The 576,716-nt window shown below is 46.7% G+C and overlaps 3 protein-coding genes and 1 non-coding gene across 7 annotated transcripts; 1 reads left to right on the forward strand and 3 right to left on the reverse strand.

Annotated features, from left to right (window-relative positions):
• Positions 1 to 10,415: 10,415 nt before the first annotated feature.
• On the forward strand, positions 10,416 to 108,176 carry LOC128839627 (neuronal acetylcholine receptor subunit alpha-7-like). 2 transcript variants are annotated; one of them, XM_054032777.1, is made up of 10 exons: positions 10,416 to 10,962; positions 31,304 to 31,443; positions 57,110 to 57,154; positions 58,828 to 58,937; positions 60,593 to 60,672; positions 62,242 to 62,409; positions 69,869 to 70,063; positions 71,524 to 71,610; positions 96,944 to 97,053; positions 106,588 to 108,176. In XM_054032777.1, the coding sequence occupies exons 1-10, from the start codon at positions 10,884 to 10,886 to the stop codon at positions 107,107 to 107,109; spliced, it is 1,536 nt and encodes a 511-aa protein (XP_053888752.1). In that variant the 5' UTR covers positions 10,416 to 10,883; the 3' UTR covers positions 107,110 to 108,176. The 2 variants fall into 2 exon arrangements, with proteins under 2 accessions (XP_053888752.1, XP_053888753.1); XM_054032778.1 differs by lacking the exon at positions 10,416 to 10,962 and adding an exon at positions 11,060 to 11,111.
• A 1,065-nt stretch (positions 108,177 to 109,241) lies between these two features.
• On the reverse strand, positions 109,242 to 287,506 carry DNAH6 (dynein axonemal heavy chain 6). Its single transcript, XM_054032513.1, has 74 exons — positions 287,256 to 287,506; positions 284,866 to 285,133; positions 284,486 to 284,620; positions 284,280 to 284,397; positions 282,122 to 282,266; positions 280,736 to 280,904; positions 279,542 to 279,658; positions 278,270 to 278,470; positions 277,658 to 277,778; positions 272,825 to 272,976; positions 272,033 to 272,185; positions 269,037 to 269,288; positions 267,314 to 267,442; positions 265,278 to 265,391; positions 261,948 to 262,091; positions 261,340 to 261,552; positions 260,417 to 260,509; positions 254,277 to 254,396; positions 252,004 to 252,184; positions 248,537 to 248,633; positions 248,105 to 248,300; positions 247,330 to 247,494; positions 245,981 to 246,094; positions 244,619 to 244,744; positions 244,362 to 244,517; positions 243,429 to 243,590; positions 241,489 to 241,626; positions 237,259 to 237,426; positions 236,123 to 236,271; positions 235,231 to 235,338; positions 233,080 to 233,635; positions 226,669 to 226,791; positions 225,923 to 226,105; positions 224,097 to 224,240; positions 220,474 to 220,695; positions 217,408 to 217,555; positions 214,008 to 214,165; positions 211,998 to 212,129; positions 210,334 to 210,505; positions 207,058 to 207,204; positions 206,896 to 206,969; positions 205,090 to 205,244; positions 202,096 to 202,327; positions 197,437 to 197,589; positions 196,847 to 196,987; positions 195,626 to 195,868; positions 194,681 to 194,848; positions 191,962 to 192,197; positions 188,415 to 188,676; positions 187,491 to 187,614; positions 186,701 to 186,897; positions 180,122 to 180,325; positions 178,450 to 178,575; positions 170,423 to 170,587; positions 167,831 to 167,898; positions 161,518 to 161,698; positions 159,115 to 159,294; positions 157,778 to 158,011; positions 157,124 to 157,259; positions 155,889 to 156,064; positions 154,910 to 155,100; positions 154,062 to 154,222; positions 145,727 to 145,815; positions 139,278 to 139,424; positions 135,463 to 135,601; positions 129,337 to 129,456; positions 126,015 to 126,136; positions 123,608 to 123,737; positions 119,536 to 119,663; positions 117,905 to 118,090; positions 116,110 to 116,182; positions 114,069 to 114,220; positions 113,438 to 113,660; positions 109,242 to 111,838 (listed from the first exon to the last, which is right to left on the reverse strand). Exons 1-74 carry the CDS (start codon positions 287,306 to 287,308, stop codon positions 111,735 to 111,737), a joined length of 11,862 nt encoding a protein of 3,953 aa, XP_053888488.1. The 5' UTR covers positions 287,309 to 287,506; the 3' UTR covers positions 109,242 to 111,734.
• On the reverse strand, positions 161,015 to 161,117 carry LOC128839892 (U6 spliceosomal RNA). The gene has a single exon (XR_008445548.1). It is a non-coding gene; the product is annotated as a U6 spliceosomal RNA (small nuclear RNA).
• A 20,777-nt stretch (positions 287,507 to 308,283) lies between the features above and the next one.
• Positions 308,284 to 414,209, reverse strand: TRABD2A (TraB domain containing 2A). Of its 3 annotated transcripts, none has more exons than XM_054032515.1 (7): positions 413,886 to 414,209; positions 399,879 to 400,439; positions 348,724 to 348,870; positions 344,111 to 344,285; positions 322,298 to 322,388; positions 311,888 to 312,142; positions 308,284 to 308,790 (listed from the first exon to the last, which is right to left on the reverse strand). In XM_054032515.1, exons 1-7 carry the CDS (start codon positions 414,009 to 414,011, stop codon positions 308,607 to 308,609), a joined length of 1,539 nt encoding a protein of 512 aa, XP_053888490.1. In that variant the 5' UTR covers positions 414,012 to 414,209; the 3' UTR covers positions 308,284 to 308,606. The 3 variants fall into 3 exon arrangements, with proteins under 3 accessions (XP_053888490.1, XP_053888491.1, XP_053888492.1); XM_054032517.1 differs by lacking the exon at positions 308,284 to 308,790 and adding an exon at positions 313,260 to 313,429 and having other exon boundaries at positions 311,984 to 312,142; XM_054032516.1 differs by lacking the exon at positions 348,724 to 348,870.
• Between the last annotated feature and the right edge of the window lie 162,507 nt (positions 414,210 to 576,716).

Raw genomic sequence — 576,716 nt, forward strand, 5'->3', positions numbered from 1 at the left:
TTTAGTTGGGGATTGGTCCTGCTTTGAGCAGGGGGTTGGACTAGATGACCTCCTGAGGCCCCTTCCAACCCTGATATTCTATGATTCTATGATTACCTGGATCCTAGCAACCAGATTGCTCAACAGAAGTTTTCATAAATGAAGAATCTAACTGGTTACATTCTTCCTATAAAGAGGAAAACCCAGCATACTTGGCATGATGACCACATGCCTTAATGTGATAGGGAGATTGTGAAATTCTCTTGGCTCTAGAATTTGTTCTCTAGTTCATAAAACTATGCAAAAATATGCAATCAGACAAAGGCCTGGCTCTGTAGATCATACTGAGACATTATGAATTATGTTCTTCTGCCTATTATTAACCATGGTTGCATCATTACTCCTTCTATCTCTTATGTCAAGCGTGGACCATGGGTGTAATCTATGAATACAGTCAAGCTCTTCAGGGAAATCCCTGCTGTTGTGCCTACCCTTTGGAAGATGCTCTAAATGGCTACAAGGCACTTCCGAAGTTAGGTTGACATTTTCAAAGCCATCCAGGGGGGTTAGGTATCAAATCCCCATTCATCTTAACGGGAACTCGGCATCCAGATCCACGAGGTGGCTTTCAAAACCTCAGGTCTTAAACATTTGCCCTTCAACTTGTCCCAAACCCTACATGACTGCCTGCCTCCTCCAAGGCTCCTTGAGTAGCCTGCTCCCAGCTAAGCTCAGATCTTGTTTTCTTCAGCCAACCGGAGGGTTCCCAGTGCCACCTTTGGCAATAGGAATAGCTGGGTCCATTCGAAAAGCAAATCTCTCCCTTTCCCTGGCCAGGGATTTGCTGCAGAACCTTATATTTTTTAGCGCCGTTGGGTTACAGTGCTGCTGGAGGCACCGTACTGAGGTGAGTACAGCGTCTCCTGCAGATCACATTCAGCAGTGGCATTGGCTACGCAGAGGGACCCTGGTGGCCGGTGGTCACTCCATTGCTTTCACTCCACCCCTCTCCTTATGGAGCTGCTAGCCACGCAGCATGTGCCAGAGACTTTGTGTGCTAAGAGAGCAAACAACTGAGATAAGGCCTGTGTGACCCGACTTTCTGCGACTTCTGCAGTGGCCAGTGTGGCTGACCCCAGGGCCACCCAAGCAGCTGGCTTTGGGGCCAGCTGCTCACGTGGCCCTGAGGACAGCCACACCGGCTGTTGCTGGAGTGGCTCTGCAGCCAGTTGTTGGGGTGATCTGGCAGTCAGCTGCACCAGCCCTGGGGCCAGCCGCACTAGCCGCTGCTCAGGTGGTCCCTGGGGCCAGCCGCATCGGCTGCTGCTCAGGCGGTCCCAGGGCAGCTGGCCCTGGGTGGCTGGAGCAGCCGCTGCTTGTGGGCCCCATCAGCTCTTGCCATGGGCCCCTGGCAGTGGCTCCCCTGGGCCTCTCCCAGGAGTGGAGCCTGCTCCCCCCATCAGCAGCCCCCCAAGATTTAGTCAGGGGTATTTATAATATAAGTCATATTCACTCAGGTAAATTCAGCTCCACAAATAGTCTAGCTCCTTGTTTACCAAAACACGTCCTTTGTCTGAATGTTAGGCTCTGGGCTGTTCAGGAACTTAAATCAAGAAAAAAAACCCGCGCACAAGCCATATTTAAGTAATAAATCCCCGTGGCTGTAGTGAGCGAAGTAGTGCACACATCCTGGTTCCTGTAGCAGCACAGACGGGTACGTCGGGTTTATTGACACACACAAGACTGATTTCCTTTCCCTTCCCTTCCTCTTTATTCCATCCTTCCATTGATTTCTTGGGGCACGTCGACACTGCGAGCCTCCCAGCCTGGGTCCCCAGTCTTGTTGCAATGAGGCTGGGCCCGGGTGCTCTAACAAGAGCAGTGTGGACCGTGCGACTCTGGCTGGAGCGCGGGCTCCCCAGCCCAACCCCGCCCAGGTTTCAGAGCCCTGCCTCCAGCCTGAGACACAACGTCTACACAGCTCTTTTTATAGCGCCAGCACAAGCCACTCTCCCACAAGTCTGTTGACCCGGGCTGGGAGGTTAGCGCCCTAGGCAGTGTAGACATGCCATCAGGTACCGCCTCCCCCTGATGCTGAGGGCCTGCAAGTACCTAGCTAGCTATTCTAAGTAACCTGTGCTTCACAACCTCCCCTCCTCTCATTGCTCCGCTTTTCCCAGGCTCTAGTTTTCTTTTGGGCCTCTCTGTTCTGTAGTGATCGTCCCTGTGTTGTGCAGCTGGGTACGGAAGGACGCTTCACTGTATGACAAAGAGCAAGTTCTCAGGGCCAGAAGCGGTTACAGGTTCACCAGTCAGGAGTAAGATCAAGTCTCCGCTTTACACTTTCCAGCTTCGTTCTGATTGTCTCCTGAAGGGGCTCTGTTAAGTTTAGAAAGGGTGAATGAACAGAAAGCCTAGAGCGACCTTCAAGGAAGTCAAGTATCAGAGGGGTAGCCGTGTTAGTCTGAATCTGTAAAAAGCAACAGAGGGTCCTGTGGCACCTTTGAGACTAACAAACTGTTAGTCTCAAAGGTGCCACAGGACCCTCTATTGCTTCAAGGAAGTGGCTGCTTCAAACGGTGCTGGCATGACGCTCGGCTGGAGGGAACAAATTTAGGGGGGAGTTAAAAATCAATCTAAAAGGAACCAACACTGGGTAACGTATACCCCTTTTATGCCCCTCAAAGCACATATGTTACACCAAGTTAGACTCCCTCGAGACTCAGACAGACTTAAAATACAGGTGTAGGCCCCTCCATGCTCTAGGCTGACCAGATAGCAAGTGTGAAAAATCGGGACAGGGTGGAGCCTCAAGACTCTCGCTATAAAATCGGGACATCTGGTCGCCCTACCCCAGCTCTGAGTTTGGCTCAGAAAGTCTGAGAGTCAGATCCACACGGGGACTTAAGTTCCTACAGCCCAGATTTAGGTGCCTAAATCCCATTGGTGGGCACCACCGCAATCCATATAAACCTGGCTTGGCTGCTGCCTAACCAACCCCCCCACCACCACTCTACCCACCCGCCGCTAGCAGAGACAGGTGAGGGGCCAGGGCAGAGGACACATCCTTCTCATCAACATCCCCCATCGGCTACCTAAGCGGGCTACCTCCCTAGTGTGCCGGTTTTGGTGGTTCTTATTCATAAGCGCCAACTCCGTGGGTGTTCCAGGACTGGAGCACCCATGGGTAAAAACAGCAGCCCCCCTTTCAGATTCTCCCCCCACCCCGCTCAGCACCTCCCGCCTGCCAGTGGGCCCCGCAGATCAGTGCCTCCCCTACTCTCCCAGCACCTACTGCCCACCGTGATCAGCTGTTTTGCAGCATGCAGGAGGCTGGGGGGGAGGAGTGAGGACATGACATGCTCCGGGGAGGGGGTGGAACTGGGCGGGAAGAGGCGGGGCGGGGGTGCGGCCGTGGGGGTGGGGCCTGAGGCCAGGGCCGGCTCTAGGTTTTTTGCCGCCCCAAGCAAAACAATGTTTGGCTGCCCCCCACCCCAGCCCTGGGCTCCCGCCCCGCACCTCCCTGCTGCCCCTGCCCTCAGCTCTTCCCCGCCCACCCACACCCCCTGCTGCCCAGCCCTGAACTACCCCCCCCACACACACCCTTGCCGCCCCCGCTCTGAGCTCACCCCCTGCCACCCCAGCCCTGAGCTCCCCCCCACCCGCACTCCCCTGCTGCCCCAGCCCTGGGCTCTCCCCCCACACCCGCATCCCCTGCTGCCCCAGCTCTGGGCTCCCCCCTGGACCTCCAGCCGTGGGTCACTGGTAACTCGCTCCCAGGGTGGGTCATTCAGCAGGAATTTTGGATGTGCACAGAACACAGACAGGATTGGTTCCCATATGGTTACAGAACTGCAGTGAAGTGGAACAGTTTTCAGCTTGTGTGATTGGAGGATATCTGGATGCAGATTATAAGACTGTCCTACGTAAATGAGGAAAAGTTGAGGTGCCTTTATTATTTTTTTGTTCCACTCTTTGTTTCTATGGGAAAATTTGCCAATGCAATATCACTGTCTTCCTTTTAAATAAATAAAACTTAAAAAAAAAAAAAAAAGGCAATGGCTGTTGAAAATAGCAATTCCAGTCCTAATAACCACTGGGAAGCATTTCTTGCTCAATTTTATCCTACTTTTTCTACACAAGTTCCAGTGGATCAGTAGATTTGATTTGGGGGTGTTCAAATCTGGAAGGCAGGTGCTAGATTCCCTTTCTGAATATTAGCTATATCTGGAAAGGAAAAGTCAATTTCTGCTTCCATGGCTCAGAAGTGGAAATCCTCCTAAGTGCCTGGTACTGTATCTGAAGCTGCCCAGGTCCAGAACCTCCCCTCCCTTACTTTCCATTTTAAATTCTAGTGGGATCCACGTACCTCCCTTGCTGGGCTTCAGATAGAGAGGTGCACTGTCCATTTAGTCCACCCAATTCTTTCTTTGGAGGCTGTAAGGTGAGGTCACAGCAGTATCCCTAATCCAGGCTGGGGATGTCTTCTGAAGGGGGTATCTGGGCCAAAGCCTTCTACTCCTTGGGCACACTTGTTCCCCATTCACAGTGCCACCCCGCTCTAGCAGTGAGCTCTCTATTCACAGCAAGCTGCAGCATGAGGTTTCAGCTACATACTCCTCCCCTCCCCTTCCTGTGGATAGCAGCCAAGGGAATGCAGGGAAATGTAGTTCTTTCCCTGCTCCAGGGCTGGCTCTATGGGCAGGGAGGAAGGAACTACAGCTCCCAGGGCTCTCTTTTGGTTCTCAGCTCCCATGCTGGATCCCTGCCGGCTGCTGCCCCTGCAAATGGGCTGCCCCAAGCACCTGCTTGCTTTGCTGGTGCCTAGAGCCGCCCCTGCCTGAGGCAGAGCTGGAGGTTGAGCACCCCCCGGCACTTTGGAAAGTCGGCGCCTGTGATTCCTATTTGTAGGCAACTCTCTCTCCCTGTGCAGGAATTCAGGCTTTCAAGATGCCTAAAAGTTGGGTATTGTAATGCTGAGTGTGGCAGTGCCTAAATCCCTCTGCAGCTCTTGAGTAGTTTTGTATCATCTGCAAATTTTACCACCTCACTGTTTACCCCTTTTTCCAGATCGTTTATGAATATGTTCAATAGGACTGGTCCCAGTACAGACTCCTGGGGACTATCTCCTCTCTCCATTCTGAAAACTGATCATTTATTCCTACCCTTTGTTTCTTATCTTTTAACCAGTTACCAATCCATAAGAGGACTTTCCCTCTTATCCCATGACAGCTTACTTTGCTTAAAAGTCTTTGTGAGGGACCTTGTCAAAGGATTTCTGAAAATCTAAGTACACTATATCCACTGGATCCCCCTTGTCCACATGCTTGTTGACCCCCTCAAAGAATTCTAGTAGATTGGTGAGGCACGATTTCCCTTTACAAAAACCATGTTGACTCTTCCCCAACAAATTATGTTCATCTATGTGTCTGACAATTTTGTTTCAACCAGTTTGCCCAGTACAGAAGTCAGGCGTATCAGCCTGTAATTGCTGGGATCACCTCTGGAGCCCTTTTTAAAAATTGGCATCACATTAGCTATCCTCCTTCTTGTTCTTCTGCTGGTCTTCTTCTTGGACCCCAGTTTATATAGTGAAACTTGGGTCCTGCTTAGCTGTACCATAACCAATCATTTTACTAAAATTTTACTAACCAATCCTAACATATTGTAACAAAATTCTCTAACCAATCATACCCCACCACCTTAATTGATTTATACCTAGCAAAATAAAATTATGAAACAGACAGAAACAATAGTATCAGACAGAGATCATACAGACAAAGAATAGAGAAGTGAGGACCATAAAGACAAAACAATAAAGAAATGAGGATTTCACAACCACAACTATTGATAAGTGATTGCTTGCCAGACAGAATGCTATCAAACTAAGTTTTCTTTAACCACCTTAAGATCGGTTTCTTTATCTGGTGATGGCGGGTACTATTAGGACAGGATCAACTTCTTAATAGTCTGATATTACATTGTTTTAATGTAATTTAGAGGAAATGTGAGGATGTGGCTTTTTGCTTCTTGCTAATGGCTGCTGTCCTCCTAATATGGCTGCAGATAAAGGCCAGAGGTCTTACAATATGGCTACAGGAAAAGACCATATCCTTACAGCAGCACCAAAGCATGTTAATCTCAGATCTTCCCAGTGTGGCTGGAACAATTTCTGTAGTGGGGGTGCTGAGAGCCACTGAGCCAAACTGTAAACTCTGTATACAAAGGAAACCACTTCAAACCAGGCGGTGTGGCAGCACCCCCTGCATCCCTAGCTCCAGCACCAATGGACCTCCCCTCCATGGTGACCCTTCTCCTTAACCCCTTCACTGTCATTCCCTGGGCTCCAGAATCTTGGAAGCTCAGAGACATGCCCATATTTATGGGGGAGACTGGTTTTCCATATTTACTGGCTGTCGTTTTGATACTATCAATGAACTTTGATCAAAAGCGGCAGACAGATGGAGATTGGTTACTACAAACCTGTGGGTCAGTAGTATGAGCAAAGGAGCACTTCAACTAGAGGCGTTAGCTGTCTGAAGTGCTTTAGTCCACTTCGTATTTTAGAAACAACAAGAAAAAAACAACCTGTGTTATAAAAGAAAAAAAAGAGGAATTATTCTCCGAGTCGATTTAATTGCCAGAACGTCTCTACAGGAAAAGACAATAACAATCTTTAATTATGATGACTGTAGGGGTGGACTGAAGTCCCAGCACAGCATCAAAAGCAGCTGCTGTCTCTGCAACGCTTCTTTCCTAATGTGCTCCGGTGACGATAGTAAGCTATTAAAAAATAAATAAATGGGGAAGGCAATGTCTGATGTGTCTGATTTTACAAGGTTATGGGGGTGAGTAATTCCATTAGCAACATCTCCCTGCAATAAACAATCACATCTAATACGTGCCACTGTATCCCTTGGTGTGCGACCCACAGTGCGGATGGGCTTTGGAAAGAGAGTAGTCCCCATTATGCGGTGTTTCACTGAATAAACAGTAAGAGGAGGTGTTGAGCTCCCCCTGGGGGCTCCATGTTCTGCTGTGCCCAGCAGGGCCAGGGAGCCACAGAGGTGCCAATTGTGGCTGGTCACAGGATCAGAGAACTTGGCCCCCACAGTAGATTAGAGATGCTTTGGGGTTGGTCTAAATTATGCCCTGGTTGCAATGGCCCCCAAGGGGCAATTGATCAGGAAGGGATGGCTGGAGCACAGGGCACTCTGGACTGGCCACCTATTCTCATGCTTGCCCAGGCCTCTCCTAGGTATGGCCCCTATGTGTGGGCACTAGAACTGGACACAACACTTCAGGGTCTCACCAATGCCACATCCAGAGGTAATGCCACCTCCTGCTCTTGCTCCATCTCCCCCTGGATGACATTAGCCATTTTAGTCACAGCGTCGCACTGGGAGCTCACGGTCAGTTGGTTAGCACCAGGACCTCTAAGTCCTTTTCCGAGTCCACCCAGAGCTACCGTCCATCTTGCTGGACTTAGCATGATCTGGGCAGTGCCAGTGAAGAGTCTTGGCACCCAGCTGGGCCTCTTGACTCTCGATCCTCTGAGCAGGAGAAACCTTTGAGGCTTTCCCCACTGCCCTGGAGCTGGATTGATGGGAATCGCTGGAGGAAGCTCTGGAACGCTTTGAGGTGCTCCAGCTTGGTCGTGTCTGAGCCAATGCCACGCTGGAGCTAGCCAGGATCCTCTCGGAGGCACAGGACAAAGCAGCGGGAGAGGGACAACACGCGATTGCAGCCAGAGTTTTTTGTGAAGTCAGAAGAAGGGGTGAAGGAAAGAGGAAAAACACTAACTATGAAAATGCCCGAATTCTTCCCACACTAGCAATGAGCTCCGCAGGAAATGGAACCCCTCCTTCCACACCCCCCAAATGTGAGACAAGCCAGGGGGCACAGAGCCCTGATGTGCCGAACGCTGACCGTGGTTTGAGTCACTTCACTAAGCACACTACAGTTTCACTGAGGATATCCCATGGCGCGGGATAAGCCCAAGAGGCACTGAAAGAGAGCTGGGTAATATGCAACTAAACTGATTCCACCAACCCGGGGAGAGGCCTCAGCCACCTTGGCCAGCCAGGGAATAGAAGTTGGAGCGTGACTAGGCAGTATGTAGGGCTGTCATGAGATTATTATTTATACCAGTAGCTGAAAGCCCATGCTGTCATACATGTGTAAAAAAGATGAAAATGGCGGACAGCTTAAAAACTGGACAGTAAGAGACTAAAAATCCCAGTGATGCTTGAACCTGGAGCTTGTCAAAGCAAAAACAAGCTCTCAACCATGCTGCACGAGAAGCTGGATATGAGTCAACAGTGTGCCCTTGTTGCCAAGAAGGCTAACAGCATTTTGGGCTGTATAAGTAGGGGCATTGCCAGCAGATCGAGGGACGTGATCATTCCCCTCTATTCGGCATTGGTGAGGCCTCATCTGGAGTACTGTGTCCAGTTTTGGGTCCCACACTGCAAGAAGGATGTGGAAAAATTGGAAAGAGTCCAGTAGAGGGCAACAAAAATGATTAGGGGGCTGGAGCACATGACTTATGAGGAGAAGCTGAGGGAACTGGGATTGTTTAGTCTGCAGAAGAGAAGAATGAGGGGGGATTTGATAGCTGCTTTCAACTACCTGAAGGGGGGTTCCAAAGAGGATGGCTCTAGACTGTTCTCAGTGGTAGCAGATGACAGAACAAGGAGTAATGGTCTCAAGTTGCAGTGGGGGAGGTTTAGGTTGGATATTAGGAAAAACTTTTTCACTAGGAGGGTGGTGAAGCACTGGAATGGGTTTCCTAGGGAGGTGGTGGAATCTCCTTCCTTAGAGGTTTTTAAGGTCAGGCTTGACAAAGCCCTGGCAGGGATGATTTAGTTGGGGTTGGTCCTGCTTTGAGCAGGGGGTTGGACTAGATACCTCCTGAGGTCCCTTCCAACCCTGATATTTTATGGTAGCTGTCTCTGCCACTTCACAGTGGCTCAACAGACATTTGAGACTTCAGAGCGATGCTTGGAGTTATTGTGTGCTGGTTGTGTTGTGCTTAGACAGTTGTGGGTGGCAGATAAGGGGTGGATGCTGCAGGGAGGCGGCTATGTGCATTGGGGTTATTGTGTTTGCTGGTTGTGTTGTAGTGTGGGTGGTTTTGAAGATGTGTGGCAGCAGGGCCAAGTCTCCCCTCATACAACCAATGAATTATAATATTCAAATTAGTTGTAGAGTTAGGATGGTAATTGGTTGAGTCACCTCTGATATCACAATGGTCTAGGACTCTTGGCATGGCATAGATACATGCCGTACTGTCACAGTGGTGTAATTCGTAAAGAAAATGGCTGAGAGCTTAAAAAGAGGACAGTAACAGACTGCAAATCCCAGCGCTGATTTAACCTGGAGATATTCTGAACAAAAAGAGCCCTCAGCCCTGCCTGTAGCTGTTTCCATAGCTTCACCCTGACTCAACAGACATTTTAGGCTCCGAATGACACACAGAGTGACAATCCTGGAATTTTATTACATAGATGACGGTAGCCCCTACAGGTCCCCACTAAGCTCTGGGCCCTGTTGTGCTAAGTGCTGCACTAACACAGTGAGAGACAGTTTCTGCCCCCCAAGAACTTACAGAGGAGATAGAAAAAATGTGGGAAGGGAAACAGAGGCACAGAGAGCGGAACGGCCTTGCCCAAGGTCACACAGCAGGTCAGTGGCAGAGCAGGTCTCTTGAATCCAAATCCAAAACCCTACTCACTAGACCAGGCTGCCTCCCCACGTCTTCTGTTTTAGTGACAGTCAGAGCACTAGGTCTGAGAGAGGGCATTCCCTGGAGATGGACAAGCCCAACGGGTGCTGAAAGAGAGCTGGGCAGCAAAGCACCTGAAAAGCGGATTGCTCCAACACAGGGGACGTCCCTCACCAACCCTGGTCAGAAAGAGAACAGCTGTGGGATGGTGCTTGGGGGTCTGAAGGATCCCTTGAGGGGCTGGCCTGAGATGGCCCCTGCTGGAATCACAGGAAGTTGCCTTGTGGGTGGCAATGCAGGAGTGTGCCAATCCGTCCTGACTGCATCTTTGAGAAAGTGGAACTTGGAGGCTGGGGGAAGAATCGAGAAAATGCCAGGTTTGAAGTACACGTTATTCACGTCTAACATTTTATTGCTGGTGCTTGGCCATTAAAAAAGTGGAGCTGAGAAAAAGGGAACGGACCAGAGTGTGTGCAAAAATCTCCTGGCTGAGAGGAAGCCTGAGGGGGAGGGGACAGCTATTTGTTTCTGGCTGGAGCCGTGACTGAAGGGCTGTACTGCCATGCACACAGGCAAAGGGGCAGAGTGAAGATAGTCTGAGGCCCCTGGGGCTCCGCTTTCTCACTTCTGTGCTGCTAAAATCTGAACGTCCACAGTGGAGGCTTTCTCTGCATTTAATTCCACCCAGGGGCAGGCGCCAGTTCCCTGCTAGAAATCACACTGGCAGGTAAAGGGAACAGGGGGCTGCAGCTCGCCTTGCCTGAGACATAGCTCTAGAGGCACTCTAGTACTGCCTCGGAGTTACTTACAGACAGTGGGGACGTGGAAAATCTCTCCCAGGCAGCACTGGCCCTTTGCTCCCCCTCCCCTTTCTGCACACCCCTCTTGTGCTGTCTCGCTGGCATTTGTTTCTGCACTAGAAAAGGTGCAGAGCACCAGGAAAAAAAACCTAGCAAGCCTTGGCATGCACTTGGATTTACTTAAGCAGCACTGAACTTGGCTTCCTTAGGCTGGAGGGACAGCTGGGCACATGTACTTTCCTCTCATGGTAGGAAATTGGTTGAAGGGCTTATTAGCACTGTTAACCATTGACTCTATCAAGCATTTGGTGCTGTCACAAAGACGGCATTCTGCTTTGCTGCCTGCTTAGAAGTGGCACTCTGATTCTGTTTGGACAATGCTCACTGAGAAGTGTTTGGGATTTGTTTACTCCGGATTGTATCTATGGGCATCTTTGTTTCTGTCCTTCTTTAAAGGTAAGCTCTGTTTCACCTGCTTTGTTTTCACAGGATTTCCCCCAAGAAATTCAGCTGTGTCTTTCTTTGGATTCAACTTTCTCAGGGCCAAATCTTAGTCCCATGGAGGTCAATGGGAGATTTGCAATTGATTTCATTAGGGAAAGCAGGTAAACAATTTTTATGAAGAAAACAATATCATCATCCTAGGAAATGCTATAGTGCTCTGTCGTGTTTCAAAATATAGTATTCCTGCGGTCTTATAAACAACTATGCTATCCATACTTCACAGGACTGAGACAGTTTAACTAGTGGCTAGATAGCATGATGAAGGGAGTCTTATCTCTCTGTCTTCTGGACGTTTATAATTGCATTTTCATAGTACAAAATACGATTAGAAGAGTTTCCAGAACTATTTACTTCTTATGCATAATTTTATAAGGCTTAATACTTATATAGACAGTAGATTAAACGATTTCTGGTTCAATATTTTTCCTCTATTGTATCTTTCCCTTTTAAAGTATCAATGTTTTAAGTCAGTGAGGGATACAAAGTTGCAAGAATCTATAAATTTAATGCAAATTCCCACTAGTCTTGCTAGAATGGGAGAATTTTAATCTAAGATGAATTCAGTGCTTTAACAGACTTTGTAAAATAACTACCCTGTTCTATCAAATTACCTAGGAGTTGTATGCTTCTTCCAGCACTGTAATGAGATTGTAAGACTCGTGAGAAAAGCTAAAAGGAGGGAAGTTGAAATTGCATCTGCCCTAAAAAATATCCCGTATTCCACAGCTGAAGTTTTCTCATCAATTTCTAAATGAACATGTTTCATGTAAAAACCTCTATGTGTTTGTCCGAATTATTTTTTGCTCTTGCTCTGAACATGTTGCAAAATTTAGCATTTCCCCATGGAAGACTGCTTTGGTGATTCAGGGCCATTTCTAGGCAGAAAGCCTAGAGATTGTTGCTTTAAAACTACCAGTCTGATGTGGACCATTGATTTTAGAATGAGGTATATAGTGAACTAATTTCTCAACTACATAGCACTATTTAGCCATGCTCTTTACACCTGAATAATTTCTCATCAGTTTATCTATTTAGCCATACACAACATACATTGGTTTCATTGGAGAGCTGAGAAGTGGGGTTAGGGTAACATGGCAGTAAAGTATCCCAGGTAAATGCTCTATCACCCAGCTAAAGAGAGAGTCCTGCTAGTTTTGTTTGCAAGATACCTACATGGTACTTAAAGCACTGAAGTGATAGCCAGATGCTGAAGCTGTTAGTACCTGTGAATTTTGTTTGCCAGACACCTGTATGGTACTTAATTACATTTATTTTTGCATTGAAACACTGTATTTTAAATGCTGAGATAATTACTAATTCATGAAGGAGCTGTCCGGTTTTAATGAGGAATTTGCAAATAGAGTGCTTCTATTCCCAATAATGTATGATCTTCCTTTTATTAAATGTTGTTATAAAGTCACAACTGGCCACATTTATAGCCCACTCCTGAGCTCAGTGGCGTGAACACACGACCGACCTTCAAACTAGAGGATCCCGAGTTGTCCCAAACTGTATAGACAAAGAAATATTATTTAGTAGCCCTATGAATTCTCTTTAGATTTGAGAAAAATGAAGCATGCGTCTTCTAGCTCTTTACCAATGCCGGAGCCTTTTTGAAATTCCACTCCAACTGAGTTCCTCAAGGGCTACACTCTGCACCCACATGAAAGTCAAACAAGTTAATCATAATTAACATCACTATAGCAACATGTACCAACACACCAAAAAGGAATTCATGTAATTTCTCACTTATTGCAAATCATTTCACAGGCTATTTTATGGTAGGGCATGGAATGACCTCCAATCCCCTCAGGGCACCTACTCCTTCAAAAATTTTATGCCATCTACATAAACACCTTGTGTGACAGCACCTCTGTGAACTCCCTCAGGCAGACCCTTCTGATGTGTAATTGCTTTGACTGTTAAGGAATTTATTGAACATCTAGCCTCATTTTCCCTGTTTTTAGATATGAGGTGTAGCTATCAAACAATCTCCGCTGTCTGCTTCCTAGAAGTAATGGGGAGCCCTTTCATAAACTTGATAGCAGGGCCAGCTCCAGGCACCAGCTTAACAAGCAGGTGCTTGGGGCGGCTAAGGGAGTGGGGCGGCACCTGCGGCAATTCGGAGGCGGCAGGTCCCTCACTCCCTCTAGGAGCGAAGGACCTGCCGCGGCTTTTTTTTTTTTTTTTTTTTTTGTTGCTTGGGGCAGCAGAAATGCTGGAGCCGGCCCTGCTTGATAGGTAAGTGATGGGTAGCCTGGGGTAAATTACATACCAGTCAAGCAGAAGGTGACATTGAAGTCACTTACATATGAAGGAGCATGCAGAAGAAGGTACTGCAGGAAAAGCAGCTAAGTTAAAACACGCCACCCTGTAATTCACTAATACATTATTTTGGCCTCTTGTCATGCAAGTTACTTTTCCTTACAGTTCCATGCACTCAGACTAACTTATACACTTGTCAACATCCACCTTCCGCCACCTCCTGCCTCGCTCCACAATTAGAGGCAGCGTGGTCCAGTGGGTCGGGTACTGGAGTGGGAATCAGGAAACCTGGCTTCCCGTCCCAGCTCTGTCGCTGTGTGTCCTTGGACGAGTCACTTCCTGCCTCTGTTTTCCTCCCACCCTTTGTCTGTCTCGCTTTAGTTCGATTGTAAACTCTTTGAGGCTTGTAAGCCTCTTACCTTGCTTTTGTACAGTGACTAGCACAGCAGGGTCCTGAACTGGGCTATGACTTCTAGATGCTACTGTAATAATACTACCAATTCAGCTCTGGAAAACATTTCCTGCTTAGGAAGATGTCATTTACTTGCACCTTAGATCTGGAGTACAACTTACAGAAAACTCCATCATTGTGGGAAATGATCCGTGCCTACCGATATTCAGCAGTTAAATAGGGGGAGAAATCGTTTACAGTGGTTAACAAAAGCAGAACAAACACCAGACCTTGAAACGAAACAAATGGGACAATGGATTCAATTTTTGAAAGCATCTATTTTCCGAAGTGACTTAGGCTCCACTGAAATCAATAGAAGTTAGGAGCCTAAATACTTTAAGAATCTGGGCCTTAGACAATTAAACACTGGTGGCTGTCCTGTGCCAGTTGGCTCGGGCTAAGGGGCTGTTTGATTGTGGTGTAGACATTGGGACTTGGGCTGAAGCTTGAGCTCTGGGACCCGCCCACCTTGAAGGCTCCAGCCCCAGTCTGAACATCCACAACATAATTAAACAGCCCCTTAGCCCAAGCCCCACGAGCCTGAATCAGTGGGCACAAGCCGGCTCTGGGTTTTTAATTGCAGTGTAGATATAGCTTGAGGGAGAAATCTTGGCTCCACTGAAATCAATGGAAGTTTTGTCACTGATTACCACGGAGCAAGGATTTCACCCTTAGGAGCGTAAGTTCCATTGACTTGCAATGAGACTTTGGCTCCGAGGGAGTTCGGCACCTCAGTACCTTCGAGGATCTGGGCCTAGAAGCCTAAATCCCTTGTGAAAATGGAACTTCGGCACCTTTGACTATTTTATCCAGGGAAGTTAGATATTATACAACGAAGGCTGGACAGTGAAGCAGTTAGCCAGCAGACCGATCTGCCTTAGGGAGCTCACTCAGGCACTTTCACAAGAGGTGTTTCAGTGTAGGATGAATTAAACATCTGATGGACTAGTGGAGAGGAAAATCCTGCTCCACGCAGGGTTTGGAAGTAAGGACCCAGGAGGCCATTTCCAGCCCTATCATACATCCCATCCCATGAGTTATGCCAGAGTTTGTGACAAATCAATATTATTTGATCATTTGTCCCGTATCTTTAATTTTATCCTTCTGTTTATATTGAAAAATCAATGAATTTTGGAGAAGACTCCTCTAATGTGACCCTTGCACACAGACTGTCAAAGGTCTGAGAGAGAGATTTGGCTAGGAGCTGGGTTTGCAAACAGTGATGTAGTCTTGAGAATGGATTTTAAAACCTGTTCTTGGCCCGAATTTGGCAAAGCACTTAAGCACATGCTTAAGAATGGCCTTTAAGTCCCATTGATTTTAAAGTCAAGCATACGCTTAGTGCTTTATTTTATCTGGGCCTTAATGAAGTTGTGCCTTGGCCTCACTTGACCAGAACAACTGTGTTAGCGGAAAAGCCTTTTTAAACCTGTGCCTTAAAATAGTTTCCTTTCACAAGAAAAACTGACTTGAGACAGAGCCTTATAGGACTAGGGAGGCAAGTTCAGTTTGACCCTGTAAAACCATTGTAAAGGGAGTATTAGGCATCTGTTCATCAATCTGTGGAGCTCCTTGCTAGAGGATGTTGTGAAGGCCAAGACTATAACAGGGTTCAAAAGAGAACTAGATACATTCATGGAGGTCCAGCAATGGCTGATGGGCCGGGATGGCATTCCTAGTCCCTGTTTGCCAGAAGCTGGGAATGGATCACTTGATGATGACCTGTTCTGTTCATTCCATCTGGGGCACCTGGCATTGGCCACTGTCAGAAGACAGGATACGGGGTTAGATAGACCTTTGATCTGACCAGTATGGCCGTTCTCATGAAAGACAAGTCTAATGCCACCATGGAGAGAATCAGCAATTGCACCCTTGGTATCTCGCTCTGTGATGTAGTGCTGTAAATGATTGGATGGATCCATGTTTAGAAAGTACTGTAGCAATCACAGCAGATGGGAGATTTTCACCTGGTCATTATGGCTGAGATTTTCAAATCAATTGAAGGGAGTCAAGTGCCCAAATCCCATTTCATTTCACTGGCTATTCTGAATCTATACCCTGAATGAGCTGTTATAGTGAACAAAAAAATTAGATTGCAGGATTTGAGGTAATGTCTTACCATCTCCAGTAAGTGGTCACATTGCACCTAACATGGTTGTCACATGGTGTTCAGTACCCAGAAATCCTGCATGATCGAATTAAAATAAATGGGCAAAGCCGTGGACAAGAGGCGGCCCAGAATTGCTGGATTGTCACTAGCTTGTGTGCTGCAATAATGCAGCCCTACGTTAGGCCCTATGCCATACGTTGACAAGACTTTGCTGCTCATTTTGAGTGTTCTCACTGGTATGTGTTATGTCCAGGGAATATGATATTGGGTCAGCATCTTCTGCGTTGCGCGATGCTGCAGATACCAGACTTGAATGCTATGCTGGAAATAACGCTCTCTGCCTACCCCAGGCTCACAGCTAAGCCAGTATGTCAGGAAGAGATATAATCAGTTGTTTGTGCGGCCACTTGTCCACACGTCAGTGGTCAGATGTATGCATGGCTAAGACCTTGCCTCTCTCTGGTGGGCAAGCTGTCCAATATACAGCACAGCAATATATCCTGCTTGGCAGGGCTTATGGGAACCTTTATAACTTTCTAAGAGCCTTTGAAAGTCAATACAGTTAAGAGAGGTCAGTTAATGCACTGAGGGAAAAGGGATTTACAGCACCCACTTCAATCCCCACGATTAAAAACCCTTAGATTATTCTGGGTTTAAACTGAAACAGAGTCTAGGGCCAGGGTTTCAAAACAGTTCAATACACACGAGCTCCCATCGAGAACGGAGACCCCCTCCCCATTCTATTCCCCCCCAATCGAGAACCAGGGCAGCTGCTGGGTCCCGGCCATGGGTATGTCAGCGGCTCACAGTCGGTTTACTGCAGCTCCCATTACATTAATGGAATCTGATAAGGACTGCATCAGTGAACGCCCTCTAAAGTTCGGCTCCCCAGCCATTACCCTTGAGGTTTGCCTTGTTTCCAAGCTTCAGGCTATGAGACCTCTGGCTGCCTAAGCCAAGGTCTTAACCCAGGGCCTGTCAGGTCCCATGTACAGAGTCCCACACCTCCTTCCACAGAGCCTAACCCTAGCTGCGCTCAGAAGGGAAGCCCGCAGCCCCCCAGGAAAGGAGTTCTGCATTGGTGGGGCCTAGTGTTACATGCAGCAGGTGGTGCAATCAGAGTCCATGGTCACTTCTTAGGCAGCCAATGGGGGAAAACAGTCTTTCATCCCCAGGAAGAGGTTCTTGAGGAGGTAGTTGTTTAAAGGCCCCATAGCCTAGTTCATCGCTGACCACCCCCGTGTCACTGTAAAGAACTTTCTCCTCAGAATCAGTTTCAGATGTTCCTGTCCCCAGACTGGCCTTGAAGGTGTAAACTCCTGCTCAAACCCAGGCCCTGCTACGCTCTCAGAGAACAGCACTGTTATGATAGCAGAACCAACAGGACTGCCTGAACGTGGGCACTCAGTTGCCCAGGCCCACCGACGGCGGGGGCGGGGGGGCACAAAGGGGACAATTTCCAGTGGCCCAGGTGATTAAAAGGCCCTGGGTCCCCTGGCCGCCATCACCGGTGGCCATGCAGCGGGGCTAAGGCAGGCTTCCTGCCCGCCCTGACCCTTTGCTGCTCCCGGAAGTGACCGGAACCCCTGGGGGGAGGAGGGGAACAGGGAGTTTCCGCGTGCTGCTCCCGGCCCAGCGCCGACTCTACAGCTCTCATTGGCTGCCTAGAAGCTGCTGCCAGAGGGTGTGCCGGTTGCTTTCGGGAGCCGCCTGAGGTAAGCGCCGCACCCCCCCCCAACCCCCGCCGGCACCCAAACTCCCTACTACAGCCCGACCCCTCACCGCCTCCAGCACCCAAACTCCCTCCCAAAGCCCGACCCCTCACCCCCTCCGGCACCAAACTCCCTCCCAGAGCCTGCACCTCCTCCCGCTCCCAGAGCCCGCTCCCATAGCCTGCACCCCCTCCTGCACCCTCCCAGAGCCCCCCTCCCACACCCAAACAGCCTCCCAGAGCCCGCACCCTACACCCAAACTCCCTCCCTGAGCCCGCACCCCCTCCTGCACCCAAACTGCCTCTCAGAACCCGCACCCCCCGCTCCCAGACTCCCTCTCAGAACCCGCACCCCTCCTGCACCAATCTTCCTCTGTGACATTCCCCTCTGGTGTTGTCTGGACCAGTGATGTGCTAGGTCTCTCCAATCCTTGACTCTGGGAGCCAGACTTACCCTGCTCTGCTGTGAGAACCCCACTCCTGGGCTGTTCACGCACAGCCTCTTAGCACTCTCAATGTCCTTACAAACTTAGATGCTTCTCACCACAGGCTGGCTGGTTACTTTTCAGCCACTCTCTCCCCTTTGATCAGCGTTTCAGTCACTTGGTGGGGGTGTCTGTAGATGTAGGTGGAGGAGAGAGAGCATGGCAGATGTCTCCCCCTTTTATCATGTCCTTTCTTTCCTCTTGGCTTTGCCCCCCTCCCCTTCAGAGTCAGGTGAGCATTACTGAGTCTCTGGGTCATTACTATGCCCGCAGCTTAGATCAGGATCGGGCCTTACAGTTCTTTGGAGAGGAGTCAGAGAGCATGACTGTAGATGCCTGGGGTCCAGTTCTAGTCTTGTTTACAGTGGTGCAAATCAGGAGTGACTCCATTTAAATACGTGGAATTACAATGGCATAAAATCTGTTTAAACAAAATCAGAATCAGGCCCCTGCATCCACACTGCCCAAGAGCACCTGTTATTGCTCCGATTCCTGCTCTTGAACAGAATTATTCAAATAGGTCAAAGCTGACATGATCCTCAGTGGACCCCGGAAGTCACAAAGGCCCTAGTTTTCACACTGTTTGCCTTCCCCATCAGGTCTTACAAAAAGATGGGAGTCAGGGTCCAATCCTGCACTCACAGCAAAGACAGCGATGTCTGGCAGCTTGGAAGCAGAGAGACACACGGTAACAAAAAACGATGCTTCAAAAGGAGTCATTGACATTCAGAAAGGACTCGTACAATAGGCCATACTTCAAGACATGGCTAATGTTCAGACACTTGATGTGCAGATAAGCAAATCAGACCAAAGCCAGCCAAAATCAAATACTTCGACCGAGGGCTCTAGATCTTGATTAGTTGCCAGCATAATTTGATCAGACAGCCAGGGTCATAGCGCTCCTCATCAAGAGATTCTCAAAAGCAGCATCCAACTTCAGTCTGGAATGTTAAGTTGGCTTTCAGAGTCCCCCTCACCCACTCCTCCTTCAACCCCCTGAGTTCCGCTGCCTCATTTCCCTTTCCATTGCAGTAGCCCTTTTTTGACACTAATCACTTCCATTAGCAGGATTTCAGAACGAGGGGCTCGATCCATGGTCCCAGTCCTGCTTCCTCTAGACAGACACATCTAACCCTGGCTTAAAATCAGAAACTCAGTTGCACCTGCTTACATCAGGGCTGAACTGGGTCCAAAGGGATTTACACAGTCTTTGATTCCTCAGTGTCTAAAAGCAAAGGCTGAGTAGATGGTTGAGTTCAAGACCCAACCAAAACTTCTATCAGAAAGTCCCCATCCCCCTAGACATCCTCTATCCACTTCAACCCACCAGCGACAGGGAAGAAAGAATTAATGACTACACGACTTAAAGCAGGCATTGTCCAAAAAGTAGTCCCTGTAAATCCACAGACATATATTCAACTAGGCCAATGGCTGTGTCACAGGCTACACTTCATAGGAGGAAACTTGTGTAGCTTTTCATTCATAAAATTAGCAGTCGCAGCTGTCTAAATCTCATTGGCGGACGGGGATAAGAAGGAGAAATAAATGATTGTGGCTTAGGTGATCAGTAGGGTGAGACTTTTTTTAAAAGCACTCAGCGTTGGCTTGACTCCGAAGTTAATGGTAAAACGCCTGCTCTTACTGGCTCTTCCAGGTGACTCACAAGTTCTCGGGACACAGTACGTGGTTTGCACAGACCGCACAGCTGTCAGGAAGGGTTTCACAGTGCTCTGCTCTGTATAAAATTAGGCTACCGAGTGAGTCATTGGATATTTACAAGTACAGCTGCCACTTTGGGGGTGTTCCGCTTGGCAGGGATTCAAGGAGGTGGCTCTGAAATGTGATTGGTGAAAATTAAAAGGTGCTTTCACTATCGGAAGGGTGATTTTGTGAGTAGGGTACATCTACACTGCAATGAAAAGCCCTGTGCCAGCTGACTTGGGCTCGTGGGGCTTCGCCTAAGGGGCTGTTTAATTGCAGTAGATGTTCAGGCTTGGGCTGGAGCCTGGGCTCTAGGACTCTGCCAGGCGGGCCAGCTATGAGTGTCTAATCGCAGTGTAGACACACACCTGTCACCACTGGCCTGGGACTCAGGAAATCTGGTTTCAAGTCCCGGCTCTGCATCCTGTGCAACTTCGGACAAATAACATCAGTTTTCCCTCTGTAAAAGGAGGATAATACTTCACTTCTTTCACCCATGTCTGTCTTGTCTATCTCCTTGTCAGGGAACGTCTCTCAATATGTGTTTGTATGGCGCCTAGCACAATGGGGCCCTGATCGGAGTTGGGGTCTCTAGGCCCTACTGTAATAGAAACACTGTTTGTATTCCCATAGTGTGTAGGAGCCCCAGGCATGGACCAGGACCCCATTGTGTGAGGCGCTGCACAAAGAGAAAATAATAATGAAAGAAACATTAGTCAGATCTGTGCCTGGATATCTTCCTATCCTCACCTCTGCAATTCTGCTCATGTCTACACTGCCCCAGCTGCTCCTGTGCTGAAATCCATCTCCTGGCTCTATGCTGACTCAATTCTTGATGGCCTTCCCAAATCTCCAGCATGTTCACAATCAACCTGGTGCTGAGTAGGTTTTTCACATCTATAATACCTCACTCCTAGTCTCAGACAACCCCGCTGGCTTCCTGCAGCCAGCTCGAAACTGAAAATAAAACAATACCTGGCTCTTGTATAGCATTTTTCAGCGGTGGATCTCAGATTGCTTTACAAAAGCATCATGATTTCCATTTTATAGATGGGGAAACTGAGGCACAGTGTGGTGAAGTATCTTGCCCAAGGCCACATCAAGAAGAGAACTAGGGTCTCCTAATTCCCAGGCCAATGCTCTGTACTAGTGGTTCTCAACCAGGGGCACGTGGGGGTATGCAGAGGTCTTCCAGGGGGTACATCAACTCATCTAGACATTTGCCTAGTTTTACAACAGGCTACATAAAAAGCACTAGCGAAGTCAGTACAAACTAAAATTTTATAGACAATGACTTGTTTATACTGCTCTATATACTATACACTGAAATGTAAACCCAATATTTATATGCCAATTGATTTATTTTATAATTATATGGTAAAAATGAGAAAGTCAGCCATGTTTCAGTAACAGTGTGCTGTGACAATTCTGTATTTTTATGTCTGATTCTGTAAGTTTTGGAGTGAGGTGAAACTTGGGTGTAGACAAGACAAATCAAATTCTTGAAAGGGGTACACTAGTCTGGAAAGGTTCAGAACCACTGCTCAATATGCCAGTCAACACTGCCTCCCTCGGGGACTTCCCCCTTTCTTATCACACAGATTTCATCTTACCACTCCCCTCCAGGTCTTCTCCACCCTCCAGTCACGTTATTTCTGTCCCTTGACACAATCTGGCCATTGCTGGTGAAAGAATATTCTCCTCTGCCACTCCTAATATCTGTAACGGCCTTCGTACCCCCTTGCTGTCTCAGCTGTCTTTGATTCTGTATCAAATCTCAGCAAGACATTTTCTCCCTTGTTTGTGCCTCTTCATTTTTCTCTCCCTTTGCTGTTCTTTGTGTGTTGTTACAATACTCAATGCTCTGTTGTTTGGGGCTAAAGTAAAAAAAACAACCACCCTTATTTTAATCAAATAGTCATTTTTACTTTAGGGAATTACATGAGCTTTAAATACTAGTTATTTCTATCTTAGGGGAATGCTCTCTGTATGTGTATATATATCTACTCAATATATGTTCCATTCTATGCATCCGAAGAAGTGGGCTGTAGCTCACGAAAGCTTATGCTCAAATACATTTGTTAGTCTCTAAGGTGCCACAAGTACTCCTGTTCTTTTTGCAGATACAGACTAACACGGCTGCTACTCTGAAACCTGTCATATCTTCTTGTCAACTGTTTGAAATGGGCCACCCCGATTACATTGACCTCATTACCACTACAAAGTATTCTACTGTTGAGAATAGCCCACTTCCACCTTAATTAAATTGTCTCGTTAGCACTGACCCCCAACTTGGTGAGGCAACACACATCTTTTCATGTACTGTCATATACCTGCCTTCTGTATTTTCCACTCCATGCATTCGATGAAGTGGGTTTTAGCCCACGAAAGCTTATGCCCAAATAAATGTTAGTCTCTAAGGTGCCACAAGTACTCCTTGTTGTTTTTATCAAATCTATGCTAAACCAAAGCCTTTCATCTCATCTTCAAGCAACCTTTAACAACCAGTCACTACAGTGCAGTCTAGGGCCAACTTCTGCTCTCATTTACTTCAGTATAAATGCCAGCAAAGCTGGACTGCTTGTGTCCAGAACACATGAGGTATTTTTTCACATTCTTCATCTAATGAGCTCTGAAGGTTAGAATCAAAGACTATACAAAAGGAAACGAGATGAAAGATATTTTAACCAAAGACAAGAAATACTCAAGTACAATGCATACACATTATGAGGCAGTTGATGTGAGAGAGTTACCATTTTCATTTCTAAACAAGGATACAATTTGAAGAGCACTTTGTCTTAAATATAATATGGACTAAAATCCAAAGGAAAAACGACCTAAAAAAAGAAAGGACTTGCAATTGTGGGGAAATGCCATGCCACTGACTACACATAAGAACAAAAGCAGATGGAAATATTGGTATTTTGGGAGATTAAATGACATATGGCAATGACATGCTTTACATTCCCAGAAATCTGCAGAATACACTAAGTAAACGGTAGGCATGCACATGTCTGACAAAGTGGAATGAATTTGCGGCATTTCTTCAAAGCGGGTTAGATTCCTAGTGAATATTCTAAAACAGACACACCTGAAAACATATTTTATGCTCCACACTTTCCCATTTTGCCTGGATCATCCCCATTATCTGTTTCACTATTCTTTACTTCACATCCTAGAAAAAAAAATCCTTACATTTGTTTATTCCATATGAAAACATCATAGTGGAAACTAGAAACCCTATAAGAATCGAAGGAGAAACCACCTGAAAGATAAATATGTAAGTGCAAATATCCCATAGGATTCTAGAAGGGCTTTTATGATATTTCCATAATGCCAAACAGATTCTTCTTTAGTTTTCTTAATACTGTCTTGCTGTATAATCTTTCCTATCATACTGAGTGATGTCTGAATTGACTATAGAAATAAATCATACATGCTGGTATAATGAGACTGATGTTCAAGAAAGGAAAATTTGGGGAATTAAGAATATCTGATTGTTAAAAAAGAAAAAAAATATGGGGAAGAGAGAAGGGATCCAACAGGAATATACAGATTCAGTTAAAGCAGCTACAGAAAACATAAGGGCAGCAAATAAGTAGAATGAGTTAATGATAGCCTAAGGGGTTAAGGGCTTTTATAAATATATCAGGAGACTAAATACTAGAGAAGCAGCAGTGTGATGGGAAGAGGAATGAAGTTAATGATGATTCCAGAACGCTCAGCTACGGAACTGCTTTAAGAGTTAAATGTCGCTCAAACAAAAGCAATGTAATAAAGATGCCCGGAGAATTGGGAATTGGTGGAGACCTGGTAAGAGCTGTGTATAGAACGACGGAAAAGGAATATTTTTGGGATAGTCAGGGAGGACTGGACAATATCCAATAATACGAATCAAGTAATAACTGTCTGTGTAAAGTTCCTCTGCCAAAGCAAAAGGAAGGAAGTTGACACAATTAAAATCATTCAGATAAAATCACCCTCTAAAAGCTTAAACTCCTAAAACCTGCCAAAAGAATCTTTAAAAAAAAGAAGAAGTGGGGAAGAAAGGGCGGAAGCAATACATGTGGCCAGCAGAGCTCAGATTAAAACTCCCTAATTTTTTTTTTTAAATCCAAAAGATGTTATTTAGAAGCAGGAAGGGATGTGCCGAGACAGATTTCAAGGAGGAGCAATTTCCAGACCCACCAGGACCCAACAGAACAAAAGCTGGATCACCTCCAAATTCAGAAGGAATTCATATTACAGTAGCACCTCGAGAGCCTACCCAAGATCAGGGGCCCATTGTGCTGGGTGCCGCACAAACACAGGCTGTGTCTACACTACACACCATTGGTGGTGGCACATAGTGTATGTGTAGCTACACACTGGTTCCACCCTGCGGTGTGTAGCTATACGTGTCAGTGAAAGGCTCTGGCAGAGGGGAGGCAGGGAGACACTACATGGCTAAAAATAGCAGCCTGGAGGAGGAGGCACAGCTTGGGTGAGCAGAGTGTACTCGCGTACACACCCACACCCTTCAGGCGTGGCTTTACTCCCCTAAGCCGCACCTCACCAGCTCCCTGGCTATTTACATCTCCACCCTGATATAACGCTGTCCTCGGGAGCCAAAAAATCTTACCGCGTTATAGGTGAAACCGCGTTATATCGAACTTGCTTTGATCTGCCGGAGTGCGCAGCCCCCCCCCCCGGAGCACTGCTTTACCGCGTTATATCCGAATTCGTGTTATATCGGGTTGCGTTCTATATCCACGCTGTATGTATTCTACATGCAGTGCAGCACTACCCATAGAGGGGGAGATTACCTTCCCCAAAGAGCTTATTTCTACATAGACAAGACAACGGGTGGGAGGGGAGATAGAGGCACAAGAGGAGAAGTGACTTACCTGAAGGTAAGAGCCAGAAGTAGGACCCAGCTCTCCTGGATCCCAGCCCAGCACCCTATTCAATGGACTGCACAACAGACAAGGGGGATGGATGGATGGGAGAGGAATGCTCAGTGGTACAGTCCATAAATAGGGCTGTCTGTCTGAGCACAAAGCTCCAACAAGAGGTTCTCAGATACAGCCAGGTCCTGCATCTCTAAGGGCTTTAAAAATCAAAGTTACACTTTGAATAACTTTACAATCAAAGCAGCTAACCAATGGGTATAGGGAACCGGATGCCTAAGGAGACTATGCAACACGCAGTACCACAAAAGGGCAGTTCTTCCCAGGATGCATGCTGCTGCCAACTTCTACTAGACTAAACGTCACCTAAGCCAGTAACCACTGAGCGTTTCTACTGGATCATCTCCCCCAGCCCTTCAAAGCACTTTGCAAACGCCAATGTGGCTAGACACTTATAGAGGTTTGAGGCCACAACCTTTGAGCTTAGGAGGCCAGTTAATTAATTAAAGCTAGTCCAGGTCCTCCTCTCTCTCTTTTTGCACGTCTTTCCTGTGCCTCTTATCAGCCCTGGACTGATGGGCCAATTGAGTTCATGATTCCCAATCAGCTTCTCCTGGGGCACTAATTGGCCTCTAAGGGGTCAGAGTGCAGGCTCACCTACTCACTCCCTGCACTCTGTCACACTTGCTTACTAACTTCATAGAGTTTAAGGCCAGAGGGGACCATTAGCTGATCAAATCTGATCTCCAGTATATCACAGACCTTTATATTTTACCTAGTTACCCCGGTAACTTGTGTTTGGTTTTTAGCATTTCTTCCCAGGCTTGATTTGAAGACAGTAAGAGATGGAGAATCCACCACTCCCCTTGGGAGTTTGTTCTCATGGTTAATCACCTTCACTGTTAAACATTTCTGCCTTAGTTCTAATTTGAATTTGTCCAGCGACAGCTTCCAGCCATTAGATTAATGAGCCCATTAGCACCCAGTATTTTCTCCCCATGGAGCTCTTTAGGATCGTCTATTTTATCTACAGCACTGCCTATAGTTATAAGACTCTTTTCAGTTGTTTATAACTCTGCCAGACTTCTCCCCCGCCCAAGCTTTTTCTCTGCTTGAGGCTGAATTAAAAAAAAAAAATCACAAAAATGGGTCAGCCATTTCCATGAGGAAAGTTAAGGGAAAATACATTGTGCTGCCAGCATTTAACTGTTTTCCAATCCATTTCTTTGAAGAGCTCCAGTGCCTCTGTGCTTTGGAGCAAAAACTAGAAATGTGGCAGGGGGATGGACCTGAGGTCAGAGGGGTGCCTTGTGCTCCTCCCAGAAAATCTACCTGGATCTGGCAAAGTTAGAAGGCTTTGCACGTGCTCAGATTTGGTTCATCTTGCTGCTAAAATCTCAGAATGTTCCAACCGCACTGGGCACACTCCAGTGCCACTGCCTTCATATGCACTGAGGGGACTTCCCAGCTCCCACCACCTTTCATCTGCTCTGAGCCTGCTCATAGGCCCCCCCAGTGCTTGGCTCCACATGGGGAACAACAGCAGCAGCCGCCTCTGTCGCCTAGAGGAAGGTGTGTTTGGTTGGAAATCAGCAACAGCCCAAAGTGTCTCTGCATTTCTACTGACTAGTGGTAATATTTCGGTGTAGTCAGGCCTTTTTCTTGAGCCAGGCCTAATGCCTCCACCATAGGAGGGAGAAACTATCGTCCCCACAATGCGGTAACGGCAAGGTCTGGCAGAGCTGGAATACATGCACATCTAATATGGCAGACTATAGTCCTGCCCACTCAACCTTTTAGAATGAATAGGGCAAACCGATGTGCTTGGTAACCCCACCGCACAGAAAAAGCCAAGATTAGGATCCAGAAATTCTGATTCAGGCTGTTCTACTGTTGGCTGGGAAATGGTTAAGTAAAGCACTAGTAAAACGTGTACTGTATTCCCCACCCCACAAAGGCTAGTCCACATATAGGATAACAACCTACTACTGCTACCAGTTACTCCTTTGTCTCAAATGTTAGCAGTCTGTGTTGTAAATCTAAAGGTCCTGCATTCAGATCCTGATAATAACTCAGGCAGGTGTCAATGTGGTTCTAGATCAGGGGTAGGCAACCTATGGCACCTGTGACAAAGGCGGCACGTGAGCTGATTTTCAGCGGCACTCACACTGCCCGGGTCCTGGCCACCGGTCCGGGGGGCTCTGCATTTTAATTTAATTTTAAATGAAGCTTCTTAAACATTTTAAAACCCTTATTTACTTTACATACAACAATAGTTTAGTTCTATATTATAGACTTATAGAAAGAGCCCTTCTAAAAACATTAAAATGTATGACTGGCACGCGAAACCTTAAATCAGAGTGAATAAATGAAGACTCGGCACAGCACTTCTGAAAGGTTGCCGACCCCTGGTCTAGATAATGGTATTACTGTTTTACAGCTTTCTTTATTAAAAAAAAAAAAAAGACAGAAAATTGTATTAAAAAAAACCCTATGTTAAAGGCCATTAAGGTTGCAAAGTCAAACATTCTAATGCCAGGAGATGCCAGATTTAAGGTTGACTATACAACTTGAAATCAGCCCCCTTGAGAGTATGCATTACGATACAGTCTTTAATTACATAATCACATTTTCCATAGCACCCCTGCCTGATTAGTGCATACAATGGACAGTGAAAAAGGCCATTTTCTTGTGCTTAGAGACGCTTGACCAAGACCTAAGAGCTCTGGGTTCTATTCCTGGTTCTGCTACACACTTCCTGTGTCATGTGAGGCAAGACTGTACCACAATGTATCTGCACAAGGGAAGTGAATGATGGTTTCACCTCATGTCTGGTGTCACTTTTGAGCAATTGACTTTTCAACTTTACCATTCTTTGAATAGTTATTTTGGATGCAATTTCATACTGGCCACCGGAAAAAAGATTCAGTCCCGAAGACCGGGGGCCAGATTTGTGTTTGAGAGAGGAATCTCTCTGCATCTCACTACCAGTCCCCAGAACCAGAAATTACAACCTCCTGTTACAGAAAAATGCCACAATTTAGCTCATTCCAACTTCACACCAGGGAGTTTTCAGGGCTTTAGAGGGAGAGAAAACCAATCATCTCCCTGGTGACCGAAGCACTGAGTATTTTCTAAAAAAATATAGTGTAGTCTGTCCCCTATCTCACCTCTCTTCCTGCTTGGAGGCTACGGCAACAAAAAGAGATGACAGCCTGATTAGACAGGCCAACCATTTGTGACACCAACAGCTGCCTTGGCAATTTGCCAGGAGCCCGCAGGCTCCAAATTGCATGGAGATTTACATAATTTCATAGATACAAAAAATGAAATGCGCACAAACATATGGCTACAAATCCCAACACAATGGGCTGTAGAATAGCTGGGCTATGTTGCTGGTCTCCAAGTTGAGTGGGTGCCAGCAATGGCGCAACATTGAGAGAGGACACAACATCAGATAATAATGGAGGACTTCAGCTGCCAAAATATTAACAGGCACAGTTTTGAGAAGAAATTTCTCAACCCCATAAAGAATTGCTTCTTGGAACAGCTAGGTCTGGAGGACGCAGGAGGAGAGGATATGTTTGACTCTGTCCTAAGTAATACACAGGAGAACTTGGTTTAATGAAGCTACAGGACCACAATGGTAGTACAGTCTACATCGTTGTGGATAGAGGGATTTTCAAACACTAACATAGGGCGAGGGCGAGGGCGGGGGCGGGGGAGGGAAGAAACACAAGCCAGTTTAAAGGAAGCTAAGGAGACAACAAAAATGGAGGGGCTTCCACTCTGATTGTAAGCACTTATGCAATCATAACCAGAGTCATGCTTACCCCTAAACAATGGGAACAAGATAGAACAGGACAGGCACACGGTAAGGCCCAAGAGTTTATTGCAACCTTAGAGGTTACCTTCAAAAAAATGAAAATACAGTTTAGGTGAAGCTAATAGAAGGGCACTTAAGTAATGGTGGGTAAAATGTAAGTTAGGCAGTTAAGAGTGAATTTGAGAAGAAAATAGACAAAGACATGTGAACCAAATAAGATCTTTTTCAAGCATATCAGAAGATGGCAACTTTCAAGAAAGTCCGTGGGTTTGCTGAGCTATGAGTAAGAGAATCAAAGTATTCCAGACACGACACAGAAGCTAAACAAACAATCTCTTTGCACAGCTGTTCACCACAGAAGGCATTGGTGAAGATGTCTAACTCTGAGCTAGTCTTTTCAGGCAATGAAGCTGTGGGACTGTCCAAGACTGAGGTGGCAACCATGAGAGATATAGATGCAATCTGACAATTTAAATTACAATAGCTCACCAGGCCCAGAGGCTATTGCCTTGTGTTCCTTCAGAACTCTTGAATGAAGCGGCTATACACTCTCTCAATCAGCTACTACAGCGGAGCGCAGCAGGTGTACCTCTCTTAAAAAAAAACCACAACACCTTAGGGGTGATCCTGGGAAATACAGAGCAGAGACTCTGTTATGGTCCCTTACCTCAGCATCAGAGAAATTAATTGGAACTCTAAATTAAAGATAGATATAAGAGTACATGACATTGCTGGCTTAAACAGGCCTGGTATTTGTAAATAAAGCTGTGATTCCAGTCTACTAGGATTCTTTGAGCATGTTAACAAAAAATTGGATAAAGGATCACAGGCTGACATAATTTATTTGGATTGCCAAAAAAAGACATTAGCTGTAATCACTCAGGAGCAAACCCTAGTCTCGTTGCGGACAGCTCAATGAAAAGATCTGCTCAATGTGCACTGGGCATCAAAAAAGCAGCCAAGGAGTTACACTGCACTAAGACTAGAGAATTATCATGATCGTTATTTATTAATTTGTACTGCAATAGCGCCCAGAGGCCCCAGTCTGGGATTGAGCCCCTATTGTGGTAGGCACTGAACCCTCGTAGAATGAAAATTCAGTCCCTGTCCTGAAGAGCTTGCATTCTATAACATCAGCCCTGCAAAGATGTATCTATCTTAGGGTACGTCTACCCTACCCGCCAGATTGGCGGGCAGCGATCGATCCAGCGGGGGTCGATTTATCGTGTCTAGTCTAGACACGATAAATTGATCCCCGAGCGCTCTCCCGTTGACTCTTGTACTCCACCGCCGCGAGAGGCGCAGGTGGAGTCGACGGGAGAGCGGCAGCAGTCGACTCACTGCGGTTAAGACACCACGGTAAGTTGATCTAAGTATGTCAACTTCAGCTACGTTATTCACATAGCAGAAGTTGCGTAACTTAGATCGATCCCCCCCAGCGTAGACCAGGACTTAGATACTTATGTGGCCGCCGTTATCTTAGTGTCCAAAGGCCTCATAATCTTTAATGTATTGATGTACCCTTATGCCTATGAATAGTCCCAGTGAAACTAATTTACACACATGGCTCAGTCTTTGCAGGATCAGGGTGTAAGGACAATACTGAAATTATTGTAATGCCATTGTACAAATCAATGGAGCACCCTCCCCTTGAATGCTGTGCTTCATTCTGGTCATACTAACTCAAAAAAAAAAAAAAGGATTTGCACTGCTAGCAGAAAGAGAAAAGATCCAGAGTGAAAACCGGCAAAAGAAATTAGCGGTCTGGAAAGACTTCACAGATTAGAAACAAATGAAGTTGGGAGAAGGGATATGGTGGAGGTATACAAAACTATGAATGACCCTCAGATGGTAGATTGGTGCTTCCATTTACGCTGTCTTATAACATACGAATGAGGAGCACCCAAGGAAAGTAGAAGTTAAAAAACCAGTACAAGGACTTTAAACCCCCCACTTCATTCCATAATATGGCAGTTGAGGCTACACAGATTATCAAAGAGCTGTAGGATTTTCAGAAGGATTAGCCATTTCTACAGGGCTAGACTGTGCTTGTTTGGCACAGGCCTGTGTTGAGGGGCAGCAGGGAAGGCATTGACAGAAATAACACCTCCCACAGCTCTACTCCTTTAGCTGCTATCCCCTGTGTGAAATTCTGGCCCCAATGAAAATCAGTGGGAATTTGGGCATTGACTTCAGGGAAGCCAGGTGTGCTAGTTAGCACATGGGGAAGGGAAGGCATAACTCTATTTCCCATCCCCTGCAGCACCCCGATAGGAACATCTTGATAGCAAGTTTGTCCTGTGGGCTTTCCTGCCTTAGAGAGCTGTCAAGAGCTTCAGCTGCGTATTTTGTCATGTGGCACTAAAGATTCCTAGCCACCTTATATACCTCTAGCTCTTTGGCGGCTCTGTGATAGAAACGCATGCAGTGCACAATGTTTTATGAAACCATAGAATGGAAGACGTGTTAGATATGTATCAGGGGGTAGCCGTGTTAGTCTGTATCTACAAAAACAACAAAGAGTCTGGTGGCACCTTAAAGACTAACAGATTTATTTGGGCATAAGCTTTCGTGAGTAAAAACCTCACTTCTTCGGATGCATTTCACTCTATGCATCCGAAGAAGTGAGGTTTTTACTCACGAAAGCTTATGCCCAAATAAATCTGTTAGTCTTTAAGGTGCCACCAGACTCTTTGTTGTGTTAGATATGGGCAAACTTGAGGAGGTCTTTACTTTCTGGGAATCTGCTTCTCGGTTTTAGAAGATCAAAATAAACTATGGAGGGTTCAAAAATAAAATGACTTTCTGATCGGGCCAGATGATTTATGTCACCATCTTTTTTTCCCCTCCAAAAGTTTCCCAGCAGGGTGAAAACCAAAGGCGTCTGTATAGAGAACTGTTGAGGAACTACAATCGCCTTGAACGCCCCGTAGTGAATGATTCCCAACCTCTTATTGTTGAGCTACAACTTTCTTTGCTGCAGATAATCGATGTGGTAAGTCAGCAGCAATTCTGCTTCGTGAGCATAACTTTGTCAAGGTAACGAATTCAGCTGCTGTTGTAAATGGTGTAGGGACTGCATGTGGGCTCTTAACCAGACTGCTATAGAATGGAAATTGAGAACAGAATGGTTTGGATTAGGGATTTTGCAGAACGCCAACACATGGGTTTGTCACTTCGGAATACTAATACCACTCTAAATGCACAGATGTCCCCGACAACATGAGGAACGTGTTGATTAATTATGTAGCTTTTTAATGATTTTACATAAAAACACTGATTATGAACCATGTGTTACTACAAATTAATAAGCATGTGTTATTCCCAGAGCCAGCCTCGAAGCTGTAGTTATGGACCCTGTGCTATTTCTGGAGCTACTCTGGAATGGCTATATGAGGCAATATGCAACAGGGGCATTGGAACAATTTGTATAGTGCGGGTGTGGAACGCCATTGAACCAAACTGTAAACCCCATATATGAGGAAAACCACTCCAAGCTGCGGCATCCCCAGCACCTCTAACTCCAGCACCCCGATACGCAAGAGCACCAGTGTGCAGAGACGGCCGTGCCTGTCTGTCTACAAGAACTGGTATGGCTGGTACGCCAACCCCTCTGCCAAACAGCAGGTGGCAGCAGCTTCTTGCTGGCTTCTGAACATGCAAACGAGGGTGGGGGAGGGCAGAGTGCCGTAGTCGGTGCGGGCAAGATGCAGAGAGAGTGAGCGGGGTAAGGGGCCGGCTGCAGCAGAGGGTGTAGATGTAACATGAAGCCCCCTGTGGCTCACTGGCAGCAGGGGTCAAACCTGGGACCTAGGGAATCTTAAAGCATGAGCTGCTGCTGCAGGTGCTAGTGAAGCTTTCTGTGTTAGCCAAGGCCTGGCAGAGTTTGCGGGAGTGGGGAGAGATATGCCCCACGGTGAACTTTAGTATGCAAAATAATCCAAGTCAAAACCTCCTCTCCACGGTGAGGAGGGTTTCATTGTACAGAACAGCAGCTAAACCCCCCAGAAATAATCTGTATATAAATACAATATATTCCCTAGACAACTGACTGCAGAAGTAGGGTCTACCCACTAGATTCCAGCCCCTGGAACTATGGTGTGCGTCTTAGTCTTGTCCTCTGCATCTACCGCCACAACACCCTCTTTTCATTGTTATTGGCTGGCCTTTTTTTTTTTTTTACAATAACGAGAGAGTTTCTTGGTTTTCTACCAACCTGAGGAATGATACTCTACTATTTTCAAAAAGCATCCATCGTGTCCTCTAGCCCACGGATAACTTGGGGAGAGGGGAGTTACAGAAACAGGTTTTTGGGGCATGTCAGAAAATAAGGTCCCTTTTGGGGAAAGGTTTTTAAAATACCTAGATGAAAACTTCCTTTGAGAGCATTTCTTTAAGCACTCCAGCTCTGTAGCAGAACTTAGTGGATCCCAGCTGATGAGGGAGGGGGCTTGGATGGATGTAGGGCCAGTTACAAGGAACAGTCCCAAGTTGCCCAAAGCCCCACTAATATAAGGGGAAGCGGAATGTGGTCCAAAAAGAATGAGAATCCTGACAAATTAATATTTTGGCAATTGCCATGTACCCAATTCTGTGAGCTTTTGTTATGCACTTTTTTACTATAGCATAGTCAGTATAAATAAAGTGTTTATTCATAGACGCTGAAGACAGGGAAAAAGCCGAGAGTTAGATTATGGTTCCTGAAAACGTGCAAATTCTCAGCTTTGTCTAAACATTCCCCATCATATCTGGCCATGGCATTCTTACAGAAGGACTATTGGGACACACAGAAACCATTCTCAAAACACTCGCCAGACAAAGGGCAAGTTTCCTCCTGGACAATCAACTTGCTCCAGAAACTCTGCATAAACAACCTCTCTCAGAACACCATACTTACTATCAGGAAGTCACCTCCCTATACACCAACATTCCTCATGATGGCATTGCTGCTTGCCTCAAATATCTACAAGACAATGAACAACTGTCAGATGACCATCTCAAACACATCACCAAACTCATCCATTTCATCCTTACCCAAAACATTTTACATTCAAACACTTTGTCCAAACTGTGGGAACAGCAATGGGTACTAGGAAGGTTCTCCAATATGCAAACCTCTTCATGGGCCACCTTGTGGAAGAATTTCTGGAAAAATGCAACTAGAAACTGATGATGTATCTGAGATACATTAATGATATTTTCATCCTCTGGACAGATGACCCAAACTTGCTCAGATTTCCACTACAACTTCAACAACCACCATTCACTCCTGCACCAGCATCAACATCCTGGACACCACAATCAGCTTCAACAATGGCCCTACAAACAACTTATATACAAAAAACCCACAGATCACCACACCTACCTTCATAGATCCAGCAACCACGCCAACACCAAGAAACCTATTATCTACAGCCATGGCCTCAGATAACAGAATAAGCTTTCAGGAGAAGGTCTGGGATATACACCTTAAGATACTTAAAACAGCCTTCACCAAACAAGGACATGTACCAGAGAAGTAGATCACATCATGTAATGGACCACACTAATTCCGCAAGAGAACCTGTTTTAATACAGGAAAAACCCCACTAAATATACACCATTAGTTGTTGCCTACAACCCCACACTGGAACCCCTACAGGATATAAAACATTTCAACCCATACTTGGTGGGGACCCATCCTGAAAGATATTCCCAACTTCCCTCTCTTCTGGCCTTCAAATAATCCACCAACCTCACCCAGATCACCATCAGAAACAAGTTCTCCACAGACCACGACACACCAACTCAAAGTGGCACCAGACCCTGCCATAACAGATGCAAAATCTGCAGCCCTACCTTCATTGCTATCCTGATCAATATTCCTCACAACACACCTTTCAAGATGCATGGACCTGACATATGCTTATCACAACATGTGGTGTAACTCGTCCAATGCATCAAATGCCCCAACAACTATTATGTGTGTGAAACTAGAGAATCACCATACTCTCAAATGATTTCACACAGAAAAATGAGGAGACAAAAGCCCCCTATCACCTGTGGGTGAACACGTCTCACCAAGTGATCACTGCAAAAGATAAGCCTGGCAGCTTAAATCAGTAGTTCTCAAACTTTTGTACTGGTGACCACTTTCACATAGCAACCCTCTGAGTGTGCCCCCCTCACCCCTCCATAAATTAAAAACACTTTTTTATGTATTTAACACCATTATAAATGCTGGAGGCAAAGCGGGGTTTGGGGTGGAGGCTGACAGCTCATGACCCCACCGCCCATGTAATAACCTTGTGACCCCCTGAGGGGTCCCGACCCCCAGTTTGAGAACCCCTGGCTTAAATTCATAACTCTGCTAGACACCAAAGATTGTGGACTGAATAGAGACACTGTGTCTCATTACAACAATCTGTAGCCCACTAACTCTCCTTTGTCCTAGGACTGCAGAGGTGTTAACTGCCCACTGCTTGCATGGTTTCTTGCAACATGCGTTAACTGCTTATGCTTAACACTCTGTTCCACCTTGTATTTAGCTGTGACACTCAGAATACCTATCCCAGACCTGAAGAGCTCTGTGGGGGAATGGCTGTGTTAGTGACAGTCAGCTTGGGAATCCTGGTGCCTGGGTTAACCTGCTATTGTAGGGGGAATGGGATACTGGGAGTCTGGAATAAGAGGTTTTATGTGGTGGCAGAGATTTTTCTGCCGCTCTATGGGGATATAAGTGGGTGCATTGTGCGTGTGAAGAGAATCCGGGTCCCATTCAACATGCAGTGTGGATGAAAGAGTTCTGTGCATAAACAACATAAACTTTCTTGTATTTGACTGAAAGAAAAGAAAAATAATCCTGGAATTTGCTCCTATTAAGTTCAATGGCAACCAACCCATAAAGGCCATTTTCTATTCAGAAGTTGGTCCCATCACAGATATTACCTGACCCACCTTGTCTGTCACACAACAAAAAACAGAGTCACTGTCCCAAATAACAAACAGTCCTAACTATAATGCTGGCCAATTGGCAGATGTGTGGCACTATTTTCCTTTCCATTTCCTAACAGAGAAAGGAGCAATGGACACCCCATGAGGGTTACTGTTGGGTCCCGCGCTTATTGGCGGATTTTGCTAGCCTCAGAGATTCACAGGAGAGCTCAGTTTGGCCACTTTCATGGCTCAAATCTGCTGTTCACTCAGATAACCTCATCACTGGCTAGTATGGGGGAAAAGAGTAAGAACAATCCCCGCAGTTTCTGCTGATCCACCATGTGGGTTGGGCAACAGCCCAGAGACCTTCCCCTCTGGTGGAACCTCCTGTGTTGGATCAGGAGTTGGGAGGTTTGGGGGGAACCCGGGCCCGCCCTCTACCCCAGATTCCAGCCCACAGCCCTGGGGATCGCAGCTGTCTAGAGTGCCTTCTGGAACAGCTGCGTGACAGCTACAATTCCCTGGACTACTTCCCCATGGCCTCTTCCCGACACCTTCTTTGTCCTCACCACAGGACCTTCCTCCTGATATCTGTTAACGCTTGTACCCCTCAGTCCTCCAGCAGCACACCCTCTCACTCCCAGCTCCTTACGCACAGCTCACTAACTGGAGTGAGAGCCTTTTTTAAACCAGGTGTCCTGATTAGCCTTAATTAATTTTAGCAGCTTCCCAATTGGCTACAGGTGTCCTAATTAGCCTGCCTGCCTTAATTAGTTCCAGAAAGTTCCTGAGCGTTCTGGAATAGTCCCTGTTATCTTACCCAGGGAAAAGGACCTGCTTAACCCGGAACTAATGTATCTACCGTCGACCACTCTCTTGTAGCCATCTGGTCAAAGAAAGCTGTCAGGTTGGTTTGACGTGATTTGATCTTGACAAATCCCTGCTGACTGTTATTTATCTTCTAGGTGTCTACAAACTGATTGCTTAATTATTTGCTCCATTATCTTTCCAGGTACTGAAGTTAAGCTGACTGGTCTGCAATTCCCCAAATTGTCCTTATTTCCTTTTTTATAGAGTAGAACTGTATTTGCCCTCTTCCAGTCTTCTTCCATCTCCCATGAGTTTTTGAAGATAATTACTAATGGTTCGGATATCTCCTTGAGTATTCTAGGATGGATTTCATCAGGCCTGGCAACTTCAAGACATCTAACTTTGTTCAAGCGCAAATCTCAGCAACAGATTATGTGCTCTGCTCTCAATGCTGCCTATTAAGAATAAAACGTACCACTCCCCTTTAATGCAACTCCCAGTAACCTACCCTTTTCCTGATGGCCTGGGAAAACAGATGGGCCTTGCACATGTGCTGAACATCAACTGACTCCAGCTTTGTTGCACCAATGATGGGAAAAGCAATTCCACCCATGGGTTCCTGTCACTGAGAATACCATGCCAGCAGCTGCCGCCTGCACTTTCTGGGTCAAACTGCATTACAGTTTTCCTGCACTACGCTTTACACCTCTCAAATTCTAGGCCTTGCCAGGAGCCTCCCAAAGGCCCCAGTGCAATTTGGAGCTGGGTTGCTCTAGGTTACTGTGGCTTTCCATGGGCTGCTGTGAATAGCCAGGCACCCCTCCCAGCCCCGGTACAACCCAATATTGGGAGCTGTGAGGTAGGCAGCCTGGGATCCCATAGGGCAGGGAACAATCTGGTCAGTTTGCTCCATTGTATGCCAGGCTGCAATAGAATGGACAATCTGACTGTTTTTGGTTGGAAGCACCAAAATTCTGTAAGGGCAGCTAGGGGCCTGATCCTGCTATTCTCAAGATCCCAATCCTGACTGTTCACTCAGGCTTGGTCTACACTACAGACTTACGGCAGTATAACTAAGCCGCTCAGGGGTGTGGAAAATCCATCCCCCTGAGCGATACAGTTATACAGACCTCACCCCCAGTGTGCACAGCACTATGTCGACCGGGGGGCTTCTCGCGTTGACATAGCTACACCTGGAGTACCTACTCTGATGGGAAAAGCTCTCATTGGAGTAGGTAGCATCCTCACGAAGCGCTACAGTACTGCAGATGCCCAGGTACCCGCTGCACGTGTAACCGAGTCCTCGCTTAGTCAGCCTTTCATTAGACCCACTTCCAATGGCGCTACACCAAGGAGTAAGAACTACTCACGTGAGGATGGGCTGGAGGCCTGTGCCCTGTTCTCAGGGGGAGCTGTGACATGACTGGAAGCAGGCAGTACGGCAAGTTTCATGAGAACGTTTCTGCGATAAGGTTGTTATGCCAAGCTGTGAACTTTCTGAAGTTCACCCATCCTGGAGAAAAAATAGCTGATTCCGTTGTCTGGACAGGAACTTTAACAGATAAAGATGCCCAGGTCTGGGCTATGTCTGAATGTTTAAGATAAAAAGGATTTGTTAAAACTCCCACCCCAAGATGCCCTTGCTGCACCACGGAGTTAATAACTTCATTTGAAACTCTTCCTAGACAAGAGACATCTCCGCAGCTCCCTGTAATTACTGCGCTCCATTCCACATTGCCGAGTGCGAGCTTGGAAAACTTCATTAGTCTCTGGGCCCCAGCTCCTGCCTAGTTCCAAAATAAGAGCCTGGCTATCTCTTAGCCTCATCAGCCCCTACAGTCTCATCTCTTCTCAAGAAAGCGGAGATTGCCACGACTTGTCCGAGTGCCTGGACTGCTGCCAAAACACTTTGTGCCCCATCCTGCAGTCCTTGCTCACGCGGAGTAGCTATGCGCGCCCTGCTGGCGTCCATGGAACTACTTATGTGGGAGAGTCCTACTCAGCCTGAAGAAAGCTTGGTCTCCACACACAAACGTGCTTCTGTTATGTCACTAGTGGAGAGGTCTGGTTGCACTGCTCTGAGGGAGGTGACCCAGGCTGGGGGAGTGTGGGTCTTTGGCCCCCTCCAATAGCCAGCCAAGGTAAATAAGTTTATGAGTCTGTTCCTGGCGAGGTAGCTGCTCCTTTGCAAGCAGTAGCATCTCAGGCTTTTCGATCTAGAGGTCTCAGGTTCAGTCTGTGCTGCCAACCCACCCAGGGGCACCTTTGCGTGAGTCTTCAGTGAATCTCTGCCCACTCCAGCGCCGTCTGAAGTGTTTCAGTACTAGAGCCCAGACGCTGGAGCTACATTGGTAGAGCCTCCCGGCTCTACCCTATAATATTGTTCCCCCTCGGTGCTCTCTACTTTCACCCATTTGTCTAGAGAGCAATCCCAGGATTAGCAAACCAGAAGCTTGTGTGGAAGAAAGTGGCAGTTTAGGTGGCCAAAAGGATGATTTTTGTGGGGGATTCCTCTGCCTGCATCAAACATTTTTCAGAAAGGGTGTGTACGCCCAGGGGGGCCCTGCCTACCCAGGGGGGAGCAGAGAGCAAAGGGGTGGGGATAGGGTGGTACAAGGCACAGTTGCTCACACTGCACTTTCAAAAGCCCAAAAAGGGGCTGTTCCTGTGTAAAATACATATTTCGTCAACACACAAAGACATTAACTCTGACCCAGATGAATGCTGGTCTTCTAGAGCTAAGCTTGTTGTGTTTTGATAAGCCATGAATTGCTTGATCAAAATAATTTGTGCATTATGGGGGCATTATAATATTGTAAAGCCCTGAGCTGTTAATTTGAAGTACATGGGCTTCACAAACAAAATGTTGAATTAATTTTTCTAGGAAGTGTTTTTGTTACTAGAAAAGTGAATGATGTATGTTAATATGCAGATTTTTTTTACTGTATGAACTGTTGCTGAAAACAAGACAACAGTATTATTCTCCTGTCAACTATTCATCTGCTTGTATGCTCTTGGTCTGGATGGAGGCATTCAGGGAATTCTGGGAAAGTGCTTTGACATAGGTGCTGCTATAGCTAGAGGGGGTCTTCTATGTACAACTGATCGGAAGAAACCAGATTACCGAGCGCAGACACATTAATTGCTTGAGGATCAAGCTGTATGAACTGTAACCTTTAGCCTTGAAATGATCCAGTTCTCTAGGACAGACGCACTTTAGGGGCCATGTATTGTTTTGAATGTGGTAGGAGAGACTGCAGGGTGGAAGGGGTTAAATTACTGTACTTCCCTACTTTGCATTTCAGCAGGCGTGACTCAGTTTACACCTATTTACACCAGTGGAGATGCTGGCCCCGGTCTCCACTGATCTCTGCATTTTGCCACATGTGATAAATGAAAATAAAAATGCGAGGGATATGGACAAATATAAATATGCCAGTAATATGCACCTGTTGACATTATTCCTAGTATAGCATCTGGAGTCACTAGATTAAACCATAATCCTTATAGTACAGCCTGTTCCAATCTTTTCCAGCCAGATAGCTTCCACTGGGTAAGCTTGATCAGTCAAGACTGAAACAGACAGAGGACATGAAACAAAGCCATAATAATGAAAGGATTATTCAGTAGGTATTTCTAAATTATAAAGTATTAATGAAAAAAATGACTTTCAGCCCTTACAGACTAAGAGAATCATTTTTCATTAATATCTCCATTTACTTGTGATTTTACTGAGTAACCTGTGTGATATTTACTCTTTAGTTGTAGAAAAATCCCCAGCAAACTGTGCCTCTCTTCTCATTCCCGCCATTTATTACCAGGGGCCCAATTTCTCTTCTGACACTATTGTAAATCAAGAGTAACTTCACTGAAGTAGGTGTAATTACATGGATATAAAAGTGGTGTGAGTGAGATGAGAATCAGGCCCCGTATCACTATAAATGCTGGAAAATTTGTAATTAATACTCATGAAGAGTGGTCATTAAAATGCCCAGGCAGAATAAATAGTGCATAGGGTTGCCAGACCAGTATAGTCACTAAAATTAAACCCAATACGCTCTCTCATGAAGCCAGTCTACTCTGACCAATTTTGAACTCTGGAAAAAACAAACAATTGGTTCCTACATCAATGTGGAAATTGCTTGAGAACTGGTGATGCTAGCGTCAAACAATCACGAATTATTGTTTCAACTAAATTCTGAGTGTCGGGCATTATCAAAATGCCCGTTTTACATAAGCCAACTAACTGCATCATGATTTAAATGTGAAACAACTCCAAAGTTAGGAAATGGCAGAAGTAGGGTTGTCTGTACAACTTTAATTCGGCCCCCTGGTCCATATACATTATACTCCCTCTTTAATTACATTATCACATCCTATTTTTTTCTTCAGGACCGGGGCCGGTTCCAGCGCTTTTGCCACCCCAAACAGCGGGGGGAAAAAAAAAAAACCCGCGATCGGCAGCACTTCGGTGGCAGTTCTACCACCACCGCTTCATTATTCGGCAGCAGGTCCTTCCCTCCGAGAGGGACCGAGGGACCCGCTGCCGAATTGCTGCCGAAGAGCCAGACGTGCCGCCCCTTCCCATTGGCTGTCCCAAGCACCCTCTTGCTGCGCTGGTGCCTGGAGCCGGCCCTGCTCAGGACCCTGCCTCAGTCAGTGCACAGGATGGACGGTGCTCACTTAACGAGCAGCTATTCAGTGTTGTTTTCTAGTCATTGTTCAAGGTGTGGCTCCAGGACTTGTTTACTGAACACTAGTCACACCCTGCTCTGAAGACAGAATTATTAATTTCCTCAGGGGCTTTTCCACGGCGCTCATCACTGTAGTATTTGAATGCTTCACAAACAGGACTAAATGTATTTGCAGGAATCCCCTGTGAGCCGAGAGAATATTATTATCCCCCTTTTACAAATGGGGAGCTGAAGCACAGAGAGATTAAGGTCAAGAGTATCCACTAATTTTGGGTGCTCAATTTGAGACCTGATTTTTCAGAGTGCTTAGCAACGTATAACATTCAATACGTTCACAGCACAGCTTCCAGAGAGCGCAGGGATAGCGGAGAGTGCTCAGCACCTCTGCACATCAGACCCCAGCGTCTCACGTCAGGCCCCCAGAAAATGAGGAACACCCAGTTAGTGACCACTGGGAAGAGTCTGGTGTGAGTGACTTGCCCAACAGCGCTCAGGAAATTAGTGGCAGGGCAGGGATAGAATCCAGTTCCTCAGAGCAGCATGCAACTGCCATCACCGTGAGACCCCGCCTGTTTCTTCCTTTAGAGTCCTGCCTCTTCTGAGACACACTTTCCACCATCTGTGTTCCCCGCTTCTGGGGTTTGTACTGCAGTCCAGCCATTTCCTCACTGGTGGCCAGGGGTGGGGAGACCCGGGCCCACCCACTACTCCGGGTCCTCACCCAGGGACCCTGTAGATGCCAGCCACATGCTGCATCCCCTCCAGCTTCTCAGTACATTTCCCAGGGCCACTTCCCCATGGCCCCAGCACCTTCTTCGCCCTTACCTCAGGGCCTCATCATATTAGTCCTACAGCCAGCCAGGAGCTGCCTCATTCCCATGGTCTCTTCCAGCACTGCTCTGTCCAGGGTACTAGCTTCTACCTACCTGCTAGGCACCCAGTCCTCTCTCCTTGAGCTCCAGGCAGTGACTAACCCTGCTCTGCCCTGCGGCTCTTATATGGGCCTGGATTGGCTATTCCTTGCAGCTTCTCTCTTACTGGCTGCATCTCCTGCACAGCCTCTGTAGGGCTCTATTAACCCTCATATGCCAGTGTGGTGATGGGGTGTCCACCCAAGGTCCTACTGACAACAGCCTCTTTCACTACACAACTCAGATTCATTCCCAAAGCACTTACAGTCTCATTTTCCCTCCTCTTCTAGCCTCCACCCTCTCAGGCTCCTTGTCCCACCTTTCCTCACCCCAAGGCCCAGTTCTTGGCCTCTCTGCATTTGAATCAGGCAGTTTCCTTCTCCACTCTTAGCTCAGCTATGGGGGTTTTGAGAGCTCAGGAGAGACAGGCTCCTTGCTCTCAGCTCGGTGTCCAGGCCCAGCACTGTTACTACAATTGCAGCCAAAGCCCTACTCAGCCCTCTGCAGCCTCAGCCCGTAGCATGCTCAGTGGGGACAGAATCGTCAGGGAATGAAGTGGAGAAGCCCTAGCAAGTTTCTACTGAGCATGTGCCAACTGCCCTTTTGCAAAGACTTATCACGCAGCCAAATTGACGTGGATTTTCACGGGGACATAAAAAGGCACATTGCTGATAAAAGACTACCCCCCTGTCAAATTTCAAGTGCCTGCTCCCAAGCATGGGCGCATTAAACCTTCTCAAAGAAAAAAAAAAGTCACCAGATTTTTTTTTTTTTAAAACATGGGCAAAACCTATTTCCTAGCCTTGTTCTCGGTAATGGCGCATCTGTTTGGGCTGAAATTTTCCAAGAAATATCAGCCTGAGGCAAACACCTGGCATGGGAAGTTTCAGCCCAAACTGTTAAAGTTTGGCAAAGTTAGACGCAACCGAAAACTGAGTTTTATAATTAAACACGTTGAGCAACCTTAACAGGCAGTGCTTCCAGCCCTGCGTATAATCTCTCTAGCGTCATAAATACCCCTCTGTCTATTGAGACATTGGTACATCCCTCACCACTGTAGTATCTGAATGCCTCCCATGGATTAAAAACAAAATAAATGATCATACTCTCCTTTTCTCCTTTCCCAGCCACCCAGAAACAGGCTTCGGAGTTCTTTCATGGGTTTTCTTATTGATTGTGAGAATGAGGGTACTATTACGGGAAAGCCATGGCAGAGACGTGGGCTCTGCGGTCACCTCAGAATGCAGCCAGGTGAGCTGTTGTTCTGACAGCGGGGTCCATGTTCTTGGCCAGCTCCCATGACGGTACTGTCTCTGGCACACCAGCCTCCCTCCTTGTTGGTTGGCAGTACCATTGTTCCAGTGGAACAAAGTGATCACAGCGCCTAGTTTGTAGCACATAGCCAAGTATTCCCAGGGATGCGAGGAGGAGTTCTGGATGCCCCAAGAAAGTAGGATCAAGCCCATGCTAGTGGAATAGATTTAAAAAAAATCCAGCATTGGTATCAGTTCAGGTAAACACAGGCAAAGAACTATTACATGAAAAGGGCTCAGAAGTGTTGGATGGGGAGCCCAGAAAGAGACTTTGCAAGAACATTAGATCCACTGCCTGTTTGGAATCTAGGCTATTCTACATCGCACATGCTTAATTCCATTGACCACAGCCCTTAAAACATGCTTATCTTTAAGCACGTGTGTAAGTGCTTTGCTGAATTGATGCCGTAATCCCCCAAACCAGGAAAAAGGAATGGGGACATCCCTTGCAACAGGGCATGTGAGATGAATCTTTGATACATATTGAATGTAGATGTGAATTTTTTATTTATATTTGGCTAGCATTTGCCGGAGGTTTAGCAGAATGCTGAGAAAAATGCTGATGAATAATGCATAGCTAGGAACAATGATTCATGTCTAGTCCTGTTTATTGCAGTGTCTGCTAACTATATGTAAAATATACAACAGGCTATTTAAGGATGACAATCTCAGGCTAGAGAATATATAAAACAGCCAGACACCATGTATAAAATGCAATGGGATTTTAGTCATGGACTTGGTGACGCTGGATGGTGACATAACAGCTTCTTCTAGAAGCCAAGGATGCAGGTTAAATACATCTGTATGGAACTCAATTGACCAATCAGTTGGAGAATAGCATCATCTAAGAGGCAATGTGCTTCGATTTAGCCAAAGTGCAAGGGAAGGAGTTAGGACTCCCTAAAAACCGCCACGAACAGAGAAGTGGAATTGCTGGCTGCCCAGATTCTCATGGATGCCACCCAACAGGGGGACTTGCCTTCCCCTGGGGCAGATCAGCTGAGCAAATCCATCACTGGAGTTTGTAGGTCACCGGTGGGGGGCTGAAGGCTGACATTTTCAGAAGTAAGTGGGGATTTGGGGTGCCCAGTTTGAGACCCCTGATTTTCAGAAAATGCCCTCAGAAAGTCAGCTCTTTAAGAGGTCTCAAATTGGTCACCCAAATATGGAGGCACCTACCATCACTATTGAAACTCCTGGTCTTTGTGTGGCATGGGAGCGACGAGTCCATTTGTTACATGGCTTTTTACAGCAGGGCAGTTGCCAATAAGGAAGTGTAGGTATCATGCACGTAACACTGGTCTCCTGGCTTAGTGCTGGATAGGGTGACCAGATAGCATGAAAAATAGGCACAGGGGAGTAATAGGCGCCTATATAAGCGAAAGCCCCAAATATCGGGACAGTCCCTATAAAATTGGGACGTCTGGTCATCCTAGTGCTGGACTTCCTCATTTATACCAGTGTGAGAATCAGGCCCTTTAGATTCAACAGCCTGATCTATTCCCTTTTATTAGTGTAAATGGTGCTCTTGCCCTCAGATCCAATTTTCATACATCTCTTGTTTATGTGGTCTGTAGCTCTCAGTAATAACTCTGTCTTTCTAATCCCACTCCCTAGCTCTGGGGGATGATAACAGGGGGAGAGATTGGTCTGACAGCGACCTGCTGGCATGGACCTGCTACATACTTGCGATGAGAGAAAGGGGCTCTGAGCAGACGGTTCTCTGCCCTTGGTAACTGCAGCTGAATGTGGCACTCGCCGGGCACAAGGGCGTATGTACGCACCCTCCATGCAGCAGTGGGGCTGTAGCAGGGCCGGCTCCTGGCACCAGCTCAGCAAGCAGGTGCTTGGGGTGGCCAATGGAGAGGGGCGGCAAGTCCGGCTCTTCGGCGGCGGGTCCCTCAGTCCCTCTCAGAGGGAAGGACCTGTTGCCGAAGAATGAAGCGGCTTGGGGAAACCCTACAGCCTTTCATTGCTCCCCAGGAACAGCTCTGTCCATATGGCCCTTAGAGAGCAAGAGGCTCCAAAGAGGGCGAGGTGGAGGCAGGGCCATGGACCTCGTCCTCACTGTCCACTGGCCAGGAGAGCAGTCTGCATGCACACTCCCACTGCATGGCGGGGGTTTCAGAGGAATTGTGGGGGGCTGTGCGTTTGAGGCACAACTGAGCCCCAAATGAGTAATGAGTGGGAATGGAAATGAAGATAAATTACCCTCCAGTGAAATCCCAACCCCTTTTTAGGGCTGGCTTCAGCTAGTGGGAGTCATGGACTGTTTCCAATAGAAAGAGCCCACCACAGATTAAATGCCCAGGACGGGCTGAGTGCAGTGTTAGGGTTGTACATCAAGCACTTCAATGTCATGTCAGGAATTTCCAAAAGTTAGTTGCCGGGGCAACATCCACTCAACCTTTTTAACTACCACCTTTCAAACGGAGAACCTCAGAGCTAGACGGGACCGCCAAGGTCACCTTGTCTCACCCCCTGCCAAGATGCAGGATTTGGGTCTAAACATATTTCTATTTTTAATGAAAACCCTACAGGCTGTCCAGCTAACTGAATGTTGCCAGGGTAACCCTGCCTCTTAGAACTTCTTGTTTCTTGCAACATTAAATGAGGGGAAAACCAGCATTTGCACTATGCTAAATTACTAGTAGTGTTTATGAGGCCAGTGAGACACTGTTGGTAATCAGCATCTAGGAAGCCGGGAGTTTTAGAAATGGAGTACCTGAAGAAACACAAAAGGCAGGGGGAAAAAGCCAAGTGGCCTATTTCAGAAGTTAAAGTGGACTGTTCTAATTTAATCTATGCTGCAATAGTTCCTTATGGGACTGTCCGGTAAGTAGCAAACATGATGCCCCTTCAATAGGTCATCTGTGCGGATTGAACCGGGGACCCCTGGGTTAAAAAAAAGACCTGAGCTGCTCCTCATTGATCCAATGGATTAGCTGTAGTAGTGTGTCAAAAGTCACAAACTCAAACCTCAATACATAATCCAGCCACTATATGGAGACAAAAATACACATGACCAGCATGTTACAGTTAGAATAGCCAGAGCACAGTGTGTTCCGACTATGCTTCCTCCAAACTGCCCAGTGATACACCCGCTCTGTTAGCCCTACATCACCAAGCAACTGCCATTATATTACAGCTATTTCCTGGTAGAGGAGATGCATTGACTTTGCAGACCTGTTATGGAATCATAGACGATTAGGGTTGGTAGAGACCTCAGGAGGTCATCTAGTCCAACCCCCTGCTCAAAGCAGGACCAACCCCAACTAAATCATCCCAGCCAGGGCTTTGTCAAGCCCAGGCCTTAAAAACCTCTAAGGATGGAGATTCCACCATCTCCCTAGGTAACCCATTCCAGTGCTTCACCACCCTCCTAGTGAAATAGTGTTTCCTAATATCCAACCTAGACCTCCCCCACTGCAACTTGAGACCATTACTCCTTGTTCTGTCATCTGCCAACACTGAGAATAGACTAGATTCATCCTCTGTGGAAAACCCCACCCCCTCTTCAGGTAGTTGAAGGCTGCAATCAAATCCCCCTCACTCTTCTCTTCTGCAGCCTAAATAAGCCCAGTTCCCTCAGCCTCTCCTCGTAAGTCGTGTGCCCCAGCCCCCAAATAGACGGGAATAATCACTTCCCTCGGTCTGCTGGCAATGCTCCTACTGATGCAGCCCAATATGCTGTTAGCCTTCTTGGCAACAAGGGCACACTGTTGACTCGTATCCAGTTTCTCATCCAATGTAATCCCCAGGTCCTTTTCTGCAGAACTGCTGCTTAGCCAATTGGTCCCCAGCCTGTAGCAGTGCATGGGATTCTTCCTTCCTAAGTGCAGGACTCTGCATTTGTCCTTGTTGAACCTCAGATTTCTTTTGGCCCAATCCTCCAATTTGTCTAGCTAACCCTGGACCCTATTCCTACCCTCCAGCATATCTACCTCTCCCCAGCTTAGTGTCATCTGTGAACTTGCTGAGGGTGCAATCCATCCCATCATCCAGATCATTAATGAAGATCTGGAACAAAAAGAGCCCTAGGACCGACCCCGGGGGCACTCTGCTTGATACCAGCTGCCAACTAGACATGGAGCCATTGATCACTACCCGTTGAGCCCGACGATCTAGCCAGCTTTCTATCCACCTTACAGTCCATTCATCCAGCCCATACTTCTTTAACTTGCTGGCAAGAATACTGCGGGAGACGATATCAAAAGCTATGCTAAAGTCAAGGTATATCATGTCCACCGCTTTCCCCATATCCACAGACCCAGTTATCTCATCATAGAAGGCAATCAAGTTGGTCAGGTATGACTTGCCCTTGGTGAATCCATGTTGACTGTTCCTGATCACCTTCCTCTCCAAGTACTTCAAAATGGATTCCTTGAGGACCTGCTCCATGATTTTTCTAGGTACTGAGGTGAGGCTGACCAGTTTGTAGTTCCTCAGATTCTCCTTCTTCCCTTTTTTAAAGATAGGCACTATATTTGCCTTTTCCCAATCATCCGGGACCTCCTCCGATCGCCACGAGTTTTCAAAGATAATGGCCAATGGCTCTGAAATCACATCAGCCAATTCCCTCAGCACCCTTGGATGCATTAGATCTGGACCCATGGACTTGTGCATGTCCAGCTTTTCTAAATGGTCCTTAACCTGTTCTTTCACCACTGAGGGCTTCCACCTCTTCCCCATAGTGTGCTACCCAGTGCAGTAGTCTGGGAGCTGACCTTGTTGGTGAAGACTGAGGCATAAAAAGCATTGAGTACTTCAGCTTTTTCCACATCATCTCTCACTAGGTTGCCTCCCCCATTCAGTAAGAGGCCCACACTTTCCCTGACCTTCTTCTTGTTGCTAACATACCTGTAGAAACCTTCTTGTTACTCTTAACATCCCTTGCTAGCTGCAACTCCAATTGTGCTTCAGACTTCCTGATTACACCCCTGCATGCTTGAGCAATATTTTTATACTCCCCCCCTCGTCATCTGACCAAGATTCCACTTCTTGTAAGGTTCCTTTTTGTGTTTAAACTCACTGAAGATTTCTCTGTTAAGCCAAGCTGGTCGCCTGCCATATTTACTATTCTTTCTACACATCAGGATGGTTTGTTCCTGCAACCTCAATAAGGATTCTTTAAAATACAGCCAGCTCTCCTGGACTCCTTTCCCCCTCGTGTTATTCTCCAGGGGATCCTGCCCATCAGTTTCCTGAGGGAGTCGAAGTCTGCTTTTCTGAAGTCCAAGGTCCGTATTATGCTGCTGTTCACCCTGCCCAAACCTGGAGTATACAAGAGACCAGAATCTGGCCCTTTCGCTTTACTAAACCCCTGGTGGCAACAAGGAAACCATGCTTGGTCAACTGTTATGTGATTTTATTCCTCTAAGAAAGTGTCTTAGCTTGATGTCAGTTTAGAAACTCTAGACACTACCCAGGTGAAAGGAAGAACAGTTAGAAGAGCAATGTGTGTATGGAATCAGCTACAGTAAGCTGCAATGCAGGATACTTCGATCAGTCTGTGTGAAAAGTGTGCTTTTGGCAAGCTCGGTGGCTAGTGCATCTCATTTTGAAAGCCATGTGCACGGGATGCAAAACTGCACGTGCCTTCCTACATTGGAGACCGGCCTCATGGGCCCATAGGGGAGTCCACTCCCAGCAAACAAGCCATTGCATCAGAGTGGTCAGGTAGAAGGAGGAGTCTGAAATGGACAGAGGTCAGTGTTTGGGACAGGATGCTGAAATGGTTTAAGAGCTGCATATTTAAGACATTTCATAGTTTGGCCTGATGCGAGTGTGGACATTGCACAAACCACGTGAAAACACGGGGCCGTTGGTGATCAAAAAAGCCAGTAAACATACTGATCTCACTCAAAGACCCTAACAAGTCAATGGACCAGACCCTCAGCTGGGGTCAATTGGCATAGCACCAGGGAAGACGATGGGGCTTCGATGATTTATGCCAGCGGAGGATCTGGCACATCATACCTACCAGAGGCAGTGCCAGGGGATGGACTATTTTTGCTAGAGCTCCACATTCCCAAGAACTCAGATGGTGACTTCTGGTAGGGAATGCTCTGATCGATTCTTCTCTCTTTCTGGTTTTCAGTTTCTTGGGAATTATCATTCTGAATCCTAAGAAATAAAGTTGTGTTACTTTGCAACCTTCCAGCAAGAGTATTCATGTTGTTACCTAACGTCTCTGTATGTGTGCTGTATATTTAAGCATGGACCTGGTTTTCAACAAATGCAGGTGTACAGCTGCAGTCCTAACTTGCAGCTGAAATTATTCCATTTACACTTGCAACCTGGGCAGTTTGGACAAATCAGAAAAAGTTTCAAAGACTTTGGAAAAATCACATCCTGCCCGTCTGGGAAACCCTCACATCCCCATTTGACAACTGGAAGGGGCTACTGTGTTGCTTCCCGGCATTATTCCCAGCAGTGAATGGTTATAAATCTCACAAACAGCCCTTTCCCTGTCTTGCTCTCCACAAAGCAGAACTCACTCTGCGAGCTCAAACAGGCCCTGAGGCAAGGTTGAGAATAGACTGTGGATGGCCACCAGGGGGGCCTACAGGGAAATGTTTTTCCAAGGCTGCCAGAGAGTCAAGCAGCCGGGTGTTGGTCAAAATTCTTGCTGAGAGAAAGAACACTCAGTTCACGGGACTCCTCTACCAGAGACCTAGAGTCCAGGACCAAACCTGAGTTGTTTAAAGCCTAATTCAGAGGTCATTGTGATGGGGACTTCAGACCCAGGGGGCCATGACTGAAAGTAAAGCTTACAGCCCTAAGCAGGAGGATGCTAAAGACCCTGGACTTGAGAGCAGAGTTTACAGGCCTGGGATGGCACCTGTCTACAGTCATTAAGTTCCAAACTTGTAGGCCTGCCATGGAAAGTCTGTGCTGATGCATCCCCTATAGCTTCCATTCAGATGACTGCTAGGATTGTTTCATTAAATACTAAAGTAAGTGCTGAGTCTTTTCCTTCGCAGTGCTGAAGCCCACAGTATAAACCAATCACTTGGGAGACTCCTCAGTGGGAAAAACATTTCCTGCCAAAAACGTTGCTGAGAGAGGAGAGAGGATATCTCCATTATTTTTTAGGGGGGAGGGATAGCTCAGTGGTTTGAGCATTGGCCTGCTAAACCCAGGGTTGTGAGTTCAATCCTTGAGGGGGCCACTTAGGGATCTGGGGCAAAATCAGTACTTGGTCCTGCTAATGAAGGCAGGGGGCTGGACTCGATGACCTTTCAAGGTCCCTTCCAGTTCTAGGAGAGAGAGAGGCAATGCCCCAGCCTGCGCTGCCTAAGAACTTGTCTCCATGGGGAAGTTATTGCATAGCAAGTAGGGTGTGAATTTACAGCACACGAGCTCCCTGGGCAGACACTCCTACTGCACTTGGAAATGCCTTGTCTTGCACTAGGTGCTCGTGAATGCACCTAAATCTCTCCAGGATTCTCTGCTCTTGCAGACCCCAAGAGGCTCAGAGGAAGGGACAGATGCTGCCGGATCTCCTCCCCCAAAGCTCCCAGCCCTCACCCTGCCCCAAGGGCTTGCTGATGCCAACAAACTCGGTGCGGGGGGAGGTGGTGAAGTTTCCCTCCTGTACACCTCAGGAGGCCCACAGGAAGGGGGAAGACGCCCAAGCCCCTGGCCCAAATCCCCAAACTGTAAAATGTTCTGAACGATGCGACTCACCAAACAGGGCAAAACTTCACCTAATGCAAAATGCTGACTTCTTACCAAAGGGGTTATCTCCTGCCTGTGGCAGGGCAGGGCTAAAACCCCCTTTAAAGCCCTGCCAAGGTGCTGGCTGCAGTCTGCTCGCTGGCCAGGAGGCCAGGGGAGAGACGCGGGTATTCAGCAGGGAGCCCAGCTGCAAGCCCTCATCAGGTCTGGCTCAGAGGAACCTGCTGAGCTGAGTGCGGACAGCTGGGCTGAGGCACGGGAGGGCTAGAAAAACCCTGAACAAACCTCAGTGAGGAGGCTAGACTGGGAGGAGACCGGAGGGTAGTATCGCTGTCTCCTTACCAAGGTGGAGAGCCTCCAAGGCAGGAGATCCTGGGGAGGGTCTGTGGGGCGCTAGCTGTTGGGAGAGCGGGGAACTGCACGGACGCTGTAAATAAGGACACTTGGGTGATCCAGCAAAAGAAGGCGTGAAAGACTCTTTATTCTACCAGCCTAAACACAGGGTGCAGGCGGAAAAGTGGGAGAGTCTGCACTGACCCTGTGATACTGCCCATCGGGAAGGACTACTGACTCCACATGGGCTATTGTGGGATCACAACACAAAGGCTTTGTCAGTTGCCCCATCACACCCATAAAGAGCCTATGTGCAAAAAGCTCCTCCCATCCACTTGAATTCCGGAAGAAGGAAATAAAACTAGAGGACAAGAATATTTTTCATCTCTCTCTCTCTCTGCTGTTTGGACTCTCATGGGGCTGGGGCTGGTAAACAGGAGACGAGCTCCCGAGGGTCAGGCTGCGTTAGCCCTACAAGCCATTCAGTGCGGACGGATTACTACAACTCTGTCACCTTTTGGAACCATAGACTGTCACTCATATGTGTCTGTATGTTGCCTGCTTTAACCTGTAAATAACATTCTCATTTATTTTTCCTAGTTAATAAATCCTCAGTTAGTTTTTCATAGATTCTAGGACTGGAAGGGACCTTGAGAGGTCATCGAATCCAGTCCCCTGCCCGCATGGCAGGACCAAATACTGTCTAGACCATCCCTGATAGACATTTATCTAACCTACTCTTAAATATCTCCAGAGATGGAGATTCCACAACCTCCCTAGGCAATTTATTCCAGTGTTTAACCACCCTGACAGTTAGGAACTTTTTCCTAATGTCCAACCTAGACCTCCGTTGCTGCAGTTTAAACCCATTGCTTCTGGTTCTATCCTTAGAGGCTAAGGTGAACAAGTTTTCTCCCTCCTCCTTATGACACCCTTTTAGATACCTGAAAACTGCTATCATGTCCCCTCTCAGTATTCTCTTTTCCAAACTAAACAAACCCAGTTCTTTCAGCCTTCCTTCATAGGTCATGTTCTCAAGACCTTTAATCATTCTTGTTGCTCTTCTCTGGACCCTTTCCAATTTCTCCACATCTTTTTTAAAATGCGGTGCCCAGAACTGGACACAATACTCCAGCTGAGGCCTAACCAGAGCAGAGTAGAGCGGAAGAATGACTTCTCGTGTCTTGCTCACAACACACCTGTTAATACATCCCAGGATCATGTTTGCTTTTTTTGCAACAGCATCACACTGTTGACTCATATTTAGCTTGTGGTCCACTATAACCCCATAGATCCCTTTCTGCCGTACTCCTTCCTAGACAGTCTCTTCCCATTCCGTATGTGTGAAACTGATTTTTCCTTCCTAAGTGGAGCACTTTGCATTTGTCTTTGTTAAACTTCATCCTGTTTAACTCAGACCATTTCTCCAATTTGTCCAGATCATTTTGAATTATGACCCTGTCCTCCAAAGCAGTTGCAATCCCTCCCAGTTTGGTATCATCCGCAAACTTAATAAGCGTACTTTCTATGCCAATATCTAAGTTGTTGATGAAGATATTGAACAGAGCCGGTCCCAAAACAGACCCCTGCGGTACCCCACTCGTTACGCCTTTCCAGCAGGATTGGGAACCATTAATAACAACTCTCTGAGTACGGTTATCCAGCCAGTTATGCACCCACCTTATAGTAGCCCCATCTAAGTTGTATTTGCCTAGTTTATCGATAAGAATATCATATTATAGGATTGGTTGTAAGCGTTGACTTTGGTGTGAGATCCAAGGTACAAATTGACCTGGGGGAGGTGACTGATCTCTTGATATTGGCAGCAACCTGGATGTTTTGTGATCTTTGGTGTAAGTGACCATTTATCACTTAGTCCAGCTTGTCTGGGTGGCAAGATAAAGTGGCATGCCCAAGGAACTGTCTGTGACTCCATGGTAAGACTGGTACAGGGATCCAGGAGGTCACATTTGTTACTGACTTGGTGCCATCTAATTATAGAACACACCGCCAGTTTGGGGTGTCTGCCCTGACGTCGTCACTCATGGCCGTGAGCCACTCCAGGCAGCACGACAGATGTGCATGGCTTAAGCTGCTCATATTTTCGCTGACTCTTCATGGGTAGCAAATTTGCATGTCTACTGTGAAGGTGACTGTGCAGAGAGACTGCAGTTTGGGGTAGCGCAACTGGTCATTTCCCAGAGCGAATATCTGCATTGCAGGAATGCGACTACAGCTGCGGCCTCGTTCTCTTTGCGAGCCACAAAACATTGCAACATGCCCATGCCACTTCCAGTTCGCTTGTGCCTTCAGTGCCTGTGGGTTTTGGACATAGTGGAACTACGGGCAGGAAAAGAGAGTGGATTCATTTTCATGTGGGGGAGCAGGAGAGCTGGGGATGTGACAAGTCGCTTGGCTTTGAGGACGCTGGCAGACACATTCTTTTTACCTCAGCTCCTTCAGGGACTTGGATTCAGAGGCTCTCTCGTTATCTGCACACAGCTGCGTCATTGGCAGCGACATTAGGCACGGTCATGGATGGGAAAGGACTGCTCCCATTCACTCTCAGTGGAAGACCCAGAGAAAGCATTAGTAGCAAGAAAGACATTGGTGGCAGTGAAACGAGAACAGGCTGGGGTAGTGCATGCAGATGGCATTAGCCACACAGGGGCTCAGACTGCAGTGCTGCCCATCACGGCAGACGGGTATTCACAAGCTTGGTGGGGGCCAGCTGCCCAAGTTGGCCAAACAAATCAACGGACCAGGAATTTCTCATGTGCAGTCTGCCTGCGGGGGGGGGGGGGGGGAAAGGAGAACGGTTGGAGGTGGGATTGTTTGCCTGAAGCTCTGTGGGCAGTTTGACAAGGTGTCTGTCACGTAGGCCTGGTCCACACTACGAGGTTAGGTCGATGCAAGGCAGCTTACATTGACTTAATGATGTCAGCATCTGTGCTCGAATGGTGCTTCCGTCGGGTGAGTCTCCCTGTACACCCACACGGTAACTTCACCCCCACAAGAGGCGCAGGGCTTATGTTGGTGTCGTTAGGGGCGATGCAGCATCCACATAGACACTGCATTACTTATGTTGTGCATAAGTCAGTGGGGCTGACAGCTGGAGTCCTGCCCCCCAACCCTGGTGCTGGCAACCCGAGCTGTCAGCAGGGTTCACGGCTGCCCCCACCCCGCCCTGGTGCTGACAGCCCAAGCAGTCAGCCATGCGCAGGGCTCACCCAGCGCCCCGCTGACAGCTCGGGCTGTCAGCTCTGGGGTGTGGGGACTGCCGGCTGTGAGCCTGTGCCCGGCTGACATCTTAGGCTGCTGGGCTCCAGCTGACAGTGCCCCACAATGCCCCACACAGTTCAGTGAAAGCTGTCCTAGTGAGGACGTGCATCACAGACAGAAGGGGCATTGTGTGGATGTGAACCACTGCTTTAGTTACTGCACTGGCTATAGGTCAATTGAATTTTGTAGTGTAGACAAGCCCTTCCACTGGGACAGTTTGAATCAAACCAGAGGTTTGGGCTTTTGCAAAAGTTTCTGAACTTGTGGGGGAACAAATAGCTTGGACTAGAAACGCCACCGCTGACTAGTTCCTTTGGCCCCTGGGAGGGCTGACGCTTTCAACTAGTTTGGGAAAAACCGGCGAGTTCATAGGGGATTGGTTCCCTAAGTATTTGGAAGCCCTGGGGACTTTGTATAAAAGACTGCGGGTTACAGACCGCACAGCTTTTTGTGCTTCCTGGCTTGTATTCATGGGAGGAAGTTACATGAGGAGAGATATCCACCGGGATCAGTTATCCTACAGAGCTTTCAACCTACAACGGACCAGAAAGAGCCACTAGGGCTAACAATCTCTTCAGTTTGCTCCACAGACTCCCAGACCCTATGGGCTTGTGGCTCCTCAACTTAATGGCCGCCCCTGGCTGAGACCACAGAGTAGCCATGACACCTGCAGAGATTTTATAGCTCCACACGAGCAGAGGGCAGCTGAAGCATCTGCCTAGCTGGGAGCTGAGAACTTCTAAAAATTGGACATTTCATTGAGGCGCCTAAGTGGGAGCTGAATTCTTTTGAAAATCTGGCATCGTATCTCAGTCATTAATGTCTGCAAAGGAACTTAATTGACTTCGAGTGAAATCCTGGCCCCATCGAATTCAGTGGAGCCAAAATGTCACCCTTTGTCTTAATGAAGTTGTGTCTGGGAATTATTCATATATTTCCATTCAAAGCATTTGCTATTATGGCCTGTTCGTCCCCAGCTCTTACCAGCCTGATGGGTTTTGTGCGGGGTCCCGTGTCTCTTTGATCATTGCAGTCCAAATCCAGTGTGCTATAGCTCACAAGATTTCCCATGATATTCCACAGTCGCTTTGTTCAATGCCACTTACCGAAACGCGGGCATCTCAGGCCCATTACTTTCTCTATCTCCATTGCATCGTAGCGAATCCGTCCGTTCTCTCCGCTAGCTTTGTGCTTACTGCTTCTCCTTTGCTACAAGGAACGAGAGCAACAACAAAAACGATGCATTCCTAGTACAAAAGAAGGGGAGGTTTTAGGTCAAAATCATCATTTGCCCAGCCCATCAGCCCCGGAGAATAGAAAGCATGCTGCCCACCTGGCCAATCCCTGTGCAGGTGGCGGGGGGGGGGGGGGGGGGAAGCAGGTTTTGCAGGCTGCTGGTCTCCATCCTGTGCTGGTTGGCTGAGAATGATGAGAAATGGGAGGGGCCTTGGATCTGCTACACCCTCCCCCGATGCACGGCCAGCAGAGCGGAGCTAGTGCAGAGTGGGGAGTCACCTGTTTTTGCTATGGCCTAGAGCAAGGGGAGCATAGGGATGAGTCCGTCCCTGCACTCCTTTTGGGGCATCCCAGCTACCCCTTGCATAGGGAGAGGCACTAAGTGACAGTGGAGCCCCTTAGCAGCCACTCCTCGAGCTTGCAAACTCTGGGCAGTTCACAGCGGAGTTTGAAAAGACGTTGCATGCCTGCACAAGTGCCAGCAGAGGCTGTGAATGGTCACAGATATGCTTAAGCACTGGGAGTATTAAGTCTGAAACCAATGGTGCCCTTGCCTCCTACATGCAAATGGGGGAAAGTATGGGTGTGTCGGAGGGGGTATGGGCTTGCGTGTCCCGCCCATGCGAATGAGGTGCGTAGCTGTATGCTCCTGTCTATGATATGAGCCCACAAATTGGTAGTTGTGCAGCCATGTTCTTGGCCTGCTGGGTGAGCTTGAGCAATCCACTTGACCTCTCTGTGCCTTAGTCTCACCATCTGTAAAATGGGCTCGTGGCACTTATCTCTTTTGCAAAGCACTTTGAGATCTGTAGCTGAAAAGCACTAAGTATTGTTGTTATGGATAGAGAATTGGATTCCAGGGTGTTCTGTAGCCTGCTTAGAGTTGTGTTTAGACACACAGAGCTCCACATCTGTTCTGCATAGCATCCTCTTAATAAACATCATTTTCACAGTTTGCCGACGTGCCCTAATGTCTGCTCAAGACCAGTATTTTCTATATAAATTTCAATGACGTAACTTTAAGATGCATCTTGGGAATCTATTCACGATTCATCTGTAGCAACAATAATGACAGCGTTAATCCTCTCCAGTTACTGCATGTCACAGAGTCTGTAGTTTATTTTACCACTGCCATCTAATTAAAATGAAAATCTCCGATAGCTTTTGTAGAGAATAAATGTCTTCAAATAAATAATGGCCATGGTAAATTATTTTCATTGCTGATGTTGATGAATTATAATGAGTGCTGAATTTTCATAGATTTGTTTTTAAGGCCAGAAGGAACTATTATAATTATTTAGTCTAATCTTCTGCATCACATGGGTCAGAGATTTCACCCAATGACGCCAGCATCGAGTCCATAATTTGTGACTGCAATATTTGCATTCATTTATCCTGCGAGTTGGGTTTGAGTTTGATTTTGTGGAGAAAGAACCCACAATATTTTCTTGGGCTCATTAGGTTTTCTTCTCTCTTTTTTGAAGGATGAGAAGAACCAGGTGCTGATAACGAACGCTTGGCTACAGATGGTGAGTAACTTTGCATCAGCACTGAACAGAAATTGTTGTAAAAGGAAGTTATTGAATATGATCCTTTGGCAGAAGAACTGTGTGTCATCTTCTATACTGGGACACAAGCAAATTGAGCTCTTGGAAATATTGCTGAAGATGGACTGGGACAGGATTTCCAAAGCAGCATACAGGAGGAAAGTGCCCGACTCTGACCGGCTTTCAATGAGAGTTGGGTCCTCTGAAAATCCCACTTCCACTTATCACTTCCTTTCAGATCTGAAAATGAAGTGATTGGCCATATTAAGTCCTGTTGTAACTCTGATGATCTCAGTGGAGTTGGTCCAATGAGCCTTAAGGCACAGATGTTAATAAATGAGGCTCTGAACATGTTTAGGGCATTGAAATTGGAGGGCTGATTTTCAAAGGCTGCAGTTTCCACTGAAGTCAGTGATTGGGATTTCCAAAGGTGCCTCAAATCCTAATGAAACTGCACCTCTTGCTTTCTTAAATTCCTTTGAGAATCCCAGATAGTGTCTAAATATGGACTTAAAGGCCTGACTGTAGGACCCAGGGGAAATTTCCAAGAGTGCCTAAGGAACTTAGAAGCATAAGTCCCATTGCAAATCAATGGGACAGACTCCTAAACCACTTAGGCATTTTTGGAACTCTCCTTCCCTCCCTTTTTTTTAAAAAATTCCCTTAATTATTATCTGCCCTATATAACAAGCTATGGCACCCAGGTTGTGGTCTTCACAGATCGCATAGGATAAGTAAGTCTGCAATTAAATGCGTACAAGGAAAGCTCAGATAGTTGTCATCCCTGTGCGGTATTACTCCTGAATTAATGTTCCAGTGTAGGATTGAGCATTGCTGTATGGTAGGGGGCATCATTTATTCTTATGCAACATAAACTTGAGTTTCTGATTTATTTGTGGTCATTGGAACTGCCTCTTCAAAGCTAAAAGACCAGAGGAGAGATGAATGATTTAACTAACTCTAATGTTACATTTGAAACCAAATATATTATCTGAATGGAGCAAACGATCCTTCTGATTGTCCATTCCATTGTAGTTTATGGTATGAGTGATCTTGGTTATAAAAAAAAAAAAAAAAGAATTACCTAATTTATTCCAACCTAGACTTTTACACTGCTGCCATGTTATTATTGTCATACCCTCTTGTGTGCATATACTTTGGACAGGAGAACCTTGATACGCTGTAGTCTTCAGTCAAGAAACTGTATTGATCAGCAAAAATTCAAATCTGGCATTTTTGTGGGGGCGGGGAAAATATCATAAACAATCATTTTGGAATACGGAGGGCAGTTGTATGTTTTCCAGGCCAGGCCCTCAGCTGGTATAAGTCAGCATCCATCAATGTAATACAGGAAATAAATATTTCCGTATAGATTTTTCTAAACAACAAACATGTTAAAATATAATAGTCCAAATGTGAAGTCATTACACTGCGAGCTCCTCAGTGCATACACCAGTCTGTTTCATTGTCGTCACTTGTTATTAACCCTAGAACAGTAATTATTATGTTATCATTGCTATTGCTGATATTCATTATCTTTCCCTGGCACCCAAATGTGCCAGGCACTTTCCAAACATACAGGGAAACATTCCTTTCCCCTATGATCCTATATTGCAGAAATGATAAATAACATTTGTGTCTATATTTCCCTCTAGTACTGGATTGACGTTTACTTGTCTTGGGATCAGTATGCATACCCAGGAGTCCAGAACTTACGATTTCCCTCTGACCAGATATGGGTGCCAGACATTCTTCTGTATAACAGGTACGGAAGGTTTATAAGTCCTGAGACAAACACTGAGTCAGTTCATCCCCTGGTGTAAATCAGCATAGCTCCATTGACTTCCAACGGAGATTACGCCAACTGGGGATCAGGTTTGTGGCCTGCAAACAATGGAAACAAACCCAGACAAGTGCTGCAGTACAGTGAAAAGTCTAGATGGAAGCACAGAGTTATCTTAACGATGCTCGAAACATAGAAATGGCTTGAGGCCTTTGGCCATGGTCTATATAATGAAAGATTACGTTATGATTACCTATCTTGTGCTAATGTAAATAACGATGCTGGTTTCATTTGACGTTTGTGCTTTTGTAGTCTCCTGGTACAGCCTTATGGAAAATTAGATGATGTTAGCACTTAAAAATATCACAGTTACATATAGCTAAAAGACTACACATAGGGACCGACAAAGCCCAGGAAACTCGATAGAAATACCCTGTTTCCCCGAAAATAAGACATCCTCCGAAAATAAGGCCTACTTACAGTTTTGCCTCTCGTTGTAATATAAGGCATCCCCCCGATAATAAGACCTCCCCGATAATAAGGCATCCACCGATAATAAGGCATTTTTCATTTCTGAAAAATAAGACATCCCCTGAAAATAAGACCTAGCGCATCTTTGGGAGCAAAAATTAATATAAGACACTGTCTTATTTTCGGGGAAACAGGGTAGTCCTACTAGCTTCACTGGGAGTTGAATCAGGCCCTAAGATTGTAAAATAATTACGAAATGCCCTTCAGTTCAGAGGGAGTGCAAGACAATGCCAGCACAGGAAAGTCTGCAAGAGCCATTTTGAAGACAAGTTGTCTAAAATATCAAGCTCTGAAGGGTTGGATTGTTTGATTCAGTTTGGATAAGTATCCAGCAGTCTGGAAGCTTCCCCAAACCTCAACTAACTCCTGAAATTATAGAGATCCAACCCACAAGGTCTGCACCCAACATTGTGCCTATTATTATTATTGGTATCTCTGTAGCACCTCCGAGCCCCAGCCGTTGACCAGGACCCCACTGCGCTAGGTGCTGTACAAACACAGAACAAAAAGCCCCTAAGAGCTTACAATCCAGATCCCTGAGCACCCACAAAGACCTGCCATGCCATCTGAGCCCTCAACAGTTCCCTTTCTTCTCCGGCCACTTCACCGCTGGCCTGTGACTTCTTGCTCTCTTTGAAGAGGAGCTGTAGTTCCAAGCTACTGCTAAGCTAGCACCTAGTACCTGCACCTTGAGTAAGGTGCCACTTGGCCAGAGGTTACAAAGGGCCCAGGGCCCCATCATCATCTCCCATTGTCACAGCCTTGGCATGAAAGGCGCTGAGCTCATCTGAAAATCAGGCCGTTTCAGTTAGTTGCGTAAATGGGAGCGGAGCTCCTTGCAGCTGCTCTCCCTCAGTGACTGGGGCCATCTGGGGGTCCAGCCAGCTGGCTGAGAGCTGGACCCTTTATCCAACTGATCTAAATCTTGAAAGAAGATCCAAGCTCAGTTTGGAGTGAGCTAGAGATTCCAACTAATGCTATTTTACAAAGTTCACCCTCCGGTCCCTAATCCACACACCCGCTCTTCAGAAATGAATGATCGTTACTTTACTGTGCACCACATTTTGAATTCAAGGGCCTGTGGGGTTTTTTATGTTGTGTTTTAGTGCGGATGAAAGATTCGATGCCACGTTTCACACGAATGTGTTGGTGAATTATTCTGGATCTTGTCAGTACATTCCTCCAGGTAGGAGACAGATTTTGTTTGTTGGTTTAAATCAATTTACTTTAATGGCGTCAATCAATTTTCCTATTTAGAGAATTAATTGTATAAGTTTAAAAGCAGATCGGGATGAGAAGCTTTGTGCGCTCTATGCGGTGGGACAGACTTCCGAAAGAATTCAGCTTCTATTTTAGACCCCTAAATACAGGCCAGCTATTGAAAGGTGTTCAGCATCCAGCGGCTCCCACTGTGACTAAAAGGTTTAGCACCATACAATGCTGAAGCTTTTGATGATCCGGCAGAAACACAGGCACCTAAGGAACTTTTACTGCAAAAACTTAGGTGGCAACAAGTTTACGGGACTATCAGGAACTGCAGCAGCTGAGCAGGGGTTGTATGAATCTCACCAGGGTCCAATTCTGGGATTTAGGTGCTTAAAGTGGCCGTCAAGCATCTAAGTCTCTTTGTGAATCTCAGCCTATCTGCTTATGTCACTTCTATGGCCCCATTCCTGTGGTATCTGAGCACCTCACAGCCTTTAGTGGGCTTATCCTCATAGCCCCCGTGAGGCAGGGCAGTGCTGTTATCCCTGTTTTAGAGGCTAGGAACCGGAGCACAAAGAGACTAAGCGACTTGCCCAACGTCATACAGGAAGTCTGTGGTAGAGCAAAGACCTGAACCCTGATCGGTGGAGTCCCAGGCTGGTGCCCTGACCACGGGGAAGAGGAACTTCACTGCAGACAACTGAAATTTAATGGTTCTCAGTCCCAGAGCAGGGATACGTGGGATTCTGTTAGCTTCACTGCAAGGCCATTGCGTAGACAGGCACAGATTGGTATAATGGGGTAGGATTGCCCAGCAAGCTTCCCAGGGCATCTCCACGCTGCGTCTGGAAGTGAGTCCCCCAGCCTGAGTTCACAAACTAGTGTACATGGGGCTCGCACGAGTGCACTAAAAATAGCGGTGCAGACAATGCTTTGACATTGCAACGTGGGCTGTCAGTCCAACCCCCACATACAACCCCACCCCAGGCTTGAGAGCCCCCGCCTCGGCCCCAGCTATTTTTAAGTGCACTAGGATGACCTAGGGTGGGAGGCTTGCACCAGACACAGTGTAGACAGACCCCTAGAGAACATACATGAGGGAAGACCTGGCGATATGGCCCAAGGAGAACAAGCATGGCAAAGAAAACAAAGGGGCAAAAGGTCACGAATTTGTATGTTTGTTGATATCCCCTGAGCTGGTTTCTCTGCTGGTGTATGTCGGTGTAGCGCCACTGAACTCAACACGGCGTGCACCCAGTTACACACTGGAGAGAATTTGGCCCCTATCTCTTTAGAAACACTGCATCAGCTGGGTCTCTCTTTTGCAGAATGTAACTGCAAAAGGAAAGTCATTTGGCTCAGGAAATCGTAAGTGCTGTGAGTGGAACAGTTCGATTAGAAATTCTAATCGGCGTCTGCTCAGCGGGATTGAGTCTAATTGTAGAGAGAGGCCTGAGAGTTCCACAGGCTCTCAGCACAATGTCATTTCATTTTGCATTTGCCCTTCAGACCTCAGATGTCTGTTTCCCCCTCTAACATCTATTCTCAGGCATTCTGAAGAGCACGTGTTACATTGACGTCCGCTGGTTCCCTTTCGATGTGCAAAAATGCGATTTGAAATTTGGTTCATGGACCCACAATGGCTGGCTGCTTGATCTGCAGATGCTTGAAGCTGATATTTCCAATTACATATCAAATGGAGAATGGGATTTAGTGGGTAAGTTGGCTCGCTTAGAAATCTAAAGGAGTTGAAACTTTAAGGCAAATTGAATACATGGGAATGACGGCTCTTATCTGGATATTTGAAGTACAGGTATTAAAAGCTCCTATTTGAAAAGCAGTAGAAATCTCACAATTGGACTGCAGACAATGTTTCAAGTGTTTTCTTTCTTGTCCTGCCGAGTTAACTAAAGCTACATTAGGGAGCCTGTGGGCATATTGCTGTGGGGTCTGATAACCTATGAAATTCTACTGACGTCAGTACATGCAGGGGGTCAGCACAGAACTTGGATATCTGGGTCTTCTACGTGCATAGTGAACATCGAATCACGTTTCTGCAACTTATTTAGCCTAAAGGGGATTAGGTTTGAAAGTCTGATCACAGCAGGAACTCTTGCAAAACCCCAAACCAAACAAACCCCCAAACCATATACCCAGAGCCTGGTCTACACTTCAAACTTGGGTCGACATCCCTACAGCACTCATGGGTCTGAAAATTCCACCCCCTGGCTACACCAACCTAACCCCCAGTGTAGACCCAGCTATGTCGACAGAAGTCTGTTTCTGTTGACCTAGCTACCCTCGCTTGGGGAGGTGGAGTTCCTATATCAACAGAAAAAACCCTTCCGTCATTGTAGTCTGCGTCTACACTATGGGGTTAGAGACGCACAGCTGTGTTGCTGTAATAGCTATACCGGTATAGCGCCATCAGTGTAGACATGTCCCAGGTCAGCAAAGTCTCTATTCAGTAAAGTCACTAGCCTCCCCTCTGCTACATCAGGTCAATGCATTCCAAACATTCATTCTACTGTTCCAGAAGAAAACTGTACTTTTAAAAAGCTGATGCTTCTCACAGACTCCGTTCTGTGTTGCTCTGTCTGCATCTAGGGGTGGGGTGGGCCACGTGTAGACCTTGATTAGCTTGCTACAGCGTGAGCTTGGTTACATGTGGCCCTTCCCATAGCTGGAGCCTGGCAGCTGCAATGTGAAGTCTTAAGGCAGGGGATCTCAGAGGTGAGAAACTAATGGAAACCATCAGGATTCTGTTTTCAGGAAGGGTAAAGGACTCCACTAGGAGGAGAAAAGCCCAAAGGTCCATCCCACTCAGCTCTGCGCTGGTTTTCAAATACTCCTCTACAGGTTTAGGAGCTCAGGAGAGGGCCCCGTTTGGTTATTTCTGGCTTAAAATCCTGCCTTCAACAAGCATCGCTGAGGAACACATTTGGTGTTCGAGTTGCCTGCGCTTGTTCCCGCAGGCCTGGATGGAATTGTGTCAGCTCTCACATCACTCCGACAGTGGCCAATGCAATAATGGGGTTAGACAAGCAGCCTGCCTAACACGACCAGGGCCTTCTCTTCTAAAGAAAGCCCCTTCTCTGTATCAACCTGACACACTGGTGCTACACATTGCACACATTACGGTGAATCAGACCTGTTGACCCTTAAGCGTCAAAGCAAAACAGTGCACAGTGAAGGAAGAGAAGATCCAGACGATACAACCAGAGGCGAAAAAGGTGATGGGTGCTGAGTCTCTGCTGCCACTGTGGACATTGTCAACTGCAGGATCAGGCTGTCAACAGTCTACTGCACACTGGGTGTGATGGACAACTATTGAAAGCCGCAGTGTCTCCAGACATCAGTCACTAAGGGTGGGGAAGGCAAACTGTAGATACCCGTTTCCGTTCCCTACCCCCCCGAGCACTCCCTTGGAGGTAGGGTTGTCTCTGTGGCTGTCACACCTGTTTCTCCTTCATCTAGGCCCCTTTAAGAACGCCCCTCTTTAACTCTCCCTTGCAGGCTTTCCCTGGCTAAGGTGCTACAGGAGCCAAACGTGCTCCTCAGAGCTGCCCCTTCCACCAGCCCCAGCTCCACAGTCTCCTCTTCCCCCCGTTTCCTGTCTCTAATAGTTTCAGCGACCGTCTCCAAAACACCCCTCGCCTGCAGCATCCTGCTGCCTTTCAGACTGGAAATCACCTAATTCCTCTCAGGTAGGGTTCAGAATTGGCGTAGACCCAGGCTCTCCAGCCCATGGGCAAGCCACCATGTTCAAGCTGGCATCTTTCCGGTTCAGTCAAAAGTCTGACCTGATGAGCAAACCAGACCAACACAAAACAGGGAAAAGAGCGAAAGAACAACAAATGCTAGGACATGACAGCATCTGTCACATTTGCAGTTCAGCTGCTAGAAAATTAGAGGCACAGTCTACAGCCCATGACGCTAATCGTCCTGCAGCCAGTCTGAGGGTAAATCTCCTCTTACCACGGCTGGGATGCCCAGGACGAGGCTTTCTTCTGGCAACTAGCAGAAGTTGCTAGATCACAGGCCCTGGTTCTCATGGGAGACTTTAATCACCCTGATATCTGCTGGGAGAGCAATACAGCGGTGCACAGGCAATCCAGGAAATTTTTGGAAAGTGTAGGGGACAATTTCCTGGTGCAAGTGCTGGAGGAACCAACTAGGGGCAAAGCTTTTCTTGACCTGCTGCTCACAAACAGGGAAGAACTAGTAGGGGAAGCAAAAGTGGATGGGAACCTGGGAGGCAGTGACCATGAGATGGTCGAGTTCAGGATCCTGACACAAGGAAGAAAGGAGAGCAGCAGAATACGGACCCTGGACTTCAGAAAAGCAGACTTTGACTCCCTCAGGGAACAGATGGGCAGGATCCCCTGGGAGAATAACATGAAGGGCAAAGGGGTCCAGGAGAGCTGGCTGTATTTTAAAGAATCCTTATTGAGGTTGCAGGAACAAACCATCCCGATGTGTAGAAAGAATAGTAAATATGGCAGGCGACCAGCTTGGCTAAACAGTGAAATCCTTGCTGATCTTAAACGCAAAAAAGAGGCTTATAAGGAGTGGAAGATTGGACAAATGACCAGGGAGGAGTATAAAAATATTGCTCAGGCGTGCAGGAGTGAAATCAGGAAGGCCAAATCACACTTGGAGTTGCAGTTAGCAAGAGATGTTAAGAGTAACAAGAAGGGTTTCTTCAGGTATGTTAGCAACAAGAAGAAAATCAAGGAAAGTGTGGGCCCCTTACTGAATGAAGGAGGCAACCTAGTGACCGAGGATGTGGAAAAAGCTAATGTACTCAATGATTTTTTTGCCTCTGTCTTCACGCACAAGGTCAGCTCCCAGATTGCTGCACTGGGCAGTACAGCATGGGGAGAAGGTGACCAACCCTCTGTGGAGAAAGAAGTGGTTCGGGACTATTTAGAAAAACTGGACGTGCACAAGTCCATGGGGCCGGATGCGCTGCATCCGAGGGTGCTAAAGGAGTTGGCGGGTGAGATTGCAGAGCCATTAGCCATTATTTTTGAAAACTCATGGCGATCGGGGGAGGTCCCAGATGACTGGAAAAAGGCTAATGTAGTGCCCATCTTTAAAAAAGGGAAGAAGGAGGATCCGGGGAACTACAGGCCAGTCAGCCTCACCTCAGTCCCTGGAAAAATCATGGAGCAGGTCCTCAAGGAATCAATTATGAAACATTTAGAGGAGAGGAAAGTGATCAGGAACAGTCAGCATGGATTCACGAAGGGGAAGTCGTGCCTGACTAACCTAATTGCCTTCTATGATGAGATAACTGGCTCTGTGGATGAGGGGAAAGCAGTGGATGTGTTATTTCTTGACTTTAGCAAAGCTTTTGATACTGTCTCCCACAGTATTCTTGCCACCAAGTTAAAGAAGTATGGGCTGGATGAATGGACTGTAAGGTGGATAGAAAGCTGGCTAGATCGTCGGGCTCAACGGGTAGTGATCAATGGCTCCATGTCTAGTTGGCAGCCGGTTTCAAGTGGAGTGCCCCAAGGGTCGGTCCTGGGGCCGGTTTTGTTTAATATCTTTATTAATGATCTGGAGGATGGTGTGGACTGCACTCTCAGCAAGTTTGCAGATGACACTAAACTAGGAGGCGTGGTAGATACACTAGAGGGTAGGGATCGGATACAGAGGGACCTAGACAAATTAGAGGATTGGGCAGAAAAAAACCTGATGAGGTTCAACAAGGACAAGTGCAGAGTCCTGCACTTAGGACGGAAGAATCCCATGCACTGCTACAGACTAGGGACCGAATGGCTAGGTAGCAGTTCTGCTGAAAAGGACCTAGGGGTCACAGTGGACGAGAAGCTGGATATGAGTCAACAGTGTGCTCTTGTTGCCAAGAAGGCTAACGGCATTTTGGGCTGTATAAGTAGGGGCATTGCCAGCAGATCGAGGAACGTGATCGTTCCCCTTTATTCGACATTGGTGAGGCCTCATCTGGAATACTGTGTCCAGTTTTGGTCCCCACACTACAAGAAGGATGTGGAAAAATTGGAAAGAGTCCAGCGGAGGGCAACAAAAATGATTAGGGGTCTGGAGCACATGACTTATGAGGAGAGGCTGAGAGAACTGGGATTGTTTAGTCTCCAGAAGAGAAGAATGAGGGGGGATTTGATAGCAGCCTTCAACTACCTGAAGGGGGGTTCCAAAGAGGATGGAGCTCGGCTGTTCTCAGTGGTGGCAGATGACAGAACAAGGAGCAATGGTCTCAAGTTGCAGTGGGGGAGGTCCAGGTTGGATATCAGGAAAAACTATTTCACTAGGAGGGTGGTGAAACACTGGAATGCGTTACCTAGGGAGGTGGTGGAGTCTCCTTCCTTGGAGGTTTTTAAGGCCCGGCTTGACAAAGCCCTGGCTGGGATGATTTAGCTGGGAATTGGTCCTGCTTTGAGCAGGGGGTTGGACTAGATGACCTCTTGAGGTCCCTTCCAACTCTGATATTCTATGATTCTATGACTGCTTGTAGCTTGTCACAGCAAATTGTTGCAAGGTTAGATTTCCCTGGCCAGCTAAGCAGGCTTCTTATTAAATAGAAGGTGAGGAGAGAGAGAGAGAGAGAGAGAGAGAGAGAGAGAAGGCTACTGTGGGGTTGGGAGTAGCAGGAACTTTACATTCCCATCTTCAAAGTACTGAAAACACAGCCATGGAGGTGATGCCGACGTGGCCTAGGTTTCCTGAAATCTGCATTTTTGTCCTTTGACTTTTCCAGTTTTCCTTAATTAAAAACAAACCCTTTGAATATCCTGACTTTGAGTCCGTTTTCTAAAAACAAAACACAGAATCATCAACTAAGGCTCTCTCCATCTTCCCTTCAGCTTACCTGTCTTTACGTCCTTAGCTGTGGTGTCACAGAATGGGTGCGTCTGAGGCTAGGTCTACACTACCCGCCTGAATCGGCGGGTAGAAATCGACCTCTCGGGGATCGAATTATCGCGTCCCAACGGGACGCGACAATCGATCCCCGAATCGACGCTCTTACTCCACCAGCGGAGGTGGGAGTAAGCGCCGTCGACGGGAAGCCGCAGAGGTTGATTTTGCCGCTGTCCCTACAGCGGGGTAAGTTGGCTGCGATATGTCGAATTCAGCTACGCTATTCGCGTAGCTGAATTTGCGTATCTTAAATCGACCCCCCCCCCCCCCCCCCCGTAGTGAAGACCTGCCCTGAGAATCACCTTGGGATTTTCAGTTCTCTCGTACAAAAGTCACGGTGACATTTCAATGCATATTATAGGTCCCGTTTTCAAAAGGGGGACAATGGAGAATCCCCACACACCCTTCTGAAATTCTGGCCCTTATCATTCTAAGAAGTGAGCTGAATGGCCCTCCGCAAACCGCACGGAGAGCGCTTGTGGGGGTGTATTAGCATGTGAATATGTGGAACAGACTTCATAGATGGTACAGGGTGTGCGTGAAATCTCATGGTGCTCTCCGTTTCACACAAAACAGATCATTAACCACGCCATGTTTCCAAAAAACAAAGGGACCAATTCTCAGGGGGTTCCTAAGCCAAGCTGTTTTCCAGATGAATTTTCAGAAAATGTGCAGACAGTTTTCCAGCTCTGATCTTCCACACCGCCATAGCTGAATGCCCGTCCGAGGGCTACCAAACCTTCCTAAAATATCCCCCCCCCCCATCTGTCAGGGTGGCACAGAAGAAATTTCAGCTGGATCACTTGAGTTTTGCCAACGCTGGGGGAAAGGAACTTATAAAAAAGACAGTGAGTTACAACCTTAACTGCAAAAACTACCATCTGTCTAACATTCAGTTTTTCCTGCTGAAGAGAACTCAGCTGTGAAAAACTGGCTGACTGTACGAAGGATGAGTCTGCTGTAATTCAACTGCAATATGTCTCTCCATTAATGAGTTCTTGTGACAGGGTGTTGGGCACGGACCGCTAAGCCAGCCTTCTGTCACTCCAGCTCCAATTAAGGGAGGTAAATTGGAGCTGACTAGAGCCACCTGTACCTGATTGACAAAGGGGAAACAGCAGCCTGCCTAATTAGCCTGGGGCTGCACAAAAGCCTCAGAGGAAGGAAGCCGGGGGGCAGATGGAAAGGGGGAAGCCAGAGCGTGGAAGCGCGTCTCTCCTGGCTGTAGAGGCTGGGAAGCCCCCGTGCCGTATATGGTGGGAAGGTGGTGGGATTGCACCCTGTAAATAAACTGCACCCGTGACTGCTGAGCCAGAAGGTCTCGGAGTGATTTTTGGAGCAGAGCAGAGGCCGGACTAAGGGGGGCCCTGCTATGCCCTGTTCCAGTTATATTGTTTCCAAAAATAAAAATTGAAAACCAATATGCCAGCTCGGAATAATTATTATATTTGCAAATCCTGTAGTCACTACATGTATACAGTGAGCAAAGTGACAGGGAAATGATCTTTTTATATTTCTATAGCTCCTTTAATCTCAAAGCGGTTTAGGACATAGGACTCATTTCTCTACTGCCTACAGTCGGAGTGGAGTGAGCCAGCCAGCAGAAGTCATACTGCACAGTAGTGGAAGATGGGAAGTTTTGACCAAGAATCTTAGAGCAAACCAAAGAGTCGTGAGATCTTTAATAGCTACACAGCACAGAACAGATCTATATTTTTAATGTCTCACACACACACACACACACACACACACACACACCGAGTGCAAACTTCATTCTAATAACTTCCTTTACCTTAAGAAAATAAAGATGTCTGTTGGGATTTGAACCTACAGTTTGAGGGTTCAGTTTGGCAGCTAGTGGCTTACACCACTGAACTAGTTCTACTGATGGGAAAGTGGCTCTTTGAGAGGCAGTGTGACCTAGTGATGGGAGTCGGGAGCCCACCTCTGCCACTGACCTTTTGTGTGACCCCGGGCAAGTCACTTCACCTCTCTTTCCCCATCCCACCCTTTGTCTATTTAGACTGTAATGTCTTTGGGGCAAGTGCTGTCTCTTACCATATGTACAGCTTCTAGCACCATAGGGACCATCTCTCTGAGGCCACTAGGTGCTACAGTAATACATGTACTAACAATGATCTAAACAGAATGCCTTTGAACATTGGGTCCGATGCTCAGAGGCATGAAGTGTTGACTCAGAGTTGATGCTACACAGCTCCAGATATCAGGCCAACCGCCGTTCTCTCCACCTCTGGTTTCCTCCTGCGCAGGTGTCCCCGGGAAGAGGAACGAGCTGTACTATGAGTGCTGTAAAGAACCGTATCCAGATGTGACGTACACGGTAACCATGCGCCGGCGCACCCTCTACTACGGCTTGAACTTACTGATTCCCTGTGTCCTTATATCTGGCTTGGCACTGCTGGTTTTCCTGTTGCCTGCTGACTCGGGAGAGAAGATCTCTTTAGGTAAGGAAAATTAATTCCTCAGCTCTTCCGAAAGATTTGGCATAAAAGGGAGCGTCAAATGCCTGCTATGGACCTTGGCTTGTAGGGACTTCCCATGGGGGGAGCCCACTCACAGCTGCAGACGCTGTAGCAAGACGGCTTTCTTTGGGTCAGCTTGAGGAACCGCCATTGACATTAGTGAGCACCGACAGCAGGTAGCCCTATTGATTCGGCACTATGTAAGCTCAGCCATTTGTATTGATCTGAGCAATGTGGTGATACAGCTTCCTGCTGATATTAGGTATTAATAAGTGGCTGGCCTTGATTCAGATTATTCTCTGGGTCCGTGCTTTGAAAAATGAATGCGATTTACCAGTTCTGCAGGATAGAGTTAGACATCTTCATTGGACTAGGTGGAACAGTGGGTTAGGGCAACCGTCTCTTTCTTCTGAAGCCTGGTGTTCATGCCAAGTCACAAGGCTAGAGAAAGCAGGTCTTGGGGATAGGCCTGGGCACATGCATGGAGAGGTTGAAAGCAACAAAGGCTTTCCTGAGATGAACAGTGATTACACAAGGCTAAAAGGGACTGAACCACCAAGCTAGGAAACAAAGGTTGTGACATCTGGGTCTGTCTAGGGGATGTTAAAAGAGTATTTGAACAAAGTTCCAGAGCTCTAAGGACCCGACTGTGATACTTGGCTCATGCAGAGTAGTGCCTCACTCTACAAGGAGACCCACTGGTCCTGGGGGGTTACTCGTGGAGGGACATATGACAAGATGAGTAAGGGGTCAGAATCCAGATTAGAGTGGGAGTTGCTGTTCAGAATCCCACCTGTAGTTAGTAGATGGACCTTCTCTGGCCTGCAGGAGCTCACGCTAGGTGCTCCTAATGGATTCTTCTGGCCTTAAAATCCAGTCTCGTCTATGAAACACGATAAATCCTGGGGCAATGACAGACCGGGTGGAACTCTGAGACCACTTTGAGACCTGCAGTTTGTTGGAGGAGGGAATCTGAATTTGTCTCCCTTGGGCGTACCGGTGAGAAGCTAGGAAGCATGGTTACCTGCACAGTGGAGAGCTGGGATTTGAGGAGGCCAGAGTAAAGAGAGCTAGAGTAGGCAGGGCAAGAGGAAATGGTGGAGTTCAGAGTGGAAGAGTCAAGGCCACCAGGTACACGGGCAAGGTGGCAGTGATTGTGTTTGCAGTGCCGGAGGGACAGAGCTCTGGGTCGAGAGTTATTGGCAGCCAAGGCAAACAGGGAAACTGGCGAGAAGGGGGACAGAGAGGAGATGAAGATGCACTGGAGGATGCATCTTGCCCAGCAGAGACTCTTCTCTTGGAGAGGCGGAAGTGGAGATGAGCTGGAGACGGGCTTGCTTAGCTAGTGACCAGGTCGGGGTTTTATTTCATAGCCAAGATGTTAGTGGAATGGCCACACCAGTTCAGCAAAGGTCAGACTCTTCCTTTCTTTTCCATCCCAGGCATCACTGTCCTGCTGTCCCTGACCGTGTTCATGCTGCTTGTGGCGGAGATCATGCCTGCCACCTCGGATTCCGTCCCTCTAATAGGTACGTGCGTTTTCCATCTACCTGCCCCCAGGGCTGTGCGCTTGCTTCCCAGGCTGTTTTGGAAGGGCCCCATGTCACGGCTGGAGGCTCCCTGGTCAGTAGTGCAGGGGGCAAGGCACTTGTTCAGGCCGTACAAGCAATGCACACGTGGAAAACCGGCTTCATGTGTAAAGGTTGGTGTGAGAGGAGCAGAAGGGCCTGGAAAATACTGACTCAGCAGGTAACTGAACTGGGGGTTAACCCTCAATCTGGGGTTTGGGGCGGTGAAGCACAAGGGCTTTATGATGTTCCCAGAACTCCAAGATACAGGTGGGATTTTCAGATCCATTCAGCCTAGGCCTAACTCAGCGCTAGTGAACGCAGGGGGGAAATCCTCATTGCCTTCAATGGGAACAGAGTTGGCCAGCGCTGAGCACTTCTGAAAATCCCATCCCTAGCCACCTACCTCAAAATGTCACTGTCTGAGCGACAATTCCCTGTCCTCCTCCCCGTGAGCGGCCCTCCAGCCTTCACTCAGTGCCCCTCCCTACCCACCTTCCCCCTCTGCTCTTCTTTGCCCTTCTCCTAAAGATGCCAATCACAATTAAAAGAAATACTGGGAAAACCCAACTGCATTACTGATGCATTTTCAACACACCGAGTGAATGGGCCAAATTAGCTCCTTGGTTGCCCCCACTGCAACTTGTTGCTCTCCTCTGGTCTTTCTCCAATTTATCCACATCTTTCCTGAAACATAGTGCCCAGAACTGGGCACAATACTCTAGCTGAGGCCTTATCAGCATGGAGCAGAGTAGAAGAATTTCTTCTCGTGTCTTGCGTACAACACTCCTGCTAATACATCCCAGAATGATGTTCGTTTTGCAACAGTGTTACATTGTTAACTCTTATTTAATCTGTGATCCACTATAACCCCAGATCCTTTTCTGCAGTACTCCTTCCTAGGCAGTCATTTCCCAGTTTGTATTTGGGCAATTGATTATTCCTTCCTAAGTGCAATACTTGGCATTTCTCCTCAGTCATGCACAACACAAGGTACTGTATCTAAGTGTACTGCTACTCTGTGGGGGAAAAGGTGTGTTCTTACCTCGGGTTAAGATGGTAGTGAACGCACTTGCAGCTCCGCTTTTAACTTGGGTTAGCAGGTCAAGTTCCGCTTCCGACAGCCCTATAGGCATTACCTTGAGCGGCTAACCTGAGCTGATGTCTTCCCTGCTATTTTAACTCAAGAGAACGGAGGCACAGGAGGGCTAAGTGATTTGCCCAAGGCCACACCGGAAGGCTGCAGCAGAGCCGAGAACTGAACCCAGAACACCTAAATCTCAACCCAGCGCATTCATCACCTTCCATTCGAATATATTCTTTTGGGAGAGTCAAATGACACAGAAGGTGAGGGAGTCATTCTTATTCCTCTAGAGAAATGGAGCTGTCAGGAGAGATTGCTTGCTTGCTCTTGGGCACATTGGTAGTAATACCAATAGCTTGCAAGTTAGGATGCCGGTTGAATTTCTTCAACATCACCGAAGCCCAGTGATAGGGAAAAGCTCGACTTGTAGGGTACGTCTTTACTGCAGTTAAAAACCTGAGCCTGGCCCGTGCCAACTGACTCAGGCTCCCGGGGCTCAGGCTAAGGGGCAGTGTAGGTGTTCAGGCTCGGGTCTGGGCCCTAGGACCCTGCAAACATCTCCACCGCAATGAACCCCTTAGCCCAAGCCAGCGGGCACGGGCCAGCCGCGGGTCACCAATTGCAGTGTCGACAGACCCAAAGTTACTTTTGGAAGTCAGATGCACAGCAGGCTACAGAAAAGTTAAGTAGCCATTGTGAATTATGTATTAATTATATTTCAGGCTCCAATTAAGATTGTGGCCCCATTGTGCTAGGCATGTAGATGACGCCCAGGTTCATCCCGAGGGAGAGAGAGCAGGCAACCACAAACATGCCAGACACTTGCTCCATGTCACATGCACCAGTGGACAACTAAGGCCTTGCAAAGACTCCACAGTATGCAAATACAGCTGCTCTCATTCCAGGTGGCTTGATGCAGCACACGATGAACACTTCTGTTGCAAATACTCCTGAAGCATTACAGAGTATGTTCCCTGAAGAGTTTGTTTCAGGTTGCGGCCCTCCGTTTGTTTCAGAGGAATTTAAAATAGTCTTCAGGAGAAACTCAAGGATGAACACGAGATCAGCTGCTGATCAGAATGCATTGTGTAAAGACAAGAGGCGTCAGGGTATCATAGGTCCCACTGAGAGACAGCTGTTTCATAAACCTCAGCTATGAGGTATGTGTAGTTTATGCAGGCCAGAGTTAACAAAAGAATTAACGACAATCTTAAGGATTCTCAGCATGTGCTTCCCAACAATTGTGCAGTTGAGGAGGCTGTTGTCTATAGGACAATACCAGAGTGGCATTAAACTGCCCTAACCAGGAGATCTTTGTTTCTCTTCCTGCTGTCCCCGCCTTGTTTGTTGCAGAAGTTGGAAGGTGTGTAGTGAATGAGGCAGGGGACAGCAGGAAGAGAAACAAAGATCTCCTGGTTAGGGCAGTTTAATGCCACTCTGGTGAAGTGGATTCTATCCCTGCCTCTGCCACAAGGTTACTGTGTGATACTGGGCATGTCACTTAAACCAAAACTATCCTCATTTTCTGGGTTGCCCAGGGGTCTGAATGGCAAAAGAGCTGAGTGCTCACATCTGCAACCGAAGTTAAAGGGAGCCGTGCTTTGAACATGTGACCTGCTATAAAACAGAACGCTACATACGCAGAACAATCAGATCCCAGGTGTCTCAAACTAGGCACCCAAAATTGACCTATATCTCTGTGCCATTGTTCCCTGTCTGTACAAGGGGGATACCACCATCCCTGGACCTCACAGGGGTGTTGTGAAGATAACTTCAGTCCTGTTTGTGAAGCACTCACAGCACAGAAGCCCCTGAGACAATTAATCACTCTGTCTTTGGAGCAGGGTTTGAATAGCGCACAGAGAACAAGGCCTGGGGCCATACATTGAACCACCAGGAGAAAACAAAATATTGTCCAGCCTGTACACTGACTTCTCGAAAACGTAGTATTTGATGGTGTAATTAAAGACAGTATCATAATTCATACACACAAAGGGGCTGAATCAAGCCTGCACAGGCAACCTTCAAATCTGGCATTTTGGAGCGCTTGGCTTTGCAACCTTAACGTTCGTTTCAGGTAGTTTTGTGTGTGTAACAGCACTATACAAGGTTACAGCTCAAAATGCAAAGGAGGCACCAGAGGGGGAACAAGCGTGAAATACTCTTCCGGTCAGCTCCCTGCAACCACAACTCAAATTCAGAGCTCCCCTAAGAACAAACACATCTCGTTGCTAATCACGAAGGAGGGACGTGGCGTATGGTGCTAGGTAACCACTCAATTCATATGGTGCAGGTGGGACTTTCAAAGCTGCTAAGTCATTGAGGCATCCTATTGAAAGGCTCCGGAATAATTGGGTTCTAGAAGCCCAATGCTGCCTGTTTAAATGAAAAAAAAAAAAAAAAAAAACCCACCCTCCTCGCCAGCAAAAGACGAGTGCTGTCCGCACAGCTAACATTGTTCGGGGAAGAGATGTTCCTACACTGGCAGAAAAACTCCTCCTGGCTACGGACGCTCTGTCTATACTAGGGGCCGCACCGGCCTAAGGCTCTGTAGTGTACACAAAGCCTAAAGGTGCTTCATGCCAATGCAGCTATTCCCAGATGAAAAGGGGAATAAGGTATCCCAGTATCAATCACTTGTAAACGGATAGAACTGTGCCCACACTCGTGGGAGTTGTACTGACTTCACTGTTTCAGTAGAGAAGTCACACCCTGACCCTACATAGTTATACCATTACAAAACCAGTGTGTAGACTGTATGGGAAAGAAAACAGAATAACCACAGGGGTTCCAGCTCCTTCTCTGCACCTCAGTACTGGCCAGAGGAATAGATTCTCCCCATCCTTTCATCTCTTGCAGAGCACGAAGTCAAGGAGCGGATGTGACCCATTGAGACTGTCGTCTCAAGACTAAAATATGCAGTGTTAGCACCTCACATTTTGCAGTATTTTCCTCAATGCCTAACCAATTAGAGCATGTCCAATGTATTTAGAAAAGCACCTTTCAAAGCTGCCATGTAGGTCAAACACGCTTTGTTCCTTTCATCTGTTCATTAGAGTCATTTCCCCTGTGAAATGCTGTAAAAGGATAACGCTCCGTGCCCCAGAACTGTAAGCCCCTGCAGGCTGACTTCAGCTGTCTGGAAAATGAATGTTTAAAACATTCCCCTGGCTCCTCGGTTACTGTCACCTGCTGTTCACCTGTCACACTGTGATGGTAAATCAAGTCTGTCCATGCTGGGCCATCTCTAGGTGTAGACTGTCTGCATGCCGTGGATAGATAGAACCACCAGAAGAATATAATATTGTGCCTATAGGTCAAACTCCAGCACAAACTCAACAGGCAGGCCATTCGAGAGAGATTATTCAGGGACCTGCTAGGTCTGTGAAACCCTTGCCCCATGGAAATGGGCTTTGTAGCATAGAGAGGGGGTGAGGTCTGAATATTTATTCCTGCTCCCACAGCAAGAAGCCCCCTCCCCACCCAGTGGCTATTCAGGAAGGACTAGGATTTCCCTATGATGCACATTGTCCCATTGGGGGATATACCAGCTTGGTGTTTGTTAGAATTGGAACCATTCTGCCAGTGGTGTCAGCAACAGGCAGATTCAGTATTTAGGGACTCGAGCTCCCAGCCAGTAATGTGGGAAAATTAACTGCCTCCCCTCTGACCCTGGGCACCTCTGAGAGGCAACACTTCCCCTCTCACAAGCACTGAGGCTATGTATAGCAAAGAAAACCTTTAATAAAAAGGAAAAGCAACCTAGCATTAACATGGGAAAACACCACAACTGTGATTCGAAAACATCTGACCATAGGCAAACATGCCCCCCCCCAGAGTACGCTGGGCAGTGTCCTTGGCCTCAGTTTCTCACCTTACTGTGTGAAAGTCCAACAACCAAATATTCCCTTAACACACCTCTCCCTCAACTTCACCCCAGTCACTGTTGCTCTCCTAGATCAGTGAAGATCCAGTGTTCAGAGATGTGTTCATGTGACTTCACTTCCCACCCCCAGGGGGGGAGGCGTCAAGCAACACTGGTAGCTGCCATTCACTCTGTTACTCCCTTGCTCAGTGCTTAAGCCACTTCCCTAGTAGCTAGTGGGGCAGGGACCTGGGACCACCCACTGCTCTGGGTCCCAACCCAGGGACCCTATAACGATAGGGACCTGCTGCTTCCCTTTAACTACTTGCTGCTGTGCCTTCCTGGGCCACTTCCCTTTTTAGCCCCAGTACCTTCCTTGCTTGCCTGGCTACAGTCAGCACGGATCTGTCAAGCCCTGAAGCTCCTGCAGCCAGCCAGGAACACCATCCTTGCACCTCTGGCGCCAACCAGCAAACTGATCTGTTCTCTCTAGCAGCTCCTTTTATGAGCCCGCTATGCACTGATTGGCTGCTCCCTGCAGCCTCTCCAGGCAGCCTGGAGGACTCACCTCTTCTGCTCTTTTGCTGGGGTGGGATGTGGTAGGACCACAGGGCCTCCAGCAGGAGGCCCCTGGGCCAAAGTACACCCTGTCATAGGCCCTCATTAAATGCCTACTTGGAAGCAGAGCTTTTCTGAAAATCGGGGCCCAGGTGTGGCTACTGAACACTTCTGAAAATCTGGCCCAAATTCTTTTGCTTTTAAGAATGCTGGTTCTTCCTTTTTTAAAAAAAAGACTTTCAGCCGTGCAGTGAAATAACTGGTGCGTAGAATTGTGTTATTGCTCTTGGTACAGGAACAAACAAAAGCTGCTCAGATATTAGACCTAAAAGTGGACCTGGTTTCTCACACTTGATTCATTGGCAAAGAAATCGGAAATCTCTGAATCTTGGTCTAACTTTATATTTACATGATGAAGTTAGTGGGCCGGTTTCTAGAGTAGATAACTGTAGGCTGGTAGCCTAGGCCAGTGGGTCAGGCACTGGCTGGTAACTCAGAAGGCCTAGTTTCTATTCCCAGCTCTGCCATGTACCTGCTCTGTGACCTTTAGCAAGTCACTTCCCCGCTCTGTGCCTGTTTCCCCTCCTAGCCTGTGGCTGTCTTGTCTATTTAGACTGTAAGCTCTGCAGGGTTGGGCAGGCTGTCTCTTACTCCAGGTCTGTACATTACTTAGCACAATGGGGCCCTGGTCCCAGTCCAGGCTTCTAGGTGCTACAGTAATATAAGTCACAAGGTGCACAATTTTCTTATTTTAAAGGGCCAAATCCTTCATAGCAAGGAGAGACAGAGACACTGCTCAGTGCATCTTCTGCAGCAGGGATCCTACTGCCTGTCATGAAATGCTGAACTGTATTGCATTATTCAATCACTAGCGAGCACTGTGTGTCAAAGACCTTATTTAAACCAACCTCATCCACACCTGGCAGAGCACTAAAGGATCTTATGTTGAACACAGCAAATTTGTATAGCAAGCCCTGTAGCCAGTCCATATCTGGTAGAGGAACATGACACGGTGTCAGGAGGAAACTAAGAACAGAAACAGAAGTAAAACAACAACAAAGATTGCAAACAGAGGGAACCAAGCAAAAAAAGGTTGCAGGATCTCATCAACAAGCCACTCTTCAATGCTCAGAGAATTTCAGCTTTGACAAATTTTCACAATGGACAAACTGGACGCAGTATTTTGCACGAGTATGCATTGCAAACAAACTCCACAGAGAAACGGGAGATATCCAGGTATCTTCTGTAATTTATGCTATGGAGAAGCAGACAGAGCATATCTTTAAATCCTTTGACTTGACTGAAGTCAGTCACAAAGATAACTATGGGTTCCGGCTATGTTTGATGCATACTTTGTAACTCAGAGAAATGTGGCATGTTTCCAACAGAGAATTCAAGAACCAGGGGGAAATGTTGAATATTTTATAAGAGTTTTGCAATACATTGCCTGAAAACTGTGATTTTGGGAATGTAAAACATGAAGCTATCAGAGACAAGCTGGTTATTGGGTTAATAGATAAAAACCATTCACAGCAGCTACCACTGAAGAGAGAGAGGACCCTAGCCACAGCTATACAGATAGTAAAGCAATCAGAATTACTCAAACAGAAAAAAAGGCAGGAGCAACTTGAAAAACCTGAAACTAGCATAGAAGCTATAAACAGATACTTGAGTATTTAAAAATCATCATCATAAAACCCCTGAGACAAGGAAAGAGAAATCCCAAGCTGAGAGGGACAAATTCAAGCCTACATGCACAAGCTGGAGAAAAAGTCATATCCCAGGAGATGATGCATGTTTAGACAGAGGTACAAGGTGTAATAAATGCATGAAATGTGGATGTTTTGCAGCTGCTTGCCGCAACATAGCAGTCAGGGAGTTGACTCATATTACAGACAATCAAGAGCGACTGTTTCTGGGATCTGTGACTTGTGATGACAGAGCCTGACTGGAGAGCAAAACTGAATATTCATGGCAAGAATACTGACTTTAAAATTTCGTGGGTAAGAACCTCACTTCTTCAGATGCAAGTAATGGAAATCTCCAGAGGCAGGTATATATCAGTGTGCAGGTATATATCTCCACACTGATATATACCTGCCTCTGGAGATTTCCATTACTTGCATCTGAAGAAGTGAGGTTCTTACCCACGAAAGCTTATGCTCCCAGTACTTCTGTTAGTCTCAAAGGTGCCACAGGACCCTCTGTTGCTTTTTACAGATTCAGACTAACACGGCTACCCCTCTGATACTTGACTTTAAAATTGACTCAGTAGCTGATGTCACAGTCATCTCAGAAGGGGCTTACTATCACCTTCAACTCCTTTCAGAGCTGAAGTCAAGTGACACAGCTGTGACTAGCCCTGGAGTTATTCTGAACTGCATGGGCCAATTCACCATGGAAACACCTTATAAAGACAAAAGCTATGCAATCAAAGGACCACAGACCAACAGGCTTCTCAGCAGCAGCGTCGTAGCCTAACGAGAAAGGTGGAAGAACTCGATGGAATATTTGGTGATTTTGGACTTTTGAAAGGAGATCCACTACAACTAACCTTAAGAGACAATGCTGAATCATGTACTGTACATACAGTTCACAGAGTTAAAAAGAATGGAGCAGGTTGGTACCAGTTATACAGAAAAATGGAAAAATATTAATCTGTGTAATCTTGAAATAATGAAGCAGTTGGGAGGGAAAAAATATGCCCTCCCAACCCTGGACGACTTCCTCCCCAAAATGAAAGGAGCTACAGTATTCTCTAAGCTAGCTGCCACAAGCAGCCGCGGGGAGGGATAGCTCAATGGTTTGAGCATTGGCCTACTAAACCCAGGGTTATGAGTTCAATCCTTGAAGGGGCCATTTAGGGAACTGGGTTAAAAATCTGTCTGGGGATTGGTCCTGCTTTGAGCAGGGGGTTGGATTAGATGATCTCCTGAGGTTCCTTCCAACCCTGATATTCTATGATTCTGGCAAATTCAAAAGTTAACTTTGCACCTGAAATTTTTCAAAGAAAGATGGCAGAACTGTTAATGAACACAAATGGAGTTGTAATTTTAATGGACAATATTCTGATGTATGGATCTTCAGTGGAAGAACATAACAGAACCCTTAGCCAAGTCCTAAGCCTAAATCAGTCAGTCTGGACTGAGGCTAAATAAGGAAAAATGTATTTTCTGCCTACCCCAATCAAGTTTTGGGACAGACAACAAACAGACATGGAATCAGCCCTAGCCCTGAGGAAATAAAGGCAATTCGAGAATTGAGTGCACCAACTAATGTACCAGAACTGAGATGTGTACTGGGGATGGCAAATAACCTTGGTTGATACCAACAAGACCTTTTTACAGTGACAAAACTACTGAATGAAAGTCCAACCCATCTTGAGTATGGGGGCCAAATCAAGAAATAGCTTTCAAAAAGGTAAAAGAAATTATTTCAACAGCTCTAGTTCTCTAGTACTATGGTGTGAACAAACCCACGAAAGGTCAGTGTGGATAGAAGCACTTATGGCTTAGGTGGCGCACTGTTGCAACAACATGGCTCAGAATGGAAGCCAGTTGCATTTTGCTTACACCCTTACAGAAGCTGAAAAATGCTCTGCACAGACTGAAAAGGCGTGCCTGGCAAACTTATGGGCATGTGAGAGCTTTTATAGATATCCCTGTGGACTGAATTAATTTACACTGATGACAGACCATAAACCTCCTGTAACCCTCATCAATGGGCAAAGACCTGGATCAAGCACCGCTGAGATGCCAATGTCTATGGCTAACATTGATGTGATTTAACCCAATTGCTAAATATGTTCCTGGGAAAAATCTGGTAGCAGCAAACACTCTGTTACAGAGCCCAGCATCACACTCAGTACTCTTGACCTTGAAGATGACATAAGGCGGATGTGCATGCTGTGGACACATACAGACCAGTGCCAGAAAAGAGACTACTAACGCTACAAAAAGCAATCTTGAGGGACACCCAACTTCTGGAAGTTCTAAATTAAATTTGGGGTGGCTGGCCCAAGTATCTAAAGGACACTAAGGAAGTGACGAGAGACTACTTTGCCATGCCTGGACAATTAAGTGAATCAAATGGACTTATGATTAAAGGCAACTGCATTGTAATTCCAAATGAAATGAGATTAGGAATCCTAAACCTCATCCATGATGGGCATCAAGGACTAACTAAATGCTGTGAATGGGCTAACCAGTCAGTGTGGTGGCTGGGCATCAGCAAAGATGTATAAAGAATAAAAATATCTCTGTGTGAACATTGCAGAATTAACAGACCAACATAACACAAAGAACCTTTAACAACAACATCCCTATCAGAGAGACAAGGTGGGTGAGGTAATATCGTTTATTGGACCAACTTCTGTTGATGGGAGAGACAAGCTTTCAAGCCACACAGAGCTCTTCTTCAGGGCTGGGAAAGATACTCAGAGTGTCACAGCTAAAGACAAGTGGAACAGATTGTTTAGCATAAGTAGTTAGCACATATTTCAAGGGGCCATTCAAGGTAGAGTGGTCCATTAATACCTCGGTAGTCACAGGACAAAAAGAGGGGATTAGTGGGTTACAGATTGTTATAATAAGCCATAAATCCACTGTCTCTGTTCAGTCCTTGATATTTAGATTTAGCAGAGTAATGAATTTAAGCTCCCAGGCTCATCTTTTGAAAGGGTTGTGCAGGTTTCCTTTGAGGATGAGGACTGAGAGATCAGATATAGAGTGATCACTTTGTGAAAAGTGTTCACCCACAGCTGATGTGGTGTTTTTGTCTTTTATCATTTTCCTGTGTGAGTTCATTCGAGAGCCTAGTGATTGTATGGTTTCACCCACATAGTTGTTATTGGGGGCATTTAGAGCACTGGATGAGCTACGCCACATGTTGTGATAGGCATGTGTAGGATCAATGGATCCTGAAAGGTGTGTTGCGGTGGGTGGAGCGTTGATCATGGTACCAATGGAGGTATGTCTGCAAGTTTGCATCTGTTTTTTGGCAGGGTCTGGTGCTGCTTTGAGCTGGTGATGATGAGGTTGGGGGGTGTTCTGCAGGCCAGAAGATGGGGTTCAGGAAAGATTTATTTCAGGATGGGGTCCCCATTGAGTATGAGTTGCAGTTGTTTGATGATGCCCCGTATGGTTTCTGGTGTGGGGTGGTAGGTAACAACTAGGGGCATGGTCGATACGCTGGAGGGTAGGGATAGGATACAGAGGGACCTAGACAAATTAGAGGATTGGGCCAAAAGAAACCTGATGAGGTTCAACAAGGACAAATGCAGAGTCCTGCACTTAGGACGGAAGAATCTCATTCACTGTTACAGACTAGGGACTGAATGGCTAGGAAGCAGTTCTGCAGAAAAGGACCTACGGGTTACAGTGGATGAGAAGCTGGATATGAGTCAACAGTGTGCTCTTGTTTCCAAGAAGGCTAATGGCATTTTGGGCTGTATAAGTAGGGGCATTGCCCGCAGATCGAGGGACGTGATCATTCCCCTCTATTTGACATTGGTGAGGCCTCATCTGGAGTACTGTGTCCAGTTTTGGGCCCCATACTACAAGAAGGATGTGGAAAAATTGGAAAGAGTCCAGCGGAGGGCAACAAAAATGATTAGGGGGCTGGAGCACATGACTTATGAGGAGAGGCTGAAGGAACTGGGATTGTTTAGTCTGCAGAAGAGAAGAATGAGGGGGGATTTGATAGCTGCTTTCAACTACCTGAAAAGGGGTTCCAAAGAGGATGGATCTAGACTGTTCTCAGTGGTACCAGATGACAGAACAAGTAGTAATGGTCTCAAGTTGCAGTGGAGGAGGCTTAGGTTGAATATTAGGAAAAACTTTTTCACTAGGAGGGTGGTGAAGCACTGGAATGGGTTCCCTAGGGAGGTGGTGGAATCTCCTTCCTTAGAGGTTTTTAAGGTCAGGCTTGACAAAGCCCTGGCTGGGATGATTTAGTTGGGAATTGGTCCTGCTTTGAGCAGGGGGTTGGACTAGATGACCTCCCGAGGTCCCTTCCAACCCTGATATTCTCTGATTCTATGAGGTCAGAGGGGATTTTATTTCTATATTGAAGCAGGTTTGCTTGGGGTATTTGGGTTCCCATTTGGTAGTGAGGTCTACTTCTCTGGTGGAGTGTCCTTGTTTGGTGAAGGTGGTTTTAAGGTGTATATCCCAGACCTTCTCCTCAGAGCATATTCTGTGGTATCTGAGTGCCTGGCTGTAGATAACAGATTTCTTGGTGTGTTTGGGGTGGTTACTGGTTCTAGGCAGGTAGGTGTGGAGATCGGTGGGTGGGATATTACCTCATGTACCAGAGACGACCCGTAACTCTTGATGGTGTGCTGGGGGGGGGGGGAGTAACAATTGAAAGGTTCGGGAGGCCATGTGACCGCCCCATTCCCCCTGTACCTCCCACACCCGCTCAAAGCTGGCACCATCTTGCCCCCACTCTCCTCATAGCTCCTTCCCCACTTACTTCTTCCATCGCCTCCCCGCTGCAAGTACAGCATGGGCCAGAGCGGGCTCCGGATACCTACTGCTGAGCATTTAACTGTGGCTGCAGGCAAGGAAGGGACTGGACTCAGAGGGCTTCCCTGCGCCTCCTCTGGTGGAACTGCACTGCCAGCCCCATCTCTCTTCCCTGCTCCAGCCACCTCCTAGCTGGGCTCAGCGGGTGTGCGAGGTGTCAGTGCCTTTCCCAGGCATGTTTCCTTCAGCTAGGCTGAGCCCAACTCCCTCCATGGTAGAAATCTGGGAGGGGAGAGACATGACCTCGTGTGTCCCCCCCACACATAGCTTATTTCTCTAATAACTTGAGACTGCCATTGCTACAACTACACTGCATGCAACAGCTCGACCCAATGGACCTTGGAAGAAACGAGCTGCAGATTTATGCAAATTCAGAGCACATCATTACCTGGTCGTCATGGATTATTTTTCCAGGTATATAGAAATAATGTCCTTGAAAGACATAACATGTTGCAGTGTTATCAAGAAACGGAAGTGCCCTTTTGCTCATTTCGGTGTTCCAGAACAACGAGTGATGGACAATGGACCAAAATTCACTGAAGCAGAACTTAAGTCATTCCAAGTGAAATATGATTTTGATCATATTCCTAGCAGCCCCCATAACCCACAAGCAAATGAAGAGGCTGAGCGAGCTGTACAGACAGCCAAGAAAATCCTACAACAGGAAGATCCATTCTTTGCTCTTCTGAGTTACAGATCAACACCAATAGCAGCTATTGGAGGAGAGGACAGTGACCAGGAACAGTCAACATGGATTCACCAAGGGCAGGTCATGCCTGACTAACCTACTTACCTTCTATGATGAGATAACTGGGTCTGTGGATATGGTGAAAGCGGTGGACATGATATATCTTGACTTTAGCAAAGCTTTTTATACGGTCTCGCACAGTATTCTTGCCAGCAAGTAAAAAAGTATGGATTGGATGAACGGACTATAAGATAGATAGAAAGCTGGTTAGATCGTCGGGCTCAGTGGGTAGTGATCAATGGCTTGATGTCTAGTTGGCAGCCAGTACCAAGCAGAGTGCCCCAGGGGCCGGTCCTGGGGCCAGTTTTGTTCAACATCTTCATTAATGATCTGGATGATGGGATGCATTGCACCCTCAGCAACTTCACGGATGACACTAAGCTAGGGGGAGAGGTAGATATGTTGGAGGGTAGGGATAGGGCCCAGAGTGACCTAGACAAATTGGACGATTGGGCCAAAAGAAATCTGATGAGGTTCAAGAAGGACAAGTGCAGAGTCCTGCACTTAGGATGGAAGAATCCCATGCATTGCTACAGGCTGGGGATCGACTGGCTAAGCGGCAGTTCTGCAGAAAAGGACCTGGGGATAACAGCGGATGAGAAGCTGGATGTGAGTCAACAGTGTGCCCTTGTTGCCAAGAAGGTTAACGGCATATTGGGCTGCATTAGTAGGAGCATTGTCAGCAGATCGAGGGAGGTGATTATTCCCCTCTATTCGGCACTGGTGAGGCCACATCCGGAGTATTGTGTCCAGTTTTGGGCCCCCCACTACAGAAAGGATGTGGACAAATTGGAGCGAGTCCAGTGGAGGACAAGGAAAATGATCAGGGGGCTGGGGCACATGACTTATGAGAAGAGGCTGAGGGAACTGGGTTTATTTAGTCAGTAGAAGAGAAGAGTGAGGGAGGATTTGATAGGAGCCTTCAATTACCTGAAGGGGGGTTCCAAAGAGGATGGATCTAGGCTGTTCTCAGTGGTGGCAGATGACAGAACAAGGAGTAATGGTCTCAAGTTGCAGTGGGGGAGGTTTAGGTTGGATATTAGGAAACACTGTTTTACTAGGAGGGTGGTGAAGCACTGGAATGGGTTACCGAGGGAGGTGGTGGAATCTCCATCCTTAGAGGTTTTTAAGGCCCGGCTTGACAAAGCCCTGGCTGGGATGATTTAGTTAGTATTGGTCCTTCTTTGAACAGGGGGTTGGACTAGATGACCTCCTGACGTCTCTTCCAACCCTAATCTTCTATGATTCTATTGGATTTAGTCCAGCACAACTCAGAACTAGTGTTCCAATTTTGGAAAAGAACCTGTTTCCAAGGTGCCCAGAGATGAAGAGAGTGGCAAAATTGGATAAAAAGGCTAAAAGGAGCTTTTACACTTTTACAACAGACACTCAGTTAGAGAACTGCTGGGTCTAAAATCTGGTGACTGTGTTCATGTCAGATTGGATGGAGAAGGATGGACAACTCCAGCTGTCATGAAGAAAAACTATTCAGTGCCCAAATCATATGTGATTGAGACTGACCGTACAGAGTTCAACAGAAACCGTCAACATCTACAGTTTATTCCTCAGAAAGAGTGATCAACAGAGCAAACCCTACAGATGGCAGATGCAGAACAAGATGATGACTCAAGGATTCCAAATCGACCACAGTCAGATGTTGCAACTGGCGGACAGTCCAATGAGCAAGTCGTTATGTGTTCCTGTCGTGTCATTAGAAAACCAGTACAATTTAGAGACAGGCTGATATGTTCAGAGCTTCAAAGACAGTATGATAATGTAAATACTGAAAATGGCAGGAATGAAGAACGTAACGGAGGAGCTGTGACGGAATGCTAAACTGCATTATAGTCTTCAGCCACTAGCTGGCTCTGTGCGTCAACTACCTTATTTAAACGAACTTCAGCCAGACATGGCAGAGAATTAAAGGCTCTTATGATGAGCACAACTGGTGTGTATAAGCAAGCTGTGTAGCCAGTCCATATCTGGTACGGAGAAACATGACACTGTCCCCAATGCACTTCTGAGGTGCCGCACTTCAGTTTTTTCTCCGAGCAGAAGCAATGACCACACCCTCCCTCTGCTGGGGAGTGTACTGCTTGGTACCACAGATGACTGCCCTTGCCTGCACCCAACCGGGGAAAGAGCATACAGGTCAGCGTGCTAGCTGTTCCCTGTGTGCCTTGCAGCACGCTCCTGCATGCTATGGAGGAGTCCTGCCCTGCTGTTAGCACAAGAGACCCCCACAGTCCTTGGAGGGTCTGAGTTTCAGGAGTGTGGTGTATTCAAAGCCTGCCCTGAAGCTCACTGACAAAAATGACAGGTGACTTTCTGAGGACTCACATGGGGCACTGAGCTAAGGAACAGAGAAGTCAGGGAACCACTGAGACTAATTGCATTGATTTATATTTAAAAGCTTAACAAATCCAACAAACCCAGTGACGTGGATGAAAAGCATTTGAACGCTGTGGTGTATAAAAGACAATGGCTGAGCTAGAACCAAACTCAGTCAACTATAACAGCAAGGCTGTATTGCGGAGCCCTGGGAGTCTCAATCTTTGTCAAGACCTTTGGAGCACGATTATACAGCAACCACCGAGGCCTGAACGTATCCATCCCTAGAACAGCTGATTCCTCCCTAGGGCAGCCTGCCTGGCTGCACTTGTGACTTGGCCTATTTTTAATTTTCTTTTTTTTTTATGGTGCCATCTATACAGATGGATAGACCAGTGCATGGGAGTAGGGGGCATGTATAAAGCCAGGAAACTCCAAACTCCCTACACAAATCGTTGGGTTTGATGGATAATCATTGGGTGACATCCTATGGCCCATGCTCTGCAAGAGACCAGACTAGATGAGTATGAATTTTTGTACACAATAAATCTTCCTCACTAGAGAATGCAAAAACTTAATGGTTCATAGATTCATAGATTCTAGGACTGGAAGGGACCTCGAGAGGTCATCGAGTCCAGTCCCCTGCCCGCATGGCAGGACCAAATACTGCCTAGACCATCCCTAGTAGACATTTATCTAACCTACTCTTAAATTTATCTAACCTACTCTTAACGCCATACTTCCCCCCACAAACACATCACACACGGTACACCTAACCCGTGCACAGAGATCAGTCCTGAATATTTGCTGAGGATGGAACGGAGGTTTTGCATTGTATTAGAAGGGCACTTAATGTGTTGTGCAACAGATCTTTCAGAAGGAGAAGGAAGGCTTTTTTTGTGACGATGCGGAATCTATCACCATCAGTCAAACTGTGCCACGTGAGCTTTATACAGTTCAGAGGTGTCCTCTATCTTGCTATTTCCTTGTTTATAAGAGTTTGCACTGGGGGCAGGGGTATGTCAGACTCTTTTAAACAAAGATTTTGCTTATGGAATACGAACGCACACACACAATGCATAAAGAAAAAACAAATACCTTTAAATCCATCCAAGCTCTTGTGTCATCAAACAGCTAATCAAAGAACAAGGTATATTATTTCTTTAAAAATAGGTTCAGAACTGAAAATGTTCCTATATTGTGTATATAGTGAAGCACAAATGATTTAAATGAATAATTACTGCATGATTAAAACATGGTGAGCAAACAAAGCCCTACATAATTATACACATGGCTTATCATTTGGATTACAGTAGTACCTAGAGGCACATTGATGTCAGTGGGATTTTCTCCACAGGATTCGCCTCCCAAATGGACATAGAATAACAATTATAATAGAATACAAACTGCAATTTCATAAACATTGCATATTACTTACAGACACAAACCACACACAGATTTTAAAAAGCGAATGCCTTAAAAGTCAGGCTCCTAAATCTGTATTTAGGCAATCAATACATGGCTTTATTTTCAGAACTGCGAATCACCCAGCAACTCCTGTTGAAGTCATGAATGCTGAGTGCCAGCACTTTTGAAAATCAGGGCAATAATTTAGTTTCCTAAATATGGACATGACACAGGCTAATTTTAGGCCCTTAGTTTTTAAACTATTGGTCACAGACTGGACTGTATGTACCATTCTGCACTGTAGGGTAATGCAGACCCTGGGTTTGATCTTCCACCTCACTGCACCAGTATTATGCTGCTCAGTGGTGGAGCTACACCAGGAAGGGTGATGGGTCATTGGTGGTGGGCTGGAGAGTGAACCTACCCTACACTCACCCGGCAGTGGCAGCTTCTGTTCCATAGGGCTGGACCTGGCTACCCACTCCAAGTTTGTTCTGCTTTTACCCACTCCAAGCTTGTTCAGGTTTTAGTTTTTCTTACACTGCCCTAAATACACATGATGGGGCAGGTCCTCAGCTGCTGTACACTGGCATAGTTGCACTGAAGCTGAGGACATGCCCTGACATCTCCAAACAAACCTTGGCATTTCACTGTAGTCCTGCAACAAACCCGTTCAGTGATGCAGGATGTCATACTATACTACCATCCCTATCCCACATCAGCAATTCTAATTTGCAAACTATTTCCATCTCTTTTATAGAATTTCCCACACAATCTAAGAGGACCATCACCTTACCTTAGACTTTAGTTTCTCCTGGGCCGTTGGCACATCCTCTATTGATTGTGGTCATTCGCTAGTTGTGGGACCTCTTCACAGATGATACCAGCGCATTCAATCCTCTGTCACTGTCTTCTGCCTATTCTTCCTTGGCCTTCCATACTTTCTCTTTCCTCTCGAGTACCCCATTCACTGCTTGCTTAGCATGTCACCCATCTTCCAAACAAGGCATACATCCCAACCACCTGAGCCTTCTCTCTTTGATGGCCTTTTCTAAACTCCTGTTCTGTCAGCTTCCTGACTCTCGCTTTAGTTATTTTGTCTTTCTATGAAATGTGTAGTATCTTCCTCAGCCATCTGCGATGGGCAGCCTCCAATCTCTTTTGGTTAGCCACTGTCATTGGCCAAGTCTCTTCTCTGTACAGTAGTGTGCTCAGTACAATCGCATGGTATAATGTGACCTATAGTTTGGCATGGTGACCTCTGTGTGACCACAGATTGTTCATCCTTCCAAAAGCAGTGTTTGCTTTTCCTAATGTCATATGAATCTCTCTCTCACAGCCACCTTCAGATGTCATCACTCTCCACAAGTGGCAGAACTCTACCAGTTTGATTTCTTTTCCATCCACATGCACCTTTGTATCTGTTGTCCACATTCCTCCCTTCATAATATTGGTCTTCTCTGCATTTGCTTTCAATCCAATTTTTGCTGCTTTCTGTTCTCTCTCTGATGTAAGGGCAATCGTTCCATTCCACATCATCCTCGGGAAAGCAATGTCATCGGCAAAGTTAAGCACTACTGCAAGAAGGAATAGCTGTTATTACTGATTATTTACAGCCCCCCATTGGATAGCATCAGCCACTATATTTGCTAGGTGTCTGCTGGTAATTTAGTATGTGATGCATTTCTAAAGGCCCAGGGACTCATGCCTACAACCCCCAGATGCTGAAGCAGCTGCCTAGGTACTACGCTACACATTATGCCTCTTCTAGCAATAAAAAGACAAAAAAATAAATCAGCCCTAGAAAGCTAGTACCTCACTCTGGAAGGAGATTGCCTGCACTTCTGTGCCTTGGAAGCAGCTACTGGCGTGTTACAAAGATGCTAAGGAAACAGCATGTGTTTTGAGACTATAATAAGACTGGCTAATAGTCACCAATATCCCATCGATCTTTCATGTTTTAGAGATTTCAAAGCATTTCCCCCATCCACATCTAGGCGCAAAATGAGTCACAGGGCAGTCAAAAGGCCAGAGAGCAAGTCAGCAATAGAAGCGGGGGTTGAAGCAAGGTCTCCTGACATCGTTCCCTTTCCTGTCCCATGGCAGCCACGCAGGGGAGGGCAGTGAAAAGAATGTAATTTCTTTCACGAATCAAGTTCACTTCATGTTTCATTAAGCACGTGTGCCACTGAGACTGCTGGAAGGGAGCTCCATCTGCTACTGGTCAGTGCGGCACTCAGCCCCATGGCCTGGAGACGTTAGCACCACCCCGGCTAGCTGGGCCCCTGGGACAGAGAAACGGTCACCGCCACTGCAAACAACATTGCCTTCGGCATCACTAATGCCCTGAACGTCTCCAGGCCAATGAGAACGCAGGCTGCATGTGGAGTTACAGAGGCAAACCCCTGTGCCTCTTGCTAATGTGTGCCGCCCCATTACCCATACCTGGTCATGCAAGCTTTGTTCAGTGACACAGATCACTGGGTTCCTTAGCCTGAGCCTACTACCAATGGTGTCCCTGGGCGCAGGATTGGGCCCCAGGAAAGGTCAAAGCAGCAGGTCCTAGAGGTCAGATGCAAAGGGTATGTCATTCCGTTCAGCTCCATTTGCCAGTGGGATGTGCCATGGTGACGAGGGGGCGTAGTAGGCAGGTCCCGTGGTGCTGGGGGTCTCCATTTGCAGTAAATGGAAGAGGGAGTGGCTTTAATTCCTGTATGGGTATCCATTGTCGGCATGTTCTTCTTTTCTTTCAGTGAGATTAGCTGTCCTAGGGCCTGTCTGCCCTGCCACCAGAGGTGGGACTGCAACACACACAGCGCTAGCTTTGAGCGCGCTTTGCTTTAATAGCAAGGGCAGTGACGCTGGGCCAGCAGACCGCGGGTGGGGCTGTGCAACCAGCTAGACTGGGTATGTCTACAAGTGCTGCAGTCACACCCTGGATTGCAGTGTGGTGCTGGTGTTATGCAGGAGGTCAGACAGATGATCACAGGGGTCCCTGCTGGCCTATGCATCCCAATGACTTCTTCCCCTCACGTCATGTCAGCCCAAACCAGAACCTAACCCTGAACATTCAGATTGTTAGGTGCCTGAAATCCCACTGAAATTTGACGGGTACCTAATTCCTTAGGGTTCCTTTGCATCCCAGGCTAAAACCATTTTAAAGTCATTTCCTGTGAGGATTAGTAACCTTACAGTGCCCCTTTAAATGTGCAGTATTCACCAAAGTGCATAGTATTTCAGGGCAGGGATTGTTCTTGTGACGTGTCTATTGTGTTTCTAATTCACTGGGCATGCTGGGGCCCGCTCTGCCTACGGTGTATGTAGGGTTGGTACCCAGCGTACTGCAGCCGGGCCTGTCCTGAGAGTGGGGACGTGGTGGGATTCCATCCCCGGAGCAGTGAAGGCACAAGGCCTGTGATCAGAGCGGTGCATTGCAGCTAGCCCTGTCCTCCCAGCAACCAGTCTTGATGTGAACACGTGGACAGCTGGAAAATCCACTACTTCGCTGGGTAGTTCCTTCCAGTGGTTAATCCTGTCTGTTCCCCTCACACTGAGTAAAATCTCCCCTAGCTCTTTGCTCGGGAATAGAGAGGTTTTTCTGTTCCCCTCCCTGTCAAGATTATTCTGTTAGCCTATCTGGATGATTCATTTTGTCCTGGGACGCTGGGACTGCCTCACAGAACTATACCATCGTTTTAACGCAGACCGTAGAGGCTCCTTATCCGCGTCGTGCTCTTCTCTGCGGCGATGGGAAGTTGCGTTAGGCGAGTATGTGACATTACGCCTCTGAGACATTATTAAAATCTTGACTATTGCTCCAAGCTCCTGCTTGGGAGAGGGGCCGGGTGCATGTGTGTGCGGTGGGGGAAACAGGATTTCTGGCTTCAGCACATGCTTTCCCATTCCTCTTTGGCTATAATGCTCCTTGGCATTTTGACACCACTGGACACAGGCCTAGACTCCCACATTCCTTGTCTTTTTTACACTGCTAGGCCTGCTTTATCTGCCCTTTAGCAAGGGCTGAAGTACCAGAGATTACTGGTGTGGAGGCTAGTGTTTGTTACAGTTAACAGTCCATGGCATGATCCTGTTGTGCCTTCTACCCTCTCTGCTCAGCCCGTATCCGACAGCACACAGAGGCAGGGCTGACTCAAGAGCTTACACTCGACAGACAGGATGTGTTTTGATCCCCGTTTTACACATGAGGGACTGAGGCCCAAAGAGTTGAAGGCTGGTGTTTGAGGGAGTTGGGCATCTTCCTTGCCCTTAAACTTCATAGAAGTTGAATGCTTCTCTTCGGTAGGTACTTTGTCCAGGGTCCAGCCTGTGGCAAATCAAGAACTGAATCAGGTGCTCATGAATCCCTGCCTAGTGCTTTGACCTAAAGACTTCCTGTAGTTGTAGAGCCTAGATGCACCTTTCCATTGAAGGAAGCATTCCCATCGCTGAGAAATCTCAGTCCCTTCATTCTGCTTTAGCTTTCCAGACAGATACTGGCACACCAATTAGTTAATCCCTGATGTCCTCCAAGGAAGAGGTTTAGATATCGCCACTCATTTCATTTGGAATGTTGATGCAACTGCCTTTAATCATGAGTCCATTAGACTTGCTTAATTGCACACGCAAAGTTGTCTCTTGTCACTTCTTTAGTGTCCTTAGATAGGTGGACCATCCACTCCTAATGTCACTTAGAACTTCCTGAAGTTAGGTATCTGTCAAGATTGTTTCTGTAGCTGGAGTAGTCTCTTTTCTGACACTTATCTGTATGTGTCCACAGCATCCGCATGCCCCTTTACATCATTTTCCAGCTCATGGGTACATGACTGAAATGCTGCCACAAGGACAGAGTGTTTGCTACTACCAGATTTTTCTCAGGAACATATTTAGCAATTGGATTAAATCACATTAACCTTAGCAATAGATATTGGCATCTTAGTGGTACTTGGTCCAGGTCTTCTTGAATTGCTTTGGCTTTCTCAGGGTTAGGACCGATTCCATCTCTGTTTATTGTCTGCCCTAAAACTTGATTTGGGGTAGGCAGAAAATGCATTTTTCTTTGGTTAGCCTCAGTGTTGTCTCTTAAGCTTAGTTGTACTGGATCTCCTTTCAAAGTCCAATATCACCAAATATTCCATCGAGTTCTTCCACCTTTAATAAGGCCTCCATTACGGTTGTATCAGAATGCCACACAACCGTTAATCTATTTATCCTAACAACATACCTGTCAGGCGGGATCGTGCTATTATCCCCATTTTACAGATGGGGAACTCAGGCCCAATTTCGCACAGGGGTCTGTGGTGGAGCAGAGTCTCTAGCCCTGCTCTGAAGCCCTAACTACTGGATCATCCGTCCTCTCTTGTCATGTTGCTTCTTTGTTATAGGTTTCCTATTTGGCTAGTGTTGTTCGTTATGGAGAGACACCAGAGACCCCCTTGAATCATTGGGCGTGGGGGCTGGATTTTGAGGTGAAAGCTGCACAGAAATGATCATGGTGTGCCGCAGGGTTGGCCTGCAGTTTCTGCTTTCAGCACTACGCGCGACATGACAGAATCAGTCATGCTTCATCCACTCCTGAAGGCTGTGGAATCAGGCATCCCTATTGGGTGGGATCGTGCCTTGGCAATGACCACACTGCTGAGAAGGCTGTTGGTCTGTGTTCCTTTGATCCTATACAAAGACAAAAGCTATGCATTCGAGTGCACACGTCTCCTTTTATCAGCCAACTAAACTGCTTTATGCACTATCGTACTGCTCACTTTCCAGCCCAGTGTATGAAACATTAACTCTCTGAAGTCCCTGACTGGGGCAAGTTTCACTCATCCATAAACTCCCCAGCTCCCGTCTATCATGGGATAGCAAAGCATTCACACATCGCGGAGCTGGTTTGCAATAGCTGGACACACACAGCAGTGGACAGAGAGCCTCGAAGCTGAAATGCCTCTTGTGAGTTGTCAGGTACTTCGCTTATTTTAGGGCTTGACTGTGACCTGCTTAGTGACCAGTGTAGAGGAATGAGTGGGCACAAGGTGCCTCTGTTATTCCCCTGCATGGACTTCCGGTACCACGGGGCTGCCACCCCCCTCCTGCACAGCTGGGCAGAACCTTGGCTTCTCCCCCAAAGCTCTGGGCAATGCACATGCAGGGCGGTGAGTTATATGGGCCTGTGGTGCCTGGGCTCCAGCAATATTCAGGGCCCGGGGCCCAGCTCCACCAATGTTCGGGGCTGGGTCTCTCTCCAGGCCCTGCCTGCTGCCCTCCACACCTCCCGCGAGTGTCCCCCATACCCACCTGCTGCCCCCCCACGCCTCCCTCGAGTGTCCCCCGGCTCCACCTGCTGCCCCCCCATGCCTCCCTAGAGTGTTCCCCAGCCCCACATGCCTCCCCCCGGGCCCGGAGCATCCCTGCCTCAACCGGGAGGCTTCCCCCTGCAGCCCCGTGCCGCAGGGTCCTAGCACCCCGCATCCACTAGTGCCAGCGCAGACTGACCCGGACCCTGCCCTTCCGCCTCGGACCCTTCCCTTTTCCGGCGGGACCCTCCACCAGCACAGGGGGACCCTCACCCACAGTCACCGCTCCTGCCCCACGCTGGACAAGGGACAGCCCCACCCCAATTGAGGCTACAGTGAGGGGCAGCAGTGAAGAAGGAGGCGTACATGTGATGGAAGTCCCACCCGCCCCCAGCACCCACAATGGGGGACGAGGGGACTTCCTGGACCTAAGAGAAGAACTCGCTGCTGCCAGCGGGGAGAGGGTTGGGGGGAGTCCCCCTCTCTGGCCCCAGCCCTGCCCCACCCTGCCTGCACCCCAAACTCCTCATCCCCAGCCCTGCCCCACCCAGAGCCCACACACCCAGCCAGAGCCCTCACCCCGCATCCCAACCCTCTGCCCCAGCCCTGAGCCCCTCCCAGACCCCAAACCCCTCATCCCCAGCCAGAGCCCTCACCCCCTGCACCCCAACCCTCTGCCCCAGCCCTGAGCCCCCTCCTGCACCCTGAATCCCTCCATCCCTGGTCCCACCCCACAGTCCTCACCCCCGCACCCCAACCCTCTGCCCTAGCCCAGAGCCCCTCCCAGACCCCAAACTCCTCATCCCCAGCCAGAGCCCTCACCCCCTGCACCCCAACCCTCTGCCCCAGCCCTGAGCCCCCTCCTGCACCCTGAATCCCTCATCCCTGGTCCCACCCCACAGCCCTCACCCCAACCCTCTGCCCCAACCCTGAGCCCCCCCACATCCCTCAGCACCAGCCAGAGCCCTCACCTCCTGCACCCCCCCCTGCCCCAGCCCTGAGGCCCTCCCACACCCCAAATCCCTCATCCCTAGCCAGAGCTCTAACCCTCTCCCCCAGCCCGGATTCCCCTCCTGCACGTGAACCTCTCATCACCAGCCCCACCGCAGAGCCCTCACCCCCGCACTCCAACCCTCTGTGTGAGCCATTCCCACACCCCAAACCCCTCATCGCCAGCCCCACCCCACAGCCTTCACCCCCGCACTCCAACCCTCTGTGTGAACCATTCCCACACCCCAAACCCCTCATCGCCAGCCCCACCCTAGAGCCCTCATCCCCGCACTCCAACCCTCTGTGTGAGCCATTCCACACCCCAAACCCCTCATCGCCAGCCCCACCCCACAGCCCTCACCCCCGCACTCCAACCCTCTGTGTGAGCCCCTCCCAAACCCCAAACTTCTCATCACCAGCCCCACCCCAGAACCCTCACCCCTGCACTCCAACTCTCTGTGTGAGCCCTTCCCACACCCCAAACCCCTCATTCCCAGCCCCACCCCACAGCCCTCACCCCCGCACTCCAACCCTCTGTGTGAGCCCCTCCCACACCGCAAACCCCTCATCCGCAGCCCCACCCCACAGCCCTCACCCCCGCACTCCAACCCTCTGTGTGAGCCCCTCCCACACCCCAAACCCCTCATCGCCAGCCCCACCCCACAGCCCTCACCCCCGCACTCCAACCCTCTGTGTGAGCCCCTCCCTAACCCCAAACCCCTCATCACCAGCCCCACCCCACAGCCCTCACCCCCGCACTCCAACCCTCTGTGTGAGCCCCTCCCACACCCCAAACCCCTCATCACCAGCCCCACCCCACAGCCCTCACCCCCGCACTCCAACCCTCTGTGTGAGCCCCTCCCACACACCAAACCCCTCATCCCCAGCTCCACCCCAGCGCCCTCACATTTTTACATTATTTTAAAAAATATATATCTGTTTACAAGTCAGGTGTGGTGGGGCGGGACTTGTACCCGTTCTGGGCACCACCAAACATGTGCTGGCACGGCAGGGAGAGTGAGGTGGAGAGTTGGCCCAGATTACCTCCTCCACGGACCAATATGGGGAACTAAGGACCAGATGGCATCTCAGTCACAACCTGGCCCCTGCTCCTGGAACAGTGCAACTACCTGCTGCCTCCTGTCAGGGGTTGTTGCAAATCTAGCCCTTAATATAGTTTTCTTATACAAACAATTATACTGAATTTGATATAATTCTAGAAATGTACACCCCTTGTCCTTTGCGTACGTGCCATTACAATTGAATTGGATGGGGCGATGGGGGAACGCCTGCATTCAGAGGGCCCCTTTTTCTGATGATCAGTCACTAATGGAGCCCAGGCCTGGAATTCTTTGCAAGGGCTCGGCCGTGTTTTCAGTTTGGAGGGGAAGCTCACTCTCTCACAGGGGGGTGGCACAGGACAACAATCAGGACTGCAGATTTCACTCTGTCATTTCTAATCAAACCCATCTTGTCTTTGTTATTTTTTAATTGCAGCTCAATATTTCGCTAGTATCATGGTCATTGTTGGTCTCTCGGTGGTGGTAACGGTCCTGGTTCTTCAGTTTCATCATCACGATCCCCAAGCGGGAAAAATGCCCCACTGGGTAAGTGGCTTCAACATGGGCATATTCAGTAACAGGAAATAAATGACTTCTTGATATTGAACTGATGGGACCACAACTTGTTGTAATCAGCTGAACAATTGTGATGGAACAAAACAGGTGTGACATCGCCATGCTGGGAAAAAAGCCCAACCCCCCCCAGAATCTGGGTGACCATTAAAAAGGCACCCTGGTTATAGGCTTCCCACTGGAGTTTGCAGCATTTACTGTTCAGATACCGTGGGAAAGTCGAACAGCATGGCAAACCAACGTTGCTCTTCTTAATGGTGCCCACTTTGCTCTTGCCAACCCCCAGGGCATCACAGGACCCATACTGCTCTCTTACCCACTGGCACAGAAAAGCTTTACATTTTTCAAAGCACAAAACGCAAATATTTCTTAGCCATCATGGATCCTTTTTTCGAGGTGTTTACTCTCCAGGAGCCCCATTTCAGTCAGCACAGAGCACACAGCCAGTGGCAGTGCAGAGGTTCAGAATCTGAACCTGGATCTGCCCCCCAATTTTCCCATTGGCTCCTGGCACTGTATGAACTGGGCCAACTTACCAGCTGGAACCCCCGTTACTCTCTTATTCGGACACGGCAGTTGGGGTGAGCCCGGTTGGACCATGGTCACCTCTCTCTCTCTCAGCCCACCCTCACTTACCCAATAGGGTGAATGAGCAGTGGAGACCGACAGCCAGGACAGCCACTTCCTTTGACACCATCTAAGTACATTCAGGCCACTCCTAGACTCACCTGCTGGGGGATCTGGTGCTTTGCTGAACCCACATCCCTGATCCAGATCCAAATTTCACAACTGGTCCCTTAATCTGTCCTGGGCCAACCCAATGTCTCGGTTCAACTCAGCCAGTCTTCACGGGGAGTGCTTCGGATTCTGCCGCTGGGGCCCCGCTTTAGAAGCTGGGAGGCTAAATTCCAGTCCGAGCAGCGGAGGCAGGCCCCATGTTGTGCGGCCCGTGAGAGCTGCCCTGGCGCGTCTCTCCGTGCCCCAGCTTGGGACTGAATGTAGTCCTGACACAATGCGCTGGAGAGTTGAGCTCATCAGCATTGTGACATCTCTGGTGATGCCTCTCTGCACTGAATGGGTGCGGAAGCCTTAGCTACTGCTTGCCCCCCCACACTGCTAGAGCGGGTCAGGGCTTGGTGATGGTACGGCTGGTGCCCTGGGCTTGTTCTGTGGCTATATGAAGGATTTCAGCCTGCAGGCATGTCACAGTCTCAAGACCAGCCCCTTGGAACCTCCTCCTGGCATTGGCCAAGATGGCCACCCACCAGTCTAGGAGGGGGAGCTTGACGGGTGGAGGAACGTCTGTGACTGCAGGTGGTCATTTCCTTTCACTGCTACACTCACGCATATGGGCAGATTTCCTCTGGGCGGTGGCCACTGACTCCTCTGCAGAGCAGGGGGCGTTGTCCTCAATGGTCTCCTCGCGATCCCTCATTTTGACCCTGTGACCTGCACCCCAATTCCTGTTTGTACCTCCCTGGTAGTAGTTTAAGTCCTGGTGCTATGGCCCCTCCGTCTTCTGAGGGGGCCGTGTTCCCTCACTTCACTGGGCTCTGCCCATCACTTCCAGCTGGGGCCTTTCAGGAGCAATATACGCTCTTCAGATGTTCAAGTAAAAAACCCCAAACCAAAACAAAACACTGTTTTTCTCTCACTGTTTCTCATGGGGAGACTTTACAGAGCGCATTTTGCCTGATTAAAAAGGAAAAGAGGAAAGCAGAAGTGAAAACAAATATCCACAATTATCTATCCAGACTGATTTTCCAAGAAGCCCATTTCTACAGCAGCCTCTGACACTTAGTTCATTGTCTCTGTCACGGTGAGAAATTACTCTGACAAAATGGAAAAATGTCATACAACCCACCAATGTCACCTTGTGTGAGAGACGAAATACACAACAGATTTGGGTGCGGGGAGGGGGACACTGCCCTGTATCCCATTTCATCTGCTCTAAAATACTCCAGAGTGTTGATGCAAGTTTAAAACCAACAATGAAAAACCCAGTAGCTGGGCATGCTAGTAATGATTTCTTAGTGCAACTGTCATGACATTTAAAATCATTGTCTTCCCTGCCAGACAGCACAGGCAATGAATTCTGAATGATCTTCATCATCCAGTTACAATGCTCTAAGGGTATGTCTACACTACCCGCCAGATCAGCGGGCAGCAATTGATCCAGCGGGGGGTTGATTTATCGCGTCTAGTCTAGACACGATGAATCAATCCCCCCCCCCCCCATCCCCAGGGCTAAGAGAGCTTTAAAGAGAACCATCCCACTCATGAATCCATGTGCCGAGAGCAGGTGCACCACGGCCCTAGCGGCCAAGGTGTGACTCATGCATATTCTGCCTTAATAAGAACTTTGGCTGGCTGCCTTGTGGAACATGCTCACCAGTCTCCGGACCCTCCTGACCCTCCAGGGGTTCTAATCACTCATAGTCCCATCAAGACACCCTCTGATCGTTATGCTAAGTGTGAGATGAAGCTACCCAGCGAAGCTACAGCCGTTTCAGCCACTGAGGAGCCAGAGTGGAGACCCTATTTTGGTCCACTGAATTTCCTGTGTTGGTGTGGCTGGCACACCGTGAAGCTTTAGTAACTTAGCAGGCCTTATTATAAGCCTCAACTAGTGGTGCGTGAAACCAGCCTCTCAACTGAGGCATTATCTTTGCAGGGACCAGGCAACTCATGGAGAACTCTTCCCTCAATGGAAGTGATCAGCCGTGGCTTCTGGGCACTCAGCTCTGGGAGTCCCGCCCCCAGAGTGCAGAGAGGGAACATTTGGAGGCTGCAGGACATCCTAGAAGGAGGTTCTCCTTCCGGCAGATTGCTGTGTTGGACTCGCCTATCCCTGCATCGGCCTTGGGGCAATGAAGCCCAGCCAAAGCGGATCAGAACACTTGGCATCGTGAAAGTTCGGGTACATCAGAGCTGGACCCACGCCCTCTGCTGCCGAGCTGCCAGGAAACACAGGGCTGAGCCTGCACCAGTATCTCAGGGCCACCTGCATTTATGCTTGTTCTCGCAGCACTGACACGTCCACCGCTCACAGCAGTGCAGTCACCCACTGACACAGCAGTGCTGGCTGTGATGAGGGCCCTACCTCGTTGTAGGAAAGTCAATTACTTACAAGGATATGGAAAAAACAAACAAACAAACAAACCATCTGAACCTCCTCCCGTCCCCGAGATGACCGACCTTTTCCCAGTTTATTAGAGGGGGGTTAAAAGACCCCTTTTGAATTTAAGACTGCCTGGGAATATGCCAAGGGCGGAGTTTTCAGGATACCTGCAGCAAGCCCCTCCGCCCACATCTAGGGAGGCAGTGCTCCTCCACCCACTGCCGGAGCAGTAAAGGAAGGATCTGTGTTTCCTTCCAGCCGTGCACTAGGAATGTGTTGGTGACTGAGGTTCCTGGGTCGGCTATTCATAAAATGAAAGACTGGCTTGTGGATTGGGCACTAGCCGGGGTTCTGCACCCAGCCCTGCCACTGCTCTGCTATATGCCCTTGAGCAAATCACTTCACCTCTCTGTTTTATCTATTTAGACTGTAAGTTCTTTAGGGCAGGCACTGTCTCTGCCTATGTATAGCACCTAGCAAACTGAGGCCCGGAATGATTATTTGCATTGCAGTAGAGCCTACGTGAATATTGCAGAAAACATCATTTGAATGGTTAAGTGCCAGGCCAGGAAAGAGAGAGAACCACATAATAAGGGATGGGGTTGCAGGGACAGGGCTAGACCTAGAGTGAAAAGGTGGGAGTGCTGCAGTTGTACCGAGGACGACACCACCAGGAGAATGAGAAGGAGTTTAACTCTCTGCATACAAATACAAAAGTTTTGGCCATTGTGATTCCTGGCACATCGGCCCTGTTTTCCCTCCATGCCCGTTGCCGTCTTTGTTACATTTTTCTTCCAGAGATAGCCCTGCAGCTTTTTTGCTCGGTAAGAATGTGAATCTATTAAGATGGTTATCTGCAGAGAAAAGGAAATTGCTTCTCTGAAACTGTTGTTCTCTGCAAGGCGAATCTCATTGGATTCCCTACTGCTCATGCATCTTCCTCCCCACAGCACAGAGGGTTCTGCACATTTTAATTCCTCTCTATTCCTCATTGTACAAAAGATGCATGGCTTAATTAGCTGCAGTAGTGTCACTAGCTCCCTGTTTTCCTGAGCCAGTAACTAACTTTCACAATTGAGCAAGTTCCTTTCCCTTCCTGAAAGTGATCACTCCATAGTTCTCCTGTCTGTTTCCTTAGGAGACAGAAGAGGAGAGGGCCTGAGGTTAGTACTGAACCTAGCCATATAAGGTTGTGGTTTCTATAAGCACCAAGCATGCATTAGAGCCTAGAACAACTGGTGCCCTCTCTCTGTTCCCCTGGCCATCGCCTTTCCACTGAACCGAGGGGGTTTGCCAAGGCCAAGATTTTCAAACGTGGGAGCCTAAAGTCAGGCTTCACAGCTGGTATTTAGGTGACTAAAAAGCAGGGGCTGTTGGGTGCTTAGCATCTTTGAAAGCTGCCACTGATCTGACACGCAAGAGCCCTAAAGGTGAGTGCTTGCGTAACTCCTGCTACAAGGGTTAATCACCTGGGACAGGGTTCCCAGCTACCCAGACGTGACAGGCAAGCCCTGCACTACTGACTGGGCAGCAGGAGGGCTAGGGATGGGAGTGCATGGATGAGGGGAGGCTAGGTTTGTAGGATTCAGGAGCATTCCTGCTCTTGGTGGGAATCCACCTCAGACTAGAGCCACAAAGGGAATGTACAAAATGGAGCCTAGCACCTAACTTTAGCACTCCACTGCCCAGGGCAATCCAGAGCCCTAAGTTCGGCAGCATCCGGGCTCCCTCCACAATGTATGGGGAGAGTTGGACACCTAAGAATGGGATTCAGAGAAGCCAATAAGAAATGCCGAGGAGAAGGGTGGTGCCTATAGTCCATCCCTCAATGAGAGCTGGGCTGAAGGGAGGTGCCTGGCGTCACTCGGGAGTCACAGCTGTGGCCCTGCTCCTGGAGCTCGGCACCGAAGCTGGGTCAGCACTTCCTCGCAAAGAACCGAGGAGCAGGTAGTGGTGATGCCAGGCATGCTCTAAGGCAGCTTCTGAGAACCTGCCGGTGAGACAGGTGGGGGAACACCGAGCCTGAGAATTCCAGCAGGGCATAGGCATGAGCTAGGCACCAGGCATCAGAACTTAAGTGGCTTTGTATACGTCCGCTGGCAGTAATGTAGGTGCCTAAGTGACATGACTGGTGGGAATTTAGGGGCCTACAGGGTTAGGTGGCAGCTGAGCATGGGTTTTGAGGATTTAAAGTGCCAGTTAAGGTGGCTAAATCCCTTTGTGGATCTAGCCCCTGGTGGTTCGTGTGGGACCCTGACTGAGAGCAGGGGCCTACTGTGTGGACGGGCTGTCACACTGCTGGGAGAGTCTGTTGCCTGGAGTGGACGGCTGTGCCTGCAGATTGCCCTCGGGCAATCCAGCCATGTTAAAAAAGCACACAAATGGGTGCACAAGAACCTAGAACTGTCACACCGCGACTGCTTACTGGCTGCCACACTGTCACAGCTGGCATCCCAATTAACAGTGATGTGCGAATGGGTTAATTACTGAATTTCAATGTGTTTTTTGGGGCTAATGGCATTAGACTGAATAAAACAAGAGCCACCCCCCTATTTCTGGTGCATTTATTCATGCACTAGAAATGCCCCAAAATAGGCGTCCCTGTCTCAGAAGTTACAGATGCAGATTCTCCACGCAGTCAGCTCTTTGGCTTGAAGGAAAAGCTTCGTTTTCACGGACAACGGTATTGACCTGATGTCTCTTGGCATATCCAAGATCCATTAACATCTTCAAATTAGAAGCCCAATATAATATGTCATCATTTCACATTGCTCAAGAGTGACTCTCTCTTTCTCTCTCTCAATGACCTTGTTGAAATATTTTTAGCAATTGAAGGCCTTCGTTTGGTCTTGTGGCTCTTTAAAGTCACCGTGTCAATAACTAGTCAGAGGAAAGAGCGCAGTGAAACGAAGGAGGGATTGTTCTTTTCGCTAGGTCGTTGTTGAAGGAAGTAACTGGCTATTTAAAACTGTACATGAAAGCAGCACAGTTTGAACCCTAAGGAAGTTTCCAGTCGGAGGAATAAAATATCCTTTCGAAGAAGTGGACTGGAAGGGCCCCGTGGAGGGGGCACTGGGCTGGGAGCGAGGAGACTCGGACTGCAAGACACAAAATGGTCTAACCATTTTCTTCTTGTCACTTGAGGATTAGTCCCCGTTGGAGGTAGTGGCCTTAAAGTTATTGTTAGTAGTAGTAGCATTGAAGTAGCATCAAGAGGCCCCAGCTAAGATCACCCAGCTCTTAGCACAATGGGGTCCCAGACACATTGTAAAAAACTTGCCATCTAACAGACCAGACAGACACATGGCGGGAGAAAAGAAGGGTTGGTGTCCCCATTACACAGAGGGAGAACTGAGGCACAGAGAGATTACGTGATCTGCCAAAGGTCACAGCGGGAGTTTGTGGCAGAGCCAGGAACTGAACCCAGCTCTCCTGCGTCCCACTCCAGTGCCTTACCTATAAGAGCACCCTCCCTCTCTTACTAGTAGGTTGATGGACATCCAGGTCAATAAAAGTCTGAAGCTGTTGTCATTCAGAAATGAGGCTTATGTAACCGCAGACTGTCCCCTTTCTATTTTAATGCCATTTTCAATGTCACTTGCACCTTTTCATATATAAAACGCTTCTCTTTTTAAAAAACGATTTGGTGCTTCATGAAGTTCCATGCTTAGTGCCGATGGCATCATACGGATTCCCCTTTCTGCAGCTTTCAGCGGCACAGCACAAGTGTTCTTTAGATAGCCAGCTCTTGTTTTGATAGCTTTGCAAATCATAGGTGCCTTTAACTTGTTAATTGCACGGATATCCCTTGGAAGAATATAAATCAGGCCCCTGGCAGCGTATTGCACTGTTCTCTAAGCTGTTCGTTTGCTCCAGTTGTTTATAAAGTTCATATATTTATTATATTTGGCGTGCATCAGATGGGGCACAAGAATGTGACTTGGGAACGCATATTGGTGCAGAGCTGATATCTGGGGTATTAGGCATGATTTTACAAGGAGCTTTGAACAGAAGTCATCCTCATGTCCTCGCAGGAGGATTCAGCTACTGCATGTCACTATGCCAGGCCCATAGGGGAATCACTTCTTCTGCTGGTACGTTTCATTACAAAGTCACCGATTGTGTTTGCTGTTTGAGGAAAGGACATTTCTCCCAAACCACTGGAACCATGCCTTGTCCGGCATCCCCCATGTGCCCAGTAGCCTGCAGTAGCCCTTCGCTGGCACTGTGTGGGAAGGGAGATCATAATCTACACTATGCCCCTGACCAGTAGTTCTCAGATGGTGGGGTGTGACCAGAAATGGGTTGGGAGGGGATGCCAGGTAGGCTACACCCTGCCCCCCCAACAAGTCCTCAAGTCTTTACAACCCAGCAGAAGACCAAGGTAGAGGACAGAAGAAGCAGCTTACTCCCTTTTTCTGCTGCTGCGATCCATCCATGCTCTGTCCCCTCCTACCCACTAGGTAATCACAGAGCAGCTTTTCAGACGCACCCGAACCTGCTCTGCGCAGTGCTCCATGCTTGGGCAGGGGAAGGCATGCTTGAGGAAGCAGTGGAGTTAGACTAACTCAACCTGCTAACTAATGTGAAAACTACAAACTGTTTTCTCCTCACTAGGATGTTAACTCAGGTTAACTAACTCGAGTTAAGAACCCAGCTGTTTTTTCAGGGAAGACATGGCTTGGAGTGGCACTGCCACAGAACTGAGCATTGTGCAAGCAAGGCCAGTCAGTCTCCAAATCCACCCACACCGAAGTCTGGCAAGAAAGATTGAAGAGCCACAGCCTTTTAGTGCCTTCCTAGAGGACAGCAAACATCCTTACAAAGGTGGGACAAGATTTTCACAAATGGGGACCTAAAGTTCATCTCCTAAGTCCATATTTAGGCAGCTAAATAAGTGCCTGAATTTCAAACATGCTGATCACTCAGCAGTTCCTAGTAAAATCAGTGTCAATGTAAATACTGGCAACTGTAAAGCCTCCAATTATTAGCTGGAAGGCTAACAACTGATGCTGTCCAAAAGTCCTTTCACTGGGCAAGCAACTCGCCAACACTTGAAAGTGACAGCAGTGGAGAAGATATCCTTATTCCCATTTTACAGATGGGCAAACAAAGACACGGAGAGATTACATGGCAGAGCCTCAAACAGAAGAAGAGTTCATTTGCCTGTTTCTGTTTTTCACTAAAGAGAGCCGTGTAAAGGTGTGGTTACTCACCTCCCGCGAGCGCCTCCTGCTGGCCGGGTATGGGCCTGCCCTCTCTGCTTTTGCGGTGCTTTCTGCCGGTAGCTTCTCTTTTCAGATGGGTTTTCAGTGACTCAGCCCTGAAGCCGAGTCACACACAGTCTGTATGTGAAATGGATGGAAAACAAACCCCTACTGGGGTAACACAGTCAAACGAACAGTTGGCCCCTCCCTGAGGTTCTCAGTCCTGTCTCTGGGCTTGTTTAAGCACCTGCCCCCTTCTTGGGTTCCAAACAAAACTTTTAGCCTCCTCGGCCCTTGGCCACTCTGTCTGTGACTAGTGGGGGGACCCAGGCCTGCCCACGACTTCAGGTCACAACCCAGGGACCCTACGACTAGCAGCCAACTGCCGCTTCCATCACTAGCGTCTATTGTTGCATTCCCTGGGCTGCTTCCCACTCTGTCCAATCAGCTTCTGGGGTCCTTGGCCTGTTCCCTGTATAAGCAGGGTCTCTCCCAGGCCTCCTTGCCCGGAGAGTCTGTAACAGTCTCTGCCCTGTTCTCTCAGGGTTCTTTCTCACAGGCCCCTTCACCTAGAGAGCTTATAACAGTCTCTGGCCATTCTTGTCAAAGCTCTCTCTTTCCCAGGCCTCTGTGCCTGGGGAGCTTCACAGTCCTATCCCTGCTTAGGCAGGGTTTCTCCCTAGTCCCTGTACCGTCTCCCAGCCTTCCACTCCTTCTGGTCGCAACCAGCAACTGCTCTGCCCAGCTTCCTCAGCCAGCCAGGAACAGCATCCTTCTTCCTCTGGCTCCAACCAACAACTGGGCTGTCCAGGCCCTGCAGCTCCTTTTATATGAGCCTGTTAGGCTCTGATTGGCTACCTCCCTCTGAAGCCTCTCTAGGCAGCTTGGAAGACCCAGCTCTACTGCCTTTTTTTCTGGGGTAGGGTGTGGTAGGACTGCAGTCTATTCCGGAGGTCCTCAAAGGGCCTGGTACACCCCATCACAAGCCAATATATATTAGTGATAATGAAACAGTTTTCCCTTACAATAGTTTATAGCTTTCCAAATGGAGATTTATATAGATGGCAAAATCCCTTTGTGAAATACGGATCCTGCAAAGATTTCTAGGTGCATCGTTCAGTCAGTGAAAATAAGATAAAGGTCTCTAAAATATTTTGATCACTTCCTCCTGTTTTTCAGGTCCGTGTTATCCTGCTGAATTGGTGTGCTTGGTTTTTAAGGATGAAAAAGCCTGGAGAGAACATAAGGCCCCTCTCTTGCAAATACAACTATCCCAAGCACCGTTCAAGCATCAGTAGCGTTGAGATGAACGTGTTACCTGGATACCAATCTAGCAACGGGAACGTGATCTATAGCTACCATGCCATGGAAAACCCATGCTGCCCACAAAACAGTGACTCAGGTAGTAAGGGTGGGAAGGTCGCTTGCTCCTCTACAGAAGATATCGAGCTAGTTCAAAAGAAAGCTTTAATGGATACTATCCCAGTGATTGTCAAAATCCTGGAAGAAGTTCAGTTCATTGCAATGCGCTTCAGAAAACAAGATGAGGGTGAAGAAGTTTGTAGTGAGTGGAAGTTTGCAGCAGCTGTCATAGACAGATTATGTCTGGTTGCTTTTTCACTCTTTGCAATCATCTGTACGTTTACAATATTGATGTCTGCTCCAAATTTTATAGAAGCTGTTTCAAAGGATTTTGCATAAGGCTCTCAAAGAGGTGCACGCAGTCCAAAACATGTAATTTCAAAATAAAAAAACGTCGCCATTAACTTTGCTAAATAACGTAATTTAAATCTTACATAGAACGAAGGAGCTGAAATTAGTTTTGTGAGCTGATTATCTCCAATGTTAGTGATTGTAATGACTGAATAATATAAATACTGGACCCTGTAATTTATTTCTTAGATTGTATCTGCCTGTAATGATGTTATGATCTGTGACAAGTGGTAGGCAAGAATTCAAATCTTTGTTACAAGTAAGCACTAGTGTATGTATACTACTAAGAAAGCACTAGTGAACATTTAGCTATTGTTTAATAAGTAAAAGCTATATTGATAAGTAATTCTAACATGTTCTTTAGTATATTGTCATTTTCAATATCTTTATGTTTCAGTATCTTCGATTAGTATGGCTGTGACATGCATTTCTCATGTTTGACAATGTATCACTCTGCACTGTTTATACTGCATTTAGCTAAACAAACTACTGGTGTTCGCTTGTACTATTGCTGTGATTATCTGAAACATTTTTCCAGTCAAGATGTTGACAGAATGTATTTTTGCTAAAACTTTACAGAAATATTTTTTTTAAATGGAGGAAATGTTGGTAGTTGAGAGGGATCAGAAATCTCAGTCGGCATTCAGAGAACTGTTCAGATGCTCAGTGACACTGTTGTGTTGCTACTGTCGTCCGTGTGCTTAATTTGAATACAACTTGAATTACAACTGCCAATCTAATACCTGCTAATCCTAAATTTTTAGGGAGGATTCCTGGCCCCATCAAGTCAATGGGAGTTTTGCCAGTGACTTCAGTGGGGACAGGATTTCGACGTTAGATGTCATGGTCTAGTCTTCTTTGCTGGGCTCTGTTGGTGTGGTCCACTTTCAAACTTGGCCAATGCGGTCTTGTTAAAGGAATTATGTTGATTAAAGACAACTTATTTTTGTTTAGCTAAAGTTTAACATGGAAGACTTTTGTCTTTACTTGTAACCATGTTGCTGCTGTTAACTACTGTAATGCTTAAATATTAATAAACAATAACTCTTATGTCACTCAGTTGGAAGATGGTGGTAAAAAGGCCTCCTTATCATAGGCGTCTTCTGCCCACTGTAAAATGAACCCCTCATCAGAATAATTGCCCATCTCTTCTGGTGTGATTTTAATCTGCCAGCAGATTACAACTCGCCATCTGGGCTGATAGGGGGCCCCTATCCCCAAAGTGTTTACCAGAAGATGTGGTCTTCACACCATGAGTAAAATTTCTACCCTCTGGTGTTACAAACTCTTTGTACGTCTGCGAGGAACCTAGCACATTCTTGGGTATTTGATCAATGATAACACATTGCCTTCTCTAGCTGATTTCTATCCTGTTTTTCTCCAAAGAGGTCTTAGGGGAGTTGACAAGAGTTGTTTCCCACAATGGTGAGCCAGACCTTTCCCATCATTGCTGCTGGAGAGCAATAGGGAGATCTTGGGCCCATTACTGAAGAAGAACTTCAATAATTCCATTCAAATAGGTAGTGGTGAGGCTGCTTGCCAAAGGAACTATCTTTTGTCCTTAAAGCTTTACTTATTCCCTTCAGTATATAACCAGTTGTTTTTGGAGAAGATAATTGGTAAAGTAAAGCTGAAGCAGTTCCTGTGGTTTCTGGATATTTCAGCGTCCTTGACCTCTAGCAGGCTGCTTTTGGGCGTGGTTTTAGTAGAGAAAGGTATTACTATCTGTCACGGGTTGCCCCCCTTTAAGATGCCCCCTGATGTTCTGGGATACCACTGAGCCTGCCTGTTCTACCAGCCTGGACATCCTTTTCACCTGTCCTGCTGAGCCAGGCTATTAAGCCTCCTCTGGCACACACACAGGCACGGCCACACCCAACTGCAGAACGACACGGACACTGAGATCAGCTCTGGGAAGACTCATCTTAAGGGACTTGCCCCAGCACTCAGGTGCCCTCCCTTGGAACGCAGACCCAAAGGTATATTATGAAATCCGCCTCCTTCCTCAATATGGAGGAAGGTATGTACAGCCTCTTCCCCACCCCCAATTATGAACTGTACAAACAGGGTTATATTATAAACAAGAAATAAGTTTATTAACTACAAAAAGTGAATTTTAAGTGGTTAAAGAGATAGCAAACAGAACAAAGCAGATTACTAAGCAAATAAAACAAAATACGCACACTAAGCTAGTTTCACTAAAGAAATTGGTTACAAATAGTAATTTCTCACCCTAGATATTGTTGCAGGCAGATTGCAGAAAGTCTTGAAAGGCAGCTGCACTGGTCTCCAGCTTGAGACCTCAGGTATTATTACTTACAAGCTAGACGCCCTTCCAGCTTGGGCTCAACCCTTCTCCCCCCAGTTCAGTTCTTGCTTCCAGGTGTTTTTCAGTGTCTCTTTGGGTGGGGATGCAGAGGAGAACCACGATGATGTCACTCCCCTGCCTTATATAGCTCTTGTGTAAGGCGGGAACCCTTTGTCTGGCATTCCAAAAGGGGAAGAGGGGTATCCAGTACCAGGTGACTTGGACCCATGTTTCTGCATGGCTGTGGCAGCCATTGCTTGTAAGCTGTCTCGAGCGTCCACAGGAAGATTAAGCTCTTTTACAGACCATTGGCTCTGCTAATGGCCCATTAGCCCTGTCTGGCTTTTCCATTGTTGTACCTGAAGGGCTAGTTGGGGGTGACACCCAAAGTAACCCATTTGAAATACAGCTACATAGTCAATATTCCTAACTTCAGATATAGAAATGATACATGCAGACAAATTGGCTAATCACATTCAGTAAATCATAACCTTTCCAATGGTATCTTACATGAGCCATCTGGCATAAAATACATCTCAGTCATGTCATATCCACATCATAAGCACATTTTCATAAAGAATATGGAGTGTAATGTCACACTAGCTATTGCTGATGGTTTGTTTTTGAGAATGGACATGGGTAAAGAGTCCATGCTGATTTGACCACGAACCTTTGTTGAGTACCTTTTAAATCTTGCAGGAATTGACAGGTAGGTCTTTTGTGGGTTCTCCCATTCTTTGAGAGGTCCCAAATGGTGGTGAGAGCATTCACTCGTCCTCTGTGCAGGCCTTTATATGTGAGGTCTGACATAGTTGTCACCTCTCCTCTTGTGTGTCTATATAGCGCTGCTAGGGCAACAAGAAGTTTTTCCCTGCAGTACCATAAATGTGAGGATGACAATCAGATCTATATTGTATCACTGTTATCCTGTATATTATGGTGCCTGATCTCCTAGTATTGAAAGAGGCAGGCAAGCGGATGGGACTAAACTGGCTTAAGTTCCTCTTAGATAGATGGACATAAAGCTGAAACAGCTAAAAGAACAGCTTGGAGTTATTAGTCCACCTTTCGCTGCAGGTATATGTCCAACCTCGCCAATAGTTTTTTGGTCATAGGGATCCTTTGCTCCCCTGGATTTGCATGTGACTATAGAATGTAGTGCCTTTTAACATCTATGATTGGCTAGGAAGGTTACCTCTCCCCAGGATACACACTGGTCCACACCTTTATACCCTGAAAGCTAGATCATTACAGCCCTGTGTTGTACCTGGGGCTGTGCTGGAGATGCATCCAGAAGTTGCCCCTAGTGCTGATGACAGTGGTTTGACTTGTGTGAGAAGATCTTCTCTCTGCTATAACAGCAGTGCTCCATGACTGGACTAGTTGCACTTTTAGGTGTAGTTCAAGGTGTTGACCATGACCTATACCGTATAAAGCACTAAGTAATCTCTGAGTCAGTTTTTGGAGAGATCCTACTGTTCCATTGTATGCTCCAGAGCTGAATTTTCTGAACGTTCCCAAGCCAGCACCATGAAGTTCTCAGTGCCTTTCGCTACTGCTCCTTTGGCGCTTGAGTGTGGTGAGCTGCAGGACACAGTGTTAGAGCTGTTTGTCTTGTATAAGCCTTTGGCTAATTTGCAGAAATAACGTGGAACGGGGCTGGGTGTTAGTGACCAGTGGGCCCTGCTACCGAGACTAAGTTGAAAGGCGTATAGTTATCATTGTAATGGACTCTTGATTCTTGTGAGGTACCCAGTTGCTTCAGTGATGGAGACGGAGTATTTCTAAAATGGTTAGATACCCATTTCTTTCTGCAGCTTTTATGGCTAAAATATAGTAGGCAGGACAGTGAATGACCTTTGGAATCAGTCACTCAAGGACTCTTAATATTTTTGCTTAAAGCCTTTTGTCATCATAAGCAATCTCCAGAGACAGAAAACAAGGCCTAAAAGCGGAAAGTAAAGCCCAGCAGTCACAGTAACTTAGCATCCCAATGCAAAGCATGTTCCTTTACATGGAACATGCAGCTACTGTGGAAGAGTATTTTTAACTGGAGCAGTGGTGCATAAATCTTAGAAGCAGTAAGAGGATAAGAACGAACCTAAAAATAACAATGGGAAATGAATATCAGGCAACATTTTATTTTATAAAATCTAATACAAATGAAAAACTAAATTATAGATTAGTAGTCAGTATTATTATACTGTCAGGAGTCGAGGGTTGTGATAATGCTAAAACCATTCTGCTGGTCTACATTGTGAATGTGATTTACATATACTCCTGCTGGATTGTAACGGCACCCTGCTTACTCATTCAGCTGGCAGAGCAAGGCCGATCCTTTCGATATCCAGTAGTCACTTGGTCTTTTGGAGGGTAATAAGACTGTTACCACAAAATTGGTAGAATGACCTAGTTAAAAAAGCAAAGAGAAAAACTGTTACCATTTACCTATGCAATGCAAATCAGTATGTCAACGCCACATTATGGCGGAGAATTTAACCCCCACCACCAGCACATTCAGAACCAAGGTTGCTACAACATCCCATGCCTACTGCATTACAATACATCTCTCATCAGCTATCAGTGGGCAGTGTCACATACTATCAGGCAAAGTATTATATAATTTCACAAGCAAACTGATTACTTTCAAAACTGCTAAATGCCAACAGGGTACTTACCTATAATATCATTTACAAAACCTAAGCACTTAAAAACAAATAAATGAATAGTCAAGGGCATCAGAAATCTTACTCTATCCATGTAATAAGCAAGTACACTGGGCCAGATTCTGATATCCTTACTCACGCTGAGTAGCACCTACTCCACAAGTGGTCCCACTGATTTCAGGTAAGGTGCTATTCAATGTAAGCATATCAGAATCTGTCCCATTTGTTTTCTCCAATATAAAGAAATGTCGATTTCATCAAAGCACAACAACCTCAACATGGCCCCATGAATTGCTGTGGTTTTTAAGTATTATTTTTGTTACCTTAATTGCAATATCTACATACATTTGGAGGAATTTACTCCATTAATTTTATCAGGACTTCAGTAGTCTCCATTCAAAATGTGAGAGTTTTGCCTTTCACAAACAGATATGGTTATGCGGAGTACTTGTGGCACCTTAGAGACTAACCAATTTATTTGGTCATATTTACAGAAATCACTATATTTGCTATTGTGAATACCTAGGGATTTTTTTGAAAATACGAAGGCAATTTTATTTAGGAAACTCACAGTTTTTTAAGAGTGACCATTGTAATAAAATCAGATTGAACATGGAAGACACAAACAATAAGAAGGAAAATCAGGCAATGTTCTAAGGGGAAACTGTGAAAGAGCTGCATGTGCACGTCAATGGTTGTGGTTTCCAGAAGGCACACTTATTTCACGTGACCTCTGTAACTCCTGATATTACTAAATTCTTTTAGCTGACTAGTCAGCTTCTGAATCTCGCATCTGAAGCTGAAACCTAGCAGTGTGGAGCTAATAAAATCTACTTGTATTTGGAGAAAGTTATTTTTTTTACGGAGTTATACTATTGCATTAATAACTCTAGATTGCAACGGCTTTATCAAAAAGCTAAGTATTATTTATTTAGAACAAAAGCATTTCAGAGAAAACAGAGATGAAAACAATAAACAGACCACATGCTTGCTTGTCTTTCTCTAAGGCTTAACCTGAGAGCATTCCCTCGGAGCCAAGAAAGCCTCAATTGCTCTCAGCCATTCCCGCAGGACCCGTGTCTCTCTTCCTTCTCAGTCTTCTTAGATTATTACACAGCAAGTAAATAACATACGGAAAGGTGGAATTGTTTGGACAAAGAGGCCACAGGCCAAATTTGAGCTCTTATTGCAAACTTAGGAAAATTCCTTTTTAAATGACTTATGGGCATGACTTTCATTTAAAAGTTCAGACAAAGTTAATGCCTGAGTACTCCCCATTCAGGATCTCCACATTATACACTTCTGATTTGGATAAGAACTATGACTTTAAAGAAACGGTTACCTGTGGTGGAGAGTGTCCCAGCTCTGGCTCCAGTTTTATAAAGTGGTGATTGATACAAAGATGGATTTGGTTCATAATTTCGATGGGGCTCAAAATGCACCACTGGCAACATTGGATTCATTTGCCTAGGTAAGGCGTCTTCTATAACCATCTCTTCATCATCCCAACGACTGGCATCCATGAACATACCATGTACCAATACACCATCTTCTGGAGAGGGTAACTGAAATAAACAGCAGGTGACAAGAATGCAAAATCTCCCAAATTTATAAACAAACAAAAATGAACTGAATGATCAAAGTTGAATGACACGTTCACATCACCATAAGAAGTTCTAGTTTCCTGGGGGAAGAGGACAGGACATGTACTTAGAAAACTCTACCACTACAGCTGCCTGAAAATTATCTAATTTTCAAATTTTGGATGAAATTTTTTTTACACAAATTTTCAACATTTTTCAACCCACTCTAAGGAAAACAGAACATAAAGTCCTGACGCACAAAGTTTTGTGTGTTATTGAACAGTAGTTCTAATCTCAGTTTATGCAGAGTCAATGTCAATTTTTGCTCAAAAGAGATGATATGAAGGATTTTTATTTTTACTTCAGTATTGATAATAAACTCCAAAATACCTGCATATCCATAGGTAATTCTTGTCCAAATTGGCACACTTTTAATGCTTCTGTAACTTGTGCTTGATCTCGATAAACAGGGATGACATTATAGCTGAAACTAAGCTCATCTATTGGTAAGTTATATTTCCGAGCATGGTTTTGAAGAGTGCCTGGCAGATTGAAAAAACGTATTTTTTAAATAAAATTGGGAGAGGGGTCAGTTGGGGTGTGCAGTCAAGAAAGTTCACTTGACCAACTGTAAATGGGAACCAGACATTTCACCATGCAACAGAGCTGCCTGCATGTTTATCACTGAGAATAAAAATGCTAAAAGCTACCATCTTGCTATCCATTAGAGACGGCTGGGAATTTTCCATCAAAATCACTATTTGGTGGAAAATGCAGTTTCTGCACAACTGAAATTTCGGAATATTTTCATTTTGCTGAAACTTTTCAAATTTCCATTTGGAAAATCTAAACAAATGATGTCATTTTGGGTCAATTCAGCCTGAATCTAAATATTTTTGGTGTGTTGAATTGACCTGAAACGTTTTGAGTCAGTTCAAGATTAAACTGCATTTCCCTATCATGCCACATCACCCCATGAGGTTGTAGCTTTGGGTGCCTGATGCCCCCCCGTTCTCTCTGATGGGCCAGGTTCCTTAGCCAGACTTCATCTCCCATGAGGTAACGTGAACTCTCCTCCAACCAAACTGTGTGGTACAGCATGGGAATCACATGACTGTGGTGCATCACAGAAGCTGTAGTCTGGCCAGAAAGCCCAGCCTACAGGGAAAAAAGAGGATACTAAGCACTATAGGGAAATGTGACAGCATAAGGAGATGTAGTTTAATGTTGAACTGATCCAAGGCCAAATATTCTGAGCATGCAAGAAATCCAAATGAAACATTTGCATTTGGGAGTACTGGAATGTTTTGCCATAGCTGCATAGAAATGTTTTGGAACATCTCGTTCTGTGACAATGATATTTTAACTTTTCATCCTGGTTTGTGATGAAAACAAATGTTCAAACATCTGAATTTCCCATGGGATGGAAATTCCAATTTTCACTCGGCCTTACTCTGCACCCGAACTGGAAAACTGCAAGCTAACAGAACACTCCTTTAGCTGTGACTAGTGCATGAAAAATGTTGGAAACATACAAACTTGCACACAGACACATGGAACCCTATATCTTAGTGACAGACAAGTGGGAGTTTTATAATCTAAGTATTGCAATTATTAACTCTACTCTGCAATCAAGGAAGCAGAGCTCTCAGTAATAACTATTTATAGTGTGCAACAACGATCTGGATGCTTTGCCTACTTGAAAACAGTCTGTCTAAAACAAATCAAACTGTGTTCATTTACATGTACTTTCTTTCTTTACTTGTATTCCAATGAAATACTATACTAGTCTTTCAGCTTTCTGGGATTCGGCTGGAGACAGGGCTATGAGACCTCTCTCTTTCAGGGGAGGAAAAGAATCAGGTTGAGTGTTGCTGTCTCCAATCTTTGGTTTCTGCTTCAGAGAGGGGAGAATTAGCAAAGGCTTTCCTCCTATATGTACTGTTCTTGCAGGGCTAAGGCTTGGAAAGACCATCCCCTCCAGCTTCTCTGTATAGGTGTAAAAGCGAAAGGACAGAGCCAGAAAGGGCTGCACACTCTTCTGCTTCTATTTCTCATACAAAGGCTCCACTTGCTTTTAGTGAGAGTTATTGGGCTGTAGGAAATTATCTCTATTTCTCTTCTTTGGTGGGGTGGGGAAAAACAGGACACTCTGCATGTCTCACTAGGGAGGGCGTACCACAAGGACTGGCAATCCTGATTACAGCTCAGCAGATGGCAGCCCAAAAGAGCTATTGTTTGCTCAAAACCCAGGCCATTTTCAGCTATGTGCAAAGAAGAAAGCCCCGAAAGTCCTGGAAAACACATGCAGAGCTTCGGAGCACCCCGGACTTGGCAACTTTGTGTCCTGGCACATTTTGTTTGGTAGAGCAGGCAACAGGAAAGACAAGCTTTTACGCATGTACATTACTTTTATTGACTTTTTTTTTACCTGTCAGGAATCCTTGTGGAAAAAAGAAACCAGAGATCCAGAACGACTTCGGTTGACCCCTTCTGAGCCAGGACTAAAACCAGAACATTTTAGTGGATGTTATTTATGAAGCTTCACATTTCCTGCACATTCTCATTACATTAAGGGCCAAATTCAACTTGCTGTAAGTTGGCACAACCTCATTGACTTCAACTGCACCCACATACAGCACAGTTGAGTTTGGTCCCAAGATCAGAACCCCATTCCACAAGATTCAAACCATGTACGGTTAATTTTATACTTCATTATGGTACAGGAAAAAAGATCTTATGTAACAGACATGTCCATTTTACTTTACACTTATAAAGTATGCATGCTACAGCTGGCTCCTACAGTGGTTATCATTAAAATCTTGTCAAACTGCCTTAAGAAATAAATAATGTATCATAATATTAGGGGGGGGAGGGATAGCTCAGTGGTTTGAGCATTGGCCTGCTAAACCCAGGGTTGTGAGTTCAATCCTTGAGGGGGCCACTTGGGAATCTAGGACAAAATCAGTACTTGGTCCTGCTAGTGAAGGCAGGGGGCTGGACTTGATGACCTTTCAAGGTCCCTTCCAGTTCTAGGAGATGGGATAGTATTTGTACTGTTTCTTAGATATTCCCTGTGGCAAACACAGAGAAATACAGGGAACACTGCAAACACTGAGTTAACCACATCTGTTTATCTAGGGCAAAATGGAAGGTTTTAACAGTGACCAATGTAACTCCATAACAGGTTGCCCCAAGTCCCCTGATCCTAACACCCCTTGACTTTGCAGTTGAATCAGAGATAATCCTAAGCCACAAAATTTGGATCCAGATCTCAAAGCTCCCAAAGTGGTAATTACAGAATGCCAGGCTGCCATACAGAACACGGCCAATAGGCATGTTACATCCTACTTGGCATGGGCACGCTACAAGGAGCATGGTGAAAACTGAAGTGGAAAAAGTGATATTTCTACATTAACGGCAGGGAGGAGCACATCTCAAAAGGAAAAACTCCAGAGGTTAGGTCTGCGAAGCAACCACAATCTCAACCACTTGTCCAATTCCTAGCCAAACCTTTTGAAGATCCATCATGTAATCCTCCCACGGCCCACTGATCACCTCTGAAGAGACTTTGCAAATGGGACTTTGAAGGTGGAGGGAGTTATGGGAAGGGAAAGCTAAGGGCTGTGAGGGAGCCTACAGGCAATGGCAGTGCCTGCAGTACCAGTGAGTCCATGCCAGTACCAGTAACAGCAACAAGCTTATGGTGGAGATCGGGAAACCGTTAATAAATATCAGTACATGTCTTACTGAAGGGGAAGGAGAAAGGAAAACCTACCATGACTGGCATGGCTACCAGTCCCAGAGGGGGCATGATCTCACCCACCCTGGCACACAGGAAAATGCTGAGATAGCTGAGTTGTGGGGAGTGCAAGTAGCTCCTTTTTAAGAGAGTAGCAAGAGCAGCTCCCCAGTGCGCCCCTCCCCGTGCCCCGATGGCATTATGCCTTTCCTATGAAGCACAATGGCATTTGTGACTGAAGGCAGATTGAAACCATGTCTCCAGAAATGGATAAGGCCAGTATTTGGATCTGGGTTACCTCCTGCCCCTTTATCCAGGATTTCTGAGAGCGTTATATGTTGTATAGGTTTGATTTTAAAATTCTGGAGAGAGGATTAGGTGGGAAGTTTTGGGCCAAGCTTCTCTTTCAAGCTTCTGGAATGACCAAATTCAGTCCTTGAGCAAGGACCTAGCACACCACCTCATCATAAGGCAATTTACTTACATCTACAAAGGTTGTCCTTAGTACAAGGTCTTTTACCCATCCTCCTAATGGCTTCAGAGAAGGGTATGCTGCATTGGCCCAGAGTGTGGGAACTTGGTTGTTAAGAAAACTGTTGTATACTTTCTCCATCTCTTCCGACATCACCACAAAACCAGCAATAGCTTTGTTGAGGGTTTCTAAAGAGCTCTGAAAAATAAAAATGTTATAATGTACCAAACCATAAATACCTTTACTGAAGCTGCATTTTTTGCAATGGCTGTTATGGAAATTGTGGATCCCATGAACTTCATCTAAAATAACATTCATGGCTTTTAAATGCAGATGTGTGGACATGCTAATAAACATTTGAACCAATTTCAGAGAACACTGAGAACTGCCAAATAAAAATCTGGGAAGCTAAGTGCCTGATCATGACCACCTCCTGCAGAGCCATGACCATTCTCACGTCCCAGTCAGAGTTGGCCAATGAGAGAACAAGACATCTCCTCAGTGGATATAGTAGCCTGTCACAAGTCCCCTGTAGGTGGGTCTCAGATTCTGTGTTTTCTCTGGGATTAGGGAAAAAGTCACTGAGTTTACAGAACTGTCAGAGGCAGGAAAGCAGTGCAGAAGAAGATACAGTATCTCTCTCCTCTACCCACCTTCCTGGACTCTGGCTGCCGAGGATTAGAAGCAACAGGTACTAGAGATGGTTATTTTAACTGGCTGGAATGTGTTTAAATAATTTTAGATAGGTTTTACTGCAAAAATAAAGGATATTTTGATCAAATTAATGTATACAGTGACTTTTGGCACTGTGCGCCTCCCTCCCCACATAATCGGATTGTGGATTTTCATATGATTTACTGTCACAAATCACTAGCCTGAACCTTTTATTTTCCTTGTACTCCGGTCAAACGTTTTTCCACTCAACATTAGTACTGTTTAAAGAATACTCTCTTCTACAACATTTTGACAGCAAGAGTAAGCATAATCCCTTGCACCCATAACAATCTGTGCGGCCCTTCTTAGGTAAGGAGTTTAAATAATTTCTCTAGATGCTAATGATGAAATCCACCTAGCAAAACTACCAAGTGGACAAATATGCAATGGTTGCAAACAATTAAACAGGTGATCCCACACTATAACAGAACCAGCTATTTAGGGCTAGATTATTTGTTTTCTACACCTTGGTCCCTCCTCTTTGCTGCCTGTGGCACATAACAGCCTAGTCTCCTGTGGGCTGACATACTTTGGTCTCATTTCAGTTGTTGGTGGCCTGTGATATGTAGGAGGTTAGCCATGATGAGCTAGTGGTCCCTTCTGGCCTTAAACACTATGAGTCTATACACAGCTCCGTCTAGTCACTTTCACTAGGGAGGACGGGAGTAATTTACTACTCCCATTTAAGGAGTGTAGCATACTCGTCCCCTGGCAGCCAGCCAGCTCTGCCTGCTCCCTCACCTGCCGTGGGAGGAACATCTCAGTAAGAGCCCCTGCAGGAGTTGTGATTGTGGGTAACCGTTAGATGCACTGCACCACGAAGGGGGGCCCTTACACCCCGACAGAGCACAGGGCAGAGGTACAATCTAGCTATAGAGCTTCCAGTAACACTGCCACCCAATGTAAAATGATTCAATTGAGTGTCATACTCTTAACAAGTCGAGCAGATTGTTGAACCGATCCACTTCTTGTCCAAGTACAGTAGTTAAAGAGTCCACACGTCCTTTGTCATCCTTGACAAAAAGGCTTTCTGAAGCAGTGTCTATATCCAGTTTTCCTGCAATAGAAGCCCTTGTTTATCAGTCAGAAAGAGCTGGTGTCACTACTGCGAGGGAAGGAGGAGAGGAACAATGTTATCCCTCAATCGGAAAACTGCCAGTTTCCTTCCTGATGAGCTGTCTCCAAGTTCACCTCTGCTGGGGAGCTCCTCAGGGACTGGCGGGAAATAACCCCCCTGCTTGCTCCCATCCAAGTTTTGGGAGTAGCTTTGCTACAGCAGTCTTGGGTCTGGAGTCGCCTCCCCCATGCCCACCTTCCCTCACACAGGGCGAATGAGTGATGGATAAGGCTACGGTTATGGCACGGAGGTCACGGAAGACACAGAATCTGTGACTTCAGCCCTGGCAGCTGGGAGCAGCAGGGAGCTGCAGGGTACCTCCGCTGCCAATGGCAGGGGGACCCCGGCAGCTCCTCGCCCGCCGCTGCGGGGCAGGGGGACCCCGGCAGCTCCCTGCTACCGACGTGGAAGGGCAGGGGGAACCCTGCAGCTCCCCAGTCACCACGGTGGGATAGGAGAACCCCTGCTGCTCCCTGCCACCACAGAAGAGCAGGGGGAACCCCACAGCAGCCGGCTGCCATGAGGGGCAGAGGGACCTCCGCAGCTCCCCACTGCGGTGGTGGCAGGGGGATTCCCACAGCGCTCCCTGCTGCTGGTGAGGGGGGAGGGGGACCCTGGAGCTCTGAGCCTCCGCAGGTGGTGGGGGCCCCAGAGCTCCCACCTACCCCGCAACTGCCCAGTCCCATCCATTTTATCATAGATATTTTTAGTAGAAGTCAGGCACAGGTCACAGGCTTCCGTTAATTTTTCTTTATTGCCCGTGACCTGTCCATGACTTTTACTGAAAAAAATTATCCATGACAAAAGCGATGGATCATTGAGTGGTGCACCACCAGTCCCAATCCCCTTCTGAACCCCTGCTGGGTAGCGATGTGCAGGGAAGCCTGGGTAGAGCGAAGGTCTGTGCCCCACCGGCATCCAAAATCTTCCCTGGGGCAGAGAGGCAGCAGGACCACTCGTGAGCTAGTGCCCTCACAGGAGGGGCAGGGTTTGTCCTTAACAATATACATGTTTGGACAAGAAAGCCCAGAGACTCAGCTGGTACAAATCAGCTGAACTGAAGTCAACGGAGCAGTGCCAATTTACCCCAGTTGAAGATCTGGCCTCTTGTTATTAGATTAAATTTGATTCTTCTCATGGTGCTGCTGTTTAACATGCAGCACTGCGAGCATGAGAACAGTTCACCAAATACAGAGTCTACAAACAACATTTTCCCTTGAAAATAAAATGTACATATTACTGAGAAAGATTTCCAAAATACATGTTTGAAAATCAAGACATTCCACCTCTCTCCAAAGAGAAACCATTAAACCATTTGACATTAAAAACATATTGAAACACGTTCTTCTTAAAATGGGAACAAATTAAACATCTTCACAATGATTACGGAGCAGAGAATTTCAGTGATATTTCGCTAGCTGGGGCAAGAGTTTAGGAAAAAAACCACCACATGTAGATAATTGCACCTGACGTGTTTGCGTATTAACGGCACAATGGTGCATAATTTAAAAAAAATGTAATTATTGTACATGGATTTAACAGTTACAACTGTTTAGAAAATCTTATGTTCTGACAAACTAATTGGTATGACAGGATATCATAGCAACAAGCTTCATCCTTTGTTCCCCAAGGGAAGCTTCATTGTTTTCTGGTGAACAGCTTTAACGACACGTTCCCCCAGCTCTTAGGCGCATTAGGAAGGATCTCTTAACACTGCATTTATATGCAATAGCTAAATCTCACAACATAATTTATGCCCTAACACTGCAATCAGAACCACATGGATGGACCCTCCTGCCTGCCTGGATCCCCACTGAAGTCAATGGGGTTCTGTGTATGCATAAGGGCCTGCCAGCATGGAATCCCATTGACTTGCGCAGGAGTTTCTGTGAGGGTAAATGATGACTCCCTGTGCAGGTTTGATTGCAGGACTGAGGCTTTAGTTGCACATCTTAAAACTTCCTGTCCCAATGTGCAGAGGCTCCCCTTTGTTCGCAGGGAGTTAGCGCCAGTTAAGCTTGTCCCTCTTCTTGAATAGGTATTTAAGAGTGGCTGCTTAGAAGATGGAAAAGGGAGAATGCCTTTGGGAAGGCAGGTCTCCACAGCCAGGCCATACAGCACTGGGTTTAGCCCCAAGCTGAGAATATTTTCTATTTCTGTTCTCGTTTTATAGGCCGCCCTGTCACACTCATGAATAAACATTAAGGAAGAGATTTTTTTGACTAAGAAAAATCAGGAAAACATGTACGCGTGTGTCTTACTTTAAAGCAAATACTTAAATTCCATTGACTTTTACAGGATTTAAGCACCTGAATCACCACCCTTCTCTGGGGATGTCTTCCCCACTGTGTCACAGCTGCTACTCTGAAATGTGTCTATATGCTACACACAACTAGTAGGATATGCCATACAGGATCAGACCACTGGTCTATCTAGTCAAATATCCTGTCTCCAATAATGGCCGGTATCAGATGCTTTAAAGGAAGGCATAAACCATTACCATTGTGCAATAACATTATAGTTATGACGACAGTGTAGTCTTAACCCCACACAGCTGTTGATTGTTTTACATTCTGAAGCATAAAAGTTATCATCTCTATAAATGTATAGTCTAGCCAGTGTAAATCTGGATATTTTGATTATCCATGCAAAATGTTTTAAATTCTAGTATGTTTTCTGTCTCAGTAACACTTTGGGGCACGATTTTCAAAGGCACAAATGATTGTTAGGTGCCGAACCGTGCCTTGTCCCTATGAAAATTTCCCCCTGTATGAAGCAAGTGCTATAGGTTAATTATGAATTGTTGTTTTTTTCCCCTTTTATCATTTAAAGTACAGTATATTTTTGATCCATTTTAACAAGTTCTATTTACATATAGTTACGTGTATGTTTATTGTGTCAGTGTGGAGATACATTCACATCTGATACCACCATATACCTCCTGTCATAAACATACAGCTAAGGGTAGCATAAAATCCCTCTTTACCCTGTAAAGGGTTAATTCCTCTTTTACCTGTAAAGGGTTAAGAAGCTCAGATAACCTGGTTGGCACCTGACCAAAAGGACCAATAAGGGGAGAAGATACTTTCAAATCTATGGGGGAAGGTTTTTGTTTGTGTCTTTGTTTTGTTCTCTCGGAGTCAGCAAAGGAGCCAGGGCAGGGTAAATACATCTCCCTATACTAAGCATCTAGTATTGCAGAAATAGTAAGTAATAGCAAAGAAATGTGTTAGATTATCTTTTGTTTTAGCTTGTGAATTTTCCCTGTGTTAAGAGGGAGGTTTGTCCCTGTTTTTGTAACTTTAAAGTTTTGTCTAGAGGGGAAATCCTCTGTGTTTGGAATCTTTTTGTTACCCTGTAAAGTTATTTTCCATCCTGATTTTGCAGAGGTGATTCTTTTATCTTTTTTTAAAATAAACTTCTTTTAAGAACCTAATTGTTTTTCAGTATCCTAAAGATCCAGGGGCTTTGATCTGTACTCACTTTGTAACCAATTGGTTAGGATATTATTCTCAAGCCTCCCCAGGAAAGGAGGTGAAGAGGTTTGGGGGGATATTTTGGGGGAGGTAGAGCTCCAAGTGGCCCACCCTGAATGTTTGTTTAAATTACTTGGTGGTGGCAGCGATCAAGGACAAGGTGGAACTTGTGCCTTGGGAAAGTTTTAACTTAAGCTGGTAAAAATTAAGCTTAGGGGGTCTTTCATGCGGGCCCCCACATCTGTATCCCAGAGTTCAGAGAGGGGAAGGAACCCTGACACCTCCAGTGATAACAGTTTTCCTATATATGCAAAAGGTTCTTCAACAAACAAACAAACATATTTTTCCCAAATACCATTATATATATGCAGTAATATTGGCAAAAGCCCATTAACAACACTATCTTACCAGACAGTTTTGTCAAGATAGTGCTAGCAAGCTCTTGAACAATTTCATCATTGCTTTTTCCTGATCCTTGTGCAGTTGATCTTGGCTGAACCTCAAGTATTGTCGTGATTAAAGTGCTAGTCTCTTTACGCTGCAAAGAAAAAAACAGAAAAGCAGTGAACCTTTAAAAATTTGCCATCACAAGTTATTACTTAAATATTTTAATCTCTCTCTCTTTTTTTTAGGTGTTTATATTCAGAACCAATTTCTTCCAAGGAAAATTTTATAATTTGTTCACGATATTTTCATTCTTGAATTACTTGAAAATGTAATTGAAATCTGTAAATAGGACTTTGCTCTGTTTTTAGGTGGCTTTTTTGACCAGCTATTGTTACCATAAGAAATAAGTCACCATGATCACTGAGTGTGTTATTTTGAGTCATATATATATATATATGAAAAAAAGCTGGAAAACATGGGAATAATTTTTTCTCAACCTCCATCTCTTATAAAATGCATCCATTCCACTGCACTGAATTCCAGACCTTGATGCTGCTTGAATTCAGTATAAACATTTAAAATTAGAAAAAAAGCTTTGTTTTTATTTTCCCCATTGACCTATCTAAAAGTAACAATTTTTACTGCTTTCTACAGAAAGAAGTGTGAAATGCATTTTTTCTCAGTACGTTTCTAACTTAGTTCATTAAACTTACTGCAGTATATACTGAATGAGACTATAAAATTAAGGGAGTTGAGTTAAAATTTTAATGTTTTTAATTATCTTACTATTGGAAGTTATAAAATCCCTGCTTCAAACCCCTAGGACCAAAGTTTATTAAATAATGTGTAGTTTATCTTCTGGGTTTTTTTAGGTGGTATGACAGTCTTTTGCTTTTATAGTGCTGTGCCATAAGCTTATTGCGACGTTAGTCTAGTTTTTAGAATTAATATTATACTACAAGCAAAAGTGGATGTTTTTCTAATTCAGTGCTTATGACAGACAAAAGATATTGCTTTTCAATGGCATATTGTGTGTGGAAGAGAGAGTGTGTAGTTGAGATTTTCAAAGCAGTCTAGGCCAGTGGTTCTCAAAGCTGGCCCGCCACTTGTTCAGGGAAAGCCCCTAGCAGGCCGGGCCCTTTTGTTTACCTGGCGCGTCAGCCGGTGCAGCCGATCGCGGCTCCTACTGGCCGTGGTTTGCCACTCCAGGCCAATGGGGGCTGCGGGAGGCGGCGCAGGCTGAGGGACGTGCTGGCTGCACTTCCCGCAGCCCCCATTGGCCTGGAGCGGCAAACCGCGGCCAGTGGGAGCCACGATCAGCCCAACCTGCAGACGTGGCAGATAAACAAACCGGCCCGACCCACCAGGGTCTTTCCCTGAACAAGCGGCAGACTGGCTTTGAGAACTGCTGGTCTAGGGGACTTAGACACTTAACTTCCACTAAATTAATGAAAGATCATTATGTTATAGTAGCACCTTGGAGTTACCCATCAAGATCAAAGCCCTATTGTGCTAGGTGCTGTACATGCACATCACAAGAGACAGTCTCTCTCCTGGAGAGCTCTCAAATTAAATAGATAATTCTAAGGGTGGGAGAAAGGAAGTATCACTATCCCCATTTTACAGATAGGGAACAAAGACACACGGAGATTAAGTGACTTGCCTAAGGCCACCAATTCTTTGGTGAAGCCAGAACCTGAACCCAGATCACTTGGGTCCCACCCAGCTCAGGGGAGGGATAGCTCAGTGGTTTGAGCATTGGCCTGCTAAACCCAGGGTTGTGAGCTCAATCTCTGAGGGGGCCATTTAAGGATCTGGGGCAAAAATCTATCTGGGGATTGATCCTGCTTTGAGCAGGCGGTTGGACTAGATGATCTCCTGAGGTCCCTTCCAACCCAGGTATTCTATGATCTGTGTCTAAATCCCCTAGTCTGTTTTCAAAATCTCAACCACATTATCTAACTATTTTAATGAGTGTTTGTATGTGTGTAATGCTGTTTTTCCTAGACTACTATGAGGGTGGATTTAAGGATATGTTTTAATAAATATTAATGTACGTGTTCCGAACAGGTTGTCAGTATTCCTTCACATCTCTCATCAGTCTAATCCAGAAGTATAATGTCCCATAAGAAGAGGCTGATTTGTGTAAATCTAAGGATAGAATCAATGTCAATAAACTGTCCAGCATAAATCATGGTGCACTTCATAAAAACGTAGCTTGACCCGAAACAGGTTAAAGAACATATTCAGGAGTTACATATGGGAAAAAATAAATCTAATGAGTAGAGGTGGATTCCCTAGCAATTCTTGCTTGTTATTTCTGCTTAACAAACTATAATTATTAAATCAAATTCTCCCTTTAAACTACAAAGTATAATTCGTTTAATATAATTAATTTAGAACATGTATTTAAGAAAAGCCTACAAACCTGGAAAGCCAAATTGGCGTTCTCATGCATTCCAAATATTTCTGGGTCGTCGATCAAAGGAAAATTTTCAATATAGTCTTTATAATCTTGCAAACTATCAGCCATAGGGGCAAAATATATACCTGTTACACAAATACACATACAGACTCCATATTAAAATGTTTTATTGTGAAATAAATGAGCAAAAATGTATGGAAATGTCAAAATGTATATATTGTATATTATTAGGGAAAAACTTAAATTATTGAAAGCACATCCAAAGAAGTAAAGGAATTCACTTCATAAACAACAAAACATCAATACGAATATGCTTTAAAATACATTTGGATGGTAACATTTTTCATTATGAGTGACAGGCATATACCAGATTCTGACACTCTAAAATTGTTAGAGGCAGAATTTTACAAAGGTAGGGCCAAAAGTCCCACATTTTCATGTTTTGCATTAGCATGTCTTAGCATTTCAGAGGAACTAGAACTTTTGAAGCAAATGGGTTATATTCTGCAACAGAAAAACAACTGGATATTTGTTGCCTGAGGAAACAATGTAAAAACTTGAGCAGGATATGGGATGTTGCTTGTTATATCGCATAGACAGAACAAACTTTATTTAAAATAAAAAGAATCAAATGGCTTTCACAGGCTTGACTGCGGAGCTAAAAACCTGACAAGTGGTAACTCACACAGGTATAGTGAGCCCCAGGTTAGTTCCTGACTGGCCTTCCAACTCTCTGGTGGGTCATTACAGTTCTTTTCCTCTTTGGAGGCTTCTAGCTGCTCAGCAACTTACACAACTAGGGTTAACTACTCATAATTAATTGCCATCGGTTAACAGCATAACTACCAGGACTGGAAGAAAGAAAGACTGGTGTGGCTGAGAGGATAAGTGCTGGACTGAAGTAAGTGCAATCTGTCACTGGCCTGTGATGGATATTCAGCAAACTGAAATTAAATTCTCTCCTCCGCTCCCCCTGTTCTTCCAGGGAAATACATATACAGGGACATGAATAAATGACATTAAAGGCATTGAAGTTGTGTATGTAGGATAGAGCAGAAGGAGGGTCCAGTGGTCAGGGCACTAGCCTTAGACTTTGGAGATTTGGGTCCAAGTCCTTGCTCCACCACAGAGTTGCTATGTGACCTTGGGCAAGTCACTTACCCTCTGGGTACCTCTGTTCCCTATTTGTACAATGGGAATCACAGCATTGCCCTACCTCCCAGGGATTCTGGGAAGATAGGTACATTAATGATTGCCAGGCACTCAGAGGCTACAATGATGGGTGCCATACCAGTACCAAAAATAGATCAATTTGTAATGGGTGGCAGCACGTCTGAAAAACTGCTCCCAGTTGTTCCTGCAGAGAAATGGTGATGTGGATTCTGGTGAGTCACTGAGACAGGTGGTTCATTGCCTCACACTGATAACAAGGGAGGTAGAAAAGCCTTTCTGGGGAGGGGGTGAGCGGAGCAGTCCTGAAAAAAGGAATTTTAGGAGTAGCCCAGCTCAAGAAGGAGAGATTCAAACTCCATGGGCTCGATGCTCCATTGCACTGGGCCTCGTGTAGTCATTTGCAACAGCACAAAGGGGGTATAAAATGCTCCCAAATTAGTGAGAAATGTCCCTCTGGTCAACTCTTCGTTTGATGCTCTGACCCCATTTCAGGCAGAGAATGCTGACAATGTGCAGTGCTCGTAGCATTGGGATCCACCTCAAACACCTGTTGAGCATGGTGCTATGCATCTTTTCAATATTTAATGGGAAGCAAGAGAGCTTCCCTTCTCCCTGAAGATGGCCAGGGTAAAAAGATTTAGCACCATCAGCGGGATACAAGGACTCATTGGGAGTTATAAACCCTGCAGCAATACTGGAATCTTCCTGGTTGTGCTAAACTTTTAGCCCTGGGCCAGTTCTGGTAAGGACTTTAAAGTACAGCTCTAATCAAAGAAGTGGCTCTGTAAAAATAGCAGTGGGGTTCTAGGCTTGTCATCTCTCTGGCATTTCCAGATCAGATATGCTCAGTTCACAAGTAAAAAAATGTTTTTTTCTAATCTGCCATTCACCCTGGAATATGCAAGTAAAGATAGATTCTCATGCACCATTACCTAGGATAAAGGTTCTGCAGGCCAAATTCTGCCCTCAATTACACATGCACAAACCCTTTGTCTTTAGATTATGCCCTCGATGACACCTGGGAAACCCTATTGTCTTCAATGGGTTTGCTCAACTGTAATTTATTGGATCTTAGCAAACAAGTCTGCTGATGTGCAAGAAGGATTAGATACAATCCAGTTCTCTCTTTCTTACGGGAGGTAGCATCATCCACTAAATATGCACCTGACAGGAAAGTCGGTAGACCTGGGTTCTATTTCCAATGCTGCCATTGGCTCACTATGTGACCATGAGCCACTTATGAGTTCCCATTTGGGGTGCCAGATTAATTTTAGATTAAGATGAGCCCTTTTGAAAACCATGGGAACTGAGTGGACTGAGCACTTTTGAAAATCTCACCCTTGACCTCTCTGTGCTTTGGTTTTCCCATCTGTAAAATGGAGATAATGTTTACTCATCTTTGCAATGTGTTCTAAGATCTAGAAGTTAGAAGCACGGACAATTATTACCATTAATTGTGTTGGCTCAGCAGTGCTGACGGAAGTATAAAACACAAGCAAAAATAGTTTTGTCACTAAATTCGGCAGATATAACTCTTTATACATATTGTGGGACTAATTTTCCTTTCATTTATGCTGGAGTAAATCATGAGTAACTCCATGGAAGTCAGGGACTACTCTAGTGTAAAAATAGTAGGAGAAGAGAATCAGGTGCAAGGCTCAGAGTAAGAAGGTAATATTTTACATAGTGACTTTTCAGAGAAGAACCACATTCTACGGAGTCCCTGAAAATCTTAGAAAGTCCACAACAGAGCTCAAGGTTCTTCTCAAATACTGCAAAATTTGGGCCAAAAGCTTCTTTTTGGAAACTGCACTTCTGAGTCAGAGACTTCTGTCTGTGGGAATGGAAGGAGATACACTACCAATAGACTAACACGGCTGCTACTCTGAAAACTACCAATAATGTCCGCTGTGGGGCAAGAGACATTTTTCTCAATAAAAAACTAGGAAGACATTAACTAAGCTTGTTATCCAGTTCTTAGACACACAGAGTGAACCAGACCCCATTGACTGATGCAAGATTCATCACAGAAAGATCAGAATTTTTCTAAAACACAAATACAGAATTAAACACACAAAATCATAAAAAAATGGGACAAACATAGTTTGCATTAACCTAAATGGAAATCCTCTATAATTTGAATTGTATTTACCTGACTCGGAATATTTGTAATCATATTCTAATGTTTCAGGAGCAAAAAACCTCTTTAAGACTGTACGCAGGCATCTCTGATCCCAGGTGTCTGTAACTCGCCCTCCGTAAGTAATTTCACCTGCAACAGTGTTTGAGTTTTACAGATTACAATTTCATATATGGATTCACATATAAAAAAGCTTTTACTTTTTAAAATTTTAACTTTCATCTTCTCTAGAATCCAGCACAGCATGATTTTTGTGCGTCACTTTCATGGAAATAAGAGTGTTTAACTGTCAGAAAGATTTTTTTTAAATCATTAAAGTGATAACTAATAAAATCTGACACTGCAATACATCTAAGTCGACTAATAAAAAAATATCAGGTTTTCAAACAAGTTGCGCACACAATTATGTGCCTAATTTGAGCATGTAATTACTGCAGCTGTATATGTAAACTGGCCAGAGACATAAAGGGTAACAAGAAAAGATTCTACAAATACATTAGAAGCAAGAGGAACACCAAGGACAGGGTAGGCCCGTAACTCAATCAAGGGGAGGGAAATAATAACAGAAAATGTGGAAATCAAAGAGGTGCTTAATGACTTCTTTGTTTTGGTTTTCACCAAGAAGGTTGGTGGTGATTGGATGTCTAACATAGTGAATGCCAGTGAAAATGAGGTAGGATCAGAAGAGGCTAAAACAGGGAAAGAACAAGTTAAAAATTACTTGGACAAATTACATATCTTCAAGTCACCCGGGCCTGATAAAATGCATCCTAGAATACTCAAGGAGCTGACTGACGAGATATCTGAGCCATTACGATTATCTTTGAAAAGTCATGGAAGACAAGAGAGATTCCAAAGACTGGAAAAGGGCAAATATAGTGCCTATCTATAAAAAGGGAAATAAGGACAACCCAAGGAATTAAAAACCAGTCAGTTTAACTTCTGTACCTGGAAAGATAAAGGAGCAATTAATTAAGCAATCAATTTGCAAACATCTAGAAGATAATAAGGTGATAAGTAACAATCAGCATGGATTTGTCAAAAACAAATTGTGTCAAACCAACCTGATAGCTTTCTTTGATAGGGTAACAAGCCTTGTGGATAGGGGGGAAGCGGTAGACGTGGTATATTTTGACTTTAGTAAATTTTTAATACTGTCTCACATGACCTTCTCATAAACAACTAGGAAAATTCAATCTAGATGGAGCTACTATAAGGTGGGTGCAAAACTGGTTGGAAAACCATTCCCAGAAAGTAGTTATCAGTGGTTCACAGTCATGCTGGAAGGACATAACGAGTGGGGTCCCGCAGGGATCGGTTCTGGGTCCATTTCTGTTCAATATCTTCATCAATGATTTAGATAATGGCATACAGAGTACACTTACAAAGTTTGTGCACGATACCAACCTGGGAGGGGTTGCAAGTGCTTTGGAGGACAGGATTAAAATTCAAAATGATCTGGACAAACTGGAGAAATGGTCTGAAGTAAACAGGATGAAATTCAATAAGGACAAATGCAAAGTACTCCACTTAGGAAGGAACAATCAGTTGCGCATATACAAAATGGGAAATGACTGCCTAGGAAGGAGTACTGCAGAAAAGGATCTGGGGGTCATAGTGAATCACAAGCTAAATAATAGTCAACAGTGTAACGCTGTTGCAAAAAAAGCAAACATCCTTCTGGGATGTATTAGCAGGAGTGTTGTAAGCAAGACGCGGGAAGTAATTCTTCCACTCTACTCCATGCTGATTAGGCCTCAACTGGAGTATTGTGACCAGTTCTGGGCACCACATTTCAGGAAGGATATGGACAAATTGTAGAGTCCAGAGAAGAGCAACAAAAATGATTAAAGGTCTGGAAAACATGACCTATGAGGGAAGATTGAAAAAATTGGGTTTGTTTAGTCTGGAAAAGAGAAGACTGAGAGGGGACATGATAACAGTTTTCAAGTATGTAAAAGATTGTTACAAGGAGGAGGAAGAAAAATTGCTTCTTGTCCTATCCTCAGAGGTTAAGAAAAACAATGGGCTTAAGTTGCAGTAAGGGAGGTTTAGGTTGGACATTAGGAAAAACTTCCTCTTAGGGTGGTTGAGCACTGGAATAAATTGCCAAAGGAGGCTGTGGAATCTCCAGCATTGGAGATTTTTAAGAGCAGGTTAGACAAACACCTCTCAGGGATGGTCTAGATAATACTTAGTCCTGCCATGAGGCAGGGGACTGGATCAGATGACCTCTCGAGGTCCCTTCTAGATCTATGATTCTATGTAAACTGGGTAGCTGCATATCATGTGCCTAATTAACCTATCAGAGGGGTAGCCGTGTTAGTCTGAATCTGTAAAAAACAACAGAGGGTCCTGTGGCACCTTTAAGACTAACAGAAGTATTGGAGCATAAGCTTTCATGGGTGAATGCCCACTTCATCAGAAGCAAGAGTCTGATGAAGTGGGCATTCACCCACGAAAGCTTATGCTCCAATACTTCTGTTAGTCTTAAAGGTGCCACAGGACCCTCTGTTGCTTTTTACTAATTAACCTAATAACTGTATTCACAGTCACTGTATTTGCTGCGTAACTGGAGTAACTGCATATGCAAGATACACATACAATGGTACACACAATTTTCATGATCATTTTTGAACTGGGAAACTCTGGCCCTTAATGTGGTAACAGAAATTTGTTATCTGATGATCTCCTTTCTGGGACTGACTTCTGCCCTAATCTCAGACATTTGAATGGCAGCTCAGATTGTCCATGAAGCTAGACAGCTTGGACTCTACACTCACATCATCTTTGTACTTTCAAAGCTATACAGAAACACCGCCTTCTTCTTAGTAGCTATATATAAGCTCATAAGAGTAACATCATATTCAACAGTATTTAACTACATACAGGGATCTGAAAAGCAGCCATCATAGGGAGATCCAAAGAACTTTCATGTTGTGGGGCAAATTAGGGGAGGAGTCATCAGGCAGAGCTGGCGCTAGGCACAAGCAGACTAAGCAATTACTTAGGGCCCCGAGCAGCTCAAAGGGGTCTCCTATTAATTATTAGTATGTGTTGTGCATGGGTGAGGGGCCCACCAAAATATTCCTGCTTATGGTCCCGTACGGGCTTGCATCGGCACTGTAATCAGGTAACCAATACTCCATCCTGCCACCTGGCCTTTGCCTTAAATTGAGACACTGGATACACAGCAAGAAATAAGGAGAATTATTGGGGAGGAAGAGATAAGGAGAACAAAAAGAAGGTTCCCGTTTCCGAAATTTGGTAGAATGAATCTATTTTAGGGCCAGTGCTTGGAGCAGCTTGCTGCTGAAGGACTGTGCTGCGAAGGAATGAAGACCAAGCCCTTTACAAGGGTGTTGATGAATGAGCAGGAGGCAGTTTTACAGACTTCATTTTCAGTGGCCTAGGCCTTTTCCGCCCAGAATACCTTCTGCAGTCAGTTTTCCACAGCTGTATATGCACTGGCAATTCATTTGATTCCCCTAGCAAGAGTTGAGTTTGAGGCTTTCAGAACCAGACATTTATGGTGAAGGGAGATAAATAGGGATGTTGTGTTTCTGAATTGATCGGTTCTCCTAAGACAAATCTGAACAGCTCTATAGACATTTAACAACAGGTACCATGTTTTTTCTTCAGGTGTTTTAGGAGACAGGCTTTAAAAAAACAACACCACAGAAGTGCTAGGAAACCTGGCCATTTAAAGTTAAGTTATGCTTGATCAAAAAAGAAAAAGGAAGGGGCAGAGTAAGGGGGAGGAGAAATGGAGCAGGAGAGACTTTGCTCAGAGGTCTGAAACTTGAACTCCGGCAGCATTTCATTCTGCATGCAGGAAAAACAAAAACAAAACAGAAGAACCAGTGTTCAAATATCCATCCACCTTAAACAGAAGTTGGTCCAATAAAAGATATTACCTCACCCACCTTGTCCCTCTAATATCCTGGGACTGACACAGCTACAACTACACTGCATACATCCTCCTTAAAAATATATGAAATAAATGTTCATGAAGTGAACCAAAAGGTAATTTTAAGATAATGGGAATTTGGTCCAATACAACTTTGAAGTAACATCCATGAGGCTGATACTGAAGTAAAATCAATTAGCTGTAAACAAGCATTTAATATACATGGGTGAATGAACAAATCATTACAACTCAAACTGACAGAACACTTTCAGATGCAATTTGTGCCACAGAAAGGGCTTCACTTAGTAGGCAAGCTTGAAAGCACTTGTATTCATCTCAGAGAATTTACAGTAGTTTTAATCTTCAGCTTGACAAAACACAGAACAGAATAATGGGGCCTATTTTTCATTTACATTGGGAAAGGAATTTTTGCTGTATAGTACAGGTAACTAATGGGGAAAATGTAAAACCTAGGCAAGGAGAGACCCTTAACTGTTATGTTCACATATCTATCTTGTGAAGTAACTACTATGAAAACAATTCTAAAACTGTGGAATACTACAACCAAACTACAGGGTTTGTGATAAAGGCCATATTAAGTAAAAAATTATAAACCACCATGAAATAGATAGGTGAAATGCATTTTCACATTTCAGGGGTAATCTAGAAGGACATGTTAGAATAAGGGATCAGATATGTTTTGCCTAAACCACTGTGAATGTGTTTCTATTTCTTTTACTTTACTCTTTGGAAGATAGTCTTTATTCCTTCATAAGTCACTTTAATTATTTTTATCATAAAACTACCATTTTTGTTTCCTGTCTAACTAATTGTGCAAACTAAAATCTACTTAGCACAGCTAAGCAGCAAAGCAAACAGGAACATTACTGAAATTGTGAAGAAAAATTACCTTAAATTCTTGCTGTCAAAAATCAGAAATTATAATCTAATCTCTCTAATAATCAGTGCTGACTGCATGGTACCAGTACAGAATGCAATGAGCTCGGAGTTCCAAGTTGTTTTACTTTCAGAAGGAAGTGCCTACCCACTACTGTTTTACTCCAGTTTTACACTGTCGTTACTGCACTGAAATCAATGTAGTTACACTCATGAGAAGCTGCAGTAACACTGTGATGAATCAGGCCCCTTTGTGTTCCTGAAAAGATTTATTGAAGTATAAAAAACTGCTTTTGAACAGAGGCCTTGGTTTGCGATCCTATACAATGGTGATTACTAATGGTTAGATTAGATTTATCAGGCTCTCCACAGTTGCTGAAGAATTTTTAAATCACTTGTATTTGACTCTGTAAAGTGAGAGTTGGCAATTTTCTTTTCTTCTTGCCCAAGGAGTTAATGAGATATAATCTGCAGGATGATTATCTTGTTGCTATGGGTAATTAAGCAGCTGTTTGGATATTGCTACTTTGATAGCAGGTTTCCATTGGAGGGGTCATAGCTTGATGCTCCTACGTGTCCACAATAGCTCTGAATGCTGGGACTTCTCTGTTCAAGGTGACTGGCGTCATCAAGTTAGAAGGCTGCTAATTTTCTCCAATCAGGAGAGCCTTCCAAACAGAAACTCTGCAGGATGGACATAGCTTAGGACCTTTCAAAACTACACAGGTTTTTGCTGTTTGGCCTATGCCCTTGATGCCAGTCTGGTAGATAGCATTTGAATGGGTAAGTCTAACCTGGAGCTGAAGGTGTTTCCACCTCAGGGAAACATACCCATGCTAGCTCTGATCGAGCTGGTATGCTAAAAATAGAAGTGTGGTTGTGGCAGCACAAGCAGCGGGATGGGTGAGGGTACCTAGGGTTGTAGACTGGACCATAAGCAGGACAGCTAGCCCATCCCGCCACTCACACTGTTGTGCCTACACTTCTATTTTTAGTGCACTAACTCAATCAGAGCTGGCGTGGCTATGATTACTCAAGCCAGAAATTACACCGCTAGTTCCAGTGTAGACATACACTTAGCTAGTGCCTTACCCAGACTCCAACTTTAAAATGCCATAAAAGGTGAAGATTGATAATTGTATTGACTTCAGTAGGGTTCCACAGTTATAAATAAAAGCATAATATGGCCCTATACAAATAATCAACCTAGACCTGCTAAGTTGTTGCACGTAGCTATATAGCTTAGTAATATCTTGTGTTTATTGAGGAATGCTAGAAGTAGATAACTGCTAATACCGGAACTGTTAAAATAAAATATCTAAGCACTGTACCTGTTATGTAAGTTAGGGCATCCCAGGGTATCTTTCCTTCTTGACAGTAAAGATTTAGGTTCAGTAAGGCACATTCTCTATCGCTGTCATTAAATTCATAGCAGATGTTCCACCCAAGAGGTCCAAACTTTTTCCTCTCCTTGAAATATTAAATTAAAAGCAAAACTGAATAAGATTACTTTGTTCAGGACGCTCAGAGCTATTGTACTGTTAATGTGGGGTTGTCTTCAGATAGCAATTTCAAATTTTAGATTAGCACAGACCTTAGCAAGGAGCGATGTGTAAGCTTTATTGCCCCATGACTAAGGCTAAGATTTTGTCAAGGATATTTTTAATAAAAGTCAGGGACAGGTCATGGGCTTCTGTGAATTTTTCATTGTTGCCGGTGACCTGTCCCTGACTTTTATTAAAAATATCCATGACAAAATGGGGAGCCTGGATAGCTGCTGGTGGGCTGGGAGCTCCAGGGGCCCCCACAACCTGTGTGGGCTCGGAGCTCCAGGGTCTCCTTCTGCTGACAGCTCTGAGCTGCAGGGGTCCTCCCTGCCTCCCGCGGCAGCCGGGGCCCCTGCACTCCCAGCTGGTGCTGGCTGAAGTCGAGGAGGTCTTTGAAAGTCACAGATTCTGTGACTTCTGGGACCTACATAACTAAATCGCAGCCTTACCCATGAGTAGCACCTGAAGGCACTGGTCCTCAGGGACACTCCCCCCCCAAGTCATATTTTTCTTCTGGCTCTCAGGGCAGGAGAGGGTAGTGATTTCCAGTTGTCTTATGCCATGAGCACATTGTAACTCCCCACCAGCAATGGGTCAGCTGAGCTTCAGTTCTATCCATTCCCCACCCCTTACAGTACAGTACTATTAAAAGTAAAGGATTAGCTCCTGGTCACTTAGGAGATAAATCTCCCTATTACAACAGATGGGGAAGGTTGTCTCAGAATTCTAATCTTACACGTCTAATCTTACAGCTCTCCATCTGCCCAGTTCATGTAATTCCAAATATTGCATTATTTTTCAAAATAAATCATTCTGTGATTTTTTCTCTAAGTGAGATGAATGCAAATGACGCAACATTCATGAATAATCTGACAGCAGCAACCTAGTATGCTAAGCAAGGGTAACATTGGTATGTAAACAGATTTCACTTCATGCTTCCAAGAGGTTTTAGTAGAGAGTGAGTAAAAACAAACTGCAAGGTTTAGGAAGAGGAACAAAATTTAAGATGATTGGATTAAACTAATAACTGAAACATTAGATTACTTTATCGTTAACGCACAAGCTAATTGCAACTGAATTGGAGGTAGGAAGACAGAAAATGGAAATTCACAAAATTTAAGCTGTATCTAAATTTTGTGAATTTCCATTTTCTGTCTTCCCACTTCCAATTCAATTGCAATTAGTTAGTGCGTTAACGATAAAGTAATCTAATGTTTCAGTTATTAGTTTAATCCAATCAGAAATTCCTATCATTACAGGACAAACCCTGAAGTCCTTACTCAGTCCTTTCTCAAGAAAAAGTCTATTGACTTTAATGGAAATTTGCTCAAGTAGTGACTGATTGAAAACTGAGTGCGGATTGGTTCTCTGCCTATTTAAATAAAGTATTGTGTAGTCGTTCAACAACCAGGATGAAAACAGAATAATTAAAGCAGCACATTTCCTTCCTCTTACTGCCATGTGTCCCCCTGTAGTCTATGAGTTCATTTAATTTAAAACATGCAGAATTCTTCTGATGAATTGTTTGCTAACACAGTAAAGAGGAACTACAGTTTCACTTAAATGAAATGTTTTGATCATATTTATCCATAAGAAATCTCAGGAGACACACTTACATTTGATATAATTAATATGGCACAGACATTTTAATGTAATCTTTTAGGAGAAAAGAAGTCTTGTGCTTTGTATGGACCTTTCCTTTTAAATTATAATTAGCTTAACTGATAAGAAATGCTTTGCATTAGTAATAGGGCTGTCAAGCGATTAAAAAAATTAATCGCACTTAATTGTGCGATTAATCATGCTGTTAAACAACAATAGAATACCATTTATTTTAAATATTTTTGGATGTTTACTACATTTTCAAATATATTAATTTCAATTACAACACAGAATACAAAGTTGTACAGTGCTCACTTTGTATTTATTTTTATTACAAATATTTGCACTGTAAAAAACAAAACAAAAATTATTTTTAATTCACTTCATACAAGTACTGTAGTATAAACTCTTTATCATAAAAGCTGAACTTACAAATGTAGAATGATGTAAAAAAAAAACTGCATTCAAAAATAAAACAGTGTAAAACTTTAGAACCTTCAAGTCCAAGCAGTCCTACTTCTTGGTCAGCCAATCACTCAGACAAACAAGGTTGGTTACAATTTGCAGGAGATAATGCTGCCTGCTTCTTGTTTGCAATGTCACCTGAAAGTGAGAACAGGCGTTCGCATGGCACTGTTGTAGCCGGCGTTGCAATATATTTACGTGCCAGATGCGCTAAAGATTCATATGTCCCTTCATGCTTCAACCACCATTCCAGAGGACATGCGTCCATGCAGACGATGGGTTATGCTCAATAACAATCCAAAACAGTGCGGACTGGTACATGCTCATTTTCATCATCTGAGTCCGATGCCACCAGCAGAAAGTTGATTTTCTTTTTTGGTGGTTTGGGTTCTGTAGTTTCCGCATCTGAGTGTTGCTCTTTTAAGATTTCTAAAAGCTCCACACCTCGTCCCTCTCAGATTTGGATGGCTCTTCAGATTCTTAAACCTTGCGTCGAGTGCTGTAGCTATATTTAGAAATCTCGCATTGGTACCTTCTTTGCATTTTGTCAAATCTGCTGTGAAAATGTTCTTAAAACAAACATGTGCTGGGTCATCATCTGAGACTGCTATTACATGAAATATATGGCAGAATGTGGGTAAAACAGAGCAGGAGACATACAATTCTCCCCCAAGGAGGACAGTCACAAATTTAATTGATGCATAATTTTTTTAACGAGTATCATCAGCATGGAAGCATGCCCTCTGGAATGGTGGCCGAAGAATGAAGGGGCATACGAATGTTTAGCATATCTGGCATGTAAATACCTTGCAAGACCAGCTACAAAATGCTGTGCGAATGCCTGTTCTCACTTTCAGGTGACATTGTAAATAAGAAGCAGGCAGCAATATCTCCCGTCAATGTAAACAAACTCGTTTGTCTTAGCGACTGGCAGAATAAGAAGTAGGACTGAGTGGACTTGTAGGCTCTAAAGTTTTATACTGTTTTGTTTTTGAGTGCCATTATGTAACGAAAAATAATCTGCATTTGTAAATTACAATTTCACAATAAAGAGATTGCACTACAGTACTTGTATGAGGTGAACTGAAAAATACTATTTCTTTTATCATTTCTACAGTGCATATATTTGTAATAAAAATAATAATATAAAGTGAGCACTGTGCACTTTGAATTCTGTGTTGTAATTGAAATAAATATTGAAAATGTAGAAAAACATCCAAAATATTTAATAAATTTTGATTGGTATTCTATTGTTTCAAGTGCGATTAATCACGATTAATTTTTTTTATCGCGATTAATTTTTTTTTGAGTTAATCATGTGAGTTAACTGTGATTAATTGACAGCCCTAATTAGTAATATAACTTACCAGTTCTAGTTTCTGGAAATTAATGGCTAAATAAGGTTTGCACAAAATACTGCTATTACAGTTATGATTACATCAGACATATTCTGAATATAACAGACTTCTTGAACTAATTTTGTAATGGAATCTCGATACCTCTGCTATCTGAACTAATATCATCAGGTATACCTGAATGATAGCATGGAAGAAGCAAATGCCAAAAATCATTTTCCTCCAATTTATGCCAAGGATATTGTCTTCAAAAAACGTAGTCGTCATCTCTGTGAATGCTCGCCTGATGTTTGCACGAAGTCCTTTTGGAGGCTCATTGGTTACCTGAATTGGGAAAAATAACCAGTTCTTGTTCTATACAGAAGTCTCCTCTCCATTTTTTTATGCAGCGCTGTCAAGTTATCACTTGAATGGCTATCTGTATGTAAATTGTATTTTCTACATTATGCTTTAGATTTTAACCAAATGAACACATTGATTATTTACCCTAGAAAATATATGGAAATGAAAAGATATGTTATGAAAATAAGGAAATTTGGAGCAGAAAGAAATTGGAAAAAATTTGCAGGCACAAATTAGAATAAATAAATAAACATAGCAAGAAGGTGATTAAAGTAAGCGCTCTCACTATGCGAAGTATACACTACTGCAATTTAACTGCTTTATTTGGACAACAGCTTCCAGCTTCCAGATCTTAATTTAGCAGATGGCTGTCTTACTGGGCAGAAAGACTGTCCAGCCAGCAGTAGTCAGTATCTTGATTTAAATGGATTAGGGTTACAAAGATCAGGAGGGACATCAGAGTTCATGCTAGGTTATTCCATTTGCTCTTGTCCCAGGCTACATTTGTAAGGAGCTAGTGTCAGTCTTGAGTGTCTGGATTAGATGAAGATTACTTACGGAACTACTGGAACGTGCTCACATACTATGGTGATGAATATAATATAAGAACCTACATAGAACAGAATCAAATGGACCAGACTATGATAGAATTAATGTGTTGGCTTCATCAAAGAAGGTGAGAGTGGGGGACCTTTCTGATTTTTTCTGTTTTTTCTTAATGTACGTTCCACTGGGGAAGGGAGAGCATTCCTAAAGTTTTATCAAAGGGAAGGAGTTCTTGCCAGAACTCCAACAGTGGGGAAGGAGGGCGGGTCATGGAATGGACATGAGCAACACATCTCAAAGTACACCAGTTATGGAAAAGGGTAACTGTCTTTTCTTCTTCGAGTGCTTGCTCATGTCCATTCCATGTTAGGTGACCCCAAGCAGTACCAACGGAAGCGGGTAGGAGTTCATGGACGTGTAGCCTGTAACAGCTGTGCTGAACCCCACGTCATCTCTGGCCTGCTGTGTGATGGCATAGTGTGCTGTGAACGTGTGAACCGAAGACCACGTTGCAGCTCTGCAAATGTCCCGTCAAGGACACTTGTGCTCTTGTCAAGTGGTCCTTCACCAGAGGTGGCGGTTGGACCTGCGCCAGCTCATAACAGGTTCAGATGCAGGAAGTGATCCAGTTGGAGATCCTCTGAGAGGACCCCAGGAGGCCCTTCATCCTGTTCGCTGTTGTGATGAAAAGCTGTGTCGACCTGCGAAAGGGCTTGGTATGCTCCAGGTAAAACGCCAAGGCATGTTGGACGTCCAGGGAGTGTTGCCGCCTCTCATTGGTCTTGTGCAGCTTAAGACAGAACATGGGGAGGAAGATGTCCTGGGTGATATGGAAGGAAGACACCACCTCCGTCAGGATGGCCAGATGGGTTGCAACCGTACCTTATCTTTGTAGAAGACCGTATATGGTGGTTCCAAGGTTAGGGCTTTAATCTCCCACACTCGCCTAGCCTACGTCACTGCCACAGGGAAGGCGACCTTCCACAATAGGTGGGAAAGGGAACAAAAGCCCAAGGGTTCAAAGAGCAGACCCATGAGTCTGGAGAGAACCAGATTGCGGTCCCATTGTGGGACAGGATCCCTAACGGGAGGGAAGAGCCTTTTGAGGCCTTTCAGGAACCTGATGGACATCTCGTGCGAGAACACCGATCTACCCTGGATCAGCGGATGAAAAGCCGAGATGGCAGCTAGATGAACCTTGATAGAAGAGAGGGCCAGACCCTGATTCTTCAGGAAGAGCAGGTATTCCAAGATTGACTGCAGAGAAGAGCACGTCGGGGAGAACCAGTGGCACAATCTTGTCCACTTCGCCAGGCAAGTTGCTCTAGTGGTGGGTTTTCTACTTCCCCAAAAGACCTGCTGCACCTCCCTGGAGAAGGCTTACTCCTCCAGGTTCAACCATGCAGCATTCACGTGAGGTGGAGGGAGGTGAGGTTGGAGTGCAGGAGGCGACCGTGGTCTTGCGAGAGAAGGTCCTCGATGCCTGAGGTGAGCCGCCACCACCGACATGCACTTTGTGAACACCCTCGGTGCCATTGCCAGGCCAAAGGGGAGCACTGCGAACTGGTAGTATGCGGATCCCACCATGAAACGGAGGAAGTGACTGTGTCCTTGAAAGATCGCTATATGAAAGTACACGTTCCTCAAGTCGAGGGCGGCGTACCAGTCTCCTAGATCCAGGGAGGGGATGGAGGGCAGGGAGACCATGAGTAACTTCAACCTCTTGAGAAACTTGTTGAGGAGTCGCAGGTCCAGGATGGGCCTTAGGCCCCCTTTGGGGTTTGGGATCAGAAAGTAACGGGAATAGAACCCCTTGCCCATGAGGTCTAGGGGGACTTCTTCCACAGCCCCTGCCTGCAGCAGGCCCTGTACTCCTGGTGCAGTAGACTCTCATGAGAGGGGTCCCTGGAGAGGGGTGGTGAGGGAGGGTGGGATGGGGGGTTTGAAACAAATTGGAGGGCATAACCCTGCGCCACAGTTTTGAGGACCTAGCGGTCCGAAGTTATAGACGCCCAGGCTGGGAGGAAAAAAGAAAGGCAGCTGGAAAAATGGAGGGGAGCAGGATCGAGGACAGTGGCTGGAATGTCGCCCTTGGGCACACCCTCAAAATGCCCGCTTTGACCCCTGCTGGGAGCGGGAAGCACCAGCCTGTGTCGAGGTAGATGGCTGCTGGCCCTGACAGCACTTGTAACCCTTGCCCTTCTTATGGTAAGGCTCCTGACTAGGCTGGCTGCACTACTGATGGGGAGGCCGTGGCTTAAGTCGCTTTCTTTGCTGCCCCGGAGTGTACAGGCCCAAGGTCTTGAGTGTGGTGCGCGAGTCCTTTACCTGTGCAGCTTATCGTCTGTTTTCTCTGCAAACAGGGCCTGGCCACCGAATGGGAGGTCCTGGAGGGACTGTTGGACCCCAACCGACAAGCCCGAGGAGTGGACTGCAGCCACGCCACCCTCCTCATTACTATGGCCGAGACCATGGTCCGTGCTGCAGAATCAGCTGTGTCTGAAGCTGCCTGCAGTGCCGCCCTCACCACTCCCTGCCCCTCTTCCAGGATGGCCTGGAACTCTTTCCTGGGGTCCTCTGGGAAACATTAAAATCGTAACAGCCCAAGAGGGCCCGATGGTTCGCTACCCTCAGCTGTAGGCTTGATGACAAATAAACCTTTCTCCCCAAAGAGTCCAGCTTCTTCACCCTGGTGGTCCCTGCCTTTCCCGCTCGTTGACTGCAGGCACTACTAATGAGTTCGGGGCAAGGTGAGTATAGAAGTACTCATACCCTCTTGGGGGCACATAGTACTTGCGCTCTGCCCGCTTGGAAATTGGGGGTAGCAATGAGGGGGTCTGCCAGAGGGCTTTGGTAATTTTGGCCACCCCCTCATGAACTGGCAGCGTGACTCTAGTGGGGGCTGCCGAGCTGAGGACGTTGAAGGTGTCCGAGAACTCCTCCAGCTCCTCAGTTTCTAGCCCCAAGTTCGAGGCTACTCTCCTCAAAAACTCCTGATGAGCTTTGGCATCATCCAGGGGACCACAGGTGGGGGCCTCATGATGGCCTCATCAGGGGATGAGAAAGAGGATGTGGCTGCAGCAGGTGCCAACACCTCTGTGACCTGCTCGGCAGGACCTTCTTCCCCCAAGCACCATGGCCTCCATCTCCATGGGCGGGAGACCATGGCAGAGGGTTTTTTGGAGACTCCTAACACCGACTGATGCCCTTGGGATGGCTGCGGGAACCCCCACGGCTTCCAAGGGTGCCATCGCATGGGCCATTGACCCCGAGGCTACGACAGTCCTGTGGGTGCCACCGGAAGGACCGGTGCCGCCAATGGAGGACTTTGACCTGCCTGCAGGGGCTCTTAGTCTGACTCCAAGCCCTGGGATGAAGGGCCCTGCTCCAGATACCGGGACTGTACCGAGGCTGACCAGGTGTCTCAGTCCCAGCAGTGTCCACTGCCATGCTCTGAGTGGGATTTGTATGCGGGCGACCACGCACCGCACCGAGATCCCGGTGACCAGTGTCCGACGGATCTCCAATGGTACCCCGGCGGTCTATGCTGAACGTTTCCTGACAGGTACTGATCCACGGAGCGGGAGCAAGAGCGTGATCGATGTTGCGATGTTGAGCGTCAACACTGGTATGATAACCTATGTCAGTCGGCCCGTGACAGGTACTGAGAGTCCCGACGGAGGCTTTTGTTGGAGTGGCGTCTAACTGAAGGGTAGTGGCTATGACGCTCCCAGTACCGGGGTCGTGGGGTTGAGCGTGCCTCAATAGGTCTACGCCATACTACCGAAAACCGACGCTTCAACCCCGCAGAGCGAGGACCAGAATCTGGAGACTGGCACCGACGGCTCCAACTGGTAGGCAGCCCTATGTCCACGGCGCAGTGGCTCTGTGTGGGCAAGCACTGGCAGGACGCTCCCTGAGGTGGCAAGTGGAGCCACACTGACAGGGACCAAAGGAATGGTTCAAAGATAGGCTGACCCCTTGATTTGGGAGCTGACGTCACCGGTGTGGGCGGCACCAGGAGGGACAAGATGTGGAAGTGAAATTTCGCCTGTCTGATGGCGGCACCAGCAGGGAGCTCTGCACCAAAGCCACGAAGTCCGATCTTGCCTGCTCCAGCGCCGACTCCATAAGGAGTGCTTTAAGTCGGATGTCCCACTCTTTCTTAGTGTAAGGCTTAAAGTTCCTGCAGATGCGACACCTGTCACTGATGTGAGATTCCCCCAAACACCTTAAACAACTGGTGTGGAGGTCACTGACCAGCTTAGGCTTCCTAAAGCGGTTGCAGTTCTTAAAGCCTGGGGACCGGAGCATGCCCCGTCCCGAGCCTAAGTCCCTTTTGGGATAACTATAAACTAACTAAAACACACTAAGGGAACTAACACTAATTGTTATAACTATTTACAAAAGAAAGTTCGCAACGAGCAGTTCTAGAGAAGAAAAAGTTTGCCGAAGCAAAGGTATGTTCCAGCACCATCACGGGCAGTGAGAAGGAACGGGGGGGGGGGAAATGGGGGGCAGCGGTGCACCTTATACCGCGGCATATGCGCGCCACTCCAGAGGGCGCCAGAGCCGCTCCCCTACAGATACCAGAGGGAAAAACTTTGGCACCGGTGCATGTGGCAAGCACACACGCCTAACATGGAATGGACATGAGCAAGCACTTGAAGAAGAATAGATAGATCCCCTCCCTTGGCAGATTAGCCAGCAGCAGTAATTGTTTAGAAGGTGGTCAGAGGAGATAAAAGTTATCACCAAATTTGTTCTAGAGATCGAGTTGAGGGAGTAATGCTGTGCAAAGTACATTTAGAACTCCAAGGCGAAGCCTTGTATATTTTGATGGTGAAGACAGTGCAAAAAGATGCTTTAGAAGCTGTTCTGGAACTAGTTGAGTATGCTCTGATATCCTCAGGTGTCTGAACACCTGTCAGGTCATAAAATCATGTATACATACGCTGATCCATTTGGACAGCCTGTAAGCTGCAATGGACTGAACCCAGGCCTTATTCCCCATATGCCACAAAAAGTTTGAAGGACTTGGAGATATATATGGCCCTATATAGATAATAACTTCAGGCCCTCTGCATGTCTAAGGCATGGAGCATGACTTCGCTGGATGCTAATGAAGCTGAATAATATACCGGCGGGTTAATGGACAGATTGAGATGGAAACCAGAGACCACTTGAACCACAAAATTGGGGTGAGGACACAGGACTTAGTTACAAGAGCTGATAAAGTTGCAGCCACTTGGCAACAGAATTGGTGCATGCAGGATCAAAATTGTCTATAAAGAGCTCTGCAGGGCAGAGGTGGGTCCTTTCCTGTTTCATTCTGCATTCTCTCGAAATATCACACTCCCTCTGATGGCGTGGTTTTGGTGGTGATTGCTGAATATGTTATATTTACAGGTCACACAATGGAGAAGAGACTATGGATTTTGGACTCGGTTTGGCTCGTCAGAACTTTGGACACCTTAAATAATAAAAACCTTGAGTTTGCACTGGTTGGATTGCTGATTGTCAGCTGATCCCATTTAGTGTTTTTTAAGAAAATGACGTGTCTGACCATCCTAAATATAAGAGCAAAAGATACAAACATTCCAACTTGTATAATATGCTTTTTGGATTTTGATTAATTAGAAACTACAGATTAGACATTTGTTTTGAGATACTCTGTAAACAATTTATTTCGTCCTTGCATTGTTCATTTTGCTTAGGGTTATTTCCCAATATATTACCTTGACAGAGTTCTGAAGGACAGTGACAGGAAAGGTTTCACTAGGCATGGAACTTAAATAGAGTCGAAAGCTCTCCTGAATAGAAACATCTGAAAACCAAAAGGATAAGTACATTCACTACACTCCTGTGAAAGAGTTTACTTGTTAACATTCATACACAAATCTTAAGCAATTTGCCATGAGATCTATCTTTCCAATGACTGGAGTACTGGAACTACATATACTACCTAATGTTCATTTATGATCTGGAAGAGGGAGTAAACAGCATTATATTTAAATTACAGGGGATAATTTGGGAAGTGTTTCAAACACCAGTGAACATAAACAGATAGTAAAAAGGAACATGGAAAGCTTGGACAGTAGGGACTACAGGGAGTCAGGAGATAAAGCGAGACGAAAATGCATATGGAGAAAAATAATAAGAAATACAGATATTACTTCAGAATGAAAAACCTGAAAAGCAATAATGCTGAAAGAGATTGAGGGATGATAGCAGAAAGCTAGCTATGAGATTGCAATGGGATATGGCAGCAGGAAATGCTAATGTAATTTTGAGCTATATATGCAGAAGTATCATGTCATAAATAACACTTCCTTGGTACGTGTCTATATTGCTGCCAAAGCTGGAATGCTGGGTTCCGTTCTAGGCACCTAAGTAATAGAAAGCTACAGAAAAACTGAATGGGGTACAGAGAAAAGCAACACAATAATTAAGGGGATGGAAGTGCTGACATATAAAGAAATCGTAAAAGAACTAAATGGCTGGAATTGTCAAAGGAGTCTAAAGAAATCAGGTGGCCAACTTCCACTGACCTTCAATGGGAGTTGAATTTCTAAATGGTCTTTATGCCCACTATGCACAGCTTGGCTAAGCATTAACTTATAGGGACAGTGCAGGAGTATAACCAAACTGTGCATTACGACGGTAGAGAAAGGGTTAATAGGGAGCCAAGGAGAGGGAAAAAGCAGATCAGCTGGGCTCAATTGCAGCTGCTGCTATAGAAGGATTGGTTTTCGGAGGACTTGAGGAGGCTGGGGAGAAGGAAGCTCTCAAAGAGAGAAGAGTTCAGCTCCCTGTGAGTCTGTGAATGTAGTTGGAGAAGGCCTAGCAAGGAAAAAGGGACTCTGGTTAGTGGCTGGAGTTTTCCCATGGGAGTTGGCTGAAGCAACCCGGACCTTAATTTTTATAATGTACAAAAAACTTCACTGTGAAGCAGTTAAAGATGCGGCCGATATTACATACATGGAACAAACCCACTAAAAGCAAGGAAATGACAGTGTAAGCCAACTAATAATATACTAATATATGGAGATATAGCTATCTCATAGAGCTGGAAGGGACCCTGAAAGGTCATCGAGTCCAGCCCCCTGCCTTCACTAGCAGGACCAAGTAACAGACAGGTAATCACCTACAAGCACACACCTGGTCACTACAACAGACCACAACTTGAACTCTGCCCCGCCACAGCCTTCCTGTCTGCACATATCCTTTTACCTAACTACCCGCTTCCAAACACCATTAGTAGTGAACATTTGGCAAAGTAGTTTGGTGTGTTGGGTGGAGTAGATTGCTGAGGATTGTGGTGAATCATATGTAAATATCTCTGTGCGTCAGTTCCCAATCTGTGGATAGTGTGACAAAGTTGCTCCTCTATCTTAGTGGGTCCTGTGCTTATTGGCGGATTTTCTTGCCTCAGAGATTCACCATGTGGGTTGGGGAACAGCCCAGAGACCTTCCCCTCTGGAAGAACCCACAGTCCAGGTCAATTGGGAGGTTTGGGGGGAACCCGGGCCCGCCCTCTACTCCAGGTTCCAGCCCAGGGCCCTGTGGACTGCAGCTGTCTATAGTGCCTCCTGTAGCAGCTGCATGACAGCTACAACTCCCTGGGCTACTTCCCCATGGCCTCCTCCAAACACCTTCCTTAGTCTCACCACAGGACCTTCCTCCTGGTGTCTGATAATGCTTGTGCTCCTCAGTCCTCCAGCAGCACATCCTCTCACTCTCGCACCACAAACTGAAGTGAGCTCCTTTCTAAAACCCAGGTGCCCTGATTAGCCTGCCTTAATTGATTCTAGAAGCTTCTTCCTAATTGGCTCCAGGTGTCCTAATTAGCCTGCCTGCCTTAACTGGTTCTAGCAGGTTCCTGATTACTCTAGTGCAGCCCCTGCTCTGGTCACTCAGGGAACAGAAAACTACTCATCCAGTGACCAGTATATTTGCCCTCTACCAGACTCCTGTACCCCACTGGTCTGGATCTGTCATATATCCCTCCCCCCTGCTCAACGCCAAGGGGTTGGCCAGCTTGGGACGCCAGACAGTGCACACCTGACAAGCCATCGGCGTTGCCATGACGGCTCCCTGCTCTGTGTTGCACACGGAACTGGAAAGGTTGGAGGGATAAGAACCATCTGGTCACCCTTGTGTTCTTCTCCTTGTTCTGCTGCATCCATTGAAGAGGGGCATGGTCGGTCACGAGGACAAATCTGCGCCCGAGCAGGTAGTAGCACAATGACAAGTTTCAGAGTAACAGCCGTGTTAGTCTGTATCCGCAAAAAGAAGAACAGGAGTACTTGTGGCACCTTAGAGACTAACAAATTTATTAGAGCATAAGCTTTCGTGGACTACAGCCCACTTCTTCGGATGCATATAGAATGGAACATATAATGAGGAGATATATATACACACATACAGAGAGCATAAACAGGTGGGAGTTGTCTTACCAACTCTGAGAGGCCAATTAATTAAGAGAAAAATTTTTTTCTCTTTTTTTTCTCTTAATTAATTGGCCTCTCAGAGTTGGTAAGACAACTCCCACCTGTTTATGCTCTCTGTATGTGTGTATATATATCTCCTCATTATATGTTCCATTCTATATGCATCCGAAGAAGTGGGCTGTAGTCCACGAAAGCTTATGCTCTAATAAATTTGTTAGTCTCTAAGGTGCCACAAGTACTCCTGTTCTTCTTTTAGTAGCACAATGTTTCCATGGCCCATTTTACTCCGAGGCATTCTCTCTCCACTACTGCATATTTTTGTTCCCTGGGAAGGAGTTTCCGACTGAGGTATAGAATTGGGTGTTCCTCCTCCCCGACCATCTGTGATAGAACGGCCCCCAACCCTACTTCCGATGCATCCGTCTGCAGGATAAATTACTTGGTGAAATCAGGGGCTATCAGTACGGGGTTACTGCAGAGGGCAGTCCGTAGGCCTGTGAATGCATCCTCTGCTGCGTCAGACCATCTCCCCAGATCAGGTCCACAGGCTTTCACTAGGTCTGTCAGGGGGCTTGCCCTTGTGGCAAAGTGGGGGATAAATCGTCGGTAATACCCCACCACACCTAGGAACGCCCGGACTTGTTTCTTGCCACTTGGTCGGGGCCAATTTTGGATGGCCTCTAACTTGTTCACTTGGGGTTTTACCAAACCTTTTCCCACAATGTAGCCAAGATATTTGGCCTCTGTAAACCTACAGCGCACTTGGCAGGGTTTGCTGTAAGGCCAGCTCGCCTGAAGGTATCGAGGACTGCCTCCACCTTCTCCAGGTGGGTTTCCCAGTCTAGGGTATGAATGACCACATCGTCCAAGTAGGCAGCAGCATAACTGTTATGCGGGCGTAATAGCTTGTCCATGAGGCGCTGGAAGGTAGCTGGGGCCCCATGTAGTCCAAAAGGGAGGACAGTATATTGAAAAAGACCCTCTGGTGTAGAGGGCACAGTCTTTTCCTTTGCGTCTTCCGCAAGGGGAATCTGCCAGTGCCCCTTTGTCAAGTCTAGGGTAGTCAAGTACCAGGCATTACCCAGACGGTCCACTAGCTCATCTATGCGAGGTATGGGGTACGCGTCAAATTGGGATACTTCGTTTAGTTGCCGGAAGTCATTGCAAAATCTTGTGGTGCCATCAGGTTTGGGCACCAGCACGATTGGGCTGGACCACTGACTGTGGGATTCTTCAATGATCCCCAACTCCAGCGTTTTTTTTACTTCTGCTTTTATTTCCTCCCTTTTTGCTGCTGGCACCTGATAGGGCCACATTGTTACTCTGGCCCCAGGGTTCGTGACGATGTGGTGACCCAGGGTTCGTGACGATGTGGTGATATGTCTCGGTTGTTCGACCCGGTTTTGTCGAGAATACATCTTGGTTCCAGAAGATCATTTCAGACACCTCATTCTTCTGGTCTGGTGTTAAATCGGGAGACACTCTCACCTGTTTGGAAGGCTTGTTTTCCTGGGTTAGGTCTTTTTGGACCGTTGTGCATGCCTCTTGTTCATGCCAGGGTTTCAGAAGGTTAACGTGATAAATCTGTTCTTGTTTTCTGCGTCCTGGCTGCCGCACCTTGTAGGTTACTTCCCCCACGGGTTCAACCACCTCATAGGGCCCCTGCCATTGGCCAGAAGCTTGCTTTCTGCTCTGGGTACCAACACCATAATCCGATCCCCTGGTTGGAACTGTCGCACTTTTGCCTGGCGATTGTAATGGGTTCGCTGGGCCACCTGTGCCTTCTCCAAATGTTCCCGTACAATAGGGGTAACCCGGGCTATCCGGTCTCGCATCTGCATTACATGCTCTATTATATTTCTCCCCTCATTGGGTTCCCTCTTTCCAGATCTCTTTGGCGATATCTAGTATGCCACGGAAGTGACGCCCGTATAACTCGAAGGTGGAAAACCCAGTTGAGGACTGTGATACCTCCCGGATAGCGAACATAAGGTAGGGTAGTAGGGTGTCCCAATCCTTCCCGTCCTGACTTACCACCTTCCTTATCATAGCCTTGAGGGTTTGGTTAAACCTTTCTACCAAACCATCAGTCTGCGGATGGTAGACTGAAGTTCTCAGGGTATGTATATGGAGCAGTGTACAGAGGTCCTTCATTAGCTTCGACATAAATGGGGTTCCTTGGTCGGTTAATATCTCCTTCAGTAGCCCCATTCGGGCAAAGATCCCCACCAGCTCTTTGGCTATAGTTTTAGAGGCCGTGGTTCCGCAGGGGGACGGCATCTGGGTAGCGAGTAGCATAGTCCAAAACAACAAGTATATATTGGTGGCCCCGAGTCGTCTTCTCCAGGGGTCCCACTAGGTCCATGGCTATTCGCTCGAAGGGGACCTCTATGATGGGAAGGGGTACTAAAGGTGCCCTCAAGTGGGGACGGGGACTGTGCAGCTGACACTCCGGGCAGGAGGCACAGTACCTCCGCACTTCTTCATGTACTCTGGGCCAGAAGAACCGTCGTAGGACTCGTGCCAGGGTCTTCTCTACCCCCAAATGCCCCCCAAAAAGATGACTATGAGCCAGACTTAATACGGCGTTCTGGTGTTTTTGAGGTACTAGGATCTGCTGTACCTTCTGCCCCTGTACTGGTGCAACCAGTAAGAGATCCTTCTTCATTATGAAGTAGGGTCCTGGTCCCTGGGTTTTTCCTTCCACAGGGACCCCATCTATTTCAGTCACCTCCTTCCTAATGTTGTCATACCTTGGGTCTTCTGCCTGGTCCCATCCAAAATATCCTCTCCCGGGGCTAATCTGCCCAAGATCTAGGGTCCCAGTCTCTGTTGCCTCTACTGGTTCAGAAGCATTAGGGTGGGGGTCAGACTCAGGTGCTTCTCCCTCCTGCGTTGCCTCCTTTTCAGCTGCACGGGTCTGCCTGCCTACGAGAGCGACCCTCTGGCTTTGGGTCAGTATTCGGGTTCCCAAGGCCTTAACTGCTTTTCTTTCCCTTTTTGTCTTTCTACCCTGTCTGGGAGTGGAGAACAAATCTGGGGATATTTCAGAGAAGATTGGGGGTTGACAGTCTGCTGTGGATGCCTCACCAATTTTAGGGTCCCCATCTTTCTCCAATCCCCCTACTGGGAGTAAGTTTCCAAACCCTGGGAAGTCCCTCCCTATGAGCACCGGGAATGGGAGTTTAGGGACTACACCTGCTGCTACCTCAGTAGTGTTCCCTTAGATCTTGATTTTTACTGGGATGGTGGGGTAGTAACTAACTGTCCCATGGACACGTTATCCCCGTACGTTTAGCCTGCAGCAGCCGACTACGCTTCACGAGCTTCCCTGACATAAGCGTGATAGCACTCCCCGAATCAACCAGTGCCATGGTCCCTACACCATTTAGTTTCACTGGTCTGGTATACATATGTGGGGTTAGTGAGACCCCCACAAGGTGCATTAGGGAGCATGGATCTGCCCAGTTCCCCAGGTTACACTGCATAGGCTCCTCAGCATTGGGACACTGTGCAGCTATGTGCCCCCACTCCCCGCAGGCATAACATCTGTATGGAGCCCTAGGCGTTCCCCGGTCTCTTGGTTTGGGCAGTCTAACATCACGATCCTCTTCTCCCTCAGTGCTCCGACTCTTTGTGACCTCTGATGGGCCTTCAGCCTCTCTCTTTTTCCACCTAGGCCCTCCTGGTGGCCCAGTCACCCGAACTTTAGGGCTTGGTGCTGCTAGTTTAACCCGGGGTGCCACTTCCTTAACTAGTCGGGTCAGCTCCCTCGCTGTCCTTCACCTCTCTACCAGGGCGACAACCTCGTCATAGGTGGAGGGTTCGTTCTGGCTTAGCCAGGCATGAAGGTCTGGTGGTAGTCCCCTCATGTATCGGTCGATGACCAGAACCGCTAGTATCTCTTCCGGACTCCGGGACTCTGTTTGCAACCACTTTCGTGCGAGATGGATGAGGTCATACAATTGGGACCGCGGGGTTTTGTCTTCCTGATACCTCCAACCGTGATACTGCTGGGCCCGCACTGCTGTCGTTACCCCAGATCTGGCCAGGATCTCTGCTTTCAGCTGGGGGTAGTCTGCCGCAGCCTCTTCAGGCAGATCATGATAGGCCTTCTGGGCCTCCCCACACAGGAATGGGGCAAGGATGCCAGACCACTGATCTCGAGGCCAGGCCTCCCGTAGGGCTGTCCTCTCAAAGGCCAGAAGGTATGCCTCTACATCATCCTCCTGTGTCATTTTCTGCAGCCAATGGCTGGCCCGTATGGGCCGCGTCCCATCATGGCCGTGATTCAGTTCTGTTAGGGACTTTACCTGATTTACCAGTTCCCACAACATAGCTCTGTCTTGACTAGCCTGGTCCATCAGCAGGCGATTAGTCTCTTGCTGCAGCCACACTGCCTCCTGTTTGGCGGCTGCCTGGACATGGGTAGCCTCCTGCTGGGCCGCTGTAGCTTGTATCAGTGCCCGCACTACGTCATCCATTGTGGTGAAAAAAAATAAACCCTCTCCCTTTTTTTTGGTTTGTTTTGTTGTTATTGTTGTTGTTTTGTTTTTTGTTTTTTTTTTAAATCACCCTCCTTCTTCCGCTGCGCTGTGCACCCCAAGATCCCACCCCTGACAGCAGTGTGACAAAGTTCCTCCTCTATCTTGGTGGGTCCTGTGCTTATTGATGGATTTTCTTGCCTCAGAGATTCACCATGTGGGTTGGGGAACAGCCCAGAGACCTTCCCCTCTGGAAGAACCCACAGACCAGGTCAATTGGGAGGTTTGGGGGGAACCCGGGCCCGCCCTCTACTCCGGGTTCCCGCCCAGGGGTCTGTGGACTGCAGCTGTCTATAGTGCCTCCTGTAACAGCTGCATGACAGCTACAACTCCCTGGGCTACTTCCCCATGGCCTCCTCCAAACACCTTCCTTATTCTCACCACAGGACCTTCCTCCTGGTGTCTGATAATGCTTGTGCTCCTCAGTCCTCCAGCAGCACACCCTCTCACTCTCAGCTCCTTGCGCCTCTTGCTCCCAGCTCCTCACTCTCCCACCACAAACTGAAGTGAGCTCCTTTTTAAAACCCAGGTGCCCTGATTAGCCTGCCTTAATTGATTATAGCAGCTTCTTCTTAATTGGCTCCAGGTGTCCTAATTAGCCTGCCTGCCTTAACTGGTTCTAGCAGGTTCCCGATTACTCTAGTGCAGCCCCTGCTCTGGTCACTCAGGGAACAGAAAACTACTCATCCAGTGACCAGTATATTTGCCCTCTACCAGACTCCTGTACCCCACTGGTCTGGGTCTGTCACAATAGGGATAATATTTCCCTGTCTTACAGGCTGTTGGCATTCTGAGGATAAATTCATTAATGTGAATATATTCTTTAATACACGTGAGGTGAACAGATACAATAGTGAACGCCTATAAACAAGCAAATGAAGCTAATAAACAAATGAGCACTACAGCGCATAGAATAAGGGTAATACTCTCTAACAGGATGAGCAATTTCTTAATCCTACAGACGACCTTTTCTTTGGCTCTTTCCCTTCTCATCGGCAAGACAAGGCAAAAGCACACTTCTGATTTGGCACTACCTTCAGGGAAGCAGATTGTATTGTAGAAGGAAAATGACATACTTGGCTCGGTAAAGCTTTTTATAAGCTCCTCCATAGCTAACATCCATGAAACTGCTAGATGACAGTTTTGCAGAAAAACCCAATTTCCTGTTTTCATTGCATCCTTTATCAGCTTTTCTGCAATAGGTCCTTGCCCTTGCCCGAGTGAAATTGACCGTACCCTGAAACAGAGAAAATTTTGTCAACGTTCGTGATGCAAATATCTGAACATATAGTGAGTTTTGAAATGGTAGGTTTTTTAGGATTTGTAGCTTTTAAAGATAGTGGCCAAAATTTCCTAACTTGGGTGCTGAAATTTAGGCTTCTCAATACATATTTAGACCCCAAATAAAAGTGGCCTAATTTTCAGAGGTGCTGGGCACCTACAAATCCACTGAAGTCTGTGGGAGCTGAAAGTGCTCATAATCTCTGAAAACTGTACCAATGTAATTTCGGTGCCTAATATGGTTTTAGGAGTCTGATTCGACAGCTTTGGCTATTATTACAAATATAGAGATCTCTGAAACATAGCTATAGTATATAGTTTGGAGGAGAACTAAAATAACATATTTTAACATACATTAATGTATAGAGAGAGTGAAATCCTGAGCCCACTAAAGTCAATGGTAAAAGTCAGTGGGGCCCGCATTTCACCCACAGACAGTACATGTTACAGTATAACTCAATGGAATAAATGTACAAGCATAAGAGGGTGGAATTTTCAAAGAAGACTAGAGGAATTAGGTACGCGGGTTCCCTTAAAATCCTTAGGGTTCTTTGATACCTGATACCCAGTTTCCTTAAACTCCTTGGGGTCCTTTGAACATCCCAGCTGAATACCATGTCTAAAAAAACTATGTACTTTGTACCGTTCTGAATATCCTCGCTCTTTTGCGAACCTCTGGAAAGCTCCCATGGGGTCAGAGCCTGTGCTTAGGATAAACACCAGAGGCGTTGAAGAGGACATGTCTTGATAAAGAGTTCCCAAGTCAACTGGGGGATTCTCTATGAATTGTTTTCCAAGGTTCTCTATTACAAACTCAGTAAGTGCAGAGACCACCTGAAAATATGAAAACATACCAATTTACGAACAGAAAGAGGCCCAGAGAACAGTATTTACATTCGACTGTATAACCCTTCCAGGCCAGGACTGTATCTTTGTATGTCTTTGTACAGTACCATCAGGCCCAGTCTTCACTGGGGCAAATACAAATAACAAAGACTAATTTAATCAGTGGTGAAAATCATCAATCCTCCAAGTTCAAAATCATTACGATCCCTTCAAGCAACCACCTCCCGAAACCCATAAACAGAAAACATTCACTGCATTCTGTTAACTCAAACACGCCTCAGTTAGTACTAGGGGCATTTCAAAAAGTTTGATTCAACATCCAAAAAGTTTGGATAAGATCATAAGAATTGGCAAACTAGAACTGGCCATGATCCACAGAGGCATGTGAGTAGCCCCTATGAAGTCAAACTTCCCACTGCACTCTTAAATTCACAGACTTTGCAGCAGACCCATAGTAAATATAAATTAATTACGAAGGGAGAGATTGTGACTGGTACAAGGACCCTCTCCATCCTGCCACCCATGGGCCAGTCACAAATCTCAGTCCCTCTACTTGGAAGAGTACAGACATCGCACTTGCGGCAGATTCACAAAGTCCCAAAGAAGCTAGGGAAGGCGTAGACCAGTCTAGCCCTCTTCTCCATACAGATCCAAGCTTCCATTGGGAAGGTCCATCTCTGTATCATCCCCTCTTCAAGCCAACATCCAAATGACACAATTTTGCAAATTCTTGTAGCTTTGGTGTGGATGTAAATTTCTGTACAATTGGATTTTACCTTTTCTTCCATAAAGCTTTTCACAATAATTAATTTCTGAAACATGCTCAGTCTTGTGTCCCAGGAAGCTTTCGTTGTGCCTTCCTTTTTTTCTTCTTCAGTTTGCTCTGCAGAAGGGGCGGGTTCAGAATCATACGTTTCCGACGTTTCTGGGTTGACACGAATTTCAAGGCACCCTACAAATGACGTGGTCATTAGCAGTGTCTTAAATTTAGAATTTGCCAAGCACAAACCGTTCACAATGATACGATGATATGTAAGAGCAAATTTTCAAAAAGGCAAAGGCTCTCTTTTGTACATGAGTTAAAGGCCTAACTGGCTCTTTGCATGCAATCATGGTGACTGTGTGACCAGCTGTAGGATTCTATTTTGGGGACAGACAATGTTGGATTAAGGCATAGGCATGCTAGGCTCCTGCCGTCACATAATTATGGCAGAATCTGAGCTTCAATTTTTTGTAAGTGGCTTTCTATCTCTCATGGTTTCAAAAAAAAAAAAAAAAAAAAGCTTGAAAAGGTGACCCAAGAGTAACTGAGATGTCTGCCAGAGCTTGCAGAGAGCCTAAAACAATAGCTCTGAGGGGGTAAGCTGCCCCATTCATCTTAATCAGGTTTTTCCTGCAGTATCACGGATTTGGGGGGCTGGATCAACATCACTGCTGCAGAAAATTGTGTGTGTGGGAGGAGAGTAGTGCAGCAGGACCAGCCCACTCTTCCAATAAAGCAGATACTTTTCGGCTTTTGGGGTAGACTACTGGGGGGCCTCCTGGCTATTACCTCTGCATCACTGGGAGAAAGAAGGGGGCACTGTTGGTTCTGAGAGAAGGGATCATACTGTTGCCCTCTTCTCCCAAGTAGTCAGGAGGACCCCTACTGCCCCTTGTGGGGCAGAGATAGGGGGCCTCCCCTGCTGCTGTCCCCACTCTTCCAATGTGGGGCGCTCCAGCCTGTTGAAAGAAGGTCGCTGCCAAGTCCCCCAGCAGAGAGTGTAAATGAGAGTAACGGGAAAAGGAGTCGTCATGTCAAAGGGAAAATGGAAAAGTGCATCGTACACATAAACGTCTTAAGGCTTGGAATAAACTGCTTGCTGCAGTGGCTGAGTTACCGTTTCTGAAGCTGTTCAAAAACAGGTTTGTTAAAATATAAGTAGAATCAGTGCAGAAAACCCTCCTTGAAGCACAGGTTTGGTAGACGCAAAATGGCTTTTCCAATCCACGTTCTTATTTATCGTGTTACCTAATTTAATGAAAATGTGTGTGGACAGTATGTCATTCTGAATTCCTTGAAAACACGGGAGTGTTTCCTCTAAGTCACAACACATAAACCAGGTGGTGTCTTCGAGCCATGGAACATCGGGCTTAGCAGGGCGTTGCTGTTGGAAAGATGAAAGGATCAGTGAAAATATGAAAGAAGAAGGTGGTAAATAAAAGCTCAACAAATATATGACTATTTTTAATAGTCAAAATGTGAAAGTTGCACAAGAAACAAGTTTATTAATAGTGGCCCCAATTCAGAAAAGCATTTAAGCATGATCTTAAATTCATTCCTATTCAGAACATCACTTAAGCAGATGGTCAACTTTAAGTATGTGTTTAAGTCCCATTGACATGCTTAAAATTAAGTATATGTTTAAATGCTGTCCTGAATAATGATGCTTTCTTTGATTGGAACCAATAAGTAACAAATATCTAAAATAACTGTTCAAATGTTTCATGCCTCAAAATGTATCATATCACATGATGGAAAATCATAATTAGAAGTCACCAAAGTCACTATTGTAAAGACAAAAGTAGACACCAACCTCCTTTCACTATCTACAAATCGCTTTGCAAAACCAAAAATATATAATCATTTACTATTTTGTTTATCATCAATCTACCCCAAGTGCACCTTATCTAAGCCAGCAGAACCCCGGAGGAAAAAATTCCATTCTGTATCGGTAAGTTCTTCTCTCTGCCGCATGATCTCAATGCACAGCATAAAGCTGTAGATGAGCTTGTGTTGTTCAAAAAGGCCGCGGGAAACATTGGTATAAGTTGCATAGAGGGTCTGGCTAAGCAGTATTGCCAGGCGCTGCTGCAGATTCTTATTCTTTTCAGAAGTCTCAATAGTTGTATTAAATAACTGCAAGAAAAAAACAAACAGTTTTGATGAGCTAATTTCTAACTGTTAATAACAGCACACTTCTAGATTAATTCACTGCACTAGAACAAAAAGAAGAACAGGAGTACTTGTGGCACCTTAGAGACTAACAAATTTATTAGAGCATAAGCTTTCGTGGACTACAGCCCACTTCTTCGGATGCAAGTGGGCTGTAGTCCACGAAAGCTTATGCTCTAATAAATTTGTTAGTCTCTAAGGTGCCACAAGTACTCCTGTTCTTCTTTTTGCGGATACAGACTAACACGGCTGTTACTCTGAAACTTGCACTAGAACAATGATTCTCAAACTATGTCATACTGTACAATACTTCTTAAGTGAGAGATCCTCTCATACGTGGAGCATGTCTCCTCCCAACCTCTCAGTAATGATTCCCATTTTTTTCTGCAACCACTATAGTGCATGGAATTTTCAAGAAGTAATATTAAGAGAACAGTAAGAAGATAAGATGAGAAAATAAACTCGCTTTAATATGATGGTTGTGGCTTACATCCTCTTGTTTTGTCTGATAGAGATTATTCACCATTGTGACATAGAAAGCTCTGTGGTCTACAGGGAAATGCTCTAACAAGCACCACCATTCCATGGACCAAAATTTCAGAACCACTGAACTAGAAAAATAAGCTAAGTTTGAAGAGTCAGGTACTCTTCATGGTGCAGACTTCTTGTGAGACGCTGGCAAAATCGCTTACATTAAATATTATAAAACTCGGTTATTTAAATTCAGGCACCTAAACAACAGTGATTTTAAGAGGTGCTGATCATCATGTTAAATTTCTTGACTTTAGTAGAGTCTCTGGGTGTTCTGCAATTTTGAAAATCAGACAACTTATCTCTAGACACCTAAATGTATGTCTAAATTTGGAAACAGTACTTAGAATCATATTTGGAAATTTTATAACATTACTAATTTTCCAAATGTATCATAACATTAGAAACAGAATGAATTCTTTTTTGGTGTAATGAAAAAACACTTCTTAAAAGGCTTAAATTTTGCTGCCTGTTATATATAACTATTTCTATTCATATACTAAATGCTATTTACTTCAAAGAAAAATGAAACTAACCTGCTTAAAATATTTTAAGGAAAACTGATACATGGGATCAATCTCTGACAGACTTGCAATTACAAAGTACATGACAGACCCTCGAGTAGCAACAGGGCGGTATTTTTCACGAGCAGTGTTTATCTTCTCTTCAGTAGATTCTGCTTCTTTTAGCCTTGTTTTAATGGCACCAGATGTAACCTAAAAGAAACAAGTTTTAATAGCATTTTAGAAAACATTTCATGAGAGAGAAAGCTTGGAGCACAAGGAGCAAGCTCCTCATTTGATGTTGGTGGCACTGGTGTAATTTTATGCATCACTCGCCAAAGACATGTAAGCGCCATCTCATGCTGAGGGAGGCATTCTTCTATTCCAAGAGCTACAAAGAACTTTTGTCTGTCACAAACCAGAACCTCAAGATCCAGGTTTGGTTATGTCTTAGCTATTGGATACTTTTAGAAGAGAATATTCGTTCCTTTGATAATTTAAAATGAAATGCCAACCATTTATGCAAATCAATGTATTATGCTGCATTTTGTAACTTATATTGACAATGTCATTAGTCAACAACACCAGTTTACATCTCCAAGAATAACTGGTAGGTTTTTAGCAGAGGCAGTATCCCAGAAGATCATGAAAAATTATGACAAGGGAAAAAAAGAAAGAGGAAAATATATTTAGAATGTTTACCAAATAATTAATTGAAGAATATAACCATACACAAAGCAAGCAACTTATCAGCCTCAGTGCTGGAGAGCTGGAGAGAATGGGAAAAAGAGGTTTGCTTAACATCATGCTAGAATGGTGGCCTACGCTCTGCTGGAAATTATGGGCCGGCTCCTAAGCCTCAATGAAGCTATGCCAATTTACTCCATCTGAAGCTCTGCCCCGAAATGTAGATGACTATTCCAAAACTCTACATGCAAATAAATGTATAACAGATGGGTCTGATTTTCCGGCTTTTAGTTTAATTTATTACACTTTTGAGAATGTGAATGTTATGGGCCAAAATCAGCCAGAAAGACTTTAGAATGATAGGTTACATTTTTCCTAACCCAAATGATGCACTGTGCTGATACTACAAGGGTAACAGCAGTGTGAGCTTCCCCACACTACCCACCTGGTGTGTCTCAGGCCTGACTCGAAAGGACCATCTTTCGGAGTGAAATGGTAGTTCATTCTTCATGGCGTGCTCAATATGTGGCTCAGACCACCAACTAGAGGGCCAGCTTTGACCAACTGGGACTGTGGTTTTTGTAAAGCAGACTTTTGTCCATTGAGAACGAGGCCAACCTAAGGAATTCTACAATTCACAGCTAGATCTTTACTGCGGCTTTCACACCGAGTAGAATCTTACTTTGCAAACAGTCCCATTTGGTAAGACTGCATAGTCCTTATTCACATTGGGGAGCAATTAGGCAGAGTCCCATTTACTTCAGTGGGATTACTTGTGGAGTAAGATACAATTCAATATGAACAAGTGTAGCTGAACCTAGCCTTGATAAGCAAAGTGAAACCGCTACATAATTATCGCACATGAATTCTTTAAATAAGAAAACTATTTTTTCATAAAGAAAAGATCTCTAGCCAAATATACTTAGAGTGACAACCAATAAAGTTACCATTTGCCAACAGATTCCACACAGTTAACAGCTATTCCCTATTGTAAGTGGTAAGGGGAGTTGTGAGGTATTACTAGCATTGTGGTATCTCATACACAGTATGGTACTTTTTAATCATAGAATATCAGGGGTGGAAGGGACCTCCGGAGGTCATCTAGTCCAACCCCCTGCTCAAAGCAGGACCAATCCCCAGACAGATTTTTGCCCCAGATCCCTAAATGGCCCCCTCAAGGACTGAACTCTCAACCCTGGGTTTAGCAGGCCAATGCTCAAAACACTGAGCTATCCCTCCCTCCCCCCCCAATATGGAACGCTTTACGAATTTGCATGTCATCCTTGCGCAGGGGCCATGCTAATCTTCTCTGTATCGTTCCAATTTTAGTATATGTGCTGATGAAGCTAAATGGCAACCACATTAGCAGAATATTTTTATGATAGTAATAAACAAGCATGAATTTTGTAGGGTTAAATATTACCTAGCTAACCTACAATATTAACATGCTAATCTACAATATTAAAATATTAACGAAAACAACAGATAGGAAACTACTGGATATAATTCATTTAGATTTTTCAAATGGTTTTATATTGGGACACATGACCCCTAAGTCAGACTAACTGCATTACATGGGTCTGGGTTTTGAAAGCTTGGCCTATTATTTTAGAACTGTGGATCTGTAAAAGTTAATGTATAAAGGAGAAACATAAATCTGAGAATTCTTTCCCTGTGTAACATTTCATACAGCCCTAGATATATCACTTATTTTTAATTAAAACAAGGTATTGTAAAAGTGTCTCCTGCCTTTGATTCCTGGAGTGTGTTGATGAGTTCTTCTTTGTCTAGGATGTTTCCCTCAGAAGTAAACAACATTTTTAGAATTTTGTCTTCAATAGCTTTCAACTGATTTTTATCAGCATTGATTCTCACAATGAGCTGGGTTCTTTGTTCCTCAAGCTCAGGTTTCTCCAGTCGCACAACATCACTAGAAAAGAAGTTTGAAGTTCTGGTTAATAGCTGTATCACCTGTTCTCTCTTGCCCTCACTGCCTTTTTGTTTAGTGATCCAGTTCATTCCAACAAATTTTCCCAAACACTCCTGGCCCCTCACTCCATCCCTTCTGTGCTTCTCCAGTGGCATAATGGGAATGCAGAGTAATTATGGACTCCCCTAACATAGGGAGAATCCCCATGTGGCACAGGGGATGTTACTAAGCAGTCTAGGAGTGAAACCAGAGTGTAATATCCTCTGGCAGTCCAAGTCAAAGGAGCCAGCGTAACTTACAGCAGTTCTTAGGCTACTCTAAATTACATCAGGGCCATTCAGCTCCTGGCCAAGCTGAGGATCAGGGAGGGAGCAGAAGCTTCCCTCCCACCCTAAGTCCAGCAGTGGAAGTTAGGGGATTTGGCCCCCTGGCATGGAACATGCAGCTCCATGAGGTTTCCAGGGGAACACAAAGTTATTGCCTAGCTGAGGTGTAAGATTAATAACCTTCTTTAACTGACTATATAGGAAAATACTGCAGAAGATATTAAAAAGTCACTATTTGCTAAGTGTGACCGCAGGGTCACCACAGGTACTTCCTACTTTAAGAACATGGTAAACTGTTGTAATCTTTGCTAGCTCTGTAAGGTAATTATTGGTACAAGGTGATAGGCACTGTTTAAGGATCTGAACAGAACAGAAATTGAGGCCCAGAACCAGCAAAGCACTTAAACACGTGCTTAAATCTAAGGCTTGGTCTACACTAAACCCCCAAATCGAACTAAGGTACGCAACTTCAGCTACGTGAATAACATAGCTGAAGTTCGAAGTACCTTAGTTCGAACTTACCTCGGTCCACACGCGGCAGGCAGGCTCCCCCGTCGACTCCGCGGTACTCCTCTCGTCTAGCTGGAGTACCGCAGTCGACGGCGAGCACTTCCTGGTTTGACTTATTGCGTCCAGACAAGACGCGATAAGTCGAACCCAGAACTTCGATTGCCAGCCGCCGAATTAGCGGCTGGGTGTAGACATACCCTTAGTGCACAAGTAACTCCATAGTCTTTAAAGGAATTACTGTACTCACATGCTTATAGTTAAGCACAGGCTTAAGATATGTGATGAAATGGGGCTTTATAGATACACCCACAAGATAAATATTTATGTAAATCACTCTTTATAATTTAAAAATGCATTTACTTACAGCTATATGTAAAGAAACTAGATATAACTGATAGAATATCAAATAGTAATAGTTATTTTAAACATAATTGTTAGTCAGTTATTCAGAACAGAAAAATACATCTGACACCATCCACCCAAACAAGACGGTTACTTACCTGTATTGTTATTGTTGTTCTTCGAGATGGGCGTGCAGATAGGTATTCCACTCAGGTGTGTGCGTGCCCAGCGCACTGAAGCCAGAGAACTTTGCTTAGCAGTACCTGTACGGGCAGTACCTGTACTGGCAGCTTCTGACCCAAGTAGCCCCTGCCCAGGCTATCTAACAGCAGCGCCACCCTGACTGGGCTCAGTTCCTTCACACTCAAAGCCAAGGCTGGAGACTGTGATGCAGTGGGCATGGAGGATACGTGGTGAAATATACACGTCTTCACCCACATCTCAAAGAACGACAGGTACAATGCAGGTCAGAAACCATCTTTTCTTCAAGTGGTTACAGACATGTATTTCACTCAGGTGACTCTCAAGCAGTACTTGTAAGACATGGGACTCAGCGTCTACTTAAACAGTGACTGCAGAACTGCCATCCCAAAGCTTGCATCTGACCTAGATGTCATGGTAATAGCACACTTGATAAAAATATTCATGGAAGACCATGTAGCAGCCCTGCAAACGTACAATACTGAAACATTGCTGAGAAATGAGATAGATGTCTGTTGGGCTCTCATTGAGTGAGCCCGTAAGTTACCCACCTCTGTGTGGAGACCAGCTGACCTTTCGTTTGACAAAAAGTCAAGGTGTGGAATGAAATAGTTTAGTTCTTTCCAAATACAACGTCAAGCACAGCCTCACATCTAACATCTGGATATGCTGCTCATTTGCATTTGAGTGTGGCTTCGGAAAGAATATAGGCAAGTAAATAACTTGGTTAAGGTAAAACTGAAACCACCATGGACAAAATCTTTGGCTCTGGTCTTAAGGAAACTTTGTCTCTGAAGAATTGATTATACGGAGGTTCTTCCATTAAGGCTTGTAATTCGCCGACTCTTATTATGGATGTTATAGCCACAAGAGGAGAGACAACACGCAGGTTGCTATCGGCTCAATCAGAGGATCCATGAGGGCAGCCAGCATAGTATTAATGTCCCAGAATGGGACCATTTCCTTCACAAGTGGCAACAGGTGGACAATATCTTTCAGCAATCTGACTACCATGGAGTTTGAGAAAATCGACTTTCCTTGGATCAGAGGATGGAATGTTGAGATTTGCCACCAAATGAACCCTCAGTGAGCTAAGACCTAGACCCAAGGACTTCAAATATAACAGGCTCTCCAAAATGTCCTGAACACAAGCTGGCATGGATTGAATTCCCTTAGATCTTGACCAAACCAAATAAGTAGGTGGTTTTCTACTATTAAGCAGGATCCTCTGAACTGCTTCCAAGCATTGCCCTACCTACGCATCGAGCCATGTACCATCTATGCCGTGAGGTGTGGACTGCTCAGCACTGCATGAACAACCTGACCATGGTGCTGTGTCAGCAGCTCAGGAAGCAGATGAAGAGATGTGGGAGATCCTCAATGTGTGTGCTGCTTTTGATCACAAAATCAAACAGGCTGCCCCCCTGAAGATGGTGGAGGATAGGTTGGTTGGCTAACACTAGATTCAGAAGATCTTCTCCTCTATGATGTCCTTTTCTGGGGAAGTCTTGCAGCCTAGCAGAGTAGGATGACTGGTGAATGTTTCACTCAGCGCGACATTGCTAGTGTTATTGCTGACCTACAAAATGACATCCCTTTGTGGTGTAGATAGAAACCCCCAGAAGACTGTAAAGTAGCTCAAGAGTCCTTAAAAGAATGTAAAGTCTCATCAGTTCTCTCAGAAAACAAAAACTGACCATCAAATGGTAAGTCCTTTATGGTCTGTGGAGCTTCAGGAGCTAGGCCAGAGATCTGTAGCCATGAGGCCATTCTCATCATCATAGCTGAAGCCACATATCTGCACGGAATATCTGCTATATCCAGTGCTGACTGTGCAGATGTCTTGGCCACCAAACAGCCCTCTATAATAAATGCCTTAAACTCTTCCATGAAGAATTCTGGTAACTTGGCATCCCAGTTTGCAAAGTCATATTTAGACAATCACGCTTGCTGGTTGGCAATTCACATTTGCAATAAGGAGGTTGAAAACACTTTTCTCCCCATCAAATCTAACCTTTTAGACTCTTTGTCTTTAGGTGTAAATTTATATCTCCACTCCCATACCCTCTCATTTGCCTCAGTCACAACCAGGGAATTAGAGGGTGGATGAGAGAAAAAAAATACTTGAAACCTTGAAACACAATATCTCTTATTAGTATGCTTAGCCATGGGTGTTATAGATGCTGAGGTCTACACAGAGATATGGCAAGCTCCAATATCACTTCATTCATAGGAAGAGTGACTCTCTCAGGAGCTGAGGATTGAAGAATATCCACTAATTTATGGGCGTTCTCCTGAACAAACTCAGCCTGAATACCCAAGGACGATGCCGTTAATCTCAGGAGAGCTTGATAAGATTTAAAATCCTCCAGTACAGCGGATTTAGGCACTGTAGCATCATCTGGTGAAAATGTAGAAGAGGGAAGTGGAACTACTGGAATCTCTTGTGGTAATACATTTGACTGAATCAACGGATCAGGTTGCATCAGGTCAGAGGAAGCCCCCTTAGTCTGTGGCTGTAGCACAGGTGGCTCACCTGGAGAGACCATCTGAGGAACAAGTGATCTACTCCTGGACTGAGCCGACGATCAGGACCTCGCTGAACGAAGAACCACCCACAGATTCCTAGGAGGCTACCGTGGATAGGGATACAACATTAGTGACGAGTAGGAGATAGGCCTGGAAGCTTTGTCCCTACTGCGGGAGTGGAACCAATCCCAGTACCAATGGTGATCCCAGGAGGTCTTGAAAGTCTCTGAGTGGTACTGCAAAGGCAAAGGAGAGGAAGGCATTTCTGCACTCAATCCTGAAGTTCCTTCCAAGCTGTCTGTCAGTAATGGACGAGCTACTCTAGAGGGAGCCAATAAACAGCCTGACTCATCTGCAGTCTAACACACCAGCCTAACTGGCACTGATGATGGTACAGTCAAAGGCACTTTGAGTAGAGGTAAATGTATCACACACACATGCGGTACTGAAGCGGGTATCAGTACCAAACACAAAGTGATGAAGAACATGAAGTGAGACACCACTCTGACTCAAGCCACAGGTGGAGAGAAGGAACTGACAGGGGTCAGGGCAACATCACCCTTATATAGCTTGGGAAGGGGCTACAAGGGACAGAGGGCATGAGTGCTGCTCCAATGGGTACTGCTAAGCAAAGTTCTCTGGCTTCAGTGCACTGGACATGAACACATGAATGTAATACATGTCTTCACCCACTCAAAGAAGAACCCCATCTTCTGGGTATATTTCTCACTTTAAAATCAATGCAGGTCTGATCTTGTCCTATAACCCAGAGTAAATTTAGGATATTGTCATTTGGTATTAATACAAACAATATCACATATGTCACATCTGCATGTTCAATGCTCATTATATGGGCTTGATTCAGCTCCCCCTAAAGTCAAATGGTGGGTCATGACTTTTAAATCTAGCCTATTAGACACAGTATTAGAAAAATGTAAGTAATTATGTATCCTGAGTTACAAATAGCTGATTCCTATTACAATACTTTACAAATAGATGATTCCTACTACAATACTTAAAGAATTACATATACCCTATCCCAGCATAAGACGCTTTAGAAAACATGTATCGGGGGTAGCCGTGTTAGTCTGTATCTACAAAAACAACAAGGAGTCTGGTGGCACCTTAAAGACTAACAGATTTATTTGGGCATAAGCTTTCGTGGGTAAAAACCTCACTTCTTCAGATGCATAGAATGGAAGTTACAGATGCAGGCATTATATACTGACACATGGAGAGCAGGGAGTTATTCGCAAGTGGAGAACCAGTGTTGACAGGGCCAATTCAATCAGGGTGGATGTAGTCCACTCCCAATAATAGATGAGGAGGTGTCAATTCCAGGAGAGGCAAAGCTGCTTCTGTAATGAGCCAGCCACTCCCAGTCCCTATTCAAGCCCAGATTAATGGGGTTAAATTTGCAAATGAATTTTAGTTCTGCTGTTTCTCTTTGAAGTCTGTTTCTGAAGTTTTTTTGTTCAATGATAGTGACTTTTAAATCTGTAACAGAATGACTAGGGAGATTGAAGTGTTCACTTAATGACTTTTGTATGTTACCATTCTTGATGTCTGATTTGTGTCCATTTATTCTTTTGCGGAGGGACTGTCTGGTTTGGCCAATGTACATGGCAGAGGGGCATTGCTGGCACATGATGGCATATATAACAATAGTGGATGTGCAGGTGAATGAGCCCTTGATGGTGTGGGTGATGGTGTCACCAGAGTACATGTGGGGACAGAGTAGGCAACAAGGTTTGCTACAGGGATTGGTTCCTGGGTTGGTGTTTCTGTGGTGTGGTGTGTAGTTGCTGGTGAGTATTTGCTTCAGGTTGGGGGGCTGTCTGTAAGCTAGGACTGGCCTGCCTCCCAAGGTCTGTGTGAGTGAGGGATCATTTTCCAGGATACGTTGTAGATTGTGGATAATGAGCTGGAGAGGTTTTAGCTGGGGGCTGTATGTGATGGCCAGTGGTGTTCTGTTATTGTCCTTGTTGGGCCTGTCCTGTAGTAGGTGATTTCTGGGTACCCATCTGGGTACCTTAGAAAACATGCATACTAAGGCAAGAAATAGGTTGTCCTTAAGTTATTGGTGACTGTGACTTGGTACTTTATATAAATATGTGGAAAAACATTTTCTTTATTGTTTTCCTTGTTCATTTTATCTGGGTGTCACCTTAAACATTTAAAAGCAACTACTGTGAAATAAATAATGGGAATAAAAGTTATAAACCTTAGCAGCTGATCCTCCAGGCCAGATCTGGTTACAGTGAAATTGATTATAGTAACTTTAATACACACCTGTAGAATAAACACAACAAATGACAAAAATTATTTCTATGTAGGATATTACAATAAAATAAGGGGTTTAGTTAAGAATAATAATGGCACCCACAGTGAAGATATAGTTATGGCTGAGAAGGCTTTTCCAATCTAAACTTTAATTTACAGCTGTTCACAACTTACTCAAAAATTTCCATTTGAGCTGAAATTTCACATGGTTGGTTTATGTCCAAAAGTGATTTTTTGGGAGTTTGATTCAACTTTTGGAGGGATGAGAGGATGAAATAAAAGGATGTTTTTCACTTTGCACAATAATTGTTCTTGTAATCATTTCCAGTGGCATAGCTCAAAAAAGGCTGAAACTATAAATAGGGCCCTACCAAATTCACAGCCATGAAAAATAGCTGAAATCATGAAATTTATGATTTTTTAAATCCTATCACCGTGAAATTGACCAAAATGGGCCTTGTGGCAGGGTGCTGCTGCAAACACACCTAATCAGCCCCTGCCATGCCAGCCCCAATCAAGGGGGATCGATTGGGGCTGGATGAAAAGCCTTATTCTGCCAGCCTGATAGGCCAGGAGCTACAAAGGCTGGGAAGGAGTCAGAAGGCGCGGGACAGCCAGAGAGAGAGGTCAGTCAGAAAGGGAAGTGGAAGTCCTGGTTACTGACCCAGCCTGCAATAGACGAGAAACCTGTAAAGATTGTATATAGTTGGACAATGGTGGTGGGAAAATGCTTGAAGAATAAAGGACACGGGTGTTGCACAAAGCTGATGTCTCCCTGGACTTGTTTGGGAAGGCAACTGGCCTTCAGAAGAGGGGCCGGCTGTGCACACCATGACAGGCCCTAGCTATAAACTTTGAATTTCACATGAAACCAGTCTGCAGTGACTAATATAAGGGATGGCAAGTTTGAGAAATATAGCTATAAAGTACAAAAGACTCGAATATTTGAAAAGTAGCCTGGGGCATGCACAGTAAGAAACAGGGATCACTTTTAAGCCGTGATCTTAAAGAAGGATGTGGCATGCATACGTGTGTGGCTGTTTAAGTACTAACAAGAGTGAAGTGCCTAATCACACAAGCTGGTCTAAACACGCAGGGCTGGATTTGGAGAAGTGCTGAGCACCAACATTTCCGACTGACTTCAATTGACGTTGTGGTGCTCAGCTATTCTGAAAGTCAGCCTACCGCAATGACTTAAAAGCTAGAGTAGTAAGAAACGGAATTTAGTTGTCTGTCTCCTGGGGGGCTGTGAACATAAATAAAACATGCCTTTAAAGTGCTACATAAGAACAAAGAATGATTATGACCAGTTGCCTACATTTTGGAATAGAATGAACTCCTAAATTCCTGGCTTCCACCCCAGTTCTTAGTCCTTCAGACCATGAGGCCTATGGGGGCATCTTTAATTTGCTGTGACTGTCAAATTAACAGACACAGAGGGCTTAGGTGACTTAGCTACTGTCACACTCCAAGTCAACATCAGAACCAGGATCCGAATGGAGGTCTCCTTATACCCTGGCCCACGTAGCTGACAGTGCATCTTTTCAAACCTGAGTTTCTACTGTTACGCACTTCAGCAGATTGCTTGATTTTCAAAATGCTTTCAAAATAAAGTAACAGCCGATATTATGTGTGGAAACTGGATGATACAGCATATAAATACAAAATACAGGACCATATGAACCTCAAAATAAAGTAACAGAATTATGAAATAAAATGTGTATCAGTTGCCTGCAAGTAACTCCTTAATCAAAGCAATTACATCACAGTTACCCAGTCCTACACCATCCAGCATCTGGCTAGATCCCATAGCTGTCTAGAAAGGGTTAGACATCTGTAAATTTTCTAGGAAATCCTACTAGCTGTGCTACCCTTCTTGCAGTGAGGTTTTTGGGTGGGAGTTGATTGTGGAGGCTCTCACTAGTTGTGGATTTTCAGAGGAACCACTAATGAAACAATCCCTTTTCAGACAGTAGGATCTCCTAAGAAAGCCCATTAGGAGTACCCTCCACAGGTCCTTCAAATAGGCCATACAGCTTGTCCATTAGTGAATGAGGGTCTTCACTGGAAGTCATGCTGTCATGTTGTTAATATTTGAGAAGCATGTGACAGAGCTCTCCCCTCCAGGAGGCAGGATCTTCTGGAAGATCCCACATACAGGATTCCAACAATTCCAGTGGCCCTGTATTCTGAACCTCCAATATGGGGCACAACACAATGGTTGAGCCCTGAGGCATGACTCAACCCTGGTGATGCTGTGCAGCAGAAGCAAACCTCTCTTCACCAGAATGGTCGATAAGTCCATGAATGTTTTCACATACACTAGCATGGCCATGTTGGACTCTACTGTGCTACATTCACTCATGGAATGAAAGGATACGGGTTTTTTTTCTGTTCACTTGTTTTAAAACTTTAATTATAAAAGATACCATGGGAAGGTCTGTAATAATGTGGGCCAACAGAAGTTGATAATGTCCTTCTAGTAATATTGATTATGATTTGTAGGCCATTAATTTAGAATGCTGCATCATACCTCTGGAAGGTAGTGTGGATTTGGTAGTTTAGTTGTCATGTAGAACCTAAAGTTTCTGTCATAATCAATGTCAGAATCTCCAAGGCGAATAAGCATTCTTCCACCAGAAACAAAGGTCTGCTTCAAAAGAACAGGCTCCAGTGCAGGGTCCAAGATTTCCTTCAGCTTTAGAAAAAGAAACCAGATTAAGGTATTTTCTACATGTAACTGGTAACTGAAATACTTAATTACTAAAATGCAAAATTAAATAAAACACTCTCCACTTTATGCAAGGAGAAGAATAATTATTATTATTTATGATTTGTATTACTGTATTGGCTAAATAAATTTGTTGGTCTCTAAGGTGCCACAAGGGCGCCTCGTTGTTTTTGTAGTGGCTAGGAGCATAGTCATGGACCAGGACTCCATTGTGATAGGTGTTGAACAAACACAGAAGAAATAGATGGTCCCAATGATATTCTTCTGTTCACTTATTATTCTCTGCTTTTCTAATTTTTGTTATAGGATGTGGCTGGATTTTCAAAGGAGCCTAACAGAGTTATGTGCCCAAATCCCATGGATATTAAATACACTCCAAATTATGCATTGTTTTTTAAACAGGAGCAAGCTTACATGTTTTACTGTAGAACTCTCTCAGAGCACAAATCAGTGATGTAACAGAATTTAGACAGTGTTAAAGCAAACACATAGAGAGGGAAGAAAATATTCTTTACTTACATGAGAACTGAAAGTACAAAACTAGGCCCTGATCCTACAACCATTTAAACACATGCATGACTTCATGCACATGAATAGTCCCACTGAAGTCAATGGCCTACTCGGGTACATAAAGTTATGTACGTGCGAAGGTCTTTGCTGGATTTGGGCCTAACTTTTTTTCTGGTCATAAAATTCCAAACTCACTGTCCATAATTTCCATATGTTCAACCACATAATGGTACATTAGCAAAAAAAAAGGGCACGAGACATTTAAAAAATAGTTATGTCCCTTTAGAAACAGAACGGTAATGAAAATGTTATTTCCAAAACTTGATCAAAATATGGGAAGGACCCATACACCCCTGCATCCTCCGACTCAATGGGCTCACTCCCGGAGAATGCGGCGCACTCTAGCCCAATCCTGTATTACGCTTACGTTTAACTTTAAGCTTTAAGTGCTTTAAGTGTTTTGCTGGAGAGCGCTCAGCACCTGAGGGTGTTGTGTCCAATAACGGGATTCTCTTGCCCATTCTCACTGCTCTTTATTATCTGTGTTATGGGCCCGGGGCCCCATTCTTCCTGTATCTCTGACTGGCTACAGTCAAGACAGAAAATCATTATACTATGGGAACCAGAAACAGGAAACTGGGCAGAATTATGGTCCTAATTCAACAGAAGACTTCAACGTGTGCTTACACCAATTCTATTTAGCAAAATAGTTAAGCACACTTAATCAAAGTCTTTGCTGAGGGCTATACATATAGCATTCAGGCACAGGAAAATGCAAGGATAACATCTGTCCCTTAGTTTAGAGGATATGACTATTTTTTTCTTAGTTGACATGAAGATATGGGGGTTCCATTGGATCCATGTTTGTTTCTGGATGATCAGATAGCAGGGATGGGCAAGAGTGCTTTTTTCATGTATGCTCATTGAGAAGAATGAGACTTTTTTTTTGGACATGGCTCTCAGTACATTTATTCATGCCTTTGCCACTTCCAGATCTGCTGACTTTCAGAGCAAGGTGCAGGGCATATGTGTTCACCTTGCACTTTTCTGAAAGGAATGATTGTGTCTTGGGAATTCTTGGATTGGGTACGGGACTTTTTGTTTACATTTGTTAATATGCAAACAAAGCCATGTTTTCTATTATCCATTAGCTACAGGACATATTATGGTGTTGCTGATTCTTTTTTTTTTAAACGAGCATACAAATTTTTAAGAGGCACATTTATAAAAAGTAAGAAAATAAATCAAAATAAAAATATATTTGAATTTCGAGGGAGTTGTGAATCATCAGATCCCAGTGCCATATATATCATGCCAATGAATACAGCATTGAATTTTTACCTCTGGTATTGAAAACTGACAAACATACGACACATTGGTGGAAATTCACTTATGCATATCTTTTTCTTTCCTGCAGTTACTGATCCTGACGGCTACTCAAATCAGAACCTTGGTCTCGAGTCAATGTGTACTGACTGCTTATAGTCACAGCTTGGGGCCAGAAGAACTAGGAATAGCTTCTCTGACATGCCTATGGGATTCAAGAAATATCTGTCTGTGGGCCAAATGAAAAATATTATAACTGAGGCTTAATATATCCGTGAACAATTAACTATATGTGCTGCTTTCACTTTAAAAGAAATTGTTGGGTAACTCACAAATTGGACAGTTATTCCTGCTGAATAAACTACAGTTCTGTGACACCACTGTCATGATACATGGGCTATAGCCACAGACACTTTGTCATGGTTGATTTCAGTGCTTGTGAAAGGGGGGGAAAGGGTGTTTGAGTCAGGCCTAGTAGCAAGTCTGAAGTTTAAAAATTAACTCAGGATTGAATTATTCAAGCACAATAAAATCTTACGTTCAAGGGAGGGATATTTTACTCAAAAAGTTCTGAGTTTAAACTCACTGAGTTCCTACCTAGGGCATAATCAACTCTGGGTAGGCAGAATGGAAAATGTATTCTATGATCATTTCCTTTCTGTTATTAATATCTCCACGAGTCCTTTATTCAGTACTAACCCCTCTGCAGTGGAACCTTAGCTCATTGCCTAGCAACCTAGTCACTTGGCCGGGCCCCTCGTCATGTACTCCCAAATAAATAATTGCTCAAACAAGGTTAATGTCAGTAAAATTCTAACTTCAACTTCACTTAGGTCTGAATGAATTTTGAAACATGCACCCAGAGCAAACATGCCATTCAGTTATATATGTATTTTTTTGGTGAGTGACAGACTAGTGAAGATGTTAATCAAGGAAAATAATTTTAAAAAGGTAACAATTTTCCCATCCTGCATCCCAACACGTACACTGGCCCTTTACTAAGGGATGTGGCAAGTAGTAAGATTCTCAGAGGGAGGGAAAGAAAAAGATGAGTATAAAGATAAATAATCCATGCTTGGGTGCTAGGAAATGGAGGCTTTTTGGGGGGTGGGGAGAAATGCATCAAACACCTGAAGAGCTATCTTACAGTGCTTTATGAAAGACAAAGGAGTTTACCCACATTGTGGCTTTGCAAGTTTCTTCGGAGTTTACTATTGACCTTTGCCCAAAACCTGGCTGCTAAATATTCAATGATTTTAAGACCAGAAGGGATCACTGTGATCATCTAGTCTGACTATGCCTAACACAGGCCATAGAATTTCACCCAATAATGCCTGCATCTAACCCAATAACTTCTGGTTGAACCAGAGCATAACAAGGAATAGGAAAAAATATCTGGTTTAACAGAAGCTGTATATGCCTTTCTGACAAACCTTTTAACTATCTTTCCAGAGACTATTTTGAGACCCTGGCTCATACACATTGTGAATGAAAGAAAACAGGTGATTTTCTGAGTGCTTTATCATACTTTGTGTGTATGAGCTTCTAAACACACATCCCGACTGGGCTAAAGCTTTTGTTTTGTGCTTTGGCCATGAACAGACAGAAGGTATGATGCTGATGGACTTATTTCTACAGAATGACAGAGGATATAAATTAAAATCTTCTCTTAGAAAATAGGGTGTTGCACTGAAAGTGTTGCCAGTTCAGAAATTCATCACACGGATGTTATGGGAAGAAATGGTTACTTATTATATAGTAAATGGGGTTCTTCGAGAGGTGTATACTGTATACATATTCCACTGTTGGTGTGCGCACATCCACTGCACATCCTCACACCAGCAACTGAGGGCTTAAAAGGAGGGGCTGCCTCAACCACAAACCAGTTCTTTTGCCACCTACAGAGCCCAATGTCAAAGACTGAGTAGAGGGGGTGGGGGTTGGGTCATAGAATATGTATACAGACAACACATCTGGAAGAACATCAGTTACTGTTCAGGCAAGTAACCATCTCTACTTCTAATGATGAGCTGTATACATATATTTTATTGCTGATGATCTCTCCCCCACCCCCCTCAACAAGCAGTGACCCTTGTTGGAGGTGGGTACCAGGGGTCGTTGAACAGTGATTGCAGCACAATTCTGCCAAATTTTGCATTGTCTCTGAAAGCCTGTACAATTGCGTACTGCTGAGTGAATGTGTGGATGGAGGACCAGGCTGCTGCCTTACAAATGTCCTGAGAACGGTCATCACAGTGGCCCGAGCTCTCATCAAATGAACCATTATTTTGACAGATAGAGTCTTTCCAGTCACCTGATAACAAAGTTTGATACATGTGGAAATCCAATTAAAGATCGTTTGCTCTGAGACAACTTCACCTTTGGTCCTTTCCTCTATGTGCTACAAACAGTTTAGGAGACTTTCTGAAGTGTGCAGTTCTGTCAAGATAGAATGAAAGAACTCTGCTTACATCCAACGAATGCCGCTTTTGCTCTGCTTTACATGCTCTGCATGTGGCTTAGGGAAAACAACAGCAATGTGAATAGATTTAATTGAAGTTCTGGAACCACCTTTGGTAAAAACTTAGGGTGAGATTTCAGAGAAACGTTATCCTTATGAAAGATGGTATAATAAGGTGGTTTGGCTAACAATGCTTGTAATTCAACAGCTCTCCAGGCTGATGTTATTTCCACTGCGAAGGCCACTTTCACAGAAGGATGAAATAGAGATCAAGTGGCCAGTGCCCTTCAGACATCCAGAGAATGCAGTCGCCTTTCTTCATCTGAGAAGCATGTGGTTTTGGAAAAAATACCAGTAAGTGGATGGTTTGACTCTTATGAAACTCGAGTCCACCATGCATGCTTTCAACTAGTTGACTTGTCTAACTAATGTTACAATGATTAGAAAGGCCACTTTCATAGTCAGATGGGCTCGAGGTTCAAAGGGAGGTCTGCTGAGAGATGAAAAAACAAAATTGAGGTCCCACTGGGGTGCGAACTTCACCAGTGGTGGAAAGGGTCAAAGAAGCCCCTTCAAAAATCTAGTTTGACAGGGTGAATGAAGATCATATGGTTATCAACAGGAGGATGAAAAGCACTGATTGCTGCTAAATGAACCTGAAGAGAACTAAATGAGATATCCAACGACTTACGGGTAAATATTTCAGGATAGCAGGGAACCCAGCAGATTCTGGAGATAATGTATTGTTGGGTACAAGAGGAGAAACACCTTCTTTTAGCTGAATAAGAACATATCCTAGTAGAGTCTTTCCTACTTTGATTAAGGATGGATTGCATCACTCTGGAACACAAGTGCTCTTACATCCAGTGACCATCCAAATACCAGGCTACAGTGGTTCCTGATTGGGGTGCTTGAAAGTGCCCTGGTGTTGTGTTAGAAGGTCCGGAAATGGGCAGACGTTTATGGGCAGCTGAGCTTAGAGTTTCAGTAGATCTGTAAACCATAACTGTCGTGGCCAGTCAGGCACAATGAGGATGACTTGAGCTCTGTCTTAATGGATTTTCCATGGGGCCTGTAGTATTAATGGAATGGGAGGGAAGGCAAAACTCAGGAGATCCTTCTGTGATAGCTGGAGTGTATCTCTCTTTGAGCCCTTGCCTACGCAGGATAGAGGAAGTTTCTTGTTTACATGTGAGGCAAAAAGGTCCCAGGACAGCATTGCCCATTAGGTGAAGACCTTGTTGAGAACTGAATTGTGAATCTCCCATTTGTGGTCCATGGAAAAATCTCTGCTGAGACTGTCCACTAGGGAGTTCTGAACCCCTAGTAAACATGCTGCTGAAAGGGTTATGTGATGGTGGTTGCACCAATTCCAGATGTTAACTGACACTATACAAAAAGGAAGGGATCTCATTCACCTCTACTCGTTTATATATAAGACAGTTGTTATGTTGTCCTTATTATGTTGACATTATTTGAACATGTCGGGATTGGATCAGTGGAAGGAATGCATTACAGACTTGATGGACTATCCTGAGATCTAGTAAACTGATATGCTTTCTGGATTCTTGAAGGGTCCAGATGCCTTGTGCCATATGACCACCTGTATGAACTCCAACTCAGACCATGCGGTGATCAGAAAGAATTGGAGAGGTGTTGGTCCGCACCATCCCTTACACACACTGTTCAGAGCGTGAGGACAATTAAGGCGCACATGTGGACCAACGGACACTGCTTACTAAAAAATTACAAACTCAGGTGCATGGGGCACACACGTATCCATGCGCATAGGGACCATCACTCGAAGAAGTATGTTTCTGACATCTCATGGATGTCTAACCATCAGGTCAAGCTCAACATGGCTAAAACAGAGTTCTGAATCTTTCTGCACATGCCCATTGCACTATCTCCTTTTTTGTTAACTGTGGGCAACACCATCCTGCCTGTCACTCAGGCCCATAACCTGGCTGCCATCTTTAAATTGGTCCTCTCTCTAGGTCTGCACATACAGGTTCTATCTCAATCTTTCAGATTCTTTCTGCATAACATCTCTAAGATATGGCCTTTCCTATCCATCCATACAACTAAGACCCTCATCCAGGCTCTCATCATCTCACATCTTGATTCCTGCAACATCCTTTTCTTTGGCCTTGACAAATGCAATCTTGTCCTGCTCATATCTATTCAGAAGGATGCTGCAAAGATCATTTTTCTAGCATGTCACTTTGACTATGTCACCCCACTCTTTGTATTCCTCCACTGGCTTCTCTTTCTCTATCGCATCAAACACAAGCTGCTTGTCTTCACTTTCGAGGGCCTTTACAGCCTATCCCCCCCAACTTATCACTCATTCTCTATCAAGATGTTGACTCTCACCTCCAATCGCCTCATGTTACCAGCCTCCATTGCCCACTTGTTAAATTCTAAAAAAAGCACCTTCACGCTTTCTCTCATGATGCCTTGGGAGGAGCTCCCCTTAAATATCCATAGAGCTACCTCATTTATCTTCCTTCAAATTTCTCCTTAAAACTCTCCAAGATTCGAATTTCCATAGGAAATGACTTAAAAATTTTGCATTTAGTCTAATAAATAACAGACTTGTACTACATCCATAATCCTCAAGCCTAGCTCAGCTACACCAACCACAGGACCCTAGAGGAGGGAGTTGTGAGAAACGGTAGCTTTACATCACCTCTGGGAGTCCCATGATCCCAGGAAATACCATGTTCACCCCCAACATATATTAAAGCGACCTCAGGAATTCCCCTCTGCCAGGGGAATCCCCATTTGGCCACTTAGCATCATAGAATCACAGGACTGGGAGGAATCTCGAGAGCTCATCTAGTCCAGTCCCCGGCCTCATGGCAGGACTAAGTATTATCTAGACCATCCCTGACAGGGGTTTGTCTAACCTGCTCTTAAAAATCTCCAGTGATGGAGATTCTACAACTTCCCTAGGCAATTTATTCCAGTGCTTAACCATCCTGACAGTTAGGAAGTTTTTCCTAATGTCCAAACTAAACCTCCCTTGCTGCCATTTAAGCCCATTGCTTCTTGTCCTATCACCAGAGGTTAAGAAAAATAATTTTTCTCCCTCCTCCTTGTAACAACCTTTTGTGTACTTGAAAACTGTTATGTCCTCTTTCAGTCTTCTCTTTTCCAGACTAAACAAACTAATTTTTTCAATCTTCGCTCATAGCTCATGTTTTCTAGACCTTTAATCATTTTCGTTGCTCTTCTCTGGAATTTCTCCACATCCTTCCTGAAATGTGGCACCCAGAACTGGACACAATACTCCAGTTAAGGCCTAATCAGCACGGAGTACAGCGGAAGAATTACTTCTCGTGTCTTGCTTAGAACACTCCTGCTAATACATCCCATATATCCCCAGTGGTTCTGGGATTTTGTGGCCAGAAAAAACTGAAGTTCATAGACGAAAATTTTGATTACGACGTTCCTACTAATTCCAACATATTAAAAGAGATAGAAATACAATGATAATAATTTAAGTTTATGGATAAAAGATACATACCTCTTCTAGAAGAACAGGTAAACCCAATCTAATAGCATTCTCAAGCGTACGCAGGAAACCAGCATCTGTAAGCTTAATTATCTTTAAACCAGATTTCATTTCTTTGTTTCTTATCCACCGATTTGCCTATGTAGGAAACAAGAGAGTAATCACTAAGGCTGGCTAAGTGTCACATTTGACCAGAAGGTTAATTAGCACGTTTACCTCAATATTCAGAAGTGCAATTCTTAAGACCACTGCTTTGATCAGGAAAAGTAAATTAAATGCACGAACTCTTTACACCTGAGAAGCATCACCAGAAAATAAGGTTTTTGCTTGTATTTGTAATATCTAAGGCTTTTACACTGCACGGTGTGATATTCAGCTGTGCTGGTACTGCTCGTATTTTATTGGCCTTTATAGGTCCAGATTGTGCCATTCAAGGAATAGAATCATTTCGGGGAGTAGCGTGAGGCAGCACCAAACCAAGAGGAGCTCCATGCGGGACTATATCTCAGAGGGCAGCTTCCAGTGAGATTACACACACTGTGTGGGGTAGATTACTCTTCCTGCTGCACCCAAGGCTGGTGTGGAGAGGCAGGATTGGCCTCCCATTCATCCCCTTTAGGACGAGCTGTGCACTAGGAAGGAGCAATCCCTGTGCTCACCTGACCCACCCATACGACCTGGCCCATTCAGTCGGCAGCCCCTCTCCTCCAGCAAGGACACCAGGCCATGAAGAGAGACCTGTATGATGTCTAGGGAAGAGGAAAGGGTGGTGCTGCAGGGTTGAGTGAAGAAGGAAGGAATATCCACACTGTCACGATTGGACCCTAAAATAGATTTATACTTGTAATGTTTTAAATGTAAAAATTAAATTGAAAAAGGTTTTTCATTCTAAATTCTTTCATTGTGCTCACCTACCGCTTCCAATAATCACAAGTGAGGGAAAAGGAGTGAACAATGCAGGAAATTGTCCTAACAAAATTGGCTGTGGTTCAATGGTTGTTTAGCACTAGGTCAATTAAGGGGATTCAGAAAACCACAAAAATATGTGGTGAAAAAGTTATAGCACAAAATAAACACCAGTTGTGAGGCAGGTATATGCAGTTTTTTTCTTTCCTCCTTTTTAGGTTAAACAATAATAATAGTCTTCACAGTCTTTCATTTTATGAAACTCTTTTCATAGCTTTGACCATCTTTGAGACTCATCCCTGGGCCTTTAATGAAAACTGGACACAATCCTGTTTTTCCTCTGTTGGCAATATAGTTTATAGTTTTCGTATTGTGGAGGGGTTTTAATAGCACACATTTTGCACAATCATTTCCATGTTATTTATAGTTAGAAACCTCTTGGTAAAGATTCATAGTACTCTATTAATTATTTTAAACCTATTCCAATTTTGATTGGAATGAGAATGTTAAATTAGAGTCCATGCAATACCTGAAACACTATCGTGTTTTTTATTTTTAATCACAGATCTCATATTGAAAACGTATGGACCAGATGCTCAGCTGGTGTTAGTCACTATAGCTCTACTGAAAAATGTTGATTTGCATGAGTTGAGGATCTGGCCCCAAGCCAACAAAGAAAAAGGTGTCAAGTGTTAGAACTGTCTGGTACAAAAACTTCCGGAGGAGTTGAATTTTTGGAAAGGGAGCTGCATCGGTACAGTTTACAATCAGTGCTCACCTGATCCTGGGGGTCAATCATCAGTGGCCAGCGTCGCCCTCGAGTCACAAGAATCCCATTCTCGGTAGACACATAGTCACGTGGTAACCCATCTGTGTTCCACTGGCGAATTTCATAGGGATCTCCCAAAATGTTTATAAGACTGAAGTCTGGACTGATAGGAATCTCTAGATTCTGACATTTCTTAATCCAGCAATCTATCAGCTGAGACAGAGAGATATTAATTGTAAAAAGAGATTCATGGGAGATTATATTACTTCATGGGAATAGGACAGTTACCTGTTCCGTAACTGGCGTTCTTCGAGATGTGTTGCTCAGGTGTATTCCACTATAGGTGTGCGTGCTCGCCACGTGCATCGGTACCGGAAGTTTGTCCCTTAGCAGTATCCGTAGTGGGGGAGCACCGCTGCGACCCCTGGAGTGGCGCCGACATATCGCGCCATAAAGGGGACTGCGTGCTCCCCCCAACCTCAGTTCCTTCTTGCCAGACAACTCCGACACAGGGGAAGGAGGGTGGGACGTGGAATACACCTGAGCAACACATCTCGAAGAACGCCAGTTACGGAACAGGTCACTGTCCTTTCTTCTTCGAGTGATTGCTCATGTTAGGTGACTCCAAGCTATCCCTGATGGAGGCGGGTAGGAGTGTAAGTATGAAATGTCAAGGGTTTCCTGGGCGGAGCACTGCTCTACCAAACCCAGCGTCACCCCGTGATTGGGAGACGATCGCATAGTGCGATGAGAAAGTGTGGACAGAGGACCAAATAACAGCCCTACAGATGTCCTGAATAGGGACATGAGCCACATAAGCTGCAGACGAGGCCTAGGCTCTCGTCGAATGAGCCTTCACTATAAGAGGCGGGGGAACCCCTGCCAGGTCATAGCAGGTGCGAATGCACGAAGTGATCCAGCGGGAGATCTTTGAGATCTGGGTGGAGACCGGTCGTCCCCTACTGCACTCAGCCGAAGCAATAAAAAGCTGGGGGGACCTTCTAAAGGGCCTGGTTCTGTCCAGGTAAAAGGCCAGCGCTCTGCGCACATCTAACATGTGCAGGCGGCGTTCCTCATTGGAGGAATGGGGCTTAGGACACAGGATCGGGAGGAAAATATCCTGATCCATGTGGAAAGCCGAGACTACCTTTGGCAAAAAGGCAGGGTGAGGGCAGAGCTGAACCTTGTCCTTATGAAAGACCGTATATGGCGGTTCAGAGGTCAGGGTTCAGAGGTCAAAAGGAGGCCCTGTGAGGCGGGAGAGTACCAGGTTTAGATCCCAGAGCGGGACTGGGGGTCTGGCATAAGGGAATGCCTGGTCTTACCCTTTCAGAAACCGGGCCGTCATGTGATATGAGAACACAGACAGGCCCTGCACCGGGGGATGGAAGGCCGAGATGGCCGCCAGGTGCACCCTGATAGAGGAGGGCGCGAGATCTTGAGTCCTAAGGGACAGGAGGTAATCGAGGACCTGTTGGATAGGTGCAGAGGAGGGAGAGGAACCTCTATCCCTCGCCCACACAGAAAACCTATACCACTTAGCCAGGTAAGTGCGCCATGTGGAGGGTTTCCTACTTTCCAGCAGGACCCTCCTAACGTCCTCAGAACACCTGCCCTCCTCCGCATTCAACCATGAAGCAGCCACGCTGTCAGATGGAGCGCAGCTAGGTTGGGATGGAGGAGACGTCCTGCCTCCTGGGAGAGGAGGTCCGGGCATAGCGGCAGCCTGCAAGGAGGGGCCGCTAAGAGTTGCAGGAGGGACCTGTACCAATGCTGACGGGCCCAATCCGGGGCTATGAGGATCATCCTCGCTCCGTCTGACTTCAGCTTCTGCAACACCTTGTCTATTAAGGGGAAGGGCGGGAAGGTGTACAACTGGGGCCCCGACCATGAGAGCAAAAACACATCCGACATCGCCCCGTCGCCCTGCCCCGCCCTGGAGCAGAATCGAGGACACTGTCGATTCTGGGCAGTGGCGAACAGGTCTACGTGGGGAGTGCCCCACTGTAGGAAGATCCACCTGGCCACGTCCCTATGAAGGGACCACTTGTGCTGCTGGGAGAATACCCTGCTCAGGCGGTCCGCAAGAGAGTTGCTCTTGCCCGGCAGGTAAAAAGCCCGCAGGAGTACATTGTGGGCTGTACAAAACTCCCACAGGAGCTGGGCTTCCTGGCATAAGGCCCTGGAATGCGTACCGCCCTGCTTGTTGACATAGTACATGGCGGTCGTGTTGTCCGTAAGGACTCTGAGTACCCTCTCTTGGATATGGTGGCGGAATGCCATGCAGGCGAGGCGTATGGCCCTGAGCTCCCTGACATTTATGTGGAGGGCTAAGTCTCCTGGGGACTACAACCCCACGTGCGCTCCCCAGCCCAGGTCCGAGGCGTCCGACACTAGGTCTTGTGAGGAAGGAGGGTCCCGGAAGGGGATACCCCGGAGGGACCACCATTGGAGACCTGCCACCACCCTGGGCAGCACTGTGACCACCATGTCCAGGCTGTCCCTGGCCTGCGAATACCTGGAGGCCAACCACAGCTGGAGGGGCTTCACTCGAAGCCTGGCATGTCGCACTACATAGGTGCATGCTGCCATGTGGCCTAGGACCTGAAGGCACACCTGTTCTGTGGTTACCGGAAAGGCTGTGATCTGGGCGATGAGAGCTTTGAGCGCCTCGAACCTGTCCCTTGGGAGGAAGGCCGAGGCTACCCAGGAATCTAGCAGCGCGCCTATAAGGTTATGCGCTGAACTGGGATTAACGTGGATTTCTCCTCGTTTACCAGCAGGCCTAGGACACCGCAGGTGCCTAGCTGGTAGCTCGTCTGCTGCTGCACCAGGGATCGAGACCGGCCCTTGAGCAGCCAGTCGTCTAAGTAGGGGAAGATCTGCAGCCCTTTCCTCCTGAAGTGGGCTGCAACTACCGCCATACATTTCGTAAACACCCTGGGGGCCGTAGAGAGGCCAAAAGGGAGGACCTTAAACTGGAAGTGGTCCTGTCCCACCAGGAAACGGAGGTAGCGCCTGTGATCCTGGGAAATGTGGATGTGAAAATACACATCCTGGAGGTCCAGTGACGTAAACCAATCCCCCTGGTCTAGGGATGGAATAATGGAGGCCAGGGACACCATGCGGAATTTGTAACGCACCAGGAACTGGTTGAGATTCCGCAGGTCGAGGATGGGCCGAAGTCCGCCTTTCGCCTTGGGAACGAGGAAATACCTGGCGTAAAACCCCTTGCCCTGGTATTCTCGAGGCAACCTTTCCACCGCTCCCAAGAAAAGGAGGCATTGTACCTCCTGACGGAGGAGGAGGGCATGCTCCGGAACCGCCGTGTGGCACCGTGACAGGGGGCAGTTGGGAGGGGTTGCCACAAACTGGAGCCTGTACCCCTGGGAGATGGTGCTGAGGACCCATTGATCCATTGTTATAGTGGACCATTGGAGTCGGAAACCTAATAAACAGTTGAAAAAAGGCAACTTTATTAACTGGGTGGGGGGAACACTGGCAACAGGCCCGGGGATCCCCCTCAACAACTCAAAACCGCTGTTTCCTGGGGCGTTTGCCCTTCGAGGCACCAGGTCGCTGGGCCAAAAGGGATTGGTGCTGTGACCAATGCCTCTGATCCCTCTGTCGCTTAGGTGGGGGTTCATAGCTACCCCTAGCTTGTGGAGCGGGCGGTTGAGGCCTGGGCTTGTCCTTTGCAGGTGGAACATACAGGCCCACGTCTGAAGGGTGGTACAGGAATCCTTCATCCCATGCAGATGGGTATCAGTTTGATCAGCAAACAGGGCCTTGCCATCAAACGGCAGGTCCTGCATTATCGACTGGGATTCAGAGGAGAGTCCTGAGAGAAAGCCACGATGCTCACCTCATGGAGACAGCTGTAGCCAAGGAGCGAGCGGCCATGTCCGTCGCATCCGAAGCAGCCTGGAGAGCCGCCTTGGCCGCGGTCGCCCCTTCTTGGACAAGCGCCCGAAACTCCTTCGCCTCGGTATCAGGGAGGAAACACTCAAACTTGGGAGAGATCCCCAAAGGTTGAACTTGTAGCAGCCCAGAAGCGCCTGATGGTTGGCCACGCGGAGTTGGAAACTCGTCCATGAGTAAGACTTTCATCTGAAAGAGTCAAGTCTATGAGCGTCCCTGTCCTTGGGCGTGGGCGCAGGCTGAACATTCCTCTCGCGGTGGTGGACCAACTCTACCACCAGGGAGTTAGGGGCTGGGTGAGTGTAGAGCTACTCAAGACCTTTGGCAGGGACGAAGTATTCCCTCTCAGCCTTTTTGGAAATAGGGGCAAGGGAGGCCAGCGTTTGCCAAAGGCCAGCGGTAATATTGGCAACTTCTTGATGAAACGGGAGTGCCACACGCCCCGGGACCAAGGAGGCCAGGACATTAAAAAGTGTGTCGGAGGGCTCCTCCATCTCCTCGGCCCGGAGCTCGAGACTGGCTGCCATCCTCCGAAGCAGCTCTTGATGGGCCTTAAAGTTCTCTTGCGAAGAGGGAGGCGGTACCACAACCAAATCGCCCTGCGCCGTCGAGGTGGAAGGTACAGAACCGTCAACAGCAAGCGGCACCATGAGCTCTACTTTGGGGTCCGGTGCCGAAGCCGGTGTCGGAGGATCGGCACCCACAGCTTGATCCCGGTACCACGGCGATGCGGGGCGGCCCTGGGAAGCTCCCGCCACAGAGCAAGGACCGAGGTGCGCCGGAGCCTGAGGCCACGGCGCTAGCTGACACCACTGACCCTGCCATGGCACAGTCTGGAGTAGAGGCACGTCGGGCGCCGGAGGTTCAGGTTGGTCCGGCGGCACGGGTCGTCCCTGGGATAGACGACTGCGCGTTGACACCGAGGTTCGGGAAAAGTGAACGGTGCCGTAAGAACGGCTGGAATGGTCCCGATTGTGACGGCTCCGGGACTTCGACCTGGAGGAGGACGAGATGTAAACGTCTGAGGAGCTGCATCTGGACTGTCCGTGGCACCCGTGGGCCCAGTGCCTCGGTGCTAGGGAACGCGGGGATGCGCTGCGAGCCTGACCTCTACAGTGCCGGGTCCTGGAGTGGGAGCATCGGTGCCGACGGCGTCGCGACCTATTCCTCTCGGAGTCGCTAGAAGAAGAGGGATGGTGTCGCCTCTTTCTTCCGGCACGACAGCGCTCAGGACCCGACGAATGGGAAACGCTCATGGCAGAATCATGACGCGGGGTCAATGTGCGTCGTGAACCCCTGCTAGGTGCCTCAACCCGGGAAGGTGCTTCAATCTCCGACTCCTTTGGGGAAGACTGGTGGGCAATCAAGGACAGCTTCCCGTGGGACCGGGGGACCGAGTGCTGCGGCGCTGCGGGCACCAGAAGCGTCAATATCTCACACGCGGCCTGAGCTGCCTCTGGCGTTGAGAGCATGCACACCTCTGGAGAGGCTCGTGCGGACGGGACAGGATTACTCCACTCAGCGTGAGTCGGAGGTCTCTGTCCCGATGGGGATCGTGGGCTGCTCAACTCAGGTCTAGCCTCACCCCTAGTCTTTTCCCGGTGCCTCTGCGATTTCCCCGTCCTCTTAGCTGGGGAACGGTGCCGAGACGTTGAAGGTGCCTCACTGCGCACTGAGGACGCGGTACCGGGAGCAGATTCAGAGCGGCGCTCGGGAGGCCCTTCGTTGCGTGCCGACTACGCGGATCCCGGCGTGGTGCCGGCTCGATGCGCCGGTGCCGGGGCCAATGCCGACTCTATTAAGAGCGCTTGGAGTCGGATCTCACGCTCCCCTTCTTCGTTCGCGGCTTGAAGGAGTGGCAGATCTTACACTTCTCACTAATGTGAGACTCGCCCAGACAGCAAAGACACAGAGTGTGGATCACTTCTGGATATAGAATTGCGACAAGAGTTGCACGACTTGAAGCCTGGGCCACGGGGCATGCCCCGAGCCAGGCACTAACAGAAGAAAAGTTCAGCAAAGAAACAGTTCAGTGAACTAGATACCACTAAGGCTATAATGCTGCAGCCAAGGCTGGAGCAAGTTCCGACTACCTTCACTGGCGGCAAGAAGGAACTGAGGGTGGGGGGAGCACGCAGCCCCCTTTATGGCGCGATATGTCGGCGCCACTCCAGGGGTCGCAGCGGTGCTCCCCCACTACGGATACTGCTAAGGGAAAAATTTCCGGCACCGGTGCACATGGCGAGCACGCACACCTATAGTGGAATACACATGAGCAATCACTCGAAGAAGAATGTAACAATAGCCTGTTGGAACTAGTTGGTAGTAATTAAAAGTTATCATCATTGGATGGCTGCTTGATTGCTTAGGAGGCGACAAGCAAGTGTCTTTAATTCATTTCAGAATAGACAGGAGTCCTTGTCTTGTACTAATAATAATCCTACCCCGCTCACAATTGTCACTAATGGCTGAATATGTATTTGAACTGAACTCTGGACAGCAAGGCTGAGGATCATTAATGCAGTTGTGGGGGAATGCTTAGACTGACACTGTCCATATTGTACCTGTTCAGAAGCTAGAGCAATTCTACAGTGATGCCAGTTTGGTACCTTTCACAAGCACCACATTATGGAGGAAAAAAAGAAAAGGGAGATTATTTTTACTCACCAGTTGCCTATAAAGTGCTGTAAAAGCCCCATAATAGGCAACGCAGGCAGCTGCTATGAACACATTCCCTATGATGTTTGAAATCTCATCTTCAAAATTCCTGATGCTCTCTTCCCACCGAACTTGTTCATCTCCTAATGCAGCTGTGAGCTTTCCAGCTCTAGTGAGGCGAGCTTGGGTAAGTGCCATGGTCCTTGCTAAACAGTTATAAAACGATTGGACTGTGATTAGTATTAAAAAGTCAATTTTTCCTAATAATCTTTTCCTTTGCTTTCTATTTTAGCCTCCCTCTTCCCATACCCTTTCCTCTAGCCTTAACTTCTACAGTGGCTTCCTGGCAAAGTTCTTTTTGGCCTATTGATTGGGTACTTCAGGACAGACTATGGTCCATGAACCCATATCTTGACCTCGCCAAACTCCCAGCACAGCCTCTTCCAATCATCCTGCTGTGATCATCACCTGCTACTGGAACCAGGTTGCTCCAGTTGAAGCTGCCTGAAGGAATAGTCACAAGCCTAACTGTTGGCAGCAGATGTAGTGTCTCCTCACCACAGTACTGTGTGGCCAGAGAAGCACTGGGGGGACAGAGTGCTAGTAAATCATGTGTTTGACCCTTTCAATGGAGTCCTACTGATGTGCATATTAATTTCCATACCACTGTGTTGTGTATAGTATGAGACTGTCTGGGTCAGGGCTAGCTAGTTTCCCCTGATCCAGCTAGCTGTATAGTGAAGGCATGTAAGTAAAAGACTATCTTAACTGTTTAACGACTTCAAGAGAAATCACTTACCAAGGCTCTCTTTTTCTTCAAGGCTTCTTTCATACTGGTCTTGTAATGCCTGGATCTGATCCTCCACCTGCTTTAATTTCTTTTGCTTGTCGCGAAGGGTAGCCATAGTCGCATCGAGCTCAGCCTAAGAACGTAAGGAAATCTTTAGGTGAAGGCTTTCAAACCTGGTGGCCTGATTTTTAGAAGAGCTGAAGTCAATGGAAGTGACAGGTACAGGGGACTTGTGAAAATCAGGTCACTTATTCAGGTGCCTACACATGAATAAGGAGTCTTTTTGAAAGATGTGGCTTTAAACCAGAACATTTTTGTCCCATTAATAAAATGGCATTTTCATAACGAGCGCCTCCACCATTTTTCTAGGGAGTAGGATATGAAACTGTCACATCCTCTAGTCTCTGCTGTAACCAGGTTGGCTGAACATTGACACAGGACCAATGACTGGGGAAAGTCTCCCTTGGGCCACAGCTCTTTGAAAATTCATCCCCCGATGACTTGTGTTTAGTCAATCTTGGAAGAACTCAGCGATAATGTCATGTACAATACCTGATTGCCCCATGTGCCCCACGAATGGAGTGCCCATCTAATGCTTAATTCAGCACTTACAGACAGTAGGGAGAGGATACATCATCCTTGCAACTGGAAGTAGCTTCTGTAGCAAGGCAGGACAGCAGCCCAAGAGGCTACTTTCTGCTGGATTTGGCCCAAAGAGTTAAAAGAACAATTATGGATGAAAAAAATTTTATTACTTAGATCAGAAGCTCCTTGGAGCAGGAAGTGATTTTTGGTCGGTGTACAAGGCCCAGCACAGTGGGTCCTGATCCATGACTGGGACTTCTAGGCGTTACCGCAGTAAAAAAAAAATTAACAATATCATCAAAGTTATCATTCTAACAAATAAAAGACATTAGAGACATAAACACGCACCTGTGCAGCATTTAACTTTTGCCTCTTTGGCTCAACTTCTTTGACGACTCTAGAGTATAAATCCATGGCTCTCACCCACATGCACATTGACCTACAGGCCCTGGACACCTTCTCTACTTTTTCAGGCACAAAATCTGGGTTATTTATATATTTCTGAAGCTTTAACAATATTTGAGGCTTTATATTTTCTTTATCGTATTCTAAAAGTTTTTTGAGGAAATTGGAATCTCCAAGGAGCTGTTTTGCTGCTGCCCAGTCAGGCCTGAAAGAAAATAACAGTAACAGAATTTGAGAGAGACATGCCCTGAGAACATGATCTTAAATAACAAATTTGCACTTTTCAGACCATTTCCTCTTGCTTGGTACAGTGTTTTGAAGAGCTTGACCACAACCAGTGCTTGATAAAAACATAGCAACAGAATTTACATTTCGATATCACATGTAATGAACATAAGAGTGTTATAAACTAGATCTCCTCTGTAGGACACATGTAAGCAAAGGGCTAGGCCTCCGAATGAAGGCTAAGAAGTGCTATTACAAGAAGACTGTAGCTCTGCTGTTCCAAATTGGCACTTAGACTTGAGAGACTAATGCTTTGTGAAAGTTGAATTGAACTACAGGTAGCACCTCTGTGGATTTCAAATAATCTATAGACAAAGGCAGGCTGCCAAACCTGCTACTTTTCTAGTAGAATGGGCCCTATGGGCTTTCGGACTCTGAAATTCCAGCCAAGTCACAACAGGTCTGAATCTGTACTTTAATCTCCTGAGACAATCTTTTAACCAAAGAGTTGGGCCTTTGATTCTCTCTCCAACAACCATGTGAATTTCCTATATGGTTTAGTCCTGTCAAGGTAATAAACTCTTTTCACAATGAAACCATGGAATCTAGTCTTCCCTGGTACACAAGCTTGTAAAAAACTGGATTGGCTCACATGAAAATCCAAAGCCACCTTAGTCAAAAAGGTTGGATGTGTTTCTGACGGAGAACCCACCACCAACCTGGAGTTCAGCGAATCAGATCCTCAGCTGGTGAGAATCCATGTCGCTTCTTTGAGGTCACCGGAGCTATGCCAATTTACACCAATGGAAGATCTGGCCAAGAGACTTTTGTACTGACATGATATCTGTTAGCAAACACTCATCAGCAAAAGATGATAAGAAGACCAGTCTCTTAATGGTTAAAAAAAGCAGCTTCCGAGAGCTCAGGAGAAATTCTCAAAGTAGAAGCGAGAGGAGGCTTACTAAAAAGTAACTCAATCTCAAATTAAATAATACATTTGGTTTATTTAAAGAAAAACTACTTTATTTATAGTCACGATTTAAAAATCCATCTAGTTAGGAGTAAATAACTCAGTGGTACTTATGCTTTAAGTAAAAAATACTCCAATATTCTGTAAAAAGGGAGAATTTGACCTGTGGAATGTTCAGTTTTTGAAATGTGGATTGTTTACCATGCCAGATATTTTAGCATCATTATCTAAAATATGGCTTTTCGTTGTTTTGTTTTGTTATGCTATCTTATTGATGTAATCAATCTCTACATCCTCTTTGGACGTTAATCGCTCCATTGCTTGAAGCATACCACAACTTTATTCTTCAAGAAACTAGAATTTGACCCAAGCACATCAAAGCTGACAAGTTTTATCATTAGGGATTTTGGAAACTCTTATAAAATAATTGCTTGTATCAAAGACACAAAGTACGCCATGCGAAATTAAATGTAACCCTATAATTTAGTCTTCCTTCTCCTCATTCAGAACGGGTTTCAAAGAATATATGTGGTCTGTTACTATAAATTAGCGATGGACCCAAGAGACATAATTTGGAACTGGTTCTGAAACTTTGAAAAAGTTCAAGAAGTTTTGTGACGTTGTGCAGTCTATATGGTTTTATAAAAACTTGATAATAAGTCAATATAATGTAACTGAGCTGGTTTTAGAGAAAATACGGTAATAAGTGAATGTAACGTAACTGGGATATGCTTCATGCAAAAGGTCTCTTGTAAGGTATCATTACAAAGCTTATAATCTACTGAGTATGATCATCTGATTTGTATAAATGTACCACTCTTGTATCTAAAACTAGAAATATAAAATGTAACTCTGAGGGCCTATTGTAATTGTGTAAAGTGTGGACCATTAATGATGGTTTGGAATCTTGATGACTCCCATTGTCTGCAGATGGCTGTATTTACCTGTGAGTCTTCCTGTATATGTGTGTGCTGGCAAGTGAGTAATGAAGTCTTGCAGTGACATGTGATCATGTCACCTGAACTGGAATCCATCTTTAGCCTGGTGCTTTTCCAGTGCTGAGGGGTGGAAACCCAGAGAGACAAAGAGTTCCCGCCTTATGCAAAAGATATATAAAGGGGGGAAGAGAACAGAGAGAGGGAGAGAAGCCATCATGAAGAATCCCCTAGCTATCACCTGAGCTGCAACAAGAGCTGCACCAGGGGAAAGAATTGTGCCCAGGCCTGGAAGGTGTCCAGCCTGAGAAAAACTTACTGAAGCATCTCTGAGGGTGAGATTATCTGTATTCAGTTTGATTAGGCATAGATTTGCGCATTTTATTTTATTTTGCTTGTGACTTACTTTGTTCTGTCTGTTACTACTTTGAACCACTTAAATCCTACTGTCTGTATTTAATAAAATCACTTTTTATTTAGTAATTTACTCAGAGTATGTATTAATACCTGGGGGAGCAAACAACTGTGCATATCTCTCTATCAGTGTTATAGAGGGCGAACAATTTATGAGTTTGCCCTGCATAAGCTTTATGCAGGGTAAAACGGATTTATCTGGGTTTAGACCCCATTGGGAGTTGGGCATCTGAGTGCTAAAGACAAGCACGCTACTGCGAGCTGTTTTCAGGTAAACTTGCAGCTTTGGGACAAGTGATTCAGACCCTGGGTCTGTGTCTGGAGCCAGACGGGAGTGTCTGGCTCAGCAAGACAGGGTGCTGGAGTCCTGAGCTGGCAGGGAAAACAGGAGCAGGGGTAGTCTTTGCACATCGGGTGGCAGCTCCCAAGGGGGTTTCTGTGATCCAACCCGTCACAAGTTTGACATGCGGTTTTAGTCCAGCCCACTACAGAGAATGAGACCAGTTATGAACTATAGATGCCAATCTAGATCTGAACTTCCCCAAAGTTCAGGGGTGTTTTGACTCAGGGTTTTGGTTCAGGCCAATCTTTTTCATAAATATAACTACCACATCATGATGGATGAGGATACCATTTTTCTGAGAAACGTGTAGAAGGTGTTTTGCGTGAGAGACCCACAAAGCAAAGCTAAGCAGTTGTGACTACAGCTGTCAAAGAGACAATGCTCTGATTCAACCAAAGATATTCTCCACATTAGTGTACTCTTCCTATTAAAATGTGAATTTACTGTAGAAGTAGGTATCATTATACAAAACATTTCACTAAGGAAAGAGCTGGGAGGAGAGGGGGTGGGGAGAAAAATCAAAGAAAAAACAAAGAAAAATATTAACAAATAATGGGTTAAAATAAATTAAAACAAAATACTATATAGCTCTGAATGGCTTACTTTGCATTTAAAAGAATGGAGATAGCTTCCATTACAGTCATGACAAGATCCGGAGGCTTGGTAAAAACTCTAATTTCAGATATATCTGCTTTATCCAAAGAGTCAAGAGCTTTGTTTGCAGCCTCTAAAGCTGGGAGAGCTTCATCCAGATCCCGTTGAGCATCATCGGCAATTGCCTGAGTCTCTTCCGCTTTCACTTTGGCAATAGCTTCATCTTCTTGAACAACACGGCGAACCTCAAAATTAAAGGTGCAGTGAAATATTTGCAAAACACAACAAAGATTTAAATGGCTTAACTTGTTCTGTCTTATTTCTTTAACGGGTTTGCTTAACACTCACTTCTGCATTTTTGGTTTTATACATAAAGTATGCAAAATAGAATTATAGAGGAGCGTCACTGGTCCTGACATGCCCAGAAAGTTATTAATTGGTGAAAGATACTAAAATCCCATTATTTTTGAGGCGCAAAGGCCAAGGATCTGCAAGGACAGACCAAATCCTGTAGGCCTCAGGCTCCGGCCTACCACTGGCAGCATAGCTGGCTGCACTGCTATTGACCTTACTTCAGCAGCCGTAACCCCTAAGATGTGTGTCACAGAGAGCACAAGCGATGTTAACGCTTCTTGGAGCAGCATTAACTAACATGGGAAAGGTCTGCATAAACTCTGCGGCATCCACAGAAGAAACATTTGTACTGGTAGAAGCTACACTATAGAAAAGCAGGACACAGTCTAACTGCCTTTCCCTTTCTGCAATCCCTGTCAAGGCTCAGTTCTGCGCTTTTAGGCCCTTGTGCTCCTCAGTCTGCAGGGCCGGCTCTAGGCATCAGCAAAGCAAGCACGTGCTTGGGGCAGCCCATTTGCAGGGGCGGCAGGGATCCAGCCTGGGAGCTGAGAACCAACAGGGGGCCCTGGGAACTGTAGTTCCTTGGTTAGCTCCCTGCCTATAGAGCCAGCCCTGGAGCAGGGAAAGAACTATGTTTCCCAGCATTCCCTTGGCCACTACCAACAGGAAAGAGGGGGAGGGAGTGAGGTAGCTGAGACCTCATGCTGCAGCCTGCTGTGAATGGAGAGCTGCACTGGGAGTAGGGATTCCGTATTTTAACATTCAAAAAATAGGACACTCCACGGGGAGGGAGGGTAGCCCCACACTGCCCCCATCCACTCCCTCCGACTGCCCCCTACAGAAACCCCAACCCATCCAACCTCCCTGCTCCCTGTCCCCTGATCACCCCCTCCTGGGACCCCTGCCCCTAACTGCCCCCCAGGATCCCACCCCCTATCTAAGCCCCACTGGTCCTTGTCCCCTGATTGCCCTCTCCTGGGACCCCACCCCCTATCTAAGCCTCCCTTCTCCTTGTCCCCAACTGCCCCCTCCTGAGACCCCCCCCAACTTCCCCCCTAGGACCGAACCCCCTACCTGTCCCCTGACAAACCCCTGGGACTCCCATGCCTATCCAACTGCTGCCTGTCCCCTAACTGCCCCCCCAACCCCTGACCAATCTAACCCCCCCACTCCCTGCTCCCGACTGCCCCCCCAAACCTCCACCCCATCCAACCCCCCTTGCTCCCTGTCCCTTGACTGTCCCCCCAGAACCCCCTACCCCTTCTCCAACCCCCCAGCGCCCTTACAGTGCCACTCAGACCAGCGTGTCTGGCTTCGCGCAGGCCAGACACGCTGCTGCATACATGCTGCCGTGCTCCCCTGCTGAGCCACAGCCCCCCCCCCTCCCCCAGCACCTGCCTTCCAGATTTGAACACCTCAAAATTCAGGAGTGCTCAAGCTCAGTTTGGGCAGCTGTTACTTCATTTCTCCCAAATCAAATATACTGATCCACTGTAACTTGCTGTAGAAAAAGTAGGATAAAATTGAGCAAGAAATGCTTCCCAGTGGTTATTAGGACTGGAATTACTATTTTCAACAGCCATTGCCTTTTTTGTTTGTTTGTTTGTTTAAAAGGAAGACAGTGATATTGCATTGGCAAATTCCCCATAGAAAGAAAGAGTGGGACAAAAGAATAATAAAGGCACCTCAACTTTTCCTCATTTACGTAGGACAGTCTTATAATATGCATCCAGATATCCTCCAATCACACAAGCTGAAAACTGTTCTACTTTACTGCAGTTCTGTAACCATATGGGAACCAATCCTGTCTGTGTTCTGTGCACATCCAAAATTCCTGCTGAATGACCTGCCCTGGGAATGAGTTACCGGTGACCCAGGGCTGCAGAGGAAGGAGGGTGCAGGTGTTGGGGGGGGGAGCCCAGGGCTGGGGCCGTAGGAGGTGTGGGAGGGCAATGGTGGGTGGGTAGGGGGAGCCCAGAGCTGGGGCGGCAAGGGGTGTGTGTGGCGGGGGGGAGAGCCCACGGCTGGGGCAGCAGGGGAGTGCGGGTCGGGGGGGAGACCTCAGGGCTGGGGCAGCAGGGGGTGCGGGTAGTGGGGGAGAGCTCAGGGCTGGGGTGGCAGGGGAGTGCGGATTGGGGGGGAGAGCCCAGGGCTGGGGTGGCAGGGGGGTGCGGCGAGGAGCCCAGGGCTGTGACGGGGGGCAGCCAAAATTTTTTTTGCTTGGGGCGGCAAAAAACCTAGAGCCAACCCTGCCAGTATGTCACATAAAAGAGGATAGCATAGAGCCCATAATTATTACTCTTTAAACCCATTACTATATCTATGAGCAGTAACACGTGCTATCTCAGAAATATTACAAGATAATTCTTTGTACCTGATCAGCATTTTCTTGATCCACTGCTAATTTTTCCATCAAAGCCTCAACATCCACTGATTTCTCTACAAGGACTGGCTCTAAAGCGGAGAGATCTAATTTCATTTTATCTACAAGCACGTTTGTCTCTAATAGTTTGGATAAGCCATTCTTCACTCGATCCCGAGCCTGCAGCCCAATAAAAACATTTCATATATCTAAATACTTTTCCCAAACACTGTACTTCCAAAAAGTTCTAACATGATAAAAATATAAACTTATGCGCAAATATATTTTAACACCATGTAATGCAAGTTTTATCTCAGTTGTAAATTATGTTATAAATAATTTGTATAATAAATTTATTTTAAGGGTGGCTGTAATAAAAATGGTATGTTAGTATGGATGTAACAATATTTATACAGATATAAAAGAAAAACCATCTAAATTGGAAACATGATCATGCTTATCAAACAAAAGCTGCCAGATATTTAGGCTCAACATTGATTTTTGTTAAAGAAAACATTTTAAAAACATGAATATTATTGCAATCTGTTGATGCAATGTTTAAAAATCAATAAAAATGTTTGTTTGTTTTTCTTTGGTTTTGATTTAATCATTGTGCTGCAATGTTTGTATCCCAAGTGTCTTGTCCTAGGACAAAAGATGGGGGAAGTGAAATGACTCCTATTTTTTCATTTTCCATGTGAATGAAGTGCAAAATGGTAACAAAAATCACCAATAGTAGAAAGTAAATTAGACTAAAAATTCCTTGTTTTAATACTCAGTACTTGGAAAAGGAAAATTGGGCTGGTTTACCACAAAAGAATTACAAGCCATTTTACTTATGGTAAACCCTGAAGCTGCTGCACTATGAAGGAAAAGTAATACAAAAATCTGAGGGTAAGTAAGACACATTTCTCAGACGCAATAAGCAGAGATTTTGCTTAATAAAATTAAACCTACTGAAACCAACTGCTTCCTTTTTTCCCCCAGCATGGTCAAGTAGAGATTGATTAATTCTAAATACGAAGTGGGTGTTGTGTAATATCGTCGCCGCAGCTCAGCATAATATCGATCTGCCATTTCAGTCACACTCATATGAATATCTACACACATTACTGAAACTTTCTCTTTCAACGCGTCACTTCCAAGATCAACATTCAGGAAAAATGTCCTTGATACAGAAAGAAGTGCTTCTCTGGGCCACTGCAAAAGGGAAAAGATTATCTGAATAACAGTCATTCACTTCATCACGGTCAAAGCCAACATTTGTGGTGAAATATGGTAAATTCTCAATACAAACTAGATGTTTTCTCTGGACCATTGCAGAAAGAGAACATTATATTAAAAAAACCTTATCAAATGGCCCTCTGAATTCCACAAGCCCACTGATATTGAAACTGGCCAGCCTTTGATGAGATGTTTCTGGATAAGACTTGGTCGGCTGGGGTGGATTTAGTGGTTCCTACAAGCCATGTAGATGTTGAACCCCATCCCATGACAAAGCAAAGGTCTGCAAGCTGACAGAAATCATGCCAGTGATCCTCTTGTGTGTCTCCTCAGAAGGTCATCTAGACCTTCAGCTTGCTCTGTTTGTCCTGCTTCACCAGGACTGAGGACAGGGGACCAAACCAAGATCAGCATCTTGTCTCGTTTAGAGAGCAAAGCCCTGGAAATCTGAGTCCCCTACAGGACAGTAAAGAGTGAGTGAGTGAGTGAGTGAGTGTGTTGTGTGGGGAGAGATTTGTTGGCTTCTGCTCCCATATCAGCTTTTAAAGCGAGGACTGCAATGGATAAAGCAGGATTGCTGAACTGCTTTGTCTGCCTCACTGGAGACAGAGAATCTGGTCAACGAATGAAAGGATGTCAATCCTTGGAGCCCTGTGGACAAGTCTGAGCTGCCTGTGGTTTTGTCAAATGTCTCAGACTGAAGGAGAGGCCAGGATCCAATATGTTATCATCAGCTGAGTAGAAACCACAATCAGTTTTTCAAGATATTCTAGTTAATGAGAATCTTGGAATTAACTGTCATTGAAAATTAACACATAGGCCACATAATCCCAGATGACATTCAGGAGGCTAGATTTTTACTTGATTTTTTTTATAAAATAGCATATATAATAGCAATGTTTATTACTGAGACATGTCAAAGTTATTACTCTGTGGATCTTAGTTAGTACGAACCTGCACAAACCAATCAATAGTACAGCAATTCACAAGGGATGGAAACATCCGACAACGCGATCGGAAAGCTTCACCTACAGGACTCATACAGAGAACGATATGCAGCTTCTGACGAACTCGGTTAATGAAGTATTGAAATACCTGTTTTAAAAGAACACAGCGTGCAGGAAAAATAAAGGAGATGAGGTTGTTTGCGCAAAGGAAATCTAGTACAGTCACGTACTGCAGGGAACAACCCTGCTTTGGCTGAATGATCTAACAGGCCATTTCCATCTCTAACCTCTATAGCTAGTCTCAGAAATTGTCTATGAACAGCTGAACTCTTCTCTCCAAGGGTGGAGTATGAATATTTTGTCCACACATGACAGAACAGAAGTACTTGTTAAAAGTCCTGGAAGTTGATCTTCCTGAGTGTAAACAAAATGTAATGTTCTCCTCTTTTCACATTAGATACATTAGATAAATAAGAGACAGATAAAAGGCATGTGATAGAATGTCTATACTTAATTCTTTGAAAATAAGAATTTTAGTAACATCTATTTACAATGTCATTGGATACAATAAACTAATAATTGCAATACTTCTCCTACCTCATCTCTGCTCCCCTCTGGTATTCCTGCCTCTTTAGCTTTGGGTCTCGTAGGTGCCAGAACCTGTTCCAACTCATCTTTTTCAAATAAATTAGGTACTTCCCCAGAATTGAGAATATTGTTTATATCTTCCAAGAACTCCTCTACAACAATCTATAGATAAGATTTTATAAATATTAGATGTCAAATGAATTAATGTATGTGTCCTCTGTAAGTATAAATATGGAGAAAACAATCAGGAAAATAAAAATAACAGTGCTGAATTCATAAGCTATAAAAATTGTAAGAAAAATCTTTGTTTTTAACTGAAAAATGTATTTGAAAATCCTTATCTGTTAAATATTTGAAACAGATGCCATCAAAATATTACGTACAAAAACAAAACAGGTCTTCCCCATTCGTTTTCTCCCCTATATCCAGAAGTTTTAACAAATGTGTGGCCTCTGATCTGATTCACACACGTTGTTCAGTGTGATCACTGATTGCGGTCTTTCAAAGTTACTGATATTATCTGTAGGATCTTGTCATTTGCTCAAGTTTATTGTGCTCATTGTCACTTTACTACTTTATATTAGTCAGTTTTGCGTTAACTCTTCAAACTGAGGGCCAATACTTTTATCCGCCAACCAACCATCAGACGCTGCTGCTTCTGAACAGGTGAATAGCCTGTTTCTCCCGCTGTACCTCACAACACGGCCCTTCCTGTTTTGCAGATAATCAGCGCTCCCACTTCTATGATCTTTCTTCTCACCCGCACCCTGCTCTCCTGATGTAGCCCACCTCCTAAGGGACAGCCCGCACACAGGTGGAAGCTGCTTGGTCCCCACTCTGTTCTCTGTCCCTTGTTCCCAGGACCCCCTTGCCCGCCCTCAGGCTGCATGTGTAGGGGCATCTGGGCTCCGTGCACTGTGAGGCCAGCGAGTGGGAGTCAGCCCCCAAACTTCTCTGCAATGAGAAGCAGCCGGAGCCGCAGGAGGAATTAACTGAAGTAACAGCATGCAGACGGGGTGTTTCTGCACTCGCACCCCCAAGGAGCGTGGGGGTAGGGCCTTGGAGCAAGAGCCAGAGATCAGAGTGGGGGACAAGCAGCTGCCCTGCAGAGAGGAGTAATGGCAGGGCTCCCGGCTCAGCGCAGCTGGGGAGGAATGACCCCTGGCATCCCGGTGGCCAAGAGCCACCTCCCGTCTGGCAAATTTACTCCCTGCTCTGGGCAAGCTCCACACAGCCCTGAGGAGGAGGAGCTGGAGTAGCTGTGGGACGACCAGGAAGGGGGAACGTGCTCGGCCAGGCATTAATGGTGCTTCCGGCTGCTGCGCTGGTTGCCTGCAGTGCTGCTTGTCTGGGAGCAAGAACTCTGGGATACATCCAGAGGACTTCTGTGAACCAAATCAAGCTGGGGCCACATACACACAGGAAAGCAATAGAGCTCGGACCCTAGGTCCCAGCTTAACATGGGCTCAGAACCTCCAGCCTGCAGGGTCCTGGGACCCTAGGTCCAAGGCCTAGGTTAGCACAATTGGTGTGTGGACACAAGGCGCATTAGGTTGAGCCTGGTCTCAAGCCCGTGCTTGACATACCCATAAGGACCTCAGTCTATTTAGCTTAGAGAAGAGAAGGTTAAATGGTAACTTGATCATGGGCTAGGAGTGCTGACACAGGAAGAAAACAGTCGATGGTTCAGGGCTCTATAATCTAGCAGACAATGACATCAAAACTTTAAATGTCTAGAAGAAGAAGAAGCTAACAAAGTTCAAATTGGAAATAAGGTACAATTTTTTAACACTGAGCGTGATTAAACACTGGAGTAACTAGCACAAAGGCTGAACATTGCTGTGTCAGTATATCATGTTATGGCAATGGGATGTTGTTAAATTGCCACTTTTCAGATTAACCAAAAGAGATTTTTAATAATTATTGCAAAATGTTCAGGTAATTACCAGAAACCCAGCAACCCTGTGCAAACTCTACCTCTCAATCAGGTTTCTAGTTTTTATATGATGCACATATCAGGAACCTAACAGGTTCAGGTCTCTCTGATCGCTACTATTGCTGGTTTTGTGCAGACTCTGACCTCTCATGCAGAGAGCATAATAGCAGGTAGATGAAATTTCATATCTCTAGAGTGTGGAATGAGTCAGTTTGCAACATATCCCTGAAATTTTCTGTCATGTTTCTAATTTTCATCCAGCCATTGAGACTTTATTGCTATTACTTAGCAATAAACGATCAATAATGCCAACGGGTTATAATGCCAGTAGAATCTCTGTTCAGAAGCTAAACTCCTGTGAAACGTGTAAAGAGCAACAGAGGTTGCAAAGTCTTTTTTTCACAGAAACAAAATCTCTCTTTGCAGTAGATTCAAGGTTTTCACATTGTATTCCCTCATTTTCACTGAATTCTATTGCATTTTGAGAATAATACAGAATCTTGGTTCTTCATTTAGTTTGGCTTTCCCTACACTAGTAGTAATCCTGTGCAGTTCATTTCGTCGTTCGCCACCCACTTCTTCAAATGCTGTCTGACTTTGTGGTAGTTTCTTTTGCGTTTCTTTATGTGCAACCTATTTTCTCCCCTTGTCAAACAGAGCTATTGATTGTGCTAAGGACTTGTGAGAGACTTCATTCACACAAATATAACAAGCTTTCATGCAGCGTACATGTTAATATTAATATACTTGTGAAAACCGTGAGCCTTAAAAGTAAATGAATATATTAAAATGACTTTCTATTATTCATCTTAAGACTCAAGAAAATCATACAGTCAAATAAATTCTATACAGCTTCTGAATGCAAGGTTTAATAGACAGGAAATGATAAGTTTCAAGCAAGAAATAAGCTGCCTGATGTAGTTCAGGGAATTGTTCATTCAGATAAGGGCTAGGCTCTGCCTTCAGTGGCCAGAAGCACCCAGGAGCATGTGCAGCGAGCTCTGCTGCAGCTGGTGTCCCTGTTAGGCAGAACTCCTCCAGGGGGTTCTTGGGAATCACGCACCAAAGCAGTAGGCTCTGCCACCGTTGGAGAGGGTACAATAGATGTACCACGCTACACATAGCCAACACTGGTCGCAAGTGCGAGTTGGGTACAACCCTGCCCTCTCCCCAACCCCATTCCAACAGCTTGGGGAGCCGCTAGCTAAGAACAGGGCCGGTGCTGCTCAGCCCACCTTGTGTGTACTGAATGGGAGCACAACAGTAAATTGAATTCTTCCCTCTCCTTTGTGCAGAGACTAGCCCCAACCTGGCCCTAAGTCATTGATTTGTGGTTGTTACAGCACTAATCAAAGAACAGTTTCTCAGGGCCAGAACCCCTTGCTCTCATTGGTGAGCAGTTACTCACTCCTGGCGTCCCACTACCATTCCTGGGAATACTTATCATTGCCGGCTCCTCATTGGAAGTGAAAGGTTCACAATCTGGCCTTCAGCTCCCAAAGAAAGATCAAAAGCGGTTTACTGTACAATAGCTGAACTCATCACAACTTCAGAGGATGCTACTTCTAAGCTTTATAGCACAAAGTTGAAGCAATTCCTATTAACAAATAGGAGCCAAGCAAAATAATTTTCTGAAGGCAAAATGTGAGAAACTCCTTTTGCACTTATGGCTTTGAAAGTATACACAGAAGAACTTAGCGTATCCAAAAGAACGAGAGCCATTTTACTTGTTTCATAGCAGCGCTCACACAAAAGCGTGCCTGTAAATTAGCTGTGATGTGGAAAAGCATATTCAATTCTCAGAAGTTAACGAACACACAGCAGGGATACCTGGATTCAGATACATTCTAGGATACAGAAACTGTGAAGGTAGGGATATTTGCCATGCTTATTTTGTGAGTCACTACCTAGCCCGCTCTTCTAGATCACAGCTTATTCATAGAAATGATATTGTCTGAGCTCAGGGAATAAATCATAAGATTCAGATGTATTTTTTAGATGCCCTGATCTATTTCCAGTAGGAAAAATCTAACACTTTTCCATGGTAAGTAAACAGATACAACAACTTACGTACATTATTAATGTTGTATCTTTTTTCAATACTGAGAATACCTTCCTTTGCATAGTTAATTATTTACTTCTGGCTTCTGATCATAACCTGTCCTTTTTTCATCCTACTTGATCACATTGTTGGTTTTCACTAATATCAATCACTTTATACTTGTTGAGAGCCTTGAACAAGAAGTCAATGGGGCAGATCCTCAACTGGTATAAATCAGAACAGTTCCACTGACCTCATTTTTCACTTCTGGGGGAAGATTTATACCTTCCGTTCATCCTTTCCACTGCACAAGATTGAAACTCTGTCCTTGGTCCTGTCATGATCTTGGCCCACTCTTCCTATCAGACGCCATATTCACCTGCAGTCTCAAGTCTGTTCTTCCTTCTTCCTGTGCCCCTTTCCCATAATTCTCCAAAGCTGGAGGTAGCTCTTTCATTTACGCTACCCCAGTTACCAAGAACTCTCCTCTTCCTTCCTCTGAGTCACTTCCTCCTTTTATATATTACTATAAGATTGTATTGATTGATTTAAGCTTATGATCCTCACTCGAAAGCATTTTCTTACTTCATATAAACAACACCATATAAAAATAAATAGCTTGTTATTGTGTAAGCCACAACATTTTAATGATAAAGCCAACTGCGTTTCTGGTCGACCCATTTAAACATACCTGTGTGTCTGTGAAGAGGAAAACCATATCCTTGTCTTCTACTCCTGCCATCTTATACAGCTTCCTCAGATCGTCATGAAAACTGTCGTAATTATAACCACGGCTAAGTTCTATCTGAAAGCATTTGTACCCACATATATGAGAGGCAAGTCGAGTGAGAGACTGTTTGCCAGTACCTCCTACTCCAACAAGCAGGGCATTTCCTCTTTCCTGACGGATCATCCGAGCAATTCTATAGGAAAATCAAGCATAGAATGTAAAGTAGTAATAATGACAGAATTTTCCAACTATTTCTTGGAGTCTCATTATGGCATCACAGGAACATCACATAGGCATGATACCATAGTGAAAGTCCTATAATTCTGCAATCCAAACAATGGAAGCCTCTCTTGCACAATGCCAGGGGCCCAATGGAAAACAACATTCCCTGCTCTGCCCAGTGGCTTTGGCAGGGAACACATGCAGCTGCACACAAGCCAAACTCAGAGGGACATTTCAGACACTGACCTAGCTGCATTAATTCAGGATGAGTTCACAACAACCAAAACTCAATCTCCTTTTGGGATCCCCACACCAGGGCCGGCTCTAGGCACCAGCAAAACAAGCTGGTGCTTGGGGTGGCACATTTTTAGGGGCGGCATGGCCGGCGCCAGAATGCCGCCCCTAAAAATGTGCCCCGGACGCCCTAGTTCATCTCCGCTGCTGCCACTCGCGCGCCGCTGCTCCCCCTCCCTCCCAGGCTCTCAAACCTGGGAGGGAGGGAGAGATCCTGAGCGGCCGCGGCGCACGAAACAGCTGATTCGCGTGCCACTGCTCACCCTCCCTCCCAGGTTTGAGAGCCTGGGAGGGAGGGGGAGACTCCGAGTGGCCACGACGCGTGCGCCGCTTCTCTCCCTCCCTCCCTCCTAGGCTTGAGAGCCTGGGGGGAGGAAGCAGGGCTGGGGATTTGGGGAAGGGGCGGAGTTGAGGCGGGGCTGGGGGTGGGGTAAGAAAAAAACTGGGGGAGAGGGGCGGCCAAAATTGTTTTTGCTTGGGGCGGCAAAAATCCTAGAGCCGGCCCTGCCCCACACTGCTGTCAAAACCCACCCAGTGTACCCTGGATCTCCCATCCCAGCCGGGCTATTGAATAGAGGGAATCTTTAACTCAAAATTGCTTTGGACATATTCTGATTTCAACAAGTTGGTTATTATGGATAATTTCCAAGAAAACACTAGTGGAGAATCCTATTTGGCTTTTTGCGGGAGGATCTTACAGGGCAGGCAGCTGGGAAAATACTCTTTTTTAATTGCTTACTTTACCAAGCACATTCAGGGTGTTATTCTCATTTACATTGCTCTGGAAGCATAAAGGGGACACAAAATGGGCATAAATTATATTTACTCTCACTTCAAGTTGCTCTATACTGTAGAGGGGTGCAAGTGAATCACTGTAAATATGTGCCATATATCTATTAAATATTTATGAATTATATTAATACATAGATATAGAATTGTGTATTTGGGTAGAGAAAATAAACAGCACAGGTCAAGTTTGGACTGAACAGGGACTTCAAGGTACGTTCTGTTGTCTTTAAGAACATGCCACTTAACCAAGTGTAATACTGATGGACCCCACTGTTGATTTCCATTTTCGACTGATTTTGGAAGGACTTCAGCTTTCTAGAAGCTTTAGCTCATGAACATTAAACCTCCCTTTCAGATTAAATCCTTTACCAATTGTGCCACATCATTACAAATTAATTGTTGGCCAAATTTTCAAAGAAGCCTCTTCAATCTGGCCTCTATTTGTGCATGTTCACACTATGAGCACACACACTTTTTGTGTCCTTTTAAAATGACAGAATTTATTCATGCCAAAAGATGTGCACTTAATTTGGTTCGGTTTGAGTGCATAAGTGGTTTCTGTAAATTCTGTATTTTGTGTGCACAAGTGACAAGTATACAGATTTGTTCCAGAAACACATATCATTGTAGTATCTGTCTAGCCGCGGATTGCATCTGCCAAGTTCATACACACAAATGGAGACCATGTTTTGATCAAAACTTCTATGTCTGGGTGCCTTAAATTAGACTCCTAAATCTGTATGTAAAAATCTAGGTGCCAATGGAGTTGCAGAGGCTGACAGTGCCTAGTGACTTCAATGTCCATGTTGATGACGAGTCTTCAGAAGCAGCATAGCAGGGGTGGCCAACCGGAGCCTGAGAAGGAGCCAGAATTTACCAATGTACATTGCCAAAGAACCACAGTAATACGTCAGCAGCCCCCAATCAGCTCCTTCCGCTCTCAGCGCCTCCCGCTCACTGGCAGCCCCGCTGATCAGCACCTCCCCCTCCCTCCCTGCACCTCCCGATCAGCTGTTTCGTGGCGTGCAGGAGGATGGGGAGGGAGGGGGCAGAGCGAGGGCACGGCAGGCTCAGAGGAGGGGGTGGGAAGGGGTGGAATGGGGGCAGGGCCTGTGGCAGAGCCAGGGGTTGAGCAGTGAGCACCCCCCGGCACATTGGAAATTTGGCGCCTGTAGCTCCAGCCCCGGAGTTGGTGCCTGTACAAGGAGCCGCAAATTAACTTCTGAAGAGCCGCATGTGGTTCCGGAGCCACAGGTCGGCCACCCCTGTGGCATAGGATTTCCTGGGTATCATGATGATCAGAGGGCTATGGCAGATGGTTGTTCACTCCACTTATGCAGCTGGGCACACTCTTGATTCAGGGTTCAGCATGGGATTATACCATTTTCATGGATTGACAATTACCTCCTTCCATCTCAGCTTGACCACCAGTTTATATTTGAGGGCAGGATGAATTTAATATGTTTGCTTATTAGGGACTCCGTGGTTAATTCTGTATGTATTTTAATGCATCCTTTCAGTGTATAAACCTGTGATTAGTCACACAATTTAAATGCTTCTCAAAATGACTTAAATTCACTTGTTTACACTGGTCAGATTATTACCTTAAAACAATGATACCGCCTAGGTATTAACTAAACAGTCCTGTACCTTGAAACATGCTCGATGGCATCCTGGAAGAACACCAGCTTTGTCTCCTTAGAGTTTGTTATATTATAGTCATCCAGGTAGTCTTGTAAAACTGATATAATCTTCTCCGTATCAGTCAGATCCTCATATATTCGATCAGCTTTATCTGCGCCCATCTGAAAGGAAATTATTTGTGAATAAGAGAAATGAGATCAAAATGAATGGACAGAAATTATAGTGCTTAAAATCTCCACAAATTATTAGTCAAGATTTTCAATACTTGGGTCCTAGAGGTAGGTTCCTAAATTCATAGTTAGGCATTTGAATGGCACCCTAAGTGCTGAATACCCAGCAGTTCCCATTGACTTCAACGTGTTCATTGGGGAAATTAAAAAAAAAAAATTCGGGATTAAATCCATTTTCATTTTAGTTTTGCACTCTGTTAAGAGCAGTCTCACTTCTCCACTTCTTTCATGCCTGTGGCTAAAGTTTGCAACTGACCTCTAAACACACTTTTAGCTGTATTCCAGACCTCATTTTTTCCCAAACCACCCCTAGCATTTAGTTCCAAGAATTCAGCTGCTGTGTTTTTCTCTCACTTACTAGCCTCTTTTACTCGGTTGTAACCTGCATTCCATATGAATCCTTCCGTACCCAGTAAACGTCATAATGAGATCTCAGCTTGGGCTAATTGCAAAAGACTCCCTCACAAGGCAGCAGTTTCTGCTTGCAGAAGTGAATCAAAGTAATGTAAAAACTGTCCTTGTGTACAGAGAAAAAGAATGAAAATTGAACATGTAAACTCTGTGAGAGAAATAATTTCTCTCCACAGGTCCCTGAAACCTCTAGCATGGATATGTTTGCCAATATGCACATTTGTCCCTTAAACTGCCCCCAATTTGCTATCTGATCTATCTAGTTGAGTGCTTATGGTGCAACTTAAATCCTTTCCTAGTACAATCTTTGTTAAATGCCACTAGTTTTTTAAAAATATCCTTTAAAGATTTAGCTTGCCCTTGGCAGGAGTCAAAATTGTACCACTGATGGCTTCCTTTCCTATCCATTCCCATCAGGATCCAAAGAGCAAATATCTACCTGGAATCTACTTCTGCCCCTCGAATACCATATTGCTTCAAAATAATATTTGCTACCCCTTATCGCCATTTCTTAGTGCATTCTGTAATGGAAAGCACCTGGTGAAATCACTTCCTCTTGTCCCCAGGTATCTTGGGGGGAAGCAACTTTATGAAGGAGAACCAGACTTATTTCAGCCAACTATTTTATAATTAGGATCACTTAAATTTTGCCATTCCTCAGTCTGAATGATTCTCTTTGGTCACTAGTAACAGAGGCTGTGAAAACATTAACAACTTCCTCCAGTGAAAGTACATTAGCTACAATATCTGACTTTTAGGCAGAAGGCTATTCACTTCTTCCTAATATAGGGGGACCAGTTCTAGGACTATCTGTATGCAGCTTAGTCTTTTCACAATAGCACGCTAGTTCCCTGAAAGGTGGTTGAAATCCCATTTTTGCTAATGCAGACATTTTATCAAGATGCAAAAGGACTACTTCTCTTCTAAATATAACATAAAGGGCCACAGTCACTTTTGGTATAACAGGCACAACGCTATTCACTTCCCTGGAGATGTTCCTACTTATTGCGTCAGTGAATCAAGCCCATTGAATTTAGGATTCGTTTATGCTGAAATTATAGTGTTTATATTTTGCCTCTACACTTTACAAACCCTGAAGTTCCATTAAACAAACTAAGCAAATGGAAAGTAAACAGTATTCTATGAAAACTTAGGCTTATGATAGACTCACTTTAAGGAAGTCTCCAAAGATGATTGGTTTTCTTACAAAGTAATCTGGGTCAACTGGGACTGCAAAATGTTTGCCTACAAATTAAAATTCTAGATTAGATAGGTTTGTGTGACATATTTACACGTCTAATGTAATATAAATGGAGTAAGTTGATTTTCTTACTGGCCATTTCAGATAACATAGAATGAAAATACTGTTTATCTTCACTGTTGATGAGGCGGTCATGGAAGACTCTCTGACACTCATGGCAAAAGAGTCTGAAGATCTGTGTTTGGTCTCTGACTGCTCCAGGATCACATTGGAGAATGCCTGTGTGTACAGTACACAAATAACACTTTCACTAACATAACAAATTCTGATCATCACTTTCTAAACAATGTTGAAATAAACATTTTAAAAACACTGGAAAGATAATTTACGATTGTGAAGAGAATTTCCTGGCTCAGTTGCAAAGGCCTTAGCGGCAGCTGAAGGTTCTGAGAGCCTCAACAGGATGAGATGCTAATTAGAAAGGAACATAGTGAAGAAAAGGGGCGTATTACACTGAAAATTGAAGTACACATGAACAGCTGGAGAGAATGTTTACACAAGATGAGGTGGTTGTAGCAGGAAGGAAAGAAGGAGGTAATTAAATTGCAAGACGTCTCTATGTAAATACAGCAAAAGGACAAGAACAGGAATGAAGCAATCAAGCTCCTATTATTATGTACACAGAAACAGAGCTAAGAACTGACTAGCTTTACAGAGATGGTGGCCAAAAAAATCACCACTGGGATGTTAATAAAGGATATGGCCTATATAGGAGAGATCAGCAGAGTAAAAGTGGAGGGAATATTGAATTTATTATGATTGTTATTAATTCTAACAATATTGTATGTATATACCATCCACCAACATCATCAATCTCACACAAAACACCATAAAACTATTTATAATGTTATTATCATATTTATAAAAATATATACTGCACACAAGCACTGAGGTGAAACAGAAGCAGAGATTAAAATACTAGGAACATAAAATTGGTTTTATGGATCAGACATCTAATCGAGTATTTTGCCTCCAATATTGACAAGTGTCAGATGCTCCAGAGGAAGACTAAGACTTCCCCTCCAAAAAAATACACCAAGCCCATTGCGTAGTATCATACGTTGAAGGAAAAAATTCCTTCTCGACTCCAGCAATCAATCATTTTATGCCCTGAAGCAAAAGATTTGATTATCGTATTAGGTTAGCTCAGATAACCTAATAAACAATAAAACTGTCCTACCATAGCAGTCTACCTTAAGTGAAGAATTCCTACAACTATGAACTCCATAGGTTGTCCATATGCTGAATTAAGTAGTACTAGTTTTATTATCCTTCAATTTCCTTAGGGACTTTAGATGTCCACTCATTCTTTTATTCTGGGGCAGGTAATAAAGGAAGAACAACTCCTCTTTTATTGTCTTTCATAATTGTGAACAGTCTATTAAACTTCCTCTAACTTTTCTCATTTAGAATCTGAATAATCCTAGTCCTCACAATCTCTTGTGCAGTGCGTAAATCCAATCATACTTCTTACAGTCGTTGATGCCTTTTTAAATAAATAAATAAAATATTTCTCTGAGCTGTTTCACTTTCTTCTGTTTATCTTTAGAAACAGCACAATCAATTATGGGGGAAACAAAACACAGAAACACAACTACATGAAAAAGCAAAGGGAGGGCAGAAACAAATAGGGAAAATAGAACACCATTTATCCTCTCTAAGCAGCTACCAGAGGCACACACCATCATCCAAAGTCTGCACACGAAGGGGTAAATGTTTGAAGACTTGAGAAGTGCAAGTAGAGATGTGCATGTAAACAAGAAAGTGAACAAACAGGATGCGGTGGTGCACATAACATGAGAAATGTGTTTAGGGACAAACAAAGCATGTGCATGCCTAAAGCCGGACGGAGCATGCTCAACTGAGGCAGGTTGGGGGCACGGCTCAGAAGACAAGCACGCGTCATTTAATTTTAAAGTTGTGCAGATGTCATTAGGCATATGGAGCTTAAGCCTGATAGCAAGAGGTATCATGAGGCTTATTGTCATTTCCGTGTAGACTGTCTGGTTAAAACACTGCCATGCAAAAGAGGTAGCAGCTGAGTTAGGAATCACATGCACAGCATTTGTGTTTGAGAGTGAGAGAGAAACGTAGTTTGGAAGGAAGAAGAGGAGAAGAAAGATAGCAGGCAGAGATACTAGCAAAACTACTGCACCTGTCTGCACTAAGCCAGAGGAAGCCAATGAATGAGAGAGAGAGAGAGAGAGATGCTCATACCCTAAGAACAAGGTGTGCAGACTAGTTGTGCAGGTGATCCAGAGGAACAGAATGAATACACACATGCGCCACCATCTCTGTAAGAAGACTGAAGAGGGGAGAAGAGCCAGATCTGGTGGTGCTATGTCCTGTTTGTAGTAATCAAAGTCAACCTGGCTCTGGAATACACAGCCACAAGGAAATTTCAGAAGACCATCAAAGACACTAGGGGTCTCAGACAGACAAGGTGGATGAGGTAACATATTTCATTGGACCAACTTCCGTTGGTGAAAGAGACACGCCTTTGAGTTATACAGAACTCTTCCACAAGCACTGACCAATGCCGAGGCACACTGCTCAATAGAACTAATCACTGTACTGTGGTAGCCTTCCCCAAACAAACAGTCTCCTCTCTCAAAGGAAAATAAGGTAAAGTGGATGTCTGTGCCTTCATCACTGGAGTCAGGCGTCTTATGATGATCTCTCCCATATCCAGCACCACCCCTCCCACTCTGTTTCCCGCCATACCAGTGTAGCACCAACAGCAGGAGTTTTTATCTAATCCACTGGACTTTCCATTGGCTGTTATTTATCTTAGGGCATGAGGAGGAACTACTCTAACTTACAATGACTCAGGGACCATTTCTCCCACTTTCACCAACAGCAGATGAGCATATTTTCCTTAGGGCTATTGGATGCAAAATATGCAGTCTGAACTTACACAGTTCATACATCAGAGGGGTAGCCGTGTTAGTCTGGATCTGTAAAAAGCAACAATGTTCATACACTCATTCAGCCACCTTCCTTAGAATCAATCAATTAGCTTCGTGAGCAATTACACAACTCCTGACTAATTTCTCCTACCTTTTGAACAGGGCAAGGTTTGCCTCCTTCTGTATAAATGTGGAAATTGGAGGAAATCATGATCTGCTCTTAGATATACTGCAAGCAGAAAAAATGGCTGAACAAAGAAATTATTCATTGCAAGTTATATCCTTTGCTCTAGTAAATAACAAATTTCAGACGATATAATACTGAAATAGAGAATGTGAACTGTTTAGAGAGTCCTCGCTGGACAGAAACACCACAGACACCTGAAAATACACTAGAGGAACTAGAAAAAATACCATGTCAAAACCAAACCCGTTTTACCTTGCACACACTTTGACAAATCACGTAAATTAAATACATAATGGGATTTTGCAGGCGTTGGGAGAAGATCAATGCTCATTCTTTGATATATTTCAACAGCAGCATCCACTATGCTCGTTGCAGTCTGCTTTACTGCTGGAGAGAATTCAGCCAAAAAGCCCTTTAAGATTGCCTATACCCAGAACAACAACACAAAAAAGAAGAGACACTTTAGAACAAAACATAAGGGACATTTTCATTTTCTTTGCAGTCATGAAAAGCAGTGAAAAGTTTGGTTTTTATTCAAATGAGCTGTGATTCCAATCTAATAAGTTCAAAGAATTTAATTTGAAAAGTTTATCAAAGAAAAATGTACCCAGAGCTGCACACACAAAAGAGGTAAAGATACTATATTAATTTGACCAAGACTTTAAACAATGGGTACCCTAGAGTTAGACTCCTAAAGCCATGTTTAGACACCCCAATAAGTGGCTGGATTTTCCAAAGTGCAGAGCACCCAGCAGCCCTCAATCAAGTATTGTGGGCTTAGCTGGCGTGGGAAGGGGAGAAGCTAGAGTGCTTTGCACTATGGCTCTTCCGGGCTGCAGAGTAGCATACCGGGAGCCACACAAGGGTGCGGTAAGTTGGAGCAGTCCCAGGGACAATGCTAATTTATGCTGATGTCCATGCCAAACCCAAGAACAAGCCAGAATTAGGGAGAGGCAAGGGCAGCTGAAAGCTACCCTTACCGCACTTGCAGAGTCCTCTTATGAGGCACACCTTAGAAGCTGGCCCAAGGATCTCCTTGGCCAGAGAGTAGAGATGCAAACTAGGGTATTGAGTGATGGGTTAAAATGAGTGTGGAGGATAAAAAAAGAAGTCCACTGGGGGAAAACTAAATCAAACACCCCAAACAAATGTGACTTTTAAGAAAATATTTTGGTGAATCAAAAAAAAAAAATACACAAAACCTTCAAGTACGTATAAAGAACAACATCTGATCTATCAAAATAAACAGAGTAGTGATACTTGTTTGTCAACAAGGTGTTGACTGAGTTACTGGAAACCAGTGACCACATAGAGACCCACTGTCCTTGGGCAGAAAGGTGGCAGGATCAGACCCATAAAAAGGAAAACTCCTAGAAAAAATATTAAGTTATGAGAGTGTTCCCAATATCCTAGAAGCAGAGCACTATAATAAATATCAATATTTATCCATCCTTATGTTTGTTTAATTATGCATGGCAGCTATTGAATAATGCACACGTTAGACAATTTTTAGCCAATTCAAGTAATATGTTTACAGAAACTGAAGAGAAGAAGGAAATATTTAAGGTTATTTTTAAATAAAGAAAAAGACACCGAACACAACTGAAATAAAAACACCTTAAAAGGTTAATGACTAATAATTTTAAATATATGCTCCTGCCTGGCTCTATGGGCTTGATCCAAAGTCCATTGAGGTCAGTGGAAAGACACCTCTTGACGTCAAAGGGCTTTGGATCAAGCTCTTTGTGCATCTGGCCTCAGTCTACAAAAACAAATTTCAATTCACCTTAAGAATTTGCAAAAGTTCCAACATGACACATATTCTTGTCTAACGATAGGACCACATTGCGCTATGACCAAATACACAGATGAATATGTTTTCGATCCCTTAGGGCCAAGCAGAAGTTGCTACTGACCTGAAAAATTTGTTTAAGGCTGTGCTCCGAGGGTGTTGGAAGGCACAGCATGGCAAAGTGTCTTATGAAACGCGGAGTTACTGGATTGCGACCACCGCCTGGGGGTGCACAAGCTGATGCAATCGTTACATCCTACAGAGGGGAAATTCAGGTACAATTTGCGTCAAACAGAATACTCAGTAATTTGTTTAATCATGCAGACACTGTTGCTTATACATTTAGTGCCCATATCTTTAGCAAGCTATTGGCAAAGCAAATGTGATTTGCCCCCCATTCCCACTTTTTTTTTTTAAACTGGTATTCAAAATAATTCATTTATGAAAGTCCTTCAAGCACAATAGCATGTCCCAGAATAGAGATGGTCAGTGCTGACCGGCTCATTACTCCTCTTTCCCTACTCTCCCCAGTGCCCATGTTTTGTCTCACACAGTCACACATAAGAGTGAAATTAACTAGAGTAGTTGAGTCCCCCATCCTATAGCGTTCTCACTGTGGGCTAAATTTTGATTGCCCCCAACTGACCACACAGTCGCAGGACGGGGAAAATAAGGAACCTCCCTTCCTATAGCATGGCCCATATGAGGCACTCAGGAGAGCATGGGGTTGCTACTGTGTTGCTCTCTCCTAGGAGCGATGGACCGAAAAAGGGGTGGAGAAGGCTGGAGAATAGGCAGAGCCATGGCTGGCAGCAAAGTGAGGGATGCTGTAGCAACTTAAAGGCTAGAGTAGACCATGCTCCCCACAGCATACCCAGGGAGCTCTGGGAGGCATTCTGTGGCAGGATATTTCCTGATGCTCCCTCATGGTGTCACAGATCCACACTCAATCAACTAGGGTTGTCAACTTCCTACTCGCACAAAACCAAACACCCTTGCCCCACCCCCTGCCCCCGTCCCTCCTCCAAGGTCCTGCCCCTTCCCGAGGCCCCACCCCCCACTCACTCAATCCCCCCCTCCCTCTGTCGCTCGCTCTCCCACCCTCACTCACTTGCTCATTTGCACCAGTCTGGCTCAGAGAGTTGGGTGGGGTGAGGGCTCCGGCCAGGGGTGTGGGAGGGGGCTCCAGGCTGAAGCAGTGGGTTGGGATGCGGGAGGGGGTGAGGGCTCCGGCTGGGGGTGCGGGCTCTGGGTTGAGGCGGGGATGAGGGGTTTGCTGTGCAGGAGGGGGCTCCACGCTGGGAGTTGGAGCCGAGGGGTTTGGAGTCTGGGAGGGGGTTCCAGGCTGAGGCAGGGAGTTGGGATGTGGGAGAGGATATGGGCTCTGGGCTGGGGATGTAGGTTCCAGAGTGGAGCCAGAAATGAGGGGTTCAGGGTGCGGGAGGGGGGCTCCGGGCTGGGGCAGGGGTTGAGGGCTGGGAGCTGCGCCAGTCGACTCGCCGCCGTGAGGACGGCCAAGTAAGTCGAACTAAGATACTTCGACTGCGAATAGCATAGCTGAAGTTGCGTATCTTAGTTCGAAACCCCCTCCACCCCCCCGCTAGTGTAGCCCAGGTCTTACTGGCTAATATCAGAGTCATTATTCGGATAGAGGGGCTAAATCCAGAAACTGACACCTATGCAAACACCTTCAAGGGTTGTTAGAAGAAAATCTCAGACCCTCATTCCCTGGAATGATAGAAGCTTGAAAACTACAGGGGCAGCACGGGCAGCACGTACTTCACACTGCTCTCATGGTATTGCCTCAAGGAGCAGTGATAACAGGCTTCAGAGGGAAATGTGTCCTCCTTGGACAGACGTGGTGTCAATGCTAAACGGGGCTAAATGGTAGGCAATGCAGAGGGATGAAAATGGAAGTGTTCTGGAGGATTACACACACACACACACACACACACACACACACACACACACACACACCCTCTCAACTTTGGAGTCTGAATACAAAGGTGCTTTAAAAAAATCTAAGTGATGTTTAGAAGCAATGCAGAGTTAGAGCATATTAACCGTACACAAAGAATACAATTAACTTGATCAAATTCACAGCATAGTTAGATCATCTAAAAGCTGGGCTGACCTGTATTTCTTTCCAAAATAGTTTCTCTCTGTCATAGAATCCTCCAAAATCTTGGTACTGCCGAAGTAGCTCAATGGGAGGCTGAGAACCGTACCGATCCAATTTAGGCATGTTTAGATCATCCACAAAAATAACAACTCTTTTGTTTCCTGGTGCTCCTAAGAAATACAAATATAAAAGGCAGAAAAATCAGTGCTGGTCATTTCCACTTACGAAATAAAAATTCCAGGTACAAAAATAAAGCCTTAGGCTATTTACACTGAGCCGTGGTCTACACTACACATCTGCGGCAGTATAACTGTGTCGCTCACACCCCTGACTTAGTTATACCGACCGATGCGTGGTGTAGACAGCGCTATGTTGCCAGGAGGGCTTCTCCCCTCGACACAGCTACTGCCTCGCAGGGAGGTGGAATACCTACGCCAACGAGAGAAGCTCTCCCATTGGCATAGGTAGCGTCTTCAGTAAGTGCGACAGCAGCACAGCTGTACCAGGCACAACTTCAAAGTGCCGACTCTACAGCCACTTTTAGAGCACTAGCGTGAGCCCCACCAGCCCAAGTCTGTTGACCCGGGCTGGGAGACTTGCTCCAAAATGTTGAGAAGACATTATGGATGTGCCTTAGCAACTCCACAGTTAAGGCTGCATTGAGTTTCCCACTTAAATTGTTTTGTGAATTCCTAAACTGCTCATAGAAATCATTCTTAAACATGGTCTATTTCAAGAAGAACACACTTTCATTTTTCTGGTATTTGTCACACTCTTTAGAGCCTTCTTTGTAGAACTTTGCAAGACATTAAATCACTCCTGTTGGAAATTTTTCCAGAGACCTTAACGTTTTTTTGGGGTCCCTAGAATGTAGCAATATCAAAAATACCAAATTTCAAATAGGACTTCAACCTAAAAAAATGCCCAACACATAGTAATTTATTGGGAAAACTCAAAATACAGTTATTGGGCTTCTTCATCACAAACCTGCTTAATATTTTGCCATGGAGACCAATGAAGCATTGCATCTTCATGGAGGATTTATTTCCCCACACATTGCCTCCACAGCTCACTGCCATGTTTCCCCTGGTTCCAAGGCTTCATCCCTTGGTAGCTCCTCACCCTAGATGCCATTGTGCCGTCCTTGCCCCGCAGACTGTCTTGAACATGAAAACATTCCACACTGGAAGTCCCAGGCTGACGTACCAAACCAGATCCATGAGACCGGGTCTGCAGTCTGGTGATCCACAGGATACGGGCCAGATAGAGAATCTGCCCTTGTAGTGGAGCTACAAGCTCTGCTTCTGAGGCAGCATTGGCTACATGACTCCCATCCTTCCTGTCTACTGCCACCATGTCTTAAACCATATTACACATCATGGACACGATGGGGGTAGGGAAAGGGAGAGAGCTGCCGAGAAAGTTGCTTGAGAAGTAGAACCTGCAGTTCCACTGGGGAGCCAGCTCATCTCTCTGAAAAACCTTTTGCAGTTTGCCGGCGGGAATCTATCAGACTGACATTCCAACAGCCAAGGATTATCATGACAATTTAGTCACGGAGGTCACAGCAGTCACGGATTCTGTGATTTTACCGGACCTCCCTGACTTCTTCGTCTGTCAGCGGCTGAAGCCAGGGCTGGAGGCGACACTGTGCACCCCGCCCTGAAACTGGGGCTGGAACCAGGACCCTGCAGCCCCTGCCCTGCGGCAGGGCTTGTAGCCAGGCCCTGCGGCCCTGCCTCATGGCCTGGGCTGCAACAGGGGCCATGTGCCTCCCTTGTGCCGTCCCAGGGCCGTGCACAGTCCCCCCCCCCCCCCCAATCGGCTGTGGCCAGCTCCAGAGCCGTGGCTGTGGCCCCCACTTCAAGCCCCAGTCCCGCGGCTTCCACCGGGGGCTGCAACAGAGGCTGTGTGTCCCCCTCGCAGCTTCCCAGGGCCGTACACCCTCCACCCCCTGCTGCTGGGGTCGTGCACCCCTGTCCTGCAGCAGTGGTCATCTCCAGAGCGGGGGATGTGTGCCCCCCATGGGTCTGCCCCGTGCCATGGCATGGGGATCGGCCTGTCAGTCCGTCCCCCCATCCACCCCATGGGACTCCATTCCTCCCCTCTACCTAGCCCTGTCCCCTGGTTATTTTTAGTAAAGTCACGGACAGGTCATGGGCTCCATGAATTTTTGTTTATTGCCCGTGACCTGTCCGTGACTTTACTAAAAATAACTGTGACAAAATTGTAGCCTTAATTATCATATTGTAGGGACATTGATGTGTGGGGCAAGGGGGTTCAGGATCAGGCCTGGGCATTGGGGCTCCTAGCTGACTCCCTAGCCTCTTTTGCACACTCACCCCAACTTCTCTATCTAGACCAGTTCCATGGCTCTGAATGCCTGCCCAGCTCCCTAGTTCCATGGTCTCCTTCCTCCCCCTACTCCTCTAACTCTATTCTACACTGAAATAATTTTAATATTCATGTATTTTATTTATTTTATTTACATTTAAGAATCCACAATGTACACATCATATTCCCCATAATCACACTCAAATACATAACCTGATCTCTGACTGCATACTTTTTCATGTTCATGTACAAATAATACATTGTAGATTTGGCAGTAAACATATGTATCTTAATCTATCCAAAGTTCTGGTTGTGCATGTGAGTATAATTACAAAGAAGGGGATGTTTGCACTGTGGGTGGTTACATCTTAAAACTGAAAGGAAATTTGCTGCGGAGTGGAAGAGTCTATAATTGTGTTTAGTGAAAGAGTTTATAATTGTGAGGTTGGAAAAAGCGTGAACTGAGGTTGGTGTGGATGTTGTTGAAATATACTTGAGCAAACTTAACTCTGATAAAGGATGTTTTTAGTGTGGAAAATGTAAATATGGGGAGGTTTAGGTTGGATATTAGGAAAAACTTTTTCACTAGGAGGGTGGTGAATCACTCTAATGGGTTACCTAGGGAGGTGGTGGAATCTCCTTCCTTGGAGGTTTTTAAGGTCAGGCTTGACAAAGCCCTGGCTGGGATGATTTAGTTGGGAATTGGTCCTGCTTTGAGCAGGGGGTTGGACTAGATGACCTCCTGAGGTCCCTTCCAACCCTGAGATTCTATAATTCTATGATCATTCAAGAATCCCCTCATAAATCATTATATATGACAAGTTTTCACACTACTTAATATTATAATAGCTGTTAACAGATTTTAAAGCTTTTGTACTTCAATACTGCCCTCAAGTGTAAGACTGCAAGAACTACATCATTTAATGATAGAACTGAAGCTTTACTTGTATTCCAATATAACAATAAGTTTTCCTTGAAGTTAGCCCTCAGAAACATCATACTTTGAACTAAAATACCATACACACATTTTTACATTACTGCAATTAAGATAAGCAAATAGATAATTAAAAATCATTACCTAAAATATTTTTTCTTTTCTTTTCTAATTTGGACTCGATAATCTCTTGTGTTCTAGCAGATGACGTCTGAGCAGAGAAGTTTAGGTAAACAGGAACATAGCCTGCTTCTTCTTGTATTCGGTTTAGCAATCCCCTTGCAACTACAGACTTTAATTATAAAAAATAAGTAATAGTAACTTCATTATACACAAAGTTGCATACACACACACTCTTTGTGGTTCTATTATGCAATCACTTTGGTAAATTGCACAGTCCTACAACAAATAATATAATGAAATTAATCAAATGAGTAGAACAGTGGGCCAGATCCTACGTCCACTCTCAGCCTCCCCTTTAGCTCCATAGGAGCAGAGTGAGTACTCCTGAAACCTGTCCTTGAGCTATGGGAGTACAGGAGCCATTGCTCTGTCCTAGACTGTTTATATATATATATATATATATATATATATATATATACACACACACACACACCCCTATCTCATAGAACTGGAAGAGAGCCTGAAAGGTCATTGAGTCCAGCCCCTTGCCTTCACTAGCAGGACCGAGTACTGATTTTGCCCCAGATCCTTAAGTGGTTTCCCTCAAGGATTGAACTCACAACCTTGGTTTTAGCAGGCCAATGCTCAAACCACTGAGCTATCCCTCCCCCCTGCCTATCTGCTCCTTAGGCACAAATGAATCACCATATGAGACTGGACCAGGCTCCATCATCCCTCTACTCTAGAATCCCATCTCTGACGGTGGTCAGTATTAGCTGCTTCAGAGAAAGCGTGTGCTGCAGTATGCAGTTATATGATAACTTGCCTGCAGGCAAAGTTTCCCTCTAACTCTCAATAGTTAGAGTTTAGCTTTTATTTTTATTAGTTTCCATTTTCCCTTCTTGTGGATCCTAACCTCGTGTTTGCTTTTCTGACTGCTACTGCACACTGAGCAGAGCTCTTCATTGAGCTGTATGCAATGATGCCAAGGCCCCAACCTAAACTGTTGGTTAATTTAGAAGCCAGCAAGGTGTAGAGGTAGTTCAAATTATTCCCTCCACTAAGCATTATTTTGCATTTGTCAACACTGAATTTCCTCTGCCATCATGTCGCCTATTCACTGAGCTAGGTCAGGTCCCATGAAGTTCCTTAGTCTTCTCTAGTTCTGACTAATCTAAATAATTCTGCATCACCTGCAAAGCTGGACACCTAACTTTTCACCAGGTATTAAACAACACAGGACCTAATATGGAACCTTGAAGCACCCTGATGTTAACCCTTTGCTATGACAAAAATTGCCCATTTATTTCCACTCTTTGGTTTCTGTCTCGTAGCAAGTTTCTGATCCATGACAATACTTGGACTCTCAAACCCTGACTGTTTATTTTCTTTAGCAACTTCTTCTGTGGGACTTAGTCAAAGACCAAATAAATTATGCCAACTAGTTCTCCTTTATCCACTGTTTTTTGGCACTTTCAGAGAATTCTAGCAGATCAGTGAGACTCAATTTTCCTTTGCAGAAACCTTGCTGATTAGACACTATCATATTATGATTTCCTAAATATGTCATAACTCTGTTTGTAATTACGGTTTTAAACAATGTACCAGATATAAAAGTAAAGGTTACTGGTCTGCAGTTCCCTGGATCATCTCAAGCACCTTTTAAAAAATATAGATACAACAGTTGCTACCCTCCAATCACCCAGCACAGCAGCAGATTTTAATGGGACATTTCATATTTCAGCTAGCGGCTCAGCCAGTTTTTTCTTAAATTCCTTCAGAACTCTTGGGTAAAAAACACCTGGACCAGGTGACTTTTTGCTTTTTAATGTATCTGTTTGTTCCAGCCCCTTTTCTTTAGATTTCTGAATCTTTAATAGTGCATTATCAGTGTTACCGGAAAAGAGTAGTTCTGGGATCGGTATCTCCCCAACATCTTCTGTGGTGAAGACTGATAGTAAAGCAATCGCTTAGCTTCTGCATCTTAGGAATCCACTCACCAACCAGCTGCCCAACCACCTCTCCCCCTAACCTCAGGAATCCCCAAACCCGTATCCCAGATGTCCCTTTCCCTCAGAAGTGCCCCTGCCCACATCCCCAAATGCAATCCCCTAACAGCTCTGTCTTAATTAATACTAAATGTAATTCCTTTGATTGGCTGAGTGAAGGTAGGCCCTACACTCGACTCGGCGCCCTTTCTCTGTCTGTCTGTAATGCCGCAACTTTTGAAAACCACTTCAGATCAATTCTAGAACTTCAGGGAAGATCCTAGGCATCAACAGGCCCTACTGATTTTGGTGAAATGCGTGATTTCCACTAAAATCACCATTTGGCCCATCAGGCAGTGACCTCAGAGAGGCCTGGATACAGGGGTGCAGACAGGGATCTTACAGAGGCCTGTGGGAAAGGAGCAGTGTCACTCTGGATACAGGGGTAAGGCAGCCACCTCAAGGTTAGGGTGAGAGTGAGGGCAGATTCCTCTCCCCGCTCTGGTCACCCCACCCTGACCACCCAGCCGGACCTCTTGCTCCTGCTCCTGTCAGGCTCTCTCCAACCGGGCCTCTTGCACCCACCCCCACTCTGGTCAGACCCCTACTGATTTGGGGGATAATCTGACAATCTGAAAACTGGAAAAGTTTGATTTTAGTGGACACCAGAATTTTCCAATTTTCACCCAATTCAGTGGGCTCTGACCAGGGTTGGAGGTGAGGGGTGGGAGTTGAGGGATCCTGCTGGAGTGGGGGTGGGGGTCTGGCAGGGTGTACAGGTTGGATATTAGGTTGGATTTTAGGTTGGATATTAGGAAAAACTTTTTCACTAGGAGGGTGGTGAAGCACTGGAATGGGTTACCTAGGGGAGGTGGTGGAATCTCCTTCCTTAGAGGTTTTTAAGGTCAGGCTTGACAAAGCCCTGGCTGGGATGATATAGTTGGGATTAGGTCCTGCTTTGAGCAGGGGGTTGGACTAGATGACCTCCTGAGGTCCCTTCCAACCCTGATATTCTATGATTCTATAGCTCATAAGCAACCAAGTGTGTGACTCTTCAGTGTTAATCAAGTGATCCTACTGCTATCCAAAGGATTCTTACCTTGCCGACCCCAGTAATTCCTGTGAGCAATACAGAATGTCTGACGGCTAACAATTTTTCCATCAGGTAGCCATAACGCACAGTGTCCGTGGTTGGAACAAGCATTTCAAAAAATGGCACTTCTCTGCTGTACTTGAATGTAGGTATAATCCTTTCCCAGAGATCCAGTCGCCTACTATCAAAATCCATGTAAACACTCCACAGATCTCCAGAGGTTGGAAGCTAGAAGGACAAAATAATCCTAAACAGTACTTCATAATAATAATAATAATAATAAAAAGATTATATCTTAAAAATCAAATGTCTTTACATCTCTGCATTCTGCAGTGACATGTAGTAAACCGGCAAATGAATTTCCATCTTTTCCATGCTGTTCTCTATTCGGCTATTGCCCAAACTGAATGCAGAATCTTATATTTAAATAGTTTAGTAATTCTTTATAATGAATAGCATGCAGGTACCATGCCCATCTGGTTCCATACAAAAATGGCACCAAACTGAAGAGTATTTGATTGATTGAATGACTAAGTATTAAAGGCATCCTTGCTTGCTGGATCACTTGCATTGAGGACTGCCCCACCTTTGTGAAGATATCTGTGAAGGAGTGTCAGCTGATAGGGGTGCTGCAGAGAGGCCAACAAACCACCCACACTCAGAACCCCTTCCTTCAGCAGAGCAAAGTTCCATGAACTGGCATCAATCTGGCAGAGCTCCTCTTCTATGGCTCCTGAGAAGATCTCCTTGCAGCTGAAGCACCATCTCCTTCCCCAGCTCCACCATTTTTGGTAGTGTTGAAACGTAGGCAATGAGCTAGCCCAGTGGGCCCATTCCCAGAAAAATCCTGCGTTTTGTTTGTTTTCAAATCTCCTCCAATGACGGAATGAGAAGGGAACTGCTCAACAATGACCCCAAAGTGGCTTTGAAATCATTTGGAAAGGGATTGCTTGAGGGATGACCAAACCCTGGAGACTTCATGGAGAACTCTAAGGGCATGTCAACATAGGGACATTCAGAAAAGTTAAGGCGAATCAACTAAAGCTGTGGAGTCAATGCATATAAGTTGAAGCATGTTAACCCCTCTCCCTGTATGGTTGCTCTCATTCAGAAGCAAAATGGCCTTAGTTGGGAGAATTAAGTTAGAGTGAACTAAACCACTTTACTCCTGAACGAGAGCCTCCACGTGGAGGTTAACACACTTGAATTTACAAACATTCACTTCACATCTTTAGTTGATTCGCCTTAACTTTCCTTAATATCCCCAGACAGACAAGCCCTAAATTGCTTCCTGCATATCCTGGAGAAGAGGTAGAACCCCAAGTGTCTTGGACTAGGGGAGAGATCAGGATCCAGAAAAATACACTGTATCTCATGGATGTCACTACTTCTAGGGTGGAAGGGGCAGCTGTCTAACAAAACAGAAACAAGAAAAATGAAGCTGCCGGAGGAATTTAGGACATTATGATTAATGATTCTCCATTGCCATGCACCTTGGGCTCCATTCACAAAAGAACGTAGGCACTTAGGTGCCACCTTAAGTGCCTAAATGCCAGGATCAGGCCCCAGTGGGATTCACAAAGTCCCTGTTCAGCTGCCCCTGAACCCTCCAGAACCTAAATTTTTGAAGTAAAAGTTGCCTAGGCACCTATGTTTCTGTGGTTGCCCCATCTCAAAAAAGATATATTGGAATTGGAAAAGGTTCAGAAAAGGGCAACACAAATGATTAGGGGTATGGAACAGCTTCTGTATGAGGAGATATTAAGACGATTGGGACTTTTCAGCTTGGAAAAGAGATGACTAAGGGGGATATGATAGAGGTCTATAAAATCATGACTGGTGTGGAGAAAGTAAATAAGGAAGTGTTATTTACTCCTTCTCATAACACAAGAACTAGGGGTCACCAAATGAAATTAATAGGCATCAGGTTGAAAACAAACAAAAGGAAGTATTTCTTCACTCAACACACAGTCAACCTGTGGAACTCTCTGCCATAGTATGTTGTGAAGGCAAAGACTATAAGAGGGTTCAAAAAATAACTAGATAAGTTCAGGGAAGATATCCATTGATGGACCTATTAGCCAGGATGGGCAAGGATGGTGTCCCTAGCCTCTGTTTGCCAGAAACTGGGAATGGGCGACAGGGGATGGATCACTTGATGATCACCTGTTCTGTTCATTCCCTCTGGGGTACCTGGCATTAGCCACTGTTGGAAGACATGATACTGGCTAGATGAACCATTGGTCTGACCCAGTATGGCTGTTCTTATGAGCATACGCATTGCAGCCCCATGCCAGGTGTCCAGACACCTAAGTCCCCAGAGCAAGAAACAGGGGAAGATAGGTGTTCCTCCGTCTAATTTGCCTGCCTGGCCCAATCCAGTAAGTGTGCTCAGACCTTGCCTACCAGATCAGGCTTCTATCAGGAAGCATACACAAGGCAGGAGGGGTGGGAGTGGGGAGGAGGATGACCTCCCACATAACCTTTAGTCCAGTGGTTAGGGTACTCACCTGGGACGTGGGAGATCCCCATTCTGCCTGAAGGGAGAAGGGATTTGAACGGTGCTCTGCCAACTCTCAGGTGAGTGCCCTAGCCACTGAGCTAGGGGGTATTCTGAGGTGAGGCTCCCTCAGTCTCTTTTGTTCAAGCTGCCCCACTGTGAAAATCAATGAAAGAATCCTCCCCCCCCTTTTCCCCCCCACCACCGGCCTCTTGCCAAAACCACGTAGGCCCCTAACGCCAAGAGATGGTTGTCAGCCGAGAAGCCCCAACAAAGGGAGGCACCTCCCTGCAGCATGGACATAGGCATCTATCGCAGAGAAAGTGGCAGGGCTTAGCACACACCTCTCAGCTTGGCCTCTTCCACTGGCTGGTTTAGGCAAGGAGCCGCCTAGCTCGCTGGCTTTAGTGAATCCCAAGGAGAGGCGCCTCTCTCTTCCCATTCATTGCATAGGGAGCCTAGGTGCTGAACTCAGGCTTTGTGAATCCCAGTTACCAGGGTGACACCCATCACCATGACGACGTTTCTTTGCCAATCTAGCCCTCCTGTCATGAGTTACACCTGTATAGTGTGAGTGCAAAGCAGGTGGGAAATGTTACCTAATTTGGTAGCATTTTGTCCTCACTTTGCATCAGTGTAAATGACTACACAAAGTACAAAGCAATGAAGAATCAGGCCCTGGGTCTTTAAAAAAAGTACCACAGCATCTTTAATGACCACAAATGGTTAGGACTTAGGGCTGGTCCACACTAACCCCCCAGTTCGAACTAAGATACGTGAATAACGTAGCTGAAGTCGAAGTATCTTAGTTCGAACTACAAGGTACTTTCCGCGGGTCCACACGCGGCAGGCAGGCTCCCCCGTCGACTCCGCCTACTCCTCTCGCGGAGCAGGAGTACCGGTGTCGACGGCGAGCACTTCCGGGATCGATTTATCGCGTCTAGACAAGACGCGATAAATCGATCCCAGAAGATCGATTGCTTACCGCCGAACCTGGAGGTAAGTATAGCTGTACCCTTAGGTTTAAGAAGGAAAGATCCTTTCTGCTACATCCGCTTGTTACATTATCCCCCTGCCTCCTTATGTATAGAAGCTACTGTAAATGCCGTGAGTCAACTTGTTTCTTTACCTTGGATTCAGGATTGTCCTCGAACTGTTGTCTCACAAACGTATCAAAAATATCCCAGTAGTTTTCCGTTAAATTTCCACCCAGTGACCATAAATAGCAGAAAACAAAAGTCTGGCAGACTATGGTGTTTAATTTTGATTGGTCCTATAAAGAAGATAGTTAATCCATATATTTTATACATTACTTTTCATTACATCAGTGTCTTAAAAAAAGTCCTGCTGTCATGAAAGCTGAATTAGTATTCAATAACAACAATACTCGTGGAGAGTATTGAGTACTCTGCATGTTCTCAATCCAAGGGCCAATAGAGTTTTAAAATGTTCAATTTATGAGCCCTCCTGGTCATTCTGAATAACACACTTCACAAGTCTACAAACTGAGCTCTGTGCAGCTGAGGTAGGTGACCAGCAGGCATGGGGAAGGGATGCTGGGGCCTAGGGCCGCAGGGGGCATAAGGAGGGAGTACAGGGGACTAGGGCCACAGGGAGAGAGGTATTTTGATAGTATTTTATTTTAAAATGTATTTTTAAATACAAATTCCAATTTACTTAAGTTAAAACTACTTTTCAATATAGTCTAAAACTGGGGTCTCAAACTCAATTTACCTTAGGCCAGTGCCAGTCCTCAAATGCTCCCAGTGGGCCAATAATGTTACTCATGCCACCCAGAACGCACCCCCCAAAACTCCGCCCCCCACCTGCCTAAGGCTCTGGGAGGGAGTTTGGGTGGGGGAGGGGATCTGGGATAGGAGATTGGGGTGCAGGCTCTGGGATGGAGTTTGGGTGCTGGGTGCAGGCTCTGGGTGGGAGGAGGGGGGAGGAGTGCCAGCTCTGGGAGGGAGTTTGGGGGCAGGAAGGGGTGTGTGGGAAGGGGGATGGGTGTGTGTGTGTGGGTGTAGGCTCTGGGAGGAAGTTTGGGGGCGGGAGAGTGTGTGTGGGAAGGGGGAGGGGGTGCAGGCTCTGGGAGGGAGTTTGGGGGCTGGGGTGTGGGTGGGTAAAGGCTCTGGGAGGGAGTTTGGGGGCGGGAGGGGGTGTGTGGGAATGGGGAGGGGGCAGGCTCTGGGAGGGAGTTTGGGGGCGGGGTGTGTGTGTGGGGAGGGGGTGCAGGCTCTGGGAGGGAGTTTGGGGGCAGGACGGGGGTATGGGAAGGGGGTGGGAGTGCAGGCTCTGGGAGGGGGTCGGGGGGTGCGGTGCTTACCTGGGGCTCCAAGGCGGGGTGGGCTGCAGGGCCTCCGCGCGCTGCTGCCCCCAGGCACTGCCCCCATAGCTTCCTATTGGCCGCAGGGGCGCTCGGGGTGGGGGCAGCACGCGGAGGCACAGCCCTGCCCTGCCCTGGGGCCGCAGGGAGGGGCCAGCAGACACGTGGAGCGACCAGGCAGACACTGCTCAGCTCTGCTGCGCTGCCGGGGCCCCGAGCCCTTGTAAGTCATCTGGGGGTGGGGAGCGCCCAGGGGCGGCATGTGGGGCCAAGGGAGAGACCAGGCCCCAAAACTGCTGACGATCTGTGGGCCACATTGGGAAGGTTTGCGGGCCGCAGATGGCCCACAGGCCAGGAGTTTGAGACCCCTGGTCTAAAAGTTAACATCCTACTGAACAGAAAGGTACCAGTGCTCTTCTAAACAAAGAAACTATCATTTCTGAATATCAGTCAGTTCAGATCATTAATAGATTTCATGATTTCAAATCAAACAACACAAGCTACAAAACAAAAACGTTATTTAACATAACATGTGATTATTCCACATTTAAATTTTATATAAGAATTGTAAGTAAGTGTTTCCTACATTTCTTGAGTGTATTATATATTAGTATGTTAAATACTTATACCATTTTAAGATCAGGGCCTCCTTTTCCGAACAGCAAAGACTCCAGTAAACAACAAAGCGTAGTAACTTTACTGATGTCCACTTGTGGAATAGCTTGTGAGCACTTTTTATTGACAAACTTTAGACCATCATCAACATAGCGACAAAACAGATCAAACAAATGCTGTTTCGCTTCCTCGTTTAACTAAAATGAAAACAATATTTTTATGAATAAATTTTTTAAAAATTGTTTTGAACAAAGCACACATCATAACAACTCTGAAACTTATCATAACAACAAACATCCTTGACATCCAGCATCCCTGACATCCAGAATATACTGATAAATTTTGTGCACATGCACACACAACACATTTTTATATATTATAGATATACAAATGAAGGATTATGCTGACAGGCCTGTTCCTGCAATCTTGACTCATGTGAGTAATCCTTATTCGCATAATTTATTCCACTGAAGACAAATAATAATCTGGACTGTTTCATGAAGTGGAAAAACACTTAGATGCATGTTCTGCATATTTTTAGATATATTGTACATTTAGATTCCTACTTGATTACAGTTAATTATAATTACTGGTTTATTAAAATGTTACTATTAATAATAATTGTGTTTAATTAATTAAAATAAATACATAAAAATGTAAATCCTTAATATTTATTAAATATCTGTTGCTAACAAGTTCTTTCAGGGGGAGATTTGAAAGTGTGACATCAGTACGTAAAACTAACTTTTCTGACACCTACTTTATTTGGAAGACCTGCCATCCAAGTCTGTACATATGGGACCCACTTCAGTTCATCGGGGTCAATGTATACCATTCCACATCGGCTAACTGTTGCAGGTGAGGCAACCTTCAGATCTTGTACCTGAAGTGTATGGATATTGCATATAAAACATTATACCGTATATTTCAAATGCACATAACAGAGAAAAAACGGTTACTCAATTATTTTCCCTCCTTTACGTTTAAACTGTCTGGTTCTTACATTCCACTTAGGTATCATGGATGATACCATGTGATGGTGTGAAACCGATTGCCTGGTAGAAGAGCTCGGGCGAGTCTGGAGTCTAAGACTGCCCCAATAAACTCTATTCTCTGGGTTGGCTCCAGAGTGGGCTTGTCTTTGTTGAGTAGAATTCCTAACTCGTGGAATGTTTGCAGTATTATCTGGACGTGAGCTTGAACTTGCTCCCTGGTGCGGCCGCGCACCAGCCAGTCGTCTAGATACGGGAACACCTGTATCCTTTGTCGATGAAGGTATGCTTCCACGACAGCCATACATTTGGTGAACACTCTTGGAGCCGCGGACAAGCAGAAGGGAAGGACGGCAAATTGGTAGTGCACCTTGTTTACTACAAAGTGAAGGAAGCGCCTGCGTGGGGGGTAAATTGCTATATGAAAATATGTGTCCTTCATGTCGAGGGCGGCGAACCAGTCTCCAGGATCCAGGGAAGGGATGATGGTCCCCAAGGAGACCCTGCGGAACTTCAACTTTACTATGAATTTGTTGAGTCCGCGTAAATCTAAAATGGGATGTAGACCCCCTTTTGCTTTGGGGATCAGGAAATAGCGGGAGTAAAACCCCCTGCCCCTTAACTCTGGGGGAACCTCCTCTATGGCCCCCATAGAGAGGAGCCCAAAAACCTCCTGTGTAAGGAGATGCTCGTGAGAAGGGTCCCTGAAGAGGGACGGGGAGTGGGGTGGGGGGAGACAAAGAAAACTGGAGAGCGTATCCCCTCTCCACCGTGTGAAGAACCCAGCGGTCCAAGGTTATAAGGGACCAAGCACGGTGGAAACGGGAGAGGCTATCCCGAAAGGAGGGAGATGGATCCTGGGTAGTGGCTGGGGCGCCGTCCTCAAGCGCACCTTCAAAAGTTTTGTCTAGGACCTGAAGGTGGCCTAGGCAGGCCCTGGTTCTGACCGGGTTGAGGACCGGTCGACCTTCGCCTACCACCTCGTCCCCGCCTTCTGGCAAAGTCTTGTCTCGGACAAGGCGGGGGAGGGTAGAACCTTTGCGGCTGGGGCCTAAAGGGTCTGCGCTGGGGCTCTGGGACATGTATCCCCAGGGAGCGCATGATGGTTCTCGAATCCTTGAGGCTCTGCAATCGAGAGTCCGTCTTGTCCAAGAATAACCCCTGGCCCTCGAACGGTAGGTCCTGCAGGGTCTGCTGCAGTTCTGGCGGTAAGCCCAAAACCTGGAGCCAGGAGACGCATCGCATGGCTATGCCAGATGCTAGTGTCCTGGCGGCCGAGTCCGCTATGTCCAGGGAGGCTTGTAAGGAGGTCCTAACCTCCTTCTTACCTTCCTCCACTAAGGCCCCGAATTCCTCCCTCGAGTCCTGGGGAACCAACTCTTTGAATTTACCCATGGAGTTTCATGAGTTGTAGTTGTAGCGGCTCAAGAGCGCCTGCTGGTTCGCGGCTCTGAGCTGCAGACCCCCTTCGAGTACATCTTACGCCCAAACAAATCGAAGCGTTTAGCGTCCTTCGATTTGGGCGCTGCCGCCTGCTGGCCATGACGCTCTCTTGCGTTCACCGAGGACACGACTAGTGAACACGGTGGAGGGTGTGTGTCTAAGTATTCATGGTCCTTGGAGGGGACAAAGTACTTTCTCTCGACCCCTCTGGCAGTGGGTGGAATGGAGGCAGGAGTTTGCCATATGGTAGTGGCATTAGCCTAAATCGTACGAATCAGTGGTAATGCCACCCGGGATGGGGCATCAGTGGACAGGATGCTCACCACCGGGTCCTGCACCTCTACTATCTCCTCTGCCTGGAGGTCCATGTTACGTGCCACCCTACCTAACAGGTCTTGGTGGGCACGAAGATCTATTGCGGGCAGGCCTGAGGCTGTTGTGCCCGCCACCGCCTCATCCGGGGAAGACGAGGAGGATGCCTCCGGGGGCAAGGGGTCCAAATGAGGGTCCAGTTCTAAGGGCCCCTGAAGCGGAGGATCTCCTGCCCCGGGGTCTAGGGCCTGAGATGGTGTAGGCACGGGAGCTTCCATGCCCCCTGGGGGAGGACGGGAGATGGTGGCCTCCGGGACTCTGGGCTCGGATTGTGCCGAGCGAGAGGCCGATGGTGGAGACTCTTGCGCCTGGTGATACGCCCACGGGGTCCAGAAAGACCAATGCGTAGGGTCCTGCGCGGGGTCCTCTGCCCCCTCCTGCCAGTGACCCAAGTCAGCAGCGGCCTGCCCCTGGGGAGGGTATCCCCGTGAAGCCCCGTCGGACGAGCGAGACGCTGATCTTGAGGGCCAGGGCGGTGCCGAACGCGGTTGCATCGGCTCAGTGCGGTACGGTGCCAATTGGTGCCGGTCCGTAGGCGAGCGGTCCCTGTGCGGTGCCGGTGAGCAGTACCGTGATCAAGATCGGTGCCGCTGGCCATGTCGGTGCCAAGATCTGGATCTGGACCGAGATGAAGACGACCGCCTGTAGACGTGGTACCGGGAGCGGCCCCTCGAACTGGAGTGGCGCTCGTACCAGTGTCGAGAACTACGTCTAGATGCCGACCGGTACAGATGATCCTGATGGTGTCGAGACATCGACTGGTGCCATGCAGAGGACCTAGGCCGCGAGTACGACCGGTGCCGGGGTGAAAGTCGGCGCCGGGACTGCGAGCGGCATCGGGACCTGCTCCGAGACCTGGAGCGGTGCCGCGAGTCCACGCTCGGAGAAGGTGGGCGTACCAGGGCAGGCTTGCCCCTGGATTGCATGGTCCGAAGAGTGGGCGGTGCCGCGTGTTGAGACGGCGACGGCTCCGTGAGAGCGATGAGGTCTTTTGCAGTCGCAAAGGTCTCAAGAGTAGACGGAAGACAGGGCTCCACCACGGACCGAGGCGGTGAGTCAGTCTGCACCGGACTCAACGGCCCTACCCCCGGTGCCGGAGTCAACGGTGTAGAAGATATTTGCGTCTTCTGGCGCTCTAGAGGTGGACGCGGCTCTACCACCGGTACCAGGGGAGCCGGTGCCTGTAGGACAGCAGCCTCCTGTGTCTTGCGGGGTCTCTTATGTCCTGGAGACAGGGAACGGCGCCGAGGAGCTTGTGACGGACACGGTGCCAAGGGAGGACAGTGCCGTGAGGCCTTATCCGTGTCTGCTCGCGGTGTAGTACCGGTAGGTGCTGCCGGGGCGCTGCGCACCGAGGCGCTCGGTGCCGGAACTTGGCGCGCCGAGGGAGGATCTGGGCTAAGTGCCGCCTCCATGAGGAGCTGCTTGAGTCTAAAGTCCCGCTCCTTTTTAGTCCTGGGTCTGAAAGCCTTACAGATTTTGCACTTATCTGTCTGGTGGGACTCTCCTAAACACTTCAGACACGAGTCGTGCGGATCTCCCGTTGATCTCCCCTGGCACGGCTTAAAGCCAGGAGCCTTGGGCATGAACCCGGCTATGCGCCAGGAGAAAAAGGGGGAGAAATATCCCCCTTAACCCCCGCTAACTATTTACAACTATTTACATAATGAACTATTAACAACAATCTAAGAATATACTACAACTATAACTACAACTATCTATAAGAATTACAGGATAAGCTAGGGAGAGTGGAGAACAGCTATGCCGCGCTCCACAGTTCCAATGACCGTCAGGGGCGGTAAGAAGGAACTGAGGGGGCGCTGGGTCGGCTGGGGTATATATCCATGAAGGCGCCATTCCAGGGGGCTCCCCAGCCGACCCACCGGGTGTTACTAGGGTAGAAAATTTCTCCGACGATCGTGCATGCAGCGCGCGCACACCTAATTGGAATCGATATGAGCAAGCACTCGAAGAAGAAGGTATATTTCCAATTCCCTTCACCCTGAGTTAACTTGTGGACAGGCATTCAAGTATGAACAGTGTGTAAATTATTCTCATATTCACACAGGGAACACCTTTACTTACCAGTTACACCAAAAAACAAATTAGTTAAGCATCAATAAATAGGTCTGCTAGTGAAGTGTTTTGGAAACCCTGGACAAACTGTGTCAACAATTGAATATAGCAACTAAATCAAGTTTTTGACATGATAAATCATGAGAGCACTCATAACTGCATTTTAATTTATTCTTTACACAAGAGAGCTTTTCTAGAACAGTTAGAAACGTGAACACCTCACAAATCCTTGGCCGCACTGGAGAGAAAGCTAATGCACAATTTCTTGAATACTTACAGGTCACTCTTGGCTTGGAGAATTCACTATTTCCAGAACTTTAGCGGACAGGGGACTGGACTCGATGACCTCTCGAGGTCCCTTCCAGTCCTAGAATCTATGAATCTATGGATGTTATTTCTATTTAATCATAGCTATAAGAGTCCTTGAACACTTTGAGTATGGCTAGACTCCCAATGCAATACTCATCATTAATAATCTGTAGTATTTTCCCAGTTACATCAGCCAGATCACCATGTTCAACCACCAAAATGCAGGCATTTTCAACAGTAATGAGGCTTTTCCAGTTTGATTAACTTTGGGTAGTCGTTTTCATGGCTGTCTGAATAGCTGCAGCAGCATACGACTCATCCAACTAAATACTGATTCCAATGGAGTACAGTAGGAATGAATCTGGCCTAAAATATCCAGACCGGCTAAATGATACCTAAGTGGAATGTAAGAACCAGACAGTTTAAATGTAAAGGAGGGAAAAGAATTGCTTAGAGTGGCACAATTTTGAGGGTAATCAGGTAATGAGGAGAAACTTAATCCTGACAGGGCATCAGAAAAAAAATTCCAAACAGTGAAATCTGCTAGGAATCTTTCTAGCTCTCTTTTTATGATCTATGAATGATATTATTATCTCAGAAAGGCAACTTAGTTTCTGGGTAAAAATAAGATTGTGTGAGCAGGAGAGAGAAAATGAGATAACAGGAGTTACTCAGATCTAATATTAGCTTCTAGGTAACTACTTGATGTCAAAGATTGCTTGGCTTTGACCCTGAATTGCTAACATGTGAAAGGGAAGTCATTCTGGAGAAATCCCCATGCTCATCTTCCAGAGAGAGAAAAATAGAGACTGGCCAGGACAAAAATTACAAACAAACAGATATGGCTAGATTGTCGGACTCAATGGGTAGTGATCCATGGCTCCATGTCTAGTTGGCAGCCGGTATCAAGCAGAATGCCCCAGGATCGGTCCTGGGGCTGGTTTTGTTCAACATCTTCATTAATGGAGGATGGGCTGGATTACACCCTCAGCAAGTTCGCAGGTGACACTAAACTGGGAGGAGTGGTAGATACGCTGGAGGGTAGGGATAGGATACAGAGGGACCTAGACAAATTGGAGGATTGGGACAAAAGAAACCTGATGAGGTTCAACAAGGACAAGTGCAGAGTCCTGCACTTAGGATGGAAGAATCCCATGCACTGCTACTGGCTAAGCGGCAGTTCTGCAGAAAAGGACCTGGGGCTTACAGTGGATGAGAAGCTGGATATGAGTCAGCAGTGTGCTCTTGTTGCCAAGAAGGCTAATGGCATATTGGGCTGCATTAGTAGGAGCACTGCCAGCAGATCGAGGGAGGTGATTATTCCCCTCTATTCAGCACTGGTGAGGCCACATCTGGAGTATTGCATCCAATTTTGGCCGCTCCCACTACAGAAAGGATGTGGACAAATTGGAGACAGTCCAGCGGAGGGCAACGAAAATTATCAGGGGGCTGGGGCACATGACTTACGAGTAGCGGTTGAGGGAATCGGGCTTGTTTAGTCTGCAGAAGAGAAGAGTGAGGGTGGGATTTGATAGCAGCCTTCAGCTACCTGAAGGAGGGTTCCAAAGAGGACAGAGCTAGGCTGTTCTCAGTGTTGGCAGATGACTGAACAAGGAGCAATGGTTTCAAGTTGCAGTGGGGACGGTCTAGGTTGGATATTAGGAAAAACTATTTCACTAGGAGGGTGGTGAAGCACTGGAATGCGTTACCTAGGGAGGTGGTGGAATCTCCATCCTTAGAGGTTTTTAAGGCCTGGTTTGACAAAGCCCTGGCTGGGATGATTTAGTTAGGGTTGGTCCTGCTTTAAGCAGGGGGTTGGACTAGATGACCTCCTGAGGTCTCTTCCAACCTAATCGTCTATGATTCTATGATAAATTCAGCTGAAGATCATATATCTTATCAACATAACAATATAGTAAATTAAGCGAAGCAAACTAGAAATATCATAATGAATATTAAAATCCAAGAAATTACAGTACCTCAAACACCATATGGATGGAGGGTGTGAGTTTGATTCTTTCACTGTTTGCCAAGCAAAGCATCTTGTTATCATCCAAAACAGTGTTCAAGTTTTCAATCCACAGTGCATCCACTGGCCCGTCACTGATGATCCACTTGTGATCTTCAGTGGTGTCATTAACAGCTGCTCGAACACTAAGACCCATCAAGCCATCTTTCCACTCGAGAGTTAAATTATTAACTTCACCATACAATTCACCCATTGTAATTGATTTGGGGTTCAGAATATAGGTTTTGACAGGCTGGTAAAAAGGATTTTCCTCACCAGCCTCATGTAAAACTCCTAAAGTCTGTGCCAGAATTTGGTAAACTGTAGTTTTTCCACCTCCTGTTGGCCCAACAAGCATAACACCATGCCTTACTAACATGGTTTCATAGAGCTGTATGACTTTATGAACCATGCTTGCTTCAGGCTGCAATCCTTTTGAAAGCATGACATCTATAATTGTTGATTGTAGTATCCCATAGTCATGTTCTGGGATTATGACTCCTGGGAAAAGATCAGAAATAATCCCACTGTCGGAGAAAAAAAGAAAAAAAACAACTGTTTTGTTTTGTTAATTACATTAAACTAATTAAAAATTACATGGATTATATATTTAAAAACATCCATTTCATATTGAAGCACTCCATATCCATTCTAGTTTGTTGTTGTTTTCACTTGGACAGCTCTTGTATATAGCTATCACCTAATGTGCTAGAACGACTGCTCCAGGGCCTAAACCAACATTTGCAAATGTGGCTGCCCACAGTTAAGAACTTAAACCCATATTTAGGTACCTGAACTAGTGACCTAATTTTCAGAGTTGCTGAGAACCTGCAGCCCCCACTGATATCAATGCAAATCTGCAGACCCCACTGGTGTCAATGGAAGCTCCAGGTACTCAGCACATGTAAAAAAACAAACAAACCAGGCCTCTCTTTACGCAAAGCACATGCTTAAGTGCTTTCCTGAATTGGGGCTTTATTGAGGTGCCAATATATGGATTTAGGTGCCTAACTTTAAACACCCAGCAGGCGTGTGTGTGTGTGTGAAAAAATGGGGTAGCACAGGATCGGGTCCAGCATCAGCCCCCACCCTCACCTTGCAGGATCATGGGTCCAGTGACCGTAGCTGGAGTAGGCTGCCAGCACTAGGACTGCAGTGGCAGGCGGGCAGGTGGACTGCACACCTGAGCTCCATGCAGCTGAAGTAGGAGACCAGCAGGCACGGGGAAGGGGGTGCAGGGGCCTAGGCTGCAGGGGGCTAGGGGAGGGCGTGCATCCAGTGCATGGGGGACAGATTTTAAGTGAGGGGACTGGTAGCTGTGGGCATTCCCTGGATGTGGGGCTAGATCCTGGGGCACAGTCCCTGGATGGGGAGGTTGATGTTGTGCGGCAGTCCTTGGGAGGGCTGGGTACATGGAGAGGGACTGGATGCTGAAGGGGGAAATCCCTGGGGGGAGGGCATTCTGTCCTGGACAGGGCACCTTGTCTCTGCACGGCAGGCACATGTGCCAGCCCAGTGTTGGGGGGCATGGGTCTGGATGCTGGGGTTGACAGTCCCACAGGTGTTTGGTGATGGGGGGCATTCTGGGAGGGGCTGGGGGGCAGTCCCTAGGGAGTGGGGCGGCTGGGTGCATGGGGAACAGTCCCTGGCTGGGGACTGGGTGTATGGCAGGCAGTCCCTGGCTGCAGCAGGCAGGGCTCCCCATCTTTGCAGGCAGGCCCTGCAGCTGTGCTCTCCAGGTACTCAGCCATGCTGCCAATTAATTTTAACCATTAATGTCTTGACTTATTTTGCTAATTAAAAATGCTCTTGGTAGATGTTTGCCAGTGTTGAAATGAAAGGTACTGTATTGATGTGAATCATATCGCTGTCCTATAACAAATAATAAGCCTTTTTTTTTTTTTGGTAGCTGTAGATGTAGATGTATCTTGTGTGGATGTGGCCCACATAACACAATAGTAACTAGGTTGAGAACCGCTGTGTTAGACATTAAGTGCAACAGTCTCTCCACCTAAAATACAAATTAAACTACACTTAGAAAGTTGGGTCTTTTCCTTCACTATGGCAACATAAATGTGATATGACTAGATGAAGAAAACAAACTAGTATTATAGAAAATTACCTGAACAGAAGAGCATCATCTGCAAGAAATTTCGGTAGGTTAGAATCTCGTAAAGCCCTTATTAATACCACTTCCTCATTCAGATCTGGGTTCTCTCTTTTTAGTGACCTGGATGTTAATAAAAAGCAAACAAGATGTCTCAGTTTCACTCAATCTATTTTTATACCGACTATTATTCAAGGGTACTGTAGGTGAACTTGTGTAAATAACCTCTCATAAAATGACTCCTTAAGAATTCTAGTACATTTCACTTACACTGTCGAGATAAAATTTTGTGTTAACTCAAAAATCCACTTATTATATCCGAACTCCAACTTTTGACTACTCACCATGTTTCTATTATTTATTCCTCAGAATTCAGTAATACCGGAGTCTGGAAACAATGTTAGCCAATCACATCACCAACAGAAATAAGTGTATCCAAAAAGACTACAGCGAGTTCCATGTAAGCTCGTTACTTATCTTCAGGAGGTAACTAATAGGGTTGGGTTTGGGGCTTGGGGTTTTTTTGGACCTCTAAATGTGTCTTCCTTTTAGAATGTAGAAAAAGTGTAGAGCTTTTGAAATTCATATGTTTAATAAGCCATTTTCAGATATTTCTGATGAAGATAGTCAGAATGTATGCAATAATACATATACTGTCTTATGCTCCCAGGCTACATTGTCCCTATAACCAGGGAATTTTTCTATTTTCATGTATTACACTACTGTATAAATGTATTATGTAAAAATCATGCAGTGATCATCCACATTTCATTTACAATAGTTGTAATTACAGAAGGAATATTGCTTAACACAAACATGATTTAAAACATAAAACTGTTAATATTTCTAAGTATATAAAATTATATTCATACTAATGTTATAGCTCATACAGTACGAGGATACTTACCCAGCCATGACTAATACAGATTTGACTGCTCTCATTCCAAAGTCATAATGATCTTGTTGAGAAAGCTGCTCGCTACAAAGTTTGTACATTTGAGTCATCTTCCTTGCAAGAATTTTACTAGATTCAAATCCTTCAGAATACAGAATCACCTAACGTAAACAAGAGATGGCTACAGTTTTTATTAAATACTGGAAATTTTTATTTCTAGGGACTCAGTGCTGCTCTCACATTGTCTTCAACTGGCACTGAATGTATGCATATTAATATATGTATCAGAGATAATATAATTTTCCGTTAATTTATTTTAACTATAGTTTTTTACAAACACTCTCAGGTATGCAATCTTCTTCTGTCTACAGGAAATAAAGCATTAAATCAGTTTACTTTGGGAAAATATTAAGGGCTAGATCTACAAGCCTTGCATTGGTGAGAATTTACTAATAGATCCATTTACTTTAATGGGAATACTTGTGTGAGTAAATACTCACCAGTGCGGGGAAGGGTTGCACAGTCTAGCCCTAAAGAATCAAAAAGTATGTAATAAAGTATAGCAAATATTTTAAATTATGGACTTATACACCTCTATCCCGATATAACGCGACCCGATATAATACGAATTCGGATGTAATGCGGTAAAGCAGCACTCCAGGGGGGCGGGGCTGCGCACTCCGGTGGATCAAAGCAAGTTCGATATAACGCGATTTCACCTATAACGCGGTAAGATTTTTTGGCTCCCGAGGACAGCGTTTTATCAGGGTAGAGGTGTATTTCTGAGTGACATCAGACATAATATATTTCATGTCCAAACAGACTAATGCTGTGCGGGATTAACTAAGGTGTATTTATGAAGATACTCCAATTTTCCAGGAAATAGTTTACAAAGAGATCTATGCACAAGCATAACTTCATTAATGGCATATTTGAGAAGACTCCAGGGAGATAGAGAATAGACACTCATGATAATATTGTGGTTCATTACTATTAAACGGTAATATTGCCCTCAAATAAACAATTGCAACATGTTTATTGTATATATTATAGATTAATAGAATAAGGACAAAAGGGATCATTGGTTTGCACAATGTCAGACTAGATAATCACACAGGCCATATGACATTCCCTATATTTACAGGTACCTCAGCAATCAAGGCATAATTTGGAACCATCATTGCAAAGGGTCTGAAGAGAGCTTTTAGATTGTCAGGTAGCTCTGTTCGTCCAGCATAGCCAGGATTCATTGTGATGAATGCCACACAGGTCATAACCAACTTTATTTCACGTCCCTCAAACATAAATCGAGAGAGCTGTTTAAAAGAAAGTGAAATGTCAATATACTTTATACTAAATTTCTACAAAAAATAAAATCACACATTCTTTTTTAAAAATTAGGGCTTTTTTTTAAAAGACAGATTACAGAGAGTGAATTGTGGTTTGCATTTATATCTGAGTATGAATACACTTGGATAATGCATTTTTCTTTCTGAGCTTTTGAAAAACCAAATGAAACTACTGGCTTCACACCTGGTTTTAAATGTGAAACAAACTGAAATAAATATGAAATCCTGAGGAGCACAGCAGACAGCTTTGTGGCATTGCTGGTTATAAAGCAGGGCTTTTCCACAACAGTTGGCTCTGCTAACAGAGGAAGACATTTGAGGTTCCACCATGTCTAGAATTAGGATTTGCTGGTTTAGGATGCTTCAGTATTGGAGGCTTTGTTTTCAGTTCAGACGCAAAGGACGGTACCTTCAGTGGGATGTGAGGCTGCTTTTTATTTCCTGAGGGGCTAATGCAGGCCTCTCAGTTCTCACCAAACCAGCAGTTATGGAACCAGAGGGTTTGGCCCCAGAGCCGCCTGAACTAGAAAAGCTTGAGCTGGCTCTGATGCTCCTTGAGAGCTCCTGGGGTGAAGTTGCTGCTGATCATGCACCATGAAGGAGGGTGTTCTTCCCCCAGCTAAGCCAGACACCTCCTATGGGCATCTGAAGTGGGGAATTCAGCAGAGCAAGAGGCACATCTCTGAAATCCTCACCTCTTCCCCTCAGGATCAATTGTAGGATCCATGAGCCCACATGGAGGTGTTGGAACTAATACAAATGAATAAAAGAAACAGCTTCCGTACATAACATAAACAAACCTAAAATTTCTAACACTAATCTAACCAACTGAAAATGCTGACAGAGGCACTGAGTTTTTTAAGAGGTTGATCAGTCTGGTGAGATTCCTGGTCCTCTGCTGCTAGGTAAGTGGTGAGCAGGAACATTTTGTGAGATGGAGCCCCGCTCCTTCTCCACTAAGAATTCCAAGACATAGGGGGCACGATGCCTCACTGCTTGTTGCTTTAGAATATGGGGACCTGATTGTCCATCTGAATCAGGACCACCTGTTGCGAAATCAGGTTTCTGAAAGTCTTCAGTGCATAGCGAACCTGACCCTAGGAACTGAAGATCTGCACTCTGTGGAGGAAGGCTGAATAAGAATAAAAGATAAAAGCCATCCCTCAAAAAGGAGATCTGAGATGAGGCAGAGGTGGATCATTTTTATGTTCCTGCTTCCTGGAAAGTGGAGTTATAATGCCATTGGATGTTTTCTGTGTAGGACAGGATCTATGGAGATGTACAGGAAATCTCTCTAAATGAAAAGCCCGATGGGCCAAACCTACAGCCCATTTACCTGGCCTTTGCTTTAACTCTAGGTAGGGAAGTTAAACAGTGAGGACAACCACAAAGACCCCTCACATCCATGATTTCAGCTTCAGGGCTGCAATCCCATCCATGGTCTGCTATGCAGCCCCTACACAGTGGGGTCACAACAATGGATTCAGGTAGATGAAAACCCACAGCCTTCCCCATGCCTCTTCCCCATACTCTCTCCTCTGCAGGCCTGCTGTGGGGGCCACTGTGAAGCTGTGGTCTCTATGCTCTGCCCCACCCCACACATAAAATCATGCTGGGTGCACAGCTCTCGTTTGAGCCAGAAGATTTAGCCCTGTAGATACGTAAGATATGTTACTGGCAATTATATCTTTCAACAACAGTTGTGACTAAGTTTCCAAATGTGTAGGCAGACTCCTAGTTTTGGAATCCATCACCAGTGTGAACAATTTCTCTCTCCCAATTTTATTAATTTCTTCTGGAATTTCGAAATCTCCATTTACGGAAGGTCACCTCAAGATCTACTCTTTTCTACTGTGAATAAATCCAACTCCCCTAATACTTTTACATAATTCAGAATGGAGCCGGGTTGCTGTGTACAGACCTATTCTTCATTTTGGTATGATGACACACAGAGGGACCACAGACTGGAATGTTCAGGAATGGAATTAAAAGTAAGTAATAATTTATCAGACTCTTTAGAGAGGAGCTTAAAAATGGCAGAAGGCAAGAATGTTTAATATTCTGTGACTAAGAAAGTGTGCATGAAAGAAAAGTACTGACAAATGCTAAATTAGGCAAGAAATTAGATGGATTTGTTTTACAGAATTCAACTGAAATTAATTTGATGGTCTCTAGTGGGCACTAAAATTAAGTGAAAATAGCATAAGTGTTACAGGTCAGAATTAATTAATATCCACAGAGTTGTGCTGGGAAAAGCTTTAGAACAATAATCCACTTTATTAAACACTAAAAAATAAAGATTTAACTACATTTTCCTGAAAAATAAGAATCTGAAGAATCTAAAAGTTTAATATCTGAACATTAAATAAAATTAATAATGGAGGACCACTCCTCTTGTCATATGAGTTGGTGATTTTAATTCAACATCATGAAACATGCCATCACAAACCCAATTCTACAAACAGCGACTACTGAGTACCTTTTCTCCAGCATGTAATCCCACTGACTTCAATGGGACTACATGCAAGAATAAAGATATGCACTGTGACATTGCACTCTATATGATTTTATGAAAATATGTTAATGAGTGCGAATATAATGTAACTGGAATATGCTTCATGCAAAAGGTCTCTTGTAAGGTATCATTACAAAGCTTATAATCTACTGAGTATGGTCATCCTATTTGTATGTATGTATCATTCTTGTATCTGAAACTAGAAATATGAACTATAACTCTGAGGGCCTATCGTAATTATGCAAAGTGTGGGCCATTAATGGTCGTTTGGAATCTTGATGGCTTCCATCAACCAGGACAATTGACTGTAGATGGCTCTGTTTTACTTGTAAGTCTTCCTGTATACCTTTGTGCTGGCAAGTGTGTAATGTGATCATGTCACCTGAACTGGAATCCATCTTTAACCTGGTGCTTTTCCATTTAGAAGGAGGGGTGGGAACCCAGAGAGGGAAAAAGGATTTGTGCAAAGCTATATAAGGGGGTGGAACAGAACAAAAGGGGCTGCAATTATGAGAAATCCCGTAGCTACCACCTGTGCTGGAACAAGGGCTGTACCAGGGGAAAGGATTGTGCCCAGACTAGGAAGGCGTCCAGTCTTTGATAGAAGCTTATTGAAACATCTGAGGGTAAGATTCTATCTGTATTCAGTTTTCTTACTCTATTAAGTTTAGACTTGCATGTTTTATTTTATTTTGCTTGGTAATTCACTTTGTTCTGTCTGTTATTACTTGGAACCACTTAAATCCTACTTTTTGTATTTAATAAAATCACTTTTTTACTTATTAATTAACCCAGAGTATGCATTAATACCTGGGGGGGCAAACAGCTGTGCATAGCTCTCTATCAGTGTTATAGAGGGTGAACAATTTATGAGTTTACCCTGTATAAGCTTTATACAGGGTAAAACGGATTTATTTGGGGTTTGGACCCCATTGGGAGCTGGGCATCTGGGTGTTGGAGACAGGAACACTTCTTAAGCTGTTTTCAGTTAAGCCTGCAGCTGTTGGGGGATGTGGTTCAGACCTGGGTCTGGGTTTGTAGCAGGCAAGTGTGTCTGGCTCAATCTAGGCAGGGCACTGAAGTCCTAAGCTGGCAGAGAAAACAGACTCAGAGGTAGTCAAAGCACATCAGGTGGCAGTCCCACAGGGGGTTTCTGTGATCCAACCCGTCACATGCACAGTAGCAAGTCTTTGCTGGATCAGGCCCATCCATAGTTGTCATTGTTTAGCACCCTTGCTGGAAATCTCATAATAAAGGAGAAGGACTGGATGGATGTGGAGAATAGAGACTCAACTACCCTCGAACCCTTACCAGTGACCTCGCTAGGTCAGGGTTATGGCACATTTTTGGAGAAGCTTGCATTGCTGCAGTCCGTGCTGTCCCTCTACTGTGCTTCAATAAAGGATTTAAGATCTCAGTGTTGTCAGTCTAGATCTCTTCACAAGCATGACATTCATTAAAAATGTCCATAAAACACTACGTGTGTTTCAATATCTAATAAAAAAAGATATTACCTTTGCAGCTTTAGCATTCCTAATAGTTATCAGCTGCTGAGCAATCACAGACAGAACTTCAATATCAATTCGGTTAAATTCATCAAAGCAGCACCATGCTCCAGACTGGGCCAAACCACTGAAGAATCGTCCCATCATCTGAAATCACAGCACAGTCATAGCTTAACACTGCACTGACATGTCTCAAGTTCTTCAAAAGCTATGAAGCTAGTTAGTCCAGTTTGAGAGAAATGGAGAGGAAGAAGAAATGTCACTTGTGGAAGAAAGAAAAACTGGCTTATTTATAGAGCTCTGTAGGGCCCCCCATTCTGACTGGAACATGCATCCAGACCACTGAATGAGGGAGGGGTCCTGGGAATAAACAGCATGTTATTCTGTAATTAAAGCTGCATACGCACAAGGCGCAGAATAGAACGTTTATAGTAAAAACCCCAGAATGATTCCAATCAACTTGTAAGCCATATGTTTATGCATACTTGCTTCTGATCAGCTTTATGTTGTAAAGCACTTCAAGATACTTTCATCTTGTGGGCTAATTTTGAACTAAAAAAAAAAAATAAAGACAATTAAGGAGCAGAGAGAGAGAGAGAAAAGAGGCCCTAAAACAGAGGTTCTCAATCCTTTAAATAGAAGAGAAAAAGAAAAATGGGCCTTGGAAGTAGAAATAAATGTCAAGGGAAAACTGACATCAGAGAGTATCTGCACCGGATCTGACCCCAGGAGAATTATACACCCATGGGGAAAAAAATAGAATCTCTTAAAAATTTATTTTATTGCCACATGCTGTATATTACAACGCCTCTTAGAAAAATATCTTTATTAAAATTAATCGTATGAAAAAAGTCCATGTTCTCTAAAAAGATGTCACATGATTTGTGAAATCCAAAACCTTCCCTGAACTCTATTCTACACTGTTTTCTTATAAAATTAGTACGATCCAATCAGCTCAGAATTGAGACGTTAAATGCTGACTTACAAAATTCTCAGTAAAAGTGCCCAGATTTCCCTTTACACTGCTCAGTTGGTACAAGGGAACATGATCTGGCCACTGCTGAGCGTTTCCCAGACAGAAAGGCATTCCAAAGTGGTGTCAAGCTGGTGGAGCCAGCTCCTACACCAGCCTAGTCAACCTGGCACAGGGGGCTGGTGAAGGGAGGCAGTGGGTGTGATAAGGCAAACGGGTCGGAAGGGGATGGAGTGGACACCCTATGGCAAGTGTCAGCTAGTGAATGGTCCCTTAGGGAACCAAAGGCAGCTGTCATGTTAGAACAGGTTTATGTCAGGACCAGGGCTGGGGCAGTTTGATACCACCAGCCCCCTAGAAACTGAACGCATCTTGGCAAAACAGAGAATCTAGCCCAAGATAAGATTTTTAAATGCAGTTCAAAAGGATAGGGAAACTTGTTATTATGGACACATCTTCCCCAAACCTGCCTTTTTAAACATCCAAAATGCTTGCGGCCAATGCTTTTCTTCCTGATGGAGAAGGGGAACCTATTTTATATTTATCTATATAGCTCTAATTTCTTAAAAACTTCCCAGACTGCCTCACTCTTTCCTAATGATAATTAAGATTTTTTTGTTAATTTTAACATGTCTGCAATTTATTTTTTCTTTTCATCACCCTCTCCTCTCCTTTGCCATAGTGCAAAGAGCTAATTCTGTGGTAGGGCAAAATTACAGCGCCATTTCTATGGAGAGATTCTATAAAGGCTGGGCACACTGATCCTATTTATACTGTAGTAGAGCTAAACAAAAGGAAGTTAAGATACATGACTACAAACCCAAGAGCCCTGGATTCTACTCTCAGCTCTACCATTCATTTCCTATGTGACTGTAGACAAGTAACTTCACAGGGACAAATGGAGCATTGAGTTTTGTCTGTGCAATCCCACTGACTGCATTGAGATGGCTCATATTAATACATTTACTTCTCATACCTTGTAATCCAAACCATCAGAGCAGTTAAACACAACACACTGGATGGCAAGTGCTTTGGCAAGGTCTTTAGTCGTCTCTGTTTTACCAGTTCCAGCAGGTCCAGCAGGAGCTCCACCTAGGTCAAGCTGCAAAGCTCCCATAAGGCAAAGGTAGCAGCGATCCTGATGAGATTCATACAGTATTGTTACATAGGGAAGAGTAGGTATTGGCCAAAGCTTCTGCTACTTTTCACTTTTTCTGATTTGCTTTAAACACTTCCTAAGCCTGCTGACATATTTACAAATACTCTCTGTATAAGGTGATAGCAAACAGTATGGAGCAGATCCTTACTTGGAGCTCCCCATGGAGCTGTGACAATTTACGCCAGCTGAAGATATGCTCTAATGTATTTAAATCAGCACAAACTGTGCAAAATACACCATTAACAAGTGTAGCTCAGTATATTAGCATACCGTGCGCTAAATTCGGAAGTCCTCATTCTGGTCAAACTCCCATTGCCCCATGTTATTACATTCCGTATTGCACATGAGCCTGATTTTCCAATATGCCAATTTGGATGGTTCACTGCAGCCAAAAACTCAGTACAAAGCCTGTCCACAAACATTCCTGAATTTTCCACGTAATAGAAAATGCCCAGATGTGTTGAATATTGGCTGCATAGGTATAGATGAACATCTTGAGTCCTTTCACCAAAGGTGTAACTGGTAATAGTAACAGGCTGTTATCTTCCAGGGCACTTTAGTTTTATTTTGCTGCAAAAAGGTAACACTATGAAGGAGTATAAGCCCCTGTTTTGTACAGTGCTACACGTCAATCCCATACTAAAAGATTTCTAAATACCAACTACCTATCTACGGGTTATTCACTACTAATACTTCTAACGCAACAAACCTCTATCTAAATAATGATAAAGAGTATAAGTAAATACATACAGTCAGTGGGGTTATCACCAATCTTGGACATGCTCCTAGGTATTCATAGCCATAAGTATACTGGGATAAAGCCATCCTTGCAACACAGTTATCCAGATCAAGATCCCAATAATAACGTAGTTGTCTTTGCCATTCAAAATTGTCAACAGTGTCCACCTACAGAGATAATACACAATGCATTTGTGAATAATGTGATTCAAAGCAGTTAGCATTTTGTACAAAAATATCCGTTATTTTGGCATAAACAGTTGCTTTACCTTTTCTGCCACAAGTTCACTGACGATATCTCTTGCATGTACATCAATAGTTATCAACGCTGTTATAATATTTCTGTGTAATTTTGGAAGACTACCACGGACTAATCCAGCCAGTGCATTTAACCTCTATAAATGAATAAATAAAGTGTTAAAGTATTTTCTCACGGCACTGAAAATATCAGAACTTTAAAATAGGTGGTCAGGTCTTCAGCAGGTACAAATTAGCACAGCTCCAGGGTACATCTCTAACTAAGCTGTAAAAGTTTAAGAAATAAAATTGCCCATTTCTGGAGATATTGTGGTTATTTAGAATATAGTTGTTTTACATCTGAGGGCCATTAAAATAAAGCTTCCATTCATTTCTTCCCATTTTTGACTGCTTTCAAACGGTTCTCAACACAGATAAGAAAATATATATATAAACTTAGCAGCTCTAAACCAACTGAAGTATATAAAATCATTTAAGAGATTACAGAAAATCAAACAGCCTGGTGACATGGAAGCTGACTACTGTATTTCCCAAATATCAGCTTCATTGGGGAGCCAAATATTATCAAATGCCAACTTGAAAGTATTGGCACTTAGCATTTGACCACTACACACTGAACCCTCTACCCACTCTGGCTAACCCTCACAGAAAAAGCCCTATGCATAGCTCACCAGAATCAGACTCTGAGCCCCAGTCACACGGCCACAAGACTGTTTTGAGCAACGTTGGCAGAGATGAGCACTCACAATTCCCTCAAAGCCATCATTCCATAGAAGCAGGGTATAAATACCCAGCCCCTCAAGCCATCCCTCAGTTCTTCTGCCGCTAGAAGCCTTGTTTGGAGATGGGCTCCAAAGCAGAGTTAAGGGTCAGTGAGGCTTGATGGAGGCAATGCAGCTGGAGAACAAGTTACTGTTTGCAAGATTCTCCTTCATGATCTTGCTTCTGTGAAGCTCTATTGCAGGACGCTAGTTAGTACTGACCTCCCCGAGATAGTGGCCTGAGGAACCTGGCAAGTTTAACAGTGACTGCAGCACAGCATTTCTAAAACCAGCATCTGCTCTTGATGTCATGTCGAGCAAACAGTGACTTGTGAACATATGAACAAAATTCCATGCAGCAAGCCCTACCGATTTCAGCTGAAGCCACAATCTCTATACTTGTTCTTAAGACGACTATTCCCCTGGTGGAGTACGCCCTAAGGTGGCTCAGGCACGTGAACATCAGCTGGTTCACAACGGGACTGGATACACAGACTTAGCCACTTAGCAGAATTTTACTTTCTTTTTAAAAATTAATTCTAAACTAATTTTCAAGCATGGCAAACAAAACGTTAAATTCATTTGATGCCAAAACCCCACATACAAACTCACATCAACATTTATTTTTTCAAAGTCACTTAAAGCTTGTAAGTGATCATGATCTTCTCCTTCTAAGCACTGAGTCAGATCACGGCACCACATGAGCTGGGAAACAGTCAGGACAACCTGTAGAAAGGAAACATAAAAATACCATCGATACGTCTTAGAGAAGTTGGCAGAGTAGGAACTCAGATACAATAATGATGGGGTCACATAAATAAGCAAGGCCGTGATCCTGCAAGCATGCATGGGCTTAAATTGGACAACTCATGGGCTTAAAACTAAGCATATGTTTAGATATTTGCAGGATCAAGGCTAAAGTAAGTGGATAGGTGTGACATACCAGGGTGCTATGCAGACCAATGGAGGGCTGTGCCATCCCTGCCCTGCAACCTTGGGTGCCTTACAATGCCTTGCTGAAGTAGCTCCCACAAACAACCGTCCAGCATGTAAGCCACACCCTGAGTGTCTGTGTGTAACTAGGGTTATGCTCTGGCTTTTATACTGCAGGGTGGCCCCAACATGCTCCCAGTCCTGGATTTTCCCCAAGGACACTCCAAATATATTAAGTCCATTATTCCTTTAAGGGAAGATATACACAAATGCTTATTACTTTAGAGTTGCCCAGACACTTGAACTCAAACACACTGGATTAGAGAAAATAATAAAACAAGTTTATTAACTACAAAGAGATTTTAAGTAAGTAGAAATAAAGAGGCATAAAAATAAAAAATGGTTACAAGAAAATAAAGATAAAACACTTTCTAGTGCCTAATTTAACGAACCGTATTAGATTCAAACAAAGTTTCTCACCACATGCTTCTAGTAGCAATACTGACAAAACTCATGGAGTCAGGACCCCTCCCACAGAGTCCAATGGCTGTTTCCTTTGTCTTCTCAGGTGCAAAGAACGAGGTGGGCAGGGAGACAGAAAAGGGCGTCTTGGGGGTGTTTGCCCCTCCTTTTTATAGTCTTTTAGTCCCTCTTTGAAAATCATTTCCAGTGAGAACCAAGAGACAGGCAGTCTGCTAGAGGAAGGATGTTTCCTGCATGGCTTTTTCACCTGTGCGCGCTTTCCTTATTTTCTCCCTTGATGACTCTGTTTATTGCTTAAACCCAAATTAAGACAAGCATATTCTCCTTTTTCAAGACAGGTATGTTTGACGAGTTTGGTGCTACGCGACTCTGAACATGGGTTTTTAATGTCATACAGGGAAACTTATAACTTTAGGCATAAAGCTGCCAGACACATTTTACCATGCTATTACTGGTCAGCAAGTTATATGTCTTTAAGTGTGAACACAGGGGTGTATTCTATCACAGTAGGCAAGAAAGATCACACAACAATTAGTGTGGCTTACCTGAGATGGGTGTCCAGCAACAACCCATTCCATTCTCACTCTGGTTTGATAATCAGCAATAGCAGCTTTAGTCAGGCGTCTAAGAGAAGAGAACATGGCTTCTTCTACTTTACTAAGCCAGTCTTCTACATTTCCTCTGGCCTTAAGTCCTTTCCCTAAGCCAACCTACAATCAAAAGCTGTGTTAACCATGGAGGTACTATTTCCTCTGAGTTTATACGTTCATACCTTGATACTGTAGGTGTTTTCTAGGATCACTGATGGCACAGCAAAAAAATACTAAGCCTGATTCACCAGTGTACTACTCCATAGGACAAGAAGCAATGGGCTTAAATTGCAGCAAAGGAGGTTTAGGTTGGACATTAGGAAAAACTTCCTAACTGTCAGGGTGGTTAAGCACTGGAATAAATTGCCTAGAGAGGTTGTGGAATCTCCAGCATTGGAGATTTTTAAGAGCAGGTTGGACAAACCCCTGTATGGGATGGTCTAGATAATACTTAGTCCCTGCCATGAGTGCAGAGGACGGGACTAGATGAGCTCTCGAGGTCCCTTCCAGTCCTGTGATTCTATCATTTTTATGCCAGTGTAATGCCACTGAAATCTAAGGAGCTCTAGCCTTATAAACCTGGAGTAATGCAGTGATGGGTCTGGCCTATTCTGTATTTTATTCATATATAACAGTTGTGTTTCTAACTTTTTCCTTTCACGGACTGTATATATGGAAAATATATAATTACTGGAAACAGATTAAAAGAGTAATCAAAATATTTACTTACCCTCTCTCCCTCGGGCGACAACATTGCTAAAATATCATTAGTAAAAACCTTTTCTTCTCCCTCAGATGGAGTCATCATGGCAAACTCTAGTTTAGAAATTGAATCAAAGCATTTTCTTAAATGAGGCTGAACTGCTTGAGGATTGCGAGTCTGGGCCAAGATTTCCAGGAGTTCATCGTTTGATAAAAAGTAAAACCTGTTTGATAAACAAAAGAACTTTAGATGCAAAATATTTGACACAAAATTAAAAAAAAAAAAAAACACATTCTCATGTTAGCTAAAAATAGTACAATTTGGAAGAATTTTATAGTATAACTAAAGATTCTTGCCTTTTGTATTAGTAGCACACAGTACAACATTAAATCAAATATATACCTTCTATTGATGTCAATCATCAGATTGCACAGATTGTTTGCAATGACTTTTACTAACCTGGGGAAGATAACTCGCTTGGACTCCAAATAAGCCTCTAGGCATTTTTGAATTTGATCAAGTAGCCCATTGTTATTCTGAAAAGTCTCTAAGAGGCCTATGAAGAGAAAAAAGATTACTTGAGAAAACAGTGTAGTGAGAATAAAAAAAACAAAAGAAATACTGTGATTAAAAGTGCAAGGAAAAACTCCGCTTTTTATAAGCTCTGGCTGAAACCCTCTCACCAGATAAAACTAAATATTGTTACGTTTTAATAATTTCAATGCACATTTTAGGGCTTGCAAAGAATTCACCTATGAAACCGGGGCACATATTCAATTACTGCTTCACCCGCTGAACTCATTTCAATTTAATGCTACATGGACAAAACTCCTATCCCTCACATGAAGCCTGAGTAAACAAACAGAGGATCCTGCCTCAGGGTTATAGGTGAAAGAACTCATCCTTCACAACACAGTCAGGGCACTTGACAGCCACCCAGCTGCTCCTTGGCCGCTACTCCAACCACTGGGCTGTAATAGTGGCTATGAGCTACCCAGGCACAGGGATGTGCGCCATTTTATGGCTCCCGTGCGCCTTGCCCCCCTCTATCCTTCTGTGCCACCCTGGAAAAAGCCAAGATCGAGCAGTACTCAGTGGTGAATACAAGAGATCCCCTGCCTGTGGCTTGGATGCCTTGTGCAGGAAAATATTTCATAAAATCCAGCAAGTATCCATTTTGTTTCTTAAAATATTGTACATTCTGTAGACTATGAAAAATGTCAATGGACAGAAAGTGATTCAAACAACCAAAGAAGTCTAAAAACCAGTAAAAAGGTCCTAACATTCTACAAACAAAAGTGGATTCAGCAGCAGAAAGCTAAATCTTTTGGCTGCTGCAAATTTTACTGTAATCCAAAATGAACTCTCCTACCCTGGCAAATGAAAGAGTTAGTGTCCGGTGCCACTTAGTACCTGGATCTTAATGCTTAACATGGAAAACCTTGAGTCTGATTTTCCATTGCCCTGCACCTTCTGAAGTCATTGACACCATTCAAAGTGAGTTTTAAATAGTTCATAATCAGAATGGTAATGATTTCTCCCACTGTGCACTTCTCTCCTGTGTGCATTTGCAGGATCAAGTCCTTAAGGAAGAGTTTACAAGTCAGGTTAGTGAAGTAGGGGAGAGATGGAAAGATGAGTGTAACGGGGTGGCTTGCGACAAGGATCGCCTGGTTCCGCTATAAAGCGCAACAGGAAGCTGAGTGGAGGATGCTCAGGGAGATCAGAGGCTGCTGGGAGTCACCAGGCTCTAACAGAAAGACTTGGGACTCACAGTGTGTTTACACTTAAAATGCTACAGTGGCACAGCTGGACCGCTGCAGCTGTGCTGTTGTAATGCTTCAGTGTAGACACTACCTATGCCAATGGGTGTAGGCAATCCACCTCCCTGAGAAGCAGTAGCTAGATTGACAGAGGACAGTGCTATCTACACTGGGGGTTAGGTCGGCTTAACTACACCGCTCATGGGTGTGGATTTTTCACACCCCTGAGCAACGTAGTTAAGCCGACTTAATTGTCTAGTGTTGATCATGTCTGAGACTACAGGCACGAAAGGCCTGGGAGGACCCTGATAATTGGTTAAATGCATGGAATTGAACTGGTTTGTGGATAAAACAAGGAGGGTAGTACTGGATACAAGAGTAAGAAAAGACTCCAGCCAGGTACAATTGAAAGTGGCTTGCCAAAGCAGAGAAGAGCTGCAAAGAAAAGACTTGGGGGAGGAGAGAAGCCTCCAGACTGATTTTTGCTTTCTGCTTTATATCAATAAACTAACTAGACATGGGGCATTAAAGCAGCCCCGTGCGCTCTAACTCACGACGTGTCCACACTGGCAAGGCACATAGAGCGCTCTGACTCCACGGCTACAGCGCTCCTGGTACTCCACCTCGGCGAGAAGCATAACGTTTGATGCACCCCCACTGGAGCGCCGTGGCGCCAGTGTGGACGCCCTGCTCTGTTAATGCGCTCTGATCCGCCGCCAGAAGTGTCCCACAATGCCTGTTCTAGCCACTCTGGTCATCACTTTGAACTCTACTGTCCTGCCCTCAGGTGACCAACCATCAGACCCGCCCTTTAAATTCCCTGGGAATTTTGAAAATCCCCTTCCTGTTTGCTCAGCCAGGCGTGGAGTGCTCTCAGCGCATCTTTCCAGGTGACCATGCCTCCACACGCCAGGCGATCCCCAGTATGGTGCAGTGGCGAGGTGCTGGACCTCATCAGTGTTTGGGGGGAGGAAGCTGTCCAGTCCCAGCTACGCTCCAGCCGTAGGAATTACGATACCTTTGGGCAGATATCAAGGGACATGATGGAAAGGGGCGCACTGCAGTGCAGGGTTAAAGTGAAGGAGCTGCGGAATGCCTACCGCAAAGCCTGCGAGGCAAACAGGCACTCCAGTGCTGCCTCCACGACCTGCCGTTTCTACAAAGAGCTGGACGCAATACTGGGGGGCGACCCCACCTCCACTCCGAGTACCACCATGGACACTTCAGAGCCCAGTTCAACAAGGCAGGAGGAGGAGGAGGAAAGCGGGAGCGAGGGTGCTGAGGAGAAGGAAGACACCCCGGCATCTCTAGATGCATGCAGCCAGGAGCTGTTCTCAAGCCAGGAGGAAGGTAGCCAGTCGCAGCGGCCGGTGCTTGGGGAAGGACAAACACCAGAGGACGTGCCCAGTAAGCAGCTTTTATATTGGGAAGGAAGTTATTCGGTGCGGGCTCTTGGGGCGAGCAGGGTTAGGTCTGCATGCATGGACAATTTTCGCTCTCAGAAGGCTGGTTTAACTCAAAGTGCTCTACATCTGCAAGTAGATGCAGACCCTTGGATGCAGGAGCATTATTGGACAAAAAAGCCTGTATGGAGTTTATTTAAGGAGCCCTCTGAAAGGGGAAACTGAGGCAATGGGCTGTGTGCAGAGCTTTCTTGAAGCCATCAGGGTGTGGTTGGGAGGTAGAAAGGCCACTTGATGACAGTGAGGGAAACTGATTGATAGAAAGACACAAAATATAGGGGAATAGGTAGAGAACATAATATAGAGAACGGTTGCAAGGAGAGAAAGTAAAAAGGAGACAGGATACTGAAAACAATAATGGAAGATATATATTATGAGTGGGAAGAGAAGAGAAAGCAGAGTGAAAGTAGGGAGAGAATGCATAAAGAGAGCAAATGAGCTATAGCAAGTCACATTTTGAATATATATTAAACAGAAAGTTGATTGACAACATATTGCAATTAAATGCAGTACATAGTAAACAGGACACAATTGTCTTATTCCTTTACGCTGCAGGGGGATTGGCCTTGGGGAGGAGCAGTACAGGTATTTTTCATCCTACTAACAGACATAAGTGTTAGTCTAGCAAGTGCTGAATAAGGATTAACATCACCCACAATGGCTTATACATTGATTGGGATAATACACCATTATTTTATACCAGGCTGAGTAGCAGCACGAAGAGCATTTGGCAGACGATTAACTTTTCTCATTATTTCCTTCCAGGACTTATCCACCTGTAAGAACATCTTTGCCTCTCCAGGTAGCTGCCTCTGTATATCAGGAGCACTAAAAATACTTTCTAAGTAAAGCCAGTTTCTCTGACATGTCAACCACTCTTCCTAGAAAAAAAAAAGGAAAACTTGAGCAATTAGTCCCCATCCTTACAAAGGAGAATTATTGAAATACAGTCTGAATTTTCAAATTAGGAAGCAGAAGAAAATCCACAAATATTAAACATGAATCCTCCATAAGATTTCAGATATCCACCCTTAGCCTGTCAAAACTTCAATACTCATGACACAATTTTAGCCCTTTGGCTCAACTATCAGACACATGATGAGACAGTGTGCACTTTGCCCCCCATCCTCCAAAGATCTCCTAAGATCATTTTCTACATGGCAAATTGTATGGTCACGAAGAACGTACGTTTCCAATACACTCACCAAGTAAACTCTATTTGATAACATGCTAGGCTGCTTTGAAAAATCTGGCAAATTTTCTTGGACATTTGTCAGATTCTCTCTTAAATTGTGATTTATTTTTTTAAAAAGGGAGAAAATAAAGGATATAATATATGCTGCTTGGGAAGAACCTTTATTTTATGACATGTGACAGGCTGCAAGAGACTGACTTGGCCACCAGGAAACAAAGGGTTAACTGCAGGTCTGCTGCCTTCTTCCCTTGCATGAAGATTAACAGGATGGTGCTGGATATTGCAGGCCAATCAGGTTCTCCAGCAGCACAAAGATGTCATACTATGAGGTGGTATCTCCACAAGGCTTTTTTGCCCCAAACTTCCTACTGTGGTAGCAACATTAGAAGCGTTGGTGTAAGCAGAGCTCCAGGCTGCCAGCATTTTCAGCACCGTGTCCCCTAACCTTGCTCAGAGTAGGTCTACAGAGCACCGGCAGCTATTGGTGCGATCAGTGGAGTTGCAATGGTGGTAGCAACAGTGAGAAATTATAGAGAAATAAGCCTCAGGCTCTGTTCATTGTTACCCTACAGCCTCTCTGCACCAGCTAGGCCGGCACAAAGGGGACACAGGATAGGCACAATCCCGCTTCCAGGTGATACTGGCCCCTGGGGATATATCTGCGCTGCAGTTAGACCCCGTGGCTGGCCCGTGCAAGCTGACTTGGGATCGCAGGGCTCGGGCTAAGGGGCTGTTGAATTGCAGTGTAGACATTCAGGCTCAGGCTGCAGCCCAAGCTCTGGGACCCTGCTACCTCTCCCGTACCTGAGCATGCTTAGGACCTCTTGTTTTCTCCTGTTGCAAAAAACTCCCCCAGCTCTGACCAGTGCTGTGTGAGCCCCTCCCAGTGCTACGTCTGCAGAGGAAGAGAGCTGGCCAGTGTTGCTTCTCTTTCTAATATTAATGTTTTACTGTTGCTAATTTTAAAATCACACATTCACATTTTCCTTTAGTTTCAATATTTTGAATAATTTTCCAATCATTTATACTACGGGCATTTCAATTTAGGTCCATATGCTTCAAGTGTTATTTAGGCCAACGGGGCCTTGTATATTGATCCTCAATTGATCATCTGCAGTATTTCAGTGCAGAACCCTTCCTCTACCCATGACATTAGCCCTGTCCACCCCACAGCTGATGAACTGGCCACTATTTTCCCTCAATTACATGTACCCAACCCAGAATCGCTCCCAGTTATCACACTTTCTGGCAAGAAGTGCCTCATGTCAAGAACTCAAAGCTGACCTTGTCATCCCCACTCCAGCAGCAAGGCACCAGCTAGCCCACTTCGCAAGGGGCTTGGACCTTGCCTCCCATAGGCTGCTGGACCCACCACCACCCACACCAAGACCTGGAGAGATCTGATACCACTACTACTGAATGCTTTTACTATGCACCCTAGCTTCTCTCTGCTTGAGGCCAACACACACTTCCAATTTGCAGAAGCCATTCACTTGCCAGTTAGATAGCATTCCCAGGGTGAAAGTTAAACAAATATAAACTCGTTATTTGGACTGTGTAAGTCACTGACACATTCTGAATGATGGTTTTCCCAACAAATATAAGATCAATGGGGACTTTGAGACATCACCTTGAAAATTAGGTTAAAAAAAAAAGATCTCCTTTCAAGCAATTTCAACATATTCGGTATTTTAAAATAAACTAGAACTCCGCCACTTTGTCCTTTATTTGAGACTCAAGCTAAGTCCTAAGAAGCTGTTTTGTTGTTTGCTACTCACCAATGTTTGACTAAATAAGGAGAGCTGCTTTTGCCATTCATCAACACGTGCTTTCAGAGGGCCCACATATCGTGAGGAGGCTATAGTTGCTACATTAATAGTGCTGTCATCAAGAAGAACCTTAAATAAGAAGTACACAGTCTGTCAGTTACTGTCTGGGGACCTGATTCTCCACTAGCAATGATCAAAATAAAATGGATGAAGGTATGTTATTTCAATACAAATGGTTTGTTGCCTAAAGTTTTAGTTGAATCAAACTTTGGCTGAAGTGTATGCTATAATTTCATAACATATTTTCCAAATCACAGAAATTAGGCCCTGATCCTGCAAATGGCTCTGCACAGATCATAGAATCATAGAATATCAGGGTTGGAAGGGACCTCAGGAGGTCACCTAGTCCAACCCCCAACAGACCCAAGCGCCTGCAAAAAGGGTACACCGTTGCAGGAGAGGTGTTCTAGATAGGTTTTATGCAGTCATCCAGCTGATATTAGTTCTTCTAGTTCTAATGTTTGATATTAACCAAAGACCGGTGGGGGCGAAGCGGCACCTTGTCTTTATGGAAGACTGTATACGGAGGTTCGGACGTGAGCGCTCGGATTTCAGAAACACGCCTTGCTGAAGTGATGGCTACAAGGAAGGCTGTCTTCCAAGATAGGTAAAGGAGTGACCAGGTAGCCAATGGCTCGAACGGGGGCCCCGTGAGCTTGGAAAGAACCAGGTTAAGATCCCACGCCGGAACCAGTTGACGCAGCTGTGGGTATAGGCGGTCTAAGCCCTTGAGGAATCTGACGACCATCGGGTTAGAGAAGACCGAGGAAGCGTGTTCTCCTGGGTGGAACGCCGATATAGCAGCCAGGTGCACCCTGACCAAAGATATCGCCAGGCCCTGCTGTTTTAGGGATAGGAGATATTCAAGTATAAGTGGGATCGACGCCTGCAAGGGGGGCGTGGCCCGCTGCTCGCACCAACAGGAGAAGCGCTTCCATTTGGCCAAATAAGTGGCCCATGTAAAGGGTTTCCTGCTGCCCAACAGAACCTGCTGCATGGAATGTGAGCATTGTAGCTCCGCCCAAGTTAGCCATGCAGCATCCACGCTGTAAGGTGGAGCAATTGCAGGTCGGGGTGACAGTGTCGGCCGTGGTCCTGAGAGATCAGGTCTGGGCACAAGGGAAGCGTGATCGGAGTCTGTACCGACAGCTCCAGGAGCGTGGTGTACCAGTGCTGTCTTGGCCAAGCTGGAGCGACTAGAATCATACGTGTCTTGTCTCTGCGTAGCTTGAGCAGTACCCTGTGGACCAGTGGAAATGGAGGGAAAGCGTAGAACAGCTGGTCCTTCCACGGTAGCAGGAAAGGGTCTGACAGGGAGCCCAGAGATCGCCCCTGGAGGGAGCAGAACACGTGGCACTTCCTGTTGGCGCGTGAGGCGAATAGGTCGATCTGGGGAAATCCCCACCTCCAGAAGATGGAGTGGATGATATCTAGGCGAATCGACCACTCGTGCGTTTGGAAGGACCTGCTGAGATGGTCCGCTAGAGTGTTCTGGACTCCAGGGAGGAACGATGCCATGAGATGTATCGAGTGGGCGATGCAAAATTCCCACAGGCGAATGGCCTCCTGGCATAGGAGGGACGATCGGGCTCCCCCTTGCTTGCTGATGTAGAACATGGCCATGGTGTTGTCTGTGAGGACTGCCACGCAACGGCCATGTAGGAGACCATGAAACGCCTGACAGGCTAGGCGCACTGCCATCAGCTCTCGAACATCGATGTGCAGAGCTAGTTCGGATGCAGTCCACAGGCCCTGCGTTTGGTGCTCCCCGAGGTGAGCGCCCCAACCGAGAGATGATGCGTCCATGACCAGGTACAGGAAGGGTTGTGGGGTGTGAAACAGCACTCCTTCGCACACCGACTTGTGGTTCAGCTACCAGTTGAGAGAGATCAAGACCGAATTCGGAACCGTGACCACCATGTTCAGGCTGTCCCGACAAGGACGGTACACCGATGACACCCAGGCCTGAAGCGGGCGGAGCCGAAGTCTGGCGTGCCTGGTTATGTAAGTGCAAGAAGCCATGTGTCCCAACAGGCCGAGGCACTTCCTTATCGTGGAAGTCGGGAAGCCCTGGAGGCTGCAGATGATGTTTGCGATGGTCTGAAACCGAGGGTCTGGCAGAAGAGCGCGGGCAAGTCTGGAGTTTAAGACTGCCCCGATAAACTCTATTCTCTGGGTTGGCTCCAGAGTAGACTTTTCTTTGTTGAGAAAGCTGCGCAACTTGTGGAATGTTTGTAGTGTGATTTGGACGTAGGATTGAAGCTGCTCCCTGGTGTGGCCACATACCAGTCGTCTAGATACGGGAACACCTGTATCCTTTGTCGACGAAGGTATGCTGCCACGACGGCCATACATTTGGTGAACACTCTCGGAGCCGTGGACAAGCCGAAGGGAAGGACGGCAAATTGGTAGTGTACGTTGTTTACTACAAATCGAAGGAAGCGCCTGTGCGGAGGGTAGATTGCTATATGAAAATATGCGTCCTTCATGTCGAGGGCGGCGTACCAGTCTCCAGGATCCAGGGAAGGGATAATGGTCCCCAACGAGACCATGCGGAACTTCAACTTTACCATGAATTTGTTGAGTCCGCGTAAATCTAAAATGGGTCGAAGACCCCCTTTTGTCTTGGGGATCAGGAAGTAGCGGGAGTAAAACCCCCTGCCCCTTAACTCTGATGGAACCTCCTCTATCGCCCCCATAGAAAGGAGCGTAAAAACCTCCTGTGTAAGGAGTTGCTCGTGAGAAGGGTCCCTGAAGAGGGACGGGGAGAGAGGGTAGAAGGGGGGGGGATGAAGAAAACTGGAGAGCGTATCCCCCTTCCACCGTGCGAAGAACCCAACGGTCCGAGGTTATAAGGGACCAAGCACGGTGGAAATGGGAGAGGCGATCCCGAAATAAAGGGAATGGATCCTGAGTGGTGGCTAGTACGCCATCCTCGAGCGCACCTTCAAAAATTTTGTCTAGGCCCTGAAGGTGGTCTAGGAGGGCCTTGGTTCTGACCGGGTTGGGGGCCGGTCGACCTCCTTCTACCACCTCGTCTACGCCTTCTGGGGAAGTCCTGTCTTGGACAAGGAGGAGGAGGGTAGAACCTCTGGGGCTGGGGCCTAAAGGGCCTGCGCTGGGGTCCTGGAACATGCATCCCCAGGGAGCGCATGATGATTCTAGAGTCTTTTAGGCTCTGCAACCGGAAGTCCGTCTTGTCCAAGAACAGTCCCTGACCATGAAATAGATCCTGTAGGGTCTGTTGCAGTTCTGGCGGCAAATCAGACACCTGGAGCCAGGAAATGCGTCTCATGGCTACACCTGACGCCAGAGTTCTAGAGGCAGAGTCTGCTATGTCTAGCGACCTTTTTACCTTCGTCTACTAGGGCCCCAAACTCCTCTCTCGAGTCCTGCGGGACCAACTCCTTAAATTTACCCATGGAGTTCCATGAGTTGTAATCGTAGCGGTTCAAGAGCGCCTGTTGGTTTGCGGCTATGAGCTGCAGACCCCCTGCCGAGTAGATCTTGCGTCCGAACAAATCGAACCGCTTGGCGTCCTTCGATTTGGGCGCTGCCGCCTGTTGACCATGGCGCTCTCTTGCGTTCACTGAGGAGACCACTAGTGAACACAGCTGAGGGTGGGTGTAGAGATACTCATGGTCTTTAGAGGGGACAAAGTATTTCCTCTCTGCCCCTCTGGCAGTGGGTGGGATGGAGGCAGGGGTTTGCCATATGGTGTTGGCGTTAGCCTGGGTCGTGCGAATGATGGGCAACGCCACCCGGGATGGGGCATCAACAGAGAGGATGCTCACCACCGGGTCCTCCACCATCTCCTCTGCCTGTAGATCCATGTTCCGTGCCACCCTACGTAACAGGTCTTGGTGGACACGGAGGTCTATCGGGGTGGGCCTGAGGTTGTCGTGCCCGCCACCGCCTCATCTGGGGAAGATGAGGAAGATGCCTCAGGGGGTAAAGGATCCAGAGGTGGGTCTGGGTCCGAGGGTCCCTGATGTCCAGGATCCCCTGTACCGGGGCGTGGGGCCTGCGTGGGCATTGGCACAGGAGCCTCAATACCCTCTGGGGGAGGACGGGTAATGGTGGCCTCCGGTACCCTGGGCTCTGAGTGTGCTGAGCGAGAGGCCGCTGGTGGAGCCCCTTGTGCCTGGTGATATGCCCATGGGGTCCAGAAAGACCAATGTGCAGGGTCCTGTCTAGGGTCCTCTGCCCCATCCTGCCAATGGCCCAGGTCGTCCGCTGCCTGACCCTGAGCAGGATAGGCTGAGCGGGAGACACCTTCAGAAGAGCGAGACGCAGATCTTGAGGGCCAGGGCGATGCCGAGCGTGATTGCCCTGGCTCCTCCTGGAACGGTGCCGAACGGTGCCAGTCCACAGGAGAGCAGTCTCTGCGCGATGCCGGGGAGCGGAACCGGGAGCGAGAACGTTGCTGATGGCCATACCGGTACCGGGATCCAGATCTGGATCGCAAAGAAGACCGTCTGTAGAATCGGTGCCGGGAGCGGCCTCTCGAACGGGATCAGCGCTCATACCGGTGCCAGGAACTGCGTCGGGACTCTGAGCGGTACCGATGCTCGGGTCGGTGCCGAAAGGTGGACCGGTGCCAGGAGGAAGAGCTGGGCCGCGAGTACGACCAGCGCCGTGATGAAGACCGGTGCCAGGACTGCGAGCGGCGTCGGGACCTGCTCCTAGATCAGGAGCGGTGCCGAGAATCCACGCTCGGAGATGGAGGGCGTAGCAGGGCAGGCTTGCCCCTGGATTGCACCGTGCGGAGCGGATGCGGTGCCGCGGTCTGAGACGCTGCCGGTTCCGTGAGGGCAATGAGGTCTCTCGCCATCGCAAACATCTCCGGCGTAGACGGGAGACACGGCTCAACCAGGGAACGGGGTGGTGAGCCAGTCCGCACCGGACTCAATGGCCCTACTACCGGTGCCGGAGTCAACGGTGTCGATGATGGCGCCTGTAACCTCGGACGTTCCGATGCCGGACGCGACTCCGCAGCCGGTGCGGGGGGCGCCGGTGCCTGCTGTTGCGTGGCAGTCTCCTGTGTTTTACGGGGTCTCTTGTGACCCGGAGACAGGGAACGGCGCCGAGGGGCTTGTGGTGGATGCGGTGCCAATGGAGGATGGTGCCGTGGGGTCTTATCCGCGTCTCCTCGCGGTGCAGTACCCGAGGCCGTCGCCGGGGCGCTGCGCACCGAGGCATTCAATGCCGGAGGTTGGCGTGCCAAAGGAGGATCTGGGCTAAGTGCCGCCTCCATAAGGAGCTGTTTAAGACGAAAGTCCCGCTCCTTTTTGGTCCTGGGCCGAAAAGCCTTGCAAATCCTGCACTTATTGGTCTGGTGAGACTCCCCTAAACACCTTAGACAAGAATCGTGGGGGTCTTCCGTTGGCATAGGCTTAGTGCAGGTCGCGCATGGTTTAAAGCCAGGAGCCTTGGGCATGAGCCCAGCTGCACGCCGGGGGGAAAGAGGGAGATGAAAACCCCCTTACCCCCGCTAACTACTTATAACTACTCTGTAACAGCTATTAAACTACTAAGCTATACTAAATCTATAACTAACAACTAACTATAACAATAACTAACAAGGAAAGCTAGGGAGAGTGGAGGACAGCTATGCCACGCTCCACAGTTCCAACGACCGTCACGGGCGGTAAGAAGGAACTGAGGGGGCGCTGGGTCGGCTGGGGTATATATCCAGTGCCATGAAGGCGCCACTCTAGGGGGCTCCCCAGCCGACCCACCGGGTGTTGCTAGGGTAGAAAATTCTCTGACGATCGTGCACACAGCGCGCGCACACCTAATTGGAATCGATATGAGCAAGCACTCGAAGAAGAACTGAATGTTTATGAAAAATTACAAACTCTCTTGAGAAAAGATTTTGTTATTAAATGGATAAGCAAAAAAATGTGAATTTATATTTTGTTTATACATTGTTTAAAATAATATAAAATGTTCCATCAACATAGACCATTACCAGGTCATTGCCAGAATTTTATAAATGTAACCTGCCACTGCTAGTTTCATCTGAATTTTTGCTAGTTTCACTTGAACTTTTCTCAGCTGTCTATTAAGTACAAGCAGTGACTTACCTGAATGTCATCTGTACCACCAAGGATAAAAACATCTTTAGAATCACGATGAGGAAGAACAATGAATTCAGTTGTTTTCCAAGAATCCTCCACCTGGTTGAGAAAATTATAAACCTTGTAAATCTACTTACAATACTAAAACATTTAGGTTTTACAAAGTAAAGTGTAGAAAGTCTAATTCCAACTAATGAAAAAACTGCCCTTTCACCTAAAAAAAACCCAACAACAACGAGGAGTCCAGTGGCATCTTAAAGACTAACAGATTTATTTGGGCATAAGCTTTCATGGGTAAAACACCCAATTCTTCAGATGCATGGGGCTAAACAGACACTGTCAAATGATTGTTTTATTTTGTGGTGTTTGTTCTCTCTTCTCAGAAGAAAAAGGGAAAAAATCTCTGCTGACTTTGTCCTTTTCCATTTAACAAGCATCAACCTTTTTCTTATTTTGCATAAAACTATAATAAACAAAGCCTGTTTTTTGTCTGTTTACAATAATGTCAACTTGCCTAGAGACTCTTCAAGCCAAAACATGACTTCAGCACAGACTTGCTGACATCAGGGGGTATGTGCTACTGGAGAGGCAGCCGAGAAGGCACAGACCGTTCTGTGGGCCCAACATTCTCTGCCAAGGACAGTTCTGTGGGCAGTGCACCTGCAGCATCAGTCTCTGCCTTTGTAAGCCCCCAAGAACATGCTCCTTGGAAGGGCAGAGGTCTATTATGACAGAATGTATTTCTGCTTTATATTTCGCTCAAATATAAAAACTCTACTTACCATTAATGTGGTACTTATATACCGTGTATATACTTATATAAGTACTTATATATTGAGAGACACATTCTTTCTTAGTCATCCGTAAAAAGGTCAAGGTTTTCAGCGCATTGTCAAAAACAAAGACAAATGTTTGTTTGTAAAAGTTACCTTTTTGAGAATGGTCTCTAAGGAAGCTTCTCCAGAAGCTTGTCCAGAAACATCCTGAATTTCTTGAGAAAATTCAAAAGCACTGAGCTCAACCAGTCGAGCCAAAGATAATGGGTATTCCACGTCCACCAGTGGTGCATTAACTATTTGCTCCAAAACTGCCCAGTGCCTGGGTTTCAAAAAGGGGTTTCTTAGGTCTGTGATAACTGGAAGCTGGAAAAATAAAACAAACAATATATTTATTTTTCATTCATGTATTTTACAACCCTAGAGCTCTCTCAAAGCACCATCTTTTAAAAAGAGCTTGTAAGTAGAACTTGTAAAAGACTTTTGATCAAAAATTTTATTTAATTATTTTTAGAAACAAATGATCCTTTTCCCCCCAGTTTCTTTTTGTTTGAAATTTTTGGCAAAAAACAAAATCGTTTAGTTTTCAAAAACTGAAGTTTTCAGTTTTTTGTTTTTTTCACTCCTTTTCCATTTTGCCTCTGGACGAGTTATATAAAATGAGGGAATCTTTGAAGTTTATTGAAAAATAAATAGTATATTTTAACTTTATGTTTTTCTAAAAAGCTTTTTGGAAAGTGAATTTCAAGTAGCTATTTTACCTTTTCTCTCATCTTCTCCACATTCCCCTTGAGCCGGGGCACTATATTATTGGGTGGCAAACCCTTTTCCAATTGATTCACAAATTTGGCGTACTTGGAAACCTGAGAATTCAGGTATTCTGGATCCAAGCTATCAAATTTACACTGTGGAAACCAAACAGAGAAAATATATTAATTAATGGTCACATTCACTTTGAATAGTACCTTACTCCACAAAGAAATCACTGCAATCAATGGCACTACTCATACAGTAAGGCACTACTCAGCATAAGTAAGGATAGCAAAATCTGACACACAGTGCGTCCAACAGTTACAGTATATGGTCAGATCCTGCAATCCTTGGGCACTCAAAGGCTTCAAAAGGCAGTATATTCTAAAGCAAAGCACTATTATATACACGTAATCCATTAAACACAGGTAAAAGAAAGGTACTACAATAGAACACTAATGATAGGGAGACTCAGTGAATTTTGCAAATTAAAAAGAAAAGGCTCTACTGTGGTTTGATAATAGGCAAAGCTGGCACTTTTGATGCCTGCAGTCTTCCACTGCCACAATTAGGGTGACCAGATAGGGACAGTCCCGAATTTTGGGGCTTTTTCTTATATAGGTACCTATTACTTCCCACCTCCTGTCCTGATTTTTCACACTTGCTATCTGGTCATCCTAGCCACAATATATGGAATGACCACAGTCTTTTTTAAACAACTGCACAACAACAAAGTACAAACACAAACAGGTTTCCACACAACTCAAGTCCCAGCATTGTCTGCCTTGTTTTCACCAGGGACCAAGCCTTGTCTAAATCTCTATACAGCACACACAGACATCTAGTAGGTAATTAATATACAGCAAGTAAATACACCATGACACCAACTACCATACCATGACAAGAGGTAGGGTGAGATGTACCATATACCTTTCAGATGCGGAATCCCTCTATGCTCTGGTGGAAGAAGGCTCCCACTTAGGGTGTATGGCAGCCTGATATACAATAGGAAACACACCTCAATATTTTATAGGAGGGCACAAATGGAGCCAAATTTGATCTAAACGAGCAGAAAAGACTAAAAGTAGTGGGGGAGGCAGAAATTACAAAACACTAGTATTGAGAAGTATGAGACACCTCGCACAGCACAAAATCAACCTTCCTTCTCCATTTATTTTGTTAGTTTTCACTGACAGAATCTAAGATAGCTGCATACATTACTATATACCTTGAGGAAACACTCATAAAAATCAGCACAAAGCAGATAAAATGTTGATTTTTCTGACTAATGCAGCTGCAGCAACAGTGATAGGGAGCCCCTCTTCCAGTCAGCAGGGAAACAGGAACTGACAGCTAGAGGCACTAAGGGCTAGTTCATCTCCTCAACAGGAAGAGAACATCCCATCCGTTGGAGGGGAGGTGCTGGCCGCCCTAAACCTCTGAAGTCATGGCAGTTCCCACCAATACAGCACTGGGAACCCACACACAAGAATGGGGCATTACTATAATGACTGAGGCTTTATATGCGGTCTCATAATAATATTATTTATTGATTTATATGTACTGCAGGAGCACCTAGAGCCATTGTGCAGGACCCCAGTGTGCCAGGCTCTGTACATCATCTAATGAAAAGATGGCCCTGGCCATCAACAATTTCCCATCTATGGATATTATTATAGAGACAATTGGTGGTTAGAACACAGAAGGTATCCGTGAGATGTTTAAATTATTGGCAGGTAAATATAAAACAAAAATTTCTTCACAAATCATGCAGTCATCCTGTGGAAATTACTACTGCAGGCAATCAGAATGTCCAAAACTATAGCTGGATGTGAAGAGGAGGTGAAAGAATTTTACAACCCAGAAGAATATTAGCTGTTTTGTTGGCCAAGACATGAGTAATCAAAACTCATGCTTTGCGGTGTCATCTGACCACTGCAAGGTCCAACTCATTACTCCTGGAGGCATTCTGCACCAAAAAATTAAAAATTCTGCGTACTATGTTTTAAAATTCTGTCAAGTTCTGCAACTTGTATTTGTCAAATAAATGTGGAGGCTCCAGCATGGCATTGGGGAGCACAGGCTACTGTCTGCACAGAGGTGGGGATCCAGGTGCAGGGGGGATCTGGATGCACATGGGCTTGTTGGAGGGTGCAATGGTAATGGGACTCTGCAGGGGGGGTCCAGGTGAAGGTGGTTGGGGAGCAGCATGGGGGACGTGGGGGGATAGGACTCGGAAGGGGTGTGGGGGTAGGGGGACTCAGTGGAGGGGGCAGTTGCTGGGGGAGTGGGGCTCAGTGGGGTGGGGATCCAGGTGCAGGTGGCTCGTTGGGGTGGTCCAGGTGCAGGGGGAGTGAGGCTCATTGGAGGGGGGGTTCTGAGTGCAGGGGCCTGAGGCTTGGTGGGAGGGTCTGGATATGAGGGATATGGAGGCCCGGGGGGTTGGGTGGATGGGGGAGCAGCTCCCTGTACAGGGATTCCTCCCCCTGCAGCTGAGGAGCGATGGGTGCAGGAAGTGTGTGTGTGGCGGGGGGGAGGGTTGCAGTGCGTCCTACAGCTGTGGGAGAAATCTGGAGGTGTGTCTGACACGGCCCCGGATGCCATGCAGGGGAAGAGGAAGTCCCGTCCTCCCCAGCCCGGCCGGGACTAGCAGCGGAGCCTGGTGTAGGGTAGGAGACACCAGCCAGTTTTTCCCCAGTCCCGTCTCCTGCCCCACAATCATTTACCTCTCTGCTGGCTGCCCTGGACACCTGAAACATACTGCTGGGGAGGGAACGCAAAGAAATCTGCGAGGGACATTAATTCTGCGCACGTGCAGTAGCAAAGAATTCCCTTGGGAGTAACTCATGTATATTTTGAAGAGAAGCCTGAAGAAAGCCAAATGAAGGAAAGTGAAACTTTATCTAAGGGCAGACTATTTCTATCCTGTTTTGTTTTGTTTTTCTTTTTCTACTTTAGTAGCCTTAGTAACTGCAGATATCCATAGTGACACAGAAAGATTAAGTAGCCTTCAAAACCCAAATGTTTGTTCTAAATGGTTAGAATAAAACTTATCTACAAAATTCCTGCCATGTTATTCAAACTTTACAATTTGCTTCACAATACTCACAAGATAATATATAGAGCAATTCAAGAAGCATAACCCCTGGAATAACTTACAAAAATATTAGCTGCATAGTAATCTTTTAAAGCTCTGTGATGCAAAAATCTATAATGCTATTTTGGAAAAATAAAAGAAACAGTATTTTTTCTACATATTATAAACTAGAATTTTATATTATAAACTGTATTATACATCATTTTTATACTTGGTCATTTAGGAATCAGAGCATTTAATTTACCTCCATCCATTCTGTTTGGAGTATTTCCCATTCAGAACAAGAATCCCAAAGCAGCTGTTTGAGTTTCAGTTCTGCACTAACTTCCTCCAAAGCATCAAATTTTGAAATTTCCACCTTAAAAGAGAAATTTAAAAAATCATTTTAAAAACTTCTTATAAAACAATCTACTGTATATTTTTAAAAATACCCACTTCACATTTGCCAAATTCTACAGTTAACATTGGGGAGGGAGTGGGGATACCAATTTATCATATTGCTTTAGGAGCAAATAATCTGTTCTAAACCACATTTCTTCTTAAATACTTTTGTGCAAAAGATATGAAATTATTGTGAACTCCATGCAGTTGTCTTGACTCCTTTTTTTATCTACTGCAGTCGGTAAACGTTGCAGTCTATTGAATAATTTTTAGTCAGTTCTGTGAAAAACTGCCAAGGCACATACATTGCATTAAAACAGCTCTCTCCATTTGTGCTGAATATTCAACACTTAACAAAGATATGCTTTAGGCAGCTGGAACAGCTCTGTTTGATTTCCATAGTATACCCAGTCCTGAGAAGGATCAGTGACATTCCCTTTAATTACAGGTAGAGGAGCTCTCTCACTATAACAGATTGCAATAATTCAATTTATCACCCATAACCAAAGCAAATTTATGATAACTCAACTGCCCATGTTTTCAGATGGTATTGTGGCCACCTAAATATTATGAGGATCCAGGTGCTACCCAAAGATGGCATTAGGCTAGTAACTAGCAAATGGACATCTTCCAAAAAAGTCTGTTCTTTCCAACAGCACGCTAGTGCTACTTACCCCTCTAAACCTACTGATACAACTGTACATATGTATCCACTTAACGCACATTTCCAACCCCATGGAAATTAAAGCCTCCTTCAATATAGTTCTCAGGAATTATGACATACAGTTGTGTAACCCACAGTGCTTTCAACTACTAGAAGTGGAACCTTTGAAAGAAGTCTCAGCTGTTGTACTGTCAGATATTGTACCGACCGAAGTTACAAGCTCTAGTGGCCATTCCAGCAATGTAGGTACCTTCTGAGCAGCAAATAAGTTGTAAGGTGAATGCTTACAAAGCTTACAAACTACCTGTCATCAGCAGTCCTCATCAGCATTACATTTATAGCCACACAAACATCCAGGCTTGGTGGTAAAGCTCTCATCTAACGCTCATGAGGCCCTCATAAAACAGATGGTTCATAGATAGTACAAATGAAGTCAGTGTTTGTCACTTTTGTTTCTTTAATGTAGCTCTTACAAGGGTTATGCTCCAGAAGAACTCTGGTTTCCAAGCCTATAAGGAATCCCAAAGCCCAATGGATTCACAGAGACTAAAGAGAAAAAAGATCTATTAAAAGACGTAGCCCAACTCCCTGCCAATAGAGGATTGCTCCCTATTGCACATTTCTTGTGCATTTTTTCCTAGCTGAACAGGCCAATGGGGGAGTCCAGGTGGCTGCCATAGGCTGCTCCATGGTATTATCTGAAAATTCTAATCAATCAAGGTACTTCCTCAGTGGATTAGCTCCTTCAATGCAGACACATCAAAGAAGGTACAGTGTGTGGACATGTGGACTCCCTCATGAGCCTGTTTGATTAGGAAACAATATACCAGTAAACGTGAAATAGGACATGGGTCTAGCTGAGCCTTATCGGAAGTGAGCCACAAACAATCCCCAGACTTCTAGCTGGGTCTTTGTTAGTCCCTTGAACTCCCACTCCCCCACACGTAGCTGATGGAGATTGTGATTTTCATAAATTCTCTTTAAAATGCTTACAAAGATTACAAAATCCATTGGTTTAATTAGGACATCACACACAATTTTTCAAAGGAGCCTCAATCCAGCCTTCACTTGTGCATGAGCAGGTTTGGGCAAGAAATACCTATTTCCAAAAAGACACTAGCCAGGGCATTGGCTTTACAAAGTTCTGCTATTCAGAAACATTTGTTTAACACTGCAAAAAATACAGTTCAATTCAGGTTTCATAAAAGTCCAGCAAAGAGCTGGGAAAAAATTACCTTAAAATTCTTCTGGTAGGATTTATACTGGAAGGCCCGTTTCTGTAGCTCATCTAGAATGGTTTGCAAGTCTGTTAGAGTTTGTTTTACTTTGGCTTGGTCAGCTGCAATATCCAAAATCTGTGGGTCCTGTTTAGCAAAAACAACTTTTTGTTGGTTTGTTAAATTTAGCTTTTAGTCCAGATTGAGATAAACATCCTATATTCCAGGCTAATGGAAATAAGTTTTAAACTCAGTAACATATACAACCAATATTTCAATATTCAAATGTACAGCATAACGTATGTGTAATGAGATTTAATCTACTTTAAATGACCAATGTAAATAGGTATGGAAAAGTTATCCAGTATCAAAGATTCCAGATCAAATCTCTTCTCTTTATAAATGAAAAATATATTCTCTCCCCGCCATCTTCAATTTGCCAACAGTTGGTGAAGGTTAGCTCCCTAACTGAATAGATCATGGAACCTCACTATGCCATGGCTAGAGCTACACATTAAGGGCATCTTTCCAGGACCTGATTGCTTATGGCAACATCTGTGAGGAAAACCTGCAGTCAGGCAAGTCATGGTCCCTTTTATACCCATAATCATGGAATCATAGAATCACAGGACCGGAAGGGACCTCGAGAGCTCATCTAGTCCAGTCCCCTGCCTCATGGCAGGACTAAGTATTATCTAGACCATCCCTGACAGCGGTTTGTCCAACCTGCTCTTAAAAATCTGCAATGCTGGAGACTTCACAACCTCCCTAGGCAATTTATTCTAGTGCTTAACCACCCTGACAGTTAGGAAGTTTTTCCTAATGTCCAGCCTAAACCTCCCTTGCTGCAATTTAAGCCCATTGTTTCTTGTCCTATCCTCAGAGGTTAAGAAGAACAATTTTTCTCCCTCCTCCTTGTAACAACCTTTTATGTATTTGAAAACTGTTATAATGTCCCCTCTCAGTCTTCTCTTCTACAGACTAAACAAACCCAATTTTTACAATCTTCCCTGATAGATCATGTTTTCATTTTTGTTGCTCTTCTCTGGACTTTCTCCAATTTGTCCACATCTTTCCTGAAATGTGGCACCCAGAACTGGACACAATACTCCAGTTGAGGCCTAATTAGCGCAGAGTAGAGCAAAAGAATTACTTCTCACTTTTAAAAACATGTACACTTCAAAATATGTCTCAGCATTACAGATCAAATCCTGCCCCTCTATCCACAGCACCCTGGTTACAATGGAACTGGTGTGGTTCCCTTGCCAGTGGTAAGAAGATGAGGATTTTGGGACTCCAAGTGGGGTCCGAGGGCAGAAAGGTGAAGGAGCAAGTGCCAAGCTGATGAACCCCATCACATGCAGAGGCAGTACGTATGGGGGACATTGCTGAAACTCTGAGATAGGTTGGGGAGAAGGATTTCATCCCTCCAGTCCCTGAGTGACCCACTGTGATAAGTTCTGCTCTGTTTGGGTGCAGAAGATACAATTTGGTCCTATATGTTTAGATCCATAAGGCCAAATCCTGCCCTCAGAAATACTGTGCAACCCTTCAACTCATACAGCACAATTTAAAATGTGAGCATTGGCATCGGATTACAGATCACACCTTACTTCACATTGGTGAATAGACTGTTGATAACTTTATAGTCCTTACTACTGCTCAGTTGTCTTGTTTTAATAAAACACAATTTCAGAAATAATATACAGTATAAAAATAATGTAAACTGCTCTTTGCAAACCTGGGCTTGCTGTTTCACTTCTTTCACTTCCTCATTTAGCTCTACAACATCTTGGTCTAAATGTTGACAAAATTTAGTAATGCTGGAATCTCTTTCACCCACTGATTTGTCAATTGCATTGCGAACCGCAACAATGGATGGTTTCAGAGTTGCAAAAAGAGCAAAATCTTCAGGAGGTGTCGGTACTTGGTACTGTTCAATAAGCTGATACATCTGAGTTACCACATTTCCTTCTTCTTCAAGGCTTTCAATCTGCAAAAATAGTCATACTTCAACTATTGTGAATCAACCATGTTTTCGTAAGTAATCCTTACCATTATTTAATCTTAGTTACATTGCTGACAGTATCAAAATATGGTTATTACAGTAAAATAATTTTAACAAGGGGAAGAAAACAAGTCCTAGCCAAAGATTATCTTTTTATGTGATTAAAATTAACAGGTTAATCATGTCCCTGAATTTTTTTGTTTCTTATCTCACTACTGTTTGAAAATAGAGTATGTCCAGGCTGCTGGAGAAGACAGAAATGTTTGGTTGGACTTGTGGCATCTTCTTCAATGTACCCTCCCTTAGCATACAGTATGTTATGTTACCATTTTATTCCATTATAGAGAGTTTTGATACCAAAATATTAGGCAGTGGCACATATAGTTACTCTCTCAGTTTGCTTTATTTTGCTGGTTGCAAGTCAGTCTATTTCTGGATGTTCTGGAGAAGATGGATTTTGCTGCTACTAAAAGTGTGAAATTTCAGTCTAAAAGGAATTTGAGAAAGTTATTAGCAGCTGAGAAAGGGAGATTAAAAATGGAAAATGTAGTTCAATCTTTTATACAGCAGTCACCACCTGTGAATGCAATAAGTACACATTTTTCAGCTGGCAGTAATTAGAAACATTTTGAAAATGAAAACAGGCAGGTTTGTCCTTACCTGTGAAGTTGTCTCCTCATAAAAGGAAATCCTCTAGTCTGGAATGGACTATTGGTTTGGCCACACCACCCATGAGCATGCAGAGGCAGCTCACTGCCAAGGATTTCTAATATCACAGCTTCCCCCTACATATGCTTGGTAAACTGCATCACAAGCCCAGCAGACAACTTCCAATGCTTCTGACCCTGAAACAACTAACAACATGTCCAGAAGCTGCCATCTTATCTCAGTGAGGTAAGAAAGATTTGTACAAAAAGGATGAAAAAGAAATCTCTTGGTGCAGTTGATAAGGGACAACTTTAGAAAGGAATTCCAAGATTGTCTGTAGGTCCACGTTGCCATGACTAATCAGGCATTAAAATACTGTTCCTTCTCACAGAGGTGACTGGTATAAGAAAAGCTACTTTAAATGAAGAGGAAAAAAACACTGAGGTTGTATTCCACAGTTCAAATGACTGTTGCATCAGCTAATCCAAGAACAACTTCTGACTGCCAATGGGTGTTTGGATAGAAGGACAGATTTTTGTCACAGCATACATAAATCTGAGCACAGGAGGATGAGAAATTAGCGTCTCTCTTCTGAAGGAATCATGGGAGCTCCTAATATAGCCACTTGGATTCTTAATGTATTGATTGAACAAAAACCAAATATAGGTCTTGGCTGAAACTGATTTAGCACTGAGGCCACGTTGCATACAATACATCAGGTTCTGAAGATATGGTAACAAGTCTTGGATGTAGAGTCTCCCATAGTCTGAAAGAGAACATTCTCCAGCTTGTTGGGATGACCAAATTCACAATTCATTCTTCCAAGTTTTAGGCTGTCAATTAAACTATGCCTTGGTCATGGCAGCACATGTGTTCCTGGCACCAGGAGGTCTTTGATGACCATAAACACTAACAAGGACAGACTAAAGGAGAAGGCATCTATCTTCCATGCCTTGCTTTCCCATTCCCTGGAGCAGAAGAGATACCACTTTTGTTGCCATTTGAGTCAATCTGTGGATTCCCCCACTCCAGGAAGACCAACTGAAGCATTTGCTGTTCAACACCGTCACCCTGTCTAGGGGAGAGTGTCTGATGACTAAGCCAATTGGCCTGGCCGTTGATCATACCCTGCACAGAAGCAGCTGATATCATTAGGTTCCTCTTCCTGTACTGTGTACGAATACTTCCCATGGCACAAGTGAAATTCTATTTGTGCACCCTAGCCTAAAAGGGAGGCATATCAACTTGATCCTGCTAACTAGGACCTTTCCTGTGTCAGATTTCTGATCTTGCACCACCTTTTTAAAGGCTAAGGGACTGAACCTGGGAAGGTGAACTAGTTGTCCAAGGACCTTGGCCATTGACAAGAGGAGCATCTGAAAAGGCTCTACATGTAAGAGTTACCACTATGCAGTGTCAGCACAGAAAATCATCAGTTTCAGAAGCTGGAGGGGCTGCCAGATAGTACCCCACTGCTAGAGGAGGAGGATACTCATAGATAGTGGCCCTACTATGCTTGTTTTCTCTAGTCACATCCTCCACTAAGCTCTGTGCATCATGAGCCTGCCAGGAGAGGAGTGAGGAGGAGGGAAAAACTCCAGACATAGCCAGTGACCAAAGCCATTCAACAGCAAACTGAGCAGAGAGAGCTCTTCTCTTCTTGAGCTGCTTCTACCATAACACTGGGCTTGAGACACAGTTCCCAATTTTATAAAGAGGGAAATGTGGCACCCAAACTCCTCACCACTGTGCTGTCTCTGTGATGTGATATGAGACATCTCCGTGATGGGAGTGGTGAGCTCAGTAGTCCATTCCTGACTAATGAACTGACTGCGTATAAGCAAAAAAATATAACACAAGTTTGATATTAACTCTGATCCAGTCTTATAATTTCTAGTGATGCTCCATTGAGAAATGATAATGTACACACTTTATTTTTTACTTTTGCGGGGGTCTGCAGCATGTGACTATATGGTCTTCCTTACCCACCTTTTTCAATAAACTACATATATAAAATATACTCTCAGATTCCTAAGGCAGTGGCCCCTCCCCCCATCTCCAGAAAGACAGAATGTACTTACTCGTTCCTGAATTTCATCAAGGAATATCAGGCTATTCACATATTCTGTAGTTGTGGATGGGAGAAACTCAAGTTTAAATTTAGCATCTTGTGCCTCAGCTATAATGTCAGTCACTTTTTTCTTCCCAATAACTGGAAGCATATCATTAATGACCTAGAAAGCAAAGGGAAATACTAGATTGTGTAAAATATTCTTAAAGCTGGAGGTGAAAGGTTAATAAATTCATGCTAATTTGGCCTGGATGGCAGCGAGTTCTAAAGATGAAGAGCCCTCATGGAGAATGTTCTGCTGGCAGCTCCTTTCTTTTTAACCAACGGAGCTCCAGCTCGAGAGCCTCCACTGATCTCACCTGTGGCAGTATGTCATAGGGAGAGGTGAACTCCCTCAGTTAGGGAGGTGCCAGGCCAATTAGGCCTTTTTCAGAGCAGATAATTTTTTTAAACTTGATCCTATAACAAACAGGCAGCCAGTACAGATCCCAAAGCACTGGCACTGTGTGTTCATGGCAAGATACTCCACTTTACAACCAAGATACCACATTGTAATATTTTGCAGTACATCTTAAAGGATGTTGCAATGTACCTGTGAAATTAGTGTATGAACGGAGTTTAAAAACAGGATGAACCCACGATATTGCTGGAGAGGTCATAACATTTTTTATACTAGAATATAAACAACAGTAAAACTTTAATCGAAAGGAACTGGCCAGCTTGTCCAGTTGCATCACTGGGCAGTCACTGACCTTAGCAAAACTGAAATGGAATAAATTCTTGCTATTGTCTGTAGACTTACCTCCAAGCAGCGCTTTGGTGATGGTATTAATTTTTCTTTCAGTTTTCTAGCATCTATAAGCAACAAGCCTAAATTTCTTTTCTGCTTTATAGCCAAAGCATCTTTGTGTTCTCTGTGATATTTCTCCAGTTGTTCCGCAAAGAAATCGACACCTGTGTATTATAATGAGTGTCAAACTAAAAATAATAACTGACACTTTGTCTGAAAAATGCTGTATCAAAAGTGTATGCACAATTGTATTAGAGAGTTGTAAACAGAACAAAACATATCTAGAACTCTGATCATCTAAACAGAAACCAATGCAAACATCTGCTATTCAATAGAACAATGTACTGAAACTACAGACAGAGCTATGTGTCAGTGTTTCAACTCTAAGGTTCAGTTTTAAGAGATAGACACAGACCATTCAATTTGGATAAAACAACCTTCGCCCAAAGCTAAAACCAAGCCTTTTGAAATTTAAGTTCTATAAAGTTTGATTAACTTTTTCTTTTTAAGGGCATGACACTTGTCCTCACTGAGTAAATAAACATAAAGGGAATGGGGACCTACTCTGGTTTATGAAAGGGCAGTGGGTAAGGAGAGGCTGTGCCAGGGCCGAGGGAAGAAACCATCTATTGGAGGGACAAAGGTGCACTGTAGCTGGAGGCAGTGGCCCTTGCATGGTGCAGGTAACCATCAGTACCTGCCTAGCACACCGGAGAAACACTGAAATACTCAAAATGCCAAAGCACTATCTGACTGTACACCAGGGCCACCGCTCTATGAGACAGTACTGTATCAGAGCTCCTTTTGGCATCAACACTTCTGAAACCACAAATGTCAGCTTGAAACATCAGAAGAGCATGCACCCTGGGTAGATGGATCCTTTTGAGGTCTGAATGTTGGAAGGATTTTAAGGCATTAGATCAGTGGCTCTCAACCTTTCCAGACTATTGTACCCCTTTCAGGACAGCAGGTACTGATGCACTGAGTAATATGGAACATGGTTTCAAAGTGACCAGTATGGAAGTGCTCAAGGTACCGAGATGCGGGGTATTGAGGTTGGGGCTGAAGAACAGGTACTGAGAGAAACGCGAGCTGCAGGCTTAGTGTATACTGCTGTAACTCTTAGTATTCAGTACTTCGTGCCAGAGGGGCCTTTTCAAGTTTTCGCCCTTGAATGGTTGAGCCTGAGATGAGTCAGAAGTCTGGTGCACCAGAGAAGGGGCCCTGTACCCTGGCCTGTCCTTTCTGCGTTTGTCAGAGGATTAGGGTTACCATATTTCAGCAAGCAAAAAAGAGGACGGGAGGAGCCCCGCCCTAGCCCCGCCCCTGCCCCTCCCACTTCCCACCCCCCCCAGAACCTCCAACCCTCCCCCCGTTCCTCGTCCCCTGACTGCCCCCTCCTGAGACCCCTGCCCCTAACTGCCCCCCAGGACTCCACTCCCTATCTAAGCCTCCCTGCCTCTTGTCCCCTGACTGCCCCAACCCTTATCCACACCCCCACCCCCAGACAGACCCCTGGGACTCCCACACCCCATCCAACCACTCCCCACCCCCTGACAGCCCCCCCCAGAACTCCCAACCCATCTAAACCCCTCTGCTCCCTGTCCCCTGACTGCTCCGATCCCTCTCCGCACTCCTGCCCCCTGACAGCCCCCCCCAGAACTCCCAACCCATCTAAACCCCTCTGCTCCCTGTCCCCTGACTGCTCCGATCCCTCTCCCCACTCCTGCCCCCTGACAGCTCCCCCCCAGAACTCTCAGCTCCCCACCCCCCCGCTCCTTGTCCCCTGACTGCCCCCTCCTGAGACCCCTGCTCCTAACTGCCCTCCAGAACCCCACCCCCTACCTAAGACTCCCTGTTCCTTGTCCCCTAACTGCCCCTTCCTAAGACCCCCCCAACTGCCCCCCAGGACCCTACCCCCTACCTGTACCCTGACTGCCCAAAACTTTCTCCACTCTCCCCAAAAAGCCCCCCCCCCGTTTCTTGACTGCCACCTCCAGAACCTCCCTGCCCCTTCTCCTGCCCCCTGGCCCCCTTACCCTGCTGCTCAGAACAGGGTGTTGGGCTCTGTGCCAGCCGGACACGTGGCTGCGCTCCCCAGCACAACAAAACCCGGTCCCTGGCCCTGCACAGTGCTGCCGGAGCCGGGCTGCAGGGGAGAGCTGCCCTTGTATCAGCACAAAGTGCTCTCGCTCCCGTTTTGCTACGCTGCATGGCAGAAACCGCTCCCAGTTGCAAAAGGGGAGGGCTGCACTTTGTGCTGAGACACTTGCTCAGAATGCAGGGCGGATCCGGCTCCTCTACAGCTGCTCCGGAGTCCAGCCTGGGACTTTCCTGCAGCCCTCCCAGCCGCTCGCTCTGCTCTGCCGGGGGAGGGGGGAAATCCCGGACATTGTGAGTGCTTTACAAATTCCCCCCGGACGCTATTTTTAGTACAAAAAGGAGGACATGTCCGGGTAAATCCGGACGAATGGTAACCCTACAGAGGATGTCAGCACCAGAATGGAGGCAGGTGACTGGGGTCTCCTTAGTTGATGTAGGCCAAGAACTCAGGGTGGAATTTCAGCTCAACAGTTACTCCCAGAGAGGGTCCGAGGAGCTAACCAGAGGACTGTGGTCTAGCTACATCCTTGTTCTCAGTGTCCAAGGAGGCTTGCCTTGAGCACTGGGAGAGAAACAAGTTTTCTGAGTATACTTGGAGGAGTGAAATGTGGAATGTCTTCCTGTAGGCAAAATAGGCACCAAGTGTTCCCATCATTAAGTGGCACTGAAGCTCTGCACAAGGGGAAGGTTTTGAACCCATAGATTTCACTTCTGCCATTTTGCTAGAGCCCCTGAACAGGGCTGGGGGTTGTCTAGTTTAAAGACTAAGGGCTTGTCTACATGGGGAAATTAGTGTGCAGTAAGCTAGGGTGCCAATTAAAAGCACACTAGCTACTCTGCACTAACACCCCATACAAACATTCCTACTGTGCATTAAGACTGCTCTTGGGCAGTTTAGTTTAACACATGCCCAAAGGGCATCAAGCTACTGTGCACAAAGACACTTTTCATGTGCAGTAAGAGCGTCCATGCAGGCAGCTGGTGCAAGTAGCCAGTGTACACGAGCTACTGCTGGTTTCCCCTCTCCCCCAGCCATGTAGACTGCCCTTTAAACTAACTAAGACATATTTATTTTTTCTATATACAAAGTTTTATAGCTAACAGGCAAAGAACTAACTGTATGAAGTAACAACTAACTAAGGAATAAGATTACCTACTAAGGGCACGTCTTCACTACCCGCCGGATCGGCGGGTAGTGATCGATCTATCGGGGATCAATTTATCACGTCTACTGTAGACACGATAAAATCGATCCCTGATTGCTCTGCCGTCGACTCCGGAACTCCACCGCAGCGAGAGGCGGACCGGAGTCGACGGGGGAGTGGCAGCGGTCGACTCGCCGCCATCCTCACAGCCAGGTAAGTCGACCTAAAATACGCAACTTCCGCTACGCTATTCGCGTAGCGGAAGTTGCGTATCTTAGGTCGATTCCCCCACCCCCCCCGTAGTGTAGACCTAGCCTAACAAATGCTAGTGAGGAGCAGAGAAGCAGGAGGACACTGCAGGTGTTCATCTGACTGCCAAAGGTGGTAACAAGGAACTGAAGGATGGTTTGGCCCACTTAGCACTTTATGCCTTGTAGTGCGTGATGGGGTATACACACAACACACTGGGATGGGAGGCGTTAAAGGACAGTACTGGGCCCATCTAGCCCTGCCCCTCCAATCCTGCAGCGCATGCTCCAACTGGAGGCAGGGTTGAAAAGGGAGCAACTGTCTCACAAGGTGGGAGGTTGGGGAGGAGTACAGACCTACCCTGTAGCTTCCTGCCAAAAGGGGCTAGAGATGCCTCCCAGAAGCACCAGGACTGTATGCTGAGCCCCGTTGGGGCTGATGGTTTGGTTTCCTTTTGATTTTTCTTTATTTGGGACCAGAAGCAGAAGGAGCAGTGGTAGGAAGTGACCCAGGGAGGGTAACTCAGAAGCTCCACTCCCCGCTCCACGGGTCAATGCTACTGACACTCCTAGGGCCCTGGGTCAGAGTCAGGTGGCTTGGATGGGCCCACGCTCGCCTACCACTATCCCATGACTGAGTGGACCCTAACCCTAGGCCACCCAGCCCACCAAGGACCCTACTACAGGAGGCACAAAGATGGCAAGGGGCCCACTGTTGGCCAAAAGAAGCTGATCTCACATGCATGGGGTGCATGCTCACTATCACTGGAATGCATGTAGACAATCACTTGAGAAAGAATTCAAAATTCAGATGGGCTCATATGTGCCTATCCCTGACAACCCCTTTCACTGCTGGCACAGAAGAGCAGAGAAGAAAATGGGAGCGGAGTAAAAACAGCTTTGTGCCGATCAATATTCAGAGTAGTCCTGGCAGAACAGATAAGAACTGAAAAGGTGCAAACTAAGGCTCAGATCCCACAATCAGATGCATATAGACCCCTGCATGGAACAGCACTGACTTAAAAAGGATTCCACAGAGGCCACCTGTGCAGATCCAGTTGCAGGATCGGAGCTTAAGTACAGCTTTTTCCAGGGTTGCAGATACAAATGGAGTTCATTCCATGTTATCTTGTGTGCACACATAGTCACAGATTATTTTGTGTGAGAGTAAATAAATATTTGAATCCATGACTAATGCACTACTCCGCTGGAAATTGGTTTAGAGAACATTTATAACCAAATCAAGAGTAAATACCGCAGATATTTGCTGCAATAACACAGAAAACAAACAATGAAATATTACTATCTGCAAGGATCTTAGTTAAAAATTAGAGAAAAAGACAACTCACCATGTTCCTGCTGCTTCAGAGCTTCCAAATCAAGACTTTCATTTTCTTTGAAAAATAACCGAAACTGTTCAAAAGTGTCTGCATATAAGTTGGCTGCTTCAAATGCTGAATACACCGTTTCCTAAATGTTACACAAAAAAGTCATTGTACATAAGAATTTGCTTGGAGCAAACTAATAGAAGAAATGAAAACAATTCTACATGATACATTGACTCTTCTTTTTTGGTACTTTAAAAGAAAATTTCTGGAGGAACTATAAGGTTCAGTGGATTGGTAATGGAATAGTGGTCTTTTATCTCTAGGTCGCCAGTCTGCATCTAACTCAGATCAATGGTGAATCAAATTCATTGCCATCTAAGGTCAGTTTGGTGACCTGGTTGAAAATATTTGGTAGTGTCAGTCCATTTCCTTGTGGACAGGTGCCCATGAACATAACTGGTCTCTATTAGCCCAGTTTCAGCAAAGATTGGATAGGCATGCAAACGGTCCTGTTGTATCAGCCTTAGCCATCCCTAGGGGCAGTACCTTCAGAAGAGACTTGGCACACAGTGGTATTGATTAATTAATGTTTAACAAAAAAAAATCAAATCTGAAATTGAAACTGTTTGATACCTTTATTTGCTGGATGATAGCTTGCAAATGCTTATCATCTTTAAACATGGTTGATAAACTTGGTCCTTCACCACAAGTCTTTTCTTCAATTTTGTTATTAATAATAGGACGAGTAAAGGCATCAAAGTATTGATCAGGTACAAGATTAGCAATAGACAACACAGTTGCCTGAAACTGATTAATAATATCTGCAATACCTTCCTGTTAGACAACAGAAAACATCATTAACACCCTTTGAATCCTTCTGAATTGTGAAACAAATTAGGTGTGAAACATTTCCAAAATATAGTGCATTCATACGCATGCAAAGGTCTACGGCAGACTATCAATATGTCTCACTTCCAGACCAGCAGGAATGGGGAGTAGTGGAGAGGCAACCTGCTAAATACTGCTCTTGCCAGATAAGATACTAGATGGAGCCTCATAGGAAGAGCAAACAGGGAGAACCCAGAGGAAACCATCATTCCCCACTACAAAAGATACAGTAGGAGCCAGAAGACACTCTTCTTGTAGAGAAGAGCTTGTTCCCACCTACAGCTGATGCAGAATATCACTGTTGCACCATTGGATGTGGAGGAAGAGCTGACGAAAGCTATGCGGACTCAGTTAGCCCAGGTAGACAGTTTAATGCAGTAGCCGGCTTGTGCTACTGCATTAAAAATAGCTATGTGCAGGTTGAGGCACTTGCAGAGACCTGGGCTAGCCACCCAAGTTCAAGCCCATCCTACCCACGGGATCCAAGCCTCTGCCAGTGCTGCAGTGTTCACACAGCTCTTTTTTAGTGCACTATTGTGAGCTCCACAAGCCCACGTTTGTCTACCTGGGCTGGGAGGCTCACTCCCAGCTGCAGCGTAGACATCCCCTGAGTGGCTACTGTATTAGGCAGCGGTCTGTATTCCAAAGGGCAGCAGGGGGAGACGATCAGGTAGAGAGTATGTACAAATGTGAGATGTCACCTGTGAGTGTGGGATGAATCCCTAATGCATACAGGTATCTTTGAGATTCAAAGCACACAATCAGTTCCATTTTCATAGCGAGAGAGCCGTGGATCCCAAACATACAGGGATGGATTCACTAGGAGGCTAAAGCTATTTTGCACCACTCTAGTGACCAGGCAGCAAAACAAGATTTGCAGCTGCTTTGTGTCTCTGGACTCCATAAAAACAAGCAGGGCAAACCAGTGAGTCTGGCCCACAATCCTGACATTTCTGTTCAGTGAAACTGATTAAAACATGCAACGAAAAGATAAGTTGATACTTTCTTACAACAGACCTGGAAGTCATCCAAAGATGGTGCAAACAACAATGCATGGATCTCCAAAATTAACTCTGTAAGAAACATGGGCAGAAATGATTCTTCTTCATCCTGCCCTGCAGTCCCTGACACAGCCTGAAACAATGAAACCAAAACAATACAAATTTCAAAAGATCAGGACATTTTTAAAAATCTTGGTTGAAAAATAAACATCACTTTTTCTCTATGACCCTGCACATTTCTTTTAAGCAGACAAAAGAAGAATGAAAAAGTCTGATACAACAAATAAATGTCAGGGGCCAATCCTGGATTCACTGAAATCAAAGGCAAAATTTCCATTACTTCAACGGGAGCCAAACCAGGCCTTAAACTCTTTGTGAACAAACTTGCAAAGACAGATTCTTCTGATCTCAATTAAATTGGGTATAAATAAAGATTAACTCTGTCAAAGTCGATAGAATTACATCAGTGTAAAACTGTGGTAAGCAAGATCAGAATCAAGCCCTTGTCAGATAGCAGCAATTTTTGCACCCCTTGCTACAGATCAGAAATTTGCCTCCATATATACATGTAAGTGCATGCTTTTGCTCCTTGGTACCATATCAAAGGCCGAGAATTTGTGAATATATTAAAGGGTAAACGGGGCACTAAAGAAAAAGTCTGGAAGAAGAGAAATCCCATTTAAAGTCGGAGATCTCAATTCAGATATACAGGAATTTTTCCAGTTCTAGGAATTTAAATGTAAGTTTCTTTGCAAAGGCCAATTTGGCACATATGGCTTGCAAAAGGGATGCGGAGGGAAAGTAGGATTACAAACGTGTATTTTTTGTTTCTTTACTGCACTGTAAATACTATAGCAGCCATAGATTACACGTAACAGTGCACTACTTTACTAACAGTAACTTTTGCAGGACAATGGAAGTTGAAGCTCTTTCTAAGAAAATGATAATCAGCATAGATCCACCTCTTAATGAGAATAATGCAAGAATTTAAACTTTCCTAACAAAAATTTCCTCTAAGCTTCATTTTTAAACCAACCTATAAACAGAAAACTATGCTACATGTAGGCTAAGATTGCAGTCATTGGTCTTGCTGAGTACTCAGCACTTTTGAAATCACACCATTTATTTATATGCCTCATTATGGACTAAAGGGATTTTATGCACTCATTTTTTAAAAACTTGGCCTCAGTTTTCATTGAAACACAATTACCTTTTTTTCAGAGACTTCAATTTTTTCCTCTGTATTCCACTTCTGTATGACATCTGCAGCAGGTGTCCTTTTCAACTTATCAGAAAGGTAGTTCAAAAGAGTAGTGACTGATTTTACTGCCAGGACATGCATAGTGTTCACTATTAGGTAGTCAGCAAGACGGATAAAGCTTGAGGGACAGAAGAAGGAAGCGCAATACTTTGTCACTTTCTGTGAATACCACAAGTCTCTGTGATAAGAGCGTTTGATTTTTATGGAAAAGTGTACTGTATATTATACTTTCAAAGAGCTGATTCCTAAAGTCCTCACTCATTCCTTACTCAGGCAAAATTCCTATTAACCTTACTGGAACTTTTTTGCCTGTGTAAAAACAGAGTAAAAAATGAGTAAGGATTTCAGGATTTGGGCCAACAATTCTCCAACAGAAAGCAGAAAAATATCTTTACTCTAATATGCACAGCAGGCATAAATATACAGAAGAAAAGAACTTTGAGAGATGGTTTTGTGATAGACTTTCAGAACAAATAATAGACCAAACTCTGAATTACTTCACATTTCATATCAAACTCGAAACAGCTTATGACAAAGATGAGTGAGCCAGATTCACCAGTGCATTGGAGCTGCTTTGTGCTGCTCTGGGTTTAGGTTTTGTATCGCCACACTCGCGGAAAGCTGATGGAATGTACTGGCAAATCTGGTCCAGCAGTATTTACACAAGTGATAACTTGGTTTCATCTAGAAAAATGGAATGTTACTTCAAGAAACAAATGTTATTATGTGAATTCAGCAACAGAGCCTCAACTGCAGGGATGTTCTGCCATAATAAAAAATAGGAATCTTTCAAAGTCAGGCAGTATAACTGGGCTTTTTATTAACTTCTTAAGACATCTTAACTTTTTCTCAAGGATCAGCCCTTATTAGCTGAGTCACCGAACAGCACTGACATAAATGCTAAAAGTGGCATTTACAAAAACTGATAGTTTTGTCAGGCAACTCTAGAATTTGATTGTAAAAGTGAAACCTAAGATGATTGCCTGTAGGAATCAGGACAGATTTCCACTCCCCATCCTATTTACAGCACTGCAATACTGGCTGGATGCCTTGTGAGGTTTTTTGCCTTTTTTTTTAATCTGGCTCTTATGATTATATTATTTGAGATGTTATTTATTAAGCACCAACAACATGCACTGAAGCATTTGATACTTGGTCCTTCCATATATTAGAAGAACTGATAGACTTGATCTGGTATGCAGTTATTATTTGCTTATGATCAGACCAACATATACTAATGCATTGTTTGTAAGGAACACTGCATTGTATAATTTTAACTATTATGTGATTATGTGAGACGAAAGCATAAGAACAACTTTTGCTACAGACACTAACCATGTTAACCTTCTACAATGAGACCTTTTATTGGCCTGTTCTGTGTAAGTCATTTTCTCAGCTGTTTCTCCATAAAGTTCTCTTTCATAATGAGGAACAACAAGGAGACTTGAAGCAGCTAATCCAGTTACCATAGTTACCTGTTCTGTATGGAAGATATGCAAACACGTTAATGAAAATATTGCAAGTACAACGGCATGTGTAACTGAAAATTCTACAGTTACATAAAACTATCACTAAAACAATTCAGTCTGAGTTGAGTCAAAAGCAAAGGGCATTTTGGGGGGCGGGGGGAGGAAAAATACAGCACAGTACCCAAGAAACTCCACCAGGGAAACTGTGCAGAAATTCCCCGATGGAAGGGTTCATAGGAAATCCCCCATTCATCCCAACCCCTGCAGAGAAAGCAGAGAGCTCAATTCCCAAACCCTGTAGATCAGTGGTTCCCAACCACGGGTCCGGGGCCCTCTGGGGGACTGCGAGCAGGTTTCAGGGGGGCTGCCAAGCAGGACCAGTGTTAGACTCGCTGGGGCCCAGTTCCGTCTGTTTAGGTAACACAAACAAGGTATAGCGAACATAAATATTTAAATGTACACTGCAGATTTCTGGGTAGCTCTATGACAACTGGGCCCAAGCAGCTCCAGAGGTAATGAGGAGCAGAAGATAGCAAGGAGATCCAATCAACTGCCATACCCCACCACTAAATTTAAAACCTTACAGTAACAAGCCAAAGAACATCCCTTAAACATCCTGAAGTAGCAATGTCAGCAGCAGCAAATGGAGAGCATTTCAACAAGTACTTCAGACTTCTTATTCTTTTCTAATTAAATAATTTAAAATATATACATTATAGACAAGTAAACAAATTTTTTTACAAAAAATATTTTACAGTATGGGCAAGATCCTTAACTGGTGTAAACCAGTATAATGCTGTGGAAGCCAATGGAGCAACACTGATTTGCATCAGCTGAGGTTTTGGCAATATGCATAGCACTTAAACAAGTAGTCCTTTTAAAATAGTTTTTGCTTTTTAAAAAATTACTCACACATTTGGGTTTAAAACTGATGAGCCTATTAATAAAATCCTGAGTGCACCTTTATCAGTTTACATACTGGGATCTAATGGAGGTCAAAGTGGAAAATATGTATATGACTGATTGTTACGGTTCTCTTCTTGATTTAGGCCCCAATCCAGTAAAGTATTTAAGCATGTCCGTAGCCCTATTGACTTCAATGGGACTACTCATATGCTACAATTAAGCACATATTTTAGTGGTGCAGCGCACTCAGGGTATATTTACACTGGAACAAAAGACCTGTGGTATGGCCATGGCTGGCCAAAGTCAGCCGACTCGGGCTCACGGGGTTAAGGTTCAGCTATAGAACTTCCTGCCACTGGAGATCAGAATGAGCCCGTGTTCCTCCTCATTTTGAACAGAACGCAAGTTCTGGAAAAGAGAAGACTGAGAGGGGACATGATAGCAGTTTTCAGGTATCTAAAAGGGTGTCATAAGGAGGAGGGAATAAACTTGTTCACCTTAGCCTCTAAGGATAGAACAAGAAGCAATGGGCTTAAACTGCAGCAAGGGAGCTTTAGGTTGGACATTAGGAAAAAGTTCCTGTCAGGGTGGTTAAACACTGGAATAAATTGCCTAGGGAGGTTGTGGAATCTCCATCTCTGGAGATATTTAAGAGTAGGTTAGATAAATGTCTATCAGGGATGGTCTAGACGGTATTTGGTCCTGCCATGAGGGCAGTGGACTGGACTCGATGACCTCTCGAGGTCCCGTCCAGTCCTAGAATCTATGAATCATAAGAATCTATGAATCAATTGTTTATGGAGGCCTAACCCAAACAGTCAAAGCTGGATGCTAACATTATAGTTTTTGAGGTGGCCTCTTATGGGAATTGTTAGACATTATTTATTATCAAATGGACTATAAATAGACATGGAAGAAGAGAATCCTAAAAGATGCACCTTTTCCACAATAGAATACATATTCAAAATTATAACCCCATGCCTACCAGATTAAGGGGAAAATACTAGACTCATTCAAGAAACAGTTCAGTGGCCCGGCATATAGGAGAAAATGCACAGTAAAGATCCACATGTCCTGCAGTCATTTCCTAAAGGTTTAGTTTCTTTTCATACCTGTACTGCCTGGTCCATAAAAATAATCATCAGGAGTGAATCCAGATTCAAGCAGGGCAGTTCGACAAGCACTTCTAACAACTTCTTTCGCTAGCTCCCTGAACTCTGCTAGACGGCTTGCCACCTGAAAATGATAGTACGCATAAAGAACCATGTAAACCTAATCTCTAAAAGAACATGTCAGGAACTTGGAACCAATGAAAACAGCTCACCTCATCCAGTTGTTTGAACTGAGTGCTTCTAAATTCCTCCAGGGTGTACGTGTAACCTTTCTCAATACGACAAAGCCCCATGTCACTGATTCGGTAACACATTTCTTGAACATTAAGCACTGCAGGCCGCAAGGACTGCCAAATAATAAGAATAGTTTATCAAGAGATATTTACAAATTAAAATCCAAACAAAGGCTTAGATTTACGACTTTTTGAAAATCACATTAGTATCTGATTTTATGTTTGGTAAGACAGTACAGGATTCCTACTAGTTGAAAATACGTTAGGCCAGAACTCCATTTGAGAGGACGCATCCCTATTTTAGCAATGACATTAGCTTTCTACTTCCTTCAGAAATACCATCATTAGCAAATACGTACAGCATTAACGATGAACAAGTTCTCCTGCAAAGCTTTACGGCACGCACTGATTTTCTTGGCACGGACATTTTTCCTCCACTCTGTAAAGGACTTCAGTTTGCAAAAGATAGCAAATATGGGAATCTTAGTAAATGTTTTGTGATACAGATATTCCTGCTCCCAGCGATCTAGCTGCATGAATTCAACTTCTCCATCACATGTGTGGATAACTGCTTTCTGGCTAATGGTGTAGTAGTCATTTTTGTTGATGCAGTCATAGTTTACAATTCTAAAAATAAATGCAAAGTTGATTTTAATAGGATACAAATGAATTCACTGATCTCCAGTAAAATCTATAAAAAAACCTAAGGAGGTAGGCCCATTAAGATGGCTTTGTGACTGCATCGTGCCACAAGCTGCAGCAGGAGCCAAAAATCTGTTCTCAGTTGTCTTTTCAGCTCCCACTTTTAGGGCCTGATTCTCCACTGTAACATCACTTTAAAACTGGAGTAACTCTCCAAGAGGCAAAGAGAGAGCAGCAGCTAAGGCTGCAGCACTTATGACATCACTAATCAGCATGGGACCTTAACTTTGATCAACTGATAGTCCCTTTTCCTTTAATAGGGCTATGCGCATGCTTAAAATAAGTACATACGAAAGTGCTTTTCTGGATTGGAAAAGCATGCTCAACACCTTGCAGGACCGAGTCCTCGAAAAGTAGCCATAAATCGTCTAGTCTTCAACCTTGTACCCTGCCTTCAGACGTACAAGGGAGGTCAATTTCATCCTCCACAATCCCACTTGTGTAGTGGGACATGAATTATGTATCCCCTAGAGGTTTGGCTGGATAGCAAGCTCTGTAGTCTCTGGCTTTAACTTTAGTCTTTTCCCAAGCCCAATGATCACTTAGCCACTAACAGTGCAACATCATTCACTCATTACTCAAGAGACGTTCATTTCCTCACAGAAAGGCCTCAACAACATTGTGAATGCCACAGTAACATCACATTTTCAACGCACACCCGTGATGCATTTATTTATGGGATGGATGGTCCAAGACCTAGGTCAGCAGTGAGTATGGCATCTAAAGAGTTACACAAATGTTGCCAATTGGTCTGGACATGTTTTGATATGGCCCCAAGATGATTTTGTCACATGGACATTGCATTCAGTACATTCTTACACGCTCAGAATTCTGTGGATTCAGTGATCTGAAACTGGAATTAGAATGTTTGCTTAATTTAGCATCAATTCTCTAGGCAGCACACAGGTTAGTGAGTTCTTTGTTTTTTTTTATTCCCAATTTCTGGTGAGAGGTTAGGGATGTTGCAGCATCATTTAGTTTCAGACCAGAGTATTAAAGGGCAATCCATCAATGTTTCAGTTCTGATTCAGCATCACAGCCACCATCCTACTGAGAAGAACTGCACATGACTCCTTTTCCAAGTTTTTCAATAGCATTCTTTAAAATCAGCCAAAAGGATTTCTGCAGAATAATATAAAGCTCTCCCATCACACCTGAGGTACAGTGGCCTGCCTCCATAGTAGGGTGACCAGACAGCAAGTGTGAAAAATCGTGACGGGGGTAATAGGCTTCTATATAAGAAAAAGCCTCAAACATCGGGACTGTCCCTATAAAATCGGGACATCTGGTCACCCTACTCATAGTAACGTTAGCACAAGGAGCCACAGAATCCAGAAATTAAAATATTACCATTAGCACAGTGATTTGACCCAACTTTCTCCTCTACCGTTTTATCTATCTCCTTCTGACTCTGTTTTTGCTTGTTTGTCTCAATCTTTCTGCCTTTAGCCAGATGATCTGGCACCTCTTGAAATTTCTTCCAACTCATGGTGCCTTTATTAGCTTTACTGGAGGAAGTACCCTCTCTGTGATTAACAGGAGATACTATTTGTGGCAAGATGGCTGTTCTCGTCCTTAATGGTTTCCTTGTATCTACCATATTACTGGTACCAGATAAAGGACTAGATCCTCAGCAGGTATATACCAATTTACCTGGACCAATACATCACTCATACTCTGCAGCCAGATTGTCATTAAGATATGCACTTCTTGGCCTTGTGCTTGACAACACTCCTGAAACAGGTGCTCATCTCTTTATCTAGCACACTTCATGTTATATTGATAACCTCTAAAGAATATAGTCCTACTTTATTTTTATATCCAATTATAGTTATATTAAAAATATGAAGCAACTTTCTTAAAAAGTAACAGTTCCAATATCAACTATTTTCAAAGAATTAAATGGTAAAATATAAAGGGGAAAATTAAACACAAGACAATTAGCCAGCATTAAAAAGTAGATAATACATCAACATTGCTCGTTATAAACTTTAACAATAAGTTTCGATGCATAATCTGAATAAACAGCTTGAAAAAAATAACTCACTTCAAATTAAAAGTATCGTATTTAATGGATGACTTAGGAACTGCTGGAGTCATGTACAGGAATCCAAGATTTTTGTTTTCACATATTATTTTAATGATTTTCAGAGGATCTGTAATGTTAGCTTTAATTACATCTTCTGTTTCATTAAAAACATAAGAAGGTGGAGAGGTGGAAGGTTTACAGGCTCTTGGCTTTAGAGCAGTACGGAGCTGTTTGGGAGGAGTAGGAGTTAGTACCTTACTGGGGCTTTGCTGCTGTACCTTAAAATAAAAGCAAAATTAGATATCAGTTTACAGAAAAAATACATCAGACATGGCAAAATATCCTTATGTCATGACAATGCCCTTTTATAACTTTCTTAGTTCAAGGATATTAGCAATTGCAAAATTAATATTTAAATATAAAATCAGAGCCCAGGGAAATGAATTTGGGGGGAAAGAAAAGAAGGAAGCAATCCATTAAGAAAAGGAATATCCAGGCTATTGTCGGATATAGTTCTCAATAAAGATACTTGTAAGGGCAAAGCCATGAACAGAAGAAATACAAGTATTCTTTCTTATTGTTAAAGCCTGCGTCAGAGTTTGCTGCCTCTACCTTACTAGCACTGTTCTATATACCGGTTCTTTTCATCCTGATGAAGACTGGCCAAAAGTGATCACCCTTTTTGAGTTTTCAAGTAATCTCAGAAGTACAGTGAAGGGCTGTGGAGTCATAACATGGGACTGGCCAAGCTCCATGACACTGCTCCTTGTGGGTCAGACAGATTTCCATGGCTAAAGGCAGGCAGCTCCCATCTTTGTAAGTTCTGGAAGGGGATGGGGCAGGGAAGAGCAGAGGTGTCATCCCTGGAGACCTGTGGGGTTGGGAGCCTTCACCTTTTCAAACTCCATAGGGTCTCTCGCAGCCCCTTCAAAGGAAAACTTGTCTCCCTCTCCCTGAGGCTATCTCCCACAGATTTCTCTGAAAGGATCAACCTGGGCCAATGTAATTATCTCATGTTAAAAGGCTGCACTCCTTCCTTACACAGAAACTCCACTGATTTCAACAGAATGAGAAGTACAGGAGTGGGGGTCCGTAACAGTTCATGATCAGGGTCACTATTCAATATCTGCTTTTCTCTTACATGCTCTGGAAGCTCAGCTAAAAGAGCATAGGATGCCATCGGTTCCATGGAAGCAGACCGTTTTCTTTTATCTGCTGAGGGAGAAGGCTGCAGTAATCCACAAGCTAATAAACGCTCTCTGTTCTTTTGATAGATGTATTCAGGCTGTTTATGATGCTGATATACCTTTAGCACAGGCTTGGGGGAGAAAAAAAATACAAAAAAATAGAGGAAGTTAATGATTAATTTGAAGGAAAGGAATCCAAAAGTAAAATTGCATAGTCTTATATCAGAGAGTTGCGTGCTTCGCTGCTGCGCTGGCAGGTGGTAGGAATGGCAGGAACATGAATGTGCAATGTTACAGGATACTGACACTAAAGCTAAAATGTATTGTTCATTCACCTAAACCACTCCTCCTCTTCATTGTTTTATCAATTTCATATCAATAACAACTTCCCCTTGACAGTATCAATTTGGTGCCGCAGGCAGAGAACCCTGAGTAGTACCACTGTGACATGAGAAGTAACTTAGCCGGTCAGCATTCATATTCTCCACTATCCCTAACCGTACCTTTAAACCCTAACCCTAAAACTGCTGCCTGTCTTGGTCATCTCTCCCCTTGACTGCCCGTTTCCTGCTGTAGGCAGAAGAGTTTCACTGCAGCCCCAAATGGGCACCGTTTAGATGAACTGGAACTGTTGACTGGGCAAACGTCAATGATCTTGCCTGAGCCAGGTATAGTGTGGAGGGAGCCATGAAACAAATCTGCAGCCTCATGCCTATTCAACGTATAGAGCTCCTGACCGGAAGCAGACCTGCTATCCCAATCCTGAGCCCCCTGTACCCACCAACTCAGTCCTGACCTGCAGTTTCATTTGCTGACTCAAACAATGGGGTTAAAGTATGCAATTGAACTGGAGTGAGTGAGTGATGACTAGCAGAGTTACCTTATGATGTCACAATGTTCCTCTGCCTGCAACACCAAATGGGGACTGTGTGGAAATTAGCTTTTTCTGGTGTCCTGGTTCTTCCTCTCAGCATATAAACTTGGACTGAAAATACCTTTGCTAATCAGCATTTTAATTAGTTGAAGATGTTCTTTCAAAAAAAAAAAAACCTAAAGAAAGCTGTTGTGCTTCACGTATTACTTAATATTACCTATATGAAAAGCTGCAGGTCAGACCCTCAGCTGGTGTAAATCACTACAGTGCCAGGGACTTCAGTTAAGCTACAAGTTTGCATCAGCTGAGGATCTGGGCCTGCATTTCTAGTTTTTTAGAAGAATTGGCATATACATCTTACTACAGTTAATGACTATGGGACAACATTTTATTATACTGTAAATATAATAGCTCCCATTTACAGATCAGTTTAAATATCGTATTTCTCTTAAACATACCAAAGGTTCCAGTTTTATGGCTTGCTGTCTCTTTCTTGTTCTTTCTTGCGATTTTGTGCTATGTATGAATTTAAGACCTTGAGGATTTGCTGCTATCTGTTTTGGAGCCATACAAACTAGTCTTTCCCTCAGCTTACTGGTATTAGTGATTGAAGCAGGAAGTTCTGCACTTGTATATTCATTGTTTCTGCCATTTACAGAGGATGATGATGTAGTTAAAGAAGGCAACGACAGCTTCTTAGACATAGTTACCTAAAAATGAAACATACATAATTTTTAAAGTAAAACAAAGGAGGGTATTACAAATCTACATCCATTTTCTTGGAGAATTTAAAATGCCCAGATGTTAACCAACTATCCCAAAAAAGAAAAGAAAAATATTTGTAACAAACTATATTAAAATAATAGGGCAGATACTAATCTGGTTGTTACATTACATACAACAGCAGTGAGTGAGCATCAAAGCATTTTGAGAATGTGTTTAGCTGAAAGACATATCCAATAGTTTCAGGAGGAAAAGGGAGAGATGTTAGAAAGTGGAGGGGCAACGTGTACCTCTAATTTTACAATTTTCTTCCTCTCCAAATCTTTCCTCTTCTTTATCAGTCAGATACATTTGTATAGGGCTCTTGGAATTATTCTAATTAAATTATGTAGCTATTAAGAGCCTCCCCCTTACTCCTCAAGAAGATCAAGGGCAGGGGGGTTGAGGGGCAGACCGCCACGCCTACATTATTTATCTCCTGGTCCACCAGAAGACCACCCTTGGCAGGTCCAAGATATTAGGATCTGATGGTGGGAAGGTGTTGGACAAGAGGAGGAACAAGACTGAGGCCATGGCAACATGTTTCTCTCCTACCCAAACCTCAGCAGGGATTACATAAATAAATTAATGAGTCATCACCAGTAGCTAATTGATATTAACTCACTCAAACTCCCTTGCAGCAGGCGATGTGGCTGCCAAGAGCCCGGAGGGAACTGAATAGAGCTGGAATGCATTCATAGATCCCTGTGCAGATACAAAATTTGTATCCGCGTCTGATCTGCGATCCACAAACATGGTCCACAGATATAAAGCGGATATCCGCAGATTTGCAGGGCTCTATGCATTCAGGGGCACTATCTTTTTGGTCTAACCTCCTCCCCACCCATCAGTTCTGTGGAGGTGTGAGCAGGACCGCATAAAGCAAACAGCATTCTTTTCACTCCCTCAGACCACAGCCTTTGTCCCACTTCCAGCACTCCACCTAGCCAGCTTCAAGACATCTGAAATATGGACACAAAAGAAATGAGGTGGAAAGAGAAAAGTGTCTATAGTTTTGGTACTGCAAATATAACACAGTTAAGAACCTCAGTCCTACGCAAATTCAAATTGTTCTGTTTTCCATGGATTTTACCAGAGTGGAGACAGCACAAGAACTGGAAACCCTACACATTTATTTTAAAAGTTAAAACTTAGGAAGAAGAAGAGTCGGATTTCAATTCTGCACTATTACCCTTCAGGAGAAATACATAGCAATTTATAAATCAGTTTCACTATAACAAGAGATGTCCTATCTTGGAAAAAAATCAAATTCTTCACCTCTAGTAGTGGTGGGAAAGTTTTCTTTACCACTCCCTTCCCTCCCCTCCCCTGCCCCCAATACATTAGCTCTCATTAAAGAAAACTGTATTAAGAGTGGCAGCTGTTCATTTCCTGCTGGGAATACACCGCTACCCCGATATAACATGACCTGATATAACAAGAATTCGGATATAACGTGGTAAAGCAATGCTCCGGGGGGGGGGGCTGAACACTCCGGCAGATCAAAGCAAGTTTGATATAACGCAGTTTCACCTATAACACGGTCAGATTTTTTTGGCTCCCGAGGACAGCGTTATATCAGGGTAGAGGAAGCCAGGAATTCCACCTTAATTTTCTCTTCGGCAAGTACTAGAAACTTCTCTCCTTTGTTCAAATAGAGCAGAGGAGGAAGAGGGAAGGTATGGTCCTCTTGAAACGCAGGATTTACCACCAACCTGGTATGGGGATTACACAAATGAAGCACCATGCACACCTGTAGCATTATACCTGTAATAATAATGATGCTATGCTGGAAGAAGGTATTAATAGCTTCCCTGAATCACAGACCTGGTTAAAATTGATAGGTATACTAACCCCCCTTCCTTCATGCTAAATGGGAGGAGCAATTAAGCCCATTTTTAATGTAAAATAGCTGGAGTCAATAGGAACTACTGTCCAAGGAGCTGCTTGGAGAAGCTGAGTACGGCTAAGCTGCATGGTCTGAGGGGTTTCCCTGGGACTGGTGAATCCACAGACGCACTTGACAAGCTGTGTGCCTGAGAGAGGCAGAAAGCCAGCAGACAATGAGAGAAGCAGCTGTGAGAGAAACCCTCAGAGGGACAGAGCTCCTGGGGGCACAGGACTTGCTAGAGAGGCAGGCTTGGAAACTGTGAGCAAGGAAACTCCCTGCTATTGTTTGTTCCTACTGTGGTCAGAAAAATTGGACTTTATGTACATTCTTTGTAAATACACAGGTTTGCACCAAAGCAATACCTGCTTCATATAATCAATTTCTCCTGCTCTCAGAAACAACCCAGCAAGACCCCAAATATTGTTTAGCTACTTGGGCCCAGCGGATGCAGGGGGATCCCGGGTGGGGGGATGCAGGGGGTGCCCTGGGGGCTCCCGGTTGGGGAATGGGGAGATGCGGGGGGGGGTCCCGGGCAGGGAGATGCAGAAGGGTCTCGGGGGGAGAGATGCGGGGGGGGGGGTCCTGGCCGGGACTGGGAGGATGTAGGGGGGTCCCAGCCGAGGAGATGCAGGTGGGGTCCCAGCTGGGGGTCCCGGCCGGAGTACTCAGGGGGTGTCCCGGTCAGTCCCGGTCGGGAGATGTAGGGGGGGTTCCGGCTGGATGGGGAATGCAGGGGGGAGGCCCATCCAAGGAATGCAGGGGGAGTCTCAAGGGGTCCGGGAGGATGCAGGGAGGGTTTCTAGCAGGGGGCAGAGGGATGCAGGGGATTCCCGGGAGGGGGGATGCAGAGGGGAGTCCAGGGCCGGGAGATGTAGGAGGATCCCAGCCAGGGGGCGGGGGGATGCAGGCAGGGGGGTATCCAGGGTGGGCGGAGGATGCAGGTGGGGTCCCGGGCGGAGGGATGCAGGGGGGTCCCGGGGTGGGCAGGGGGATGCAGGGGGTCCCCCGGGGAGGTTCCGGGCGGGGGGATGCAGGGGGGAGGATGCGGGGGGGGGTCCCGGGGTGGGTGAGGGGATGCAGGGGGGGTCCCGGGGAGGTTCCGGGCGGGGGGATGCAGGGGGGAGGATGCGTGGGGGTTCCCGGGGTGGGCGAGGAGATGCAGGGGGGATCCCGGGGAGGTCCCGGGCGGGGAGATGCAGGGGGGGTCCCGGGGAGGTCCCGGGCAGGGAGCTGCAGGGGGGAGGATGCGGGGGGGGGTGTCCCGGGGCGGGCAGGGGATGCAGGGGGGTCCCGGGGAGATCCCGGGCGGGGAGATGCAGGGGGGGGTCCTGGGGCGGGCGAGGGATGCAGGGGGGTCCCAGGGCGGACGGGGGGATGCGGGGAGGGTCCCAGGAAGGTCCCGAGCGGGGGGATGCAGGGGGGAGGATGCGGGGGGGGGGTCCCGGAGCGGGCGAGGGATGCAGGGGGGTCCCAGGGCGGACAAGGGGATGTGGGGAGGGTCCCGGGAAGGTCCCGAGCGGGGGGATGCAGAGGGGAGTCCAGGGCTGGGAGATGCAGGAGGATCTCAGCCGGGGGGTGGAGGGGGTCCCGGGGCGGGCGGGGGATGCAGGGGGGGTCCCGGGGAGGTCCCGGGCGGGGGATGTGGGGGGGGTCCCGGGCGGGGGGATACAGGGAGGAGGATGCGGGGGGGGTCCCGCCGAGGGGGCTCCCGGGGGTCCCAGCCGCTGGCGCCGGGAGGCGGCATTTCACTCACTCGCTCTCTCCCCAGACTCGCGGCTCCGGTCCCAGCGAGCGCCCGGTCGCCCGGCAACAGCCCCGACGCCTCAGCCCCAGCTGCCCCCGCGCAGGCCGGGGCGGGGCGAGCGGTCGCTACGGTAACGGGAGCCCGCTCGCCTCAACCCATGGCGGCCCCGCCCGCCCGCCGCGCGCTGGGGGGAGTCAAACCACCTGCCCGCCGCGCGCGCCGCTCACTGACCTGGCCGAGGCCGCTGTTGGCATAACGCGGGGTGATATTTGCATGTATTACGTAGGTCATTTGCATGCAGGCTGCGGCCCCCGGCTCACCCCAGTGCCGCTAGCAGGGGCCGCTCCCAGCACGTGGGGGCTGCTCGAGCCGGGCCGGGCTTTAAAGGTCTTTGGGCCCTAAAGTTGGAGCCAGTGGGATTGTCAGACGTGCCTGGGGGGAGGTCGCTGCCCCCCCGCTTAGGGGCTTTTGAAAGTCCCACTGGGCTCCTAGCTGCACCTTTAGGTGCCTCGATGCTGTGGAAAGCCCGGCCCGGTGCCTAAGCCTGGCCCCTGGAGCCCACGCGGGACCCCTGGTTTGCAGGGACACCTTTGCTTTTCTGGTGGAGGTTTGTCGGCTCCAAGAAAGAGAGCGACAAACTCGCCCAATCCAAATGAACACAATGAAGCTGTTTGCGAAGGTGATTTTTTTTAAATGCTATTTTGTAAACATTAAATAGATTAATTTAGCCCAAGAATCCCAAAAGAAACTTCCCATCCTCCTTATTTCTTCGGGCTAACGGGGGGGATTTGGCCGAAGGTTTGTGTGATTCTGGAGCTGGCCTGAGTGGGACCAGCCATCACACTCCTTCCCATTTGCTCTGCGAAGGAAAGGAGGATTTTAGCCCTGCAGCATCAGGAGGCCAAAAGACATCCCGCATCCTGATGGTTTCCTGTCTGAGATCCAAACCAACAGTGAGGCGGTAATAACATAGGCCAAGAGACATGGACCCCATATCTCTGCTTCAATTTGCTGCTGGGGGTGGGGAGAGCAGATATTGGAGGTGTTTTGCCTGTTAGTTGCAGAAATTCATATATTATAGAATATATAGAAGGCCTGGAGCATCCCTGAGGGTGTAATTCTAGAATTACAGTTCTCAGACAGGCTGTGTTTGGCACCACTGTGATTTCATTTAAAAAGTAACAGAGGGTCCTGTGGCACCTTTGAGACTAACAGAAGTACTGGGAGCATAAGCTTTCGTGGGTAAGAACCTCACTTCTTCAGATGCAAGGCATTTCATTTGATTTCATTTGATATGCACTCCTGTACCACTCCACATCAAAACAAAACAAAACAGTCACATGTGTAAACATTTCAGTTTATCAGGAAGAAAATGTATTCCTTGTCATGGAAATCGATAGGACTGGGATTGCATGGTGAGAGATCAGAGTGGAAGGAGCTTCTTGTCATGTTGGGAGTGGGAAGCCAGGGGTGTCTTTAAGTCAGTCTCATGGGGAAACAGCCAGCCTGACTCCTGCTGCTGGTCAGGATGAAATCCAGAGCACATGTGGTTCCATTCTCTCCAAAGGACTTTAAAAGGGAAGTGGGGGAAATGTTTGGAATTTTTAGCAGATAAACTGAATGTGTAGATTTCACTGACAAGGTGTGGGGGAGTGATCTAGCCTATATTCAAAAGAAATCAATGGCCAAATATTGCACATTAGTAATTAATTTCCTTCTGAGTCCATTGCATATAATAGAGTACTGAATACCCCATGTGAAACTTCCTGTCATAAATACAGATGGTTTTTATCTATTATTTAACAGCTAAAATATGCTAAGCACAATCTAGGTACTTATGTAGCTATCAACTTAGTATCTGAACACCTTTAAGGGTATATCCTTGAAGCAATATTAACTCCTTTTTAAAGAAGGTGAGAAAGTGACTTGACCAAAGTCATACAAGAAATCTGTGCCAGAGCCAGGAACTGCATCTAGACCTTCTGTGTCCTGGTTCAGTGCCATAACTACAAACTTTCTCCCTGATCCAAAGAGTTTATGGCTGAAATAAATCATGACACCCCAAAGAAGGATAAGGGAAAGGCAGAGCAAGGCTTAAGTGGGCTGTTTGGAGACCTGAATGCTTATTTGAGTTCTTATGTTTCTGTTTGCTCGCGTTTGTCATATTAGTTTGATTTTAGTTTAACTCACCCTGATTACTTTCAGTATATCTATTAAGCAATTTAGCAAATATTTTCAGATGACAATTTAGAAGTACTCTCTGTAGATAAGTTTCAGAGTAGCAGCCGTGTTAGTCTGCATCCGAAGAAGTGGGCTGTAGTCCACGAAAGCTTATGCTCTAATAAATTTGTTAGTCTCTAAGGTGCCACAAGTACTCCTGTTCTTCTTTTTTCTCTGTAGATAAGATTCACATTTCTGAAGGGGTTAGGTTAGTCTGCTAAATACAAGAAAAACAGGTGTCAAATAAAGTGAGTCAGGGAAGGTGCCTTTTTGAAATGCTTCTTGGAATGTTTCTAAAAGAGATAGTGCTAGCTCATCCACATACCTTTTATTCAAGTGACTATTAGTCTCCAAACCCTTGCCAGCATGCAATGTGCCCCTAATATCATGTGCTTTCTGCTTCTAAAGTACATGGGCAACACCTAGTGTCAATGTAGGGATACTGCATACTTGGAAAGATCCTTGCCTTATCTCCAAGTTAAACATTATTTAGTTGTACATAATGTTTTGAATCACTCAATTAGTATCAGTGACCGTAAAAGAGTTTTTATCAAATTATTCTGCCCTCTTCCTCCCCCCCCCCAATTTTCAGGTGATACCAGAGAGCTCAATCAAGGTCTTCTCAAAAGGCACAGTGTAGGTTTGCTGCTGCTGTCTCTCCAGTTGTTGCCTGTTTGCCCTAATTTACTACTGATTATTTGTTGTAGTAGCCATGCAAAAGTTCAGGTTTAGCTACAAAAAGCTGATTAGCTATAGCTGGAAAGTGATTTAAAGGAACAGTGTCAACTTGGAAAGCTCTCCAACCTCAAACAGTGCCTTATTCGTATCCCTGACACCATCTTAGATTAGTAAACATGAATGGTGGGGGCCAGTTTGTACCTACTTAACGTTCTGCTGCCTGTTCATTTTGCCCATTTCCCTGGGCGTGCACAATGCAAACCAATGGAGGCAGTTTCACGTAGGTGGCTCCAGTAGCTACCTACCAAGTTTGCCAGCAAGGGGGTGGAGTCTGAGGAGCTCCAGGAGGCTGCTCAGACAGGTGCTGATGAAGAGGCAAGGAATCACTTCCCTCCAGGCCAGTGGCATACTGGGCAGGCAGGGATTGCCTCCTGCAGGGACTGTATAGGGATGTCAGCGGGGAAGGTGGGGTGAGGGGGGAGCATGGGGCTATGGATAGATGCCCCTCAGGCTGCTAGGGTGGGGAATCTCCCAATGCGTGGATGCCCTAGAGCTGCAGGTTGGGTGGTGAACAGGGAGGGCAAGCAGCAGGTGGCTACGCCAGAGGGCAGCTCCAACACTGAAGAAGGTACCCTGTGAAGCGTGGCAGTTTCAGCGCTCTAGGGCTCGTACAGGTGAGGGGTCCCAGAGGGTAAAATCTCCCTGCCCCCTTATCAGCCATGATCCCAGTGCTGGCCCTAGGGTGACCAGATGTCCTGATTTTATAGGGACAGTCCCAGATTGGGGGGGGGTTTCTTATATAGGCACCTATTACCCTCCCCCTCCCCCCGTCCCAATTTTTTACACTGGCTGCCTGGTCACCCTAGCTGACCCCCACCAAGAAACGTCCCAGGCAGTGCTTGTCTGAGGAGGCACCTGTGATTGCCAGCCCAGCACTCCCTCTGCGGGTGATCCACAGATGTATGAGTCACTTTTGTGAAAGGCTCAGGGATCTAACGCCCTCTCTCACTGCCCCCCCCAGGGCGACCTGTCCCTGAAGCTGCCTCAGGAGTTATACTCGCAACTGTGCCCCTCAGACAGTGAACTGCAGCTGGTTGCTGTCTGGAGCAGCTGCAGCGGGAGTCCAGTTTTTAGCTGAGATCGTGAGACACCAGCACCAGTTCCCCATTCCCTATCCCCTCCAGGCTGCCTGTTAGACTAAATGGGAAGTGCTGGTAGCTACAGCGGTGTCAGGAGTTCAGATCAGCTAAGCACTGTGTGTGCGCACTACTGCCAGTCCATTCCTGGGTCACCTGCACTAGGGCAGCCAACTCTGTCATTCCAAAATGAAGGTCGAAGAACTTTTCAAATTTTAGACCTTGTTTTTCATGCCAGGCACTAGCTCCCAGCAAAAGGAGTCTGTGGTATAAATGTCATGTCGCCTGCCACAGGCTTAGTTTTGCACAAACAAAAAAATAATTAAAAATAGGGCTGTCAATTAATCGCAGTTAACTCATGCAATTAACTCAAATTTATCACAATTAAAAAAATTAATCATGATTAATGGCAGTTTTAATCGCACTGTTAAACAATAGAATACCAATTGAAATGTATTAAATATTTTGGATGTTTTTCCACATTTTCACATAGTATTCTGTGTTGTAACTGAAATCAAAAATGATAAACAAAGGAAAGAGTATTTTTCAATTCACTTCATACAAGTACTGTAGTGCAATCTCTTTGTCCTGAAAGTGCAACTTACAAATGTAATTTTTTTTGTTACATAACTGCACTCAAAAACAAAACAATGTAAAACTTCAGAGCCTACATGTCCACTCAGTCCTACTGCTTGTTCAGTCAGTCGCTAAGACAAACAAGTTTATTTACATTTATGGGAGATTAATGCTACCCACTTCTTATGTACAATGTTACCTGAAAGTGAGAACAGGCGTTCGCATGACACTGTTGTAGCTGGTTTTGCAAGGTATTTAGGTGCCAAATAAGCTAAGGCCCCTTTATGCTTCGTCCACCATTCCAGAGGACATGCTTCCATGCTGATGACGCTCGTTTAAAAAAAAAATACAGTAATTAAATTTAAGACTGAACTCCTTGGGGGAAAATTGTATGTCCCCTGTTCTGTTTTACCTGCATTCTGCCATATATTTCATGTTATAGGAGTCTCGGATAATGACCCAGCACATGTTCATTTTAAGAACACTTTCACTGCAGATTTGACAAAATGCAAAGAAGGTACCAATGTGAGATTTCTAAAGATAGCTACAGCACTCGACGCAAGGTTTAAGAATCTGAAGTCCTGTCCAAAATCTGAGAGGGACGAGGTGCGAAACATGCTTTCAGATGTCTTAAAAGACCAACATTCTGATGCAGAAACTACAGAGCCCGAACCACCAAAAAAGAAAATCAACCTTCTGCTGGTGGCATCTGACTGAGATGAAAATGAAACATGCGTTGTCCGCACCTCTTTGCACTGTTATTGAGCAGAAGCCATCATAAACATGGACGCACGTCCTCTGAAATGGTGGTTGAAGCATGGAGGGACATGTGACTCTTTAGCGCATCTGGCACGTAAATATCTTGCATCACCGGCTACAACAGTGCCATGAGAACGCCTGTTCTCACTTTCAAGTGACCTTGTAAACAAGAAGCAGGCAGCATTATCTTCTGCAAATATAAAGAAACTTGTTTGTCTGAGCGATTGGCTGAACGAGAAGTAGGACTAAGTGGACTTGCAGGCTCCAAAATTTTACATTGTTTTATTTTTGAATGCAGTTATTTTTTTACATAATTCTAGATTTCTAAGTTCAACTTCATGATAAAGAGATTGTACTACAGCACTTGTAGTAGGTGAATTGAAAAATACAATTTCTTTTGTTTTTATACAGTGCAAATACTTGTAATCAAAAATAAGTATAAAATGAGCACTGTACACTTTGTATTCTGTGTGGTAATTGAAATCAGTATATTTGAAAATGGAGAAAACATCCAAAAATATTTAAATAAATGGTATTCTATTATTGTTTAATCATGCAATTAATCGTGATTAATTTGATCGCTTGACAGTCCTAGTTAAAAAACATTTACAACTGTGCAAATGCCTCCTTTTTACGATGCTCTGTTTCAATAGACTTCAGAGTTTAACCATAAACTCTACCCCAGCCCCATACCTACCAATGTATAGACTGACTTGACCGTTTTTATGGATTTCAGAGGATGCAAAATTCAGCCTTAAACAGAAATTTAGTTGAAGCCTTAACTACACTGCTCCATAATCCAATCTGAGTGTATCCCTGACTCTTCCAGATGCCCAGAATCACAGGGGTCTATCGCAGGCCCCAAAGGACACTCTGCACTGTTGGGGGGGGGGTTCCCCAGTGAGCTGTTCATGCCTCTAAAGCTGTTGCCTATTGTGTGTTTTCACCCAAAGAGCAAACAAGTACTTTGAATCCAAATGTTCCTTCTTAGCTGGTGGTTCACTTCATTAAAGAACAAAAGTAAAGTCTCAGGTATTGCCGACCTCAACCGTTCAGAAATCATCTGTCAGATCCCTCCCCCTCCATGAGAGTCAGACCCAGTATTTGAGGAATGGTGATAGGAAAAGGAAAAGCAGTTTCATCCCCCCACCCCCGCCTAAATGCAGAAAAAGAAAAGCAAGCACGACACAGCTAATTGGGGATCTAATGGACCAGGTTTCAAAGATGCACAAATACAAATACCTGGAAACCCTGGACACCCCATCATCTCAGGCATTGGCACTCTTACAGCAGGATTATCTGGCTATTTGGACTCTCTCCTCAGACTCTGCGCTACCAGCACTCCCAGCTATCTTCGAGACACCACCGACTTCCTGAGGAAACCACAATGCATTGATGTTCTTCCTGAAAACACCATCCTGGCCACCATGGATGTAGAAGCACTTTATACCAATATTCCACATGAGGATGGACTACAAGCTGTCAGAAACAGTATCCCTGATGAGGCCACAGCAAGCCTGGTGGCTGAGCTTTGTGACTTTGTCCTCACCCACAACCACTTCAGATTTGGGGACAACTTATACCTTCAAGTTAGTGGCACTGCTATGGGTACCCGCATGGCCCCACAGTATGCCAACATTTTTATGGCTGACTTAGAACAACGCTTCCTCAGCTCTCGTCCCCTAGTGCCCCTCCTCTACTTGCGCTACATTGATGACATCTTCATCATATGGACCCACGGAAAGGAGGCCCTTGAAGAATTCCACCTGGACTTCAACAATTTCCACCCCACCATCAACCTCAGTCTGGACCAGTCCACACAAGAGATCCACTTCCTGGACACTACAGTACAAATAAGTGATGGTCACATAACCACCACCCTATACCGGAAACCTACTGACCGCTATATGTACCTACATGCCTCCAGCTTCCATCCAAGACACATCACACGATCCATTGTCTACAGCCAAGCCCTAAGATACAACCGAATTTGCTCCAACCCCTCAGACAGAGACAAACACCTACAAGATCTTTATCAAGCATTCGTAAAACTACAATACCCACCTGGGGAAGTGAGGAAACAGATTGACAGAGCAAGACGGGTACCCAGAAATCACCTACTATAGGACAGGCCCAACAAGGACAATAACAGAACACTACTGGCCATCACATACAGCCCCCGGCTAAAACCTCTCCAGCGCATTATCCATGATCTACAACCTATCCTGGAAAATGATCCCTCACTCTCACAGACCTTGGGAGGCAGGCCAGTCCTCGCTTACAGACAACCCCCCAACCTGAAGCAAATACTCACCAGCAACCACGCACCGCACCACAGAAACACCAATCCGGGAACCAATCCCTGTAGCAAACCTCGTTGCCTACTCTGTCCCCATATCTACTCTGGCAACAGCATCAGAGGTCCCAACCACATCAGCCACACCATCAAGGGCTCATTCACCTGCACATCCACTGACATTACAGATTCTCTGGGATCTTTTGGTAGCTCAGAAGCCTGAATTTTAGGCTTCTTTGCATTCGGACGGCTATACTGCCCCAACTGGAGGTCTGCGCTGGTTCAAACATCTGTCCTACCTACTCCCTTTCAAGCTCAGCAGAGGGATTTCTTGTAACATTCCTGCTCTAATTCCTTTCATAGCCATTAGCACCTTGATCTGCTTAATAGGGCAAGTTAATCCTATGGGCTACATTTTCAAATAATTAACCACAAGGAGTGAGATTCACCTCAGTGCAGACGTTCAGGACAAGGCTTACACACCACTTCAGTCTCATTTATACCTTCAGAGTAAAATGTAGGTCTTGGGCCCTCTGGACATGTCAGAGACTATCTTGAGGCACAAGAAAACACGGAGGCAGTTCCGTAAGTTTTCACTTTTGTTAAAAAAAATTCCAGTCTGTTAAAACGAGCCACACCACAAAACCTATTACCTGGCACATTTTCAGAAGCCATGCGCCAACTGTGCTCAACACATCAAACAACACCAAATGCGTGACTGTGCATGCATTGGCAATAGGACTGTTTAATGCAGCCTATGGCAGTGTTGGTGATGCATTTTGTTGTGTTACTTATTTTAACTTAGTGAGAATATTAGCAGCCAGTTTTCTGAGGTGCTGAGTCCCCGCATCTCCTATTTGAGTCAGTGCAAGTGAAGCTCAGAATGTGAAGGAACGTGGCACTTTAAGTCGGATCAAAGCTAAGTACCGGTACTACTCTTTTAATGAAAGAAGTGAGGGCTTTAAGAAACTTAGGCTTTGCCTTTCATGCTATGTGGCGGAGAGGGGCTGGGGGCTTCATGTTCGATAACAGTGCAATTCATGGCGTTTTCTGAATTTTATAAATAATTCTACTTTCCCATTTAGTTCTAGGGTCAATTCCTAAGTCAATGGGCGTGAGATGCTAAATACCTTTGAGGATCTGAGCCCTAAGTCACTTGGGTACTTTTTTTAAATGTGACTTGCTGCAAATTTCAGAACTTAAAAGCTGCCCCCACATACATGCAAAACTCCCACTACCTCAGACTAGAGAGGACTCTAGAGATACAGAATGTGCCCTAAGCAGCACCTCTTTCAGGGAGAGAATGGATTGAAAAGAAAATGAAAAGTTACTTTTCTTTCGCCATAAAAATTTGTAAAAGTTGGTTAAAAACTAAGAGAAAGCAATTACAAAAGAAAGTAAAAGACAGTGCACCTGTAGCTATTTATTCCAGACGTTAGAAAGGAGCCATACAAGTTAAGGCTTTATTATTCTGGGTGTTCAATTATTGTCAATCTACAGATAAACAAACTCAGGGTACAGCTATACTACCCGCTGGATTGGCGGGTAGTGTTCGATGTATTGGGTATCGATTTATCGCATCTCGTCTAGACGTGATAAATCGGTCCCCGAATCAATGCCCGTACTCCACCTCGGCAGGAGGAGTAAGCGGAGCCGACGGGGGAGCCGCGGTGGTCGACTCATCGCCAGGTAAGTTGAACTAAGATACTTCAACTTGAAGTTGCATATCTTAGTTCAACACCACCACCCCTCGCCCCCGCCCCCCGCTAGTGTAGCCCAGGCCTTAGTCATCAAGACAAGCTATATAATACAAGGAGACATTGCCCCAGTGAAACGTTGAAACGTTACATTTTCTGGGGCTATTTTCTGAGCACTGCGAAGCCCAGACTTTTGGCCATTTTATACGTGGGTGAGGTAGCACTCCAGTGACATTTACGGCAGCTGCTGGGCTCTTTGGAAATTCTCCCCCTTAATTCAGGTGCCTAGAGGGTAGCTGAGTGTGGAGCTCTGTTGAAGAACTAGCCCGAGATGTTTACACAAGTGTATCAAGCTGGGCACGTTTTTCCATCTGATTCCACCTGTCTCCCCACTTTATTTTCACACTACATTCAGATACTAGAGTTTTATTACATAGGCCAGATCTACACTGTAAACTGACATCGGTATAACTACGTCACTCAGGGGGTGAAAAATCCACCTCCCCGAGCAACGCAGTTATGCTGACCTAACCCCCCTAGCGTAGACAGCGCTACGTTGATGAGAGAGCTTCTCCCGTCGATATAACTACCACCTCTCGCGGAGGTGGATTAACTACATCGAGGGGAGAAGCTCTTCTATCGGCATAGTAACCTCTGTGCTAAAGTGGCACAGCCGCACCACTGCAGCGTTTTAAGTGTGGACCTGCCCGTAGTTAGGGCCGGACTTTCCAACCTTTCCGTCATGGGAGTAGTCTCATTTCATTAGGACTAGTTGCATAGGGCAAGATTGTACACATGATAAGGGGTTACAGGATTGGGCCCATACCGAGCAAAACCAACACCCTTTTGGTTGTATAACCAATTTCAGCAGAAATATACCAAGTTCACAGTTTCTTTGGGCTAGTTTAATGGTTTAAACCAGGCCTGCACAACTCGTAAAGCGGCGAGGGCCATATTACTCCAAAGAAAACAGCTGAGGGCCAACCCCCCCCCCAAAACACACCACCTCCCCCACCCCGCCCCAGTGCGGCCCCCCCACGGAAACAACCGCCTGCCCCGCGGAAACAAACCCTCTTTCCCCAGCGCCGCCCCACCAAAACAGCAGTATTGAACCTCGGTAATATGTTATAGCGGGCCCCGAAGGTAGCATAATTAAGGTAAAAGAAAAATGTCTTTTTGCTAGAAGTAGAATAAGATCTTCCCCCCACTTTGTAATCAATTGCCCTGTTGACTGAATGAGGTAGGCATGGAAGGCAGGCACCTCCAGACAGCTGCAACCCTTGGAGAGGGGATGGGAGCCAGACCAGATCAGTAGAACAGGTCAGCCACTGATTCGCCACTCGCCTCCTCAGCCCTCCTCCCCCGGCTCGCCTACTCACCCCCCGCCACTGCCATCCCGCTCACCTCCTGAGCCCCCCATCCCCTCCGGCTCGCCTACTTACCCCCCGCCACTGCCCGCCCGCCTATTCAGCCCCCTTCCCTCACCCGCCGCTTGCCTACTCACCCCACGCGGGCCGCACAGTGAGCGCACGCGGGCCGCATGTTGTGCAGGCCTGGTTTAAACATTTTATTCTGATAAAATCAATTCAGTGCAAATTATGGGTTTTCTTCCGTTTTTTCCAGAGATCAAACTACTGGAGAAATTTAACTTCTAAAGTGCATTCCACAGCTGTCTAAATGGGAGCTTTGAATGTGATTTCTACACACTCTATGTCACAGTATTTTAAATAGCTGATCAAAAGAACCTATAACAACCCAGTGAACTCTACCAGCATGTGTACCTTGCTTGTGGAGTAATTGCAGCTTAAACTCAACAGGGAAGAAAATGGGACCAGTCATAAGACTAACCCAGCGTTTGAAGTGAAATTGAGCACTGTGAATGTCTTGGCCCTCTTCGTCAATTCAGAAGTGCTACACTCTCCTACAGAGTTCCATCGTGGACACTACAAAAGGAACAAGTTCTATCAAGCGGAGCACAAAGAATAAAGGAAACAAAAGCTTATGTTTTTTCATCTCTATTTATCTTTCACGTTCTGTGAGCCTTGCACTTTTCTGATCCGAAGAAGTCTAATTTTGCATTATTAATGGTAAAAATAAACTTAACAAAAAAAAAATCCCAAGCCCCACTTTTAGTGCTTTCTTTCTGTTTGTTCTTCTGTGCTGCTGCTCCTTTAAGAAAATCAAAACAAGTGAGATCATAGAGGGGGTGTTGGAGAATAGAGAGGTATACAGACAGCTGCATGCATTACTCCAGCTCATATTGTTAGCATGAACACTGGCATGGTTTTGCACATAAGCTTTTGAGAACCAGGTTGAAGAACATGCAATTTTTTGCTCCTTTCTGTAATTTTATCTTGAGGATTATGCTCTGAGGGGGGTTGAAAGTAAACTAGTAATGAATCCCCCTTTTACTCTGGGGGGGTATTCATAGCTTACAGAGAAGCAGTGTGAGATAAGAGTATAACATTAATGTGTAAGAAAGAGCATTGTGCTGTGTAATGCCTCCTACAAAGCTCCAGAAGAAATCCCAGTCGTTAACAGAACTGGAAATAAATGAGAAAACAAAGTAAGATGTAATACTTGAAAAGCCACAAGCAGCAGAGAGAAAACCCATGAAATAACAAAAAGTGACTGACTGGAAGATGCACCATGTTCAAGATAAGTGATGTCCATGAATGATGTCCAGGGTTTTTTTTTAACCAATGTTACGTTTTTTAAATATCACATTCATGATCATGTAATTTTTCATTATTCAAGCAACACAAGCATACTGGGTACTGTAATACTGGGGTACAAACTGAATATTGATCTGGGGTATCATCATTTTTTAAGCACATGGCACTCAGCAGAATAAAACAAAGAGACAGGCCCCTGCTTCCACGAGGCTGTAGTCTAATTCAAACAGGATTATATTACCTAAACCGTGAATTCTCAAATGAATGAGCTTTAATTTCTATTTCTTTCACTTATTACTTTGAAAAGTACCAGTCTCCCCCATAGAGGGTGAAATCCTGGCCCAACTGAGGTCAATGGCAGTAGTCACGTTGATTTCAAAGAGACCAGATTTCATGTAAAATAATACCTGGGACACTGTACGAAAAAAAAATTAAGGGGTGGTGGGAAGAATTAAGCCCAAATGCAGATGCAGCTAGTCAGCAAGTGCACAAGGAAAAAAGAGTGAAAGAAAAGGGGGCCAAGATGTACAAGTATACCAAATACAACCTTACACTTGGCTCTGGAGACAGCGGCCTAGGGATTCTGGCCAACATGGTAAGGGAGGCCTTAGATGGGACTCCAGAACCTAGAAGATCCCCCACCCCAATGCAGACCGAACCTCAGGACAACGAGCCAAGACAACCGAAGCTATCCCAGTTGCTTTGGACAGACAGATGGAGAGATGTCCCTTAGGCAGATCTCAGGTCCGTTAGGCGGGTTCAGGGAACTTTTCTGTTACTGCCGAGCTCCACTATAATCTTCCAAAAGTCTTGCCATGTGGACACAAGCCCCAAAGGCCAACAGAATAGCCACACTCAGGAGTCTGAGCACCTCTGCCTACCCATGGCTGCTGGGACGGTTTCTGAGGCTGGCTGAACTGGTGCCAGGGCTAAACTTTGCTAGCCCTGGAATCTGGGAGCAAAGGTGACAGCTCTGTTGGACCCGTGGTCTCGCCCATGCACAGAGTGTACGCCAGCCTCCACGAAAAGCAATTCTATTTCGGTGAGATTGTGTCTCAGGATGCAGTTTACATAGATGAACAATTAATAATTAATGTGGTTAAATAAACCAGTAAGGGCCCTATTCTGTCCTTGGTTGGACTCAGGCATTAACCCCAAAGCAAGTATTACATGAATAAAAGGCCGAATGTAGTCCTGACAGGATTATTGCTTCAGCTACGCTGATGCCTGACAGGCTACGGACTGTTAGGGATTATAAGAGACCCAGTGGAGGGTCAAACTCCAGCTTCCCCAGTGACCCAGCAGAAGGGAAATGACCGTGGCTTTTTCACTCCTGTTAGCGCTGCTGGGGAACAGCTCTGAACAGCGGCAAAGGCACAGGTACGAGCCTGGGGGGAGCAGGGAGAAAAGCCAGCACTGACTGGTTTGTGAGGTGGCGACTGTGAAGAGGTCACACCAGATAGGAGGAGGAAAGGGGAAGCTGGGGCTTTAGTTAAAAGAAAATGGGAAGTGTAGCTGGTTCAGTTCATTTCCCCAACCAGCTGCCAGCGGTTAGTGAAAGGCTTGCCCTGTCGCACAGTCAGGGGGCATTCTGAGGCGCCAGGAGCCCTTTGGACCCGCTTCACACCACCTCAGCTAATGGTACATCTACACAGGAGCTGGAAGGGGTCATTTTCAGCTTGGGGAGACATCTGGGTGCCAGCCGCCCGAGTACGTACCTGGGATCTCAGATGGGCTGGTACTCGGATGGTGAGCCTGAGTCACCATGGTAAGACTGCTATTTTTAGTGCACTAGCTAGAGCAGAACTGGCGCATATGTGTCTACTGGGGCTCCAAGCTGCAGTGTAGACGTACCCCAATAGCTCGTATTTCTGGGCACTCTGGGCCACGTCTACACTACAAGCGGCACAACTGCAGTGCTGCAGCTACGCCCCCGTAGCCCCGTGGCCCAGACACTTACTAGCGTGACGGAAAGGGGTCTCCTGAGAGTGTCATTTTAGCAGTGTCTACCCCGGGGCTTATGTCAACTTAACTCTGCCCCTCGGGGGGTGAATTTTTCACAGCCCTGAGTGACCTAGATAGGTGTAAACCAGGCCTGAGTAAAAATGAGATGAATGGGAGGAGAAACAGGGCTGCACTACAGAAATGCCCAGCCAATGGAGGGGTTTGACTCAATGTGATTTTGGCTTAGCATCTCTCCCCTCAGAAATGTTGCTAAGCACGAAGGGCCCGGATTCCCTCAGCGCACGTTTTACGTGCAATGCTTCTCTGCTCAGAGAAGGCCAGTCTTGATTAAGAGTAACATTGTCAAAAGCAACTTTCAACAGGACTTTAAACTCCCAACCCACTTCGGTGCTTTTGAACATTTTCCCCTAAATGAAATGTATCATTTGGGGCCCAAAATGGGGAGAAATCGAAGTGGCAGATACCAACACAGACATCAGATACCAACCTCTTCCTCTCAGCTGTGCTGATGTGGCCAAAACGTTCTCTTCTGGCCAAAGTCACCAATGAGTTAGTAGCGTTTAATGTATTGCACCACGTGAAGCAGTGAAGGCAAAAAAATATATTTAGTTGGGTTCATACAGCTAAACAACAGCTATGTTACAGCGACATTGTACATCTCCCAAGAGCATTATGGGATACCTTGCAATAATTCTTCTGCAAGAGAAGAATAAATAATGGCTTTCATTAAAAATATCTTCTCCTGTATTGGGCATGTCAAGCCAGTTAATAGTGTTAGTGGTCCAGATTCAGGAAAAGGAGGAGTCTAAAGATATTCCAAAGAACAGGCATCCCACCTGGAGATTCTGGTCTTCTATTTTTCTCCCCCCAAGTTTTTTAGCCAAAGACCCTGCAGTTTCACCCCAAGTCTCACTGCAGCATTGTTAATGTCTGCAACGCCCGTGTCAATAGCAAGATGAGCAGAGAGTGAACAGGCACGTGGGCCCTGCTGGTTTCTGTGTGGAGGTGACTGGATCGCCCGTGTCCCCGGGGCTGAGGTTCTACTGTGATGTAGCCATTAATGATGCGAATCCGGGGAGGTGGGTCAGTGGTACTGCAAGGCAAACAGAGAAGAATCTTGGTCAGCAGTTAGTCACAAGGGTCGATCACCACAGACCAGGAGTCAGATTGTCACAGAAATGCCCACAGGAGGGTCCACGGGCAACTTGTGGAGTTGCCTGTAGATCTTGTGGGTTCCTGAATGAGGCCGTGAGTTTGGATCCACAAAGAAAGGGAGTCCTTCACTCTCCCCATGCTGAATCTCTCTAGCCCCACTGACAGTTGTTACTCCTGTCCCTGAGCTGCGATCTACCTGATTAGACTCCCCTTCACTCACAGACGGGACAGTCAATCCCAGGGGAGCAGAGAGGTATTAGCAACATTTCCGAGCCCCTGCAGCCAGCCTTTCGGCTGATCAGCAACCATAGCAGATAAGAAAAATCTCGCCTTGCCACAGAGAAGGCTTTGCCGACCAGCATTATTGCCACACACGTGGCACCAATTTATAGGGTTGATGCATCTGCTTTCAACGGCTAAGCCTGAGAACCCATCCAGGTTCTCCCCGGTTTGCACGTGCATGTTAGCATGAACCAAGCCTCTCTGCAGCCTCCATATAAATTATGCTCCACATGAAAGGGCACCACTGGCAGGTGGAGAAAGCACATAGGCCATACCTGGGACAGTGGGAGTGAGGAAAATCCAGGCATCTATTAGAATGCTTCTCGGTCTCTAGACTGAGAAGCAAAGGTCCACGTGAAAAGCCTGTCCCAAAGAAGAGTGTGAGCTGTGGGCACTGCTCTCTGGATAACAGGTTGGAGCCAGATTTGACCCGGAGGCTAGAGGCGGACACAGCTCAAATCCCCTGGCCCAGCATTGTTAGGTGGAAACTAAAATAAATTCCAGCAAGCACACCTGCCCAACAGCACTAGCGTATTCATTTCACTTGCACCAGCGAGCTCCAGCTGCTGTGCGCTATTCCTGCTTTACGCTGGCCAAGTGCATTAAGCAAAAACGCTTGGGGAATTTGAAGGCAATTAGTCTGCTTTTTGAAAACACTTACCACTCCATATCCAACAGCCCCCGCAGGCGGCTCCTACAGTAACTGGACAGAAGCCAGCTGGCAGTGCAACAAAGCAGACAGCAGATACATACAGGAGCACAGACCAGAGCAATTCAGGCCAAGCCCACTACAAGACTGTATGAAATCACTTGAGTTAGGCCTTTCATGTTTATGTGCTCACAGGAGTTAAGTTATGAATGACCCAGACCCAAGCACAACAGATTTACCCACGGACAGAGATGGATATATAGGAGTAAGGGTTGTGACTTCCGAGCTGGACTGAGTGTTTATGTCTGAAGAGCTCCTGTGAATGACTGAATTTCATCAGTGACGTGAAACAGCACCACTAGGTGGGGTAGTTAGCACAACAGAAGCATGCAAAGGGGTTTGTTTGCTCTTTTCGGGAACTGTCCATCACCCAGAGAGAATGTAGGATTATCTAGGGCGTAAAGTTAGTATTAATTCGCCACACATTCAAACACAGGGCAGAGACCCCTGCAATGGAAAGAATCGAACCTGAAGGGCAATGATGGGCAGTTTAGTGACAGTATGGTGCATATACAGTGGTGTCCTACAGTTCTCCCTAGCTGGAAGGCACCGGGCAGATAACCAAGAAGAAATAAACATCACTCCACTTGTTTTCCCCCAGTACAGAAGGTGTTTGGGAGGCTCATCCTCTAGCCATTTACTCCCTCTGCTGCTAGGGTCACTACTAAAAATCAGACTTTGTTTCTGGTTCAAGTGATGCATTTCATGGGTGGAAAGAAAACTGCAAAGGAGCAAAAAACGAGAGATTTGGTCTCTGCCAGACCCGAGGCCCTAAAGGCACATACACCTGGAGTCAGGAGGGTGTTGCTGACAGTAGCCACCAACAGAACTTTCTCCCTGGAGGTCTGACTAGCGCATTCCTGAAATGGAAACTGGAGAAACAGCCCTAACCCCCCGGTTACGCTCAACTGACACTTCCTCCCATCTTACCTCAGCTGATCCTGCAAACACAGAGGAGTAGACTTAGCATGAGTAGTTCCATTGCCTTCGGCAGGAATAGCACATGCCTAAAGTTAAACGTGTGTGGGTGTATGAAGGGTCAGGGCCTACACTGGTAAAGGCTCTGCGTTAGCCTTTAGGACTGACTGCCGAAGGTCAAGCTAATACCAGCTATAGCAATAAAAACCACCACCAACTATAACCAACATCAACTTTATTACCTGCAGTAAACGAAAATTAGAGCAACCTATGCAACCATATGTCATAAATAGTAGAATGATCATCTCTGCATTTAAACTCAGACAAGAACAGCCATTGCAGTTCTCCCCCAACCTGTCCCCGTAATATATCACTCAGAGGGATGGAAAAGCCAGGATATATTGATGTAATTTATCAAAGTGGTGCAGGTGCTCTGAAGTGTTCTCTACCTTGAGGCTGATGAAAAATAATGATTATGAATAATGATTCAGGGAGTCCCACTGAATTGAATTGAGAAACTTGTTCAAAATTCGTAGGGGCCGATTCTCCATTGCCCTGCCCCTTCGGCAGTCTTTTAAACAGCACACAGTGGGAGTGGAACGCTCCCAGTCCGAATGAGCACAGTGCACAAGGGGATGGAGGATCAGAGCTGCATTTTATCAGATGGGAAGGAAATAAGTAAATCTACAGATGCACATTTGGGTCAGTGGCAGATGGAAGGTACTTGAGGAACGACACACAGTTCAAAAGGCAGCTATGGTTCTTGTGGTTATATCTGTCCTAGGAGGGTCAGCTCTCTGGGTCGGGAAAACCACCTTAGTCGCCTCTTCCCCACCCCAACCCCGCCTTATTTTTGATACTAACCCAATTATGCAGACAGAACCAGTTGCATTGTTAATGGTGTGTTAGGGCACTAGAGACATGAACAGGTGCCTTTTTATTATTATTTAAATCTAAATGCATAAATAAGAATTGCAGGAGATAAGAGGCCGAATTCTGCTCTTTGGATTTGCCCCAGAGGAAGTGAGCAGAGTTTAAAACACAGGGTTTGTGGTATGTTAATGAGCCACGATAAACAGCCAATCTTAATGGAGCGGAGTGCCCTCCCTCCCCCACCGGTTGGTACCTTTCTTCAATGCGAACCCAGAGGTCGTTAAACTGCCGCAGCCTTTGCTTCTTCTGTTGCTTCTTCTTCTTCTTCTTGTATTTCCTGTCCACTTTCTCCAGCAGGTCGACACTCTCGGGCAGCAGCAGGTGGGGCAGAAGCTCCTCTTCCTCTTTCTGAGGATGCGGCGGGCGGTGCAGCTCCTGGGCGATCACATAGGGGGTGTACGCCGGTGAGGATGATGAGAAGGTTGACCAGGTTTTTTGATTCTTCCCGCTGGGAGGAAAGAAAACCAGAATGTTTGGAACGCCCTTGAGTGGAGGTCTTGGTCCAGCCCCATGGCAACCGAGATGCCATGCGGCCTCCTGATCCCCTACGTCAACAAGTATTTCCCCCTGGAAGTTCTGCTGGTTTAAATCTTATCATCTACCCATCCTCTGTTTCCCCCCCAGGTCACACCTCGGGTCAAGCAGTCTCTTCAGTTCAGAGGGCCTAAGGAAAGAGCGTCTCCGACACTGAGCAATGCCCAGGCGGAGCTCAGGAGGAAAAGATCATTCAAGGATAACATAATGCACTTGGCTGACGACATTGCCAAAACACCGCTGCTGAGAGGCGCTGAGTGCCTGCTGAAGTCAGACTGGCAGATACTCACCGTTTCTCAGAAACGGGCCAAAAAATAAGAGATTCTAAGGCCAGAAGGGACCATGATGCTCATCTGGTCTGAGCTCCTCCATAGCACAGCCCTGTTATTCCTGCATCCGGCCCAGCTTGAGGTGGAATGATCGGTTAGAAAGGCAGCCAGTCTGGGGGCAGGTCGGCACTTCAAACACTGCAGCGGCACAGCTGCACTGCTGTAGTTCTTAAGGGAAAACGCTCCTACGCCGATGGGAGAGTTTCTACCCTTGGCGTAGTTAATCCACCTCCTCGAGAGGAGGGAGCTCTGTCTCCTATCGACACAGCGCTGTCTACACACTGGGTTAGGTTGGTATAACTGCATTGGTCAGAGATTTTTCACACCCCGAGCTATGTGGTCATACCGATATAGGTCCGGAGTGTAGACCTGGCCTAGGTTTAAAGGCTCCAAAGGATGGACAATTTACCACATCCCTTGGGGTAAGCTGAATTACCCTCACCGTTCCAAATCTGCATCTTGTAAACAAGCGATCTAGCGACGAAAGGCTCTATATGTCATTAGCAATCCCTGGAGCCATGCAGGTCCTCAGAAATGGGACAAACAGAAGCAGAGAATGCATTTGAGATGGTCTATAACTGGCCTTTTAATGAAGAGTTTGATACAGCTTCTGATAGAATCTTAGTTACAGGGTTAATTCACACTCACGGCCATGCTGCCATTTCCACTGGGGAATCTAAACACCAGTTCTGAAATACTCACTGGCAGCTAGGAAAGATGGTCCAGTGGTTAGGGCACGGGCTTGAGAGCTGGAAGACCAGCGTGCAGTTCCTTGCTCTCCCGGTGACCTTGGCAAGTCACTTAGTCTCTCGTTGCTCTGCTCTCCATCTGTCAAAAGAGAGACCTGCCCTGCCCTACCTCGCAGGTATGTGCTGATGAGAAATACATGGAAGCCTGTGAGATGTTCAGGCACTACAGTAAGGGGCCCCTATGGGATGGAGAGTTTTAATGGGAGATGTGGGTCAGGTCAGCCTGCCGCTTGGTAGCAGCAGATCCCATCGATTCAGGGGGGATCTAGGCCAGTGCTAGAGGCTGGAGGCCCCTAGGATAGCAAAGCTGAAGCATGCTGCAGAGAGGAGACACTTGTGGGTAGGCCATGTGCTGGGGCAAGGAAGGTTCTTTCCCCCACAAGGCTGGCTCTGGGGAGCACAGGGACCACTCCCTCCTCCAAAAAGCAGTTATGGGCCTGCTGCTCTCCCTCTGAACCTGGCTGCCATAGGCGGTGGCTATAATAGGCCAGGGCAAGCTAAGCCTCCCCGGTGTACTGCAGCCGCTGGGCACTGGTTGTGCGGTTTGCACGGGAAGTTTTTGCTTATCATTATGCCCCATGCAGGTTCCGGGGCGGCTGAGGAGGCAGTATGTGCTACTCAGCTTCTCGGGTTCCTCCCTGGACTCAGGTTCTTCAAGAAGAGACAAGTTTTTCCCACAGGGCGGCTTGGGGTCTCAGGAGGGGAGGTGCAGCGTTGCTGGGGCGGCTTTGGCTGGCCCAGGGGTCCTCTGGGCGGGGTCCTCCAGCCACGAGGGGACGAGGGTGACCTCGGGCAGAACAGGTGGGGCCAGTGGGCTCCACCCGCCACCCATGCTGGCGGTGGAGTAGGAGCTGGTGCAACCAGGGAAGCAATCTGCCTCATCTTCAAGCAGACACTATCTGCCTGGTGCCCCTTTTGGGGCACTGCAGCGCTGCACCATGCCTGAGGCAGGGAAGTAGCTTTAAAGCTACAACCCAGTCCTTGGTGTCTATAAGAAAGGGTATTTTCCCTCAAGTGGAGCCCAAGCAAATTCCTCTTAAGCACCTGGACGATCTATCTTTTTAATGGCATTCCATTCAAAGCTGGAGCACAGCCTGAATACCTGAGTGATCCGGAGGTTAACTTATAGCATGAGGAGAAGCAGCAGACAGGCTGGAGACTGTCTTTGGCTGAAATTATTCAAGCTAGTTTAAGTCCCAAGCAGACTGCGAAGAGTTACAAAACTGGGTGACTGGGCAAGGAAATGGCAGATGAAATTCAATATTTATAAACGCACAGTAATGCACATTGGAAAACACAATCCCAAGTATACATATACAATGATGGGGTTTACACTAGTTGTTACCACTCAAGAAAGAGATCTTGGAGTCATTGTGGACAGTTCTCTGAAAACATCTGCTCAATGTTCAGCGGCAGTCAGAAAAAGCTAACAGAACGTTGGGAACCATTAGGAAAGCGATAGATAATAAGACAGATAATATAATGCCACTATATAAATCCATGATACGCCCACACCTTGAACACTACATGCAGTTTTGGTTGCCTCATCTCAAAAAAGCTATATTGGAATTGGAAAAAGTAGAAGGAATAGCAACAAAAATGATTAGGGGTCTAGAATAGGAGGAGAGATTTAAAAGCCTGGCACTGTTCCTCTTGGAAAAGAGACAACTGAAGGAGGATATGATAGAGATCAATAAAACATGAATGGTGTGGAGAAAGTGACTAAGGAAGTGTTATTTACCCCTTCACATAACACATGAATCAGAGGTCACCCAATGAAATTAACAGGCAGCAGGTTTAAAGCAAACATAAGAATGTACTTTGTCACACAATGCACAGTCAACCTGTGGAACTCATTGCCAGGGGATGCTGTGAAGGCCAAAACTGTAACTGGGTTCAAAAAAGAACTAGATAAGTTAATGGAGGATCAATCCATCAATGGCTATTAGCCAGGACAGTCAGGAATGCAACCCCATGCTTTGGGTGTTCCTAAACCTCTGACTGCTAGAAGCTGCGACTAGAGGAGAAGGGATGGATCACTTAATAATTGCCCTGTTTTGTTCACTCCCTCTGAAACATATGGCACTGGCCACTGTCAGAAGACAGGATACTGGGCTAGAAGGACCATTGGTCTGACCCATGATGGCTGTTCTTGTGTTCTTAAATATAAAAGGAAGAGAGTGAACAAAAAAATGTTGCTTTCACCAGCTGACCATTCCCTGGGAGTACAATGAGCATTTCCCTTCTGCTGCAACGGCAGAGTCAGGCTCCCAGAGAGGAGATGGGCTGATTTCAGTGAGAGTTTGGAGTTTCCAGACTGGTCTGGTCACTGAACCTGAACTTTGTGATGGAATTTAAAGCAAGTTTCAAACAAACAGATCAAAGGCGAGAGGACGTGGAATGGAATGCGAGTCCCTGTTGGAAGGGGAGAATGAAATTAGGAGTGAATTTGCAATCATTTCCCGAAGAAAACTGAGAACTGAACTCTGAGCCAGGATGACTGAGAGGACAGAGGCAGTGCCAAGAAATGAGAAGGAGAAGGCCCTCTGAAGAAAGATCTCAGATAGAGACACTTAATACAGGGCTGGGTTTGGAATGCAAACAGATTCTGAGCTATTCTTCCCTTTTCAAGCACTACAGTGCCCTGGTTCCCTCCACCAGTCTTGTCTACCCTTCTCTCAGCTTCTTATAGCATCACCGCTGGGTCCTGGGCATGCTACAAACTTGCTGAGCTCCTCCACATTTAATTCCCTCTTAAAGACCCACTGCTACTGTGCTGCCTACAGCAACCTGAGTGGACCTCTTTTGTTGTCCTTCCCCCAACCTCTGTCATCCCATCTGTCCTGAAACTGTGAGCAAGGACCGCCCCTTTGTGAGAGTTTGGAAAGCACCTAGCGTTTCATGGGCACTGCCACAAACACATCACAGTGAGATTTAGGAATCCAATCCTTTGGTGAGTATAGGAGGCGCCTATTCAAATAGCACAGAGCACCTGTTCTATTCACTGTTCACACACATCATCCTCGAATTTTTAGAGTGACCAGGTTATTACAGGTTCAGATCTCAGGCCTTTGAATGGTAGCAGATCCCAGACCCAAAGGGACCCAGGGATAGTCAGAGGCCTAGAGACCTGGCGCATCCCCCTCCCCTGGGGCCAGGTCGCCCCGGCAGAACTCTCCTTGCGCGCGGCAGCTGCAGAGGGGAGCGGGAGTCACACTCATCACGGCTGTGATTGTATGATGAATATTTTATGAAATACATATTCAGCCTAAAATCAGGAATAACATTTAAAAGCTCAAAATAGAGACACTGGGAGCTTAATTAAATTCAGGGCACTATATATATAACTGTCCTCGGTGCTCTCTGCTGTGGGGCTGGAGCAGTGTCTCTCTCCTCCTCGCCCTTTGCTAGGGCAGGAGCCCTGCCTCCCCCTCCATGCTCAAGCTCCTGCCCTTTCAACACCCTAGCCCCCATAGAGTGCCCCTCTCAGAGGTGCCCTTGCCGCAGCTGGCTCTGCTGGTTCCTCCCAGAGCTGTGAGCTCAACTCACTCGGTCTCCTGTCTGGTTCCCCATGCACAGAAAAGCGTGCGCATGCACACAGAGAGTGAGCGTGCAAGTCAGGGCAATGGTCCCTGTATGTTCCCTTTGCAGGACGGTGGCTCAAAGGGGACCTCAGGCTGACCTAAGGGGGAAGCTGAGGATGCTGCCACTACACAATATCTCACCTCTGGAGGGCAGGCTGTTTACGTGCAGCTCTATTTATCCTCCCCCTCCTCTCTTACCCCCCCCAGTCACCTGACGGTCCTTCACTCTGCTCTGTTCCCGGTGCTGCAGATTGGCTTCCTGTCTGTTTCACTCTGAAGCGTTTGCTTCAGCCACTTGCTGTTCTTCCCCTCGTCTCTTATGTTCATCTTCCCATTTTACAATAATGTTACAAGTGACTTCAGGGCCAATGAACAGTGCCAGACTGAGATGCCAAGATACTTCCCCATATGTCTCCCCTGACCTGGGGGGATAGGACATAAAGCTAAAGGGACATTTTACTTCCCATATTCATGCAGGTCTTTTACGGTGAGACAGCCTCCTAGGATAGCGGGCATGGGAATGTGCTTACATGTCCACTGGGGCTGGGCTGAGATCATATGTCATAGATTGCCATCATCTTGGAAGGACTTTTGACCATTTACTGACCTACAGGCCTGTTAGTTTGACCTCAATTGTATGCAAGGATTCAGAACAAATTTTGAAAGTGAAAGTAGTTAAGGACGTAGAGGTTAATGGTACTTGGGATAAAATACAACATAGTTTTACAAAAGGTAGATTGTGCCAGCCCAATCTTTGAGAAGATACCTGATTTTTTTAGGCAAAGGAAATGCAGTAGATCTAATCTACCTGGACTTTAGTAAGGCATTTGATACAGGTCCACATGGGAAATTATTAAATTGGAGAAGATGGGGATTAATAGAGAACTGAAAGGTGGATAAGGAATTGGTTGAAGGGGAGACTACAACGGGTCATGCTGAAAGGTGAATTGTCAGGCTGGAAGGAGATTATTGGTGGAGTTCCTCAGGGATTGGTCTTGGGACCAATCTTATTTAACATTTTCATTAAATGCCCTTGGCACAAAAAGTGGGAGTGTGCTTATAAAATCTGCAGATGACACAAAGTTGGGAGATATTGCAAATACGGAGGAGGACCAGAATACAGACGCTCCCCGACCTACGCAAGCGTTCCGTTACGGAACACCTTGCGTAACTCAAATTTTGCTAAGTCAGAAACGTATACCTGACCCTTATGCAAAACAACAACAAAATAAACTCCAAAGCAAACAAGAAAACCCTCCTATTTCTAGCTTACAGAATTTTTTCCGTAAGTGTGGATTTGCATAAATCGGGTTTGCATAACCCGGGGGTGGGGTAGGAGGCGTCTATCATACAAGAAGCTATGGATGACCCTGTAAACTGGAGCAATAGAAATGGGATGAAATTTAATAGTGCACAGTGCAAGGTCATGCATTTAGGGACTAACAACAAGAATTTTTGCTATAAGCTGGGGATGTATCAGTTGGAAGTGACAGAGCAGAGGAAAGACCTGACTGTATTGGTTGATCAAAGGATGACTGAGCCGCCAATATAATGCAGCCATGAAAAAGGCTAATGCAATCCTAGGATGCAACAGGCAAGGTATTTCCAGTAGAGACAGGGAAGTGTTAGTACCAGGATACAAGGCACTGGTGAGACCTCATCTGGACTAGTCTGTGACGTTCTGGTCTTCCATGTTTAAAGAGAGATGAATTCCAACTGGAACAGGTGCAGAGAAAGGCTGCTCGGATGATCCGAGAAATAAAACCTACCTTATGAGAGGAGACTCAAAGAGCTTGGCTTATTTAGCCTAACCAATAGAAGGCTGAAGGGAGATAGGATTGCTGTCTATAAATACCTCAGAGGGAGAAATACCAGGGAGAAAGAGAAGTTATTTAAGTTAAGCACCAATGTGGACACAAGAACAAATGGAAATAAAGTGTCCATCAACAAATTTAGCCTTGAAATTAGACAAAGGTTTCTAACCATCAGAGGAGTGAAGTTTGGGAACAGCCTCCCAAAGGGGAGCAGTGGGAGGCAAAAAAACCCCAAAAACCACCCCACTGGCTTCAAGACTGAGCTTGATACGTTTATGGAGGGGATGGTATGAGGACACTGCCTACAATGGCATGTAGCCGATCTGCGACTGCTCGCAGCAAATATCTCCAATGGCCGGGGATGGGACACTAGATGGGGAGGGCTCTGAGTAACGACAGAGAATTCTTTCACAGGTGTCTGCCTGGTGGGACTTGCCCACTTGCTCAGAGTCTAAAGTCTATTTGGGGTCGGGAAGGAATTTCCCCCCAGCTCAGATTGGCAGAGGCCCGGGGGGGTTTCACCTTCCTCTGCAGCATGGGGCACGGGTCATTTGCAGGTTTAAACTAGTGTAAATGGTGGATTCTCTGTAACTTGAAGTCTTTAGCTCATGATGTGAGGACGTCAGTAACTCAGCCTGAGGTGAGGGGTCTATTACAGGAGTGGTGGGTGAGGTTCTGTGGCCTGCAGTGTGCTGGAGGTCAGACTGATGGTCACTTCTGACCTTAAAGTCTATGAGTCTAAGCAGGTTCAAGCCAGTGACCGAGAGGTGAAAGCCTCTGTATCCCATTACCAGGCCTCTGAGCTATCCTGTCATGAGCCTCAAAATCATCCCCAAGAGGGATTTTCCTTCCTTTGTTTTTCATTCTGTTCTAAACTCATTTCCCATCTTAACCCTGCTTTGAAATAGTCCGAGATGACCAGGGCCGGCTCCAGGGTTTTGGCCGCCCCAAGCAGCCAAAACAAAACAAAACAAATAAAAAACAAAGCCGTGATCGCAATCTGTGGCAGCAATTCGGCGGGAGGTCCTTTGCTCCCAGGCGGAGTGAGGGACCGTCCACCGAATTGCCGCCGAATACCTGGACGTGCCGCCCCTCTCCGGAGCAGCCCCCCAAGCACCTGCTTGAGAAGCTGGTGCCTGGAGCCGCCCCTGGAGATGACTATTCCGAACATTTTAACAGAGCCATTTATCTTCATTTTTTTCTCTGAATACAGGATTAATCTCTGTCTCCCTGATCACCTTCCTCGTTCAGCAGGTTTCAGCCACAGCCCCACCAAGGGCTTCATTCTCGGCTCTCTCACTACATCGTAAAATGCAGCAAGTTCTGATTTCAGGGGGAGGTTTTCGAAGGCACAAATGGCAGTTAATTAGGCACTGAACTTTCCCTGACTGTCAGTGGGAGTTAGGGGCCTGTTTCTTTGACACCCACCCTTGCCTCCTTCGATGTATAAAATACTATGGGCAAAACCCTGGCCCTGTTCCAAGCAAGAGGAGTTTTGCCATTGATTTCAATGGGGTCAAGATTTTACTCTGTGACTTTTCTTTAGCCTCTGTTTTTATTCCCAACTCGAGGCCACGTGAAGTGGGATTTAGGACGGCATGAGCTCTCTTTTTCTGGAGCGTAAGAAGTTGCCACGGCAGTTGTAAAGAATGATTGGCCGAAAGGCTCTCCTCAAACAGCAACCTTATTTCCCCAGGCTTTTCATCCTTCTAGGAAACGTTTTTAAACCATGCACTTTTTCTTTGAAAAAAGAAGCGATTCAAGTATTAGATGCTGATTGGCTATTATGGACGAGCATAGGGGGCTTGCCTACACAGGGAGCTACCCAGTGGTGTTCAGATACTACAGTGATGAGTGCAGGACAAGAACCTCTAGAGAACAGAATACTGCTGACAATAGGGCTATGGCAAGGCATGAAGCTGAAACCCATGCTGAGGCTGGTTTAAGGGCAAGTATAGACCATGACAAAGCATCCTCAGCACGAAGTGAGAAGCCAAGGTTAAAATGTAGCCCGACAAGGAGCTTGCATCCCTTGTGGTAATAGTCGACACCAGTGAAAGGATTCAAGGAGGAAGGTGACGTGGTCAGGAGGCAAGGAAGTGACTTCATTAATATTATTTGACGTACCGTGGTGCCTAGGAGTTCCTACATTAGACCACAAGAAAAAGATGGTCCCAGTCCCAGCGAGCCCCTTTAGTAGAGGTGTTTGGGAAGGAGGTATGGTGACTGTGGTGCTCAGAGAAGGAACTATGACAATAATCAAGGAAGAGGTATGTGGGGGAAGGAGATATAAAGGGAAATATTACAGTAGTCAAGGTGAAAGACGACCAAAATGTGAACAAAGGTTTTAGCAGTGAGAATACAAGGGAACCGGCTTATTTTAGATACTAGGCCAGAACATGGGATTTAGCGAGTACCCGTATGTGGAGCAGGGGAGAGAGCAATGAAAGATGGGGGCCAAGATGGCAAGGCAAGCAGGGAGAATAATGAAATGATCAGTTGTGATGGAGAAAGGAGGCAGAGCAGGGAGATCAGAGATTTGGAGTCTGAAATATTGGCAGGAAGTCCAGAAGGAGATGGCTGAGACAGAGGGAGAGGCAAGGCTAGACTGAGGGGGAGATGGAGCAGTTCTCTGGTAACTGAAACCATGGCAGAACACCTGAGAGAGAGCACAGAGGGAGACCACGGTGAGTTGAGAAGCAAACCTTGAAGGCTATCCATAGGTAGGAGTGAAGGCAGGATGAGGCGCCACCAGACAGGATGAGGAACGAGCACTCAGCAAGGAGAAACAGAATAGAAAAGTGTCCTCGTCTAAAAAGAAGGATAAAATGGAGGAAGAGAGAGTGATCAATGGTAGTGGTGGCAGCAGACAGCTTGGGAACAAGAATACAGCTTAGTAGAAAGAGGGTCATGGAGGATGCTGGTGAGGCCAGCTCCAGAGTGGAGAGGCTGGAAGTCAGATTGGAAAGGTCAAAGAGAGCGTTGCACAAGGAGTCAAGGCAGAGCAGACTCAGGGGGTTTAGAGAGAGTACAGGGGATGGGGTGACAGGTGAGACCAAGGGAAGACTTTTCAGGATAAGTGATATGTCACTGTACTTGTGTACAAGGGGGAAAGAGACAAAGGGGAGGGACTGGTTAAACACACAAGAGAGGGAAGGAATGGGAGGAGGGTCCCAGGAGCACAGGACGTGGGGGAAGATGTGCCAAGCTGGGGTTGGGGTGGGGAAAAGGGGCTATAAAACAGAAAAACCAGCAGCCCTTCTTTTTTTGTGCTGCACTACGACAAGCCAGCTTGCCCGCCCAAACAGATTTAACTTGCCGTTCATAACTACCTGCTAACTCAAGGCTTTAGAAGTGATGGGAAAAACATGTCCAAGTCAATGTGAAAAAGCAACCTGGCAAGTGTCATGGAGACCACATTTCCAAATGAGCTCCCAGAAGATAAACAGAGCAAAGGAACTGTACTGGGAAATAGCAAAGAAGAGCAGTCTATGTGTAATGATGTCTGTCTATTTCCACAGTATCTCTATGGTCATCTACAGCTTATCTATCTCAATGGCTATTCAAATATGATAAAAACATGAATATATTACTTGTTGATGGGTTGTCCAGCAGGAGTGTGTTCTACCTCATACCCTTCTCTTCCCAAAACATCAATCACTGTGTTGTTGCCCATGAAATGACCTGCAGTTAAGAAAAAATATTAGAAACTTTGGAGCAAAGCAAACAAGAATAGCAGTAACCATCCTCACCCCTCCCAAAGAAAAACGCCCCTCGACAATCCACCATAGCCGCACTTCTAGGAGCAGAAGATCTGTCAGAGCAACTGGTTTCCATTTCTCTTCTATGAGGTCTTGAAAAAGTACATCATACACCAAATGATTGGAGAAGTGTCAATACCGGTGATCTGGCTGGTGCCAGAATGTTCTCATTGGGTCATTCTGAAGTTCCCTGCTGCTAATCACCACCAATATGCCACTGTGGTAAATAAATTATTCTATCCTCCTTACATTTCTCCTGTAGATTCAACTGGATAAAGTACCCTTCACTTCCTATCCCAAACTGTTCCCAAGTGTTCCTGCACATTGGCACACAGGCAGGGACGCTGGAACAGTTTGTACAGTGCGGGTGCAGAGAGCCATTGAACCAAACTGTAAACCCTGTATATGATGGAAACCACTTCAAGCATCAGCACGTGTGTGAACAGGTACTGCCCTCTGACCTCATAACAGATGAGGTCATTCAGAGATATAACGTTACACTGGTATCAACAGGGAGCAACAGCATTTACTTCAGTGCACATAACCAAAGTGCTCTGCAAACAGAAAGGCCCTAAATAGCATATCATAAACTTTTTGTTGGGATTATTAAATTTAGAGGCACCCAACAGTGGTGAATTAAAAAGAGCTCTGGACTTGGGTCAGACACTGCTCTGGCCTGGCTAGAATTCAATCTCTCACTTCCTTTAAAATAAGCAATTAGAGACGGATATTCACCTATAACTTCAGTAAAATCCACTAAACTTTGGAGAGGATTTAGCTGGCTTTGGCGTAATTCTGCAGTGATTTATAAGTCCACTCCATTTTCAGCCAGATGTGTATGCTGCTTTGCATGTGGCCTGACCTCGGAATGAATTAATTCTGACAGTCTATTATAATAAACGCTGACCAGCATGGGAAAAGAAATTCCTCCCCAGGACCTTTCTTCCTGCATGCAGACTGATTGTGACTTCAGGTTTGTTTTCATACCTCATCAGAGAGAGATTCTGGGAAGGAGACCGAGACACAGGAAGTACAGCACAGACTTTCAAAGCTCTATCCTGTTCTCTCATTTGCCGCCTGCTATTAAATAAAATTATAATTTGTAGCGAACTCCCTTCCTCCTGCAGAAGCACTTGGTGTTAAAATTGTCACAAGCAGTTAAAAAAAGCATGCCAATCAAAAACACCCTCCTAAATGCATAGGAATAAAACTAACCAACAGGGTCAGATTAAAAATCACGTATGGAAAAATGAGGTTTAAGGTATATCCCCCAAAATGGGGATGGGGTACTGAGACAGATGTCCAGGAGCAGCAAAGTCCCACACCCCCAGGCTCACTATGGCAGTTTACCTCCCCGCTGGGGAGAAATGGTGATATCTGTAAAGGATGGTGCGGTCTGAGCTCCGATACTTGACAGGCTGGGGTCTGAAGAGAAGTCACCAACAGGACTTTAGGAACCAAACAGTGCGGCAAGCGGGCAAGGCGAGCCTAACGAGTGAACAAACACGAGGATGTGTTCTGACCAAGTTGCAAGCTGCCCTGCTAGATCGGGAGTGACTATAATCAAGCCTATGATCACTAAAGCGCGAGTTGCTGTTGCAAGGTCAGACTGGGATACGCAAGGCCACAGCCTGCGCGAAGTGCTCATCTGGAATAAAACAAGACACCACATTTGTGATGTACTCTGTCGGACACACAACTTTCCATGGAAACAGAGTGATCAAAAACCATACCAAGGTTCTTAAGTTTTATTTCATTATCAGCCATCTATGTTTTTAAAACAGTAGCACTTACCTTAGGTGTTAAAAATCTCAGGTTCTCTAGGGTTACCATATTTCAGCAAGCAAAAAAGAGGACGGGAGGAGCCCCGCCCCATCCTGCCCTAGCCCCGCCCCTGTCCCTCCCACTTCCCCCCCCTCAGAACCCCCAACCCTCCCCCCGTTCCTTGTCCCCTGACTGCCCCCTCCTGGGACCCCTGCCACTAACTGCCCCCCAGGACTCCACCCCCTACCTAAGCCTCCCTGCCTCTTGTCCCCTGACTACCCCCTCCTGAAACCCTCCCCCCATCCTAACTGGCCCCCTAGGACTCTACCCCCTACCTGTACCCTGACTGTCCCAACCCTTATCCACACCCCCACCCCCAGACAGACCCCTGGGACTCCCACGCCCCATCCAACCACTCCCCACCCCCTGACAGCCCCCCCCCCAGAACTCCCGACCCATCTAAACCCCCTTGCTCCCTGTCCCCTGACTGCTCCGATCCCTCTCCCCACTCCTGACCCCTGACACACACCCCCTCCTTGTCCCCTGACTGCCCCCTCCTGGGACCCCTGCTCCTAACTGCCCTCCAGAACCCCACCCCCTACCTAAGCCTCCCTGTTCCTTGTCCCCTAACTACCCCACCAAATGCCCCCCAGCACCCTACCCCCTACCTGTACCCTGACTGCCCAAAACCTTATCCACACCTCCATCCCCAGAAAGCCCCCCCCCGAACTCCCGACCTCTCCCCCCCCCCATCTCTTGACTGCCCCCTCCAGAACCTCCCTGCCCCTTCTCCGACCCCCTGGCCCCCTTTTTGTTGGCCTTCGCCTAATGTCTCAGTGAGCTTGCTCAAGAACGGCCTGAGCCGCTCGTCCCGGCATGCTGGGCGGCAGTGGGGGAGGAGCTCCAGACTGCCGGAGGCGCTCTGCGAATGCAGGGAGGGAGGGAGGGAGGGAGGGAGTGATCTCTGCTGCAGGGGAAGCGGAGGAGGGGCTGTCTCTGGCTGTCGGAGTCCCATGTAAGTGACACCATCCGGCCGGCTGCCCTGTTAGCCGCGCGCGCTCTGCATGGGGGGGGGGAGGGGAGTCCGGACATTTACAAATTCCCACCAGACGCTATTTTTAGCTCAAAAAGCCGGACATGTCCGGGGGAATCCGGACAAATGGTAGCCCTAAGGTTCTCAGACATTTCAATAATAAGCTGTATTTTCTGTGTCCTAATCTATATCACATTGTCAAAATGGCAACTCCCTATCTGAGTTTTAATTATTCTTTTTCCTAACAGCAATTTAGGTTCATTGGCGCGGCAGTAAAGAAAAGGGAACCCTGATGCATATACTATGGGACCCTTTTCCCAGCCAGGCAGCTGTGGAAAGAGGTGGACACAAGAGTGAAAACAGCCCTTGGCTTCAGCAACCAATCCTCATCTGAAAATTATATCATAGGTTATGGACCGACCATGCTGGGTTTCACTCCACCACAAAGACTTTGGTTCTTGAGGGCCGCAATGATTACCAAGTGCGTGATTTGACAAAAGTGGAGGAGTAGGCTTATGCCCAGAATAGAGCAGGGATATTCGGACCTGTCTGCATTTGAAGCTAAAGAAAGATTAGCTTATCCACGTAGAGAGCAAGTATAGGAATTCAAAGAAATCTGATATAGGATAGGTTTCATGATACATTTGACTTAAGAATGCTGAGATAGCTCAAATAATGCCAGACTTCCATTCAATTTCACCTCTCTGCTTTTTTCCCTCCCTCTTCCCACCCTCCACCCCAGCCTGCTCCTTCCCTCTTTTTCCTATTTGTGTAAGTTTATGTCATTGTTACCCCCATCCGAACATGTTATAGCTGTGTAATATTGTCCGATTTTGTACTGCCTGGTCTTGAACCTTTGACGAGTTGTAAAGTTGCACAATTGCACACTTTTACTGGATAGCCGGTGAAATGTGCAGCGTTAGGTAACATAGACAAGCTGTAAGTCATGTACCTTTTTGTAATTTGTATTGTTTATGAAAATTACAAAAAATAATAATAGTGATTTAGGCTGCCATTCAGGAAAGCAGTCACTGTTTAAATACCACTGAAGCCAAGCACATGCTTAAGTCATTTCCTGAATCAGCCTTTGTAATTTGATGGCGTGCGAAGAACATTTTTTATATTACACTGAAGTTTTCTTTTAAGAAAAGGACTCAGGACCTGATCCAAAGTCTGAAGTCAATGGGAGCCTTTGCACAGACATCAATGAGCAAATGGACACGGCTCTACTGTCAGAGAGAAATCACGTGCTAATAAATCTTGGCAAAAGAGAAATGGAACAAAAAAAAAAAAATGTATGTGTGAAAACACAAGAGTACATGACAAATGTGGTGTCTGTGCTCACAAACATGCCCAGACATGTGATGAGGCCTTCAAAAACTCCTTTCACAACAGTGACAACCACCAGAAATCAACACCACTACCACCCAGCTGTTCATGTATCATGCATACGAGATAGTTATATGGTTTGTTTATGCAACATCCAAAAACGTGTCAGACGCTCTTCACTCCAAAGAGAACGAGAAGGCCTGTGCCCCGAGGAGCCTACACACTCATTCTAGATGGGATATTGCGTGCAAAAGTAGCAAACAATAGGGCGGACGAAGGGGGAGAGGGCCGCAGCCATTGGATCTCATGGATATTCGGGATAGTGAGCCTCTCCCCTATTTAGAGCTAGGTGAAGTTGTCATTACTAACTACTTTGTTTCTGTTCTGGGCACAAATATAGTCCAAGCCCCCTCTAGAGTAAGAGCCCTGGTTATATATACCAGATCCATCTACTCACAGAAAGCAACTATAAACAACAAGAGAGCGGATTCACCCTCCCAAGGTTTAAGATCAAACAGTCGTGCTGTATGAGAGAATGAGTCCACAGAAGCATGACAGGGAGTAGGCCTCTTTCACCTGTTTTCTATTTTGGCCTAACACACTTGAATGCCCCCAAAAGAAAAGCCCCAGGCCCTTGTCCCATCAGAAAGCCTCCTCCTTTCTTTCTGTACACAGCTCTCCATTATCCTCATACCACTAGGTGAAGTGATGCATTTGAGAGGTCAATTTACTCTGGCAGGGGGTGGGGAGCCATGAATCTCTATTCTTCTGTGTTCAGACTCAAAAGGGAACTGAGGAGCTGTTGTGTGCACCAGCTCAGCCATACTCTCTACTGGAGAGTAAATAAAACCAAGCCTTTAATCTGTACTGAAAGGAAGTGGAGTGCAGGGATTGTGATGGGCAATATGCTCAAATAACAAAGCTGTCTGACCAACATGCGCTTACAAACCAGGCAAAGTATTGGCCCCTGAATTTCAAATCTTCCTAACATCCCTCTCAACTGTTCTGCATTATGTGATTCTATTGGGCAAGGGGTTTTGGTTGGGCCAGTTTCTTTATTTTTTTGTCGTATCCTAAGTGACAATTCTTCACAACATGCTCCGTTTCTCTGGTCTGCAGCCTTTCCTGCCTTGAACACACACAAAGGTGTTCTATTCTTTATAATTAAGTCAAGAATATCCATTTCATCAGGGGACTGCTGAACCCAAATTAAACCATTGTGAATTTGGGTATTTGTAAAATTCTAGCCAAGCAAATGAGGAAATGCCAGATAGTAGCGGTTTCACTGGTGTTCCAGAATTTGTCTCTTAATTATTATATGTCGCAAGAATGCATTTTGTAAATGATGCCGCTGTCAGACTTTCAGCAAAACATTCTCTCTGATGCTAATAGATCAATAATTTGATCGGCCCTTTCTTTAAAGTCCATGTAAAAAAGAAACTAAAACTTGAAGTCCATGTAATTTTGTGTGTATTTCTTTAGCAGAAATATCTCAGCACTTTTCCCTCCAACTCCCGCATAACCCATAACTTGCAAGTTGTCCCACAATAACAAACCAGCGGATATATATGGGTGAACAAAAATGTTTATCAGGAAATGCATTTTAGATCGATGCCCTCTGAGTAGTGGTAAGAGCAGCTGTAGCATGTGATTATGGTGATGCAACCACAGAGTGATGCAACTGGTCCTAATGGCTGGGATATCCTAAATCAGGATGTTTATTTCTCTGATCGGATTAGGAACATTCAGATGGCTTTTGTGGGCTAGTGATTTATGGATTGCTAAAACAAGCCATTATAAATATCTTAGACAAACAGGCTTCTAATTTTTTTAGAATCATCTAGGAAAGGAGGGAGAATCTAACCACTTTTCCTAAAATGCTCCTGAAATGTAAAACGTTTTAAAATAATAGGAAGTACATCCAGAACAGTTGTCATGACAGCTGCAGATATGCCCAGGACGAAACCTGGTTAACTGAATTAAGTTTACTTGTATGATCAAGCCTGACTCTCCTTTATCTACTTTCCACCTCACAGACTATGTCCTGTGAGCATGAAGGATAGCTCTTGGCTCCATTCTTCAGACAGCTGAGAGACAGGAAGAACAGCAACTCACCCTCTGCTTGCTTCCCTTTAGAGTTTCACTCACCCATCAAATCGATCATCAAGGCACTGATAGATGAAGAGTCCTTTCCTCCCAACAGCTGGTGAAGGTGCAAGGAAGGGCCCTGAACTGCCAGTAACCCAAAGGAACACAAACACAAGGAGAAATTCCAGGCAGACCAGGTCCATGGGGGAGATGTAGGAAGGCATCACACGGGTTAGACCTGCAGATTGATCACCCAGCTCACAGAGCACAGGTTTTGGCACTTGTACCAGAGAGTTTGAATTTTTTAAATCCAGGAGGAGGGAGACCCCACTGAATGACCTGGACAGTGCAAAATACAGCATTGTATTCTCTTGAGATTACTACACGAGGTGGAACCTGAACTTCTGGGCTGAGCTCTACCACAGGGCTCATGTTTCCCCAAATGACTTCCCTGCCGAGTGGGGTGCAGTGGGGAAGAAGTAATAAAAATGGAACCTAAGGGTACGTCTACACTTACCGGAGGGTCCGGCGGCAGGCAATCGATGTTCTGGGATCGATTTATCGCGTCTGGTTTAGACGCGATAAATCGATCCCGGATCGACTCCAGCTCGGCGAGAGGAGTATGCGGCATTGACGGGGGAGCCTCCCTGCCGCGTCTGGACCCGCGGTAAGTTCAGACTAAGGTACTTCGAATTCAGCTACATTATTAACGTAGCTGAATTTGCGTACCTTAGTCCGAAGTGGGGGGTTAGTGGGGACCAGGCCTAAGCATGGCCTCCTGGCCAACTGGAAGGGAGTAATCTCAAGATGCAGTTTCTAGGACCCAATGCGGAGAAGATATACACCAAAGCAAGGCAGAGGAGTTCTTCGCCAGGAGGGGATGTTGATTGTAGACAAGCATGCTTTCATGTACAGGGACTTCCAAAAGCAGAGGTTCTTCTGTCAATACCAATCTCTGTTTTTCCCTAAAAGGAGCTGAACTGGATGAAACATGATAACCTGGAGCAGGGGAAAGGGTTGTAGGAGTGTGTCCCCTGATAACTTCATCTACCATTAACGATCTTGCAAAAAGATTGGCCACAAAACAGCTGACCATCTGGGAGGCAAGAGTGACCTGTGTGGGGTCACCTTCCTATTCTATATTGACAAAGCCTGACGAGGCATAACAAAGGCAGCCTATAGCAGAAACAATCCCTGATGTAATAAATTTCATATGCCTTTTACCGAGCTTAACTTGGGTAGCGTCCAGCGCACACTTGGAAAAGATTTCCCATTTGTCTTGGCATCATCAGCCATTCTACCCAGACTGTCCTTTTAAACTACAGAGATGGAATCTTGCTACCCACTTGGCAGAGATGGAAGAATCAGCCTCACAAAACGAACAGGATGAAAGAAATGCTGCCACGTGACTGCGACCAGAGCTGCGATGGAAGAGGGGTTTAAGTGAAGGATCCAATGGAGGGAGGACTAGCTGTGGTCCAGGTTGCCTCCAAACTGGCCTGAAGTATCACCCTGTTAGTGCAAGGAATCCCAGTGCACGGGCTTGCATGGGGCCACAGACCCACCGGTTTCCACCCATGGGAGCTCACCAGGGTATGGTTGTGTAGAAGTTAGGATGTAGTGTGCGGAGTAATTTAACCCCCCAATTACTAAAATTACAGTCTGGAGAAACAAAGATCAGGAAAATTGAATTATTGTTCCCTGTGATACAAATTCAAGGATGTGTGAACCCACAGTCTATCGACACAGGCTCTTTTGGTGCCTAACGGGTGCCATAACTCAGCACTAAATTATTAACCCTGCATGATTTAGTCTACAAAGAAAAGTAGCAAAAACTGGCAATAAAGGAGTTCGTGCCGTTACAGCTTCCTCTGCTGCACCTTTCCTGAGGCACGCCTCCAGCAGAAGTTACAGCTCCTACAACCACCTCCTGTATTCTTCTCCAGACAAGACGCGATAAATCGAACCCAGAAGTTCGATTGCCTGCCGCCGAACCAGCGCGTAAGTATAGACAAGCCCTAAGTTGTTTAAGGGCTTGTCCCCACACAAAAGTTGTAAAGGTTTAACTATACCTGTCTAGTTAAAGTGCACAGCCCCCTACCTAATACACCAGTTCTTTCAGTTTAAAGGTGCTTTATATAATATTCCTATTCAGGAAGGAAAATAAGTTGTCTTATACCGGTATAACTGCATCTACACTGGGGTTGTACTGGTATAACTATTCCAGTTTAAAAAAACAAAACAAAACCAAAAAAAACCACAACCCTCACTGAAAGTAATTCCAGGCCTCAATTTATAGGAGCGACTTTTGTTCTCACCCAATTTACTGAAAGCAGAGAACACACTTTCAGAGTCCAGCTGGACTCAGGTATCCGTGTTTGTCACTTTTCCATTGGCTCACTTCCTTATGGACAAGATTCAGTTGCTTCTTCAGTTAATACCTGTGTAGCAGGACTTGTGGACTCTTGCCAAAGTTGTTTATTAACCTCTATTCCTGGACGAGAAGTTCTCAGAATCTCTCTCTGAAGTTCCTTTCAAAATATTTTCATGTATTCAGTCCATTTACTGAAATAGGGAAGTTCCATAAATTTATAAAAATGCTGCTTTTTCCAGTGACCAAAGCCACATTTTACAGTCAAGTCTTTTTGTTGCTTTGATTGAATACTTTCAGGGCCAGATTTTCAAGAAAGGTCTCAGTATCCAACAGCTCCCAGTTAGGCCCCTAAATGAAGGTACCCAGATTTTCAAAAGCTCAGCTCCCAGTGTTTTCAGTGGGGGAATTTGCTGTTATTTCCAACAGGTCCTGAGAGTTCTTGATATTCTGGCCCTTAAAGTTCATACCATTAAGATGCTCTTTTGAAATGTAGCTACTTCCATTCAACAACCTGCCTGGATTCTCCTGGCCTCCTCCTAGATTTGGGAAATTGATGTGCCAGCCTGCTGCAGATGCACAAGATGCCTTCAGGCAATTAGGTGAAAAGTGGAAAAAAGAAAAAGTGCAAAACAAATAAAATCTCACCAGGTCCCACACTCCTGATTTAGTTCAGCTGAGTTTGGGTCTGGGCTCTAGGCTCACGGGTCTTTTAGAACCAGAGAGGGCTACCTTCTCACAGACTGACCTGATTAATGTGTGGGGCGAGGAGGGATGATGGACTGCCAGGAAGCACCATACTCTAGAATCTAATCCTGCCAGAAAGGAAAGACTTGGGAAGAATTCATCATCAGAAAAATACAAATCTGGCGTAACCAGCTGCAAGAGTTGTTTCCACCTGCTGGAGACAGGAAAACAAGGACCCCAATCCAAAGCCCACTGAAGTCAATGGAAAGATTCTTTAGATTAGATATTAGAGCTGCATTTAAAGCCTTCCTTTTCCATGTTGTGATGCTTCTGCAGACGCAGACCAAGGTCACATGGCTTTTTTGCCACCATATTTCTTCTTCATCATCATCAAGGCAAATTCCAAAGGAATATATCCTCCTTGCAGATCGAGTGCCTCCTGGATTGATTTCCGCTAGACTGGGTAGGACTGAGCAACAGTGGTGTTGGACTCTGCTGGGGAGGTTAATTAGTTTTTGTTATACTTATGTTGTTGCAGGGTTATTTGATTTGATCTTGGGGTAACTAACAGATCTGCTTATTGGGTGTCATTTTAACAGTGTATCAAAGGCATCCAAGGCAATGCATGGATTCTTGTTTACTGCAAAGTAATAAACACCCTAATAAATAAATAGATGCATTCTTTATACTCTGACATCCCTACAGTATACACCTCCTATATACTTGTTTCACTGAAAGAGTTAAAGAAAACCCCAAATGTGTGGCCTGTGTTTCCTACTAGCAGGGTGAAAAAAAAATGACATTTTACTTCTTTTACATTTTCCCATGCAAACAACTAATGTATAGGCGATTGCTGGCATTCATATGGGCAGATTTGGCAGTCTTTCTAGATTTACTTGGATTGTGGCTCACTTATTTGAATATGAATCTTTCTCGGAATTGTTGTGCTTAAGGCCTTGTACAATACAGAGGATGCAGTTACATATTATTTCCAAATTTGATTTAATAAAGCTGCAATTTCCCTAATCCAAAACACAGTCATAAATCATATCAAGCTGCCTTTCTACCCAGCAGTCTCTGTGGATAGATTTAGATCCCTTGGCCAATGTGTGGGTCACTTATTTCAGAACACGTCTTAAACGCTGAATGCCGGACAACTAAGTAAATCATGGCTTAAAGGAAGATTTTCCCAAGTAAAGACTGTATGATCAGGTCCCAAGTTTAATGCACAAAAGAAAATATTAGTGAGATCTCCAAGGTTTTATTTGAGAGAGAGAGAGAGAGAGAGAGAGAGAGAACCTTTCCATTCTGGCAGCTTGCCTATCAATGGTGTATCTGCACTGGCATTTTGCTGGAAATCTCCTCGCTGCAACTGCGCCAGCCCTACCAGTGATGGAGGTATTAATGTAAACTGGCTGCTCATGCTTTTATCACCATGACTGCAAGACCGGCATCATTAGGAAACATGGTGGTAAAAACACCTACGCCCTGTTTCGCATGAGTGTTCTCATGGTTGCTATCACTGGAGGGTTGGTGGTAGCCCAGTGGTGGAAGATTTCCAGAGAAAGGGCTTTGGGGACATGTCTACACTAGCCTTTTTTAGAAACCATCTCCCACCACTGCTACCAATGAGGGAACTCTAGCACAGACAAGGAGCTGTCAGCTGACCACCATCAAGATATGCTCTGAGGAGCTCTCTCTCTCTTCTAACTTACCTTATTTTGAAGATTTCACTGATGCCTTGGAAGGGGTATTTTTGCACACTCATAACTTCAACTGTGTATATTTGTCATAGACTCCAGGCCGAGTGCCCTTCGTGTGACCCCCGGGGCTTTGGAAATGGTTCCTGCTTCCACAGACTACATCCCCGTTGGAGACTGTCATTACGATAATCCTACACTAGCTGTAGTCTCAGAAGCTACTGAGGAAACAGACAGAAAAGCTGCCAAGTTGGATCGGCCACTCTTGGATCGGATCACACACCTTCTGGGAATCCGCCCTTCTATTCCACTCATGGAACTCAAAATGATCCCGCATCCCAGAAGCGGAGTAGCACAGGGGGGAATCAGGCCCTTCACATACAGGGAGAGGCAAAATTGACTTAATCTGGTTTATTGTGATCTCACTTGCCTGCTCCTTTTTGGGTTTGGTTTGGTTTTTTTTCAAATCGCTCTTCTTTTTCAGGCTCAAGTGTGTTTCTTGAATGTCTTTCTACTTTGCATCTGTTGGCTTTTCCAGTAACTTACTGCGTAAGTTTAGCACCCTTTGCACAAAGTAGCTTTGGCTGCATTCCCTATTTACTCCTGGAGTCCCAATTCTGATTATTTAGATTGTAGGTGAGAATTTCAAAAGTGCCTGAGCAAGTTACTCTCCTAACTCCAGTTGACCTTCAAGGGGAATCAGGCTCCCAACTTGCCTAGGTAACTGAAAATCCTACCGTATGTTCCTTAGTGTTTTTTAAAACCTCCCTACAAGTACGACAAATGTATCCTGTCTTTGAATTCATTCTTTTGTTTTACAAATATTTCTGCTAGCTCATGTCATCAATCTCCTCTGTCCCGCAGGCTGTAAACCCAGTCACAATTACGACTTTCCCTTTTAATTTAGATTCTTCAGGCTTTTTGGCCTAAATTGCATCTTTTTTTCAAAACAATAAACAAATCATAAGAACTGATACTAATTAACATTTCTATTGCAGTAATGCCTAGAGGTCAATCAGGGTGGGACCCCATTCCTCTAGGTGCTGGACAAATATACAGGACATGACAATTCCTGCCCCACAGGGCTGACCATCTAAAATTCCCATGGCATGGTAGAGAGTCTTTCACACTGATGGGTCTGCCAAGTCCCTTATGGTCATATTTAAAGCCCAGTGAAGTCAGTGGGAGCCTTTCCATTGACTCCAGTAGGCATTGGCTTAAACAGCAGCTGTCATTTCTCTTTCTAACCAAGTCCCTCTCCTATTACAACCTAGCACCTATTTACCAGTTGTGCACTTGGTCAGCGACAATCCCGCTTCTGTGATAACCTACAAACCTTCTCCCTCATCATGACTGCTCCTTTTAGTACATGTCTTAGATGGTGCTGGACTGTCTGTGAATTAATTTGAATTTAGAGCATATTAAGTCACTATGCTTCTTGATTCAGCAGGAAAACTAGTAAGACCTGGTGTTTCTGAGATGTTAAGTCTCTAAAGACTTGCTGAATTGTTAATTCAGACATTGGCTAATCGGGCTGTTCATGCCAATTCCCCTTTCTGGGCAGTCTGTAAAAACAAGAACAAAACAAAAACTTAGGGAAAGAAAATAGCATTCCCTGGAGATTTAATGTCACACAAATCTGAGTTATAGTAAGTAAACAGCTTCTTTATTTCCTTAAGTAATTGGTTGATTTTTGTTGGTAAAGGAAGAAATTTTGACCATAGCCCTTCTTTCTGTAGCCTTACTGACAGTTTGCCAACATTCAGTCTGTGTTAATAGTTTCAGAATAATATAGCCCTTGTTTTTTTCAGTAGGAACAGAGAGGAAACACCTCAGAGACAAAAAGGAATTGTCCCAAGGTTTAAAAAATTCAGTGGGCCAAACCTCTCACTGAGGTCAACTGTTGTGAGCACAAGGGGGCAGGCTGGGACCTTCTCCACCTTTTACTCACACAGGTCAGCATTTAACTCTTATCAGCTGCCCCCCAGTGAAATCTTTCAACTGTATGGATGGCATGGACTGATGGGGGGAGCTCATTAACAGCTCCCAAAACACAGGCTTCCCCTTCTAAGTTCTGTCTTGGCAAGAAGCAAGACTTTCTGGAACGTTTCATCAAAATCTGCTCCGCTAGTTTGTTTGGTGGTTTGGGTTTTTTTATTTTGTTTTGTTTTTACATTTATGTTTGTGTTAAAAAACTGGTTCTGTAACTGAACGATGAGTGAAAAATGTCTCACTAAAATATATAGGACAAGTATTTGTTTCTCTAAACTCTCAATGAAATCTACAAAATAAGCCAAGTCTGAACATGGACTCTACTATACCTTAACTCAGAACGTGTGGCATAGCATAAGAAATTGGAGTTTACAACCATGATTTTGTATGGAGATCGGCTAATGTTGACCTGTGCAGAATCCATTGGACATCAGTGAAGCTGTGCAGGGTCCATCTTTACCCCCTACCCTCCGTCAAGGCTTATGCAATTAAAAGGTCAACATATTCTGACAAAGTTCCTCCTCTACCTTGGTGGGTCGCTTATTGGCGGATTTGCTCGCTTCACAGATTCATCCTGTGGGTCAGGAAACAGTCCAGAGACCTTCCCCTCTGGTAGAAGCTATAGTCCAGGTCAATTCCTCCTGTGTTTGATCAGGAGTTGGGAGGTACGGGGGGAACCTGGGCCCGTCCTCTACTCTGGGTTCCAGCCCAGGGTCCTGTGGACTGCAGCTGTTTAGAGTGCCTCCTGTAACAGCTGCATGACAGCTACAACTCCCTGGGCTACTTCCCCATGGCCTCCTCCCAACACCTTCTTTGTCCTCACCACTGGACCTTCCTCCTGATGTCTGATAACGCTTGTACTCCTCAGTCCTCCAGCAGTACGCCTACTCACTCTCAGCTTCTTGCACACCTCTTGCTCCCAGTTCCTCTCACACACGTCCTCTCCCCTGGCTTTACTGGAGTGAGCCCTTTTATAGCATCAGAGGGGCCTTAATTAGAGTCAGGTGCTTAATTGCCTCACCTGACTCTTAGCAAGTTAATTGGAGTCAGGTGGTCTATTAGCCTGGAGCAGCCCCTACTCTGGTCACTCAGGGAACAGAAAACTACTTATCCAGTATATCTCCCTTCTGCTACTCTGCTGTTCCCAACTGGTCTGGGTCTATCACAATATATTCATAATACAAGGTAAGATTATATTTTATGGCATGATACAGAGAGAAGAGCTAAAGCTAAGCTTTTCCTATTAACTCTGCATTTCCTCTCTTCTGACTGCTTTAGTCTCACCTGCAACATCGCACTAATGCTAGTTTTTTGCACGAACTTCCAGACTAATAAAGCATCAAACCGCATTTGAATCCACTGAAAGCCACACGGTCTATCAATTTTTTCTGGTTTGATGACGTTTTGATAAAAATACAAATACAAAGGAAAGATAGGTAAAAGAGGCGAGGTTAATAGCACCCCATCCATGCCCGAACTAAAGATTCGTTAGAAGAGAGTAGGAAATGAAAGTGTTTTTCAGCGGAGGGCAGTTAACACCAAAAAAAAAATGTTACGCTTTCCTTACAAAATTCTACACCTTTCTAAAAACCAAATGTTTTAAACCTCTGGAAATGAGCACTTACCCTACATCCCTCACTAGCACCCAATTTAGCTTAACTTTGGCCTCTTTGGAGAGGTCTACACTGTAAGTGAAAGTGTGATTATAACAACACCGGCCAGCTTAACCTGCAGGGGTGACGTCGGTGTGTAGACATGGTGGCGTGAGCTTCGGCACGAGCTGGCAACTTGAGGATGCACCCAGGCTCCCGGCTGACCCTTATTTTGTTTTGTAATAGAAATGTGCTGCTGGTGGCAGATTCTCTGCTGGTGTAAATACACTTATCCTTAGCAGCTGAGGATCTGGCCCCATTTTCATCATCCTGTTCTTTATCTCCCCTTTCTGCGCTCCCACTCCTGTATCTGTTTATGGCCCTGACTTGTGTATGCTCTTTCGTGCAGGGACTGTGCCTTGCCTTGGTCTACGAGGTGCCAAGCGCATTTCTGGGTACTTCAGCACAAGAACGGAGGAAAATACTCAAGTAATGCAAACACTGAACTGCAACAGAGTGATCCTCTTCCCCAGCCTACTGTTATCCAAATAAACCTCCGGGAAGACACCATTTACTGCATAAGGCATTGTGGATGAGCCAAGCACTAAACTAAAGTGCAGGGCAATTATAAAAATCTACGCTGAATGCCAGACCTAGGGAATTTTAAACTACAAGCCAGAGTTACAGGACCCATGATCTGGAGCCTGTACTGCTTTCTGCATGATCTACAGGGGCGTTATTGAACTGATAAATGAGAAGAGCAAAGACATGCACCCAAATACAAAGATGGCTAAAGGCACTAGCATGTGACTTGGGAAACCTGCATTCAATTTCCTGCTCCGCCAGAGGTTTCCTGCATGCTCTTGAGCATGTCACTTATCCTCTCTTTGTACCGCAGTTCCCCAGGGGGTAAGAGCTCTGCCCTTCCTCGCTGGGGTGCAGTGAGAATACATACATTGAAAGAGTCAGAGTACTCAGATGGGGCCAGATAAATACTGCTGAAAGACATGACAATGGGATACTTTGGGCCCTGTACAGTGTGTGTGTGTGTGTGTGTGTGTGTCTGTCTGTCTACACTATGAAATTAGGTCAATTTTATAGCAGTCGATTTTTAGAAATTGATTTTATACAGTCGATTGCGTATAAAATACACTAAACACATTAAGTCGGCAGAGTGCATCCTCACTACCGTGGCTAGCATGGACTTACGGAGCGATGCACTGTGGGTGCCTCCATGCATTAAGCTGTGCCCTATCAGTGCGGGAGGACTGCATGAGCTCGGAAATCATGGGTACAGCTTAATGCATGGAGGCGTTTAGTGGCAGAGTCCAGGAAAGCATTAAGTAAGCACGAAGAGCGGTGGCAGGACGCGATGCTGAAGCTAAAGGGGGAGCAAACGGACATGATGAAGCATCTGCTGGAGCTGCAGGAAAGCCAACAAGAGCACAGACCCCTGCTGCATCCACTGTATAACCGCCTACCCTCCTCCCCATGTTCCATATCCGCTCACCAGACGCCCAAGAACGTGGGGAGGGAGGCTCCAGGAACCCAGCCACTCCACTCCAGAGGATGGCCCAAGGAACAGAAGGCTGTCATTCAAACAGTTTAATTTTTAGTGTGGCTACAATAAGCAATGTGGCCTTGTCCTTCCCTCCTCCCCCACCCCACCTGGGCTACCTTGTCCGTTATCTCATTTTTTTTTAATTAATAAATAAAGAATGCATGGTTTCAAAACAATGGTTACTTTATTTCAAAGTGGGGAGGGTGGTTGGCTTACAGGGAATTAAAATCAACAAAGGGGGCGGCTTTGTATCAAGGAGAAACACACACAACTGTCACACCGAAGCCTGGGCAGCCATGAAACTAGTTTTCAAAGCCTCTCTGATGTGCAGCGCGCCTTGCTGAGCTCTTCTAATCGCCCTGGTGTCTGGCTGCTCAAAATCGGACGCCAGGCGATTTGCAACAACCTCCCACCCAGCCATAAACATCTCCCCCTTACTCTCACAGATATTATGGAGCACACAGCAAGCAGCAATAACAACGGGAATGTTGGTTGCACTGTCCGACCAACAGCGCCAGCGAGCTTTTAAACGTCCAAAGGCACATTCTACCACCATTCTGCACTTGCTCAGCTTATAGTTGAACTGCTCCTTACTACTGTCCAGGCTTCATGAACGGATCCCCTGAGCTCGTTGCTGGGGAGCAGGAGAGCAGAGTCGCAGGGGAAGTGATGGAGCCGTACACCATGTCCTGGAGGTTGCTAGGAGCCGGGCAGGGAAGATGTTCCTAGAACCCCCGGCCAAGCTACATGTCAGACGAGGACGGTTACCAGTCCTACTGCACCGTCTGCTGCCAGCAGCACCCAGGAGGACCAGTACAGATCCCCTGAGCTTGTTTCTGGGGAGCAAGAGAGCACAGTTGCAGCAGAAGCAGTGGAGGATGACTGTTAGCAGTCCTACTGCACCGTCTGCTGCGAAGCCAGGAGCTGCTGCTGTGTAGCAATGCCAGCTGCTGCAGGTGCCCCTGTGTCGAATGCTTGGAGGTCGGGTAGGGCAAGGTACCTCGGCCAAGGCAAAAGAGCAAGAGCCCTGGAGCTGTTACATGTGTCAACCACAGAAGTGCTATGGGGTGTTACAGCGCCGACCGGACTGGAACGTACGGCTGCAAGACTTCTTCACCAGCGACAAAGGACAGGAATATGATGCCCCTAAAATCTAAAAAGGCCCACACATTTCCCGGAGTCACTACCCTTGATAACAGAACGTCAATGATTGCATTGGCTACTTGGATCACAACAGCCCCCACAGTAGACTTGCCCACAACAGCAGTGTGATGGTGAGCTGAGAGGGCTCCATGCTTGCCGTGGTATGGTGTCTGCACGGGTAACCCAGGAAAAAAGTCGCGAAAGGATTGTCTGTCGTTGCTTTCACGGAGGAAGGGGCGACTGACGACGTGTACCCAAAACCACCCGCGACAATGTTTTTGCCCCATCAGGCATTGGGAGCTTAACCCAGAATTCCAATGGGCGGTGGAGACTGCGGGAACTGTGGGATAGCTACCCACAGTGCACCGTTCTGTAAGTCGATGCTAGCCACAGTAGTGAGGATGCACTCTGCCGACTTAATGCGCTTAGTGTGGACATATGCAATCGACTGTATAAAATCGATTTCTAAAAATTGACTTCTATAAAATCAACCTATTTTGTAGTGCAGACATACCCTGGGATAGCTTCTGGAGGCCAATACCGTCGATTTGCATCCGCACTACCCCAAATTCGACCCAGCAAAGTCAATTTTAGTGCTACTCCCCTCGCCGGGGAGGAGTACAGAGGTCGATTTTAAGAGCCCTTTAGGTCGACGGAACGGGGTTGGTTGTGTGGATGCAATCATTTTTAAATCAACCTAACGCGGCTAAATTCAACCTAACCCCGTAGTGTAGACCAGGCCTGTGTGTGTGTCCCTGGGGAAGAGAAGAAACAATGCTAATGGCCTGGAGACTTCCAGCAGGTGGGGCATAGAAAGTATGCTGGAAACACAGAGAAAGGTTTGACGGGTGTGTGGAGAGCGAGAGACAGCAGTGTACTTCCTGCAGCCTGCATGCAAAGCGTCTGTTGTCACCTGGAGCCAACAGGCACAGGGCTGGATACTTCCCACTGCATCATTTCCTTGCAGAAGTACAAGAGCTCTTCCCGCATGGGTGGGGGAGAAGAGAAAGTGCAGGGTGGGGGGACTGGAGGAGGGAGCGTGGCAGTTGAGAAGAGAGAGCAAGGGGAACGGTGCAGTGAAGGAAGGAGAAGAAGAGGATGAATATCTTGGAATGGTTTTTAAGAATCTACGGCAGGTGCCAAAGAGGGAAGAGACAGAGAACTGAGCAAGCCAGAGAAGATTATCTGTGAAGACGACAGTGGCAAATATATTCAGGGGTGGTCTACATAATAAGTTGCTGCATGACAAGCCAGGGTGTGAAATGAATGTACAGCACGCCAGCTTGCCACACGCTAACTGGTTGCGTGGACCCTGCTATCACGCACTAAAAGTTCTGTAGTGCACTTTGCTGTACTCCCGTTTCAAACAACCTGATGCACATTTATGTTGTAGATCAGGGGCAGGCAAACTTTTTAGCCTGAGGGCCGCATCGGGTTTTGTAAATTGTATGGAGGGCCGGGTAGGGGAGGGGGTTGTGACCCAGCCCCCACCTCCTATCTGTCTCCCTCCTGGGACTCCTGCTCCATCCAACCCCCCCGTTCCCTGACAGCCACTCTGGGACCTCTGCCCCAGCCACACACTCCCACTCCCTGTCCCCTGACTGCCCCCAGAACCCCTGCCCCTGATTGCCACCTGCTGCCCCATCCAACCCCCCCTCCTTCCTGACTGCCCCCCGGAACCCCTGACCCCATTCAACCCCCGTTCCCTGCCCTCTGACCCCACCGCCCCCTATCCACACCCCCGCCCCCTGACCACCACCCTGAAATCCCCTGCCCTCTATCCAACCCCCCCTGCTCCCTGCCCCCTTACTCCGCTGCCTGGAGCACCAATGGCTGGCGGCACTACAGCCATGCCATGCCGCCGCCACCACGCAGCACAGAGACCGGGTCAGGCCAGGTTCTGCAGCTGCGCTGCCCCAGGCGCTCACAGCCCGGCCGCCCAGAGCATTGCACCGGCGGCGGAGCAAGCTCAGGCTGCGGGGAAGGGGGAACAGCGGGGGAGGGGCTGGGGGCCGGGCAGGACGGTTCCACGGGCCGGATGTGGCCCACAGGCTGTAGTTTGCCCATCCCTGCTATATGTGGCGTGCTATATGTAAGTTGCTGTGTAGACAAGTCTTGAGAGAGAGAAAAAATAAACTAACAAAATGGAAGATAGGGAAGAAAACTCAGGAATAGGTATCTTTAAATTTCTGGTTTATACCTGCCCATTTCATTGCGTGTGCTGCTGCTGGAAGGTCATTACTCCTTCCAGGACAGGCTAGTTTCATGCTCACCGTTGCGTACATGTGACCATGTTTTTGTATTTGAAGCCGGCCGTTCAGTGTTCAGTTATGACCCAATCCCTGGAGCAGTACATGGCAGGGACTAGCTCTTCTTCTGTGGCTGGCATTTGTTTCCTATCTATGGTCTGTCATGATCAATATGAACCCATCAGGGATTCACAAGCTGCTTTGACACGACAGTTCAGCCAGTGGTGCTGGCAGCTGATTTATCAAAGTCTGAACTTGGTCACCCCCCCGAATGCCCTAACCCAAGTAACCTGTGTCTGATTCACTTTTCTCCGGGGTGGAGAAAAGCTGTATGCACAGTGTATTAGTGCAGAAGGATGGTATGTATACAATCGTTATGCATGCCTGAACAGATACTATCAGCTACCTTTCATTACCACCCTACTCAGTGTGAGAGATCCTTGTTATGCTAAGAGATAGCCCGTAACCAGAGCTACCTGGTGCATGTGTAGGGATTTCTCCTTACTGCAAATGCTGTTACTGCATTTAGATAAATATTTCCCTTTCCTTATCTAGACCTTCCACCCTCACTGAAGCAACATCCACTGATCAGATGAATGTGTCATGTGCATCTCATGCTTGACAGGATGCTGCTCTCCTTGAGCGTGGTTTTAGCTGCATTTCCCTTTTCAGTGGCCATTAAGGTTTAGAGACAAATTTCATTGGGCTGCAGTGGGTAGGGCACTAGACTGGGAATCAGGAGACCTGGGCTCTATTCTTGGCTGGTCCAAGTCATTTCCCCTTTCTGTGCTTCTGTCCCCCCTGCACTCCCCTTTGCCTGTCTTGTCTATTTAGATTGTCAGCTCTTCAGCACAAGGACCAGGATGTATGAAAAGAAAGTTTTTTTTTTTATTTAGATCAGATTTGTATTTAATTTAAATACAGGTTGATTATTAAAAATAAACATTTAAAATTAAATTTGAAATTGACAACCTATGTTAAGGCCTACACCTCTATAATCTAATAACATCATTTACATTAAATGCAAAAATAATATTGCACTACATGTTTGCTGCCAAGTGTTAAAGAAAGTCCAACCACTGTCCTGGTGGAAGTCACTGGCTCAGCAACTGGAACCAGAGTTGGTTGAAGTGCTAAACCAGTTTTTGACAGCAGTAGCCTCCTCTGCATTTGCAGAGAGAATATTTCAGTTTATTCAACTAGTCCAGTTCAATGACTAGTTCGTTCAAAGTTAAGAAAAAGCAGGAAGGCTTGTTTTCCTCTTCCAGTTTATGAATAAAAACTAGGTGTGAAAGTATGATCTAGTAGTTCTAAAATCTTGAAGGATGTGGTGAGCACAGTTAGTTCAACACATTACCTACAGAGAATACTTTGTTGCAATAAATCAGTTAATTTTAAATGCAAAATGTGTTTTGGTAAACTTACATAGAAACTAGTATCCAGCATCGTTAATGTAGTTTTATTCAAGTAATTTTAAAAATTGCAAATGCTGGTTTGGGGCGTTTTTAGTTGAATACCAATTTCAATCCCAATGCAGCTTGACACAAATCATGAGTAGAAAATCAATCATCTAGTAAATAAGAAAATTCACCATTTTCTAAGACAATAAAAATAAATGTGTCTAGATATACTGTATCCTCCTGGTTAGCAAAAAGAAGTATCAGATTTAGCGTCAGGGTTCTATTTAGTTGTAAATCAACATGTTTTTAATGGTTACCAACCAATGAGAATCAACTGTTCCTTAGGAAAATAACTAGAAAGTACAAATGCAAAGCACAGCACAATGGGGCCCCAATCTCATTGGAAGTGTCTTGGCACTACTGATTGAACTAGATACCCATCAACCAACTAACTTTTCAGACTTAAGCTAGCATGAGACAGTAAACCAAGTATGCACCTTCATCAACCCTGCCTACCTACAGGGCGAGCTTCAAAGAGTTCACATTTATCTTTAATCTGAATAATTGTCTCTGTCTAAAGAACCAACTAAGGTAAGAGGGTTTGTTATGCCTTGAAGGGGCTGATCCTGCAGTGAGTTATGCCTGGGGATTCAGAACTGGGTCTGGGGCTTGAAAGCAGAGTTGGTAAAAATGCAGGAAGAAAGTAATCAAATTCAAGAGCTCGTCTAGCACGTACCGGCTCCAAATGCAAAGAAGAAACTCTTGTCGGGGTACTCCTCCAGCAGGTCCTTCACCCTCTTCCCCATCCTCTCATTGCGCTTGTAGATGAGCTCCTGGCGGAAATAGCTGTCTATCTCTTGGGCGGTAATGCGCTCGTTGGGTGGCAGGGTGGCGTTAATGAAATTTGGGACCTAGGCAAGAAAGAAAAATCTTTGTGGGAAATGACTTTATTTCACTGGTGTATTCCAAGGAGACGAAGATTGTCAAGGTGAGGCATTGAGGAGCCTGGCATTCCCCCTTGTCCCCCACAAAAAGCACGTACAGCAGGACAAAAACCACTCTCAGTGACTTTTTAATAATGCTCCATTTCTCCAAGTATGTGATTTTACAACCTGTGCAACTGAATTTGTTTTAGCTTGATACAAAGAAAACAGACTTTCTGGGTTTGTCAGATGGTAGCTCTTGAATCCTGCTTGTGCGGCTAGAGGAAATCCGTATTTGTCACTGGCTATCTTTAGCTTCATAGCTTTTCCTTAAATCCCCCCTTTCCCCCCCCCCCGAAGTGTTACAAGATTAAGATCATAGGGACAGTGTCACATGAGCCATTTGCCTGCTGTCCTGCAAGACGCTCTGGCTGGGGGAGAATAATAACCAAGCAACTAGAGTCGGTCAAAAAAATTCAAGATTTTTCCAAAAAAGGGACAATTTTTTCATTAAAAATGTTCCCATTTTTCAACCAGCTCCATGTGCATCATTTACAAGGTGGTCCCCAGTCCCCTCACACTAGCCCCAAATCCATCTGTGGTTGCCTGCTGCAACCCCCCCCAATCCTTTGCCATCCTTTGGGACCAAGGTGCACCAGTGCCCCTGCAATGGCAGAGAAATGATGAAACGAGACATACCCAGATAACGCACCTGCACGCTGCAAAGGACGTTGAAAAACCCCTGTCCTGGGGGGGAATTCCTTCCTGACCCCACCCCATATATGGTGATCAGTTTGACCCTGAGCATGCGAGCAAGAACCAGCCAGTCAAGCACCTGAGAGAGAGAATGCTCGGTGCCACCTCAGAGACCTGGCCCGCCCCATCCAAGTCCCATCTCTGGCTGAGGCTATCCCTGATGCTTCAGAGGAAGGAGATTAAAAAACAAAATCTCAGAGATTCAAGGGGGTAAGTGCTGTAAGAGTGAGGAGTTCCAGGAGGAAGACAGTGTCTTGCTCTTTCCTTCCCCTCGTTGGCTCCCACTTGGTCCTACAGAATTTGGCAGGTTTTGTTTTTTGTTTGTCATTTCTCCGCCAATGGGGTGTGAGCACTTCCCAGATCACGTCCAACTCGTTGGGAATTGCTGTTTTAACAGATTTAGACTATTGGGGCCACAGGGAGGTCACTCTTTGACCTAGCTCACATAGAATCCGTCTCTGATGGCAAGCTTTATGTGGTGGAGAAAAAGGACTCTGATGTAGGTGAAGGGCAACTTGTCCCTCAGACATGTGGCATAGTATCAACAGGGCAGTTCTCGCCTTGGGACAGGAAACAAGGTTAATCGTCTGTAGTAATCTTATAAAATAATCGTGTCTAATCTGTATGGTCATTTGTGAGATGGGGATAATGATGCTCACCTCCTTTGTAAAGCGCTTTGAGATCTGTGGAGGAAAAATGCTACATAAGAGCTAGGTTTTATTTATTATCATTGCCAACAATTCACTCAGCTGCAAATGCACCTGGGGCGATGGTGAGGCGTGCACAACAACAAAGAGACAGTGACACGCACACAACACTCAGTGCCAGGAGACTGGCACAATGAACTGAACGTGACAGTCGCTCCAGTCCCGCAACGCCCCCCACTGAACGTGCTCCGCCACAGAGGGAAATGTCAGATCAGCAGGGCACCCCTCCCACCACCGAGCTCTCACTCAGCTCTGGTAGGCAAAACCTCACACTCGGATGTAATCAGAGGTCTAATGTCTGAGGTTATCTAGCCACCACCCTGACAAGGCCAAATGATTCCCTACAGGGCATTTTCTTGTTGTGTATAGTATCAGAGCACTGGGGCTTCCATCGCGCTGCTTGGGAGACTGTTCCCACAACGGACTCTGCGTGGCTTCATACATTTTTCCTGATATTCACTCTAAACCCAATCTTTCTTTGTTTCATCCCAGTTCTCCTACGTAGGTCTTGTCTGCACTACAAAGCTGTACAGCATTAACTCAATCCCCGGAAGGTGGAGGCAGGTACGTACACACCTACATATTACACCAATATAGCTCTTCCCATATGGGAAGTGGAACGGCTATACTGCTATCAAACACTTTTATACACCCATTCTAGTTGCATGCAGGATTGCACTGGGATAATTATTAACTAACAGTTACAGCAATACACAAACTGTACACAAATCAAGCCATGTACACCCTTCTGCCCTCCTACGTAATCCCTCCCCCCCCCTTACACTTACAACACTTCCTCTTAGACACCTCTGTGCTGCTGCAAGGCTCCCGCAAATAACTAGGCTACGAAAGGGCAGGGTTAAATGCAAAGCATGCCCCGTCCCGAGACAGGGCTCCGATACGAACACAACAGCGATAGGAATACATATAAAAACTGCAGAGAAGTGCAAACAATCCAAGGAGCAAAAAGGGCTTGACAAACATGAAGTAGCCAATCCATGAGCCACCACTGTGAGGAGGTCACTGCCCTCCCCACTGCCAAGATGGGGGAAACACAGGCATTAAAATGCTTGTGATTTGTCCAGCGCTACATAGGTGCCAAAGTGAGGCTCATACACACGTGTCACTATTCGCACAAAAAGCCTGGGCCTGCGCTCCAGTGACTCTTCCCTTATACAGCCTGATGCCAGAGGGGCTTTTAAAAAATAAAAAGTGACCTCTCGGAGCTTTGGTGCTAAAATTAAACCGTCAGACATCCTGTTTGTCTCAAAGGAAAGGCCAGGGAAGACTCCGCTGTCTACAGGCAACAAGCCAGAGTACAGGACAGAGCATGTTCTGGTCCTGGCTGGAGAGAAAAGCAGCCACTCAAGTCAGCCTGTTAGCAATCTTTACCTACATTTGCGAAGGGGCCTGTTTAAGGAAAGACAGTGTGAGCTAGCGGTTAGAGAAGCAGACAGAGTGAGAGGATCTTTGTCCTGTTCCTGACTGGCATAACCAGGATCAGCATCTGGCCCAGTGTAAACCAGCTGTAATTCGGATGACATTTCTCCGGATCTACAGCAGTGTTCTCACACGCAGAATCTGGTCCTCTGCCAATGACCTGCTGTGTCATCTTGGGCAAGTGCCACAGGGCCTGATTCTCCCAGGCGCTGAGAGCCCACAAGTGCAAATCAAATCCAGGGGAGTCGGAAGTTCCTCGGCACCTTTGAAACGCAGGCCACGAATCTCTTGCTGCCTCATTCTCCCCATCTGTAGGACGGGGGTGATAATTCTGAACTCACCACCAGGAAAGATTATGGCCTGATTCTCCTCTCCACTGCACTGGTTCCACCGCCCCAGTGAGAGGGCAAGCAGACCCTGTGGTTCTAGGCTGAAGGGGGCAAAGTGTTAACAGCTAAAGAATTGCAACCTGGGGGAGGGAGAACTCAGCAGAATTCATGGCAGTGGAGCAGCAAAGGGGTGTTCAACCAGGGCAAAGCTTTGCAGCATAAAACAAACCACCCAATGACAAGTTAGCATGCTAACATTAGCAGTGTGGACATTGCAGCTTGGGTGAGAGCTCGGGCTGTTGCGCCCACCCGAGCCCCTGGGTCTGAGCTCGGGCGGCTAGACCAAGTCTCCGCCAGAGCCACACTATCCACACGGCTATCTGAAGCAGACTAGCTTGCGCGGGTCTGTCTCCCTGGGCTGGGAGGGTCACCCCCAGCTGCAGTGTAGACGTACCCTCTTAAGCCTGGTCTACACCAGGAGGTTTTGCCGGCATTGTGGTGTCAGTTAGGAGGGTGAAAGAAATCACACCCCTGACCAACACAGCTAAATCCCTACAATACGTGCAGTTATACCAGCAACAATGTCTATTTGCCAGTACAGCGAATTCTCTTTGGGGAAATGGTTTATGCTCTACTGCGTGCTTTTGCCACTATAAATTGCACCTCCACCGGGGGCGACGGGGAGGCGGAGAGGGGAGGAGGACAGATATACCTGTATATCCAGCCTGGCAAACCCTGTTAAGTATACAGCCCCTCCTCAGCACACCTATGCTAGGGAAGCCAGCGTTAACCCCTTGCATGCCGGGAGCCCAGGTGTTGCTGCTGTACCCGGTCACACTAACCCTAGTTTGTATGCTTGGATTGGTGGACTCCTGAGCAAAGCTTTTAACTCTCTCATGTTGCAAGAAAAGAAAGGTTCAAACTAAGAGGAACGGAACCCCCCCCAAATCCAAATCAGGGACAGCCTGACAAGAAGGCAGGCACAATCATTTGAAACATTCCCCCCATTTCCTCCCCTTCACGTTTCTATGACATCAAACAGAACAATAAGTGGTTCCACTTATTGGTAACAATACTCCAACCTTTTTGGAGTGGAGGCAGCGCTGTCCGTTGAAGGACACTAGCAGAATCAGGGAATTCTCTGGCCGTCGGGGACAGGTGGGAAATACGAGGGGGTGCAGCGGCAAGACTCACTTGAGAAGTGTCATGGCTGAAGATGATGGAGTTGAGGTCCCCACAGTTGTAATGCTCGATAAGGTCCTCTGTCGTATAGGGGGTCTGGAGACTGCCTGCTCGGAGACTCTCCTGCTGCAAGAGAGTCTGATTCAAAGCAAAGATCACCTGAGGGAGGGAGGAAGGAGGAAAAGACAAAGTTCCTTATAAGTGCTTAACTCACTTGTTGTGAAGATCAATATGAACAAGAACCTTCAACTCTACGCCCACTCCCAGTGTGGTAATCCACATACTTCACCCCCCACCCTTCCTGCAGAGCCACAGCTATTTACAGATCAGAAACGACAGGTCCCCGGCCTTGTGGGGGGTGGATCTAACCTGCCTCCCCTCCTGCTCACCCAAATACAGGAGGCTGTTGGGCTTAGGAGAGGAGATGCACACTGTGGCATCTCTACACATCCCTGGGGGATGCAATAGGACGAGTGACTCAGTATCTGAAGGAGATCGGGGCCAGGGTAAGGGCTAGCATACTGAAGTGCAACCCATGGAGATAGAGCGGCAGGCAGCAAGCAGAAGGGCCAGCACTGCAGACTGAGGGACCGTTTGTTACCCAGGTATGCAGCTTGGGAGGGTGGTGTCTTTCTAGATCCTGGGCTGCTCAAACAGCAGTTGAGGCCAAGAGCACCTGGTGAGAAGAGAAGAGGACTACTGGGTCTTTTGGGTGCAGACCTCGCTGCAGTTACCATGCCTTTACCGCCTCAAGACTAGACCACACTCTCTCTGCTTCAGGCTTCCGCTTGGAGCCATTCAGAAGCAGGAGTGAGAAGTAGTATTCTGCACCAAGCAGGGCTTCACTTAAATCCCAATTCGGGAAAGCACTGAAGAATATGGCTTGAGCCCAACCCTGTTCACTGACTTCAATGGGACAGAAACACGTGCTTAGGAGTTGTCCTTAATACAGATGTTTTCCTGAATTAGGGCAGTAGAGAGCACGTAACGACAGTGCCTACAGTCTGCATTGGCTGCCTGATTGAGTTTCAGTTGGTGGTTTGGGGCTCTAGAAGCCCTAAATGGATTTGGCACCGGACAGACGCTCTCTCTCAGCAGGATGGTGCTAACTGCTCTGAACACAGTGCATACACACTGGGTCAGATAAAACATTCCTCTCGTCTGGAGGTTTGCCTTTATTGTGCCTTACCTTGCTCCCAAGCTTGGTTGTTCCCTACGGTTCCCTGGACAAGATCTCTTTAGCCCAGTCCCTAAATCCCTCTGCCTCAGAGACACTCAGCCCTTTACACGCCTCTGCTGTACCCAATAGGAATGACTTGAGCTGACATAAGAGCAAGTCAGCTAAAGACAAAAAGCCAGCGTCCTCAGAACCTACGACGCCCCTGTAACACCCTTCTCTTCCCTTCCCTTCCCTCCCGCTTCAGGGCAGCTGCTATTGGCAGAGGTGCTGAAGCTGACAGGCCCCTGGTTTAAAGGGGTGAGGCCTTCTCCCACGAGGACAAATCAACTCTGGAACTGGTCCCCTTGCGGCGAGAGGGGCTAGATTTGCTAGCCTCCAGGATATTCTGCAAAGCTCATCCCCTCTGCCTTTGGAGCAGAAGACGGGTTGAAGGATGTACCTGGCTAGATATGGAGAGAATTATTCCAGCCTGGGTGGCTTTGTGCCATGTGCTTTGTGGAATTTATTCTTGCTTGTTGTTTATTTCAGGTACTGCAAAAAAGCATCTAGAGCTACTGGTGCTTTTCAACAACATGAACTAAAGATATAGATATGAATATTGGGTGTTTTTATCATTTTTATTCATTTTTTCCCCAAATAAAACAAATGTACCAAAATACCAAATTCATCAGAATACGAAGTAAGTAAAGAGGATTAGAATAAATATTAATATTGTTAACATCAAATCTACGGGACATGCGAGGTGGTGACGTGTAACACCACTCAGAGAAAGAGCTTGTCCAGTTCCTGACTTTGGCATGCCCGTAATGTTATTCTGACCACTGTGGATCAGGCTGCCCAGTATCGTTTCACTATTTCCCTGTACTCCCTCGTCTCTGTATCCATCTGTTGTCACTTGTCTTATATTTGGACTGTAAATTCTCTGGGGCTGGGACTGTCTTTTTGTTTTGTGTTTGTACAGCTCCCACCACACTGGGGTCCTGGTCGAGGACTAGGGTTCTGAGGCAGCATGAGAATACAAATAATAATTTGAGTATTGTGGGATGAGTTTTGGTGTCTATGCATCCATGTATATAAACATATCCAAGCATGCCACAGAGAGATTGTTTTTTTTTTACAAATGTCCCTGCCCAGAGGAAATTTTTTATCCATGCCCAACTATGGCAGTATGTAAATAGTGATCTCTGAATGCTACTTGATAGCCGACTATCTTTCAGATGGAAGTGGGTACCAGCATTGGCCCATGCAGCACCATTACTCCCTTTTTGACAACTACCTTGGCTAAAATCCACACTACAAGAAGGATGTGGAAAAATTGGAAAGAGTCCAGCGGAGGACAACAAAAATGATTAGGGGGCCGGAGCACATGACTTATGAGAAGAGGCTGAGGGAACTGGAATTGTTTAGCCTGCGGAAGAGAAGAATGAGGGGGGATTTGATAGCTGCTTTCAACTACCTGAAGGGGGGGTTCCAAAGAGGATGGAGCTCGGCTGTTCTCAGTGGTGGCAGATGACAGAACAAGGAGCAATGGTCTCAAGTTGCAGTGGGGGAGGTCTAGGTTGGATATTAGGAAAAACTTTTTCACTAGGAGGGTGGTGAAGCACTGGAATGGGTTACTACGGTTACCGTGGAATCTCCATCCTTAGAGGTTTTTGAGGTCAGGCTTGACAAAGCCCTGGCTGGGATGATTTAGTTGGGGATTGGCCCTGCTTTGAGCAGGGGGTTGGACTAGATGACCTCCTGAGGTCCCTTCCAACCCTGATATTCTATGATTCTATTAATAGAACCAGTGACCTCAGGTGGCCTTAATTCCTCCAAACTAGAGATCTCATAAGCACCATCAATGCCTCGCAGAAGATATTACTATTGTTTTTGTAAACTGATGGACTGGTGACCTTTGATGGAAAATATAAAGGTTTCCCCAACCTGTGCTCAGAGGTCCATGGATGCATATACCAAATGTCAAGATTATAAGACATTGGGAACATGAGATTTAATCATAGAATATCAGGGTTGGAAGGGACCTTAGGAGGTCATGTCAGTTTGTCCCTCCCCATTGTATGTGCCTGCCTTCTGGTCAACGGAGGAGAGTGCAGAGGTTACAGAGCTATGTTCACACAACGTGAAATGACAACTTCACTACAACCAACTTCACTACAACCAAACCTGACTGCCTACCCACAAAGAACATTTTAGATCAGTGTATTCGTCTATATAGACAAAATTGGTTTAAATCTCCTCAAGACACAAAAACAGCATTTAACGCCCACATTTTTCAGGTACTGCAGGAATTGTTTCTCACACCAATAGCACCCCACTAAGAGCATGTCTACCTGGGGAAGTTCAACAAAGTTAAACTGGGTTAATTAAAGGCCTGAATTTAAAGTGCCTCAGGGTAGTTTACACTGCACCCAGGGTGTGATTGCAACTCGTGTAGACATATCTGCGGTAGCTGTACGCTAGCTAGCTTACTAAAAATAGAAGTGAGGACGTTGTGGCATGGACTTCTGTGTGAGCTGCACAAGTAAGCACATACCCAGTGGGGTCGGGGGAGGGGGGGTGAGATGGGGCATCCTCATTTCTATTTCTAGCAGGTTAGCTAGAGTATAACTATGGGTATGTCCACAGGAGTTGCCATGCACACCCCTGGCTGTAATGTAGACGTCCCCGTAGTTAAAATGCATTAACCCCGCCATGGAGGCTCTCATTCAGAAGTTAAAGGCCCTAGTTTCCTTTCACTTAATTCGCTTTGGAAGTACATTAAACTGAAGTGGATTAAGGACACTTCTGAACAAGTGTGTCCACACTGGGATTTCAGGAGCTTTAACTAAGGTCCTTTAATTTCACACTTCTGGTTCATTGGATTTAATTTCCTGTATAGGCAAGCCCTAATTGATGCTAAAGACTAGAAGGGACGCGATAAATCGATCCCCGAGAGGTCGATTTCTACCTGCCGATTCAGGCGGGTAGTGTAGACCCAGCCTCAGAGAGGTAACGGGGTAGTAGGAGTGGAAAAGCCCTTTTGCTGTTCTAATCAGATATTCCGTATTTCAGCTAGAAGAACATCTAAAGCTCCGGAATAAGGTTTTCGAAGCCACCCAAGGGACTCAGGTTTTGGATGGCCAATTCCCATTCAATCTTAATGGGAATTAGGTGTCTCATACCTTGTCCTTTCTGCAAAAGGCACCCAGGCAAGTACAGCTTCATCGAACACTGGAAACCAACTCTGCGGCTGGTGACATTGACCTGGATTGGCTGCTTTTGTTTGCATTTAGGGACTAAACAGTTCCTTCCCAATTTTCACTTTCCAGGAAGCAACACCCCCATTTTAGTTCCAACCATCTAAGCTACAGCGCTGCACAGCACTGAGATAGACATCAAGAACCACTTCTGAGCCAACATTTGCACATTAGTTAGGGTGCGCTCTCCTGCTTGCATGGCACCCAATTGTACCTTCAGCTCTCCTTCGCTGTCATCAGGGGGAGCCAAAGGAATTCAAGGTCAAGTCCGCAGCACTGGGAGGTAGAAAAGTCAAGCTATGCCGAACGCGTAGGAATCAACAGAGTCCCAGTTTTGTACAGTAATTCATGGCACCAAGATCCATGCAGGGCAGGGCGGATGATGCTAGAGCTAAAAATACTCACAGCATCAGGCTGTTAAAGCTGCGTGAGGGCGTTTGTTGGAGGTAGAAGGTGGCAAGTTTATCAAAGAAGCGTATATGGTTACAATGCAGTAGCGCACAGCATGGATTGCCGAAGGAAGCTAGGGTTTCATTATCTTGTAGTAGCACGTGTGCCTTTATAAAGGCACTCCTGCATTTAGGAACAGCACCTAAAATTCAACCCACACAATTATGTTGGCGAATGGTGTCATTTCAGCTGTTTGCGATACCAGATGCTGCTTCAAACGGTGCCTCTGTTGAAAAGTTTATCTTCAGTAAACAGTCAATGATTGATAGTCCTGGGGATTTCATAGCAAGGAAAATTCCTGAGCTCATGTGCTCAAGGTGTTTAATCTGTGTGACTGACTTGGTTCAGAGCTGATAATCTTATCTAGTGTTACTACTGAAGGGCTTGGCTACACTTGCGAGTTAGAGCGCATTAAATCAGCCCCGTGAGCTCTAACTCATGATGCGTCCACACTGGCAAGGCACGTAGAGCTCCCGGTCTCTGCGACTAGAGCACTCCTGGTAATCCACCTCCGTGAGAGGCATAACGCTTGGTGCACCCTGGCTGGCGCGCCGCAGTGCCAGTGTGGATGCCCTGGTCTATTAATGTGCTCTGATTGGCCTCCAGAAGTGTCCCACAATTCCTGTTCTTGCCACTCTGGTCATCACTTTGAACTCTACTGCCCTGCCCTCAGGTGACCAACTGTCAGACCCGCCCTTTAAATTCTCTGGGAATTTTGAAATTCCCCTTCCTGTTTGCTCAGCCAGGCGTGGAGTGCTCTCAGCGCATCTTTCCAGGTGACCATTCCTCCACGTGCCTGGTGATCCCCAGTATGGCGCAGTGGCGAGGTGCTGGACCTCATCAGTGTTTGGGGGAGGAAGCTGTCCAGTCCCAGCTGCGCTCCAGCCGTAGGAATTACGATACCTTCGGGCAGGTATCAAGGGCCAGGATGGAAAGGGGCCATGATCGAGCACACTGCAGTGCAGGGTTAAAGTGAAGGAGCTGCAGAATGCCTACCATAAAGCACAGGAGGCAAACAGCCGCTCCAGTGCTGCCCCCACGACCTGCTGTTTCTACAAAGAGCTGGACGCGATACTGGGGGCGACCCCACCTCCACTCCGAGTACCACCATGGACACTTCAGAGCCCAGTTCAACAAGGCAGGAGGAGGAGGAGGAGGAAAGCGGGAGCGAGGGTGCTGAGGAGGAGGAAGACACCCCAGCATCTCTAGATGCATGCAGCCAGGAGCTGTTCTCAAGCCAGGAGGAAGGTAGCCAGTGGCTGGTGCTTGGGGAAGGATAAACACCAGAGGGAGGTGCCCAGTAAGCGGCTTTTATTTTGGGAAGGAAGTTATTCGGTGCGGGCTCTTGGGGCGAGCAGGGTTAGGGCTGCATGATGCCTAGATGTGGAATAGGGCGTTGATGTGCTCTCTCACATCGCGGTAATCGGCCTCAGCGATCTCTTCACAGGTCTCAGCCAGAACTTGGGCAACGCGCTTGCGTAGGTTCCTTGGGAGAGCCACTGTGCTCCTTGTCCCAGTCAGGCTAACGTGTCCGCACCACTGTGCCGTGAGGGGCGGGGGGACCATTGCTGCTCACAGGCAAGCTGCATGTGGGCCAAGGCGGAAGCCGCATTGTAGTAGAAGACCCTCCCTTGCTTCCCAGGTCACCCTCAGCAGCGAGATATCTTCCAGGACCAACTCCTGTGGAAAATGTGGGGACAGTGTTCAGTATTGAGGCCCCCTGCAGCTGCTGGCTCTCCCCAAGGCACAGAAACCCGGAGGACAGTACGGCTGTGAAACAATCAGTCCCCCTTGCCCCTGTGCTTACTCGCCATTTTGGGGCTCCTGTGGGTTATGTGCGCTCGCTTTGGGACGGGCAATTTCTGCTATTGTGTAGACTGTGCTTGTCTTTAAGTATGGGCAAATCATTGCTCTGTCTGGTGGGAACAATGCTGCCTCTATTAAGTGTTGCATTTTGCCTTTACAGATGCAACCTTGAAATCTCAGCCGTCCTTGTTATCAACGGCCAAGAGGCTGCAAAGAATTAAGAAGAGGCCACGTAGAAGCAAAGAGGACCTTAACGAGAATCTAAAAGTGCAGAGTGGCGGGAGTGTGAAAGGAGAATCCGCCAGCAGAATGCGGAGCTCCGGCAGCAAAGCACTGAGCGGCTGATTAGCATCATGGAGCGCCAAGCGGACTCGATCCAGGCACTTGTAGCCATGCAGGTGGAGCACTACTACGCCCGACCCCCCTGCAGCCCTTGTCCCAAAACTCTTTCCCTTGTGCCTCCATGTCACCTCCAACCCACTTTCCCCAACATCCGGGTTCTTATCGCCACCAGCTGCCTCCAACACCTGTAGCTTCACCACCCAGCCCTGAAAACTACGACCCTTACCCTCTGCACTCAACCCCCATCACCATGCATTTTAGCCAGCCTGAAATGCAGCACTCATTGCATGGCACTCCAGACAGGAAGGCTGAGTATGATAACAGGACATACACACATCTGTGATTGAACCATTCCCCACCCCGCCCCCTTGCCCTTTCTGTTTCCCAAGCAGTCATGTTTCTTTTCAATAAATGAAAATTTTCTTTTAAATAAATGGATTTTTTGGCTTTGAAAACATTCTTTATCATTGCACTAAGTAAAAGATACCTTAGCCCAGGAAAGCAACAGGCACTGCAAGTCAGTGTAGCAAGCAGAGATTCCTACTAACATTGGAACCACTGCACTTCACTCCCGTGCAGGGCACCAGACATTACTGGTGGCTTTCAGCCTCAAATTGCTCCCTCAAGGCATCCCTAATCCTTGCTGCCCCGCGCTGGGCCCCTCAAATAGCCCTGCTCTCCGGCTGTTCAAATTCAGCCTTCAGGTGTTGAACCTTCGAGTTCTATGCCTGAGTGAATCTTTCACCCTTCCCTACACAAATGTCATGGAGGGTAAAGCACACGGATATAACCACGGGGATGTTGTCATCGGCCAGGTACAGCTTCCCATACAGACAGCGCCAGCGGCCCTTTAAATGCCCAAAAGCACACTCAACTGTCATTCTGCACCAACTCAGCCTGTTGAACTGCTCCTTGCTGCTGTCAAGGCTCCCTGTGTATGGTTTCATGAGCCATGGCATGAAAGGGTAAGTCTCCAAGGATCACAATGGGCATTTCGACTTCCCCTACGGTGATCTTCTGGTCTGGGAAAAAAGTCCCTGCTTGCAGCTTCCTGAACAGGCCATTTTCTGAAAGATGCGTGCGTCATGCACCTTTCGGGGCCAGCCTGCGTTAATGTTAATGAAACGCCCACGGTGATCCACAAGCGCCTGGAGAACCATACAGAAATACCCCTTCTGATTTATGTACTCGGAGGCTAGGTGGCCTGGTGCCAGAATTGGAATATGCGTCCCATTTATCACCCCTCTGCAGTTAGGGAAACCTATTTGTGCAAAGCCAGCCACAATGTCATGCACGTTACCCAGAGTCACGGATCTTCTGAGTAGGATGCGATTAATGGCCCTGCAAATTTGCATCAACATGATTCCAACGGTCGACTTTCCCACTCCAAACTGCTTTGCGACCGATCGGTAGCTGTCTGGAGTTGCCAGTTTCCAGACTGCAATAGCCACCGGCTTCTCCACCGGCAGGGCAGCTCTCAATCTTGTGTCCTTGTGCCGCAGGGTGGGGGTGAGCTCAGCAAACAGTCCCATGAAAGTGGCTTTCCTCATCCGAAAGTTCTGCAGCCACTGCTAATCATCCCAGACTCGCATGACGATATGATCCCACCACATCGCTTGTTTCCCGAGCCCAAAAGAGGTGTTCCACAGTGGTGAGCATGTCCGTGAATGCTACAAGCAATCTCATGTCATATGTGTTACGCAAGTCGATATCATCATCGGACTCCTCATTGTTAGTTTATAGCTTAAGGAGTAACTCGACTGCCAAATGTGACATGCTGGCAAGACCCATCAGCATATTCCTCAGCACTTCGGGATCCATTCCCACAGACCGAAAGGGAAGACAGAGCGCACAAGCGTGAAACGTTGAACGATGGCGCCAAATGTGGATGGAAGCACAGCGATTGCTGGGATGTGAACCGATGCATCACGGGGCATTGGGACAGGACCCAGAATGCCCCGCACCTTCTGCCCCCTTCCCACAAGCCACAGCGCCAGAATGGGAAGAGGTGCTCTGTGGGATAGCTGCCCATAATGCACCGCTCCCAGTGCTGCTGCAAGTGCCAGAAACGTGGCCACGCCAGTGCGCTTGCAGCTGACAGTGTGGACACACGGCAGCGCTTTCCCTACTGCGCTGTCCAAGGGCTGGTTTAACTCACAGCGCTCTACATCTGCAAGTGTAGCCATGCCCTAAGAGAACATGTTAGTCCTATGACAAAGTGCTGATCTGGGAAGCCCACAGTAATTAGTCCCATCTCACTTACCAAGTATACTAAAGCAGGAATAGTTCTGCTGAGTTACACAGGGGTCAGACAAATAAGCAACTGGAATCAGGCACCCAGTTGATCTAGAGCCTTCGAATTGGATGTTGGCACCAAGTGAAAATCCCCCTGCAGCAAGCAGGAAACTGAGCTACCGTACACGGTTAGAAAAGGGAGACGAGAATAGCACAGAGGGAAAAGCCCGACAGAAATTTGCAACAGTAAGTTGCAAGAGACCCTTCCAATTAATTCTGCATGGCTGGGGAGTGTTTAAATTAAGCCAGCTGTTTGGGTTAAGCTTGATTTTGCAAACCAATGGTACATAAGGTAGAGTTCTGTTCTCCGAGTGTCTCTTGCGTCACACTGTATTATATTAACTCAGAAATCTTCCTTGCATTGAGATCCACAGGAAATCACTCCAAGTTTATCCTTCTTTCAGAAATATTCCTCTTCCCCCCCCACCCCTCGCAAACACCGCTTTCCACCGCATTCACACCAGCATCAAAGCATCTCCTGAAAAGATGTATTCCGAGAACAAAAGTAACAAGTTTATTAGAAAGGTTTTCCCCCCCTCCCACCTCTCATTTCCACTGAGATCTCTCTCTCTCTTCTCTCCCCCCGTCCCCCCTCTTTTTGTACTGTGGAAAAAATCGATTAAGCTCTCTGGTATATATATTGCTGCAAGTCTCTTTCTCCTCCCTGAGATTTCTTCAGCTGTCAGGAGACACTTGTCCCCTTTGCGGGCATTGTTGGAACAGCCTGCTAGGCTAAAGGGGTGGGGAAGAGGGGGTTAGAGCCCGGCAGATGCCTTTTTTGTCAAAGACAAAAGACCCCCTGCCATCCTCTCCACTTTTCAGCACTTTCATCCAGCCCAGATCAAAGCGCTGCTCTGCATATGAAAGGAACCTGGCATTATGCGACTCAAATTAGCCTATCGCCATCCCGCTAGCCTCCAAGTCTTCGCAACAAAAGCACTCACATCTGTTCGATCATTTGCCTCATCTTCTGGGGGTTTTTCTCAGCTCTCAGTTTTGAGGGCCATTCAACCCCTTGAATTATAGTTTGGGGGAGCATCTTCCTTGCTACAGGCCCGCTCAGCCAGACAATTTGCTTTTAACTGTCTTAAGGCATTGCGGCTGCTTTGGTGTCCCTTCTCAGCAACTCACGGCATTGGTTGCCATCACCCACTCAATTGAGTCCCGCGCTCCTTTCTCTCCTCCTCTTTAAGAGCTCATTTCTCTTCTCCCTCTTCACCTGAAGGGGACTGGTCCCTCTGTGCAAGTGAGCACAGCCGCCCCAAATCAAAGCGAGCCTCGAATCAAAGGCATCGTGGCAATGAAAGTCAATAATCCTCCTTTGTCATGGTAATGGTTCAAACTGAGTGCTGAGAAGAAAGCAGGGCTCCTCGCTTAGATGCAACACACTTCTTAGATGTGCTGTGGCTGCATCTCAACCCCCATTGAAGCGAAAGGCTGGGAGGGCCCTTCTCAAAGCCTGGAACCTGAACTTTCCAGCGACAGCAAGTAACCCTGCAAAAACCACTCAAGGCATGGAGACAGCAGGAGTCTGTGTAGGAGTTTCATTTAGGGAGCTACCGGAACTCGGCAGGGGGTCTGAGGATAAGCGTGCTATTAACCATCCCCTTCCAAACCATTCCCTGGCCTTATGCTGCACCTGATGTACCATGTGGGATATCGCACCAGATGGCATACACCCCGCTGCCACCCTGACAACAAAGAGAAGAGCCGAGAGAAAAGCAACACTTTCCCTTATCTAATTTGTTTTTCAGGGTTAGAATCAGATTTATTAAAGAGAGAGAGAGACACACACACACACACACACACACACATACATACAGACACCCCTTAAGGGTCTGTCCACAATACAAAACAGACCATGCCAAAGTAGTAGTAAGTGTCCTGAAGTCAATTCTAGGAGCAGGTCTACACTACGGGGTTAAGTCAATCTAAGTTACGCAACTCCAGCTACGTGTATAGCTGAGGTCGACTTATTGAGGTGTCTACACCATGCTGGGTCGACAGGAGAAACGCGACTTACCATATGCTTCTCGTTCCGGTGGAGTACCGGAGTCGACGGGAGAGCGATCTGCAGTCAATTTAGCAGGTCTTCACTAGACCCGGCAAATCGACCCCTGGCAGCATCGATCCACAGTAAGTGTAGACTAGCCCTAAGTACACCTCATGTTAATAATTGTAATAATAATACTACCGTCTTGCACAGGGCTTTGGAGCGGAGCCTGGAGCTGGAGCAGTGGAGCTGCAGGTTTTTGCCTGGAGCTGGAGCAGAGCCGGAGTACACCTCCAAAGCCCTGGTCTTGCATTCATACAGTATCTTTTGTCCCAGTATCTTACAGTGCTTTACAAGCTTTAAGCTTACAACATAACTGATGGAGAAAAGAAATGACATAATTTATTTTCTCTATCAGTAAACCTTTCTCTCGCTAAATACATCTAAACAAGCGCCATTAAAAGGACATGAAGCCTGCAAAGTCAATCACTCAGAAGTAAATACCAGAATTAAAAGGTTGCCCATGTGTTCTAAGCAACTGCAAACAGAGTCTCATAATGGAAAGGATCAGGCAACTGTAACTATAAGTTTCATTGTCTGTACACACACAAACACCTGAAAGCATCTCCTACTGGCACAGCTGCTGAACTGACCACACCTTTCTCCAGGTGAATGCGTCCACAACTCACGGGACACAACACTAGAACATTTAAACTCATGAAACAACCTCCATGTCGGTATTATTACTGTGATATCTTATTCCCATTTCACTGTCCCTCTTGTCCTGACTCAGAGCAAGACAGAAAAATCCCATGCTAAGCCAAGCCTCTATAGAATTAATAAACAAAAAAATCTATGGTTAAGATGTTAAGGTGGAGAGTACATGTCATCCAGCAATTTTTGGTTAAAAAAAAAAAAAACAACCACCACAAGCTGGCATATTTATCCTAAAACCAAGTATTAGAAACCCAGGAAATTCAGAGTTAAACTCGAAAGAAATCCCAACACATTAAGGTAAGAAATGCTCAGTTAAGTGACCCAAACAACCTTAACTCTGCTCTGTAGGGAGGCCGTGCAGTAACCCCATGACTTGGAGTGTAAGCTCTTTGGGGCAGGGACTTTTTGTGCTGTGTCTGTACAGCTCCTGGCACCATAGGTACCGACTCCGTGGATGCTTCAAGGCTGGAGCACCCACAGAAAAAAATTGGTGGGTGCTCATCACCCACTGGAAGCCAACTCCCCCACTCTCCCCCTCCCAGTGCCTCCTTCCTGACTGCCGGTTTGTTCAACTGAAGTGGTGTTCAGTGTTCATCACAGTGCCCATGTCCCCTCAGCTCACCTGGAGCTGCTCAACTCAGACCTACAGCCCTGCCCCCAACATTTCCCAGTTTAGTATCATTTATGGGGGGACAGGAGAAATCATCCTTGTCAATTATCACCCAGTGTGTCTGGTTTGTAGCGACACATTAATTGCCATCACAGTTGCTTTTTATTTTCAGTCTTTTGAACCCTCCCTGACTCACCCAGACTCTTCTGCAATAGTTGTCAATGGTTCAGTAGCTTCACTGGCTAATTTTCTTTAAAAATGGCTTGCAAAGGCCAAAGGCCAGTAACGTATCAATACAGTATGTTCTGCTTAACTCCCAATCACCAGGAGAGCGGCATGTAGCCCACATCAGACCATCTGAAAAGCACACTTGGTTTCTATCTTTTCCTCTTGGCTATCTCCATCGTGAGCAGCCAGCTTCTACAGTGATAATCATATGTGCTTATTTAGCACATTTTATCTGATGATGTCAAAGCACTTTACAAACATTAAGACCTGGTCTACACAGTTTTTGTACTGGGACAACTATTCAAGTTAGGGGGTGATTTTTACCAAAATAGTTATACTGGTATAACCCCTAATGTGGACTCATTTATAGCAGAATAAAGGTGCCTTATACCAATATAGCCATAAGCTATACCAGTATGAGACACCTTGATACCAGTCTAATTGCATCCACACTACAGGGATTGTACCACGTTGGCTATCCTGGCATAGTTAATGATCATCACATAAGGTAAGTTCAAAGGTCGGAATGGGCTGAATACCCTTTTCTTAGCTTGTGTGCTGGGGAGATCCAGCCCTTGTTGGTACTTTACCATACCTTTTAAACATTCCCTTAACAGCCCTATTCTTTTTCCAGGCAAGAACGTATTGAAAGTCTTACCGAAGGCCAAGTGGATTAAGTTCATTACATCCACTTTGCCCACGGACATTTTTTTTTTTTAAATGAACTCACACTGCTTTCATCTCACTGAGCCATATTTATTTCCTGGTTTAATAACATGATGGTCTACCTAAGTAGAGCTGTGCAAAGAACAGATTTTTTCGTTTGCTAGCAATTTAAAAAAAACTCGGGGGAAACAACTGGTATAAGAATCAAACTGAAAAGTAATGTTTTTGAAATTTTCAGCAAATCAAAACATTGAAAAAAAAAATCAGACAGAACTAAACATTTCGTTTTGACAAAACCAAAATATTTTGACTTTGACTATTTTTAAACATTTTTCATTGGGTTTTTAAATATAAAATTAAAGGAAATTTTGAAACAGTCATTTTGAATAAAAAAAATCAAAAATGTTTGTTGTTACAAAAATGTTGAAACAAAAAACATTTCGATTTTTCAGATCCTTTTACGTAGGATTTTGGTTTTTTTCAAACCAGAACAATTTGGCAAAATTGACAGGAATGCGAGAAATGTCTCAATGTTACCCATTTTTTGCCAAAAGAAGTTTTGGCTGAAAAATTTCACGCAGCTCGCTATCCAAGGGCTTACAAATTGGATCCTTCCTTTTCACGATGTTGTAACCTTCTACTGAAGTCAGACTAACTGATCAGTCATTTCCTAAAAACTGTCCTTTTTACCCTGTTAAAGATTGTTACTACATTTGCTTTCGCCAACCCTCTGGGGTCTCACCTGTTTTCCGTGAATTTTCAAAAATGATGGCTAGCAGTTCCGCTGTATCCTGTGCTAGTTCCTTTAGAAGTCTTGGACGTGTGTCTCTGGTCCTGCTGATTTAGAAATATTTAGTTTTACCAGATATTCTTTTCTCCATGGCAATAACTTTCCCTGGCTAACCAACATCAGCTCTAACCACTTCTTGATGGTTCACGCTCACGCACTTTTTATTAAAAAGCTGTTTGCTTCATCATATACTGATCATCCTTCCCATCATCCACTCATATTTGGTCCCTTTTGCGTGCTGTTCTTGCCAGGGGATTTCTTTTCCCCCGGATATCGTTATAACACTTTTTTCCTGTCTCTTTACAAAAAGGTGTGTCTATGTTTTAGGCGTATTATTGATATTTCCAAAGCCTTGGGTGTGTTTCACAAATAAAGACACCCCTTGCACACAGATTTCTTCAAGATTCTGTTGCCATGAAAAAAAAAAATCAAATATTTGATTATTTCCATTGTCCCACCCTACCTGGTCAGCTCTACAGAATGGTCTGCATTAGATATATGCTCCAGGTTTAGCTATTTAAATAAATAATATATTTAAACCAGTGGAAATCCATAATGCAATGGACTTATAGTGGTTTAATTCTTGCTTATATTGGGTTAGCAAAAGTGCATTTACATTAAGAGTTTGCAATGGTTTAACTAGCAATTGTTAGATCATTTTAGTGAAACTAGTGAACTTTTCCAACACAGACAAGGAAGATTTCCAAGGCACAAATGGCAGGTAGATGCGTAGCTTCTATTGACTTTCAACTGCCATTTGTAATATCAAAAATCTGCACCAAAGCCTAGACCTCATCTTCTTTTACTTGTCAATATTTTCTGTTGCAGTGGAATTTCCCTTTACCTTGCCTCCATTACAATATCCCTCTATGACCTTCCATCTTTCACTTCCTCTTCCTACCTCCCTGGGATCTTGCCCAACAGAACTCTTCTTCATTTCCAAAATCTCTATTGAAATCAAGGACCTTTGACAGAAATCTTATGTCCTGCAGCGAAAACACCTTCCAAGAAAACACAAACTTGGGCACACCTAGAAATTCCGGCTTAGGGTTCAAATTTACACGACCCCCTCACTCCTCCCAGTATTCAAAAGCATGCACATGGGTAAGGCCATTCAGACCACATTAACTCTGCTCCCCTTGGGCTGCCCCGAGAACAGCCTGAAACTCAGACAATCTAGGAAAAGTTCCTCAGCTGGTGTAGACAGTCACAGCTCCAAATGCAGCAATGACAGTTTATACCTGTTAAGGATCTGTCCTTTCCCTTTAACCATTGCACAAGTTATGTATTGACATTTGTTGTCATTAATGAGAGGAGTAAAGAATCTATCCACTGAGTTGTTAACACAGCCCCTCACCATGGTATCTGTGCCCTTGGATGACTGGAGAAGATTGTCTCAGAATCTGATTGTGCTCACGGTGGTATTTTTGTCCTCTCCCATTGCTAACCAACTTGCAGTAACACCATGATCAACAAGTATTAGACAGAGGCCCTGTTTAGGGATAAGTCTACAGCTCTATTATAGGAAAATGTGCTTGTTCAATAAACGGACGAACAATAAACATACATTAAATTGTCTCATTTGCACGACATTTTGATTGTAACAGGTCTTTGTATGAACGATTAAAATTCATGTCCAAACTTTGTAGCCTTTACATTGTTTTTAATTCTTAATAGGCTATAATAATAATCATTGCATGCTGTCTCGCCAACAAAGGCCTCTTGGAGTGCTGCACAAGCAGTAAACAGGAAATACATACGTACAATATAAACTGTATGTTTCTATTGCATTCAGGCCATGGGCATGTGAGTAACCCCATTAAAATGCCTTAAATCTAGGCAGTGTTGTAGCTGTGTCGGTCCCAGGATATTAGAGAGCCAAGGTGGCTGTCTCTCTCCTCGGTCCAATAAAAGATATTACCTCACCCACCTCGTCTCTCTCAAATCTAGGCACGTGTTTAAGACCCTTACAGAATATTAACTTCAATAACAAATTTAACACGTGTGTATGTCACTGGATAGTAATGAGCCCAGGTAGCTTAGCAGATAAAGTGTAAACTACAAATGCTACGAGTTCTGATCAAGGCTGGGGATGGATATATTTCTATGACAAATATTTCACCTGTTATACCTAGAGTCAAACAAATCCCTGTATTTTCTACACTTTACCTTCATCCAAAAACTATTCTGCATTGAACTAAAATAACTTATTCCTTCTGCAAAGAAGAGATTAAAGGCAATCTGAGGTATTATTGCCATGAGATGTTATGTGCCTAGCTCCGGGATAAACTAGGGATTGCATTTGGTCCAACCCTCCTAGAAGCAATCACCCCACACATGGGAGATCTAACCAAGTCAGTTACACGTGACTTACTAGGCAGCTATTCCATCATCCCCATAAGATGAGGACTACTCCCGTCCTCACCATATGGTTTCTAGGTTTTAAAAGTCTCATATAATTGCCCTTAAACCTCCTCCTATGGGAAACTAGTCTGGTCATGAACACATCTCACCATGAGCATATTGCTCCTCATGTTCAGTCTAGATTCTCTTTTCTTAATTGGGAAAAGCACCGGGGAGGAGTATAAGATTGTAAGAGAGAATCCTTTCCCAAACATGGGCCATGAAATACCAGTGTGTTACTGTAATATAACTATAAGATAATAACAGTCCTGTAAACACCTAACCATTTTCCATCACCTCATTATATGGATGAACACTTCTTTTTCTTGGCTTTATTCACATGTGAACTCTTAGACTCAATCTATGGAATACAAGATGGAAGAGTGCCGTATGAAGGGTTTATTGACATTGGGTTGGGACAGTTACAGTCTATTACTCCTCTTTGTGAATTGCCTCCCACAAGGGGCCCTTGATGTTGGTTGGGCCCTAGGTATCTGCACAATACAAATAACCAAAAATAATCCCTCTAGGTTGTTATACCTCTGCCCATGACTGAGTGCCTCTTTCATAGATTCCAAGGCCAGGAGGTCTGGAAGATACAGACACAGGGAATTATGGGAATGGCACTGGAGGACTGTCTAAACACAAGGCCAGGTGCCCATGCTTTTGCTGCCTCCACACTGCTAAGTGGGCGGGTCACAGTTCAACACACGTTGTCCCACATATCCTCAACGGAGCATGCCAGCTCAGGTTCACTGTGCCCCATGACAGGTATTTAAGGGCCTTGAGTATGGATGGTTGGGGGATTTGGACAACACCACATGGGACAGCTGGGTGCACGCCTCCAATGTAGACATCTCCTTGTTACCATGTGTGTCAATTTTTGCAGACCTCCAAGGGAGAGAGCGAAAGATACAATGAATGAATTTAACACGTATGAAAATATCCTGTCTTTCAGAGCCAAGATCCCTGGGGAGCAAGGTGTTTCAGGTGCAAAGCAGAGGATCTAGCCCTTCCAACAGCAGCAAGGCCCTGTTTCCAGCTCTGCCCTGGGCTGGCGATTTTCCAAGCAGACAAGGCTCTTTTGCCAAACAACTCCAATAAATTCCAAGGGGAGCTGAGTGGCTAGATCCGTCAGCTGACTTTGAACATCCACCTTTATGGGGTCATGGGATTGAACAGAACCCATCCGGGTAAGTTTGCTGGAAAGTTCCACATTTGGGTAGGAAGTACAAGGAGAAAACGTTTTGGTTGCCGGTTGAGTTTAAAAGAGTGGCTGTTTACAGCGGCTGAGCTGCTGGCCTGACAAAGCGCTGCACTGGGGCAGAATACAGGCAAGGTGAGCAAATGGGCATGATAAGAGACATCTATCACACAGCTCTGCAGTTTGTTAGAGAGATCACAGTTATGTGATGTGCACCCGATTACTGGTGGAGCAGGAGTGATGTCTTGCTTAAAGGTGTTTTGGGGCCAAAATAAGGCACAGGAACAATACATACATGCTTAGAGTCCCAGAATCCGAATTTCAGCTTTCATTTTTTTAAAAAAGCCTCTAGGCCATGCAGTTGTGAAGAAAAGCTTGACAATGAAGCATTGCCAACTCTCGTCCTTCTACAGAGAGAGTCTCGTGACATTGTGTGTGTTTCTTACAGCCCCAACTCCTGGCGTCAAAGCAACTTTCTAGCCCGCTTGGTTGCAGAGAAAAGCTTGAAAAACGTGACCTTTAAAGGATGAAACCACAGAAGATAAATCAACAGAACACCACATTTATGATCTTGTAAAATCTCACTAGGTTTCGGAACCTGCATGCTTGGGTCTGGCAATGCTGAAAGCATGCCCGGAGAGCAGTGAGGCAGGGACGCCTGCCAAGTCTGCAGGCAGCATCCAGCAGCGGAAGGAAAAGCTAGGAGAGCCATGGAGGGAGCCACCAGCTTCCACACCTTCCACCCTAGAAGTCTAGGCCCCTGCTGCTCAGGGAGGAGGTCACCCTTCCACTGATCCTGCACCTGACAGGGGGCCACCCCCCTTTGCTGGGATAGTGACCCTGGTAGGGCCCCCACATGGGGGTGGGCCTACAGTCCCACACTGCCTTGACCTGGAACTGCCAAGACCTTCTATTATAGTCTTCTGTTGCTGGGTGTTTATGGCTTAGTCTAACTGACATTTTGGGCTGGCATTTTCCATGCTTGGCACCTGTCTCAGTTTATGCCCTTTGGAGAAGTCCATACAAAAATGATTCAACCATTTCTGAGAAGGAAGCTAGTGGAAAATAGGTATTTGTGCCAAGGGGTCTGGTGGAGAGGAAAACAGTAAGTTCTCATGTAATTAGAGACTACCAGAAGGCATGTGCAAAAAGCAACAGAATTAAGATTGCGAAGGAGAAACTTAATTCTGGTATTTCCTAACTTTGAGGGTTTGACTTGGTTATCTATGGAAGTACTTACATGTCCCTCATCGCCCCAACATCCTAGTGACTCGCTGTAACAGTTTTAATGCACTCACATTAAATTGCCTTCTTCTGCAAGTGTTGCCTCTGAGATGACCCTCAATCTTCTAAATTTAGTTTCTTCATCCAAAGGCTTCTTGACTTACTTGTCTGGGAACACTTAAGACTCCCGCACGTAGACTGTGCTCAAATGAAGTCAATGAGCTAATATTGATTGGCAGCTGCTCAAATCTATACTCATCTTTTTTATATACTTGTTTCTTTTTAATAAAAAGTTTTAGATGCTGTTATGTTCTGCTAAACTGAAATTGGTAGAAGAGTCTTCAGGACTTGATATTATACACTCAATAAAATAATCTTTATTGATTTAGAACAATCTAGCAGGGGAATAATAAAGGCAGTTTGGAGAGAAACAATGTCTAAAAGAAAAATATAGCATGTTCTGAATAATTCGTTTCAAATTAAATGAGCTTTGGGAGACTGCACGTTCACAGTAAGTTGGTTATCTTCACTACCTAACACCTGGGTTTGCAATGCTTCCATTGATCACACAGCAGGTTCATTTCACGGTTTCTCTTTCTTTGAGGACTTCCATGCAGCAGAGGCTTAGAGAAGTCTGCCCTGGGTCCAGTCATCTGAGGACAACAAAAATCACAACACCTGCAAGAGGCTGAGAAGGGATTGCCACACTGTGATTGCATGAAACTATTCCAAAGAGCACCTCAGTTTGGAGCTTGGACCAGCGGGAACCGCAGACCATTCATGCGTATAACAAGGCAGTTCTCCACTCATTCCAACAGCAGACAAACTTTAGGAGGATGCTACTTGCAGGCCCCTCCCACTAGGCTTAAAGGGCCAGCTGAAGCCAATGGAACTACACCAACATATACCAGGCGAGGATCTGCCCCATGACCCTTTTGGGGGAAAAGCCCCCACACAGAAGCACATTTCCCAGGACTCAGACACCTCTCTCTTCCTCTCCAATCTTTCAGCGCCCATGTTCTCCTCAGATGCCATGTCTGTCTCTACTTTTCCAGATTCCTTCATTTTCATTCTAAAAGTACATTGTAGAGAATGTCTACATGTATTTCAGAACCAGGGCACCGGCACGATTCACTAGTAAGGGAAAGCTGGTGTGTTCATCTGCCTTTCGGGCCTTGACCACAGTAGGTCAATTCATCCAATGCTGGCCACAGGTCATAGCAACAGTGCAGCTGACCTAGAGCTGAACTTGGGTCCAATGAAAAGCCTTGCTTCTTTCCCAAAGGATTCCCACTGTTGCTAACACTTTCGGTGGCCCCAATGTTGCGATCCCTGGTGCAGGCTGCTGAGAATTGTCATTTGTAGTATCACATTGATAAGTCTTGCTGTGAGCCGGTTTAGACGACACAATGGTAAAAACACCTGCCTGTACAAGCACACGTACAGAAGAAATGGCACTACCAGGACAGTCCCTGAGAAGTGCTACCACAGATGCAGCCATAATGCAGCCAACTACCCACAGTGTGCTTGGAAAGGCAAGACTGCAAAGTGCAGCAGAGAAACACTGAGTAACCTAAATGCTACAAAACCACCTAATGCTCCTATTACAGAGAAGGGAGCAAATGGGAAGAACAGGAGGTGGCATGTGAAAGGCGAAAGAGATGGTATCAGCCAGTTACCGAGAGAGAGAAGAAAAACACATGGATGATTGTAAAGAATCAGGACTCAAGTCCTATTGAAAAGGAAGAATGGAAGGAACAAGTAACAATGTAGCTTCAGACAGGGTGAGCAATGAGGTGAGGGGGGAAAACAACCTTTACTGTACAGGCAAACAAGAACATAGAGAGTGTTAGTTAACACGGAGGAGCAAAGAGGAGAAAAAACAGCTCAACCAGGGTGGGTAAAAATCAATGATTTAAAAAAAAAAAAAAAAAAATCAATTTTAAAAATCGGATTTTTTTTATAAAAAGGTTTTTTCCTTCAATAAGCAATCTAAAGATAGTTTTAATTAAGGTACATTATAGCTCAAAGATATCTCATCATGGAATAGGGATTATAAATTCTAATTCTATAGTATGAGACAATATATTCATGTCATGTTTAAGAAAAGTTTTGTAAATGAGTTCCAATAGTTCATGGATTAGGGACCCAATCTTATGGGACTCCAGGGACTTCTCTATAGATTATTTAGGTTAATCTTTCTATCTACCCAATGGGACTCAGTGCTCAGTCTAGAAGATTGCATCAGAGATACTTAGTTTTGCAGTTCTCAATCTGTGGATGTGTCTCTCCAGAGATAACATGCTTGTTAATAGCCAAAATGTTTTAAAATAAATAAATAAATAATATATAGGGGTGAGAAATAACAGACCTCAACCCTATTGTCCCTCTTCAAAATTGTGTACCCAGAGTCAATCCCTTACCTCTCTCTAAAAGTGCAAAGTTTCAAAAAGTACAATGAACAGAAGACTGTTGGGGGCGCAATAGATCTGGACAAGAAGAAGAAGTCTGGAGATAAATGTGAGAAGGGAGGGACAGGCAGTAGAAACAAAAGCGAAACTGTTTGAACAGCATATTCCAGAAGTCTTGAGGTCTTTCTGAGTGTAGCCTTCATTGAATTGAGATCTACCATAGCAGTCTCTCACTAGAAAGAAAAACCTATAATGGCAGCTAGTCATAAGAGAGACCCAGTTTGAGAATAAGAACCATTCAAGAAATATATGTTTGCTGATGATGTTTTAAAGAAAGTCACACCAGTGAACCGGTAGAAGTCACCTAAGCACTTGGATTCAGAGACTGTTGAAGTGATAATCTCACTTTTAACAGCAGTAGCTTCTTCTGCCGGTGTAGAAAGAATATTTTCTTCCTTTTGGACTAATTCATTCCAAATTGAGAAATCGTTTGGGACCCATAAAAGTAGGAAAGCTTTTTTTAACTTTTCCAGATTATGAACAAACAGGAAAATGAAGGTGAAGACAACGGAGTTAGCTGCAGAAGCCAATATTTTAAGTTTCTCGTGTTGACCTGGCTGACATAGTGGATTTAATTTTTTTTTTTTTTTTTAATATTTCATTTAACTAAAATAGTTAACAATTTTAACAAAAACAAACCTGATTTAAAAAAACTTGAATGTTTAACTAAATTCAAAAATTCATATGCTTGTTTTGTTAAAATAAAAATCCAGAATACATAACGTTGTTGTTTTAGTTAAATAAAACAATTTAAATGTCTGTCTGGTGATGTTCTCCTTCTAATACAGCATGGCAAGAAAATCCTCCAAATATTAACAATTAGCCCGTTGAACTGGAGATAGTTCACCTCCCAATGACTTCATAAATATCTGCTTCAATTACCTTTGGTAAAGGAAATAACCAAACAATCCTTCATTTTCTGATATAGCTGTAAAACTAATCTGAAAAGTTTTCAAAATAAATCCCTTTAAAAATGTATAGTGTGTACCTTCTAAAAATGAAACCTACATCTATCTCAGAGTTGTGAAGAATATGCATTAAGGTTATAACCAACAAGAATGCACTTTTATGTAGAAATCCATGATTAAATCGAGTCTTCTAACTAGTTATTTAAATCATGATTTAAATCAAATCCACCCCGAGTTCAACTCAGTTAAAAAGGAATAAGAAGGATTTTACCTGTGTAATACCGCAGCAGACCTTGAGAAACACGACAGGCCCACTAATAACTAAGCTGGGCCATGAAATACCAGTGGGGATTCCAGAATGGCCAGGAAAATGATCTGCTGATTTAAAATCTGTTTCCAAAATGAGACAAAAAAGGGGGACAATAAAGGGTGCTTTTGGGCCTTTCAGAGTGTGCTACACAACACTCCCCACCCGGCAGAATGGAAACAAGGGCCAGGGTTAAATTCTGGTAGATAGATTTTAAATACTGTTAACAGGTCCTGTGCATATAAACTTGCTGCATGTGTATGTTCTTTAGGCCACTGAAGAGCGACATCAGCATGTCTTATTTTCCCAAGAATCACAGAAGTTCTAAGGATATGGGAAAGAAAAGCAGAAAGAGAAGGATAAGCAGAGAGATCTGTGCCACAATACTTCTATGAACACCCAACACTGCAGAAAGATACTCAGATTCGCTTCCCATATCACAACTTCCTTTCGTTCAATAAAAGAGAAAAATTAAACTTTGTTTCTTCTTGTACAGACTTGACTTACAGAGCAATTCATAGTCGGGAAGTATCTTTCAGAGGAGCTGGTGGCATTCTAACTGGTTACATAGGTCCTTAAGGGAAACATGCTCAGTACAACAGGTGGGTTTCATAACTTTAACCAAATAACGGATCAAAGGTGCAGGGGAAGGAGGTCAGATGCCCCAGGCACTGGGAAGCTGAAGCCTTTGAAATAGTGCGCAAGTTTTTAGGAAGATTACAGAAAACTAATCCTTATTATTGGACATGACTGAGACAGCTGGAGTTACTCTTCTGCAATGCCAAGGAAAGGTTTAAAAGGTGAACCACAAGACAAAATTGAGAACAGTTGGGCACAGATTTCTGGCCCGAATCCTCCTACCCCCACAGTCAGCATTCAGCACAGAAATAAGTTTAACCATCTCTCTGCAAATCGTGGTTAGAGTTTTCAGAGGTAGTTGCCTACAGTTAGTCTACCTCCAGCTGTCGGCTTCTGGATAGAGGTGGCCTGCTCTTCAGAAGTTCTGAGCACCCCAAATCCCCTTAAAGTCACTGGGTGCTACTGAGCTCTAAATACCTTTGAGAAAAACAATCCGGCCACTAACTTCATGGTATGCACCCACGTCTGAAAACACTGGTCTGCATTCTCTCTGGGAAGCCCTCTGGGTACTGCCTAGCTTAGACAGAGCAGTGGACTAAGGCTCTAGACCAGGTGTAGGCAACCTATGGCGCGTGCCAAAGGTGGCACGTGAGCTGATTTTCAGTGGCACTCACACCGCTGGGTCCTGGCCACCGGTCCGGGGGGCTCTGCATTTTAATTTAATTTTAAATGAAGTTCTTAAACATTTTAAAAACCTTATTTACTTTACATACAACAATAGTTTAGTTATATAGACTTATAGAAAGAGACTTTCTAAAAACGTTAAAATGTATTACTGGCACGCGAAACCTTAAATTAGAGTGAAAAAAGGTTGTCGACCCCTGCTCTAGAGATCTGGACTCTAGTCCTGAGTCTGCCACTGACTGTGTGATATGGGACACGTCTCTCAACATGCCTGTGTTTCAGTTTCCATCTCGGTTAACAGAGATAACAACATGCCTGCTTCCCCCCACTTTAGTAGAGCGCTTTGAGACCTATGGATGGCTACTGTGTACTATATAACTGCTAGGTGGGCACAGTGGACAGACGATATCCCAGCACGCAGCATCACGAATGCCAGAGATCTCATTGCAATTCACGGTATTTGTGATGTCACAGACTTTACACATTCTCAGGTCCCAATCCTGCAAGAACTTCTGCATATGCACCTGAGCGGTGTCACCGAGAGAAACAGGACTATGTGGACACGTAAACCTATGCACATGCAGGATTGGGAACTCAGTTTGTACACTCCATGGCCTTGTCTTGACTACAATTCAACCGGCTAGATTGAACTACAGGCTGTTACCCAGCATCTACACTGGGGAAAAAGTTTAGGACAACCTCAGCTAGCATGTATTAGCTAACCCTGACCTAGACTCAGACACTTTCATAGTCAAGGGAAAGTCCACAGGGTATAGATCATGTAAATACAGTCTCTAGCACAATAGGTCCCAGACTGGATTGGAACATTTAGGTGTTACTGCAATATAAACGTTTCCAGCAAACAAGGAGGTACAAAAAAACCAAGAGTTTTTAAAGCTTAGATGCGGCTTATTTCTGAGCTGACCTTCTCCTCCCCCATTCCACCCCACCCCAAACCTGGTTAGACGGGGGGCCTTTCAGTCCCAAATTATGTGGTCAGCTCAATTTTTAGCACTGCTTTGCAGTTTACCTTCATAGAAAGGAACTTTGATGTGCATAGGCCCCAAAACTGACTTCCCTAAAAGGTGGTGTACTTGTTGAAATGGAGAGAACATTGACACAAGAGCAGATGGGGAATGGTTTAATGAAGTGTTTAGGGGGAAGGGTGTTTGGTCAGAAAATGCCAATTTGTCAAAACTGAAAATATTTATACAGTAAGAGGTTGCTTTCAACAAACTTCCAGTTTTGAAAACATTTGGAAAAGTTTCAAAATGGGAAATGGAAAAAGTTCCTTTTTTCAGGTTGAAATGAATTTTTGTCTAGAAATTTAAGTTAATTTATAGTAAAAATAAATTTTTGATTAACCCCTTATGAAATTATTTTCAGACTTTCTGTTTGGAAAAATGTGCCTGCCACATTTCAATTTTTTGTTCCCATTCAGGATGGGAAAAATTTCTCAAAATCTCAAAAATTCTCCCAGGATGGGAAAACCATTTCCCATGCAGCTCTAACTTGGACCTTTGTAAGGCATGGCTGGGGAGATATTATGCCATAGTATGGAATATACAGGCAAGCCTGCAAACCCTCCAAGATAGAGAGGGACTAAATTAGGATGGCCGGGTGTCCAGTTTCAACCGGAAAGTCCGGTCGAAAGGGGACCTGTGCAGTGTCCGGTCAGTTACCACAGTAACCGGTCTCCGCTGCCAGGAGGGCGGGAAGAGCAACTGCTGCTGGAGAAGCTCAGCCTATGGAGGGAAGCTTAATCTGAGGAACAGCGGTGAGCTAGGTACTGGTGCTGCCAAGGGGAGGGATCCTGACTGCGCGCAGCATTTGAGGAGCGGGGCTGGCGGCTGGGCTCACTGCCCATGGTGGCCTGGCGGGGCTTCTCATGGCGCTCTCTCCGGCCCTTAGGTCCAGGGATTGTCACCCCTCCTCCGCTCCTCCATGCCCGATTGGGCAGGCAGGCTCCTCATCGGCTCTGCCCAGCCCGGCTCTGCGGGTGGCGGGTGAGTCCTGGGGGAGGGGAGAGTGTCGTCAGCCGTGTGGGGATCTGTAGTGTCCAGTTTTGAAAAATTGGGAAGTTGCAATCCCTAGATTAGATGTCAGGTGCACCGGAGGAAGTGGGTCAGTGATGCTGGCAGAGAATACAGCAAAGAAGGTAAGAATCCAGCCAAGCTGCAAAGCTCAATTATTTGGCTTCTCTCCTCCATTTTGACTCCTCTCTTGTTTTATTTCCTTTAGGATTAAGCTCTCTTCCTGCAGTTCTGCACAAGGTTTGGATAGGAACATACAATGTGGGGACCACGGATACAAGGTGTACAACAGTACAAGCCGCACCCGGAGTTTGGTTTTGCAGATGCTGTGCTTTCAAGTACCCATCAAAGACAGTCGAGTTGGAAAATACTTGCATGTATCCAGCTGTGTCCAGCCTGCCCTCCCTTTCATGAACGTACCCCACTGACAGTGTATTTGGCAATCTTGTAACTCAGAGCATAAGAACTTGTACTTCGAGTAGCTAACAATCGCACTGAAACCTTTCACTCGCGTGCTTCTTCAAATAGTATGACAACTCAGAAAACACCGAGATATTCCTCCCCCCTACATGCCCATAAGCCAGATGTGTTGGATTGTACTGATATAGCAAGTAAAATCAGTCACATACAGCTTCTCCTGCTGCGACAGGCGTGACATGTCGGTCACAACCTGAGCAGAGTGGCTGTAACAGGAGGAGTCAGGCACAAAGTTTTCCTGCTAACTGTTTGATTCACAAGCAACAACAACTTAAATACTACCTTTTTAAAGTAGTGATATATAGGTCACTGGGTCTATAGCCCAGATAGTCCCAACGGGGAAAGATTTTCAGAAGAGGCTAGGAGATTTAGGCGCACACGTCTCATCAATGTCAATGGGACCTGTGTTCCTAAACCCCTGCGTACTTTTGGATGTCTCTCCCAGGCAGTGCGTAGCTGCATAAAGTGCAGCAGTGTTCACAAGCACCCAGCGTGGCAGAAAAGGATGCACACGGCCAAGTTCTGTAACAAGCCTACGAACCATCTGGAAAACTTTAAACGTGCACAAAAAGGGCCTGGAGTGAAGTCTGAAATGTTGGATCGGAGCCTTGGCAGCTGCAAACTGGTTCCCCAAGCGGGTGTTCTGCAGACATTGTGAAGTGGCTGTCACTTCTACTTTGCTTCTGCCATGGCACCTGCAGGTACTTCAGCCTCCTCTCAGCCTGTCAGGGCTCTGCTCATTACAATTAGCACAAAGAAATCCAGCATTAGCCTTGCCTGGAAATAAAAGTTACCTTGACTTAATCCTACTCTCCTTTAACCACCGTAAATGACCACTTACCACTTCGGAGTATTCACCAATAAATTGGCTGAGGTTTGGGCATCTCTCCTTTCCTAAACTGATGTAAACGGACACTTTTCCTACTAATCTGTTTAGAATCAGCCTGCTGGAGACAAAATGCCAATCACTTCCCCAATTTCCAGAACCGTTTCATTTACTGCGGCTGTTAGCCCAGTGCCCTTTCACAGAGAAATGAAAAATACCCTCTCGACAGCAGGATTTATTCCAAGACGCATGCAGAGAGCTATTCTGCTACAGATTTATGCTCTGAACTAACAGAGCGTTAGATGAGAGAACCTTAGTCAAATGTGGCGATCGAATTCCTGTTGGAGAAACGGCATTTATCTGGAGAAGTAATAAATAATTATCATCCTTTTATTTCAAAAGCCAGGTCTTGGGAAGCACTGTCTCCGAAGAAGTGAGGTTTTTACTCACGAAAGCTTATGCCCAAATAAATCTGTTAGTCTTTAAGGTGCCACCAGACTCTTTTGTTGTTTTTGTAGATACAGACTAACACGGCTACCCCCTGATACTTGACTGTCAATCCTGCGGAAAGTGTTTCTAAAAATACACCAATCCAACATGAATTATCAGAACCCTCCTTCACTAAACAGTAAGGGGAAAAAAAGAGGAAAAGAAAAGAACATCACCCATTACTGAAAATTTAAAGCAATCTTTCAGTCTTTTCCTTTTCTTTCTTTTATAGTAAACAAGCACACTCATTCCTTTTCTTCTAGATCATTTATTTATTAATATTTAGGGAAACAAGGTATTAAAGTTTGAATAACATAGTAAATTCATAGTGATTTTTGGATGAGGTAGAATCCCAATCGCCTTTATTAAGAAATGCCAACATCTGTTTTAATCCCTTAATTTTTTTTCTTTTCCCATTTGAAAATAAAGGTTGCTTTAGCCTGAGCAATAAGACATTTTTAAATTGCTTTCTGCTCTAAGCTTCGCATCTGAGAAAAGGCCAGGTGTTCACTGGAATTACACGAGGCAGAAATGTACTCCTAGTGATTCACACTTAGGCCTAGTAGCACATATTCTCAGCCTACTTCATTCGAACAACCCTACTACTAATTCTGCTGAGAGGCCACAAACTCAGTGAGCTCCTGGCCAGCAAATGGAAGTCTCCACTTGGGGTCTAAATTGAATGAGTCAAGATTATGGTCCTCCCCTCACCACCTCTTACCAAAGTAGTGATTGGCTGGGTCTAGGTCACATGGGCTGACCAGGCTGACCCCAGCAAACTTGCAGAAGTGGCTGCAAGAATTTGTAAAGCTCTTTTTCTTACTCTCTCTGTTATTGGCCCTGCTTAGTCAACAGCATTCGATGCACTGGTTGGCCCCCACTTCACCCCCCTGCAAGTTGTGGCAGCATTAGGGAACTAAGTTCCTGATCCAGTGTGAACCTCCAGGATGAGAGCACTTCTATGTGACCTTCTCTGGCCAGTCCTACAGAAGAGAAGCTGTGATGACGCCACAGCAACAATAACTGTGGTATTTCAAAGTTGTGAAATAGATCACAGGTAACAATACCTACCTGACATTCATTATTACTAATGCATTAAAACAACTTGTAGAGCAGCACGACATCCAGCACTGCCATTGGTGACTAGCAGTGCTGGAGAGGCAGTTTCACGCTAAGACTCTGTCTACTTTCCAGAGAAGGTGATGTGTACTCAAAGGCTAGGGGCATAGCAGAATTACCTTGTCTATCTAGATTAGGTGCTTATTTAGTGTTCATCACTGTGCTGAGTGCCGCACAATCTTTCATGGAGTTATCCTCAAAAAAAAAAAAACCTGTAAGATAGGGCAGAGCTATTCATCCCACTCTACAGATGGGGAACTGAGGCACAAACAGACTAAATGACTGTCCCAGCTTGCCCACAGCCAAAGCTCACAAGTGAAACGCCACCTGTCCCTTCTGTTAACTACCTGGAATTGCATCCATTCTTGATCTTGTCTTCAACACTCTGCTTTGAAGACACTTGGTAAGAGAGACACGTGGACTTGATTTCCTTTCGTTTTTAGCCAGTGGGAGCTATGTGGTGCATGTCAGAACTAATCGCCCCCAAAGAAGTGACAATAAGACGAGAACAACTTCAGCAGAAACAAAGCAACTTTTAGTTCTAACAACTAGAATACACGGTTTGAATTACTGGCCTCCCCCTCTCTGGAAAGCAGGGGCAGCTACTTGAGTCCCTTTCTCCGCTTTTGAAGGAAAAATGTGCATTGTATAGGCCGGGACCGTTGGGAGAATTTATCAAACATGCTGCTTAGCTGTAACGTGCGGCCAAAAACCAGGGATATTTACAACAACATTGACACCGCTGTTCTTCTGAGCGTATTGGGAGGAGGCACGGCAGCTGCACAGACATATTTGTTACTCGTTGTTTTGCATCAGTACAATGATTTAGTGTCAAGATTAGCCCCCTTTCTATCCAATTGGAAGGAAAGAATTTCACTTATTGCACTGCATACACCACGGCTGTGTTGCCAACGCTCCCAGGGTTATTGGGTAAAGTCCCAGTTCTGGAGTAATGTGACGGCATCAGCAGCCCAGTTTTCATTTTAAAAATAAGTTTCTAGCCTTCATGACTGCAGATCAAAGCTTGGAAACGGGATCAAAAACCAGAAGGCAAGTAAAAAGAAGCCAATATCTATTTTTCAAAAATCTCGTGATTGTTAAGCCATTCTCATGATAGTGGTGGCCTGACTCATGAGCTTTGAACACTTCGAGTTGGCAATATTGTCAATCATGTGGCTTTTGTAGCTAACTCAGCCTTAGAACAGCTAATGAATTCACAGGACAACTATTCAAAAGCACTTTAAATGAAGGCAATTAATCAACTTGAAACTCAGGGCATTAGGAAAGAGGTTATCCATAATTCTCAGGTCTTACACCTGTCCTGGATCCCCGTGCCAACATGCTGTGTTAGCATCACATTTTCCTCTCCCAGGAAAGACCCACACAACCAGAGGAAACTGATTACAGGTTCAATTCACCATTGCCCTAAACTGTGCGTAGTCAGCCCATCACACTAGTGCAAAATGGGTGTTTAACGCTAAGAAATCAGTAGGTCAGTGTTTTACACGCATGTCAATGGCTGCAGAAGGTGCAGGGCGAAGAGAAAGGGGCCTGACTACACCCAGGGCAAACAAGCTGAGAAAGAGAATTAAGTTCTCTGACCACCCTTGCAGGGCCGGCTCCAGTGTTTTTGCCGCCCCAAGCAGCGCAAAAAAAAAAAAAAAGCCGCGAGCACGATCACGATCTGCGATGGCAATTCGGCGGGAGGTGCTTCGCTCCGAGCGGGAGTGAGGGACCGTCCGCCGAATTGCCGCCGAATAGCTGGACGTGCCGCCCCTCTCCGGAGTGTCCGCCCCAAGTGCCTGGTTGGCAAGCTGGTGCCTGGAGCCAGCCCTGTTCCCTTGGCACACAATGTTCTTAGGTCCCTGACCCTGGGGTCCCCATGACAATTACGTACGGCTTAATTTTACACAAGTCCGTAGTGCCACTGAAGTCAGTGGAGCTACTCACACATGTGAAGTTATACATATTGTTAACTGTTTGCAGGGTCGGGGCTTTTGGTGTCACATGTACAGTTAAAACACACAGAGCAGTGATGTTTCAGTGGGCAGTGGCTCTTTAAAACTAAGGGTTTTACTTCAAAACCGGGTGTCTTCATTTTAAATACTGCTCAGCAGCTGTTACTCCGGACACTGATGAATTATAGGAGAGACACTTGTAAGGTTAGACCATGCTATATGGGTTCAAACGTTTACAGGATTGAGAGCTTATTTTTATAGCACTTAGTAGGCAAGCTGTAGCTCAAAATGGCTTTACTTAGGGTTTGTCGTCAGTGCTATAAAGGGGTGGGGGATTACAGCAAGATAACTAACATGCAATAGTTATCTTGCTGTAAAACTGTAGGTTTTGTCATAGAATCATAGAATATCAGGGTTGGAAGGGACCTCAGGAGGTCATCTAGTCCAACCCCCTGCTCAAAGCAGGACAAATCCCCAATTAAATCATCCCAGCCAGGGCTTTGTCAAGCCTGACCTTAAGCCTTTCATCTGGCCATAGTTTATAAAGTCATAATTGGCCATCAGTGCCAAGTAGTTAGAGGTCCAGAACTGTAGTCCAGCCGAGAAGACCTCTGACCCATAAGGTCCAATGTCTTACCCTCCCTGTCTGCCAAGGTGGAGCACTGGTGTTGTTTCATCTACTCTGACTCAGCCTGTATCACCAAGGAGTTAGGTGGAGGGTATGAAAATAGAAATTTTGCCCCCTTAGGGGGGACGTAGTATCTTCTCTCGGCCCATCTTTTCTCGGCCCCCATTCGGCGTCAGGGTGCATATGGTCAAGGTATGCCACATGGCGCATGCCAGTTAAAGAATGGCCTCATTGATTGGTAGAACCACCCTTGCCAGTACTGATGCGTGCAGAATGTCCAGTAGCTGATGCTGACTGTCCTGCACTTCTTCTAGTAGGATCGAGAGCATTGGCTATCCTCTGTATCAGCTCTTGAAACCGTCAGTCGTCTCGTGGCGAGGAAAGTGTCGATGACATGGCAACATTTGGAGATGACCCAGGGAATCTCTCCAGATCCGCTGGTACCATAAGAATCGGGCTAATCGGTGCATCCTCTAACCCCATGTCCGAACGTCTAACTGGACGAAGGTTGTAGGAGTGAGATGGGGAATCCTCCCAAGTTGAACGGGACCGCTCTCACGGTGAATACTGAGGCCATGAGCTCCAATATGACCAACCCCAGTCAATCCTGCTGCTATTGTAGTACCCAGTTCTTTGAGCACAGGCTCCTCTGTGGGTAAGGCAAAGTGGAGAACTGTCACGGTCCATCGGAACCCTTCAGCAGTCATGCTTCTGGAACAGAAGTGGTGGGCCATGCCAAACGTTTGTATCCTCAGAACTGGAGACTTCCACAAATGGCGGTGACGATGGAGCTGTCAGAATGGGGTGTGTCAAAGTGGTATGAGAAGCAGGTGGCAGAAGTTTCATGCTTCGAGCACCATTCCAGAGGACATGCTTCCATGCTGATGATGCTCGTTAAACAAATGTGTTAATTAAATTTGTGACTGAACTCCTTGGGGGACAATTATAGGTCTCCTGCTTTTACCCACATTCTGCCATGTATTTCTCTACTTCCACAGCAGTCTCGGATGACAACCCATCATATGTTGTTCGATTTAAGAATGGTTTCATTGCATATTTGACAAAACGCAAAGAAGGTACCAGAATGAGATTTCTAAAGAGAGCTACAGTACTGGACCCAAGATTTAAGAATCTGAAATGCCTTCCAAAAGGGATGAGGTGTGGAGCATGCTGTCAAAAGTCTTACAAGAGCAACACTCCGATTTGGAAACTACAGAACCCAAACCACCTAAAAAGAAAATCAACCTTCTATTGGTGGCATCTGACTCAGATGATGGAAATGAATGTGCATTTGGATCATTATTGAATAGAACCCATCATCAGCATGGAAGCATGTTCTCTAGAATGGTGGTGGAAGCATGAAGGGTCGTACAAATATTTAGCTTATCTGGCACATAAATACCTTGCAATGCCAGCTACAACAGGGCCATGTGAACACCTGTTCTCCATTTCAAGTGACATTGTAAATAAGAAGCAGGCTGTACTATCTTCTGTAAATGTAAACAAACGTATTTGTCTTGGCGACTGGCTGAACAAGAAGTAGGACTGAGTGAATCTGTAGACTGTAAAGTTTTACCCTGTTTTATTTTTGAGTGTAGCTATGTAGAAGAAAAATTAAAAAATTCTACATTTGTAAGTTGCACTTTCACGATATAGAGCACTACAGTACTCATATGAGGTGAACAGAAAAATACTGCTTCTTTTGTTTGTCTTTTTACAGTGCAAATATTTGTAAGGAAAAATAATATCAAATGGGCACGATGTATTCTGTGTTGTAATTGAAATCAATATATTTGAAAACATAGAAAACACCAAAAATATTTAAAAATCAATATTCTATTATTGTTTAACAGTGAGATTAAAACTGCAATTAATTGCAATTATTTTTTAATCTCACGATTAATCGCAATTAATTTTGTTAATCATTTGACAGCCCTAATGAAAAGCATTTTGGTGTCATAGTGGAGAAGTAACGCAACATGAGCTTCCAGTGCAATACTGTGGCAAAGAGGACCAATGAGATTCTTGGATGTATAAACAGTGAGTAGGAGCGAGGAGGTGATTTTACCTCTGTAGACGGCACTGGTGAGACAGATACTGGAAAACCGTGTTTAGTGCTGGTACCCACATTTTAAAAAGGATGCTGAAAATTTGAAGAGGGCGCAGAGATGAATCACAAATGATTCACGGGCTGGAAAAAATGCCTTAGTGTGAGAGACTAACAGAGCTCAGTTGCTTAGCTTGTCAAAGAGAAGATCCAGAGGTGACTTAACTACAGTGTATAAGTATCTTCATGGGAAGAAAATACTGGGTACCAAAGGACCGTTTAATCTACCAGGGGCAGGCATAACAAGAACCAATAGCTATAAGTTAACGCCAGCCAAATTCAAATTAGAATTAAAGCACACATTTTTAACAGCGAGGGTGATTGGAACAGACTACCAAGGAAAGCGGTGAATTCTCTATCTCTTGAAGTCTTTAGGTCACGACTGGATGACTTTCTGGAAGATATGCTTTAGTCAAACCCAAATGATAGGCAAATGAAATTTAATGTGGATAAATGTAAAGTAATGCACATTGGAAAAAATAACCCCAACTATACATACAATAGGATGGGGGCTAATTTAGCTACAACTAATCAGGAAAGAGATATTGGAGTCATCATGGATAGTTCTCTGAAGACGTCCACGCAGTGTGCAGAGGCGGTCAAAAAAGCAAACAGGATGTTAGGAATCATTAAAAAGGGGATAGAGAATAAGACTGAGAATATCCTATTGTCCTTATATAAATCCATGGTACGCCCACATCTTGAATACTGTGTACAGATGTGGTCTCCTCATCTCAAAAACGATATACTGGCACTAGAAAAGTTTCAGAGGACAACTAAAATGATTAGGGGTTTGGAACGGGTCCCATATGAGGAGAGATTAAAGAGGCTAGGACTTTTCAGCTTGGAAACAGGAGACTAAGGGGGTATATGATAGAGGTACATAAAATCATGAGTGATGTGGAGAAAGTGAATAAGGAAAAGTTATTTACTTGTTACCATAATATAAGAACTAGGGGCCACCAAATGAAATTAATGGGCAGCAGGTTTAAAACAAATAAAAGGAAGTTCTTCACACAGCGCAGAGTCAACTTGTGGAACTCCTTGCCTGAGGAGGTTGTGAAGGCTAGGACTATAACAGCGTTTAAAAGAAAATTGGATAAATTCATGGAGGTTAAGTCCATTAATGGCTATTAGCCAGGATGGGTAAGGAATGGTGTCCCTAGCCTCTGTTTGTCAGAGGGTGGAGATGGATGACAGGAGAGAGATCACTTGACCATTACCTGTTAGGTTCACTCCCTCTGGGGCACCTGGCATTGGTCACCGTTGGTAGACAGGATACTGGGCTGGATGGACCTTTGATCTGACCCAGTATGGCCGTTCTTATGTTCTTATGTTCACAGCAGAACCCTGCTCTCTGGAAGAAACTCCGGGGAGAGAGTGAGGGGGGAGAAACCCCAGTGCCCTGACCCTCATCACCCAGACCCCCACTGCAGCCTGGGACTGGAGGAGCTCTCACTCCCTGCTGCGCCCCAGGGCCATGGTGTGGGGACAGAGCTTCTCCGGTCTTGGGGCCGCAGAGGGGGGAAAGGGGAGAAAGGAGGAAAAGGGGTTGCAGGGCTGCAGTGGAGGGGGAGAATGGGGGGAACCTTGGGTGGAACAGGGGTGGGCCCCAGGGAAGGAGCAGAAAGAGGTGGGGCTGTGGGCATGGCCACAGGCAGAAGGGGTGGGGTGGGGAGGCCCCCCCCGCAGTTGCTCTGGCCCCAGGAAACCTTAATCCGCCTCTGGTTATAAAGGATTACTACAGGGGTAACTACATGAAATTCCCTGGCCTGTGTTGTGCAGGAGGTCAGAGACGATCTAACGGTCCCTTCTGCCTTAAACTCTATGAATAAAGGCAGTTTCATGAAGGGGAACATGCATAGATCTCTACAAGTTGAGAAGTGAGAAATGGAGACCTCTATATCCTGTTGTTTTGCATTTTCCCATTACTAACAAGGAACTGGGCTGAAAGGCGAGTCAGTTTATATTAATAGTTATTTCACATACAAGTCAGTCTCTCTCTTAGCTCAGGTGTTGGAGCCATATCGACAGCACTCTTGCCACGGCAGTTGACCAGTGTTGGATCTGCACCATGACTAAGCAACGAAGAGCAGACTTCTACACGATTCATGTAAGGGGGTAAACTGCCAGAGACCCATAGCATTAACACAGCTGCACCCACAGTCAGCAGCAGGTGTTTTCTGACCAGGCTGTTGTCTCTCTCCCCGGACAGCCAGAACACAGCTCTATGGCTCTGGTTCGCAGAGACCATCTGACATAAGCCAGTTAGCAGGCAGATGCCATAGGGCGGTAGTGCATCCCCATAGTATGGCAGGCGGCAGGCTAGGTAAGGGAATTCTAGTCTGTGAATTGGTCTGGGTGGAGCATTGGGCAAGGCCAACGCGGCCTTCTTCCGTGTGTTAGGACATGTGACCTGTACGGGCCAGGTGACTGACCTCTAACTGGCTGAATACTTTGGAACACTGCACTGTAAATTAAATAGCAATAGGACAGAAGCACTTGGAGGCTTTGTGCAGATTGGAGCCCCTAACGTTCCGGGCCCTGAGGAGACCCAGGGACCGCACTGGCAAACCTACAGTCAGAAAAGAGGAGCGAGTGAGTGCTGCAGGGCCAGGAGCGGAAAGATCAGAGTCATGTTTAAACACTCAGGCACCCTCTCCAGATAGGGCATCTTTGTCTCCAGCTTCACATGCATTTCCTGCCATGCAGCTTTGCAATCAGTAAATCCAAATCAAGGACTACACACGGTGCCAGGCAGCTCCCCACTAGGTCCCATCCCAGTTCCCTACCACCACAACCCTAGGACTTCTCGCCAGCACATCCTTCTTAAGGCAATGAGCCTACAGCGGCTCAGCTGCACTTCATTAGCTCAGCTGGTAGAGCTGCCTCAGATGGGGATTCAGCCCTGGAACTGCTTTCGGCCAGCGGGGCAAAGCCCCCCTCATAGGCACAGAGGGGAATGAGGCTTGGGATCCCCTCCAGGAGGTGCCAGAAGACTTGGACACCTTATAACACTGAGAAATATATGAAGGGTGAGGGAGACGGTCAAATAAATATACATTCGACAGGCATTTCTCACCCACCCTTCAATGGTAGAACTACATAAAGGCTTGATTAAATAGAGTGATTAAATGACTTGCCCAAGGTTGCATAGTGAATCAGTGGCAGGGCTAGGAGAGTGAACTCGGCCTAAAGTAAGCTGGCGCCACCCCCCTACAAGTCCCCGGGCCAAAGCCAGGGCTAACACACTGGGGAGGCGGAGAGATGGGACTGACATGTTATTTACAAGTTTGTCAAAAACTAGGAGCAAGTATGCATTGCAAAGTAACATAACTTGCACCAATCTGGCTCCAGTGGACATGCCAAGTGAATGTAACTTACACATCGAGGGGGCGTGACAGGAAAAGCAATGAGGATGTGGATGGAAGCAGCTCACCCACATCCACTTTACCTCACACTCTCCTGTTTATGTCCCTGTGGAATTTGTTTTCCCAAGTCCCAGCTCCTATTTCCCTGCTCCAAACACTTTACAATGCCCCCTCTCCATTGTAGCTGCTACTGGATGGCTTTGAAGCCTGCTTGAGCGATCCTCGACAAGAAAAGCCTTTCCAGCCCGACCCATGTCCGGACGGATCTCTTCCCCATCTTCATTCTACTCAAAAATCACACGACTGAAAATAAGAGGAGCTGCTCTGAGTTTGCTGACACAGATAAATGTGCTGGCTTCAGAGACCACCATCTGAGACTCAGAGGGGCTTTAACTGGTTTTTATTCCTGTCAGTGGCTTGGCAATAGGAAGACACTTTATTTCCCCCTGCCACTCTTATCAGAAACTGTAGCAAATAAGGTATGGGACCGCTTTTATATATATAAATCAGGCTGAAGCAAGTGCAATTCACCATCCCCACTAAAAACAGCCCTGCTTTCAGGAAGGGGTATTTCCACCAGCATTAACTATAATCTTCAACTCTGCTATGAGAGCCGGTCAATAAAAATCTCTGCTGGAATGTTCGGTTGCCAAGATAAAGAAGGTGTTATCTGCGGCTAATCTCCACTTACGTTGCTCCCGAGACTGTGGTGCACGAGAGGAAGGAGGAACTATTAGCCAGGGCAAATGCAATTTGGAAACTGACCAAGTTATGTACAGGATGTTAAAACCACCGCATAATACTCATAGCACTTAAGGGGAAGACTGAAACGATGATGAGTCTCCAGGTTTCCATTACCCAGATCTGTGGCTAGATCTTAGATGATGAATTGGCTGGCCTCAAGAGACGGATGAGGATTAAGGGGCAACGGAAATAGAAAATAAACCAGAATTTGAGCAGACAAGCACCAGTGAAATAATTGTGAACACAGCAGCAGGCATTCTTGCTTGGCTGGTGTTAAATGAAACCTGCGGCACAGATTTCGATCCCAACTTCCCAGCAAATGGTTTCAAAGCTCGGTTATGTTTGGACTCCCCTTTGAATTGGTGAGAAAGTGAGAGGAAAAACAAGAGAGGTGCTGAAGATGCAAAGAAAGTCTTTAAAAACAGCGATGAGAATGGAGGATTTGCTATTGCCCTCTGTGGTGGAAATGAGAACTGGGATGGATTCTGGCCTATCTGCAAAATCCCACAGAAAGGTAGAATGGCCACGGGAACTAGAAATCCTGGCCCTTCCAGCTGCGTGGGGGATTGGTATATACACCTCTACCCCGATATAACGCTGTCCTAGGGAGCCAAAAAATCTTACCGCGTTATAGGTGAAACCGCATTATATCGAACTTGCTTTGATCCACCCCGAGCACTGCTTTACCATGTTATATCGGGGTAGAGGTGTATTAAAACGGCAACAACAGTGTTGATATGAGCCTGTGTTCTGACCTGGTCATGCCCCATCCTCAGCCGCCCCACTACACTGCAGATTATCCCGGCCAGAGGCAAAAGCAATCTCTTAGACTATGTCTACCCTGCAGTTAAACTCCCGCGGTTGGCCCATGTCAGCTGACTTGGACTCGCGCGGCTCAGGCTGCGGGGCTGTAAAACTGTGGTATAGACATTCAGGCTCGGGCTGGAGCCCAGGCTCTGGGACCCTCCCCGCTGGCGAGCCCTTGATCCTAGCTCTATCCTGGACTGCCCCCTCGACAGCTCTGGCTGTGGCAGATGGGCAGAGAACGTGGAGATTTGAAGGAGCGGGGATGCAGTTTTGCACTGTAAGTCTCTTCCTAGCTACGACTTCCCCTAGTGACAGGAATTTGTCCCGGTTCTCCTTCTTCAAACTCTCATCGCTACTGCACATTAAAACGACTGCCCATTGGAGATGTAGTGCAGATTGCGTTATGGACAGGTGAACGTCCCTTTCATTCAACTCTTCACCTTTCCCCTCATGCTTTGCAAGTTATTGTGGCGGATACCAAAGTTAAGCTCTAACATATGCCGGCTGAATGCTGGCTCTGTCCTCTTAAAAGATTTGTGGAGCTCTAGCAGGAAGTGCATGCATGCCGGCCCTAGGACTGCCATTCACAGGAAGCAGAAGGCGAAGATCTTGTGCCTTAGTGGTCCTACGTGTTCACTTGATGGTATTTGCCTTTGGATTTAAAAAAAAAAAAAAAATTGTGGAGAAACTAAAGTTCTTGCTTAGCGCTATTTCCCAGGAACCCCAGACTGGTTTCATGAGGACAGTCGGTGCTGTAAATAAATGTGTCTACATATTCCATGTTTCAGAGTAGCAGCCGTGTTAGTCTGTATCCGCAAAAAGAACAGGAGTACTTGTGGCACCTTAGAGACTAACAAATTTATTAGCGCATAAGCTTTCGTGGACTACAGCCCACTTCTTCGGATGCATCTAATAAATTTGTTAGTCTCTAAGGTGCCACAAGTACTCTTGTTCTTTTTACATATTCCATGCAAATGAACTAGCATCAATGCAACATTCAAGCTGAGAAATCAAGCCAGGAATGCAGAGTTAACCTGAAAACTCAGCTCTGATTCTGCCCCCTTGTGCTTAATCAAAAAAAGGGCATGAGCCCAACATATATAAAACCCTGCAGCTCACCTTTCATGGAAACTGTATTTTAGATCTAAACAAGATGATAACGTCCCTTTAATACACTTGCTACTTGAGATACACACTTTTCAACCAAATACAACACGGGGCAGTGTAGGGAGGAATAAATGGCTCGTAGTTGAAGGATCTTAATTGATCTACTTGATCAGCAAAGATTTAGAATCTGGATAATTTCCATAGAACAGCCATGTTGTTCAATTTCCTGGGGTTTATTTGGAATCCCTCCAGCATCTTGCTGACACCTGTAAATGTCAGGAGATGATTTGCAGGAAAAGAGTAGAATCGGATCCTGAAGGGACAAACATGCCATACCCAACAGGGTGTTTGAAGAGTCTAGAAAGGAGCCACCAGCCTGGGAGTTGTCTGCCACGGAAAGAAGGCTAGGATCAAAGCCCTGGACTTGGGACCAGCCCTGCTTGCATTTCCCCGCATCCTCTCGGGACTGTTGCTATAAATACGATAAAGAGAGTGCACAATGACACTTCTGCCGATATGTCAGCAGACTGCACTAGACGGCATTCGTTTTACAGCTAAAAAATTGAGGAAAAAGTGAAGGTAGAATTTTAAAGGACTTTTTCAAGTGCTAGAGAGCCAAGGCTTAACTCTTTAGACAGTTCTTCTAAAAGGAGCAACTAAGGTGTAGGTCCATCAGTGGAATACTTGCTGCCACAGCTTGTCATCTGGCAGACAGAAAAATAGCGTCAAGACATCTCTAATAGCTATAAACCAGTGGTGCTAAGCAACTCGCCTTTTAGGGCTAGTTCTGGCCCACCTGATCTACTTATCCAGCCTGCACTGCACATTCAGATGCCGCCTCTCATTTAAAAGCAAAGACCCAGGTCCCCAGTTGGTTTCAATTGGCATCGTTCCATTGAAAGCAATGGAGCTATGCGGATTTGACCCAGCATTTCGGTTTCTAAGATACGTGAAGACAGCTCGCTGCATGTGAGCCAGTGTCGACAGCCTGGAACAGGGGGAAAAGGAACCCTGTCTCCATTTCACTGGGCTGAACAGAAATACACGGAGGTCTGACTTTCATCAGGGGCAGCTGATCAATACAAAGATATTGTTAAATTGGGAGCAGTGAGGTCAGGACAACTGAACTGACAATAAATGGAGCAGAGAGCTTTAGATAGGAGAAGAGAGAGACAAAACTGGGATTACGGGGTAAAAAAGCAGAGCTCCCTTGAGATCAGAGGAGCTTCACCGATTCTAAGGCCAAATCAGACTGGAAACGCTTCAGGCCCGGGACGATAGATTTGCACGGCCTCTGATCCTGACTGGGTGCTACTGTAATATAAGGTATGTTTTCAAGTGCAAAATGCTACAATCCAGAATACTGAACAGCATCTTCCTATCACAATAAATGTACCTCTCAACCTGCTCAAACAATTAAAACCGCATTTTAGGTTCAGATATTATGAAGATTTAGCAACACTTACTGCCACTGGCTCTTTAAGAGAGATTTTAAAGTGGCAAAAATGAACCCTTTACCTGGTCCCAACCCTTTAGACTTGGGAATCAAGCTAGTCTGATCCCTGTATGAAGCTACTGCTATTATTAAGGCCAGTTCCAAATAGGACCTTTCTGGAGTCGGCTAGCTAGGCACATTTTGAAAGCTAACAAGAAGGGCCGGCTGTACCTATATGCACAAGGGAATCTAAGGGATAATTACTATGTAGTTTCTTTCCATCAGGGCCTAAAATGTCCATATATTTGTAACAGTCACTCAACAATTAAAGGGTTCTTACTGTGGCATTAGCCCATACACCACTGCCTCCTCCTGATGTGCATTAGAAGCTGTGAGCATCCGCATGGTTGGTCTGAAGCCCCTTTCTCCTCAGATAGCCATTTCGGTTCACCAACGTCAACAGGCTAGTTCTTCAGCTGCAGCTGAGAAGGGGTGGGAGATGCAAAGGTAGCTCCAAGTCCCAGTCCTGCAGCAGGCCCCCCACCCTAATTTAGAGCAGCTTGGGGACTGCTCTAAATTCTGCTTAGCTGCCCACGCCCCCAAGGGGCTATTCTAGCAGCCAAGAACTGCCAGAGCACAGCAGTGCTATTCCTACCCCCACTTTTTCCAGGTCAACCCCCGACACAGTGGTCTGGGAGGGGATGGTGTGGGGTCACTACAGTGCCATCTGGTGAATCCCCTTACTTAGGGGGAATCCTGGGTGGACTGTCAAGCCAGCTTTCCAGCCCCTTTGCACAGCCGAAGCACACAGAGAGGTCAGGGTCTGGTCCAACATCCTCATGGGAGATCATCCAGCATGTACGTTTTGTATCAGAATAGTCAATAAAATCAAGCAGATTGCTACAATCCTGGGCACTAATGACTGGCAGGCAACAGCAAGTTGGACTTTCTAGAACCAGGAACACTGGACTGTCTCAGATAAGAACCTGCCTTATTTAAATGTGGGTACGTTTCATTTCAAACACGATCATGAGTCAGGCACTCCCGTTAGAGAGAAGAGTCTCGAGCAATGGATGTGCAGGCTGGTTACTTTCAGAGAGACCCCCTCTCTAGCCACTGGTTCCATTTACTTTCTCACTAGCGTGGTTCATGCACCTCTTTTTAAAGCAACGTGACTACAACCATCCCCCAAACTCCGAAGCGGCGCTAGGGCGACTGGCCTCCAAACCATCACAGGATCCCGAGATGTCAAAATGTGTAATCCCTGCAAGTATCCGAAGCCGGAGGAGCGGTTGTGGGTGCTCACATGCTATGACTAATGGCAGCGACGAGACGAAAAAATGCCTTTGTCAGGGCGCCCATAGCAAGCTCATAATTACTGGAAGTTATGAAAACATTACACTCCAGCTAGCACAAACTATAGGCTACTTTTTTGATGGCACGTCTTCACTAATCCAAACCGAAAGGGACCCCGTCGGATTCAAAGCAGCCTTTTCAGAATCCAAGTGGCTCTGAAACCTTACCAGAGTTCAAACGGCCTTGGCAGGCAGGGCTGGCTGCTGGATTGCTGAGTTGTCACTGGTTCACTCTTCATCCAGAACCTGGGGGAAATTTCCCTCCCCAACCGCAGTGCTGGGCTGGCATTTTGAAAGCTGTCTTGTCATCACAGTAACAAGCTCAAGATCCTGGTTTGATCCAACTGGCCAGGATTCAGCGCAGACTGAAGAATCCAGCCTGGAAACTGTAGCTCTTCATGTCAAGCGGGACTGTCCTTAATGACAGCTGAGTTTTAGAGAGAGAGAGAGAGAGAATTGGACTATGGTCTTCCAGTGCCTTCCCACAATTCCCCCTGAAGGACGGACAAGCTCTCCTGGCTGCAACTGACTAAGAAAGCATTCTGGTGCATCTCAGCACAAAGAACCATGGGCTACACTCCCAGACATGCTGTGCGGATGCTTGCCTCCGGGTTAGGCTAACCCAGACCTGGGGCCAATCATGTAGTAGTAAAACCATGACCTAAAAGTGCCCCCACCTCTACTATTTTTTCCTCGCTGAGACTAGTCCTGAACACCTGACTCAGGTTTTGCTTGAGTAGGCAGGGAGGCACAGGCTGTTAGCAGGAATGCACAGGTAGGCAAAGATCTGCAAACTGCTCCTAGAACATGCTTTGCCCAGAAAAAGGTAACAGCGTTACACGTGAGCTCAGAGTGCATCACACCACCAGTGAACTCCTCCAATTCCTAACTACATGGTGTTTGCTAACAAAGGGTACGTTTTCACTGCAGGGATAACTTGGGTGATCGGCACGCAGGTCTGAGCACCCACGTTAGCCTACCCTGGGTGCGAGCTGACACACTGCAAAGCCCTGCCCACATCACTTTGTCCTCACTGTCACTGCGCTCCTCTGTGGATGTTGCTCGGACTTCTGGGGGTACATCCCACAGTCTTTGTGCTGCAGTAAGCGGATTCTTTCCCAGTGAATTGTAGGAGACCTTGTCTATCTATCTGGGCACAAGGGCGGGAAGGGGATTGTGGGAAGGCATTGGAAAAGAGTCAGCACCCAAGTGATTTACGTCTATCCTCACTGCAAAGCAGGCGGGTTCCCCACCTGAGTTAAAGAGGCACCCAGACTCCAGCCCACACCCCCAGGATACAACCGTTACCTCAGGCTGAAAGCACCACTAAACTTGGGTGAAAGAGTTGCGTGTGTAGATGGGAAGGAGGTGAAAAGCAACACCCAGGTAAGAACCTAATCCAGCACTCACAAAGGCCAGACAGGCTCAAGTCAGTGGGAGTTTCACCTGCACTAAAGATGCAGGATTGGGCCCAGACATCAGTAAAACAGTTTTCATCAGCATGTTGTGTAGAAAATTCTGATGTGTTCAGTGGTGCATTTGTACAGGATTATGGTTGTCTTTTAGTTCATAGAGCTTCTCACGTAAACAAGGGAAAACAGGAAAATACCATCAGTCCTCACTTAAAGTCCAGATATGAACGATTCCTTGAGGGCTAGGCCAAACTCTTGGAAATGCAAGCGAGGAGCTCAGTGGAAGAGCATGGAACAGAACAGACAGAATGTGCTGCATTCCCTTACGCACAAGCTAACAACACCGCAGAGATTTGTATCCCATGCTGAACACAGTCCTGAACTTGCCTGTTTGCTCAGCTGAACCAAATAGGCTTGGAAACGTGTCTGCTTAAAAGGAGTTCAGAACACCTAGCACTGCCGAATGCTGCATTCCTCATTCCAGGGACTTTACAGGCCAGCGACGAAGCAATGCATAGGCTCTGAAGAACTCTGGGTTCTCCTCAGCAGGGACGAATGATACACTGCTCCCACCATGAACCATAGCCATCAACAGCGTCTGTCTCTGCAATTCTGAGACCCTTGAGTTATGAAACCTCACCCCAGAGGACACCAAACAAGGACCGCGATCATCTCAGCAAAAACAGAACAGTTGGCTGTGCATGAGGAAGGGTTAAAATAAGAAGGTTTGCTGGTAGCAAAGAATTTTGTTTGACAAAATCAGTCGGATTCAATGCAAAATGTCTACCAGCAGGTTTAAACTTCTGCAGCTCTTATGGCATGCAAAGATGTGCCAACATTTTTCGCATTCATTCTTTTAGGGCACTTTGAAGAAAGAAGTGCAAATGACATAGACGAGGATCAAACAGGATGAAAATCAGCCATGTAACAGTGAGTGTACTGAGAGTACAGATTCTGTGAAAAACAGACATGGGGAACTCTCCAAAAAAACCCAAAACAGGTTAACAGAGAAATACACAAAAGCTGCCCAAACAAAGTTCTTCACTGGAATGTTCCCTTAATGCCTTTAGCAGATGCCCTACATAAACCAAACCTGAAGCAGTAGGTTTTCAGCCAAGAATTAATTCAAGTTCTGGCCAAATGTAGCAATCCTGCTAATCCTATTAGAACAGTGTAACCAGATTGTGAGAAATTTACAAGGCCGGCTACATAAATCTGCCCTAACACGGTTATATGACAGGATTGTGATTACAATAAATCTCAAACCTAAACATCGTTATACACTTGGCTGTCGTTGACGGGACTGGATTTAAGTGGCGTGGATTGCCTCGCCAGCCTCTCACTGGTTTCAAATTGCATTGTCAACTGGAGAAAGCTGCTCCCAAATACTTGTCTGTTCACATTTGACCTTTGTACGCTTAGCAAAGATAGCGCTAAGCCTCATGCAAAGGGAGGGGGAGTTCTGAAAGTTCTAATTGGGATATTGTCTAACACAGGCTTAGATCAACTGACATGCTCCTCATCGGATTCTAAGCTCCATTCTCATTTACCCAGTGGGTAAATCTTTTGAAAATGGCACCAAAGTTACCTAGAAGCTATCTGTGCCATTCAGCTCAGAGCACTTCAGTGAAATATCAAAGCAGCCCAACTGTTTTCCTACTAAGCACATCACGTCTGAGTACAGGAGCCCAGGAGAGAAGGCAGATGTGACACACAGACACACTCACAGGCAGTACAGCATGGTACAGTGTGTAAAATCCCATTTAAAACCATCCCAGGGCCAAGACGGTGATGCCATGGGAGTCCGGATCCCAAGCTCGTTCCGTGAGACAGCAGGAGCTGGGAGCACGGTCAAATCTTGGAGGAGAAGAAAGGCCCTTACGCCACTCTCGCGATGCCCTCTGGTGCACACAAGGAATGCCCTGGGGAGGCTCCAGAAAGAGCAGCATCTTGCTGGAGGGAAGGTGGCTGTACTGTTCGGTCCTCGCGGCAGTGAGGTCCCATGGGGAGCAGAGATCCAGATTCCCACTCCACTCTGGAGTTCCTCTCTGTTCTGGGAAAGACCCTTTCTTTTCTAAACAACGGTCAGTCACAACCCAACTTCCTCCTGCTTCCCACTGGCACAGAACCAACAGCCTCAGCTGACATTCCCTCCCCTCCACGTACACACAGAAACACTGGCCACAAGCGGCCTGACAGGTGGTACCTCAGGCTGGACTCAAAGGCAGCTCTGAATCCAGGACCAGCAACACCTGCATCTACTGCAGATCAGGGCACAGGACAGTGTGCACTTGGCTATGGATCGGCATGAACTAGACTCCCAGCAGCATGCAGACAATACCCGAGTCTAGATCACCTTCACCGCACACAAACAGCACCGCCTCCCAGCTCTCCGAGGGCCGGGGGGAGATCTGCCCCCAGAGGGTGAGCACCTGGCTGAGGCTGCATGCTGGGAAGGTGGAGTTGATGCTGAGAGGGGAGAGGAAAGCGCTTTAAGGCACTCGCCGCATATATAACGCCCCCCTCTATTGAGGGTGTCTGCCCTCAGGTTGTCAGGGCAGTCAGTTTGCAGCCTTGGTGCCCCTGCTGCTGGACACCCAACCAGCCAGGCCCTCAAACACTCCTGTTATTCCCCACCTCTGGGTGGCTAGGAACTACTGCTCTGTGGGTAGGATTCGGTTGCAGCCACAGTGACTTCCAGGACTGATTACTGCAATTCTATGCACCTAAGTAGGAGAGCATGGATCTTAAAAAGCCCTCCATTTGGTTCAGGACACATCATCCACTGCCCAGCACTGCCGGAAGCACTTTGCGTCTATGCTCCGCTCCTATCACTTGCGCCCTTTAATTAACAGGTCACGTCTGAAGTTCCAGCCCTCGCCTTCAGAACTGTCTGTGGAATAGGCCTAAATTACCCCAGGGACCGTGTCACCTTGTACCATCATGCCCCCCCCCCACCCACCCACCCACACACCCCAGCCACTGGCTCTGTGCATTCCCTGGGGTACTATCAGTCCCAAGGCAAGGCTTGTAAACGGAGCAGACAGAGCTTTCCCACTGACTGGCCCATCAGCCTGGAACTCATCGTCAGAAGAGATCAGAATGACCCAAATGTCAGTGCCTGCAGAGCAACATGCCTGAGCCATGTCGTCTCTGACCGAACATTCCCCGTGGTGTCTCCGCTGACAAAACCCCCCAGTGGAGCCCAGCCCTGATGACAGAGAAGAAAGAGAAAACCGTATCTTGATCTGCTCCTACAGTCTTATTGGGAGTTGGTCAGATGAGACAGTGATGGGTGCTCTGTGGGAATGTAAGGGGTAGATGGAGAGAGACACAGACACACAATCATTGTCTCACATGTTCTGAAAACTGTGTTTCCACTAGGCAAGTGTTTGGTGTGCCAAGTTAATTATTAATTTTAATCAGGAAATAAAGTCCGTCAGAAACTAGTTTCTTAACTGAACACGTACAAATGTCATCCTGGCAGCTTTAGATGTGAACAGTTCAAATTTGCATAAGAGCAAAATGTGCAGAGTTGGTCATTTTAGTCTTTCCACAGAATCCAAGCTCTCATTTAAAACAAACGAAGCGTCTAGCCCTTCTGAATGCAGAGACTGCAAATCAGTGACTGCATTCCTCTTACGCTGAGGCAGCGGTGCAAACTGTCAAATTTAGTTAATAATGTCTTACCTGAAGTCTAAGTCTGACAACATAAATACAAACACTTAACCATTTCCCTGCTGAGACACCCAGATAATGCCCTGTCTTCTGTGTCTAGACATACAGGCTACGGGCTTATCTACACATCACAACCAAAATAACTGAATCTGTGTCACAGACATGCACTGAAATAATCACAGGTGTAAATTAAACCAGTTCAGTTACTTCAGTTCCAGTCTGTGTGCAGAGAAGCCCTACTTCCTGATGTTCCAATCAGATCAAGGAGGAATTGTTGTTAAAATACATGCACCTCCAAGCCACACCCGAGGTGCGGAACACTACAACATCCCATTCCAAATAAATAGTGTCCTGTTTAACCTGTTCTCAAGTCTCCGTAGTGAAGGGGCCTCTATCAGCAGCCTTGGGAGATTATTCCACCAGCCAATTTCTCTTAATGTCAAGACCATTCCCTTAACATCTAACCTAAACTATTCCTTCCTTATCTTCAGGCCATGCATGGCTCCTTGATCTAGCCTTTTCTGAGATCCTTTGTTTGAATTGTTATCTCCAAAGGTAAGTTTGCATTGTCATCTTGTACAGTGGGAACTGACACAAGAGTTGAACTTGCCACCTTGGAAATTAAAGGCAAATGTTTTATTAATAAAATACCACTTTGGAGCCAGTGGATAAAAAGCATTTTCTTCTGGCTTGGTATTGTAGATTTTAGATGGATGGATCCAAAACAAACAACAACAACAAAAACTGACGCCCAACACTGATTGACACCTCAAAGTTTAACCGTCTGGATCCAAATCATTTCTCGCCCCAATGCAGGCCCCGATTCTGCAATGACTGCAGTTTGCATCCTTACAGGGGATTGCACCAAGACCCACAAAGGGGAACTTTTAAACAAATGAGGTTAGAAATGGCATGAAGGGTCAAGGCCAAAAAAATAAATGAGACAGACCAAGCGTGGTGACTGTTTCAGTCTTTCCACACTTCCAGAAGTTACATAGCGCTCAGAAAAGGCAAAAGGAATACAAAAAAAGACAGTACACCACCGCAAGGCTAAAAGCGCTATACAGAGCATGTTCAAGCCAAAAGTATCATTTCAAAGCAGGAAAGGCAGCCCAAGTTAGTAAAGAACAGACGCCTTTGGCAAATACAGTATGACAGAGCCATAAAAATAACGATTAAGAGGAAGTAGGAAGAACAACCACAGCCAAAGAGCAAAACCTCTCGGAGAGTGAGGGCTAAATGATTTCTTTGCACCCCAAGGTTTTCTCTTTGCAGTTCGTGAAGGTGATGCAATGTCAGAGATAGAGGTCTCAGAGGACAACAACCCCAGACGTTTAGTTACAATACCAAGCCAGTACCTAGGGGAAGGGTTCATCTGAGACTTCTGTGAATACTGAAGAGCATAGGACCCAGCGACTAGAAACGTACAATTCATATCAGGAATCCCCCGCATCCCCGATTCTAGGCCCAATCTGCAACTCCAATAAGAATGTATCAGGAAGGGAGGGTATTGAAACGCTGGCGTTAACTGGATGGGAGCTGAAGGAGGCTGGGGAAGGGAGCTATGGGGGGGAAATAGGAGGAAGCAGCCAAACCTAGTACATAGACTACTGGGAAGAAGAGAGATGATGTGGCGAGGGGGAGGCTGGAGGATTAGGGGAGGGAAGCTGAATTGGAGTTGGTGGGCTCTTAGCAGAAGCGCCATCAACAAGCCAGCCAGCACTGCATCATCAAAGGGTGGCTGTGCTTCCAGAGTGCCACAACAACAATGCGGAAACACGCAGGACTAAACACAACTCCCTCTGGCACAAGAGGCTAACACCGTACCACTCCTTCAGCAAGGTGCTAAGGGTGACCCAGGGAGTTATAATTACAGGGTCGTACAAACAGCAATAAAAATAGTAGAGAACAGCAACGGGGGTTATAAAACACAGACTGCACAGGAGCGTAATACAATATGAACAAACTAGCAAGGCTTCTGTGTGGGTAAATCATGTCTCTCTGACCTGCCTGAATTCCATTAAAGTAATAAAAATCACCTGCAAAGAAAAAAAAGTGGGGGTGGGCCCTTATTTGCTTTCCTGTCATGTACAAAGATGTGGTGGTGGTGGTGGGTTTTTCTTTCTTTCTTTCTTTCTTTCTTTTTCCCCTGGAAGACTATATGGATAACTGCAGCACTAATAGGATCATAATACCTCCGTCCCCATTCAAGTGACACATGATTAGAGGAGGAGTGATTTCTAGTCAGCCTGTTAAAACCAAGATTTGTAATTAACACACAATTAACACAGCTGCCTGAACAAACAGAACAAAGCTCTTGTGCTAAAGATTTACAGTATCACTAAGGCCCAAGGGTCCAAAAATCATGAGGCCCCTCCAAAAATACATATCTATCTAGAGACTGGCTTAAAAAACAGGAGGTGGTTTTATTTTTTAAATAATACATTTGGGTTTCTTTTTCTTTGTCTTCTGGCATCTGAGCCGGCACGGCACATTTATGTCACATTTTCAAGCTTTTCTCTGCAACCACCAGGATAGAAATACACTGTGTTTGTCTAAGAAAAAACTGAGGTTCTCATGGAATCACTTGATTCTAGCAGCTGGGGCTTGAAGAAATATCATGAGATCCATGATGAAATCATGAGACCTGGCAATACTGGATTTCACATCTCTGCCCAGAGAGAGCACCTACTCCGCACGGCTGGACCCTCCAAGAAAAACCTCCCACAAAACAGGAAAGACTGTGTGTTTATGGGATGTTTGAGAAGAAACACACAAAAAACAAGCAAAAACATACTTTCTTTGGAGGGTGGATATACTCAGGGTGAAATCCTGGTCCCACTGAAGTCAATGGTGAAATGCCCATTGACTTCACCCCCAAACTTTTCAGCCTTCTTCGTTCACCATAAAGTGGCAAAGAAAGGGCACAAACTGATTTTACCCCATTGCACGTCACCTTGACCAGTGCAGTGCATAGAGGAGAGACAAAGGATGCAATCAGACAAAGTCCCCATCTCTGGGGCCATAGGTGAAGTCCTATCATGAATTGAATATTGCTCAGAGATTAGACAAAATGGCCAGTTCTCAGCAAGGAAGGGGTTAATAGTGTGGTGCCTATGGGGTATGCATCAAGCGATTTAGAGCCTCCTTGTGCCCAGCCCTGGAGGGGGGGGGGGAGAGAGGGAGGGCGGGAAGAGAGAAGTTGCCAGGAGCCCTCACCTCCATGCTCCGAGGAGGGACGGGATGGGAGTTTTTCACCCACATTGGTACTAGGCTCCCCGATACGTGCAGGGAGGGGACAGGACGAGTCCCACACAGGGACCCTGGGGAGAGAAGGCAAGGAATATCATAGTAACTGCACTGGCTGGAGCGTGTGCCTGCCTGGCCACTCCTTCCCTCTAGCGCTGCGCCGCCCAGATCTGTGTTCACAGGTTCTCCAGTAGAGAGCCCCTGTATTCAAATATTTGTCCTTATTATACAGCCTAAGAGTCAGTCACTCCACATCAAACACCATTTTCCTCTTACCTGGGAAAAATTCAGCCCATTCAGTGGATGGCATTGTTCCTCCACTTTCTCCACAGCCCCGGTCTGCTTCCTCAGGCGCTCGGCTTCCTGGGCCAGGTAGAGATCCAGGACAGGGACACCACGCGACTTAATGTCCACCTCAGTCAGAGAATTCACCATCAACATCACCCAGACAGGTCTCTTCCGCTCCCAGTTCCCAGCGATGGCGTTGAAGAGATAGTCAGCATAGAGCCCTTTGCCCCGCTGGTCCGGAGTCATCCACGAAGGCATCATGAGCTTGACGTACTCCAGGTGGCGCTTGAGCCGGCGGTAGATGTCCCGGGGGAGCACGTCCTGGAGGTTCTCGCCCTGCGGCAGCAGCTGGCAGCTGGTGAGTGCGGAGATGGTGTAGGGGTCCGTGAGGTCCAGTTCAAAGTAAACAATGTGGCTGTGCTGGAAGGCCTTCTTGGAGTTCTCGGGGATGAAATCCCAGACCCGGGTGTACGGGACATGGATGGTGCCAAAAAAGTAAGATGGGGGGTCTCTCTTTATAGTCCACAGGAAAGAGTTAAGCTCGCTTTGCTGAAGGGGAGAGAAACACAGCCGAGTAAACGAACAATGGCCTGCAGGCTGGAGGGGAGGGGAGAGGGGCATGGGGAGCAAATCACACAGCGGGGGAGAGGAGGGAAATATCCACGGCAAGTGACATATGCTATAAATAGTTACATTGTTTTAATAGGATCTGGCAAGTCTGTACCCTGAATACAATGGGCACATGACATTGCTGGCCGGTAGAGGTACTCTCGGTGCCCACGGGAATGGTCTCTCTTTAAAGGAAGGCAGTGTTGCCTGGTGCATAGAGCATGGGGGCGGGGACTTAGGAGACCTGGGTTCTATTCCTGGCTCTGCCCAGCTGGGGGGAGTCACCTCACCGCTCCATGCCTCAGTTTCCCTGTCTGTTAAATGAGGATGATGAGACAGACCTCCTTTGCGAAGTGCTTTGAGACCTACTGATGATCAGAGCTAGGCACTATTAACAACAGGGGACCTGCAATGCTTTTGGGACCATGGTTGTTTTTTCAGCTTGTGAGACTCCTTTGGTAGTAAAATCCACACACACCCCGCCCCCCATCTTACTGGGATTTTCTCTCTTTTTTTAAACACGAACCCCATTTTCATTATTTTTTAAAAATAAAACTAGTGGCTCTGGCCTCTCCATCTCACAGAAAAACCCAAGCAACGGAGACTTCAGCCCTGCCCTTGATGACATCACTGCCTGCAGATACCGGACAGGGAGGGGAATCGAAGTTAGCCAACCTCCGTGGAAGGCACTTGCACCCCAGCCGTGGAGTGGGGCAAATGCGGCCATTGTTTTGGTGAAGTCGATTCGCTGCCACTATCTCCACCCTTCAACCTCTCCACCAGGAAAAGCCCGTGGTTTTAGCGGCCATGGATTATTTCTGAGGCCCTCCAGGAAAAAGGAAACATGCCTGGAGACAGACAACTTTCATCCAGGAAACAGCCTGGACACAGCTTTTTGTGATGCAAATATGTTTGGTGAGGGAATGCGCTTGCCAAGCTGCACATCCTTGGAGAGCCTCTGAGTCAGCATGTAACATGAAAAGTAACAGGCAGGTGGATAAGGAACAGACTCAGATAATAATTTGGAAACACAGGCCGCACAGGTGGCTGATGCCCGTTCCCGACCCCTCGGCGTAACCTACTTCAGCACAGCTTTGGGAGAAAAAGGCAATTACGTTAGAAGACAAAAGAGGAAGCTAGAATGCTGCTTGAGAGCCAGACCTGGCCCACAGTTCCAATAAATGTTTTTTGAAATAGAGAAAAATGTTTATATTTCTTTTTTAATGTTGTTTTCAAATGCCTTCAAAGTCCTAACAGCACAGCTTTGTTACTTTAGTAGCAACAAACCTTAGAACTAGTTCTGAAAAGATCCTGCCCTGTGGTGGCTTAGATTTCAGTGTCTGGCTCTCAGACTTCACGGTTTGTTTGTTTTAATAGAGAATGATTTAAAGTGTTCCCCTGGAACTGACCAGAACATCTCAAAGAATCCTAGAGGGTAATGTTGTATCAAGCCTTTGAGTGGTCTATGGCATGACAATAAATATATATGGAGTTACCACATCTTCAACGGCTTCACTCAAAGAAACTACACCAGTTCACACCCACTGATGAGCGGGCCCAGGTAATCTACAATCAGAGTACACAATGGGGTCAGCGCTGCTGTAAGAGGCAATCTGCAGGCAGAGCGGCTGCTCCTGACGGCCCACAAGCAGAGAAGCACAAAACATCTGGGATCTGCACCCCATCCCTGCCCGGCAGGAAGATCTGGCTATCGAATGTCTGGCTCCAACAGGGGCATCCAGACACTGAGTTCAAACATACGGTCAGCTTTCAGCCAAAAGATTGCCCCAGAGCTGGGGTTAGATTTAAGTGTGCTTGGATGTTGAGGTTAGATGCCTTGCTCTGGCTGGTAAATGCAGAACAGGCTCCTTAGAAGACTTATTGGAAACACATTGCCTATGCCTTTCTAGTGGAAACCTAGGGCCAGAAGGGTTAATCTGAAAGATAATTCCACAGTGGCTCATCCCAGACAATGTTTTCTGAGAGTGTTCTCTATCAAACACAGCTCCAGATCACAGCACTCCTCAGCTGAAAACTCCAGCAAGTCCACTTCACTGTCACCCAGAGACTGGGTCTCCAAATCAAGTGAGGACTGCAGCGTCTGAGGCAAAGTTACATGCATGCCGAAGAAGTGAAAGGTGCCTCCCACAGCTGGCATGGCACATTGGAATATGTTACTGACACACATGCCACAAAACCCGCTCTATCACTGAATTAGCATTTTCTGTCATGTTGGGATTTCTCTATCCTCCACTCCCTCATCCTGCAGGAAGCTAAACAAGAGCAAAAGGGTCCTACTGGCCTGAAAGTAGAGGCTAGAAAAATACAACAGACCATGCGATGCTAGATGGGGAAAAGAGGAAGGAGAGGGCAGGGACATGAAAAGAATGTGAGGAAGTGACTATGGAAAAAGAAAGTGGAAAAGAGCATGAATGAGGAAAAAGCAAGCAGAGAAAGTAGAGGGGGGAAGATGGAGAGGATGGTTTAATAGAGACAGGAGAGTTGGTGTTGGTCCTGCTTTGAGCAGGGGGTTGGACTAGATGACCTCCTGAGGTCTCTTCCAACTCTGATATTCTATGAGAGGTTTGACATAGGGAAGGGACAGAAATATGTAATAACTAACAGAAGAGTGAAAATAGACATGAAGCAAAGCCCAATTTAGCACTTGCCCTGACTTTAGTAGGCACATGTCCATGACCCCTTCCTGAATAGGGAAGTTTTTTTGAATCCATGTGCTTAAGGTCCAACGACTTTAACGAAACTTAAGGCTGGTCCACACTAACCCCCCAGTTCGAACTAAGATACGCAACTTCAGCTACGTGAATAACATAGTTGAAGTTGAAGTACCTTAGTTCGAACTACAAGGTACTTACCGCGGGTCCACACGCGGCAGGCAGGCTCCCCCGTCGACTCCGCGTACTCCTCTCGCGGAGCAGGAGTACCGGCATCGACGGCGAGCACTTCCGGGATCGATTTATCGCGTCTAGACAAGACGCGATAAATCGATCCCAGAAGATCGATTGCTTACCGCCGAACCCGGAGATAAGTATAGATGTACCCTTAAGCACAGGCTTTAAATTAAGCACATGGGTTAGTGCTTTGCTGAATTAGGATGGTTTGATGAATCGAGACCTAAGTGAGGTAAGTGCCGTGACTAGAAAGGGGAGATAAAGAAGATTGGGCTTAGGAAGAGAAACATAACGCTAATGGCAATTAAACAGAGAAAACAAAACAGACAAAGGAAAGAGAAAGTCGAGCAAAGCTGGAGGAAAAGCTGCGCCAGGAGACAGAAAGGAACTAAGAACATTAGTAAGGGAGGTCATTTTAAAATGAATCTGAGGGAAGTTTGATGGTACAAGCACTGAATTTTCCTTTACACTAAGTCCCTCCCACTGTAAGGTCTCTCTGTGTTTCCAGAGCCGATTTTTGTGCGAGGAGACTCTAGCCCCAAATGTTTAAATATCAGGAGAGAGAACTGTGTAGAAGTAAGCCTGGAAGACCAACAAGGAGATTTTCAAAAGCACAAATGGCAGTTGGGCACCAAACTTCCACGCTCTTTCTATGGAGACAGGCACCTAACTGCTATCGGTGCCTTAGAAGATCTCCCCCATCCCCCAAATGGTTACGGGAGACCTTCCTGGGCAAAAAGAACAGGAGTACTTCATGAAAAAACTCGTACAGATACAGACAGACATCATCTTCCTCCATCAACTTCCTGGGCAAGGGAATGTGATTCTGTAGCAGGGGAGGTTTGGTTTGGAGTAAGTGTTGACTGGGTGTTTGCTGCACTGCTGATGCTTCATTTCCCAGGGCTTTTACAGTCATTTTGATTTATTTTATTTTTGACTTAATGAGAATCCACTCATCCAGGATATGAAATCTTTACAAATGGGCTACTCACCTGTGGTAAGGACAGAGGCTTTCCCCAGGCAGAGCGTCATCGACTTCTGCACAGTCTTAACCTTCATTAAGAATAGGACACTCTGGGTGCGACTTGCCAGAGCGCTCATTGTTGATTTAACCCTTCTCCCACTGAAGTCTATGAGAGTTTTTACTGTTGACTTCAGAGGTAGGGGGATTTTCCAAAGCACGCACCATGGGCCTAAACTTCGAGGGCAAGATTTTTTTTTTTTTTTTTTAAATGGGTGCCTACATTTAGGCATTAAAATACATGGCCTGATTTTCCAGAGCGCAGAACACCAGCCACTCCCATGAAAATCAATGTGATTTTCAAGTTGACGAGGTCTCTTTAAAGAGTGTAAGATCCTTTTATTTACCAGCATTTTAATTTTATAGGTGACTAAACCAGTTATTAGGGAAAATGCAAGGGAGACGTTAATGTGGCAAGAAAACAAATGGAGACAAATGGAAGCCAGAGAGGAGGAGTGACAAGTGGTGTCACTTACTAGCCGCAAGCAAACAAAACGACGGGAGAGCAGCCCTCGCTATGGATGGAGTTGAAAGGGCATCCTTTGCTTTAAACAGGCCTGAGCTTGTATGTGACAGGCAATGTCCAGGCGGAGCCAAAGCTAAAAGGAATCTTAGGGAACGAGTTGCCCCTGGCTAGCTTAAAATTTCATTGGCTCAACTGATTTACCGAACAAAAGCTGCTGGAAGTTCTCAAGCCAACATGCAAAGAGCCGAGCTTTATCTGGCTGGAACATAAAGGGTGACAGTGAGGTTCAGCCAGGATTATAAACAAACTCACCAGAAGAGTAATTGCCATAATACTCTCATACTCCGGGCAGTCCTTTAGAAAGCAATTCAATAGTTACTGAAAGTACATTTATTATTATTATTAATTATTATTATCAAAGAATTATTTTGCAGTAGCATCTACAGGCCAAACAGATCAGGGCCCCACCATGCTAGGCTCTGTACAGACATAGAGCGAATGACAGTCTCTGCCCCAAAGAGCTTGCAATCTGTAAGTACAGTGTACTGTGTTGGAGAAGACAGCCCAGGTTACGCACTCAGCAATGACTGTCACCCAGTCTCAGATGGGATCTCGGTGCCTAAAGAGTACTTGGATGTTATTACAGACATTTCTGTGCACTAAACAGCAGCCAGAATCATTACTAATGAGGGCAGGCTGGGCCTCCACACTTCTCTCTGAAAACTATTATGGGATCTTTAATTCCCACAGGAACAGGCATTAGCTCTGGGCAGAATGGGCCTCCATTTACCAGCTCTTTGGAAGGACGGCATATGTGGCGGGAAAGCACACCCTTAGTACTGCACAACAGAGTCAGCTGTGGACAGGAGCCCAACTCTTGAACATAATCGATCCCGCTGGCCAAAGCAGAGTTGTAGAGGTAGCTGCAGGAAGTTGTATCTTCTGCCAGCAGGTGGTGCCGGGGTTCAAAGCATTTGACACCCCCACTCTCCTAGGAAAGCAGGGGTTATTACTTATGCCCATTTCCCCAGCAGCCTCTCCCTTTCCAGCCACTGAAGGTGTTCAGGGGAGGTTGGGCAGCTCACCCAAGGAACTGCCTCTGGAGATCCCTCATGTTCCTTCCACCCACTCTTCCCGCCCCCAAATCTACAGCTTTGTTATAGGCCTCTGGTTAGTAGGTGTCCAGTAAGGTAGGGACAGTTCCTTAATTGTGCCAGGACTCTACTCAGCACAGATTGAGAGAACGAGGTGGCAGTGATTCAAGAGGAAGGAGGGACTAGTGGTTAAAGCACTAGCCTGAGATGGGGGAGACCTTGGCTCAGGTCCCTGCTGTGCCACAGGCTTCCTGTGAGACCTTAGGTATGTCACCTAGTCCCCATGTACCTCAGCTCCCTATCTGTACAATGGGGATAACAGCCCTGGCCTGCCCCCCAGATGCTGAGAGAGTAAATACATTCCAGAGTGTGAGGTGCTCAGCCACCCAGCACCTGAGATGATAATTGTGGGTGAGACTTTCAAATGCATTCTGCATTGGCCTGATTCTGCCACCCTGGACTTGGAGGAGTACACAGCCAAGCCGAGTGCCTTTGAAAACTCCACCCTGTGCGTATCACGCACTGATCCTAACTTGCCCTTGTGCAGCTCTTCTATTGTTAGGTATTTTTTCCATGTAGTTTAGAGATAAAAGCAAGCAAGCAAACATCCCTCCTTCCCCCCCCCTTTCCCCCCCCCCCAGTAAAAGGGGAGCAGTTCGACAAAGTGCTAAGTGGCTGTGAGATAACACAGGAACAGTGGTGACTCTTGCTCACCCTCCCAGCGCTATGCAATAGTTGGCAGCCTCTCTCGCTCACCTCATTTCAAGAACATTTAGTAGATAAAGCCATTGGGTCTGATTCCACTAAGGTCATTTTACACTGCTCCAGCAGCAGAAAGGGGCCTTAAAGTGGGCATTGTAGTTTACGTCCCTTTGACACTGCCAGAGAGATGCAAAGCGGGCCATGCAACTCTGCTAATTTCAATGTATTTTACTCAATTTATTATGTATATTGTGACCGTGCCTAGATGCCAGAAGGAGAAGAGGAAGGATGGTCCAGTGGTCAGGACACAAGCCTAGGATCTGGGAGATCTAGGTTGCTCAGTTTGCAGGCTGCCTAAGTTCCCATCAGTAAAATGGGCATAGTAGCACTACCCTCCCTCGGAGTTGTTGTGCGGATACTTTCAAGACTGTGAGGTGCTCGGATACGACAGTGGTGAGGGCCAGATAAAGACCATAGCTTGATAGGCCCCAGCAGAGATCAGAACCCTACTGTCCTAGGCACTGCACACATATCGTAGGAGATAATATGTCCCAACCGCAAAGAGCCCAAAAAGACAGAAAAGCGTTTGAGGGAAATGGGGAGGCAAAGTGACTTGCTTAAGGCCAAATCACAGTCGCTAGCAGGACTAGGAACAGAATCCTGTGCCCTCACCACTAGGCCAAGCTGTCTCCCCAGATTTGCTGATCCAGTTACCTTTAGATAATTTTACAATACTGTGTGCACCTTGACTTCCTTTTATTTGTTTTAACAGCACAGAGGTGCCAAATGCTCTTGCTAAGGGGTGTTTCCAACAGCTTTTTCATGGATTTATTTTTGAGACATCATGAAATAGAACAACCCCCAAATTCAAGCTATTTTAAACCGACAGCGAAAGGTTTTGCTGCAATTGCCGGCATGCTTTTCCAGGAGGCCACAAGCAGCATTTACGGGACCATAACAGGACATAACATTCAGTCCTCAACTATACACCTCCTACTTCATTTGTCAGTTGACATATATCGTTTCATGTGCTGACAAAGATCCGTTGGTAGATCAGAGTGAAAACCTGCCAAACAGGAAGGTTTATATGACATCCACACAAAGTATTTTATTGTAACACATCTATCAGGGATACTGTAATTTCCCTCCCCAACAGTTATTTCAAAACCATTGGAACCTTGTATTGGTTGCAGTAAAACACTACAAAGATACAGAAAATAAATAATGCAACTAAGTAAGGGGAAGAAACAAAGATCTCCAGTGGAATTACACTGGGCACCTGGTTACCAGAAAGCTGGTGACAAACGAGCGAGAATATAGAAAATCCACAAGGAAAGGACTCGTCACTGGCAGTGTGGTGCAGTGGGTACAGAACTGAACTGGGGATCAAAAGTGCTGAGTTCTAGTCACAACTCTGTTTGTGACCTGCTCTGTGACCTTTGGCAAGCCACATCACCTCTGATCTTTCCTCCCATTCTGTGCCTGTCTCGCATATTTAGACTGTACATTCTTCAGGGCAGGGAATGTCACTATGTGAACCTACAGTGGCTCCAGTCTCAGTTAGGGCCTCTGTCACCATAATAATTCAGAGCCAGAAACAGAATCCGGGTCATCTGCGTCCCAGTCCAGTGGCCAATCTGCTGCACCACACGGCCTCTTTGAATTTACTGCCATAGTCTTGCTCTTTTTTTAAGTGCTGTAATACAAAACTAGGAATACATCCCTCAAGCAGCCCCAAAATCTTACTCTGCATGTGATTTTTGCACTCCTTCTATCCCCTTTGTCTGCTGCTTATCTCTTTCAGTGTCCCATCTTGTCCCATTCCACTTAGCTTGTAGCTAACCTGCTTTGAGCAGGGGGTTGGACTAGATGACCTCTTAAGGTCCCTTCCAACCCTGATATTCTAGGATTCTATTCAAAGCAGGGATTGTGGCTCTGATCCTCAAAAGGTATTTAGGCGCCTAACGACTTTTGAGGATCGGGGCCTATGTCTTTATACAGGTTTCAGAGTAGCAGCCGTGTTAGTCTGTATCCGCAAAAAGAACAGGAGTACTTGTGGCACCTTAGAGACTAGTGAATGAAGTGCCCCCTGCACCTATATGCAAATGTTAAATACATTATTAATAATATTCTCTTAATTTTCCCCCCTTTAAATTACTGACATACTTAATATCCTAAATCTAGTTTAATGGTGTTTGCCTGGGGAAAAGGACTGCATTGCATACAACTATTAAAAGAATCCAAATTCAGTATCTTTTTTCACCAGAGAGGAAAAATAAAAATCAGTTTTCAAACGAAAAGCCAGAATTTACAGCAGACGGATGAGAGAACATAAAGGGACAAACTGCGTATGCTCTTTTGAAGCAAATATAATGGGGGAAAGTTAGCCATTTAGATTAATTGGCCCATTTATCATGAACAATGCTCCATACACTAGTAAAAAGTTACAACTGCTAATCCCTGGGTGCTGGCATAAACACATAAACGTGCATCAACATTTAGCAAAATACACTACCAGATCAAAAGAGTTCGTTCGTGAATGAGGAAAACCCTAAATGTTCACAGAAGACACTCTTGCAAATTAATTCTTTTAAAAGCTTTTCCCCCCTAGGAAAACAGAATGGTTTCTACTGTGCCAAAAATTCAGGATTTGGGGAGAACTATTGGCTGCAGTTTTAGCTATAACATGGAGCTTTGACAAGAAAGCTCTCTAAAGAATTATTTCAGAGTGGTAACCGTGTTAGTTTTCCACAAGGACTCCTTGTTGTTTTTTTGAAGAATTATTGTTTGCCAATTCCCTCAAACAGCAACTTATCTCTTTCCGACACTGAATACACACACTTGCATCAGGATGGAAGGTTTGGGAGTCACAGAGGAAGGCAGGTGTAAAAGCAATTTAGGGAGGTAAGAAAAAGCACATCCCATAATTTGAGGAACTGGAATTTAAAAAAAAAAAAAACTTTATCCTCTTCAGGCACAATGGGGAATGTTGTTAAAAAAAAAAAAAAAAAAGAGAGAGAGAGAGATGGAGTTAGAAGTGTTCGTGTGGCATTTCAAGAGTGTGTTTCCTTTATACACAACACCCCTTTGAAAATAGCTTGATACTCCTATTTATACGACCTGAAAATAAAATCTATCATTGAATAGTGTCATTTCTCCCACTGTCCTAATGACCTGAGGAAGCAGACTGCCAATATGGAAAACTACAGGCGGTCTCACATTTTAATGGCATAGTAATCAGGAGATAATGAGACATCATTAACACATTTCACCTCAGGTTTTCTTGACAAAGGGTAAAAGTCTTGTTGCATCAACTGCTGGTGAAAACACGTTGGGGTTTTCAACCGGAGGTTTGCGGTTTTCCATAAATACAATTTTTTCTGTCAAAGTTTACAAATGCCCCAAAACTTTTTTGTTTTTTTAAAGTCCTTGCTACAAATTCACACAAGCCCCTGGCTTCTACGCCCCACGCTCTGAAGGGAGCCGAGCCCGGTCTGGCACCTGCTCTCCAGACATGACCCAGTTTTATGAGGGTGCCGCCACTGATTACACTGAAATCTGGTTTACATCCTGGCTCCAGTAATAAATTGACTGGCTGGCAAACTGCCTTCCACCTTGGCAGGGGTTGAGCGCCGTCTGTGCTAGGCCCGCTCTGGCATCTCCGATAAGCTGCCTGTAGCGTGACACACAGTCACGTCTGTGGTGCTCCAAAGCCCCGATTCCTGATTGATTCCGACTGGGAAAGCCCCAGACTCAACTGCTGCCTGGTGTATGGACAGTTCAGCAGGAGCCAGTAGGAGACAGGTGGGCTGCAGGTAGGTTTCCCTGCGGCCAGCGCGTGGGAGAGAAGCTCACAAGTGGATAGAGCAATAAAAAGTTATCCCTGGTCGTCTTCTCCCAGCTACCAAACCTTCACACAGCTCCTGATAACAGGGGTCTCCAACCTGATCCCACTGGTCAGCTGCTAAATCCTCCCACAGGATCCCTAAATCATTGTAAAACCAAGGGTGTATTGTGCACAGAGATGAGCCAATTGTGGATTTGTCACCTCCCTAAGTATAGGAGACCTGCACTTCGACGGACCCTAGCTCCTTTCAGGTCTGCTCTACGCTATGACATTTGCTGTGTCTGAACATGGTTGGCTGCAATCATGTTAGCTAACGCAGGGCTAAACATTAGGAGTGAGCCTAGATGGGGCAAACCATGTCGAGCATCTTCTCAGGTACATGAGAACAGGTCAGGTTACCTCTAAGCCATGCACTGAATCCAACACACTGCAACACTTCTTAATGAACTAGAGAAAGAATGGCTAAGGTTTCCGAAAGTGACCAATGATTTTGAGTGCCTTAATTTTTTGCATGCCGAAATTGAGACACCTTAAAAGCATCTGATTTTCGGAGGGTGGGTACTCAGCACTTTTGGAAAGTCAGGCCCCTTTGAAGTGTTTCAAATTGGGCACCCAAAAACTGAGGCGTCCAAAAATCACTAGTCACTTCTGAAAATCTTGGCCTTATACTTTTGTTCGTCATGTTTTGTCCTCATCCTCACTTGCTGCTTAATCATGCTCACCATGGATCAGCTAATATGACTGGGAACAATCATGTTCAGACAGTCAAATTCAATCGTGTAGAGATGGCCTCAAACAGGTCAATAATAACAAAAGTGTATGCTACTAGCTTGCTAATTAGCATGGTTGTCAACCGTCCAGCTCGGGGGTTGAGCGATACGCCAAAAATCTATCCTCATAAAAAATAAAAAGTAACAAAAACACAACCAGATAGCAATTCTGGCAAACAGCGTGCCAAAGTAACGGACCGCCTTGGCAGAAGTGACAAGTCTTGGCAAAAGCCAGCAGGAAGCCACGACACTGAGAAGTTCTTTACTAAAGGTAAAACAAACTATGAAAGTAGATTCAGATTCAGGTGGTGCTTGGCGCATAGGCATAGTTTGACTTCTATATTTGGGAGGCGGGGGCAGCTGCAGTTAAGCCAACAGAGCTGTGCGTGGGAGGAAAGGGGGGCAAATTCCGTGCCTGACCAAGACTTGCAGTGGGGGGCGGGGGGGAAATCAATGCACCCCCAGCCCGCCTCAAAACTACACTCACAGCTTGGAGCTAAGCTGCGTTGTAGGACACTAATAACTCCAGACATGAAGAAGAGCTCTGTGGAGCTTGAAAGCTTGTCTCCCTCATCAACAGAAGCTGGTCTAATAAAGGATATTACCTCACCCACCTTGTCTCTCTTATACCCTGGGACCAGCACAGCTACAACAACACTGCACACTAGAAACTCCCATCTGTTTCACGGGAGTGACTTGCCGCCTGAAGCAGGAGAACAGTCCCATTTCTCCCAAGTCTGCGCTCACCCTTTTCTTGTGCCTGACTCGTGTGTGCCAACAAGCACTGTGGATGTGAAGTTTGGGATTTGTGCATGCCCATTCCTAGGGACACATCCCTGATTTGCACACACAACAGGCACTTCACACGTGGGGCACATACCCTTGCAGAAAGCTGGGCCACTCTGTGGGTTGGAGCAAGTCACTTTAATCTCTCTCATTCTCCCCATCCATAAAATGGGCATAATATTCCATAGCTACCTCCCCTGGGTATGGATTCATTTTTTAATGTTCGTACAGGTCTTTGACCATGTAACACACTATATAAGTGCCAAGTCGTACTATTAGTTTGTCTCCAGGCAACCATCCTAGCAAGGCTTAACTATACCATACCAGGCAGGCCCAGAATGAGGTCATCCTTCATTAATTAAACTAAAAAGTGTATTATGTCCATTACCATCAATTCTCTGTTTGCACATGATGTTCACAGTAGGCATTTAATCCTTCCGTGCTCTGATTTCACCTTTCTTCTATATTACGAGCTGCTCTCACCAGAACTCTTTCCGAGTGCTAAGAAAAAACTGCTTGTGGCTACTTTATGAGAAACTGGTTTTAGTTACACATTTCTTGCAGCAGTTCTTATTAAAAGAGAGCACCACAGCAAGATTTCCATGAGGGAATAATACATTATGGGTACCTTAATAAAACTTGGTATGCCATGCCTAAGAGGACTGGAAACAGACAAAAGAACAAGTCTTCTGTAAATTTTCCATACTGTCAAGGAATCTATGGAAAACTGAATCACGTGGTCATTTAAAAAACCAGTCAGATATTCTCAAGCAATAAATGTGAGGCACAAGGTTTGACTCTTGGTTTGGATCTATGGTCTGTTACCATTTTCAAGTTAAAAGGTTCCATCTTCAAGTTAAGCTAAAAGGGTCATCTACAGAGCAGGCTTAGGACAGTTTTCAACATGTTCACACTTCGCTCTGCTAGTGAGGCCGTTTGCCTGCCTTTTGCACCCTTTCATTCCAACTTTAAAAGTCCAGCCCAGTCTATGGACCTCGCTAGATGAATTTGCAGGATTTCACAAAAGGAGCTTAAGTGGAGATCGAAGGAGACAGTTTAATTCAAATCAGGTTGTGCAGAGAGAGCAAACACTGGTGGCGTTACCGGGATCAGGAGCTAGAACAAACAGGGTCATGTTTGGAGAACACTTCGGATCACCAGCAGGCTGCAAAGGGAGGGGTGGGCTGGAACTGGAGTGATTGGCAAAGGGAATCAGAACTGCAGAAAGTAAACACGGCAGGACCCACACAAACAGCAGCCTGGCGCTCTTCACTCTTCCTTATCTCCCCTGGCTGGGTCTCATTACGGACACTGGAAATCCCATCACTTCACTATTTACTCCTCATCGTGCCCGGCTCCTTCCCCCCTCCTGTCTCTGGGAGGATGTTCTCCCCTGCTCCGGCGTGTCTCCGAGCCCAAGAGCTGAGCTGGAAGGGGGGGGACCCCACAGATCCCCGAAGGCAGGGCAGGGAAAGCCGGGGGGGGGGGGGCAGCCAGGACTTCCCTTCTCCCTGCGCTGGGCGCGGGCAAAGCCCCCAAACTGCATCCCACAAACCAGCCGGGGAGGGAGGCAAGCGGCACAGGCGGCTGCCTGCCGCTCTCCCACATGGGGAGATGTCCCACGCCGGGCGGCTACCAGGGGAGCAGGGCGGGTCCCCGCCACGCCTGGACTCTCCCAGCCGCGGGCAGCCCGGAGTTCGCGGCCGGGCAGGGGAAAATCCCCCCCAGCCCTGCCCTGCCCTGCCCTGCAGCCGGGGCTTGCCCCAGGACGGAGCCGTGCCGGGCACTTACTTTCCGGTGGAGCTCGCAGCTGGCGGCAGGGTCCCGGCTGGAGGGGCTCCGGCTCGGGCGGGCTCGGGCCCGGGCCAGCAGGAGGAGGCAGCTTTGCACCAGGCAAGCCCAGGCGAGCTGCACCATCGTCGCTCCGAGCCCGGGGACTGGCGAGCCGCGAGCGGTGGCCGGAGGGGAGCGGAGTCACCCCCGCGCCAAGCCGCCCAGCCCCTGCCCCCTCCCCTTAAAGGGTCCCCGTGCCGCGCGGGCGGGGGGGCTCGCCATGCCGGGGGGGAGCGGGGCTCTGAGCCGCGGGGAGCCCTCCCGACGGGACCGGCCGCTCCGCTCCGCTCCGCTCCTCCCCCGCAGGAGGCCGGGCTCCGCGCTGTAGTTCCTGCCGCAGCCCCTGGATGGAGGCACCAAGTCACCCGCTCCGTGCGATTGGCCGCAGGAGGTGCCTAACCCTAAACTTCCCCCCACGCCCCCAGCCCGACCCCGGGGGAAGGACACGGCTTCCCGGGGCGCGGGCTGCTCCCCTGGCTGCACCACGCCGGGCAGGGCTGGGGGGTCTAATCACCCCCTCGCTCTCCTCTGGCCTTTCCCCCTGCAGGGCCCAGGGGCGTTGGGACTTTCGGCTAGGGAGCGAGGCCAGGCACTTCCTCGACATCGCAGGAGTCAGGCTCAGGCAGCAGGAATAATAATAATTTAAAAAAGGGGGGGGGGGGGAGTAAATTCATAGATTTTAATGCAAGCCAAAGACCCTCACCCAGCAGTTTCTGCAGCAAGCCCAGCCCGTCTGTCGGAGCTACAGCTTCTCAGGAGATCTTTCAGGTCTAGGGCAAGTAAATCAAACTGAAATGCCAGGAAGGGAAATGACAAGGGAAGAGGTGGGGGAATAAAAACAGATGGAAGCGAAAGCAGCGACAAGTTGGTTTGGATTTGATTTCAATTGACACAGGCTGCTGGAGAACTCAGGACTGGATCCTGCAAAATCTAAGGCAGGGGTAGGCAACCTATGGTACGCGTGATTTTCAGTGGCACTCACGCTGCCTGGGTCCTGGCCACCAGTCTGGGGGGCTTTGCATTTTAATTTAATTTTAAATGAAGCTTCTTAAACATTTTAAAAACCTTATTTACTTTACATACAACAATAGTTTAGTTATATATTATAGACTTATAGAAAGAGACCTTCTAAAAACGTTAAAATTACTGGCACGTGAACCCTTAAATCAGAGTGAATAAATGAAGACTCGGCACACCGCTTCTGAAAGGTTGCAGACCCCGGGTCTAACGCATGTGCTTAATTTTATACACCACAATCAACTTTTATGGACTTCATCTGTCCATGCAGGACTGGGACCTAAACACTAAAATAAATTACACCTGACCTGAGCTACAGGTGAGCGTTAGAAGAGTTATACGTTAAAAGTGCAATTCATTTGCAAAGAACATTCTGAGTTATTCAAACCAAAACGTAAAGTGCAAATACAGAACACATATTAGAAGGGTTTAACTCTCCCTGTGTTATGCAGTACTGGACGGGGGGTGGGAAAACAGGGTGCAATAAAAGACTGACTCTTTTTGCAAAATTGGCAGTGATCTTGCAGAGGATGGGAGTGACACCTCTCCAAAGCTGTGTGTGGTACCTGCATTAGATGGACAAGAGAGAGAAACTAAATGCATAAAGGGCCTTGTGGTGTATTATTCATATGCAGTATAAATTCAACTAATTTGGATAAAAATAAACATAATGGAGGGACTTCAAGAGTTGCCAGCGCAACAGAGAGAAAAAAGGACCCACACCACACTTTTAATCTGACAACAGCAAGGAAATTACAAATTAATGCTGCTCCTAACTCATGCAATTGAACTCTGGTACAGGAGCACAGATGGATGCCAAAGAGCGTGCTATCCAACAACCATGCTTTTCATAACTTTAGTGCCTTTTCATCTGCAGGAGCTCAAAGCACTAGATGCTAACACTAGGTAGTGTCTAGGTTAGAACCCTGAGATGAACACCTATGGAATTGTGTGGGATTACAGGGGGCTAATTTGTGTTCCCCAACAGCACACAGCTCCTGTTGTTGTGAGAAAGGCATCTTCAAACCATAGAATCATAGAAAATTAGGGTTGGAAGAGATCTCAGGAGGTCATCTAGTCCAATCCCCTGCTCAAAGTGGGACCAACACCAACTAAATCATCCCAGCCAGGGCTTTGTCAAGCCGGGCCTTAAAAACCTCTAAGGAAGGAAATTCCACCACCTCCCTAGGAAACCCATTCCAGTGCTTCACCACTCTCCTAGTGAAAAAGTTTTTCCTAATATCCAACCTAAACCTCCCCCACTGCAACTTGAGACCATTGCTCCTTGTTCTGTCATCTGCCACCACTGAGAACAGCTGAGCTCCATCCTCTTTGGAACCCCCCCACCCCCCAATCAGGTAGTTGAAGGCTACTATCAAATCCCCCCTCACTCTTCTCTTCTGCAGCCTAAATAACCCCAGTTCCCGCAGCCTCTCCTCGTAAGTCATGTGCCCCAGCCCCCTGATCATTTTCGTTGCCCTTTGCTGGAGTCTCTCCAATTTTTCCACATCCCTTCTGTAGTGGAGGGACCAAAACTGGATGCATATATATGTACCAGCCAACTTCCAGACATAAATACCATTCAAAAGGCCATGGGCTATGGAGAGCAATGTGGCTTAGTTAGTGCATTGGACTGCAACTCAATAGATCTTGTTTTTATTTCTGGCTCTGCTGTTGGCCTGCTGGGTGACCTTGGGCAACTCACTTCACCATGCTGTGCCTCAGTTTCCTCATCTATAAAATGGAGATCATGATAATGATTTCCTTTGTAAAGTGCATTGAGATCTACTAATGAAACACACTAGATATTATTATTACTGCCAAGTTATCCTCCAGTGACCGAACCTGTCACCTGAAGAGGAATTCAACCATGGCTGACATAAGGGGAACAGAGAATGTCCCTATGTTCAAAGGTTGGGGGGATTTTATTTTAAATTTTTACTTAGAATGTCCTGTTTTCTAATGTTTAAGTTTTTAAACTAAAGTGTTCTTCCAGCTTTTTCCTTTAAATTACAGGATACTTTGTCAGCTGTAACAAATACCAATTGGTTTGTCTGGGAATGTTAAGAGATTTAATATACAATTTTATTGGTTGTTGCTAGTAGAAGTCCCTAATTCACTGACATAACATTGGATTTGCAGGTTGTCTGAAGCGGTTTCCATATAAATGGAACTTGATGAGTCTTCCATTGTCTTTTCTCCACTCAACCATTTTTGGCCTGGGATACAGCATAAAGGGAGCCATTACATTGGACTCACTCTTGCCCTAAAGAGTCCAGATTATTGCAGTATGAAACCAACCTCTGTCATCATTTTGTGATTTAGAAATACTATGCACACGGACAAGTTATTCCATTGGCCATGACAGTCCAGTAATCTTCATATGAACAATGTGATCCTTTCAAAAAGCTTTACATGGAAGAACCTATTGCAATGTTTTAGTTGTCAAAGTTCAACCATATTTGCTCTGACACTGATCAAAGGCATTTAAAATCTCAAAATTTTACACTGTCTGTAATCTCTGGTTAAAAACATTGCACTAAAGGTAAGAGCCTGTGTGCCAGGCTCCAGCCAGAGATGAATTAAAATGGCCAAGTGTCACATCCCTCAACAAGCTTAATAATAGGAACTAATTATATTGGTGCTGCTATAATTCCTATACAACAAAACTGTTGTGACTTAAGCAAATAAAGGAGAAATCTAAATATATTTATTTAAAGCTTGGACACCAGCTCACTCCACAATATGCCTTAGCATGTGAACCTATTGTTGGGTAGAGGTGATTGTTGTTTTTTCTTGTTTTATTAGAGACCAAAAAAAGGGAGAGAAACCAGTCTCTTGCAGGAGTGAGTAAGTCAGTCAGTCACACTGGGGGAGGGAGAGCTCAATGGTTTGAGCATTGGCCTGCTAAACCCAGGGTTGTGAGTTCAGCCCTTGAGGGGGCCACTTAGGGATCTAGGGCCAAATTAGTACTTGGTCCTGCTAGTGAAGGCAGGGGGCTGGACTCCATGACCTTTCAAGATCCCTTCCAGTTCTCTGAGATAGGTATTAACTTTTTCTGTTGTAATTTCCTCCTGAGCTTTGTGGAAGCGTGCATGTGATAAAAATAACTATGTGCATAGGCAATATATAAAATGCATATTACTCTTTCAACAGATCATGCTAACCATTAAAAAAAAAAATCAATGTGTTCTTCTGGCAAAGAGCCTTGGTTTTGACGAGGGATATAACTTACATGCAATATATAAAGTAATCTCTTCAACAGATCTTATTTTAAAGAACTACTCTTTGGAAGATAACTGGGCATTCCTAGACCCATGAAGAAGAACCAGAGATGTGACATTGGTTAGGCAATTAGGATTTCAAATACTGTGGCTGTAAACCAATCACTGCTAAGTAAACAGTGTTTCAAACTCATCATCAGCGTTAGCAGCCAGGTGCTAAATACTGTGACAACATTTACCTACCATGGTAGTGTCCTCATTAACAATGCCCTCATAGAGGATGGGTGGAAAGTCAAGTGTTTAGTAAACCAGCTCCACATCTGATCTACATGACTGGGTTTGGGAGCAACATGACTGTCACATGCCAAATTGATGAAACTGTACATTGCAAGAATGTCTTGCATGGTGCAGTCTTGCTACTGAATTGGTTAAATAACTTCAGTCAATTGTGAGTATAAAGTGACAAGATAAAATAACCAACAGTACTTACTGGAGCACATGTAACTCACTGGAACACGGGCAAAACAGATCAAAATGCCACTTGCCGTATCATTTGAATGGATGTATATTCCAAAGCAATTGATCCATGGTGAATTGCCTGGTGGAAAAATAGGACAAGAGTTGGGCAAAGGAAATGTGTTAAAGGTACTTTCAAACTGTACAACTGTGTCATATTTCAGTTAAAAGCCAGAGTTTACTGTCATTAATGGAAACACAGAGGGAAAACCAAAGTTGCTAAGGTTCTGTCTATCCAGGGTTTGTTTATTCTTTTTGTCCCTGTATAGCTACCTCCATGACTTCAATGGGACTTAAGCATGTGCTTAAGGGCTTTGCTGAACAAGGATGAATTTAAGCACATGCTTAACAACTTTCCTGAATTGGGGCCTTAACTTCCCCCTCGGTGCAAACTGAGAATGTGTCTACGCTATGTTTTTAACTTGAATTGACTGATTGTCAGTTACCTCGAGGTTACTAACACATCTGTGTACTTGGCAGTCTAGACATCACAAATGTGTGTGTCCTGGAACAGACATTGATGGGGTACCCAGTTTGTCATGTACAAACATCTTAGCTAACTTGTGTTAACTGGCTATCACTTAAGTCATGTTAAAAAACCCCTCTTGTATACACAAACCCTGAGAGCACTGGCATGGAGAGGGCATCTGCACTGATGTCTAGGTATTATATTCAAATCATAGTTATCAGGCTCCACAGGCTACGATACAGTCAAAATCAAACACAACTAGATTCACAGTGCTGCTTGCATGGCCCGGAAAGCTAAATTTGCTGATTTTTCTATTAAAATCATGAGAGAGATATCATAAAACAGGCACTAAAGGAGGCAAAAGAGCTTTTCTCATTGGGTTGAGAAAGAGTACTCTACTTTATCTGCATTTGAAAGGAAGTTTGCTTAGAAGGATTGATGTGGACTTCAGAGACTCAGAAACACACAGCCCCAATTATGCCTCCAGATAAAAAGGGTTAGTGAACTTTGTAGTATGTTACTGTATGAAAGTGTTAGGTCAGCTGGAAGGGAAATATGGGGAATATATTACAAAGTGAAGTGGTTACATGTAATTATCACGCGTAGTCAGCCAGAAGCTCAAAATAAAGAGGAAAGAGTGGAATGCTGTACTCTAAACACATCTTAATAATAGTAATCTCAATTTGAATGGAGAAGGAAAGCTAAACAAAAATAAATCTCTTAGGCGCTGAAAGGACATGAAGAGAGAGTACATGACCAGAACAGGGAGCACTGAATTGCGTTAACCCCGGCTCTCTAGAAATAACAAAAACGACAGGCGCATTTGGAAGTTCAGGCCGTAAAGAGTTAAAAGTTTTACATTCCCCTCCCCATCTGAAAACAACACCAAAGAGATTTAATCAAACAACAATTGTTTAGAAAATGAGAACAAGGAACCAGTGAAACGCCAAGCCTGATAAAAATGGAGTGAAATATTCAAGTATTAATTTTTATTGTAAAAACAAAAACAAAAAAAAGATTAAATTAAAGGGCCACTGTCAAAACATACATCCCAAAGACTTAACTCACTATTATTAATAATAATAAATGAGTAACAAAGCACTTATATAACACTTTTCATCTGTAGATCTCAAAGCACTCTACAAAGGAGCTTGGTATCATTATCCCCATTGTACAGATGGAGAAACTGAGGCACAGAGAGGCAAAGTTAGTTGCCCACGGTCACCCAGCAGGCCGATGGCAGAGCTGGGAATAGAACCGAGGTCTCTGTACATTATTCACAGAGGATAGTTACATTATTATCCTCTGTGAAGAACTCTGGCGATCCACTGGTTTTGTGAGATGAATACCCTTTCTGCAACAGGAGGGATGACTACACATCCTGTTCTCTGCACCTCCTCCCTCAACTCCCCGCCACACTGGAAAAATGTATAGGAAACTCCATGTGGAAACTCGGAGTTTCCTGTCCCCTAGATGGGAGTAGTCCATGAAGGGGACAACACGGTCCCAGGTGAGTAATCATAAATATTTTAATGACAGATTCTGAGATCCTTGCTCAGTTTTCACTCAGGCAAATTCCTGAAGACCTCCAGGAAATTCCAGAAGCATTTGCCTGGGAAAGAATTGAGGAAAAAACTAGAGCAGCTGGAAATTTTCCTAATTTCAATCTTTCAGTGAAAAAAGAAAGACAAATTTTTCAGAAAATTTCACAGAAAAATTCATCCTGATTTTTTGACTAAACAGCCAGCCAGCAGGACAGTTTTGAAATTCACAACACTGACAACAAAGAAGGAATGAGTTTTTCATTAAGAACGTTTGCATAACGTTTTCCTCATTTTTTGACCAACTGTAGCAAAAACTGAGCAAAGATCTCAGGACTTGGCCCGAGATAGTAAAAAACAATGGTATCATTTGTAGGTGTACTGTAATTAGACAGTACAGATTGTAATCTCAGGAACGTCTCTTCTGGGTGAATGGTAAACGCAAACAATCGACACCTGACTCCCTCTATATACATTATACCTTGGGTGAAATCCCGGATCCAGCGAAGTCAATGGTAATGGCTGATGAGTCACAGTATCCATGGGATTAGTAAAGGAGCCCCCGTGTTCAATCAAAACCACTTTGAATGTCCCGAACTCATTCCAATCCCCTTCTTTTTTAGATCCAAAGTAACAGGTGACCTCATCTGTGGTTTTTAAATTCATGGGGTGCCCTATCCAATTGCATTGCAGTCATAGTGGTATCCCATTTGATTTCTTTTAAAACAGGGCTATCCTCCACTTTCACCTAGAGGCAGGCCTGAGCTACAAATTTCAGGGCTGGCTTTAGATCCGGATCCAAACAAAAATTGGGGACTATGTGAATCTGGGATCTTGGTGTAACCCAGTCTATTCTCATTTGTTTGTATTGTCAGAGCATTGAGATGTCCCACTCAGGGATTGGGCCCCGTTATGTTAGGTGCTGTACACACATAACAACATGACTGTTACTGCCCCAAAGACTGTACCATCGACCGCCCAGCTCCTGCGAAGATTCACGCACATGCTTAACTTTATGCGTGGTGAGTTGTCCAACTGACGTCAGAGAGGAGCCTGCTGTAAAGTTTCCGTCCGGGTTGGGATTAGGATCTGGTTCAAGGTGTTTGGAGTGGGATTTTGGTTTGAGCCTTTCAATAGTCTGCATGTGCCAGACTGCCATGACAGAGGGATGCTTTTTACTACTACAGCATACTGATGGCAACAACAGGATAGAAACACTTCCATTCTAACCCTTATTTTCAGCAGCACATACTGTAATTTTCTTTGAAATGTTCCTTTAGACTCAGTCAGCACCTGCTTTGCTTTCAGCCCAATAGGGCTTTTTTTTTTTTTCTTCTCCCCACCAAAGATTGCGGAAGATGGGTGGACATTTTGCAGTTTGTCATCAGGATAAAACTGACCAATACATTTACTTTCCACTGGTTCAGAGACACTCTACAAATCCAGTTTGGCATAACACCTCCTGCATTTCTAAGACTGAATGTATTGCCCTGAAGTTGTTCCGTTTTTTTAAACCTCAGATTATTACATGTAATTTTACAGAAAATAAAATATCCTAACTTGAGAAAAAATAGGTTATCCAAGATGCAAGGAGCAGCAGTTCAGAAGCCTGGAGGGCATGTGACTGTTACCCCCAAACTTTCTTACCGAGCTGATCAGTGGCTGCTGTGTAGGCACCACTGATACAAATCCTCTTCTTTTGTTCCTGTCGTTTCATTCAGGGTCTGAATCTTCACCGTTCGAGTCAATAAGAGCTTTGCTATTGACATCAGTGGGGCTAAGGATCAGATCATCAAACTCAAAACGTCTCACAGGAATGGACTTTAGACCGTCTCTCCATCGCTCCCTGTCCCATTGCTCATAGGGTCTAGAGTGTTGTGGTGTTGCTAAGCAGCGCAAGTCGATGACATAAACCAAGTTGTTGCATCATCAGTGATATCTTTAAAATAAATGAGCTCCCAGGGATGGAATAATTTTATGCTCTGATCCAGCAAAGAACTTAAGCACATGCTTAGCTTTTAGCAGGGGAGCAGTGCCACTGAACTCAATCCCTACCTCCAGTAAGTCAGATACTCTGGATCGCAACAAGAATCATGAGAAGAAGAAGAAGAAGAAGAAGAAGAAGGAAGCGGAACCAGCCAGAGCTCTGGGTAATTATTGCTGAATAGCTGTAAAAGGATTTAGTGAGAAGTTCTTGGGGAGCCATTTATTCCTCAAGGAGCCATCCTATGATCTCTCTTCAAGGGTGTAAATGAGGGTGATCTGGCACCCCATTCACGGCAGCATTGTTCTATTTATCAGCAAACTTATCTGCCTTTTGCCTGTCCTATGGCCACAAGACCAACTCTCTCAGTTCCATGACCATCCAGTTTCTACTTTGCCACGATAAGCAGGCAGTTCTATGCCTGACAGCGGCAGGGAACCTCACCAGATGCAGTGGGGTATCTTCAAGTACGCTAAATGCTACTTGGACACTTAGTTTATTTAAACATACTTACGGCCTTTCTTCTTGGAGGCCACCTATGCAATAATGCTGGGAGGTTTCAAACTATGAGTTTGAGTTATCCGCAGGAAAATACTTCTGAACGGGTGTTTTTTTTAAACTTATGGGATAAAAACCTTGGATAACTTTAAAAGGACCAAGTAGAATTTTACCAGATTTCCCAGACCCACTCCCTTTTAGGCTGAGAACATGCTGGAGTAATTACAGGCAAAGGGTGATTATTCTGAAATACTATAAGCACCTGAAAATGGAGGCACGTGTCTCTTTAACTAGTATTACTGGTAGTAGTAACACGACTGACACAGCTCCCAAGTGCGTGCAGGCTGCTTCACAGACGGCGAAGGAAATAGGCCTTCACCCTGAAGAGCTCCCAGTCAAAGGCCTGATCCTGCCATTACTACTAGCGTGGCTCATCCTCACTCACACAGAAGGTTGAGCCTCCTCTTAGTGAGGTCACTAGGAGTTTGGCTATTGACGTCAGCAGGAGGCCCATGACTAATGCCGTTGAAGTCAATGAAACTACCTGCCTGGGTGAGGGGTCCTCACCTGCCTGAGGCTTTTCAGGGTCCGCCCTTAAGCAGACCACATACCGACAAAGCCCGGGTGTGGGGAAGGAAATTTAGGGTGGGATTTTGAAAAGCACTCGGAGTCGGGCTACCTCTGCTCTCACTGAAGACAGCGGCAAAGCTCCCACTGGCCTAGCTCTGCTCCCACGAAAGGCAACGGTAGAAGTCCCACAATGACAGCAGAGCTAAGCCCACACTGAGGGCTTTTGAAAACCCTGCCCTCAATCTATGTATTTAGCCCCATGCTGCTCCTCTTTACTGTTTCTTAACCTTTTACCTGGGGTTTCCACTGTTCTGTTTTAACCCCTGGCCTAGTCTCATGTTTTGATTTAACCCAATAACGTCCCTCTTCCCTCCTCCGTGCCTCTGCCTTGGGACCCTTCAGAATGGACTCAGCAGGATGGGGTGAAGTGAGTATGTACAAAATCTTCAGAGCAGCAACCCCAGTCTTCTCAGGTGAGAGGAAGCATCCAGTCCTGGCCCAATAGCAATGCCTTCTGATTGGGCAATGGTGCCCGGAGAGGATGGCCAGCCCTTTTGGAGAGCGCATCTCTGGGGAGCACTTGGCAGCTTACTCAGCGTGGGATGCAGCATCGTCCTCACTATAAAACTGGCATCGTCAGCATTGCCAGAATGGTTGCCACCCGCAGCTGGAACGCAAGGATTTACCATCACACCTGCGGCCCTCCCTTCCAATCCTTAGTGATGTTTTGGCCAGAGCAGATAAGGAGATGGAGCAAGAGGACATCACGGTCCTGAGCAATGTCTGAGAGATGAACCAAAACTCCCCTTCTCCTTTATTCCTTCTAACTTTCCCTTTTTGCCTCCCGCCTAATGGGAGTCAGGCCACATTGGCAGGCTAAGAACCATGATGAGCAGCCTGGTCTTTATTAAAGGCCATATCCTTACCCCCCTTCCTGGTCCCCCTAGCTGGCTGGTCAGCTAGCAGCATCACAGAACAAAGCTGGAACCTCACGTAGACTTTGCAGGAAACACGCAGGCCTTGAAAGCTAGTAGCATGCGCTCAGCCCCACACTCGGCCAGCTCTGATGGCTTGTAGAGAGGGCGGTTGGACCGCGGAGGAAAAGCCATTGAAAACAACTGGCTAACACTCTGTATGTAGGATAAGGGGCAATCTTGCATTGTCAGATAGATGGAGAATAGGGTTTTTCTGTCTCTAATTTCCTGGTTCTGTGATGACTACCAGCCAACAGGGTACAGGGGCATTCGTATTTTAAATCCTTCTAAAGAGCATTTCCTCTCCTTGCTTTGCTCTATTTCTGCCACCCTCACACATGATCCAAGGGCAACACAAGAGGGATCAGTGTGCAGCGTGCATTATGCTGTCCATCTCCAGACTTTCATGACAATGGAATGAATTTTCATTTGTGCAACTAGTGCATTCAAGTATATGGAAAACACTTACACTACCAAAACTCACCAGGACCCCATGGATTCTGCAGCCAACAATGAGTTTCAGAGGGACAATAGCATTTCATCACTGCCTCAGAATTTAATGAAACGTGCCAAAATCCTTTACTTTGTGATGCCGAAACTGCCTTTATAATGCCACCCAACACCAGAAGTCTTTTTAAAAGGCGAAGCCATGGAAAACTACAACATAGTCTGCTGTTGACGGATATTGAGGATTAGCATCTTCTGTCATCATCTCCCACAGCAGGGAACATTACTGGTTTGGATCACTTTTTCCAGAGACACAAAAGAAACGTTTTGGTTTCTTCTCCTCAGACAGCAGGGAAGCATTTGTGGTTTGCTTTGCCTGAATGCCAAGGCTTGGAAGATACATCATGGTATTATTTATTGAAAACACCAGATAGGGAGGGAGAGATGTCCTGATTTACATACATGTTTGACTGTGTGAATAGCTTGTTGGGGCAAATTCTCATTTAGACCACCTGTTATGGGGTGTGGGTGGCCCATTGCGCCCCATGCTGGCTGCGCATGGCACTGCAGATACCCCCTCCCTCAGTTTCCTCCTCCCCCGGATTTTCTGTCTCTCCTAGGGTTCACATGGCGTAGCCCTCTGGCAGGGTCACCCCGAGTTCAGTCCCCCTTTCAGGGTAACAAATCCAAACAAAAGAGTCCCAAATAAATAAAAAGGTTCCTCTGCACTCCAGGGCTTCTCTTCAATCTACCCTCTGGCCCTGTTCCCAGCCCTTTCTGGACGACCTTCGAGAGTCTTTCTGACTCCGCAATACAGCACTGGGCCCCCGCTGGCTCCCCTGGAGTACTGTTTCAGCCCTTGCTGGGTTCTCTTCTTGGCATGCTTCCCTGCTCTGAGATAGAGCACTGGGCCCCAGGCCGGGTCCCCTGGAGTCCCCAACCCTCTGCAGGCACAAGGCCTTCCACAAGAACCTACCTGCTCTCTACGGTTCCACTCTCCGAACAAAGCTTTATCGGCTCTCTTGATGGACACCTGGGCCTTATAACTATCACCTGGCCCTCCTCAGTCCCACTCTCTCAGGCTGGGAAGCAGGTAATTCATTATAGCCCAGGTGTGGCTGGGGCAGTCACCCGGTGACACTCCCCTATACAGAACTCTGGCAGTAACCTTTACTTTTAATCAGTACTCATTACAGTCATCACCACAATACAGGAATTGTATTTTAAAATAGTTTTTATGCCTGTAAGTAAGTAGCTTATATACATTAGCTTGTATATATGTTAGTCTTCCGTCTACCTGCTGCTTACTGTCTTGAATCTCAGCCACAGTAGAAAGTTTAAATCTAACATGCCCACTTTCAAAACACACCGCGAAATGTAAAAATATTTCTTAAACTCAAAACAGGACAGCCCAGGACTCGCCCGAGCTGCCCTCCCGTTTTGCCCTCTGCACAAGGCTCGCCAGACCTGTCCTCCCCATGCCACCTGCAGCTGACCTGCTGATCCCCACGCCGCCCACGGCTTGGGCTGTCCCTCCGAGTCCGATGCTGCCCATAGCTGGGGTTAACCCCCCCAGGCTTTGTGCTGCCCTGGGGGGCGAGGGGATCAGCTCTGAAGGCAGTGCTGCCCACCAGCAACAAATTTCTCCTCTCTCCTGCTGGTGGGCAGCACTGCCTTCCACTGACCCTGGGGCAGCAGCCACCGATCTCCACTCTGCCTTGCAGCTGGGACAAATGCCCAGTTTGGGTGAATCAGTAGGGATGGCCGGGCAGAGCTGAAAAAGGGGACTAGCCCAGCCAAACTAAATGACCCACCCTAACTAAATGACATAAAGCATGGGCTCTCAACCTGGGGATCACAAACAGGTCCAGGGAGATCAAGACCAACTCACCTTTCTTTATGGCTAGATGTGGAGCTAGGATGGAGCGGGGTATGTCCCCAAAACATTTCTCTGCTGTATCCTGGGGATCACAGTACGGAAAATGTTGACCTAGGCCTTGGCTACACTGGTGCTGTACAGCGCTGCAACTTGCTGCGCTCAGGGGTGTGAAAACGCCCCCCCCCCCGTGCACGCTCGCTCGCAGCACTGGCGGCGCGACTACACTCGCTCTTCACAGCGCTGCTGCGGGGCGCTGCCACGGCAACACTGTGAATTCCCAAGCATAGCCAAGGCCCTAGAGGGAACTCAGGACGAGATAGCCCTGCTCTCGGAGATGGTCACAGAAGAAACATAAGGGTTAATTTGATGGTAATGATTCTAGTCTGTGTTAAACCATCTAGAAGTAAAACCGCCAACTCACTCATCACAGTTAGCGAATACGCCTGTACTGGAGACCATGACAGGGCTCATTTTAGCAGTGACACACTCTTCCGGTGCTGGCACAAAACAAGCTTCCAGACAGTTCTAAACATGGCCCGCAGGCAGAACCACTGTAACCCAAAACGCAGGGAGGATATTTCACTTCCTCACGGCGCATGCCAGTGGGTCCCCATAAATTACAAATCAAATACCTCCATAAAGTTGAGGTCATTGTGTACTTTTTCCTAAGGAGCTGGGATCAGAGAAATACCCATCTCTTGCTTTGTTTTATTTGGTCGTGGGTGTTTGGGTTACTGTCACTTGTGGTCATTGCAGTCGCCATGGAACCTTGCTTAACGGGCAGGGTGTTAATGGTAATTACACCCTGCCTCCTGAAATTCCCCCTACAGATCCAATTAGATACAGTTATGTGTTGTCATGTCCTGCCACAAAGTGAGAAGCCCTCCGGGCTCTAACCCACCCTTTCCTTCTCTCTCCCCCAACCAAATACTCTTAGAAGTTTCCTGCCTTCCTCCTGTGGAACCTGACTGGCTTGCAGGCTCCAGACCTGCCTGGTTATCCTCCCCTGAGCACCTATGCAAAGAGAGGGGGAAGACTAAGGAGAATGAAGCCTTCATTGCCAGTGATCAGACAGTGCCTCCCCATCCTGAAACAGTGCCCTTTGGTCCAGTGATCTCAAAGCACTTTGCAAACATCAATCGATCGAGCCTCACAAAGCCCCTTGGAGGTAGGTAGGATTCCAGAGGGGGAGAAGCTGAAGAAAAAAGGTGCGGTTGTGAATTGCAATGGCTCACAGTGGTAGAGCCCGGAGTACAACTAGAATTCCAGACTCCCAGTCCTCTACTCTAACCACCGGAGCATGCACTATGTCTGTAATTGGAGTATGCCATGACACATTGCCTTTTCAAAAGCACCCAAGTGACTTAAGAGCCTAAGTCCCACCTGACTTTCAACACGACTTGGGCTTCTAGGCACCTAATTCACTTTTGAAAATGGAACTCAGGTGTTTCCAATCATTTTACTCCCTATATCTATAAATAGATGTATACTGCAAAACATTAAAACCAAAGAGGCCAATGAGGTTCATCAAAACAAGCCATTGCCATTATTAACTATTTATTACTGTAAAGTCAAGAGTTCAAGATTGGAGCCCTGTTAAGCTTTTTGCCTTACAAACACAGACAGACAAGGGGCCTTCCCCGAGAAAGTGGAGTAGGAACACAACGTTGCAGCACAGGAATAGGGATAGGAAAATTTATTTAGCGACTTAGTATTTGCCCCAAAACATTTTCTCCATTTATTTACTACATGGCCACTCCTGTAATATTCCTGGTTCAGTGTTCTAAAGACAAAGAAAACTCTAATTAGATACAATAGAAATTAATATCCAGGAGTCCTCAACAGTAATCTTCCGTTAAGGTTCAGCACAGAGACAACACATCTTACCTGTTTAAAATGGACACTGCTAAATTACTGCCTGATCAATTCCACCAGTGAAGTCTTGGCTCACCCCGGTTCAAGGAAAGGTGGATTACATGGATTATGACAAACCAGCGTAACTCTTATTTCAGTTTGAAAATGGCTTATTTTGGTTTAGCTTAAGTCAAAAAGGAAAAAGTTTAGTAAAGCAGCAACTTACATCAATTGGGTTTGACTTCAACAACTCTTTACTTCACATTGAAGTATTGGAACTATTCTGTCAATAGTCTGGCCACGTTAAGACTATTTTCCCGGCTGAATTTATTGCCCCTTTTGCAACCTATTTCTCCCACAAGGAGCAAGCCCAGTGCCTGTAGCTACATCTAACGGCAGCAGTAGCAGCTCCCCTTAATTGTCACAACACACTGTGCGTTGAAATGATCTCACGGCAGGCAGAGCCCAGTGAATGTTTTCTGTTCTATTGTGGCTTTTCCCAGAGGAATTTAAGAAAACCACAGCTTATAAAGTCTTTCTGAGATGACACAGCAGCTCTTCACCTCCCCTCCTGAAAAGGCTTCTTTAAGCAGAGGGCGTACATTTATGAAACCCAGAGCAAACGCGGCATATTCCTTTGCACACTCAGCACATTTTTGATGGGCCAGCTGAACGGTTGTTCTTCGGAGCCAGTTTGCCTTGGAGCAGGAAATGTTTTTAACATCCCCAGTCCTGACTCTGAAGCTATGACTTCACTGCAGAGTTATCTCAGGCTCCTACCTGGGTGTTGGCCCCAACCGTCCTCCCAGCCACACAGAAAAACCTCTTACCTGCGCTAAGTGGTGCTTTCAGCCCAGGCTAGCTGGCCTGGCTAGGGGTGTGAGCTAGAGCCCAGGTGCAGTTTTATTCAGGCTGATTGCCTGCCAAGTCTGCAGTGAGGACACAGGCTGAACCACTCAAGCGCTGATAGTCCTCCAGTGCCTTCCCACAATTCCCCTTGTATGCCCAGCTGGCAAGTTCTCCCACAATTCACTGGGAAAGAATGATAGAGCGTCTCAGGTTACTGTGGCACAAACATACCTCCAGCAATGCCCCTGGGGAGCGCAGCACCAGTGAGGACACAGTGATGTGGGCAGGGCTTTGCAGTGTTGCTGGGTACCGCTCACCTGGGCTAACATGGCAGTGAAAACATACCCTAATTAGGCATGGAGCCTGTCTGAAATGGCCCACATTTGATACGTGCTCCTCCAAACAGCAACAATAGCAAAGGCCTGGAGCCAAACTCAGCTTTGGCGTAACTCCAGCTGTGTTACACCGGGGAGGAACATTGCCTCTGGATTTTATTTCATGCATAGTCCCTGTTCCTAGCTGTGTTTTGGTAACGGCTGACTATTCCTGCCATTTGCTTCCATGCTCAAAGAAATCTGAAAAGCTTTGACAAAGGTCAGGTTGGCTTCCCAAAACAACAGGGTCTGAACGGCTTCACTACCAGTGCCACACCCGCTGACTTCTTGTACTACGTTCGCCAAGCAGCGGGCAGCGTTTTCACTCAGTTGTACGTTGTGTTTCTCTCTCTCCAGAGAGAGAAAATCTTTCAACACTAAGGGCCTGTTTCTTGGTTTGAGGTTTCCAAATGAAAAAAAAAAAAAGGGGCTTGTTTCTGAGGCCTGGGTAACAAGCTCATATTTATTATTTTGTACATAATCAATTTTGTCAGTTCATGGCCATGTTCTTAAAAACTGTTTTATGGTCGAACATCCTGGAATTATAGGTGCCACTTCAAAGTTGATTCTTGGCTTTCTTCTGTTTGCATTAGATCATGTAGTCATCCACAGGCAATGGCCATAACGCTGAGCAAAGTACTCTGATGCCACTTGCATTTTATTTGCAAGACAGAATCATTCAGTTTTGAACAAGCTGTCCAAGTCCCATCGTTGTGCATAAAATAAACTAATTGCTACAAGCTTTCAATACTTGAGGTGATTTGTAATGCTTTCTGGTTGTTCTCCTCATCCACAGTTATACATGCTCTATGAAACCAGCACCAGACATGCTTTAACCCTCTTATCTTTACTACACAGCAACCAAACGCTGCAAGAAGGAGGGAGAACGTACAACAAAACAAAAGGAGATGGTTTGGGGGGTGCTTTCCTGTCACAAGAAGCTCAAATTTCCTCCTTGTTCCTGCAAAGGTCACAGAAACAACCTTCAGTGCATTCTTATTATGAGGCAGTGTGGGCTAGTGGACAGGGTACAGACCTAGAACTCAGGGGACCTTAGTTATAATCCCAGCTCTCCCACTGGCCTCCTAGTTGACCCTGGGCAAGTTACGTCAGCGCTCTGTGCCTCAGTTTCCTCGTCTGTAAAATGTGGCTAATTTGTAAAGTGCTTTGAGCTCTATGAATGAAAATGTTAGAAGAGCTGGGTGTTAGTATGACAGTACCACAGAGAAAGGGCAGCTTCACTTCTCTGCTTTTCTTTATGGGGTTCTACAGATTTGCTAATCTGATCATGGAACTGGCCAAAATTTAGGGTTGACACACGGAACTCTTTCAGAAGCACCCTGTTAAGATTCAGTTCTGCTTCTACTGTCATTTGATTTTTTTCCCCAAGTCTCACTTCAGTTTTTAGTACTAGGGAGTGTTACCTGGAAAAAAAAAAAATCTTTCTCCTGCCTCCATAATATAATACATAGGAGTCCATTTACTGTTTCCTTTTATGGGAAGCCACAATCCTGTGCAATTAAATTCTTCTCGACTGCACGTGACATTGATCTTGCGAAGGGAGCACCGACAGTAAAATATACCAAACTGCCAGCCTGCCTCGGTGCTGGGCGCCTGACTGGAGGATCTACACTCTCTAACATGGCTCCAGCCTTCCATTGGCCCTTCGTTCCCCTCTGTGCCCTCTCACTCTCTCGGAATTGGGGGAGTCCTAGCAGTAGATATACTCTTCGCTGCCAGAGAGAAGCCCCCCTTTGGATCCCAGGTACTACGAGGAGTGGGTGTACCACATGATCAGCTCAACAGGAGTTCAGAGCGAGCCAGCTATTCTCCAGCCCTTAGCTAGCAACAGCAGTTATGGTCAGAAAAGTGACTATGCAAAATTGATACCTTCTTATTTAACCCACCTGCACCCTGTATGTGTTCAGAGTCTCATCTGCCTCTAAAACTGACAAAAACCACCTTTCTACTACTCCCCCTAGCAGCACAGAACCAACCAGCTCAGAGAGGGAACTTGAGTTCTTTCCTCTCTCACGTATCGCCAACTGAACCATTCACCAAATTCTAATGGCAGAATCCTTCTTACTGGTGGCGAAATGCCAGCTAGACAGAACCGAGCCCAACTCAGAGACCAGGCTGAATTTGCAATACTGACAGTTACAGGCTTGCCAATCCCAGGTGTTCAAAAATCATGAAACAGAGGCCCCCACATCATGAGATTGGCTTAAAACTAATGAAAATCAGAAAATTAAAAAAAAAAAAAAATTGAGTTCTTTTTTATCCACCTTCTGTCTTTTGAATCTTTGGGGTACACTTGGGTTATTATTTATAGCTTATCTTCACAATAAGGAGAGCTAGAGATTTACTTTAAAAAAAAATGAAAGCAGAGAGTCCCATGTATTCACATGATTCCTGGAGCTGGGGCTTTAAAGAATGCACCACGTGTCATAAGATTTGCAATAAAATCACGAGAGTTAGCAACACTGTATAGGGAGAAAAAACAACCTTTCATCTGAGAGCACAACAAATGTGAGCAAGAGTCAAAGAACTACAACGAATATTGAATCCCATGATGCTGTTTTACAGTGGTGTGCATTTAATAATAGACCACACTATCTCAGCTGGGCTCAGTGTGACGCTGTGTCACCTTTAAATGAAATACAATGCGAGGGACACCCTGTACTCTTTTGAGGTAATCTGTATTTGGGCTGGGTGGTGTGAATCCCAGCTCATGTAGACATACCTGCCTCAGCCCTGCTCAAGCTAGCCCCTAAAACTAGCAGTGTGTCTGATACAGCACAGACAGCAATTCTGCCTGACCCCCAGATATATACTCAGGTGACTAGCCCAAGCTGCCATGGACACTGCTCGTTTTGGTGCTAGTGTGGATACATCTATGCGGACTAGGGTTCATGCCTCCCACCTCAAATGCCGCCATCCCCTTAGACTCTTATTTTTTACACTATTCCTGCCAACGGGCCAAATCCACTCCTGGTGTCATTTCACAACTATCCATTGCACTCACAATCATGGTAATTGCACACACAGATGGGGCATGTGCATTCCCCCCCTTGAGCAATGGTGTCTGCCTTTGTGAAAGTCAGGTTCTTATTCTCTTATCCATATTCAACACCATAACCATAGCATGGAAGAAAAATCAGCAGCAGAAACATGAAGAGAGGAACTAAAAAGAGAGCTAAGCAAGAGGAGGAGGGGAAACCCCCCCTCCATAACTGTGCTATGGAATTTCTCTTTTCCTACTGGATCTCCCACACAACACACCCTCCGTCAATCAACTGGCGTATGATGTGTTTTGTAGCTGGATCAGCGGCGAGGCATGTCTGACACACAGATGTTTCAACTTGGATTTGTTAGCTCTCCAGCAATCAGACTGAATTCGGACGCTGATCATTCACAGATGGGGCACACAGAAAGAGACTGGTCCAGCCACTGCAAATAAATGTACTCCTTTGCTTTTGGTCAGCCTCGGCAGCAGCCATATCCCCTGGAAAGTGCAGCACTCCCAGGGGTAGGCTGGCAGGGATTTCGCAATTGCCTCTGTGGCGGCTGTCTCTCCTCTAAACACAAACCCCTTGAAGCCGTTTCTGAAGCATGGAAAGCTTTGTTTTAGTTTTTCAAATGGACCTTTGAATATTGCCTGGGCTCAAAGAGGCTTTTGAAATCTCAGACACAGCCGAGTCGTCCCTCCTCAGGCGATGAGCATCAGGCAGGGTGATGGGGTGCGAGTGGCCACTGTTAAGAGCTGGCTGCAGAAGGGAGTGGGAAGTTGTTTGCAGCCACTGCCAAATGCCCCTGGCCAGCCGCACCAAAGAATTAAAGCAGGACAAATTCTTTTGCTTCCGATACCACATATATCCATCGGTGCTGGAACTAGGGGTGCTACCGCACCCTCTGGCTTGATGTGGCTTACCTCATATATCCAGGGTTTACAGTTTGGTTCAATGGCTCTCAGCCCTCCCCCCCCCCCCCCCCCCCAACTATACAAATTGTTCCAGCACCCCGGCCTGGGTCACCCTCTCCGTCAGAAGGCAGGTCCCTCAAAATCACGAGACTGCTTGAAAAACAACGAGATTTTAAGAAATAAGAAATGGGAGGTTCATTTTATTCCCCGTCTGGCAGTTGAGCTTTTAGGGGTCAGGTTTCCAAGCTCCTCCTCTGCACCGGCAAGGGCTAGGAACTGCCTTTGCTTTTTTAAAACCCAAACCCAAGATTCTCACAGGATCACATGGCTCCAGGAGCTGGGGCTTGGATGAAAGAACCAAATATTGTGAGACTTGTAATAAAATCATGAGAGTTGGCGTCTTAAGAGCTAGCCTCATGAATCTACATGCATGGCCTAGCAACAGCTTTATTGAGCCTATTAACTTATGAACAATGCTAACATATCTGTATGTGCCAGTAGCTGGTGTCCCATCTCCATAGGCGCACACACAGTTCTCTCTCGTACAGCTCTCCCTGCAACCCCCTTTAATACTTTTGAAACTTTAAGAACAGAACAAAGTGCTTTAAAAAAACCCTAACATTGATTACGAGCCCAAATACTGTACAACTCTTTGCACTTAACACTGCGTTAAGGGAACAGGACACTTTACCGAAGAGCTTCTAAGGAAGACACTGTTCGTACCACCTACAAGAGGGCAAAGGGAAATTGGATGTTTGCTAGCCTGAAAGGCATTCAAGCAGATGAGGTCTTTAAAACAGCACTACTGTTAGTTCTAATGAAGGTGTTGGAGAGACAAGGTGGGTGAGGCAATATCTTTTATTGGACTAATTTCTGTTGGTGAGAGAGACAAGCTTTCGAGTATGGGTATGGGTATTATTGGATAGCAGGGAAACGACGGCTCCAGCAGCTGTTTCGCCACATGGCTGCATGCACAGCTCTTCTGTCAAGCTTCATACGGAGCCAGAGCTCCCAAACATGCAGGAGGGCCTTAGGGAGAGGAAACCACGGAAAGTTTCCACTGACAAGATTTCCTGAAAATCTTTTCATGGGTGGGGTTTGCCCACTAGCCCCTACGGAACAGGCAGCTGTTCCACCCCCAGCTTTATCTTTCAGAAACGCTCCTGCATAACCTAGAGGATGAAGAGCGCCGCTGGGTTAATAGGGGTCACGCGTACACACTGGCTGTGGAAGCGCGTCCTGTGACTCAGCTATCCACAGCAGCTCTAGTCCCCATAGCTTGTAATGACACCCCTGGACAGGCTGTCTGGAGAGACACCCGAGAACACGATGAGTCTCCTGCTTGATCCAAAAATCCAGATTCATGAGCTTAAAGGCAGAAGTGGACTCAAAGCTCTCACTGGGTGTAGCCACTAGAGGGAGCCATAGACCCACACTGGTTTAACATGGGTTACAGTCAATGTACCTGTACAGAGGGTATGACCGACTGGTTAAATAAAGATTTAGACCCACCCGAGTCAATCCAGGGTCTGATTTCAATGGGCTTTGGATCCGGCCCATAGTCTCCGGCTTCATACATCCATACCACGAAGGGGATAGAGGAGTGCAAAGGAAGAAGGGAGGACGATTTTCTTCTGTCATGATTTATGTGGTGACAGTATGGAACTGAGGCCGAATCCCGAAAACAACTAAGCAATTGCAGCTCCAGGTCTGGCCTGGAGGAAAACCCTGAAAGCGTTGATGGAAATGGGAAGGGACAGTTCAGCAGGAATGCCGAGTCACAAAGGTCTAATCAAAGCATCTGCAGCAGTTTAAACGGGAACAGCAACGCTTGCTGGCCTCCTTTAATTGTAATGACTGCTCTTAAGGTTTCCATCTGTCTGGGTTGCTCCCAGGAGCTGTCAGTAATAGTAGCTCTTAACAAGCAGCTTCTGTGAGCTCCATCTTTCATCAGGAGGCAGCGAGTGACTTTAGGGAGTTTTCTGGAAACCCTCAAGAGCATTACCTAGACTAAGGTCAGCCATTCAGCTCAGTACCTGGCTTGTGCACTTAATACACGAGTCCCCTGGGTCCCGATGTCAGTCTAAATCTGTTGACCTCTAGTAACAAACGCTAATAAATGTCCACTACCGAGCGGAATACAGCACAGACACCGCTTCCTGTTATGCATTTAAATTAACAGGAAGCCTTCAGGTTAATTGGTGCATGATCAGAGATTTTGTTAGCTGTTGAAACTGTACATGTTCCAGTCTGGAAGGAGAAACGAGGTTCTACAGCTGCTGGGGCCTAAAGGGGCATGTCTTCTGTTTCAGAAATTGTTTCTAGGAATAACCAGTCAATATAGCAGGAACAGATTGGAGGGAAAATCCTCTTCTCTTTTTTAAATTTACTTCATGCATTCAGCAGCAGTTTGTCTGTAGTCAGGCCCCAAACGTGTAATCAGATGGGCCCAGCTACAGCCTTGCCCCTACCCAGAGCCCCAGGGGATGTGTTTGCAGGATCTGGGCCTTCGTCAATTTCTCCTGTTGGTTCGACAGGTTTTTCCATGGATCAACAGGGAAGAGAGGAAGACTGGAAAGAGAAAAGCCTTCCGTCGCTCCGTGGTGAGCAGAGCAGTCACGCTGAGGGCCTTCTGTCCGTACGCTGGCATGTCCGGATTAAAGAAACCATTTCCAGGGTGAGAAGAGTCCAGTTCCCTCAGGCACTAGGGGCCTGAATCTCATGTATGCGAAGGCCCCTTGACACTGCTTATAGGCTCCTTTTGAACTGCCAGAACAGAGCAAAGGGGCCTTAGTGTGACGGAGAATCCAGGCCTAGATTTCTAGGGCCTCTTCTCCTCTCACATTACACCCGTCTCCCGCTGACTTCAGCGGAGTTGCTGTACTCCTGATTTATTTAGGTGTGACAGAGAGGGGAAGCAAGTCCCTAGTGCTGTGGAGGGTCTCTCTACACTGTCCTTACTGCTGGCACTGATTAGAGGAAGCGATTCTATTTGACTTGCTCCTCTCACGATTCTGAGTAGCGGTTGCTATTTATTCCCCCCTTAGCTTGTGACAAATGTTTCCTAATTCCTGAGAATAATGGGCCGCCTCCTCAGCTGGTGCAAATCAGTGTCATGCTGTTGACTTCAGGGGACCTAAGCCAGTTTACAGCAGCCGAGGCTCCACTCCAGCATTTCGAACAAAGGTGCCCCTGAAAGCCCGTCACTCTCCAGACATGGGTGTTTATCGTGATGAACTTTGTCTTTTGGGCCGAAACCCCCCCTCTGTAATCCCATTCCCAGATCCCCATTCCCCCTGACAGTCTGGCCTGTTCTACCACAGAGAAGGCAACAAGATAGAGACGCCGGCAAAGGAAGCTCAGATCTCGGTGAACAAAGACAGCAATTAAAACAAGATGCGCCGCTGCATGGATAAGCTCCCGGGGTCCAGACACACATTCCAATAGCCGCTCAGTTTTAAGGGCTCTCTTCGCTGTCGTTTGCTAACTGTGATGCATGGACTCTCTCAGGATGTCGTTTTTGTTATAGAAAGCCCTAAATGGCCTGGGACCGCCCAACGTATGAGCCTGTGAGTTTAAGGACCATTGAGAGGGCTCAGCCCCTGGCAGGATTTGGCCCAAAGACATGAAATGCTGCCCCGGCTAAGGTCAGCTGAGGTGCTATGGGATAAATAGAGGGCAGCCAGCAGGGCTTTTCAGTTAGGGCCTCTGGACTTTTGAACGGGATTCCTTCCCAGGTGCATAACTGCCCGAGTTTAGCAGCCTTCGGGGTGCACAGCAGGGCTCCTCTGTCCATGAAGAGCTGGGTGCTTGGCGGGGACATTCTGGTGCAGATGTCCATTAGTTCTTGTGTTGCTTGGCGATTTGATTTGATCAGGAGTAAACGGGGCATCTATTTATTAGCGTATTTCAGATCACCAAGAGTACCCAGATCCCCAAGGAGGCTGCTGGCTTACTGTAGTTCACAAACATCCAAATCAATCATTAATATTTTTAGGAATGCTTCCACCCAGGAAACACTTCTGGGAAACAGCTGGACGGTTTCTTCATTTGTTTGCACCAGTCCCGTGAACATTTTTAAAAAGTACCAGGGGGAGTTTCAGAGAATTGGCTACAGCACAGATTGACCAGTGCTGTGTTTCAGAAGAGTTTTCAAAGCCTGCACCCTGTCCGCGTTGGATGTTCTAGAAAGAGATGAGCTACGAAGTGTCTCGATTTGTGATGCAGGGTTGTAGTTCCAGAAAGGAACAGATTTGGTGGTAGGCAGTCCTCAACCATCAGTTTTTAGTGCAATGAAAATGTCTTTGGCTTAACTGTTCTTTTCGGCCCCAATTCAGCAAGATACCTAAGCATAACTTAAGCTCGTGAACTCTCTTTGACATCAACGAGAGCCTTCATGAGCTTAAAGGCCCTGATTCACAAAGGTCTCAGTCTGATCCTATGGAACCCTTAATCGCAGGAATAGTCTGATTGATTTCAACAGTACTAGGGCTACCCAGGCACGTAAGGTTTTTAATAGGCTCAGGCCCGTATAATATTTCTGATCGGCTCTGGCAAAGATAGCAATGGCAGGTGGCTTTTTTCTCCACCTTGGGCAGCGCTTGTGTATGAGCAGAAGGATACCACGCTCCGAAGCCTGGGTCGGCTGCAGCTGATGATTCTGGGAAGGGCTGTTCTCAAACAAAGGTAAGAAGTTGGAGACTTTCAGGGGAACTGGAAACCCTTGCAAACATCATTAGGATTTCTGAGGCCATCAGCGCTGACAGCGGCCGAGTGCGCCGTGTTAGACCCAGAGTTATACAGCCAGCGCAGGTCAGGAGTTTACTGGTCAGGTTGCAGAAGAATGGGGGTGGGTCACATCCCTGCAGTGAATACACTTGGGATTCAAGGGGGAGTCACCCTATTCTCTTCCCTCCAAAGAGGGGACCACTAGTTCCCCACAAAGACACTGGAGATGTAGCGAGAATGGCCACCCCCATCCCAAAGGACAACCCAAGTTTGGAGGGCAGGGAATATGGGACCTACTGGAGGGAGAGGGTGCTGGGAGGGTTGGGGAGGTGGGCACGTTGAGAAAGAATGGAGAGGCTGAGAGGGATATTAAGATCCACTTGATATTTGTATGCAAGGAACACAGTAGTCCAAATCTAAATAGCTGTCTATTCTCCCCTCACTTCTAGCTATTATAGACTCCTGGGAGCCACTCGTTAACATTCTCCCACATGGGGTGAATTCCCAGCCTGTGGGGGAGTTAACCCCCTGGCTGGGCACAGCTGAACTGTCCCTGCCAGAGACCATGAACCTGCCGGGGTTCCAGAAAACACTGAAGAAGGCAGCACTCTCCTCTGGAATGGAGGAGATTGCACCAAATACCAGGTACTCAACAAGTTGTTGTAGGAGAGGGAGGACACCCCCGGCCGCACCCCAAGGTCTTTTCCCTCCTCGAAAGCAACACAAGTTAACACACTGCAGTGCTGCCAGCAAATCTTTCAGGAACAACAGAGAAACACTTCTACCCAAATGGAGCTTTGGGTGAGTTTGCCAAGTAGAGTTGCCTCATTCCTTGGTTATGGTTATGAGCAAGCGGTTTTGTTTAAATGGGAAAGCAAGGGACACATACCACGAAGCCTCGCTCCCCTCTGCAGCACATCCACCCCTGCTATGTGGAGTTTATCACAAAAGAGGAACATTTTTGCAGGAGCCATGTGTTGTTACTGGCAGGATATCATTGCTTCGATCACGCATGCCCTGAGCCTTCTTTTCTAGAGAACTCTAAAAATTAGCTCCCTACCCTCCAGTCCAGTCCCCATTCTAGTTACCCTTCCTTGGATTTTCATATATTCATACTCCTAGCATCCTTCCTAGAGTGGTGAGTCCCAAGACTGCACATGCTTCTTCTCCAAGTCTGGTTTGAGAGCTGGGCCATACCTGACGCATCCAAACCGGGAGCTAGGAAGAGCTGGAGAAACTGCCTGTAGCGTTCACCATTCCCCATGTTGTCAGGAGTAGGGGCAGTCACAGACATGAGCAGATTTGATACACCCTGGCCAATTTGGATTGTCACCAAAACACGGGATTTTTCAGACACCATCTACAGCTTTGTCTCACTACAGACTTTCAGAAAGTGCATTTGCAGTTTCAGACATCCCCTCTACAGTGCTGAAGGGGGCTCAGATTCAGCCCAGAGTCCAGGCCAATTCCTTCCAGCATCATCCCTGGAAAAAGCCCCTTACCCTTACAGAGGGCAGTACTGGGAACTGGCTACGGTCTCCCCTCAACTGGATTTGAGGGGGCAATAGGGAGCCAGCGCAGACCCGGAAAAGCAGGTGGTGCTGGCCATGCAGGGCCATAGTCCGTATGGCCAAGGGTTGTGTTGACTTAGCTCTTACGCTCATGCGTAAGTCCCACCAGCACTACTACTGAAGGGGGTAATGTATATGTAAAGCAAATGGGACTTCAGCACATGCTTTGCTGAATTAGGGCCTTAGGTCTTGATCCAAAGCCCACTGAAGTCAGTCATGGTCTTTCCACTAACTTCAATAGGCTTGGGTCAGGCCCTGAGCCACCTCCCCCATGCTTAAACCTCAGCATGGGAGGTCCAGGAACAGGGCCGGCTCCAGGGTTTTGGCCGCCCCAAGCGGCCAAAAAAAAAAAAAAAAAAAAAAGCCGCGATCGCGATCTGCGGCGGCAATTCGGTGGAAGGTCCTTCGCTTCGAGCCGGAGTGAGGGACCATCCGCCGAATTGCCACCGAATAGCTGGACCTGCCGCCCCTCTCTGGAGTGGCCGCCCCAAGCACCTGCTTGCCAAGCTGGTGCCTGGAGCCGGCCCCGTCCAGAAAGGCAATAGCACATGCCCTCCTATGAGGTAAATCCTGCAGGGCCCTTGTTGGCACTGGCAAGCCACCATAACTTCCACCTCTAGGAGGCAGCTTGGGTGAATCTAGCCCTAAATGCCTCAGAGAACAAAAAAGCATATCAATACATTATTTCCCTTTTGTCACAAGAGAAAAGTTCTAACTCTCTCCTCCCAGAGAGCTATTTCAAGAGCTATTTTGTAAAGAAAGCTCTATGGTTGTAATTCTCCCTGGAGCCACTTGCATGCAAAGCTTTCACGCTAATGTGCCATGACACGCTTTTCCCTTTCCCTTGAGGCAATGAAGGGTGAAGGTGTATAAACTGGAGGTTAGAAGGTCATTGGCTCACAAAGCTTGTAATATGTCCTCTGTTTCACATTGCTCCAAGCGCTGCTAAGCAGAAATGCCAGGCCTTTGGGGACATTCTAGTTCAACATTAGGTCCCCCCCCGACCAAAAAAATATAAACTGATTGATATTATTTTATTCACTCTTGGGATTGGATTCTTCTCCCTCTTACACTGGGTGCAAACCAGCAGTGACACAGTTAAAACCAGTAGAATTCGACTAGTGTACAACCAGCATGAACGAGATCAGAATCAGTCCTAACTGTTTTAGAAATAGGCCATTCGAGTCTGAAAACTACAGCTTGTATGGCAGCCACTTACTTTTAAAAGGACCAAAATTATTAGTTGAACTGTTTTCACTAACACTATCCGTGGAAAGAGGAACTCTTATGACACAGTGTTATACATGGACTAAAACAATGATTAACTAGTAAAGCCTCATGAAATGTCACCCCCTCAGCCTTCCCACTAACCCCACCCCCCGTATCCATGAAGAATTCTCAGCAAGGTGTTGTATTCCCCACATCACAGAGCTACAACTCTTTAAAAATACATAGACCTCAATTCAAGAAAGCACCTAGTCCGTGCTTAACTTTAAGCATGTGCTTACATCCTGTTGAAGTCACTGGGATTAAAACACAGGCATAAGTGTTGCCCTGAATAAGAATAGATTTAAGGATGCATTTATGTGCTTTCCTGAACTGAGGCCACAGTTCGTGATGTTTTGGGGGAGCATAGAGCTGCAGTATTGCCAACCCCAAGCACTCAAAAGTCACGAGAGTCAGGCCATTAAGTAAATCATGGGATTTTAAAGAATGTATTTTGGGTTCTTTATTCACCTTCCAGTTTAGGGTACATACTTTCAAGGTGCTCTCTGCAAAACTAGAAACGTATGTATTTTTTTTTTAAAGAAACCACAAAAGGAACAGATCCAGACATAATCACATGACTCCAAAATCTGGGGCTTTAAGCAAAAAACACTGGATGCCCAAAGACTCAATAAAATCACAAGAGTGGCAACACTGCAACTGCTGTGGCACCTCCTTTCATGAGTACTCAGCAGTTTATATTGAGCATCTGCAAGGGAGAGGTAGCCTCTCAATCTTCCCTCCAGCTACTGAAGTTATAGTTCGCTCTCCTGCACTCCAGGAATAGCAGTTCCTTTCCATGCCTGGGCCAGAAATTTCAAGAGGGCTTCATTCTCCCTTAGGCACTAGAATAAGTGACCAGACTTTCCGAAGAGCTACGCACGTTGACGCTGACTGCTTTTGAAAATCTGCCCATTGTTTTGGTTGTCTGTGTAGGAGCTGAGCTCTTTTGAAAATTCTGGCCCAGAGTTGTCAAACAGCACACTGGGCTGTGTGATTTCCACATGTGGTTCCTATTGACTGCACTGAGACGTGGAGGCAGGATTTGGACATTCACATTTTACTTTCCTCTGGGCCTCACCAAGCAAAAATAGTAATAATATAACATGACAGGGCTGAGGAGACCCCATGACATTATGTCAAAATATAAAGCCCATATTAAAGCCCTTCATGGCAAAAATCAAATTACAAGAAGGCCTCAGAGCAGAGGTGGGCAAACTACAGCCCGCAGGCCACATCCGGCTGTGGGACCGTCCTGCCCGGCCCTTGAATTCCTGGCCAGGGACCCTAGCCCCCAGCCCCTCCCCTGCTGTCCCCCCACCCCTGCAGCCTCAGCTCGCCGTGCTGCCAGTGCTCTGGGCGGCGGGGTTGGGAGCTCCTGCCAGGCAGCGCAGCCCTGCCGGGGTGTAGTGTATTAAATTGCTCCTTGTAGGAATGTGCTACTTATGGAGCACCAGGCCTGGCAACTGTAAGTAGTACACCATAAGTAGCACATTCCCACAGGGAGCAATTTAATACACTACACCCGGGTAGGGAAGGCTGTGTCTCCCCAAACAGCCTGGCCCCCACCCCCTATCCACCCCCTCCCAGCCCCCCTCAGAATCCCCAACCCATCCAATCCCCCCTGCTCCTTGTCCCTTAACTGTCCCCTCCCAAGACCCCCACCCCCCTGGGACGCCACCCTCTGTCCAGCCCCTCCTGCTCCCTGTCCCCTGACTGCCACGACCCCATCCACACCCCTGCCCCCTGACAGGCCCCCCCCGGGACTCCCACCCCTATCCAACCACCCACTGCTCCCTGTCCCCTGACTGCCCCCCCAAACCTCTGCCCATCCAACCGCCCCCTGTTCCCTGTCCCCTGACTGCCCCCGGGAACCCTTGCCCCTTATCCAACCTCCCTGCTCCCCGCCCCCTTACCACGCCGCTCAGAGCACCAGGACTGGCGTAAGTAGCACATTCCTACGGGGAGCAATTTAATACACTACACCGGCCCTCCATACAGTTTTGGAATGCTGATGTGGCCCTCAGGCCAAAAAGTTTGCCCACCCCTGCCTCAGAGTGAAATTCCCATAGAAATGACTGACTGTGCTAAACAGTGTCACGTGAACAGATTATTTTTAAATACATAGTTTGCAGAGGGGAGTGTGAACAGGCTTATTACAGGGAACAATGGTGGGAGGTCACCAGGCGATTGTGAATATTAATGAAGAAGCCAGAAGATGCAAAATACCCACAGTTATTAAATGGAGGAGAAACACCCCCAGCCATCTCTGTCTGGACCATCCCCATGGCTCTCAAACACTTCCAAGAACAGTTTTTGTGGCTCCAATAACATCTATGTATATTATGACCACTCTATTTAAGGCCAGAAGGGACCATCAAGACCATCTAGTCTGATCTTCTGCTTAGTACAAGCCAGAGAATTGCCCCCAGCGATTCCTGCAGTGGAGGGAATTTTTCTTCCCTGCTATAGAATCAAGCCCAGTGTCTTTTAGAAAGATGTCCTGGGTGGAATCCTGGCTCTACTGAAGTTAATAGGGCCAGAATTTCACCCCTAGTATCTTTAGAGACTCCAAGAGATGATGAATATAATCACTTCTTTGTGTAATGGGGATCTTACACAAGGAGACTGATACATTTGATGGGTGTAAGTCAGTGAGCCAACGCGGCTGTATAGATGCTGTTTCATACATAGGTGAATGAGATGTTGCCCTGGCTGTATGCCAGTCTGCGAAGCAGAATTGCAGCAGACTAGAACTAGAGAGACACGCTGCATTATCTACAGGGCAGCGAGACGGAGAGAGTCCATCCAGTATGCTGCTCAAGGAGCAGACAAGCTAATATAAACCAGATTCAGGCCTGGAACACAGACAGCAGTAGCTCGGTAGACTTCAGTTGGAGTAAGTCAGCCCAGCTCCGGGGAAGTCTATAGCACTCATCTGATTTACACCAGTTGAGGATGTGATCACATGAGGCCAATTATATTCTCAGTCCCAGGAGTGCAACCTGACTCGAGTCAATGGGGGTTATCGCCACATAGCCAACAACGGGAATGGGCTCTGCTGTTTCTTGAAGGGTTTGACTGAGTGCATTAAGCTTTGCCTAGTAACTCTGCAGTGAGTTTACACAAGCTTTTTTCCTACCGTAATTTAAAATAAATGGGTCTTCTGTGTGGGCTAATCTGGATTTGACTCTGACCATTCTACTTGGGGAACCATTGAGCACTGCTGCTCTCAAAGAGCATGTTACTCGCCTAATGGCATTTCTGCCGATAGTAACTAGAGGGAATCAGCAGGTCAGAGAAAAAGGATCAACGTCCCCAGTCTTGGTCTAACTCTGTTCCCAGTGAATGTCAGTGGGGGCAGACTGATGCCAACGCTGAGCTGTTTGGAAAGATCCCATCTCTCGCTTTCACAAGAAAACCATATGCATAGTTTGACTATATTTGGGGGGCAGCTCCAGTCAGGCCAACAGGGCCGTGCGTGGGGGTGGGAGGGTGGCAAATTCCATGCCTGCCACCAGGGGGCCATTTCAGAGGGGGGCAACTTTAACCAAGATTCCAGGGGCTACTTAGGCAACTGAAAACTAGGGTTATTTTTGCAGATAACTTAGAAATTATCTGACAGGTGCGCTGTATCTAATTCCTATATCAAGAAAGAAGTTTAAAGAAATATTAGACCCACTCACCCCTAATATTAACATGTTCTGACATCTTGTGGCAAGTCACTTAAGGGACGCTGGTTAGGTTTAAAATTGTAATGTCTATTCTTACTCAGCTACTCTTACTAAAGGACCATCGTGATCATCTTGTCTGACCTCCTGCACATCGCAGGCCACAGAACCTCGCCCATCCTATAATAGACCCCTGACCGAGTTACTGAAGTCCTCAAATCATGGTTTAAAGATTTCAAGTAACAGAGAATTCACCATTTACATTAGTTTAAAGCTACAAGTGACCCATGCCCCATAGTGCAGAGGAAGGCAAAAAATCCCCAGATCTCTGCCAATCTGACCCCGGGGGAAATTCCTTCCTGATCCCAAATATGATTATCAGTTAGACCCTGAGCATGTGGGCAAGACCCACCAACCAGACACTTGGAAAGAATTTTCTGTAGTAACTCAGAGCCCTCCCCATCTAGTGTCCCATCTCCAGCTGTTGTGGATTTTTGCTACAGGCAGATGCCGATGGGCCACACGCCATTGTAGGCAGTCCCATCATACCATCCCCTCCATAAATGTACCAAGCTCAGTCTTGATGCCAGATAGGTTTTTTGCCCCCACTGCTTCCCTTGGGAGGCTGCTGCAGAATTTCACTCCTCTGATGGTTGGAAACCTTTATCTAATTTCAAGCCTAAAGTTGTTGATGGCCAGTATATATCCATTTGTTCTGGGGTCCACATTGGTGCTTAACTTAAATAATTCTTCTCCCTTCCTGGTATTTATACCTCTGGTATAATTATAGAGTGCAATCATATCTCCCCTCAGCCTTCTTTTGGTTAGGCTAAGCAAGCCAAGCTCTTTGACTCTCCTCTCATAAGGTAGGTTTTCCATTCCTCGGATCATCCTAGTAGCTTTTCTCTGCACCTGTTCCAGTTTGAGTTCATCTTTCTTAAACATGAGAGACCAGAAGTGCACACAGTGTTCCAAATGAGCTCTCACCAGTGCCTTGTACACTTGTACTAACACTTCCCTGTCTCTAGTGGAAATACCTCGCCTGATGCACCCCAGGACCATGTTAACCTTTTTCATGGCTGCATCACATTGATGGCTCATAGTCATCTTGTGATCAACAAATATACCAAGGTCTTTCTCCTCCTCTGTCACTACCAACTGATACATTCCCAGCTCATAGCAAAAATTCTTGTTGTTAGTCCCTAAATGCATGACTTTGCGCTTTGCACTATTAAATATCATCCCATTTCTATTACTTCAGTTTACAAGGCCATCCAGATCTTCTTGTATGATATTCCAGTCCTCCTCTGTATTGGCAATACCTCCCAACTTTGTGTCATCTGCAAATTTTATTAGCACACGCCCACTTTTTGTGCCAAGGTCAGTAATAAAAATGTTAAATATGATTCTATGGCTGGGATGATTTAGTTGGGGATTGGTCCTGCTTTGAGCAAGGTGTTGGACTAGATGACCTACTGAGGTCCCTTCCAACCCTGATATTCTATGGTTCTATGATTAGTCCCAAGACTGATCCTTGAGGAACTCCACTAGTAACCTCCCTCCAGCCTGACAGTTAACCATTCAGTATGACCCATTGTAGTCTCCTCTTCAACCAATTTCTTATCCACCTTTCAGTTCTCATATTAATCCCCATCTTCTCCAATTTAACTAATAATTTCTCATGTGGACCTGTATCAAATGCCTTACTGAAATCCAGGTAGATTAGATCTACTGCATTTCCTTTGTCTAAAAAACCAGTTATCTTCTCAAAGAAGATATTAGTAACTTGGTTACTACCTCTTTAATCCAACAATTGAAACAATTGTAGAAAAATCTACAATTACTTTCTATCATTTATGCTACCTACTTTTTGCAGTTCACCACGCTTGGAAAAGATCATTTAACTTCAGGAAACATAACAGCCCTTTTTATCTTAACCCCCTGTTAATCACTCTGTTTATAAAGGCTATGTCTACACTACGCAGCTTTTAGCGACATGGCTGTGCTGCTCCAGACGTGCTGCTCAAAGGTGCACAGTGTAGCCACTGTTTGTCGGCAGGAGAGAGAGCTCTTCCGCAGACAAAAAACGTCCACCCCTAATGAGTGGCATTAGCGTTGCTGGCAGGAGAGCGCTCCTGCTGACAAAGCGCTGTTCACACCGGCGCTTGTCCTGGACAAAACTTCTGTCTTTCGTGGGGTGTGTGTGTGTTTTTAACACCTCTGAATGACAAAAGTTTTGTCTTTCATTTGCCAGTGTAGACAAAGCCAAACAAAATTCTGAGTCCCTGCCTCAGGGGCCCAAGCTGGGTGCAGTCTCTTGTCTCCTCTGAAGAACTCATAATATTGCACACGCGGGCTGCCTACCTGCCCCCCCAAAGTCCACCCATGAAGAGCACTGGCAGCAAATGCAGGGAACTGATGAAACAGGAGCTGTGCCGCATCACACTACTTCCACACCCTCATTCTCTGTTATGTCACTCATTGAAAGAAACAAGTTGATACTCCTGCCTGAGAGTGAAGGAAACTAGGTCTATGCCTTGACAACAAAGAAAAAGTGCCAGTAGGAAGGGGCATGATTTGCCAAATGATTTGCTTTCAGTGGTAATACTGCTAGAGCAAAGGCCACTTCCAGTAGCTGCCCCATAAGTCTGACCCACCAAGACTCCATGGTGAATGGTTTCATAATTGTTTAGTTGGCCTTCCACTAACAGTTCACCATGATACTGCTAGTACCACATTTGCCTCTGCCTGCCCTATAACCAGGAGCAATTGGATACTGAATTTTTAGTATTTACACAGTGGAAAGGAAATTCTCTTGGCCACCTCTTCTGTACACTTAAAAGTTGTCCTGTGGACTGACACTCTCTGGGCCATTCTACAGGGAAGTCAAGGCAGAGCTGCCCTCAGTATTTATGCAATTGTAATTCACTGGTTGCTGTGTTTGAGCCCTCTTGGGCAGGTCCCAGTGAGGAGAAGAGACTGCTACTGATTGACAGCTAATATTATTCCTGTAGCTGAGGCACTATGGACTCGGGCTGATGGTCCCCACGTCTCTCCCGGGTGATGATTGATGTCTCTGTGAGACTACAAAGCGACGCCAATGTTACAGAATGTTGACAGGAGAGCGGCTCATCAAGTTAACCTGAATTCTCTCAGTAAACAGTACTGAGGGCTCTCAGTTTGTTTAATGGAGGAAAACACTAAGGAGAGAGAGACTTACAAGACTTGCTGGCAAATGTCATGATTGCCATAGCTACTTGGGCCTCCAGAATCACCCTGCGTTTCTAGGCTTTGGAAGTTTTTTCTTCACTCTGTCAGAATGGCCTCGCCATTTACCCTCTTGCTCCAAAGACTGACTGGAGTTCTTTCTAGCCTCTGGGCTCCTGAGGTGCTGTGATAAACCCTAGCGTGAGGGTCTATGTAGGAGGATCAGACTTAGGTCACAGCGGTGCCTACGGAGAAGCTGTTTACTCTCAGCCCAGGGCAGGTCACTGGGGAATTTTAGCTGTGGTCAAAATGCAATTGCATTCTCCAAAAACATGCATTTCACACACAGAGTTAATGTGACGAGTTTGGCATTTTGCCTACGTCCGTGAAATAATTAGAGAAGAGTAATAATGTCACGTCTCCAGTAGATGGCACCATTTGCTTCATTGAGCTCCTGGCCAGCACACAAACTGTTCTTACAAAAATCTGAAATTGTTGCAGCCCTGTGGGTCCCAGGATATTAGAGAGACATGGTGGGTGAGGGGAGCTCTGTTATTGAAGCAACTAGAAGAGCTCTGTGTGGCTCGAAGACTCATCTCTCTCACCAACAGAAGCTGACGCAATAAAAAATATTCCTTCACCATTGTCACCAACCTCGTCTGTCTAAGGATCAAAAACAACAAGGAGTCTGGTGGCACCTTAAAGACTAACAGATTTATTTGGGCATAAGCTTTCGTGAGTAAAAACCTCACTTCTTCGGATGCATAGAGTGAAAGTTACAGATGCAGGCATTATATACTTACACATGGAGAGCAGGGAGTCTAAGGATCAGACGCACAGAGAATGGTCCAGTGGCAGGAGATTCAAGCTAACAGCTCCTTGAAACCACTGGTTCTAGTCCTGGTGGGGTTAACATGGGCTGTTGTCTTCTTGACAAGGATAGGTCACCATGGGCTTGACTGTAGGGGGCTGTCTGAGGAGACTTTCTCTGCTTGTTCTTCATAACGAACGACACCATTAGATCACTAGGCAAATTTGTAAGAGGCCTTGCCTTCTCCAGCATCCTTTAGTAAGTTCTCTTTCTACCACACCGCTGCTGCCTTCCTCCCCAGGGGTGGGTGCATTTCAGTGATGCTCTGAGTGAGTCTGGAAAGATGCTCTATGAGAGGCAAGTATCAGGGGGTAGCCATGTTAGTCTGTATCTACAAAAACAACAAGGAGTCTGGTGGCACCTTAAAGACTAACAGATTTATTTGGGCATAAGCTTTCATGGGTAAAAACCTCACTTCTTCAGACGCATAGAGTGAAAGTTACAGATGCAGGCATTATATACTGACACATGGAGAGAAGGGAGTTACTTCGCAAGTGGAGAACCAGTGTTGACAGGGCCAATTCAATCAGGGTGGATGTAGTCCACTCCCAATAATGGATGAGGAGGTGTCAATTCCAGGAGAGGAAAAGCTGCTTCTGTAATGAGCCAGCCACTCCCAGTCCCTATTCAAGCCCAGATTAATGGTGTTGAATTTGCAAATGAATTTTAGTTCTGCTGTTTCTCTTTGAAGTCTGTTTCTGAAGTTTTTTTGTTCAATGATAGTGACTTTTAAATCTGTAATAGAATGACCAGGGAGATTGAAGAGTTCACTTACTGGCTTATGTATATTATCATTCCTGATGTCCGATTTGTGTCCATTTATTCTTTTGCGGAGGGACTGTCCGGTTTGGCCAATGTACATGGCAGAGGGGCATTGCTGGCACATGATGGCATATATAACATTAGTGGATGTGCAGGTGAATGAGCCCTTGATGGTGTGGCTGATGTGGTTGGGTGGAAATTGTTGAAGTCCAGGTGGAATTCTTCAAGGGCCTCCTTTCCGTGGGTCCACCCCACCATCAACCTCAGCCTGGACCAGTCCACACAAGAGATCCACTTCCTGGACACTACAGTGAAAATAAGCGATGGTCACATAAAACACCACCCTATACCGGAAACCTACTGACCGCTATATGTACCTACATGCCTCCAGCTTCCATCCAAGACACATCACACGATCCATTGTCTACAGCCAAGCCCTAAGATACAACCGAATTTGCTCCAACCCCTCAGACAGAGACAAACACCTACAAGATCTTTATCAAGCATTCATAAAACTACAATACCCACCTGGGGAAGTGAGGAAACAGATTGACAGAGCAAGACAGGTACCCAGAAATCACCTACTACAGGACAGGCCCAACAAGGACAATAACAGAACACCACTGGCCATCACATACAGCCCCCAGCTAAAACCTCTCCAGCGCATTATCTACAATCTACAACCTATCCTGGAAAATGATCCCTCACTCTCACAGACCTTGGGAGGCAGGCAGGCCAGTCCTCGCTTACAGACAACCCCCCAACCTGAAGCAAATACTCACCAGCAACTACACACCACACCACAGAAACACCAACCCAGGAACCAATCCCTGTAGCAAACCTTGTTGCCTACTCTGTCCCCATATCTACTCTGGCGACACCATCAGAGGACCCAACCACATCAGCCACACCATCAAGGGCTCATTCACCTGCACATCCGCTAATGTTATATATGCCATCATGTGCCAGCAATGCCCCTCTGCCATGTACATTGGCCAAACCAGACAGTCCCTCCGCAAAAGAATAAATGGACACAAATCGGACATCAGGAATGGTAACATACATAAGCCAGTAAGTGAACACTTCAATCTCCCTGGTCATTCTATTACAGATTTAAAAGTCACTATCATTGAACAAAAAACCTTCAGAAACAAACTTCAAAGAGAAACAGCAGAACTAAAATTCATTTGCAAATTCAACACCATTAATCTGGGCTTGAATAGGGACTGGGAGTGGCTGGCTCATTACAGAAGCAGCTTTTCCTCTCCTGGAATTGACACCTCCTCATCTATTATTGGGAGTGGACTACATCCACCCTGATTGAATTGGCCCTGTCAACACTGGTTCTCCACTTGCGAAGTAACTCCCTGCTCTCCATGTGTCAATATATAATGCCTGCATCTGTAACTTTCACTCTATGCATCTGAAGAAGTGAGGTTTTTACTCATGGAAGTTTATGCCCAAATAAATCTGTTAGTCTTTAAGGTGCCACCAGACTCCTTGTTGTTTTTATGAGAGGCAGTGCTGGCTGATTGAAAGGGCATGATTCAGGAGACCCCTCATATTCCCAGCTAGGCTGCTGGGTGACCTCGGGAAGATCACTTCAGATCTCTGTGCCTCAGTCTTCTCTGTAAAACGGAGGTGGCGATACGCGCCATCTTTAGACGGTGTGTTGAGCTCTCTAGATGAAGAGTGCTGTGTTAGAGCTAGGGATAGTATATAGCCATACACTGTCATTTTTAGACGACAAGTGGTCCTGTTTTCATGGGGCCCACCCCACCAACTGGAAGACTGGTGTATTCAGGGCTGAGGCTTGCTATTGTCTTGCAGCTGTCATCTTCCCTTGCAGGGTGTTGAGTCAACAGACGTACACACAGGAAAACTAGAACTGCTATTTTCTGTAAGGATTTTAAACTTCAGCGTGAGCTTTGTATCATTTTAGTGGGGAGACTGACAGTTGTCTAAACACACAGCAGGCTGAGGGAGATGGTTGCTACAAGAACTCTCGCAAAGAATAAACTCCATTTCTCTAATGAATTATAGGAGAGTGATGGGAACAGGCCCTAGTATTTACTTGGGGAAAGGTATAACCCGCCTCTGGCTGGTAGGCAGGAGAGTACTGTAGCTAAGGCACTAGTACTAGGTCATCTGGGTTCTTTTCCCAGCATCCTGGGTGACCTCAGGCTAGTCACTTAATGTCTTTGATCCAGGGTTGCTTTACAGGCACTCTGCCCCTGTTGGGCCCCTCCAGCGCTCCAGACAGTCTCTGTTGTGGCTCACAAGAAGCCCATTCTGGGGCTGGTTTAATATCAAATAAGGTTCACGCAGGGCTCAGAGTCCGTAATCACAAACTAATCCAAATTATCCTCGACAAGTCCTCAGCATAAAGCCCAAAATCATAAGTCAGCAGTTCTTCAGCCACCTCCAGCGCAGTCTCTCCTCTGTCACAGTGCTCCACCTGCAGTCACCACTCCTGGAGCTCAGCCCTCTGAACCTGCCTCTGATCGCAGCACCTGATTCCCGAGCTTCTCCCAACCAACCACCCGATTCCCTTGAGGTAGGGCTCATCTTGTAATCAGGGCTGGTTTAGCCCCAGGCTCTCCAGCCCATGGGCAAGTCATCCGGTTACAGTCCCCATCCCTAAAATAGGGATAAGATTATAAATTGCAGCAGGCCATCTGCTTAGCAGCACAGGTCACCATGAGCTCGTGACCCTTCCTGCGCTGGCCCCTCTCTGAATACAGAGCCCAATTCAAAGCCTCTGTCCTAGTATTTATAGCCCATCCAGGAGGAGAACCTCTCTCCCTCCACTGTCCTGTCCTACCACGACCGTTCCAATGGAATCACGACACTATTGATGACCACGCGCTTGACCAAGACTCCAGAGCTCCCCCCTGCAAGAGAGAAGAACAATATTGGGCCTCACTGATCGGAACTAAGGGGCAGAACTCATCTCTTTGATGTGGCTTCACTCAATTAGTTCTGCAGACAGTGTAAATGAAACACCTATACATCATTCCTAGGCGCTGGAAAGGGAGGGAGACGTTATTTTTGCATACGTGGAAGGTGGTCAGAGACTAGTGACAGGGGACATATTAGGGCCTCCATAGATACAAACAGGAGCCATTTACCAAATCCAGGTCTGGATTTCATTCTTGGAGTCTGATGAACTTTAGGTCACACAGCACAGCTTTTTCACCAGAGACTGCGTCCCGTCAATGCGTATTGTTTAAACTCCTCGGAGGCGGGCAGCTGGTTGGAAAGAAGAGCCCTGGATAAGAATCTGATTTCATGGAGGCAGCTAATCAAGGTATTTGATTTAAGAAAATTACTTCGTTTACCTACAGCTGATTTATTTCTATCAACATCTTTTAAAAAGTTACTGTACCCCCCTGCTTTTTTGAAGAATATAGATATAGATACACACACACACACACACACACAGACACACACTCTGACAGCCTAATGCCACCTCTGAGCCTGCATTTGTTTTAATACTACAAGATGGTTCCATTTCATCTGGCATCACCACGACCGCTCCAGTGGTTAATACTGTAGCTACATCTGCAGTGGCCGGCAGAACTGGGGTTTGCCAGAATGGAAACGGCATAGAGCTGCCTTTCTGCCCTCTGGAGAGCAGTCACCCTCGATCCCAGCACAAGCAAACCCTTCTGCACAGAAAGAAAAGCCTCCTTCTCAAGGCTCAGCACTCAGTCTGGTCCCAGCAGGCTCCTCACTATCGCACAGGTTTTGTTCCTGTCCCTCCCCGTGAACATATCCACTTAGGCTGTTCCCTGTGACCCTAGATATCCTACCAATACCTCCCTGTAGTTTTGTCTCCCTCTTTTAACTGCCTGAGCCACTGCCTCTCATAGGAAGCACCACTCTTGGGCTGCCAGCATGAGGCCTGGTCACCTGACCCAACCACCGCCCCAACCCCAAACTCATAGCCTGGGAAGCGGATAACTACGCACAAGTGAGGCTGAGCCCAACTCCCCTCAAAAGGCCAGCCCCCAGCTGTAGCGCTGACACACTTTATCCCCCAGCCAGCCGCCCTAGCCCCAAAAAAGAGGGGAAGTAGGGCCCAGGCTGTGATCCTCCGAGTCCCTGATGGCTCCTGGGGCAGCACAACTGCCCCTTAGCTCAGGGCTTGTGGCAAAGCTACAAACGATCTCAGCTTGTGAAAGAGCCGGGAGGCCTAACTGATTTCAAAGAACGGGGCTCTCCTCTCTGCTGTCCTATTGGATAGCAACACTGATGGCAGAGGACCCGATGCAGCGGGGAACTTAAGCATGTGTGTAACTTTAAGGACATGAGTAGGCCCACTGATGTCAATCAGGGACAGAATGTGCTGAATTTTGCCATATGTGCTATGGACATAAATGTGCTGCACTGGCTTAAAGGGCAAGGACAACACCTTTTGACAGCCAAGGCAGATTACACACACGAACTTAATTAACACCTTTTTTGGGGCATCTGCTCTTCTGACTTGGCCAAATATGTTTCATCCGTCGTGTCAGTGAGGTGATGGGGGAGAGACAGCTACACTCAACTCCCCAGTGGACTTGTTTAGTTATTATGGGTTTGGATGAAGAGGGAATTGGGTCACACCAGTTTCACTCTGGTGTAGCACCACTGACGTGACTCCTGAGGAAAATCTAACCCATAACATCGATTCTCATGCCATCTTTTCATCTCACCCCAAAGGGACCATATGTTGCGCCATAAGCCAACCGTCTCCTTAGCCTGCTTAATGTAGATGTAAATAGGCAAGGTAAAGAGGAAATATCAGAGAGATCCCTTTGATTCATTGTAATCATGTTCTGTTATCATCTTAGAAGAAAGAGGTACTTGCAAGCTTTGGGGGACAGAATGAGGGGAGAATGGCTGTACTCTGGCTTTGGTAATGAACAGTTCATAGAATCATGGAATATCAGGGTTGGAAGGGACCTCAGGAGGTCATCTAGTCCAACCCCCTGCTCAAAGCAGGACCAATCCCCAACTAAATCATCCCAGCCAGGGCTTTGTCAAGCCTGACCTTAAAAACCTCTAAGGAAGGAGATTCCAGCACCTCCCTAGGTAACCCATTCCAGTGCTTCACCACCCTCCTAGTGAAAAAGTTTTTCCTAATCCAACCTAAACCTCCCCCACTGCAACTTGAGACCATTACTCCCTGTTCTGTCATTTGGTACCACTGAGAACAGTCTAGATCCATCCTCTTTGGAACCCCCTTTCAGGTAGTTGAAAGTTGCTTCTGGCTAAGACAAAACAACATTTTACTGAGGGGTTTTAACGTCTGATGGGATTCACAGGTGATACCAGCCCAATTTTTTTGTTCGTTTCAGATTTGTTTTCTTTAAAAGCACTACAGCACCAAAGAAAAATTTACACAGAGAGAGCGAGAGAGCGCGCGCGTGCATTGGACAAAATCCATCCAAAGAGAATTCTTTCAATTGGGCCAATCTGATTGGGGGCAGATTCAACAGAAATAAAACGGCTACAAATCTGAACCAGCATAATCCAAACCCAATTATTATAAGCAAAACACAGCTAACAGAAGGATTCTCTAACCTGGGGTTCACCCAGTCTTCAGCATCAAGCATGCAGCCCTGCCTTCCTATTAGGATATTTATTACAGTAGTGGGTAGAGGTTCCAACTGCTTTTAGGGTCCCCTGGTGCTGTACATACAGATAATCAAAGATGGCCTCTGCTCCAGAGAAAAGACAGACGAAGGATTATTGACCCCTTTTTACAGATAGAAAACTTAGAAAAAGAGCGAGATTAAGAGTATGTCTATGCTACCTGCTGGATCGGCGGGTAGTGATCAATTTATCGGGGATTGATTTATCGCATCTAGTGTAGACGCGATAAATTGATCCCCGATTGCTCTGCTGTCGACTCCTGTACTCCACTGCGGCGAGAGGTGGAAGCGGAGTCGACAGGGGAGTGGCGGCAGTCGACCCCGCGCCGTGAGGATGCGAGGTAAGTCAACCTAAGATACGTCAACTTCAGCAACGCTATTCTCGTAGCTGAAGTTGCATATTTTAGGTCGATTCTCCCCCCCACCCCCCAGTGTAGTGTAGACCAGGCCTAAGTGACTTGCCCAAGATCACATGGGAAATAGGGCTACAGTCCTGAAATATTGGCCCAAACTGGTGAAAATCTTGTGCACCATGAGTTGGGCCTGTCTCGAGGTAGCGTGGGTCTGTGCCGTGTAATAGCACAAAAATAACTAGGAATAACATGTCTGTAATACACCTTCTTAGCGTGTATTTCCTGTTAATACAGATGTTAAGATCCTATTCAGTCCTAGTGCCAGGAAAGTGTCGGCTTATACTGAAGTGACTTTCTTTTTCTGGAGAGGCTTTGAAATTACCGAGCCATCTGTCTGCTGCCATCTGTTGTTGCCTTGGAAATGAACGTCAGGTCAGTTGGAAACAGGTTTTAAACAAACCACTGTTCTGAAAGACTATTCACCATTGTAGTTGGTGATGTCACCAGAACCTCTCTATCTGGTTCCAGGGAATTCCCAGCTGTCTCTTAATGACCTCATATGGAGTCTGTTCTCCTTCCCCAGCAGTAGCACTGCTACTTCTCTGGGCTTGTCTCTCTCTCCCTGGAGCTACGCAATATGACCCAATGGTAACTGACACAGACCATTCGCCTTTTGCATTCAGAATGCAAACCTTTCTGGTTAACGTCTCTCTTGCTCACATTCAGCCCAGAGATTACTAACTCAAAGCAACGCACAGGAGCTGGAGGGGTGGTTTGCTCTTGAGTCAGTGGTAGAATTAGGACATGGGTTTGATGTGCCCCTGGTGACCCACGGTGGAATCATAGAATATCAGGGTTGGAAGGACCTCAGGAGGTCAGCTAGGTGGAGGTGAGCTGCTGCATCTTATCCTAGTGGGAACCGGTTTGTAGTTTTCCCATCAAGTTTCAGCCAAGAGGTGGGAAATACATGAATCCCGGTGGCTAGATGCTGATCCAGGAGGAAGGGGTGGCGCTTCGTAGCGAGCTGGAGAGGGAAGATGGCATTTTTTGTCACCGGTGCTATCTAGTTATCCAAGTTTAGGATGGCGGTCCTGAGGCTGCAGTGATGGGGCCATTCATTCTTTCAGAATGCCTCCCTGGGGACGTTATAGACCCCATAAAGGGAGGTTCATGCCCTGCACATGTGACAATCTAAGGCATATGGACTTTGTACTGCAGTGCTGGGAGACCCAAGGACAGAGTGCTTAGATAGGGAGGGGGCACAGAGAGCTCTCTGCATGCATACACACGAACAGTCACACGTGCACACCCGTACTGCTCTAAATGCAACAGATGGTGTTACGGGGGGACACTTTTGGAAGGAGGGGGATTGAGCTTCTCCATGGAACCAGCTCCTCATCCTCCCAGCTTTCAGTTAAAAAAATTACTCCCTTGGTCTCCTGCCATTTTTTTTCTTGGTTGTACCTGCAGTGGTGTTTCTCTTCTCTGACTGGATTGCTTACGGCACGGAACTAACCAACACAGTACAAACTGTCATTATTACAGCTGACCAGACCAACTCAAATTCAGAGGCTGCTGCCCGGGGTGCAAGTTCACAGAGCTAATTCCCTACATTACAAGGATGAATTGTGAGAAGTGTTTGCTGAAATGATTTGCAAAAAAAAAAATCTTCATAGAAAATGAATGCCTTCCAGGATTTTGCAATCTGTTCACGGGCAATTTGCAAAGAGAAAAATAGGTGAAAATCCTTCAGTTGTATTATTCATTCGGAATCATATGTTTGCTGCACTCTGCAGGAAAATACCACTTTCATATATGGATAAGAGAGCATTTCAAAAGGCTCTCTCGCAAGCGCAGTGTTTGCGGTGAGACGTGTGTTACTTGGACTGGATCATACCTGCTCCGTCTCCTCTCAGACGGTGGCTAGGTTCGCCAAACCTGGTAAGCAGGTGGAGGAAACTACAACACCCATCTCATTCCAAACCCTAGGCTAGACTGTGACATGGATGGACGGACTGTAATCTGTCATGTCCTTGCAATAGCCACACGAGACGCTGTCTGAGAGGCACCCGAAGTCAGTGGTTCTTAACCAGAGGTCTGGGGCCCCCTGGGGGGCCATGAGCGGGTTTCAGGGGATGCTCCAAGCATGGCCAGCGTTAGACTCACAGGGGCTCAGGGCAGAAAGCCGAAGCCCCACCGCATGGGGTTGAAGCCCGGGGCCCTGAGCCCTTCCACCTCGGCCTGAAGCCAAAGCAACTTAGCTTTGCGGGGGCCCCTGTGGCATAAGGACCCAGGCAGTTGCCCTGCTTGCTATGCCCTAACCCCAGCCCTGGCTTTTATATGCAGAAAACCAGTTGTTGTGGCACAGGTGGGCCGTGGAGTTTTTATAGCCTGTTGGGGAGCCTCAGAAAGATAAAGGTTGAGAGCCCCTTGTAGCAAAGCGAAGACTCACCGGCGCGGCGCCTCCTGCTGGTCGTCTGGGAATTAGCTCTTTTCCAGCATTTGGAGCGCCCTCTGCAGGCCGGTGTCTCGCCTGCCGCTGGCCCCGTGTCCCTCCCGGATCCTGGTGCCCTTTACCTTGGGGTTCCGCCCCTCCCTGGGGAACCCCCAACCCTCTAAACCCAACTTGCCTCAGTGGCTATTGCCAGTCTCCATCTAGCCCCCGCTCGCTTGGGCAGATGCAGTCTGTAATGGCCACTTGTCATTGGCAAGGGGGTAGGAGCTGCTGCCTTTGCCTACTCCCAGGCTGTATCTCTGCAGCCCCAGTACCTTTGTAGGCCTTCACCAAGGCCTAGAGTCTGGGGGTTTACCAGGCTGGAGCTCCCCAGCCCTATTCCCCAGCACTGCTCCACCTCAGGTACCCTGCTCCCAGGCAGCTAGCTGTTCCCACTCCAGGGCTAGAGTGAGACTCCCTCAGCTCCTGGCCCCCAGCCCTCTTATCAGGGCCAGCTGGGCCCTAATTGAGCTGGCCACAGCTGTGGCTGCTTCCCCAATCAGCCTAGCTTGGCTGCTTTTAACCCCTGTTCTCCAGCCGTGAGGCAGCTGCCCCACTACATCCCTGCTCTAAGTCACAGTTCCTCCCATTTCCTCTGTGCTTCCAGGGCTGGGGATAGTGATTGACTGCTGTCCTACAGTAGCAACAGGCCCATCCCACAATGGCTCAGCTCCTCTGGCCAGGGAGAAAGACAGGGAAGCTGTATGGAGCCAAGGCTCCAGCCATTCCCTGCCCACTTGCTCCAAGGAAGTAGGGCCTAGATCCTCAAAGATATTCCCATCAAAATCAAAGGGAGTTGAGGATTTGGGACTAGGTATCCCACTTACTTCTCTCTGCTTGGACCCCAGGGTCTGAGTAGCCCGCACATTGGTGCGTAGACAACGTCAGAGTCACAATCTAACTCGCAGCGAGTGCGAAAGAGCTGTTTGAAAAGATCTGATCACCTTGATTGATCAATCCTGCAGCCCTCATACAGATTGCGCTGACCACAACATGTCTTCCATTCTTCTCTCATCCTGGCCTTCCTTCTCCATTGTGAAAAGCCCTGGCTGCACACGGAGAAGGTATGAAAAGATCTTATAAATATATTAAAAGCAAAATTTCCTCCAGAGCAGAGCAGATAATTCCCAAGGACTAATGTGAGCAGAATATTTTTCAGAGGGTCACATCGTTTGACCTTGAGGTTTCTTCCTGCACTACATCCAGAATTCTAAAGAGAGGGCCGGTATTCCATGTACAAGTTAGAGGTACATGGAGGAGAGAAGATAGAACAATCTTAAAATGCAACCTTATGCCCTAATTTCACTTATAAATCCGACTACTCTGCTCTCTCCCGTGAATGCACATGAAATAGATTATCTGGCTTTGAGCAAAGTGGGGGTGGAAGCAAACCCCAGATAGGTTTGGGGAAAAAACAGTGCAAATGGTGCATGGCAGAATTAGTGCCAGATCCACTGCTGGTGCCAATGAGCATCATTCCATTGCAGTCAAAGGAGCTGGACCCGTTTTCTCCAGCTGAGAATCTACAGTAAATTTTTCAAAATCGCTTTGAAGTTTAAATCCCATTTTCAAAAGGGACACATGTGTCGACTTCAATGGGAGTTAGGCACCTAAATACCTTTGAGAGCTGGGCCTTAGGAAATTAGGAGCCCAAAGGAGCCCATTGAAAGTCAAGGCAACTTAGGCCTGGTCTACACTAAAAAGTTAGGTGGAAGGAAGCCGCCTTAAGTCGACCTGTTAATGTAGGTGTCTACACTGCTGGGGCCTTTACGCCGACCTAAGTCGCCTCTGATGTCGACTTCTGTAATCCACCTCTGCAGGAGGTGCAGCACTTAATTCAATTTTCATGGGTCGACTGCGAGGTAGTGCAGATGCAGCGTTGTGTAATTGGACTTAATTGGCCTCCAGGTGGTGTCCCACAATGCTCATCTGTGACCACTCTGGTGCTCATTCTCAGCTCTGCTGCACTGCAGCCAAGTACACAGGAAACTGCCCCTCCCCTGCTAAAGCCCCGGGAATTTCTGATTTCCCATTTCCTGTTTGATCAGCACTGGGAGCGTGCCAGCTGGAGCACAGCTGATCATGGAGACTACACGCCCCAAACGCTCTCCAGCTCGCTGTGTGGGGACAAGAGTCTGTGCAGGCAGAGCTCTGATCCAGCAGAAGAAATGCTGACATCTATGCAATGCTCGCTCGTGGAATTGGGGAGAAGGGCTACACGAGGGACACACAGCAGTGCCATGTGAAAATAAAAGAACTTCGCCAAGTGAGGCAAGGGAGGCGAACAGTCGTTCTGGTGCTGAACCCCACACATGCAGGTTCTAAAATGAGCTGCATGTTATTCTCGGGGGTGACCCTACCAGCACCCCCACAAGCAACGTGGACACCTCACAGGTGTGTGAGTCTAGGGACAACAGGGAGGACGATATGGTGGATGAAGAAGAGGAGGAGGAGGAGAATGGGAGACAGGCGAGCAGTGGATCCATTCTCCCCAAGAGCCAGGAAAGATTTTTAACCCTGGAGCCCTGTGGGTCACAGGACATCCCAGTGGCTGACCGTGATGCTGGGGAAGGCACCTCTGGTGAGTATACAGTGACAATCAAAGTCCAGTTAAACTTTAGCAGGCACACACTTTGCATGTTTACTGTGAAGAAAAAGTGAGGTGCTGTGGTTCTCTGCTTACAAGAGGCCGCTCCAGCTACGCAGAGGGTGGCTCCCGGAAAAGACTGTTTATGTGGATTCGGATAGTCTGGGATTCCTCCAAGGAGATCTATAGGAAACTTTCATGGAGGTACTCTGCAATCCTTTGCAGAAGGTTCCTGGGCAGGGCAGTCATATTTCTTCCTCCATGGTAGGACACTTTCCCATGAAACTCCTGAATTAATTCTGCTGGCAACATTGCAGTACACAGCATAGCAGCATGAGGACCGGGTCTATACCCAGACACTTGCAGCATCTCCTTCCTTTCCACCTCTGTTACCCTCAGGAGACTGATATCACATAGGGTTGCCTAGGGGAAACGGGGGAAGTTCTCATTAAAAGTGCTCTTACATGAAAAAAAGGGCATGTAGACCCACCCTACCCCCTCACATTCTGGATCGCCAAACCACGCGGCCGCTAATATGTCTTTACTGTGCTCGGCATGGGTCGGCAAGTAGTTTAAAGTGGCTGATAGGGGACTGGGGCCCCACACGAGAGATTCCGCAATTTGGGAGCGAAAACGTCCCCCCGCCCCATTTGTAAACGGCTTCCCGTGGTGCTATGGGGAAGGGCCATTGTTCGACTACCTATCTCTGCTCCGGACATGAGCCTGCCATAAACTTCATTAAAAGTGCAGTCACCCATAACCCGGGGGGTCAGTCAAAAGGCTATTGTAGGAAGGTTGTAGGAAGGTTGGATGCTGGCCGGTTCTGAAGGCAGCGCTGCCGCCAGCAGCCATGCAGAAGTAAGGATGGCATGGCTTGGTATTGCCACTCTTACTTCTGCGCTGCTGCCTTCAGAGCTGGGTGGTCGGAGAGTGGTGGTTGCTGGCCAAGGGCCCAGCTCTGAAGACAGCAGCGCAGAAGTAAAGGGGGCAACACCATACCACGCCATCCTTACTGCTGCATGGATGCTGGTGGCGGCTCTGCCTTCAGAGCTGGGCGCCCGGCCAGCAGCCACCGCTCTTTGGTCACCCAGCTCTGAAGGCAGCGCAGAAGTAAGGGTGGCCATACTGTGAGCCCCCCTACAGTAACCTTGTGACTCCCCCGGCTCCTCTTTTTGGGTTAGGACCCGCAGTTTGGAAAATGCTGGTCTCCCTCGTGAAATCTGCATAGTATAGGGTAAAAGTACACAAAAGACCAGATTTCACAGTCCGTGACGTGCTTTTCACAGCTGTGAATTTGGTAGGGCCCTAATGAGGTTGTGCCTAATGGCTAAAGGCTGGGCTGGGATTCAGGATCCCTGAGTGCTATTCCTGCCTCTGACACTGGCCTGCTGGGTGACAGTGAGCAAATCGTTTCAACCACTGCATGCCTCAGTTTCCCCATCTGTAAAATGAGGATAACAACACTGACCTCTTCCGTAAAGTACTTCGAGATCTATGGATGAAAAGCACTTTAGTGTATAAGAGCTAGATATTATTATTGTTACATTGTATTCAACTTTTTTGCTGTCCTGTCTCATGGCAAACTCTTGTCCAATTTGCTGTCCACTCACACTCCTAAGTTTCTTGATGCTTTACTTTAACCCAGTTTCTCATCCCATTAAATGTATTAGACTGCATTTCTCTACTCCAAGACTCATCTATTTTCATTCTGATCTCATGAAGCCCCTTACTTTTTACATCTTTTGCATGAACAAGTCAAGTTTTTCAGTGAAAGACTTAAGAAGCTCAATCTCTTTGGTTTATACAAGAGAAAGTGAAAAGGTGACTTGATCACAGTCTATACATACCTACGTTTGGAGAAGATTTCTGATGGTAGACAGTTTATTAATCTAGCAAACACAAGATCAAGTGACTGGAAGCTGAATCTAGATAAAGTCAAGTTAGAAATAAAGTGCAAATTTGTAACAGTGCTGTAATTAACCATTGGAACAATTAGCCAAGGATGTGGTAGATTCTTCCATCAGTTGAAGTTTTATAATCAAGAATCAACCAGAAGTTATGGGCTTAATGCAGGAATTACTTGGTGAAATTCTATGGCCTGTATTATACATTAGGTTGGATGCACTCTATGCATCCGAAGAAGTGAGGTTTTTACTCACGAAAGCTTATGCCCAAATAAATCTGTTAGTCTTTAAGGTGCCACCAAACTCCTTGTTGTTTTTGTAGATACAGACTAACACGGCTACCCCCTGATACTTGATAGGTTGGATGAGTGGCCCCTTATCTGTGATTCTATATCCACTGCATTCATCCATTTAGACAGTCATTTCTCATTCGTACCTTTCCATGAATTAGAACGGACAGGGCCTGATTCTCCTCCTACTAAGGCCCCTTTACGCCATGCCAGCCACAGCCTCTTTAAGGCCTATTTACATTGTCAGCATGATGATTGTAAAGGGACCTTCGAATAAACGAGAATCAGCACAACAATATCCAAATATAAATTCATCAGTACAACCAAAACAACTGCCCATCCCTCAAATAATTACCTACCCGCAATCATAAAGAGGAATTGAAAGTGAGATGTGCTTTACTGTAGCTTTTTTGTTCAGCGTTTGCAATGTCAAATCTAAGTTAGAAATGACAGCACTGTGTGATTGAATGGATCAAAGGTACAATTGGATAGGAGATGAGAATTGGTTTTGGTATAGAGGGATACCTCGGCTGTGTGCCCTCATATATTTGCCCAGCTCTCACCCTTTCCCCAGTTCTGTTTATCATAACCCTTTCTGAAAGAATATAATCAGAGCTCCGTCTCCTTTATTGGGGCTGGGCGCTGATTGCTTTGATCACTGAGAAGCGTGGCATCATGCTAATGATCACTAAACCCCACCTTTGAAGTCGGCAGTGAACGTGCTGCTTTGCTGGGAGAGTAACAGAAAGAACTTAAATGCTTTTGTTTTCTTTCCGATTGTTGTCTGTCATGCGCAGGACAGCAAGTGCAAGCCAGGGAAAGGAAGAATGGGCTCCCAGTGTCAGCTGTCAGAGAGTGAATCCTGGCACACAGCCTTGCGAGGAGAGCAGGGTAATGAATCTCGGCATTGACGCTATGCTTATCCCCACTTCTATCTGAATACTGGACAAGTCCACACTGGAGCCAGATCTGCTGCTGGCGTAACTGGGAGCAGTAGCTACTAGCGTGTTCCATGTCATGAAATCACTTGTTCACAGAGCCGGTGCTAGCTGATGGCACTCAAGCCCACAAAGCAGCATCCTGGGGTGTCACACAATCGCTAAAACGCACACCCTGAGAATGGCTTCCTCTGTGCAGCTTTTCCTAGTGGCCCCATTGACATTTCCATTTACCTCAGTATCAGCGCTGGCTTTAGGAAGTGTGGTGCCCGATTTGAACGGTTTCGATGAGGCCCCGACAGGGATGACTTAAAAAAAAAAAAAAAAAAAACGTAAAAAAAACCACATGGGGCTTGTACTCACCAGGCCGTGCTCCTAGTCTTTGGTGGCGGGTCCTTCACTCGCTCCGGGTCTTCGGCGGCACTGAAGGACCCGCCACCAAAGTGCCGCCAAAGACCCGGAGTGCCGCCGGGTGAGTAAAAATTAAAAAGGCGCCTCTAACCAGGGAAGGGATTCTCTGCCACTTGCCCCCCCACTCTGGGCGGCCCTGCCATTGGGCGCGGGGCCCTCTTAGGCGCGGGGCCCGATTCGGGGGAATTGGTGGAATTGGCCTAAAGCCGGCCCTGCTCAGTATCTCCACCGATCACATTTGGTAAGTCAGGGCTCCCTCTCTCTGGGCATGGTCCAAACAATTCCCATTGACTCAATGGGCTTTGGCACAGACCCTTTGCAGTGAAGTGAATGGGAGTTGAGGGAGCTCACTATCTTGCAGGACGAAGCCCTATGCGGTTGTTTTGGGAGCCATGTTCCCCGATTCCCAGTTATGCTGAAGCCCGTATATGCCACGCTGACACTGTAAGTGATGTACCACGCTCCCAGGCCTCATTGCACTGTCAGAGTGGTGGGAAAGGGCCTTACCGATAAATGAGAATCAGGGCCATAGACTTTTTATGTCCCAGCCCCCTGGTTTCTTGTGTTGTGACAAGGATGCTGATCAAAGGTTCTGATGGACGTGGGATTCAGAGGGCAGTTACCTTATAAAAACCAAACACAGCCCTCTCATCTGACCATAAAGAGAATGATGTTGTCAGCTTCTTACAAGGGACTATCAATCCTTTAAATAATTGTAATTTGCAGTCTCACTGTATAACATTATATGCAGTAGTCCTGGCATGTCAGCCATGCTGGGCCTTTCTTTTTAAAAATCAATTGTTATATTTCTCATCACTAATTACGCTTGTACAAAACCATCCGGATGCAGGGCAACAGGATAGTTCCCCCAGGTCTGTATGAATTTTCCCCGCATTAAGTATTTAACTTTTTGTTATGCTATTTTTAGACAGACACACTGGAAACCACAGGCATCTTAATCTATTTTAAGGACAGTTGGAGTCTTCTTTTTTTTTACTGCAAAAGTATAATTATGGCATAAAGTAACAGCAGTGACTTCAAGAAGGCGGCAGCACGGAAGATAGCATGTAGATATACACACAATGTGTGTGAGCAGGTGTAAGTTAACATGTAGACATACACATTACACGTGTAAGCATGTGTATACATATATGTGTATATTAGAGCTGGTTGAAATTTTTCAACTGAAATATTTGCCTGAAGAAATACCAGGTTTGTCAAAAATCTAAATTTTCAGAGGAAAATGTTGATGCCCATGACACAGAAGGAAGTATTGCCTAGTGGATGAAGCACTAGACCGGGTCTCAGAAGACCTGGGATCTAGTCCCAGCTCTGTCACTGGCCTGCTGGGTGACCACAAGTTGCTTCACCTCTTTGTGCCTCAGTTTCCCCATCTCTAAAAATAAAATACTCCCTTGGAGCTGTGCATGGAAAGCCCTACATCAAAGCCAGCTATTACAATAATCTACGTTTTTCAACAGGAAAATTCCAAGCAAAGATTTTTGTTCAGTTGGAATCGACATTTTGAAAGATTGAGTTTAGAATCAACATTTGGACTTTTTGAAAGACAAAAAGAAACATTTTGTGTCAGCTGAAAAAGTCGAAATTATTCATTTAGCCATTGCAGAAGCAAAATAGTTCTGATCTCTTTGCTGCATTCAAACGTTGGCGATTTTGACTTTTTCTCTGGTTTGGGATGAAGACAAAATGCCGAAATATCACAATTTCTCACAGGGCGGAAACTCTGTTTTCTGAAAAGCTCTGTATGGAAATATCATCAACAATGAAAAATGTCCTTCTCAATAGAAAACCAGGGCAATTTAAAAATAGTAATTCTTTTCCAGTTTGTCTTGGAAAATACTTACCGTTAGCCAGCCAAACCCAGTCCTGATGAACTGGCTTGACCTGCCGTGCTGCCGGCTGGCTCGGACGCCTCCCACCGCGGGTGGCCAGGTAACGCTGGTGGCTCCTTGTCCGGGCTGGGTGGAGGGCTGTAGTTGGGGTGCTGGCCCCCGGTGCTGGTAGCCCTGGGCTGAAGGAGGGATCTGGCAGGAAACAACCAGCCTAGCTAGGTGCCTCGTTGGGACTACTCTGCTCCCTGGCTGGGAGAGCTCTAGTCCCAGGACCTGGCTATGGGGATTCGGGCGGCTGTGCCTGATCTGGGAGAAGGCAGGAGGGGCTCTGGCTACTCATCCCTGCCTTGGGAGGAGGAGGGAAGGGTACTCTGCCTATTTTTCCAAGTCTATGGCCATGGGCAGGCTGAGGGTCGGGGCGGGACCAAGCCCTAGGCTACATCCCTGTGGTGGAGCCCTCCCCGGAGCCTGGCCAGGTCTGAAGAAGGCAGAGGCCAGCACAGTGCAGCAGCGGCCTGGGCAGGGCTCTCCATGTGGGAATTCACACAAACGGGCTGAACCCTGCTTGACCTGCACCACTCAGCAGGCCAGGAGCCAGCCTGGGGGTACTGCCCTCCAGCGCTCTCAGTGCAGCCCGCCCAGCCCCCCTCTCAGGCAGGGCATGCGGCACTCAGCTATGATTGAGACCACTCTCAGCCAATCAGATTGCAAGGTGGGACACTGCGCTCAGGAGATGAGGCCTCACTATGGCTGCCAACCTCAGCCAACCAGCATTGTGATTCAGGTGAATTCTGATTGGGTGAGGAAACTGCCACTCAAAGGAAACCTGGTCACCGGGTAACTCCTGAGCACAGGCTGTCTCCCTTGCTGTCTGATTGGCTGAGAGCTCTGCCAGTCACACTCCAAGCAGGAATGCTGGGCTAGTAAGGCTGTATAAAAGCACCAGTCTCCCACTGCAGCAGGGAGATTGCGGTGTCAGGGCTCTGGCTCAGGGAAGTGTTTTTCAGGTAAATAATTGATTGCAAAGCATGTCTGGTTGCTTGTTTGGGAGTCAGGAGGTGACCTCTTTACTTGCCATGCATTTCCCCCTTGATTAATTAAAGGATATTTTTCATGGGTGGGGTTTTGTCATCTTCTTGTGGCACACAACTTAAATAAAGCTTCTGTAAAACAAGCGGTAAGTTGTCCTAAATGGCAACCACCTTACTGGGAGGAGCTGCTGAAACGGAGATGGGGCTGTGATCCATTGTAGCGGCTGTCCCCTCCCTTTACCACCCAGTTGGCTGCGGTTGGAGGTCTGTCGACTCTTCCTTTGGGCACGGAGTTGCCGTGGCCTCTTTGCGATGTCTGCAGCGCTCTAGTCCAGCAGGGCGGCTGAGCCGGTATAGAATCTCTGGGCAAATGATTCAGGAGGAGACGGAGAGAGAGGAAAATGCAGGGGACAGGCAATGGGTGTGGGGCGATATGGAGGGAGAATGGGAGCAGGACAACCCCCTCTCCACCCTAGGCAGGAAGGAGAATAGGATGGTTTGCTCCCCAGCCTAGAGGAGAGGGTGAGGGCATCTTCTGGGGTTACTGGCTCCTCTCTTGTAAGAGCTGACAAACAGGCATGTTTCCGTCCATCAGTCCAGGCAGATGGTCAGACCTCACCCACAGGATTCACTTTCCTGACTTGTCCAGTCCCTTTCTGAAATACGCTATGAATTGCTCTCTGAGGCCATGATGGGCTAAGCCACTAGACCAGGGGTCGGCAACCTTTCAGAAGTGCTGTGCCGAGTCTTCATTTATTCACTCCGACTTAAGGTTTCGCGTGCCAGTCATACATTTTAACGTTTTTAGAAGGTCTCTTTCTATAAGTCTATAACTAAACTATTGTTGTATGTAAAGTAAATAAGGTTTTTAAAATGTTTAAGAAGCTTCATTTAAAATTAAATTAAAATGCAGAGCCGCCCGGCCCGGTGGCCAGGACCTGGGCAGTGTGAGTGCCACTGAAAATCAGCTTGCATGCTGCCTTTGGCACACATGCCCTAGGGTGCCTACCCCTGCACTAGATGGTGCTTTTGCAGACAATGTAAAAGCCCAGTAATGGAATAAGGAACCTCCTCCTGTGCTAATGATGTTGTGCCCGATTGGCAGAGGTGTGAGCACCTGCAGCTTCCAGTGACCTCCGCAGGAGAGTCAGACCCTTTAGTTTAAGTGAAGCCCTCTCCTGCTCGCCGGGGATGCTCTGGAACGCTCTTGCACCTGGCCGAGGATTCAGCCATGCACCAGGGAGCCTTGCCTTGCTCTGACAGCAGCTCGCCATTCCAGGCTCCCGGCAGAGTGAATGACAAGCCACCATATATCATGTCTCTGTCCTGTTTACTGTGCAGGCTGTTTTTCTCTCTGTTCCTAATAAATCTTGTTGGCTGCCCCGGGGCTGGCTTCAGACTGCTCTTTGGGAACGTGCTGAGGATGGGTCAGAGGTGAAACTACCCGCTCACAGTGGTGCTTTACAGCAGGCCTCCTGTATGCAGATCTAGCCTCTAGGGCAGATGGGTGCAGCAGAGGAAGCATCCCGGTCCAACCACTGCCTGCTCCGGGCAGAGATCTGGGCTCTTACCTAGTATGTGACTGAGCGACAAGCCTTTCGAGCTGGCAATGTGAGAGATGAGAAAAGAACAGTTACCAAGTCAACTGTGTAAAAGATGCCCCACAATGTGCTAATTTACTCTACCTATTATGGAGGCGGTTAGACTGGATGATCAGAGAAGTTCGCTCCTGGGCTGACAAGGGGAGTCTCCCTGTACTTCGAAGGGTTTGATCAATGGCTTCCTCTTTCAGGCAGTACCATGTAAAAAATACACCGTAAAAACACAGTAGCGTTTCAGAGACTATATATACCCACAATGGCTGTCTGGAGAGAGGTTTCCTATTCTAGTTACCAACATGACTGTGGACTAGGTAGAAGTCCATCCCAATAACACAGCTATGGACCTGTTTAGTGACAGCTAATCTGAGGAGGGAGGAAACTCTTCTGTTTCCATGGAAACATGAAGCCATGGCTTTGAGGTGCAGCATGTTAATGCTGCCTCATCTCCACTGAAAAGGATGTGAGGCCATGGTGATTCTTGCCTGGGGTGCTCTGTTTCCATGGAAACATGGAGACATCACTGTGCAGTGTGTGATGTAGTCATCTCCATTGAAGGAGTTGAAGTCACATCACTGGTCACAGTGGTGCAAATTTTCAGGACTAAATCTTGCATTTTTTTAGGTATGCTAAAAGATGCATGTTGTGTAGCAGCCTGAAATGGAAGGGGGACCCACAAACATTTTGGGAGAAAGCAAATGCAGGCTGTATAGAAATCTCTAGCATGGGACAACAAAGACCTTACAGTGTCATGTGTTAAAGAGATATGGATTACCACTAGGAATCTGAGCTCCTCTCTGCATGCAGTTCACATTCTGCATGCTGGGCTTGCAAAACTGTCTTACAATACATTACCCTTAGGTATATTTGCATTTGTTATCCTGACATAGTTGGAACACCTGGACAGCTGAACTGTCCTAGTCTCTTATGATTAGGTTTGGAGGATTAGATTTTTGTCAGTAAACATCCATTTCACTGTACACAAACTGAAAAAATATTCCCATTGATGATAGAAATGTACAGATAGGCAAAGTAAGAAAAATGCTGCTTGAGAACTTAAGAGTTTGACGGAAGGATATTTACCTTGTAGAAGTTTGATATGTGATGTTGACAGTTTGTGTTTTTATGGCTGTATAGCTTTAACTTCTTGAATATCATCATCCATTGTCATTAATGAATTGTCTGACCCCCCCTCCCAACTTCCTGTAACTGAAAATTGAAAAAAAAAAAAAAAAAAAGATAAAAATAGAAAAAATGCTTAAAAGTAAACACTAATTGAATCCTTCCAAGGCTACTTATGACACATGTAAGCCTATCAATCTCCATTCCTGATAGCACCACATTCCAATGATCACACTACATCTATTACCACCACTGTCTGGTTGCCAAAGGTCCCATGTTTGCTTACTGCCAAGCCATATGGGAAAAGAGACGGATGCAGTCAGACCCATGTCACGACAGCAGAGGTTACAGGCACTGAGGCTGTGCATGCTACAGTTGTCCTATCTGCCTTAGCCAGCCAGGCTGGGCAATGCTCCAAGACTGTCATTCCACCCTTATCCCTGGGATTTTCATCAGTGTATAAGAAACACACAAAAACTGATGCATCATATGACTAATTTGCACCGGGGGACTGACATCTTTATTGCATTTGCTCTTCTGAATTAGGTACTTTGGAGCCTAGCATGAAACTTAACTGAGGCTTGGCAATGGTGAATGTATAGTATTATTATTATTGTGGTTGCTCCTGGGAGCCTTAGTCATGGACCGACACCCCCTTGAACTCGGCACTGTTCAAACAGAACAAAATGACGTTCCTGTTCTGGGGAGCTCACAAGCTAGCGAGACAAGGCACGCAAACAGTGGGGTACACAGAGGCATAGAAAAGTGAAGTGACTTGCCCAGTGGACATTGCAGATCAATGGCAGAGCAGCAAACAGAACCCTTGACTCCCAAACCTGTGTCCCTCCTTCAGTATTTAGACAGAGTGGAACAGCTTCCAGTAGAGAGTCAGTGGCCGCAGGGAATGAGTGCGAATGATGCTGTAGCAGCGTTCCCAACTTTCTGATTGCAGATAACTGAACACTCTTGCCCTACCCCCTGCTCCGCCCCTTCCCCGAGGCCCTGTCCCTTCTTAGGCCCCACCCCTGCTCACTCCATTTCCCTCCCCCCCCGTCGCTCGCACTCCCCCACCTTCACTCACTTTCACTGGGCTGGGGCCAGGGATGAAGGGTTTGGGGTGCAGGAGAGGGCTCCAGCTGGGGGTGCAGGCTCTGGGATGGGGCTGGGGATGAGGGGTTTGGGGTAGAGGAGGGGGTTCCGGCTGAGGGGATTGGAGTGTGGGAGGGGGCTTAGGGCGGGGGCAGGGAGGGTTTGAGGTGCAGGCTCTGGGACGGAGTTTGGGTGCAGGAGGGGGCTCAGGATTGGGGTGCAGGAGGAGGCATGGGATGCAGGCTCCAGGAGGGAGTTGGGGTGTGGGAGGGAGCTCAGGGTGTGGGCTCCGGGCTGCACTTACCTCAGGCAGCACCTAGAAGTGGCCATCATGTCCCGCTGGCTCCTAGGTGGAGGCGCGGCCAGGTGGTGCTGCACAGTGCCTCCATCCGCAGGTGCTGCCCCCGTAGCTCCCATTGCGCATGGTTTCCAGCCAATGGGAGCTGTGGAGCTGGCGCTCGGGGGTGTGGGCAGCCCACTGAGCCCTCATGGCTGTCCCTCCACCTTGGAGCCAGACATGCCGGCCACTTCTAGGAGCTGCACAGAGCCAGGGCTGGTCGGGACCCTGCCTTAGCGCCGCTGCACTGCCAACTAGACTTTTAATGTCCCGGTCAGCAGTGCTGACCGGAGCCGCCTGGGTCCCTTTTCGACCAGGTGTTCTGGTCAAAAACCGGACGACTGGCAACCCTATGCTGTAGCCTGGTGGGTAGGACATCCACGGGGAGGTGGGCGATCCAGGCCCCACTCCCCCTGCTCCAGTCACTCTGTCATTATTTATCTGCAGTGGAACAGCTTCACTGACAGAGACTGAGGGAGCCCCGCCACAGAGCATCCCATAGCTGACAGAGGTGGGACATGCGGGGGTCAAATACCGCCCCCCCCCCCAGACTTCTGCTTGGCCTGCTGAGGGGGAGGGGCTCTGTCCTTTTCTCACTACGCCAGCCCCCTGGCACATTCGGCCCTGGCAGCCAGGCATAGGTGCTGGAACGAGGGGTGCTGGAGGTGCTGCTGCACCCGCTGGCTTGAAGTGGTTTCCATTACATAAAAGGGTTTACCCAGTTTGGTTCAATAGTTCTCAGTCCCCCCCACACTATAAAATTGTTCCAGCATCTGTGCAGCCAGGCCCAGGCTGGGAGCGGAGGGGGCGGGATGGAACCGCTTCTCACACCGGCTGAGGGTGACCGCCCAGTGGTTGCTCTGTGCAGTACAGTGGTTGCCTGCGAGAGCCTGGCTGGGGAGACGGCAGTGGTGGTGGCAGCCTGCCCCCTCTGCTCCCTGTCCAGGCCCGGTTGCTGGAGACGGGCCAAGCATGCCGGAAATGTGCCAGGGGAAGAGGGGCGCTCGAGCTCGCTTCAGCCCCTGTCTCTGTCAGCCGGACCGGGGCAGGAAGTGATGGGGGCCACAGAAGTTCCTCAGGTAAACAGAAGATCGTATTAAGGGCCCATTCATGTCATGAGGAGTCTTTCTGTTGGCTTCAGTGGATTTTGGAGTGGAACCACAGTCTTTATATGACACATCTGAAACAGCTGGGACCCCAAGCTTATTTTGCTCAGTAAACACCCTCACTTCCTTTTGAATCATGGGCAAAAATGTGAAGATGGAAGCATGCCCTCTATTTTGTTGGATCAAATGCAATGTATTTCAATCCTAAATCCCACAACTGTTGTCTGGCATTAGCAAAGCCTTGTTTTGGAGTTGGCAGACATCTAGGAATCCGTTCCTCTTGCAACAGTTAAAATTTGATCTTTGACTCCTAAGGATTCACAGGCTGCAAAAATAGCCCTGGGGAGTTTAGAATCAGCATTTTTTTCCTCTCCCTGACATTCATGCAGCTGCAATGTAAGTAACTGGTGCCCAGTCATCTTTCCAGCCAAGGAGATCCACAAGCCATTGTGCAAAGAAAAAAAAAATCAGCCCCTGCTCTCCAAATTCTAAGAACAGCTCCACTTGGGCTCATCATTCTAGCTTTCTCAAGCTCCGTTTTGAATTGTTACATTTACCAGCTTTATATCACCGAAAAGAAGGAATCTGGGCTGTGATGTTAATAGCTAGTGCTAACTTGATCCAGCGTTGCCATTGCTAATGCTGTCTGGTTGATCTGGGATCTGTCACCCAATGCCAGATGTTAAGCTGAGTGTGGAAGATGTACTGTGATGTGGTGCATGCGTCTTTTCCACTGGTTCCTGCTGCTTAAAGCTAGAAAACCATAGATGAATGCAGCAATTAGCTTGTCTGTTAGGAACCTCCCCCACTGTTAAAAATATGCGGCTGCGTCTCCAAGAATAGAGTCTAGTAACATGATGCAGTGGTGTATCCCATCCAGCCAGTTTCAAAGAATGGCCAACGGGGAAAAAAAGGGAGAAAAACAACTTTGAGCACTCCCCAATATCCACTAAATGCAACTCGGCGAATGGAGTATGCCACTCAGAGCTAATATCACCAGTTATAACGCTGCACAAACAAAGGTTTATTTCCAAACAGAGAATAAAACAGGATTCAGGAAGGAAGGCGAGCCAAATAATACATGCTGTTGGAGAGGAATCAACACTCATTTGAGGAGGGAGGTAGTCTTGGGTTTCAGCAAAGTGCTTTTATTTAATGATTACATCAACAAAGTGGTGGATGAAACCAGATTTAGCCTCTTCTGCAGAGACCTTCTCAACTCTGTCTCCCTCTAGACTCCTTCTACTTCCTGGTAGATACTCCCAGCGTCGACAAGACGGCGCTATGTTACACCAACAAACACTGACTGTGACCGATACTCTGTGAAAGTTCACGATGCTGTCTCGTTTTACAGCTTTTAGAATGATGGGTCCAGTATAGACCAGAACCAAGGAGAAAATGCACCAGTTTTCTTTATTTAACCAAGTGAACAAAGTACAAGAATTCACACCCAGGTGAGCCCCCACTATTGCATCATTTAATGAAACATGGGTGGGCTTTTCCTACAATAGGAAAATTAGTACCCGTTTTTCAGGCATGGTGCAGCTACATCAGAGGTACCAATGATGTAAGCAAGTATGTAGACAGGGCTCAGACATTGAGAGCAGATCATGCTCTAAAACACTGCTAAACACACCACCATCCTCCCTGTCTTTACATCTAGGCCCTCTCCAAGGCCTGAGCCTTCTTCCTCCACCACCTCGCTAGGATCCAAACTCCTCCCCTCCGCCCCCGACATCAAAAGCTCTCAACCGTACGCTGGTCACCTGTCTCTGCTATGGGAACTTCCTCCTCTGTGGTGGCTTCACCCGCAAACCCAGCTGCAAAATTCCTATCCTGCTGACCCCGTCAATCCTCAATTTGAACCCCTTGGCTGGCCTCCCATTCTCCATTGCATCAAGTTAAAGGCTCCATACAGCTCTTCCCTGCCCTATCATCTCTTTTTGCATTGCCCACCTATTCTGCTCCACTAGTGACATCACACTCCATACTCTTTTTCACACAGCTTTCTCCAGGTTCCCTTCTAAGTTGCCCCGTATGACTGGAACTATCTTCCCAAGCTAGACTGCAAGCTCAACATCCTCTCCACGTTCAAGTCCCTGCTCATGACCACCTTCTCCATGAGCCTACAAGAAGTTAGCCGGTTAAGCCCTCCGCTCACAACTCCACCCTGCTACACACTAATAACCTCATGATCTTACTGCTATTGCTGGGTCCATCACCTTTACCATGGTGATAGCTGGCCATGGACAACTCTAGGCTCCTCAGTGGAGTTGACCATGATTGGTTAACATTTTCAAAGAGGACAGTTCTGGGGTGTGGCTAAGAAGCTAGACACTTATTCAGAACTTCCCAACGTGTTCGGCGGCAGGCTCTCAGCCAGTTCTTGGGGGCTGATAACATTTCAGGAAAACTTCCCTTTGGACTGTAATTTCTCTGGGGCCATCTGAGACTAAAGGTGAGGGAGTCTGGGTAGCTGGGTACAATCCAATTTGATCGCTTGAAGTTATTCAAGCATGAAAAATAAAAATCAGTCATTACTATTTACTCTGAGATAGCGCAAACCCAACTGTGTCAATCCCCCTCTGGTATTTGTGCTGGAAACAGCTTTACAAAGTGAAAAAAAATCTTTGAAGCTGCCCCACAACATGCAGCCAAAGTCCTCTGGCTCCACATGGAGTAGAGCAGCCAGTCTTACGTTCACAAGGTAGAACAAGCTGGATGGAATGGGCAGCAGCAAACGAGGAGACACTGGACCATCCTGCTGTAGGTCAGGCCAAAAGCAGGCCCATTTGCTGACACGTAGAACAAGCCCACCACGAATACGACAGCAGGAGTATAGTTGGGGCTGCCAATTAGCAATAAAACCAGAATCCATCCCTTATAGGGAAGGAGGGAACTCCTCAAGAGATAAATCATTGCCATGGATATTTCCAGAATTGTGACATACCAGCAGGGGGCAGTCTACACTATAACGTAAAAGTAAACCAACAGTGCCCTCTGGTGGTGAAGAGAAAAAAGTATAGGTCTCAGGTAAAGATAAAATTTTCCCTCTTAGTACTCTTCCCTCCCCGCCCCTTTCCCCAGCCCCATTTAGACTGGATTATGCCAGTGCCACAAAGGAACGAAAGGATGAGAAAAGAGGGATGGAGGATCACAGAGCTCACTCAGGAGCCCTCCAGTACCTACCCCACACATGGCATTTAACCCTGTTGAGCACCAACTAATTTCCCTCCTCCTGTCACGGCTCTCCATTCCCTTCTGCCCAACACACACAACAATAAAGGGACTGCAGTGTCAGTGACAGTGCTAACCTGGTGATTCTTCTGCTACAATTTTCACAAGGCGGCTTCCTCAAAAGATTTCTTCCTGAGTCAGTGAGATCTGTGAGGTTCCAAGGATAAAATGCTTCCCAGGATGAAATCCAGGAATTCCACACAAATCCCAACCAGATCACTCAAGCCTTCTGTAACACACTACAGCCAGTGGCAGGGACCCAACCTAGAATCTTCAGCATCAAAAATACCACCCTCAACCACTTGAGCTAAGAGAGAGCTGCTTTACGTAGGGCCTGGTGCATGATAAATATTTTCTCCCATCACTCCAGACCCAACCTGCTACCAGAGACAGTTCTGAGCAGATAAATCAGTGGAACAAGCACTTGGGTAGCTTGTCGGTACCCAGAAAGTTGGAAGATCCTTTGCCTCCGAAATGCCTGAGAGAGGCCCTAGTACGGCATGGGATTTCAACAATACAACAGTCAGAGTTGGCCACTGTTGTTGGAGAGAGTCAACTGGCTACATAATCCACCTACCTGTGTTATTAGTTACTGACAATGGAAGAGTTCTACATAAGGAGGCATTCCGGCAAGATTTCAGAGAAAGTTCCCCAACCCTACACACCTCCATAGGGAAACGATTCTCCAAGGGAAGGAGATGGAAGCTCCACCACATGAGCCATTTAAAATTTTCTCCCTTCTAATAAATAAAGGCTGCCAGATATCGGATCCAGATAACTGCTTGGGAGAGGAAATCAGGTGTTATTTGAAAAAGGGAAGTTCTTAGCACATTGCCAGGATCTCTTAAAGTACTAGATTGATCATTCAAATGCAGGGGTTATATGAATTCTCCTTGCCTTCTAGAGAGCCAGAGACCACAGTGGAAAGTATGGGATAGCACTCAGGAAACATGGAGTTGGTGAGGCAGATCGTGCTAGGTTTAGGTCTTCTTCAGCACGCATCAAATCTCCAACAGCAATGAAGAAATTCACACCCTGAGCCTGACTTCCATTTGCACAAAGGCATCTTTACATGCTATGGTAGTGTGATGAGATCTTATTTATCCCCTTCTTTAAAGGCCCCTTAGAGCCATGCAGAGGGGCCTTTGTGTAACTAAAAATGAGGCCCTCTCCTGCTTCTTGTAAAAGGGACAAGGTGATTCTATGAGTTGAGTCTTCAAGGCAAAATGTCTCGATATCCTGTCCCAAGGTCACCAACATCACTGAGCCCTTCTTCAGCACTGATTACAGAGGTGCTGGGGGCTGTCTGCATGGGATTGGTGAGTAAGAGCTGGATCCAAAGACTGGCTTAGTCTTAGAAGCAGACCAAGCCAGTGAAACAAAGGAGATGGACTTCTGTGGATTCAAAGGAGCGCTCAGAGCCTCCTCAAAGAGAAGGGATTTCCATCTCTCTTCTGATCCCAGACAGCAAATGCTAGGCAGGCAGTGCAGTTGTTAGAGCAGTGACCTTCACTGACACAAGCCAAACGCCTTGCTGGTCTGTAATAGACACTGTAAAAGGGCCAGGGGTGCACCTTTTGATATCTAATTCCTTTGGAGCAGCCCTCATCATAAAGGCAGTGAGCAGAGGTGAGAACAGACAATAGTGCCAAAAAGAGAAGTGGCTTTACAGACCCACCAAACCTAAACCAACTGTTTCTGTTAACACCAAGTCATCATGGCTAGAAAATAAACAGATAATCTGTGTGAAGAGGAGATGGTTTTGAGGCACAAAAAGTGGAGAACTGTGGGAAATGGGGTTTCATAGGCGTGGCTAGGAACGGAGACGCATGCAATGGATGAAATTCACAGCTGTGCAAAACAGAATCAGGCCAGTCAAGAACAATTCAACATATTTGAAGCATCACTAAGCAATGACTGGAGAAAGACTCATTGTAGTGAATGTAGTGCTGCAGGGCTATGAGCATCAGCCATTCCATGGCTATCGATGCACTCATCAATGTTTCATTAGATTTTTACGACCAGGAGGAACCGTTATGATCTGAATTCCTGCATTGCACAGGCCAGAGATTGCAGAGCAATGTGGCATCCTCCACATACCATACCATGCGTGCCAGGTGATGCTGGCAGGCTGTTCTGGTAGTACCGGTACTTGCCCATTCAGGACTACACCCTTGTTTCTCTCATTGATTCCTGCATCCAGTCCCGTAACTATATAAATATGTAATGTACGTGTGACCATTTAAGAGATACTCAACATGTGTGCTTTGAAAATTGTTTTGTCTGTGTTATGAAAGCAACAACTGCTCAGAAAACCATTATCTTCCAGCTTACAAATACAAGGCCAATTATTCTGTCTGTTTTAATCGAGAAATGGAATAATTTTGTGTTATCACATTGCAACAGCAAGACAATTTCACAACAGACAAATTCAGTCAGTGTAGATTACCTGCTTTTCGATTGTCCGTAATTCATCATGTATCACTTAATAGGCAGGCACAGTGTCTAACAGGCAGTTACAATATCATTCTCAGGGGAAAAAGGCACATCGGCATTGTTGGGCCAGATCGAGGGTCAGCTTAGCAGCCATAAACTAACATTTGTTCCTTTCAGTCCATTTAAAATTCCATCTTCTCGGAAGGGCTTTTAGAAAAGTAGCATGAACATTACATTCATCTATACATAGAAGGGGGAATTTTCAAAATAACTCAGTGTTGACTTAACTCTTTGACTGATCTCGGGAGTAAAATAAAGTTGATTTCAATGGCAGCAGATTTAGGCAAGGGCGCAGTTGCTTGTGCTCTCTAAGGTGATGAGCTGACAGCCCTGGACAATGCAATTCTCTGCCTATTCCCAGAGAAAGCACACTGTAGTCAGCAACAGTGCACGAGTCTTCACTCTGCTCCCTCAAGCTGGGCCTGGAGTAGCCACTCACTTTGTGTTGCTGTGAGTGAGCATAAAAGGAGCCAATCTGAATTGGGCCTCTGCTGTCCCACCCACCTACCCATGGCTGGATGTAATCTTGTCCCTTCTTTTCAAACTTCTAAGGAAGCACCATGTTAACTATGGGTGGCATCGTCAAAGCCCCTAAGTGATTTAGGAGCACATGTCTCCAAAGAAAATCAACAGGACTTGTGGCTGGGGCTTTCAAAGGGGCCTAAGCAAGTGAAGCACCTAACCTCCATTGACTTTCAAAGGGATTTGTGCTCCTGTGTCACGCAGAAGCTTTTGAAAATCCCATGCCAATAGGAGCTAAAAAGGAAACAAACAATATTAGCAACAGCATCTTTGGAAAGAACACTCCATTCTCTCTGCTCTTCTAGAGCCCTTTCAGAAGTGAGAGAACGAGGAGACCTCTTAGGCCAGGGCCCTGCCAATGCAGGATTGTTCCTGACAGTCAGTTTCTCTAATGCTTTGTTCATTTTAGCTTTAACGACTCGTAATGGGGCTACATTATTCCCCAGTTCCCCTGACCTCACTGTTGGGAAATATAATCTAAGGTCACCACTGTGATCAGCTAGTCTGACCTCCTGTATAAGGCAGGCCCCAGAAATTCCCTGAATGGATTCCTGTTTGCACCTAGAACTGCTCTAGAAAAACAACATCCCGTCTCCATTTAACAATGGTCCGTGATTGAGAACCCACCACAACCCTGGGCAAGTTGTTCCACTGGAAACGGTTCCCAAGATGCTTCTGTCATAACTATAAAGGGAAGGGTAATAGCTGTCCTGTGTACAGTACTATAAATCCCTCCTGGCCAGAGACTCCAAAATCCTTTTCCCTGTAAAGGGTTAAGAAGCTCAGGTAACCTGGCTGGCATCTGACCTAAAGGACCAATAAGGGGACAAGATACTTTCAAATCTTGGGGGGGGGGGGAAGGCTTTTGTTTGTGTTCTTTGTTTGGGAGTGTGTTCGTTCTCGGGGACTGAGAGGGACCAGACATCAATCCAGGTTCTCCACATCTTTCTAAACAAGCCTCTCCTATTTCAAACTTGTAAGTAAATAGCCAGGCAAGGCGTGTTAGTTTTCCTTTGTTTTTCTCAACTTGTAAATGTACCTTTTACTAGAGTGTTTATCTTTGTTTGCTGTACTTTGAACCTGAGACTAGAGGGGAGTCCTCTGAGCTCTTTAAGTTTGATTACCCTGTAAGGTTAATTTCCATACTGATTTTACAGAGATGATTTTTACCTTTTTCTTTAATTAAAAACCTTCTTTTTAAGAACCTGATTGATTTTTTCCTTGTTTTAGATCCAAAGGGGTTTTGGATCTTGATTCACCAGGAGTTGGTGGGAGGAAGGAGGGGAATGGTTAATTTCCCCTTGTTTTAAATCCAAGGGGTTGGATTTGTTTTCACCAGGGATTTGGTGAAGGTTTTTCAAGGTTTCCCAGGGAGGGAATCCATTGAAAATGGTGGCAGCCGAACCAGAGCTAAGCTGGTAATTAAGCTTAGAAGTTTTTATGCAGGCCCCTACATTTGTACCCTAAAGTTCAAAGTGGGGATCTCAGTCCTGACATGGTGGCAGCGGTGGGATCATTTTAAACCCAAAAGCCAGTGATTTTTTTTTTTCCTTCTAGCTGCTTGGAAAGCCGAGCTGGAAGTAGATAGATGCATATCTTATCTCTCCTTGCCTGAAGGCAGAGGTGTTAAGTTTTTTTTACAGGTCCTTTGTTAAGAGAAGGGTTCAATTAGCAAATGACTGGTAAAAGGTATTTACAAGCTGAATTGTTTTTTTTTTTCTTTTTACATCCTCTGGAGTAGCTAGTTAGAAAGTTACTGTTAACTCTGCAGCAGCCAGAGCTGAGAGCTTCCCAGTTTGTCAACTGCAAAGGGGGTTACCCAGCACAAGAAAACAGGAAAATGACTACCAAAGAAGTAGCTAACAAAATAGAACTGGCCAAACTAGAAGCAGAAGAAAATGAAAGAAAACATCAGAGACTGCTTCAATTAACAAAACTCGAGACAGAGCAGAGAGAAAGAGAAGAAAAAGCCAAAAAGGAGGCCCATGAAAGAGAGATGGAGCTGGAAAAAGCCAAAGAGGAGGCTCACAAGAGAACTATGGAGCTGAAAGAGAAAGAGATGGAGCTGAGAGAAAAAGAGATGGAGGAGAGAGAAAAAGAAAGGAAGCATGAACTGGAAGTAGCAAAGGCTAAGCAGGATGCACCAGCCAATGCTAACAACCCCCCTCCAGGTACCACTTCCCATCCCAGAAAATTCCCCATCTACAAGGCAGGCGATGATACTGAGGCCTTCTTAGAAAATTTTGAAAGGGCCTGCCTTGGATACAGCATCACTGCAGACCAGTACATGGTAGAGCTGAGGCCGCAGTTCAGTGGACCCTTAGCAGAGGTGGCGGCTGAAATGCCTAAGGAACACATGAACAGTTATGAACTTTTTAAAAACAAGGCCAGACTCAGAATGGGGCTAACACCCGAGCATGCCTGTCGGCGGTTCAGAGCCCTAAAGTGGAAACCGGATGTGTCATTTACCCGTCATGCCTACCACATTGACAAAAATTGTGATGCCTGGGTATCAGGAGCAAATGTTAAATCTCTGGAAGATCTGCTTTCCCTAGTAAAAATGGAGCAGTTTTTAGAGGGTGTTCCTGAGGAAATAGAAAGGTACATCCTAGATAGGAAGCCCAAAACTGTAACTGAGGCGGGGGAGATTGGAGCCCAATGGGTGGAGGTGGCAGAAAAGAAAAAAACTAGTAGCAGTTGGAGCGAATATCAGAAGGGGCAAGCCGAAACAAAACCTTACCACCGGGGACAACCCAAGGCCCCACCCACATCCCAAGGGAAACCCCAGACGCCTTCTCACCCCACCACACCAGTCTCCACCAACCAACCTCGTCCCGGTGATACCTTAGCAGGGCGATGTTTTAAATGTAATGGACTGGGACATATAAAGGCTCACTGCCCCAAGAACCCCAACCGATTACAGTTCATTACACCCCAATCACACCAAAGATCCCCAAACCCAGATGCCTCTCTCATACCCTCGGAGCGAAGGGAAACCTTGAGAGTGGGCGGAAGGAAGGTTACCGCTTGGAGGGACACTGGGGCTCAAGTGTCAACTATCCACCAATCCCTAGTGGACCCCAAACTCATCAACCCAGAGGCTACAGTGACAATTCAACCCTTCGTGTCACAATCTGTAACCTTGCCTACAGCCACGTTGCATGTCCAGTACAAGGGCTGGTCAGGAATGTGGACTTTTGCAGTCTATGACAATTATCCCATTCCCATGCTGCTGGGGGAAGATTTGGCCAACCATGTGAAGGTAGCCAAGAGGGTGGGAATAGTCACCCGCAGCCAGGCTAAGCAAGCTTTCACCCCCATCCCTGTTCCTGAGCCGTCCACCAGGGCCCCGTCTGTGTTACCGGAGACCCAGACAAAGGTGGTGGAACTGGATCCTCTGCCAACGACTGCAACAGCCGTAGTGGATCCAATCCCAGAGACCCAGCCAAAGCCAGTCCCAGAACCGGAACTGGCAACGCAACCAGCACCAGAACCATTGCCAGCCCTGAGTCCAGCCCTTGCAAACCCGTCTACAACTCCAACGCCAGAGGGCACCAGCGAGCCTGAACTGGCAGAAGCAGCAGATAACCCTACCCAAGAGGCTCAGCCAGAGCCTGAGATACCACATAGTGCACCAGCGGACAGCGGTTCACAGTCAATGGAAACAGCCCCAGCACCTGCATCGCTTCCAGAGGGACCAAGCCCCAGTCCACAGTCCAAGGAGGAACTGATGTCTCCAGCATCAAGGGAACAGTTCCAGGCCGAGCAGGAAGCAGATGACAGCCTTCAGAAAGCTTGGGCGGCGGCGCGGAGCACCCCACCGCCTCTCAGCTCTTCTAACCGATCCCGGTTTGTTGTAGAACAAGGACTTTTATACAAGGAGACTCTTTCTGGTGGGCACCAGGAAGACTGGCATCCTCAAAGGCAGTTGGTAGTTCCCACTAAGTATCGGGTAAAGCTCTTGAGCTTAGCCCATGATCATCCCAGTGGCCATTCTGGGGTGAACAGAACCAAAGACCGGTCGGGGAAGTCCTTCCACTGGGAGGGAATGGGCAAGGACGTTGCTAATTATGTCCGGTCTTGTGAGGTGTGCCAACGAGTGGGAAAACCCCAAGACCAGGTTAAAGCCCCTCTCCAGCCACTACCCATAATTGAGGTCCCATTTCAGCGCGTAGCTGTGGATATTCTGGGTCCTTTCCCAAAGAAGACACCCAGAGGAAAGCAGTACGTACTGACTTTCATGGATTTTGCTACCCGATGGCCGGAAGCAGTACCCTTAAGCAACACCAGGGCTAAAGGTGTGTGCCAGGCATTAACAGACATTTTTGCCAGGGTAGGTTGGCCCTCCGACATCCTTACAGATTCGGGAACTAACTTCCTGGCAGGAACCATGGAAAACCTGTGGGAAGCTCATGGGGTGAATCACTTGGTTGCCACCCCTTACCACCATGAAACCAATGGCCTGGTGGAGAGGTTTAATGGAACTTTGGGGGCCATGATACGTAAATTTGTAAATGAACACTCCAATGATTGGGACCTAGTGTTGCAGCAGTTGCTTTTTGCCTACAGGGCTGTACCACATCCCAGTTTAGGGTTTTCACCATTTGAACTTGTGTATGGCCGTGAGGTTAAGGGGCCATTACAGTTGGTGAAGCAGCAATGGGAGGGGTTTACGCCTTCTCCCGGAACAAACATTCTAGACTTTGTAAGCAACCTACAAAACACCCTCCGACATTCTTTGGCCCTTGCTAAAGAAAACCTAAAGGATGCTCAGGAAGAGCAAAAGGCCTGGTATGATAAACATTCCAGAGAACGGTCCTTCAAAGTAGGAGACCAAGTCATGGTCTTAAAGGCGCTCCAGGCCCATAAAATGGAAGCGTCGTGGGAAGGACCATTCACGGTCCAGGAGCGCCTAGGAGCTGTTAACTATCTCATAGCCTTCCCCACCTCCAACATAAAGCCTAAGGTATACCATGTTAATTCTCTTAAGCCCTTTTATTCCAGAGAATTAAATGTTTGCCAGTTTACAGCCCAGGAAACAGATGACGCGGAGTGGCCTGAAGGTGTCTACTACGAAGGAAAAAAGGATGGTGGCGTGGAAGAGGTGAACCTCTCCATGACCCTTGGACGTCTGCAGCGACAGCAGATCAAGGAGCTGTGCACAAGCTTTGCACCAATTTTCTCAGCCACTCCAGGATGGACCGAACGGGCATACCACTCCATTGACACAGGTAATGCTCACCCTATTAGAACCCCACCCTACCGGGAGTCACCTCATGCCAAAACTGCTATACAAAGGGAGATCCAGGACATGCTACAGATGGGTATAATCCGCCCCTCTAAGAGTGCATGGGCATCTCCAGTGGTTCTAGTTCCCAAACCAGATGGGGAAATACGCTTTTGCGTGGACTACCGTAAGCTAAATGCTGTAACTCGTCCTGACAACTATCCAATGCCACGCACAGATGAGCTATTGGAGAAATTGGGACATGCCCAATTCATCTCTACTTTAGACTTAACCAAGGGGTACTGGCAAGTACCACTAGATGAACCCGCTAAGGAAAGGTCAGCCTTCGTCACCCAGGCAGGGGTGTATGAATTCAATGTACTCCCTTTCGGGTTGCGAAATGCACCCGCCACCTTCCAAAGACTTGTAGATGGTCTCCTAGCGGGATTGGGAGAATCTGCAGTTGCCTACCTCGATGATGTGGCCATTTTTTCTGATTCATGGGCAGAGCACATGGAGCACCTGGAAAAAGTTTTCGAGCGCATCCAGCAGGCAGGACTAACTGTTAAGGCTAAAAAGTGTCAAATAGGCCAAAACAGAGTGACTTACCTGGGGCACCAGGTGGGTCAAGGAACTATAAATCCCATACAGGCCAAAGTGGATGCTATCCAAAAGTGGCCGGTTCCAAAGTCTAAGAAACAGGTCCAATCCTTCTTAGGCTTGGCTGGATATTATAGGCGATTTGTACCCCACTACAGCCAAATCGCCGCCCCGCTGACAGACCTAACCAGAAAGAACCAGCCAAATGCAGTTCAGTGGACTGATGAGTGTCAAAAGGCCTTTAACCAGCTTAAGGCAACACTCATGTCTGACCCTGTGCTAAGGGCCCCAGACTTTGACAAACTGTTCCTAGTAACCACAGATGCGTCCGAGCGAGGCGTGGGAGCAGTTTTAATGCAGGAAGGACCGGATCAAGAATTCCATCCTGTCGTCTTTCTCAGTAAAAAACTGTCTGAGAGGGAAAGCCATTGGTCAATCAGCGAAAAGGAATGCTACGCCATTGTGTACGCGCTGGAAAAGCTACGCCCATATGTTTGGGGACGGCGTTTCCAACTACAAACAGACCATGCTGCGCTACAGTGGCTTCATACCGCCAAGGGAAATAACAAAAAACTTCTTCGGTGGAGTTTAGCTCTCCAAGATTTTGATTTTGAAATACAACACATTTCGGGAGCTTCTAACAAAGTGGCTGATGCACTCTCCCGGGAAAGTTTCCCAGAGTTAACTGATTAACAATTGTTCTTGGAATGAAACATATTGTTAGTTTTTATATAATCAGTAGTATGTCTAAAGGTACATGTGTCTTATTAACTCTGTTTTCTCCTAGAACTCCAGGAAGAAATCACAGCCAGTGTGGAACCGAACATCCAACACTATCTGTGATTTGGGGGGCGTGTCATAACTATAAAGGGAAGGGTAATAGCTGTCCTGTGTACAGTACTATAAATCCCTCCTGGCCAGAGACTCCAAAATCCTTTTCCCTGTAAAGGGTTAAGAAGCTCAGGTAACCTGGCTGGCATCTGACCTAAAGGACCAATAAGGGGACAAGATACTTTCAAATCTTGGGGGGGGGAAGGCTTTTGTTTGTGTTCTTTGTTTGGGAGTGTGTTCGTTCTCGGGGACTGAGAGGGACCAGACATCAATCCAGGTTCTCCACATCTTTCTAAACAAGCCTCTCCTATTTCAAACTTGTAAGTAAATAGCCAGGCAAGGCGTGTTAGTTTTCCTTTGTTTTTCTCAACTTGTAAATGTACCTTTTACTAGAGTGTTTATCTTTGTTTGCTGTACTTTGAACCTGAGACTAGAGGGGAGTCCTCTGAGCTCTTTAAGTTTGATTACCCTGTAAGGTTAATTTCCATACTGATTTTACAGAGATGATTTTTACCTTTTTCTTTAATTAAAAACCTTCTTTTTAAGAACCTGATTGATTTTTTCCTTGTTTTAGATCCAAAGGGGTTTTGGATCTTGATTCACCAGGAGTTGGTGGGAGGAAGGAGGGGAATGGTTAATTTCCCCTTGTTTTAAATCCAAGGGGTTGGATTTGTTTTCACCAGGGATTTGGTGAAGGTTTTTCAAGGTTTCCCAGGGAGGGAATCCATTGAAAATGGTGGCAGCCGAACCAGAGCTAAGCTGGTAATTAAGCTTAGAAGTTTTTATGCAGGCCCCTACATTTGTACCCTAAAGTTCAAAGTGGGGATCTCAGTCCTGACAGCTTCTTAAAGATCGCTCTGTGCCGCCCTTTGCCCCAACGTGCCATTGTAGCAACATGCCAAGTTGATTGTTGAATTCCCATGGTGGCATTCCCCTTGTGCTGTAACGTGCTGCTCGGACCACAAGCCTTCCCCACTTCTCTCCACTCACCTGAACACTGTGCCAGCCGACATGCCAGAGGGACAGACCCAACACGGGCTCCTTCTCCCTCGCTCGGAGGACAAGCAGATTAGCTCCTCCTTCCAGGCCAGCTGCCTGTACAGCTCTTGTAGCTTTCCCCTGCAACCTGCCTCTCCCCATGTCCCTCTTCCCTGTCACTACTCACCCCACAGCCTCCCAGCTCCTGCTTGGTTGCTCGCCCACCCACCCTCGCCTCAAGTCCTGAACCTGGAGGGAAAAAAAATCAGATAAGCCAGGGTTAATTTCACCCCACTGTTTCTAGCAATGTCGTGTCTAGCATCCCTCCTGCAAAGCGTGTCCCAAAACTCTCTGTAGCTAAGGGGTACACGGCTGCACATGGTGCAAGTTACATCAATCTGTAGTGTAGAGATGCTGCCTGATGAATAAATTAAAGCACTTAGGCAGATCCCTGAGGGAATGGGGGTAGGAATTGAGAGGTACTGAATAGGTCAGGGAAGGAAGGGATATTTTCAACTTTTTTTTTTAAAAAGGAGAACAAGGCAGAGAAACACAGACTGTCCCTGACCCAGGATGTGGGGAAGAGGAGGTTGCCATTCCAGCAGTGGTGATGGGATGGGAGAGGACAGGAGGTGCAGCGCTAGAGCACCGGGCTGGGGAGGACAGAGAGAGGGAGCAGTTCTGAGAAGAAGGCAGCGTGGAGCTGGATCCCGCCATCGGTGAGGCATGGTGGAATGGTTTGAGATGCAGTCATGTTTCAGGCAAGGAAGAAGCTGGTTAAGAGTCTTCTGCACATGCTGCCCTCTGGAAAACTGGGCTTTAGGGAGGCTTCAAAGACAGGACGAAAGGAACATAGGAACGGCTGCACTAAGTCAGACCAATGGTCCATCTCGTCCAATGTCCTCTCTCCAGCAGTGGCCAGATGCTTCACAGAAAGGTGTGAGCAGCTCAGTAATGGGGAATTATGGAACAATCTGCCTGCTGGCAAAATTTCTACCTAACCCTAGGCACTTCATGGTTGCCTGATGCCTGGAGCATGATGGTTTATATCCTCCCTGATAGAGCCTCAGCTGATCTAAGTTGTCAGAGTTCCATTGACTTTAATGGTGCTAGGACAACATACACCAGCTGAGGATGTGCCCCCTAAATCTTTATCCTATCTATTGTGACAAAGTTCCTCCTCTATCTTGGTGGGTCCTGCGCTTATTGGCGGATTTTCTTGCCTCAAAGATTCAACATGTGGGTTGGGGAACAGCCCAGAGACCTTCCCCTCTGGGAGAACCCACAGTCCAGGTCAATTGGGAGGTTTGGGGGGAACCCGGGCCCGACCTCTACTCCGGGTTCCAGCCCAGGGCCCTGTGGACTGCAGCTGTCTATAGTGCCTCCTGTAACAGCTGCATGACAGCTACAACTCCCTGGGCTACTTCCCCATGGCCCCCTCCAAACACCTTCCTTATTCTCACCACAGGACCTTCCTCCTGGTGTCTGATAACGCTTGTGCTCCTCAGTCCTCCAGCAGCACATCCTCTCACTCTCAGCTCCTTGCGCCTCTTGCTCTCAGCTCCTCACACTCACACCACAAACTGAAATGAGCTCCTTTTAAAAACCCAGGTGCCCTGATTAGCCTGCCTTAATTGATTCTAGAAGCTTCTTCTTAATTGGCTCCAGGTGTCCTAATTAGCCTGCCTGCCTTAACTGGTTCTAGCAGGTTCCTGATTACTCTAGTGCAGCCCCTGCTCTGGTCACTCAGGGAACAGAAAACTACTCATTCAGTGACCAGTATATCTGCCCTCTACCAGACTCCTGTACCCCACTGGTCTGGGTCTGATACTATGTAACTGTGGATGCTCTAATGCATAAAGGGTTGTGATTTTCTACGTAGTCTAGGGGAATTCAGACACATCTCCCATTAAAAATTAATGCAGGATGTGTCTAGACCCCCTAGAGGTTTTTGAAAACTCTAGTAAACCACTATCTATTTTATTTGGAATCCTGCTAAGCAATTCATTTCAATGCTGGCTTGTGCCAATAAACTCCACAGGGTAATTAAATGTTGCCTCCAAATAGTTCTTCATGTCAGTTTTAAATTTGTTGCTTTGCACTTTCATTGGATGTCCCCCTTTTCTAGTATCCAGGGAGAGGGCAAACAGCATTTCCTGGATGAAGTTGTTTAATCATGGTTCGTTATTATCTCCTTTCTTAATGTTCTCCTCTCTAAACAACCCTAATAGTTTCAAACTCTCCTCACCTGGGAGTCCTTCATGTCCCTCACTATTGTATTTATGAATTGTAATAGACTCCAGGGGAAATGAAAGGGCAAACAAGCATTTCAGCAGAGTAAAGCTGAGGCAATGAAGCAGGTGGGTGTGAACAGAGGCAGATTTGCAGGCGAAGAAAGAGTTCAGGGATAAGGATGATGCCAAAGTTCCCAACAGCAAAAGGAAGCAAAAGGCTGGACAGTCTTACAAGCGACCGGTTATATGAACCATTTTTCCGATGGGGGGGAGGGGGAGGGAGAAAACACATAACAAAAGTATGTTGATGAGGAACAAATCAACATCCCTTCAAATTCTGATGCCTTCAATGCATTGGCAACCGCTTTGCTTGTAGTTCGAAGGATGAGAAGACAGCAATTCAGAGCACCATATGGAATTTATGTACTGTGCCGACTGGAATCTTGAGACGTTTAATTGCATGAACTTTTGAATTGTATGAACTCCTGAATCTTCAATTAGTTAATAAAAGAGGGGTTCCACTGTCTAGTGTCCCACCACACTGCAGAAGGTTGAGGCACACTGTAGTAGATGAAGGAGAAGCACAAGGACTCCTGGGTCACTCCAAACACTCCCCTCCCTTTTCTTGTTTATACTCACTTTAGATACTTCTTGATTATTCCTGTACCCCCCTTGGTTATTATTATACAGAATAGAAATATTGTCTTTAAACCTTTCCTCCTCATTCTTGTTCCTTCTGAATCTGACACCCGCCTTCTGGCACGGAGATAAAAGCATATTCCATGGAGGGTGCCAAGGATCTGGAGCCAGTACTTTAGCAGGTGGAAATGAAGTCCAGTTTACACCAGCTGGGGATCGGGCCCATTCATTCTGTCATATTTTTTGGATTCAGACCCATTTCCCCCCCATTAGCAACAGAGCTTTATTTTCTTATTAAATAAAGAAACTTGAAATATTTTGAAAGTGACACAGAATTACATGGTGCTTAGCTGTAGAATTAAATCAGGAGGTTGATTTAAAAAGGCCATTTAAAGCCTACAAGAAGATTAACTGAACTCCTTTAGGCTTTCAAAAAATAAATTATTCATCTCCCCATAGCTCAATTCATCCAGAGATAAGCCCTGGAAAAGCACATTGGGGAGAAAAAAACCCTCATAAACCGGTATGCAAATAGCCGGAGCAAGAAGCATGACAGAGCAAGAGGGTGAACATTCTATTACAAGTGTGTTTGGGTATGAAGACGTAATTGCAGAGCACGACTAATGAAACCATTTAGCAAGGGTCAAGGAAGTCAAGGGAAGAGGAAACATAAGCTTAACCTCTCATTTTTGTGACTAGAAAAATAGTGAATCAGCAGCGTCGCGAGACAGCCTAGTGCATCGCCAGCGCATGAGATTCCCGTCTGCCTGCTGGGTAACATACGGGCCTTGATGCATCATTGTTGTGTAGTGACATTGTGCTGTTCTTATGAATAACCATCATTCAGCATCACTCGAACTGCAGCCCAGCGTGCAGCAAGAGATCTGGAGAGGAAAGAAAGCGTTTCTACAGCTCGAGCGAGCTTCCCAGCTCCTGCTTTTATCTGGCCATATCCTCAGCTGGTGTAAACTGAAGAAGCTTGACTGTGAAGCAAGCGTTGAGTCCCAGTGTTGTGATCACTGAGGCAGAGAGAGGGGGATGCTTAGAGAGCGTTGGAATTTTTCAACATTTGGGGGGGGGGGGGAATTTCAATGACATTTTTTGCAAATTTCCCCCCAGATTTTTAATGAACTCTAGAGCCATAAAGAGGTAAAGATGGGAACAGTGTGACAAAGCATGGCTGAACTGGGGAAAATACCAGGAGGGAAGTGGGGCCAGAGAAAAGGGGTGAAGAGTGAAAACGAGCCATTTCCTACAATTGCAATAGTCTGTGTCTGCAGCTTGAACAGGGAGAGCCCAAGGCATCTTTCCAATGAGTAAAGGAGTGCAGAAGAGAGTGCCTATCACTGTACCACTATCCGCAGTGCTGGGAAACTCGAATCCGCCATGCTGTAGCAGACCATTTGTCCAATCCCTCCACTAACCTGTCTCTGGACGTCGTCAATATCTAATTCTTCAGAGAGAGGACAGAGCCCTCATAGTGTATGTGATGTTGCACTCCATATGATGTTATGAAAATATGCTAATGAGTGTGAATATAATGTAACTGGAATATGCTTCATGCAAAAGGTCTCTTGTAAGTTATCATTATAAAGCTTAAAATCTACTGAGTGTGTTCATCCTAGTTGTATGAATGTATCATTCTGTATCTGAAACAAGGAATATAAAATATAACTCTGAGGTCCTATTGTAGTTATGCAAAGTGTGGGCCATTAATGGTGGTTTAGCATCTTGATGGCTCCCATCAACTAGGATAATTGACTGTAGACGGCTCTGTATACTTGCAGGCCTTTCTGTGAGTCAGGCTGGGAAAAATGAAGGCTTGGGGTCTCACAGGACATGTGACCATGTCACCTGGTACTGGAATCCATTTTTAACCTGGTACTTTTCCATTTAGAAGCAGGGGTGGGGACCCACAGAGACAGAAGATTCCCGCCTTGTGCCAAAGCCATATAAGGGGCTGGAACAGAACAAAGGTGGTTCCAGTCATGAGAAATCGCCTAGTTAGCACCTGAGCTGGAGCTAACAAGAACTGTACCAGGGGAAACGACTGGGCCCAGACTAGGAAGGAGTCTAGATTGTGAAAGAAGCTTATTGAAACATCTCTGAGGACGAGATTTATCTGTATTCAGTTTCTTATATGTATTAGACATAGACTTGCGCGTTTTGTTTTTATTTTGCTTGATAACTTACTTTGTTCTGTCTGTTCTTTGTACTTGTTATTTGTTATTTGTACTTTGTTCTGTCTGTTATTACTTGGAACCACTTAAATACTACTTTTTATATTTAATAAAATCACTTTTGTTTATTAATTGACCCAGAGTAAGTAATTAATACTTGGGGAGCAAACAGCTGTGCATATCACTCTATCAGTGTTATAGAGGGCAGACAATTTATGCGTTTACCCTATATAAGCTTTATACAGAGTAAAACGGATTTATTTGGGGTTTGGATCCCAGTGGGAGCTGGGTATCTGGGTGCTGGAGACGGGAGCACTTCTTAAGCTGTTTTCAGTTAAGTCTGTAGTTTATGGGGGACGTGGTTCAGATCTGGGTCTGTGTTTGCAGCAGGTTAGCGTGTCTGGCTCAGCAAGACAAGGTACTGAAGTCCCAAGCTGGCAGGGAAAACGGGCTCAGAGGTAGTCTCAGCACAACAGGTGGCAGTCCCAAGGAAGTCTCTGTGACCCAACCTGTCACATAATACCATATGACGACTCCGGAAATGATCAATTATATGCAGCAGGATGAGGTTACTATCTTAGCTTGCCTGGACTGCATGTCTTAGTTAGTAGTTATAAAGGCAAAGCCTTCTTCTGTAGCTGCATCTACACTCGGGGTTTTCCCCAGCACGGCTGGCTGGAGAGTGTGGCTTCCTTCACACCCTGATTTACATAGTTCTGCTGTCAAAACTTCGCAGCGTTGACCCGGCCTCTATGGCAGCAGGATTGGGCCCATTAATGACAGCCTGAAAAGCAGGGATGACTCAGTTTTCATTATATCCTTAATTTTGAAACCACTGTCAAATCCCCTGTACCTGTTCACATTTCCAGGGTAAACACGGGAGGCTCATGGTTTGTCCTGGCCTGGCATAGTGTGATTTGTTAAGATATTTCATCATCTCAATTGTCTTACTGTCCCATCACTTCGTAGCATCCACCCGTTCTCACTTGGCATAAATGTAGGTTGTAAGCCTTTTGGGGCAGGGACCATCTTGGTCTTACATGTGCATAAGCACTTACAGAACAAGGACTTTGATCCCTGCCTGGGGCCTCCAGGTACTCCTGCAATCCACATAATCAATAAGGGTTATCGGGTGGGATTTTCAAGAGCACAAGTCCTAGGTGAAAGCCAATAAGGCTTGTGCTTCTAAGGCACTAGGCCCAGATTTTTAAAGGCATTCAGGCCTAAATGCCTTTAAAAATCTGGGCCTAATGACTTAGAAGCACAAGTCCCACAGGCTTTCCACAGGACGCATACATCTAAGTCACTAAGGGTACCTCTACACAGCAAGCAGAATCCTGTGGCGTGAATCTCAGAGCCCGGATCTACAGACTTGGGCTCAAACTACGGTGCTAAAAAATAGCTGCCTACGTATTTGGGTTCAGGCTGGAGGTCGGGCTCTGAAGCCGAGGGAGGCTTCAGAGCCTGAGCATCCACATGGCTCTTTTTAGCACTGTTGCGTGAGCCCAAGTCTGTCGCTACAGGCTATGGGACTCACTGCTCGCTGTGTAGATGCACCCGCAGGTGCTGTTGAAAATCCTGCCAACCATTATCCTCACAGGTGCTATGTCAGCTCATCTGAAAGGGTTCCCCATTCACGGTGCTAGAATTACGTCTGTGTCGACACCAACCCCGATTTTTAGAGATTTGTAACTCAGGCATTAGTGCAGAGGCTGAAAATGGTCACCTGCATTGGCAGCAATAACATTTGTTTCTGCCAAATGTTAAAAGTGGGCTATTTTACATGATCCACGTGCTATAGTCATTACAAAATCCAACTGTCTCGGGGTGTCCCCCTTTCCTGTAAATCAAAAATTGTTTATGCGGAACGAGGAGACAGCATGTATTGGTCCAGATCCCCCAGTGGTATAAACTGACAGTTCTCTTGGCTTCAGTGGAGCTACGTTGCTTGACACCAGCTGAAACTATGGCCCATAAAGAACAAACACACACACAAAGGATGCATTCATTTCAAGCACTGAGGCTAATTGGCAGAGAACAGTGTGAGAAAGCTTACTATAATGCTGTCCATGCTGTACCTGTACTGTGGCTATATATAGGACTGCAATTTCCAGGGCTGTCAGCTAGGAAGCGTTCAGAACCAAAAACATTCACTAAAAAAAAGTGCGCTAATTATAGCCAGAGAGAGCTGGCGTGATTCTCTTCTCAAACTGGTGTGAAGCTGGAGTAACTCCACTGAAGTGTATGGCATTACACAGAGATGTAAAATCTGATGTGAGTTCAGGCCCAGCATGTCTGCTATTTGGGGGCAATGGCATTATTCGTTTTTGCCTAGTGAACGGAGAAAGCTGTTTCCCACGCTAAAGGAGGTAGGGAGATATTTACTGTCACGCAAAAATACAATAAAACTGTACAGTATACAGATTTACTCCTGTAACCTTAACGCATGTGAATAGTTCTCAATTATGCATAGTACCCTACTGCCTTCAATACATTTAAATAAATCTAAATACACACAGTATCTGCGTGAGGTTGGTTTTCTCCTTGCAGGACAGAGATTTACATTTGACAGATGGAGTACTGGCATTGCTAGTGATTCTAACCACACATACAGCAGAGATTTGACTGGGAAAAGCTTTTTCCAAACACAGAGTGGCCGGACTGGGATGAGTCTTGCACATCCTCCCCAGTAAGGGTCATGCAACCATTCCCACTCCTTATGCAGCCGTGAAAGAGCCTCTTACAACAGCAGATCCAGCCCTAGGCAATTGCCTGGAGGGGCAGGGAAGGCCATAACCCATCCCCCTGCTCTGGCCTGTAGAGTGGAACTCACACACCACGGGGATTAATCTGATCAGCGCTGCTCCAGGAGGGACCCTGGCTGCTCAAATGCTGGGGAAAGATTCTGAGCGTTATTAGGTGAGGGGGAAGAGCCCCTCATTGAGCGGTTCCCAAATGCCAAGCCACATGCCAGGTGAGTTGGAAAACTCCACTTTCCTCCCAGCTGCTCTCGAGAGCTTCCGACACAGCTATTGATGGCGAGGCAGCCGTCAGCTCCCCAGGGACACATACTTCTCTGCCCTGCTTCTGGAGGAGATCAAATACAACTTCCTATTCTCCTCCTCCGGCACAGAGATCTGTGCACACCTCAGACTCCGGCATCCACCGGGGCCACCCCTGGACTAGATTCCTGTCCGCCAAATGCTGGGGGCTTCAAGCCACGTGCCATGGTTTGTGCGGCTAGTTGTAGCCCCACCCTGAAGCGAAGTCTCACAGGCCAGCTTGCTGGTACCACATTTCATTGGCAGCAAGCGATGCGGCGAGTTGGAGGAAAGATCTCTGCTAAGTGCTGTGCGTGGGCACTGGTACATACTGTGAGGCTCTACTGTTTCAGAGATAGGAGCCCGGGCCCCAGTTTGTAGTGCTGCGTCACACAAAATCTGAAACCTGACCCTCTTCCTCCATTTCCAGTCATCGGACTGTCTTCCTCATTTCATAAACACACATCAATAATCAACTAATTTCTAATCTCACAAAACACCCGTAGGCCAGACATTACTAGCATGCAATCTAGTCGGGTCAGAGCGGCTGGGCCTGGGCCAGGGTGTCACCTGCATGCTGTCTGAGGAGCCCAGGTTGGGAGCTACATCAGCAATGCATTGCAAGGCACCCAAGGGTGCAGGGCAGGTGGTGACAGAGCTCCTCACTTGCCTGGACTGCACCCTAGAATGTGGTTTGCCAACCCACTAGGATTGGCCTAGAGTCTCCAGGAATTAAAGATTAATGTTTAAGTAAAGATTATGTCATGCGATTAAATCTCCAGGAATACGTCCAACCAAAATTGGCAACCCTACTAGAATGTGATCGAATCCACTTCCCAAATGTTGGAATAGTAATCTTTTGTCAGGAGACAGTGTTTTTCCTTGAAGATAAATAAATCCGCTCTTTCCCCATGACTACGAACCAAAAGCAGATCTGGTCATATCTCCAATGAATGTGGAGAACAATTGATCACAGTCCTCTTTCTAACATCAGGTTCCCGCTCAGTCTCCTTTTCTCAGGACCAAGCAAACCAAGTTTTTGTAAACTTTCCTCATAGATCAGGTTTTCTAGACCGTTTATCGCTCTCCTCTGGACTCTCTCCAAATTTGTCGACATACTTCCTGGAGTGTGATAGCTGGAGTGCTGTGTCCAGTTGTTGGTGAGGCCTCACTAGTGCAGGGTAGATTGGGACAGTTACCGCTAGTGACTTACATACAACATTCCTGTTTATACACCCCCAAAATGATGTGAGCTTTTTTCACAACTGCATCACATTGTTAGCTCATATTCACTTCATGATCCACTACAACCCCTAGGTCTTTTTGGCAGTGCTACTGCCTAGCCAGTTATGCCCCATTGTGTAGTTGTGTCTTTGATATTTTTTTCCTTCTTAAGAATAGTACTTTGCACTTATCTTTATCAATAAAGATCTTGTTGATTTTAGACCCATTCTCTAATTTGTTAAGGTCAATTTGAATTCTAATCACTTCCTTCAAAGTGCTTGCAACCCCTCTTAGTTTGGTGTCAGCAAATTTTAGAAGCACACTCTCCATTCCATTATCCAAGTCACTCATGAAAATATTGACTATGACAAACCCATGACAGACCTCTATGGGGCCCCACTAGATACATCCTCCCAGCTTGACAGCGAACCACTGATCATTACTCTTAGAGTACAGCCTTTCAATCAATTATGCACCCACCTTAAAATAATTTAATCTAGACCACAAATCCCTATTTTTCCTATGAGACTGTGATATGGGACTGTGTTAAAACATTATTAAGGATCAAGATACACCACATGTACAGCTTTGCCCCTACCCACTGGGCTAGTACCCTGTCAAAGAAGAAAATTTGATTGGTTTGGCATAATTTGTTCTTGACAAATCCATCTTGGCTATTACTGATTGCCCTATTATCCTCTAGGTACATACAGATTGTTTAATAATTGCTTCCAGTACCTTTCCAGGTCTGCAATTCCCTGGATCATCTTTGTTACTGTAGTGAGGCCGTATTGGCAAACCGGGAAGTGGGCGGGCTTAGCCGCCCACTACTAAAGGCCCCTCCTCCAGCCTAGCGGGAGGGACCACTGGACCCAGTACCAAATGATTACGTGGGACAACTAATAAAAAAAACAGGGAGCGAGGTAACGGTCAAAGGTTCAAAATCAGGGAACCAGATGGGGACACCGAGCAGAGAACCCCGGACAGCGCCCACTGCTCCTCGAAGGTGGCAAGGGAGCCAGCGGACGCTGCCCAGTGAAACTCCGCACGGAGACGTGAAACCAAAGAGGTGTGAAAGTAGGCCCCACAGTCGCAAAGCACCCCCTCGTCCAACATCTTCTCCCTGGTATTATAGATGGTGAGTTTGGCCAGGGCCAGGAAGAGGTTGACGAGGAGGTCTCGCGACTTAGTGGGGCCACGGACAGGGTGTGCATAAATAAACAAGTGCGGGGAAAAGTGTAGCCAGAACCTCAACAAGAGGTTCTGGAGAAGCCGGAAAAGGGGCTGCAGCCTGGCGCACTCAAGATAAGCGTGCGCCAGGGTCTCCCTAATGCCACAAAATGGGCAGGCCTCAGGAATAGGGGTGAACCGCGCCAAGTACACGCCCGTGCTCACGGCCCCATGAAGGAGCCGCCAACCAATGTCCCCGGCGGGCCTTGGAACTAAGGTGGAATAAAGGCTGGCCCACCGGGGCTCCTCACCCTCCACAGGTAACAGATAGTCCCTCCACTTGGTGTCGGGGCGGGACACGAGGGTGAGGTGATGCAACGTGTGAAGCACGAGCGCGTACAGATAGTCCCTAGGCGCGGTTCGAAACTGGACCGGCTGCAAAGCGCGCAGCCGGCTCGGGTTATGGGAGCGGGAGAGCCGGGGGGGCTCATGGAACAGGGGCCCGAGAAAAAGGTCCGGAGGGCCCGGGGTGAGGGGTGGGCGGGGAACACCCTCCCGCAGGGCCCGCCACAGGAAGCTGAGAGCAGGAGGTGACAATGCAGCGCCCACCTCCTGGAGTACACGCAGAGGGGTCGCGAGGGTGGAGAGCCCCATGCGCCGACCAAGCGCGCGGGGATCCACCCAGTCCCCTCTGGTGTAGTCCAGGAGGTCTCCGACCCTGGTGGTTTCCGCCAGGACCAACCTCCGGCTCACCGAGGGCGACTCCGCCACCTGCACACGAAGATCGGGATTGTGCAGCAGGGGCTCCGCGAGGAGATCCGCGCCCTCGGTGGCCACAATGGACCTGGTCGCCGAGAAAAGCTTCCAGGTCCGGAGAAGGTCCTGGTAGAAGACCGGCAGCTCCGAGAGGTCTCGCGGAAGACCTCTCGGATGAAGAAAAAGGAGCTGCCGGTCGTATCGGAGCCCTCGGAGGCGGCGGAGGAAGGCGTGCGCTAACGTGCTCCATGCCGGACTACCTTCACCATAAAGGAGCCTCTGCAGGGCCTGGAGGCGGAAGACATGGACCTGGCTACGAAGGCAGACCAGGCCCTGTCCCCCCTCCTCCAGGGGAAGACTCAGAACCCCCGCAGAGACCCAGTGCAGTCCAGGCCAGAAGAACTCCAGGGCTATCCTCTGGAGCCTGGCCAGGAGTCCCGGGGTCGGGCTCAGGGTGTTGAGCCGGTGCCAGAGCATGGACAGGACAAGCTGGTTCAGCACCAGCGCCCTCCCCCGCAGGGAGAGACACCGGAGCAGTCCCGTCCATCTCCGCAACCGCTCACGCACCCTGGCCTCCAAATCTAGCCAGTTCTCCGGCGGAGAGGGATGCGTGGCGGAAAGATAAACGCCCAGATAGAGCAGCGGGCCCGCGCTCCACCGAATGGCTTGAAGCGCGGGTGGGAGGGAGCCCGCCTGCCAACCGTCCCCGACCACCAGGCCAGAGCTCTTGGCCCAGTTGACCCGGGCGGAGGAGGCGGTCGAATAAACGGCCTGGCAGGCCTCCACCCGCACCAGATCCTCAGGGTCCTGGACCACGAGGAGCACGTCGTCGGCGTACGCCGACAGGACCAGCCGCAGCTCCGGCTCCCGGAGCACCAACCCTGCTAACCTCCGGCGGAGGAGGCAGAGGAAGGGCTCGATCGCCAGAGCGTACAGCTGGCCCGAGAGGGGGCACCCCTGCCGTACTCCCCGCCCAAAGCTGACCGGCTCGGTCAGGGTCCAGTTGAGCCTGACCAGACACTCCGCCTCAGCGTACAGCACCTGGAGAAAGCCCACAAACTGGGGCCCGAAGCCGAATGCCCGCAGAGTGCCCAGGAGGTACCCGTGGTCCATCCTGTCGAACGCCTTCTCCTGGTCCAGAGACAGGAGGGCGAACGACAGACCATCCCTACGTCCCAGCTCTAATAGGTCCCGGACCAAGTACAGGTTGTTAAAGATGCTCCGGCCCGGGACGACGCAGGTCTGGTCGGGGTGGACCACGTCCGCCAGCACGGACCCCAGCCGCAGCGAGATGGCCTTCGCTACGACCTTATAGTCCGTGCTGAGGAGCGAGATGGGACGCCAGTTTCGTAAATCGCGGAGGTCCCCCTTCTTCGGCAACAGGGCGAGCACTGCTCGCCTGCACGAGAGAGGGAGGACCCCGCTCTGCAAGGACTCGGCCCAGACGGTGACGAGGTCTGGGCCGAGGACGTCCCAGAACACGCGGTAAAACTCCACGGTCAGCCCGTCCATGCCTGGAGATTTGTTAGTGGGCATGAGCCGGAGGGCCGCCGAGAACTCAGCCAGAGAAAGAGGCAGCTCCAGCCGGTCTCGACCGCCCGCGCTGACCGTCGGGAGCTCGGTCCAGAGCACCCTGCAGGCCTCGGCGTCGGTCGGATCTGGGGAGAAAAGAGCGGCGTAGAAGGCCCTGGCCCTGCCACGCATCTCCTCCGGATCCGTGAGGGGGGCGCCGTCCTCCGCCAGGAGGCAGGTGACATGCTGTTTGGCCCCCCTCCGTTTCTCCAGAGCGTAGAAGAAGCGGGAGCCGCGATCCATCTCCCGAAGGAGACGGATGCGGGATCGAACAAACGCGCCCCGGGCCCGGTGGTCTTCCAGGGCCCGGAGCTCCTCCCGCTTCTCCCGGTACGCCACGCGGAGGGGTGGATCCTCGGGGCCGGAGGCCAGACGCCTCTCCAGCTCCAAAACCTCCCGCTCCAACTGCCCTAACAACGCATCCCGCCGCCGGCTGGCGCCCCGGGTGTAGTTCCGGCAGAAGAGCCGCGCGCGGACCTTCCCCACATCCCACCACCGCCGCGCCGAGGGAAAGGCGCGTCGCTGCCCCCGCCAGGCCAGCCAGAACTCCCGGAAGGATGCCACGAAGCCCACGTCCTCCAGCAAACTATTATTAAAATGCCAATAGGCCGGCCCCGGCCGCTCGGAACTGAGAGAGGCCGTCACGGTCACCAGGTGGTGATCTGAGAACGGGACCGGCCGGACGCTGGAGGCATGGGCCCGCGCCAGATGAAAACGGGACAGATAAATGCGGTCCAACCGGGAGTGGCGTGACCGGTCGTCCTCCACCCGGACATAGGTGAAGGTGGTGTCGTCGTCCGGGTGGTGGTCGCGCCAGACGTCCACCAGGGAGTGATGGTCTACGATCTCCCTGAGGACGCCCGCGGCTGCCTGGGAAGACTCAGGCCCGGAGCGGTCCCGGTCCTCGAGGGTGGTGTTAAAGTCCCCGCCCAGGACCAGGCACTCGCGAGAATCCAGAGTGCCGAGGAAGGCCGCCGCCCGCTGATAGAAAGGCACGCGTTCCGAGCCCGTGGTCGGGGCATAGACGTTGACCAAGTTCAGAACCAGCCCCTCCACACGGGCCCGGACGTGCAGCAGGCGGCCTGGCACGACCTCGGCGACCCCCAGCACCTCAGGCCGCAGCCCCGGGGAGAACAGGGTGGCCACTCCAGCCGAATGGGCGCTGAGGTGGCTAAAATAAACCCCGTCTCCCCACTCCAGCCGCCAGCTAGCCTCGACGGCCGGAGCCGTGTGGGTCTCCTGCAGGAAAATCACAGAGTACCCCCCCTCCCGAAGGAAGGAGAGCACCTGGCTCCTGCGGAAACCCACCCTACAGCCCCGGGCGTTCAACGACGCAAAGGTGGTAGCTGTCATACGGAGGGCTGGGGCAGATCCTCACGGGCGGAGGGATCATCGGCCCCCAGCGGGCCCCGCAAGATCCCGGTTTCGACTCCGAAGGTCAAAAGGGAGTCGCGGAATCTGCGGGCCCGCCGATAGGCCGCGATGTCCCGCCGACCGGATCCCCGCCCCTCCCCCAAAAGCGCCTTCACGGCCCGGAGGACGAGATGGAAGTCCCCCCAGCGCTGAAGGGCGAGCCGCACCTTACCCTGGGAACCGCGGGAATCCGATAGAAAGAGGCGCAGCTCATCCCGCAGCGCGGAGGGGGAGGCAGCGGCCAAGCCGCCGCCATCCTCCGGCGGGGCCCCTGAAGGGTCCTCGCGGCCCACGGTGACGGACAAACAAGGGGCCGAGCTCCGGCGCTGCTGCGCTGGGCAGCCCGTCCCCATCCCCGGCAAAGGAGAGAGCGGCTGAGGGAACAACGCAGCCCCAACAGTGGCAGGAAGGGGAGACACGAAAACCGCCCCCTGAGGGTTGTCTGCAGGCAACGGAGATGCGACAACCCCGGGGGCGGCAGTAACACCAGAGGTGGCAAAAGGAGACACCTCGGGGACAGGATCTGGGGCAAGGGTGGGAGTAGGGGCGGGGCTCGAGACGGGAACAGGGACTTGGGCAGGAGAGGGGACAGGATCAGGGACGGGAACGGGAACGGGCTCCCCATCTCCCGCTGCCAAGCCGCTAGACTGCGGCTCCCCTCGGCCAAGGTCAGCATCCGAGGGGACGGAGGCAGCAGGGGCAGGGGAAGCCTCAGGGGCAGGAACGATGGAAGGGGCAGGATCGGGGATAGGAACCGGCCGCTCAGCAACGGCCGTCGCCCCGAGGGGCTCGGCGGCCGTGCACGAGATGGTAGTCGCGGCCGGGCTGGCGGGTAGGGCTAAGGGTTCTCCCAGGACTAAGTCGGGAGCGGCAGAGTGGGGCGAGGAACCGGGAGCAGGAGAAGGGGGCGGGACTAAGCCAGCACCCGGATCGGGGCCCGCTGGCAGAGGGTTGTCCTCCCCTTGGGTAACCGGGGTCAGACCCAGGGCCTCGATCTCATCGAAAATGGAGGCGAAAGCGGTCCCCTCGGCCCCGGCGACCTCCCCGCCAGTCACGGAGACAAAGGCCGCCCCGGCATCGGCGGCGGCGGCGGGGGGCACGGACGGAGCAAGGGCCGGGAGAACCGCTACGGAAGCCTCCTCAGGCGTGGGCTCAACAAAGGGGACAGAAGTTTCCCCAGCCACTGCCACGGCATCCACGGTCTCCATGGCCGGCACCTCCTGCTGGGCACCGTCCGGGGGCGCGGAAACAGAACTAACAACGTCGGCCCCCCGCGGCATCTTTCGGGGGGCCTGCTCTCCCTCCTCATCAGAGGGGAGGGAGAGAGCCCGCGACCTGCGGGCACCGCGCTTCCCCCGGACGGTCACCCAGCCCCCCGAGGTGGAAGAGGAGGTGGAGGGCCGGTCAGCAGGGGCAGGGCCAGAGGGCAAGGGCGATGGCTCCGGGGCTCGGGGCGGCAGGGTCGGAGGGACAGCAGGGGCGAGGGAAACCTCCCCCTGGGGCGGGCCCTTCCCCGCGGCCGGCGGAAGCCGCCCCGCCCTCTCCTCCACATGCCCCGCCGATCCAGGGTCGGCGACGGCAAGGCCCGCCCTCCCGGCCGTCTCCGCGGCCAGAGCGGGAACCGCGGCAGAAGGAGGAGGGGCGGCGGCAGCAGCAGTGTCCGAACCGCCAGGGTTGCCGGCGATGACAGGGCCGGCACCCTCCCGGGCCCCGGGGGTCTCGGACGCCCCTCCAGGCCGGGCCAGGGGACAGTCCCTCCGGACATGCCCCGGCGCCCGGCAGAGGAAGCACCGGGCCTCCCCCGTCGAATAGTGGACCCGATAATGGACCCCCCGGTAGGGCACCAGGAAGGACCCCTCGAGCGCCACTCCGGCACCCGCCGCCGGTGGCAGCTGAAGCTGGACCTGCCGGCGGAAAGACAGGATGTGCCGGAGGGCAGGGTCCTTACAGCCCAATGAGAGAGAGCTCAGAATGGAGATGGGCTTCCCCAGGGTGGAGAGGGCCGGCAACAGGGCGGCGTTGGGGAGGTAGGGCGGGACGGAGGTCAAGAGCACCCGTACGCCCAGGTCCTCCAGGGGTTCCAAGGGCACAAACACGCCTCCCACCGCCAGGCCTCGTTCCACCGCCTCCTGTGCAGCGGCCACCGACGCCAGGAAGAACACGGCCTTCCCGTACATCTTGGAGGCCGCCACGATGGCCGTAGGCCCCACCACCCTCGCCAAGGCCCGCACATAGGTCTCAATGTGGGGCGAGGCAGGCACCAAATGGCAACGGACGCCATGCCTCCTAGTCAGCGAGGGGAAGGGGCCGTGGTCACCAGGGACAGGCCCAAAGGCGGCGGTCGGGGCGGACGACGGGGCGGAACGCAAAGAGGCGGCGGCCACCTGGGCGTATGCTCTGGGGGCCGGAGGTGGAGCGCCACCAGAGCTGGTGGAAGGGACGGCAGGAGAGGGAGGGGCCGCGGCCAGTGTCGGGGCCGCAGCGGGGACCGTAGCCCTGCCCGCAGGAGGTCTGGCTCCACGGGCGGGGCCCTTGCCCTTCTTCCTCCCTTGGCCCTTCCTGCCGGTGGAGGGGGCAGCCGTGGCAGCGGCGGTATCCGGGACAGGGCCAGCCGAGGGGCCGGCCACTGGGGTGGGCGGGGACGACGGGGCAGGGGCAGGGGCAGAGTCCCCCGCCATCACAACCTGCAGCCGCTCCTCCCCTCTAGGCAAAAAACAACACAAAGGAAAGGCAACCACTCCCCCCCGCTAGACTGCAGGCTGGGGAGGAGGGTGCCAATGGAGAGGGCACACAGGAGCGAAAAGAGAGGGGTGGGGCACAAGTGCCAAAAAAGGAAAGCCGGCTCCCCCGGCTACACTAGGGCGGGGGGGGACTACAACAACAGTAAAAGGGGGGGTGACAGTGCAAAAGGGGGGGGGCAACAAAACGGGGGCACAAGCGCGCGCGGGGGGGCGAAGGGGGGGGTGCACCGGAGCAGCGGCTCGGAAACAGAATGGAATGTCCAGCCAGCTGCAGCCCAAGGACAAGGAGGGGTAGGAGGAAAAACTCCAGCCAGCTGCAGCCCAAGGACAGGGCCGGGAACACAGCCAGCAGGCTAGGAACCGAGGGGGGGGGGGGAATGGGCACCAAACAAAATAAACCGAAGGGGCTCAAAAGGAGTGGGGTAGGGTAGGGCCAACTAATACAAAGGGGGCTACAGGGAGGGGACCCCACCAGCGAAACGTAGTTGGGGGGCAGGAGAAGTCCAGGGCGAAGGAAAAGGTGCACCCACAGCGTTCGCGAAGCGCAGGCTCCGCCGTTCACTGCTGCAAGTAAACAGTCCCGGACGATGGAAATGGCGGGGGGAGCAAACAGCCCTGCCGAGGGGCGAAAAGCAGGTCCAGGTGGCACGCAGGGCGGTGGAGGGGTTGTCGGCAGCTGTCGGCGGTGGGGGTGGTGGTAGAGGGGGAGTAGATGAACGAAGGGGGGGGCACCGCACCCCCCCCGCACCCCCTTCAACAGTCCGCTACGGGGGACGGGACAGCAGGATCCCAAGTCGACCTCGGAGCTTCCTGGCAAGCGACGGCTTCCAGTCCGAGGAATTACAAACGAGAGGCTCAGTACCGTCCACACTCCTAACGCGACTGGGGGCACCACCACCCCAGGAGCAAAGATGGCAAAGTCACTCAAAACACAGTCCTCAAACAACCCCCTCCACAATCTCCCGAACCAGGGACGCAGTCTCTTCGCACTCCGCGACGGAGGCAGCGGCTCCCACACAGGAACAGCAGCAGCAGCGAGCGGCAGTCAGCCGGCCGGGCAACCGGCCAGGCAGGCAAGCAAGCAGGCCGTATTGGCAAACCGGGAAGTGGGCGGGCTTAGCCGCCCACTACTAAAGGCCCCTCCTCCAGCCTAGCGGGAGGGACCACTGGACCCAGTACCAAATGATTACGTGGGACAACTAATAAAAAAACAGGGAGCGAGGTGACGGTCAAAGGTTCAAAATCAGGGAACCAGATGGGGACACCGAGCAGAGAACCCCGGACAGCGCCCACTGCTCCTCGAAGGTGGCAAGGGAGCCAGCGGACGCTGCCCAGTGAAACTCCGCACGGAGACGTGAAACCAAAGAGGTGTGAAAGTAGGCCCCACAGTCGCAAAGCACCCCCTCGTCCAACATCTTCTCCCTGGTATTATAGATGGTGAGTTTGGCCAGGGCCAGGAAGAGGTTGACGAGGAGGTCTCGCGACTTAGTGGGGCCACGGACAGGGTGTGCATAAATAAACAAGTGCGGGGAAAAGTGTAGCCAGAACCTCAACAAGAGGTTCTGGAGAAGCCGGAAAAGGGGCTGCAGCCTGGCGCACTCAAGGTAAGCGTGCGTCAGGGTCTCCCTAATGCCACAAAATGGGCAGGCCTCAGGAATAGGGGTGAACCGCGCCAAGTACACGCCCGTGCTCACGGCCCCATGAAGGAGCCGCCAACCAATGTCCCCGGCGGGCCTTGGAACTAAGGTGGAATAAAGGCTGGCCCACCGGGGCTCCTCACCCTCCACAGGTAACAGATAGTCCCTCCACTTGGTGTCGGGGCGGGACACGAGGGTGAGGTGATGCAACGTGTGAAGCACGAGCGCGTACAGATAGTCCCTAGGCGCGGTTCGAAACTGGACCGGCTGCAAAGCGCGCAGCCGGCTCGGGTTATGGGAGCGGGAGAGCCGGGGGGGCTCATGGAACAGGGGCCCGAGAAAAAGGTCCGGAGGGCCCGGGGTGAGGGGTGGGCGGGGAACACCCTCCCGCAGGGCCCGCCACAGGAAGCTGAGAGCAGGAGGTGACAATGCAGCGCCCACCTCCTGGAGTACACGCAGAGGGGTCGCGAGGGTGGAGAGCCCCATGCGCCGACCAAGCGCGCGGGGATCCACCCAGTCCCCTCTGGTGTAGTCCAGGAGGTCTCCGACCCTGGTGGTTTCCGCCAGGACCAACCTCCGGCTCACCGAGGGCGACTCCGCCACCTGCACACGAAGATCGGGATTGTGCAGCAGGGGCTCCGCGAGGAGATCCGCGCCCTCGGTGGCCACAATGGACCTGGTCGCCGAGAAAAGCTTCCAGGTCCGGAGAAGGTCCTGGTAGAAGACCGGCAGCTCCGAGAGGTCTCGCGGAAGACCTCTCGGATGAAGAAAAAGGAGCTGCCGGTCGTATCGGAGCCCTCGGAGGCGGCGGAGGAAGGCGTGCGCTAACGTGCTCCATGCCGGACTACCTTCACCATAAAGGAGCCTCTGCAGGGCCTGGAGGCGGAAGACATGGACCTGGCTACGAAGGCAGACCAGGCCCTGTCCCCCCTCCTCCAGGGGAAGACTCAGAACCCCCGCAGAGACCCAGTGCAGTCCAGGCCAGAAGAACCCCAGGGCTATCCTCTGGAGCCTGGCCAGGAGTCCCGGGGTCGGGCTCAGGGTGTTGAGCCGGTGCCAGAGCATGGACAGGACAAGCTGGTTCAGCACCAGCGCCCTCCCCCGCAGGGAGAGACACCGGAGCAGTCCCGTCCATCTCCGCAACCGCTCACGCACCCTGGCCTCCAAATCTAGCCAGTTCTCCGGCGGAGAGGGATGCGTGGCGGAAAGATAAACGCCCAGATAGAGCAGCGGGCCCGCGCTCCACCGAATGGCTTGAAGCGCGGGTGGGAGGGAGCCCGCCTGCCAACCGTCCCCGACCACCAGGCCAGAGCTCTTGGCCCAGTTGACCCGGGCGGAGGAGGCGGTCGAATAAACGGCCTGGCAGGCCTCCACCCGCACCAGATCCTCAGGGTCCTGGACCACGAGGAGCACGTCGTCGGCGTACGCCGACAGGACCAGCCGCAGCTCCGGCTCCCGGAGCACCAACCCTGCTAACCTCCGGCGGAGGAGGCAGAGGAAGGGCTCGATCGCCAGAGCGTACAGCTGGCCCGAGAGGGGGCACCCCTGCCGTACTCCCCGCCCAAAGCTGACCGGCTCGGTCAGGGTCCAGTTGAGCCTGACCAGACACTCCGCCTCAGCGTACAGCACCTGGAGAAAGCCCACAAACTGGGGCCCGAAGCCGAATGCCCGCAGAGTGCCCAGGAGGTACCCGTGGTCCATCCTGTCGAACGCCTTCTCCTGGTCCAGAGACAGGAGGGCGAACGACAGACCATCCCTACGTCCCAGCTCTAATAGGTCCCGGACCAAGTACAGGTTGTTAAAGATGCTCCGGCCCGGGACGGCACAGGTCTGGTCGGGGTGGACCACGTCCGCCAGCACGGACCCCAGCCGCAGCGAGATGGCCTTCGCTACGACCTTATAGTCCGTGCTGAGGAGCGAGATGGGACGCCAGTTTCGTAAATCGCGGAGGTCCCCCTTCTTCGGCAACAGGGCGAGCACTGCTCGCCTGCACGAGAGAGGGAGGACCCCGCTCTGCAAGGACTCGGCCCAGATGGTGACGAGGTCTGGGCCGAGGACGTCCCAGAACACGCGGTAAAACTCCACGGTCAGCCCGTCCATGCCTGGAGATTTGTTAGTGGGCATGAGCCGGAGGGCCGCCGAGAACTCAGCCAGAGAAAGAGGCAGCTCCAGCCGGTCTCGGCCGCCCGCGCTGACCGTCGGGAGCTCGGTCCAGAGCACCCTGCAGGCCTCGGCGTCGGTCGGATCTGGGGAGAAAAGAGCGGCGTAGAAGGCCCTGGCCCTGCCACGCATCTCCTCCGGATCCGTGAGGGGGGCGCCGTCCTCCGCCAGGAGGCAGGTGACATGCTGTTTGGCCCCCCTCCGTTTCTCCAGAGCGTAGAAGAAGCGGGAGCCGCGATCCATCTCCCGAAGGAGACGGATGCGGGATCGAACAAACGCGCCCCGGGCCCGGTGGTCTTCCAGGGCCCGGAGCTCCTCCCGCTTCTCCCGGTACGCCGCGCGGAGGGGTGGATCCTCGGGGCCGGAGGCCAGACGCCTCTCCAGCTCCAAAACCTCCCGCTCCAACTGCCCTAACAACGCATCCCGCCGCCGGCTGGCGCCCCGGGTGTAGTTCCGGCAGAAGAGCCGCGCGCGGACCTTCCCCACATCCCACCACCGCCGCGCTGAGGGAAAGGCGCGTCGCTGCCCCCGCCAGGCCAGCCAGAACTCCCGGAAGGATGCCACGAAGCCCACGTCCTCCAGCAAACTATTATTAAAATGCCAATAGGCCGGCCCCGGCCGCTCGGAACTGAGAGAGGCCGTCACGGTCACCAGGTGGTGATCTGAGAATGGGGCCGGCCGGACGCTGGAGGCATGGGCCCGCGCCAGATGAAAACGGGACAGATAAATGCGGTCCAACCGGGAGTGGCGCGACCGGTCGTCCTCCACCCGGACATAGGTGAAGGTGGTGTCGTCGTCCGGGTGGTGGTCGCGCCAGACGTCCACCAGGGAGTGATGGTCTACGATCTCCCTGAGGACGCCCGCGGCTGCCTGGGAAGACTCAGGCCCGGAGCGGTCCCGGTCCTCGAGGGTGGTGTTAAAGTCCCCGCCCAGGACCAGGCACTCGCGAGAATCCAGAGTGCCGAGGAAGGCCGCCGCCCGCTGATAGAAAGGCACGCGTTCCGAGCCCGTGGTCGGGGCATAGACGTTGACCAAGTTCAGAACCAGCCCCTCCACACGGGCCCGGACGTGCAGCAGGCGGCCTGGCACGACCTCGGCGACTCCCAGCACCTCAGGCCGCAGCCCCGGGGAGAACAGGGTGGCCACTCCAGCTGAATGGGCGCTGAGGTGGCTAAAATAAACCCCGTCTCCCCACTCCAGCCGCCAGCTAGCCTCGACGGCCGGAGCCGTGTGGGTCTCCTGCAGGAAAATCACAGAGTACCCCCCCTCCCGAAGGAAGGAGAGCACCTGGCTCCTGCGGAAACCCACCCTACAGCCCCGGGCGTTCAACGACGCAAAGGTGGTAGCTGTCATACGGAGGGCTGGGGCAGATCCTCACGGGCGGAGGGATCATCGGCCCCCAGCGGGCCCCGCAAGATCCCGGTTTCGACACCGAAGGTCAAAAGGGAGTCGCGGAATCTGCGGGCCCGCCGATAGGCCGCGATGTCCCGCCGACCGGACCCCCGCCCCTCCCCCAAAAGCGCTTTCACGGCCCGGAGGACGAGATGGAAGTCCCCCCAGCGCTGAAGGGCGAGCTGCACCTTACCCTGGGAACCGCGGGAATCCGATAGAAAGAGGCGCAGCTCATCCCGCAGCGCGGAGGGGGAGGCAGCGGCCAAGCCGCCGCCATCCTCCGGCGGGGCCCCTGAAGGGTCCTCGCGGCCCACGGTGACGGACAAACAAGGGGCCGAGCTCCGGCGCTGCTGCGCTGGGCAGCCCGTCCCCATCCCCGGCAAAGGAGAGAGCGGCTGAGGGAACAACGCAGCCCCAACAGTGGCAGGAAGGGGAGACACGAAAACCGCCCCCTGAGGGTTGTCTGCAGGCAACGGAGATGCGACAACCCCGGGGGCGGCAGTAACACCAGAGGTGGCAAAAGGAGACACCTCGGGGACAGGATCTGGGGCAAGGGCGGGAGTAGGGGCGGGGCTCGAGACGGGAACAGGGACTTGGGCAGGAGAGGGGACAGGATCAGGGACGGGAACGGGAACGGGCTCCCCATCTCCCGCTGCCAAGCCGCTAGACTGCGGCTCCCCTCGGCCAAGGTCAGCATCCGAGGGGACGGAGGCAGCAGGGGCAGGGGAAGCCTCAGGGGCAGGAACGATGGAAGGGGCAGGATCGGGGATAGGAACCGGCCGCTCAGCAACGGCCGTCGCCCCGAGGGGCTCGGCGGCCGTGCACGAGATGGTAGTCGCGGCCGGGCTGGCGGGTAGGGCTAAGGGTTCTCCCAGGACTAAGTCGGGAGCGGCAGAGTGGGGCGAGGAACCGGGAGCAGGAGAAGGGGGCGGGACTAAGCCAGCACCCGGATCGGGGCCCGCTGGCAGAGGGTCGTCCTCCCCTTGGGTAACCGGGGTCAGACCCAGGGCCTCGATCTCATCGAAAATGGAGGCGAAAGCGGTCCCCTCGGCCCCGGCGACCTCCCCGCCAGTCACGGAGACAAAGGCCGCCCCGGCATCGGCGGCGGCGGCGGGGGGCACGGACGGAGCAAGGGCCGGGAGAACCGCTACGGAAGCCTCCTCAGGCGTGGGCTCAACAAAGGGGACAGAAGTTTCCCCAGCCACTGCCACGGCATCCACGGTCTCCATGGCCGGCACCTCCTGCTGGGCACCGTCCGGGGGCGCGGAAACAGAACTAACAACGTCGGCCCCCCGCGGCATCTTTCGGGGGGCCTGCTCTCCCTCCTCATCAGAGGGGAGGGAGAGAGCCCGCGACCTGCGGGCACCGCGCTTCCCCCGGACGGTCACCCAGCCCCCCGAGGTGGAAGAGGAGGTGGAGGGCCGGTCAGCAGGGGCAGGGCCAGAGGGCAAGGGCGATGGCTCCGGGGCTCGGGGCGGCAGGGTCGGAGGGACAGCAGGGGCGAGGGAAACCTCCCCCTGGGGCGGGCCCTTCCCCGCGGCCGGCGGAAGCCGCCCCGCCCTCTCCTCCACATGCCCCGCCGATCCAGGGTCGGCGACGGCAAGGCCCGCCCGCCCGGCCGTCTCCGCGGCCAGAGTGGGAACCGCGGCAGAAGGAGGAGGGGCGGCGGCAGCAGCAGTGTCCGAACCGCCAGGGTTGCCGGAGATGACAGGGCCGGCACCCTCCCGGGCCCCGGGGGTCTCGGACGCCCCTCCAGGCCGGGCCAGGGGACAGTCCCTCCGGACATGTCCCGGCGCCCGGCAGAGGAAGCACCGGGCCTCCCCCGTCGAATAGTGGACCCGATAATGGACCCCCCGGTAGGGCACCAGGAAGGACCCCTCGAGCGCCACTCCGGCACCCGCCGCCGGTGGCAGCTGAAGCTGGACCTGCCGGCGGAAAGACAGGATGTGCCGGAGGGTAGGGTCCTTACAGCCCAATGAGAGAGAGCTCAGAATGGAAATGGGCTTCCCCAGGGTGGAGAGGGCCGGCAACAGGGCGGCGTTGGGGAGGTAGGGCGGGACGGAGGTCAAGAGCACCCGTACGCCCAGGTCCTCCAGGGGTTCCAAGGGCACAAACACGCCTCCCACCGCCAGGCCTCGCTCCACCGCCTCCTGCGCAGCGGCCACCGACGCCAGGAAGAACACGGCCTTCCCGTACATCTTGGAGGCCGCCACGATGGCCGTAGGCCCCACCACCCTCGCCAACGCCCGCACATAGGTCTCAATGTGGGGCGAGGCAGGCACCAAATGGCAACGGACGCCATGCCTCCTAGTCAGCGAGGGGAAGGGGCCGTGGTCACCAGGGACAGGCCCAAAGGCGGCGGTCGGGGCGGACGACGGGGCGGCACGCAAAGAGGCGGCGGCCACCTGGGCGTATGCTCTGGGGGCCGGAGGTGGAGCGCCACCAGAGCTGGTGGAAGGGACAGCAGGAGAGGGAGTGGCCGCGGCCGGTGTCGGGGCCGCAGCGGGGACCGTAGCCCTGCCCGCAGGAGGTCTGGCTCCACGGGCGGGGCCCTTGCCCTTCTTCCTCCCTTGGCCCTTCCTGCCGGTGGAGGGGGCAGCCGTGGCAGCGGCGGTATCCGGGACAGGGCCAGCCGAGGGGCCGGCCACTGGGGTGGGCGGGGACGACGGGGCAGGGGCAGGGGCAGGGGCAGGGGCAGAGTCCCCCGCCATCACAACCTGCAGCCGCTCCTCCCCTCTAGGCAAAAGACAACACAAAGGGGGGGGGGTGAACAGTGCAAAAGGGGAGGGGGCAACAAAACGGGGGCACAAGCGCGCACGGGGGGGCGAAGGGGGGGGGGTGCACCGGAGCAGCGGCTCGGAAACAGAATGGAATGTCCAGCCAGCTGCAGCCCAAGGACAAGGAGGGGTAGGAGGAAAAACTCCAGCCAGCCGCAGCCCAAGGACAGGGCCGGGAACACAGCCAGCAGGCTAGGAACCGAGGGGGGGGGGAATGGGCACCAAACAAAATAAACCGAAGGGGCTCAAAAGGAGGGGGGTAGGGTAGGGCCAACTAATACAAAGGGGGCTACAGGGAGGGAACCCCACCAGCGAAACGTAGTTGGGGGGCAGGAGAAGTCCAGGGCGAAGGAAAAGGTGCACCCACAGCGTTCGCGAAGCGCAGGCTCCGCCGTTCACTGCTGCAAGTAAACAGTCCCGGACGATGGAAATGGCGGGGGGAGCAAACAGCCCTGCCGAGGGGCGAAAAGCAGGTCCAGGTGGCACGCGGGGCGGTGGAGGGGTTGTCGGCAGCTGTCGGCGGTGGGGGTGGTGGTAGAGGGGGAGTAGATGAACGAAGGGGGGGGCACCGCACCCCCCCCGCACCCCCTTCAACAGTCCGCTACGGGGGACGGGACAGCAGGATCCCAAGTCGACCTCGGAGCTTCCTGGCAAGCGACGGCTTCCAGTCCGAGGAATTACAAACGAGAGGCTCAGTACCGTCCACACTCCTAACGCGACTGGGGGCACCACCACCCCAGGAGCAAAGATGGCAAAGTCACTCAAAACACAGTCCTCAAACAACCCCCTCCACAATCTCACGAACCAGGGACGCAGTCTTTTCGCACTCCGCGACGGAGGCAGCGGCTCCCACACAGGAACAGCAGCAGCAGCAAGCGGCAGTCAGCCGGCCGGGCAACCGGCCAGGCAGGCAAGCAAGCAGGCGGGTGGGCCCCCAGATGGTATCGGTGTTGGCGTTGGGGGGCCGATGCTTCTCCCTCCGGAGGCGAGGGCGAGGGGGGGGGCAGGCCGGCAAGGCCCCCCCCTCCGCACTCCTCACTCACGCACGCAGCAGCAGCAGCGGCAGCAAAAGCAGCAACAGCAGCAGCAGGAAGGGGCCAGGGAGGACGGAGGGAGAAGGGAGCACAGAAAACTCCAGCCGGCTCCCGACGGCCCCTGAGGGAGAGGAGCCTGAATTGGCACCCAAGTGGGCGGAGCCACCGCCACCTGTTCCCGCCCCCCGGAAGTCAAGGGGCGGGACAGGAAGTATAAGAGCCAGGCCCCAGCCCTCAGTTAGAGCCCAGCAGCCGGAGAGGCCAGACGTGCCGGTGCGAGCTCCGGCGAGACCAAGGCTTCCCAGAGCCAGGTACCCGGACACGGACGGACCGAGCTGCCCCAGAGCCAGATACCCGGACACCGACCGACCGGACCGCCCCAGAGCCAGGTACCCCGACGCGGATTGGCCAAGCCTTCCCCAAGCAAGGTACCCCGAGGTAGACTGGCCACCCTTGCCCCGAGCACGGTACCCCGAGGAGGGGCCCGAGCGGCCCCCTGACCGGAGACCGGAGGAGCAACCCGACCCGGACGACCCTCTGCGAAGTGAGGAACCCATGGTGTGGGACCCCGTTGCCGAGCCCAGCGGGGAGCAGGTACAAATGGAGGAGGAAATGGAAATCAGCCCGGGGGTAGCTGACCCCAGTCTAGCTACAACAGAGAGCGAACCCATGTTGGTGTGTTGCGGTCAGGACCCCACCAACACAGCGGCAGACTGACTGCCGCTCTTAGGGCCCCGGGCTGGGACACAGTGGAGTGGGTGGGCCTGTGTCCCCCCTGCCACCCCACTTAACGGGTGGCAGTCTCCCCCTCCAGCCAGCGCTCTGGCACCGCCACTGAGCTATTGCTTGCTGCCCTGAACGAGTGCTTGTTGCCCCACCCTGACTGAGGGTCTGGGGCGTCCCGAGTTTGTCCGTGCTCAGCTCCTGATACCCAGACCTGAACCCGAACCCCTGAACTATTGTTTGTTGCCCCGCCCTGACTGAGGGCCTGGGCCTACTAACTTTGTCTGGGCTCAGCCTGAAGGAAGGTCCTGAGCCCCTGAACTATTGTTTGTTGCCCCGCCCTGACTGAGGGCCTGGGGCTACTAACCCTGCCTGGGCTCAGCCTGAAGGAAGGTCCTGAGCCCCTGGACTATTGTGTGCTGCCCCGCCCTGACTGAGGGCCGGGCCTGAACCCCTGACCTTACTGCTCAGCCTGAAGGAAGGTTCTGAGCCCCCTGGACTATTGTGTGCTGCCCCGCCCTGATTGAGGGCCGGGCCTGAACCCCTGACTTTACTGCTCAGCCTGAAGGAAGGTCCTGAGCCCCCTGGACTATTGTTTGTTGCCCCGCCCTGATTGAGGGCCGGGCCTGAACCCCTGACTTTACTGCTCAGCCTGAAGGAAGGTTCTGAGCCCCCTGGACTATTGTGTGCTGCCCCGCCCTGATTGAGGGCTGGGCCTGAACTCCTGACTTTACTGCTCAGCCTGAAGGAAGGTTCTGAGCGCCCTGGACTATTGGGGGTTGCCCTCCCCTGAATAAGGGCCTGGGACGTCCTGAGTTTGTCAGGGCTCAGCTCCGGATCCACGGAGCTGAGCGCCCGAACTATTGTTTATTGCCCCGCCCTGAGCTAGCGCGGGGGCTTGACTGACTTTGTAATCCCCAGCTCCGGCAGTGAGGACCGGAGCCCGGGCCTGAGTTACTGCCGGACCCTGACGGAGAGCAGGAGCTCATTGCAGAGGCCGTGTACCTTTGGCCTAGTCCCTGCCAGAGGGGCGGAACCCTGAGACCGATCCAGGCCGTGTAGTGAGGCGGCCTGGGCCCCCGACGGCCCCTGAGAGGGCCCGACCCCCGCACCGGACGTTTACAGTTACCCTTTTTAAAGATTGGGGAACATAGCACCTGTCTCCGTTCCTTTGGGACCTCAACCATCCTCCAGGACTTCTCAAAGATAATCAATAACAGTTCCGAGATTGCTTCAGCTAATTCCTTAAGAATCAGATGTATTCCAGTCATGAAATTCATCCTAACTTAAATACTCTTTAAACCTGTTCTTTTCCAAGTTTGACTTGTGTTCCTTTCCCCCCGGTTGTTAATATTAATTGAGTAAAGTATGTGGTCACAATTAACTTTAGTGACAATTGATGCAAAACAGGCATTAAACACCCCAGCCTTCTTGAACTCACCCATTACTAGCTCTTCTTCCCCACTAAGCGGTGGACCCACACTTTCCTTTGTCTTTCTCTTGCTCCTAATGTATTTAAAGACCCTCTTATTGTCTTTTATGTCCCTTACTAAGTGTAACTCATTGTGCCTTAAACTTTTGATTTTGTCCCTACATGCTTATGATATTTTTATACTCATCCTTAGCACTTTGTCCACGTTTCCGCTTTTTGGAGGATTCCTTTTTGATTTTCAGGTCATTAAAGAGGTCCTGATGGAGCCTTATTGGCTTCTTACTATTATTCCTATCTTTCCTTCAACAGGGGTAGTTTGCAGTAGTGCCTTTAATATTATCTCCCTGAGAAACTACCAGCTCTCAGGAACTCCTTTTCCCGTTAAATTGTCTTCCCATGGGACCATACCTACCACTTTTCTGAGTTTGCTAAAGTCTCCTTTTTTGAAGTGCACTGTCCTTATTCTGCTGCTCTCGCTCCAGTATCGGATTTACCATGGCGCCAATGGCTCCATAGCGCAGGGCCCAAGCTCAGAAGGGGCCCCATGACACTCACTTCCTCCCCTCTCGCAGCGCTGCAGAAGCGGAGGCCCTGAGAGTGAGCCTCGGAGCAGCAGGGACCCAGCATGGGAGCTGAGAACCCATGGGACCCTAGGAGCTGTAGTTCCTTGGTTAGCTCCCTGCCTATAGAGCCGGCCCTGGAGCAGGGAAGGAACTACATTTCCCAGCATTCCCTTGGCCGCTATCAACAGGAAAGGGAGTGGAGAAGCTTGTTGTGAATGGGGAGCTGGCTGCTAGAAGGGGGTGGCACTGTGAATGGGGAACAAGTGTGCCCAAGGAGTAGGAGGCTTTGGCCCAGATATCACCCTCAGAAGACATCCCCAGAATGGATTAGGGATACAGGTGTGACCTCGCCTGGCAGCCCCCAAAGAAGGAATTGGGGGGACTAAATGGACAGTGCACCCCTCTATCGGAAGCCTAGCAAGAGAGGTATGTGGATCCCACCAGAAGTTAAAATGATAAGTAAGGGAGGGGAGTCTCTACTAGAGCAGTGGTTCTCAAGCTAGGGCCACCGCTTGTTCAGGGAAAGCCCCTGGCAGGCCAGGCCGGTTTGTTTACCTGCCGCGTCCGCAGGTTCGGCCGATCGTGGCTCCCGCTGGCCGCGGTTCGCTGCTCCAGGCCAATGGGGGCTGCGGGAAGCGGCGCAGGCTGAGGGATGTGCTGGCCGTCCTTCCTGCAGCCCCCATTGGCCTGGAGCGGCGAACCGCGGCCACTGGGAGCTGCGATCACTGAACCTGCGGACGTGGCAGGTAAACAAACCTGCCCGGCCTGCCAGGGGCTTTCCCTGAATAAGCGGCAGCCCTAGTTTGAGAACCACTGCACTAGGGGACCTGGGCAGCTTTAGATACAGTACCAGGCACGTAGGAGGATTTCCACTTCTGAGCCATGGAAGCAGAAATTGGCTTTTCCTTTCCAGATTTATCCAATGTTCAGAAAGGGAATCTAGCACCTGCCTTCCAGATTTGAACACTCTCAAAATTCAGGAGTGCTCAAGCTCAAGGTAGGCTGCTGTTACTTCATTGCTCGCAAATCAAATATGCGGATCCACTGTAACTTGCTGTAGACAAAGTAGGATAAAACTGAGCAACAAATGCCTCAGTACCATACAGAGGTACAAACCCATTATGAGACATCCTGCCTTAAAGAGCTTGCAATCTAAATAAAAAAAGTGCAAGGGGAAACTGAGACATAACACCTCTCTATGATTTACTCGAGGTCCCACAGCAGCAGAGCCAGGAATAGAACCATGTTTGATGCTCTAGTCACTTAACCACAATACCTATTCTTACAGGAAGCCCTCCTCCTTTACCAACTTCTTTTCACACTTGTGGTTTTGCAGTTTGAACAGATAAGCAGTAGTAAATCACTCCAGTTATACATCTTCCAGTTGTCTAACTGGCCATCTTGCTTAAAATGTTAGACGTTTCCTCGAAGAAATCTGTGAAAAGAGTTTTATTTTTACTTTCAAGAACCAATACCTAGTTGGAAACATATGTTGTTTGCTTAATACATACGGCTGCTGTTATTATAAACATTTTGACTGCAAAGTTGTTATTTTTAGGTCAGAGCTTTTCATGGTTAGTCTGCAGGCAATTACCTCCCAGCCAAGTCCAATCTGTTCAAGGCACTTCTAGGACTTATCCTTAAAGAAAATCATAAGAGTTAAGGCAAGGTGCTGAAAACAAATATTTAACTGCTGTAATGCACTGGATTTAGCTTCAAATCAGAAGGTCTCTGGTTTATAAGAAAGCAGCAGACCTTTTCTCTAGTTCAAACATAGCATTGTATCCCTATAGGTCTGACTTCCCTGTATTTTTTTTAAATGAAGTCAGTTTTCATAGGCAAACCACTTACTCTCACCATGAAAATGCTATTGCTATGAAAATGGAAAAAGATCTGTGTGAACATTGGTTAAAATTACATCATTTCATCTTAGGTGCATTTTCGGACAATTATTTTTCCATGTTACAAGTTGTTTTTTTCAAACACAAACATCTGCTAAATTGTGTTCCTGGTCAGATTCATGGATTCTAGTTCAATCCTGTGACCGTGTTGGGTTTTTGTATAGGGACGTTTGCGAAGTAAAGCTGTAAAGTTTTGTACAGCTCCAGTTGGGGCTGCGTGCCCTGACGGAACTCATGGCAAGTTCTGAAAGGTCTAGACCAGTGGTTCTCAAACTTATTTGATCAGAGGCCCCTTCTTTGGGTCTGTAGTCATTTATGGTAGCCCTTCCTCCCGGTACATAGATCGCCAACCAGCCCTGAAGGCAGAGCTGAGAGCAGCAGCTGCTGGCTGGGTACCCACCTCTGAAGGCAGCATCGCACCAGCACAGAAGTAAGGGTGGCAATGTGAAAAGGGATATTCATCATCAAGATCACTTTTCACAGCAGACTTAGTGCCCCATTGTCACCCTTACTTCTGCGCTGCTGCTGGCACCCAGCCGAAGCTCTGCCACCTGCAGGTGAGGGATGGTAGGGGGAAGGACAGCCCAAGCGGCGGGCTCCAGCTTTATCCCCACCTCTTGGGTGTGCCCGGCCCTTCTGCAGTCTGTGGCTGACAGCCAGAGCTCTTAAAAAGCACACAGCTCACACCTCCCGTGACACGTTCCCGTACCTCCCAAGGGAGGCCTGACCCATAGTTTGAGAATCGCTGGTCTAGTCTGACATCTCCTGGTCTCCATACAGCGAGCAGACAGCTGAGTGAGATGTTTCGCTAGCGATGCGATCAGTATGCCGATGACGTTCACCAGTATGGGCGGGATTCCAGGGCTGGCCTCTCTCATTCATTGCCAGGGGAGCCGAGTTAGGCCCCTGCTGAGTGCCTTGTATCTCCTGTGGACAGTCTTCAGCTTAAGGTGCAGTAGAGTCAGGAGCCTTGGGGTCCGATTCCTCACTGCCTCCTACCTTGTGTTGTCATTTAAATCTGCCCAAAGTGGGTGTAAAATGCTACCGGATCAGAAGGTCAGTGTTCAGACCCCTACGGCACTCCCATCACACAGCTGTCAAGGATTACAGAAGTGAAAGGGATGGGAGATTTGTATTCCCAGCTCTGCCACAGATTCACTCCGTGACCTCAGCTAAGTCTCTTGATCTCTCTCAGTCTCACAGGGATGTTGGGAAATGACACTTATTTAATGAATGAACTTTGTGAAGCCTGGCAGCTCCGTAGCTGGAAGATGCTATGGAAACACCAAGCCTGTGCAGTGCCTCTGATCTTCTCACGCCTGTTTGAGAGAGGGAGTTGAACGGAGTGCACTGCCTCTCTCTCTCTCTCTCTGCCTGCATGAGACACAAGGGACACACACTTAGGAAAGCACCTTGAGAACATGGTAGGCATGGAGCATGCCTGCTTTTTGCTACTGAAGGGATGGACCCACACAAGAATTTGGGGTAACTTTGGACCTTGGCTTGCTCCTCAGCTTCCAGATTTTACTCGGTGGCCAAAATATATCACATTTTAAATCTAGATCTGATAAGACAACGGAAGCCATTTCTTTCCAGTCTGAACCTTGCTGCAATTATTGTTGCCTTTGTGACTCCTAGATAGAACAGCATCATAGAATATCAGGGTTGGAAGGGACCTCAGGAGGTCATCTAGTCCAACCCCCTGCTCAAAGCAGGACCAATCCCCAACTAAATCCCCAAATGGCCCCTTCAAGGATTGAACTCACAACCCTGGGTTTAGCAGACCAATGTTCAAACCACTGAACTATCCCTCCCCCCGATAGAATTGTTGTAATACTCTTCACAGGGGGTTGGCCTTGGAGCCCATCAGACGTTTCAGCAGGTGCTTGCTTGGCCAACACTACTTCCCCTGGGCACCTTTCAAAGTGCTGACACTGCTCACTCCAATGGCCACTGAAGTCAATGGAAGAAGCCCCACTACAGCAACCTGCGTGGAACTTGGAGGGAGGAGCACAGGTTGCAGCAGGGAAGTTTGGAGGCAGCACCAGGAAGTCAGTCTGTGTGCACATGGCCTGAATGCTAGCCGAAGTTGCAGCACTTCTGTAAATAGTTTTTTTAAATAAAGAGCCAGTTTAATTTCACAGGCATGGAGAACTTGTCTCATTACCCAGCACACCAGACAGGAAACACCCACTGACTTCAGTGGGCACCAGATCAGGGTCCAAAGCCTTAAATATCTTGGGTCCAGGCTCTTGGGGAGATCACCTGTCTGTGCACTGCCACAACAGCGCAGGTCAGCTGAGGCATTTCTACTCCAGGCAACGTTAGTATGAAGTCCAGGGCTGGCGGGGCGGGTTGGGGAGGGGATGGTGCGAAGCCCTCTGCTCTGGAATTCACTTTCTGTTGGTTGGAGAGAGCCCAAGCTGCCTATTGTCAGTGGCCACTGTGAGATCACAGCCTTTTCTCAAGCTTTTGTTTCACTGGGGCTTGTGCTTTCACTGGGGCTTGGTGTGGGGCAGGGGCTAAGCTCGCTCTTCCACTCACCTGACTCCAAGGAACCATCTGCCCACGCCCACACCAAATGGAAGGTGGCTCTTAATTTTGTCCCTCCCTTTTTTGCTTTGATGGGATACTTGCCCCTAGTAGCGACACTCACACATTAAACCACTGGAGAACACAACAAAGTTATTGGTGGATTTCCATCGGGGATTAGGCTGAGGGCCACCTCCCTCTGCCCAGGAAAATAAGGTGTTCTTTTCAGGGGCTTGTGCTACTACCCTGACAATAGCTGTGCAGACAGCGCTTTGAAGTTGCAGCTCAGGCTGGAGCATTGGCTGATGCCCACTGTCCTCCCCGCCCCCCCGCCCACCCCCCCAAGGCTTCAGAGCCTGAGCTCCAGCCTGAGCCGAAATGTCTACACAGCTATTTTTAGCAGGGTGGCACAAGCCTGAGTCAGTTGGCCTGGGCTTTGAGGCTCACTTCCACAGGCTGTGTAGATGTACCCTCGGCACCCGATTCAAATCCTGCTTCCGGGCAGTTTACGAATACAATTTCCACCTCCAACGAAACTCTCAGAGTCAGGCCATTTTCAAAATCCCCTGTGAGAGGCAGGTTAAAATGCAGCATTTCTCCAGCCCCGCTGTCCACTGAAGAGTTAATAACCTCACTTCTCCAGCTCTCGTGCCCCGATTCCAGGGCCTTCACATCTCTGGCCATTCTCTGTCCTTCTTGTGGCTTTTCTATCATAGCCCTCCACTCAGGGCTTTTGAGAGAGGGCTCAGCAGCCCACACCCCGGCAAGTCCTACCCCTGCTCACGGGAACAAACCTCGTGTTCCTGGGAGCGGCCTGCACTGTGCTAGTTCCTCCCCTTTCACCGGAGGCCCGTGCACAGGGCTTCCACTCAGGAGGGTTTCCCCACTCTGGCCCGTTCTTCCAGACCTCTCAGCAGCAGCACTCTCCTAACAGCTCTCTCGGTGCTGGGTCCCTGAAACAGCAGCTCCTGATTTCTGCTCGCTCAGGTCTCCCCCGGCACTCTCATGCTCCCCTTTCTCCACTGTTGCCTGGGGTTAATGGAGGCCAGCTGCCCGCTGTTAGGTCGCATCAGGAAACAACGAACTAATCACAGGTGAGTTGGACACGTTCCCTTTTTAAAGAGGCCAGTCACCTGGTGACTCTGGGTATAGCTACAGTGTATAAAAGGACCCACGGGAGCAACTTTCAGAGTGCAGGTCAACTGATTCAGGCTTGTGGGGCTTATGTGATGGGCTAAAACAGCAGTGTAGACGTTCCCACTGAGCCTGGAGCCCAGGCTCTGAAACCCCATGACGGGGCTGGGTCTCAGAGCCTGAACATCTACACCAAGGGTTCTCAAACTTCATTGCACTACGACCCCCTTCTAACAAAAATTACTACACGACCCCACGAGGGGTGCCCAAAGCCCGCGCCCCGCCACCCCAGGCTGAAGCCCTCGGCCCCAGCAAGTCTAACACCAGCTGTTGCAACCCACTTTGGGGTCCCAACCCAGTTTAAGAACCACTGGTCTACACAGACATTTTTAGACTGCAGTATGAGCCCTGCAAGCCCAAGTCAGCTGACCTGGACACTCCAACTCGCTATTGCAGGTCTTTTTATGGAGTGTAGACACTGACTTTCTGCCTCCTGCAGCACCCACGCCTGCCTCCGTCTTTGGAGAGCAGTAAATGGATCCTCGGATATCAAATCTGAATTTCACCTGAGGCACTTACAAAGGGAAACAAAATGTCCCTGAAATAATTGCCAGGAAGTTTCTATTGAATCACTTTTAGAGCAAATAAGTATGCCCCTCTTCCAATGTCAATGGAGTTAGATTATGACACAGCAAGTTACTTGGTTTGATTTTAGTCCCTCTGGCGACTCATGGGGCTTAAGTGAAGCATGTGCTTAAGTAACTTGCTGAATTGGGATCTTAGACTGGCCTTTGTTTCTAGAATCATAGAATCATAGAATATCAGGGTTGGAAGGGACCTCAGGAGGTCATCTAGTCCAACCCCCTGCTCAAAGCAGGACCAATTCCCAACTAAATCATCCCAGCCAATGCTTTGTCAAGCCGGGCCTTAAAAACCTCCAAGGAAGGAGATTCCACCACCTCCCTAGGTAACACATTCCAGTGCTTCACCACCCTCCTAGTGAAATAGTGTTTCCTAATATCCAACCTAGACCTCCCCACTGCAACTTGAGACCATTGCTCCTTGTTCTATCATCTGCACCACTGAGAACAGCCGAGCCCCCCTTCAGGTAGTTGAAAGCAGCTATCAAATCCCCCCTCATTCTTCTCTTCTGGAGACTAAACAATCCCAGTTTCTCCTCATAAGTCATGTGCTCCAGACCCCTAATCATTTTTGTTGCCCTCCGCTGGACTCTTTCCAATTTTTCCACATCCTTCTTGTAGTGTGGGGCCCAAAACTGGACACAGTACTCCAGATGAGGTCTCACCATTGTTGAATAAAGGAGAACGATCACGTTCCTTGATCTGCTGGCAATGCCCCTACTTATACAGCCCAAAATGCCGTTAGCCTTCTTGGCAACAAGAGCACATTGTTGACTCATATCCAGCTTCTCCTCCACTGTGACCCCTAGGTCCTTTTCTGCAGAACTGTTAACTAGCCATTCGGTCCCTAGTCTGCAGCAGTGCATAGGATTCTTCCGTCCTAAGTGCAGGACTCTGCACTTGTCCTTGTTGAACCTCATCAGGTTTTTTTTGGCCCAATCCTCTAATTTGTCTAGGTCCCTCTGTATCCAATCCCTACCCTCCAGTGTATCTACCACGCTTCCCAGTTTAGTGTCATCTACAAACTTGCTGAGAGTGCAGTCCACACCATCCTCCAGATCATTAATAAAGATATTAAACAAAACCGGGCCCAGGACCAACCCTTGGGGCACTCTGCTTGAAACTGGCTGCCAACTAGACATGGAGCCATTGATCGCTACCCCTTGAGCCCGACGATCTAGCCAGCTTTCTATCCATCTTACAGTCCATTCATCTTCAGGCTGAAGCACAAGAAAAGCTTAAAATGCACATTTGTAGCACAGCACAGACAGAAAAGGGAACAACAGAGGTGGACTCCCTTCATTATTGCTCCAGGCTTCGTGATATGAAAACCAGCCATTTGGACAAATAGGATAGAAGACGCTCTCCGCCGACCACTCACCACCCACGCCCAGCAGACTTCTTTGAAAGACCCGTCAGCGTGTGCTAAGGAAAACAGAAACCATCATTATGCTTTCAGAAAAACGGGGACAGCTGCCAAGTTTGCTTATTTTATATCCCAAGTGGGCTCGGGGCTTGTTGCCAATCACTTGACAATGAGAGTTGCTGCATGTTGGGCTTTCATTCTGCGTGTGTGTCACGGGGCGCACCACTCACCGCTGGTCTGGCGCCTCCTCCTGGTTACGCTGGGAATTAACTCTTGAGGCCGATGCCCCCATCCATGGTTCTACACGCCATCGCTCTGCCTCTCCCTCTGGTCTCAGACCCAGCGTCCTCTTCATGACTCAGCCCCTGTCCAGGTCACTCAGCGTGCCCCCTTCCAGGGTAGCAAAGCCTCTTCTCCCTAGCAGTCCTAGGCAGTCTTCCCTCTCACCGCCCCATGGTGCCACTCCTAGTGGCTAGTAAGGGAACCTAAGCCTGTCCTTTACTCCGGGTTCCCATCCAGGGACCCTCAGCTCAGCAGTTGTGGGCCTTCCTCTGTTAGCCCTCACTGCTCCTTCTCTGGACTGCTTCCTACCACTCCTAGTTCCCCTTCTCTCCCTGGGTGTACCAGTTCCAAACCCTCCTCCCAGGAAAGGTCTGCGGCTTGCCTTCCTGGAGCCTTTTCCTCGCTTACACTCTCCCACTTCCTCAAGAGTGACTACCCTTTCTCAGCAGCAGCTTCTGTCTGTAACCTGCTACCTAGCTTTATAGCCAGGGCCGCCCGGGGGGAGGGGGACAAGTGGGGCAATTTGCCCTAGGCCCCGCAGGGGCCCTCATGAGAGTTTTTCGGGGCCCCTGGAGCGGGGTCCTTCACTCGTTCCGGGGGCCCCGGAAAACTCTCGTGGGGCCCGGGCCCCCGGAGCTGCTTCTGCTCTGGGTCTTTGGCGGCAATTTGGCAGGGGGGGGGTCCTTCCGCTCCGGGACCCACCCCCGAAGTGCCCTGAAGATCCATGGTGGGGGGGTCCTGCCACCCCGGGACCCACAGCCGAAGATCCCAGGCCCCCTGAATCCTCTGGGCAGCCCTGTTAGCCCCACCTGTTCCTGCGCAGAACTTCTCTCTAATTAGCTGCGTTCCACCAAAAACTCCCGTTTGCAGCCAAATTGGCTGATTGGGCCCACCTTGCCCAATTCTGCTCTTACAGGGTTAGCATGGGGATCTCACCCCATCACAGGGTTGCTGTGGGTTTCATGGTGTTTTTGTTTAATTTTATTTGCAATTCCCTGTTTTTGTTAAAGGCCCACAAGGAACTAAAGCCACAAACACTTTTAAAAAGGCTACATCTCTCTTGCAGAACAAGTAGGCTACAATGGAGCCGATTCTTATCTCTGCTACACAGGCTTTATTCTGGGATGATGCCATTGACTTTAGTGGAGTTACTCCTGGTTTACTCAGTGTTTCCAACTTGCATGATTTTGTAATAAGTCTCATGATAATTATTAAAAGCAACAGAGGGTCCTGTGGCACCTTTGAGACTTACAGAAGTATTGGGAGCATAAGCTTTCGTGGGTAAGAACCTCACTTCTTCAGATGCAAGAAGTGAGGTTCTTACCCACGAAAGCTTATGCTCCCAATACTTCTGTTAGTCTCAAAGGTGCCACAGGACCCTCTGTTGCTTTTTACAGATTCAGACTAACACGGCTACCCCTCTGATACATGATAATTATTGTTTTCCTTAAAGCCCCAGCTCTGGGATAAGGGATGATTGCAGCCTTCCTTCTTAAGGAAAAACTAAGTGTCTAGCCCCCGGGGCTGGGGCGAAAACTTCCAAATGTGACCTTGGTGCACCTGAAAGGCTCAAAATGCAGAAGGCAAATAAAATGAACACCAAATCTATTATTTTTACATCATCTCATGATTTTAAAGCCAATCTCGTGATTTTTGGTGGCCCCGAATCACTGTGTGAATTGCTTTCAGACCAATCCTCAGTGGAAAGCCACAGTGAGGCTATATCTACCCTCCCACTGCAGCGTGGGTGGGCCACTGAGCTAGCTCCAATCTAGCGACCTCAATTAACTCCAGGCCGGGTTTTACATCCTACGCACCCACCGCTTTACTGCTCTCGTTATTCCAGCTAGCTAGAGCAAAGCTAGCCTGGGTGTGTCTACATGTGCTCCAGTCATCTCTGCTCACTGGAGACATACCCTGAGAAAGTCAGTGGAGCCTGTGGTCAGCATCAGTGTAAGATTGAAGTGCCATCTGCTGGACGTCCTTAATTCATGCAGCCGTTGCATCCAAAGGCCAAAAGAGATGGGTCAGCTGTTGGAAGAGGATGACTAAACACCCTGTGAAGCCAGGAAAGAGTGGGATCCCCTTTCTTCATGGTCTGTCCCCTCTCTGCACAGGACCCTCTCCTGCATTCCACGGGCACTGACGTGTTGGGTGCCCAGGGAATTCAGGACAGGCTCTGCCAGATGCAGCGGCTAGGTAGCCCACAGAAGGTGAGGTAGGAGGGGGAGGCTGGTCACAAGGAACATGATCAAATCACTGCTTTCATTATTAAACCAGGTGAAAATTCCATCTTGTTTTTGTGTCAGAAAAACAATGCCTCTCTCTGTTCTACTGCGTGTTTGTTCTGCGGGGCGATAAAGAGAGGGGGACGACCTGCTCCTGCAGAGAACCCCAGCAGGACGGACCCACATCTCACAGCAGGAGTTTCCTATAAAGAATCGGGTGGGAGAAGGCTGTGGAGCTGTGGGGTTACAGATCTCAGGTACATGGGAAAGGGCTCCTCTGTGCCAAAATCCAACTGCACCTTCCCTTTTTCCTGGGGATCCTTGTCATGAGAAATGGCAGTGAGACGAGGTCTTGGCCTGTTGAAAATGGGAGCCACAGACATTGTGCCCTGGCCTTTCTTTGGAATAGGTTTTTTTCCTGGTATTTTCCGATTCCCCAGTGGTGCCTGTGGTCTATTCTGGCCTTCAGCTAACAGCAAAAATACCCATGGAAACCAAATCCTACCTGGTTTCCAAGGTGAACATAGACCCCCCTCAACCCTTAGGGCTCTCAACTCCTGCCACATTTCTACGTCTTGAGAGGGCAAAGGCCGTGGAAAAACCTCTGGTTCAAAGTGGACAATTAGCCTGATCAGTAAGGGGTGCTGTCATTTCGGCTGAGAGCAGTCCCCAGGCTCAGAGGCAGATTTACCATGAAACAAACTGTGCGGTGGCATGGGACCCCCAATGACAGGGGGCCCCCAAAATGCAGGACAAATCTCATCTGATAACCTGCCCCTGAGTCCCGGCCGGCAGCGCAGCAGGGCTCAGGCAGGCTGCCTGCATGCCGTGGCCGGTGGCCCCACGCTGCTCCTGGAAGCTGCCGGCTGCTGGCACTTCTCTGCGTGCCCCTGGCAGGGGGAGGCGGCTCTGCGCCCTGCCCCCACCCCAGGCAGCACACGGAGACCTGCTGCCCTTCCCCCCAAGGGGCGCACAGAGATGTGCCAGCAGCAGGGCTAAGGTGGCTCCCTCCCCCTGCGCCATGCCGCTCCCGGAAGCGGCCGGCATGTCCCTGCAGCCCCGATGTGTGTGTCTGCACGCATTTCCCCCACCCCGAGCGCCAACTCCGCAGCTCCCATTGACTGGGAACTGCAGCCAAGGGGAGCTGTGGAAGCAGATGTTTTAGGGCATGGGAAAGATGAATCTCCTACTTGGGTTTATGGATCTTGTTAACAAATGAGACCCTGGGAAAAGGGGGTGCTCTTTTTAAATCAAAGGTCTGTCAGGACTTGTGAAGGGAAGTGAGGCAGGGCTCACCCGTAGTGCCATGCCTGACTGAAAGGGGGTGCACCGAGGTGATCTCCACCCCACCACAGCTCATCAGCATGGTCAGGCACTTCAGGGGCAGTTGATTTTCATTGTCTTCGTCAGCTGCTCCATATGCAGAGGCAGGACAAGATCAGCAATTGAGGATATTCCTAGCTGAACCCTCCAACCACCTCCACCCGCACGGCTTTGGTTTTGGGAGCTTTCTTGGTTCGGACATAGGGTGGAAGCCCAACAAATTGCGAAGTGCATTTGCCAAAGAATGCTGCTCCACGGCCAGTGAGCATGTGGTCGCCCAAAGGTGCAGTGGCACAGTAAGATCATGAGTGATAGCCATAGACTGAACCCCAGCCAGGCTGTCTTAAGGACCTCGCTAGACCCGATCATGAGGGGATTCAACTTGAACCCCACCCGGAAGCTCACGGGCAAGCAGAGTAGCTCATGGAGCACTAGGGCATAATGGAAGGCTATAGTGTATTCTGCATTCACTTTTGTTTCTGGGCAGCCTTGAGATGAAGCCCCATCTAGAACACATTGTAGTCGTCTACTTCTGAGGTGACAAGGGGTAAGTGGGGCTAGGGGAGAGTAGCACATCTCAAAGGAATAGTTCCAGTCTCCTCCCCCAACTCTGTAGGAGGAATATATTCTTGAGTGCAGTTGCTTCTTCAACAGTCAGCAGCCGCCACAGGGCTAACCCCCCTTCCAACAATGTCACAAGTGACGATAACACCCTCAGTCAGGGGCGCGGATCTGACTGAACTCCAGCCCAGATCTCCCTGACACACACTACTTATGAAACTTATCCGGGACCTGTCTGAAGCAAGCAAAGGCCTATCTCCCCAGTGATGGCCAGGAATGGATTCACAAGTTAAAAAGGATACAAAATCTTGTGTTACGTGCCAGATGCATAATACAATACCTATTCTATAAATAACATAGTTGTCTCCAGTTCCCTTCCCTTGCTCTGCAGGGGAATTCTTTGTCCTATATAGGATCATATTGTGATACCCTTGTGACACAGAGTAGCACCTTACTCCTTGAGTATTCTAACTGAAATCAAGGGGACTTCTTGATGAATAAGGTGCCACTCACCCTCGTGTCACAATCGAGCCCATGGCAAGAACTTCTGAAGTAGCACCATCATTGTTATGCTATTACTGCAATTGATCACTTCAGCTACTGGCTAGAAGTAGCCTTTAGTTCCTAGGTTGCTTGTACAATAGTAACCAAGTTCTTGGTAACCATTTTCAGTCATGGTAGAAAACCAATAGACTTAATCTCTTATCATGGCCCTCAGTTCATAGCCACAGAATCAGAATTTCTGCAGGAGAAAAGTATTAAGCGCAGAACGTCTTCCCTTTATTGTTTTCAGGACAACAGAGAAATAGAATATTTGAACTGAGTTTCGAAGAACGGTGTGCTGAATCCTGCCTGAGCTGGGAAAGTCTTAGCTACGCGTGGCCCTTCTTGTAGAAGTGTTGAATGACCTAACAGGAAACAACGCAAATGCCTCCCACAAAATTGCTGCACTGGAGGAGTGTGCAAGCCAGGCAAAATGGTCACGTCCTCCAAACGCGTAAGTCTGATTTTAAAAGGTGGACTACAATTCCGAGCAGCAGTATGTATTCAACAAAAGCCAGGCATAACAAAACAATGTCCAGGTTTTATTTGGGCTAAGTTACCAGAACTCCAGCGTAGTCTCCTGTATGAGGTCATAAACATGGATTTGTAAACAATGGCTAATCAATGTTTAGCAATGCCAGTTCACACAATAGAATTGAAAGGACCTGCACTTTTCCCTACAGGAACATATGAAATGCTATGCACTTTGCATCTGTACATTAGGAACGGACGATCAAGACTCATGAACCTCTTGATGAACTGCACTATGAGGTTTCCTTATCATCTGCAGGTATCCGCCAATGAAATAAAGTTGTGACAAATTACTGTAGAATTAGAACAAGAAGTGCACTTTTATTATCCAGCGATTGTTGTGACAAGAGACCGCACATGCGCCTGAACTCTATGGCTGCTCTATTCATGGGCTGTTTGTTTCTCTGTAGTGCTTTAATATTAGAAACTCATTCTTATTAACTATACTTATGCCTTTGCCATCTGCAAGAAGGGTCTGCTAAGAGAAGTACATGCAGTATTTCACAGGGGAAATATATGGTGAGGTGAGTTGCGTAGGAAGTTGGCTAGGTGGCGCTAGATCATAATTATGTGCTGTTAAATGGCAGTGGTTCACAGATTGTGGTCGGGGCCCATGGAGTCTTTCCAGATGAACAGCAAAATGAAACTTGAGGAACAAGTGGTGCAGATTGGAGTGATGGGAAAGGAGCCTGGTCCATGAGATGGCATGGACATCAAAATAAGAGCCCTCCCCTTTTAGGAACTGGTCAGCAGAATGGAAACATTGGATAACTCCTTTGCTCTACTGAGGCTGTGGTGAGTACAATCTTCATTGTTGATTAGAAATTCCTGCAGTAGAGGAGACCTGAGCTTCTGCTGCTGCTCTTTCCTAATTAGAGACTGTAACAAAACTGTTCCTCTAGTTCCTTAAACAACACACATTTGGGGCCACATTTCCGGCTTGATTGGTTCTGTCATGTAAAGCAGGTTCCATCTCCAGGAAAATCAGCTGGTTCCATGAAACACAGCTAGCTGGAAAACCATATTAACCAAGCAGAACTTTTGCTGTTCCTTCTACAAAGGAAAGACCTTTATGGGGAGAGAAGGTATTAATAGATGACAATTATCTGCAATAAATATGGGAAAGCACAAATGGTTTGGCAGTCTGGTTAGGGTCAGCAATGAAAACTTTGAATACTGTAATTATTTAGACCTAAATATTTTTAGACTTCCTTCACTTTCCTTGCCAAATTGGGTGCAGCTCCAGGTCTGACACTTTGTGCAAATTATTCATTACACTAATTTGCATATTCAAAACAATGTGCATGTTAGATTTGCAGGTTTAGCGCTAATGAACGGCGTTGCTCTGACCGTCCTAGTGAATGAAGTCCACTCTTTAGCAGCAAGGGAGGCTTCCCCCATGCACGGCCCCATCAGAATGCTGCAATAGTATGTTATCGCGCACCTTGTTTTTTCCCCACATGGGTGGTCAGCCAGGTTCTTCAGAGCTGAAGTAGAGGGTTCTTCTACTTGAGTTAAAGGAGCAACTGGTAGCAGAAGCAGGCTGTTACCCTCTGTCTGGGGGAGGGCGGGGGGGACATGATGTTTGGAAGAGCAGCGGGAATGCTGAGCATCAGGATTCCTGGCTCTGTTCCTGGCTCTGAGAACAGAGCCGGGGTTACGGGAAGAACAGCCAAGCCAACGGCGCTGGCACATTCACTCTGACAGAAGTGCGGCTGAGTGGCCAAAGTGGAATCCTCCCACCATGCAGAGCATTTTCCAGCAGGAAGAACAGAAGCAAAGTACAAGTGGTTTAGTCGTCCCCCCGTCTCTATGCTATTGTACATTTAAAAAATTACCTTCTGATTTTTAGATTTCCTGGAGCAGTTGGCTCCATCTCCTACCCTCAGAGCCTTGCTTGCACTTTCAGCAGTAGTTTTGCAGCCTAACCACCATTTTCAGTTCTCATTTTCCATTATAAAAATGAAACCCAGAGATCAATTCAGCCTTTGCAACAGGAAGACAAGCCAGAAAGTGCTAAAGATCAAACTGTGCTCTCATCTGACTCTCTTCAGAGCCCAGCGCCCACTCCAAGGCCTACTCGCAACAGTGAAAGGACACAGACAAACAAACAAGTGACCAAACCCAGGTGAAGAAAACCAGAGCGGAGTCTTTAGTCTTATGCCTCTCTCACTGCACGGCATTACATAGCCTAGCGCTTGGGACTGTATGAATATGATTGATTAGACAGAGAGCAAGCATGCAGATGAGACAATGAAGAGGGACGTTACGACTACTGCTACGTTTTCTTCTCTATCTGACCAATCCCACTTTGGCTCCCGTCTTCCCCCTTCCTTGTCTTCCCTCCCCACTTTTCACTATAAGATGTAGCCCAGCTCCTTCTCCAGCATTGTTCAGCACCACAGCTGCAGGGAGAGGCAGTGGTTGAAGTCCTGTTGCAGCTGGAGCACTCCCAGAGAGACAGTGTCCTAGTAGAATCTTATGATAGGATCTGCCTTCCAAGAAGGATGAGCGATCCTGGTTCGGTGGGGAAAGCCAGACAGGTTGCCATTAAGAAGCCATCAAAGGCAGGAGACGGGACATTGCTAATTATGGATACAAAGAAGGAGACCTGGACTCAGCACAAGCAGAAGAAGACGACATTTTAAAGTCTAGGCCTGCCGACCTGATTTCTGAATGATGATCTGCCATCAGCGGAGTAGAACAAAGGGAGCGCCAATGAGTTGATAGGTGAGGAAAGAGTCAAAGGAAATCGAAATCCCTACTTAAAGCAGCACAGGGAAGAGTGTGCAAATGTCTGAAACCAAATGTCCCTGGTTCTTCTCTGCTTTATGAACAAGGAGTGCACAGCAAGTAGCATTAGGAGCTGTTAGAAAAAGGGGGCCTAAAGTTAGGTTCCAAAGTCTGTAGATAGGTGATTTTCAAAGGTGCTGAGCGCACCAGCTGAACTGGGCCTGCTGCTGGAATTCACACCCTGGGGAGTCTGCCTGTAGGCGGCCATTTTTGAAAACCTTGGCCGGTGAATTCCAGCACAGCTCTCTGGGTTGATGCGGTGAAGCTGTGACTAGGTGCGTGAAATAGAGGAGATTTGGAGTGCTCGCAGTGGTCCCACTCAACTGGAGAAATACAAACTTAGGGGTATAATCGCATCATCTCGTACAGAGAAATACGTGTTTAGCTTCTATTAGCATTATTGGAAGTCACGGGTGTAATTCCCTGCACAGTAAGAAGATAACAGCATGTGCTTAAAGCCATCACTCCAGGGAAGTTCAGTAAATAGCTACCTTTTCATACCCTGTGATTGCGAGTGAAGTAGTTTGATGTTTACCTTCTCAGCTTCAAAACATGTCTATTTCTTGTGGAGGATTGAGCATGCTAATATGCATCCTTTACTGAACTGTGCTAAATTGCCACACATAGTAGTTGGTGGTAATTTATATAGTAACTCACCAAATACAACTGCTCTACAACCTAACAATACACTTGATAAAACTTGTATCATTACCAAGAGCTACCTACAAGGTGTTATTGATATTGTCAGAAAGCTTATGGGGCTTACAATGCACAATTATATTACTGTAACTTGCTAGGTATTTAGTAGTATTGGTGCTGTTCAAACATTCACGTATATCGAGAGCATGACATAAATACAGCCATTACCATAAAGAAGGTTAAAGGATATTCACATTCCCAAGGATTACGCTGTTGTTCATTTTCTGCAAGGTTTAATAAGGGGCTTAGGAACAGAAGATGAACAGTAGTTTAATACGGGTACAAGAAATTTAAGGACAATACCTTAACGTTAATGGATATCTTATCCGATGCAGGATGCTTAACCTATCTATTTCTGATTGTACTGCACTCTAGTGTGATTTAATCAATACAGTGTCTCAGACGAACACAGATCTTACACTTAGAAGCAATTACTGAGACTCTTCTTCATTAAAAATGGAAGACTAGGCACTAATGCTGGCACTTAGGAATTGAAGAACAATATATGCAAAGTCTGAAACGGTTATTTGTTTATGCTTCCATCCAGCCAAATGCTTCTGCGGAGATGACAAGGAGAGTGCATCCGCCTCTGAGAGGGATGCTCCTCTACCACAGGGACAGAAGCTGTGGTCCTTTCCATCTCCACCTGCCTTGTGGGGCCTTAGGAGTTGGAGAGAATTTTCAAAACCCAAAGAGGAGACTAGGAGATGCCTGTAGAAAAGGGAAACAAAGAATATATATCTTGAATTTTCAAAGCCGTGATTGGGGTTTAAGCCGCAGAACTCCCAAGTGGCATAGCTAAACTCCAGCGTGACAAGTTCTAAACTGCAGGAATCCAGGGTTAAAATAAGCAGCCGATTTTCCAAAATACCTGTGTAGAGAAAGAGACTTGCCAAAGTTGTTCGTTAGATTACAACTGTGGCAGTTAGGGATGATCCTCCGTCACGGACATCAATGGGAAAGATCCCATTGACATTCAGGATGCAGGATCAGGGCCTTAGATTCTGGAGGGAAACGCTATACACGAACCTAAGTTAGACAAACAGACTGTTCCTTTTAAAACCTTATATGGAGTCCGGTGTTTGTATAAATCAAGATCAGACATCCCTGTAAAATGTGCTCCAGCACAACCAGAAGTCATGGGCTTCATGTAGGGACCATTTGCTGAAATTCTCTGGCCTGTGCTGTGCAGGAGGTCAGACTAAGTGATCATAATAGTCCCTTCTGCCCTTAGACTCTATGCATCTGTACCTGGGCTATATGTGAGCACAGCTCCCTGTGGAGATCTGTCAGTCTACTGATTTATTGCTAATATGTCCATCTCTAAGGGACATGGATACATTTTTAAAAAGCATAATTTGTTCATAATCTGATTCAAATCCCACTGAGGTCAATGGGATTTTTTCTATTAACTTCAATGACCTTTAGATGAGGCCCTCTGTGCCTCGGTACCCCTATTTTATGGGTGGGGAAATAGTCCTTCCTAACTTCTACCTTTTGTCTGTCCTGTCTACACTTAAACTGTTATAGCCGCACAGGCTAGGCTGATGGGAGACTCGCCTACCCGAGAGACAGTAGCTAGGTCTACACAGGGACTTAGGTCGGCTTAACTACGCCACTTAGGGGTATGGATTTTTCATACCGCTGACCGAAGTAGTTAAACCGACCTAATTTTCTAGAGTAGATCAGGCCAGTGTCTTGCTATGTATATGTACAGTGCTGACCACAACGGGACCCTGACCTCATTTGGAGCCTCTGAGTCTTACTGTAATACAAATCATAACTTTCATAAAATGCAGAGAACTATATACTCATTTACCCCACAACAGAAATAAAAGGAAGGCTGTTAAAAGAGAACAACCTGGAAAAGTCTGAATTCAAAACACTTGATCTCTAACTTAATTCAGCAAAAACAACGAGGAATCCTTGTGGCACCTTTGAGACTCCCACTTAGCCCACAAAAAGCTTATGCCCAAATAAATGTGTTAGTCTCTAAGGTGCCACAAGGACTCCTCGTTGTTTTTGCTGATACAGACTAACATGGCTCCCACTCTAAATTAATTCAGGTTGCTAAGTGACACCAGTATACTAACATATCACACCATTTACAAAACCGAAACACTAAACACCATGGAAATGAAAAAATTCAATGTGTTATACATCTTAAGCGACCCACATGATAACAGGAAGATGTATCTGGGCTTACCTGAACATTTCCTTTATTCAAGTAATATTGTTCATAGTTTTGTTACAAGGATGGGATTTCCCATATGAAATAAACTCAAATCCTTGGATATCAATTTCCATCTCTATTCACATGATCCATTTGACTCCAGAGTGGGCTGGATCTCTGAACCTTCTAACTTGAAGAAAGAACCTTTCCAGGTAAGCGCAGATACATTTTCCTGTTCTTCAACATGCTATGTTCCACAGGTCTGTCACAATGAGATTTTCACAGCAGTGTGCTTCCACAGTGGAAGCAGGATCATTCTTTAAATCGGGACGTCCAAAAGAACATACACACATCTTCCATCTTCCTTTGGGTACTGAGGTACGGCAAAGATTGCTGTCAAAAAATGGCATTGGCTAAAGAATGCATGACCAAGAGGTAGAATTTTGGTGAATGTATGCCACAAGAGATATGACTACTCGGTCCTGAGACTGTCCATGCACCTAAAGACTGGCTTTCATGCTTAACAGAAGGAAGAATATGTTTTGCATTTCCTTAGGGAATGAATGCTATGACAGTGGGGAAGACTCCGCTCTGAACTAAAAGTGCAATACAGGGTCTCATCTGGGAAACCTCCCAACTTCAGAATTCGTCAGATTGGCGATTGTAGTTATCGCGGGGTTTGCTTTAATGGGCAGGAAGTAGGATGGCACTTCCTGTAGCAGGAGTACACTCTGGCTAGTGCTGAAAGGAGCACAATGGGTTTCCAAGGGGGTGCTCTAGGGCTTCGTAGGGCTGGACTAAGGGATGATAAATGGGAATGTGAAGAGCTCGTTCCAATGTTTCCGACAGAGCTCTGCTCGCTTTCTTCCCCATTGTCTGAAACTAGAAACAGGATAGCGAATGGGTTGTATTGCTGCCATCTGAATGGGTGGTTGCATTCGTGCTGTGGCATTTCCATGGGCTACTCAGACTGGGAATGGGGCAAAGTTGTGCCTTGATTCTTGCACAGCTCCTTAGGGTACCCCCTCTGGACAACGTTGAATGACTTCATTTTCGTTTGGGGAGTTTACTGCCTTAAGCCTGCTTCGGGAGGGAAATGAAACTGGGCTCAGAGATTGCTCTGGAAATATTTCAAGTGGCTAGCGACATCTCTGTCCTCAAACAGGCTGGGCTTATTTGTCACCCCTCCTCCATATGGACCCCTTCTGGTCTCTCAAGGAAGGTACTGGCCCAGGGTGGGCTCCTCAGAAGCTCTACCCAGCTCTGCTGCAGGGATCCACAACTAGATGGGACTGAATTTCCCCTGAAGGTCTCAGCTGGGGATATGAGTCAGGATCCCTGGGGCTGGGGGGCCCCTTACCGCACGCTCTGGCATTGGCAGCATCCATGCTTTGTCCGGTGGCCTCCATCCACAGCCTACAGGGAGGGAAGCAGAGGGTGCGGAGACAGCTGAGTTCCACAGTCAGAGGCTTGGCTGCTGGTGTGGACTATAGGGACGCAGGCGTGATCTTCCATCCAGCTTTACTACCCGGAGGAGATGTGAGGCTGCTTGTCCCAGAGCCAGTCCTTTTTCAGTCCTACCTGGCTCCTTCCCTGCCAGGGCCGGCTCCAGGCACCAGCCGAGCAAGCTGGCGCTTGGGGCGGCAGCTTGTAGGGGGCGGCATTCCGCCCAATCCTAGGGCGGCACGGCCGCTTTTTTTTTTTTTTTGTGGTGTTCCACTCCGGCCGCCCTGTAGGGGGCAGCGGCGTGGAGGATGGAAGCGCCCTGCAGCAAGCCCGGTAGGGCAGCCCGCGTCCTTCCCTCCTATTCGACCGGAGCAGCGCAGAGCCCTCCTGGCAGGCGGCGGGGCCGTGTGGCAGCCCTGGCTAGCTGGGGCACATCTGCAGCGCAAGGAGTCCCCCTGCACCCTGGCTCCGGCCGCGCCGCAGGGTTGTTTTTTTTTTGCTTTGCCATTCTGGCTTGGGGCGGCCAAAAAGCCAGAGCTGGCCCTGTTCCCTGCCCGGGGGGGATAGAGGGGGCAGAGACAACCCTGCCCAGACTGGGGTATAAGGGACACTGCACTCTGTCTGCAGCCACTGCAGATGCCTCAGAAAGGGAAGTGGAGCTGAGGCGACGAGCTGCCCAGAAGGCCAATGAAGCCCTGGGACCCGGCTGGGAATTAGAGAGACATTCCTGAGCCAGAACATTAGGTAGAAATTTGAAATCAAGTTTGGCGTTTCCCGCAGAAAAGCTCTGCCTCTGCAAGGTCTGGCTCAGCTGCTGGGGAGGCAGCAAAACCTGCAGGTAATGTCCTGAGGCAGGGCATTCCCCTGCTGACACTGACTGACCAGACTGGTTCTGTCCTAGGGCAGCAAGTTGGACAAGTACCCATTGTGATAGGTCTGTGGGCCTTAGTATGGCAACGAAACAAATGATTAGTCATATGGTAGCAGAGGTGAAGTGACTTGCCCAAGGTCCCACAGGCAGTCAGTGTCAGAGCTGGAACTAGAACCCAGGTCTCCTGCCACCCACTCCTGTGCTTGATCCATTAGAGTACACTGCCTCTCCGAACACATTATTGCTCTCCAGTACAAAGGAATCCCTCTGCTGGGGCCTTTTGAAATTGTAATTGCACATGGAGCTAAATCAAGTGCTGCATAAATGCGTCCAATATGCTTTTTAAGGGAAAGCAAACATTGGTAGCTGCCCACCAAGAGCTGCTGAAAGCAGCAACTGGATCAAAGGAGGGAATGCAGCAGTTTCTTTTGAGGTTTGCCTGCCCCCACTCAGCTGTCCATGGCAGATGAGCGTCATGGGGCAATGCCAGCGTTGGTTTTCAGTTTGGCAGGCACCATGCTCAACAATATCTTAGAGGGAGCCGAGCGGCTCTCAAGTTAAATTTATATTATAAACCTAAATTGGGAGCATTAATCATCTCCTGATTTCACCTTTTAAATGCAAACTTGACAGCAACCCAGAAAGCACTGGTGAGCACAGCAGCAAGGCACCTGTCTCACAGGAGAAAATCAAGTCCTTTAATGAGTGCCACAGCTGCAGCGCACCTGGGGCAGTCGGCAGAGGAGGGGACGCGGAAGAGACGGAGAAGCAATGATCAACATTCCGGCCTGGCAGTCAGGTCCAGTGAAGGGCGATGGGGCGGGGGTGGGAACAGGACAGAAGAGGAATTCAGAAAAAAGGAAGTGAGAACATCCTTGCGGATGCCAACAACTAATACCGGCCAGATTTTCAAAAGCGCCCAGGACCCAACAGCTCTCACTGAAAACAACAGCTGTTGGGTATTGAATACTTTTGAAAATCTGGCCAATAGTGTGGGTGCTGGAAACTAGTCAGGAATCCAACTAGTGTAAGAGTTTGAAGAACAACTTACATACCTATGCAAATGGTTACAGCTCTACATTAAACAGTAATGCTTTTCTTCTGACTGTTACACCATCACTAATGCAGAACGGAAACCAGGTTAACATTCTGGACTATCAGTCCGCACGGGTTAAAAATGAGATCACTTTTCAGTTATAAGACTGATTTAAGTGGGAGGCTCAAATACCCATTTTTAAATTAACCAAATAAAAAGAGAAATACAGATAAATTCTAAAATGTTATGGAAGATGCCTATGTAACTGCTGCATGAAAGCAGGCTGTAGAGGGTAAGATAAAAATAGTCCCACAAGTACAATAACTATGCACTGGAACCTTAATTATCCAAACTCTGGTTAGCCATAACTCTTGGTTACCTGCAGAATTTGTATGATTTGCAGTAAAAGAACGTGCTCCTGCAGTGTTTACAAGACTATATAAGCTCTCTCCTACAGAGATCATAGACTACAGCTCCAGTTTACCTGAGTCACCAGTATCTGACTGAGCATTTTAATCTCCTTTTTATATTTGGATAGCTGTGATTGTACTCTCACCAAACCAATTACAAACGACAGAAAAGCAGAGGGAACATGGGGATGGCCAAATTGTTTACAGTAATCCAAAAGCGTGAGGCCCATTTATACTTTTTAAAAATTAAACTCATCATCGCCCGGATTAAATCTTTTTAAAATGAAGCTAATTTTGAGCAGAGTGCAGAAAAACACCTGGAACTATGTGTCGTACACATTTAAAAAGATATAGTTATTTCTTTTTTGCCTGAACAATTATTTTAAAAGGTTAAGGAGACGCATTTGCTATGTATGTTGCCCATGCTGTGACCTTTTGCAGGATGCTATGTTACACTATGGATCCATTTTTAATAACGGAGTTAAATCATCTGAAAGCAGGACTATGAAATACAAAATGTAGCCCAGGCTCAACGTTTACAAAGCTGGTCTTTCCCTCTGCAGTCACACATATTCACAAGAGGAAACCAGAAATGGGCTTTAAAAAAAACTTCCAGATGGATAAACGGCTGCTGAGAAAGGGAGGCTTCTTTTCTGGGAGAATTACAGAGAAGATTTGGACGTTGGAAAACATCAGATGCAATCTGGGAAGGGAGAAAACAGCTAGTTGAGTTTCCTAGGAACTTGGCTGAAATCTAGGTTGCCAATATTCTGAATAATCCAAATGCTCTTGAAACAGCTACTGATCTGATGTTGCTGCAACACAATTGTAATGTAGAGCCATTTATACATAAGTCTGGGACCTTATCTGAGATCATGACTCACATGAGTAATTTTGACTCATGCAAATTGTCCCAATGTCCTCAATAAGACTGCATGAGAAAAGATGACTCATGGGTGAAAGCACTGCAGGAGCTGGCCCCGGTGGCAGCAGCATTCCTTCCAACAACACAGGTTCCAAAAGCTTACAAGCCCAGCCGGAGGTTTGCAGTCATTGTAAGGCACCTGGATACCCAGTTTCCATTTAAAATGAATGGAAATGGGGCACTCAAATCCTCCAGCCAGCTTTCAAAACCCCACCAGCATGATTCATGGACCTGAGCTGAATTACCAAAGAACTGCCACAGTTATCAATGAGAAGGAAACATTCACATTCGATTCCATGGTCTGGTGTTCAAATGATAGAGCACCCTGAAGCGGCCCAGTTTCTAAACGGTCAGCGTGACCGAGGGGAACAAGCCACCCAATGAGAGGACTGTCTGGTTCCAAACCAGACGAGTGGCCTCCCTATTTATGAGTAAAAGCAACTACGGTTAAGAAATTCCTTTGCTAAACCAGTGTTGCTTTCTTGCCTGCCACACTGTCCCGGAAGTGGTTAATGGAGACGCTCAGAGCACCCGCAGAACACTCTGGGAACATTTATAAGCAACTGGAGGCTCAGGAGGGCTGGGGCACCTGTGTTGGGGGGCTTAAGTGGCTGGACTATAGAGCCCCACAGCCTAAGGAAGTGTGACAGACATGGGGCCTCCACTGGGAGGGGCCTGCACTCTTAGAGGCCAAGAGCTAGGAAGAGTGACTTGGCTCCTTACGAGCATGCACGATCCAGCAGTCAGGTCCACTCACACCAGACCGGTGTCCATCCAGAATGGGCCAGGTTGCTCCTGTATCATGATCAGTGCTGGAACTGGCATCAGAGGGTCCAGGTTCCCTGGAGGGACTGTTATTAACAGGACACAAGTGGAACAGGGAACGCGGTGAGTTAGGCTAGAAGCAACTCAGCCATATAGACAGAGCACTGAACAGGGTTTAATAAAGTTTCACTTGTTCACTTTAACCTGTATTCAGCTTCATGCTTGGTCACATTTCCAGGCCTAAATTGTAATTATGTAAAAGGGAATTGGAATGACAAGAAGTCGATATGCAACATATCGTGTAAACGGTTTTGTTTTCTGAGAGGTACTGGTAGTAGTTCACAGACATGTGATTTTTTTTACATCGATGCCAGACCTTCCGTTTTATAACCTCTACTCCAAGGGCTTGTCTTCACTGCAGGGCTAGCTTGAGGTATAACTTGAGTGTTGGCCCTAAACCTGACTCCCATCCACATGCAAAAATCTCTAGCTCAAGTTAATTGATGCTTTAGTCTTGAGATAGCTGGCCCATTGAAAGGGTGGGTTGGAGCTACTAACGCAGTGAGGATGCGGCATCTACAGGCTACAGCTGGGGCCACGTCTATTCTATAGCATTATGTCGACCTAAGTTACATTGACATCCAGGTGCCAGAGTTATTACATCTCTTGCGCGTGTCCATACTCCACTCCTTGTATCAGCAGTGGGCGTCCTCACCAGGAGCACTTGTGTTGATGCAGAGAGCAGTGCACCATGGGTAGCGATCCCACTCTGCAACTCGCCGCCATATAGTGCAGGATGTTTTGGGAAGGTTTTGCCGTGCCTCATGGGGCCAAAACGAGTCATGCAGGGTGACTGGGAGTGTGGGTTCAATGTCCCATAATGCAGTGTTGTGCATCCCATAATGCTTCATGCCTCTTTTCAAAATCACCTGCACAAACCCATGCGTCCCTCCTGCTGTTTGCCATCTGAGACAGAAGCATGGATCCTGCACAGCGCTGTACTATTGTGATAAGCGTTGCGAGCATTGGCTGCCTGATCCTGCAGTATTTGTAGAACCACAAGAGGAGCTGTGGGGAACAGGATGGTTTCTTGGAGGCTAGGAAGGCTAGGATGCTATGTGGGACACAGAAAGAAACAATTCAGGGTTGTGGCAGTGTTCCCAGAGCAGCGTCAGATGGTGGAGCGCTGATTCTGGGCCCAAGAAACAAGCACTGACTGTGGGTATTGCATTGTCCTGCAGGTTTGGGTTGATGAGCAGCGGCTGCAGAATTTTCAGATGTGCAAGGCCACATTCCTGGATCTGTGTGCAGGGTTCACCCCAGCCCTCCGGTGCAGCAACACCAAAATGAGCTCTGCACTGACAGTGGAGAAGAAAGTGGCGATTTGCACTGTGGACACTGGCAACACCAGCGTGCTACTGATCAGCTGGCAATCAATTTGGAGTTGAGAAATCCACCGCGGGGGCTGCTGCGATGCCAGTGTGCAGGGCCATTAATCGCCTTCTGCTAAGAAGGGTAGTGACTCTGGGCAGTGTGCAGGACATAGTGGATGGTTTTGCAGCCATGGGGTTCCCAAACTGCAGTGGAACAATAGACGGCAGGCATATCCCCATTTTGGCCCCACCTTCCACTGAGTACATCAACATAAAGAGCTGCTTTTCTATGGTTATGCAAGCACTAGTGGATCACTGGGGACACTTTACTGACATCAACGTAGGCTAGTCAGGAAGGTGCATGACATGTGCATCTTTAAGAACACAGGCCTGTTGAGAAAGCTGCAAGCAGGGACTCTCTATAAATCAGTGTGGAGATAACGAGGTTAGTTCAATCAGCCACAGTATGCCAACATTTTTATGGCTGACCTGGAACAACGCTTCCTCAGCTCTCATCCACTCATGCCCCTTCTCTACCTATGCTATATTGATGACATCTTCATCATCTGGACCCATGGGAAGGAGACCCTGGAAGAATTCCACCATGATTTCAACAGCTTCCACCCCACCATCAACCTCAGCCTGGACCAATCTACACGGGAGGTCCACTTCCTAGACACCACCATACAAATAAGCGATGGCCACGTTAACACCACCCTATACTGAAAACCCACCGACCGCTACGCCTACCTTCATGCCTCCAGCTTCCACCCCAGTCACACCACACGATCGATCATCTACAGCCAAGCACTGAGGTACAATCGCATCTGCTCCAACCCCTCAGACAGAGACCAACACCTACAAGATCTTCACCAAGCATTCTCAAAACTACGATACCCACACAAGGAAATAAAGAAACAAATCAACAGAGCCAGACGTGTACCCAGAAGCCTCCTGCTACAAGACAGGCCCAGAAGAGAACCAACAGAACTCCACTGGCCATCACCTACAGTCCTCAGCTTAAACCTCTCCAACGCATCATCAGTGATCTACAACCCATCCTGGACAATGATCCCTCACTTTCACAGACCTTGGGAGGCAGGCCAGTCCTTGCCCACAGACAACCTGCCAACCTTAAGCATATTCTCACCAGCAACCACGCACCGCACCATAACAACTCTAACTCAGGAACCAACCCATGCAACAAACCTCAATGCCAACTCTGCCCACATATCTACACCAGCAACACCATCACAGGACCTAACCAGATCAGCTACAACATCACCAGCTCATTCACCTGCACATCCACCAATGTTATATATGCCATCATATGCCAGCAATGCCCCTCTGCTATGTACATTGGCCAAACTGGACAGTCACTACGCAAGAGGATAAATGGACACAAGTCAGATACCAGGAATGGCAATATACAAAAACCTGTAGGAGAACACTTCAACCTCCCTGGCCACACAATAGCAGATGTAAAGGTAGCCATCTTACAGCAAAAAAACTTCAAGACCAGACTCCAAAGAGAAACTGCTGAGCTCCAGGTCATTTGCAAATTTGACACCATCAGATCAGGATTAAACAAAGACTGGGAATGGCTATCCAACTACAGAAGCAGTTTCTCCTCCCTTGGTGTTCACACCTCAACTGCTAGCAGAGCACCTCACCCTCCCTGATTGAACTAACCTCATTATCTCCACACTGATTTATACCTGCCTCTGGAGATTTCCATTACTTGCATCTGAAGAAGTGAGGTTCTTACCCACGAAAGCTTATGCTCCCAATACTTCTGTTAGTCTTAAAGGTGCCACAGGACCCTCTGTTGCTTTTTAAAGATTCAGACTAACACGGCTACCCCTCTGATACATAACTTAGAGGTTCTTTCCCCTCCTTCAGGCTCACTCGAGCTTGACTGTTGGGACTGGCTGGACTGCACTGGAGTCAAAAAGAGGTCCTGGCTCATGGGGTAGCTGTATCCCCTGGTCACCTGTCCCCCATACTCCTTCTTCCCTTTCTCATCCAACACTCCCTCCTCACTGTTCACAGTGGAGGCCTCTGACTTGACTTCCTCTGAAGTATCCAGGAGGCCCTTGGGAAGGTGGTGGGATCTCTGCTGAGGATGGCATACAGTTCTTTGTAAAAGCGGCAGGTCTGTGGCTCCGCACCAGAGTGGTGCCTTCTGGTACCTCTGCTGCAACTCCTTGGCTTTCAAGCAGCACTGTGGCTGGTGCTTCTTGTACCTCTTGTCCTCCATGCCCCCAGCGATCTGCTTGTAGATGTCCATGTTTCTACAGCTGGATCGGAGCTGTGTGTGCACGGCACAGCCTCTTCTCCCCACAGACCCAGGAGATCCAACACCTCCTGTGCTGTCCAGGCAGGAGCGCGTCTGCAGTGTGGAGTTGGCATGGTCAGTTGCTAGGCAGGCATGCTCTAGAGTTGTTAGGTGAGCTCTCCAAGCCGGGCAACCAGGAAATGGAATTTCAAAAATTAACGGGGCTTTAAAGAGGAGGGGCGGTTTCCTGGCCACCTGGTCATTGTCCCAGGTCCAGATGACGATATGATCCCACCAGTCTGTGCCTGTGTCCCTGCTCTAGAATCACTGGTCTGCATAGGAAAGAGCAACAGCTGTACTGAGAGTCATGAGCAGCGTCAGCCATGTCTGTATTGTCCTCCTTCCCCCTCTGAAAGGCACCTTGGGAAAATGCCACCGAAATGTCTGTCAGGGTCTCATGGATGCTCTGCCCACTTCCTGAAAGGGGAATAAAGCCCGAGCAAGACACGTTCTTCAAAGGGTGACTCCTCCATATTTCTGAGAGCACGCTGGATGTATTGGTGGGCTGCGACAACTTCCTGTGAAGTGCTGCAGGATGGACACGGTGCCCCACGAACAAAGGGCTCGAGAGGTGACAACTGGGCACGGGGAAGCCTGGGATAGGCTGGTTTGACTCAGGTCTGTGTAGTGCGGAGACACCTGGGTGTGGGTGTAAGATCTGGGACCAGAAATTCTAACCTGAGGGTTAACATTCCGTGTGGATGCTCAAGCCTGGCTTGCAAACACCGAGCCTGCAGGCTCGAGTCCCACAGACCCCAGGCTTACGTTCCAGTGGAGACATACTCCCAGGGGATTTAGCCACATAACTCCCATTAACTTCAATAGGAGTTGTGTGGCTAAGTCCCCTTCTTGGCTTTGAAACTCTCCACCGGTGTCTCTGCCACCCAGCAGGCTTACTGCACAAATTGGCTCCCCGTGTGTTCTCGGATTAATAAAACAACAGCCAAAACCCCATGAATCTTTACTGTCAGCAAAGTAGAGCCAATATAGCCATGGATGCACAAAATGATATCCTGTTATGCCTTATTGATCATTAGGGTAGCTGCTACTTAAACGCTGAGACCAAGATAGCTATTGTTGTCAATTACGTACATAAGACAACTGGATTTTTCAGATATTGGGCGGAGATATGCAGTGTTGGCAGTTCGAATAATCTAGTTTTAACTTGAAATATTGACGCAGAAGTTACTGATGTAGACAGAGGTGAAAATAAGCCGGTCCGGTACAGCATACTGGCAATGCCGTGCCGGACTGGACCAGTTTCCCCAGCGGTGATTTAAAGGGCCCAGGGCTCCAGCTGCTGTGGGGAGCCCCAGGCCCTTTAAAGCGCCGCCGGAGCTCTGGCAGCGGGGCTCGGACGGTGCTTTAAAGAGCCCAGGGCTCTCCATAGCGGCTGGAGCCTCTCGCCCTTTAAATCACCGCCGGAGCCCGGCTCCCGGAGCCCCAGCAACGGCAGGGCTCCAGCGGCGCTATAAAGGACCCAGGGCTCCCCGCAGCAGCCAGAGGCCAGGCCCTTTAAATCACCGCCAGAGCCCTGCCGCCCCAGGGTAGCGGCGGCAGGACTTCCACAGTGATTTAAAGGGCCTGGAGCTCCATGGCGGCCAGAGCCACGGGCCTTTAGTTCACCCCTCAGCCCTGGGGCAACCAGCCGCCTCGGCAACTGGTAGCTCCAGGGTGATTTGAAGGCCCACAGCCAGAGCCCCAAGGCCTTTAAATCTTGAAAGGCCCCACCGCTTCTGGTTGAGGCCATGCCCCCGCTCAGGACTCCGGCATACTGGTAAGTCCTTTAACTTACTTTCACCCCTGGATGTAGAATAAATATGGAACCGAAGATGACTGTCTTTTTTGATCATAACCACCCTTTAAAGAGAAACTTCCAACTTGTCTAAGACGCCACGTGTACATTCCATAATGAAATACATTTTCTTGTCCCTTGGCTCCTATGTAACGCTTTCCTGTTTCTCCTCTTAAATACCAGTTGGAAATAGCCTCCTATCCAGCTCCTGCTCCAAATATCTTTCCTCCACTTTTCACTCATCAAGGCATTAAAAGTTGGTCTTCTGTAGACAGAAGACACACTGTTGGCAATCTCTACTTCCCTCTTCTTCACTGCAGACAGTCATGCAAGAACTATAGGAAGAGACGAGATGAACAGAGATGGCACATTAACCAAGACTTGGAGGCTAGGTTTGGCAAAATCAGTAGAGTCGCCCAACTGCTGGTCATTCTGCAGCATTGGCCCTACGGACATTTCTAGAAAGCCAGGGCATAGCCCCTCAGGGCCCAGAGTAAATTCCAAAAGTGGTCTGAGTTATAGGAACCAGTTGAAAGCTCTGCTTATGTTTGTGAGGACCCTGTGTTCCTTCCTCCACCCCTTTCTCGCTTGCAACGCAGCACGATGCTACTTACTGTGTAGATTAATGTTGTACCTGTCATGTAATTCACTCTAGGGGGCACTCCTGGGAGTTGAACTGTGAACGCTCCGTCAGCTGGCATGAGCAGGCAATCTTCAGTCTGAACTGGATACCTGAAAGAACAGACCAGCTGTACCAGATCAAGTCACTCAGACAATGGAATTAAATAACTGCTAAGAAATACACTACCAGTATTTTGTAGCGCAATTTATTTGGAGCCTCAAGAAATATGCAGAACTATCCGACCCAGAAGGAACTGGGGTCCTTACAAGTGGACAAGAAATTCCTCATTTCAAGCTTCCAAAACAGTGTTTATCTGCACTTGAACTTTGCAACTCAATCTAGCGCGGTAGGCAGGCAGGCAAAAAGAAGCACAAATAACCCTCAATCAACTCAGAAGCAAGCATCCTACACTGAACTCATCATTTCCCCAACAGCCTATTTCTTTCTCACAGGGGACAGAGATTCACTTACAAGGTTCTCGGCCTCAGAGGTTAAACAACAAAAACAGTACATTCACTTTATTAGTAGCCTATGTCCAAATTGATAAAGGATTTCTAGAGCATCCGTCTTGTGTTTTGACAAAGGTTATTTAATATGATAAAGACACAATTTCTCAGCACCGAAGGGAATTGCCTGTGATGACTGCTATGCATTTAGCACTCCGTTCCTTTTAGAACTAGTCATTTGCCGGTGGCAGTAGAGAGCTTTCACTACCTTCCCGGGACCTATTCAATGAGGTCAATGACCATATTGTAGGCATTGTCATAAGGAGGAGCAGGGATCAGTATAATAATGGCTTATTAGTGTCATGATAGTTGTTAATTAAAATTTCTTCTGCATTAAACTTAAAGAGGTTTTGGTCTGCAGTAACTAGTTCTGGTAACGGTTTGCTCCTTCAGGGAGATGGCTCATTTTGTATGCACTTTCTGTAGCACCACTGAAAGGCCTGTTTGCATTTAATTAGTTCAGAAGGAGTGACAAGCAGCTGAGAAGAGAGGAGAAGGCACGGAAGTTACAGAACTGAAATGTGCGGTGTTAGGGAACAAAGATCAAACCTGGTGGAAGGCTCTGCCAGCTTTACATCTTTTAAGTGATCACTGTCCTTTGAAGAGCACCCCCCTGAATGCCAAAGAACTGACGCCTGCACTGGGACCCAGAAGGGTGGAGTGGCACTGTTGGGGGTTGGGACAGATGCATGGCTCTAAAAGCCCCTGTCCAGAGGAAGTGCAGTGGGCGTAGGCCAGTTCTCCCTCTCATGCCGTTCATGGCTGGTGGTCCAATAACTACCACCTCATGAGGCTGGTAATTCCCTTTTCTGTACATTTCCCTAAGCGTGCTCAGCTGATTTGCTTATTTCCAGCTCTTGGGTCACACACTGCAAGCTAGTGTTCCAAAACCGGCCTTGACCTCCGAAGAGAAAAGCTGGGGCAAGGCTGAAGCCTCTATTTGTGAAGCAATTACTGACCATTGTCAAAGCAAAGCCCCTGCTACTTTGCAATCATTTATTACCAATGTAGCAAATTGAAAACCAAAATGAGGCTTTCAAAGTTTCTCTAGCAGCTGTTTGGAGTCTGTCCCCTCACAGGCTGCTCAGGTAAACTCGGAATGAGCAGTTGGAATTTTCCTGTCTGAACTGGATGGAACATCTAACCTATTTTACATTTTCCCAACACAAGTAACAAAGAACCTATGGCCCGGATCCTGCTAGAACAAATCCCGGCACCTGTGTAGGGCCCCAGGAAGGACTGGGTCACTTTGTTAGCATTCTTTAAAAGGTCCTCGGAAACCAAAGTGAAAAGAAGCTTTTAAAAAGTGTTTAAACTAGCTCCACACGGTCATTAAGGATGAATCTATTAATAACCCCAATGATAAATTATAATTATCTAGCACCACATCCCTACTGGTATGCTCAGAGTTCTGCACAACAGTGTAAGATACAGTTTAAAAATCAGAAGTGATTGTGAAAGACGGAGGAGGAGGAGGCTAAGGCACAAGACTGGAACTCAGGAGGTCTAGGGGCTGCCCTCTGGCTCTGTCACGGACTCCCTGTTGTGTGACTTTGGGTGAGTCACTTAGGCCTAGACGCTCAAAAGTATCTAGGGTCCTAAATTCCATTTCAATAGATGCTAGGAGCCTAAATACCTTTGAGGATCTGGGCCTTAATCCCCGTGTGTGTCAGTTTCCCACCTGCAGACAAAGATGCTGCGATTCTTTCTTGCTCCCACCCTTCACATGCCTGGTCTACTAAGACTGTAAGCTCTTCAGGAAAGGGACTGACTCGGTCTCAATGTGTGTGTACAGTGCCTCTAGGCACTACTGGAATACAAATAACCACCATCAGTTAGGAGGGGAAGAGTCTTATATAGGGACAGATGATGGTTCTGATCCTGCACAGAGACCAGCAAATGCACAGGGCCTGTTGGTGTCAGTTGGGCGCCACATGAGCACATACGTCTACCCGCGAAGAAGCAATTCCAGGAGGGGGAACCTAACATTAAAGACACTTCTGAGAAGGTATCTAGCTGTTCAGGGATGGAGAGTTCCACACATGGAGAGTTGCCACAGAAAAAGTGCCATCTCCCATCAACCAAGGGTGCAGTAGAGAATTCCTGGATATCAGGTCATATCAGAGTGCAGACAACCCTCACGATTCAAGGAAGGGGTCTCAAACACAGCCAGGACCAGTGTTATTCTAGGCTTTGAAAAACCAGCAGGATGGTCTTAAAAATCAGTCTGCTGCTCCACAGGCAGCTAGTATAACGACTACGGGACAGCTCTGAGACCATCACAACTGACCAGTCCTAGGAACCGCTGTGCTGCTGGGTTCTGCACTAGGAGCCTGATCAGTAGAAAGACTCCCATTGATTTCAATGGGCTTTGGATCAGTCCCTGAATAGCCGTCGTGGAGAAGCCCTTCTAGGAGGGAATTCTAATAATCAAGCTTCATGATGGGGAGGACGTATGCTGCTCCGTGGAGATCCTAGTCCTGATTCCTAAGGCTCTCAAAGACCATCTCCCCAACCATCCCCGATAGCTTTACTCAGTGGGGATGCTATGCCTGACAGAGGCAAGGGCAAAACTCTTATGAGCAGGGGCCAGAGCAATTTTGATGGACTATCGCTGTGTGATGGGACTCCACTCACCACGCTTGCGCTTCCTGCTGGCCATCTTGGGGATTAGCTCCACAGGTCGGTACGCCCTCTCCCGCCGATACGTCTGCTCTCTGACCCACATCACTCCAGGGACCATGGCATCCTCTTCATGACATGGCCCTCCAGCTGTATTAATCTGTGCTCCCCCCTTCCGGGGTTTAATACAGCTGTCCAAATGTCCACCCCCACCCCCATGGCAACTGCGCGGTGTGTGGTGTGTGTGACTTAGGCCCACCCACTACTCCGGGTCCTCACCCAGGGACCCTGTAGATGCCAGCCACATGCTGCATACCCTCCAGCTTCTCAGTACATTTCCCAGGGCCACTTCCCCATGGCCCCAGCACCTTCTTCGCCCTTACCTCAGGGCCTCAGCATATTAGTCCTACAGCCAGCCAGGAGCTCCTCTCGCTCCCCACCAGCAACTGCTCTGTCCATGGGGCTAGCTTCCATCCACCTGTTAGGAACCCAGTCCTCCCTCCTAGAACTCCAGGCAGCAACTCACTACCCCTGGGTCCTGATTGGCTGCTTCTTGCAGCCTCTCTCCTATTGGCTGCTTCCTGCACAGCCTCCCTAGAGTTCTATTAACTCCTTGCATATTAGTATGGGGGGGGGGGGAACACCCCATCATACCCATTAATGGAATCAAATCAGAATGAGTTGTAGGTGGATCACTTTCAGAGCTCATCTAAAAAGCCTTCTCTCAATAACAAAGGCTGAAGAATGACCTGCCGTATTTCCTATGGAGAGAGGATAATGAGGAGGAAGAGGATAGAAAAGCAGTAAAGGGGGAAGCAGAGGATTCTAAATAACAGGGGTAGAAGCAAGGAATGGAGAAGAATAGAGTTCATCGTGGACAATTTCCATGCACCCTTAATTTTGTTGCTAGTGCTTCTATGCTACAATGAGGCTACATACTACATGCCTAAAACAGAGAGAGGCAGGAAGACAGGCTGGATAGATAAAGTTGGTGGGCAGGTGTCAAGGCTGTATCCCCACTTTGAACTTTAGGGTACAAATGTGGGGGCCTGCATGAAGACTTCTAAGCTTAACTACCAGCTTAACTCTGGTCCACTGCCACCATTCCCAAATGGATTCCCTTCCCTGGGTAGCCTTGAGAAACCTTTCACCAATTCCCTGGTGAATACAGATCCAAACCCCTTGGATCTAAAACAAGGAAAAATCAATTAGGTTCTTAAAAAGAAGGTTTTTAATTAAAGAAAAAGGTAAAAATAATCTCTGTAAAATCAGGATGGGAAAATAACTTTACAGGGTAATCAAACTTAAAGAGCTCAGAGGACTCCCCTCTAGCCTTAGGGTCAAAGTACAGCAAACAAAGATAAACACTCTAGTAAAAGGTACATTTACAAGTTGAGAAAACAAAGGAAAACTAAGACGCCTTGCCTGGCTTTTTACTTACAAGTTTGAAATAGGAGAGACTTGTTTAGAAAGATGGGGAGAACCTGGATTGATGTCTGGTCCCTCTCAGTCCCAAGAGCGAACAACCCCCAAAACAAAGAGCACAAACAAAAGCCTTCCCCCCAACCAAGATTTGAAAGTATCTTGTCCCCTTATTGGTCCTTTGGGTCAGATGCCAGCCAGTTTACCTGAGCTTCTTAACCCTTTACAGGGAAAAGGATTTTGGAGTCTCTGGCCAGGAGGGATTTTATAGTACTGTACACAGGAGAGCTGTTACACCCTTCCCTTTATAGTTATAACAGCAGGTCACTAGTGATACATTCAATAGGATGTTGCAAGGTCACCATGGGATACTGTGCACTATGCATTGTGGGATATTGAGCAAACTGTGTGCCTGAAAGAATGCTTTCATGACACATTAAACACACAGATTTCCGTGGAGAAGACATGGCCAAAACGAAGAACAAAAATTCCTTCCAGATGTGGGACACTAAAGATGAGGGAGCTGCCTCATAGCAGTCATGGTGAGGTAGTATCCCACTAGGATACTGCAACCAATCAGAAAGCAGCAGATGCATAACAATGGAAGGTAGGGGTAGTTCTAGGTTTGGGTTTATTTCAGATATCACCTCAAAATTCATTCTGTCAGCAACACAGTTTGGGGAAAAAACCATTACCTCTTCGGGCACCTTTACTGTTTAACTGGACAGTGAACCCTGCACTAAGCACCACCGCCATCAGGTAACCCCTGTCCTAGGGCACCATTTTTATAGGATTCTCAACATTTCCCATATAAATTACCTTTGATTTTATCTTTATTTTGCTACTACGTAACACTTTTGGTCCATAGATCCCAAAGTACTTTATCCAGGTGGAGAAAGTATTATTATCCCCACTACACCCGTGGCGAAGCAAACACACAGAGTGACAAAAGGTCTCACAGGAAGTTCCTAGCAGAGACAGGGGTAGAGCACAACTCTCCTGATTGACAGTCCAATGCCCTCTCCACAGCATCATGATGTCCCGGAGGTGACTGATTCTTGCCACTCCCTCAGGTGGCCCATTAAGACAGTTTTCATTGTATATTAGGTCTTTTCGACCTCCTGGATCACTCATTTCTATTACCGTAGTGCCTAGAGGCTCCACTGTGGTGGCACTGTTCACACACAGCACAAAAGAGGCAGTCCCTGACCCACACAGCTTACAGTCTAAATAGACAAGACAGGAGAGGGAACAAAGAGGGTTTTATCACCATAGGTCAGCGACTTAGCTGGAAACAGAAGCTTCATTTCCTGACAACTAGCCCCGTGCGTTATTCAGCATGCCATGCTGCCTTTCCCTGATTTAGCTGTGGATTGGTCCTGCTTTGAGCAAGGGGTTGGACTAGATGATCTCCTGAAGTCCCTTCCAACCCTGAGAGTCTATGATTCTATGCCCATGCTGTCTGATCAGCGGATCCCTGCCAACTCCAATTACCACTCCAGTTTTCAGTAGTTTCTGACCTGCACTCTGGTTGCCTAGTTGTTCCTTTTGGACACACAAGCTAAATCAGAATATGTTCACGACTCGGGCTCCAGCAACTGAAGCGAAAAGGAAAAGTTCCAAATGAGTTGGCCACCGAGGAAGTCATTGAGCCATGCTTAATCCAAAGATGAGCTGATTTTATCTTGCATGTTTTACTTATTTTTTTTTAAAAGCAAAGCGCAGCTGTTTCCTGCCATTACAGTAAACAATAAAAACCAGACTATCCATTTTAAAAATAGAAAGTGCTGTCCTACCCTTTTAGAGAACTTTGCCCAGACTGCATCTATTTTAATATTGATTTTTTTGTAGGTTAGGACATTTGATTTTGTGGGTTTGTATTTTTCTCTCTCATATATTTACCAGTGATGATAGAGATGAATCATGCTACCCACTAGTAATTCTTTGTCTTCAATCATAGAAGTGTTTAGTACCTATGGTGGTTACTACCCAGTTGTACAAGAACAGGAAAAGGGAATGTATTAAATGTGCAAGATTATGTGAGGTTGCCTGGTGTGACCCAGACCAAAGAAAAGCACCTTTCCCTTGTCCAAAGTTCTTTTGCTTGTTTAAAGGAAGATTTCACTCAAAGCGTATCCATATAGTGCTGAGCACCGACAACTCCAACGGATGCAGGCTGCAGGTGCTCACCACCTCTGAACATCAGTCCCTGAGTGTTAACAGTGATGGATAAAGCTCACGCAGCTTGGGGGAAAGGGTGTCAGAGAAAAACCCAAACATTCAGGCACAATAGGACTCATCCAGATGTCTTTGCAGACAGAAATCTCAGGGAATAAGACTTTCTTGAAAGATTTTCAGTACTTCTTGTTTTCTGATAGGCGACTTAAATAGTGCAAAAGAACCTTTTCCCAAAGTATGAGTATTTCTGTTTCTGATCAGTAGTAAGAGAAGCAATCCCCACGTCATGAACTCCGATTCTATTAAACCCTCTTTAATCCCAGTGCCTATGGCCCCCAGTCTGACAGTAAACTATGGTGTTTTTCCAATGTTATGGAAGTTTTGGATGTTCCTCAAAGCCTGCAGAAAACTAGAGTGTATCTGTTTGACCCCTGCTCATGGCTAAAACCAGGAACTGCAGAGGAGTATTTAAAAAAAATGTTAGTTTACCCCTTTTTGAATTTCATCAAAAGCCAGGTTCAGTTCAAGATGGACTAATTTTATTTAATCCAAATGAATGCACTTTTCCCTACTAGCAAACCTAAATGCAAACATCTCTAATAAATAATACATAAAATATTGTTGGTATCGCTAGCTGGGAGAAATGCAAGGATGATTACAAATGAGTCTTGAAAAAGCCAGGGTAAAAGTGTTCATGCCTCCTCTTGGTTGGAATAGGGAACTGCACCAGATTTTACATCACCGCAGAGAAGGGGAGAAGAGGAAAAATAGTTACTGTTAAATATTTTTGTTAAGATATTTATAAATACAGTGAGCTTTTTTTAGGTGTTCCTATTTCGGCTATATTTTGGATACATGAATTCACTTTAAAATCATTCGTTCACTATAACATGCTAAGCATAGGAAGATGAGAGTTTGAATTTAAAGAGACTTTTAGTTTCGTTGATGCATCCTTGTTCTTGTACAGAGACAAAGGGTGAAATCCTTGCTCCACTGAAGTCAATGGAGTCTTGCCATTGATTTCAATGGAGTCAGGATTTCATCCAAGCGGGATAAGAGCGGACACATGCAGTATACCTTATTTTATTTACTGTACCTCTATCATGTTCTGTTGCTCCACTTTCCAAAGTAGTTCTCAGCCTTTAAATCTCTTCTTCTGGGGGATCCCTCCTTTTGTCCCATGTCTTGAATAATTTTCATTGCCTTTGTCTGCTGACCTTTTCTCTCTTTTCTATGTTTTTTGATGAAAGGAGGAGTTCAAACCTGAGCGAAAGATTCAAGGTGAGGACATGCCTACAATTTATGTTATTGAATTGTATTTCCAGATTATTCCCTATTGTATTGTGAACATACTCTGACATCTCATTCATTTTTCTCTGCCTCTGCATATTGGGTTGTCCACAATAATGCCTAGACCTTTCCCCCTTCAGGAGTTAAAACTAATTCAGAACCCATCAATGTGTTCAAGTACTTTATATTGTTCCTTTCACTGTGCATTACCAATTTACCATGCACTTGTCTAAATTGAATTTCAGCTGCCATTCTGTTGCCCAATAATCAGTTTTGTTAGGCCCTTCTGGTGTGCTTCATAATCCTCTCTCGGCTTGACTAATTTAAATCATTTTGTAGCATCAGCAAATTTTGCCACCCCATCCTATTCACCCCATCTTTTAGGTCATTATTAAATATGTTAAGAAACACCAGTCATCATACTTATCCCTGGGGCAACTCACTATTAACCTCTTTCCATGCTGAAAATTGGCCATTCATTGCTACTCTTTGCTTCCTATCTCTTAACCAGTTTTTAATCCCCGACAAGCCTTAACCTCTCACCCCATTGTTACCAGCATTTCTTATTCAAAAGCTTTTTGAAATTCTAAGTACATTATCAGCACCACTTTCCCTGTATCCACTAGTTTGTTAACTCGTTCAAAGAATTCTAACAGGTCACAAAGGCATAACTAACCCAGTTATAATATGCTTATAATTCTGTCTTTAATGCTTTTCTCACCCCTTTTTCCTGGTACCAAAATACAATATGATTGTATAATTCCCTGGCTCTCCACTGGCATATTTTTAACATATGTGTAGTTATCAACAGTTTGCTGTTAAGCTGGGAGAGCGTTTCTAGTGGGGTCCCGCAGGAGTCACTCCTGGGTCTGGTACTATTTTCAGAGTTTGCAAATGATGCTCATTGAGGCCCCGGATTTGGCAAGTTATTTAAACACACCTTAACTTGAAGCACATGAGTCGTCCCATTGATTTCAGTGGGATTAGTCACATGCTCCAAGCGGGGCATCTGCTGAAGCTCCTTGCTGAACTGGGGCCTTACAAAGTTAGCTATTTCTTAAGCCGAATAAAGTTGATCTCTGAGGAGCCCACTTTCCTTCCAGTGCCTCAGCTGACTTTACATACAATTACTACACCTAGAGAGGAAGCTTTTCAGAGTTTAATTACCGGTACACAATTATGAAGTGCGCTGGATACGTTCTGGGCACAGGGCAAAATGTGTGAATTCCTGTTTTACTCTAGTTAGAGATAATCCTCCTAATTTCATGCAGACAACTGGGTTTGCACGCTGCTGTAATTTCATAAACGTGAAGCAGAGCATGATGATAGGTTGCTTTTATAAATAACAAGCAAAACTGAAAGAGAACTGTTAGGAACGGGTAGGCTATTGCTTAAAGCTACCTAATTTACTGGAAGTCTAACAAAAACCAGGCAGATCATTTATTTGGATTTAGTTTTAGACTCTGAGTCAGACCCATACCTACATCCAAAGTACTCTGAGCACCCCAAACTCAGCTACCACGCTGAGGAGCGCCGCGTAAGTGGATGGATGGATGTAACTCACCTTCATCAACAATTTGTCAGACGGCAGCAGTTGGCTGCCATGAAATTCCGTGTTGGTACTATGAAAAGTAATACTGTCTCTCTACAGATCTTGCCATCAAATTGAGTAGCTGTCCCTCTTAGTACTTTGTCACAGAGATGGGTATTCCTTTCCAATAGAACTACACTGCTCACTGCAGTTTCAAGGAGGCGTCCACAGTTTTCGGGGCACTAAGAGGCGAGCCAGCTCTTCTCTGGCTCACCCAAACGCTGCTGTTTCCTCTTGTGGTGCACTCTATCTGGAGAGCGGGGCAGAAGCTGCTATATGGGTTTTGACCTTGGATGCCCAGTGCCACTAATGACAGCACTTTTCAGCTGCATGGGGGCTGCCAGGAGCTGATTTTAAATAGAAACGTTCATGTCAAATATATTGTGCAGTTTGTAAGTGGCAAGAAAGTGCTTCTCACCCCTTTTGCACTTTAAGGCGGCATGCTGAGAAAAATATCCTAGGCTTGTGGGGCGGGGGGGGGGGGGAGGCAAAATCCCTAATTCCAGAAGCTATCACACCTGAGGGTGACTGCTCTGGGAAGACCTGCTATGTGGACTTCAGCATTACACACACAGAAAGCCATGTTAAAATCATACTAACTCATGGGTGTCTCCCCCCTACAAAGTTCTACCAATCAATACTGCCTGAGCACTCTAGTGGTGCTAAATTGAGACAGTGCTGGAGACAGGATCAAGCAAAACTCATCTGTTGGCGAGGAAGAAGTCACAAAAGCAGGAGGTAAGAGCCTTTCCTTTGGTCATCTGGGTATGTCTACACTACAGCACCATAGCATAGATGCTTTCTACAATCGATGGAAGGGGTTTTTCCATCATCATAATTAATCCACCTCTTTGAGGCCTGGTCCACGCTTACATCAGTTTCACTACGTCAGTCGAGTGTGTGAAAAATCCTCACCCCGGAGCGGAAGAGTTAAGCATACCTCAGTCCCTGTGTAGACACCACTAGGCTGACGGAAGAATTCTGCCGTCGACCTAGTGACCGCCTCTCAGGGAGGTGGATTACCTATGCCGATGGAAGAATCCCTCCCATCGCTGTAGGGAGTGTCTACACGGAAGTGCTACGGTGGTGCAGAGGTTTTCTCTGCAATGCTTCATCATATGTCGGGTGTCTATAGTAGTTACTAACGAAAGCCACGTCTCTCATGTTCTCTTTTCTGATTTTAGGAGATTGCAGAGTTCTGGATACTTTTTACAAACATTTTGCTGCAATAAACGATTGAGTATAATACATGCGTCTGTGTCATTTATTGTTCTACCAATGCTGGCTTGTAATTCAGCTTTGGCAGAATACATTTGCCACTGATTCAGCATTTGGCTGAATACAGCCATTACACAAGCCGTATGCTCCTCACACCAGGTGTCTGATGTAGCTCTTGCAGGGAGCAGTGGTAAAAGGGAAATACCTCGTAAAAGTGAGTTTGCTTTTCCAGACCCCTCAGAGCACTGCTTCCTGGTGTTACTACAACACCCTCACCGAGGTCCTGCTCCAGCACCCACTGATGTCAATGGAAAGGCTCCCATTGACGTCACTGAGCATTGAATTGGGCCTCGAGAGTTTCACCCAGGCAAACCCCTCATTTAAGTCGATGGGATTTGTGACGGAGTAAAAACTGAGTAAGACCCACGGGATTTTGCACTCAAAGAGGAAAAAAAAAATCACTTCTATAAACCTAATGTCCTCTCACCGGCAAAATGCTGACCAGTCTCCACAGCTGTCCTGCCCCCAGCCTGCACGCTTACCCTAGTGGAGAGGCACTCGAGACGGAGAGAAGCTGCCATGACAGGCACGTTTTCCTCCTGGAGGAAGAAGAGAGAACAGTTCCTTGCCCAGCTCCCTACCCCTTCAGGGTGAGTGTTGATCTCACTGGTGGGGGGAGTGGAAGCAGCAGTAGCACGATGCAAGGAGCCTTGCACAGGTTTCCTGCACTGAGCTAAATTTCACCCACGAAACAGCTTCCAGTTCTTGTTCCATGTTCTGGTTTGTGCACTCCAAGCCAGAAGTCTGCAGGGATGGGTAGCTGACATCTGTTAAAAGCTCTTAAAGGTTGCAGCTGCTCCTTCTTAGCATATGTTTCATGACAGCTAATCAGTCTGAGGCCTTTCCAAGAGCCTGATCCGGTCTGATCGGGGAAGACAGCTCCTTTTGCTTTCAAGCAAGAGGAATATTATACCGGAGAGGGATCCAGTTGGTCAGTGGGCAGCCGAGCAGTTGAGAAACCTATAGCATCCCAGGGATGCAAGAAAAGAGCGTACATTCCTAAAGCCTAAGGAGAGTAGCCCTTCCTGTATAAGATACATCGATGAAGGAATTGTATAAGCAGTAAGGAGTCCAGTGGCACCTTAAAGATTTATTTGGGCATAAGCTTTTGTGGGCAAAACACCCACTACTTCAGATACATCTGAAGACGTGGGTGTTTTACCCACAAAAGCTTATGCCCAAATAAATCTGTTCGGGTTTAAGGTGCCACCGGATTCCTTGTTGTTTTTGTGGATACAGACTAACACAGCTACCCCCTGATACTTGACATATAAGCAGTGGTTTTAGAAGGTGCTCGAGGGATACACTGCTTTCCAGGAAGCCATTCCTGAGAATGGATACCAGGATGGTGAAACACAAAGGCATGGGCTCATAGAAACCGCACTGCACAGGCACAGCCTTGGAGGAAAGGGGTTTGGAGCACAACCCTGCTTGTAAACTCCTGCGCTATCTCCTAGGCTTTCTACCACCAGGCACCTAGAAATGCAACAGACCGAAAAAGGCAACAAGGCTGTAGTCTCTGTCGTAAGAGCAATGCAGGAATGAACTGGGTTCCTTCCATCAGCTGTGTCCTCGCCACAATACCTGCTAGGTGACAAGGTAACAGGTCATCAGCCACATGTGGGCATCGAGTCACCCAACTACGCACAGTCGCACACGGCGCACAAGCAGCGACGAGGAACAGTGCAATCCACTTCACATAAAGAACACCCAGAAAGAGGCTCAAGAGTATGACCAGGATGGAGACCACTGAGAAGAACTGACGGTTTTCTCATCCAGTCATGCAGACTCCAGAGAATACAAACAATAAGTGGCCTGGGGTTCACAGATGCATAGATTTTAAGACCAGTAGGGACCATATAGTCTGGACCCCTGCCTAGCACAGGCCAGAGGAGTTCACCCAGTGCTTCCTACATCAAATCCATAGCTTCTGGATAAGCTAGAGCAGCTCTTCTAGATTTAGGTTAGCCTATAAGCGGAAAGGACTCTTATCTCACCCTATCTGTCAAATCAACCGAGTCGAGGGAGGAGTCAGTGGCAGAGGTGGGAGGAATACAGGAGTTCCTTCTATCATGCTAAATCCACTGAGGCCCCTGCCTCTCACACTGCTGAATGGCCTTTCTTCATGGCTGCACTGGCTGCTTGGTAGAAGTCCCGGCACAGTGGCAGGCAGACAGCCAGCTGCCTGAGTGGCACCCCTGTCACAGCTATGAGTTAATTGGGAGATTCAGGGCCTCGGGTTCCAAAGGCCTCAGTGGCCAGCCCTAGGCTACTCAAGGAGAGAGTCAATACCCAGTGTATTTAGGACATGTCACGGTTACAAACTTTCATCCCTAGCTAGTGGTTTGTTTAGGGCCACACCTCTCGTTCAAGCATTAACCTCTGCTTCAGCTCTGGCAGTATCCTCTTTTCTGGCCTCCCAAAAGCAGACATCCTCCCGTCACAAGACGTGGTCACTCATGTCATCCTCCTTGCCAGCTGATCTGGTCACTCCACTCTTCTCTTCAAATCCCTCCACTGGCTCCTCATTGTCCCCAGAAGCCCCCGAAGCATGGCACGGCCCCTCCTTAGCTCGTCTGCAAGGCTCCTGCTCTGTCCACATAGAAGTGGGGCTTTGAGAGAGAGTTCAGCCTGACTGCTTACAGCGAGCTGAGTTGACTTATCCAGACATTGCTTATTGGCTCTGGTTCTTAAAGGGGTCTGAAAAATGAGCGGGGTATCTCACCACTCCCGCATCCTCTCATCCCCCGCCCAACAACCAATTCAGCCCTCAACCCTCAAATCAATCCCCCCCAAGTCCCATATCAATTCTATCCCCCATCTGTTCTGCCTCCCCTCTGCTCCTTCTGCAGCACCTGGGGTTCTTCGCCCCACTATCCCAGGCCTGGAGGGGGCTGCAGTGGGTTCCTCTCTCCCTCCCTTCCCAGGTCACATGTTTCAGGGAGGGAGAGGGAGGAGCCATCCTGTTGCTCAGAGTTTGGGGGGGAGTAAGCAGTGATGCCTTGAGTTTCCTGCAGCAGTCTGATTGGTTTTTCTTCCCCAGGAGACATGCAAGTGAGGGCAGCAGCCAATTGTAGGGTTCCCCCACCCAAGGCAGTACAAAAAAAAACATGCACCCCTGAGGGACCCACTTCGCTATTTCGAAATTTTACTTCCCAGTAGGGCTGCTACCTCTGAGGTAAAAAACCAACAACTGGTATGTCCAGGATGATCCTGAACCCCCCCAAACCATCCAGCTGGCAGCACATACTGGCACCCTTACAGATTCCCCAGGGATGGACTCTGGGAAACCCTGGACAAGTGGCCGCTTATTTCCCGGCTCACTTTAAGCACTGATTGTCCCCTTCCCCTAAACTGCGGCAACCGGTCAGTCCTTAAATTGTGAACTCCTCAGAGCAGGGCCCATCCCTTCCTGAGTGCCTGGGAAGTGCTTCGCATACAGCGGGCATTACTGTAAATAATAAACAATCACAATCTTTAAACAGGGCTAGAAATAGACTTTTCCACACAGCGTAAATATGGAGATTGGCCTTGACATTTCTCGAATCCCCAAACTCAGGAAGGATCAATGACCATGGGTTTCACAGATCCCAGGGGCCAGTTCTGTCTACAGGACTAGCTGCTTATGCCTTTCCATTAAACCAACGCAATGTCCTCTACGTCACTTATATGGAAAGCAACAAGATCTGTTTTCCCCCTCCCTCCACCCGAAAAAATTAAAAATTCTAGCTGAGGTGGTTTTCTGATTCTATCAAGAACAGCTTTTTGTAAAACAGAATGCTGCTATCTTTGTAGAATGCCATCGTAAGCGTATCTATCTTTTGTTTGTTTATTCCCTGCAGGACAGAGCTGTGCCTTATGTCTCAATTACCTTTTCTTCTGCTGCAGCGATGATTCGATTTGGAGTTTCAAGGGACAGTGAAAATACCAGAGATCTAGACAGAAAACCAATATCTCAGGAGCCAACAATTTGCTGGGCATATCTTATAGCACTTAAACAACTCAAGTCTTGCAGCTTAATGACTTTAATGGTATAGTTATTAGACAAGTATGGAAAAGAAAATAAAATGACATGAATGTTTAATGAGGACGCTACTAGGAGCCACATGTAAATGCTGAACTCTCTCTTCTGCTCAGGAAATACAAAGTGGCTTTAACCACTTCATCAATATATGATGAGCAGGTTTGATACATATTATTGCATTTCCTAGAATCAGAAGGATCTGTTCAAGAGAAAGTCTAAATAAATTATGTCAACTGGTTCTACTTCATCTATTACTTTATTGATATGCTCAAAGAACTCTAATAGATTCATGAGACATGATTTTCCTTTCCAAAGTCCATGCTCATTATGCCTTTTCATCCTGGTCTGGAACAACTTACCATAGATCATGGTGGATTCTCAATCACTGTCAATTTTTAAAGAGATGGGATGTTTTTTTCCAAAAGTTCTGCTCTAGAAATCACTTTGGAGGAGTTCTATGGCCTAGCGTTATACAGGAAGCCAGACTAGACGATCACAATGGTCCCTTTTGCCCTTGGAATCTATACGATATTAGGTTAATATCAAAATGGAAAAGTACAGTACACATATTCCTCAAAACAGTATGTCTAGTACAAATTCATTTATTGCAATTAAATTTACCTGGATATCTTTATTTCCAGCTTTTTTTTTTTAAGGGTTTTTTTTTGTTTGTTTGTTTGTTTTGTTTTGTTATACAAATACACTGCAAAGAAAAGAAGCAAAAATGTAGAGGAAAATACCTGATTAGACTAATGCAAATCAGCAGTAACTCTGCTGAAATAAATCATGTACAACTGAGCCATGGAATACAATGATGCTCTGTAAACTGACCACATGTGCACAGGGTAGTTTCTTTCTGCATGCTTATCTTGGCCAAGCTGAACGAGCTTAAAAAACAATCATTCCAAAGTAGAAGATGGAGGGCCAGATCTCCAGCCTCCTAAACCAGCATGGTTCTCTTGACTTCAGCAGTGCAACACAGACTCACCCAAGCCAAGGACTTAGCACACCCAATGACTTAACTTCTAAGTTTGCTCACCATTTTGGTGATGAAGGCAGACAGCCAAGGCCTGTTTATACTAGCTATGGGACAGAGAATTTATACCTGCTCATTGCAAGTCTATGTCTGAGCACACCTGTTCCTGCTCTTCAGGGACGTTACAATTATGATATAAACGTTCTTAGGCTATACCGTGGCAGTTTATATAGCAAAAACATTGTACACTTAGTGACAAAAGCAACTTTCTCAACATGTTAAATACAAGTCTATGTCCCTAAGACTTGCATTAAACATTTTCTCCATCTTGTTCACACATGGGTTAGTGTAATAGAGCTGTAGGAAGTTTGGGGTGAATACAAAAAAAAAAGGTCAGGTCATCTGGTGTCAAGTTAAATCAAGTGTGAATCCTCCTGCTGTTGGATTGACATCCTTGATGACTTCCTTAAGCGTTTCCTGGCTCAAGTTGTTATTCTCCAAAATGTATTCTCTGTCTGGGCGATGTATGTGAAGAAAGAGGAAGCCTCCGTTGTCTTTTTCATGAAGGCCTCTGACAGGCATGAGTGCTCATTGTATCCTATATGCCTGGGCTTCAATCTAGGAAAAAGAAGAGTCTGTTTTCTTCATGCTTCTGACAGGTACTAGTACTGAAAGTTTGTCCTGTCTATCTGGCATGTGCTCCTCCATTGTTTGCTAAGCAGAGAGCTGTGCATTTGGTGGGGGGAACAAACTTCTGATAAGGCAATAGACTTGTTTCATATTAAGTGGATCTGCTGCAATATCTAATTTAAGAGCCTTGGGGGCCCAACCCTCCATGAAAGAGATCAGTTTCTCCCTCAGCACCTGATTGGCAATCCCACCAGCCTAACGTTCTTCACACTTATCTGGTTCTCAAGTGTCTTGATTCTGTGTCTTTTATAGTGACTGTCACAGTACTGGATATGTTTTACAACGATGTTTTCTGAGTTTGCTCTACATGCTTAATAGTTTTGTACCAAAACTTTAAGTAACTCTAAGAGACAGTTTTTCAAAACAGCTAAACACCCAGCAGTTCCTATTTAGCCATCTAAATAAGTGCCCAGATTTTCAAAAGCTTTCAGAGCATCCAGCACTTCTTATTGAGAGCAGTGGAAAATTCCAGTTCAGGACCCAAATTAGAAGGGGAATATATTTCCACATCTGGATTTTGGGTTTGCTGTTGGTTACTTATCTAGATTGAACAACACAGTTTTGAGGGTCACCTACCACCCTCTATCAGCAGCAAGTGGCAGTTAGAACATCAGAAGGCACAAAATTTAATGTTTTGTTTGCTCAGGGACTATATAAAATAAATGTCTCTATTGTCAAATGGACTGTGTCAAATAACCATCAACTAAACTTTCAGTCCACGATCAGGAAATGAATGTATCAGTATTTCATTATAATATCCAAACTTTTCACAGAAGAAGAACAAAAGCATACTACTCTTGATATTTATCATGGTAGTGACAAGTGGTGCAGACCATCATGCAGAGAATATTGGGCTACATCCTTAGCCAGAGTAAATTGGCCCGGCTCCATTGAAATCATTGGAGCTAGGTTGATTTACACCAGCTGAGGGTCTGACCCGTGGAGGTGATTAGCAGTTATGAAGAATCATTCTAGAAGTCAGAAAAGCAAATGGCCAAAGCTAATGTTAAATTCAGAATACATAGAAACAAAGTAAACCGCGGGATGAGACTTAACATGGCCAGAGGAAGGGGAGTAGATGGCTCCTGGGCTTGGCCCTGGGGAGCAGTGCCTCACATCAGCAGGTCAAATCCAGTCCACATAACAAAAAAATTATTTTGCAGCCCCTATGAAATGAGTTGGTGGATATCAGAGCTATATTCACCTCAATACATAGAGCTAGTATTTGGCTATATCATTATGCTAGTTGGCAAATTTGATTCACACATCCCTTGTGGAAATACCAATAATAAACCATATCCTTCATCCAAATTTCTGCTTCTGGAAATCAGGTTTTTAACTGATACTGAATAGCACAGACCTCATGCGCCCAGACTAGACATATGGTTTCTGGGAAGTTCAGTGCATGTGATAGGGAAAATGTCTAGTTTCAGAAATAACACTTAAAAAAACAGCATACCTGCATGACTCATTTATTAACTACAAGTAGAGGGACTCTGTGGCCAAGGTACTAATGTTAAGCTTCTCCCCATATTAAATATCCGAAGAGCTGATTGCTATCCAAGAGACTACCCATTATGATACATAATTTCATCTTCCTCCTCCACCCAAAAATGATGTATTAAAGCATGAAAAGTAGCATGCCATACTGGGCCTACAAACAAAAAGCAGAAATAATCACAAACGGAATCATTTTGAAAATACTAATCAATTCAAGAATGCTAAGAAAACCTTCAAGTATCCTTCAATCCAGTGAGAGAGCAGAAATGTGATTCACTTACTGGCCCAGAATTACCCACTTTGTTCTCACTTATGCGAATGTCTTGTATTCCGTGTGGTTGAATGGGTCTGATTTGCAAAATGTCTCTATGGTTACTTGGTAATAATCATGTCCTGGGTTGATCAACTCTATGCATGTAGGTATGGGAGTTCCTGTTTTATAACCACTTCAGCCTCAGGCTTTATTTAGTTATTGCTAGGAAAAGCTTTGGGTTGGCTAACATTTCTCGTGCTTGATTCTGTCCTCGGGTCATTTTTTTTTTTTATGGAAGTCTGAACTAAAGCAGTTCAGTCATTTTTGCCTGTGAGAAGAGTCAATAAAATGCACTTCTCATTATCAAAAATGAACGGAACCTTCTTTGAACAGCCTCCAGCCAAAATAGTTGGCACGTGGAAGGTGAAATTTGGCCTGGAAGAAGCCCCCTTTGAGAAACAGGGCCTTTCATTGTTCTGGAGGGAATTGGTTTTGGTAACGTTGCAAGGCTTTGATAGTCAGACAGCGAGCACGTGCAGTAGATCTGTGTTCACTAACCTTGTTACGGGTTTGCTCCATGTGCCGGCAGGGCATGCCTCAACTCCAGATTGAAAAACCTGTGAGGGCCACAACAGCTGTAAAGACGTGACTGGCCTCCCGCATGCTTGCTTTGTAAGGTGCACTGGCGGGATGCCAGCTCTAAGGCAATGATGAGCGCCTGGTGATTTCTCCAGCTGCTGAGCTCCTCTGAGACCTCGCTATGCAAACTGCCCGGGAGTAGCTTTGTTCACGGGTGTACTCCCATTGCACAGGAGTAGGGCACCAGCGAAATAATTCACGAGTACTGAATTTAAACCGGTTATTGTATTTACAAAATGTGGCGAGCCAGCAAAGCTTCAGAATCGTGGAGAGTGAAGTTCCTTTTTATGATTTTCCCTTTTTTCCCTTCTTAAAAATATCAGTTGGCCACTCTACCTTGGTTAGGCCCTTTCACCCTTTGCCAGTCAATTGAACTGTCAATTCTTCAGGGGAGGGGCTGTCCCTCACTATGTGTATGTGCAGAGGGGCTCTGATGTAGATGGGTGCTACTGCAATGAATAACAATATATTTAGGATATTCCATGGGGAAAACTCTACATGAACAGAACATTTAGGTTGCACGATTAAGCATTCAAAAGTCAGGAACTGGTAGTTAATGATGTCCATGCAACTTTATCTCTGCCCTCTTGTGCAGCGTGAGCATTCAGTTCTCAATTGCCTAATCAAATTGCATTTCTGAAATGCAAACGGTGCTGCCAACCTCAAGCCTTCACCAATCAAAAGGCAGGCCCTCCCAAAAATCATGAGATGGCTTTAAAATCACGAGACTTGGGTTCCCTTCGCTAGGGCCAGTGCACATTTTATAAAATGGAAATGTCTTCTCATTGGAAAATTTGGTTTAATCAAACTCAATCTTTCCCATAGGAAAATGTGAAAAATTTCATTGAAACCAAATTTTCCTATCAGGTGATTCAACACCAAAAAATTTGTTTCAAAATGTCAGGTCATTTGGTTTCAGTCAAAAATGTTGAGTTTTCTACATCAACATTTCCGATTCAAAACTTGGTTCAGAGGTTTTTGTTTCATTTAAATTTTCACTAGTTGACTTTTTGTTCTGATTTTTGGAACAGATAGTAATTTTGAAATGTCACAATTTGCCATGAAAGGACTATTCCTTTTTTCTGCTTTTTATTTGCCTTCTGCCTTTTGAGTCTATTTTCAAGATCTTTTTCTGCAACTCTGAGGGCTAGAAAACATACTTTTTTTTTTAAATGAAAGCTGAGATTTTCATGTATTCACATAATTCCAACAACTAAGTCTTCAAGAACGGTACCAAGTATCACAAGACACGTGATAAAAATGACCAGAGTTGCAATATAGTTCTCAAATATTACAATTTTAAAAAACACTTTTTGATTTGAAAAAGGGTGCATTAAATCACATTTGGCCCCAAACACACTAAACAATTCCTGTCTCTCCCCCCCCCCCCCCACTTAGAAATATATTGTGAACTGCCCTTCCATGGGTGTGCCGGAGGATTGAGTCTCTTTGCATGGCCTCAAAAGGGCAATACATAAGAGCAGCCCCTTGACAAGAAGCAGGGGAAAGGGTGTAGAGGAGGCAGGACCAGGGTTTTGGCCCATGGAATGGGGTTGGTACAATAGAAGGAACAATCTGTGCTATCCTAATGGGTCCCTGTGCATGGTGAGAAGCCCTAAATGCTTCCTGAGCTACTCTATCCTTTCATTGTTCTATAGGAGAGCCTACAAGCCACAACCAGGTAGTGACCCGTTGTGCTAGACGCAGTACATACGTAGACAGCTTCTGCCCTAAAGAACTTACAACCTCAAATCTTAGTGTTGCCCCAGGGGCAGCAGGAGAGCAAAGGGCTGTATGCAAATCACACCACGTAGCCCTAAGGTCAAGATTTCAAAAATAGGAGCCAAATTCACAGGAAGGCACCTAAATAAGGCGCCAGATTTCGGAAGAGCAGAACACCCAGCAGCCCCGATGGACTTCGATTGGGTTTGGAAGTGCTCAGCGTTTTTCAGAGTGGGGCGCTTTATTTGGGCACCTAAATAAAGATTTCGGAGCCTAACTTTAGGTACAATTTTGGGCAATCAGCCTCAGTGTGTACATCCTTCAGCTGTATCCCTCATCACTTTCTTAATCAGTTCTGTTGCTGCTCTTTCAACGCCCGCCACTTTGCCAACAATAATTCTGGTCTGGAGGTGCTCAGTGTCACGGAGTGTGGGGGAGACAAGGCCCTGCACTCCCGGCTTCCTGCGATTCACCATGACTCTCAGCCAGCCAGTAAAACAGAAGGTTTATTTAGATGACAGGAACACAGTCCAAGATAGGTCTTGCAGGTACAAACAACAGGACCCCCTCAGTCAGGTCCATCTTGGGGGGGGGGGGGGGGGGGGGGGCAGGAGCAGTGGTGGATTAATAATTTTCCCACCCCTAGGCCGGGAAATAATTGCCGTCCTAGCCCCGCCCCGACTCTGCCCTTTTCCTGCCCCCTATTCCAACCCCCTCCCAAAGTCCCTGCCCCAACTCCGCCTCCTCCCTTCCCCTATTGGATCCCTTCCCCAAATCCCCGCCCCCGCCTCTTCCCCCAGCACTTCCTTGCAGGGGAGGGGCTCAGGCCATCAGTTGCCAGGAGACAAGGGTCTGCACAGAGAATGGCCGACACCCTACACACCCCTGCCCTCCAGGGCTCAGCAACAATCGCACACCCTTATCCCACCACCTAGATACTTAAGAAATGCATAGGGGAAACTGAGGCACCCACACAGTATTTAGAGAAAACATTACGAACATTCCCACTTCGTCACACTCAGCCCTGCAGACAGTACCAGTACTATAGCAGAAAGCCCATCACTGATGTACAGGCCGATAGCTCCCCCCACCATGACGGACTGTCTCTGCACATAGCTAAAACCTGATTTTTTTGGCGGCGAGGGGCACAGCACATCTCAGGACAGAATTAGACAAAGCTTTTTTTGCTCAGTCTTTGACAGCACATTAAAACTTGCCAATTAATCAGAACACCGCCCCAACTCTGCTGCCCCAAAAGCATCTCTTGTGTTTGATTTGCATTGGGAGTGTGACTTAGTATTCCCAGCTGTGTTTGTAAACAATTGGCTCATTAGTAGTCCAGTGTTGCCAGCTCTCACAAATTGATCGTGAGTGTCTCAGTGTTTGGTTGGGTTCCCCCCCCTCCCCCTTCTTCTTAAAGCACCTGGATTTGAGAGAGAAACTTGGCTTTCATTAAAAATAAAAGGGGAAGTTTGTATCCTTGTAGTTGAAAATGTGAAGCTACGATGGATGAAAAACCCAAAAGCAAATTAAAAAACAACAACATGTATAGGGCTTTATTTTTAAACACAGGTCATTATTTTAAAACCGATCTCATGAGTTTTTGGTGCCTGACTCAATTTTTGAATACTGGGGGTTGGCAATACTGGTGTTCAACACCCCTGGGCATAACAACAAGGGGGCAGAGGGGACGGGGGAACTTATGAGGAAATCAAAAGATACTAATCAGCAGTAAAAGAGTAGATTTAAGGCCCAGTCTCAAAAGACTTTGGGCATCTGCAGTGAGGTTCTTAGTGCCCTCAGCTCCCACCCAAATCCCCTCTGTTGGCCTCTACAGTTCTCAGGCTCTCTCTCGGCCCCCTGCACAAGCCCCACAGAGACTACTGCTGCCCTGGGGCCGCAGAAACCCTGCAGAGCGACACCTCTGCAACATGCTAAGAGGGGAATTGGGGGGATGGAGGCGCTTGGCAGGAGAAGCTGCCCTGTTCCCCAGCCAGGCCCATTCCCCATTGAAACATGGGGGTAGCGAGAGGCCTGTCCTTGACACTGAATCTCTGACAGTTCCCATGCCTCAGGCCAAGAAGGGGCATTTGCTTAGCCCTCCTGCCTACTCGGCGGCTGTCAGAGAGGCGGACACTACTACCCATACACAGCCATCAGAGAGGCAACCCCCCTGCGATCATTCCCTGACATAGAGGGCACTGAGTCCCAGAACCTGCCTCTGTGGTGAAAGGACAGGGCTGTGTGGCCACAAAGATGGTCTGCAGCTGCTGCTGAGGGTTCCCCCTCACGCAGGGAGTAGCACATTGTGGGTGTGAGAACAGCCAGACCATGGAGCTGTGCACATGCTCAGGGCCACTGCACCAGGGTCAGGACCCAGCCTGCTGTCATGTTAGAGCCTGAGGGCTTTGCTCACTTCTTACTCTGTGGACGAAACCATTGGGAGTTGGCTGAGTAAGGACTGAAAGGGAGTTGGGACCCAGGATATGGTGCACTGACTTCAGTGGGAGTAGCAGCTGTGCAGCCTCTCTCACCACAGCTCTGATCCTCTAAGGGCCTGATTCTGCAAGGTACTAAGTTAAGTGAGAGCTGAGGGCTTTCAGGCCTGGTTGGTGGGGACCCTAAATCATCACTGTTATTTATTCATACTGTGGTAGGACCTAAGGGCCCTGCTCAAGGTCTGTCAATGCATGCCTTTATACCAAACACACAACAAAAAGAAAACATTCTACAAATATGTTCGAAGCAAGAGGAAGACCAAGGAGAGGGTAGGCCTGTTACTCAATGGGGGGTTGGGGGGGGGGGAAATAACAACAGAAAATATGGAAATGGCAGAGGTGCTAAATGATGTTTTTGTCTCAGTTTTCACCAAAAAGGTTAGCAGCGATTGGACATCTAACATAGTGAATACCAATGAAAATGAAGTAGGATCAGAGGCTACAATAGGGAAAGACCAAGTTAAAAATTACTTAGACAAGTTAGATGTCTTCAAGTCACCAGGACCTGATGAAATACACCCTAGAATACTCAAGGAGCTGACCGAGAAGATATCTGAGTCATTCGAAAAGTCATGGAAGACGGGAGAGATTCCGGAGGACTGGAAAAGGGCAAATATAGTGCCAATGTATAAAAAGAGAAATAAGGACAATCCAGGGAATTAAAGACCAGCCAGCTTAACTTCTGTACCCAGAAAGATAATGGAGCAAATAATTAAGTAATCAATTTGCAAACACCTAAAAGATAATATGGTGATAAGTAACAGTCAACATGGATTTGTCAAGAACAAATTGTGTCAAATCAATCTAGTAGCTTTCCTCGACAGGGTAAGAAGCCTTGTTGATTGGGGGAAGTGGTAGATGTGGTATATCTTGACTTTAGTAAGGCTTTTGATATGGTCTCGCATGACCTTCCCACAAACAAACTAAGGAAATATAACCCAGAAGGAGCTACTATAAGTTGGGTGCACCACTGGTTGGAAAACCGTTCCCAGAAAGTAGTTACCAGTGGTTCACAGTGAAGCTGGAAGGACATATCGAGTGGGGTCCCGCAAGGATCAGTTCTGAGTCTATTCAATATCTTCATCAATGATTTAGATAACGGCATAGAGAGTGCACTTATAAAGTTTGTGGACGATACCTCTCTGGGAGAGATTGCAAGTGCTTTGGAGGATAAGATTAAAATTCAAAATGATCTGGACAAATTGGATAAATGGTCTGAAGTAAATAGAATGAAATTCAATAAGGACAAATGCAAAGTACTTCACTTAGAAGGAACAATCAGTTGCACACATATAAAATGGGAAATGACTGCCTAGGAAGGAGTACTGCAGAAAGGGATCTGGGGGTCATAGTGGATCACAAGCTGAGTATGAGTCAACAGTGTAACACTGTTGCAAAAAAAAAAAAAAAAAAAAAAGCAAACATCACTCTGGGATGTATTAGCAGGAGTGTTGTAAGCAAGATGCAAGAAGTAATTCTTCCACTCTACTCTGCTGATTAGGCCTCAACTGGAGTATTGTGTCCAGTTCTGGGCACCACATTTCAGGAAAGATGTGGACAAATTGGAGAAAGTCCAGAGGAGAGCAACCAAAATGATTAAAGGTCTAGAAAACATGACCTATGAGGGAAGATTTTAAAAAAATGGGTTTGTGTAGTCTGGAGAAGAGAAGACAGAGATGAGAGACGCCATATTTTTTATATATATATAATTTTATTAGAAGGAAGAGAGAGAAAAAGTGTTCTCTTTAATCTCTGAGAATAGGACAAGAAACAATGGGCTTAAACTGCAGCAAGGGCAGTTTAGGTTGGACATTAGGAAAAACTTCCTAACTGTCATGAAAGTTAAGCACTGGAATAAATTGCCTATGGAGGTTGTATAATCTCCTTCATTGGAGATTTCTGAGAGCAGGTTAGTTATACAAATATCTGTCAGAGATGGTCTGGAGCAGTGGCTCTCAACCTTTCTAGACTACTGTACCCCTTTCAGGAGTCTGATTTGTCTTGCATACGCCCGAGTTTCTCCTGACTTAAAAACTACTTGTTTACAAAATCAGACATCTTGTGGAAGTATCTTTTCTCCACAGCTTGCTGACTGGGAACGAGGTAGGCCTTATACTTCCTGGGGCCTGTTCCCTAGTTTTTGATAGCTCCATGATAACTGCTGGTCTTTATTATTCTGGTATTCTTGAGATTGAGGCATGAGGATAGAGAGTTGGGGAGCCAGGCTCCACAGAGGTAGAAACACATTGTAAAAACATGCAAAGAAGGACAGACACATTAATGGAGATAGCGAAGAGTCGGCTGCCATTCAGTTACATTACTGTATATTATACAGGGAAATTAAATTGATGTTTGTTGCAACTTCCACTACAGAGAGATGCTGTGATCCTAATGAAATTTCAAAAGACAGCAACAAAAATCTTGTAGTTTGGAGTGGGCGGCAATATACCCAGAAAAATAAACTCCTCAGCTCCAGTCACATTTGTGTTTTCAGACATGCTAGAGCCTACTCATTCCCTTTATAAATAACTGGGGGAGAAACTGGCAGTAGCATCACCCACCAGAAAGATGGAGCTTACCAAAGTCTACCTACTGACTGTGCCCCCAGAAAAAAAAAAGTGTGGGTGAGGATCCACAGCGTGTCCAAAAGCACTCTTCATTTTTTGTTGCTTGTGAGTGCTTTTTAGGGGAAAGATAGCGAGACAAAGTTGCCCCTTGGCATTAGAAGCCAACAGCTGTGTGCAGGAGAGGGGGAAGAAGCTCGGTAAGGTATCCTCCCCACCTGAAGACCTGACATCACGAGCCAGAGGTTCAGCTGTATCCAGTCAATGCTGAGCACAGCTGAGGGTGGTTGAGGCACAAAGGAGAACCTTGTGCATTCCCAAATCGTGGGGCCAGCTCTGCCCTAGTCCAGCCTCCAGCTGGGTAAACAGCCTAAATGCCACTGGCTGCCTACCGCTTCCTCTGTGGGCTCCCCCATTACTCCCTCTTGTGGGTGTTTCATTGTGGAGGAGGGGCTGGCAGAGGGCAACCAGAGCTGAGTCTGCTGCTTGCAGTCTTATGAGGCAGCGCGAGACACTCCCCAACCCCGAGTTTTAATACTTCACAGACTGGGGGGAGGGTCTGGAGATCAAAAAAGGGGGGGAAATCTCAGGGGATAGGGCTAGAGGAGCTCTGGTGGTTAAGGACCAGGGAGAAGAAGAAAGATAGGAGACCCTGTAGGACAAGCACGTGGGGAGAAGAGAGACACTCGAGACAGATGCCCGAGTGGAGATGTGGTGATGAGGGAACCCCCAGAGGCACCAGAAAGATGCCCTGAGGAATGCAGAGCTCAGAGGGAGGGTCACACACACACACACACACACACACACACACACACACACCATAAGCCTAGCAGCCATGCCAAAAGCTGAACACCTCTCCAGGGCACTGTGAGGAAACGGCGGTCATTATGCTGCTAATCCAAATGGTAGCACGTGTCCCCTCTGCCTGCCTGAGAGCATCCCCTATTGGCACTGCTAACCTGTCATACACTCTGAGCACAGCAGCGGGGCAGAGGAATTGTGCTCTCGGGAAGGAACAGCTAAACTCAGAATTATACTCCCCGGCTAAATGGGAGCAGTGTCGTCTGCACGCAAGTGTGGTGGCCTATCACCACCATTTCTGGTTTTGGGGATTCTCTGAGGTGCTGTGCACCTGCAGCTGCCAATGACTTGAAGCTGGACTTGTGGGTGCTCATCACTTTGGAAAAATCAGAGCCTCTCTCTTCTTCTTAAGAGCTTTGTATACGCTAAAAGTCTGGTCCAGAGTCAACGAGTCTTTCCACTGACCTCACTGTGGATCAGACCCCACATTGCCTTTTCCAATCTCTGTAAGCTCTTCCTAGGGTGGGCCAGTGGATGGTGTAGTCCTCATAGAATATCAGGGTTGGAAGGGACCTCAGGAGGTCATCTAGTCCAACTCCCTGCTCAAAGCAGGACCAACACCAACTAAATCATCCCAGCCAAGTGAAATATTGTTTCCTAATATCCAACCTAGACCTCCCGCATTGCAACTTGAGACCATTGCTCCTTGTTCTGTCATCTGCCACCACTGAGAACAGCCAAGCTCCATCCTCTTTGGAACTCCCCTTCAGGTAGTTGAAGGCTGCTATCAAATCCCCCCTCATTCTTCTCTTCTGCCGACTAAATAAGCCCAGTTCCCTCAGCCTCTCTTCATAAGTCATGTGCCCCAGCCCCCTGATCATTTTTGTTGCCCTCTGCTGGACTCTCTCCAATTTGTCCACATCCTTTCTGTAGTGGGAGGCCCAAAACTGCACACAATACTCCAGATGTGGCCTCACCAGTGCCGAATAGAGGGGAATAATCACTTCCCTCGATTTGCTGGCAATGCTCCTACTAATGCAGCCCAATATGCTGTTAGCCTTCTTGGCAACAACGGCACACTGTTGACTCATATCCAGCTTCTCGTCCACTGTAATCCCCGGGTCCTTTTCTACAGAACTGCTGCTTAACCAGTCTGGACAGTAATAACAGAGGACAAATAGATGCTGGTGATTCACTGATTCAAATATGGAGGAATTTCCCTTTGCTTTTTGCTCTTCTCTTTCAGTACAGGCACCGCTCTGCTGCCATTCATCAGTGGGTGTAGGAGCTCTATCATCTGAAGAAACAGAGCCAATTATTTGATTTGGATGCATGATTAAGTTGGCAATATCCTCTCCCCCACCCCACCCCCTTCACTTATGTGCATTTTGCACTGAACACAAACCACATGGTGTGACTCATCACAAACAGCTTCTGTGCCTCCTTTGGGGGATGAAGACTAGCCCAAGAAGAGAAAACATGCTGCTTTTCGATTGGAGACAAGGGGGAACTGCTACTTCCAGAGCAAGCAGAGGGGTTGTCGTTTTGACGTGGACTTAGAAAATGCTGATCCTTTCTCAACCTTCCACTAGGAGGGTTGAGGTTGGTATTTAGCCTGCAGGTTTGGTAGAAGGTTAGGTTACCAGAGTAACAAATCATAACTACGACTGCTCCCACTATCTGCATCGCCACCATCAAGGGGGTCACATTCATATCGTCAGGAGCCCCAAGGCAACCTTAGGGAGTTATTGACGTTTTTTTAGTATCACCGCTGGGCAGGGGAAAAGGAGGACAAACCAGTCTGGACTAAATGAAAATCTTCACCCTCTCCTCAAGCGTTTTTCTTTCACCTTTGAAACGGCTGTGATTAACATGGTGCCCTCTCTTCCTACTGGCTGCACTGTTCGTGCTGTGTACTAAGCCCTAATGGAAACAAGGAAGGCCACAAGAAAACCCGTTTGCATGAAATTTCCTGCCGTGTTTTACAGACTCGGCGTTTCAGACAGTCTGGATGTTCGTCTACACCAAATCCTTCCCATCAAACAATCTGGGAATGAAGGCTGCCACACTTACACTGCTGCCTCCACCTCCAACTTCTGCCTCCCCCCCCCCCCAACCCAGAATAGATACAGGTGTGGATGCTGAACACTTTGGACTCCCCACAGAAGGGCTGCCAGGGTTTCAGGGGAAAGGGGCAGTGGAGACAACACTCTGCCTTTCTCTGTCTCTCGGGCTGGGAGTCACTGGATCCCTTTATCTTCGGCACACAACGCTAGAGGCCACAATATGGCTCTACATTTTTTGTCATGACAAAGTATATTTATTATCAGTGGAGCACATTCCTCTCCAGAAACTGGACTTGAACCCTTGAGATCTGAGTCTCAACATTCCTTTATGTTGTGAAACTGACAGGCCTGTCCACCAGCTGGTTATGGCTCCTTGTTTCTCTGCCTCAGACCCAAAAGGTTAGAGCAACCTCAAGGCTGCTCTAACTTATGCCACCTGGTAATGGCTCCCTAGGGACCAAATGCCAACTGGTGATAGGAGAAATGCAGCATGCTTTAGCAAAAGCCCCGCCAGCCCCTGCATACTCCTTGTGCTGGGGGATGTGGGGTGGGGTATAGGAGCTGGTTCTATCCCCACTTAACACCAACCCTGCTCACACTCAGAGTTTCTCCTGTAGCAGGGCTTCAGCTTCCTTGATGCTGCCCGAGTAGTTCAAAATGAACCAACTGGAACAGAGAATGTGCCCTGAAATCTTTACTGCATGCCAATCCTTACAATAAACACGATTGTATGTATTGTCATACATTCCTGATTGACCTGACCTGTATTTTATAAATCACTTCTGTCCAGAGATGTACCCTGAGTAAGACTAGTTCCATCTCTGTTAGGGTGAATAGTCCCTTAGATGTACAAGAAATACACACACTTAGGATCATTCTTATATCACACGTGAGTGAAGGAGTCTTGGATGGACACTCAGGCTTAATAGCTACAACTGATACTTCCATTTCTGAGTCTGGGCTTGTCACAAATATTGAAATATTGTCACAGCTATTAGGAGAGCAGAGAAAACGTTAAGAAGATGTTCTATATTTTACACATCTATCCACCCACCTACAGAAAAACCAAGCACTATAGCCAGATCAAGGAAAAGTGCATGAAGCAGGACCAGGCCCCAATGTTGTGATATAGTTTTGAGAATATGCTAATAAACTCCGCTGTGTACACCATAGCGCATAAGAAGTTTTGGTGTGTGGAAAACAAATGACTGTAGGGATGGCGGGAATTGGCTGCCATTGAATCCTCCTCTATGTTTTTTTAGAAAACCAAAAGCAGAATAATTTCTGTAATTACTTTTTAGACCTCTGAGCTTTTCCATGGTCAGACTGTCCTAGTGCACAGTAAATCATATTGGAGTTGTGACAAAGTTCCTCCTCTATCTTGGTGGGTCTTGTGCTTATTGGCAGATTTTCTTGCCTCAGAGATTCACCATGTGGGTTGGGGAACAGCCCAGAGACCTTCCCCTCTGGAAGAACCCACAGTCCAGGTCAATTGGAAGGTTTGGGGGGAACCCGGGCCCGCCCTCTACTCCGGGTTCCAGCCCAGGGCCCTGTGGACTGCAGCTGTCTATAGTGCCTCCTGTAACAGCTGCATGACAGCTACAACTCCCTGGGCTACTTCCCCATGGCCTCCTCCAAACACCTTCCTTATTCTCACCACAGGACCTTCCTCCTGGTGTCTGATAACGCTTGTGCTCCTCAGTCCTCCAGCAGCACATCCTCTCCCTCTCAGCTCCTTGCGCCTCTTGCTCCCAGCTCCTCACACTCGCACCACAAACTGAAATGAGCTACTTTTTAAAACCCAGGTGCCCTGATTAGCCTGCCTTAATTGATTCTAGCAGCTTCTTAATTGGCTCCAGGTGTCCTAATTAGCCTGCCTGCCTTAACGGGTTCTAGCAGGTTCTTGATTACTCTAGTGCCCCTGCTCTGGTCACTCAGGGAACAGAAAACTACTTATCCAGTGACCAGTATATTTACCCTCTACTAGACTCCTGTACCCCACTGGTCTGGGTCTGTCACAGAGTCTATCAGAGTTCATGCTTTCCCAATGAGCAATGAGGTAAATCATGCGCCAAGAAAGAGAATATCTGCAAGCTGGTCAATTATGGAAAACTTCCCATTGACTTGGATGGTGTAGACCAGGGGTCAGCAACCTACGGCACGCATGCCAAACACGGCACACGAGCTGATTTTGAGCGGCACGCAGCTCCCTGCCACTGTCCCGACCCCCAACCCCACTCAGCCCCCACGCCCACCGCTCTCCCCTGAGGGGGCAGGAGGCAGAAGCTTGGTCCTGCGGCAGCCAAGCTCCCCCCTCCCCCACTTCTTCCCCCAGCATGGTGCTTTCCTGCCC

The sequence above is a fragment of the Malaclemys terrapin genome, chromosome 6, assembly GCF_027887155.1.
Source record: "Malaclemys terrapin pileata isolate rMalTer1 chromosome 6, rMalTer1.hap1, whole genome shotgun sequence".
Taxonomy (NCBI): domain Eukaryota; kingdom Metazoa; phylum Chordata; order Testudines; family Emydidae; genus Malaclemys; species Malaclemys terrapin.

What these genes read in the sequence shown, in the direction of transcription:
- LOC128839627 (XM_054032777.1), top strand. Translation starts at nt 10,884, where the DNA reads ATGCTCACTGAGAAGTGTTTGGGATTTGTTTACTCCGGATTGTATCTA. An exon ending in GACATTCTTCTGTATAACAG is followed by an intron (nt 58,938 to 60,592) that starts GTACGGAAGGTT and finishes GTTGTGTTTTAG; the next exon opens with TGCGGATGAAAGATTCGATG. An exon ending in TGGAGAATGGGATTTAGTGG is followed by an intron (nt 62,410 to 69,868) that starts GTAAGTTGGCTC and finishes CCTCCTGCGCAG; the next exon opens with GTGTCCCCGGGAAGAGGAAC.
- DNAH6 (XM_054032513.1), bottom strand. Translation starts at nt 287,308, where the DNA reads ATGACTCCAGCAGTTCCTAAGTCATCCATTAAATACGATACTTTTAAT. An exon ending in AGTTCAAACAACTGGATGAG is followed by an intron (nt 284,398 to 284,485) that starts GTGAGCTGTTTT and finishes TATCATTTTCAG; the next exon opens with GTGGCAAGCCGTCTAGCAGA. An exon ending in CACCAAAGCGCTGCTTGGAG is followed by an intron (nt 272,186 to 272,824) that starts GTAAGTCTACAG and finishes TTTGCTTTCTAG; the next exon opens with GTCATTAATGATATGCTTCC.
- TRABD2A (XM_054032515.1), bottom strand. Translation starts at nt 414,011, where the DNA reads ATGGTGCAGCTCGCCTGGGCTTGCCTGGTGCAAAGCTGCCTCCTCCTG. An exon ending in GCTGGACAACCCATCAACAA is followed by an intron (nt 312,143 to 322,297) that starts GTAATATATTCA and finishes CTTTCCTCCCAG; the next exon opens with CGGGAAGAATCAAAAAACCT. An exon ending in TGGGTTCGCATTGAAGAAAG is followed by an intron (nt 308,791 to 311,887) that starts GTACCAACCGGT and finishes TTTGCCTTGCAG; the next exon opens with TACCACTGACCCACCTCCCC.